We start from the raw sequence: 512,369 nt of genomic DNA on the forward strand, positions 1-512,369 counted from the left end.
CACAACTAGCTACAGTAAAGAGCAGAAGGAGTGACACTGAGCCATTTACTGTCACCAATAGTTGACTTTCAACTACGGACAAGAACTTCAGAAGCTCCAATGAGCCTTCAAACTCAGCCATCCTAAAGCTCCAAGTCTTCACACTTCACAGCCTGCTTCTGTTGCCAGCTGAGAACAAACAGCATTACCACGCTCAAAGAAAAACCATCTAGCTCTAAGTTCACCTCGAGGCACAAGACACAGCGAGTTGAGTACTGATGCTGGATCTTCCAGCAGCTTCACAGATTATTTGAAGGTGAATGAAAAGCTGCTGACAGGAGCTCCTGCACGCTCATTTTCTATAACTGTACCTATGCAAGGAGGCCACCGCACCCTCAGTCAGCAACACCACCACATCCAGGATTCATGGACTTTGATGTTCTATCTGCAGCTGCTCAGAGAGCAGCAAGGTCAAGCCAAACACCCTTAGCACCCAAATCACGGGGTAAGCTGCCTGTCCGTGCATTCTCTCTTTCTCTTCTGATGGGGAACCTGACCTGAGCACGCAGTAACCTCTCCCAGCAGGTGAGCTGCGAATGCAAGGAAGGTTTTGCAATAGCACGCACACCGTTGGCAGCTCTGCAACGCCATTCATCCTCAGAAGAACGCGTAATTAAGCACAATGGTTGCTTCTCCATCCGAGGCCAGGAGGATCGCTACATCGGCCAACGCAAAGAGAGCGCGAACACACCGAGCCCCCGGCAGAGCAGCGGGCCGCCTCATTCCAACCCAGAGCCGATGATGACTCAACATATGAAGTATTCCAGCAGAGCCTCGGAAAGGAGAGCCCCGCGGAGAGAGGGGAACGCCGGGAGGACCCCGTGCGCAATTCATCCCCGCAGCCCTCAGCCGGGAAAACGAAGCGAGCGGCCGAGGGCGCGCGGCCCCGCACCGCCCCGCGGACACGCGTGGTCTGTGCCGCTCCCATCCCCGCGGCGCCGCGCACAAAGGGCTCCGCGCTTCTCCCCGCGCGGGGCCGACCCGCGAACAATGGCATTTACACGGAGCGCCCAAACGAGCGCGTTTCCCACGCCGCCCAAGGGCGAACGGAAACACGAAGGAATAAAAAGACAAACCCCTCCGGCTCCGAACAAAAGGCCGTCCCCGGGACCCCTCCGCGGGCCCCGAAGGACAAAGGGCAGCGGTCCCCGCGCGGAGCGCCAGAAAATGGCCACCTCCCCTCGGCGCGGTGCGGGCACAACGGGGTCTTTGTGCGCCGGACTCGCGCCCTCTCCTCACAGTCGCCCCCGCCGCACCGATCCCGGCCGCCATCCCCCCCCCTCCCTCGGCCGCCCCCCGGGCAGCGGGGGGGGGCTGTGCCGCGGCCGGGCCCTCCGCCCCACCTGTGCAGCGCCGCTCACCGCCGCAGCTCGCGCCGCCCGCCGGCTCCTCGGCACCGCGCCGCTCCGCCCCCCGCCCGCCGCGCGCCTTTAGCGCCACACCGAGCCCGCCGCCGCCGCGAGCCCCGCCCCCTCCGCCGCCGCACGCCGCGCGCTCATTGGTCTCCGCGAGCGTCTGTCCGCCGTCGCTCGCTCTCCCATTGGCCCGCCGCGCGGCCGCTCTGCAGACACGGCCATAGCAACCTCCACACGCTACCCCCCCACAGCCCCGCCTCCACGCTCCACCCCGCCCCGCGGCTCTCATTGGCCGCTCGGCTCCGAACTCTCCTCTCATTGGCCGTTCGCCACGCCCGTCGCGGCCGGCCTCGCCCCGCGCTGCAGCACGCCCGGCGGGGGGCGCGGCGCGCTCACGGCGCTGCAGCGGACGGTGCGCGCGGTGCCGCAGAGCGGGGCGGGCGCGCGCGCCTCTCCATCAGGAGTGCCCGGGCCCGGCGGTGCGCGGCCCCGCGAGGAGCAGCGCTTCGTGGCTGTGGGGATCGGGGCCCGAGCTGCTCGAAGGCTTTTCTTTTAGACAACGGTTCTCGTGGAACATCGCGCAGATGCCACGCGGAGCACAGGGCTGGGAGTCCTATCGCACTGCTATTTATATCCAGACTGCTGTTAGCAAGGAATTCCCCCAAATCCACCATATCTCTTCCAGCCGTGGAGGGAGGGACGGTGGTTTGAGTCGGAAGTGACCTCGCAGCCCCCATCCCCACCCCCGCCGTGGGATGGCTGCCCAACTCCCCCTCCTCCCCCCCAAAATCAGGGCTGCCCATCCGCAGCATTGGGCTCCTCCGGGGATGGGGCACCGCAGCTCTGTGCAGCAGTGGATGCGATAAAGGGCTGCATTTCTGGAACGACCCTCAGCCGGTCCCTAATCCTCAAACTGAGGATTACACCTGAGAGTAACGATACCGCTGCTCCCGGGGTGTCCGTGTGCTTAGAGCAGAGCATGCCTCTGTTTCCAGAGGTGAAATCCAGGCAGGCAGGTAAATACCTCTTAAGCTTAAGGATCTAGGCAAAAACATTTCATTTACTTCTAATAGAGAGGCTTTACTACTGTTGCCGTGTACTAAAAAGCTGATTTCCATTACAGATGGGTACCTACATTGCCACACGGAGCAAACGCCTGCAAGGAGAAACCGGGTAACCAACATGCAGCAGCCGTGAGTTCAGTGTCCCACCCCTCCCAGTATCCACCAGTAGCCAGTCGCCCTCGTCCTGAGCCCTCTGATGGCTGCAGGGCTCCGTGTCCCCCTCCTTGCCCTGCTTTCTGACTGCAGCAGCGTTTGGGCACATCTCCAGGGCACACAGCCTGGCTCCCTCAGGAAGCCCCAGCCTCACTAAGCAGGACATCCCTGCACCTTTCTGGGTCAAACTGTCCTTGGTAATTTCAACTTCCCAACATCGAGCCGGAATTAAATACTTAAGTACAGAATCTGTGCGTGGATGTGATCTGTGCTTGGTGGTGACAAGGGATGCAGGAATACAATCCGTGTGAATTTGGTTACTAATTCAAATCTCAGCTTGCTGTGACTCTGGGCAGAGGCAGTTTCTTCCATCCCTTCAGTCACTGTGCAAGAACATTCCAAATCCCACCTCGGCCATCTCAGAGGTGAGATCGCATCCTGTCCAATGTGCTTTGACACCTTCAGAAAGTAGGCACGAGGAAAAGGCAGAAATGCTGGTGTGAAAATCTAACAGCTTTGTTACGTAGGTTCAAAACACAGACCTAAGTGCGTTTGTAGGAATAAAAAAATTATTCTACAGTAAAATGACTTTGTAGTAAACACGCACATGGCAGGAGCTTGAAAGGAATTGGAAATTGAAGCCTCGTGCTTAATGCTTGAGGTTCAAACCTTTCCACGCTGTAACAAATTACAGTAAGATGAGGTTACACTTATTTCTTGAGGCATGCTGTCCTCCAGGGCCATGCTGTTTTTTTAATCGCATATGTCAATAGGAAACGTTCTGCAACAGGAGGTGATCTCCCGACAGAGATCAGCACCAAAAATGAGCTTCATTGTCTCACCCACCATATATTTTAGGCCTCGAGAGTTTAAAAACTTAGCTAAATCAGGAATGGAAAGTCTGCTTCTTACTCACAAAGGGCATTGCACAATAGTTTGTCGGGCAGGCTGCTGTGAACCTGATGTCAGATCAGCAAAAATAGCCACCTCTGCAGCACTGAGGCAAGGCCCAAGCGGCAGAGCGAAGGAGCGGGGCTCTGTCCGAGCGAGCCTCTCACAAGCATTAGGCCGTGCATGGTGGCTCGTGCAAGACATGGGATGTTCCACAGAATGCCAACTGACGCCTTCGAAGGAGAGCAGACGATGTGGAGGATGTGTGAGGAGATTGGCTCGCTTCATCGTGTCGCCGTCATGCTGGGAGTGATACTTAGGCAGGGACCCGTGCTCACCCTCTCCTTGCTTCCTCTCTTCCTTCCCCTTTTTCTCCCATCCTTCCTGTTGGCAAGGAGCAGAGGTTGGGAAGGTAGAACAGGATTTTCACCACCTTGCCTTCCACCCTCTGCACAGGGTTTGGCATACATTTCTCTTCCCTCGAGGAAAAGGAGGGCTTGTTCACAAGCCTGTTAAAAACACCTGAAACCTGAGCCTCCCTTTCCCCGGGAAGCAGGAATGTGTGTGTGAGATTTTTCCCCCTCCCGCACAGCTCACCGTGCCTGAGATCCGAAATGGCTCCGAAGCACTGCGCTGCAGGGCTGGGTGCTGCTGGGCACTGCTGGCCAGCTGGGAGCTGGCAGGTCCCCAGCAGAATACTCCTCCTGCTTATATCACAGCAGCACTTCCCATTCACTGCTCTGTTTTCAAGAGAAAAGGATTCAGACATTAGATAATGAGAAAGCCAGAAGAAATATTTCTGAGGCATCATAGGGTACTTCAAGCTGGAGTGGACCTCAGAAGATCACCTTGCCCATCCTAGCTATGGTGTTGCAGATTTCAAACGCCAAGAAGAAAACAGTGCTATTTTCCCGTGCCTAGTGGGGCTCTGCCCCACGCAGAACCAGACTCTGCCCAGCACAACTGTGACCTTATGTGCCTGGATGCCAGTAGGATGAGCTCGTCACACCTTCCTCACCCAACGCTAAAGATTTCCCTCTTTCAGATGTAGGGTTTATTGGCAGTGTGCTCTGCCATGCACCATCTTCATTGCCATGAGCAAGGCTGATGTGATTTGACCTGTACAGCAGCCACCTTGGCTGCCCCAGCAGCAGATCCTATTTGTCCTACTCCTTGTCCTGCCTGCCCCTCTCCCCACACTGCCTCAACATTTTCTGATTTGAAATGAATGCCCCATTCATAGCTGGGCAAACCCAGCAATGGTTCTGAGATGTGTCACATTCAAAACTTCCCATATCCAGTGCCCCCCTGTGCCCTCATATCCACAGCTCTGACTGTTACCATGAGCAGAGAAGCAAAGATGGGGCACAGTGCAGGGCTTGAGGTGAGAGAGTGAGATGCTGGGGGCTGCAGGGACACTTGGGCCAGGATGTCTTCATCTGTGGGGGACCCCTGGACACACTCAGTGACAGGACAGGACAGGACCAATGCTGGGAACTGAACTCATCATTGCAAATCACAGCAGAAGGAAAAGCATTCCCATATCTCACCTTGTGCTCAGACACCAGCTCTTCCAACTCTCCCAACCCTATAAAACCCAAAGCAAGCTGCAGCCTTGCCACACCGACCATCACCCATCGCATGCGGCAAGTAATGGCGTGCAGGGTTTGCCGTGGTGATCTTGGTGTGCTGGGGAGTTTCCCAGCTTCAGCCAGAGCCTCCTGCCCGGCTCTGCACAGCCTTTAATTGGAGCTGATTTACAGCATTTTTATTGCTGCCGACAGCCAGCAGTTGGCACAGCAGGCAGCTTCAATATTACTTTTGCATTTGTTGTTGAATCACCAGTTGGAAAGCGATCACGGGGCTTTTTATAGCTGTGCTGCTGCCTGTTCACATGAGCATCCTGGCACCCTGACCTTTCTTTGGTCTCCACATAAATAATTCTGGCCCTTGGGCCAACATCCAGGTGTCCATGAGGAGACCCAAATACTCACTGCGAGCTGCTCTTCTTCCTCAGTGCCCCCAGGCTCAGCGCTGGCTCTGCCATCCCACAGGGATGGGGTTGTGTTTGGGTACAACCCAGCTGGGATGGTGGCCCCAGGTATCCCCAGCTCAGGCACGTCCCAGTCCCACCAGCACAGAACAGTGCATGTCAGGTCCAGGGGAGCACATCCTGGCTGCCCGCATCTCTCATGTCCAGTGGGATCCCATTTGTGTGAGTTATGTCTCTTTCACTGCATAGTCCTTTCTGTTTGTGCTGATGCATCACTTCTTGGTCCTTTGGGCATGAACTATCTCTGTCATCGTCCAGTTCATTGCTGTACAAGGGGCAAGATAAAAGGGGAAAAGGAGGTCTCTTTTCATCATTACAATGTTTAATCATGCCACATTCACAGATCTGGTCTGTACAACACAGCTGGTCTTTATAATCCTCCTCTGCTCCTGTTTTATCTTTGGCTTCAGAGCAGGACATCTGGGGCTCGCAGACACCAGCATCCTGCTGCTGGCTGGAGCCAGCTGAGAGCCCCTCCCCTGGAGCCCATCGCTGAGTGCAGTGCATTTGGGGTTGCTCCTGGGGATGCTCTTGCAGTCCTCCATCACACCCCTATCACAGCAAATCTCAGCCCACGTGTGCCAGTTGGGTATGCTGTGCAGGGAGCTCCCTGCACAGCCCTGGCAGCCAGGCTTACCCTGGGAAGCAGCCCCCAGCCATGATCTAATTCAATTTAATTCAATCCTATTTAATGACTGACTGAACCCTACCCGTTTAATTAGCAAGCCAATACTCCACTATCAGTGGTCATCGACCCGGGAAGGGTTCGGCTTGTGTGCCAAGCTCTGGGCTGGAGAGAGGGAATGGGAAAATCAATCCCTGCTCTGAGTTCCCTGAGGGCAAGGATGAGCAGACCTGGGAGCAGTCAAGCCCCGGCACATCACCATGTTGTGAGCTCTGAAAATAGAGTACTACATGGGAAGCAGGGAAGACAAACACAGGAAAGGGCTGGAAGGGCTTGGGTACCACCAGCTGGCGCCCAGAGGGCTCGAAATGCCATTTCTGTGGAAACACTCCTGTGAGATGGCACTGGGGACTGAAAGGGCACAGCAGAGTGCATCCAGCATGGCCATGCTCCACTCCCATCAGCATCACCCCATTCCCATGGGCATCTCTCTAACACAGCTCCATTCCTGTGGGCATCACCGTGTTCCCTGATGGTCTCCCCCTTCCCATAGCCATCTCTTCAGTCCTGTGATCATCGCATCAACATCCCATTCCTCTGATCATTGCCTCATTCCCATCCTTTCCCCATTCCCATGGCCATCTCCTCATCCCTGTGATCTTTACCCCATCCCCATGACCACTGTCCTTCTCCCATGCAGGTAGCATTCCCATTTCCCACCTTGGTGTGTGTGCACCCTGTGTCAGGCCACGGAGAAACCAACATACATCCCTCAGAAATTGCTCCCAGCTCAGATATGCAGATGAAGGCCAAGCACCCCCAGTGACGGTGCTTTGCAGAGCCTTAGGAAGAAGATAAAGGTGATTTACAAATGATTTGATAATTTTATATTTCATTAGACTTGTGCCTTCTCTCACCTGTTTAAGATGGATGAGATTGGTCTGACCGTCTGTTTGCAAAACAAACACGCAGGGTATTAATTACCCTGGATATAACCTTGGTCTCCTTTGACTTTGCTGAAGGTGCTGCAGGGAGGGCTGCTCCTGCTGGAGGATGAACCTCTGCCAGCTGGGCACAGCTGCTGGTGCCAGCATCCCTGTACCACAGTAGAGCTGCAGAGCCCACAGGTGCCATGGATCGGGTGCTGTGCTGTGAGCTGATATGGTTATTCCAGAACTGTCAGTGAGCAGAAGCTAAACCTGATCCTGGGAAAAAAATAAAATACCCTTTTTTTTGCATCGTTCTCTGCTCATCCTCCACAGATGCTTCCAGGACAGCTTGGCTGAGCCGAGAGCTTTTTCGGGGTGAAACCCACGTGGAAATGAGTGGAGAGGGAGAGTGCTTTTCACGGTGCTGTGTTTAAATAGCGCTCACTGAGAAGCTCTGTGTGGTGCAAACTCCGCCCGAGCGTGGAACAGTTCCGCAGGGCCTGCAGAGCTCCAGGCTGACAGCAGCAGATCCCAGCCCTGCGGCAGGCAAGGAGACATCCCAGCATAAGCACCAGAATACTGCACCCAGGGACACTGGAACATCAGTGGGGAACGGAGTGACCCTGAGGGACTGAGACTTTCAAAGTCCCCAGCCCCCAGCCCAGGCTTTCATAGGAAGCAGCTATAGGGCTGCAGAGGGGCACTTAGCACCGTGTCCGTCCCCATCCCTTGACTAGGGGCCCAGAGACCTTTACTGTGCCCACTGAGGGCATCATGCTCCCCATTATCCAAGCAGCACCTGGGTGCCAGGAGCACCCCTGCCCCACTCCTCCTCCCCTAGCCTCTCCTCTCAGGAATGCAGTGAATGCAAAAGCAGACAGCTGCCCAAACCAGCTTTTACCCTTATATAGTATCTGCTTACACGCTCCCTGCCGAACGCCGGGCTGGAAAAGCCTGATGGTGATGTGGGAAGATAAAGGACTGCAGCCAGAGCGGAGATAAATATTTGTCATTTTCCATCGCTTTGTAAGAACAGGCAGAGAGGAGCTCAGGGAACCTGCGACTAAACCACATTCCAATCTAATTAACCCCTGCTCTCCTGCTCCCAGCACCGCAGGGGTTAACGCTGCCGCATGGTGCAGCAAGCTGTCAGCAGGCATTAATCGGGGTGCTGCACGGTGCAGGGCTGCATGCAAATCCCCAGTGACAGAGGGAAGCATCGGTGTCCTCCATCAGAGCCCCCCACCACACACTGCTGTGCCCCAGCACCCCATTCTGGGCTGAGCCCTTCTGGCATTACTTCAGGGTCCCCATGCGTTTTGGTGGCACTCAGCAGAAGCACAGAGCGAAGCTGTGCCTTCCTGTGCCCCACCAGCCCCCCGGGCAGGCTGCCCCAGTTCCCACTGGTTTTTACTGGGCCGCTCACTGCTCCTCCAATGCCTTTGTGGCCAGACGTGACCCTGCTGCAGGAATGCCCACCCTGCACCAGGCAGCATCCCTGGTGGGGAGGTGTTGGGAAGGGGCACGGATCTGCCACGCGCTTGGTGGGGCTCTCTGCACTCCCAGCCCCACCACCCATTCCAAACATCCCCTCCACAGGCACAAAAAATCATTTTCCCCTCATTTTAGTCTGCTGTCTCTCTGCTTCTCATCTGTGCTGAAGACTAACCACAGCCTGCACGTGTAGCAGGGTGAGCGTGTGCGGGCAGGTCAACCACCCAGAGCCACGCACGGAGCTCTGTGCAAATGCATTTGTTATCCCCCCCTTCCCCCCCCCATTTCTCTGCGTGGAGGTGCTTGCACTGGGGCTGCTCAGCTGTAACCCCCTCCCTGGGTGCACCACAGGTGCTGTGTGCCGGATCTCTGCATTCCTGGCATGCCTGGAATTCCCTGATGCTTAACCTCAGCTCCAAATATCCTGGATTTATAACATTTGGTTTTAGGTTAATAGCAATGAACTTGTAATATTATTCACTCCAGACTGCTGCTATCCGAGCTGCCCCGTAACGCTGCCTTAATACCATGCATGGAACATATACATTTATTACAACTGCCAAAGCTGCCTCAAGAATTTTAGCTCTCTGCTTCTATTAAATCTATTAAACCTGATATCTCAGTAGCTTGGAAAAGATTGCTTTGAATGGGAAATGTACCCCCTCCCACACACACACTGCTGCTGGATGCAGCCCCATTGCTCCCCATCAGGATGCTTCCTCCTCAGTGCCATGTCTGCAGTTTCCTCCAGGCAAGAGCAGAGTGAAAGCTCTCCTACCAGAAGCAGTTTTGTCCCCAGAACTGTATTTTTTTTTCCTTTGTTTCCTTTCACAGGAAATGTTTCAGATTTCAGGTTCTTATAGAAGAAATAAAACACCATGAAGTGAAATTATCCCTCAAGGAGGAACAGAAACTCTCCTGCACCCCATGTCTGTGTGCATGCTGCCTCTGGCCCAGCACCACGAGTGCCATCATGCGTCCTTCTGTGCCGTCCTGCCCAGGGCTCAGGGACAGAAGGGTCCCATTCCCAGCCCTGACAGCCACATGGGGCTGATTGTGTCCAGATGTGTGGTTTTTGATGCAATATATTACAGGTCATGAGGCAGCTTGTTGAGGAGCCCCTCTTGAGATTAAAGGGAAGAGGAGTGACTTGCATGGGAGAATCCCATTAGCTATGGTCACACACCAGTAAATAAACTAGGGAGGAAAGAGCTCCTATACAACACATTTTAGATCCTACTTGAAACTCCACTTGGACAGAGCTGCTGTGCCCTGCCTGAGGTCCCTGCCATCACCTTTAACTGAGAGAAGGAAGGTCCAAGAGGTGATTTTCTTGGTGACATAACTGAAGACACAGGAAAACTTCCTTCTCCTGATCCTCCTGTTAGTTCACACTAGATATCTGTTTCGCATGCCTCCTGTCTCTATCAACACCTGTGTTCCTACAGACCCTCTTGATGAGGTTCAGGCAGATCTTTGCACTTTCTCACTGATGTCCGACTCACCAAAGGTCCCACTGTGCCATAGGACCCTCCTCTGCCTCGTAGCCCCATCAGAGCTGAGTGTCCCCTGGAGGAGACGCCCAGCACTGGGGCTCGTCCCCATCTCTCTGCTGTCACATCTCCAGACAGTCAATGAAGATGGCACGTAGCATGGGAGCAGCTTATCCCGGGGTCCCCCTGCCCCATGTGCCTAGTTTAAGGTAGGGATTTTACCCTCAGGTAAAATCCAATCGAATAGCAGCCACAGGTGGCCAGGGAGGAGTAAGATTAAGAGAAACAGATCCAGGCTGTTCCCCAGATGCTCTCCTGACGTCTGGATTCTTTCTGCACACAACAATTCCTGGGTCCACTGTGGTTCTTTGGTTGAACAATTCTCAACGGATCTTTTTTCAGACACTTATTCAATATCTCCTTGAATCCATGACAGCTTTCTGCAGCCACAGTGTCCTTTGGTGAGGAGCTCCCCACATCCAGCAGCCCTCCTGGGATGAACCATGCATTCATCTGTCCCATGTTCTTCTTCTGACAGCTCCAGCAGATGACCAAAGCAGATGGCCCTCAGCTTTTGTAGCAGGGGACAGCAGATCTCCAGCATTTCTGCGAATATTTCTGAGTTCTCCAGACCTCTGAGCTACAACCAGTCCAGGCTGAATATCTCCAAAGGCACTGCTCCTATTGCAGAACTCACCCCAGAGAAGGTGAAGGAAGGAAGGACTGGAGCCAAGGCAGAGCATGAACGAGCCCTCCAAGTGATGTCATCTCCACCAGTGCTCTTGTATGTCCCAGTCCTCGTCTAGAATGCAGGGGATTCCCAGGGAACTAGTGACAGGACGAGAGATAACAGCCCTAAGTTGCACCAGGGGAGGTTCAGGCTGCATGTTAGGAACAACTTCTTCTCAGAAAGAGTGGTGCTGCCCTGGCACAGCTGCCCAGGGTGGGTATTGGAATCACTGTCCCTGGGGGTGTTCAAGAAGCGTGGAGATGTGGCACTGAGGGACATGAGCTGGTGGCATGCTGGGCTGGGGGTTGGTCCTGGTGACTTTAGTCCTTTCCAGCCTTAATGATTCTCTGATTCCTGCTAGCCTCATCCTGCAGACCTACGAGCTGAGCTCACCCCTCCATCACCCTCGATCCACTGAGGACCCACTGCTCCAGCAGCTCTCCGAAGGCGCCCCGTGTACCCAGGAGCCACAGGCAGCTCTGCTGGAACCAGCAGTGAGAGGTCACACACATTCCTCCATATCCAGAGCCTTCTGAACTGACTTTTGGGCATGCAAACATACATCTGGAAGGAGGTTGATGAGTGATTTCTAAACCTCCCCGTTGCCTTGCTCCCAGCCCAGCCTCACTGGGGTGAGCGGCGCTACCTGACCGGTTTCCATCCCGCTCAGCGGGTTTGGCCGTTGCCTTCCTGGTTGCTGGCGAGACAACTGTATTTTCTGGTTTTACCTGCAGCAGCTTTCATGTGGGATGAGCCTGCTGGCTGATCTGCTTGCACACTGTAGCTCCAACATGGGCTGGCATTGAGGGAGAACACACAAATCTGTGGCCATGCAGCTGGAGATAGCTGAGACTTTCTCACCAGTCCCAGTCACTGTGTGTCACTGGGAATGTGCCGTCCAGGTGCCCATAAATCCACATTGTCTCCTACTTGTGGTAGCCCTGGGAGACCTCCAGAAGCTTCCATGGCTGGGACATGGGAAGTTCAACCAAAGTACATCTGCTCTGGGAACTCATCAGCGAGCTCCTTGGCAGGGCCAAGGCTCTGCACCAGGGATGCAAAGGATAACAGAAGATGCCACCTGGAGATGCTGTAGGTATCTGCTCCTGCTGCTAGCCCTGGGACCAGGGTGGTGACTTGGAGAGAATCTGCACCAAAGCTGGGAATTGTCTTCAGATCTCCCAAATCCCAATTTAATACCTCCACCAGCAAGTCTGCCTTCTGCCACGCTGTGCCTGGGGTTGGTGACAGAGCTACAGAGCGAGGAACTGAGCCCGGAGTCCCAGCTCCTGCTCTCTTCTTTCCACCCAGCCATGGTGGTGATGTGGTGGCTGGAGTGGGTGATCTTAGTGGACTTTTCCAACTTTAATGATTCTGTGGTTTTATTTAGGGATGTGGTTTAGTGGGCATGGTGGGGATGGGTCAGTAGTTGGATGTGATGGTCTTTTCCAACCTTAATGCTCCTATGACTATTCTGTGACTCTGTAAATAAAGGATTAATTGAGGCTTTTATGGTTAACTTGAAAGGACCCTGCAGTACAAATTCATGATCCTAAACATAACCAGTTCCAGGTTTGTAACTAGCACATTTCACTGAGCATCGCAGGTGCATCCTGGGAGCTCAGAAACAAGTACAGGATCAGCAAGAAAAATATCTGGAAGCGATGGCAGGGATTTCTGACAGCTCTCTGGTTTGCAAACACAACTGGATTGTTGCCCTGTGCCTTGCTGGGAGTGCTGTTACTGGAAGAACTTCAGGAATTGTGGCAAAATCCTCAAAACTCATCTCCTGCTTCAGAAGTGGGGCCCCCCAAATTCATAGAGGCATTCCTGGATCCAATCCAGTGCGAGCGCACAAAAGTCACTCTATTGTCCTTGATTCATTTTCTTCTCTAAAACGGCAGCAGTGTTCCAGTGCCTTGGAGGGATGATGAATGCTCACGAAGGGCTTTAGCATTCCTGAATGAAGGGATAAAGTCCCCCCGTGTGCACCAAGCCACGCTCAGGCAGGAGAAATGTTTTCAGCATCATCTGGGGCCGGCACTCAGCCTGAGGATGTGCTGCATGCAGAATGTGATAAATCACAGCTTTAGCTGAATCCATCCAGGGGGAAATCCAAAGTGCTTTGTCCAAGCTTGGGAGGTTTGTGATGCATTAGGAAGGAGCAGACTCATGTCTTCCAGGAGCTGGAACTCTTCCTCAAACAGAGGCAGCATAGGACGTAAGGGCACTGGGAGCTGGTGGCCTTTGGGCAGAGGGGAGGTAAGGGCAGTCTGACGGCTGCATGAGCAGCCCCATTCTCACAGGGAAGGAGCATCCCTGGGTGTACTTTTCCCTTCTTAGGGCACCAGGCACAGGCAGAGGGGAGCATTCAAGAGGGGATGGTCACATAGCAGAGGGTCAAATCTCTTAACTTCTTCACCCTCTGCTTTTGTCTTTCTCCCCTCTCCCATCTCCCTGTGCTCTGCAACTTCCTGGCCGTCCTCCCACAGCATTTCCCATAAATTCCTCTCCCTCCCTGTCCTGCCCCTTCCCAGCCCTTCACAGCCTCCTGTTTCAGGTATGTTCAGCATTCTGCCAAGCAGGTTCTGCCTGTGGGCTCGGAAGTCCCTGCAGGAGGTGGATCTCTGCCTGCTAGCTGGGAACACGCATTTGCTCCATGGCCCAGCTCCGAGGGACAGGTTTGGTTTCATCCTTCCAGCTGTACAGGAAGAACTGTTTACTTTCCCACCTCCTTTCCCGGCAGCCCACAGCAGACATCTGGCAGGAGCACCTCTGCTTGCCTCTTGGAGGGTGATTTCATCGACAGGCCAGGAAGTATGTGCCGAGTCCTTCTGCCAAGGGGCAGAGATGCTGCTGGGGGAGGTCCAGCTGATCTGCTGTGCTCCTGAGATGTGCAGGGCAAGGGCTGGGCTCTGCTGAGGGGCTTTTTGCTGGGACTGAGCGCTTTGTGCTGGTGGACATCCCGAGGTCGCTGGGCTGCAGGTATTGTCTGTAAGTTAGATACCAGAGCAGCAGCAGGGTGGTTTTGGGAACAGACACAGGCAGTGAATTGAAAGTCACACATGGTGACATGAGGGAGGCATCAGATTTGCCATCAAAGACTCATCCCCATGACAAGGTGTATGGTCTGAGCATACAAGTAGATATGAACTGAAAAATACGTGTCTGAGTGTATCAGAAGAGTGAACACAACCTGAAAGTAAGCAAACAGAAGTGCTGTGAGCAAGGATTTCACAGCAGAACAGCTGGCTGAAGTTGCAGAGGAGGAAGAGGAGGCTGAAGAGCTCCTGTCCCAACCAGAGACACAGCCAGGGCCATGCAGAAAGGCAGAAGAGCCCTGTGGTGCCCAGCCCAGCTCAAAAAAGGGTGGAGGAAAGAGCCAGCATCACCCCGCACTGCACACCCACACAAGGGTGGAGGTGTGCGGCTGGAAAGTGGCTGACACAACTCTCCACTCACTCCCAGCCCCAGCCTGCTGCATATGTGGGAGGAATATTTCCACGGCTTTCTAGGGGCAGCATTCTGGGGGAGGTGATGCACGCCAAGCATCTGTACACTGAGCATTAGCAGGGCTCTGGGAGGTGGGCTTGGAAAAACAGGAGCGACCTCACACGCAATGAGCTCTCCTCTAGGATGCAGTGACCTCACTGCTGTTTGGGTGGCAGACAGCAGCAGGGGGTGCACGGTGAGATGAAACCATTTATAGAGGGGTTTGGAGCCTTTCATTTTATACAGGGATGTTTGGAGTTGGAAAGAAGTGGGAGAGGAGCATGCTTCTGTGGGTCTGAACCAGACCTGGGCTAAGGCACTGTTAAAAAATAAATATATACAGTGGAATAAATGACCTGTAATGGAAATAAAGGGTGCATGTGAGAAGCCATTACAAGATACAAAGGAGGCTATGGGATACAGAGAGCCTTGCAGTGTGAGTGGTGCTGGGAGCTGCATCCCCATCCTTTGGCTTTGGATCACAGGTGTGCAGCAGGCAGGAGCTTCAGCCTGCCCACGGTGCAGTAAACTCATCTCATTCCTCGGGAGATATGGGACAGGCACAAAACTGCAGAGGAATGCAGACTGGAGGATGTGTGCTGGAGAGTGAAGACCTCACTGCTGCAGTGCTGAGTGCCAGGAGCCCCATGTGGGGCACAAACCCCATGTGCAGAGGTCCCACCCGGGAAGCAGGGACCGACAAGTTCCACATCTAAGGAGCAGAAGAGCCAGACTTGGAGGAATTCCCCTGCCAGGCTTTGGCAGTGAAACTCACGACAGCAGGAATGATAGTATCATCAAGATGTCCAAGCACTCTGTATTTTCCAGATGTCCCCACAAGCCACCAGTCCCAGCACGCCAATACCTGTCGTGGTTGAAAAGAGAGAGTGGTGTGGTGCCGGAGCACCGATGTTTCCAGAGAAGGAAAAACTGCTGCAAATATTTCCCACCTTCATTTCCAGGAAGCCGATATTAATGAAACTTGCCTTGACAAACTGCCCCCGCAAGGCTGCAGAAATACCTTTTCCATCTGCAAATGGGCTGTCAACAGGAGAAGATCGAATGGTTTCCAGTGCACCTCAAGAGCATTTGATAAAAACGCGTGGGAGCAAAGTCCGGAGCTTGAACTAATACTTCTGTGCAGGATCAAAAAGCCTTGTCTGGACTCCAGCAGGACGTGCACTGTGTGCCAGAGCTACTGCGGGATGTGGACGGAGGGGAGCCGTGCTGTATGGCCCTCGTGTTGAGCAGGGGCTCTTTGTACCCAGTAGGGTGTTGTTTAAAGGTTAGTGATTCATGAGACAAAAATAAATTTAAAGGATGTATGGTATCGCTTCCACGCTGGCAAAGAGAAGATAAAGGGCTGAAAATTTTCAGACTGGGCTCCATAGAGAGGGAAGGATGCGAGGGCTTGTTGCTTGTGCCAAAAATAGAGTGCGTGAAGGAAAAGAGCCATTATCTCCAGGAGCAAAGTAGCACAGATTTATTTATACTGCATAGAAAAACAAACCAAAGAGACGACCTTGTCATGGGTCTTTGTTCCCAGGTGTCTCATATGGCCTCCCCAAATCCACCGCAGCTGCTGAGGATGCAAATGAAATGCATTCTGGTGGATGTGGCTCACCAGCCCTGCCAGAGGCACAGCCACGCTCATATATTTAAACGCATTGCAGTGAAAGGTGAAAATGGAAACATAATGCCTCATCTTCATAAACGGATGCCAAGTGAGGAACCAGGCAGCAGTATGTGCAGACAAATCACACAGCGGTCCCAGCGATGGCAGCATCCATCTGCTGGTGGACATTACCAGACCCTGGAGCCAGGGGGACATGGAGGGCTGTGAGCTGCCAACAGAGGCAAGACAAGGTTTGCCACTGCTGGGTGAAAATATATCTGCTTGTATCTACCTGGGGACAATGACATCTGCCAGGAGGGGTTGTAGGAGGCAGCCTGCCTCCAGTTCTGTGGGAGAATGACAGAAAACTACTGAAAAATTCTTCAAATCAGAGGAGAAGGAGACACAAGGGGGATTTCATTCAGGAGAGTCTTTGGCGACAGTCATAGCTGGCAATAGACACAAGTGTTTGGGTGGGATGGATGGAGAGCTGCTAGCATGGGGGGATGAAGCAGAATGGAAGGATGGACAACTGCTGGACATGAAGGAATGAAGCCAGATGGAAGGAAGGAAGGAAGGAAGGAAGGAAGGAAGGAAGGAAGGAAGGAAGGAAGGAAGGAAGGAAGGAAGGAAGGAAGGAAGGAAGGAAGGAAGGAAGGAAGGAAGGAAGGAAGGAAGGAAGGAAGGAAGGAAGGAAGGAAGGAAGGAAGGAAGGAAGGAAGGAAGGAAGGACAGACTACAGCTCTCAGAGGTGAGAAGCAGGTTCCCATGACAGGGATGCCCCTTGGGCATTGTGCAGTCACCTGGACTTTCTATGGCTGTGGATCTGCTACATGAGCATTGTTCACAAACTGGGACACGGGGAACACCAGCTTCCACTGGTGCTGGCCAAGACATGCCTCTTTCCATCACTCTGAATCTCACCATGTGAACAGAGGTGGAACAGCTGAAGGGATGCTGCAGTTCAACACTGCAACATCTGCCCAGGCAGTGCTGGCTGCTGTACCCACATGCCCGGAGCAGGATGGGTTCAGCAGGGTGAGGGATGTGCATGAGCTGTCCCACAGCTGTGTGGGCAGCGTGGGACTGGGGAGACCATGGCTAGAGTTCAGCTGAGACACTGCAGAATGGCAGACAACAACATTCCTTCCAATTCATTACTCTAGCCCAGCCAAGTGGTCTAGTGAACCCGCCCCCTAGCCCTGCAACTGTGGATGGGCAAGGGTTTGGGCTGCTTGATGGAACCTGGGGACTTGACCATGGGAACAATAGGAGATGCCTCTGAGCACCTGCAGCACCCATCCCATCTTCTCCCCCTCTGGGCTGGGACGATGCTCAAGGGAGACTTGTTGCAATCATGACACCACAAAAGCCCTGACGAGTGCAGTATCGTGAGGCTTGTGCAAATATTTTGATTAGCTTTTCCTTGAATCTAGATGAAGGGGAGATTTTTATCACATTTACTGACAAAACAGATCTTTTTTTGTTTGTTTGTTTTCCGGGAGGGAAGAGGAGGCTGTCTAACTGCTGAAGAAGGATTTCTGGAGTGATCTAATAGCAGATGAAAGCAGCCAGATAGGAGCTGCTGCTCCCTGGGAGAGGATGGATCTCACTGCTGGGGCTGTGAGTATAGCGAGGTCTCAGGGACATTGTGTGCCACTGGGATGAGTGTAATGGCAGGAGGAGTTAAGGGGAAAAAACAACAACTCTGGTTTCTGCACCACGGTGTGGATTTGTCCCAGCACAGGCTGTCCCTACCTGCTGTGGGACCAAACCACTACTGAGAGCATCCTCTCTGTGCCAGAAGTTGGGTTGGCACCATCCTTCCAACCACCTCTGCCGGATGCTATGGGCTGAGGTTTTCTGTTGAGTCTCTGCAGACCTGGGTCAGTTTCAGACTGTGACATCCTGAGAAAACATGATCCACGTGGGTCCCTCCCAGCTCAGGATATTCTGATTCTATGATTGTTGGTAAATTAATCATCCACTGGTGAAGACCCATGTCCTCATGTGCCCATGAAGCTGACCCAGGGACACTCCATGATGGAGCCCACCCACTCTGCCAGTTGTGTGACCAAGAAGTGTCAGCTTCAGCGACCCATGATGACACCTGCCACCCACCCCTCCGTGTCCTACAGCTCTGGGAATGCACTGGGCTGTCACGGAGCTGCCGCCCACAGCCCACAAGCAGCATGCAGAGCCCTGTCTCAGCCTCCTGATCTGAAGCCCTGATTTATGACACCAGCCCTGCCTGTCAACAGATCAGTTCTGTCGGTGGGCAGCTAACAAGCTTCTCTGCACGCTGATTTGGCATGCTTTTCAGCCAGCGCCTGCACGATGGCTATCACAAGCACGCTACAGTTGGGCTCACACCTCTTGAGTCCACAACCCCCCAAACAAAACCAAGGAAATGCAGAGCTGTGGCACGAAAGCAAATATCTTGGTGCCAGCACAATCTGCAAAGCTATTGTTCACATCGCAGTGACCCACAGCAGCCCCCACAAATGGGAAAAAATCCCCACCAGACAGGGTTCCTCCCACCACTGTGCCTCCTGCGGCTGCCTCGGCCCTGCTCCCCCCCACCAAGACAAGAATGCAGCTTTGCAAAACCAAGGAGAGAACAAAGCAGAAAAGAGCAGTTTTGTATTATTTTTCTTTTTCTGGGCCATTTTGAATTAATTAAGGAATGTGATCTAAACTATAAATACCCTCCTTCACGTATGATTTATGGCCTGTTTGTTCTGGATTGGTATGTGCTTAATCTCTAATTGTAAGCCCACCATCTGTTTTTATTGATCTGCTTGCCAGGAGAGTTATTGCTCTCCTTGGCCTTATATGGGAAAATTAGGTATGTGGTGAGCAAGCCAGCTTCAGGGCTGCTCTTACATCAGCCTTGGAGCTGCTCGGGATCACACTGCTGTGTCTCTCCCTTTACCGTGTGAAACTGGAACTTCTGGGTCCGCCCAAGCCCCGTTATTTGCAGGAGCATCTCCCTCTGTGCCAATCCCCCAAAATGGTTTTCCCTCATCAAATAGAAGAAGCCAATACAAGGGAAGAAGAAGCATTTGGCATGGCCTTGGTGTTTTTGGCTATAAATCAGGCTGCCGCCAACTCACTTCGGGTACTTTCAATGGTGGGAGTGTCTCCCTGAGAAAACAGCCTGGATTTATTCATTAAACCTCGGGGATTCGGTTGCATTATGAACTGGCAAGATGATCGTGCCCGAGCCCAGCCCGTGTGCTCTGCACAATGATGGGGAGGGCTGTAAATACATTCTCACACTGTGGGTCAGAGCAGGGAGGGAAGGAGAAAAACTTCCAGCAACATTTGCAGGCTTAAAGGAAGGTTGTGATTTGAAGAGAGAAATACCATTTATTTGCAAAGCAGTAAAGTGGTGGTAGGCAGCAAAGTCATCCAAAGGGAAGGGATCCCATTCCTATCTGCCAGCTGATCACAGCAGCTCACAGATCCAACTGGGCCGAAACTGGGAGCCCTGTGGAAGGGTGGGATAGGTTACCCCCCTCAGAAAGAATTTTGGATTTAGGTGTGGGTGAAAAGCGCAGAGGTGGATGGAAGGAGCTATTCAGGTTGCATGGCTGCTGGGGAAATAAGGTCTTGTGCTTGGAGGTGACTCGTTGGAAAAGGAATGGGGCTTAGGTCGGGGAAAGCAGGTACAAAGCTGGCTCTCCCATTATAATCACAAAGCTGGTGTTCTTCGTTCCCTTCCCTTCCCTTCCCTTCCCTTCCCTTCCCTTCCCTTCCCTTCCCTTCCCTTCCCTTCCCTTCCCTTCCCTTCCCTTCCCTTCCCTTCCCTTCCCTTCCCTTCCCTTCCCTTCACTTCCCGCTGCACAATTTGATGTCTCAAGGGCAAAATCATGGAAAAAGCCCTTGAAATGCTCTGCTCATCCCCAGAAGTCTTTCATTGGCTGTCCTGCCTGGCCAGCAAGTGTCTCTATGTGGCTTGACAGCCATCACACTGTCCATCCCTCCTTCTGACCAGGTTGCCATACTGCAGAGGCTGCTCCTGGATCCGTGGCTGTCAGTGGGCTGGGTTGTGCATGGAAATTTCTGCACCCAGTGAACATCTGCATGGGGAGGTGGGCTTTAGGGCACCATGTTGACCCCTGTAACCTCTAGAGGTGAAGGCTTGGCTCTGCTTGCACCTTATACCCTGTTCTGCAGGGCTGCGCCCAAAGATGCACAACCAATGGCGTCCCTGCGGAGGTTCCCAGTTTGCTGTGGGTGTCCAAACTGGCATGGGGACAAAATGCCCCCTAAATGCACTTACATTTGGGAAGGAATTCATACTCTGCTCACTCCCCCGCATCTCCTCATGGTTATTATTGTAAGCTGTTCCCCTATTTCCAAGCCCTGGTCTGGAGATCCCCATTCCCAGACGGACTGATGTCCGCGATGACAGAATTTCTGCCGTTGAGCAAATTAACTTCCCATGAGATTGTGGCCTCATATATAAATATAAGACTGACACATTTTTACTCAGCTGAAAATAAAATAGCTCCAGCTCCAGTTTGCACAAGATAACACTTCCAGCAGATAAGGCAGCAGCTGGAGTGCAAGTTGCCGTGCGGATCCCATTTTTCCCACAGATCCCCAGCAATATTTGCTGTCCAGGCTGTGCAACACCAGCTTTTGATTACTGCCAGTCAGCATCCGTGCTTGTTTGTGCTCTACTTCGCCTCACTCCACACCTGCTTCTCCTGTATGAGCTGGGGAGCAGTGGGATGCAAGCAGGGCTTGCAGGGTGGCTCGGTGCCTGCAGGGACTGCGCTGTATTTGGAAGCTGATCTCAGGGCCCTGGAGCTCTTAGCACATGCAGCAGAAATGAATGCATTTTGATCCAGAGATCCTGACCTCAGACCTTATAAATATCCCAACCAGAGCCATTGCAGAGTGCCTGAAAGAACTTGTCTCTCCTCTCCTCTCCTCTCCTCTCCTCTCCTCTCCTCTCCTCTCCTCTCCTCTCCTCTCCTCTCCTCTCCTCTCCTCTCCTCTCCTCTCCTCTCCTCTCCTCTCCTCTCCTCTCCTCTCCTCTCCTCTCCTCTCCTCTCCTCTCCTCTCCTCTCCTCTCCTCTCCTCTCCTCTCCTCTCCTCTCCTCTCCTCTCCTCTCCTCTCCTCTCCTCTCCTCTCCTCTCCTCTCCTCTCCTCTCCTCTCCTCTTCTCTCCTCTCCTCGTGCCTGGGTGAGGGCCACTTCAAGCAGAACATGGGTGGGAGAGCCTGGGGCAAAGCAAGAGGAATCCGTTTAGGAGGGAGTCACTCCAGAGGGTTGGAGAGAGAAGGTCTCCATCTCGGCTACAAACTTGCTGTGGGAGGAATTCACCTTTTGTCCTCCCAGTTGTACTGGTGGAGGTGTCGCAAGGTCCTAAATCCTGGGGTGCCTCCAGCAGACGCCCACCCCATGGGGCTGCACCCATCCCGGCGGGATGCTCCTCATACCTCCTGCAGGGCTGGCCCCACTGAGAGCACGCAATGCCTTGCTAATGAGGAGCACAGAGGAGGCCTTGGTGCAGGGCCTGTTCTCAGGTCGTGGGGCAGAGCTGCAGCCCTGTGAGATGCCCCACGACGTGGGGTTTGAGGGCCAAAGCCACTCAGTGATGGCCAGAGGAGGGGCAGGAGCTCCTTCTTGTAGTGTCCCAAAGGAGTGGTACTGGTAGACCTAAACCAAAGTGTGCAGGAGGTCAAACAAAGGACTCTGTTGGCTTTTCCTGATTCTAAACTTCCTGAGTAGGAAAAACACTGTGCCTCCAGGAGTTCAGGGGCTAAATCATGTATAAATCCCCACTGACATTTATGTCTGCTCTGCACACGCCAGTGCACCGGGCTTTGCAGAAAACTTTAAGGTCCCTTCCAGCCCAAACCGTTTTATGATTCTTTGAAAATGGAACAGCTATTTCCTCCAAATGTTTGTGGCTTGGACACAGAGGGGACCCCAGGATTTGTGCAGGGGGCTGCACAAGTCTGCTGCAGGCAATCACACACCAACACCGGTCACACATCCTCTGGGGTACACATGGGGCTGCAAACCTGGCCTGGAAAGCAGAGCTCATCTTTCTTCTGATCCCTGTAACACTTTTCTCATCACAGGTACATCTCTCTTCCATTTGGGTTTAGTTACTCTGGTTTTGAGAAGGTGAGAAATTTATAAATACTTCCCCCCCCCCTCCCCAATAAGTAAAACTGAGAAAAAGAACTTGAGCAAGGGAGAAGTGCCTTGGAAATATTTGCAGAAGACTCTTATCAAGAGTTAGAGGGCTGAAGATATGAAGCTGTCCTGCTGCCTCTCTGCCCGCCTGTTTGCTGTCCTATCAGCTGGAATATCCTCACCACTTCCTACCAGTCTTAACGGAGGCAGTAAAACGTCAAAAATGTTTTATTCCCACAAGAAAATCTGGGAGAGGAGAGTGTCCCACGCTTGGGGTGTGACCAAGAGAAAACTTTCAGCGTGGGCTCCACCCCACTGCCGGGCACTGGGAAGGAAACGAATGGCATCACAGGGGATGTTTGGGGAGAGCCCTGTCCAGGGGCAGCAGAGGTGGGCTGCTGGCAGCCATGGAGCTAGCTAGGTGAGGGGATGGGCTCTGAGCACTGATGGGGCTGGGGGTGGTCCTGCTCGGTGCAGGGAGTGGGGCCACGTGGCCTTTAGGGGTCCCTTCCTACTCCAGCCATTCTATGAAGCTCCAGAGATCGGTGCAACTGCAGGAGATGGGGTGCTCTACGTGAGGGTGGGACATGGGGTCCCCAGGATGTGCTCCATAAGTCTGAAGAAACAGTGCCAAATTTGGAAGGATCTGCCCTTGTTCAGAGCACTCTGCTCACAAAACACGGGCATACTTAGAAAGGAGTGCAGGGAGCATTGCAACATCCTCTGCTTTTGGAGTGAGCCCTGAACACTTCAATCCCTCTGTGATGACACTGTCCAGGAAATGACAAAGCTTTTGCAAAACCAGCACGTTGGATCTTGGCTTGGTGAACCTCGGCTTGTTGCACAGATTTGTTTCCTGCGGCGTTGCTGAATCACAGCACAACCCCACGACGTCCCACCACGGCTCTTCTCGCCTCTCTGACACTTCTGGTGCCACCGTTTGCCACTGCAGCAAATCCCAAGGCTCAGATACACCCGGGTTTGCCCCAGGCTGGAGGAATCTGATTTTGATGCCACTGCCTCCAAGTTTATTAAGTTTTAGCCCTCTTGTTTTGAGAAAGGTGCTCCCCCGACACACGGTCCTTTTGCCCATGGTCTGTGTTGTCTGCATCTTCTGCAGTGACCTCCACGGGGTAAAGCTTTCTTCTGCAGCCTAACTCACGTGTCCCCTCTGTTCCCACAGCCCTGTTAGGCAGGGAAAACTGCTGCATGGCTTCGGGGTGGGTTTTCAGCTCCTTTTGTACCCACTGTCCTAAGTGCAAGCACTGAGCACGGGCTTCTCTGCACTGAGTGGGAGAAAGACAATCCTGGTGTTCTTCCAGTGGTCAGTGAGCAAATATTTATCCACTTTGAATTTTTGGAACAGAAGGTATTTTCTGGGGTTACAACTCTTGAAACAATAAATGAGGAGGCTTAGTGGCAAACGGAGGGCAAGGATACACTTAAAAGAAATCTGCACCAGATTTATTAGGATTTGCTTTACACCACATTCGAAGGGACCTCTAGAGATCATTTCATTCTCACAGCTGTCTCCGACCAAGCGCCGCTCTGCCTTGTCCTTCCCCAGCATCTGCCTTTCCCATTCTCCTGCAGACCACTGACACGCCAGCAACGCCCTCATCTCGGTGCCTGGGATTGGAAAGCTGTGTGCAGAGCACTGAGATGCAGGCACTCCTGGTGGGGGGGAAGCAGGAGGGGCTGCCAGGTCCTGTCAGCCACCCATCATCACTGGGGCATGTGCAGCTGATGCTGATTTCCTCCAGGACTGCTGCATTTCAGCCTGGATGAAGCAGCTCATTAAAAGCAGCTAATTGCTGCAGTCAATTGTGACATGAATTTTTTCAAGGTTAATTTAGCTGGGTGCCGTATGAATCCTCTGTTTATGTCCAAAGAAGGTGCACGCCCAGCAGCCACTCCTCTGCTGCATCTCGCCCAGGTTGGGGGATGCATCCGGAGCATCCCTGGGACCGCTGTGAGGGATCTGCTGTGGGGGAACCTGGCCCAGAAGATGCCACGTGGTGGTACCAAAGCAGTGTGCTTGATGTGTTGTGGCTTTGCTTTGTCCCCTCTGGAAGATCATTTCTGAGAGCCCAAGTGTACCAAATCCTGGGTGCAGTGGGGCTGAGAGTTGGGGCACTGGGGGAACCCCAACCCCCAGCACTGCCAGACCTGAGCCATGACCAAGGAGGAGGTGTGCAGTGCTGGAGGGGACCCTGTGCTGGGGCTCGTCCCACCTGTGCGAGGGCTCCCAGCACCCACCGCAGGCAGGGAAGGGAAACAGGGTGTTTAATGAACGGATCCTGTGTTTATGGAGAACCCGCCAGCCATGACAATCCAGATGTTTCCTGTCTCTCTGCATCTGCAAACAGCCATTTGCTGGTTAAAAGTGGTTCCCGGCACGGAGCTGTGCATCTGGGCTTCAGTTCTGCAGCCCAAGGCGGTGGCGAGTGTGTGGGATGTGCGTGGGTCCTTACGGGCCCAGCCCTACGGGGTCGGGGTCCATCAGCAGCAGGTCCAGGGGCAAAGCTGAGCCCAGTGCTGGGCTGGGCTGGGACAGGGCTGTGCAGGATGTCGTGCTCTGCAGGGAGTCAGGGAGAGCCCAGGTGGGAGCAGGATGGGAGGATGCAGCTGTGCTCACTGCCCACCCCTGCTGAGTCTCCGTCCCTTCTTTGCTCCCATCGCTGGACCCCTGGGATTGGTTCAAAACTGGTTAGGAAGCAGACAGCCACCAGGTTTAGCTCCTCTGCTGTCTGAGGACAACCTGCAGGCACTGCTGGGTGAAAACTTCTTTTCTTTGCCTGAGCAAGCCCGGGTGCAGATGACACCAGAGTGCTGTACAGGCACAAGGCAACACTTGGGAAACTAAGGACTGGCCTGGCTGTAGCCTGGTATCCCAGAGGCTGTGCTAAGTGGAGCTCCTGGGAGCTGCTCCTTTCCTCTGGGATGAGTCACATGAACAGCTTCAATCTGTTGTTCAGTCTCAGGACCAGAAAAACGACCTCCTCTCCTGCTCCTCCCCAGTCTTCGTCAGTGACAAGCATGGAGCATTGTGGGGACCGCAGGAGTGCAGGGTCCAGGGATGGGACCATGGCACAGGCCACTCAGAAGCCATGCCCTCTGAGGAAGGCTGCTGGGAGAGGTTTGCTTTTAACCAGTGCAGTATCATCAACTTCCTTTGAGGGGAAAGTCTTGCAGCAAAAATGTCCTATTTTCATCCCACTTCGCCATGCCAAATGAGCAAGACTCCAAGTGGAGTGGAAATACTGACTGTTATGCTTTGCTTAGCAGTTTAATAGCAAAAACCCAGTGCTCTCCCTTCATCTTTTCCTTTCCTATCCTGCCAGCTTTCCAGGAGTCTGGAGCAGTTTTGGAGCCTGTGATGGATTTTCCCCTCTTTGCTAGAGGCTCTCACCATCTCCTTCACCCACTCAGCACATGGGCCCCTCACCCTCAGCTCTTCCCAAAGCTTCTCACTTTCTTGGGCTGTTGCCACCCGGGCTCCGTGCAAATTGCAGAGCTGCAGCAAAGCAGAGCCCTTCTGGGATGGGATGGGATGGGATGGGATGGGATGGGATGGGATGGGATGGGATGGGATGGGATGGGATGGGATGGGGTGGGATGGGGTGGGATGGGATGGGATGGGATGGGGTGGGATGGGATGGGGTGGGATGGGGTGGGATGGGATGGGATGGGATGGGATGGATTGAAATGGAATGGCTACAGCTTTTCTCCCATTAATGAAGCCCTGCAGCAGGCAGTGTCTGGACATGACCTCACGGGGCTGACCTGTGCACTTTCCACATCTCACTGCGCCGGGAGCAAATATTTCCTCTGGTGGCTCATGCACTGCAATGCTGGGGCAAGTTCTGGGTATGGAACCCACGGAGGATTTCTACCTGAGCTTTTTCATGATGAACTCCCTTCCTGCCAGCATGGAAACAAGATAAATTCACTTCCTGGAGGCTGCTGAGGTGGTCTCCTCGGAGCAGGAATGCCATTTCACCCTGCACAGCATTGTTAGTCCCAGACTAACACCCAACTGAGGGGAGGCTGGTGTGTCCTCCAGGGACACAGCTCCATGCCTGGACCCCAGGATGGTGCAGGGATAGGTACTGAGAGCAGGGAACCCCTTCAGCAGTGCCACAGCAGATGTGTTGGGTATTTAGTGTTTCAAGCCACGGTTGAGCTCAGGGAAGCTTGCCCTCCATTCTGTGCTCCAACTCCCAGTTCCCCTGTCCCTGCAGGGCACCTGAGACCTGGGCAGGGACACAGGCCTGTCTCTGTCCCCTCCTGTCCCAGGAGATAATCCTCACCGTGGGGTTCTTCCCTCCAGGCTGACACCACTGGCTCCAGGACTGCTCCTGGGCACATGGAGCTGCAAACCCTGCCTGGGTGCTCCCTTGCCTTCAGGATTGCACCCTGACGCACTTCTACCACGCAAGATGTGGCACTGTGTCTACACTCCTCAGCCCTTCTGCTGTTTCTCTGTCCACCCATCTGTCCTGGTGGCAGGAGGAGGCACTCAGCACCCTCCCCTGGACACAGAGGATGTCCCAGATGCTTCAGACCCAGGGGAGGTGAAAAATTCAAGGGGATGGAAGCCAAAACCAGACAATTTAGCCACTGTTGCTGGAGCTTGCTCAGAGCCAGCTCTCCATGACGGTGGGCACGGATTTTGCCCCCACCTTCATTTCCCACCCGAGGCCGTGCAAACAAACACGCCACGATGGGTCAGGGCTCTGCCAGTGCACCCCTAACAAAAAGGGGGGTCAACTCCAGAGCAAAGGCAAAGTGAGCAGGAGGGAGGGGGTCGGGAGGGAGAGACAAAGGCACGAGCTGAAGTCTGGCAGAGAGAGTGCTGCGCTGTGAAAATCCTCTGATTTATTGCAAGAGGTTTGGCAGCTCGAGGCAAGCGGGGAGTGCAGCCCTGAGCAGCGATTTAGGAAGTGGCCGCTGTGTGAGCCCCTTCCACAGGCACGTTTCTGCAGGATGGGCATGTGGGGATGAGCAGAGTGGGAACCTCGGGGCTGCCCTGCTCCCTCCAGCTGTCCCACAAGGACACCAGTGACGGCTCGAGGTGCCATGCACGTGCCTGTGGTTGCCTCAGAGCGCAGGCAGGAGTTGTAGTGAGGCTGTTCCATCCCACAATGGCCAAGGGACATCTGCTGGAAGAAAGCCACCACGCAGGGTGCGTCGGCCACGCCGTGCTCATGGTTGGGATGGGCACTCTTGAAAAATTCTTTTCCAAAACAGAGGTCTCACAGCTCTTTAGGCTTCTGCTCTGGGGGTGATCCAAAGCCAGGCAGGGCTGCAGGACGTGGGCACAGTTCTCCTCCTCCCCAGGACCCACAGCAATCCTTGCACTGGCTCTGGTGCTCCTGCCAGCCCAGGCCCCTTCCAAAAAAAGTGAAAGTCTTTTTGAGGAACTGAGGTTCTCAGGGAAATGTGAGCATCAGTTCATGGTTACAGCTACATCACATATGTAGAAACATACAATCTGGGCTCCTCATGCTCCTGCTGGCCCTTGGGGCGGGCTTCCAGCCCCAGCAGCAATGGTTCTGTGTGTGTTTGGGCTCAGCACCTTCTGACATGGGAGCAGTGGGTTCTGTATCTCCACATAGCCTCCAGCATCAGTGGGAGTTTGCTGAAGACATGATCTGAGGAGCATGGGCTCCTGGGTGTGGTGCTTTGGGTAGGAATGGGTTCTGCTCCAGTACGGGGTGCTGCTGGGACCTGCTGGGACCTCACAGCCTGGACACTGGGGTTCAACAACCTGCCCTGGAGCAACTTACTGCCCAGACTGGAGGGGTGAGCAGAAGACACATGGAGAGAGACAAATATTTTTCCCCTGCCTCTGTTCCTGGATCACTCCCAGCTCTCGCAACAGGCTCAGCACTTTGGGGGCAGAATTTAGCCACAGTCCAGAATGTATTACCAAAAAAGCAAACAGAAAACACATTCTTCTCTTGAATTTCTGGCCTCTTTCTGCCCCTGACCTTCTGGACAGGCCCTGGCAGTGTGGGTTGGCGTGTTTTCCTTCAGACTCTGCTTGCACACCTCAGTGTGTGCACAGCCTCCCAGGGTGGCCAAGGGTTGCTCTGCAGCACCAAGCAGGTCTTGCTTCTCTATTTAAAGGCAGGGTGAGACATGAACCATGCTCATCTGCACTTTGTTCCTAGGCAAGTTCCTTCCAGGCCAGCTTTGCAGTTTGCTCGAAGGATTCAGAGGGCCTGGGGGATTTCACGCTGGGTTGCTGAGCCTTGGTGCTCTGCTCCTCAGCTTGAAAACAGTGGTCTGCTAACTTCTTTGCATCTCCTCTTCCTCCTCCTGAGAGCCTTTGCCAAGATCAGAGTGTGTGAGGGATAAGTCCCCCACAGCCCAAGGGCAGGAAGCAAAAGCAACTTCCAGGCACCATCAGCCCAGGGCTCCACATCTGCCCTGCTCATGGCAAAAGCTGGAAGGGAAATGCTGGCTGCACCTCTGTGTCTGCCTCCTCCACAGCTCCACAGTGCAGGGTCAGGTCCTCATTCATCCCTTGGCCTCAGCCCAGCCCAGGGCAGTGCTGAGCAGCACACAGAGCTCCTCATGCCTCGTCTCCTGGCCAGACTTTTATGACTGGCTGGAGACTTGGGCTTGTTCTGAACTCCTCTACCCTGTGCATAGTTTGCATTTCCTTACTGTGAATCAGGATGCGTCGAACTGTGCAGGACAGCTCCTCCTTTTGCTCCATGAGGTTTCTCCAGGCAGCACAGAACCTCGTGCAGCAGTGCCCATCGCGCTGCTCACGGTGATGGGCTGCGAGGATGTGCCTATGGGATGGGGTGCTGGGCACGGTGTGGGTGACCAGGCTGGGTACTCCCAGCCTTGCCCTTTCTACCAGGCTGAGGATCAGCACTCAGCACTGGCTGTGTCATCTCTTTTGGCTCCTTAGCATGGGAAACGCTTTGTTTTCGGGCAGGATTTCAAGCGCTCGCATCCCCCAGGCACGTCTGTCCTGGCGCAATGCAGCTGAGGAGGGCAGGAGCTGTGGGGAGCCCCTGGCTGGGGGCCTGGCCATGGCTTCCAGCACGGCCCTTCATTTATTTATTGAGTGCAGGGATCTGAAATGTAGAGGCAGCCGCCAGCGATGGCTCAGCATCCTCATAGCCCTGCAGGACCCCAGCCCCGTCGCTGCTGGAGCTCAGCATAGCACGAAGCATGGAGCCTGGGGGAGCTCTGCAACATCAGCTCATGTCCTGGCACAACGGATGGGGCTACCTGCCCACGACTTGCACAGTTTTTCTCTCTGCCCCAGGGTCAGGCACCCAGGGAGCAGGGCTGCTGATGGAAGATTGGGATGCCAACCAAACTTCCACCCCAGGAGCTGGTGGTGTCCTCAGAGCCAGTGGGTGTGTAACAGGCAGTGCAGGGAAGTTGCTGTGCTGCCTCAGGCAAGGAATCCCACCAGCATTATGGGTGAACTATTGTGAGAGAAGAGGTTCCCATCCCTTTCCAGAGATGCTCTTCCCACAGATCTGAGGCTGCACTCCCAGTTCTGGGGGATCCTCCTTTCTGCCCCCTCCAGGCTACCCCGTGTATCAGCTCATTTTCATGGAGCTGTGGTGTTTGAGGGCAATCTTTTTGGGAAGGATGGGGTGATAAAGAGGAGAAGAGGGGATGGAGAATTAAGAATTGCCAGAGCAATGTGGGGAACCAAGACAGAGGACCCATGAGCCCCAGGAGAGGAAAGAGTACCTGCAGAGTACAGCCCTGTTTTAGGGGTTAGACCCAGAACCCTCCCAGGATCCCACAGATCCTAATGTGCCTCTGTCAAGGTGCCTGGGGGGGGGGAGCAACAGTGAGCTCTGGGGACTTCAGAGGAAGAGGAAGAGGGAAAGGAAAGGGACCAGAGGGACGGAGTAGGCGCAGCCCTACATCACAGCTGTGTCCTGCTTTGCCCTCCCTTTGCACTTTGTCCCCGCAGAGCAGCACCGCTCTGACAGTGCTTCCTGCAGCAGTGTGCGTGCAAGATGCTGGGGTTAGGGTGAAGGAGGCAGCCATACAGCTGGCTTTCTGTGCCTCTATCCACCTCTGTCCCTGGGTGTGCTTTCAGCTGCCCGCCTCCTTGCTGCTCCAGTGCTCTGCTATTTTTCCCAGAGCCTGGGGATGGCATCGCCTCCTCATTTTTCTGTCTTTGTGGCGAGCAGCTGGATGCACACAGCTTTCCTGTGTCCTCTGTGCAGCATGGAGAGGGAGGCAGGCTGAATGGATGGGGCTGGTCTGTGCAGAAAACAAAAAGGTGCCGCATTTCAGTCAGAGCTCATCACTCATCATTTTCAGCTTCAAGAGAAGGCTGAGTGAGGAGAAAGTGAAGGGTGAATTTCAGCTGAATTGTGAGGGCAGGAGGGCTACACAAGCCCTTGGACACTGGGGCATTGATGAGAAGAATTGCACATGATCAAATCTGGCCCTGGAGGGATGGCATGAGGCAGTAGGGTGGGGTTGGAAGAGCAGAAGCTGCTGCTTGCAGAGGCAGTGCAGGCAGAGGGAAGAACACCCGTGGGGAGGAAGACGAAGAAGAGCTTCAGCTCATTGCTCAGTGGGGAAGAGGAAAAACAAGGGAGGACACAGGGAATACAGAAGAGTTTGATGGTTTCCTTTTTTAGCTTTAAGCTTCATAGACATCCAGACGTGACCAGATAGCTAATGAAAGGGGAGGAGAGAAAATAGAGCAGTAGTGGCTGAATGAAAGAAAGCATGGATGTGTAGGAAGTGCACTGTTTGTGAGGTCTGGGGGATGCTTCAGGGGAGCGGACAAGGTGGAGAGCAGCAAACCTGGACAGAAATAAGGAGAGAGACTATGAACCCATCATCACAGTGATGCTGAACCAAATTATTAAAGGCAAATTATTAAATGCTACATGCTAATAAGATCCGTTTGCACCAGATGAGCCTCATGTCCTCATTTTGCAGGGCTGGTGGCAAGGAAGAAGGGATGCTGTGATGCTGTGCATCAGTGCACTGGGCTGAAGTGCTCAAGGGGATCCCAACATCAGCCCTGCTTGGGTTGATCTCCATGCTGGAGGCATCAGCACTGCCCCACTGCTGGGCACAGCCCTCCACCCCTGCACGTGCTAACAGGCTTCTGAGCTGCTCTGTCCTTCCTGCCACAACGTTTTCCAGGCAGTTGGATCCAGGTCAGGGCCACTCAACACTTCTGCCAGTGCAGGGGTGTGAAGGGCTGGGAATGAGCAGCTGAGGGCGAGGGGCCCCGCTGCATCACGACTGGATTATGGCAGCTTAACACATCCATCAGGACCCAGCCAGCCTGGCTGCACGGACGGCTCAGGGAGGCTGCTGGGGCTCAGCACAATTGCACAGCTTTGTGGGAAAAGCACGACCTGCTGGTGGGTACTAAACCTCCAGCATCCCCTTCCCAGAGGGGATCCCAGACTCCCACATCACCCCTGTGTCCCCCGGGTTTGTGTCTGGCATGCTGGGATAGCATCAGACCTATCTGCTCTGCAACCAAGGGTGAGGCAGCACGGTGGAAATGGCTTTGCTGGCTGATTGCATTGCTTGCTTTGTCAGCACTCAGAAAAATGCAGCACACAAAAATGTGCCCTCCTCAGCAGCTGGGAGCAGCGACGGAGCCTCGTGGCTCACAGAAATACCCTGCCCTGCACATCTGTGTTTCAGCGATGTGATTCAGCAGCGCTGGATGTCACCCACCCCATCAGTCTCACCGCTCTGACCATCTCCAGGGGCACATCACACAGCTCAGGTCTGCTCCTCCACTGCAGCTGTGCCCACAGCAGAGATGCACACATCCCTCCATGGCTGTCCCTGGGCTCTGCCCAACCAGAATCCTGCTCCTCCTCCTCTGCCCTCTGAAAGGCATTCAGTTGTCCCTCCACAGTCCCACCTCTGCTCAGATCTTTTCCAACGAATTCAGTGATGTGCCACCTTCCTGCCACCAGAAAGGATTTCAAAGCCAATAGAAAGAACGGATGCAGTATGGAGTGCTTGGGAAAGGGCTCTGGGCTTCTCTTGGTTACCAGAGAGCTGCATCCTGCCCAAGAAACCCCAGAAGCTCCAGCTTTGCAGTTGCCTCATTGTGCGTTTGGGCTCCCGTGGAACTGTCATCAAATCTTTGATGGGGAAGGAAGGGGAGGAAGGGAGGGAAGGGAAGGAAGGGAAAGAAGATCTTTCCAGCAGCTGCGGTGGAAGTTACAGCTTTGGCAGATGCAAGAGCACGGGGAGTTCGTTATCCCTGAAACAACCTGACATGGTGGAAAACTGCTAAGTGTGGGAGGAGGACCTTTGGGATCAAGCCACTGTCCCTGTCCCTGTGCTGAACACCTTGAGGACCTGTGCAGCTGCTGCTGCAGCCATGTCCAAGCACTGAGTCATGCTTTGCTCCTTGTTCCTGATGGATCATCCTTATGTTTCTGATTCATGGACCTCTCCACACACAAAAGAGCAAGCTGTCCTTTCTGGTCTCTTTCGCCTGCTATAAAGATGTGCTCAGCAAATGAGGTCTTAAAATGGAAACCTCCCCAGACACCTGTGTTGAATTGGTGTTCTGCAATAGGAAAGCGTGTTCCCTTTTTGCCTTCTTCGCCAAAATACCCAGCCTGCTGTTCTCTGGCAGCAAATCCTCTGCATCTGCAGACATCACTGCCATCTGCAGACACCCTTCTGCTAAACACCAGGTTGGGAAGGAGCAGCAGAGGCAGCAGGCATGGCAGTGGGGTGTGGGGCAGCCCTCTCCAACAAAGCCTACACACTCAGATACAATTTCATTCCGGGGCAATTTTGGCAAGCTGGCTCAACGAGGATAGAGATAACACTGAGAGAAAGAAGCTGGACAAGTCACCAGAGCCTGATGGTGTAACATGTGGGGAAACCCAAACCCCAGATGGACATGGGTGGGAAAAGCAGGCACAAACACCCATCAGAAACATGCAGAGATAACAGGGAGAAAGGGAAACCACCTCTCGGCTCTGCCTGCTCCTTGCACCAGGCACACCCCCAGCACACAGTGTACCCCGCCTCTGTGTTAGGGTCCAGCTACAGGGCTTGGGGCAAAGCAGTGCTGGGGAACTTTGGTGATGGAGATCGGCCCTGCAGAGTGAAAGAGGCACTGATGGGCACCTCTGAGAGCCTCGGTTCCTGGGGCTAATGCAGCGCTGGGTGATGCAGAGCAGGTAGCACGGCGTTGGGTCCCCCACACCTCTTCCCCTCACGGTCCAGCAGATTCCTCCCACATCCTCTGCGTGCACAGGAATGCTGCTGGGTGCTCTGCTGGGGCACCAGCAGGGCAGGACCGGGGCTGCATAGAGACTGCACACTTGTTTCCTAAGTGCTCCCTCTCCTGGGCTGCGGCCACACTGTCCCAGGGAATATTCAATTTTTTGAGCAAATCGTGAGTACGTTGGGCTGAGCATCCTGCAGAGCAGCACTGGGACTTCCCCACAGCCCCAGGCAGGCCCGGGTCCACGGGGGATTCACCAACAGTGTTTTGTACTGGGAGATTCTGCAGCCCAGAAGGGAAAGGCTGCGTCAGCTTTCCGTCCTACTCGAGCTCCGGGGTCCCTGGGAGCACAGGGGATTTAAAATAAATTAAAAAAAAAAAAAAGTACTTTCCTTCAAAGGGTGGAAAGATGGGGGATGTACCTGAGGGATGAGCAGAAAAGGTTCCTGCTGGGTTTCTGTGACTCAGAAATGGCATTTTCTATATTCTAATAAGAGATGTCAAGTCATAGGTAATTTATTCATGGCAGGCCGATGCGGTTGCTATGGAGAGCATGATAGGACGAAGCTCTTTTTTAATGCACAGACTATTGAGGAGGAAAGCATTTGTCAAAGATAAACCTTGGTGTGAGGATAAAAGCAGCAAACAGTGATTAGGAACATTAAAAAAGAAAAAAAGAAGAAGAAAAAAAAAAAGCCATCTGAGGGCATTATTACTGCAACTGTAAAACAGCTCCAGGTGGGGGAAGGACCCACCAGGACAGGGCATGGCAATGGCCATCACAGCCATGGACCAGCATCTCCTGAACGGAATCTACATGCTTACTCTGAAACAACATTGCACGGTCAACAAAACCCCAGGGACTGCCCGGTGGATGGGCTGCAGCCTCATGGCAGCCCCAAGGGAGCAATGAAACACTGCGAAGGCAGAGGGGCAGCCCCGCCCCGGTGGCAGACGTGCCTTGGGAGCAGGAAGGCAGCTGATGTCACCGCCTGCTCCCTGGAGCCTGCCTATCGTTGTATGGCAGTGTCACATAACAGGGAATTCTCAGCGAGCCTGGGAAGCCAGCCAGCGCTTCCCCTTGGAAATGCCTGTCTCCAATTATTCGTAGTGGTAACAAACTTTAACTGCCTGAGCTGCTGATCCCAGCGGCCACCTCGGGCTGCTCTGCTCTCCCCCAAAATGATTGCACTCACCCAGGAGCCTGGCTGGAGTCTGCCTGACCCACTGGGATGGGAACAGCCCATTGCTGACAACAGGGAAGCGACCTGTGGCTGGTTTTAACCTCTGTAATAAAAGCCAAGCATGTTCCTGGCTTTGCCTTGGTCATTTGTTTCTAAATGAAGCATCCCTCACATAACTAATGGTCCCCACCTGCACCATACATCTTCCTGCTGCTTAAAGCACACGGAGCTGGCAGCCTTTCCCCACCTTGCTGGTTTGTAATGAGCACGGGGTGATGTTTGCCTGAAAGTAATTTCCCTGATACAGTTCAGGGTTGTAAGCAAAACGAAGACTTCATACGAAGAAGGTATGGAAGCAAACACCACTCGTGCTCCCACCCCTTGAACTACTCGCCCTAAACCCCTGAAATCTCTTTTCACAGTTCGCAGACTTCTCCGAGCTATTTCATCGCTGCCTGCCTGAGCTATGAGTAACGGGTAGTAGACATTGGGGCGTATCAAATCTGAGAGTCTTCTAGCTATGTCCCTGGCCCAGGCCCCAGGGAGACAGCACACCTCCCTGCGGTTTGGGTCTGGTCTGCAAATGGGGCCCTCAGTTCCCTTGAGAAGGGAGCCACCCACTACCATCACCTTTCTTTCTCTTGGCAGTGGCAGTCTCAGTGCGCGGAGCCGGCTGCCTTGCCATTGGTGACCTCCTGCGGGAATCCTCCCGCACCTCCCCCCTTATCTCCTCTTCAATGTCCAACACTGCAAACCTATTGCTTAGGGGGACCTGGGGACACGAGGTAGGCAGAGGGGGAGGATGCCGACGGTACTGAGCAGGGACTCTCTGCCAGCCCTCCCCATCCCTCAGATACCCCCCCCTCTGTCCCATGGGGACAGGTCAGGGAGTCCACCACCAGCTGTGGGGGATCTCCCCGGTGCCTTTCTCTCTGGCACTCAAGGGAGCTGCTCCACCAGTCAGTCTCCCACTCGCAGTCCCTGATGGCCCTCAGTCTCTCAACCTCCTCTTTCAGTTCAGCCACCATGCTAAGCAGATCTTCCACCTGCTCACACCTCGCACAGGAGAACTGCTTGCCACCCTCCTCCAGCAGCAGCAGGCTCTGCCACTCCCTGCAACCACAGACCTGTGTAGCCACGTTTCTAGGCAGACCTTCTGTCTGGGTCGCCACAGCCTTTTTAAGGCAAGCCCTCTGTCTAGTAGAGACCATGGCACCAAAATAAAAAGAATAAAATAAATAAATTAAAATTCTTAATGATAATGATAATAATAGATATATCTCTATATATGAATGATGATAATAATAAAATTAAAAAAACAGTAAAATAATATATATGTATATATATTTTTTCAAATTAAAAATAAAAATAAAACACAGCCCTGCAGCCCCTGCTCCCTGTCTCTGTTGGATCCCCCCTGGGGAGCAATCTGCCATGGTTCTGGTAAGCTCGTGCTGTTGGACCAGTCACAGAGGCAAGGGCATTGATTACTCCTCAGCTGCTCTATTTGAAAAGAGAGCTCATTTCTATCCAAAACCTTGACATATAAATGCTGTGTGGGCCAAGACAGGCCCTGTGTTGTTCTGAATAGATCACCGGAGCAGTGGGAGGTAAGTGGCATTTTGCATTCCAGCTGGCAAGGAAAATTCAAAGATGTTGCAACTTTATGCAGCCACCACGTGCCCACACTTTAATGACTTCATTATGTTCCTCCTGTAAAATGGGGATTACGATTGCCAAGGAGAAGCAAGAGTAGGCTGCTCCTCAAGGGAAGCCAGGCATGCAGGAGGACATCCTCACCTGCATGTGGGTACACAAGCAAAGGCAGGAGAGGTTCATGGCTGAGGCCCAGTGATGGCCAGGCTATTCTGCAGCAATGGGGCAGGTCCAAGCTCGAGGCAGAAAGTCCAGTTGGCAAGTCAAGATAAGAATTAGCTATAAGGCCGTGCTCTCCTACAAGACAAAGACCAAGGGCAAGGACCTGAATGTAAATGCAGCTCTGAAGGAAGGCAGGGAAGCTCCAGTGGGGGCTGCACAAAGCACCTTCTCACACCATGCCTGTTTTTCCAGCAGTCTGACCCCAGATTTGGTAGGGCTGGCTTCAAGCACAGGCAGCTGAGTTAGGAGATGGAGAAGAGAGGGCAGAGCTTGAGGCTGTGCGGGGAGCCCTGGTGTTGATGCCTCCTGGCAATGGGCTGGTAGCACCACCGTGCTGAAGTCTGCAAAGTCCAGTCATTCCTTTGGCAAGAGCCCAGGTGCATGCCCTGCTGAAGTCACCACGATGCCAGTGCCATGGGCTGGGCTGCGTTCTGCTCGGTGCATGCGTCCATACACAGTCCTTGCTCCAAGGACCACAGGGTGTGAAAAGGAGTGAGATGCCCAGACTGTGAGCGAGCAGCTCAGGGGGCCCACGGCCCATCCACCCCGTTCATCAGGGATGGATGGCAGAGGAAGCTGCTTTCTTACACACTGGGCAAGCCTTGAGTGCAGAGCACTCAGGGCCAGTGAGAATCAATTTCTCAATGGGAAGCAGATCTACTCCTTTGCATGGAGAGATCGCCCTCATGCTGGCTCTCATGGGTCTCTCCTCTTAACTCCTTGGGCAGCAGCTCTCTGTGCCAGGGCAGGGCCTGAGAGCCCTTGCTCCATGGCATCTTCCCATCTTGTACTGCCTTGCATCCTGACCTCCCTTGCTCTTTGGTGAGACCAAATACCAGCAGCAGAAGGGAGAGGGAAAAACAAACAGGGGAGAGTGCACCTCACTGAGGTCCTCAGGGGTACCAGAGATTGGTGGACATCTTGTAGAGACACTGGTGACGACAGCAAAAGCTGCTGGAAAAGTCAACTCATGACTCATCCCAGCAGAGATGAGGTTGTGTGTTTGTGTCCTTGCATCTCCTCTCTGCAGGAATACATCCAGAGGGACCAGGAGCATTTATACCCACCCAGAGAGGTGACTCAGCTGTCCTCCCTTCCACCCATGGCCACCCCCTCACCATCCTCAATGCTTCTCACCAGTGGCAGCTGCTGGGGGCTGATGGGAGCGGGGTGGCTGTGCCCAGGGAAATGGGGGCTGCAGCTCTAAGCCTGCCACTCTGCACGGGGTAGTGGTGCAAAGACCCTGGAAAGACATCACCAGAAATTTGAGAGGATCCTAAAGGTACAGCTGCCCCTCGTCACTGTGACCCCCAAGGGCCCCAGGCAATCCCCAGGAGGGGGTCACACTGTCCCCACTGTTAACATGCAGGGACTGATAGCAGTAGGTCTGAAAAGCAAAGTGCCATCCCAAGGACTTGTATCCAAGACCTAAGTGTCGTTGCTAGAGAGGTGACCCCATGAAGCAGGGAGCGAACATGTTCCTGGGGAAAGCTGACTCCTTACAGCACTGTTGCATGACACAGAGTCAGGCTGTCCACTGCAAACAGGCTACTGGAGAGAGAAATCAGCACCTGTGCATTTCCAGCAGGGAAAGGAGTCGTTCTCAAAGCCCTGCCAGATGGCCTTGGAATGAGCAGGATGGGGACAGAGCAGAGCCTAATGCCAACCAAGATGCTGTAAGGACAGGAGGGGTGACACAGCTGGTGTCCCAGGTGAGAAGAAATGAGAGCAAGGTGTTTCCCTGAGCATGGCAAAGTGGCACTGCCTACTGTCCCCATCTGCCTGGTTCTGGTGGGTGAAGCAAAAGCAATGTGACTCACACTGCTGTGGGAAATGGAAGCCAAAGCTAAAATTACCTAATCAGATGTCAGGGTTTAAGCTCAGTGATGCTGCATATAACAAACTGGTTTGGTATTTGTGTGTGTGTTAACAGCCTGCCTTTTCCTCGGAGAATTGCAGGGTTTGGGTTTGTTTGCACTGTGTTGTTTGATTCTGAGTGTCAGGGTGTTGGGTTTTTGGTTGTGTTTTTTTTTTTTTGTAAGATTTCTTTCTCTTGGCACAGAGGTGATTTAAGCATTGGCTAAATCCAGACTGTTGACAGAAAATCCCCAGCACGTTGAAATGTTGTTATTGGTTTCATCTAGACGCACATTTCCTCTGGAGCAGCCTGCTGTTCCATCAGTGTGGGCAGGAGCTGAGCACGCAGGTCCCCCCTGCTCCAGCCCCACCACTGACAGTGGGATTCCCATGGAAGGACTCGTGCCCCACAGCAGCCAGGTGTGCCTGGTGCCACTGCACATCCAAGTGATGGGACAGGCTCTGACATGGAGGTGCGGAGGTCCATGACACTGTCACCTGGAGACACACACCTCCCCTCTTAGGTGCTCTCTGAGGGCCGAGGAGGACAGATCCATGCTGGCACCAAGTGATGTCCTCAGAAGTGACTTCAGAAAACAGTGCTGGCTTGTTAACCCCATAATTAGCACTTACCCAGGACTTGGCATGCCAAAAACCATCGGATGCCAGATGGCAGGCATGAGAGTCATTAGACTCAAATTAGGGCATTGTTTCTGGATATGTTGTTTCTATCCAAGAGAGAACGTGGGTGCCAGAGCTGCCTGGTCCCCTCTCAGTAGTAGTCACTGGCATAAAAACACATCGTGTCTGTGAGTGTGAGCTTCCCTGGTCCTACACATCTGCAGAATGCCTGTCCTGCCTCTCTGCCCCAAACTGCCTCTCTCCCTCCTCCTTGTCACAGTCTGAGGTGCTTATAAACCCAGCATCTCCTGCCTTCCTCAATCAGGCTGAATAGTCTTTGGAAGTGAAACTTCAGGTCATCAAACAGAAAGAGAAGGGCCAGGTATCTCAGCCCTTTTGTCTGTACTCCTGAAACAACAGGGAACCCCTGTAGGGTAAATAACCCCCAAGAATGGTATTCAATGGAAATAGTATGGAAGATGGTATATTTAAGTGGGCTTATATACAGAAAGAATAGCAAAAAGAGAGTGGCTCACCTTTAGGATGATAGAGGTTTGCCTTTGACTCCACATGGGATGGATCTCCAAGAAGAGATCCTTCCCTGGTAGTGGTCAGCCCTTAAATGGGGTTTGGGAGAGGTGGAACCAGGCTCCACCCCTTCCACTCACACAGTTATATCACCTTCACCTGTGCCACTGTGGCTGACTCGGTGCTTGCCTCAGTGACCCATCAGTGGTTCAGGCCGTGATTCAACAGTTCCCATACACTCCACCCCTTCACGATGTGAACCACTGATCAAGTAACTATAGGGTGAGTCCTCCTTGATACAGAGACCCAATACATCGCAATGCTTACATAACTGCCCATCGCGATGCATATCGGTGTACTCCAAGATGAGTGATGACTGGCATATAAGTTGTACTCTTCTTTGGGCCAGTGCTTGGTGGTGTCTACTGGAAGCATGCGATCACATGGTGCAGGTCTATCTTATGCTCCATCAGTCTCGGTTAGACCATCACCAGATGCTGCACATGATCTTATAGCAACTCTGCAACACTTCAGCATTTTTCTGGTGACTCATAGGCTTACAGGGAGTAATACAGCTGTTTCAAAGGTACCAAGTGGGGAAGATCTGCCCTCCAGGGTAAGATACAGGCTGTATTCCTGCCTTGGGTTAACACTTCAGCTTGTACAGGGGCATGCCCTGGCCGCCTGTACTAAACCCTTTGACCCGATGTCTGTGGCTGTACAACTATATCAGGCACCAAAGAGGGTGTCCTGATCTGCCACAGAGACATGATAGGGGTCCCCTTAGCAATGAAGGCTGGAGTGTTGATCACGATTTCAGTAGGCCATGTACCAATTACCGGAGGGGCTACCGATCCCCCCACCTCCAATAATCTCCCCCAAGGTGCAAGTAGGCCACACCATCGTGGTCCTACCTGCACCTTCCAGGGCCATTTTATTTTATTGGTACCTGGTTTTAGGTTCTCAGGGGCAGGGAGCAGAAGATTGTTCTCACGGCCAATCTGAGGTCTCACCTCATTATTGGTGCCCATAATTTGGATCCTAAGTGGGGAGGCCCATGTTGCCTGTAACATTTTCAAGGCACTGGGTCTGCCGTCTCTAGGTCTTTCATTCAGGTCCCGCAGGGTCTCGTAGAGTCTCTTTGTCCACCCCTGCAGAGACTGAGAGTCTGTCTTCAGGGCAGCCTTGAGAATACCATTGTAACGTTCGATAAGGCCTGCCCCCGTTGGATTATATGGCAGGTGGAATCGCCACTCAATATTATTTTCTTCTGCCCAGCGTTGTATCACTGCACCCGTGAAATGACTTCCTTGGTCGCTCTCGATGACTTGCGGTGTCCCATAGGCAGCCATCAGCCTTGTGAGTGCCTTGATAGTGTATGCCTGGTTGGCTTTTGGTAGTGGATAGGCCTGCATTAGCCCACTCGCGGTGTCGACACAGGTTAGGGCATATCTCGCCCGCTCAGACCGAGGGAGGGGCCCAATATAATCAACCTGCCACCTCTGTAGAGGATTGTGTCCTCTAGCAAGATGGGCTGTAGTTTCAGGCAACGACCTTGGTCTTGTCTTAGAGCAGGCGTCACAGTCTCGGCATGCTTGAGCGATGTCCGATAGTTGTACAGGCAGTCCCCACGCTTTAGTGGCTGCCCACATGGTCTTCTGCCCAGCATGCCGCAGCTTTTGATGTAGCCAGTAAGCGATATTCTCAGATGGCGAGTTCTCAACCCATCTAACTCGGGCCAGTGTGTCGGCTTCATCATTTCCTGGTGACTGTAGGGGTTGATGACCATAAACATGGTAGACACACACAGTTCTGTGTTTAACTGCATTCCATATGTCTAACCATATATCTTTGCCCCAGATCGGTCGGGAGTGGATAGTCCAATCCTGGGTGGCCCACTGTGCGATCCAAAGGGTGAGCCCCCGATACACAGCCCAACTATCTGTGCAAATATTCAGGATACCATCACCTTTGGTTATAACCATCCACACCGCCCGCAGCTCTGCCCACTGGCTGCTTTGACCATCCCCCTCTTCGAACCATATTGTGTCTGTGGCAGGATGGTACGCTACTGCTCTCCACTTACTTGGGTTGCCCTTGCTGGACCCATCCGTATACCAGGCATCTTCAGGAATAGGATATTTTCCTTCCTGGACGGGACTCTTCCGTGGTGGAGCAACCGAAGTTTGTTTTGGTGCATCACTATGATACGTTTCTGGGCCTAGAATCTTCTGGAGCTCTTCTTTCAACGGTGAGGAAGACAGACTACTCCTCTGACTGAGATAGGCGACTCATTGTGCCACCATCTGCGCCTGGGCCACCCCTGTCTTAGGAAGGTGGGTCAGATCTCTTACCCACCCCTGAATTGGCAAGGTAGTCTTGACTATAACATCGGCCGTTTGGGTTATTGGCTCTAAGGAATAGGCAGCCAATAACTGTTTTTCAATCATACTATATCTTTCCTCTGCTCCATGCCACACCTGAGACCAAAATCCAATGGGGTTCCGAACAGAACTCTGACGTTGCCACAGGCCCCAGCCAAAGCCATCCTGAGTTACGTGAACATCTAGCTCAGCTGGGAGGGTAGGATCAAATATACCCAGTGCCTGGGCTTGTTTAACCGCCTGTTTTGCCTGTTGAAAAGCATCCTGTTCTGTTCTCCCCCAATCCCATAATTGGCCCTTTTTGGTAAGTCTATATAAAGGTCTCAGCAGCTGCGCCAAATGAGGCATAAAGGAACACCAATATCCCAATATACCCAGGAATTCCTGCAGCTGCTTTGGTGTTGTAGGGACTTGAACCTTATCTATGATGGCGCTAGCTAACACTTTGGTCTTTCCTGACCAGACTACCCCTAGAAATTTTACGGACAGGCCTGGACCTTGCACCTTTTGAGGATTGATAGCCAACCCTCTTTCACTTAGGTAGGCAGTTAATGAATCTGCCTCCTTCCCTACTGCTTCCAGTGAGTCGGATGTTAACATGAGATCATGAGTATAGTGGTATAGGTTCACGTTATTCGGTTTTCTCCAATCAGCCAGGTCATGTGCTACCAAATTATGACAGTATGTTGGTGAATGCACGTACCCTTGTGGCAAGACCTGAAAGGTCCACTGCCTGCCTCCCCACATAAATGCAAATTGATCCTGTGATTCCTTAGCAATAGGTATACTAAAAAATGCATTTGCTAAATCCAGGACACAATGGTAGGTTTAGATTTCCCTACTAAGAGTGTCCATTAAGGAGGCAATATTGGGTACGGCCGCATGGATGGGCGGTGTGACCTTATTCAGTTCCCTATAATCCACCATCATTCTCCATGTTCCATCCGACTTCCGTACTGGCCATATGGGGGAATTATATGGACTGTGTGCAGGTCTTATAATACTTACTTTCTCCAATTCCTGCACCATCTTTGATATTTCTTCTTGCCCCCCCAGGAGTCTCTACTGTCTTACATTAGTAATCCGGCGTGGTTTTGGCAAACAAATGGGCTCATGTTTCGCATGGCCCCTCAATATTGTCCTTATTGCCCGGACACTAATGTACCTCTGCCGAAGTCTGAACTGTTCCACAGTCATCTGGAGAGCCAGACTCCATAAAATGTCTATGCCAAGGATGTATTCTGGAACTGGGGCAATCAACACTTCATAATCCTGGGGTGGGAGATGCTCAACCCCCAATTTCAACCAAGTTTGAGTAACTGGAATAGTCTGTCCCCCAAACCCACCAATCATCACTCCATTGCCCTTAAATTTCCTTGGATCTCCATATATAATTGATGTTTCTGCGCCAGTATTCACTAGAGCCATTACTTTCTGCACATTCATCTATGACCAAAAGATCGTTAATTCTACAAAGGGCCTCTGGTCACATCTGGAGGCCCTAAGGGGACCAATGTTTTTCATTAATCCATGAATTTCACTAGATCCAGATCTTTTGCCACAGGTGGCTCAGGCATTGTAGCCTGCGACAATGTTTTTTTTGTTCTGTTTGTTATTATGAAATCGGCCAGACTCCAGGTTGTTGTTGGTGTTTCTTGTATAATTCGTACTCCAGATTTTCTGGGAGCACTCTGAAACTTTTGATCATTTTTAAGCTGTTTCCATAGCTGTAACAAAACATGGTTGGGTTGCCCATCGATTTTGACAGATGCAACCCCAGCCCGTATGAACATGGTCATTGAACGTGGTCTTTCGGGATACCCGTATGGGACCTGATCGGGGCATCCGTGGGACAGGCTTTTTAGTTTTAATTGGGAAGGCCTCAGCTTCTTCTACTATGCGAACGTTGTGCTTGGTTCTTATGCACTCCGTTGCCCCTAAGTCGGCCACCAACTGGGCTGCCTACTGTATGATGGCCTCCGAAACCACCAACAGATTTAGTATGGAAACTAACGTCCCATATAGGTGGGAGGGGGCCTGCTGCAGTATTAGGTCTCGCATGCCTGCTGTAAATCTTTCCGTATTCGGGCTTTCAAATGTTTCCGAGTACATAGCCTCCCTCATACCTAATTCCTGGATGTATGTCTGGAAGTCCTCCATAGAGGACCACAAACCAGTATTGAGAGGAACGTCAGTCTTATTAAACCATGTTAGGTTGGCATGCTGCCATCAACCAATCTATAATAGAATAGTTTTCGTTGGTATATTGGCTGGCTGCATATAACCTTTGCCTCAAGGCCGGATGTATAGTTATGGAAGCTAATTTTGACATCTCTGTCCCATTCACTAAAACACTTTCAGCTCCTGCATCCCATAATCTTAGGAGCCATGATGGTGTGCTTTCTCTCCGTTTTTGATGGAACCGCTGTACTAGGTCCATCAACTCACTAGCTGTATATGGACGAGCTGTCACATGGAGGCAGGTTTCAGCAGGGGGCCATTGGTCAGGAGGCACCCCCGCTGGTCTATCTTGTGTCTTCTTTGTTTTTTGAGTTATTATTGGTCAGATCTCAAATGGATCCATTATTGATGGAGTTTCGAGAGACGCATTAGAAATGTTTTTTTCTGAAATATCTAGGTCTGCTATTTCTGGGTCCTGGATGTCCTCTACTGATATGCTACGTATTTGCCTCGTTGGGACATTTAGGCCAGGTTTTTTGGTTGTTAATGTACCCAACTGTTGTTCTAATTTTTCAATGTGTTCCCTTAATAGTTGATTTTCAGTTTCTATGTTCGTATTTGTCGTTTCTAATTTATGTAAGGCCACTACTAGAGGCCAGGCTACTGCCAAAGCAGCTAGTCCACGCTCATTCGTAACAAGTATGTCTCTGTCTAGACCTTGAAAATACTCCATCAAATAGGCTGGGGAGGGAGAGGCAGTCCCTGGAATCTGCAGGGCCTCATTTCTCAATAACTGTTGCTAATCCATAATAGGGTGACCCCATAAGCCCTGGGATTTGACCAGGGATTGTTTGATCTAGGGGAGTAACTTTCTCCCCCCTGCCCCATTTGAACATATTCCAAACGCAGCCTGGCTTTAGGGGACTTTGTTCCTGCTCTGTTCCAGCCGCCCTGCTGTGACACTACCTGACACACCTCTGAAAAGGTCCCAAGCAGGAGATGTTTACAAACGAAGCTTCCAACAGACATTTATTAGTTTGGGTTGAAACCAATGCACGTGAAGGAGTGTTGCTCCCATGTGCTGCATACCTTTGCCATCGGTTCAATACACACCAACTGGGATCATTCGGCCAGGACAGCAGCCTGTCTCCATGACCAACCATGCAAACACAGCCATAAACACAGAGCAAAGCAGGTCAGGATCCTCTGCACCTCCTTCCTGGCCATCCTCCCTGCCCCCCAAACACAGCTCCAGGTCCCAGGGCCTCATTGGGTGGAAGTAGGGATGAATTTGGCAGCCAAACTGTGAATTAAGGGCTCTTCCTTGCCTTTGGCTCCCTGCCAGCCACAGCAAGCAATGTAGCCCTGCTATTCCCCCTTCCCAAGAAGGCAGATTGTAGAATATCCCAAGTTGGAAGGAACCCATAAGGAGCATTACGCCCAACTCCTGGCCTCACACAGGACCACCCAAAACTTAGACCATATGTCTGAGAGCACAGGAAGAGAGATGGGAAGCTTCAGGTTTTAACACCTGGCTCATCAGATCCATACCAAGTCCCACCACCATCACAGGGCAGTGCCCCAGCCCTGGCACCCACTGGCCTGGGGAAGGCCAGCACAGTGAGGGGGTTTCTAGGTCTTGAGGGGCTGATCTGCTGTCCACAGCCAATGCCCACATTGCACTATGTGTGTGGCTGCAGACTGATGAAACCAAGCAGCCATGGGACAGGGAATGGAAGAGCAGGGAGTAAAAGAGGCCCCATCTGCCTCACCAGCTCCAGGCTGGATGCTATTGATGATGGTCTGTCTGCTTGAGCAACAGGCACAGCACCTTACTGCAGTGTGGAGGCAGCCTGTGCTGCTCCACAGGGCTGCTGGAGCAGAGGGAGACACTCTGAGACCTACAGTGCTTAGGGTTCCACATTCCCAAAGCAGAGGGATGCAGGGACCTGCAGGCAGGTCCTGCAGGATGCAGGAGGTCACTAACAGCAACACAACACGTAAGGAGGCTTCACACTGAGACCTCAGGATACCAAGAGCAGGGTCTGCACTGTGTTTTATCAGGACGAATATGCCATCAGGTGCAAGGAAAAGAGACAGATGATTGTGATCTCACTGACCTGGGCACGCAGGATAGCGACCCAGGCAGGGACACCATCTCAGGACCACAGCACACTGCAGCACCACTGAGCTGAAGGTCACAGCAGCTTGGCCACAGGGCAACCAGAGCTCTTGGGCAGCCACTAAATGGGGGCCTCCCCACAGCACCCACCAGAGTCATCCCATCCTATAGGGCAGGCAGGGCTGGAGATCTACGAGCTCTTCACATCCCATAAAGAAGAAGCTTCATGCTGCCATGACAGGCATTAGCAGCTCCAGCTGTGCCATCTTGACATGGGTCAAGATCTTGACGTGCTCAGAGGGGACAGCAGCAACTGAGACACTGGGAGACCTCAGGATGCTGTGATCTTTCACATGGATTATGTACTGATCACGGTGCCAAGCATAGAGGCAGTGGTGGACACCAGAGGGCAGGGCTGAATGCCCTCCTGGCAGTGAGGGTTTCCTTCACCTGCTCTCTCCAACTTCCCCTGCTATGTTTCTCATCTTCTGTTTGGTTTTCATTTCCCATTGCATTTTCCCCTGATCTCCTGACTTTTTCTCCTTTCCTATTTTGCTCTGATTACCTCTCCCCTTGGAGCTGAAACTGAACCCAGTAATAGTGAGGTGGGGAGAGCAATTCATCTGCCTGCAGTAGCACATTGCTTCTGTGCTCACATACCAACTGCACAAGAATCAGCCCTTCATTCAGCTGCCTCCTGGAACAGCCCTTCCCTCCCCACAGCTCTACCCGGAGCTGTAAAACCAATGCAAACACAACAAAACCTGGGCCAGAGACATTCCCCACAAAGAGTCCTTCAGAATCAGCCCCCAGAGACTCACAAGGTGGTACAAGGCCAAGGATGAGATCTGCAGCAATGGCATGTCCAGTGGCACTGGATGATGGATGTTCTCCAAACGTTAGCCCCAAGACTTGCTTAGTTGTCCTGTGCAGGTCAAGAATAACTTTGCTGTGGACTTGCTTGCTGCACGTGTCTCTTTCAAGCTGAGCTAAGGTGGAATTCCGTGTTTGTTGATGTCATGGAGGTGGTGGCCAAGGACGTGGCACCGAGGAAACATGCCATCATTCAAGCTTGCACCAGCCTGCATGGAAAGTCTCATCAGCAGTGGTGCTGCAGTGGGAAGCATGAATAATGACGGGAGGTTGGAACTCTCAGAGGAGAGCAGGTTGTGGACTCTGGCTGGAGACCTGGGCAGGAAAGGAAAGAAATAGAAGACCATGGGTTGCAACCACCTGATCTTCTTGGTGCTTCCTTCCATACCTCCTCCCAGCACTGCTTCCCTTCCACACCCTCTCTCAGGACTCAGTGGGGTTCTGACATTTTTCCTCAGTGACCATCCCATAGAGCAGTGCTGCAGCCTAGTGGTCCCTCTTACCCTGCTCCTGCCAGAACTCTGCGCATCCCATACACCAGCTCCCACCCACCCCACACTCAGCAGCTTCAGTACCCACAGGAAGTCCTACAAAGCCCAGCACACTACCATGGTCATGTCCTGTGCAGAGGAGCTGGGAGCTGGCTACATGATGGAGCAGGTGAAGCCACAGCACTCCTTGAGCAGAGTGAGGCCCGTTTTGGTCATGTATGGTGCAGAGGTTTGCTGCCCCCTGGAAGTCATTTTCTTCTCTCTGACAGGAGCTATGGAAAGAGGCACTGTAAGTTTCAGGTGTCTTCTTGGAGACAAGGACACAAGCCCATCGCTTCTTCTGAAAGGTCCTCCCAGGGCATCACTGCTACCAGAGAGGGGGATGGCATGACTTGTCACCTTAATCAACGCATGATGAAATGGAAAGAGCTGGTTAGAAAGGGTCCAATGAAGTACATGAACCACAAAACAATACCTGCTTGGCCCAGGTCTCCTAGGACATGCTGGCTGAAATGTATGGAAGCATTGCATCTCTACTGACTGGTGATGTTTCCAGCACCAGCACCTCCCCACACTGAGCTAGCCCTACACAGAGCAATGAAATCTTGGGACCAGAGTGCTTAGGGAAGAGGAAAAACTGGCAGGGAGGTTCAGAGCAAGGATTGCAACTCATTGACCACCTACTTGCTTTCTGGAGGTAGCTTTTGGAGAGCTTACTTTGCAGGAACTCTGCCATTTCCTTGTCTTCTTCTCTTTCCCTGTGATAAAGAGATTGTTTAGCACATAGGAAAGGAGTAATGAGGCATCCAGAAACATCTGTCAAGGCATAATACAGATCTGAGGAAAGCTTGCACTGTCCTCATTGCAAGGAATAAACTGTTCCCAGCTACCTGAGCCTCTCAAACTCCACATCGTCCACTAGAAAATCTCGTGTTTCCACCAGCTTGTGGATCTGCTGCACCAGTTCCTCTTCCTTCTGTTTCTCCTCGTTGGACTTCTCAGTCTCTGCAGCACAGGAATTGTAATTAGCTCCTCTGTAGGGCCCATCCCTTCCGTGCCAAGCTAAGCCTAGCCAAGTTTGCTCTGCTTCTGCTCCACCTGGGAGTGGATATGAGAGTGAGGGTAAAAGCCAAGCGAAAGTAAGCGCCCAGATCCAGATACAGACTGCTAAATAAGCAAAAAATCTCATCTCCACCCACACAGGTCACTGTGAGATGTAGCTGTGAGTTTCACAAGGCAGAGGACTGGTCCCTAAGCAAGGTGTGCTCCCACCAGTGAGGTCACCTTGCTCAGAGACTCCTCCTCCTCTGCTTCCCTGGGGGTCTTCACCCTGCACTGCTGAAGAAGGTGGGCACCTGACCCCAAGGTGCTCAAAAATGTCAGATTCGGGTGTCGTCCTCCTGCCAAGATTTGCTGAATCCACATTTCCCAGGCCAGCATGTCCAGCCACAGTGTCAGCATGGCCTTGAGCCACGGGGGGCTCCAGAGACCCCACCTGGCTGCCTCTGAGCACCATGGAACCCACTTGTGTCACACAAAGAATCATCGAATCATTTGAGCAGACGCTGAAAGGCCACCTGGTCCTGCTCCTCTACAGTGAACATGGACACCCCCAGCTCCATCAGTGCTCACAGCCCTGTCCTGCCTGACCTCGGGTGTCTGCAGGGATGGGGCACCACCACCTCCTTGTGCAGAGAGTCAGTGAAGTCCTGGGAAACTCTCACGTCATTGTGAATTCAAGTTTTATACGGATTGGTATATAAAGGGAAGCAGAATACATAAAAATCCTTGGGGATTGGACTAGAGGATCTTCACGGGTTCTCTCTAGCTCAAAGCATTCTGTGATTCTGTGAGATGATAGAGCTAGGGCTAGGGAGTGTTAAATATGGGCACCTAGCTTGGATGGAAATGGTAATTGCCTGTTTTGAAGCAATTTAATACCATTTCTGAATTCAGCAGCCAGCTCCAAAATCAATCCAGCACAGGATGGATCAATCTCCCGTCTTCCTTCAGCTACATAAAAATGCAGCAGAATTCACAGCACGGAGCCGTCCTGCAGGCAGGGTCTCAGCTGCTCCCTAAACCGTCTATTGATCTGCTGTTTCAAGTCTTTCTATGGATGGGAGGTGCTGCTGCAGGGGTCTGAGAAGGAGGAACTTCTCATAACCCCGGTGTTGTTGCTTCTCACTGCTGCCTTCAGCAGCAGCATCTCCAGGAGCATCCCAGTGTGGGAGCTGGCCAAGAGCTTCTTGGGCTTCACAGAGATCTTCCTGCTGAGCACACGGCAGTGTGCAGCTTTACAGAGCCTTACCTGGAAGAGCAAGGAGTTTTTGAAGCTCCTTTTTCAGCCGGCTGATTTCTTTGCAGAGCTGAATGTCATCCATCCTGCAGAGACACAAATGAAACCACTGAGGGAAATGCTGGGGGAGGAAAGGGTCGGAGGCTCTGGAGCAAACCCCGAGAGAGGCACGCTGTGCCTGCAGTGGGGAGCACACATTTACCTGCCTCACTTCAGCTCTCTGCGTCTCAGAGCTTCTCCTGCAGCTACATGGGTAATGTCCACCGTGTTTGGCGAAGCAAAAGTCTAATCACTCTGATGACAACAACACTTAGTAAAACCAGGTGCATGCATCCGGTAACAGCATGGATAGCATGGAAACAGGGTGTGGGCTGCTGGCTCATTGTAATCAAGGAGCTGGGTGACCTGTTTTTCACTTGGACAGACTCTGTTGGTCCTCCCACTCCCTACCACGCACCCAACATGAAGCCTGAGCTTCCCAAGGTATGGAAGAACATCCAATCTGGCAGTGCACAGCTTTCTCACGGCCTCCATGTCTACGAACATTGCAAAAAGCCCTAATTCATGCTTCGTGTCTGCAGATAACACACAGCAGACTCATGAGCCGGAGCCACCTTGAACAGATGTGCCCCTGGTTCCCTGTGAGGTGTGCACTGCTAGGAGCCCTGTCTGCTCCTCCAGTAATCCTGCAGCTGAGTCACTGCATTGGGATGAGTCACACTGGAGCCTGGGGCACCAGAAATATTAATTAGAGAGAGGGAAATGAACAGAGCAACAAGAAGGAACTCTGTGTGATATCACTGGAGGAGAACACCCCAGGTGGAGGAAGCCTTCCCTCCTGGCAGAAGTAATGAATTGGCAATAATAAAAGTTGTCATTTCAATACAATCTGGGAGATAGCAAAGGCAAGCAGCCAGGTGGTTGCTGCTGGAGCTGGGGTTATCTCTTCCACCTGAGACATCTCGTTTCATTCTCTTCCAAGCACGGACATCTCAGCAGTGTTGGAATGCGTTGGTCTGACATTTCCAACAAGAAGAATCCCTATCAACTGACCAGGAGACTCTCATCGCTGTATGGTGGCACGTAGATGGAGGTGTTCACCTCCCTGAGCCCTCCAGTCCTCCTGACCCTAAAGTTGACTTCTATTTCCCCCACTGGAATAAAATCCCCACTCCAACTCCCAACTCCTCTGTCCTGTAGCCCAGCTGTGCAGAAGGTTCCTGTGTCCCCAGCTCCTCCCTCCCACCAAAGCTGACACTCCCATGGCTTCGCTTCACGGGGTTGATGCTCAAGCTCTGATGTGCAGTCCTAGTGCTCCCCAAAGCTTTCAAGCAAGGGATGTTGCAGCTGTACCCACCCCAGGATGTGTTTTCTGTAGGTAATTCCCAAGTGCAAACCAAGGAAGAAAACAAATAACGAGGTAAGAAGAACCACGAGCTGTGAGTTTTGACAGCACCTGTGAGACTCAGGTGCCAGTTGCCATGGAAAACATTCAAGCACTTCACTTTTTGTGACTCCCAGAAATCCTTTGCAATCCCAACAACAATGCCTCAGCTCTGTGTGTGGGGTGTGCTCTCCCTGTGCCCCATCTCCATGGCTCCAGCTCAAAACCCAGTGCTGAGAGTGCTGTGTTTATCTCATATTGCAAACGAGCCTTCCAGCCCCTTTGGCCTTAGCTTTTTCTCAGCTCCCTCCCTGCCTGCTAAGCTAGCGTTAGGATTGTGCTAACAGAGGCCCCAAAGGGGACGTGCAGCTTTGTCACATGGACTTTCCTCTTGCCACCATCCTTCTGCATTCCAATGGCTTTATTTCTGCCTCTTTGGCAGGGCCACATGATTCTGGCACTCTGTGGGCACAAATCTTCCATGCTGATGCTCCAGAAGGGGAGGAAGGGCTGGGAGGTCATAAGGACTCTTCTGACTCAACCATGATGTGATAAGATTCAGTGATAAACTCAGGTCCCGTGGCTGCCCAGGTCAGCAAGCGGCAATGAGCCCCCAAACCCTGGCTCCCTTCCCAAGCCCAACCCAAAAGCATTGACCTGAGGAGCAGACGTTGTGCTCAGAGAGGACCATGGGCATGTCTGAGCTCAGTCAAACACATGCCAGCAACTCTGCGTAGGTTGGGTTCCAGCACTCACATGTATCGCAGCTCTGACTCTCTCCTCACCAGGATCTCCCTGATCCTCTCGATTTTGAAAAGCTCCCCTTCAATGTCATCGATGGTGGTGGTGGAGTCAGCCATGGAAATGATCTCATCCTCTGCAAAGGAAGGGGGAGCCCCATTAGCCAGCAGTAAATGTGAACCGGGTCTGAGGACAACGGGGCTGTCCTGCAGACACTGTGCAGCATCCTGGCGTTGCACACAAGGCTTTAACCTTTTTTCCAGGCTACTCATTGGGTGCTGCAAGAGCAGAAGCCCGACACTGGAAGTCACCAACTGTACAAGGGCAAATGTGTTTTGCCTTTATTTGTGCTCCAAACGAGGCTGAGAACCAGAGCATCTCTGCTCACTGCTGCAGCAGCATCAGACTCCCCTGGCTGAGCACCCCCAGAAACACAAGCCTGTTGTCTGCATCCTCCCCCAGGACACATCAGGGTCAAACCTAGGCCCATGTAACACATAACTCCTATGGAGTCATGGAGAGGAAGGTTCCACTGCTGCTCCCTTTCCATTTCAGGATGGGTGAATCCCCCCCATCTTTCCTAATTCACCGCAGGAAAAGTGCCCAGCAGGTCAGTTCGGTTTCCTTGTCCCCTGCAGTGCTGAGCATCATCTCTGTGACCCACCTGGGGAAACTGAGTCAGGAAAAAGGGATGCCACTTGCTCCAAACAAGAGGCAAAATCATCCCAGCAAAACACGGGAAAAAGAGGCTGTTGTATTTTAGTGGCAAGCTCAGGGATGGGCAGGATGAGAGCCCAGAAGCAGAGCCCTGCTCTCACCACCAGCTCTGTCTCTGCTGAAGTCACACTGATGTCCCACAGCTTCTGGCTTCCTGCTCTTCCAGCTGCCACCTCCCAGCCAGCCCAGCTCCCAGCATCACATCACCCAGCACGTTATCACTGACGCGCAGCAGTGCGTTCATCACACGCTGGCTAATCCAGCTCTCCTGTGATGTACAGACAGCACAGGCTGGGGGGTGGGGGGCTAAGCAGCCACAGCAAAGCCAGGCTATGAGAAACACTAACAGCCACATACATCGGGGGAAATCTGAGCTTCCTTTGGATCCCCACAACGTACATCTCTGCTGGGAGAGTTTCTGCAGCCCTGGGATTTGCCCAGTAGGGCAGGGAGAGATCGCTGTGAAGGCAGAACACACCACACAGTGGTTCTCTACCCATCACAGAAAACTGCTGGAGAAATTGTTCCCAGTGAGGCATGTTTCTGAGGCTGCTGGTGGAGAAGGCTGAAGAGCAGGAACACATGTAGTTTAGATTGGCATGAGTGGTTCGGGGGATAGTTTTCCACTCTTTCTGGCTTAGAAACTCACAAGGGCTTATTGTAGTGCATCTCCCTCTCCCCCAGTCATGCATGCACTTTCTACTAATACCAACATACAGAATCCTTAACCCCACCCCAAGCTGTTGGGATGCTCTCAGGAGCCCCTGCCTGCCCAGGGTGGACCACAGGGTACGTGAGCTGGGCACAGGGTGGAGTGGGATGCACTGCCCACCAGCAGCTCTTGTCCCTGCTGCAAACCAGTGCAGGAAACCCTCCCTTAGCCTCCTTTCTACTGGCCTGAATGGGGTTGCTAGGGGAATGGACTGTGGTTGCTAGGGGACCAAGGATGCAGTTTCTGCAGGACTGGACTGCTGTTGCTAAGGGACCGGCCAATGGTTGCTAGGGGAGAGGGATGCTGAGCTCCCTTGTCCCAAGCATCCCCTTGCTCAGCCACCCCAGGCTGCTCGTGGCCCAGGGGATACCATGGGCCCAAAGACGAGCAGGTGGACAGGTGGCCCTGGTCACATCTCCCTGCAGATGACAGGGACAAGCAGGTAACAACGCACACGAGGTTGCAGATGGAACAGCTGCCGTGTGCTTGCAGGCTCCCTGGGGCTCAGCTGTAGTTCAGTGTGGCTCTAGATCTGTCAGAAAAAAAAAGCTGCATTGCTCAGCATCACTTCTGCGACAAGGCTGGAATGACAAGGCCGATTATTTTATAGATTCTCCAGTAAACAAAGAAACGAGCTTACTGCAGCTCTCATTAGCCAGGAACAAATCTTGGAGCACAGGAGTGGGTCTGGGGGAGGGAGGCTGTCACTGCTGGTCTGGGTGGGTGGGGGAACAGCTCAGAACATCTTTGATCGTCAGTGGCAGAATTGTTTGGCTCAGGACATCAGCCAGCTGCTTCCCAGTGGGCGAGCACGATGGCTTGGATCAGGTGTCACCATCACTCCTTCTCCCTTCTCATCCCAGAACCTCATTAGCAGCAGCCAGCCCGGCTGGGAGAGGCAAACCCTCACCTGTGTTCCAAAGGGAGGAGGCAGTGCTGGGTGATTTCAGCCCACGGACACTTCCAGCAGCAGAAGCTGCAGGTCAGGAGCACACTGTGAGCTGGGAGCAGGTGGACACCACGCAGCAGAGCCACGGCTGCAGGATCTGAGCTGCAGGCTCTCATTGGTGATGGGGTGACACTCTGCATCCCAAGGGTGAGACGTGTCCTTAGGCACACCAGGGAAGATGTCACCAGAGCTCTAATCAAGGAGCTCCCTAAATCAGGAGAAGAGGCAGCCCCAGATGAGAGCTTCTGCAAGATGAAGCCTGTGAACCCCTGGGGGAGAGCATTCTTCCCTCTGCTTCCTTAAAATCTACCCCGAGCACCTTCTCCCCACACCTAACTTCAGTGAGGAACAGAAAAAGTCCTCGGGATCATAAATGCTAAGCTGTGCTGTGCTTTTGGGTGAGACCCAACATCAGCCAATCCTCCATGCCGTATTTGGCACCAAGATTTCATGAGGGCTGTGGAAGCAGAGCCAGAGATACTGTGGGGTGCACGAACACCTGGGGACGCACTGCCACGCTTCTGCATGAAACCAAACCTCATGAGAAACCATGAATCTGTGCAAGTGACCCAAAGGCAGGAACCCTTCAGGAAACTGCAACTGGGACTGAGAAGTCGAGGGATCTTCATCGTTGGTCCAAGACACCTTCTGGACAAGGCTGAGAACGACCCCATCTAACTACTGAACCCGCTTTCAGCAAGGAGTTGGACTTGAGATCTCCACAACTCCCTCCTGATCCAAATTATTCTGTGAAGACCAACTGGGATTTGCATGGATCTTCCCTACTAGTCCAGGAGATGCCTTCTCCAGAGAGACGCAGGGTGATGCCAAGCTCCTGAAGCTCCAGCTACACGCATGGGTCAGAGCACAGCTTCCCCGTGCAGCCTGGGGCTCCATGCAGCCACTGCAGGTGGGAAGTGGGAACACTCAGAGCTCTCACGGGACTAAACCTGAGCACATCGTGCAGCAGGCAGCTGGGCAAAGACTTCCCTGGAGGTGGTTTTGCCAAAAATGAATGGGTTTGTAAGACTCAGCTCTAAGTGCCTCCTTACATCTAGGCATCCTTACATCCTTCAGGGATGCAGGATGACCTATGTGTGTGCAGCTCCCACAGATACACCAGGGAAACAGCAGAACCAGGCAGAGGAATCAGCCCCATACTGCACACAGGGCACTCCAACAGCCACCACCTCAACCTGGCAAACTGAAGAACAGGAGAAGGCTCTGATTTCAACTTGGGACTGCTCTGATCGTCACTTGTGGCCCAGGGGAAGAGAGTATCGTTAATGAGGAGTATAATAGCTGGAGACTTTCACTCCATATGGCTTTGGTGCAAACATTTAGACAGCCAGCAGCAAGCCCAGGATGAGTCACAGTGACAGCCAGCGCAGGGTTCAGCTGTGAGTGATTTATTTCATGATTAAGGTTGGGCAATATTTTGGCAGTGCCCTGGGGAGGGAGGGCAGAGGTCTTTGCTTGGGCTCTATCCCAAGAGGCTTTTAACTCAGCTGCAAGTTTTTCTCTGCCAGGGAAAGCAGAGTGGGCAAGGGGGATTCAGCTCATCAAAACCAGCCCTTGTTGATTTAGTGCACGTTTGTTAATGAGAGCAATTGCAGGATGCTGCCCAGCTCTGGGCAGTGTTTGCAGAGGTGATGTGGTGCTCACACCCCTCGTGCCTCCAGCACCCTCAGCACACAGCCAGGCACTTTGATCCTGGAGAACAAGGTCAGACCGCTGCAGATCCCCACCCAGACACCTACCGACCGGGGGGTGGGGGGACAAAAGCTGCTGTGCTGGAATGCACAAAGGAGAAGGATGAAAACTTCAGGACGGTCCCCACCGGGCTGGGCAGCACCCACACACTTGCATCAAGCAGAATGCTGAAGTTTGCTCTATGCCTCCCCTTTTTGCCTTTCAGGCTGCTTGCTGCTGCCCTGCTGGGTGCAGAGGGTCTGGTCTGCAGAGGTCTGCTCTCTGGGGAGCAAAGGGGGGCAGGGCAGATGTTGGAGGGACGTCCTGGCAGGAAGACTTCCCAGACTGCGATGCCACCTCCCACCCCGAGTCCAGGTCCCGGGCTGCGGGTGACCCCCGTCAGACCCCCCATTCCCACCCCGCTTCTTCCAGGACGAACTGCTCAGAGTGGGGAAAAGCAGCAAAGGGCGGTGTGGGCCCCCCAGGCTGCCGTTCACAGCAGTGCCCACAGCAGCACCGTGCCTCCATGCCTCTCCGGGCAGCACCAGCCGGGTGGAGGGCTCCATCCCACCTCCACCACATCATCTCCCCCCAGCCATCCCTCCTCCCTTCCCGCCGCTTCTCTCCATCCCTTCTCTCCCCCACCCTGCGGGGGCTCAGGGCTTCCCCAGCCGCGCTCCCCTCGCTGCCCGCATCGCGGGGCTCCGCAACCCGACGTGGGACTGGGGGGGGGGGGGGGGGGGGAAGGGGGGAGAATGGGGCAACAGCGTATCCACCTGGGGGAAACTTCGGAGCTCACCTGGGGCCGTGCTGGCTGGCGGCCACCGCGTGGATTCCAGCGACCCGTAGCGGGGGGGGGGTCCGGTTCCCCTCCATGCTGCAGCCCGGTGCAGCCGGTCCGCTTCTCCCCCCGTCCGCACCGCTCGGAGCGGAGCGGGTTGGGGCTCCCGATGCTCCCTCCCCCCCCGCTCCGCTCCCGCCGCGCCCTCTGCCGTTCTCCGCCGCCCCGCGGATGCTCTCCGCCCTCCGCCCGCGCCGGGGCCGCTCTCGTTCTCGGAGCGGTCACCCCCCACGATCCCCAACCCCCCCCCCCCCCCCCAGCCCTGCCGCTGCCCTATTCCGGCCTCTCCAGCTCCGTGCCGCAGACTTCAGCAGCTTCAGCGCGGACGCGGTTCCAGTTCACCCCAATTCGTCCTCTGTGTGCTCTCAGCAGCTCGCTGCGAAGAAATAAACCGCGCAAGCAAAGCGTGACAAAGAAAAGATGTTTCCCATTTGCTGTGAGGGTCAGAGGTTCGCTGGCAGCACCTTGAGGGCACCCAGCAGTGCTGGGACACGGGGCTCTAAAACCTTGCAGGGTTTCACACCTTAACGATCGCACAATCACGGCATCATTTCAGTTGGAAAAGATCTCAAAGATCACCAAGCCCAACCACCAACCCGACCTTCTGAGTCCGTATGGGGCAGCCCAGACTATCAGAATCGTTACGGTTGGAAAAGGCCACCAAGATCATCTATCCCAACATCACCCAGAGCCAACACCACCCTCAGCAGCGCAGTCACTACGGTCCCGTTGAGCACACTGCTCCCCTTGCTGTGCTCAACGCTATCACACTGAGAGCAAAGAAGATGCTCTACATCCTTGAATCCACAGTGAAGAAATATCAATTGATCCACTCAGTACTGAGAAGCACAAAGAGCACTGAACTGCCTGTTCCTGCTGTCTGGTCAGAAAAACAGGATGGGAGTTATTAAATAATCCCTTGAACTTATTTTCCTTAGGATCTGTCAGAAATTGAAGCTCACATCTCTCAATCCACGCTTCAGCTATTAGCATTATTTTGGCATGTGGCTGTGCTTCCCAGCTCAGAATTCCTTCTCCCATCAGCACAAGCCTGATGTTCTCACTGCTATCATCACCTCTGCAGTTCCGACCTTCCAACCTGATCAGAGCTGGAACTGTTTACAAAGGGGGAAAACCAAAGCCCCACTGCCAGCAACATCCTTCTCTGCTCCACCAATAAGGTTGGCACGAGATCACTACTTCTGTTGCTTGATTTCTCCAGGCAGAGTTTCTTAATATTAAAGGTGAAACAGAGCTTAATTTTAAAGTTAGCTCCCACTCAGCTCTGTGTCTGCATTCACAGTGTTATGGTGTCAACACATCTGATATCAAGGGGAAAAAAACTGCCTTTGGCCAGAAAAGTAATTCCTATCACAGCAAAAGCAGCAGAGAAATAATGCACAAAGAAATGTGATGTGCCCAGAGAAATGCACAACTGAAGTCAGAAGAGACAGAGCAGCATGGAAAGGGAAAGAAGGGAAAAAGGGGAAAAAAAGGGAAAAAGGGAAAAGATGAAAAGGGGAAAAAGGGAAGGGAAGGGGAGGGGAGGGGAGGGAAGGGAAGGGAAGGGAAGGGAAGGGAAGGGAAGGGAAGGGAAGGGAAGGGAAGGGAAGGGAAGGGAAGGGAAGGGAAGGGAAGGGAAGGGAAGGGAAGGGAAGGGAAGGGAAGGGAAGGGAAGGGAAGGGAAGGGAAGGGAAGGGAAGGGAAGGGAAGGGAAGGGAAGGAAAAAGGGAAAAGACGTGCAGTTTTAGCTGTTTCCTTGTAATGTACGAATGAAAATAGAAGCAGATGAGATAAAGTATTGGGTTCAGTGAGCTGCATGGGTACCAGTCCAGCTCCATGGGCCATACAATGACATTATGCACAGGATCTGGACACTGTTTTACCAAAAGCAGAGGGACATTCAGCATTAGTAGGTGAATGCTGCCTCATCTGCTGGAGCTGAGTCACTGGGACCCATTGAGCCGTGTCACAGAGCACATGTACATCGATCCTCATGAGATCCAAACAGCTCTGGCTACAGTGGACATCCTCAGCACCACAGATTAAATCAGCTGGAATTCACATGGCTCTCAGGTGTGCTGCTTGCACAGGACTGCTGTCATACACCCCATTAATGAGCAATTAGAATTCCTGAGGTCTGACATAGTAATGAGGCTGGGATAGATTCTCGACACTAAAACTGTTCTGTACTCGAGTTTGAATTCCAGGGAGAAGACAACTTCTTAACATAAAATTCCAGTTATTCTTGGCTTGAGGACAAGTCTGTCCATTGCCATGGTGGCAGCAGAGTGCCAGAAAATGGGGAGCTAATTATGCTGAAAGCATTTGACGTGCAGATAAACTGTAATCAATACACACAGGGATCATCTGCAGCAGCATCACTTTTCCTTGTCTCTCTTCCCATGAGTGCAGGAGGGAGCAGGGTAAGAGACCACCATGCCACTTGTACACCACGTATTAAATACCTATTTAGGGAAATACTCTGGGTTTTGCAGCTGGCTTGTGAAGCTTCGGGGAGATGCTATTAAAGTTAATTCTTCTGCAAAGGAATGAGGTGGTCCCATGTACCTGATCAGGTGACAAGAGCTTCAGGCAAGAGCTGAAAGGTTTTTTTGAAGCATAGCTAAGTCATAAACATGAGTTTGTGAACTGTTTTCTGCTTATAAGGCCACAGGTCCTCCTATTCCCACAATTCATACCGCACCCACAACAACCACAAGCAAATACATTTATAAAAAGATCCGTTTCTGCTGATTTTTTTTCCCTTTATACATATTTATATATATAAATTGGCATTAAAAGAACTGCACCTTCTGATACAGAGCCCCTGTGACACCTGTACAAATAACTTATAATCCATCTACACCATTTACAGCTGTACAAAGTCAGCCCCAAACTCCACAGACCATGCTCCAACCCATGGTCTCATGGCTTTCAGAGCTGCTGGCTGCTGTGCCCCCACCAAAGGAGCCCAGTGAAGCAGGGGTGTGCAGTGCCACGGGTCACCACTCTGAGCCCAGGGTTACCATATGCAGCAGCTCAGAGAGGAAGAAGTTTGGAGCAAGCAGGTGTTTCTTGACCCATTTCTGAACCTCCTTTCCAGCTTCAGCCCCTTCCAAAACCCAAGTGCTTGCTGCTTGCTTGGTGGTCGTTTTTGAGGGGAGATGAAAATCTGCACTGGAGAACTGAACATGGTTCCTGAGACCTTCCAGGTACCTGTGCTGGGACATTGAGGCTGGGGACTTCTGGAAATAGCTGTGATGCTGTTGCCCACTGCTATCTTTCAAATAGCAGTGTTGGTTTGGGGGTTAAATGCATTTTTGGGACCTGGAGGCTCTTTGTGCTACTGAATAACCTATCAGCCACCAACAGCTCCGGAGTTGCTTTGCCCCCAGTAATGCATTCCAGTGCTAGTTTGGGGCTGTGCTGTGCATACAGAGCATTAACCCTGAGCTTGGGAATGGGAAGCAAAGCCACCTGCTGCACCAAGGCAACAATGAGGGGCAGAAGCAGCAGGGTTTCATGGGGCCCAACCAGCCAGGACAACCCACAGGCTTGGAGGAAATCATCTCCAGACTTGGATATCTGAGTTCCAGGGATGCTCCTTGGGGGACACTGGAAAAGCTGCTGTGTGCATCAGCATGGCTGGAGGACTCCTCCTTGGGGCAGGGAATCCCTGCCCCTATGCTGCTGGGAGCTGAGAGAATCAAAACCGACAGTATCAAGGATCCCACATCCCCTCCAATGTGAATTTGAAGAAGACTCCCTGGAGGCATCCCAGGTATCACAGACTGCAGTCAGAGTCAGTGCACACTGTGTTTCTTCCATTACTTCAGTGAAGATGGGGCTCGGACAGGTTCCTCCATAAAGCTGGGTTGGTGAGAGCCCATCTGCAGACCAGGAGAGGGCTCCTACACCCTGACAGCAGCAGAGGGAAGGAAAGGAGAAGTCTCCCATGTGTTCTGCAGGCTTCTCAGAGCAAAGCTGGGCCACGCTGCCTGGGCAGCCTGAGCTGCTCCTGCCCAGCTCATCGCTGCCAAATATTATTGCACATGGTTTCCCATGTCCCTGCTTCACACCACCTTGTGTAGCCCCTCTGAAACCACAGTGGGTGTCCCACCAACTATGTGCATCAGACACACAGGCACACCAGGCCAGGAGACACCACCTCCATAAATATTAGTGCTAGCAACTGCTCTCTGATCCACAAGCACAGCAAGCACCATCCCCTCAGCTCTGTTTTCCCCATTCCTTTCCCTGAAATGAAAAGCTCAGAAGTTTTTCATGACTTCTGCAAAACTCAGTTCTTCAGGAGAGCTCTGCCCTGCCAGGGTGTCCAGGCTGAGGCACATCCTCCCCGAGCCCTGCCCACCTCTGCCCTTGCAGCTTTACAAACACCATCCTGGTTGCAAAGTTGCTGTCGGCAGCTTCTTAGTGTGCTTTCTTTTTCCATTTCTATCACGACCCAGGTGCTGCATCTTACACACCAGCTTTTCCTCCTTTTCCTCACTGGATGACACCTGCAAATGTGTTGATGGGCAATAGCAGAGACTTGGGCATGTACTTCACGAGTCCCACATCCTCTGCTTCGTGCAGGCTGAATTTCATTGTCCTTGACTTTTGCAGGCAGTAGCTGGGCTCTAGGCAAGGAGACACTTCCACGCTGCAGGAGAACAAGAACGTGTTTACCTCTCGTGCAAAGCTGCCCCTGAGGGCCAGAGTCTGATCTCAGCCTAAATCCCAGCTCCCTGCTCTGACTGCAGAGTGTGGGCTGCCACACGGAGCTGTACGGCTGCTTTTATGCTTTCAGAGTGGTTTTGGCTGGGAGCTGATTTGTATCAGCATTTAAGCACAAAAGCAGTGGCCTCAGCCTTGCTTACTTCAATTCTCAGACATTCCCACTTTACCCATGCTCCATGTGGCTCGCGGGACACGAACCACAGACCCCATCTGTCCCCTTCCAGCACTTCACACATCACTACCACCACTGCAGCCACATTAACCCCTGACTTCCCTAAGGTATTGGATGTACCTGTCCTTCTATTGTCTTAATTACAGCATTAAGAAGAACCCTTTTTCTTCACACCATTACCCCAAAATGCAAAGGTAGGAGAGCACGACCCATCTCCTGCCCCTGCAGACACCCAAAGTCAGTCTGGATGGGGCTCTGAGCACCTGATGGAGCTGTGTGTGTCCCTGCTCACTGCGGGGCAGTCGGACCACATGGCCATTAAGGGTCCCTTCCAACTCGGATGACTTTCTGATTCCTCAGTCCTTTGACTCTGCCCTTCCTTCCCAGGAAGGAGAACCTCACCTGATCACATTCCTGTAGGTCCTTCTGCTGTCCTTGTCCAGACACAGTGTGAAGGGCCTCTGCTCTGTGCTCCTGATTTTGATGTTGCACGTCTTCAACTTGTTTGTCATGGTCTGGGTCGGGAGAGGAGGAAGAGCTCAATGAGTGCCTCATGCACCTGGCAAGGGTGGTGCATATATGGAAGAGACAAATGGCAGACATGAAGAGGAAAAAATGATGACGTTGTCCTTCACTTTCAACAAGAAGTGACGCAAGGTGGCTGCTCTAAAGACGGAAGGGTCTCGCTCTTTCTCCATGATCACAATCTAAGGTTGCAAGGGCAGACTTTGCAAGTTGGCCAAGTTTGCACAGGTTGGAAGGTTTGGGATGCCTGATGTGGGGCACAACCCTCTCTCCTGGTGTACTTTGGTATGCAGCACCTTGATGTTTCCAAAAGCCAGAATATCCTAAAGAGTACTGGCTATCCGAAAACATCAGCTGAGAGATTGAAGGCTCCAGGGCAAAAGAAAATGCAGCTGGAGGTGTGGAGCTAACAGGGTTGATCCCAAAGCTACAAATCTTCTCCCACACCCAAGCAGAGCCAAGATGAATATAAATATTTCTCCACTTTGCTCCTTGAGTCACAGAATCACCATGGCAGTATGTCAAGGTGCCCTGAGACAGTGTTTGATGTTTTGAGCAGCAGGGACAACATTTGGGGTTTGATATGAGTAAGAAGGCTTTTTCATGGAACAGCCAGCCAAGGAAACCCCCCAGAGCCCTCCCCTTCCACAGAGGGTTCCTCTTCACTGCGGTTGTAAGGGCTTCCCATTCACTGGCCAACCCTTGTGGAGCCAGGAGCATCCACAGCCACTTACTGAGAAGGATCGTCCCGATAAGTTGTTGATCTTAACAACTTCAGTGATGTTCACATTCAGACACGCCAGATCTGCAACAGAAGTAGCATGTTGGACAGAGCAGGCACAATGACACCGAGTACACTGAGTCAACTTTAACCTATGGAGCACCAGAAATCTAGTAAGCTGCTTTGCTTGCTCCCAAGGCACAGAAACCCACCTTGAGCTGTGTTGGCAGGGATGGCCTTCATTGAGAAACCTGTGGAGCGCAGGGACAGCGGCACCTCCTTTGCACGGTCACTCACCACGACCTGTAGGGAAGGAAAGAGCCTGTCCATGCAGCCAGGCCGAGGGGGTGGCTCTGAGGAGCTTCAGGGCAGTTTTTCACAAGTACAGGGATAGCCAACAGGCTTTCAGAGTTCACCAGAGCCTCCGTGTCCTCTCCTGGAGTGCAATTCTGGGGCCAGATCACTGCTTCTGGGAGGTCTGAGCTATGCCTGTGGATGTGTTGGGTGCCCAGAGCCCCACTCACCTTCCTGTACGTTACAGTCAAATCTATGCCAGGGCCATCCAGGATCGTCTTCTTCTTGGTTGGGTTTACCTCTACAAGGGGAATACGAAGAAGGATGGAGGTGTCACTCATCCCACCCATCTCAGGGCAGAAGAAATCAGTTCCAGGGCACAAACCTCTCTGTGGGCACACTGGAGGCTCTGAGCCACCAAAAGGTTTGGTGAGACAGATTCACTATAGGGTCTGTGCTCAACCCCAGTGGCAAGCATCCACTGGATCAGGCACTGGATACAAACCAGCCCTCAGGCACTCTATGCCTCATGACATCACCTGGCTGGGACCAGGACCCAGCCCACCACCCTCTTGCCTGGCATCACATGCCGAGGAGGGAGACAGGAATTCAGGACAGCTCCTGATCGCTGGGGAGTGAGGGCTGTGCCCATGGCGTGGCTCTGGATGCTGTAGCAGGCAGGACCCCCCGATGGCAGCCTCAGCTGTGGGGAGCAAACACACCTCTGGGGGAGACACTGTCCTGCATCTGGGCACGCAGCTCCGTGAGGAACACGTCCTCAGCTGGCTCCTGCACCAAATTGCTGAAAAAGACCTGAAAGAGAGGGAAAACGTTGAGAAAAGTCACCCTGTGACATCACGGCGGGGACGGGGCAGCAAAAAGGTCTGAACACAACAGTGAGACGTCATTAAAGGGAAATCCATGGGGAACTGATGGGATGGGGAGGGATGACTTTGCTTTCTAAGTGCCGGAGCCCGGCACGCCTGGCAGTGCAGTGCCAGCTGAGCCACGCTCCCTTGCCACTGGGTGTCACTGCGTGCTCACAGATGGCTGCTCCCAGCAGATAGCCCGCGCTGCGGGAGCAGCTTCCACCCCGACCACGGGCACTGCAAGGCCCGTCATTTCTCCCTGATGCACCGAAATCAGCCATTCCCTTCAGATCTATGAGCAAGATATGAAGATGAGATCCCAGAGAGCTTCTGCTCGCCCTATACCCAGCTGCGGGGGGGCTCAATCCCCACTTCCAGGAAAGCTCTCTGCAGCCAAAGAGGAGCAGTGTGATCTTAACCAAAACAGCAAAGCAGGCTCTGTGCTTCCAGATCATGCCCCGTATGACAGCAGTGCAGTCTGAGTGCCTCTATCTGAAAACCACATCTGGAGGCAGTTCCTCTTCCCCCACTTGAGCCACCACTCTTTCACTCGTTCATGATTTCTGCCTTGGAAGAGAAATGAGTTGAAGAAAAATTCAGAGGGAAAACAAAATCCTCAGCAACTCACAGTGCGGATCAGGTGCTTGCAAGCTACACGTTATTAATTCAAGTCTTGGTGATGCTCCACCAAGGATTAACAAAGCTCTTCCAGCTCTTTGCAAGCCGTGTGCCTGTTTGCTCATGCAACAGCTGCTCCTCTGCTGCAGTAGAGCACCACGTTGGCTGCGGGCAGCTATAAAGGAGATATGTGCATTGATACCACCCTGAGCTTGAGGAGGGGAAGCTGCCAGAGCAGCAGATGGAGGGCTGATACTTCAGGATCAAATACAGAAGCTCTCTGCGTTCGTATCAAATACCAGGTCTCACCCTGTTATCATTTCAGAGAAAAGCTGGCAGGAAGCAAATAAATGAGCACTTCAGGAAACCCTGCAAAGCCCCTGCAAGGTTTTGGTAAAGCCACCCTGAAAACTCCTGTCTGATTGCAACACCTACAGCAGCAGGAGGTGCCAGAGCTGCTGAGCAAACACGTGTCCAGTGGAGCAGTGTGCACAGGGTGATGTCAGTGTTTGCTTTGCTGACCTTCAAGATCCTGAAATAGCCCTCCCAGGATCACTGACCTATCCCTACCCCATAACCTTATCCCTACCCCTAACTGCAGATCTGGGAACCTGGCAAGGAGGGGAAGGGCTGGGGGTACAGGGATCAGCTCAGAGCTGTCCAAATCCCGTTGACCCCACGGGCTTTGCAGAGCTCTGTCAGTGATGAGGAGCAAGAGATGGCAGTGGCACAGGACAGCACAGCCCCCACAGAACCCACCTTCATGGCATACACCTGGAAGCAGACGGGCTGGGTGCCCATGCGGACGTAGTAGGCAATCACATCAGTGAGGAAGACATCAGTCACCAGATGCTTGCTTGGAGAGGAAGGCTGGGGGGGGGAAATTGCAACGAGGATCAGCCCCAGTCACTGCCTTCCTATCAAGTAAGTGGCAGTGAGCTCAGCTGCTCTGCCATGACTGTCCTCAGCCAAAGGGAGAGGTGTGGGCTTGCCCCCACCTCCCTGCCTTTCTTGCAGGCTGTCGATGCTGGCTCAAACTGCCAGGAAATGAGAACGGGGTATTACAGCAAACGCCTCGTTTACATTTGCATTCTTGAAACATGCCATTTCCTGGCCCTTGACCAAAAAAAACCCCACCACATCACAGAAAATGGGTCTCATGAGCCCAACACCACCGCTAGCTGTCTGCAGGGCATAAGCCCCCATCTGGGGCACATGAGGGCTCTGCAGGCACAAGCTCAACCCTGCAGGTTTTTGGGCAAGGGATCAGGCTCAGGCAGTGCTGGAGGTGGGGAGAGTTCCTCGTACCATGGTGGCCAGCTTGGGAATCATGTGGCACAGCGCGTTGATGTTGCTCTCGTACCAGGGATCGGCTCTGCCCAGGTAGGCGGCCACCTCGCAGAGCTCCTCGGGGCTGGTGGTGGCAGAAGGCTTCTGCAGAGAAACACAGCTCAGGGCACAGCCACAGCTCACACCACGCCAGGAGGTGGAGGGAAGCGCTCGTGGGGGTCAGCCCCTGAGGTCCCCCTGTCCCTCCTCCTCCAGCAGTGCCCGGACTCACCGCGGCCACCAGCGTGCCTGGCTGCCCTGTCACTGGCACGTAGTAGAACTGCAGGTTTAGCCTTGGTGTCAGGAAGACACGTCGTGTCTCCCGCTTCCTTGAAAGGGAAAAAAAATAAATATAGCCGTGTCTATAGTGGAAGGTGAAGGGGGAGGAAAACAGTGCCAGGAGACGGCAGCGGCTCTGCAAGGGAGGCACGCACCCTCCTCACTTGCCTGCCGTGCCCAGTGGAACACAACAGCAGCGATGCCCCCAGATTCCCAAATCCATATTCATCCCAAGATGAATGCATTCGGGTGCAGAACACTCAAGTCCAATCCCATCCCAGGTAACCCGGGATCCCAACGCACCCCCAACCACGCTGACTGCTGCAATCAAGCAAAGCCCCCACTCCACCCCCCCCCTCCCCCCAGCTGCTGCTCACCGCAGGGCGTGGTAAGCTTGTGCCAGACGGCCCAGGATGCGGTCGTCCCCCAGCAACACGATGCGGGCAGTGTGCAGCCTCAGCGGTGGGGCCGTGGGCTCAGCGGGGACCCCCACTCTCCTCTGCCCCTTGGTCGCTGGCTTTGCCCCGGGGCCGTTGCAGCCGGTCTGCAGGAAGGCCACGCTCTCCAGCGGCGAGGGCTTTTTTTTAATGCCACCTTTCCTATGGAGCCGGGATTGCTCTGTGTCGGCACTGCATGGGGCGGAGGGCTCCTCGGGGGCGGGGGGCAGGTCCCGCTCGATGCCGCTGTCGGTGGAGAGCACGGAGAAGCGGGTCTGCTCGCAGCACTCGCAGTCTGAAATGATGTCCTGGATCTCGAAGTTGTCCAGGTCTTGGCTCAGGCAGTCGGGCTCGCAGCTCTGCGACAGCGGGCGGATGAACAGCACCAGCTCCTTCCCTGCAGGCAGGAGGAGCTCAGGGGGTGAGACGCAGGCAGACCCAGGCTGAGCCCTCATCCTGCCCAAGCCGCCAACCAGATAGCCACCAGCAGCTCCTGGCCACCCTTCCAGCCCCATTTCTCAGCTCAGCACCACTCTCATTGGGTGCTTTGTGTGCACCTCTCGCTTGTCTTTCCCCCCCAGTCCAGCCCTGGTGCCTCACTCACAGAGTTGGTCATCTTCTGTCCAGAGGTGGAAGCTGATGTTGGGGTTGGGCAGTGGGGTGCCCTGCAGCCCTTCCAGGGGAGCATCACCTGTGGGAACAAGGGTGCTTGTAGCACGTGGAGCAGACAGTGCACAAAACCCTTTGGTGCTCTGCTTCAGCAGTTGGAACAGTCCTGAGCCCCTGGAGCTCTCCCTCCCAGTCACTTCTGGCCAAATCTAAGGCTGTAAGCACAGCCCTCTGCTCTCACAAACTGCATAAATGAAGGAGGTCCCTACACATCCTGGGAAAGGGAGAGGTGCCATGGGGGAACTGAGGCACGGGCAAGTGAAGGAGCTTGCTTTGCTGCAGGCAGCAGAGAGTTTGCAGAACAAATAGCATTCGTTTTGAGGATGGGCCATGGGAGGGCAATGGCAAGGACAGGCAGCACAGTGGGAGCTCACCTGGTGGGGAGGAGCTGAGGATGGTGCAGTAGATGCTCCGCAGCCTCTCCTCGTGCTGCCCACGATCTGCACTTGCTTCACTCCCTGTGCACTCGACGGCCGCCACCACCTCCTGGAACCAGTGCTCGACCTCACTGCTGGGCATGCCCTGCCACAGAGCTGCTGTCAGTGCCCCCAGATGCAAGAGGAGATGCTCCAGGGGCAGAGCATTGGAAGATGGCAAATGGCTCAAGGATGAGCCTGTCTTGCAGCCCTGTGCCTGGTGGGACCATTAGCAATCCACACCAGGGCCATATGAGTACTGCAGGTTACCTGGAGCCGCATCCTCAAGGCGCTGAGGTTGCAGTCCTTGCCCAGGGCTGCCTGCACAGCGTGGGTAATCACATGGCACATACAGGCCCGGGGGTTCTGGGAGACACGAGCTGCCTCCGTGTCGGTGAGCAGAGCCTTGCAGATGGCTTCAGAGAGGAGCTCTGGGTCAGCAAAGATGAAAATCCTGCATAGGTGGGGTAGATGGGGACAGAGGAGGTGAGGACGGCCAATTGCTGACACTGGGGTGGTCTGCTGGCCCATGCAGGGAAAAAGGGTCCTTGCAGAAACAGCCTTTCTCCCTGCTTCCCAGAGCCATGGAATTAAATTGGGATGTGTGGGAGGAATGTGCTCCCCCCAGCACACACCCTGCCACAGAGTTTGTCTTCAAGTTGTCTGTGCAAACAACATTAATTCAGGGTGCAGGAGGGGAACAGCTTCGCTGCAAAATTCAAAGGGTATGGAAGAAATAAGAGTGATGGTACATTTGAAGAGGTGCTACTCACTTTTCCCGGTAGGGGTAGGGGTCGCTTTTAAGACTTTGCTCAGAAATCACCATCCTTTGGTAGAGCATTCCTAATGAAGGAGAGAAAATCAGTGCACAGGGGTTGGAGCATGAAGCAAAACAACCCGATCCAGCACGCGGGAAGGGCTCCAAGTGGGTCAGCACCGGTGGGAGGGGGGAGGTAAGGGCCAGGAGTCAGCCCTGGGTTAAATATAACCACAGACAAAGATAGGCTATGCTACAGAAAAAGAAAACTCCTTCTATTCATGGATAATTTCCTGTATTTCCCTTCCTTTGTTTAGAGGATTATGAGCTTGGAGGGGAGCTGGGAGCAGGAGGAGAGGCTGACTGCTGGCCCGGCCACTGGGACCATGGGGGATGTGAAGAGCACCGTTCTGAGTGCAGAGGGATTGTGTTTCATCCCAGCTGGCCCTGGGGTGGGGAAGGCACAAGTGTCCCATCCACCTGATAATTCCCACCCAAAACCAGGAAAGGGGAATCCTTCCATCCATACATATCCTGAAGACCCAAGGCTGAGCCAGGCTCACACAGCAAACCCTGCCACGGCTTTAGGCAAAGGCCAGCTCTGTGTACAAACCCCCCAAAACCCAGGGGCAGAGCAGGGATGCATCATACCTGGTGCTGTCCTTTCCATTTTCAGCCTGGCAGCATAGTCCAAACCAACGGAGCAGAAAGGCTTGGGCAGTGTGAGCAGCTTCTTGCAGAAATCGTACACTCTGCTGCAGAGCTCGTCGGAGATGCAGGGAGCCTGGGGGTGAGAGAGGGGCAGCTAACGAGACACCACAGGCAGTGATCCCAAATGGGTCCTCCCCATGGCAGACCCCGGGATGGGAGGGCACAGAGCTACACCAAAACCAGACTGGGCTGAAATGAGATCTGTGAAGCAGGATGGGGCACCAGGATGGAGGTGATGCCTCCAGTTGAAGGGCTGCAGGATGCAGAGCTTTGGAAAGGTGCACCAAGAAAAGGGGGAAGGACCCAAATGGGAGGACTTTCCCTCCCAGATGTGTCATTATTTCAGACAGCACAGTGGGAAATGCGTGGCTGAGCCCTTCTGTGGCAGTGCAGGGCTTGGCTGGGCTATTTCAGTACAGTCCCTCCTTCTCCTTCTGATTTCCCAGGATCTTGCCTCAGAGAGGTTACCTTGATCAAGGTGTACATCAGCGTGTGCAGCAGGGGGATGATGTAATGCCTGTAGTCACCTCGCTCTGCCTGCAAGACCAAAAGCACAGTCAGCCCTGGGGCACTCACCCTGTATGGGTGCAGGGTGATGCTCCTGGGGCTGAGGCAGCTCTGGAGGATGTCTGTGAGCCTTTGGGGTGAGCAGGGTGTCCCCATGGAGGTAGGGGGCAGGTTCTGCTCAGTGGGCTGCCCATGTTGGTCACAGATCATGAGGGGTGAGTGGTGGACCACCAAGGACACAGAACCCGCAGCAGGAGATGGCAAAAAGGTAACTGGAGAGTGCTTTTCTGTTGACAAAAAAATGAAAAAAAAGAAAAAAAACCCACTCAAATGGAAACAAAAAACCTCTTGGAATCCTCTGGGAAGGGCCCATGTCTTGTTTGGTGGATATAGGAGCAGAGTGGCAAGGGAGGAGGGATGCTCCCACATCCCAAGCTGTGGGAGGCAGCTGGGAGCTCCCACATATCCCCAGCAACAGGGACAGCCCCAGATAACACTCGATTTCCTCCCGAAAACATCATGGATTTTCACTGCCAAAAGGAAGGGGCAACATTTTATCTGTGTGCCCACATGGAAACGAGGCTGCTGCAGCATGAAGGTGCCGTGTGCTGCTGATGCTCTCCCACCCTCGCGTATCTGCAGGGCGGATATAAAGACCCAGCAGGGCTGGCAGAGCCTTGCTGTGGTGATGCTGGTGCTCAGGGTCTCCCCCAGCACCTCCTTTCAGAGATGAAGTGCTGCTGTTGGATCGCAGCTAAATGGATCCGATGGCAGCAGCGCTTTAGAAATGATCGATAAAATGAGAGAGGCTGAGTCGCTGAGGCCAGCTAATCCCCGGGCAGAGCCCTGCAGGAACTCGAGCATGAAATTGCTGAGTTATTATCGGTGGTTGGTGCTGAGTGCTCAGGGCTGCTGCAGTGTCAGGGGACTGGAAAAACGTAGTACTGATTTCCAAGGAGAGCTTCAGGGAGACAAAGGGAATTACAGACCGGGAGGACCAACAGCTCTCCGAGAATTAGAGCAGCAGAGGGAAAACAGCTCTAAGGGGAATGGGGGGAGGGGAGGGGGATGACACGGCTCTTGAAGGGGAACACAGACCTCGGTCCCAAAGGGGGGGTGACAGCAAAGGGGTCTCTGCAAATGAGGGCACCAGCTGAGAGAAGGCACAAAAATGACACGGCGCCCAACCACATCAGCACTGCTGCAGGTGCTGGGGATGCTGGAGCTTCGCCCGAGTTCAGAAAACAACGAAATGCATCAGCGAAACAGCAAATCCGTCGTGGGGTTTCCACGCGATGCACCCAGGACAGGATATGGGGCTAGGTGTGACACCACGCGGAGGAAATGAGCAGCAAGGAAACTTCCCCGGCACCTGTGACCTCAGAGCAGCGTGGGGGTGGTTGGAAGGGTTCTTCATTTTGCTGTCTGTGGGCTGCAAACATCACCTGCCCCTGGCTATGAGGCTCCAGTCCCACAGCCTCCTTCCCCCAGGCTTGTCTCGCCCAGGGCGGACAAAGCCCCGCAGAGATGAGACCCCCACGCACAGGACACTGCGAGGCACTCACCCTCTCCAGTTCTTTCACCAGGATCCTGACCAGGACGGGGCTGTTACTGGGATTCTGGTCAATTTTTTTGTGCAGGGTCCATCGCAGCATCCCTGAGGGATGAAAAGTGGGGGGGGGAGGTGAGGCTGCTCCGCAGAGCAGTGGTGTGACAGACAGGAGATCTGGGCACTGCAACCACCACCCTCAGGGATCTCTCCCACAGCTCAAGGTGGCTTCATCCTCTGCTTCACCCTCTGCAAGGGACGGGGGACAGGCAATGGGATCTAATTACCTGCAAAACATCACCCACACTCCAAGTAAAATCAGTCCCCCAGAATGAATTGAGCTCCCCAGGGCTGCAGCAGCCCAGCCACTGGCTCAGCCAGAGCTGTATTCCCCAGCACAGTGATGAAGGGATTGCAGCAGACTCTCCAGCAGAGGGCAAAGCAGCAGCCCCACAGGGACGGGCTGGTAAATTCCAGCTGGATGGGGCTGTCCCAGGGGCTCACCTCGGTCGGGTTGGCAGGCGGGGTGGTGGCCGTCCAGCTCGCGCAGCAGCGTGCGGACACGGCGCAGGATGTCCGACTCCACCTCTGCGGGGACAGGGAGGGTGTGAGCAGATCGGGCACCTGGAGAAGGGAGCACTGAAACCCTGGGATGGGTACTGCAGGTGTCAAACCTGACTGAGCCCCAGCGGTAACCAGTCCAGAGCCATGTGGGCAACCGTACCCCAGTGGGCTGATGGCCCGTGCTGAGAGCAAAGCTAACCCACAAGGACGTGGTGGCAGACTTAAGAGCCCCTTTCACTGAATAAAACAGTCATACATACAGAAGCTTAAGGACCAAAAGCAATGAGAGAGTGAGATGAATGAGATGAATGAGAGAAGCACCTCTGCTTTTGGGCACCGTGGGTGTTCAGCCTCATCCCCATTCACTATAGAATCACAGAACAGTTGGATTGGAAGGGACCCCTAAAGACCACCTGGTGCCACCCCCTGCACTGAGCAGGGACACCCACAGCCCAGTGCTCACAGCATCCCCTGGCCTTGGCTGTCTACAGGGATGGGGCACCACCACCTCCCTGGGCAACCTGTGCCACTGCCTCACTGCCCATAGCAAGGACACTAGGGCTGTTTTCCTTGCATTCAATCTAAGCCTCTCCTCTCTAAGTCTGAAACCATGACAAGGGCTCTCTTTCAGGCTCCCCCAGAGCACAGCTACCCACCCAGGGCCCCGAGCAGGGACAGAGCTCTGACTGCCACTGACTGCCACCCGCTCCCCATGCATGTCAGCAGTGAGCTGCAGCCTGCTCGTGGCCAAAAATAAATGTGAGAACCTCAGAGCTGATTTTGGGGTATGATTTGTCCGTGTGGTGAGGACTGCTGCTCACGACAGAGCTCGTGTGTCAGCGCTGGCACAGGGCAGCTGTTACACCATGTGAGGGATTGGCTGGGAAACACCAATTCCCAACCTTAATCCTAACCCTAACCTTAATCCTAACCCTAACTCTAATCCTAACCCTATCTCTGTCCTTCCTGCCCGGTTTTGCTCCCGAATTTGCCCATCCCCCACACACCCACAGCTCCCAAGCATCAGGGATGGCTTCAGGGCAGGGGTGGGCAGTCCTCTTTGCCTATAGGAAATGAGAGGCAGCCCAAGCCATGCTATGCAAGCACTGTGCTCAAGGGCCACAACCTCCACACCTCCTTGCATGGCTCTGCAAAGGAATAAAGACAGCAGGGCTGGGGTTGGGTGGCAGAGCAGAGCTTTGGGCTTCCCAAGGAGCGGTGACCGGGAGAGGGGAGCCGGGAGCCATAGGAAGGGACAGAAGAAAACTTCCCATTCTTTTTTATTTGTATATATTTGCTTTTCCTGAGGCTGATATAAACACCGTGTCCTCTCTTCCTAAATCAAAGTGCCTGCAGCCATGCTGCACTGCGATTTCTTTGTGGGGAGCGAAGCGTGAGACCGCTGCTCCAACACAAACAAGGGGGCACTTTGATCTATAAACACTCACGGCCTACCAGCAGCAGCAGGAGTGGCTTACACAAGAGGCAAAATACTTCAGCATCAATATCCTGTCGATAAAATGTGAGATTACTCTGGAATGCGTATCTAATCTGCCCTCCACCCACCTGAGCTCTCCATGGCCGGGCTGGAGCTGCAGCAGAGCATGGGCACAGCTGCAAGGCTGCTGAGCGCACGGCTGCTGCTCACTGCACACGGGCATGGCCTCGGGTCCGGGGTCTCACCTGCAAAAAGCACACAGCACTGTCAGCTGTACTGGCAAAGGCAGGGCAGGAAAAGGGAGCCCAGGGCAGAGGGCATTTGGAAGGGGGCAGCCCTAAGAGCATGTCTCGGGTTGGTGTTTGTTGGGGAAAAGCTCAGCTTGATAAACACAGAAAGGAGGATGTGCATAGCCATGCAGGGCGTCACTGGGAGCCTTCTCCTCCCCAGGAGATTAGGAGAAATGTCTGGATTTAAGTCAAACTGAGTCCAAAATGCAAAGTCCAAGAGGACAAGATAAAAAAGACAAGTGGAATTGCCATAAGGTCCCTGCCCAGCACCCCAGAGAAACAAACACCAGCAGAGCACAGGAGCAAGCCACGCTCCAAAGCCTGGTGTTGGATGACATGGAATCACAGAGCACAAAATCACCAGGGTTGGAAAGGACTTCCAAGATCATCCAGTCCAACCATCCACCTACCACCAATATTCCCCCACTAAACCATGTCACATACAACACGTAAGGCATCCCTTGACATCAAGCCTTGTTCTCTCCAATGAAAAGGAAAAAGAAAGCAGGGAGGAAGGAAGGGAGGTCCCCTGTGACATGGCACCTGGTGGCACTTCAGTCCTCTGGGTCCCCCCAGGCACCATCAGGCAATCAGCCCACACTCTTCCTCACATTCCTGTGCTCCTCACAGAGACTCTAAATCTGCAGTCACCCATCACCAAACGCAGAGCATCCTTCTGGGCAGCTCCTGGTGCGTGGTGCTCCCCCCTCTTTGCTATGAGCACCGCACCGTAGAGATCAGTACCGTGGCTCTCAGCGCATTATTTCCTGCAGGGAAAAGGTCCCCACGAGGGGCCAGGTGCATGCTGTGCTCCTCGGTGCCTGCAGAAGTGAAACGTGTGTCGGCTGCAGCGGCGCCGTGGCTTTCCACATCCGCGTCCCAGCTGCCTGCGCGTGGGAGGGGACCCGACTGTGCAGCGCTCGCTTTCCAGATTTAGAACAGGACCTGGGCTGAGGTGAGCGGTTCAGGACCTGCGGAAATGTGCTTCTCGGTCTCCTGCCCGCTGCACTGCTGCTGTCATTGCTGCCTGCACAGCCCGGAGGTGAGACGTGCATGACTGCTGTGCTTCCCAAGGGTGCAAAGAGGCAAGGAGGGGAAGGGATGTGGGGCTGAAGATGGGAAGAGATGGATGGCACCGGGTCCCTGTGTTGTGCTTGCTCTCTGTGCCAACCCAGCCCAAATTCAAACCTGACAAGGAGGGCTTTGAAGGGGCAGAAGCCTCTTTGAACCACTGCTCAATTGCCCCTTTGTGCAGAGCCCAGGGAAGGAGTTCACAGCCCTGGGAAGGAGGCTGTCAGCCTGTGCTGGGCTTGGCATCTGTGTAGGAGGAAAACCTTGGCCATCACAGAGGCCAAGTGTCCCAGCAATGCCACAGGAACCACCTGAAGCACCAGTGCCACACTTAGAGCCACTGTTTCGGATGAAAATGCAGTTTTGCAGAAGATGTATGCTACTGCAGACTTGGAGATGCCAGTGCTGGTGTCAGAGCAGCAGGTGATGCTGCACCACGGCACCCAAGAATGGAGTCCCCAGTGCTGTGCCAGGCTGGGACAGGATCTGTCCCCAACACCCATCCCACATCCCTCCGCTTTCCCTTCTGGATGCAGAAGCCACAAATGCAGAGCCCCACCTGGCAAGCTCAGCCTGCAAGAACACCGTGTGCTCTCCTGGTACCCTGCCCCACAGGCCGACGGGGGCTATCCCCAGCCCCACTCCTTCCCACCATGCTGTGGGACCCACAAGGAAGACCCAGTCCCTGACCTTGCTCTGGGCAGCACTCACCTCCAGCTGTGTCCTCCCAGCTCCGGCATCACCGCGGGGTGCAGCACGGTGCCATGGTGAGGAGGAGGAGGGTGTGATGGAGCAGGAGCTGGCAGCGAGCAGCGGTGCTGAGCTCTGCTGTGTGTGCACGTGTGAGAGCTCTCAGTGCAGCGGCCACAAACCCGACCCAGAACAGGAAGGGCTGCCGGGCCCCCGGCAGCGTATGGCCGTGGGGTGATGGCTGAGCCCAGGGGAAATGCGACAGCACATGGTGCAAACACCAGCCCTGAAGAAGTGCTCAGTTCCCCGAGTCACACCACTCCTCTTTCTGCCCCCTCCTCCCCACGCATCTCTTCCCTTCTCTGCAGCAGCCACGAGACACATCTCATCCCGTAACTGGTTATTTTGCTGTCTGCCAGCTCAGCAAGACCAGCGGCTTCTCCGTGCTCATCCCACTTCTCTGCAGAGCTGCCTAGCCCCGCTTCCTCCCTGCAGTTCTTAAAATACCCGAGGCATCAGCTGGATTTTACTTCATTTGCCGGGGAAAAAAAATTAGCAGAAAGGGTGAGAAGGGAAGATGCATCCCTCCCTTCAGCTTCCAAGAGCTATGAGGCTTTTAGAGATAAAACCTGCACGATTCCCAATCACCTCTCCCAGGAGCTGAGGTAGTGATGGGAGCCATCTGGCTGCGCTGAAAGAAATGAAGAACTTTGCAGTGAAAGCACAGTTTGCCCCAGAAACAGGCTGATAAGATCGCGGCTGAAGAGGCTTTGCAGCCTCATCTTCCTCTTCCAAACCCGCAGAGTGCCAGCAGAGGTGTGAGCAGAGCACCAGCAGCCCACCCTATGTGTACCGTGGGCTTCACACACAGTCCTGTGGGTCACCAGAAGGCTTCACTGACAGGTTGGGGGGCACTGGGGGTGTCAGTTCCCCCCTTAGCTCCCATCCACGGCCCTTCTGAGCCCTGGGGTGGGGCCGGAGGTCCATGGCAGAAGTATGAAGACATGTCCACCCACATGAGCCATCCCAGCCCCACCAAACTCAGCGTGCTGACTCAGCTGTCCCCAGCAATGCTTGACATGGGGATGCATGGGTTCCCTGAAAGACCTGCTGCCCTTCTCATGGGCCACCAAAAGCTGGCAGAAACGCAAACCTCTAGGGGAACTGAAATGACAAACACAGGAGAAACGAAGCAAAAACGCCCAACACCACGGAGGAGAGCCTGGAGCCCTGGGAAGCTCCATCAGACCGGCTGAGCACAGCCCTCCCAGGGTCGCAGGTGACAGAGCAGGGCAGGTGCAGCCCACGCTGCACACACACGTTTGCTCTCCCTGCGTTATATTTAGTCCCGCTCCGAAGTCGGTCTCTCCACGCCTCCTGCAGCCCTGTATTTGGTTACACGGCTCTGCCTGAGGCTTCCTGCAGCTCTTTATCAGCTCAGCAACAGACGTTTGTGAAGAAAAACCTATGTTCTGCACAGGAACGGGGCACCCCTGCCCCCATGGCTGCCTCCAGCCAGCTCAGTGAGGAAAGCAGCACAAGCAACACTGCACCTGGTGTTACCCTCAGCCCCACATCCTTCCAGCACTGAGAGCTAAAGAGGGGTTGTCTCTGCAGGAGCTTGGGGCTGTGACCCCAACCCAACCCAGCTGCCTGGGAACACATGCTGTCACTGCCCAGACAGACTCCAAAATCCCCCAAATCCCCAACTGCTGCACTGGGACCCAGGGTCACAAGCCAATGCTACACGAGACCCACCAGCACAAAGCACCTGAACCTTCATTTTAGCCACAAGTAGCTGCCAGCACAGAGCTGCTCTCTTTGGTTGGATTCCCAGCCCCACTGCACAGCTTGGGTGGGACACAGGGACCAACGCAGCCCCCGCCCGGGGCAGCAGCAGCTCCAGGTTCACCGAGGTCCACAGTGATGCACACGGAGCACAGGCTCCATCTCCCCTTACATCAGCCCCTGAGCACAAGTGTCACAGTTAAAATGAAAACTACACCAAATTCACATACAAATCACCTGCAGAGCATGGGCGAGAGCCTCACTCCTGTCCCCATTCCGACTGGCTGGGCACCCCCAGGACAAGCAGCAGAGCCACGCACAGTCCCCTCTGTCCCCATTTTCAGCCTCAGCTCCTGGCAGGTTGGTGGCTCCAGGCGGCCCCACAGGAAAGCAGCTGCTCTCCCCAGGCTCTCCCTGCCAAGGAAACGCGTCCCCAGCTCAGGCTCTGCTTCCCAGCAGCACTTTGCTGTAGTGAATGCTCACCGGCTGCTCCAGCTCGGCACGTCCCCGCCAGCAGACCCACAGTGTGGGGTGGGCAGGAGGGACCCGGCTCAGCCACCAAACCCCCTCAGAACACACATCCATCCGTCCGCCCCTAAAGCTGCCGTGGAAATGGAGCGCTTCCTGGACACCAACGGCTCTTTGGAGACTTCCTCACCAACGTCACATTTCATTCTTCCTAAGGGAAGAAACGAGTTTTCCGGACGCATCGGCTTTTTCAATTTAGCGCCTCTCTTTCCATGCTCAGAGTGGAGCTTTGGATAAACAATAAGAGGGAAAACATAAGCATGATGTGGAAAGCTCTGCCAGGACTGCACAGAGCGCTCCGGGGAAATGGTGTGCAGCACAGCCCTGCACCCCGCGGGCTCCGCATGAAGAAAGCAGCCCCAAATTCCCTTGCTAGGAAATGCGGGGCTCAAACGTGAGCCCCGGGGCATGTTCACACCTCAAAGCATGCAGCAAACACCCCCACAGATGCAGGGATGGGATGAAGAACAGCAGTGGGGCCCCACGAGCAGCGCCCATCGCGGGGCAGCTCTCCCAGCAGCTCCTGGTTGATGGACGGTGCTGTCTTCAAGGCATGTCACACCTCAGAATAGAACAACGTGACTCAGCCAACTCGGCAGCTGCCTTCTGCACAGCCATTGGCACTGGCAAAGCTCAGGAAAGCAAGAAAGCTACAGGGAAACAATTCCTTGGGGAAGCGAGTCCCAGGAGCCCTTATATCTGCACAGGGGACACAGCCACACCAAGGGGCTCCTTGGGTTGGCTCCTTCCCAAGGACTTGGAGATGAGGAGTTGCCATTTCTGGTGAAAATCTGAGCTTCTTGCTCTGGGCACATGGGGCTGCAGAGGAGGAGTACTGCCTCTGCATCCCAGCCGTGAGCCCACAGCAATGACTGATACTGCTGCTGCGCCCACCCCGCGTCCCAGAGAGAGATGGGAGCTCAGGGCATCCCAGAACTGGGACACGGGTGTTGCATCAAGGAGGGAAAGCATCAGCCACGAGCGGGACAGCTCTGAGAGCACACACAGGACTACACGTGGGAAAACACCCGAGAAGAAATGCTGAAATTGGAGCTTCCCCAGCAGAGAGAGGCAGGCTGGTGCCTGGCGGTGGGCCGGGTGCTTCCCTGCAGCTCTTATGTGCCAAAATAGAAGAACAAGAAATAGATATATGTATAGCAAAATATATATATATATATATATATATAGTGATTTTGTACCTCACAACAACATGAAAAGAGCTTCCCACAAGGCCCAGGAAAATCATGGTTAGCTGCCCCATGCCACCATGGGCAGCACAACACCAGGGTGACCCCTATTTTCTCCCACTGCACTGTAGGATGCTCAGCTGTGAAGGCTGAACGACGTCCTTGGATTTGGGTCATCCACCGAGGAGAAAGCCCAGGGAGCCGCGTACCCACTGCACAAGGCAAGGACCGAATACGTGCACACACAAAAGGTATTGTAATGCACGGAGGTGATCCATCAGCCCCGGAGGAAATCGTTTCGTTGCTCAGACTTGGCCAGGAGGCAGAGGCGGTGCTGGCGGTGCACGCAGCGGGCAGTGCAGATGAACCAAGGGCTCTCGTGGAAACGCAAACCCCCAGCGCTCCGCTTTTCAGTTTCCTCTCCGGACGGGACTGCTGCGCGCTCCGTGCTATCGCCACGGCCATCGCCGCTTATTGCCGCGACCCAAGGGACGGATGCAGGATGACGGGGGGTGAGGGGAATAGGGGGGGGGAAACGAGGTCGCTTGGGCGGCCCGAGCCCACCTGAAGCGGCAGTGAGGCACTGGGCACCCAGCAGCATCGGGCACCAGGGAGGACATTCCCACGTCCCCAGTAGGGACCTCCAGTGCCCCTTCCCCTCGCTCACCCCCGGTAAAAACACCACACCGACCCCGTTCAGCCCTTCCCAGGGTATTTACCCGCGGGGATGCACCGCGTACTGCCCCACTTCCACCCTCTGTGCCCGCGGTGCCCATCCCGGGCCGTACCTGCGTGCCCCGGGGGCTCATCCGGCGCGGCGGTGCCACGGGGGTCCGCAGTGCCGGCGGTGCGGCCGCAGCGCTGCGGGGCGAAGGCAGCTGCCTTCGAGATAACTTCCTCTTTCAGGCTGAAACCCCTTCAAGGAGAAACCGTCGCGCTGCGCTCAGCCGCCGCTCTCCGCCGCGTCCCTGCCCCGCGGAGCCGCTCCGGCACCGCTCCGCACCGCCCGGGCTGCCCCGCGCCGGGAGCAGCCGGTGTTGCTACGAGAGACAAGGAGGAGTCTGTCCGAGCGGGCGGCTTTTCCAGCTCCAGCTCGAAGTTTTGTGCCGCTGCCAGCGCTGGCAGCCCGCCGTGCGCATCTGCTCCGCGCATCTGCAACGCACGTCTGCTCTCCGCCGCCGTGGGACGGTGCACCCCGCTGCCAGCTGCGAGGACACCCTGCCCCCTCCCCCCCCCCAGCCCCGTCCCACCCCCCCCGCAAGGGATGGGGTCACGGGGAAATTCGTCACCGCGCTGACACGGGCCTGGTGCAGAGCTCTGCTCGTGCTCGGCGCTGTCGTGCTGTCCCACCCGTGACTCGGCAGTGGGGCTGAGCCGAGATGGGGCCGCTCTGGGGAAGGATGCAGGTGAGACTGCACGGGTCCCCCCCCCCGCGCTGAGCCCGTTTGTACAGCCGCATTAGCACGACTGGGGCCGGCTCAGCACCCAGCAGCGGCACTTCAGGCTCTGAGCTACCTGGGGGTCCGTGACACAGGGCATGGGAATGGCACTTCTCACCTTCTTTAATACATGCAAAACAACACGAGGTACGGCTCCATACCTGGGCCCCAGCTTTAAAAATAACCCTCTTCCTTCCTGCCCGGCAGAGGAAGGCCGGAGGCGGCCGCTCAGCTGGCTGCTGCTGCTCACAGCCCCCAGCCACACCACTGCCAAGGGCCCCACACGCCCCACACAGATGGGGTGATAACCAGATTCCCATCCACTGCTTCTGTTCACACCCCCATTCACGAAGGACATCTCTGTGTGACGTGGGCAGGGCTGCAGGGACACAGTGCACGCTGTTTGCAGAGCATCACGACTCGCTTCTCCAGCGTGCCATGGCCGAGGTTTGGGCACTGCTGCTTCGTAGCTTTCACCCACGCATCCTGCAGCAGCAGCAGGCACCTGGCATGCAGGAACTCCTGCTGCAGGCAGAAGCTGTTTCCTGTGCCACAGCGTGGGGGATTAACCCCCCAGTGCCACCACCTCTTGGGTTCTGACCCCAAATCCATTTTGCTAAGTGGCCTTTCTGGAACCTTTCCCCTCCTGTGAGCTCTGTCCCTGGTGACAGCAGCAGGATTTCAGCATCAGCCTCTGGAGGTGGGGTCACATTTGCTCGTGGCAACACGAGTAATGAGGAGGAAGCAGTTGGTTCCCCGTGTTTTCCATAACAATCTCTATGGAAGAGCTCTCTCTGGGCAACACAACTAAGTGCTCACCTGAAGCAGCAGATCAGGAGGGGTTTTCCAGCTCAGAGGGGAATGTGCTGCCCAGCCTGGGGCTTTCCTGCTGGGGAGTGGCACGCAGCTCTGTGTGCATAGAGATGGGGTAGTTGCTGGGTCCTGAAAGCACACCAGCAGTGGGGAGCATTGGCTTGCACAGCTGATGGGCATGGCACAGCACTGGGACCAGCTCTCTCCTGGCTGTTGTACTCCAGTGCTCCCTGCTGCACCATCACCCTGTGCTCACCTCCAATGCACAAAGCTCTTCTTCAGTCAAGGAGGAGCTCTGGAGCACCTCTCTTCCTACTCTGGTTTCTGTTCCCAGATAACTTCATTCCTCCATGCTTTAATTTTCTGTCATTGCGTGGCTGCTGTTGTAACAGACCCAGCAAGCTGGCTGGGTTTCTGAGGGAAGGAGAGGTATTTGGAGGAAGAAAAGGACTCAGTGTGAGCACTGCTCCTGCCAAACCACCCAGCCTGCAGGGAAGGCCCTGCTGGCCCACGGCTGAATCACCATGGCTCAAGCCAAGGGATGGTTTTCTTCCCATTTACAAGGGAGCAGGTTGCAGACCAAGTGATATTTTACATCACGTCTCTCCCTTCCAGATTCTGCTTCATCCTATCTTTAACAGAGAGAATGGGGGTACTGGGGGGAAAAGGGAATCCAAGGTTTTGTGAACTTAGTTTGCCTTTTTGGTTTGTCCAAACTAAGCCATCTTCAAGACGTTATGAAAAACCCACAGTGAGAAGCAAGCAGAAGAAGATAATATTAAAACATGGGCTTTGCAAATCTGAGCAGCATCAGCATGTCTTGCAAGGGTGGAAACAGGCAGATAAAGGCTGTGCAAGCACTAGCAGCAGGAGGGATGACTGCTCACCTATAGGATAATATGGGCTAGAAAATCTAAGCAAACAGCTTGAGCAGACAGCTGATAAGAAACCACTGCTCCTGGTATCACACAGCAGGCAGCCACGGAGCAGCCAAGGGAGCAGGAGGTGGGTGCTGCAGCCACCGTGTGCCAGTGCCCATGCTGCCAGCACTGAGGTCAGCTGCTGGACACCTCCTCCAGCTCTGGCTTTTTGCACAGATCTCAAGTGCTGCATGCACATAAGCCAAGGGCAAGCGTTTCCGCTCCCAGAAATGATGTGGGTGCCAAGGTGGCACTTCTGGAATGAGATCAAATCCCCGTGCTTACTGCTTCTGCCAGCGATGGCATGCAGGAGGAAACGGTGCTTTTCATCACAGCCTCTCTGCTCCGATTCACTCAGTGCACTGATGAGAGCAGGGCTGCTCCCACAGTGGATTTTCAGGCTGCACGAGCTCCAGCTTCCATCCCGTGGGGTGGGGCAGAGCAGGGGCAGGTTGTTGCCTAACCCCATGCTTGCTCACATGGGTAGGGCTGGGCCCAGAACCCATCCATCAGAGCACACAGCCAGGCATGGTGAGCATCCCTGTCCTGTGCACGGCCACAGCAGCTCAGAGCCAGGCTGCATCCCAGCATCCCCACTTCCCCACCACCCCCCAGCCCCGTGGTGCTGGCCCCCACTGCACTGCAGTCTGTGGATAGGTAAAGAAATCCTACCTTTACATTCTGATTTTCCTACACAATCACTGAGCCTCTGCTCAGGCTCACCTGCAAAAATAACTCAAGGGTCCTCTGCTCCATTGCCTGTCTTGTCCACAAACACATGGGAAGCCCCAGAGGTACACAGCCTCCTTCCTCCCCCCTCCCAAAACAGTCTGGGTGTAATTTGCTTTGCTTCCAAAAAATCCCTCATTTCCCTCTGGTTTCCAGGTCTTGCAAAAGGTTGGTTGGTCTGTGCCTTCCCAGCAGCAGGATCAAGGTGAGGGCACTGCAGTTCCCTTACCTCCGTAAGAAATGCCTCTTCCCTCGTGGTTTTTAAAGTCGTGGGGGAGGAAGGAAGATGGGAGAAAACCACAGAGGAGGAATGAAACCGACACAGTGTGGGGAACTCTGAAATTGCCCAGCAGACACCCAGGGCAGCGGCTGCCTGAGCAGCATGGGGTGAGCACAGCCCCAGGACACTGAGCATGTGCTGGAGTGAATCCCCCATTCAGAGCTGCAGATGTGTGCAGGGCCTGGCTGCGGGCGTGCTTTTGTTTTTCATGTGCCTGCTGGGATAGAAACTTGACACAAAGAGCATGCACCGACCTGCTGGGGGTGGCCGTGTGTTGACAAGCGAACCGTATCCATGTCACACTGTGCTCAGTGATACCCTTGGGCAGGTCTGTCTGAGTAACAGAGATGTGCTGCACACAGACTCACACCCACTCTTTCACCCTAAAAGACGGGGAGCTGTTCCCTGCAGCAGGGAGCTCAGTGCCACCTGTCTGCCCGCATGGGTGCTCACAGCACATCTACGTACAGAGGTGCATTGGAGGCACGCAGGCTTCAGCTGTGATAGAGCACAGATGGCTCTCCAAGAGGGGCAGAAGTTGGCTCCGGCCTGAAGATCAGCACATATTTCCTTCTGCGATGGCCGTGAAGTTAAGCAGAGAAGAATCTCTGCTATCACGCGCTCTCAGCTGTTTGCAGACTGCTCGTGCCCGCCCCAGCATGTCACATCTCAGAGGAAACACCCACCCCTGGGTCACCCCACTGTGTGGGAAGGGGTAATGATGGGCTGTGGGTGTGCAGGTACGGGTGCTGCCTGCATGCAGCTCCTTCCCTCATCCCTCACATCACCTGCTGGGGACCGTGTGCTGGAGAAGGGGTGCAAATGGAGCTACCCCTTCACTTCTTGTTGGTGAAATTACCTCGTGTGCCACTAAAACTGCCCTGAAAACAGCAACAAAAACTGCTTTGAGATGACATTTCAGCTGGGCTCCTGGGCAGGGAGACTCCCAGCGGGCTGAGCTTTGTGCAGTTTCTTCGAGGAACCTCTCACAAGAGCGTCCTGTTCTCACATGGCTTAGGGCCATGGTTGGTTGTAAGTCAACACAGAAGCCAACTGCGGGAAAGAAAGGCACTGCTGTACAGAGAAAGCCTCTTTCAGAGTGAGGCATTGCCCGAGCCCCGGCTCTGCAGACATAGCTGTCCACTCATTTCTGGCTGCAGGGGTGGTGCCTCAGCCTGTGGATCATACAGCTCTACTGGAAGGACACTGCAGGCAATGCATGGTGCACTGAGAACATCTCACCAGCAAGGAAAGCAGCTGTGTCCTCTGCCAGGTTGCTGCCACGCCAGTTTCTGAGAGCCACGAGCAGTGGGACCAGCAAGGAGCGAATTGCTTTGGCTGCACCCTGGTCCTTGTGCTCATGGCAGGCACTGACACGCGGGCTGTGTCTGAGCACATTGATCCTCACGCAGCTCTGCGTCATTGGCACATTGTTCCTCTTCTCAAGTGAATTTTCCCTGCTAGGAAAACCATTCTTCATCCAGGCACTGGGAGCCTCGTTAACTTTTAATCAATCATTAATTAGCACAAGTGAGATAAGAACACCGGAGCAGCAGGCACTGCCAGGTGAGGATCAGCCTCCATCAGCATCCTGCTTCCCAGCTCCACTCTCACTGGTCTTGAGTGAAGGCCAGACACAGCAGTCACCCACCCTTCTCAGCTCTTGGCACTGTCCAAAGCCCTTTAGAAATGAGGAAAACTTGCAGCAGCCTTACATTCTGTTCTACCTGCAATGCTGAACCATGTGTGCTGGGAGAGGGAAGCAGGGCAGGGCCCTGTGCTTCGCTTCTGCTTCTCCTTTTTCCTCCTGAAATGATGTGAGTTGTGTTGGTGAGCCCCTGCGAGGCCGGGCAGTCCCGGAGGGTCACACAGGAGAGTGGATAGGGAGCCCAGCTGGGATGAAGGACACCTGAGCTGCAGCAGTGTATGCACATGTAATGGGGAGCACAGCACTACTGGGGCTGTGACTGCTACCAGGAACAAGTGCAAGGGGAAGGGTTTGCCCTGGCACTGCCAGCATGAGGAAGAGATCAAAGGCACTGAGCTGCACACACCTATGGGCAAGTCCCTGCACCCAGGACATGACCCACGGCACCGTATGTGACAGATGCGTGGTTTAGGAGTTTTTTGCCCTGGCCCTCACCCCTACCAGCTCAACCTCTGTCCTTGAACGCACTTCAAGAAGGGAAAGGCATACACAGGTCTCACCTTGCACACACAAGCTCTGCAAGCATCCCTCCTTAATCCAGAATGAAGCTGATGTGGGAGTTACAGCACTGAAACTTGCATTTGAGCTCAGCTATCCACTGCCCATCTCCATACCCGTCCCACAGCCACGGTGACCTGCTGAGCTTTCTCCTGCCCTCTGCAAAGCTCCAGGTGTCCTCTGCACGCAGACAGAGCTGTGCCCTCCACCTGCTGGGCAACACTGACACAACACCGCACTCATACTGGAAATAAATCTGCCTTTAATATCTTACAATTACTTTAAAAGTTCTTTGAACGTTATTTTACAGATCAGCACGAGTGTGACACAGATCTGGTGAGGCCGCACATATGTACAAGGAACTTCCTTCTTTTCATTTCCAGAAAACATCAGAGGTCAAAAGATGAGCCCGGATTACGAGTCCCTGGAGTGTGTGCTTGTTTTTCCCCCCCAGCATGGAAACTCTTCTCCTGTAGTTCTGTAGGGCCAGCTGAGACCAAAGAGATTTACACCACCAGCAGCGGCAGGGATATATTTAGCCACGGATATAGGGATCATAAATAGCACTGTTTTGACAGGATAAGGTGCTATTTTAATGAACTGAACAACAATTAAAGAAGAAGGGGAAAAAAAACAAACATCTGTCAAACTTCAGCCCCATTTGAGACAATTTGCTGGAGGAGCTGTGGGCCTGGACGGAGTGGAGCTCACTGTGGCCAAGCCCTGCAGCCTCAGCAGGATGGAGGTCCCTTCCAGATGCTTCTCAAGGAGCACAGCCTCGGGGCTGGCATACTCTTAGCCTGCAGCAGGCAGCACGCTCTTCTGCTAGCTATTGTTAGAGCAACCACCAGCTAATGAGAAACAACTCGAGGGATATGAAATCAAGCAAGGCATTTTCATCCACGTTTATCGTTTCTGGGGTCAAAATACTTCCAAAAGCTCAAACTATTGCAACTTCCTGTACCTAAGGCCTCACAGGGAGAAGGACATGGCAGGGGGGGATGGGGGCCCTCTGTGCAGGGGGGGAGGGATCTCAAAGCATATCATTGCTTGTGAGCACTAGTGTTATTGGTGCTGGGTCCTTGTCTACCAAAGCCACACCCTGAGGTGGGTCAAGGCAATCCTAGCAGTTTACCCAGTACTTCCCTCCCTCCTGTGAGTGTGAGCATGGTTCCTGCTCTATCTCAAGCAACTTTTGAGCATTCAGCCTCTGGGATGTTTCTAGCACTCAAGCACTGGCGAGCAGGAATTGAGAACACCGGCTGAACAGCAACTCCATCTCCCTCCTGAATGAACACTGAAACTGCAGAAATTGGAAGGTGATCTCCTGCAGGTCCTGGATCTACAGTCAACACGTATGTGTGACGAGCTGCCTGTGCCCTGGGATGGCCTATTGCACCGGATTCACTGGAACACAAAGAGCAGACTGTAACTCACACTGGGCTCCTTCTGGGCCCCAGCTGGGTCATTCTGCATTGTGCTGATTCTCTGCATGACACCCATCTTTCATAATTTAAAGCAAACCCTGAGAAAGCCTGTCCCTATCCCCAGCATCACTGTCTTGCTGCAGGTGAGACATCATCTGAACATTGATTCGGTGGTTTCCAGCTCCATATGCACCATCTCCACCTCCCACCACTCAGCCAAAGACTTGCACTTGGTTGCATTCTCCCCAACATCACATGGGTTTTGCAGTCACTAAGTATGGTCACAAAACCATTTGCTGGCAGGGAAACGTCGCTGCCTCTCAGCTCAGGTGTTGGCAGCCTGCTGAACCAGGTGAAGATCTCACTTTCCTCCCAGGGAATCTTGAGGTGTACCAGAGCCTGACACTGATGTTGTCATTTCCCAAAGATGGGCTAAGCTCGGATCAGGAGCAGTGCAATCACCACACTACGGATATCTTGGACAAGAGCGGCTGGTTTCCAGCTTGACAGCTTCATTTTGGTGTTGGATGCGTGTGTGGTCCGATGAGGGCACAGGGGTCTTCTACGGCAGTGCTCCACTGAAGGTGGAAATGGGTAAACACAGGAGAGAATGAAACTCGGAGGGGTCCTGGGGAGTCAAAGAGGACCTCCTCAGTGCAAGGGGATCACTGTCCCTGGGTCTGTAGCACACCGAGATCTCACACCTGCGAGGGAGCAAAAAGAAAGCAAGATGTATGTGGGGTGCGTGGCTCAGAATCATGGCCCTGGTGTGCAGCAGAAACATTGCAAACAGGAATCAGTCTTTAACAGGACCGGGGTTGGGGTGCTAGGGTGCAGGTCCTATATGCTGCCTCAGATTGGGATCTAAAACAGAAGATCCATACAGAGCAATTTCTGACACTCATTAAATGAGAATTTTTGCATCCCTTCTGTTCTGGGGAAATGGAAATAGCTCCTTGTGCATTTCCTGCACTATACTCTCACATTATTCCCTTGGGTTGCACAGCAAACAAGTTACCTACGAAGCTTCTCTTTAGAAAAAGAAATAACATCTGAAGTCCTTTTCCAGTGGGTCAGCTGGTCTGATCCATGGAAGAATACTGCCTCCAAAGAGTTTTCAAGTCCCATCCCCAAGGAGCCAGCTTCTTCCCTAGGGACACAGCTGGTGGATGAGCAGTCAAATAAATAATTCTTGCACCCCCTGCCCTCATCTCTCCGGTGAAACCCATGAGTGGGAGATAAATGGGCACATTCAAGGTGACAGAGTACCCCAGTAAGGTTTAGAAGTTGAAGGCTCTGCTCATATACACCTAGAGCTCTCCAAGAACCCATTTATGTTGTGTGACTTTCCTCTGACTTACAAGCTGTCTTGCTGGAAGAGCTGTCTTCAAGGAGCTGAACAGTTGACTAGGGATCACCCTGTAGGTTGTGGCAGTCATAAAAGGTAAAATGCTTTTGGGATATGAGCAGGACCATTCATCCCACATGAACACAGCTGTGCTACAAAGCTTGAACTACGTCACACCAGCTTGGGCATGTGGCACAGGTACACCAGTACACCATGCTGATCAGGACCTTGTCCCTCATGGTCACATGTACTCCATGGAGAAGTCCTCACACAGAGGATGCACCATCACGGGAGGCTGGTGCCACGCTGCAGATCTTACCTGGTTACACTCTGCAGGATCTTCTGCTCATCCTGATCCAGGCACACAGCAAAGGAGGACTGCGCACCGATAATCTGGACCTTGTCTACCTTGATCTGGGACACACTGAGCTGCTGATAGAAAAGGAGTTCAAGTGAGGGATCTGACAGGCTCTGTGCATTATCCCTGTGCAGGGAAAAGGAGCTGGGCACCCCAAAGCCAGGGCTGGTGGCCAACGGGAACTGGATCCCCCAAGGAGTTGCTGACAGCTCAGCAGGTCTCAAACTCCATCTCTTGCCCTTTTTCTCCCCCAGCTGACTCAGAATGACCTCCTGATACCAAATGTAAAAGCACCATGATTTGAGTTACCTGATTGAAACTTTTTTTTGATTTGGAGTTTTGCCTCTTCACTACCTCCGTCATGGTCAAGTTGAGACACTCTGTCTTTGAGGCTGTAACAAAAAGGGAACTGTTATCTCCTGGAGATCCTGATGGGAACCCAGCTGGTACCCCTGCCCAACAGCACATCCCAAAGCGAGTGTCTTTCAGCAGGACTCCACTTGCAGGGAAATACAGTATAGCTGTAGCTTTTCTACTTGCATGGTAGGAAAGCAGTGAGAGAGACGTGAGTAATACTGCAAACACAGCAGCAAGGAACGTTTAACTATCTTAGCACCTAAGCAGGAGAAGAGCGGTAGCCCCAGCGTCATGGCCCTTCCTACAGTCGCCTGGAGATGCTCTTGCTTGTCTGGAATTGCAGTGACATCTTGTGGCCAAACTGCTGAGTGTGAATACACAGAGACCTTCAGGAGATCAGGTTTCTTTGTAAGGAAGGAGATTCACAAAGGAGAAGCTTCTCCCCAAGCACTCAGTTGAGGTCATGCTCTGAAGCAGTCAGTGCACAAGCAAAGGTCCTGAACTCTACAGAAACACTCAACTCAAGATACAGAGGAGGTGAGCAACCAGCTCCCCAGGGTTGTCTGCAGGGCTTAACGGAGCACCAACAGGAGGAATGGAGATTTGGGTGGAGCTCCGTGGGGCACATAGGAGCTATCTCTTGTTTGGTAGGTCACATATTTGCCCTGAGTGCTCTGCTCATGAATATAAATCTGCCAGACAGAAAGCACACAAGGAAAAAGGAACTAAAACAAACCCTTCAGTTTACTCAGAACTGGGTGTCAGCTTGTCAAAACAGCAGATCTCAAGCAAGAATGAGGTGTTGCTTCTACATCAGCACACTAACAGACTGAAAGCCTTGCTGCCCTTTAAAGCCTCAAGTCCTTATTCATACCCCATCAGCAACCTGAGCAGAAAAGAAAGATAATCATGAAACAAACCCACATGGCAGGCGGCTATCTGTGAGGGCAGGAAGGAAATGGAGCTTCAGAAAGCTGGCTGCAGGTCACCACTGCTGCGAAGGCAGAACCAAGGACGAGCACTCCCTCCCTCAGTTTTTCTTTATTTAGCAAGTCTAACCTCTTCCTAATGGGCAACCCAACACAACAAAAGATTGAAGCTATAGGATAATGGGAAATCAAATGTCTTTCAACCCTGGCACGGTGCTAAGGAGAGCCAAAGGTTACCCTCCCTCTTGCCCTAGGGAACAACAGCATCTCCCAGATGTCTTCTGCAGTCACACATCCCCAGCTCTGCCTCGAGGAGCCACGCTATCCTCTCACTCCACCATTCCCTTGCATCGCTTCCCACTCCAAGCCCCAAAGCCTAGCTGCACCCACCTAGCTCTTCATACTTCCTGCAGGCTTTGCTGAGGTTGACAGATGTGCAGACCTTCTCAACATCGTTCCACTGACTTCTTCCACTGATGGCTGTCTGCAGGGACAAAGCAAAGCCTGTGAGATGCTGTGCTTCAGACTGTTACCCTGCCTCCCACTTCTACCCTTAGGCTGGGCTGGCCCAAACCTGGGTTTACGTAGAGCTAAATAGGCAAATTTTGAGTAGGCATTCAAATTTGTTTGACCTTGGAATTACAAAAACTGGTCAGAGGTAGCACGTCATTACAGGTAACACTAGAGAAACCACCAAAACAGGAGGACTGCTGTGTCCAGCAGGAGATCAGCCCCTGGAGGCAAAGCCCACCAGTATAAACCGGCATCCAGTGTGCATCAAGGCTATGGGAGCAGGCTGCACATTCCCTACTACCCTGGGCTTCCCAGGGGTGGAATGCCACCACCAATTAGCCAGTAAGCTGACAATTTAGTTGGTTCTTGCTCCACTGGAGTCGGATTCAGGCTCCATCAGCACACTCCCAGCACCTGTCTCTTTCAGCCCCCAGCTGAGGCAGCACTGCGGTGGATTTCTGCCACATCTGTGCTGTGCAATCCCCATGTGCTCACCTTGCTGTAGGCGATCTGTAGTGTTAGTGGGATTGCTTCTCTGTCTCCATCTATGCCCAGCCTTTTGCTGCCTGGACCTGCACAAAACAAGGAGCAAATGTCACCCAGTGGCTTTTTTCTCCGCAGTCTTCAGGGTTACGGATGCAGCAGCACACAGCACCCACAGAAAAGGAAAAAAAATCCTGGTTTGCTGAACGCAGTCGCAGAGCAGAAAGGAAAAGGTGGCTTAAAAGCTGCCAGAAAGCAATTCATCCAGGGCAGGAGTTACAAAGCAAAGCACAGCAGTGGTCCTGCAAACTGAGAGCAGTGCTGGCCAGCAGGATCAGTCAGAGAAGACTGGTGGCTTCCTGAGTTATCGGGGAGAGGTCTTGGCCAAGTCAGCACTTTGGAGGAGTGGGGCCCTGACAATCTTTGGGGGAGGGGATGCTCTGTGAGATCAGTTCAGAGGGACGAAGTGAGATGTCAGAAAAGCAGCGGGTTAAAAAGACCACGCAGCGCTTGGATGCAGTACGGCGGTTGGCCAAGAGATGTCCTTCGAGCTGCGGGCTTGAACCTGCTCACACACAGCAGAAAACAGAGCAGAGCGCGGCCGGGGCTTCACTCCTGAAGAGGAACACGAGAACCATGAGGCTTCACTTCCAAACTGATGAAACACACCTGCATCTTGTGCCTGGCTTCAGAGCCCCCTGCAGCCCCCACTGGCACACATCTCCCAGCCCAGCAGTGTGCGGACACCCACCCCAAGGCTGCAGAGATGGGAAGAGAAGGAACGGTCACAGACCTGATGCCTTGATGGCCCGCGTGGCCGCCGAGTGGCCCAGCTCAAGGGAGTGGATGAATACTTCGGTCATCTTCTCCCCCCCGATGAAAGTGAGCTGCCAGGAGAAGGAGAGGGCGATAAGATGACCTCACCGGGCCGTGGGGGTGGAGGATGTAACCTTCCCCAGTCACTCCTTTCCATGTGAAATGGGTCATTTGGGGGCAAATTCTTTCATCTTTCAAAATACACATTTCGATCGCTGCCTCGGGTGGCACCTGCCTCTAGCTACACCTCAGACTGTTTTAACAGACCATCAGCACGTGGACCGTCAAAGCCACCACCGCAGAACTGCATTCAAACCTTCTCCACTGCAGCTGCTCTCTGCGCACAGCAGGTTATGGACATGGGGTTTTGTGGAGGGGTTTGGTTTGGGAGAAAGAGCACCAGAGACTTCCAGCAATGTGACTGAGCTGCCAGCACCGACAGGAGTCCCTCTGCTCGTGTCAGTTGAGAATGGTTGGGCCAGCACCTGCACACCCTGGATCCCTGAGCCACAGCATCAGTCGAAGTACTGTGGGCACAGAGCACAGGTCCCCGAGGGAATATGGGGAGACCAAGCTCAGCCCCACCGGCACACAACAGCTGTGCCATACCCACATCCACTTCCCAGGTGGGCCCCACTCTGGTGGCACAGGAAAAAGACCCCTTTCCCCCCGGTGAGCTGGGGCAGAGCTCCTCTGCCTACCTCAGTCTGGTAGAGCTGCAGCAGGACGGGGCGCGTGGCGAAGCGGCAGTAGTAGAGGATCATGTCAGCCAGGATGGGCAGCTGCTCCCGGGAGTCCTCCTGGGACTCAGCCTCAGGCTTGGCAGACTGCAGTGAGGAGGGGTCACAACCCTGGTGGGTATGCGGAACCTATAGCCCAGCACTACCACCTCAGGGATGGAAATCCTCCTCCCAACCACCAGAACCACCCGTTTGCATCCCATGCCCACACAGCTACACCCACTGGATAGGTCCAGGCACAATGTTCAGCAGATGTACATCAGCAAAGGGGGATGCCAGGCTCTGCCATTCAACACGTGTACCTGACACAGGACGTCCATGGGCAGGTTCATCAGCCCCAGGACGTTCCGCTCGTACCATGGGTCCAACATGCCGATGTAGTGGGAGACATCATTGGTACTGCTCTCGGCCCCAGCCAAGATGGGCTCCTGAAACCAGAGATGGTGGGGTCACCACGGAGCCCCAGCTCTTCTCCCCAGGCTTGGGGCTGGTGAAAGGGACAGCAGGGCTGTGCTGCCCGGCCTGCTGTGGGATGAGCAGGGCACGTACCGCCTGCGCCGAGGTGCGGAGCTGCAGGTCGCTTGGGGATGGGGGAGGATGCGTCAGCAGGGCTGCTGGAAGCAGGCAGCTCCTCTTCACGGGGACATAGAAAAACTGCAGCTTGAAGTACCTTGTCAGTGTGGGGCAGGTGCTCTCCTTCAGCCTAGGAGAAGCAGGAAGGGGGCTGGGTGAGCAAAGCACTTTGGTACAGCCCGGCAAGGCAGGGTGTGATGTGCAGAGTCCTGTCCCCTCTCAGAGTGAGGCAGCAATGGAAGGAACTCATGGGGTGTGGGCTGGAACACCTCTGTGCCACACTGACTTACTGGCAGTGTCCCTTGGCAGTCAGTGTCCCCATCACCTCCGCTGCCAGACAAGAGCAGCTGGACGTTCCCCTGCCACACCAGCAGCACTGCACAGCCCTGCTGTTCAGCCACCCCACACCAGCACCCTGGCAACCACAGCAGCAAGCCATCAAGGCACGGGCCCCACCAGACCCCACAGCCACATCCTCAAGCTGCCCTGCTCACCTCAGGTTGCTGTAGGCTCGGGCCACTTTCCCTGAGATGCGGTCAGAGCCGAAGACCACCACACGCATGGTGGCCACCTTGGCATCCTCATCATAGCTGAGGAAGGGCCGGCGGGGCAGGCTGAGGAGCTGTGGGGTCTGTGGGGTCTGCAGCCGCTGGCCCAGCCCGTGCTGTGGCAACGAGTGAGCACGCCGGGAGCGTGCTGGCACGCGGGGCTTGGCCTGGGGATGGCACAGGCTCTCGGCACGGCGCAGCGGGAGCGAGCCCGTATCTGGGCAGTCCTTCAGCTCTCTCCTCAGGACCAGCTGGCTTTTGCTCTTGAAGAGTTTGTAGATCTTGTTGGTCAGCGTGTGCCTGTATTTGTGGTGGGTCTTCTCCACCTTCAGCTCTGACCGTCCAGAGAGTTCCAGAGAGCTCTCGTCACTGTCCTCCGCGTACCCGCTGTCCATGCAGTCCTTCAGGCTGGAGACAAAAGAGCGCAAGGACTTCTTGGAGGCCACCGTCAGCTCCGAGATGGAGTCCTTGGAGCTGGTGAAGAGGGACATGCGCGAGTGCTTGGGTCCCTCTTCTGACAGCACCGAGTACACAGAGCCTTTGGAAATGGAGGAGATGGGGGACAGCAGCGAGTCCTGCTCTGGAGAACAGCCATCTGTTTCCACGTCCTCCTCCTCCTCCTCCTCATCCTCCTCATTCTCTGAGGCAACAGGCTCAACAACGCTGCACTCCTTGCTGAGGACATCATTGAGGACATCTGAAAGGCATGGGAGGGAGATCAGTTCTGGCATAGGAAATGTGAGCACCGCATGGACATCCCAGGCTATGGCTCTATGGCAGCATGGCCAGCGTTCTCCTTAACCCTGCATGGCTTCAAGCAAAGAGTAGATACCTGTTTCTGAGCACTTTACATTTCCATAAGGCACTCTGATTTAATGACAAAACAAAACTCGTTTGAGGTTAAGTTCTGTTTGGGTTCTCTAAAAACAAACAGTGTTTGAGGTTTTGCTTCCTTCCCATGCAGAGTTCCCAGTGCACTCTGCATCCTATCCAGGTTTAACCAGAGGAAAGGAGAGGAGAGGAGGGAAGCAAGGTGTGTGGAAAATCAGACTGCAAATGGACAGTCATGGAGGTGATGAAGCCCAAGAGCAGGTTCAGCACACTGGAGCCAGTGAGCAGTGAATGCTCAACCTTCATGGGGCCAGCAGAGGTCTTCCAGGAATGGGGAAACCAAAGAGGCCAGCTGAGCAGAAGGGGAAGCTGTGCTTCCCCTGAAAAAATGCTGTGGCTGGGCTGAGAGCACAGCAAAGCCTCCTGCTCAGCCAGAAACTGAGGCTGCTCCAGAGACATGCAGTGTCCAAGGGGTACTGGGTCAGAAAACCCTTCCATGGGTTGGGGTGGTTTTGGCTCAGTGCTTGGCCAACATTCTGGGCTGCAGCTCATGCTACTCCTTGCAGAGGAGCCCTGTACAGGGGGATTGGGACCTCTCTCTGCTTACCAAAGTTATCCTGGTCCCAGCTGTAAGTGTAGCAGCGTGAAGTAGGGATGGGGATGGGCTGGAGCCTGCGGGACTGTGCATGTCCTGTAGAGAGAGGAGAGGAGTCAGCTTGTGGGGACCCTCCCTGTGCTGCAAGCCCCTCCACAAAGCATCTGCAAATCCACCCCATGGTGGAGATACAGGCAGCTCACATCAGTGTCGTCCTTAACGCCTGAAGTCACATGAGGCTCTCAGAGCCACCGGGTCAGGCTGGCAGACATCATTGCTATAACTGGTATTCTGATTGAATGTTCTCATCTCACCCACAAGTTTGGCATAAAACAGAGCTTCACGCTTCCGGGCATAGCTCTCAACACAAGGGATCCCATGCCTGGGATCAAGCTGGCACTGAATCCAGGAAGCAAGAAGAGTGCAAGGGCTTCTCACCCGCGATGGCAGGAAGTGCCGCTGCCCCAGCAATGTCCTGCAGAACGCTCTGCAGCCGCTCCCGGGCCAGCACGGGGTCACTGCTGGCAGCTGCGATCTCCTGAGCTTCAGCAGCACTGGAGTAGATCTCAGAGAGCTCGTCCAATGTCTTGGCCTGGGGAGGGCAGAGCCGAGGGAGAGCATGGGTCTACAGGGATGGTCACGGAGTCCAAATCATGACACCTCTGCTACCCCTCCAAATCGTATCCAAAAATTGTAAGAGTAGAGTAGAATAAGAGTAGAGCTGAAGGAGTAGGAATAGTTCCGGTTGGAAGAGTATTATCATCTTCAACTATCAGACCACCATGGGGCTGACTGAAAGCTAAAGCTTATCTTTAAGAGCACTTCTTAAACACATACAAGCATGGGGCATCAGTCACCTCCCGCCAAGCCTGTTCCAGTATCTAACTCTCTCAATAAAGCAGTTTTTCCCAGTATCTAACCTGAGCCCTGATGGCACTGAGCCATTCCTGCAAGTCTTGTCACTAGAACCCAGGAAAAAAAGGATGAACACCTCCGAACACAGCCACCAGGGTTACACCACAAGATTTTGCCCCCCGTAAACACCAGAGCAAAGAGTTCCCAGGGTCAAATGAATTTTTGCGCTGCATTTCAAATCAGGGCTCTCCTCCTCTCTCCAGTTAGGGAGAGGAGCAACACTGGAGCCCAGACCTGAGAAGAGAAGGGGAAGGCCGTGCCCACCTTCAGGAGGCGGTGCAGGCTGTCCAGGTCGCAGTGGGTGCCGAAGGTGACCTGGTAGAGGTGCTCCAGCAGCAGGATGAGTGCAGCATGCCGCGGGGGCTCGGTGCCGCTCAGCTTCTCTGCGATGGAAAGGAACTCACTCTGCACCTCGGAGTGGTTCAGCAGCAGCACGGTCCTGGGGACACGGAATGGTGGGTAGAGCTGGCAGGCAGGCTGGCACGCTGGTGGCACGCAACCTCGGGCAAAGTCACGCTAGATGGCAGTGTCCCCTCCCATGAGCTGTGGCCGTGGCTGCACAGTGCTGCCAGAGCCATGCTGCTGGGTGGGAGGGTGGGTGGGAATCCTACCCCTCTGTGCTTCCCTGCCATATCACCAGCCCCGGGAGGGCTCCAGCCTAGCAGCCGGTTGTCCAAACTGGACATCCAGCATTTATAATGAAGGTCGGGGGAACAGAAGGTCCGAAAACATCTTCCTTTGCAAGGTGAATGTTACAGCACTCCTGAGCTTTAAGTTGCTGCAAAGCATTACGTTATCTGAAGGACTTCAGCAGTGAGATGGTGCAGGTACCAGCCACAGTGTCCTTGCTGAGGGCATCTGGAGGAAAATACACAAGACTGGCAGACTTCAGGGGAAGCCCTTGAACCCACAGCTTACCTCCTCCTGCTCTGCCACCAGCGAGGCTGTCTGCTTTCCAGGAGCTGATGCTGGAGAGAAGAGCTGCATCCTTCAGCAGTGAAGGCTTTTTGCTCTAGACCACAGCATCAACACCAGCAAGCTTTAAATTCCCAAATCCTGCAGATCACGTAGGCATGTGCTTACATTTATGGACGTGACCAGTGCACATAACTGAACAAAACCAGCTCTGAATTAAGGATGAGCCTTGGTGCAAGTGATTCTAGAAAGCCCAGTCAAAGGGCACAAGCTTTCAAAAAGTCTGAGGTTCAGCTTGTGTACAGCCTTGTGCCAAGTTTGCAGGGTTTCATGCAAATGCAGCCACCTCGCTGCAAGCCACAGGAGCTTGCACTTGCACTCGTACAGAGCAGGGCAGCTGCACCAGGAAAGCAACACAGCAGTACCAGTGCAGCTGGGTGGGACCCTGGTGCAGATCCTGAGCTGTGTAGCATGCATAGGGAAGCCAATGCAACAGGACAGGCCTGCCACCCCGAGCAGAGGTGGCTGTGCAAGGTGCCCAGGCCAGGGCTGTCCCTGCAGCCAGGATGGGTATGTACCACCTGGGCTCATTTCCCTATTTACAAATGAGGTGCCAGGGCAGGAAGAAACGTTCAGCACTCAAGTAAGGTGCAAAGTTTGACTCAACCAGTAGCCCTGCACTGCTGCACTGCCGTGAGCTTGCTTCCTGCTATGGGCTGGTGGCTCAAGGCTTTGCCTTTTCTCCGTTTTGGGGGCATCCTGTTTGGGGATAACCAGTGCTGGATGCTCACTGGCACTCATCTGTGGTTGTGCCACAACCACTCTCCTCCTCCCTTTCCACAGCTCAGCTCTCCAGCTCTTCTCCCCAGTGACCACCACTACTTCTGGGATGCTGATTGCTGCAACTCTGCTGCTGCAAAAAGTAGCACGGGGTAGTGAAAGTTCTGGAGCAAGGCCAGCAGTGCCTGCACTTACACAGTGGAGCTCTGGTAGTTCTTCACAGGCAGCCCCTGCTCCGTCCTCACCAACCTCTGGAAGGAAATCCCTGGGGGAGAGAGCAGAGGACATAAGTGCTGGAAGCACTGCAGGCTGCCCTGTCCCAGATGCTGTCTCCTAAAACGTCCTGACCCAGCTGAGTTGTAGCAGGAACAACAGCAGCAGAATTCTTTACAGACACAAAGCAAAACTAGAGAGCAAGGGGAATGAGCCCAGGAGCAGGGAGAAGTGGGAGAGGAACCAGCACCGTGGGAAGGGGAAGCAGCTCCATGTCCAGCCCCTTAAGCTCCACTACTGCATATGTAGATTACACCAGTGATAATTCAGCAGCCTCTGCTCCATGCTTTATCCTCCTGGTCCTGGAAGTCCAGCAGGTCACAGCCACTGTGCCTCCTGCAGGGACTGAGCCCACAATGGCCCTAGAAGGACTAAGTCCAGCACGGGCAGCCCATGTCCCCAAGCTGCCTTCCCCAGGACTGTCCCCATGGTGCCACCAGGATGACATCTGCTGAATCTGGAGTCGCAGTCCTTGTGATTGAAAGACAACAGCAAAGCCCATCCCACCCACAGAAGAAGTGGCATACTGGGAAAGGTCTTATGGTATCCACAAAATCCAGCACCCTTAGCACCATGGACAGCCATGTCCCATCCCCACAGCTGCACTGACAGAGGAGCAGCACCCACTGCCCCCTCAGCTTACAGACACATTCACCACTCCTGCAGAGACATCAGCCCCAGCTTGCAGATAAAAGCTATCATATTCTTGGCAAATATTGACAGCAGCTTGTTCTCAGTTAATATTTACCCCACCTCAATCAAAACTGTTGCTTCAGCCTCGTGTCAGCTCACGGAGGCGGTGAGGTCCTGACCAGTGTTCCAGCAGAGGACACATTTTCACTGCTCTTAGCTGCTCTGGGGCAGAGGTCACGGTGAGGGGCAGCGTTAGGCACCCAGCCCCACACACCAACACCTCCCACCAGCTGCTTTGTGCAGCAATGGGGGAATCCCATCTGTTTGTAGGAGGGGAAAAGCCCTTGGATCAAAGTCCCCATCTCTGCAGCCCTGGGCACTGGTGACTGCATGACAAGAGCAGGAAACAGCAACATCCCCATGCTGGGGCTTCCCCAGCAGTTTTACAGCAGGGCCCCAAGCAGTGTCACAGCAGTAAGTGACCAGGGAGGGGCTGGGAAGCCCGCAGCTGCAGCACAAGACAAGCATCCCCGTGAGCACATCAGCCCTGCTGCTCTGAGCTGAAGCCCAGGCGCTGTGTGATGAACCAGGCACACCTCCAGTGGTGGGCTTTAACGGTGGGCATTCATCCCTATCATCCCTTGGCTCATTAAAAGATTAATAATGTGCCCCTCGGGACTTTGCATGGATGGAGAGCTTGTGTTCCACATTCCATCTCCCAACCAGCTGCCCGCATCAAGGATGGTATCACCAGGCCCAGCTGTAGCCCCCATCCCCTTCCAAGCCTTCCCCAGCCCTGCTCTGAGCAGATTATGGCCCTGTGCAAGATTAAACGAGGGCTGAAATCTGCTCTGTGCAATGACAGCTCTCCATGGGGAGATTAGGAGAAAGGGCTTCTGAGAAATAATTGGAAGAGCTGCTCCATTGGGAACAACAGGATATCTGCAAAGAGTCCCTAATTAATTGGGGCACTGCTGCTGCTAGACATGCCCAAAACCAGATCACAAGGCAGCATCTCCACTGCAAGGACACAGCCCTATGTTCCTCAGCCCTATGGAAACTCCACCCCACAGCAGGCTCAGAGCCCCCTGCCACCTTGATGCAGATAACTGTATCCACCTTGATACAGTTAGCACCCCCATTATGCCATGGAGCATCTCAAGCAAAGGCAGTGGCTTGGCAGAAGCCCCTGGCATGCACTTTGCCCTGCAAAAGACCCGGCAGACTGAAAAGCAGCCAGGACATAGGTACAGTCCACACCAACACTCACCGACCCTGGGATGCTCCCACTATTCCACCCACAAAACAGCCCCCCAGAAACACATCCCCCAAATCCTGCCATGCTCCTCCAGAGAAACCTGCTCGCACTCTGTGTGCGTCAGTGGCTTTTGCTCACCCAGGAAAGCAGGAGCAGTGTCACATGGGAGCCCGTGGCAGGGCAGGAGCACTCACCCGGAGCCTTGAGCTCGTCACTGATGAAGGTGAGCAGCTCGCGGAAGACGTCGCAGTAGGGCACGGGCCAGGTGAGGAAGCTGTGGTAGATGCTGGCAGCTTTCAGGAGCAGCTCAGAGTCTGGAGGGATGTGGGGAGCCTGTGGGGATGGGGAGAGCCGATGAGGGAGCGATGACATGGTACAGGAGCCCTGCATAAAGGCCAGGGGGCTATGGGCTGGGAGGAGGAGGAGCGGATGGGGTCAGGGCTCACCCCGTGACACCCCATTCTCTTCCAAGGAAGAGCTGAAGCACCTCGCTGGGCACAGCTGCACAGCAGCTTCCTCCCCTGTGCCTCCCCAGGCTCACATGCCACAGCCTATATATAAATTCCCTTTTAACAGCCACAGATCCATGCAGATGGATCACATTGAAGTCTGTGCTTTTGCAAGACCTGGCAGCAATGATTTCCTCGGGATAATGATGCATTGTGCTAATAATAATGATAATAAAAAAATGCTTCCTGTGAATGCTCCACTCCTTTTCATTAGCACTGTCTGCGCATTTTGCCCAGCTCTAAAGTGCAATGAAAAGAATTTGCCTTCTCTGCAGAGAGATGCTGTCTCCCTTTCTGATCAACCCATCTTTAAATACAAAGATTAAAAAACACTCAAGCACTTTTTCTTCAGCTCTTGCCACTGCTGCAGAGGTTGCCTGCTCCTGATCCCTGCAGATTCATGTGGGATCTTTGCAGAGAGGGACTGATCAAAGCAGAGTGGGACCCTTCTGATGGCAGCTACTGGGGGCTGGGGAATGCTGTGTGCTGCAGACTTACGTAGAGGACTGAGTAGTAGAAAAGCAGGGCCAGGGGCATCACCAGGTCATAGTCACACCTCTCCTGCACCTGTAGGAAACAGCACAAGGGAGAAGGATGAGTAGGGCTGCTCGCCGTGAGCATTACCACAGGGGTGCTGGTTGACCCCCCCCATGAGTGCATCTGAGCCCTCCCAATCCACACTGCCATGCTACCATCTCCAACAGGTGGGGACAACTCATCTCCATGGGAAAAGGAGCCCTAAGGCACCCACAGAAGCAGCAGGCAGAGCAGCACACGCTGCCTTTACCCTCGAGAAACTGCTCTGAGCTGAGCTCCTGGCCCTCTGATGCTCTCAGTCCTTGCAGAGCTGCATGTAGCTCTATGGAAGTGGCCCAAAGCAGGCAGCCCAGCCCCACACAGGGATTGCAAGCTGCAAAGCACAGTGCAAAGCATGCATTTTCTGTCCCAACCTCTGCCAGCATACAGCCAGCAGGATTATTTCAACAAGGGATGTAGTGAGGGCTCAAGAACAGGCTTGCAGACACTGGCAGCCTTTATTTACATGCATGGCACAAAGTGCAAGAAACCTTTAGGTAAAGCCTAACACAATGCAATGTCATTGTAACAGGATCAATCCCAGCCATTGTAAACAATTTGTTGATTAAATAGAGTAGCAGCAATCATGTTAATGTATTAGCAAGGCAGCCCTTCTTCCCTCAGAAGTGAAAGACAGCATTTACCCCATCACATGAACCCCAGGCTTACTCCCACATTGAAGCATTCCCCCCAAACCTCCCACCTGCAGCCCCAGGAAGCCCCAGACTCTCCCACACAGGACAGGGCAGGGCAGCCAATACAATCAGCCCTAATGGTGTTTCCCCTCCTTGTTTCTCTTGACCACACCATGCTGGGCAGCTCAGACCTGCCCCAGCTCCATCCCTTGCTCAGCAAGAAGCCGGGCAGGGCTTCAGCAAAGTCTCCATGACCATCACTTTGGAGCTGCAGGACCAAATCACCCAGCAGGACCTGAAAAGCTCTTCTCCAAAGCCAGCAGCCCCCACTCACCTCCCTGGCCTTGCTGAGGATTTTCTCCACCAGGATGAGGTAGTTGCCAGCATCCCTGCTCACCAGCTCCTGCAGGCTCCAGCAGTTCAGGCACAGCCCTGCTGCAAGAGAGACAGCACAGTGACCAAATCCTGCTCGCAGGATGGACGAGCAGCAGGAAGGGGCTGGGGAGGTGTTTGATGCCTGGGTCATATTGCTATGGGGAAAAAATAATCACACCTTAATTCTGGACAGATCTAAGCTCTCTGAATGGTGCTTGTCACAGCAGCATCACTTTTTACCAAGCATCTCAGGGCTCTAGCAGCCCAGTGCACCAAACTCAGATCCCATCCCCTCCGCAGCCAAGGGGTGATGCTCACCCCCTGAACAGCTTCCCCAGGCCCTGCAGATGCAGTCAGAACTCAGAGCAGCATTGCTGCAGTCGGTGAGCACCTCAGCATCACTGCTAAGCCTGCCCAGCATTTATTCCACCTGCTCAGAGCCTCCAAAGTGTCATAAAATATACAAGAACCCATCCACATGAGCCAGATATGAAAAGAGAACTGCAGAAGGAGTTGCAGTTCCACGTGTCCCTCATGGACAGGCACTGGGACACCTGTCATTTTCCTGGCTTCATGCCTTGTTTCTGTCTGAATGAACAGGGCAGGAGCTGTTCCCCATGGCAAAGTTCCCCTGCTGCCATGCAGCATTTTATTTTCCACGAATCAGTGTTCTCCAGTGCAACCTTTTATTGTGGCACCTAATCAATGAGGGGATAACCGTAGTGAAGAATAATTCAGCTCTGAGTTTCCCTTTGATACTCTTTAATAAAGTCAGTTTAATGGCACAAAGCCATGGCTCTGCTCCGGAGGACCCAACAGAGCAAACAACACTTGAGAAACACCCAGCATCTGAGAGATGCAGGAGCAGTCAGAGCTGCTGGGAGCTCTGAGCAAGAAGCAAAACCCTGAAACACAGCTCCAGTATGGAGGTTTGGGGGTTACTTCAAGCTATTTTGCGCCCTAAGAGCCCAGCCCAGCAGCACCAGCCAAGGAGCAGCACGAACACAGCTGTGAGCCCTTCCCTTCCTCTCACTGCTGGCACAGAGGAGGAAGCAGCAGTGGCTCAAGCAGAGAGGTACTGGGATGCTTCCCTGGAGATGTGCTGGGCTGAATGCAGAGAGCGAGCTGGGGGGAGGGGAAGATGGCAGGGACAAGAGCAGGGCTGAGGGCTCTGACCCAGTTCTGCGTGCTCTACAGGAAATCTGGGCTGAGGCACAAGGATGCAGCAAGGCTGAGTTAACATCTCTCCGGGCAGAGGAATTTCTGTTAGACTCACAGCCACGGCAAGGCGTTGGGATTACCCACAGCAAAGCAACCAGCGCTGGGGGGTGGGGGGCAGCAGAGTTTGGGCTCTTGGATTTGGCAACACAGCGATCATTAACCAAAAACACACCTCAACAGCTGCGTCCTTGCTAAAAATAATCTCCAGCACAAAGAGCGGCTCGGAAATCCTGGACACAATAAACAAAGACTGTGCAGCAGAGCACCATCAGGCATCGGTCAGGATGCTGGGTGGGAATTCCCTTTTGTCTGTGCATGGCCCTGGACACAAGCATCTCCTTTCCATGCACTAAGAGCAGAGCTCATCCCTGTGTCCAGGAAAAAAAGGGCTCTCTGAGCATTGAAGGTGGTGCTCCTCACATGCACAGGTCAGAAGCAAGAGGCCCGGGTGACACAAATAGCACATGGGCCACCTGCTCTGCAAGTGCCATCTCCATCCCTCAGCAGGTGCCCTGAGGGCAGCCAGGACACAGCTGGGTGCTGCAGTGGCACCAGGGCACGTTTAGGGCCTGCAGAGCAGCACCAGGTTTCTGAGCAGGATGGGGACAGGCTGCAGCCAGGTGGGAAACCACATCCAGAAGTTTGTTGGCAGCTGCTTGTCCATCTCAGCACAGTCCAGCAAATGGACAAGGGGAGGATGCACACTAAGGGCACGCTGAAAGCTCCAACTAGACTGTCCTGCATGTGCTTTGATTCACCAACAGCACATTTCTTGCTATGACATGCAAAGGAGGTCGAGGGTCTGCAGGAAGGGTGCAGCATGGGGCACACTTGCATGATCCTGGAGCTGTGCTCCTCATTGTCTCCTTTCTAGTGGAGCCATGCAAGCACTGATGGGGGGAGATAGGAATATCCACCCATAGGAAATGCTGTGAGCAGAGACCCAGGAGGCATTGATCACTGCTGAGTTGTGGCCCTGCGGGTGGCCTCGGAAGAACGAGGCTCTGTGAGCTTCACCACGAGATGACTCCTCCTGCTGCAGATCCTTCCTGACCTCAGCAGCTGTGGCTGCTGCTTCCCCTGAGCTGCTCATAGAGGAGGAAAGCATCAAATGGGAACAAGCAAATAAATACATAAATAAAGAGGAAAAGAAGAACTTTCGCCCACGGCACTCAGGGTGAGCATCGTGGTACTGCCAGAAGTGATGCAGCTGGAGGGGGAGAAAAGTAGAAATTTCCACTTCTCTCCCCCAGAACTCCCCTTGCCCTTTCCATCAGAATAAGGTGAATTTCTGCAATGGGGCTGCCCAGGGGTAGAGCAGAATTGCAGCACCTGGAGGATGCAGGTGGACCTGAGGTCCCTGCAGTCACAGTGGGAAGGGGTGGTCCTGATGGCACAAAATGTGCTTTCTCTTTGGGAGTCTGCTTTTAACAGCATAACTATAGAGAAGGAGAAGCTTTAGCAGACGGTCTCAGAACAGGATCTTACAGGTCACAGTGCTCTGACAGCACACCTCAGACAGTCCCTTTCTCAGGTATATTCTTGATTTGATTTCACTGACCCTGGAGGTGTTCAAGGAACACATTTAGACATTGTGTTGAGGGACACGGCTTGGAGGGCACTACTGTTGGCAGGACTGGACAATCTTGTAGGTCTTTTCCTATCCTGGGGATTCTAATAATTCTGATGAAAGCTCCCCTGGGCAGCACCAGAGTCCAACCTGCAGTCCCATTTCCAGGCTCAGCCATGTGAGTGGGGCTCTGCAGCACCTCCCATGCTGGGTCCAGCTGGGAGGTTACTAAACTGGAGCACCTCGACACCACACTTCTGGTCGTTCCCCATGCTGGTGATTTAGATGACTGCATTCAAGCAGTGCTTTAAGCCTCTCCTCATGAGAGCTGAGCACACCAATCTGAGCCCAGCTGTTGTATCATCACTGGACATTCCTCTGGCTCTCCCAGCGGCCTCCCTCCCTCCTCACCAGCATCCTTCATCCTTCCTGGCACTAAACAACCCCACAACAGAGACACAGCATCCACCTCTCCCTGGGACCTTTAGGGCACCGGGCTGCCCTGCAGCCTCCGCAGCATCTCCCCAGCCACCGAGGCCCTCAGTGACCCCTCCTGCAGCCCTTCTCATGCCTCTGCTTCCCCCAGCATCCAAACCTGGTGCACTCCTCCACCAAACATTCACTTCCACTTCCCACCAGTGAGCAATGCAGCATTTTGCTTCCCTGTGGCACACTATCATCCCCAGCAATGAGGAGGAAGGCAATCATGCTGCTCCCAAACACATCTCCACAAGGGAAAGCACATGATTTCTAGCACTTTTCCACTTGATTTCTCCCATAAATGCTGCAGTTCAGGAAGGGCGCTCAGTTTCAGTCCCTGAGCCCACCACGAGCTCTGGGACGTAAATCTGTGATCCCAAAGCACTCTCACTTCTGCCCTTTGCTGATTGCACAAACCTCAGCAACTCAGTCGCTCACGTGGGTGAGGATGTCACATCGGAAGCGATTATTCATCAGCTCCAGAGCAACCTCCTGCAAAGCTACTGTGCAAAAATCGATCCCCAAATAATTTAGAACCAAACAAAACCCCAACAGTGCTCCAGCAATGTGCACGGCCACGTGGAACACATTGTGTTGGCATATTGCACTGGGAAAAGGGAGGGGAGAGCAAGTAAACTGAGAAATAAAAGTGATATAAGAAGTTGAAAAAGAGAAAGGAGAAGGATGCTGCCCAGCTAAGAATGAGACAGAGATTCAAGGAAAATAGGAGGAACAGAGCCCTGCCATAAATAGCAGCGTGGCTGACACAGGGCAGCCAGAATAAAACTGCCTCTTGTCGCACAACGAAGGCAGGAGGACCTGAAAAAATTCCCTCTTCATTTCTGAAAATAAATAGGATATGTTGTATTGTGCTCTAAGCCACCTCACTGCAATAACAAAACACTGCTGATTCCGACCACAAGTGGGTAGGACGTGAAGCAGTTCTCCCAAAGCAAAGGAGTTAAAACACATTTGATGTGAAAAAATGGCTGAGATCCTGAGATCTAGGAATGCCAGCTCACCCTGCCAAGCTCCGATAAACCCACATGGAGTGAGAGTAGGCAGAGAGATGGAGGAAATTCATTTGAAATGAGGGATCATTGGGCAGAGCCCTTCCGCTCCACCCACAGCCCTGGTCAGCCTTATCATTGCTAATGAGCTGGAAGCATTACAAAGTGGTTTTTAAAAGGCTACATCACACAGACACCAGCGCTGAGGGACTGGGATTAGTGAGTGACACAGAAACTGATGAACTGTAGTGATGGGAAGAGGTGAGCTCTGAGCACAAAGAGCAGCTGGGGCAGATGCATTCCTCCAGGCACGGCCACGCTTCCAGGAACCAGGAATGTAGGTCACACTTCAGGGACTGGTGCCCAGAATGTGTGGAGCCCAAAGGTCCCTGAGTGCTGGTGATCACTGTGTGAAGCAGGCCCTGCAGTGATGCTACAGCCCCGGAGCCAGCATCACTCCTGTGGGTCCGGCCCACAGCACTGGACAGGAGACAGTCTGCAGCTCCTTCTTGAGTCGTGAGTCAGTGGAAAAGCAGAGGGGGTCTGCAGAAGAATTGTGCAGACAAAAAGAAACCTGGACATGACAGCTCCCACATTCATTTCTTCCATCCCCAGGTGGTTGCAGCAGTGTAACTGCAGCCCAGAAGTGTCAGTGTGAGGAAGACAACTGGAAATGTAATATAGAAGAATAACTTCTGCTCATTGCTGCTCTTCCCTCACCTTTGCCACCCTGAATGCTGTCCCAGTGCTCTGAACGTGGCTCCCATCTTTATGGCCAGCAGTGTCTGCACCAGATTCAAGCAGCCGGTAGCAATACCTCGGCAGTGCTTCTGACAATGCAGCAGGGATATGCCCAGAGCTTCTGAGGTCTTAATGCACCAAAGCACAGTGCTCCTGGCTGATTATATGAAGAAGTCTTCCCTTGGAGTGAGCAAAAAACCCTCCTCTTGCCAGCTCTTGCATGGGCACCTGGCAAAACACATGGCTCCTCTGCTCTGCGTCTCTGTACGACCTAACCTGACTTGTTCAGCAACTCAGTACACCTTCCTACTGCTATAAGGAACTCAGGAAGATGGACTGGGTTGGAACCCACCTCTAACTTTGAATGCTGGAAAGGAGAAAAGGCCACACAGCCCCCCAGGAGCACCATTAGGTCTATCCTGTCCAGGTTGGTCAGCAACAAGGAGGTAAAGCATGCAGACACAAGAGGGTCTGCCCCTGTCAAGGCTGACAAAGCCCACGATCAACAGGTCACCTACCAGCCCATCTGCTGGAGACAGCATCTCTGCTAAGCCCGTGCAGACATCTCTCCAGTGCGTGGTAGATCCTGTCCTCTGTGCACGTGGTGTGCTGCATTTTAATTCATCTCCTAAGGAAAGAGGAGGAAGAAGGTTAGCCCTCAGCTGAGAGCAAAGACAGCACGGTGACACTTCTGTAGCACAGACAAGATGCTCCTGATAAAAAGTCCCCATTACTGCCTCCTGTCGCCTTTTCTAATCCCAAACCTTCTGTTGTGCTCTTCTCTCCCAGTCCTTCCCAATCACAGGAGGTGCTCACATCCTGACCAACCACGAAGGGCTGCAGGAACAGCCACCCTGACCCACTGCTGGCATATCTGCTACCTCATTGCTTCCATCTGTGGGTTAGATTGAGTCTCGCTTACATGTTTGTGGGTTAGCCTCCATCAGAGATAACACTGCAGGAGCTTACAATTGCAGCACCTTGCAGGGGAAAAGCAATGGCAGACTTCAAGATTCCACTGCTTGCATTATGCATGGATCATCCTTGGTGCCTACAGCATGGTCCCCTTGCTGCCGTGCAGCCAACATGAAGAGAATGCCGTGTGGCTCTGTGGCAATGTTGGAAAATACCGACAGGAGCTCAGCCCCAGCATCTACTGGCATTGTGAAATTGTGGACTGTGTGCCTGGCTGTGCCCCTTTCTCAACGTGCTGCTGTCTCAGCTTTCCCCCATAGCTCAGGTGCCAACCCAGACCTCGGAGCGACTGCACTGGGGACATGAGGATTTTATCCCACCCACTCCACATACTGGGACATCAGGAAATCAAAAGCCACTTGCCCAGAATCTCTCCTTCTTAGATCTGTCCATGCTCAGAGTGAAGAGGTACACAGGACAGAGAGTCCCTCATCCCCTGCAGTGCCAGCCCTGCTGTCAGACTCCTCGGGACAGTCACCTCCCTGCTCCCCGCACACAAAGGCAGGACTCTTGCCTTTTGGTTGCAGGTGACACAAGCGCATGGAAATACCCCAGGAAAAGGAAATAAAACTTGCCAGTATTACAAAAGACACCTGTCAATGAGACCTTTGCTTTCAGCCTGGCCAGCGCATTCGTCCTTTTCTCCAAGCCACCCCAAAACATTTGATTTCCTGCTCTTCTGAGCTCAGTAGCTCAGCAGCCACCTCCCCACCAACGGGAGCAAAGGCTGAGGGAAAAAGCAGAGGGCTCCCAGTCTGCCCAGTGCTGGCTGCTGGAGGAGCTGTGTCCCCCCTGATTTTAATTGTCAGATCACCCAGAAAGCCCCCTCCCAGAGCTATGGTTCTGGCCCCACCACCCACCCATCGCTCCAACTCTGAGCAGGTGAAAGCGAAGCCACCAGCAAGCACCGACCTGCTGCACGGGAGGTCTCCCTGAGAAGGCTCCCGGGCTCCTGCTGCTGCCACGGGCTGTGATTACATCTTCTAAAGTTCTGCACATCCACAGTGTGAGGAACGCTGTGCCGCGGTGCTGGGGACTGAATGAGAGCCGAGCTGCACGGCACCTTAGTCATGACTTGTGGTGAAGGCAGTGACTAAGAGCACGGCGTGACTCACGAGCACCGGTCCAGCACCCAGCTCGCAGAAGTACACCTCCTGCACGTCAGCTTGCTCCAGAGCACAGCTCGGCTCTCAAAGGGGAAGGGCGATGAGGTGAGCCCTGCACCAGCCCAGCTGCCCCTTCCCGATGCCTCAGCACAGAGCAGGCGGGGAACATAAGGACAAAAGATGACAAAGATTTTATCGTTGTATTCTAAACCAGAGAAAACACAGAGCCTTTGTTTTCTTCCCCCTGGTGTGCTATGGACCACACAAGGATCAAACCCAAGGGGTGCTTACAGAGGCATCTTTCATGGGAGAGTACTCTGTGACCACTGCAGGCAAGTGGGAACTTTTCAACCTCTTCTGCTGTTTATTCCCCAAACTCTCCCTTCCTTTCCACCCACACTGGGCAAACTGACACAAGGCAGGGGACAGTTCTGCATGGAATCGGACTTCCCACAGAGCTGGGAGAAAACCAGGGTTAATGTCAAAGGTTCAGATCGATGGGGGAGGTGGGTGAGCATTGATGAACAAAAACTAACGGCCGAGTCCTTAGATCTCAGCCCTCCCCACACCCCAGCTGGGCAGTGCGAGGTGCTTGGAAGGGATGGCACAGATGCTGTGGGGTGGAAGCTGTGGTCACATCTTGCAACGCACCCAGGTTGCCCCAAAACCCTCATCACCAAGGCTGCCTGGCTCACCTCTAAGCAGAGCAGCACATTGCTGGAGCAGAGGGTTTCCCCGCCTTCTTGCCCTGCACCTACAACACCACCTATGGGACTTCATGCCCTGGATGTCCTTAAGATGAGATTGCTTTCCCTTCTCCAATGGTAACAGTGCACACTGTGAAAGCAGCCTCCTAGCACTGGGCAAGACAAGTCATCACCACCTGAGAGACAAAGAAATCAAGGCTTGGAAATATTAAGCAGTTTTTCTGCTGTCCCACAGTGTCTTGTGGCACAGCTGGGAGGAGAAGGCAAATCTTAAGCTCTCCAGGCACTCTCCTTATCCTCCATGACAACAGCAGTCAGAAGGGGTTAGAATTCTTCACACAACACAGCTAGACCACATCCACTTGGAGCCCTCTCTGCCTCCCATAGCCTGGCCCATACACGTGGCTGCCCAGCAGAGACAAACATCCGCCCCTCAGTGCCCATGGAAACACCTCCTCCTCCGTCACCACCCCATCAGAGGTGGCAGGAGGAGCTGACACAGACCAAGAGCAGAACCAGGAAACCACAGCATGGATCTGGGCACAGGACCTCGAGACAAGAGTAGGGTTTGCTCCGTCAGCCTTGCATCACTCTGGTAGCATTACTGCTGTGACAACACTGAAGCCCTCTGTTTCCTTGGGAGCACAGCATTCTTGCCTCGTGGCTTTGCCCTATTTTGGACAGATGGTCAACAATTTGAGCAACGTCACAAGCACAGGGCAAAGGATCCTGGGGCATTTGTGAAACTGGCCCAGCAACCCAAGTGGATGTAAGAGATTTCCAATTGAGATCGCTTCCTCTGTGTGTCACAGTTAAAAAGGTGGGCAGATCAATCACGCTCTTCCTGTTAACCAGCACTGAGTAGGTAAGCACTCAGCAGAAAGAGGGGATTTGCTGATCGCTGCTCTTCACTTTTCAGTTGTTGTCCTCCTTTGAAGCAGAAAGTTTGCCAAAATCCTGATGTTTTCAGAGCAACTGAAAAAAAGCGGTCCATTTATCTATGGATTCTCCTGTTGGCTTATGAAGCCTGAGGCCACAGGGAGCCCTGAGGCACTCAGCTCCATGACACACGTTTTCCACTCGGCTGTGGTTACCCTGTTTGCCTTTGGTGCCCTCAAACCTTTCATTTTCTCAGCTTTCCTCTGGCTCAGGGTTAGAGCAAAGGAGACCTGAGGCCCCTGGGGCCCAATCACTGTTGCCCCTCTGCATACAGCAGCCAAATCAAGGAGACAGTGAGGCCATCAGCAGCTCCCACGTGGTGGGGAGAGGACAGGTGAGAAGGTGACTCAGGAGGCATCTGCTTTTTGGCATGGAGAGGCACCTTTCTGTGTTAAGGTCCATATGAGCCCTAACTCCATCATCCGAAGAACTTCCCTCATTTCCTTCAGTCACAGTGGAGCCCAGGTCACTACTATTAGATGAGAGCAGACTCACAGATCAAGTCCAGTGTTGGTCTTCCCAAGTGAAGGAGTGAAGAGAATTAGACCACCCTCTGTGGGGACAGCTTGCACTGCTGACCCCAGCAGCAGGCTGACCCCTTCCTGCCCACCCCAACGTGGGCACCATCATCACAGCTGATGTCCTGCTGGCTCCCAGCCACCTCCCCAAACAGGAGAAATGCAGGCAACCATCAAAGAAGTTGAGATCTCCCCTTCCACGACAGCAAATCCCAGCAATCCCTCTGGCTCAAAGTCCTCCACCTTCCTGCAGGGAAACCTGAAATGAGAAGCTCTGCCAGGGAAAGCACCCCGGTACCTTCACAGTGGGATAACTCCCTTTCCTGCCCCGATTGCTTTGAAGCTGAGCATCCCAAAAAGGAAACAGGAAGGGAAAAAAAGTGCTTGACCCACAGGAACAGCTCATGAACACATTGCCCAGGTCCACAAGCAGTGGCAGTGGGTGGAAGAACAGATGTGGGTCTCACAAAGATGCTGACCCATGGGTAGATCAGTGAGGGACCTCAGCACTTGGCTTGCTGCTCCAGTAGGGCTTAGGGCACTGGGGACAAAAGGGCAGCAATTCTGATGAGGATAAAGGAAAAAGGAGCTTGAGCTGATGCTGCAACAGTAGGAAAACCACTTAATTGGGAATTAAAGCAGCTCGATTCTAAGCAGAGCTATTTTTCAGAGCAAGGTCCTCATAGCAGTGCATCAGCAGGGACCTCAGTGAGGTCACATCCCTCAAGCAACACTTCTGCCTGCTGCCTCCTTGGAGGGTGCAGCAGGAGCAGAGCAGCACGGGAGCCCTGGGAGCTGCATCCCCATTGCACCGCAGCAGCCAGTGCACGCGTGGTATCTGCTCCACCAACCAAAATGTCTGCTTTTCTTAGATTACATTGAGATCTTGGTTTTAACTGCCCTTAGCTTGCAAGATTGTATTGCCACCTCTGCGCTGTGCACAGGAACCAAAGATAGAAACTCAGAGCCGAGGGCAGGAGCAGCTGGAGGAAGTGTGTGTAGAAATCAGGGCGAGGAGGGGAGGAACCTGCGATTTTTAAGATTCAGACTTCAGCAATCATGTATTTACTGCTCAAGCGAGCGCTGCGCATCAAAGAGCAGCAAGATGAAGGTGATAAGACGCTTGTTCACACTGCACGAAGGCAGCATATCAGAAGATCCTGGAGGCAACTAGTTTGACAACATCCTCTTAGGGCGCTGGCGAAGGACAGCATACCATGCAAACACCCCAGCACCACAATATTTCCTTACAGAGCGACGGGTTCCTGCCCCGCTGAGCAAGCTCAAGAGCTGCTTTTACCCAAAGGGGTAACAGAGCTTCATACCACAGTGGGGTCATGACTGACCTTCGCTCCTTGAGCTGCAAAACCTCACCTCCAAGGAGCCCCAGTAGCAGAGGAGCAACGTGAGGGCAGTGAAGCCGTGGTACAGGCTGCCCTTAGAAGCTGTGGATGTCTCATCTCTGGAGGTGCCCAAAGCCAGGCAGCCAGCCCAGAGGGTTGGAACTGGGGAGGTTTAAGGTCCTTCCTAACCCAAACCTTTCTGTGATTCTATGACATGAAAAACCTTTTCCAAAAAATGGCTGACAACACCCAAACCGAGCCCTTACTGAGCCCTAGCACGGCAGAACAAACGAAACCAACCACTGATGAGGCCACAGAGGGCAAATGCAAGTGAGAACTGCTTGGGTGTCAGCACACACATCCCTGCAAACCATCCATGCACCCACCCACTACATGTTGGCCTACCCAGGGCACCACCTCTCTGTTGCCTCTCTGTTGTATGGGCTTGAGAATGAGCTCTAAGACTGAAAAAATTGCCATTGGATTACTTGGGAATTGCACCCTACAGGACTGCCCCTCTCCCCATCCTTGAAACACAGAACTGAACTCCTCAGGGCAGCCTACAAAAATGAATCACACCGAGGTCCCCATGAAGCAAGGAGCCGAATTACTTCAGACAGCCAACAAACATGAGTCACACCAAAGCCCCCATGATGCTGTACTTACACATAGCGAAAGACAACCAACATGCAAACACAAAAACGACAGGAAAAAGGATGTAGTGCTGTCCCCTCCCTCCTTCTCAGGGCTGGAAAGGCATGCTGAGGGGAGATCAAATGCAACTGGGGCTTTTGTTGTGAATACTTGCTGCCATCAGGGTACCAGAGACTGAACCAGAGCAGAAACAGCTTCAAGGAGCAATGCAGACTCAGGGGTTTGGTGGTGAGGAAATAGGATTAATATAGCAACACGCACTGAGGAGAAAAAGCCAGATGGAGTGGCACACTTGTGATAGAGACATCAAGATCAGGGTGGTTTTTCAGAAGACCAAAACCACCAATAGATGAATTTGCTAATGGGTTAAACTAGCAACACAAGAAAACATGAACACGTGGGGTGTGCATCCGTCCATCACTGGCAAACTCCATCTCTGAGGTTTCCAGCTACTGGGACGTATCTCCTTTGGGAAGAACAGGACAGTTTGCTGAGAGAGCCCATCAGCATCAGGAACAGCCCATGTCTGAAGGGCAGTGCTGTCCTGCTGAGCTGCAAGGGCTCATTTCCACCAGCAGCCATGAGAACTGGAAAGCTTACTAAGACACAGAGCTACACTCCTTGCTCTAACTGTGCCTGAGAACAGGGCTGAACGAGAGACTCCCACCACAGACAGGGAAAGCACCTAATGTGCAACAGTGGTTTCAGAGTCCTTTTAATATTAAAGGGCACCTTCAGAAGGTAGCTAAGCAGATCTGGACTGGGTGAGGCAAACCATAGACCCAGATACTAAGTGTCTGCAGAAAACACTGGCTCCTCTGCAGGAAGATGTCCATCACTTCACGATACAAATTTGCAAAAGGAAATGGCTCTGCGGCAAGGCACAGCAGTGGGTACCTCGTAAGCCCACAGCTGGTACACAGCATCCCCAAGCAGCAAACTGCAGGATGGTTTGAGTGCTAAGCAGCTCTCAGCAGCTGCACAGCCATTACTTCTGCTGCTCTCCTGGCCCCAGGGCACAGCACACCAGTGTGCAGCAAAAGGAAACCTCTCTGGTCGGAGAAGAGAGGTCCACAGCCTAGAAAGGAGATGGGAAGATCATTGCAGCTTAGGGCTGGAGCATCATCTGGGGGTGAGAAAAGGGCATCCAGGAGGGGCAGAATGAAGGCAAAGAGCCACTTTCCCATCACACTGACTCTGGTTTTGCACCTAATCTTCTGTCTACAACAGCAAGTCCGTCAATAAAGCATCCGAGATGCCACGCAACCGCCAAAACCGAGTTAGGGAGCATCACATGCCCAGAGCTGGGCAGGGGAGCTGCGTAATGAAGTCTGTGCAGGGCACACCGGCGATGCTTTGCTCCCAGGGAAACGCAGCAAGCTACAAGACTGCGCTACCAGCAGGCAAGAGCAGAGAGGGGGAGAAGAGGAGGAGGGGAACATCCCAACCACGAAGCTCCCACACGTGCGGTGTGTGATGTCAGAGCCGGCAGCGCTCAGCATCACGTAGCCCCGAGCGGCAGCACCAAAAAAAGAAATGCAGCGCCCAGCCCGTCCCCGTGCATAGAAAGCACAAGCCGTGCAGCCGTGGGAAGCGGCGTACTCGAAGTGTGGCTCTGCACGGCCGCAGATCCGCGGAGAGAGGCGGGCAGGGACCGGGCTGCCTGCATGGGGTCGGGGAGGAGCGGTTGTGTTAAGGCAGCTCCCTGCAGCACGGCTTCGTGCTCGGCCGACACTGAATTCAGGTAACGGGAAGGAAATGCCAAGAGGAAGCTGAGGAATGCCTAAGACGCGTCAGCTCGGCGCTAATGCCTTCATCTGAGCCATTCGTGTCACCACGAGGGGAATTATTTAATGGGATTTCCCAAATTCCATCCCTAAGATCACCGTATTCGCAGCCGGAGCTTGAGGCTAAGGCTTATGGGGTGAAGAGGATGGGAACTCCAGGAAAGTAAAACCCAAAGGGGCAAAAAAACACCTACAAACTGCCACAGCTTTTCATTTCAGATCAAAGTTGAAGGCTCCACAAGACAAAAGCTGCTCAGCCCTGCAGCTGTACACCTTTTCTGCCCTTTGCCCTGGGATATGCTACCTTTGAGATGCTGAAGCCTCAGCTGTCTTTCACAGCCCCAGGAGCCACATTCACATTGTGAAGATCAAATCCATTGCCCTGGCGATGATGGAGATGCTGCTTAGGACCAAGTTTTCATAGGGCTTTGGGTTTAACAAACTAAATCATGGCAGCAGCAATATGAGGGCTGCAGGAAACTTGGCAAAAAGAATAAAGTAATCTGATAAACTGCTTCGGGATGAGGCAGCTCCTCAGTGATATGGTTTGAACCTCAGCATTTATTGTATTTTATGAACGGAGAAGCTTTTCAGCTGTTTCCCAGCTGGCTTCCCCAGCCATCCCAGCGAAGCCCCAGGCCCCATGCTGACCTGCCAGGTGGCTGAGAGCAGGAAGGAGCTCTGCTCAGCACAGCAGCACTGGCGGATTGTTTATCTGCTCGTTCCTGTTTTTAGTTTTGTCTCTGTTTTCTTTCTTTGTTCTAAAATTGCGTTGCAATGGCGATACCTGCTCTGAACGACATAGGCTTGCTTTGAAGCAGGAACCAGCTCAGCACTTCATGTTCATTTTCTTGTCTAATAAAAGAATAGAGACCCCAGCCCTAAAGTAAGCCTAAGTTGAATTTGGAGAAGAGATTAACTCAGCAGGTAACTCAGGACCACAGGAGCCCCAGTGAAAAGGCACAGACCTGGGTACGTGCCATCCTTCCAGATCCAAAGCTGGCACCCACCTCTCTTGGGATGAAGCCACCAGTTCCCTGTACTGAGAGACAAGTTCGAGCGATGATGGGATTTATCACCAGCACTTACTCAGGGGAACCAATCTGCAAAGTGCCATCCAAATCCTCATTGCAGATAGCACCTGCAAGGACTTTGCTGAAGCTGGCACTGTGTTTGCTGGTGATGGACTTCACCAGGAGGATGCTGCAGCAAAGACCTCTCACTCATATCCCTGGGAGCTCATGGCCAGGGTCCTTTTCTCACCAAGACACACAGACAGTGGTCCAAGAGAGAGAGAGCTTGAGGATTTGATGCTCCTTGGGTTTGTTCCTCAGTAGGCCAGAAGGACCCACCAACCCTCAGAGAGGGCCATACTCCTGAAGGACAAAGGAAACCAACACAAGTGGAGAACTCTTGCTACCTCCATGCTCCCACCCCAGTGCTGATGCCCTGGGCCAGCCATGTTCTCCTCAGGGGTATCCAGAGGAGGGCCTGGAGCCTGTTAATGCCCTTATTCTCAAATCAATCCTTCAAGGAAGGAAAATGTTCTGCTATCCACACAGCAAGGGGAACCACAGCCAGTGGGGAAAGCAAAGGGCAACAGAAGGAGGTGGTGGAAGGACACGAGTCCCACCAGGATCTTCACACCAACTTAAAGCCAGCATGTTTCTCCCTCCAAGAGCTGTATGGAGTGCATCTGTTACGTTTATCCTGGGCTTTTCTCAGCTCTTCCACCCTTCCCATTTTATCTATGACACTCATGGCTCAGGACACATGAAGGCAGACACTTGGACACAGTTTCTTGTTTGTGAGATGCCTCAATGGTCTTTTTTATAAATAATAACAAATGGAAACAACACTATTTAAATATGTGAAGTAATGCTATCTTGGAAATAGATACTGCTGATAGAAATAAAACAGCAGAGGCTCAGCACAGGCAGATCCCTGCTCTGCTGGCTCACAGCTCCACACAGACCCTTCAGATCCCCACTCCCTATTCGGCTGTGACCCATTCCCTCTGACCTCCAGGGGAACCCCAAGAGGTTTCTTTGCTTTAAGCATCAAGTTGTTAGCTCCAAATAAGTGGGTCTCCGGGTTTGGCAGCTGGAGCTCGCGTCTCACACCGGGAAGGATCAAAAGAGGCAGCAATCTGATCCAGCACCTCCCTGGGAAGTTCCCTTCCCCTTGGCAATGGGCTCCACTTGCCAAACCGATCAGGAAGGCATAATGACCTGACTAATTGGCTAGCTAGAGCAGAAATTAGCAAGCAATTTGTCCCAGCAGAAGATAAGCATCACATTACTACATTTCTGGGAGGGCGACTCTCAAGTGGCTTAAGTGCAAATTGCTTTTCCTTACAGCTTTTTTTTTTCTTCTTTTCTGTCATTTTGCAGCTATTTCTGCCCCCCTCCCACAGCTCTTCCCCTACAAAACTCTTTCAAGCAGCTGCAGCCCTCTGTTTGTGAATGGGATGAGAGTGAGGGCAGCGTGGAGCAGCACCACGGGGTGCCCAGCACTGGGCACTGGAACCACACTGCTCTCCTCCTCGAGCTGAGAAAACAGCGGTTACAAAAGGAACCGAAAGCCCACAATAGAAACCAAGAGCCCAGGGCCGTGGCATGGTGAGTGACCTCTCTGTGCCTCAGTTTCCTCCTCTGAGAGCAAGGCCCCGCTCCAGCATGCCCCAGCAACACCACATGGGATTCATTGGCAGAGGAATGCGATGGCACTGTGATCCTTCCATCCCCTTATTTCTAATTCCTGACCCTCCCAGTCCCATTTGCAACCTTGGCAGGTAGAGCTGTCAAAGCATAATTAAATGAGAAAAGAAAGAGCAACCTGCCACAGAGGTGATCTGCAACCCACAAAACCACTTGCCTTAACCAAGATATCCTGCTGCGGGCACCTTGGGAGTGCAGCACCCAGACACCCATCCTCCAGCAGTAAAAAACGATGGAGTGGGATGGGAACAGCTCGGGCATGGCACATCAGAGGAAAGGAGCTGTGTGTGAGCGGACACGTGCTCCCAGCAGCAGCACACACACGAGAGCTGCAGATCCATCCACCGGCACCAGAACCAGCACAAAGCTTTGGGTAATTTTTTGAAACTCAAATTCCTAAGAAAGAAAATACAGAACTGCCGTGCTCAGATTCTCGGCTCTGTAAATCTAATTAACGAGCCAGGAAAAAAAAGCGCCAGTCGTTCACTAACTACTTCACCCAGGGTTGCCAAATAGACAGATAAAGGATTGAGCCGGGGCCCAATTCCAGCCAAAGGAGCTGGGAACCTGGCAGGGATCACAGAAGATTAGAGAAGGGTGAAAGGAGAAAAGAAGAGGGGGAAAAAAATAAATAAATCTAAACAGATTAGCACTTTCCAAATGCAAGCATGTAAATCAGCTTACACTCTGTATAATGGCACCGTTGTGAGCGCCCGGACTGGGTCTGCTCGCGGCACCTCAAAGTCCGGCTGAGCTGTGCTGCGTGGGCTCAGCCATCTCACACCCTCACAAAACCAGTGGTTTTGTTTCTACCAGCTTTGTAAATTCTCACAGGAAGCCAATTAGGGGAAACCTGGGAACAGAGGAAGATTCATAACTGTGATTAAGGCTTCAAAGAACTGATCCCAAGCGAGGCTGTTAAAGTTAGAGCTGGGGAAGAAAACAGCTCTGAAACCTTGAGCCTTCAGACACATCCAGGCTGGAAGTGCTCTCCACTTCCATAGCAGCCCATCCATCAGCACAGCCCACCTAGCACAGACCCCAGCTCCAGACAGGCACCTTCCCCCACCCATCTCCTGCCTTTGGGAAGAGTTAGCCCCCACTGGAAGCTTTGGTGTCAAAGCCTTAGCTTCATCTCTGATGGTTTCAACTTGTAGGGTTGCTTGTCACTATTGCAGCATCCCCAGCTAGGAAAGAGTAGCTCTGCACATTAAGCTGCCCACTGGGATACGAGAGATCAGCATTCAGTGCTACAGACCAGCACCCTTCATTAGTTCACTTAGGGCATTCATCCAGCATCCTCTGGGAGGCTCAGCAGTTTCACCACTAACGTGGACGCTGAGAGGCAATGGCTAAGCAACCCAAATAGCTGTGTTTATTTGGACTGCCCTGCCTGTTTGCAATCCCACATCCACCCCAGCAGCTCAGCACAAACGCTGCCTCTGGGCTCAGCCACTTTGGCGTGGAGTAGAGCAGACCAGTCCTACGGGTAGCTCAGCCCTCCACTCGTAGCAGAACTAGATCAGGGTCTTTGGCATGTTGGAAGATGTCAGCAAGCACATGCAATCAGGAATTGACAGACAATTCTAACCAGGACTACACACATTTTATGTCCAGTGTGTGTGTATACATATGTATATGTAAATATACATATATACACATATATGTGTTCCATAGTCTTATATCCAGGCCTGTCCTCCTGTAGAAAAACTGAAGTAGGGAAAGCACAAGTTACAGAAATATCAATACTGCACAGAGGCACTGATTGCAACCTGGTCCACAACAAAGCACTGAGACTTGATATTATTTAAAGTCCTTTCCAAACCAACCATCCTATAGTTCTGTGCCACAGAGAGGACAAATCCTCTGTGGTTGTACGTGGGACCATGGAGCCCACGGCAGCCCAGTGACTTACCCTCAGTCATCTTCAGCCATAACATCCCCTAAAAACACCCAGTGTCCCCAGCACACTCACCCTGACTTTCTCCTGATGGCTTTATGTACTCCATCAGCTGCCTCATGCCATGGCTGAGTCATGCTCGAGAATTTTGCAGTTGCGGCTCAGGATCTACAGCAGGACCTGCCCTGTGACCTGGGAAACTCACTTTTCACAGGGCTTGGTAATCAAATGAGGTTAAAAAAAATTCCAGCCAAAGCCCCAGCAGCTGACAGCACTCAAACGAACACAGCCTGGGTGTAGTGATCCCTTCCCTGCTGCAGCAGCACAAGAGCCAGGGAATAACCCTGTGGGACCAGGCAACGTGCCACGAGCAGAGGACCTCTCAGACAGCACAAGGAGGATAGGAGCTCCCAGCACCAAGCAGCTCCCCGGAGCAGAGCATCCTTCCTTCCCACCTGAGGCAGAAACCATGAGCTCCCCCAGGAGTTCCTCCCTCCCCACCGGCCGGAGCTCAGTGCTTGCCCCTCGAGACAGTTTCCAGGAGCAACCTGCACTTCTGCTTTTTCTATGGGGATGATCTTTCTTCACCTTCCCGCACATGCCGCTGCCAAAAGGAGAAGTGCCCTGGAGCTGGGGGAAGTTGTGCCACCGTTTCCTATTTGGGACAATGATTTCACGCTCCTGCCACATCCGAGGGCCACACATGGCACCCACAGCACTGTGCTGTGGGCTGGCAGCGTGCAAAGGGCTCTGCTTTGGACCGGAGTGTTCCAGGAAACCTAACAGTCGTGTTTCAGTGCAAACCAAAGCAGAGTGCTCGGCTCAGCAGAGGGGAGGGAACCATGTGCAAAAGCTGCAGCCCAGATCCCAGCAATGACTTTTCATGCAGCTCCTGAACTACAGGTTGGGCTCATGCCAAGCCACTGAGGGAAAGTCTCCTTCCACCCCTTCACTTTCCATCTTCTTGCCCAGCACGTGTTTCAAGGCCAGGAATCACCCCCAGCCCACAGAGCTTATGTCTTGCTTTCAATCTGGACAGCAGCTCCAAGGATCTCTCCGACACTTCTATGGAGAAGGTTCTCATTACAGCCACAGTAACTGGGCTTTCCCCTGACAACAACAGAATTGTCATATTTAGAGGACAAAATCTCCCATCTCTCTGCTCCTAAGCACCTTTACCAGAAGCTTCTTCCTACAGCACAGCCAGAAACTGTCTAGAATATTCCCTGTCTAAAAACTTACTGCTGTAACCTTACCAGAGAGGCACCTCTAGATATTTTTAGAGGTAATACCTACTAGCACAGGAATTACAGTGCATTAATTAGCAGCAAGGCGCACACTGACAGTCACAAGGTCATAATGCAGCACCCATAATTTACACCTCGTTGGGAGTTACTGAGAAAACAGGACACACAGGAGCCAGCACACGATGGGATGCCTTGAAGGGCTCTGAGCACACAGGCTGGCATCTGCCCAAAACAAATCAAGCAGGATAATGCAGTTCCCCTGAGTGCAACTGTTGAGAGATGGAGAACTGCTGTGGGACTGAGCAACTCAGTGCTCACCACCACCTCCACCAGACAGCAGGGCCCCTGCTTGCTGATAAAATGCTTGACCATGACAAGGATGCAGACGAAGTTAAGCCCTCCAGAGCTGCTTGATGGCTAGGTCAGGCCCACTGTGCTCAGGGCCAAAAGTGGTTTATTTGTAAGCACAGCTGTTCTGTTAGATTCCCTTTCTGCTAGAGTGGTTTTCACCTTCTTCTCTGAGCACCACAGTCCACCAGCAGCCCTGCTGGCATCCCCACAATGACCCCTTCCAACACAGTGAATGGAGAAAGCCCTTAACACCACAAATACATTTGTGAACCTGCTGTACGACCAACAACATTTAAAGGCAAGGAAAACCAGCCCAAATTCAGCATTTTGTTTCTTACACCACAGTATTTAAAGCTGGTGGCTTCAGGGCTATCATCCAGTCAAAAAGCAATGGAATTCAAGGCATGAAGCAAGACAACTGAGCAAAAAACTGTTCTGGTGACTTTAGAGAATCCACTTCTACTCCATCATAAAGCTCCGAGGTGGCCCTGGGTCCATCTCAGAGTTAGGATTCATCTCCTGCAGTTTTACCTATACAACAACGAGGTTAATTTCTTAGCACACCAACAGCTACAGACAGAGCAGCTAACACAGCAGCCAGCCCATCCCATCCTTCCAGCCTGAACCCCTCCAGGAGCAGCCAGCAGACTTAGTTACTTTAAAGCCCCACATTTTTAGGCAGGCATCCTTGTGTAAGACAGCTCCCGTGCTTATCCCCCAAAGCTGCTTCCCACACGCAAAGCAGGAATAACAACACTTCCTTCCTTACCCAGCAGTTGCAAACGTTTCAGAGTCTGTAACAAGCTCAGATAGTGCAACAGTGGGAACATGGAAATTGCAATACACTCAGCTTAGCTTACACTTCTTTCACCCTCAGACTTGATTCATAACAAAAAAAAAAAAAGCAGAAGTCAACATTTCTGCAAACAGCTTCATCCTCCTGGGATCTCCAGGCCCCTGGGGAGGAGTGCTGGAAGGAGCAGCTCTCAGGGAGTCACTGATCCAAGAAATCCTTACAAGCACCCAGCTCTTCTGGGGATCAGCAGGAGCACTGCAGCCAGAGCTGCCCCTGCCTCTCCTCAGGGGGGCAGCTCAGTCATCCCTTGAGAAGCAGGTGGGGGCTGTCCCTGAAGAGTACAACCACGGCAAAATTTTAGTGACTTCAGAGTGAAATCACCATCTCTGCTGGCAATGAGCTTCTCATCACAGTGTTACTGACTGCCCTCCAGCTCCAGGGAGCTGCAGCAGGAGGTCGTTTCCATTCTGGAGCTCCTCCTGAGCCTGAACAGAGATACCATGGTAAAGCAGACTGCAGAATACGGTGATGGAGCTAGAGGTGAGCTGAGTTTGCTGCCAGGTTCGACTAGAGGCCACACCTAGCTGCAGGCAGAGCAACATGCTGCTACTAGCTGCAGGGAGAAAGTCACAAGGATACCCCAAACCTGCACGGCCTCAGAGGTGGCAGGGCTGGTGGCACTGCCAGCTGCTTCTGAGCAATATTCAGCTATTTAAGATGAACTTAGAAGCAAGGCAATGAGCAGCTGTCCTGATAGGAACTGCAGAATCACAGTTACAGGGGCTGGAAGGGACCTCTGTGGACCTCCCAGTCCCCCCACCAAAGCAGGTTCCCCAGAACAGGTTGCACAGGAAGATATCCAGAGGAGAAGAGAGAGGAGAAGGAGACTCCACCACTTCTCCGAGCAGCCTATCCCAGTTCTCTTGTCACCCTCAAAGAAGCACAAACCACTGGCACCCTTGCTTGCAGCGGACACCACAGGATGAGATTCATGGATCCTTTGAGGAACCCCTCAAATACTTTCCAGATTTGGCCCTGTGCAGTCGGAGTTGCAATGGAAGAAAGTAACCACAAAAGGAGTCCCAGCAATGCCCAGTGAGAGCAGTGTGAAAACTGCAGTGCAGCCGATTTCAGCAGCTGCTGGGTAAGGGCAGGTACAAGCTGATTTCACAGCACCACTTCCCTTATCAGCACTACTGTCAGCAAACAGAGGTGTGGGGTGAAAATAAAGAATTTTTGTCCAGCTCTGTGGTCTCATGAGAGCTGATGGGGGACATGAGAACATCAGCCACTCGTGGGCTGCTACCCTTGGGTATCCAATATGCAGTGGGGGCACTGCACCCATCCTCCTTCACCCTGAGCAGACCAGCAGCAGCTTTTTGGAAAACAGGGGTCCTCCCAGAGGCATAAATTCAACAGAAACTGAGTGGGGCATTTTGCATCTACTTTGCAGCTTGACCTGGACTCAGTCAACCAGATATTTACTGCTTCCACATTCAGGCCTGCGCTTTAGAGTAAGTATGTATTTTCTTGAGGAAGATAAATAGCACGTGGTGCATTGCAGACTCATACAAGCTGAAGACACAAATTATTCCGGGACTTTCTGCAAGCCAGAGATTCCCTCCCTGCAATGTCAGTGACACAGATATAGATGTTAGGGTGGTAGCAAGGAGAGCAGGGCCAGTGTCAGACCCCAGCAGCAACACTGATGAGAAAGTGAAACCACAACAGTGTGAGTGCCCCACACAGGGCTGCCTGCAGACCTCCCCACCGACTGCCCACTGCAGGCTGAGACTTCCTCACAGATTATTTTTACCACGTCCTTCTTTGCAGCTACCACTTTTCAGGTCAGGATCTAGCGCGCTCTTGACAGACTGATAGCAGGGGAATTCCACTCGCTACCCCTTTAAGGCCATGATGTAAGAAATAAGAATCTCTAAATTAGTCCCACCAAGCCATCGCCGAGAAGAAGAGTTGTGATGGTGCCTCAAGTCCCAAGCTTCAGGGAAGCGAGAGGCAAGGGGAAGAATGTGTCTCCCTGCTCATGTTTGAATAAGGTCTATTACTCTTCTCAATGATTTCTGGAGGAAACAGCAGAAGTCCTCTCCTTGGCGATAGAACCGTAGAACCATTTGGGCGTGAAGAGATCTCTAAGACCATGCTGAAAGACAAGCTGCACATTGAAGGACAAGGAGAAAACACGTGACGGGAGCAAAGAGATGGGATGAATGTGATCATAGAATGGTTGCTGCAAAGAGGAAGAGAATTAGCAATGCCGTCCATGTCATCAAGGGCCAAATGAGCAGTGAGACATGCATCAGGTGGAACTGGCAGAGCAGTCCATGCCCCAAGGCCAGGGCAGACCCCCCATGGCCCTCCCATCCTGTAGCCCCCCGTCCCCTCTGCCTTGCCAACCCCCCTGCCTCAGCTGGATGAGTAGCCTGAGCGGGAAGTTCTTAGATTTCACCATTGTAAAGTACATCTTGACACCAAACTATAACTTCCTTATAAAAAACAAAACACAAACAAACAAGCAAAGAAAAAAATAAAAAATCCCAGCCCAACTCTGTTCTTCCTTTTCTCTCTTCTCCATCAACTCTTATCTTCCAAAACACCAGATCAAAACCTGCAGGTTTCAGAAGCTTGAGGCTTCCTGGCCAGGAGTGCAGAGCCACACTGACCTCACTGCTCACACAAGGCAGCAGTGACAGCTCTGCCACCAACAGCATCTGCATCTCCCTGGCATCCAGGCCTGCTCCCAGCTGGCCTCTGATGGGAGCAGAAAGCTGATCCATGGCATCAGCACCCCCAGCCCCATCCACAGCCACTCAAAGTGCTGTGCAGGTTGGACAAAACTCAGCCAGGGTAAGAAAAAACTCTTTTTCATCATAAATCAGCAGACATGGCACACATCTGATGTGAGTGAGAAAAGACCAGTTAGGCATACTCACTTTCCAGAAAGGAAACGTGCTTGTTCCTGGCATCGATTATGAAACCCCCCCACCATATGATGCAAGAGTTAATTTTAGCTCCTATCAGCCTTTATCAGGAGAGCAAAGGTTGAAGTTTCACCCAACACCACAGCTGACGACAAGCAGAGCCAGGCAAAGCCCCAGCAAGATTCAGGTTGGAGACAGCAATGGGCTCTGGCTCAGCCCAGCTGGGCTGTCCACAGCACAGCACAGGAACTGCAGGGCTGCAGCAGGGAAGGCAGAAGCTCAGCAGAGAAGCAGTTGGTCAAGCAGTTCCTCCCAATGCTCCCTGGGCTGATTTCAGCCCAAGGGAGCGGATCGCATACTGTCCCTTTGGTAGGCCTCCAAGGGTGGGCCAGAGTGGACAAGTCTCCAGGTATTTCCATGTTCAGCAGGGAGAATCTCCCAAAGACATGAAACTATGTCTTCTTCTTGGGAGAGAGCCCAGCACTGCTCACCACTGGGCACGGATCTCAACTCATGGCCTTCCCAGGGCAGCCACTGGGCACATGGGGCTCCTTCGGGCACAACTCTTGGGGAAATCTCAACATTTTTACAGTGGAAGGTCACACGTGGACGCACCAGTGTATTTAGGATAGCATCAAACAAGTGGAAACTGCAATACCACGATATAACAAAGAAAATCCCATTGACTCTTCTTCATTCCACCAACTCAGCACTTTTTTCTGCCTCTCCAAACTCTCCTTAAGACTTCTGGTTTCTCTCACAGAAATACGTCGTGTTTCTTCCTGCTCTGCTTCACTGTTTCTAGGGGTTCCCTTTTATGCATTTTTTTAATACTACAAAAGCATCTGCCATCACCAGTGGGGCCAAGGACCACCCCCATGCCCCAGCTGAGCAGAGGAGAGCAGAGCCCACCCACCCAAGAGTCCCTCTGTGTGCAGACCCCAACCTCTGCCCCTCACAGCCTTTTCTCTGACCCCCTTGGGATGAAGGGCAATAAGAGCCCACACTATTTCCTTCAGCCTATTTGGAAAAACAAGTTTTCATGTGAGATTACTATTGGCTCCACCTCTGTTTAATTACTCCAGCTGTGAAACAAAGCAAGTGAGAGACAAAGCACTACACACAGGCAGCGTGACCATTCCGGAGGGCTTTATGAGAGCCTTATGCCAAGCACACTAAATAGATTAACTTACAGCATAAACAAGCAAGTAAATCTTTCCCCTAAGGCCCCGTGGATCCAAAGGAAGCTTTAGAAGTTACTTCCTGCCATTGTGGTGGCCCTGCTGGGAACCCAGAAGCCTTTTCAGTCCCTGGCATGGTTGCCCAAAAGCTTCAGTTCCCTTCCAGCACCGCTGGTGGCAGCTCCACAGAAAGCAGATGATGGCAAGGATGGTTTTGTCTGTTTTCCATCTCACTTGGGACGACAAGCAAGGTGGTGACTGACACCCACTCCCAAAGCCCACTGAGAGAACCCTAACCACCCTAACTGGTTCCCACGCACCAAACCCTCCCAGTGTGTCACGGGAGCAAAGGCTGCATGAACCCATGCAGCAGACACAGCCTGAGCTCCTTCCAGGCCTCGCTTTCTCCCATGATGAGCAATGCTCTTATCCCAACCCATCACCAAGAATCAAGTCCTCAGGAACAAAGTTGCACCAGCAGAGGTTCGGGTTGGATATTAGAAATAATGTATTCTCAGAAAGAGAGGTGATGCAGTGGCACAGCTGCCCAGGGAGGTGGGGTCTCACCACCCATGGAGGTGTTCAAGAACCGTGGAGATGTGGCACTGAGGGATGTGGGCAGGGGGAAGGGTTGATGGTTGGACTAGATGATCTCTGCCTCTTTCCCAGCCCAGCACTGCAAGCCAGCAGCTCAGGGATCACCACGAACAAGGCCCCCAAGCTCCAGGTGTGAACAAGCTTGAGAACATCAAGCTTGTTGGGTTTGCCTGCCATCCAGCTGATCAATCCGAGGAGTGGAAGCCTCTCAGATGAGCAGGATTCATGCCAGGGACGGGCAGCAGCAGTGTCCCCTAGGCTGGATGTCATTCAGACACAAAGCACCCACAGCCAAGTGCCACCGTAACTCCTCTGCACAGCCATTGGCAAAGTTTATCAACATAAAGACACCGAGAACCAAGAAACATTTGTGAAGTTTCATGTGGAGAGATTACCAGAAACAATGAGAAAAGGGAAACGCCACCTGAAAGGATGAGCACTGGTTTGCAGAGAAGCCTCAGAGCTGAGGGGGTTTAAATAGACACAGAGCAGTGGGGGAAGCAGCTGAAAGGGGAAGCACCTCATCATAATTTGAGACCAAACAAGGATGGGCCGTGTGGAAGGGGTGAAGAACTCCTTTGCAAGTTCAAGACAGTACAGTGGTTCCTAAGCGAGCACACGTCCATGCAGCACTGCATCTGAACACTGACACAGCTTTCATCCCAAGGCTGTGTGCTGGGTATTTAAAACCCTTTGATGTTATGGCACAAGCACTCTAATGCTAGATTAAAAAAAAAGAAAAAAAACCAACACATTCCCACTGCAGCACTGCTGGGAACGGTCACAGGATCGGGCTCAGAGCTGTCAATGTGACCACAGCACGACAGCGCTCCTGTGTGCGTTCCCAGCCGTCCTCATCGTGTGTGCTGCTCACTTCTGCTTCAAGCTGCACCAAACAGGGACAGGCAGCATCTCAGGAGCTGCTCTCACCTGAAGCTCTGTGGGAATTTTGGGCAATAAAATGAAGCATTCGAGGAAAACCAAGCCCTATTCCCACCAAGCAGGTCATTAATTACCACCACAGCACCACGGGATGTATCACCCAGTCAGAGTGTTTTCTAATTCCGCTTTTAACTCAGCAATGGGGCGAGCCCTCGCATCTGTCAGCCAAAAACATCTGCAGCACTTTCCACTGCCCAGCACAGCTGGGAGGCAGCTCTGGAGCCCACTCCAGCACCCAGGGGCGGCCCCGTTCCGGGAACAGCGTGGTGCAGGTGGGAGCACTGAGCTGTGCAGCTGCTCTGCAGGCTCTGGCTGCTGGGCTCCCTTCTCACCAGCAGGAGAATGGAAGCTGGGTGAGCTCTCAGGCGTGGCAGGTGGAGCACATCTGAGCTGAAGGCACAAGAGCTGCTGCTCTGAGCAGGAGAGCATCCTGCAGCACAGTGCTGCCTTCTCCTCCTGCACATCTGCAAAGGAGGCCAAGCATCTCCTGCAGCATGGACCGCTGCGGGGAGCAGATCATCCAGCCACGAGCTGAGGTGGCTTTTCTGCTTTGTTTCTTCAATGGCAGAGCTTGAAATCAGAGATGAACGGGTCTGAAGGAGATCAAGCCTGTCCACTCATGTATTCCAGATGCACACGTTGTAATCACAGCTTGCCAAACAGGATACAAGGCGTAAGAAAATAAAGCATTTTATCGTCAAGCTTTTCCAAGAGGGTATTAGAAACAATGGGGAGGAAATACAAAATTAACACTAGAGAAGAGCAATTGGCAGAGCCCCTCAGAGCCTGTTCTTCATTACAAGGCTGCCTATTCAGTAGCTTTCATTAGGAAAATCGCATCTCAGAGCCATTCCCAACAGTGTCCCTATTTCCTAATTAAGCTTCACCAAAGAGCCACATCTTTTAGCTACCGCACAGCACACAATCACAATTGCCATTTCATCACGCTCTGGCTGCTGAAAGCCCTGCAATTAAAGCATCTGAGGAGTTGTACAGACGTGTCACTGGGAAGACAAATTCTCACATTGCATTAATTGGCAGCAAAAAGCACGATCCTAAAGAGGGGAATGCTGTTTTGGGGGGGATTTCAGTCTCTGTGCTGAGAAATACACTGGGAGCTGTAGCTTCTCCCCAGGCTCCCAGCCTGGGTGCTGTGGCAGGTCCTAACTGCAGCCTCATGGGCATTGTCAGCTCCACAACCAGCTGTGACCTCAAGGTGGGCAAAGATGTATACACTGCAGGACAGACACAGTGCTGGGGGGGTTGCGGAGGTCACCCAGAGACCTCCAGAGATGGCTTGGGTGGGTGGGGACCTGTCAAGGAAGCAGTTAGCAATGGGGTGGTGATAAACGTCCACACACCACTTCCAACAATGACAGAAGTGTCCCATGGTACTGAGCCTCTTAAGGAAGCAGAAGGGAAGTCTCAAAGAGAGAAAGAGTGAGCAGCAGAGCCTGATGGCATCCACATCTCTTTTTCCTCCACGGAGGTCAGAAGTGACATTTTCGGCCACAAACAGCTCCCTGGTTGAGCACAGCTGCAAAGCTGCAACAAGGGAAGATGTGTCAGGCTGCAATGCCATGCCTGTGGGTACACACAGTTTCCATAGGAAACTTACTGCCCAGTACAAGCTCAGAGCAGGGGTGGGAGAGGAGTTTAGAAGCAGCAGGAGCCCATCACAGCTCAAAAACATCCTCATCAGGGCACTCACCTGAGCAGCTCTCCCCCAGCAAACTCACACACGTTTTCCTCTTGCAAAACAATAATGCGAAAACTGGCAGCTCCAGAATGCCAGGAACAGCTCAATGGTCACCCAAAAAAGAGAAGCTGAAACCACCCCAGGTGAGCTACAGCACAGCAAGGCTGCAGCAGTCCCTGTGTCACCATAAAGGAGTCCCACCCTGGTCCCCCCATGGCTGGAGCCCCACACTGATGGTGAAGTCACTGCCACATCCCTCAGCCCTGAAGGCTGCTGCAGTGCTCTATCTGGATTCAGTTCTTCTTTTTTTTCGGTGCAAAACTCACATCTTTATTTTCACGTTCAACAAAAGGTTACGCAAGGTGATAGTTTTGGTTTGCTTTTCTCCAAATGGGGCTGGCCTGAGCTGCGAGGGGGGATCAGCTGCCCCGTCCTGCAACACTGGCAATGAGCCCCTACCCCACACCCGCCTTTCCACGGCTTCCCCTGCCGCAACGAACACCCCCAGCGCTTTCACCACCCCCTTCGCACCGCCCCGACCACGCAGCACAGAGCAGCGTGCATCCCCGCTGCCAGCCAGGACCGTGGTGCAAGGCTGAACACCTCCAGCTCACAGCACAGCAAACGGAGCTCTGCTCTGCCCAGAAACCTGCCGGGCACACCCAGCAGTCACTCCTCCCGCAGTCACTGCGGCCCAGCGAGGCACCTGCTGCTGCTGCGGGGCTCTCGCTCTTTATCGTCTCATCTTTCCAGGTTTAAGCTCTCATCTGAGCACCGCTCACAGCTCCAAAACACTTCGCAGCCGTGCTGTAGAAACGATTTGCAACTCCACCCAAGTTTTTTTTGCTGCAACATAAAACAGACGAACACCAGACCCCTCCCAGCATGCACATGCACGCAAAGGCTGAAAGCGCTGACACCCTGCACATCCCTGGAGTTTGAAGCCTCTGCATCTAACCAAGATTTAGAAATAAACACCATAAATCAAGAAACTAAGTAAACTGCAGCTGCTTTAGCATCAGCCCCTTCAGCCGCAGGATGCTCAGCAGCAGCCTGCAGCTGCCTGAGCACGTTACTGCTGCACTGAGTATCAGCTATCAGCAGAGTTAACGGGTGCAGGGCTAGCAGTGAGATTTTAATAAACACGAAAACAAAGGTCTGAAATCTCTTTTCTCCCACTTTCGTTAGCGATTTGAGTCAGCCTTAGCCCTTTCCTCCTATAGCATCAGCGCGGGCTGCGGCGCGGACCAGCACGAGGACACGTCGGGGCCGCTGCATACGCGGACACCGACCCCGGAGGGATGACACGCCGCTGGGCTTGTAACATCCCAAACCACATCCTGTTGCCACAGCAGAGCGCTGCCAAGGGCGCACCTCCGCCCTGCCGGACCGCGGGGCCGAGCTCTGCCCCGAGCAGCGGGACCCCTCGGGGGAGCTCCCGTCGCGGTGACGTCGGGCGGTGGTAATTCAGTGCCACCCCCGGCAGCGGCACGGCCAAAACTCCGGCCGGGTGCCGGAGAGCCCCCGGGATTTCCCGTGTAGCCGTGTGCAGTGGAGGGGGTCCCCTGGGGGACCGGCCCCACACCTGGGCCCCAAGCAGCATCTCCGTGCTGCGGCGGGAGGCAAACAAGCACGCGGTCCCGAAATGAGTCACGGCAGCGCGGCCCGACCGACCCGCGGGTTCAGTGGGGGATCCCAGGCTGCGGGGATTGGGACTGCCGGGTTGTCCCACAGCCGGATGCTACAAGGAGGTGGGGATCGGTCCCAGGGGCTCCCCCAGCGTGCGCGCCCCGCTTCGGGTTGATCACGGAGCCCGCAGCTCTGTGGTCCCCTCCTCATCACACAGAGATTATCACCCCCAGAAAGTACTCCCCAAGATTACACGCCCCCCACATCCACCAGCCCCTCGATTACACTAACACGCCCGATATAAGGAGCCCCCCCCAGGGGCATCAGGAGTGCAGAGCACTCCGGTTACAATCTGCTCCCGGATCCCGGCCGCACTGAACCTCCTCCAGATGCCCACAGCCCGGACTCGGGGAGGGGGGATCGCAGCACTCCCGATCCCGGGGATTCCCACCTGGAGGGCGGCAGCCGCCGGGGCCCCCTGCCCATCCTCGCCGCGCCCCGCCGGGCTCCGCTCCGCGCCGCTCCCCGCCAGGCAGCACCGGCAGCACCGGGGCGGGCTCGGCGGGCGGGAGGGGCCGGAGGCGGGGCCCGCCCCGCCCGTGTGGCCCGGCCGGACCCTCCCCGCCCGCACCTCCACCCAGCCCAGCCGCCTGTTCCTCCTGCAGGACAGCTTTGTCCTTCCGGACCACCCCACCCATCCATCCATCCATCCATCCATCCATCCATCCATCCATCCATCCATCCACCCACCCCCAGCCCTCTATCTACTCACCCACACATCCCCCTCTTCTACCACTCTGCCATTCATCCAACCATCTATCCATCCACCAGTTCATCTTACCATCCCTCCATCTGTCCCTCCCACACTTTCTGGTCCTGTTATTCTATACATCTACCCCTCCCTTCATACATTTCTCTAGTAATTCTTCCTTTTACCTGTCTATACATCTCTTCGTCCACCACTTTGTCTCTTCATCCACCCACCCATCCATCCAATCATCCACCTATCCACCCATCCACCAGCTCTGTCTCTTCATCCACCTGTCCATCCTTGCATCCATCCATCCATCCATCCATCCTTGCATCCATCCATCCATCCATCTCTGCCACTTTCTCCTCCGGTGGCACCTGGAGATGTCTTTCCTTGCTGCCCTCAAGAGATCTCCAGCACAAGGGCCCGTGCTGTATGGACTCTGGGCCACGTTCTCCACATTTTCCCAGCGGTCGTGCCGTGCAGGGCCGGGTGGAGCCCAGCTGATGCATCAAGCAGCAGGAGGGATCTGGCTTTGGGTTCCTTTGCGGGTTTTCATATTTCAGAAGAGAGTGACCGCTGCTACCGATGTTCTGAGACTTGAAACCCGCCCAGGCTCTGAAATAGATGTGGGTTTCACAGTGAGATTCCAGTGAATTACAAAAAAAGCAGATGTGCTCAGAGCCAAAATCCCTCTGGGGCGCTGACCCCGGGACCGCCTGTCGTGTGGGATGCCTGCCCCAGGCCCCACTGCCACCCACCCCGTGGCTCACACCAGGTGAAGTCCCGTGATCTCGGCCTTCAGCAGCTGTGTGGCACTATTTCGTAAGAAGAATGACCCGGAGGAGAAAGTCTGGAGTTGGTCATGGTGCTACGAGCCTTGCAAAACGGCACGGCAGGCGGCGGAGCAGCAGGAGGGTGGGAAGGATACTGCATCCTGCACTGCCAGGAAGGGCAGCAGTGGGGTGAGGAAAGGATGGTGCTATGGTACCAGTCCTGGCTCAGCTGTTGGGATGCCGATATGACCTCTCCCACCCCTTCTGCTCCAAGCCCACCTTCCAGTTTCAGTCCCAGTGTTTGTCCCTGAGGCAGAGGAATCGGAGCGCATCAGCAGAGGCCAAACTCCCCGGGGTGTCTGAGCTGCATAAGCTCTGTCCCTCCAGATCCCACCCCTGCACGCTGCCCTCTGCTTGTTATGCTCCTCAGGGCACACGGCAGCCTGAGGAAGTCACCATTTTTGGTGAACACAGGGGCTCAGGGGCGGAAGGAAGCGGGGCAGCACGGGGAGGTGCCGTGCCGCAGCCTGCAGGGCTGAGGTGACAAACAGCAGCGTGGTGCCACCGAGCAGGATGAAGCCCGCAGGGTGCAGCTCAGCCCTGCAGCTCAGCCCTTCCCCAGCGCTCCCTGTGCTGGGTAGCTGCAATGGGACACGCGGCAGTGGAGGGGAAGCTGGGGCTGACACGCGTAGCGGAGCTTCGGGTTCTCAGTACCACGAGTTCCAGCGAACTCAGCTGGAAACCCCACAGCAATGCACACCGGGAGCGGGGGCAGCTCAGGGCACGGAGATCTGAGGTTTGCAAGCGCTGGGATGGGATGCCTTCATCAGCAAAGCAGTCACTGCACAAAGCACCTTTGGTATCAGAAAATGGGGAACATTTCTAAGCAGGTCGGGTTTCTGAGGCATGCAAAGGGACCGCGGTGTGTGGGGCAGCAGGCTGCAGGCACCCGGAGCTGCCACTTTGCTGCCACCGAATCCTTTCTCATTTCCAGGGATACGAATCTCCTTCTCCTGTCTCCTGCTCTCGTTCCTTGTCCTCCAAATCAGCACTGAACACCACATGGCCAAAGCTCAACGTCGACCACAGTGCTGCACATTCAGGTGGAGCAACAGCTGTGGGAAGAGCTCAGAGCTGAGCTCAGAGATGGAGGGCTCCCGGGGTTCTGCTGGGGTGCAGCAGTGCAGGACTCAGCTGGGTGTTATCCAGACAGGACAGGGAGCAAATCAGCGTTGGGGTGGGATGCCATCACAGCCAGATTGCTGCTGGGTGTGTGTGAGGGATTCCATAGCCACACACTAAAAACACAACAAGTGAGCTGCGAAGGATGATAGAAGTCATCAGCTCCTGGCGTGGATCACAGCCAGCACTGGACGCGTTCACACCTCCCAAGGACACGCTCACATCTGCCAGGGCTGCACTCCCTGCATCCCACACTGCAGGTTTCCCCATGTCCTGGATGGTCAATGCAGCCCTCCCACGAGCACCCCGGCCGTGCCGTGCTGCAGAGGCTCTCGGTGCATTCATTACTTCCTCCTCTGCACATCACGCAGTGTTGGAGCTTGCAGCCCTCTGCCCCTGCCTGCACAGTCTCCAGGGGAAGGGGAAGCAGGAGCCATCAAAAAGGGAACCTGCCTTTTCTCGCCGGTTCCTCCTGCAGCTTGTGTTTTTCATTTCTCTGGTGCAGTTTAAAGGATACTGAAAGTCTGCTCAGTGCCACCTGAACCTGACCCTCGAGAAATGAGAACAGGCCATAGGCTTCAGTGGTGGCAGCTCTGACCCCAGGCCTTCCCCTTCTGCCTTCCACAAAGGAGGTGAAAACATGACCTCAGAGAACCTGACCCAGCCGAGCATCTCATTTCTGTGACTGATTTCAGCACACAGAGCTGCACGAGTGCTGGCTGGAAGCCCTCTGTGCCTGTCCCAGAGCTTTGGGTTTCCAGGAGGGGGGAGGGGAGGGGAGGGGAGGGGAGGGGAGGGGAGAGGAAAAGAGAAAAAAAAGAGAAAAAGAGAAAAAAAAAGAGAAAAAGAGAAAAAGAGAAAAAGAGAAAAAGGGAAGAGCAATGGAGAGAGAGACGGAAAAAGGAAAAGGAAAGAAAAAGAAAAAGAAAAAGAAAAAGAAAAAGAAAAAGAAAAAGAAAAAGAAAAAGAAAAAGAAAAAGAAAAAGAAAAAGAAAAAGAAAAAGAAAAAGAAAAAGAAAAAGAAAAAGAAAAAAAAAGAAAAAGAAAAAGAAAGAAAAAAAGAATGTCAAATGCAGGGCTGTCATGGAAACCTGGGGGAGACAACTGGACCCCAAGGAACCGTATCTACTTTCTGTGGTCTGAGCAGAGGGTCGATCTGCACCATCTTCCCCCGTCCTCTCAGATGGGCGACGTTCGCCGTCGTGCTGGCACAGCTGCCCGCTGCTCCCGGCTGTGCCCGCGGAGCTGCACCCAGGGCTTACTCCGTGGCGAGATGCTGCCAGAAGTCCCCTCGCAATGGGGGCTGCCCTGGTCCCAAAGAACGGCCCCGGGGAGCGGCAGAGCTCTCCAGAGCCGGGAGTGATGCTCCGTGGGCTGCGGCCCCCACCCCGTGTCCCGGTGCGGAACTGCAGCTCGAGTGGCGACCCCCCAGCGGGGGCTGCCCCCCCCGGAAAGCCACCAGCTTCGTGCACAGCAGCTTCATGGGGTGGGCGCGGAGGAGAGCTGCTGTGACAGCCGCGGTGGCTGCGACCCCACTGAGCACAGCCCCCCCTGAGCCCCCCCACGCTCTGCGTCCCGGAACCCTCGGCTGCGGGATGCCCTGAGCCCGGAGCACCCTGAGCATGGAGAGCTGCAGCCGAAGGTTGCCCCGAGTCCTGAGCACGTTGTGCAAGAGGAGCTGCAGCTCTCTGAACCATCTCGCAGCACAGTGGACCACCGAGTTCCCAGCAGTGCGGGTTGCTGGATGCTGCTGTCATTTCTTTCCCCCATGGGAGAGCATTTTGGATGCACATTGTACGACAGACGAGCCGGCAGATGGCAGCAGGGGACAGAGAGACACAGGGTCCCCCCCGCGCAGCGAGGGCCGCGGCGGAGCGATGTCACCTGAGGTCGCTGCAGCGGTTTGGGGCCGGCAACAGGGATGGATGCTTCCGGGGAAGGAGCCCACCTGGGAGAGGCAGAGCGCGTTTTCTAGAGGGATGCGAATGACAGGATGCTGGGAGTCTGGGGGAAAGAGAACCACGGCGGCAGCAGCGTCTCACAGATCCTTTGGAGGTACCCACCAGAGTGTGATCATCTCCACCAGACCCCTGGGGGAGAAGGGGGGGGGGGGGCAGAGAAGGGCAGGGAATGGAGATGGGGGTGGGGGTGATGATGGGGATGGAGATGGAGATGAGGATGAGGATTGGGATGGGGATGATGACAGGGATGGGGATGGTGACAGACACAGGGAATGGCAGGCAGCCAACATGTCTTCTCAGGATGGAGATGGGGAAAGGAAAGGCAGATGTGGTGAGCTGGGAAAGCATTGCTACCTACTGTCCTCTTGCAGGATGTGTGCCAGGGAGTTGGAATCGTCCCTGGAGGCGTTCAAGAAATGTTTAGCTGTTGTACTGATGGATGTGGTTTAGTGGAAAATGGTGGTGGTAGAGGGTTGGACTGAATGATTTCGGGGGGCTTTTCCAACTTTGGTGAATCTGTGATTCTATGATTCCCTTTCAGGTCCCAGGGCAGGTGCAAAGCAAGCCAGGAGGTGCCACATGAGCGGCCTTTTGTTACTCAAACTGGGAAGTAACAAAGGAGATGGGGTTTTTTTCTTTTTCTTTTTTTTTTTCCTGGCAGAGGAAACACTGCTCAACGTTTCTCGCAGGCTGCAAAACTGCATTGTGAGGGATCACAGCGCTGGGAGCTCTTTGTAGCTGAAAGCCGTCTGTGGCAGGGATGTGCAGGGGACCCAGCACAGCACCAGGAGCAACCCCTGGGCCATGTCAGGGGGTACAGAGAGTAGGGGGAGGGCGAGGGGCACACATGGCAGCCCTGGGTGAGGATCAGTATGAACACAGGACTTCCAGGCAGGAGAACCCCCTGGCCGTTCTGCCCTACATAAATCCTTAAATGTCGCTTAACTTCAACTCCCCCAGGGATAAGTTTCACTCTGGTGCTCTAATTCCCATTTATTTTAAAGCTGCTCTGTGTTTGGAAAATCCTCCAAGGTCCCATCGGCATTTCTAGGCTCAGAATTGCAAATATACGTGTTTAAATGTGACCATAACATAGGAGAGAATTAAAAGGGGAAGGGAAGGGAAGGGAAGGGAAGGGAAGGGAAGGGAAGGGAAGGGAAGGGAAGGGAAGGGAAGGGAAGGGAAGGGAAGGGAAGGGAAGGGAAGGGAAGGGAAGGGAAGGGAAGGGAAGGGAAGGGAAGGGAAGGGAAGGGAAGGGAAGGGAAGGGAAGGGAAGGGAAGGGAAGGGAAGGGAAGGGAAGGGAAGGGAAGGGAAGGGAATGAGAAAGGAAGAGGGAGAGGGAGAGGGAGAGGGAGAGGGAGAGGGAGAGGGAGAGGGAGAGGGAGAGGGAGAGGGAGAGGGAGAGGGAAAAGTAGGTAGGGTAGAGTATGGTGGGTATAGATAGATCAGAAAATAAATTTTTAAGTCTTCCCACTCCTTGTAACTAAAGGATCTGGGAGCAGGAGTGAGGAGCGTGGCTACCACCTGCAATATGTATAGTTGTCACAGCCTTTTCTGCTGCAGAGACCAAATAACTTTGCCTAGAGTGCAAGCAGCATTGCCCTGCTGAGCAGCTGGGGAATGCAGACCCTCACCTGCCTTAGAGCAGAGGGAACATGGCTGGGTTTGGGGGCTGCAGCCCCTTGGAGTGAGGCGGGTGCCTCTGAAGGATGCTTCCAGTGCTCCCCAGCCATGCCTGGGGCTGACCCAGCACCTCACTGCCCAGCCAGACTTCTTTCCCTCTGCCCTCCTGCAGGTTCCCCTATTAAAAGGTTATAGCCACTTGAAGGCCACTTCAACCCGCTTAATACATACTTAATTATAATTAGGCTAGGATGGCTGCCAAAAAGAGAATGACTGTTGCAAAGCGCTGTGGGTAAGGCTTGGGAAAAGTCCTGCTGTCCTGTGGGTGATGTGTCCCTGTCACCCCGAGCCCTGTGCAGGGGGACTTTGCCACCCTCAGCATCCTCTCCCTGCAGACGGAGCTGAGTGCATCGCTGGAGCTGAGTGAATTGCAAGCTGAAGGCAGCATCTCACTTTGCTGTGAGCCTGCACCATGAAGCTGGAGCACACCACTCCTCCTACCCGACCCCACACAGCCCCCTCCCGCCCAGAGCTCTGTCCAGGGCCGATCTCTGCCTGACATCAGCTTAAGGAGATCAAATTCCTTTTCACGACTCTATTCTGACTCAGCGGGGAGGAAAATCCCCAACCAGAACTGTGTGTCAGCTTCCCGGACTCTCCTGGATCCCATAGGAAATCGTGGCCTCGGGGTCTCCCTGAGGGCCCCTACTGCACTCAGAAGCCCCTACGTGGTCCACCTCCTTACACCAGAGCTAAGGACATGCACCCCAGGCTGCTGCCAGCTTCCTCGTACCCAGAGATCATCCTACAACACAGGTGAGGAGCTGTCTCCACCCCACTGAGCAATTTTAAGGGCAAGCTGGGGAGCGCTGTGGGGCTGCAAGCAGCACAGAGCAGCGAGTGCAAAGCCTGCAAAGTCCTTTGCGAAGGGTGGGCTTGCATCCAGGCCCCTGAGGTTCAGCAGACTGAGCTCCCAGTTGGTTTCTCAACCCCATGGCACCTCAGTGACACACACAGTGTGCAGAGGACCGGCCACGTTTTCCAGGTTGGTCTGCATTACTTTTTGTTCTGCTACATCTGCACCGATCTGAATGAAACCGTTCCAGGGAGCACACAGCTAAATAAATCACTTTTACCACCACCAAGGAGTGCTCCTGTTCCCGTGGGCCTGTTTGATGCCCACACTGTGGCAGTCTCTGTAGGGACCAAACCCACCTGTCAGTCCCTGGGCTCAGCTATAGGGTGCAGCTGCTGTGTGTCAGCCAGTTCTGCCCCAAATAAATCACGTATGGCACACTGAGCTTTCCAGCCTGTGGGCCCTAGAAGAGAAAATATAGTATTCCAGGGGCTTATCTCACTTGGTGGCAATCCTGGGTGTATAATTGAAATCCAAGTTGGTCATTAGAGGTTCACAGCGATGCTGAATAGCCCAGTGTTCAGTGGGCTCTGCCAGCCACGGCCAATTTACATTAAAGGCTTGATTCCTTCTACAGCCCACTTCTCAGCCCATGGGAAATCTCTCTGCTGCTTATTCCCCATTTGCAAGGACAGTGTAGGTTAGGGAAAAGCCTTGCCTGGCTCTGCTCTTGCTGCTGCCAGCACTTTGCTCAGGGTCCCAGCGTGCTGACCCAGGCTGTGCCAGCTGTGTGCCCTCAGCCTCAGACACTTGCCCATCTAGCCCTGCAGTCAAGGTGTACCTACTGTTCCCTAAACTGTGGGGTTTTTCACCTAAATGAAAGGAGCTAAAGGTGTGCTTTCCTGGGAACTGAGGAGTGGATTATGGGATGAGAATCTATAATGCGATCGGGGGCTTATGTGCAAATGATATTTGCTTGGGAGGGAAGCGTAAATATCAGAGTAATAGTAATAATAATAACTGCCACAGAGCTTTCACCGTGGGGGGGGAAGGAGGAAATGCCATGAGCAGCCGTTGCAGGCAGAGGCACGGGGAGCATCCCTCCTGCCACACCCCCAGGTGAAGGGGATCGGGCCTGGAGGGGGGGGGTGTGCACAGGCACAGATTAACCCCCCCGGGTCGCTGCCGGTGCTGCACCTGCGGTGTAACGCGGGGGTTCCCGGGGCTGCCCCTGCCGTACCCGGCTTTCAAAGATCACGGAGATATTTTCACACCTCAAATCGACGCTCCCCACCCCACCCCCCCTCCCTTCTCCCACACACACCCCTCCCCTCCAGCCCCCAGGGCCTTGATTTAGCCCTTGGTAATTAATTTGGCATTTCAGAATAGCTACTGGGCTGGATAATGGCCTCATTCATCTCCCCAGCCTAATCTGAACAGAATCTGGAAGAAAAGCTTTCAGAAAGACAGAAACTGCCATTCGGCAACCGCTCAAAAGAACTGTCACTCCGGGGGAATAAATCGCTCCTGATTATTTCAACCAGGGTCTTCTCTGCCTTTCCAGCCGCTCCCGGTCCCGCCGGGGGAACGGCCCCCAGATATTGGGGAGGGGAAGAAGAGCCGCTCGGCTTCTCCCCACCCCCCCGCCGAAGCCCCCCCCGCCCCAGCCCAGGGCCGGGCGGTGGCTGGGGGAGGTGGGCTCGGGGCAGCGCATTGTTCCCGAGGAGGTGGACGAGCTCCGGGACCCGTAGCGATTTGACTTTTAAAACAGGCTCTGAGCATCGAGTTTCCCGGACAAAATAAAACCCTTCGCTCCCGTTTCTCACCAGGTTACTCCCAGCAAAACCTGGGGAAAGGGCCGCTTCGCCCTGCCCGTCCCATCGGAGCTCCCCGTCCCGTTCCCAGGGATTCTCCGGTCGACGAAGCTCCGGTCCCCCGCGCTAGCGCTTAACGATGCGAAGAGCCAATCCCAAACTGGATCCTGGGGCACGGCCTGCCCTCCCGAGCATCCCTCGGTGGGTCCGGTCCCGGCCTCCAGGCCCCGAGGGGGCGGCAGCATCGGAACCGGCCCCAGGGAGCGCGGTTCAGACTCCGCCGCGCTGCTTACCAGCATTTAATAGCTCGAGGGAGAGGTAATTACAGGAAAGCCTCCGTAAATCACGTTAATGACCGCAAGAGCCATTAGAAACGCCGGGGGTTGTGAAACGCTGAATACACGCGGCGGGACGGGCAGGACGGCACTCCGCGGCCGGGGATCAGTCCGACCTGGCTCGGCAGTGCCGGGCGGTTGTTAAATGAACAGCCCGGTAATGGGATTAGACGGTACCGAGGGCTGTGGGGGTCGGACAGCCGTCGGAGGGCATCTGCTGCATTCCCAGGCCTCCCTCGGGCGCAGGAGCCCCGCATACGACGTCCCTGTGGGGAGGGGTCCGTCCCAGACACGCGTGGCCGAAGAAGTTCCGGGCACGGTGCACGGACACGACGCCGGTAGCGCTCAGTGTGGGAGGGGGGGATGAATCCCTCGATTCGGCCGGGGGCAGCAGGGCAGTGCTTCTCGAAGGTGCCCCGAAGGCTCTGAAACCCGCGTGGGCTCCGGGGGTCCGGAGCAGAGAGGGCGTCGGGAGCGGAGGGGCTGCTTCCCGGGTAAGAGTTAACAAATCCCAGCAGCAGCGGCACTGCCGATGGGGGCCGGGGGGAGCGGTGGGGGCAGGGAGGCTGCGGAGCCCCGCTGCCCTGCAGGGAAGGCGGTTGCATTGCCAAAGACGCCCCGCTGGGCTAGCAGGCCCGGGAGCAGATTAATCAGGCACTAATTCAATTTACAACAACCACTTTTATTCAGCTCGGTGGCAAAGAATTCAAAGCGGAGAGAGGGGCGGGCGGAGGGGAGGGGGCGGAGGCCGGCGTGGGGCTCACCGCTGCCCGGGCAGCCCCGTCCCCTCGGGCCGCCCCGTCGGGGCTGGCAGCGGTGGGGCCGCGTCGCCGTGCCAGGACTCGGCCGCTTGAGTGACACGGAGTGGGCAGCGCTCCGAGAAAGGGCACCTCCGTTGGAAAAATAAAAGTGCCCTTTTAATGAAGGGGAGCGGCTGCGGGAGGCAGGGGGCCGAGCAGGGCGGCCGCTCTCCGGGATGCTCCGGGATCACTCCTGGGGCTCCGCACCGGCCCGTGGGGGGGCGGCGGGGGGCTACGAGCTGGGGGGGGGGGGGGAGGGCGGGTTGCTCAGGGTCCTCCGCACCCGGGGTCGGGCTGGGGCGGTCGGTAAGTATTTTCCTTTCCAGACTCTGGGCAGGGACCCGCCGGGTCGGGAGTGCCCCGAGAGCGGCTCAGGGCACCTGCACGGGGAGGGGGCTTCGCCAGGGCCTCGGCAGCGCTCGGTCTGTGTTCGTGGGCAGCCCCCTCCGTGCTGAGGGGTCTCAGGTCCGGTGTGTTCTGGGGACGGGGAAAGTAGTGGATCCCGCTGAGCGCGGGGAGCAGAAGGCCCCGTCCCGTATCTCCCGGTGCCTCTCCCGTAGACTCTCCAGTTGCCGGGGCGTGCGGTCCCGGCCCTCCCCCGCCCCGTCGGGGCTCAGGAGGAACCGTGGGACGCGGGGACCCGCGGCGAGTGGGAAGCCGGGCACATCCCCGCTCCCTCGGGGAGCTCATCGCCGCAGAGTCGAGGCGGCCCCCTCGGGGCTGCGTCCCGCTCCCATCCCCCCTCACCCCCCCCCATACACACACCCCGACGCCTGAGCGTGTGTCTGGCTGAGCCGCCAGTGGATGTCGTTGTTCTGTTCCTTGAGCGCAATGTCACTCCTTTAGCATGACCTCAAACGCGGCGGGGGCTGGGACCGCCAGTCATTCTCCGTGCGAGAGCCGGGGCGGGAGGCAGGCGGGACCCAGCCCCGCCGCCAGCGGCACTTTTGTGGGGCCGTCGCCTCTCCGCTCTCCCTTTCTCCGCGGGGTCTGGCCGCGGGGCGGGCGATGCTCCGCGCTCCGTGAGCCCCGCACCGCGCACCGCCTCCGCCGGCCGAGCCGCCCCGCTCAGAGCCCCGCTGAGCCGCGCACGATGCCGCGGAGGGGCGCGGAGGGGCCGCTCGCTCTGCTGCTGGCGGCCGCGTGGCTGGCACAGCCGCTGCGAGGCGGCTACCCCGGGCTGAACATGTTCGCCGTGCAGACGGCGCAGCCCGACCCCTGCTACGACGAGCACGGGCTGCCCCGCCGCTGCATCCCCGACTTCGTCAACTCGGCCTTCGGAAAGGAGGTGAAGGTGTCGAGCACCTGCGGGAAGCCGCCGTCGAGGTACTGCGTGGTGACGGAGAAGGGCGAGGAGCAGGTCCGCTCGTGCCACCTCTGCAACGCCTCCGACCCCAAGCGCGCCCACCCGCCCTCCTTCCTCACCGACCTCAACAACCCGCACAACCTGACGTGCTGGCAGTCCGACAGCTACGTGCAGTACCCGCACAACGTCACCCTCACGCTGTCCCTCGGCAAGAAGTTCGAGGTGACCTACGTGAGCCTGCAGTTCTGCTCGCCGCGCCCCGAGTCCATGGCCATCTACAAGTCCATGGACTACGGCAAGACGTGGGTGCCCTTCCAGTTCTACTCCACGCAGTGCCGCAAGATGTACAACAAGCCGAGCCGCGCCGCCATCACCAAGCAGAACGAGCAGGAGGCCATCTGCACCGACTCGCACACCGACGTGCGGCCCCTCTCCGGCGGCCTCATCGCCTTCAGCACCCTGGACGGCCGCCCCACCGCCCACGACTTCGACAACTCGCCCGTGCTGCAGGACTGGGTGACGGCCACCGACATCAAGGTGACCTTCAGCCGCCTGCACACCTTCGGCGACGAGAACGAGGACGACTCCGAGCTCGCCCGCGACTCCTACTTCTACGCCGTGTCCGACCTGCAGGTCGGCGGGCGCTGCAAGTGCAACGGGCACGCGTCCCGCTGCGTCCGCGACCGCGACGACAACCTGGTGTGCGACTGCAAGCACAACACGGCCGGGCCCGAGTGCGACCGCTGCAAACCCTTCCACTACGACCGGCCCTGGCAGAGGGCGACCGCCCGAGAGGCCAACGAGTGCGTGGGTGAGTGCGGCCACGGGGACCGGGACGGGGAGCGGGGCTTCCCAGGGCAGAGGGAGGGAGGGGAGGGCCCGGCGGGGAACCGCCGGGGAGAGGGAGCGGGAGGCGTGGGGACATCCAGGGACACGGGCGGCGGAAGTGCGGGGCAAAGGAGGGGACACGGAGGGGCGGCTCGGGGACACGCGCGAGGAGCGGGGGATCGGGAGTGCGGGGATGGAGCCGCGGCGTCCGGGAGTAGACCGGTGAGGTGCTGCGGGACCCGGGGTGTAAAGCGCGGACCTCGGGAGAAGTGGGACGGGGGGTTTGGGACGGGGTATGGGACAAGAGGCAGCGACGGACCCCGCAGCGCGAGGCGGAGGGTACGGAAGGACTCGGGAGCGCCGGGGTAGCACGTGGGGAGCAGGGCAAGGGACGGCGGGCGGAGGGGAGAGCAGGGCAGGGAACGAGGAGGGGATCCGCGCAGGGAGAGGGGAGGCGGAGGACAGCGGTAAAGCCCCGCTCGTGTGCGAGGCGGCCCGGGGAGCCGCCGGCTGGGACCGGGGATGCGAGGAGCCGCAGCTCGGCACGGAGCGGCTCCGATCGCTGCCGGGAGCGGAAGGTGGACGGGCAGCTCTGCCGAGCCCGCAGCGTCCGGCACGGCCCCGCGGAACTTCCGCGGCCCCGAGCCCGGTGGGGCTGCTCCTCCGCATCCCCGACCGATGGCTCCCCGCAGCCTCCAGCCCTCGTTCCTCGTTTTATGGGGCCGTGCCGGTCCCTGCGTGTGCCGGGGACTCAGGGTAACCCACGGCGGCTCTGGGCGGCGTGCCGGGTTCGGCTCGGCTCGGTTCTCCCCTCCGCGTCCCCGGCATCCCGTCGCCCGGCTGAGGGGTGGCTGAGCGTTGTTTACGCGGAGCGAACGGCTCCGTCTTCCAAAATGCAGCTCTGACGATAGGGAACAAAAACATCCACACGCACACACACAAAAAGAAAAAAGAAAAAAAGAAAAACCAACCAAACAAAAAAAAACAAAAAAAAAAAAACGGAACGCAGAATTATAGTTGGGCTTTTTTTTTTTTTCCTTTTTTTTTTTCTTTTTTTTTTTCTTTTTTTTTTTTTCCCCAAATCACAATCAGATGTGTCCTTTGCAGAGAGCGTAATTTCTTCGCCGGCGCCTTCAGCACGGCCAAAGCTGGCAGCGACCGCGGCTCGCAGGGATCGGGAGGACGGGGGGATGAGGGTGCCCGGCGGTGTCCCGGTGCACACCGCAGTGGCTCCGCTTCCCCCGGGCTGCGGTTCACATCGGGCAGCTCTGAGCGCTCGAGGTGGGGGGGAAACCGGGAGAGGGTGTACGATCAGCGCTGAGCCGCGATTTGTCTCCGGGTTTGCTTTCCTCTGCCCGGCAGCGAACCGGGCTGTTTCACATCTGGTTGGTTCCCTGGGTGCAGAAAGCATGCTGTGAAATGCAATGCCCCGCGGTCATTGTTGGGTCCTTGGGCTGCTCGGCAGTGCCCCAAAGTGTTCCCAGGAACCATCTCCCTCGCTTCCAGTTGATTTCCGATCAAGTTCCCGGTTCCCAATTAAACGGGACGTGGTGCCAGGCTCTGCCTCTCACACCACGCACAGTTCAGACTTTTGCAAATGAAAATAGCCGTCTTTGCTTCCTTTCCCTCACAGTTTGCTGGGAAGTGAAAGTTTTGCAATGGCAATACTATGGTAAAACCGCTTTCCCCCAGTCCATGTCTGCCGCAGATCCCCTGGGGCTGTACCTATCATCCTGCAACCCCGACCGCGGCCAAAAAGCTGCGCAGCCCTGCCAAGCCCACACTGCCTGGAATAATCCTCCCAGATAAAGATCACAATGAACCCGTTCAGCTCCCACCCACTCGCTCATGACTGTCGGCCCACCCCGGTTTGTCTCCTGAACCCAGAGGGAAATCAGCCTTTGCTGACCCTGGGGATGCGGTGCCGGGAGCGGGGCCGAGCAGAGTGCGGCCGCTGCCGGTGGTGGTGTCGGCTGCACGCTGAGGGAGCGTGGTGGTGTGCAGAGGGAGCAGGTGAATTCGCCCCATGTGCTTTTCCTTTGGTTTCTGGGGGGCAGGTTGAGTATTCCACCAAAGAGAAAATATGACAGGATGTGTCTGCGTTGTTTGAGAGTTGGGTTTGTTTGTCTGAGGTTTCTTCGGTGAGCCCCTTCCCCCTGCCCAAACAGAACCTTTGTTCCCATTCATGCTTTTTTTTTCTTTTTTTTTTGGGGGGAGGGGGGGGGCTGAAACAGAAACACACTGCAGTTTCTGATGAGAAGTCATTTCCCACGGGAACGTTTCTCAGCAGCCAGGTCGGATTTTGCTTTATCACCTCTCACTGCCCACAAGAGCCCCATGCAGGGCAAGGATTGGCCCCAGGAGATGTCCTCCAGGGGCAGAAGGAGCCCCACTAGCAGCACTCGGTGACATTGCACGTTCCCATCAGCATTACCTGGCAGATAGCTGCTCCATGCAGAGCTCGGCCTCGCAGTGTGGCTTTGGCCAGCACCTGGCAGTGAGTGAGCTCCGGGGAGGACACAGCTTGCAGAGGAGCTGCTGCTGCAATCACTCACGAGCAGAGAGCTCTGCTCTGCATCCTCCATCTCCCCTGCACTGCACTTCACTGCTCGGCCCAAACCCCAGGCTGTGGCCAGAGCTTTGTGTCCCCTGTGAGAGGAGCCTGCAGCTGGGAAAGGCCGGAGCTGAGATGCCTTCAAGAGCTCGGCCACTGGTGAGCTGGTGTGGATGCACAGGAGTACAGCCAGGGTTGCAGACTTCAACCAGATGTAGGGAAATCCATGCAGTGCAACCAACACCACCCCACAATTTCTCATGAGCTGCTCGTGATGCTTGAACTGCCTTGAAACCCTTTAGAAAAACCCTTTCCACTCGCACAAAATGCTTTTTCCAGACAGCTCAGGCTGCAGGCTCTTTGGGAACCACCTTCCACCACCGTTCCCAGTGCTGCCCCGAGCACTTCACGAGGAGATGCACCGACACCCGCGCATCGCTCTGACGTCAGTGCGGTCTGCAGGTGCCGGGTGCCTCTTGGATTTTGGCCCTATGTTGTGCCTGGAGAGCACTGAACAATACCGAGGAGGCTGCAGTGAGAAAAAGGAAACATGTTGTGTGCTCAGATATGGGATCTGGCACCCGTTTGGTGTCAGGCTCTGCTCCGCTGTGTGCACAGCGGTGGGTTCCCAGGCTGCCGTGTGTCTGTGTCACAGCAGTTTGTGAGCTGGCCTCTCCTCTTACTGAAGGGAAATATCATCTCCAAGACTCCAAGATTGCCAGGGTCTGGGCTGCCGCATTTCCAATGGGAAAATTCCTCCAGACAAACCAGGGGTGAACCGTTCTCATTTCTGTGGCAGTTCAGGGAGAGGTTTGCGGGCAGTGCTGCCCTCAGCAGCCCCTGGGCTCCCCTCCATCCTCATCACAGCCAGGGAAATCAAATCCTCCAGGGCCTTCCTCTTCCCACTGTCCACCCAATGGGATGAGGAGACAACTGGTGCTGAGGGATGGCCCTGTGGCCATGCTCAGCCCCTGCTGCAGGCTGGTTTTGGGGTGCTGTGTGCCCAAATAACCTGTTACCTGCAGAGGACACGAGGGATGCTCAGCATTCCTCATATCCAGGTTTGTCTCGCTCCCATGTGCTTCAGTTTCCCCTGACCCTGAGACTGAAGCATGGCTGCACATGGGGTCAGGGCTGGGAAGGTGTGAAGCAGCAGCACAGCATCCCTGCACTTCCCAGCAGCTGGAACACGGCCCCTGTGTGCTGTACCCAGCTCCCATCCCAGCACCCAGCTCCCATGGGGAATCACACTGGGTGCTGTAGCCATAGAAATATGGTCCCATAAGCAGCCGAGACTCCCATTGTAGCTTCCCAAGCAGGCCCTGCGTGGGCAGAGCTTTCTCACAGGCTTTTCTTCTCAGGAAGCTTAAAGTTAAACTGATTTCCAACAGAAAGGTTTTTACACCAACAAACAAACAAACAAAAAAGCGCAGTTAAGGCTAAAACAAAACCAGGCTTGGCACTCAGGGTTGGACACTTGCCTTCCCTTGAGCTTGTCCACAGCTAATCTCTGCCCTCCTCTTTCTGGGCCAACGCATGTCATCCTCATTCAGCTGGCACTGTCCTCACCGCGCAGAGTCCCTGTGACCGCCCGGGGGGATGCACTCCCAGCCCTGCAAAGCAAGAAGCACACAGCCCCGTGTAAAGCTCTCCCAGGCTCACACCTTCCTGCTGGGCTGCGAGTATGTAGGGTATTTGTGTTGCAAATATATCACAGAATCACAGGATGGTTGGAGCTGGAAGGCCATCAGGTCCCACCCCCTGAACGAGGACACCAGAACTCAGAGCCCCGTACTCCTGATCTTGAGTTTGGGTCTGTGATGGGTATTACCCCGTGTTGCTGTCAAACAGCAGAAATAACCCCAAACCATCTCCAGGACCACCAGGTAGCATGGTGATCCCCTCCTAGTGAGCACTGACAGCTCCTCCTGCAGCGTCTTTGTCCCTGCAGGGTAGAGCTCTGAGCATGGAAGGGAACTTCACCACCCCCAGGCTTGACCCCATCTGTCTATGGCATCTTCCTGAGCTCACCAAGCAGTGTCACCCCAAGCACCCAAGGGTCGGACGCACACCCGGAGCACACAGCACTCCTCCACACCCACAGCACACAGATATCCCCCAGTGGGGAAGTGACGGGCAGGCTCTTAAGGAGATCGTTCTTTAATAGCTTTCATTTATAGGGGGATTAGGATGCCCTGGGGACTGATAAGGAGGCAGTGAGGCTGCTCCCGCAGCAGCTCACGGCTTGATGGGGATGGAGCGACCCGCTAGGCTTCTGCAGGGAGGGAACGTGGTGCTGTAGGATATCTGCTGAAGGAAAGGGTTCTGAGCTGGGACAGCACGGGCACCTGTGTTGGAAAGGGGTGGGGATGGGGGAGGCACACAGCTTGGATGGGACATGGGTTGATGGATTTGTGGATTTATGGATTTGCTCCACTGGTGTCTGGAGTTTAAGAACTGATGGAGTGATGCAGAGATCGCTGTGTGCTGGGGACGGTGCTCAGCAGCCGGGGTCTCCACTGGCATAGGCAGTCCTGCTGCCTTGAAAAACAGAGCTGCTGTGCCCTTGCAGTGCAAAGTGACCTTCTCTCTGCCCCGGGAGCTGCATCACTGCAGAGTGCAGTGAGCAGAGGTGCAGGAAAGAGCCCTGCACACAGCTCCAAAGGCAGAGACGGTGAGGGTGAGAATCTTAGCTCCACAAGGAAAAGGGCAAACGCACAGTGAGGAGCAGCAGGGCTGGGCAGTGAGGCAGGCTGCGAGCAGCTGGGCTCTGCAGGGCAGTGAGGCACGGATTTATCCTGACCTGCGGCAGGGAACTGCTGGCATGGGAAGTTCTTTCTGGTTGCAGAGAAGCTGAGCTGCCGCCGATCTGCTCTGCCCCATCCCTGCCCTTAAAGCCCCACCTTTGAACACAGGGCTCATGGATTCAGAGGGAAAGATGCAGAGCTCATAGCATCTTCCCCACATCGCTGAGCCCTACCAGGCTGTGGACCACAAGAACCATCACTGTCCCCGCTTTTTTCAACCAAATATGACTTGATTTCCATGGCAGCAGCGAGGGGCGAATTAATGTGCCTTAATGCCATCTGCCTGGACGTTCTGGGTCCAATCTAAGCAGTCACACTGTAGCGGGTGCAGGGGGCAGCCACGATGCGTTTGGTGGGGAAAAGGGATTTCTGACACCTGGCAGCACAGTGCAGCACCTCGGTTTGCTCTTGCAGGAATAGTTGATTAAGATAGTGGATAAAAAGTTGATAAGATAGTGGATAAAAGGGAAGATGGGAGAAATGGGGCGATTTTATGAATCACCCACTGCAGTGCTGAGCCACAGCGGAGCACCCTCGGGATGCTCGGCCCCCCCCAGCCCGGCTGTCCGCCCGCCCGTCCTCCCATCCTTTAGCCGAGTCAGTTCTGCTTAATGTCGGAGATCGTACCGCGATTAGCGAGAGCCTCATGAAATGAAATCACTCTGCTTCAAAGCGTCCCGGGGAGGGGGAGCGTCCCTCTGGCAGCGGGGACGGCCGAGCGGATATTGCAGGCAGCCTGCTAGCCAGCACTGCGGCGCGCACAATTGGGCTCTGACAGTGTGAAGGCAAATACAAACAGCAGCTTGTGTTTGCACACAAAGGCTCTGTGCACCAGGATCCCCGGCCCCGTGCTTTACACCCTCGGCTCTCGGGCAGAAAGTCCTGAGAGGGTGAGAGGGAGGGAGGGAAACGGCGCTGAATATTTAGAAATGAGTTGGACCGTGCAAACACGGCACGGGGAAGTTCGCGGTGCAGCGCTTTGGATCCGCTGCCCGTCGGGGCAGGAGCACAACCGCTGGGTTTGAAAGGGAGACTTTCACGCTGAAACAAAACCAGACACAAGAAGATAAATGAAACGGGTTCCCGGAGGGGTTTGGTTTGTTTGTTTTTGTAACTCGGCTAATATTCCCGTGTGGTTCAGCCCAGTGCTCCAGTGCCTGTGCTTCGTGCTGCTCATACGTCGGGGTGGGCAGCAGAGCGGGGCAGGTATCTCCAGGCCGTCACACAGCCCCGGTATGCAGAGCAGGGCTAAGAGCACACCCAACTCTCGCTTGTTTTCTAAGGCAAGGCCGCACTCAGGGCAAGTCTGTTAAAAACCCATCTATTCCCAGGGTTCCGGTTAGCACTGTGGAAGCTTAGCAATCCGCTGCATCAGAGCTTCGATCCAATCGGACCTTCAAAGCGTCCCACAGCACTCACACTTTGACTCCGTAGCATTCCCTCTTTCCAAACCCCCGTGGAGCCAACGAATGCTCGCAGTGATTTGGCAAACTGACCCCCCCAGCCATGCGGCCTCCCCACGGCCAGGCTCCACTTCAGCACGTTCCACCCGATCAATAAAGAAACCCCATTGCCACACAACCCCAGACAGCCCCGTCACGTGCACGGGGCGGCCAAAGAAATCCCCGTTGGTGACCGATGGACGTCCCCAGGAATGAAAGGCGAACAATTTGTCGTCGGCCCACGCACTTGAAAACGAATGATCCAAATTATTCAGCGAGTCTCCCCGGATAGTGAATCCATTGAAAGGGAACGGCGACGGAGCCATAAATTATTCATTACCGAGCGGAGAACGAAACGCATATAATCATAACAATAATCATAACAACAACGCCAATGGCGGCCGCTCAGCAAAGGGAAGCGGGGAGGCATGAAGGCACGCAGACTTTGTTTTCCCTTTATTCCAGCAGCCCCTTGGGGCAGCTGCCTGATGTAAAGGGACACAAAGTGGGTGTACATTTGGAATGAATGTACCTTTTGCCAGCAGGCGGGCTGGCTTGCTTTGGCTGGGGTGATGTTGTTCGTGCTTGGGTCCTGGGCAGTGAGCAGGTCTCATTCATTCACATGCAGCGCTGTTGGGGTGCCATGTGCTGAGATCCGTCCTTTTGTCACCCCTGGGACCCGAGGTCTCTTTATGTCACTTGTTACACGGGGTCCCCCCCTCCCCCAGGGGGCTCTCCGTGGGGAGCTGGGCCATACAGAAGCCCCAGAGGCATTGACATGCTCCCACTGTGTCACACAGTGCCCGGATACCACGCTGGCATGCCAATGAGTTCCCGAGGGGCTCGGCCGTGGCACGCAGCCATCTCCTGCTGCTTTCCCACCGGTGGCCCCGTGTTGGTAAGGGAGGGCCGTGGGGTCCCTGTGCCACCAGTGGGCTTCCTGCACCTGCTCAGCTCGGCTGCGTGCTGGGATGTGGCAGGTCAGAGAGGAAAGGAGTACCCCCAGAGGTGGGGCTGGATCCCTCTGGGAGTATCACCATGGCTGGATTGTGGAGCACAGGGATCCTCGCTCACGGGCGGTCCTGGGGTGCAGCACAGTGCAGCTATCAGCGCCAGCCACTCTCTGTTGCAATAATTTATTACACCAAGAAGTCACACTTTCAGCCTCGATTCTGCCCTCAGCTATGAGTGGCAGCAACCAGAGGCAAAACCCATTGCAACCCATATGTTCACCTTTTTGAATTGATTTCTCTTGGTAATTTCTGTGTAATTACACAGCATTGAAGGCTGATTAGATGCTTCCTCTTGTGGACCACTAATACCACCGCTCCAGCACCAGAGGTGCACTTTGCAGCCTGCAAACCTACAGCCTCCAGCTGCAGGGGATGGCCTGAGCATCACCCCTTCCCAGGGGCTCTGGTCCCCTGCTGTGCCCTCAGGGGAAGGTCCCAGCCAGCAGCAGGGCACGGTGAGGACACGGAGTGCTCACACAAGCCTCCACAACATGTAGGATGCCACTCATGCCGAGCAGGGCAGGAACCATCCACTATTGCAATTGCAACAGATGCTCTCCGACAGCAGCTGAGCAGAGCGGCTCGTCTCCCGAGCAATAACCTAATTTATATCTCATAAGACAGTTTTATTCTCTGAATTAGCAGCGCTGCTGGCCGCTCAGGCAGCAGCTCTGTGCTGCAGTGAGGATGCAGCCATGCTCCAGCTCGAGTCAGGGGGAGTGCAGGATTGTAAAGCAGCCTCTCTCAGCGGGTTATGGTGCCTATAAAATTAGTCCCCTTAACAGCCAGCTGCCCATTGAAATGAGCAATTTAAGTGGATCGCAACGGCATCCCCTGCCCTGACCCCACCACGGCTTCTGTGAAATAGCAGCGTTGGGCTGGGTGGAAGGAGCAGAGGAACAGTGATGGTTTTGCTTGCCTCTGGCTCAGAGCTTTCTGCTGCGGTGTCTGGGGTGGTTTAGTTACTTCTGCCTCGCCAATGTCTCAATTCAAACTAAACAGAGAGAGAAAGCAAGCAAGAGGAGGAGGAATGATTTCCAGTTCCACTGCTTTGGATGAAGCCCTGCTCTCCCCCTGTGCTGTTTGCTCTCCCATCGGGGTTTTGGTGAGCAGTCAGCAGCCGCTCCGTGCTCAGATCCACTTGGCCGGGGAGCGCAGCCCTGCCGTGTGCACATTCCCCCTCTGCGGGAAGCACTTTGTGTGTCACTCTGTCACGTCTGAGCTCGGGAGCTTAACACAAATCCTCATGCTCAGACCCAGCTTGAGCCCTTTCTGCTGCAAAGCGCTGGCCAAGGCGCCAGTCGTTAGGTTTCAGAGTGAACGCTCCCTCGCAGTGCAGGAGTGGCTTGCCCTGTGTGCCAGTGCCACCTCATCACTGTGGCAGTGCCTCTCAGTGTCACCCAGAATCCCCAAACCTCCTTTTTTTGGGAGGGGGGGGACAGTGCGAGGTCTGGCAGAGCTGTGTGCTCCCTCCTGGGAGACAGTGCCCTGAGAGCTCCGTTTTTGGGAAGCCTTAACATCCCCGGCTTACCAACCGCTGAAAGAAAGGTCAGCTAATCCTCCGCAGAGTCTGAATGAATGCAGGCCCAGAAGTGAGATTACTAAAAGGGGACTGGGAGGCTGCATGGATACAGGGACCCTTCCCATAGTCAGACGTTGCTTTCTAAAGGAATGCAGCTTTTCTTTCAGTCCCTTTCCCCTGGGAGGAGGGGATGTGCGCCCTGGTCCCCTCCTCCCGCTGCAGCCATTGCCTTGGGAGTGACCCAGCTCATCATGGCAAGTCCCAGAGAGCTGAGCACAGCCTGAGGGTACTCTGCCCCGATCTGGAATAAAACCCCCAAAAGCAGGGTGCCTGCACCCCCCGCCTCCTCATGTTACCCATGCCATGGGCATGGGGTGATGCTGTTGACTCATGGGTGTCAGGCATTACGGCCATATCGGCATCCTCACCACCCGTAGCCATCCTCACCATCCGGCACCCACAGCATCTCATGTCCCAGCCCTGCAGGGGGGTGGGCACCGTGCCCGGGGCTGTGTGCTCAGCTCCATCCTGGGCTGCACTGCCTGCCTCTTTGTGGACCCCTGGGGCGATGACATGACAGGACCACTAAGGCTTGTTTTTTCTCCTGCAAATCAACTGTCCTCTTCAATGCTGGAGGAGCTGAATGTGGGAGAGGAGCAGCCCCCCGGGGTGTGGATGCACTGCGATGAGCCATGGTAACCTGGCTACAAGTGTGACAGCGCAGACACCCAAACCCCGAGCCTCCCTGCCAGCCTCCCCAGATTGGGTATTCAGCCCACAGGGTTTTCTCTATTGACCTCGAAACACTGTTCTGCATGGGAGAATTTTCTTTCTTTCTCTCTCAGTAATGCAGAACCAAGTGTTTCTGTCAGACCCTTTCGCTACCCCAGTGGCAGACTGGTGGTGCAGCAGGGAGCCGCTTGCCCACTGGTGGGACTTTGCTCTCGAGGCACAGGGACCAGCTAAGAGATAGTCGAAGGGATCCTTTCTCCCAGATGTGGCAGCTCCAGGGAGGTGGGATGCTCCGTGTCCATGCACGGGGCACCTGGTCCCGTCACCTCCTGCACAGCCGCCAGGTGCATGTGCTGTAGGTGTAGGTGACCTGCAGGGCTTGGGGACATGCTGGAGCCACCAACCAGGAGAAGCAGACGCTCCCTTCCCATGTGGAGGGCAGGGGAAGAGGAGCAGGACACGGCTGTGCCCATGGTGAGTGTCCTTCCTGCCCCAGCCATGCTGTGAGCACATCCCAGCGTCCCCATCCATCGCTCCATCCCCTGCGCAGCTCCCACCCTGCAGACGTGGCCCCCAGCTATTCAGCCTCTCTCCGGATCATTAAACATATTGAGCCATACCGGTCCTGTGACTGGTTAATTAGTAAAGAGTTGACTAATTACTTAATCATGTTTACCGAGTGCTTTGAAAGTGCTCACTGTTATTATTTTTAATTATGAGGACGCCCCAGGCGCCGTTCACCTCCCCGCATGCCAACTCCTGCAGGCACGAACCCTTTGTCTCTGCCACCCAAGTCCTGTTTTAAGATGGGAATTTGCCTCTTATCCCCTGGTTACCAGGTTTCCTTAACAGCCTCTTGTGTGGGATTTTAGAAAAGCCCCTCACAAAGTCTCCATATACCCTGGCACACTTAACTTGCTCTTTCAAAGCATCCACTAAGGAGGCAGGACTGGCTCTTGCAGAGCCATACACAGTGATGGCTTTGTGCACACCTCACTCTGCATCCTTTTCCTGAACTTAAGGAAAGATCAGCTGACATCCAGGCCTGGTGTCCTGTCCCTTGCCGTGGGCATCCCTGTCTCATCCAATGTGCAATGAATGAGCAGAAGAAAAGTGAGCAGCTTGGGAGGGGACAATTTGTTGGAGGACAGGAAGAGGAAATGTGCTGCAAAGATTTCATCTGCGGAGAAGAATGTGAGCAGGATTTGTTAGTCAGGGAAGAGTCTTGGCATCTCTGAATAATCAACTGGTCTAATCATCTTGGGGCTCTCTTCATTCGTAAAAATGTCATCAGCTCATTAAGCAATGTCATAAGGAGCCCCAGTCACCCCTTATCGCTGTGCAATCTGAAGAGGAGGCTTCTGGCCCAGCTGCAGAAATAAGACCCACCTCTACTACGCTCAGAGGGCGTCTGGCTCTGGAGCAGACCATAAGCTATAAAAGCCAGACTGGGGTGCCACAGGAGCAGGGCTGGGGAACACTTCTGTCCCCACAGGTTGATCAGGAGAGCACATGGACAGCCAAGGTTTGCTGTATGGGTACAGCATGCCATGGCTGCTCAATGCTGCTCTTTCACCCAGGGGCCAGCTGTCCCCCTCCCGCAGCTGGGGGCTCTCTTATGTGTTCTTAGCTCACACACGGGGTGTGGGTTTACCAACTCCAGGCAGCCTTTGCTTGAATGGCTTCTGCCACTCTTGCTCCCAGTCCCATGTTGAGGTGGTTGTGGAGTCACGGACACAAGGGTTGGGAAGGAGCTCCAAGATCTCGTCTGGACTGTGGAAGGGTTTAGATGCTCGACATGGCAGCAGGTTGAATAACCCAATCGTGTCATGGCCATGCACCCTTTAGGAGAAGGGGACTTTTCCAGAGGTAATTTAAGGAGCACATGTTTTCCCCACATACTCTGAATGTCTTTCTTGGAATTTCTCCTTCCCTTCATGGCCAAGCAGCTGGGAATCTAAATGAGCATTGGCTAAAATGTCTGCAGTTAGTGGGGATGAATCTCATCTTGAGATCCATAACTGCAACTGGCCGTGGTGCTCAGCAGAAAGGAGCTAGTGGTGCCAGATCCCATCTGCAGTGTGTGCAGCACTAGAGCCCTTGGGAGGTGTTTGGGTATGGGGAAACCATGTGGGAATAGTTCACAGCCATGTTTTCTGCACCAAAAAATGGTCTTGTAATTAGTTTTAACAGCAAGTAAGTGGTAGCAATAGTTCAGTGACATCTGGAACAAACTGCTCAGAGAAGCCATGGATGCTCCATCCCTAGGAATATTCAAGGCCAGTTGGATGGGGCCCTGGGCAACATGATCGAGTGTCTGATTTAGTGGCTGACAGCTGCTCAGAGTAGGGGAGTTGGGACTGGATGACCCCTGAGGTCCCTTCCAACCAAAGCCATTCTATGATTCTATGATTCTACGATCTTCTACTGATCACAAATCTGGGATATTTTCAAGTTGTTTTCATGAACTAACTGGTGTAGACAAGGGGCTTACAAGTGTTTGGGATGGTCTGGAGCCCAAACCTTTAATCTTCCATTGTGCCACACCTTGTCTACCCACTCACAAAGCCCAGCAGGCCCTAAGGTCCTATTTGCACTATGGTCCCATCATGCTGATCTTCAGTCCTCCTGTCCTCACTGTCCTCTAGGAGCTCTTCCTGCAGCTGTGGAGCCCCAGGGAGCGTTCTCCAAGCTCCCCTCGTTCCTGGCACCGGGATGGGGACGGCTCGCTTCCTCCAAGCCCTCCTGGGGCACAGCTCATTCTGGCCAGCCTCTGCCTCACCATTTCCACCCAGCCTGCTAAATCTCTCCCTCTTCAAAAAGAAAGAGAAGCCAAGGAAGTCTGGAAGGGAGGGGAGACAAACACATCTGCACCTGGGAAATGTCATGTTTGGTTTTTCAACTCCAAATGGGCAGTGACAGCAGCTCCGTGGGGGTGTGAGCAGGGGGAGCAGTGCAGATTTATGGCTGTAGGTCACGCTCGAGCTGAGCCAAGTATTCTGCCTAGCATCAGTTTTATGAATGAGATGAAGTGCAGAACCTCAAGTGCAGGCATCCTATGAGATGAGAAACACTGGGAGAGCAGGAACAGTCCACAGTAACACAGTGAGAGGCCATCCTGCCCCAGCTGCAGACTGGATCTCTCTTCCAAGGTTGCATTTGGGCAGGTTGGAGATTGCAACCACCAAGCGTGGCCAGGCTTCAGCAGGTCCACAGTTTGGTGCCACAAACCCATAGAAACTGTGTGCCAGAAGCTTCAAGTAAAGCATCTGGGTGCTGAACCGAACGGAAGTCAAGAACTACCCTCTTTCAAAACAAAATAAAATCCACAGCAATTCACAGCTCTGCAGGAGGGAGTAATGTGAGATGGAGAACAGAAACCACTTAGACGACTCCAAATTCAACACCCTTTTGGGCATTGAAATTACCACTCCAAGGGGATGCTGTAGAGATTGTCACAACTGTGCAGAGCATAAGGACCCAGATGATGCCAGGGCTTCCTTTTCTGGCTAGAACCCAGACTAAATTTCTTGTAAATTCAAACCCTTGTATAAAAGATTAAGCAAATTTACCAGAAAGTCACAGTTCTCAATGAGATAAATGCAATGCAGAACTTTCTCATAGGCATGGGTGGATTATCACTTCATCGCAGTCTCACACTGAAAACATGTTTCAGCTGAGCTCTGACAATTAATGAATGATGCAATGATGCATTGTGACTGTAATGGGCCCAGATTGCCTTCTTTGGCAATGCCTTTCCATGTACCTCTTCAAGGATGGGCAGCGAGTCCTTTCCTTTCCCATTTGTTGCAGTGATCAGCAAAGTCATTGCAAATAGCAAGGAAGTGTCTTTAGTGTTGTGTCTGATCCTCCTCCATCCAAAGCTTTTAAATGGAGGCATGTGATACTCTTGACCGACAGCTTTGCAGTGGCTCCATTAGACGTTGTGGGTTTGATGTAGGTAATGTAGTGGGGGAGTTTCTTCCCTTTGATTCAGTCCTCACATCCACTTTGGCAGTTATCAGCTTATGAATCTCTGCAGGAGGCCCCAGTGAGTAGAAAGGATGAGGTTCAGTGGAACACCCTCTGCATTTGTGTTTTGAAAGCTGCTTCAGCAGTTTCTGCCACAAGAGCAATGTGTTGGTACCACCACATCCAGATGTCTAGAGACAACTTCAGAGCTTTACCATGCACTCTTGGAGATGGAAAGAGGAAATATTCCTTTTTCATTTTGTCTTTTGCGGGTTTTGTTTGGTTGGCATTGTTTTCTTGTGAGACAACGGTGAAAAATTCTACTGGAGTTGGAGGGGAGCAGTGATGGGCAAGGCAGGAGGCAATCCCTTCCCAGATCTCACTGGACCAAGGAGTCTAATGGCCGCATCCTTCTGAGCTTGGACCTAAGAGCTGCCTGGGTTATGCATTCTAAACACCAAGAACACTTAATAGGGGCCAAAAATTCATTCTGAAGCACATTGTTTCCTATGTGCGTCCATAACCCCTGTGCTCCTACCGATTTTGATACAAAAAAATAAAAATAAAAACTTCAAATCCCATTATTTGTTTGTAGGCTTCTAAGGGCTTGCTCTGAGCTGGAAGAGCTGGCGGCAGACCTTTCTCCAGAGATATTTGAAGCATTCCCATTGATCACAGAGGGAGCAGGGCAGATCCCTGAGTGGAAAATGCCAGCATGTGGTTTTCTGTGCTCAGGAGAAGGCTGCTTCTCCTGCCATGCCCATTGCAAACAGTGCTGGGCCCAAGCAGTGCCTGCTGCACAGAAACAGATGGCACAGCACTCCATGTGGCCCATGGGGTTTCCATGCTGGCTGGGAGACAAGACAGACTGGTTTTATTTTCTGAGGAAGCCTTAGTCAGGACCCTGTTCCCTCCAGCATCACTTTTTAGCTTTTGCTCCCAACACCACCATGGCACTTTGTCGGCATTGCTGACCTACTGGCTCATGAGGTCAGTAAAGACATTTATTCAGAGCCCACCAAGGGCCTCCAAAGGTTTCCAAAGAGGGTAGCTGTGCTTCACCAACCCAACGGGGATGGGCAGTGATGCTTCTCCAGCCTGGTCAAGGCAGTGATGCTCCTCCAACTCAACCAGCATGGGCAGTGATGTTCCTGCAGACTGTCCAGGCTGTGATGATGCTCCTCCAGAGGCTGTGGCTCTGCAGCAGGGCTTGGGCGTGACTGAGGGTGGGAGGTTTTCAAAGCCCCTGACTCTGCTTGTCAAAGCCTGACCTGTACAGTGGACAGAGAGAGAGGCCATGAAGCTGGACAACTTGTTTCTCATTTCAGGGAAGGAGGTTTTTCTTGCTTTCTCTGGAATGACCATGGTAGCAATTTCTACTTGATCCTTTTATTGCAGATGTGAAAGCTGCACAGATGTTGAGAAAAACTCAGCATCACAAACTCCCTGTGCCCTTCTATTAGAGTAAAAAGCCAAATCCACAGATGAAAAGTTCAGTTGATGCCACAGTCCCATCCTCATAAGAAGGAACAGAGAAGAGTGGCAGTGGTGTCTTCAAGGCAGCCTTCTTCCTTTGAGCCTTCGGGCTCCTTGGAGCCTTTCTAGTCTTTGAGCCACCCCCCTCCCTTCTGTGGGGACATGAGGACTTTGTGCAGGAGGGGACAGGTGGAGCTGGGAAGAACTCAGTCCAAGTCAAACAAAAGGAGATCATTCCTCCAGCACTTTGAGCAAGTTGTGGAGCTCCTCAGCCTTGGATATGGAGATGACAGAGATTTGTATGGCTTCAAGGGGAGGCAGCAGGGAAGAAGAGATAGTTTTTGGCATGAGATAGAATGAGAGTGGATCAGAGAACTGCTCTAATGACACCTAGGGCTTGCTTGTGCTGCCTTTGTGTTGTTAGGAGAAAATTGAGCATTATCCACACATCTTGCGATCAGAGAGGGGCCGTCAGCTCAGCCTTGTTCCTTGGGAGCAAAGCCCAGCGAGCACCATCAGGCAGAAGAAAGCCCTCTTAAAGAGAGCTATAATGGCAGATTACAGGGAGTCCCTGGGGTGGCATTGAGCCTTCTTTGTGCCGCTGGTCCTCTCAGCCTCCGCTGCGCAGGAAACCTGAGCTCCTCTTCCCCATGGTGCTGACATGGAGTCATTGACAGGTTGCCTTTTCATCCACGCCATCCACTCCCCAGGACCCTTTCCATAGGCATTCTGATCCCACATCTTGTCAATGGTGGCCCGGAAAGGGACGGGTCCCCTTGCAGGGTACGCAGGGTTTGGGGAAGCCGAAGGTCTATTCAGCAGAAGAATGCCCCAAGCCAGCAGGTGGGACACAGGAACTCTTAATCCCAAATCATTTTTCCCATTGGCATCCTTTTTCTGTTGTTGTTGTTTTGTTTGGAATTATTATTATTACAGCCAGCAGCGAGGCGTGGGCTCGCCGCCGCGGAGAGCGATATTATTCGCCTCCTTTTGTGCGAGTCCCCATGTTTGAATTGAGAAACAAAGGCGAGCAGCTTGTGCCTCCTGTTGGAAGCCTTCCTATCCCGCTGGGGATCCGGGACCTTTTCATCTCAGCCCATACACTGCGTAGGCTTCTGCTTCTTCCCATCTTTAAGTCTTTAGTAAATATCATAAAAGAGAAAAGAATGGCAATCCCCAGGGCCTGGGAGTCCTACCTTCCCTGCTTTAAAGAGAGGGGAAAAGACAGAAAGCAGGGATTTAGCGTCGTTTCATCGTTTTTCATTCAGAGCCTGCAAAGAGCAAATATTATTTAGTCCTGTTTTGCAGGCTAAGGACTCTTTGAAAACAATATTTTTATGCTCTTTGTGCATATACCCACACTCTGGGCAGATCCATAACCATCAGGCACAAGCCCCACGCAGCCCTTAGCGGAGCAGGGCAGACTTTGCACCTCGCTGCTAATAAGGGAGCTGGCCAAAAGCATTCAACCTCTTTTAATTTACTGCTTCATATTGGACGCGATTGCTCGGAGAAAACTCTTCCCTTTGCATGCAGTTTTTGATTATCTGATGGAAGGCAATTCAAAACAGGACAGAAATATATTTCTTTTTTTTTTATTTATTTATTTTAAATCCAAATTTGGGCTTGGCTCGTCTCACTAAACCCCAAACGAAACTGTTTCAACCTGACATAAATCCAAAAATGTTTCTACTGCATTTCAGTTGGGAAATGGAAACGCTTCCCCAGGAGCCTCCAAGGAAGGGCTCAGCCCCACAGTTTCTGCCTGCGGCACATACACCGTGCGGCCACTTGTGGGTCTGACACCCAGGGAGGTTGGCAAAGCCGCCGTGTAACTTCCTCACTCTGCTCTCGGGATCCGACAGCGACCGCAGTTGCACAATCCCTTGTTGTTTCCTATGCAGAGGAACTTCATGGCAGTAGGTTTCTTGGCACGGATTTGGGGGATGGCACTCCTTTGTATGAATAATGATATTCACATGCGGTCGTCGCTGGCTCGTTGCTCTTTAATACTTCCTTTTCCCTTGAAGACCTTTCCAGGCCAGGTTTTTGGTTACGTTCGTGTGAGATGTAGGGAGTCTGTCTGCAGCCCCACTGATGGGGGGCAGGTGGGTGTCATAGCGGCTGGGTGGCCCCATGTAACCCAGGGGACTGCAGGAGGTGAGGTGATGCTGCAGTGATGGCGTTACCATCCCACCCTTACCAAACCCCATACCCAAAGCAGAGGGAACAGCCCAGCGACAACCCGGGAGCCAATGTTTGCCCGAGCAAATAGCTGTATGATTAGAACCTCACAGAACAGCAGCCAGTCCCTAAGAGCCCTTGGAGCAGGAGGGCTCCGGCTCCCCACGACTCTCGTTTTCAGCTGGCGAGAGCCCAGCTCCCCACTGGTGCGAGCACAAGCAGGATAGAAACAGATTTTCTGCCCCAAGTGTTTTGAACAGTTGCGACGATTTGCTCCATCAGAGTGCAGGAGGAGATCCGTGCTCGCTCCGCTGTCACCTGGCCACGGCCACCGAGCAATGGCACTGTCCAGCAGGAGATCCACCCTGCTGGGAACAAAGCGAGCCATGCTGACTGCAGCTGAAAGAAGTTTGCCTGGTGTCATCGGGGCGACTTAGAGCCGGGTGTGTGGGCGAGGGCTCGTGCATGCATGCTTGCCAGGCGTGAGGAGCTCTGAATGGCTGCTGTGAAGGCTTGGATGCAGCTCGCCGAGCTCCACAGGTTCCCCGAGGACTCCAATAATTGGTACATTTGGTTTGCTGCTCCTCATTATTTCTAAGTTTTCCAGCTCTAGCGCCAAAGGAGTCTGTATTCTATGTAATTATTACTCAAAACTTTGAAAACATTAAGTAGGAAAAATAGGCCATTAAACAACTGAGGAGCAAAGTAACAAGTGTGAATTATGGCTCTGCCCTGTGGTTTGACTGTGATGGGTTTGTTCCACCCATGGAGAGATGCTGGAGAAGGGTAGGTTGAGTGGGTTGTTTTGCTTAATCTCTCTGCTGTCAGAGCTGCCGTCCCCAGAGAATGCGGATCTATAGAGAAATGTGCCTGCCCTTTGAAACGCAGCGCACATGCCCAGCTCCCAGCAAAGGACTTTTGTTCCGCTCTGATTTATACAGTTCTCTGGGGCAAAGAGAAGTGGCTGTCATGGTTGCAGGGATTACTCGCTACTGGAGGGAAGGGTGGGCTGCGCAGGAATAATTTGTTCTCTTGACAGGGCATGGAAAGCTGCTCCAACCCCCCCCACCCCCCTCCTCCCCATAGGGGATGCCGGGCACCCATTCCGGGCACACTGCAAGCTCCCCATGGCAAGCATCTCACTGTGGGGCTGAGGATCCTCAGTGCTGCCTGAATGCCAGCACTGCCCACAGCTCTGCTCTGTGCCTGAGCACGTCCCGGTGCCGCTATCCCAGAGCGGTGCTGGCTGGCTCAGGGATGCAGCAGAGCACTTGGTTTACCCATCCCTGTGTCGCTCGCCAACAAAGGCAGCTCACTGGGGACATGCCTCCTCTTATCTGCTCCCTGCATTTCCCAGCTTGTTTGTTTTATTTTCACCCTCCAAAGAGGAGGAGGGTGGTGCTGCTTGTGCGAGGCCAGCCACCTCTGAACCCCAGCGCCAGAAGCCCTTTTCATGCTCTATAAATTTTATTGGAAAATCTGTTTCGCTCGAGGGGGGTTATTTTTTTTTCTCCCTCGGTAACGCACCATGAAAAGGCTCATTAAAAAGTGAGCTCCTTGTTCTGATTAATCCTTCCAAGCAGGCAGAGGTGACACATGCTAATGACATTTCCAGCCGGGCTGGTCCCCTGGGACACCAGCTCGAAGGAGCGCCGTGTTGGACGTCGGGAAGGTTGCTCTTGGCTCTAGCACGCGTTTGTAGTGGAGAAATGCCGGCAGGAGCCAGGCGGCCGCTGTCTCTCAGGCAGGACGAGGAGGCTTTGTTCTCCAGATGCATCTCCCAGCGCGTCTTCCTGCGGACACGGGCTGTTCCCAGCATCCAGAAGGGTTTGGGAAGAGGTGGAATGCACATCCCTGGCGTGAGCACGCGTCCCTGCAGCACGTCCGAGGGCTGCTGGGATGCACAAGCGCTTGTCTGCGCAGGGCTGTTTTGCTAACCCCAGCCTGCTGCTTGGCCCTGCCAAGGCTCTGATGTTCTTGGAGAACACGGAGCTAACGAGGCACCTCTCCCAAACAACCGCTGACCTGATGAACTGGGCGGCTGTGGGCTCAGCAGGCTGCGACCCGCAGCAAACGGGAGCAGAGGGATCCTCGTGGACCTCGCGCCCCTCCCTGTCCTCAGCTTCACCTGCATTTGGTGTTCAGGAGATCTGTCTCCACCCTAACCCTTCTCTACTGCTTTTCTTACAAGCCGAGACTGACTTCCAGCCTAGGGATGGAGGTTCAGTTTTAATGTGGTGGGACCCAAAGCTGAAATCTGGTTCTTCCCTCACCTGCTGGAAACCAAGATCCCTAGAGCTGGAGAGAGGAAGATCTAAACCGAGATCCTTACAGCTGGAGAAAGGGAGAACCAAGCAAGAGAGGAAGAACCAGTGAAGGTCCCAGACTGGGTCAAGGATCCAGGACCACCCCAAGCAGGACAGAGATGTTGAGCAGCCTGAGCTGTGTTGATGCCTCTCCACTTGGGTCCCACTCAGCATGACACGAGGCAGAAAGCCACCAGAACAAAGTTGGTGCACTCTACCCCTTGCAAGCACCCAGTCTTTAGCACATTGAGTGCCTCACACTGATGAGCAGCAGCAAGATGTGCCAGCACTGACTCCACTTTGCCTTTCTCAAAGGGTCCTGGCCATTGAGGCCAAGAAACATAAGGGCTCTGTAATGCTTTGTTGGGCCAGGAATACAGTGACTCTCTTAAAAGAAAGTTACCATGTTATATAAGTAAGAAAAGGGGAATTGTATTTAGCCTGGCACAGGGCAGTTGTTTTCACTGACACAGAGCTATGCGTGGAGCACAGCTCACGGCTTCTTCCTCTGTGAGGTCTTGTTCATTTTGGCCTGAGCAGCCCCAGGTCAGGAAGGTGAAGCTGCGGTCAGGGGAGGGCAGGGATGCTGAGGGCAGGGCAGATGAGAACCTCTGTCTAGGGCTGGGGATCTGCTGGACATCTTCTCTCTCTTCTCCTGCCTGTGAGATCCTCCCTGCTTTATCTTGGGTGGTGGAAGCAGCTTTGTGAAAAGCAGATGAACACAATGTGATGGTATTCAATTCTGATTCTTGGCTGCATGGTTTATTCTGAGGGATTACAGATGATTTTCAGCCCATGGAAACCCACCAAACAACCTCAGCACTGTCACATCCCAAGAGGTGGAAGGTTAAAAATGATAGGGGCAGGATTGGGGTGGAACAATTGCCCAGAGCAGGGGATGTGCTGGGGGCACTGACTGCGGCCAGCACTGCCCAGCTTTGTTAGCAAAGCCAGGGGGAAGTGCAAACAGGGATGCAGACATGAAAGTTTAGCTCCTGTTGTCATTAGTGTGGATGGAGAGCACTCCAAAGGGCCATGGCAGGATGGAGACTTGAAACTTCCTCTCTCATAGAGCACCGAGCATCCTGAGGCACCTGCTGTAGGAGGGGAATTGGACTCGATTCTCGAAGGACCTTTCCAACCCTTCCAAACCCTGTGATTGTGTGTGCAATTGTCACCTTCAACCATTCTGGAAGCTGTGCTTTTCCCTTCCAAGTGTGTTTCCTGCACTTTGGTCTGATTAATATTGATTCGGGACTGTATTTATCTGAAAGAAGAGGCTTTGGGATTTATTAAATACATGAGATGAGTGGCAGTGAGTATGGAAGTTGTCCTCCAGGGTTTGATGTCAGTGAAGACTCACTATAAAAGTGCATCCTCAACGCAATGTGCCTGGAATCCTGCAGCTCTGGCTCCATGGGCAGGTGGGATGGGAAGCAGGGCAAGCAGCATCACCTCCCTGTACTGATGCTACTGAGTCCCAAATCCTCCCAAACCCAATGGAAACGATCCATTGGGGGCACCGCCTCTAGACGGAATCTGGTGGTGATGGAGTGGTGATGGAGAATTTTCTGTGTTTGTGCTCCTTCGTCCTCCAGCACTGAGGGATATGAACCTTCCCCACCACCCAACAAGGCATGGGGCCGTGGGCAGGACCCCAGCACACAGTGGGGCTGACCCTGCTCCCAAAGCCCCAGCACTGTGCCCACTGCACCCAGCCAGTCCCCAGCTGACAGCCCCAGCTCTGCTCTTAGTGCAGCAGATACTCCAGATTACAAGTGTCAGTTTAGTTTAGTTTGTCAACAAAAGCAATAAATAAACCCCTCTCACTGCAGCTGGGAAGAATCTTGCTTTCAGAGGGAGAAGAAGGATTTCGTCCATCTGAGAAATGTGCTTGGCCAAAGGTGAAGGAGATTTCAGCTCCTGGAGGGGACATCAGAAAGAGCTTTGCCCTGATTGTCCGAATTTGGCTTGAAAAGGAGAAATAATGTTTGTCCTGCTGGGGATTTGTTTGGTTCTTTGCTTGGGAGCTGAGGTTCCCAGGTTTGAGCTGAAAAGGGCATAGAGGCAGCAGCCATCCCACCTCAGTCCAGTCAGATTCAAGGCAGTAAGAACCTCCAAGGGTTCAGTCTCTGCCATATGGCTCAGAGTTGAGCCACCTTTGCCTCGCCTGTGTCGTGTCACTGGCCTCCCCATGGGACATGCAAGGTGATCCTCCCTGGGCTCATCAACCTCACTGGAGCCTCTGTTTTTGTGGTTTTCAAAGACATTTTTTCCTAGTGCAGGAACATCCCTGGAGGCCCTGAGCGTTCCCTGACATCCGTGTGAGGGGAACAGCCCTTTGCTGTGCAAACATCTGGGCTCCTAGGAAATGCCACGTGTTCCTGCTGGTGCTCTGCTGCGTGTTAATGCTTACAAAATTAAGTTTATTTCCTGCCACAGGGATCAGCCTTCAGCCCGGGGTTATTTCCAGGGTTGCAGCAAGCTTTGTGCCAGAGAAGCAAACCGTGGCAAACAAGCACTTAAAAGCCCTTATAAGCAGCAGCAGGCAAACCACAGACACTGCGAGATTTGCTTTGGGAAGGCGAGAGGGAACAGCGTGCCCAGGAGCTGCTCAGTGCTGAGTGAGGGACGTGGTGGGGGGGGACACCTGGCTGGGGGCTGCAATCACCTGTGGGGACACTGCTGGCCTTCCCCAGGGCTGGTGGTCGATGGCCAGAAGTCTTCCATGGAAGGGATCGTGCACGTTACCCCGCAGCACCGTGGTTGGAGCTAACACATCTCTGATCTCCCAATGGCTTCAGGCTTGCTGTGGGGTTGGTAGTTGGTAGTAGGGGTTGAGTGTGGGGTTGAGTAGGGGTCGAGTTGCTGTGGGCTTGCAGTTGGTAGTAGGGGTTGAGTGGGGCTCTCCCAGCTCTCTGGGCTTCACGTCCTGGGGAGGGGGTGAGTGCTGGTGGCTTCAGCCAAGATGAAACTGCAAAACTCATTCAGCCTGGAGGTGGGCTGAGCTGCAGTTTGTTTCCCTGCTTGTGCCAAAGCATCTGCTGTCCTGCACACTTCCCTTCCCCCAGCCTGACTGCAGTTCAGACCATGCAAGTGCTTTACCTGATCCCCCCAGAGCCCCCGTTTGGTTGGGTTGCTTACTGCTCTGTGTCCACCCTCTTGCTGCTTTGAGTTGGCTGTGGCTTTCCAGTGCCCATTTGCAGCAGAAAACCAACACATTGCATTTCCAGAATGCCCAGATGGGTATTTCCAGTGACCTAACAAGAAAATCAGCTCCTCTTTACAGCTCAGGACTGTGTGAGCAGCTCCAGCTGGTCCCAAGATGCTGCAACCAATGGGCCTGAAAATGCCCCACAGCCGAGGTGGGATGCTACCAGCACTGGGTCCGGGACCTGCGAGCATCACTGCGGTGCAGCCCTGCAGGACTGAGAATGTGCAAATTGGGCTCTCCAGGGCCTTAATGCAAGAGCGGGGCGCAGATGTCAGGCTGCGTTCATGTCTGTGAAACCTCCGGCATCCGTCTTGGGGACGACCAGCAGCAGGGCTGTGTCCGAGGAGGAGAGGCAGGGCTGGGGGAGCAGGAGGTGGAAACAGCATCCTCAGCCCCAGCACAGCACAGGTCCCTCATCTCCCCCTCTCTGTGCATCGTTATAGGAAGGCTCAGTGAAGTCATCCCAGCTCGCGGTGCAGCCACGCAGGAATGCGCTAAGCAGGAGTTGTTCTGAGGTCAGAGAGGAATAAGTTTTCTGCAGACAATTGATGCTGTTATTAAAAACATCCACGCGAGAGGGGGGGGAGGGGAGGGTGGAGGGAGGTCCTCTTTCCTGTTTGGGAAATAGTTTCTCACTGCATCCATCAAGAGAAAGAATTTCGTATGAAGAATTCATTTAGGGGAAAAAAAAAAACCAAAGACAAAACCAAAAAAATAGTTTCTGGGGCACACGCGCCTGAAAATGAGCAGCAGCAGGATCAGAGGGTTGGCTCCGAGCAGCGGCCAAAATGCAACGGCAGAGGCCAGAGTGAAACCCAGAGTGAAGCACGGGAGTCCTGCTCCCGGCCGGGTGCTGGAAGCGGAGGAAACGCGGCTTCCTCGGGAGAAATGCGATCCTCTCCCTGCAGCACTCGCGCAAAATTCATGAGCTTCAGCCGAAGCCCGGAGCAGCTCTCCCACCGAGAGGTGCAGTGTGAGCCCCACAGCACGCCGGTGTGGGGAGGCAGGAAAAAGGGGAGCGACCTCTGCTCCCAGGGGCAATGAGACCCCGGCACTGCTGCTCAGGGCTGAGGGACACATCCCTGGAGCTGCCCAAGGCCGTGGTGGGCTCTGCGCAGCCAAAGCTGGAGTCTCCCTGCCCATGGCAGAGGTGGGGATGGGATGAGATGGGATGGGATGGGATGGGATGGGATGGGATGGGATGGGATGGGATGGGATGGGAAGGGATGGGATGGGATGGGATGGGATGGGATGGGATGGGATGGGATGGGATGGGATGGGATGGGATGGGATGGGATGGGATGGGATGGGATGGGATGGGATGGGATGGGATGGGATGGGATGGGATGGGATGGGATGGTCTTTAGGGTCCCTTCCAACCCAAACACACTGCGGTTCTACAAATGCGTGTGTTTGAAACTGCTCAGGTCTGAGGACTGCTCCCCGGCAGCAGGCTGAGCTGCGGAGCTAATTGTTTGTGATAAGCTAATGAGTGGGGTGTGATAACACATGCAGTGTCCTGAGGGCAGGGGATAGAGTGGCAGCTGGGGGCCTGGAGCTCTGTGGGACAGAGGCTGATGCCACATCCCAACCTTTCCATGCCATCTGCGTGGGAGCTGAGTGAACACAGGCTGTGGGGTTGCAGGAGGAGCAGGTGAGAGCACCTTGCTACCAGCAGCACGGGCTCTGCGTGCTCTCAGCACACCAGCATGTAGCAGCTGATAGCAATCTGTTCGCAGCAGCGCTGATGGAAAGGATAAGCCTGCCTGCTTCTGATAAAGCCCCAGCCTTCAGGAAATCCAAACCCAGCAGAGCTAGGCAGGGCTGTCCTGGCACCCACCTGGGTTCTGGGAGCGCAACGTGCAGCATCTCCTTGAAAAGCATCCGTGTGCACAGAAGCAATGGGAGGTCAGACGCACAAAGCACTTTTCCTCCTGTCTGAGCTCCCTGATAACCTCCCCCGAGATAAGCCAGCTCTGTTTGCAGGGGCTCAGCCACACTACAAAGGAGGGCTTTGCACAGCCCCAGAGGTGCAAACAGCACTGAGCACACAGAGGCATTGTGGCCTTTCGCACCTGCACTGGGTTTTAAGGGCAGAACGGGGCTGGTGTAGGGCTCAGGTTAACACCTCGGAGGGTATGGAGTGAACAGGGCAGAAGAAGGAAGGGAAAAGGGTTTCCTCAGAACCTCTGAGGTCTGTCACCTGAAAGGGAAACTGAGGCACGGCACTTAGGCTCGTGCTGGGACCTACAGCAGAGCCATGGCAGCACCATCCCTGAGCCTGCTGGAGCTTGGGGAGCTCAGGAGTACAGATTTTTGGGGCTGTTTGCAGCTGAGCTGAACCAGCCAGCAGCAGGCAGGAGTTGCTGCTGTACCGAGCTGCAGTGACATGGTGACATGGTGACACAGAGCTGTGCCACCAGCTCCACGTCACCTCGGAGGGACACAGTGCTGGGCCCAGAGGAGACCTGCAGCCACCCTGAGAGCCTGCAGGACTGCAGCTCCGGTGGCAGATCTGCCCGGCGCTGGTTTAACAATCCCCCTGGCCCTCCTCCAGACGGGATTGGGAAACGAGCTGGGGTTAAAACAACACGACACGCTCCTCAACACGCTCTGGTGGTGCTTCAACCCCAGCCCTGCACAGCCCAACCTCACAGGCAGAGGGGCTGGGGCTGCCCCAACCACATCGCAGCTCTGGGAGGGTGGAGCCACTCAGCATCCGTCACCCCCTCTGGCATCACTGTCACCCCAACTTGACCATCAGCCCACGGCTGTTGGTTTGCAGCCTCCCTGCTCCCTGGGGCTGTGCAGGAGTGCAGCTGGGGCTGTCGATGTCCCTGTAGGCTGAGCAGATTTCATACACTGTTCAATCCGTTGCCTCTCTGCTGGGTTGCTTGCATCGTTGCGCCTTTTGCATTTCAAGTAAACTTTGCTCTGAATGTGCAAATTCTTTCAATATCTGTTTCTGCTGTGGATTTAACTCTTCAGTGTCCAACACGATCCCACACCGGGAGTGCAGGAAACCTTGTGGGACAGCATCGTGGTGCAGGAGCTGTGCTGGGGCAGCGGTGCCCCCACGTGCTGTGTGTGCTGGGTCCTGGCTCTGTGCTGGGGCACCTCAGGGTCAGGCACCGGGCAGCCCGTGGCCAGGGCTCCCTGCTGGATGAATTATGGGATGCAAACAATGCACTTCCAAGCATTTACGACCGTAGGAGGCCAGATATGGATGGTGCAATTACATGAAAAAAGGGCTGATGACAGCCTGGCATCATCTCCCTGACTGAAATAAAGAGTTCGTTTCTTGACTTTTCCTTTCTAAAACAATAAGTTAATCGAGTTGCTTCCAGGCTGGAGCTTATCTGCAGCCTTCCTCCACCGTACCTGGAGGAGAGAGAAAACCTCCTGCTTCTGCTGCAGGAAAGGGGGCTCCTGATGTGTGCCAGGGAGCATTGCTCCCTGCTCCATGGTGGGCTCAGGATCCGCGCTACGGGGCTCAAGCTTCCGTCTCTGACAGCTTTGTTTGTGAGCATCTCATTTGAAGAGCAGCCAACCCCAGGCTGGAGGAAGCGGGGGTGATTTGCAGCCCATCTCCAGGCACTCCGGGCGCTGTGTGCTGCACCAGGGCCAGGCTCGCTGCCATCCGCATCCTGTGTTGAGTAAGAGTGCTTTTGTCTTGGGCTAAAACGCCGTGGGTGAGGAGCTGCCAGACATCTCAACATGTCAGTGCCACACGACAGGCCCACAGGTTTCCATCCATCCTCGCTGCTCTGAAGGGGCCACTGGAGGTCACTGGGGATGTCCCCGAGGGTTCGGGCAGGAAGACACGGGGCAGTGGGACATGCCACTGCCAGCAGCTGCTTGCCACGTGTGCAGCGACAGCAGGGAGACCTCTGCTGCTCACAGCCTGGGCAGATCTGGCTCCTAACCTGAGCAGCATGGCTCCCAGGAGTACGTCTTGCTCTGCTCACGGTGAGAGGGAACACGAGCAGCAGGAAATACCTTGCTGAGATGCTGGTGCTTCAGGCCGGGCTGGAGGGAATCCATGTGGGAGCAGTTATGAACGAATCTCCTTGCCTGAAATGAGAAGGGACAGGGTCACGCTGCAGTCGAGGCACAGCAGTGCCCGGTGCTGCCAGAATGGGCTCCATGGCACCACAGGAAGGTGGTAATGCTGAGTGCTGGCACAGCAACCTTCAGCAGCCAATCTGGCAGGGAAGCTCTTTCTCCTCCTGGGGTTTGCTCCATTGAGCAGCTCCAGAGCTCTATTTACTCCCAGAATGACACACTGAGGACCACAGCCATTCTGGGTGTTGGTTTGGGGTTGCTTGGCTTCACCAAGAGCTCTGATGCTCCCGCTGGCAGCCAGGGTGCGAGCTGGGTGCTGGGGTTCAGGTCCTTGCTCCTGAGCTTGGGTTGGCCACTGCAAGAGAGATCTTCAGGGCATCCCGCCAACCTCTGTACCATTTCAGACCGAACGTTTCCCCCATTTTTCAGTGAGTTACTCAAATTCAAACCGGACTTACTCCAAATTCAGTGACTTATGACAAATTCAACCGAATTTGCGCAGTTCTTCCTAGACACAGCACTGGACCCATCCCTTCCAGGGAGCGATGTTTTTCTTGTTAAGTCTTGGCCCCAACCATAAGGGCAACAGATTTTCTTTAAGGAAAGAAATCCCCAAACTTGTTAGCATTGGCACTGCACAGTATTTTTCGCTAGCTTCTCCTTAACAGCTGAATCATTTTAGCAGGAACTCTTCCAAAAACATTCAGCTTGAGTCAGACACCCAGTCTCAAATATTTAAGCCCAAACAGTGAGTCTGGCTTTTTTTTTTATGCAAGAGCAAACAAAGCTCTTATCGGTGGCGATGTGGGGCAGGGACGTGTTGCTGTGACTGAGCTCCAGCTGCGTTTGTGGCTGTGGTGCTGTAGCTGTGTGTTTTGTGGTACTTCTGTCCATCTCCTTGGGCTGAGTGTCAGGAAAACCTGGGATCTGGCACAGACCTCGCGTCTCCCTCACGGCCGCAGCATCCCGTGGGTTTCCCCTTCATTGGGTCATCCCCAGCTAACCAAAGTGAGTTCCCATCCTCCTCTCCACTCAGGCATAGCTCATACATATGGTGCCACAGGGGACCAGGGACCCTCCAGTTCCACCCCACTCCATTGGCTCCAGGCACTCCATCTTCATCATCCCTACTCTCAGATTCAAGGGTGGCTGCTTCTTCTACCCGTAGACTCATAGAAATGCAGAGGTTGGAAAAGACCTCTAAGATCCCCAAGTCCAACCCAACCCACCCCCACCATCCCCACCAACCACGTCCCTCAGTGCCACATCTCTTGAACACCTCCAGGGACGGTGTCCCCCACCTCCCCAGGCAGCCTGTGCCAATGCTCAACCAAATATGGACCCTAAAAATGGGTCCCCCAAAAGCCTGCATGTCTCCGGGGGCTTAAAGCATGGACAGCATGGCCCTTGTTGCGAGGAACATGTGAGAAGAGAAATAACGGCCCAGACTAAACTAGCAGATTCTTTGGGGAAAAAAAAATAAAATAAACTTGTCTGTGAAAAGGACAATTTTGAGGAGACGGAGACCGTTCATAAAATTGAGTCAAATTTAGGGATTGTTTTCAGCCCCTGGCTTCTTCTATCCTCTCCCATCCTTCCCACCCTTCCCCCCAAATTATTGTTCACAAAAATTAAAACAAAATGTTGTGGGGTTTTCGTTTGCTTAAAAAGCAATTTTCATCTTGAAAATGGCCAAAATATAAGTTTGGAAGGGTGGGGTGATTTGGAAGGGCCACATTGTCATTGCTGAATGAAAACCACAGGGAGGAATGTATCCATGGGGACATGGGCATGGCGGTATGGTGGCAGCACAAAGGACACCACCAGCCTGCATCTCCAACCAGAGATCCTCCATCGCCCCAATCCTGCCCACCTTGGCCATCTGCAATGGAGCTGTTTGTCCTTAAGCTGTATTTGAGCAGATGCTGCCATTGCGTTTTGGTAGAATCATAGAGTAGCTTCTGTAGGAAGGGGCCTTATGAAGATCATAAGGCTCCATCTCCTGCTGTGTGTTGGCTGCCCCCCAGCTCAGGCTGCCCAGGGCCCATGGAGCACCTTCTCTGCTGGGTGGCACACAAGGCGTGAGGAGCAGGGGTGATGCTGATGCTGGGAGGTGACTCCTTATTGCAGCCGTTCATAGAAAGAAAAGATGGATTGCCTAAGAGGCACTCACTGCGGCGGGGAAACAAACCCAGAAGCAGTGGCTGGGAGTGAATGCCAGGCCAGTTGGCATCCTAAAGCAGGCAAGAGGCTTCAGCAGAGCGGGTGATGAACCCTCAGCAAGGGGAGCCCTGGGGTGTCTCCTTTCCACAGTGCCCTCATCCCAGCTCTGCTCTTTCTGAGTCCTGGATGAAAGCATCCTAGTGCATGGGGTTAGGAGGTGACCGGTGCCCGGCAAATGCCCCGGTGGAACTCAGACAGCACAAACAATGCCATTGGTGTCAAAACTGAGAAATCATATTGGAGAGATGGCCCCACAGCATTCTGTGGGATCCAACTTCTTCCCTCCTCCAGACATGGGATTTTTCATCTCTGGAAGCTTAAAAGCTGCTCTGGGCTGGGAGCAGCAGTGTGCGCCCCACTCACTCTGCCCATGAGACCAGCTGAAATGTTTGCAAAGACCCTGAGAAACCCGGGGCAGCTCTGAGTCCTGGCTTTGCAAACACATCTCTGTTTATCCAGCAACCCAAAGAAATGCAAAGATTTTCTCTCACTCTCCAGGTGGGCCCAACTTTGAGTTGTTCAAAGGGACGTGCCAATGCCATCTCTTGCAAAATGCAGGAGAACCAGCTCCAGCTTTCTTCCAGCACAAGTGGCATGGGAAGGACCTCCTCTTACCTAAATCCATCAGACATGAGAATTTTACAAAGGGCAGGAAAGCTCTCTGGACATGACACAACTTGTTGGAGAAGGCGAGCAGTCAGGCTTTATGGAGGATATTCACATCTTCTGGGGAAGAAGGAGCTCTTCTCCATGCCACCACTTGGAGAAATATCTCCATGCTGTTCAGCTGGGACTCATTCTGACACCAAGTACAGAGTTGGCTGGGGGCTCATCCAAGGGAACACAAGCCACAGTTCAGAGCCACGGCATCAGGAATCGTGTTTTAGCACTGCTCTGCATCATTTGGTCTGGTGGGAGGTGAGGTCAGGCTCCAGTGTGCTCCCTGCAGGAGTTGGGGTCGCATGGGGGAAGCAGGGGAGCGGCTCTGCATCCTGCTGGGTGGACTTAGCTGTAGGACCACGCTCCCCACGACGGCTTTTCATAGGGAGTGAGCTGGGGATTGTTCCCGATAAGTAACCCAGAACTGCACTGTAAATTTCGGAGCTGAAATTTGATAATTAAGCAAATATCGCATGCCTTTGTCTTGGGCAAGCACCATAAGGTAAACAGGAAGGAATGAGGGATTAAGACATCTCTGTTCAAAAGGAAGGTGACAAGCGCAGAGCCGTGACACCTTCGCGCTGCGTGGGGGGCCCAGCTGCGGGCTGGCATTGCACAGCTGCATTGTTCGGGGGCAAAGAGCAAACAAAAGCAACGGGAAAAGAAAACAAGCTGTAAAACCCTGCAAAGCGCACAGCAACCGCCTCCTGACGGCCTCGTGACAGCCCCGGGGTCGCGCTTTTGAAGTCCTCCCATCGCCTTTTGCCAAAGCCCCTTGTTAAAGCAGTGCGGTGGTGACACCGGGCTGTGCAGGGGGGACGTGGGACACCGCCCAGCAGGTCGGCCACAGGGCCTCCCGTTCACACAGAGTGAGCTTTGGTGCTTGGTCAGCTGGGGTGGTGTGTGGTTAACAGATGTAACAGAATGAGCAGTTCAAATAATACAGTAGTCAAGGTGTATAGCAAGAAAGATTATCGTGGTGGAAGGGAATAATCAGAAAGAGATGGAATGCTCACCAATGTCCCAGGCTCGCGGTGAAAAGGAGTCCAAAGGGGATAATTTCCAGAAAGAGATCTTGCCCCGGTGGCAGTTAGCCCTTGAGGTTTAGGAGAGGTGGAGCCAAACCATAACATGGTCACACAGGTGCATTGCCTTCACCTGTGCTCCCGTGGCTGACTCAGTGCTCACCTCAGGTGATCCATCAGTGGTTCAGTTCCCATACAGGTGGGTAGGGTGGAGGTGGAGAGGTGAGGGCTGTGGGCTGCACGGCAAGGAATGCTGGAAAAGGAGAAGATGAGGAAGGTTTTGAAATGGGAACAAATGTGTGTGTTGGGACTTGTGCAATGGAAGTGAAGGGATGGGAGGGCAAGAGGTGTTGGAAGCCCTAGGGCAGGTGGGTTGGGAGGAATTGGCAGCGAGAGCCCATAGAGCCCTGCAGTGCTGAGGGATGGGTGTGGGCTGCGGACTGCCACCCTGGGGTGACACTGGGGACGTGTCGTGCTGGGTGACCACGTGCTGATGCTCTGTGTCCTCACAGCCTGCAACTGCAACCTGCATGCCCGGCGCTGCCGCTTCAACATGGAGCTGTACAAGCTGTCAGGAAGGAAGAGCGGCGGCGTCTGCCTCAACTGCCGGCACAACACGGCGGGGCGGCACTGCCACTACTGCAAGGAGGGCTTCTACCGCGACCTCAGCAAGCCCATCTCCCACCGCAAGGCCTGCAAAGGTACCTCCACGGGGCAGGGCTGGGGGGTGACACGGCCCCTTCTCCTCTGCCTCCTGTGCCCACCTCCTCCTGCTCCTCCTCTCCCAGCTGAGCCACCACGGTGACTTTTCTTGTCCACATCCTGTTCTGTGCCCTTGCCCCTCCAGTTTCCCTGTCCTTCTGGTGACAGTAAAGCCTCTGAGACATCACAGAATCATGGGACTATAGAATCACACAATTTGGGTTAAGAAGGACCTCAAAGCTCACTCAGCTCCAACCCCACCGTGTGCTGGCTGTCCCCTGCTAGCTCAGACACATACAGACCACAGTGCTGATGATTCTGAAGGTTACAAGAGCTGCTTTCTCACTCCCGTACATCAGGAAGATGCAGATCCCATATCTGGGACCCTCCTCCAGATGCAGTCAGAATGGTAGAACAGGAAATAATTCTACTTTTCAGCTCAGCAAACAGAGTTTTGAAGTCCCCTCTTTGGCCGGACCTGGAGGTGGGAGAGAACTCCCCATCCCCAGGGCACTCCATAGGGAACTCCTGGAGCAAGGCATGGGATTGCCCTTCAGCACGTGTGGGTGCCCCACAGCCCCCACTCTGCCCAAGCTCTGTTGTTTTGAATAAGAGCAAATCCTGCAAACGCAGTGCCATAAGCCCACGCTTCCCAGACGCAGGCTCGTCCGTCCCCTCAAACAATTGTCCTTTCCTCCTTCCCCTGCCTTCTCACACTGCTCTTGAAACTCAAGCTTCCCGCATTGAAACCCCCCACAGGTCGTGACAAAACGTGGCCACTGGTGCTCCCACAGACAAAGCACTGCAATAAATACGCCGGTGCGTGAGCGGCTCCCCGACTCGCGGGCTATTAGCACGATTTCACACTCGTTGCAGTGGGTTATTGTTGGCGTAATCCACCACCCTGTACAAAAGCGGGTGCAATGGAGTTTCCTCCAGCGAAGGCATCCCTTTGAGCACCGGCTTTTCCTGAGCCCTGGTTCTGTCACTGTGTTTTATGTTCCCCCGTTTCGTGTCCCCGATTCAAGGACTGCTCTGAAATAATTGTTAAAAATAAGCATGTTTCGCGTGTAGCCCCACTGAAACCAGTGCATACTGAGCAGGGACCTGCTATGGGGCGTGCAGCGTGGTTACCCACCCTGCAAGCATGCTGCTGAGCTCCCAGCAAACATCCTATGAAATGTACTGGGGGCATCTGCCGTGCATCCAGCCCCATTCGTCCTGCCGAGGTGCAGCTGTGCCATGTTCCTTGCTTCTGTGTGTGCTTCCAGTTGTCATCTTGCAAAAAAACAAAAAGAATAAAAGAAAGCCAAATGGCAAAGAAACAAGTTATGGGTGATCAGAGATCCATGTGATAGGCAGAGCGTGGTAGGAGGCTGTAAATCACATGGGATGCCAACGACAGCGGGAGCAGGGATAGTGCATGGAGCAAAACCCTCTGTACTGCCCTCATAGCAACAAAAAGCCCACAAATCTCGAGCGCTCATCTTGCCAAAGTTCAGAACAAGTACAAATTTTCCCTCCTTTCTCAGTGATTTTTGGGAGAGCACCAACAGCTTCCAAAGCACTGAGCCCATGCTTTGATACGTTGTGCTGTCCTCTCCTCCCATTGGTGCTGATGGTGGAACCCCATGTCTGGCTCCTTCCAACCTCCACCTGCTCCTCCCACTGCAGAGCAGTGCCCTGTCAGCTCGTGGGATTAAACCCACCCCTGGTAGCTGCCAGGTTATTGGCACTGATGTCATCACCTTGGAACAGAAGTCCATGAGGCTGTAAGACAGCCCTGTGCTTTGGGGGATGGACGCACATGACTTTTGAGGACAAATGATGGGCGTTATGGGCACACCCAGGAGGAAGGCCGGATTTGGTCCCTAAAGAAGGGGTAACTTTGGTGGCAGGGACAGTGGGCTGAGTGCTACGTCCCTCCACATCGACTATAGATGGAGCTGCGGGACCAGCTTAGAGCTCAGAGTGCATCTCCTGGGGCTGAACCAGAGGACCCATGCAGAGCACCCCCCGGGATGGTGGGGAGCAGGAGGTGCTGAGTTAATCCCATGTAGGATAGAGGCTGAAGATGAGCTGGCCGCCAAGCGGTGTCCTGTTGCTGGTATCCCATCTCTGGTGCTCCATCACTGGTGTTCCAGGGTAGGACACAAGGAGCAGCCCTTGCTTCCCTTCTGGCAATGCCATGCTTGTGGGGCATTTCTGTGGGCTTTGGTGGCCATCAGCACCCCTCCAGTCCTACAGATGTCTCTCCCACCACAGTCTCTAAAACACATCTGGGCAGAGGTTAGACACCTCATGTCCGGCACGTCTCAAAGACCAGGGGATGGCTCCTGGCTCTGACTCTTCCTAGCCCACAGCAATTCCCTCTGCTGGATGGGTCCCATTGGTTTCCCACAGCACTGCAGGGTTAGGGTTGGGATTAGAGTTAGGATTAGTGTTAGGGTTGGGTTTGGCTTCAGTATTGGGGTTAGGGTTGGGGTTACAGTTAGGGTTAGGATGCTGGATGTCAGCGCAGGAGATCTGCCCTTGGTGTCCACCTTAGTAGGAGATGAGGTGCATCCTAAGAGAGATGGTTCCTCTCTCGCAGCTGCTTCTCCCTGATGCTCATCTCCAGCTCAGCCATGTCTAATGCAAGACCACACAAATTCCTTCCAGGGATTTGCCAGTGATTTTCCAGCTTCCTTCCCTTCCTCTTCACCTTTTTTCTCTCCTCGAAGAGCAGCTGGTGCCCCTTTGCTATGTGAGATGAACCAACCCCCAGTGCTGCTGGGCTGGGATCCTGAACTTCCATAGTATCAGTCTGCCAAACACAGGGCTTAATTTCTCCATGGGTTTTGCTCTTCCCTCCAGAACCAGGAGTGCCCCACCACCATTGCCTCCCACCATGGGTGTCCCAGTGCCTGCCCAGCGCTGTGCTGAGCTCCTTGCTCACCTGCTGCCTGTGCCAGGGACTTGTGGCAAGCTCATCAACTCTGAGGCTCCACTGCCAGATTTGATTGAAGTATTATTTGTGGGAGAATCCACCCGTAGGAACCTCGTTTCCTAGGGGCCAGGCTAAAAACACATCAGGAGGAGAGACTGTTTGACTTTTTATTTCCACAATGAAAGTACTTTCCAATCTGCTCTCTTTCCTGGAAGTGACCCTTGAACTCTGCAAGAAGCTATCTTTCCCACAGGAGCAGGCTCGGCTCTACGCTGCTTCAGAGCCATGAGGTCCTGTGCCTGCTCCTCTCTGCCTGCCCACACCTGCCCCTGGGTGTCTTAGATCAAAATTGACATTTTTCAGTGAAAAAAACAAAAATAAAAATAGTGCAGGATTACCAGCAAAGCCAGGAGAAGGAGGCAGCGATGCTCCGTCCCTGCAGGTCTCAGCATCCCCAGCAGATCTCTGCCATGGCTGCAAGATGTACCCAAACAGCAGAGCTCGGGGACAAAGAGGGAATTCCAGCAGCTCTTAGCGGGAGGAGAGCCCTTGGCTTCTCCAGGTGCCAGCTCAGGAGGAGGAAACGGGAGAGCCCTGAGAAGCAGTGCAGGAGGGCAGACACTGAAAGGCTGAGAGATTGTTTGTCTTTGCCTGATAAAAGAGGGAATTCATGTGCTGCTGGCAAGGAAGGCTTTAAATCTCCAGGAGAATGCGACGAGGAACACGCTGCATGAACATGATCCTTTGGCTAACTGAATCTGGTTCACAGTACCGCAGGCAAGGCAGCCATCACACCACAGAGCTGCGCACAGCGAACCTCGAAAGCCATCATTAGGGTTCAGAGTGAACAGAGGAAATGTTTCAACCTCTGCTTCTGGTCAGCAGTCCAGCAGGGGAGGGCCGAGCCGTGCTGGCTGGAGGCACACCAGGGGCACAGCTTTCTCTTCTCTATGGCCTAAGTGTGACAAGAGCTGAGATCACACCTTCTGTTGTTCACTCAAATGGGATTTCATCGTTCTGAAAGCTTCCCCAGGACAGAGCTGCCCCACAGCAGGAAGATGCTAATTCCCCAGCAGGGCGGTGCTTTCAGATCCCCTCTCACCACCGTCACACCTGAGGGGAGCTAAGCCCGGAGCTTTGTGCCTCTGTTTGCCTTTCAGCACACGTGTCTGGGGAAGATTAGAAGCTGGCAACCCTCTGACCAGCATTCCAGGGTGGAAAAATGTTTGCATTTTTGTCACGCTACTTGCCCGCCTTTGGTGGGCCGGAGATATCCCAACAAGTCCCAACACTTGGCCACGGCATCCTGCATCCTTTCTTCCTGCAGGTTTTCTCAGTCCCAAACCCATCACTGTGACACTGTCTGGATGTTGATGTGTCTCAGCAGCTCTGCAGGAGGGGCAGTGGTGAGTCCTGCAGCCCCACACAAGGACACAAACCTCAGCTCTGCAATAGCACATCCCCGGGGGAAATCTCCTCCTGGCTGCAGGCAGAGTGGGGCTGGCGAGGAGCGCCTATATCCGTACAGATATCAATCCCAGCTAATGTAACTACAGATGTTCTCATTCACGGGGCCATCTAATCCTGTTGGGTCTTTGCCATGGTGTCTCGTAGCACGAGCTCTACGAGTTAATTACGTGCGGTGCAAGGAAGCGTTTCCTTTGATCGCTGGAATAGGTTCCTCTTTGAGTGTGCTGAATGTCCCTTTGTGCCCGCCTGGAGGAGCAGCACCTGTCTGACCCGGGCACGGCGCGCGCCTTGGCACGCCTCCACCATCTCTTGGCACCCGCTGCCTCCTCCTGGGTGCTCCTCCTGCCTTTCACTCGGGATGAAGACTTTCTATAGCGTCCTGATGTGCTATTCAGCACTGCCCTGCCCCTCTCCGAGCACAACCTGCTATCTCCCTGCTCTTCTGTGCTCGGCAGCAATCAGCCAGATGTTCTGGGCTGGCTGGAGCTGGAGTGCTTGCAGCTGGAGGGGGCCCTCCAGCGCTCCTCCCTCCCGCGCATCCCTCAGGCCTTCTGCTGCCAGCTCCCAAACTGCTCCAGCAGCATCGGGCAGGTCCCACACTTCGTGCAGACCCCACACACACTGGGTTGGTCCCACACGCTGGGCAGGTTCCACACGCATGGTCTGTAAGGCCCCTCCCAAGATGTCCGATGATTCTGTTTCATTCTAGGGGAAGCGAGGCAGTGAGCTGGGGAGAAGCCAGCAGTTATCCCCCTGCTGAACCTAACCACGTCCCAGGCACCTCCTGCACCATGCACTGCGACTTTGCTCCTTTTCCCCTTCCCTTCCCTTCCCTTCCCTTCCCTTCCCTTCCCTTCCCTTCCCTTCCCTTCCCTTCCCTTCCCTTCCCTTCCCTCCCCTCCCCTCCCCTTTTGCTCTTTCTACCCATTTTTCTCTTCCCCTTTTTCCTTTTTCCCCTTTTCTCTTTTTGCCCCTTTTCTCTTTGTTCCCTTCTCATTTTTCTTTCCATTTTTCCTCCTTTTTTCCCATTTTCACTCTTTCTCCATGTTTATCTTTTTTTTTATGATTTTTGTTCTTTTTCTCCCCTCTTTCTTCCTTTTCATTCCCCACTTTCTTTTCACACCTTTCCCCTATTTTCTCTTCTACTTTTTTTCCTCCTTTCTTTTCCTATTTTGCCTTTTTTTCCCCTTTAGTCCTTTTATCCCTTTTCTCTCTTCCTTCCTTCCTTTCTTTTCCCTTTCACGTTCCCCTGTTCTTTTTTCCTTTTCTTCCTTTTCCCTTTTTCCCCATTTTTTTCTATTTTTTTTCATTTTTTACCTTTCTTTCTTTTTATTTCCTTTTTTCCTTTTTTCCTCATTTTTTTCTTTCTTTCACTTCTCAGTATTTTTTCACCTTTTTCCTTCTTCTTTCTTTATTTTCTTCTTCTAATTTCTCATTTTTCATTTCCCTTTTCCTTGTTTCTCTTTTTCCTTCTTTTCCTTCTTTCCTTCTTTTTTCCCTTCTTTTTTCATTTTCTCCTTTTTTCTTTTTTCTTCTTTTTTCCTTTTTCTTCTTCTTTTTTTCCTTTTTTCTTTTTTACTTCATTTTATTTTTTCTTTTTCTTCTTGTTTTCCTTTTTTCTTCTTTCTTTTCCTTTTTTCTTTTTTCTTCTTTTCCTTTTTTTTTCTTCTTTTTTTTTTTACCTTTTTTCTTCTTCATTTTTCCTTTTTTTCTTCTTCTGTTTTTCCTTTCCCTTTCCCTTTTTTTTCCCTTCCAATCTCCTTTTTCCTCTTTTTTTCTTTTCTTTTCCTTTATTTTCTTCCCCTTTCCACACCCTACCTGCCCTCAGAGCCCCTCCCAGCCCTGCGGCCGCAGCCCCGCAGCCGCGCTGCCCCCACTCGCGGCCGGTTGCTGCGCTCCCCACGCCCTTTCCCTCTCCTTGCGTGACCCCGACCTCATTTCCTCGTGTTCCCACTCTCTGCTGCGCTCCGCTCACTCTCCTCTCCACCCCCTCTCCCTTCGCGACCCCATCTGCCCGGCGCGTATTTCTGACGCGGCCCAGATCCCCTTCACCTCCCGTTGCGTTCCCCCCCAACAGAGTGTGATTGCCATCCCGTGGGCGCCGCGGGCCAAACCTGCAACCAGACCACGGGGCAGTGTCCGTGCAAGGACGGCGTCACCGGCATCACCTGCAACCGCTGCGCCAAGGGCTACCAGCAGAGCCGCTCGCCCATCGCTCCTTGCATCAGTAAGTGCTCCGAGGGGGCCCTGGGCGTGCCCGGCCACTGCCGACCCCACTGTGCCGGCAGCTGTAGGGTGCGTTGGCCAAAAGCCCACGTCGGATCCCACCGCCGAGTTATGGGGCGGACGCCCTTTCTCCATTTTCTGCTGGAGAATACCCGCGTTCCTGGGCGGGTTTTGCTCACCCGTCCTTCCCCGCGATGCAGTGGGGCAGAGGGGACCCAGGCCGGGCTGGGTTTCCCCCAGCACCGTGCTGCGCCCCAGCGCCGTGATGAACCGCAGGGGGATCCTCCGTGCATCACCTCCCGGGGAATCCTCCGTGCATCACCTCCCGGGGACGCGCAGCGCTCGGCAGAAACAGACACAGCGTCGGGCAGGGCTCTGCCGCCCCGTGCCGTGCTAACCCGGCTCTGCCGCTCCGTGCCGTGCTAACCCGGCTCCTCTGTCCCCTCTCGTCCCGCAGAGATCCCCGCCGCGCCGCCCCCCACGGCCGCCAGCAGCACGGAGGAGCCCGCAGGTACGTGCCCCCTCTCCCCCCCCCAGCTCCTCAGCGCTGCGATGTTCGGTGTCGGATGAGTGCCGAGTGATGCACTGAGCTGTGTGCCCCGACCCACGGCTCCTCCAAGCCAGACGGGGTTTATGGGAGCGCACGGGGGGTGCGGCCGTGCTGGGTTACCCCGAGGACCTTTACATGCGGTGTTTGGATGCTGCAGCTGAGTTTTCTAAGGTCAGGGGCCTGGAGAGCAGGCAGTCCCCTAAGAGAGGACAGAACACCCAAGTGCTGCTCATTGCCATGGGGGTCCGTGGGGTGGGACGTGGGTCCCATTGGCACCTCCCTTCCTCCCCCTTATGTCCCAGCACCAGCACCGTGGTGGTCCCCTCCACCCCCACCCAGCGGACCCCACTTTATTGTTGCCATTATCGCTTTTATTATTACACCGGAGTGAGATGAGCGCTTCCCCCTCCCCCTCCCACTTCCCAGCTGTGTCCCCTCGCTGCTTCCCCATTCCCCGCACCCGCTCCACCCGTCCCGGTGTCACAGTGCCACTGCCCCACGCAGTCAGGATCCGCTGTCAGGTTGGGATGTTATGGGGCTGCTGCCAAGTGCCCGTCCCCCTTCCCACCCCCAGCGCCGCGGGCGAGAGGCTTTAATCGAATTACATGCTTTATTTGCGCCAATTTGCTTTCCAATCAATCTTGCTCAGCCAGAAGAAAGGAGGTTTCCGCCGGCTCGCTCACGCTCCTGGTTCCAAGGGAGCGATGTCCCCATGGCACAGCCACTTCTGGGCCATCCCGGGCACTGTGCTTTGGGAAGAAGCTGTGGGGTGGGGATCCGGTGTGTAAATACCCCATGCTGGCTGTCAGCCCACAGCAGTATTCAGGACCCAACCTGGGGGAAATCAAAGGGAATTCAGCTGTATAAATCAGGATTAGAAACTCAAATCCCACGGGAGGTGGAAGCGTCATACCTGCAGCTTGATTGCACAGCCAGGCCAAGGAGGGCGGCCGTGGTTGCTCTGTCATGTCAGGACTGAGGGCCACTCGTTTCCATTCCGGACACGTGGCTTTGGAGGAGGATTAGTGACCCTACGGGGACTGTGAGCACTGCACATTGCAGCCCCGAGCCCACAGCCTGCATCCCATGTCCATCCCACATCCATCCCACATCCATCCCATACCCATCCCACATCCATCCCATACCCATCTCATATCCATCCCACATCCATCCCATACCCATCCCACATCCATCCCACATCCATCCCATACCCATCCCACATCCATCCCATACCCATCTCATATCCATCCCACATCCATCCCATACCCATCCCACATCCATCCCACATCCATCCCATACCCATCCCACATCCATCCCATACCCATCTCATATCCATCCCACGTCCATCCCATACCCATCCCACATCCACCCCACATCCATCCCATACCCATCCCACATCCATCCCATACCCATCCCACATCCATCCCACATCCATCCCATACCCATCTCATACCCATCCCACATCCATCCCATACCCATCCCACATCCATCCCACATCCATCCCATACCCATCTCATATCCATCCCACGTCCATCCTGCACCCATCCCATACCCATCCTATAGACATCCCATAGACATCTCACATCCATCCCATACCCATCCCCCACCTATCCCCATCCATGCTGGGGGGCAGGCAGCAGCTGGGACCATATCCTCACGCCCTGCCCCATATCCCCCCATCCCCACTGCCCGGATCCCATTGAATGCTGACAGCTGACCCCACAGGGCCGGGGTGACAATGGGGCTCTGCGGGGTGAGAACGGGGCCGTGGGGGCACCGTGTGTGGGGAAGGGGGGTCTGCACCATAGGGGGGACAGCACTGCCCACAACCTCACAGAGGGGCGTCCCCACATTGCGGGTCAGGACCCCATTAACGGCGCTCCTGCCCCACTCTGCCCCACAGACTGCGACTCATACTGCAGGGCCTCCAAGGGGAAGCTGAAGATCAACATGAAGAAGTACTGCAAGAAGGACTACGGTGAGCACAGCCACCCCGACCCCACAGCGCGCTCGGGGACACGGGGTGGCACTGCCACGGGGTGCTGCGGGGCGTAAGGTGTTGTGGGATAAGTGGTGCTGTGGGGTAAGAGGCGTTACAGGATAAGAGATGCTGTGGGACGGGAGATGCTATGGATTAAGACATGCTGTGGGGTAAGAGACATGGGATATAAGATGTTATGGGATATGTGATGTTGTGGGGTAAGAGATGTTATGGGATAAGAAATGCTATGGGAAAAGAGGTGTTATGGGATAAGAGATGCTGTGAAATGAGACGTGCTGTGGGTTAAGAGATGCCATGGGATAAGTGATGCTGTGGGATAAGTGATGTTATGGGATGAGAGATGTGGGATATAAGATGTTATGGGATAAGTGATGTGATGGGATAACAGAAGCTGTGGGATAAGTGCTGCTGTGGGGTAGGCAGTGCCGTGGGATAAGCGATGCCACGGGATCAGCAGTGCTGCGGTGCGATGCTTTGGGATCAGTGATGCTTGGGGACCAGAAGTGCGGGACACGGGATGAGCAGCGCTGTGGGACCGGCCTCAGGGCAGCTTAGGGCCGGGATGGCGCACACTCCGCAGAGCTGGGATGGAAGGAAGGCGGGGGGATAATGCAGTCCGTGAGTGACGCCACAGCAGGACGCCAATTAGGAAACCCTTTTCCCCACTGCTCCGTGGCACCACCGTGCTGAATGTCCTAAAAGGCCGCAATGAGCTGAGCCCACGAGCCGCTATCCCCCCCCGCGCTGCTCAATGGGGCCTTTGAGCCGCCCGCCCCATTCCCCGTCTCAAAGGGGAGGTTTCCCCCGGTCCCTCCGCTTTGGGTACCGTTGCGGTTCAGCGCAAATATTTGCAGTGCAGCGGTGTGGAGGGGTGCGGGTGATCCTGCAGTGCTGCGTGCCCGCTGCCCCACTGCGGCTCTGCGGTGTGGGGCTGGGACCGCCCGGTGCCCCGCCCCCATATTGGAGCAGTAGGAACCCGCGGCCCGGGAGGAGGAGCTCAGCGCCTTTGCCAAATACATTGAAAAAGAAAACAGAAATAAAATCAAAAGGGGAAAACAAAATAATCCCAAATGAACACTTTGCTCCAGCGGGGGAGGATGCAGCGCCTTCCATTCCCAGAGTGTCATCACCGTGGTCCCAAAGGCTCCGCCCTACGTCCTCTGCGTGAGGGGTGCAGTGGGGCTGAGCATGGGGTGCAGTGGGGCTGCATTTGGGATGCAGCGAGGATTTGCATGGGGTGTAATAAGGCAAAGGATGGGACGCTGTGGGTCTCAGTGTGGGGTGCAGTGGGGCTGAGCAGTGGGGCTGCCCACGGGGTTCGGCACAGCTGTGGCAGTGCCAACCCCCCCCCCCCCTCCTCCCCACGGGCACAGTGGGTCCGCGTGGGGCGTCACTCTCTCCGTGCTGTCCGTGCGGAGCCGGGCAGGTCAAAGGTTTAAGCTCTTCTGGAAAGATTTCTTTCCAAAAACTGAACGTTGGCCGACGCTGCCGTCCTGTTACCTCCACACCGGGCCGGGAAACAGCGGTCACAGCTTTGGGTGTTGGTTTAATTCTTCTCTTATTTTTTCTTTATTTTTTTTTAATGAAAGCAGCTGGCGTGCACGCCATGTCGGCGGGGGGGGCGGGGGGGCAGTGCAGGGTGGGGATGCGCCGTGTGGGGTGGGGGTGCGCCGGGCAGGGCTGTGGGGGGGGGGGGGGGAGGGTGATCCCGAGCGGGGATCCCGAGCTCACACTTCTTCTCCTCTCCCTCCTCCATCTCCAGCCGTGCAGATCCACATCCTGAAAGCAGAAAGAAATGCCGACTGGTGGAAGTTCACCGTCAACATCATCTCCGTCTACAAGCAGGGCAGCAACCGGCTGCGGCGCGGGGACCAGACCCTGTGGGTGCACGCCAAGGACATCGCCTGCAAGTGCCCCAAGGTGAAGCCCATGAAGAAGTACCTCCTGCTGGGCAGCACCGAGGACTCTCCCGACCACAGCGGCATCATCGCGGACAAGAGCAGCCTGGTGATCCAATGGCGGGACACGTGGGCGCGGCGGCTGCGGAAGTTCCAGCAGCGCGAGAAGAAGGGGAAGTGCAGGAAGGCGTAGGGAGCAGCGGGGATGGACTGAGCGCTGCCGGGGTTTGGGGGGTGGGGGGTGGGGGGGGGGGGACCGCGGCGTCGGCGTCGAGGGGTGAAAGGGGGAAGAGGACACGGAACGCAACGACGGAACTGCGGAGGTGGCGATGGAGGAGGGGGTGGGGGTGGGGGTGGGGGTGGGGGTGGGGCTGAGCGGCACTGCGGGCACACGCACACCCCGAGCTCACTGCGATGGTGGAGCTCGCACCGACCCGGCACCGAACCGACGGCCGACGTCGGACCCGCACCGAGCCGACAGCAGGCCGACCCCTGCCACCGAGCTGCTGGAGGAGCCCTCCCCACAGCGCGGCCATCCCGGGCCCCATAGCGGTCACAGTGGGGCTGAACAGGGTGCACCCGGTGCTCCCACCCCATGGGAACGGCACACTGGGACCGCCCCGGGACCTCCAGGGGCTCAGTCCTGCTCCACGACAGCAAACACAGCCCCTAAAACAGGGCCAGGTGCCGTGGCACTGCTCGGCCCCACGGCGCGGTGGGGGCTCCTGGGGGTCCCGGCTGCGAGAGCTGCGTGGTACCCGGGACGGGGTGGGGGGGGAAGCAAACATTCAGTCGCTACGCCAAGCAAAAGCTCCCCGTTCTTTTTCCTTTCAGGAAACTTGGAAACGTCCATTTTATGACATTTTCCAGCTTTTTCTTTTTTTTTGCCTTTTTTTTTTGCCTTGTTTTACTGCGATCGACAATATTTATGTAATGACATAAACCACCATAAAGCGAGGCAGCCGTGTGCATAGGTGCAAAGCAGAGGGCTCTGCAGCCGCAGCTGCCACCGAGGGAGGGAGGGAGGGAGCGCTGCTGAACCCCTGAACCCCCAGCCCTATGGGAAGGGATGTGGGGGCCGAGCAGCCCCGTAACCCGGCCCTGCTTATCCCCACAGAGCTGGGCTTCCCCAGTGCACAGCCAGCAGCCGTGCATCCATCCCCACAGCCCTTCCTGCCCCGCACAGCACCATGGTGAGCACAGGGCACACGGGGCTGCCCCACAGCACCTGCCCCATGCCCCCTGAGCGCCTTCCCCAGCCCCCCAGCACAGCCCCACTGCTCTGTCCCACCACTGGCCAGCTCCCACACGGCACTAGAGCCCACTGGGGCTGGAGAAGCCCTATCCGTGGCCCTGTGAGTAGGGGAGCAGCTGCTGCCACTGGTGCCACTGGTACAACCGGTGCCCATCCCTCGGGCTGTCCGTGGCTGCAGCCCTTCCCCACAGCCCCACAGCCGACCCAGGGGAACCCACAGCCGTCCCCCAGCGGGCAGAGCTTCCCCCCCACCCATCACTGCCCCACGAGCCCGCTGCCCCTCACGGCACCGCCCCACACTGCGACATGGGGACAACCGGGGGGGGAACGTGGGCAGAGGTGGGGATGGGGCCGAGGAGCAGTGCCAGCACAGCTCACCCCGCGCGTCGCGTCCGTCCCCGCTCCCGTCACAAACCTGTGTTCCTTTTCACTGCTCTGTTTCGGTTATTTCTGTTAATATCTTGAACTGTAAATGTTGTTTAGTTACGACCACGGCATCCGGCTCTGGGCGACGTTTCTTTACGATGCATACTAATATATTATGGTTATTATATATGAATATATTTAATGACACGCGGAAAAAAAGAAATGAAACCCAAACAAAAAAAAAACACCGACTTGTGGATTTTCTCATCGTTGGGCCGTTACTGTGGGGGTTTTTTTCAGGGTTGTTTTTTTTTTTTCTGTGTTTTTTTTTCCTCTCTGTTTCCTTACATTGGCTGTATCCGAAGCCGGGGGGGTTTGTGACTGCACAGCACCCAGCTCGAGCTGGCAGTGCAGGGAATAAACTTCTAAACCACCACCGTGTGTGTGCTCCTCTGCTTCCCATCGCCCCCAGGGGACACCTCCGGGTGCTGACCCACGGCCAGGACGGGGCAGAGCAGAGCCCCACGGTGTGGGGGTGGGGACAAAGAGCCCCCAGGCAAACGGTGCTGCAAACGGTGCTGCCCCGGGGTCAGCCCGGTGCCCCACGCTCTTGGCTGCTCCGTTGATTTATTCATTCCAAAACATGGCAGAGGGCGGAAATCTCACATCTTTACTGCGGGGACAAACGGCACAGCGGGGTCTGTCCGTCCTCCTCCCCCCCCTCCACCCCCAGCCCCGCTGTGAAGGAGCAAATGAGCTCCTGGGCTCATTTGTGGTCACTGTGGTCATTGTGCTCACCCTGTGGCCACAGCCGGGGATGGCAACGAGACCTCAGATGGCACCAGAACGGGGGGTCCCTCTGGGAGACAGCACAGCCCCCTCCCCAAAATCGGCTCCCATGTCCGCGGGGCAACAGCGAGCACCGTGACAGCCACACAGAAACAGAGCAGCTTTTATCCCATCCGTACTGCTTGCTCTCCCGAGTCCAAAATCAAATCGGCCAATATAACAAAACAAGTTTGCTTTTATTATTTCTGGTTTTGGCCACGAGCGCCGCGCTCAGCATCGCGCTTCCCATCAATGGCTCGTCCTTCCCTTGGGTCTGACTCGTCCTTCCCTTGGGTTCAGAGCTCCAGGAGGAGGAGGCAGACCCCCGGCTCAGCAGAGCAGGGCTGGGTGCGTTTTGGGCACGGCCACACACCCCACAAACCCGGGGGCAGCGGTGTCACTGCTCGGGGGGAGCTGCCCTGGGACGTGTGTGTGCCCCCGCTGTGTGGCACACAGTGCTGAGCAGAGGGACGGTGTGCTGGGCACAGCACCGTGCTGGTGCTGGTGGGTCCGGAGCACAGCGGGGCTCTGTGTGGCACAGCAGCTCCACCGGACCCCTCCCCCACCCCACCCCATCCCCCCCTACTTCGTTGGCCACACGGCGACCACAGCGATGGCGATGAGCAGCAGCACGATCACCACCAGCATTCCTGGAAGAGATGAAACAAGGCGGTGAGGGTGAGGCCTTCGTCTTTAACAATCAACCTTTTGTGACTCCATCCCCACCCCCCCGCACCCGCGGCCCCCCCAGCACATCCCCGCACCCGCAGTCGCTCTGCTCTTCTCTCGCTGACCCCCTCCAATTAATTTTTGAGCTGTGCCTGCAGAGCATCTTCCCCCCTCCGACATCTGCCTCGCAAAGATTACCAGGGACACATCCAGCTCGTGGCGAGAGCTGCTCTGCAATCCCTCCACACCGTCCCATGGGGGGGGAAAGGATTATTGGGGAGGAAACCCAAATTGCACCAGGAAATTGTTTCCAACACAAACCACCCCCGCTGTCGGAGGAACGAGCACAGCTCTCAGCGCTGCACCCGCCCTGGAGGGCCCAGCACAGCTCTGCCCCACATCGCCGAACCCACAGAGGGGCACACACTGCACGCTGTGCCCACGTGGATCCCGGCACAGCTGTGGGAACGCAGCGCGGCTCCGAGAGCGGAAAAAACGTCCCCGCTCTCCATCCGCGGGCAGATGGCGATTACTCAACCACTTACAGTATTTACAAGCCCAGCTCATGGCAATTAAAAAAGGATGTATTAAAATAAACTCCTCTTTCCAAGCTGGAAAAGGATATTAGAGACGGCTCTCTGTCAATGGTGTCATGTTTTCTGTGCAGGAGCCGTCCCAGTGCCAGCCCCGTTTTTCCAGCAGAGCAGAGCTGCCACCACTGCTCCTCCCAATCCAGAGCCCCCTCCCAATCCAGAGCCCCCTCCCAATCCAGAGCCCCCATCCCCAGGCGGTGCTCAGCACCACGGGATGCATTCTGCACCGGGGGAGGAAGTGTTGAGGGTGCAAATCCTCCTCGTGGTTGCAGTGCAACGGAGTTTATGGACTTGGGCAATTAAGAGACACAGAGATGGGCTCAGAACGCTCTGTGGGTGTGAGCTGGTAACGACGCCGAGTTAATGGGGAGTAATTACTCCTTGACAGCTCCCAAGAAGAAGGGCACAAATGCAACATACACCGAGGCTGATGGGAGCCAGTGGAGCCAGCGGGAAGCTGCAGAGCATCCTGGGCAGCAAATGTGCCGCATTCATTCCTGGAAAGAGATGGCACGAAAACCTGGAGCCACTGCCCTGTCCCCATGAGCAGTGGCTGAGGATTCGCTCTCGTGGGCTCAGTGCAACACGCAGCACTCGGCAGCACTCGGGCCTGTCCATCCCCGTGCAGGGGGAGAGGCAGCAGCAACACAGACGCAGGTTTGGGATGCGCAGGGAGCAGAGCAGAGGGGTGGGAGAGCCGTGCAGGACATGTGTCAGAGCAAGCACACAGCTCTGCACGGTGCTAACGCTGGCTTCTGCTGCTCAGCATGCAGAAGATGCAGAAGGAGCCCTCGGGCCTGCGGCTGCCGTGCCAGCTCTGTGCCAGCTCTGTGACAGCGCGATGCTGACCGTGACAGATCCGTTATTGTGCTGAATATAACTCCTGGGAACCCGAGCGCCTTTAGGATCTGGCAGGGAATCAAGTGCCTTAGGAAAGGCAGGCAGGAACTGTGTCATAAATACATCTTGTTTGGACAACTCCCCCTTGAATACGCGTCAAAAGATCTCTGCTCCACCTCTATCAGCCCGATGATTTCTCATGAGCATCCGCTGAGGATGGACGTGGGTTTATGTGACCCCACAACGTTCAGGTTGGAGGGGACCCTCCCAATCCCAACATCCCTGGAGGTGGGCCCCCACCTCCCAGCAGCAGTGCTGGGGTCTGTGGGTGCAGCCCACTGGGGTTGGCAATGGGAGCAGACAAGCACCAGGGAGAAGGCCCCAAATGGTTTTGCAGTGTCCCAGGAGAGCGGATGAAAGCAAGAGAGGAGTGAGTCTGCTTGTGATAGCCGAGCTCGGGACTCAGCAAGCAAGGAAACCTCTCCCACCAGCACACGGAGCCACGGCTGGGCCTTACGAACAGCACTACGTGCAGAGGGACGGATTCTCCTCCCACGGGGTGGTTCTGCTGGATGTGGGTGTAGTGCCATCCTTGGCACTGGTGTCTGTTATAGATGATAGGAAAATCGTAAACAGCGCGCTAGGACTTTAAAGAGCCCAGTATAGCATTACATGATCTGGAAAACGCTGCTTGTTTTGTGCCAAGAAAGTTATATTCCCACCAAACTGTCTCTCCAGAAGTTTATGAATAAGTCTCCTTTTATACCGGGCACGGAGAGCTAACTTATAAACACATAATGGCTGCTTTATAGGGCGGGAGGGAAGCAGGGGGAGCACGGAGCTCCAACCAGAGCCCCGGCTGCTTTCTCTATGGACATTTTAACCTCACAGTATCAAAACTAAAAAGCCAACACCTTTATCTGCTCCTCCAGTGAGTTCACTCACTGCCCAGTTCCCGGCCCTAACCTGCCTGCAAGCGCAGCAGTGCCATGCACACCCCAAGCCCCCCAGCACATCCACCCCACTGCCCTTCACCTTCCCAAAGAAAAGACATTTTCTGCTCCAAAACCTATCTGAACCTCTCCTCCTAACATCCTCCTGGCTCCAAGCGAGACGGGGCACGCAATTTGTATTGCATTAAGAACCACTTTAGCACAAATCCCACGCTATGAAGCCGGCTCGTATGTAAATACACTCCCCGATCCCTCCACCTGCAGCACTGCAGCCGTGTCCCCAGAGGCCCCGCTCTTTATTAGCTCTGTGACAGCCAAACCTGTGCCGGGGCCATGCAAAGAGCTGTAAGCGTGCTGTCCCACGCCTGTCCACTGGGGAGCCCGGCGTTATTGCTTCTGACCTCCCCTTGTCAGCTGAGAAATTCAACACTGCACTCGTACCTCTCAGCTCTGACATGGAAATCATTGGCAGCGCTCACACAAATCAAGACCAGGCTCCGAGAAGGGTTATTAAAGGCTCCAACGCCCATGTGTTTCATTGGGTCCGAGGGGAAAAAAGGAGACACTGCTCATGAAAGCTAAGCTCTTTGGAAACAACAACTATTGCGTTATTAATTCCTTATTTGGAAGAGACACAGACCCGGGTCGTTCCCGCGGAGGACGGAAAGCTCAGGAGTTATTCCCAATTGCAGTCACCCACGCAGCGGAGCGCTGACCCGATGCACTGTGGGACCAGGACCGAGCGTACAGGCACCGTCTCCAGGCAGAACCTCCTCGGGCTGTGTCAGCTCACACATCCCCTTCAGGGAGGTTCAGGCTGGATATCCAGAAAGTGCTCTTCTCCCAGAGAGCAGCGATGCGCCGGCACAGGGCAGCTGGGGTCACCGGCCCTGGGGTGCAGATGTGGCACGGGGGGACGTGGCTGAGCAGGCACGCTGGGATGGGTTGGGGTGATCTTAGGAAGTCGTTTCCAACCTTCATGACTCTGTGATTCGATGAGAAGCTGCACTTGGTGCCGTGCTCCTCTCTCTGCAGCTCGATGCTGATAGCGTGAGCCTTCCACGGGGCACAGCAGTGCCTGCTGGCACACAGCGCGTGGATGGACAGCAGTGAGACAGAAGCAAACGCCAAAGCCAGCCCCGACGAGAGGCAGAGTGTGCCGAAATCCAAACTGTTCATTGCTTCCGTGACCAAACAATCCCCAGTGCTCGGGTCCTAAACCACGTGCACAGCCCAGCGGGACGGCAGGAAGTGAGACAAGTGTTTCCCTTAACCCATTATTGCTCTATCTCCATTTGCTTCTTTTCTGTTAAAAAATGTTATCTCTATTTGCTTCTTTTCTTTTGCTTTTGGTGATGCGGGAAGCACGGGCTGCACGCACCCGGCCCGGTGCAGACCACCCAGACCCCAGCGAGCATGAAGCTGGAAACGTGTTCGTATTTTTTCCTTTTGCTCTTGCTCGAGTGACTTCACAGACTTTCCTTGCCTGTCCTCACACTGCTATTATCAAACTATTTCCAAACCCAAAGGTCATCAGCAGACACGGTTACCGGATTTTTTTGCATGTAGATTATTTTTCTTCCTTTTCTTTTAAATTAAATAAGCACGCACGCTTTCCAACTTTCCCTTCTAAAAGCTCTCTAGCATCCTTTCCCTTACATAAGCAACGCCAAGAAACAAGATCAGTCAAGAACTGGGCTGCATTTCTGAACAACTGTGTTACAGCTTGGAACAGGACTTGTGAAGGTCTGAAAACCAGCAGCGTGCACGAAGCCTTCCCAGAAGAAAGGAAACTAAACAAGCCCGGGCGGGATCCTACAAATCCCTGCCTTTAGATCAGGCTCAGCCAAGTGAGTCCAAGCAATGCACAGGTGGCACCTGAACTCTTCTCTTTTGGCATACGCTGTGCAAAAACCAGCAGGGAATCATAAAATGGTTGGGTTGGAAGGGACCTTGGACGGGTTGGGTTAGGTGGGAAGGGATCCTGGTTGCACTCTGTGATTGGATTGGGTTGGAGGGGATCTCGGCTGTGCTGTGTTGGGTTGGAGGGGACCGTAGTTGAGTTGGGTTGGGTTGGAGGGGATCTTGGTTGTGTTGGGTTGGAAGGGGCTGGGTACCCCCCCAGCTCAGGCTGCCCAGGGCCCATCCATGGCCTCGAGCACCACCAGGGATGGGGTACCCGCAGCTCTGGGCTCAGTGCCAGGGTCTCACCGCCCTCTGAGTGAAGAATTTCTGCCTCACATCCAATCTCAATCTCCCCTTGTTTAGCTTAAAATCTTTCCCCAACCTTAACCAACCTGCATGGACAGCGGGGCCAGGACGGGTTACGTCCCGGAGTCGCAGCTCCTCCTCAAATCCATACGTCCTTTGCTCCTTCCCCAGCAGCCCGCACACTGGCACAGGGCTGCAGCCCAGCTGGCAGCCCGTGATGGACCCCAAAAGGAACCGCCACCCCGAGCTGCTACCTGGGGCAGTGCTGTGCAGGGACACGACAGATGATCCCAGCGGGGGGCTGTTGTTCCTCCAGTAAAAACAAATGGGAAAAAATAAATAAAATGAAAGGACTGCTCTGCTGGCCTGGCACAGAAGGGACATCTGCCTGTGTCCATCTGCCACTGCGCTGACACCCCGGCTTTGTTTTCTGTAGGGTCAGTTTTCTGCCATTATAGCTCCCTGAACCGGCTCACCGGGACGCTGTGCCAGCACAAGGAAAGAGATAGGAGCGTGGGGAGAGGGAGCAGGTAGCCCCAGATCTGCTCAGACACATCAGAAAATCGGCCCATAAGGCTCTGAAATCACTTGAGGGGGTATTATCTTTTGCCTCCTCTGTTTTTCACTCAACCAAATGCTGGGATTACTGGGTGAGATGGATGCATTACAGTGCCAGGATGCTTCCGAAATGTTTAAAGCATCAACAACTAGTGTTATGTGTGAAAGCAATAGTGAAATAAGTCAAATAAAGACATCATGGCTAGAGGCAGTCCAGTGAGAGGAATAACCTCAGAAACAGAACTGCAGTTTTACTGCTCTATCTGAACCCACAAGAGGAACTTCACCAGCAAGGCGCTGACTAAGGAGAGTGGCTAATAGCACAAAAACACCATACACTGTTCATACCGAGTCATTTCGGGTCAGATTAAGTGCTCCTGAAGCCTGCTCCATGTGTCTTTTATTTTAAAAAAGTGCCCTACTTGCACAGGAATCGTAGGAACTCCTGAAAATGGGATGCTGGCTCCTAAGTCACTTGGATATTTAACCGCGTGGTCAGGAAGGGTTGAGATTTACATACAAATTGCAAGGCTGCTAAATGGCTTCCTCAGAGCAAGAAACGGGGGTGGAAACGAGAGAATATTTAATGATTAGTTCCTTATGGGCCTGACATTCTTGAAGCATATTTCTTGCAGTCCCTGGAACACTCCTGCATTCTTGATTGCAGAATGGCAATAAGTGATTTCCTTTAGAAGCCTTGTCTTTTATTGGAATACTAAAAATACCCCACCAGCCCCACTCTACACCACTCTCTCTCTTTCCTGGACAGGCACCATCAACCCTGATGTATTCTATTTTGAAGAAGGCAATAAACATTTCAGCATGGTCTGTTCAATCCCACTTCATAATAGATCTTGCATTTCCAGTGGAGCCCCTACTAGCACCATAAATCATCCTTACACAGACTTAAGCATGAGAAACTCCAGCTCGAAGGCAGTGTGGATTCCTTTTTGCTTAAAGAAGAAACAAATTAAAACTGGGTACAAAACAGACAAGAATGAAATGATGGACAGCCCTACACATGAACCCACGTGACAGAGTCACTGCCGTGGTTAACAAACCTGCACTGTGCAGCCCTGCTCCAGCCCATGCACTTGATGAAAACCCACCTGGAACGACGATGCTCTGTGGGGTGAGGCTGGGAAAGAATTCCCTCCGCATCCATTACATCTGAACAAACATGGGTTTCCATTCGGGGACGCTCTGGATGTTGCTCGATGAAGATGAATTGTGTACTACGTATGAACTGCTTACACACATCTACTACTCTTCTTTTTTTGTCCATTCTATATTGACTTAAAGTCTGAACCGTTCTCCCAACTGCTTCACCCATTATGGCTCTCTCCATTTGCTGCAGGCCTTGGAGAAAAGCCTCAGAGGTCCGGTCAGGTACACAGCCAGGTGACCACCACGCTAGCCGCAGTTTTGTCACTGATGTTGTTGGCTGAGGCCAGGAGCTTCTCCAGTAATAGCAGAGTGCCATGAGGCTCAAGAACAAAGTTAAGTGCAGGATGCTGCCAGCCTTCAAGCCCTGAGTATCGAAGTCTTATGTAGTCAGGAGCCAGAAGAGGCGTAACTCAGAGTGGGCTGCAAACACATCAACGGTGGACGATGAAAACTGCTTTCCAAGCATCATCGTGTCCACCAGGAGTCTGGTTACACGAGGTGAGCTGGGTGAATCCAGTGCTCAAACAGCAAGATCTGGTGAATCCGAAGAGAATAAGTCCTAAATCATAAAAACTTAAAGAGGAAAGGCACCTTGGGTTTCCGGTGTGACCCACTGCTCAAAGCATGGTCAGCATCAGGCTCGGACCAAGTTGCTCATGGCTTGGCAATGTGAGGGAGGCAAACCTCCTGGAGCACGCACTGGGTTCCCTCTGGATGAAGCCAAGGCAGCAGATATCCTCAATTTTGCAAAGAGCCCACGTTACTCTGAGAAAGGCACTCATCAGGAAGGACAGCACGGGAGAGACAACCCAAACAGGCAACGCTGAAGTGGGCAAGAGCCGATCACCTCAAAGGCAACTCTGAAAAAAGGCCGAGGAACCTCGACTCCTTTCACCTCAGAGAGGATTCACAGATGAGACCGCATCGATTTTCAAGTCGAGAGCAATTTCCAAACAGATGTTTCGCTCCGGTTTCTGCAGAGCACATTTATCTCTGGCTTTTGCTGAGAAAAGTGTTGTAACAATTCAAACAGCAATTCCTCTTTTAGAAACTCCCTCCACCTTAGGCAATCCAACCTAATCAGCACACAGAGCTGCAGAAAGCAGCCACCAAATCCTTCTCGTTAACACCACTTACAGCTGCTAATGACTGCAAGAGCCTCCTAAGAAGGCCAAGGGAAGCAGCCTCTGAGAAAACAGCGAGCCAACAAATGCAGAACCACGATAAGAAATGAGATCTGACTTGCATAATCACTGTTAGGAGTTTGTGGTAAATGAAGTCTGAAGAGCAGAAGGATGGTAAAACGACGTGGCTCGGAAGCAGCGTGCAGGAGGGAATTCAATCCGCGCTGAGTTCTTGAAATCATTTAGATGTTAAATGAAGTTCCTTCTCCAGAAAAAGAAAGGAAGGCATTTCTTAAAGCCCACACACACAGATCTGTGATGCTACATGCTCGGGTATGACATAAAACTATTTTGGTTTTGGAAGACTGCATTGTCTCCTGTGTCAGTGCAGCCGCCTTCCTTCATTTTGTGCTTTGAATTTATCCAATGCAGCACACGAGGCTGTCTTTCATTTTGTGAAAAATGACAACAACAACAACAAAAGAGAAAGGGAGGGGAAAAACCCCAATATCATTTTGTGGAGTCTCCTTCTCTGGACCCACGAGGACACCGACCTGTGCAACCTGGGCCGGGAGCTGCTTTGCAGGGGGTTGGGCTCAATCATCTCTGGAGGTCCCTTCCAACCCCTACAGTTCTGTGATTCTGTGATTCATCTCAGCACCTTTCTCAGACTTGAGAAGTTTGTAAGCTCATCACTGCCGTTCTCCTCCACTGCTGCAGACAACGAGGAGCTCACCCAGCAGTGCTCCAGCAGGGAATGGCAGCAGCACCCAAGAGCAGCTGCACAAGGCAGGATGGTTTTCTCCCAATGTTTTTGCATCATTCACTGCTGTTGGAGAACGGTTTCCCTTCAGAGCTCCTGAAGGCATTACCCAACACAGGAAAAAAAAAAGGACAGGTTGGAGTGAGGGCAGTACCCGTTACCAAACCATCAGCGGGGACAAAAACACTGCAGAACAAGATGTTGCCTGATTTACCAACTACATCTTCTCCTTAAGCCTAATCCACTCAGCCCAGTGAGCTGATCCCCCTCACACTCGGAGGTGGAGAAGAAGCACGTGCTGCAGAGGCCCATAAATCGCCGCGGTCATTTGTCTGAGCCCGCTGCGCAGCGAGGGGAGCTCCAGATGCTTTTGCAATAGTGCTGCTCTGATAGCATTACCAGCAGCGTCCCTTATTAATCATGTTGCCACCACACGTCCCTCTGGAGGATTTGCTGATCTGATGCCTTTCCAAACTGTTCCAGTTTCCTCTGAATATATGGAAAGCTCAGCGAAGAGGACTGCGCTGAAAGCGAACCTACAACCGGGGAAAGGAGGGAAACAAACTCACCTATAACCACGACCTGTCTCCTAGTTAATCCTTTCCCAAGGACAGTGTTTGGCTTTAGGGGGGGGGAAATGAAAAACAGAGATGAAGGGACGCTCACGCTTCGGTTTCGCAGCACGAGGATGTTTTGGTGTGAGGTGATCCCAACGCAATCTCAGAGTCAGCGCTGCTGCCGGGACACTCTTATCTGCTTTCCAAATGGAGGCCTGGATGCTGCAACTGTTTGCTTGCTGGCACTCGTGGCCTCTGCTTTTTGCACTGTCCACTGGAGTTTTAAGGACTTCGAGGGAGCTTTTCAGTATGGTCAACTGCCAAGAGCCATCTCCCAGCTAGCTGCCTTGCTCATCAGTCAGTAGCTGACATTACAACAGCAGATTCTATCTGCAAATCCAATAATCCTCCAACTACCAAACAACGTTTTCCCCCGAGATTACTTTTGGTGGGGAAGAACATCCTTTGCGAGGCAAAACATTTCACAAAACACATGGCGCAGCTATAGTGCTCCCCACAAAATCCATTTTCCAGCTCCCCTCCTGGCTCAGCCCCCCAGCCAACATGGGAAACCGTGAAGACCAAGCTGCCACAATTAACTCCCAGCATCTTCTTCACAGCCTCAGACAATCCCGAGCTACTTGCCATGCAAACAACCTGTGAGATTCATTCTCCTTGCAGGGCGAAAGGAGGGGTAAATTACAGAGTTAAGTAGATTACTGGGGAAGGAGTCACACTCCACAGCCTTATGAGATGATTAGACCCTGGGAAATCCACACTCCAAATCCCCAGGCCCCCACAGTGCACAGTCATTACCAGATTCTGGATAAACCGCAATCAAGAACCTTCCCTGGCAGCATGAAGTATTCCTGTTCCGACGAACGTTCATGGAGCTATCCCCAAAAAAGGAGATTATATTTAACATTTCAGAGAACAAGCATCGCTCCGCAGCCCTTAGCAGCTCAGCTGTGAGATGCCTGTTTCTTCCTCCAGCCTCTCTGCAGCAGTGCTACCACTACTGCCAGCAACACCGATGCTAAAAAAGCACTGCTCCCAGCGACAGCACCCAGGGACTTGAGAGGGCTGTCTGCAAATGACACAGAGAGCAGCAGTTACCTGCCACGTGCGCTCCATAAACCCAGCCCAACACCACGACTTCTTCAATCTGAAAAAGAAATGAGTCCAGGAAGCCAGCTGCTGCAGCGGGGAGCAGCCCGTGCGGGAGGCACGTGGGGAGCTGCAGGAACAAGCTCCCTGTGAAGGCCCCTTCGCACCACGGAAGAGGAGTGACCCCACCTCGGGACTCAGGTGGACTGGCACTGGGGAAACCTGCTGCCCAGGTGGGGGGGAAAATGGGCAGTGAGCGTTTGTCCCCCGCTCACAGCTTCTTGCAACGAGCAGTGGCGGCCGCAGCAGGTCTGGGGAGAGGCTGTTGCACAGATGTTCCAGACTTCGCTTTATAACACACTTCATTCTCTTTTTAAAAGACTCCTGTGCAGCATTATTCAGCAACCCTCCATTATCTAAAGAATTACAAATTCCCTATTTTCTTGATCTATATAAAGCAAAGGGCGTAACCCCATCAAGTGCATGAAGGTGAGAGTTTGCTGCGAGCTCTCCCTCCCACCTGGGGTATTTTTACCAAAGCCACATCTTTAAAAATAGCTCTCAGAGAAAGTCTCTTATGCAAGAAGTTAGCTCAGGACTGCCGAACTGCAGCCTGCCTCCATCCACCGTAACTGCCACAAGGACTATTTCATGCCCTGGGAGCTCAGCAGAGGCAGCGAGGAAGGGAAAGAAGTCAGGAAAGCGGAGCTGGCAGTCAGCCCTGTGAAGGGGTCTCATGTCATGGATGGTACGTAACACCCAGGTGGGGACAGCAGCACTGCATCCTTGGGCAGCTGCTGAAGGACGGAGCCAGCAAAGCGGAGCAATTCCTCGCAGCGATCACAGCACCAGTTCCTACCTCCATCTCTCATGACCACATGGGTTTTTTTTTAGCTCTCCCCTTCCAAGAACCTTGGCAGATGAGCAGACACCCTAGAGGGAAAGCAGACCCGGCCACGTGAGCCCACAGAGATGGGAAGCCTGCCTAGAAGTAACGCGTTTCCTGCCTTCCTCACACCCCATTTTTTCTCAGCTAATGCTGAATGAAGGCTTCAGAAGGGTGTCCTCCCCACTATCTCAGAAGCACAGAGCCAACGTGTGCCCCAGGTGAGCTAAGACCACCACTACCCCTGCGCAGAGCCGAGCCAAAACTACCCCTGACCTCACGCTCGGTCCTCCCACAAACCTTGCCAAATTAAGCAAGGAAGCAGACGACTGGAGCTCGTACGTTGTAAAACTTGTTCAGTCATAACCCATAAAAATACCTGAGTGCCCACCTACAGACATGTGCCACTGCCACCACGGGCCCCCATCGCGTGCTGCTGCAGCAGGAGGGCAGCACGTGGACACGCTGGGGCTGGGATGCCATGTTACATCCATGTACACCCAACTCCAAATGCTGACGAGAAGCATTCTGCCTTGTGTTTGAACTTGCAGGACTAAAGATGACCACCAAAGTGCCACCCTTGACCTTCTCATGCAGAGGTAGAGGAAAATCAGCTCTGCTGAACTCCTCCTCCTCTGGAAGATGAGCTCCGGAATTTGGTTCCTCTGGCAATGAAAAAGAAGGATCTTTCCAAAGGGAGCAAGCCACCCAGACGGCCCCAACAGAGAACCCAGCCCTCCTCATCTCAGCTCCCACCGAGCGATCCCCTCTCCTGCAGGGCTCCAAACTCACCAGCTCCCCATTCACTTCAAGCATCGGCAGCGTGATCCTCCGCCTGCTTCACAGTCCCAGCAGCGGCCCGGAGGATGCAGCCCAGGCTGGAGCAGGCCCAGGCACGGCATCCCAACACAGGAACAGCTTTTCATCACCGTGCAAAGCTGGCTGAACTAAATCCAAGATACTCCACGATATGGTTTCTCTCCCAGAGCATTAACTGCTAAGATGTGTGCGCAAATATGTTATGAATGCCTGAGTGCATGAGTTAAGCACACGGGAGAGGAACTTATCCTGCATTCATCTACATAACTGCCTTCAACCACCAAAGCTACGAGCCCTTGTGAAGTGCCATAGGTGATGGCAAACAAACGAAGCCCACCCAGCACTGCTGGGAAGTGGGAGAGAGGACACAGCAAAAGGAAATGCTTGTAATGACCCAAGCAAACGGCAGAGCTAGAAACACTACCACTGGGAAGGAGGTGCAAAAAATGAAGAGATAACAGAGCAAAGCGTGCGGCCCACGGAACAATAACTGCGACCGCGAGCAAAGCTGCATGGCGGAGATGCACGGAAGGGCCAGCAGAGCTCTCAGTGAAGCACAGCAAAATGCTTTCAGCATTTAATAAATCCACTGGCAACAACAACAACAAGGAAAACCAACACGCAGAAAACCGCTCCCAGTCACACCAAAACTATTTACAAATCGAGGTCGGATTCGTCAAATAGTTCCAGGGCAAGAAAGAAAAACAGAGCGAGGTTTGTAAAATGCGACGAGGGAGGGGCGGAGGAGAAAGCACCACGTCCCTCGTGCACAGGGGAGGGATGTGCAGGAACACATCCAGGCTTCCCAGGAGGCGGGTTCTGCTCCTGCTTTGGGCTTCTCTTAGCTCTAATCTACCCTCTGTTGTGGGGATATCAAAAAGCACGGGCAGTGGGGTGCAACATGAGGCGGGTGTCCCCGTTTCCTCTGCAAATCACTGCAGGAAGGCAGGGCAGTGGTCGCGCTGATGGAGCAAGCCACTCCACTATGTCCACATAGCTTAGTGGCTATGGGACAGCCCCAAAGCACAGCCACCTTCCTGGCCAGAGGAGCCCCACAGCTCGGAGCGGACTGCAATGCCCCGACCCGAAGGGCGGAGAGCAGTGGGTGTGAGGTCTGTCCGGGCCCGGGCGGCAGCGTGGGGTGGGACGTGGGAAGCGGAGCGGGGCAGGCACACAGCCCCGCGCCTGAGAACCCGCTGCCCCGCACGGCGCGCGCCCGAACCTCAGCGAGGGCTGGGGATCAGCTTTAATTAAACACTGATCCAGCTCCCACGCCACCGGAGCATGTTCTCAAAACACTCTCTCCCCCCACAACCCCCCCCCCCCAAACCCCACAGTGAAGTCGTTCTGGAAGCACAGACAGAATTCACAAGGAGGGACCGAGCGCTCCTTGCTCCCTTTCGCCTTTGAGCCGTTAATTCCGCATCGAGGAGGGAAATAAATAAAAAGCAAAAATAGGAAAAGGCCAGAAAAACATTTGCTGCTCCTTGAGCGGGAATGAGTCACCCTGGCTCTGAAAAGGTGCTGTTCCAAAGCTTTCTAGCAGCGCTGTCGCCTCGCTAACGCTCCAGAGCTCAGCACAGAGCGCGGCCTGCTGCCATCCGCCGAGACGTGATAACGCTGCAGCAGTAACACAACCCGCGCTGCAGGAGCTGGAAGCATCGCCGCGTCACACGCAGCCCATGAATGCAGCCAGCAACCTCTGGTCGTGTGCAGTTTATGCTTTCCAGACTCTCTGAACCTGGTGGTTCTCCTCCTGCTGGTTTGGGAGTTATACGAACCCGCACAGCAAGGGACTGCCCCAACCCCGAGCCTCTGTCACGTCCTGCGGGCTGTGCTGGGGCAGGGAGAAGTGAGTGATGAAGTAACCAGCACAGGTGAGCAGGGCAGGAGGAGCACTTACCACCTGCACGCAGGGAACCATTTCCCATTACCTGCATCACACCTGAACCCGAGCCATGACACGGGAAGCACCCAGCTGAGGAAGCAAAACCAGCTTATAAAAGTTACTGATACGTGAATATCCCTGCTCTGCTCTGCCCAACAAACCCCCGGGGTGCAGCTGGCAAGGCCTCGCTCAGCACCGGCCAAGCTGACAGCATCGCTGGGTGCTCTCCAACGGGTGTAAGGCTGCTCGGGCTCAGCATCCAGCACCAAGCCCTGAAAGGGCTCAGTTCAGCTCTGTGTGTTCTGCTCCAGTTGAGCTTACTCTGTGGCCCCGCCTGAAGCTCAGCAGCAGGGCCCGGCCTGACTAAAAACTGGGACTAAAATCTGTCAGCTAAACGAAAACTGGGTCAGCATCGCCCATTGCAATTGAGAGATATGAAGATGACAAATGACACCAAGGGCTGTGGCATTTGTTTGCAATCCCACTGTGCAAGCAAGGCTGCTGAGTAAGTGATGCTCCCCAGGGGCAGGTACAGGGGTCAGCTCTGTTGAATACCTTTACTGATGATACGGACAAGAGGATTAAGTGCACACACAGTACGTTTGCACATGACACCAAGTTGGGAGGAAGTGTTGATCTGCCAGGGACTGGGAAGGCACTACAAAGGGATGTGGACTTCTGAGCATAAGGTTCAGCAAGACCACGTGCCAGGTCCTGCACTTCGGCCACGACAACCCCGGGCATCGCTGCAGGCCTGGGGCAGAGTGGCTGGAAAGCTGGATGGAGAAAAAGCATCAGGAGGGTTGGTAAACACGCAGCTGAACGTGAGCCAGCAGTGTGCCCAGGTGGCCAAGAAGACCAACGACATCCTGGCTTGGATAGAAATAGCAAAGATGACTGTCCCCTGTACTCAGCTCTGGTGAGGCTGCACCTCAAGTGCTGTGCTCAGCTCTGGGCCCCTCGCTATGGGAAAGACATCGAGGTCCTGGAGTGTGTCCAGAGAAGGGCACGGGGCTGTAAGGGGTCTGGAGCACAGGTCTGATGGGCAGTGGCTGAGGGAGCTGGGATGGGTCAGTCTGGAGAAGAGGAGGCTCAGAGGAGACCTTATTGCTCTTTACTTCTCCCTGACAGGAGGTGTTGGTGAGGTGGGGGTCGGCCTCTGCTCCCAGGAAACAGTGATAGGGTGAGAGGTGGTGGCCTCAAGCTGCACCGGGGCGGTTCAGGTTCAATATTAGGAGCAATTTATTCTCACCAAGAGTGGTGATACAGTGGCACAGCCCAGGGAGGTGGGGAGTCACTGTTCCTGGAGGTGTTCAATAAGTGTGTGGTGTGGCACTGAGGGATGCCGTGGCAGTGGTTTGCCAGCACGGCCCGGCCCCAAGCTCTGCTCAGCCCCACACATTCACACGTGGATGGCCGTGCACCTGCCCGGCTGTGGGAAGTCCACCTCGAGTGGGAGCCCAAGGACAGCAGCTCCTGTCCCCACTGATGCCTCCTGCTCATTAGGAATGCCCGGCAACGCGCGGCGGACAAAGCTCTGCAAACAAAGTGCAGGGGGAAGGGGAGAGAGGAGGAGGGGGGGGTTATTTTTTTCTTTTTTCTCCTTTTTTTTTTGAAGAAAGGAGCGCGGAGGAATTCTCCATTCACTGATCTGCAGAATGCATTAATATCCTGAGCTGTTGGCACAGCCTCCCGCGCTCAGGGGACCAACAATGCGAGCAATGACTCCGAGTCTGGGATCCTCAAATAAACCACCCCTGCTGTCATGGCCACCAGGAAGGAGAATAACAGCGATAGGAGCTGACCTTCATTTCGTTGTTTCTCCAGACCCGACTGCTAGACCTCTGTTTGCCTGTTACTAGGATTTCTTGGCTGAAAAATGTAAGCATTTCCTAGATGATACAAGAGGCAGTTTATTAGGTAAATAAACCAGGCCCCGAGCGGTCGCTCCTGCTTGGTAATGAGGAGGGCAGGGAAGGAGCAGACCTCCCCGCACCACCTAGAATAACCCCAATCAATGCTCCATAACTAACACCACATGCGTATTTTTAAACAGACAGTTAATGAACAAGAGAAGGTCACCGTGGCCCAGCCAACTTGTGAGCAAAGCCATTTGCTCAGAAAACTACGGGCCATAAAAATCACAGCAGGCACTGTTGGCATCATGTAAAACTGTCCATCCACGGATGCAGAAAGCAGGTTAAAATCAGCACTTCTTACAAAGGGAAGCGTCAGGGGGGGGTGTCTGCAGAGCCAACCTCAGCCAAGGACACAAAGGAGCAGCAAGGGGACAGCCTGCACCTCTCCTCCTCAGTGCGCCTCCAGGAGCTTGAGCAATAAGTGTGGTTTCATCGCCAGGCAATGACCCAGGCACAAGCATTAAGGCCATTCTGCCTGCACATCCTGCTCAAGACTGTTGTTGATGGGAGCCAGTTTTAGGCTTCCCTGCACATCATACATAAACGTAACAATCGTCAGCTTCAGAAACCGTGCTGAAACAGAGCAAATGGAGCTGCTCTCCTGCCAGAAAGGCAATATGATGGTGCTCGTTGAGACAGACGATCACTATGAAACAGCAGCTCCTGTGTTACCAGATGTTAGGGAGGCTGCACATGACACCTGCCTGCACAGGATGCAGGACGTCCAGCTCGGGCTGCAGAGCAACGAAGCATCCCTGCTACAAGGCAGCCACAGCCCCTCTCCATTTATACACCCCACTTCTGCTGGCACCAGCAACCTCTATGCGTCTCAGAAAGTCCTGAAGGGACAACAAAACCACTCTGCCCCAACCCATTTCTCTGCTGACCACATCTTCTTGTATTGCTGTGTGCCACCAGTGCCCGGGGCAGGCAGTGCTGTGCTGTGCTGTGCTGTGCTGTGCTCCAGATGCAGCCCTGCTCTCTGCCCGGTGCTCTGGGTGTGCAGGTCCCCTCAGTTCAGCTTCATTGCAGCACAAAGTCCCCAAACTAGAACTCCTCTGTATTCCAGCTCCAGTTCAGGCTCTGCAATTATCAGTCGCCGAACGTGCTAGGAGAGGAAAGGCAGGAGGAGGCGAGTTTAGCTGTACAGATGATCACATTTCAGCACCGTTTTCAGAAATACAAATTTATGATTTCATCCTGCAACATGTATCCTTGGAAACCTTAGCTGTAAAGCAGTCGCCCTGGGATGTTTCACACAATTCCTAGGTTTTTTTTCCCGTGTTCAAACACAACTAATTGCTAGGCCTTTTGGTGTGACAGACAGCCGGGCACACAGCCTGCCCAGGGCCTTGTTTCACCACCACCCTGCTACAACATCGCTCCTCGGGCTGACAGCAGCTGCTCTAAATCTCCTGATAGGTATGAACAAGCACTGATGAAGTTTGGGCTGTTTGAACAGCTGCATATGCAAATGTAATTAAGAAGATGTCTGCTGCTGTTGGCTCTCCTCTCCATGCCCCCCTCTCCTCCCTCCCTGGCACATTAGGTGCTTCCCAGCAGGGGAGGGGAGGGCGTTCAAACCGGTTGCCACCTCTCAGCTTCAGGCCTGAACCCATGCCTGATCTGTGCATTGCAGATGAGCCCCACAAGTGGCACTCTCCAGCTTCCTCTCGTCGCTTACAGTGTCTCTGCATGTGGGGATCAGCTCCCAAACAGATGATGATTTTGTGGTATAAACGGGGTCTGAGCATTGAGGCAGTGCAGCACGCTGAGCTGGGCTGGGATGGTCCCTGTGCAAAAACCAGCACCCCTGGAGCCAAAGCCACCTGGGTACACATCCCAGCATGGCGCAGCAGGGAGGGGTGGTGGCTCCTGCCCAGCGGTGGGAAGCGAAGCTCATCTCCATTATGGCACCGTGGAAGAAGGGAAAAAGTGACATGAGGAGTTAGAGCTTCTTTGATTAACCCCAGCAGGATGAAGGCTCCAGAGTGGAAAGACTAATTAGAGCGTGAAGCTAAATGGTAAACAGGGTAGAAAACAATGGGAACGTTCTGAAGGGAAATCAGATCAAACAGAGCTAATCAGGTTAGCCCGGTAAGATAATGAATTTTCTAGTCAAGTGTGATAGATCCCATCCACGCAGACGTTGGCAAAGCGTGTGATACAGAGCCATGGGGGAAATTATTACAGGGAAAAAAAAGTGGGGATTAGCAGAACTGTAAGGCCAGGAACTGGGGAAAGGTGTTGAAAGAGCCATCAGGATGGATGGAGGTCATCGGTGGAGCTCCTCGAGGAGCAGTCCGGAGGCTGATCTTATTAAATGGTTTTATTAATGACCTTGGCACGGAAAGGAAGTGTGCTAATGAAATGTGCTGATGACACGAAGCTGGAGAGCGCCGTCGTACGGAGGAGAGCTGGGAGACCAAAAGTGGGTGACTCAGAAGATAAATGGAGAAGGCTGATACTGACAGCACTGAAGGGGAAGGTGCACATGTGGGACCAACACGGGGCTGTGCCACGAGCTAGAACAACACTGAACGCAGGTGGAAAATTCTTATGGATGAGAAAGGAGCAAAGAAACCCCCAGCACAAGCAGAGCACTGCTGGGGCATGGGGTCTGGTGTAAGGCAAGCAAGAAGTTCAAGTGGGAAGAAGCACAAGGAAGGGCTTGTCGGAACAGAGGTTACTGCAGTGGATTTAAATGTAATGATGCTCGTCCAGCCCTGCAGACAAAGCAGGGGGTAAATGCTGAGTGATCACTTTGACACACATTTGGGGGAGGAAAATGAAAAAGGGGAAAGAACTATTCAAAGATGCACCAGGACAAGGGCTGCAAGGACACGATGAAGTATCCCTGACAAGTTTAGGCTGGGGATAAGTTTATGACCACTGTGAGCTCCCAATAGGAGTAATCGGGGGGAAGAAATGAGCTTGTTCTGGGAAATTTATCTTGAAGTGATGCTATGACCCAGAAAGCTCCTCCCGGCCTTCAATGCTCAGAGCAGTTACACCAGCAGGGAGTGCTCACCTGGGCAGTGGGCAGCCCCAGCCCCTGCTGCTGCTCTGAGGCTGTTCATGAGTGCTCAGACACAGCAGCTGATCCACCTCAGCATCTCAACATGAGTGGTTTAAGCCAAATGCTCCAGTGGATGACACAGGACACGAGGAGGTGGCTCCTGCAGGCCCCCGAGCTACCGAAGCAGGGAAAAGCCATGACTATTCTGGGAAAGCAAGATGGTCAGACAGCAAACACAAGTCCCAGAATAGCTCAGCACCAAAACCGCTGGGCCTGATTAAAAAGCTCCTCTATTAACATAACTAACAAGCCCCATTTCTGCCACGTCCCTAAGCTCATCTGCTTTGAGGTTCCCTCGGTGCCTAATGAGACTCAGCTCCCCCTGTGCTCTCCCCCTCAGTGGAACCCTTAATTAGGTCTCTCCGCTAACGAGGAGACGTGGCCAGGTGGACCTGGGGGAAGCGCCTATCTCCGTGACCTCCACCTCCTGCCAATGTCAGCCCCGCTCAGCTGTGGGTGCAGTGGGGTGGGGGGGGCCCAGCAGCACACCCTGGGGCACACACACACAGCACACTGCAGGCACGGCCCTTCCCCGGCCGCGTTATCACATGGAGCAAAAAGGAGCTGGGGGAGAGGAAGAAATCACTCCTTTGCAAAGTTTTCTCACAGCTGTGACAGCCCAGAGCAGGGCTGCCAACACAGCAGTGCTTACAGGAGAAAATGAAGAACGGGGAAAAAGTAAAGCAGGAAAATCCAGCTGCCAGGGCAAGGATCTGTCCCATGCAAGCAGCTCCGTAGTGGTGCAGAGGGGAGGGATCCCAGAAAGCAGCAGGCAGGAAAGGCTGACATCATGGCTCTGCTCTGAAAAAAGGATGGGCACTCATTCCTGCGAGCACAACAAACCCCAGAGACTGCTCCCACGTGAAACCCACGGCAAAAATCAGTAACGCGGAGCAGGGTGAGCGCAGCCTGGCAGGAGAGGCCCTGCACGCATGAATCACTGCTCTCCAGGGGAAACCCTGTGCAATCCGGGCTACCCTGCTTCAAAACCATGAGACCTCCTGAGAAGTCCCACTGAGCTCAATCGGAATTTGGGCACCGTGGGATAAAACATCACCCCCCCCCCACACACACACCTGCGGGACGAGGGCACGGGCAGCGGGAGGCGGCTGCACTGCATTGCCACCTGGTGGAGCAGGGGGAAAGGGGACGATGGAGGGAGCTGCGATGTGCAGGCTGCACAGACACGGAGCACCGAGCTGCAGGTGGGGGCTGCTACTGGAGCACAGCGGGGCCGAGGGAGGCTCAGCACGGCACGGGATGCAGCCCAGGGCTGGCAGCACTGACAGCAGCGGTCGGGGCGGTCCTTTTCCTCTCCACACATTTTTTCCTCCGAGGAACGGGAATGGATGAGATCACAGCCGGGCTACCTCTGCCCAGGGAAAAACAAAATGCGGAGGGAGTGGAGGGGATCGCATCGCGAGGGGACGGGGCTGTGTGCCACATCACCACGTCACCATGCCTGCTCGGCTCCCCAGCACCCCCGCTTGAATCACACTCCCAGCTGTTTGTTGCTATACTTCCAGTTGTTTGTTTTTAAATGCACTTCTTTAGAGGGCACTCCGAGGGTCGGAGCTTCTAATAAAAGCACTATTGAGAAGTGATTAACGAGCACTGCTCTGCACAAGAAAAAAAACACAACCCAAAGGTACACGGGGGAACATGGGGACAGGCAGGCAATCCCATGAGAGCTCCGTGCCCGGAGCAGGAGGCCCAGCTCTGACTGGTGTGTATGGTCTGGTGAAAGCTGAGGATGAGATCCGGAAATCTCAGCCATATGGACACCCTAAGATCCCTTCTCAATGCCCGGCAGACGCTGAAAGGGAATAAAACAATGCCAAGCAGCATGCAAGCATTTGCCTGCAGATGACTGATGATTTTCAGCAATAATTTCATAAATGTGGCACATAAACCATTCAGTGGCCATTCTTGCACTGCAATCAATGGGACTTCCACTGCTGCCAGCACAGGGCAGCCCGGGGCCACCGAGGGAGATGTGCCCACGCTGGGCAGCCTCCATGGGCAGCATCCCGGGGTGAGACTGTCAACAGCTCACATAGAAATGTCACTGCAAATAAGCTGCGAATGCAACAAGGCATCCAACGCAACCTGGAGGCTCTGGGCAGGAGTGGGGAGCCAGAATGCAGCTCCAGGTCAGAGCTCCCTGCTCTGCTCCTCCCGCGGCAGTGTGAGGCTGGAGGATGTCACACCCATCTCTCAATCTGCCCCAGAGCCTCGAGTGGTGCTTGCATGAGAGCAGACACTGAAATATTGATGGGAATTGGATTTCATCAGCAATACTTTGATTTTATTATTGTGCTGGCTGCTAACAAAGGACACCCATTAATGTGTTACATTCCTGCTCGTAAAAGGGTGATTATTCCACTGCTCATGCCAGAGAGCTCAGCTTGGCTCCACAGCCCACTGCTCCAACACATCCACTCATCAGGAAAAAAAAAACAACAAAAAAACCCCAAAAACATAAAGATTTAAAGTGAGGAAATACAGGAACAGACACTGCAGCAGCACAGATCTGGGCCCAGAAAGACGTGGGGAGCAGGACTGAGCATGTCATTGCTGGGCAGTGCACAAACCAAAAGTTACTGATGGTTTTATCCATTGAAACAGTGCTGGTGGAGGAAAAAACTCTGAGAAGCCACACAGCGGATACCCATCTTCCCTCTGCTTGGCTTTGTTCAAGAGACAACCTCATAAATGTGGAAGGGTTTTATGGACTTCATGTGCCCGGCACTAAAGTTTGGTGGTGTAAGGGCAGAAAAGGGATGGGAAGAATGCCATCAAAGCCTGTGTCCTTCAGTATTAGTGTTCTGAAAGCCAGAATCAGGCAGGGTAAAACTGCTATCTGAGCCAACATAGTGTTCGCGTGTACCCAAATTATCATGCAAACACAGGAAGACCTATCGGAGCAGACAGAGCAGGCACAAAGAGGCATCACTTCTCAACACCCTTTAAAGAAAAAATGTTTTTCAATGCAGAAAGGGTGAGAGAGGTCACCCCCCAGGCATCCAGCCTGGGATCCTCCCAGCCTTCGCCTCTCCCATCCTCCTCCTCCTCCTCCTCCTCTTGAATTCCCCAGTGCAGCCAGCACGGCCTTTAGACTTAAAGAGACAGGCACATTATCCAGCAGCATTGTTGGGCTCTGCATTTGCATTAAGAGCCCAGAAAGGGGTTGAAATACCCAAGAGGCCCAAGCCATTCCCTGCAGAAATCCTCTTGCCCCACTGCTGCCCGGTGCGGCGCAGAAATGGAGGGGCTGCACGGGGCACTTGACATCATCCAAGTGCAATTATTTTTAAATCAAATCGATCTTGAGTCAGCATCGGAGACCTAAAATAAACCATCAGCCACGAACTCTGCATGAGTTCAGCTCTGCCCGTCGTTGGAACATGAGAAATCAGTGACAATGCCTCTGATGAGTTCGCTTTAACCTCTAGGAGAGACCACAGATTTCGGTGTGCACCAGCCACGCTTACAAAGAGCTAAATGTGGTGGAGAAGCAAATCGATCCCTCACATACACCCTCGGTGCCTGAGGGACACCTCCCTGCTGAGCTGGTGCCCCCACTGCCACGTCTGTGTCACCACAGCACAGCACAGAAGCCCCCAAGTCAGGAAGCTCTGCCTCACCCAGCTTGTGGCCAAGCCACTGTGTTTTCTGCCACCACCCCCAGCACTGTCCCAAAGGCAAACCCTCAGCACTGCAACCCGGATGCAGAACCTGCACTCAGTGAGCTCTGCTTTGGCTTCGGGACAGGCAGCCTGGCGGAGCTCTGCTCGCCTGCATGCAACTTGAAGTGTCAGCAGTGAGGATTTCATGTCTGGCAGCTCTGAGTGCCACGGGGTTGGGACACATTCCCGCAGGACACCGCGAGCATCGCCCTGCGGCACCACTCCCCGCTGCGACCAGGGTAGCTAGCATGTTCTTAAACCTAATTAACATGGACCACGCTAATTTCACACAGTCCTACAATGTCTCATCGGAACATTGTGCAATACCAGAGTGAAATGGTGCAGGGAAGCTCACAGCACCAACATGCAATGAGCCTGCAGCACTGCCTGAGGCACGTGGAGCTTGGAGAGATGGCTTCTTCCCCTCACAGGAAATCTCCCGCAGGGGAAGCACAGCACACACAGCCTCAGGGCACCACCTGTGCCACTGCAGTTTAATAATGGCATGCAATCTGTGCTCGTTTCCTACCGCAGGACGCTGACTTTTTGTCCACCATCTTCACGTGCCGTGTCTGGGTGCGAAGCTTGCTGTCCGTGTTCTCCACCAGGTTCGTGAGGTCATCAATGATCTCTGGGGAAAGAGAAACACAGAGTTAACCTGAGCCCTTTGGGCCTGAGGCTCCAGCACGGCAAGCAGCTGCACCCCTTGGCTTCGTGGTGTGACACAGCACTGTGAGTGGTGGCAACGCCAGGGAAGAGGCTGGAGCTCCAGCTGGAAGGGACAAAGCTGCAGCCTGCAACAGCAGGATCAGCCACATGCTGTGGGAGGATGCAAAATCGGAACTCAGTCCCTGGAAGACAGCATCTCTGCGCGCAGAGTTCACTTGGCTGCTCTGCAGTTATCACAGTGAGAAGCACTGTCTTCCTAAATGCTTTTGGGAGCACTCAGTGTGATCCCAATCAAGTGATAGGACAGGATGCAGGGCGAGCCTCACGCTGTTCCACTGATTACATGTAGGGATGGCAGTGCTGCCTGCAGCCCGGATGGTCCTTAGGGGAAATGAAAGCAAGCGAGATTTCCCCTACATCCATTTTTAAGAGAGGGGAAAGGAAATTTCAAGGCAACCCACCCTCAGCCTCACACACCTAATGACTTCATCTGTGCCACAGGCATGCTGGGCCAATCGATGGGGGTTTTTGAGCTCATAAAATGAAAAGGCACACCGGGACACCCAATTCCTTCCCGCTGACTGTGATGCTTAAATCAAGTTGCAGTACGCAGGCGGTGCTTGCTCCCAGGAGCACAAACCCACAGCGTCTGGGTGCTTTTCTCTCTGCAGGCAGGAATGATTTTGTGTATGTGAGGAATCAAGAGTAGGACAGCAGCCAAAAACTGAATGCTACTGCGAAGTTCCTCTGGTTACAGCCCAGTCCCTGCCATTGACTGCTGCCCTACTAAGTCCTGTCTGTCTTTTTGGAGGTTATTCTGTGCTCCTACAAACCTGGCTTTGCAGACCTCTGCCAGGAGCAAGGAGGTGGCACTGATGGGACCCTCCTCGTGCTTCCAAACCCGGCCCTGGCTGGGACTGCCTGCCTGCAAGGGCTGCAACCACAGTGCAGCAGCAGCAGCTCCAACAGCTGCGCACTGTGCTGAAGTCAGAGGAAATTTCAAGGCTGTTTCACTCTCTGAGAATTACGCATCGTCCTCCTGAGAACAGCTGTCCCACAGCACTGCAGCGCCGTGCTCAGCTCTCAGTTCAGGTGCTCATCCACTCCCACCCGACTTTCCCAAGTCCCACATCCACAGGGCAGCGATGCTTTGAGGAAACTTTATCAGTCCCGTGTGATTCGGCACACAGGAAAGCCAGCTCCCGTGGCTGCCTCCAAGTGGAAAGAAGTGCCGAAAGTTCCCATCGCCGTCAAGGACAGCGCGATAAGCACGCCTGGGAAACGACAGCCCTTCCAACACCAGCGCCGAGCAGACCCTCCTTGCAAAACATCCTGGTGCACACTGTGGCTGAACGAGCACAGATGCACACGGGAATGCTTCCTGTCACTTCCGAGCCCCAGGGGATGGTGCGTGGAGCACACCCACCTGCACACTGCCACCAGCAGGATCCGGCCCCAGGCACAGTGGGCGGATGGGGGATGAAAGGATTCCTCCTGCTCCAAAGCAAAGGGAAGGCAATGGGAATACAGGCTGAAGCAGAGATGGGTCCTCAGGCAGGCAGAGCTGCTGCCAGATCAAACCCCCAGCTAGGAAAGTCATGAGAGCACTGAAGACCCTTGGCAGCTCTGAGCGTTGCACCTTGGTGCGACCCACAGCCCTTCTGCAGGCATCTTTGGGATGGAAGTTCTTCTAGTAGCTTCACCTGACCGTGCAGCAAAACAGAAATAGGCAGAAAAGTGCGGGAAGCAAAGGAGAGAGGCTTCCCCTCAGCGACAGAGCAGAGAAGCAGGCTGAGGGCTGCCAGACTGCTAGTGACGGTACAGAGGACATCTCTGTCACACCGCACTCCAAACCACACTGGAAGCACTGGCACGGGTGTAGGCACGGTCCTGCAGGCTCCCTTCCATTCTGCCCTCACACGTGGCTTTACCTAGAACACATAACAAGCCTCATTTGGTTTTGGAAAGCCCTCCTTTGGGTCACACTCGCTGTCTGTGTTGTATTGAACCCAAAAGCTGAGCACTAAAGGTGCACAGAGGGGAACACGCCTGGCCTGGGGTCTGTGCTCCACGGAGCAGCATGGATGGCCAAGCATCTCCTTCCCTGGGCTTTCTTTCGGTGGGCTTACATTTAACAAATGACCGATGACTCAATGAGAAATGCATCTCTGTGGTGTATCCCACTGTGAGTGACTGCAGTCAGCCACAAGAAAAACAAAGAGCTGAAGCTGTAACACTGTATGCCATGCAATAAAAAGCCCTACAATAATTCACTGGAATTCACTGCAGCAGCCAAGCAGCCTTCCTCCCTCCGTCAGGTCTCAGTGCTTCAGGAGAAGAGGTAAATACCAAAGAAATGAATCATAGATCAAATGCCAACATCTATATGTCCAAACCCTGTAATTACATGGTAATAGGAAAGCAAGCGTTGTTCAAGATGCCAGCAAAATGAAGTGAAGATTGCAACTAATGGTCGCACATCAGAAACCCAAAGAACCTTCACGTGATGTGCCAGCTGCAGCGTCGAGGTGGACTGAAAGGAGAAAAGCAGTGGCAACCACAGCAACAAGAATGGGAACTGCTTTGCAGCCCTGTGGGCAGCACCTGGTTTTTGAGGTCTGCAACGCGTGCAGCCGTGGGCAGCCCTCTGCTCAGCTCCAGGAGCCCCAAATCACTGCCCTGTACTGCTCCAGGACACTGCTGCCTCCAGGCTGAGCCCTTCCCCTCTTTTCCCAGCTCAACTGATGACACTTCATCTGTGCTTTGGCAGAACTTCATAGAACACTTCTGTAAGAGGAGCAAACCAGTGTGTTCCTCCTAACAATTCAGATCTCTGCAGCTTGCTAATTTCCAGGGGTTTGATGGTGCCTGGGGCCAGCTGGGATCCGAAGAACTCTGCACCCCAGGAGGGATGGACTTATAATGAGCCAGGGGGGAGAAGAGAAAGGATGGGGAACGGGAACAGGAAGGGGAAGGAAAGGGGAAGAAGGAGGAAGAAAGGGAATGGAAATGGGAATGGGAATGGGAAGGGGAAGTTGTCTCTGTCCAGCTCTGACACTGCTGTGCCAAACGCAGCACCTCGTCCTCTCGAAGGCAGCTGGTGGTTTGGAATCACACCCTAGGGAGCAGGAGCAGATCCAGGCCATCAGCTGCTGAAGTGCTCACCGGGTTTTTCACAGTGAGCAGTGCAGACAACAAACAGCAGCACTGACTCCAGCAAACAGTTGTTAGCGAGAGATATTTTAAAAGCACACACTGAGAAGTTTTCCCTTTTCCAGCTGCTTATTTTGTTTTATTAGAACAAAACCCACGGACATTAATTTTAGTCGTACTTAATTGAATGATTTCTCTGGGGAATAGTTCGGGGTGAGTTTGCGAGCAGTCCCTTTCCAAGAGCCATTACTAATTGGCATATACCACCGTGTCAGTGTGCCAACCAAAACAGTGTGCTTTAATGTTACTGGAACTGCTCTCAGCCCAGATGTGTTGAGAACTCTCCGTGATACAAAGCAGGCAGTAACTCTGTGGATGTGAAAGAGCACTCGCAGCATCCTCTGCCAGTTATCTGCAAAGAGATAAGACTCCTTCAGCAAAAGCATCTCAGTGCAAAGCCAGGTTGTGTGCTCTTCCCCTTTGTTCGCGGCGAGTTGTATGGCCTCCAGTTGCGCCAGGGGAGGTTTGGGTTGGAGATGAGCGACAATTTCTTCTCAGAAACTGAGTGGTGATGCACTGGCACAGCTGCCCAGGGCGGGGGTGGGGTCACCGTCCAAGAAGCGTGGAGATGTGGCACTGAGGGGCACAGTGGGCAGCACTGGTGCTGCATGCAGTTGGACTGGATGATCTCAGAGGTCTTTTCCAACCTCCTCCCCCCCACATGGGACCTGTCATCATCCTCTGGTTTATTTTCCTTCCAATCAATCCGAGCACCGCTGCTGGACGGAGGTGAAGATGCACAGGCCATGCTCTCAGAACTTCCAGCCAACCCATCAAGGTGTAGGTTACAGGGACAACACCACGAAACTACTCTTCAACTTCACTTTGAGCAACCAGCCAGGCTGCTCGGGGTCAAAACATCAGCCTTAAATCGGGCATCCCTAGGAAAGCCCCGAGCACAGCAGCACTGGGAGCTGCTCGCGCTCATACGATGGGCTGCCAACCAAAACACGCCTCCTGCTGTGGCAGGTTTGTTTTCTACAAGCCTGCGGCACGGAACGAAGAGGACGGAAGCTAATTCCAGCTCTGCTTTTGTTTATCTTCCCCTGATCCAAAACCTAAGCACAAGTTTCAAAATGCTGCACTCGGGGCTCCTGCGTGACACCCACCCTCTGCCGCGCTGCCCGGAGGGAGCCCCGCTACCTTGCAGGCCTGTGCACAACCTCCACAGACCTCGATGGCCTTAATTCCCGACACATTCTGCTCCCATACCCGCTCCAGCACTGCTCCCAGCCCGACACATGTTCCGAGGCTTAAGAGTTAGTGAAACACTTCCATGCTGCCGCGCTCCCACAACTGGATATGAAGTGCTCTGCGTTTTGAAGCAGATTAAGGGAGACTGGAAAAAATGACCAGCGGTGTACTAGAGACCAAAACCCTATTCCATGGACTGCAACTTGAGGAGCGAGAAGGGAACACCGCTCAGCGTGCTGATGTGATGCTGACCTTCAGGGATGGGGTTAAGCAGCGCACCCCATCCTCATTCCCCTTCCTTTTCCCTTACCGTTCCCATTCTCCTTCCCTACTCCCCTTCCCCCTGGCTCATTACAGGTCCGGCCCTCCTGGGAGGCAGAGGCCTTTGGAGCCCAGCTGTCCCCAGGCACCATCAAACCCCTGGAAATCAGCAGAGCTACAATTCCTATACCATTTATTTCTGAGCACGGGGCAGCAACCTCACAGCACCCAGTGTGGTGGACACGGCCATACCACAGCTTGTGCCCAGTCACTGACCCTCACCCCGAAGGAAGGAAGGCTCAGTTTGCCTCTTTACACTGAAATATGCTATAAAAGATAAAATCCCTTCTGTTTTAGCAGCCGTTTGTGCTGGGAGCAAGCCAACCAAGCATCACAGCATCCAACACAAGAGCGTCATGCCGCGGCCAGCTGCATGGCATTATCCTCTCGGATCACTAACAAGGAGGAAAGACACTTCAGAATTGGCCTATCAATCACAGGAGGAACCAGCAAACTTGCAAGTGCTTCACGGCCACAGTATTGGAAGCAGCTGATGGAGCTCAGGTCAGCCCAGGCACCTGGGACTCATCTCCCGCTCACACGCTTCATCGGGCTGCTCTGGAATCAGTGCTGAACGGAGTCAATGAGCAACGGGGATGCAGCAGCTAGCGCTGTGCTCAGAGCAGGTACTGGGAACCAGCTGAGCCACAGGGGGAGAATACTCACCCTGCTCCTCCACACCTGAGGCAGGCCCAACATGAACGAGAACGTTTCTGGAATTGATAGCTCTAAAACCCCGAGGCTGCAGCCAGGGAAAAAGTTCCGCTTGCTCCGAGGAGCGCTTCAAACAGCAAGGAGGGGCGAAGAACAACTTCCACAGCTAAGGGGACCTCACGGCACTGAGTCCTGTGCTGCCCCAGCTCAGGCTTTGCTTCCTCCCCTGCCCCAGCTCAGGCTTTGCTTCCTTCCAGCCTTTGCCAGGCCAGCTCTCCCCATCCGTCCGGTGGATTCCTGCAGATGTGGCTGAGCCGTGTGCCGGGCTGGGGGGGGTGGGCTGCTGCTCCCAGCTGCTCCTCCACAGCCTGCTCCTTCCCCCGGTTCATCCGTCCCAAGGAGCAGGAGTGATTAATTGGCAAAAGCTGCACAAAGCAGAGAGCTCCGTGCCACCGCACGGCGTGTCTAGAGGACGCTTCCCAACACCGTGCCTAAACGCTGCCTTCACCTCCACGCACGACTTCTGAATCCCTGCGTGACCAACTCCAGTGCAGGAAGGAAACCTTAAGCCTCCACTTTATCAAGCTGCACAAACACACTGTTTATCAAACCCGAGAGATTACGAATGCTTACTGTGCTTCTTTTGCAACTGCGGAGCTTGCTGTTTGCTCGGCCTGGACGCGCGGCGGCCGGCACGCCGCCTCCTGCAGCTGGCAGCTCCTGGGCTCTCGTGGATCTGCTCTGCCTCCAAAGAAAGGGGGAGGGGGTGAACAGAGGGCAAGAAAATAACCCGGTGCACGCGTTCTTCGGTACACCTCAATGTTTTATTTTGCAGACTAAGTATTGATACCAGGAAAGGTGTGAAGGATCAGGAAACACCTGAAGTTTTGGCCATTCCCTAACGCCATTTCCCACACTCTCGCACCCAGCGGCTGCCCCGTGGCGCGGCACGGAGCCTGAGCCGTCCCTGACAAGGACGAATGCCCGCTGAGCACGGACGTGCTCTGCTGCTTCAAAGCCCGTGGTCCACAGGGGCCTCCTAAACCTGATGAGAGGGGAACAGCGACGGGCTATCTGTCTCCCAGTCAAAACCAACACGCAGTTTCACTCCGCAGCCCCAGATTTCATAAATCACAACGCCAAGCCCTGCTCTCTGCCTCATTGTACTCCTCATGCAGCCAAGCAAGCCCAGCCCTGTAGGATCTGCCCTTTCTGACTCGGGAGGCGAGGAGCTCTGCTTTAGGACATCTGGTAGTAGGGGCTCCTAAGGTCTGATCTTCCCATATGGGCTGGGAGAAAGTGATAGATGTTTTCATCTTTTCTTTAAAAGGACAATGAACACTTGCTGGATCATTTCCAACCCAAATAATTCTGAAACCCAAAAGGATATTAATTGATAGATGCATTGTACAAATCTTCCTGAGCACAAAGGATCGGATTCAATGGCCTGGCTGAGGCCATTGTGCCCCTCTCTAAAAAAAAAAATGTTTTTCACACTATTATACCCTTTCCTAATTCATTCATGCTTTAGAGATTCCCTACACCCTGTGCTGTGGATGCTGATGAACAGCCGCTGCATTCGCCTTGCACCACCTGGACCTTCCTGCGAGCAGGAGAACCCCAGGAACAAGGGGTTCTCATCTGCAAATCCCCTCTTAAGATGGTGCAGGGCACAGTTTGTCAGATCAGAAAGAGAGAGGCAGTGCAACCAGCACCTTCATCAGCCCACAGGGGGAACTGGGACTCGGTTCCAAGCGAGCCCTCGCTGCTCTCCACACATCACTGCAAACCTGCGTTTGCCGTGTGAGCAGAACCACCACCACAGCCGTCCCTTTCCCACACTATTTCTGCAAAGATTTGATTATCTGATACTTTCACAGAGTTTCTGAAGCATGTGCTATGTGCAGAAACAGGTGCACCAAGCACCACGCCGGTCCCTGCAGCCTGCCCACAGAACAGTGCGCATCCAAGTGCCCGGACTTTGAAGCTGAGCCTTGCTGCTAGCAGCAGGATTTTAAGACTTCAGATGTGAGGTTCTGGGCCCCAGTCTTAAATTATTTTTTCAAACCCTCTTTAAAACGCATTTAATCCCTTGTTTTCTTTCTGAAGAGAAAGGTTTCACATCTGGACTGTCAACCTGCATTCCAAAGCATTAGCTTGGCGAATTAAAGCGGCCGAGCTGTAAATCTCCAAGAAGAGGACTTGTCAGGGCAACAGCAACTCCGCATTAACCCCGGGCCCAGTTCAGCAGGAAAGCAAACAAAAAAAGGCCAAACAATGCAGAGTCCCGAGACAACTTGGGAAATGAATCCCACCGCCCAACAGAGCCAGGTGCCCTTACCTAGCTCTTCCCATGAAGCACAAGAGCCCACCGAGAGCTACCCCCAGTTCTGCAGGCAGATTGTGCAGGTGCTCCTCTACAGCCACCACTGACCGTCTTTAGACAGCTGCAGTCTTCTTAGAGTTGGCCTTCAGAGGGGTCAGTGCCTCAGCCCTTCAAACTCCAGGACAGCCAAGGCTCTGACTAGGAAAACTGTCACCAAGCAGATGGAAGATGGGCTCCAGAGAACAAAACTCTTTCTCAGTGGAAAGCAAAACTTCAGCAACACAGACAGAACCTGTGGCAAAAGGGTGGAGGATGTCAAAACACGAACAGACATCTCAGCAGTGCTCCCAGGATAACCACACCGTCACTGCAGCATCTCGGCTAACATCATCAAGTGTGAATGCACCGCTTCCTGAACACTCAGGAACTTCTCACACTTCCAACTGAAGCACTTTATTCAACCTCTCTTCCTACCAACTGCACAGTTCGGAGCTCTGTGCTGGGCTCTGCAGATTACTTCACTCCTACAGCTCTGGCTTCCTGACCCCTGCACCATGAGCTTGGCTGCACCCCGAGCACCTCAGCCGATCACTCCTCCTCTTTCCTGTCTAAACGAACAAGAAAACACACAAGTTTTGCTCCAAAGTAAGGCAAGCACGCCCAAGGGGAAGATGTGAGGTCAGAGCACTGCTGCTACCACTCCATGGACTGCCACTTTGACTCCGACTCGTATTGGTGCACCACATCTCAGCACCGGCAATAAAGCGACCCAGGAAACTGTCACCTCCAGTTTGGTTCAATAGCCCCTGACAAACTTGGAGAAGGAGAGGGGTGGCCCTGGCAGACCCTTATGTGGGTCACATTCCCCAGCCTCAGTGCCCACTGCATCACCAGCCCTGCTCCAGGAGCTCCAGCACAACGCTTTGGTCCCACCGCCATCCACCAGGAGATGATTTGTTCGAGCATAACTTCACATCACCACAGGAATCGCTTTATTTTCTTGTCCTCGCCCCACTTAAAAAGCCCAGTCCAGCTTCACAGAGGCTGTTGCCACCATCAGTCGTGGGTTTGGCTGCCTTAGATGTCTTTAAAGTCGGGTGTTCGCACCTCCAGCAAGTTCCTCACCCTCCTGCCACTGCAGATTCCAGAAGGCTGGAGGGACAGCACACAACCCCCACAGCGCTGTGGGTCTGCGTGCTGCCAAAGAGACAGGTGCCAGGCGGCCACAGAACCCTGAGCAGGCCCCAGAGCAGCACACACACCATACCCGAGCCGTGCTGATGGAGCTGGATGCCACCAACTCGTGTTTCAAGCCTGGGGCCCTCCACACCATGCAGCCCCGGCTGAGCAGATGCATGCTCTTGGAGGACCTCAGAACCTTGTTCTTACCCACTCACAGCTGCAGCGTTTCAGCAATGGCCAATCTACTGGAGATGCTCTTTCTTGCTTTGATTTCTTCCCCATTTTCCTGGCCAAAGGACAACGAAGCACCTGTGGATGTAGACCAAAGGCCAGCACAGCCCCAGCACCATAGGACCCTGCTTTGCACTCACCGTGGTGCCCCGGCCCCACACTAAATGAAAGCCAAACCCCAAAGTCAGCACTCATTTTCTGATGTTTATTAGCTGAGGTAATGGCTTCGAGCAAAAAACGTCTCTTTCACAGGGCAGAGCACACTGTTTACAATGCCAGCTTTTGAAGCGCAGTTCGAATAAAGAAAAATAAAGAGAGTTTTGTTGTTTTGTGCAGTTGTTTTTTTCCCCCTTTCGCTTTTGAACAATGATACACAAATGAGAGGTGATCTCATCAGCCCATCGGCCCTACAGAAGCAAGGCCATCGCTCGGGAGAGAGATGTGCTGGTGAGATAGGGCCGACTGTGAGCAGCATTAATACGGGGGCACAAACGCAGCCCTCATTACCAGGCAGAGCATGGCTCCCTGCTTTCAACCCGCCGCACACATTTGCTGTATTGAGAAGGGGACTCTGAGGGCTGCTTCTCCCACACCGCGGCCTCACTCACACCTCTGCAGACAGAAGGAAGTGACCTACCAACATCCCGTGCATCACTGGTTCACACGGCACAGCCGCCTCGCACAGGGCAACAGACAGTGAAAGGAGAGAGGAGAAGCACTTGAAAATCCAGGAAGAATAGTGAAATGTGTTTTAGAAGCTTTCGCCTTTCATTTCTCATAAACTAGATCACATCTTCCCCCTAAGTTGCTTTTGATTTCTTTGTTGTTGAGGGAACAATGCCTGAAAGCGAAGAACGCCTCGTTTCGGAGCTGTTTCTGTTTCCAATCGAGCAGCAGAGCTATTTATTTTCCTAGCTGGTGAAGGAATTAAACAATTTGTCTTTGAAAACCCTGCAAGCCTTCACCCTGACAACCCCCCATCTGCTTTTCAGATTAAGGTGCTTTGATTTTTACCAGCTAAAGGTTTATGAACCGCCATATAAACCCAATTACTCTCATAGTAAATTATTTAAAGCTTACACGTTAGTTTTGAAATTTCTCCCCACGGAGTGCTCTGGAGATTCGTTAGAGGAAAGGGTGAGCAGCGCTCAAATGAGCGGCACCGCAATGCTTGGGGCTTCCAGAAACGCAGAGCAAGAAAGCTTCCATGTTCTGATGTGAGGATGAGACACTGCAGGAGAGACAGGACCGTGGGTTGTGGGGGGAGGGAACGGGGATGGGGCCACATGCACAGGGCAGCCACTGCTTCTCTGGGCTGCAGTGATTTAAGAGGAAAAATACCAACCTAGGTGTCCCTGGCAGTTAGCACAGCTCAGTGCCTGCAGGAGCCAATTCTTTTTCTGCCCACCGGTTTGGGAACGACGGACATACCCCACTCCCACTAAGCAGGGCAGTGCCCCCAGCAGCCCTCCTCACAGATCCCTTCCGACCCATGCCCAAATTCCTCCTTCAACAGCAACTTTTCCCCCAGGGCACTGCAGGAAGCACTTGCAGTCACAGTGCTTACAAGGAAGGCCTCTGCTTGGCTCTGACACCGCACTATTTAGCGACCACAAGCAATGCACCTTTATCTTCAGCTCCAGCAAAAGAAGAAATGCCCTTACAAAAGGTGACTGCACACAGTGCAGCAGTGAGCAGCAGCCTGCAAGGCACGTGCCCAGAGATGCCCAGGGCCGGGCACACGAAGGCAGCACACTGCAACCCCCAGTGCTGAGCCGCTGCCATCCAGCAATTCGTTCTGCACAGCTCTTTCCCTGCTGTGTTTTGTCACCGATGCACTCAAGCACAGCGAAGTGTGTTACAGCAGCAGTTCACTTGACACGCCTGCGTGTGCCCACTGTGCCAAGGCCCGCGCCGTGACAGCAGCACAGCCATGCACTGATGCTGCCTCCAAGCACTACACCTTTTCCTCCGTTAACGAGCTTCCTTCTTGTTTGTTTCCAGTGCCATGCCTTGGTGTACTTAGGGCATCTTGGCCTTCAGCTCAGCTATACCAACCCATTCCTCTGGCTGAGCTCTGCCATCCAGCAGCGGGAGCCAGGCCCCACAAGTGCAGGACACTGTCAGAATATAGTCCAGGAGAGGAGTGTGTGGCACATTATCCCCCATCTCCAGCACAGATCCACGCAGGGTGTTGTAGTCTGGCTCAATTCCCAGCTCGTGGAGCAGGGCATCAATGCTGGTCTGTAATACTGAGTGATGCTGTTTTGGGACTGATGGATCCGTGTCAGCCTTCAACAGTTGTGCAGAATTCTGTACAGGCTTATCACACTTCTAATAAAAAGCACGATGTCATGTTTCTCAGAGCAGTTGCACAGCTCCTGCTGGGGGCCTGCTGGGAACCAGTGCTCTGCCTCCGCTTGCTCCATTTAAACCCCATTCATCTCTTATTTTCAGCAGTACAAAGTTCACAAGAGGTCGTATCATGAGGTACTTCCCCAGCTACCATCGCCACTGGAGTCCTTGAAACTTCGTTCCAACAGAAGCTCATCTCCTGCCCGGCCTCATTAGCATCTCCTCCACTGACAATCTGTGCCACGAAGGCTGTTCTGTCTGATTGTAATTAAAGGCTGAGGTGCCCGTGGGTTCCGTCGCTATCAGCCTCCCAGCACTCAGGGATCTAACAGCCTCTCCAGCAGCATCTGCAGAACACGGCTGTGTGCCAGCACCCTGCAGGCCCCAGCTCAGGCACCTTTCCATCATGATCGTGACACCAAATCACAGCTCTAGTGTCTGGGATCTGCAAGGAGCCCCTTTTATCCACTGCACCTCCTCCCAGACCCCGCATTAGCTGCAGGAGGTGCTGCCCGGGCCATGCTTTGCTAACAGGAGAGGCTCTGAAACAACGTTTAGGGAGTTTTAAACAAATCTGTGCCATGGCAGCACCAAAACTGTCCCCATAAGCGAGCGGAACATCTGCAGTCACCATGGACACCACCCATCCCACCCTGCAGAGCCGGGATTGTTTGATACGAAGGTCGCTCCCTCCAGCCCCAGCAAACTGCCTCTAGCAGCAGAAGCACAGCAGACAGGAGTCCTTCAGCAGACAGGAGCCCTTCTATCGATCCTGCAGGTCAAACACCAAGTGAACAAAACCAATTCACGCTTCTTCGAGGACCTTAAAGACACCACACACTCAGCCATGCCCCGTGCTGCTATCGATGAGCTGCAATCTGTCTATTAAGACAGATTGATGCATGCACGATACCGACAGCATGCGACCTCCCCAGGTCGGCTGCCAATGTGATATAGGTCCGAAAGAGATCGCCCCTTTCTGCTGCGACAGAACAATAAATTGGCTTTTCTGAATACAGTGGTTAAAGAATCCGAGTTCCTGACCCTGACTGTTTTACTGGTAGTGTGCTGTGCTGTAGGGAACAATCAGGATGACATCCGCTGAAATGCGTGGGATTTATGATATAACAGATTGCACATACGTGCCAAAAGAGAAAAAAAAGAAAAAACCCTCCTAAAGCCAACCAAATCAAGATTAATTAGCTATTAAAATAGCTGAGAGAGCACAGAGCAGTACAGGTGGTAGAGCAGAACGTCCCCCGCCCCGAGCACGGCGGCTGGGATGACGTGGGAGGTCGCGCTGCACACGCATCTCCTATCGCACTCTCACTGGGAGAAGCACAGATCGCCGCTCCTGGGTCAGCTCCTGCTCTTTGTAATTCCTGTAGCTTGGTGCTTCCATAAACAAACGCCATGCAGTCCGCTCGGAGGAAGTCCCACTAAGCCCACAGGAAAACCCCGCGCTGTCTGGCTTTGATCACTGAGACAGACTGAAAATTAACTCTGCTGTTTTTACAGCGAGCCGTGCGTTACGGAAGAGGACGCGTTCCCCCCCCCGTCCCATCGCTCGGATTCGCTTGAACTTTTTCCCCTTTTCCTGCAGCTCGCTGCTTTTTTGTTTTATTGCTGCTAATTGCAATTACAGGTGCTCGGAAGGCAGCAGCTGACAGATGCCCCGTGCCGGAGCTGCCATCCCTCGGCCCCGTGCTTTGCCCTGACTGCGTCCCTCCTGCAGGACCACAAAGCAAACACTCTTCCAGCAGCACACCCGGAGAGAAATCACAGAAGCTGAACTTTGTCTTTTTTCCTCCTGCCCCAGGACGACGAGCAAGTTGCTAATACCCTGCAATCTGCTCAGTTTCTCTCTTAATCCCCATTTGAAGCAACCTCTCCTCGCAGGAGATCATATCAATATGTCACTCGCAGTCGCACAATGCAGCCAAGAGCCGATGTTATTGTGTGCCTGAGGTGGAGCGGCTCGAGCCCCAGCAGGACAGCAACCTGTACGGGGAAGCGGGAGCCGTACTGGAGCAGGGGAAAGCAGAGCAGCATCCAGCAGCCCCACGGAGGCGCAGGCAGCATGCAGGCCTGGTGGGCAAGGCAGCACCTGGGTCTGCCCAGCAGCAGCACAAGGCACGCGCTGCTCCTTGTGCTTGGGTCTTCAACTACAACAGCCTCCAGCACAACACAGGCATCCCTCCACCCGGAGCGTGGGGCTACAGGGCACTAAAGGAGCGCTGCAGCTTTGGCTTTGGTCCACGTTAACTCACAATGCTGAAATTTGAACCACTGAGCTCTCTTTCCGGGCACCTCCGCTGTGAGCTCGTTATTCTGCGGCGTGGCGAACCACTCGTTAAGTTTACCAGCCCTGCTCCATTTCGCTCACACACGTGGTTTTGGCAGAGCTCAGTTCATGGATGACGTGGTTACACTGAAGCCCTGAGTGCAGCATTCCCCAGGGCCACACACCCTTGGTCTGAGAACCCTGACGGAGAGCAGCTCGCTGGCACAGCTCTCACATGACAGCGTGCACCTTCTGCTACACTCATTACCCATCCTGGGAAAAGCAGTTACCTGCGGGTGAAATAATTACCATGGAACACAGCACAGAGCAGATTCAGCACCTGGAGAGGGAAGGGAGGTGAGCAGCCGGGGCAGGGCTGCCCGGTACCCATCAGCACAACCTAAGCGAGGGAAAGTGATTCCCATGCAGGCTGTTGGGAGTCCCCTTTAATACTCGCCCCACTCTCTCCATTCTGCTGTTTACAGGATACCTGAGCTATCTGTTAAAGACTCAACATCTTCCGCCACTTAACGGGAGAGTGGAAAAACTGCCTAATCCACTCCTGTAGGTACCGAAGGACCCTGAGCAAAGGCGGGCTTGATTTACACAGGAAAAAGAGCTGCTCAGCAAAAGCCTCCCACATGAACACACTTATCCTGGCTGAGAATACTGCCAGGCACAATGAGCACAGAACAGCTTCACATTCACACCAGAACATCTCTCTGTAAAGCTTTCCTGCCCGGGCCAGGGCGGAAGGGATGCAGCAACAGCAGCCACCACTCTGTGCCCTGCATCCCAAACGCTTTCTGAAGATGAACTCTGAAACACTTGGTCACTGCCTTCTGTTTCCCAAGAAGGACATAAAATAGTGGCTGAGAATTCGCTGTTACTCAACGTGACTGCTGAGCAGAGGGAAGGATAACAGCTACAGCAGCACCTACACGGCGGGACGGAGATGTTTTCACTCTCAGAATTGACAGACGTATTAATTGGAGACAGCTGCAAGGAAAAATATCCTAACGACATGATTCATTAGTTTTCATAGATAATTACATCTGCTCATGGCCTCACAGTGAATCATTCATTTAGGGAATTTTGGGGGGAATTAAATTTAAACGCAGTAATCAGATTTGTTAATCTGCGGGACGGGGCAAACCAAACAACATTTCACTCGAGGAACTGTTTATACTCCCAACGTTGACATTAATTCAGCAGGAGGAAAAAATTAGCAGCATCATGCATGTCTGTGTGGGTTAAAAAGCACTGACAGCAATGTCCTCCTCTCCCTGCAGTGCTGGCAGGGGTCTGTGCAGGCTGCTTCAAGGCTGCACGTTTGCTTCCCTGGGTGCACCCTTAAGCACTACACAGCCCTGCAGCCCATCAAATATGTATAAATCGATGCTCTTTTTAATTTTTTCTTTTTTTTGGGGGGGGGGGAGGTAATTAAAGAGTTGAAATAATTAATATCTGGTTTTGCCACTGTGCAGACTCAAGGTAGAGCTGTTTTCATGGATCACACGTCTTAAAAATATCATTTTAAATGGGGTTTGTTCCTCTGAGCACACACTCCCTCGCCACGCTCGCAGGCCCAGCCCGGTCCCCTTCCCATCAGTCCACAAACTCATCAGCAAGCTGAGCTCCACACTAAGAAACAAAGAGTTTTTGCCTCCTGGAAGCTCCTCTGGAATTTCCTATTTCTCAGTTCAAACAAAAAGGTCTTCTGACCTCAAATAGCACAGGCCTGAAATTTATTCCCGTTCTTATTGAAGCAGCATTGCTCCTCAGCTGCAACGCGTTTCTTTGCCCCCTCCTCAATCACTCAGTGCCAAACACGAGCAGGAAGCAAGCAGTGCTGCTGCTGGGCTGCCCTGGGCCAGGCCGTGCGCCCAGCATCACCCTCCTGCTCTGCCCCACTCCGCTGCTGCCCCTCCGTGCCCAGCTCTCACTCCTCAGGACCAACGGTCTGAAAACCGAGCCCGGGATAAAATGCACAAACTCCCACATCAACCACAACTGCTTAACAACAGCCACAGACAAAGCTTTCCCTAGGTGCACGGCAGAGAGCACCTTTGCTACCACAGCCTGGCTTTCTCTGAAGCCGCACGCTGCTGCTGAGAATCACAGATTGCTGTGCAGCCCGACATCTGCCGCTCTGCGGGGCTGCACCTACGCAGTCATATTTTTCCTCACCGGGCTTTGGGGGACAAGGGCTTGCTCCATGGAAGCTGGAACAAATTAATATTTCCCTGAGAGTTATTATTTTAAGAGAGAGAACCAGCAGGAGTTTAAAAGGTAAGCCAACATCTTCTATTTACTTTGAGCGGAGCCTCTGACAACACACAGCATGTTTTATTTGGGATCCGGACGGCGAGCTGCTCCTCAGGCACACAGCTGGATGGTATCCTGCCATTCCTCCACCAGGATGGTGTCTCAGAGATGGACCTTTCCCAGGGAACAGCATGCAAGGGCTCCACTCACCTCTCCCAAAAACACCAAATCGGGTCCAGCGAGCGCGGCACCGCGTGTTTGTGTAACTGGAGACGCGTCAGGCCCTTTCTTCCAGTGATTTAAACTCCTCCCGTGTTAGAAGGAAAACAAAGAACAAAGATGCTGAGGTATTAATCACTGTGCTCAGCACCCACGGGGTTAGCTGGAGGAATGCAGTGCGTGGTGATCTGCTGGCCCCGCTTCCAGGTTAGGGCCCCTTCCCAGCACTGTGCCAGGGACCGCCCCACCAGCATCCCGAGCACAGGGCACCCCTGGGTGCACAGCCACGGCTCTTGGGAAGAATGCAACTCCAAGGGATTGCAAGCTGCCAGCCCAAAACCAAGAGCTATTCACTACGAAGGGCTGTGCTTACTAAGTGCAAAAACCCATATAGCTTTCATTAGTTCCCCACACGAGCACGGCCCGCAGGACGCTGCTCACAGCTGGCACAGACGCACAGCAATTGTGGTGACTGTGCAAAAACAGCGCTTGGTAGCTGAGAACTTGCTCAGTCTAACAGTGCTATTGTGCTCTCTGTATCTGCTGCCACATCCCTCAACGCAGCCCGGGCCACGGCAAAGGCTGGACACCCACGTCATACGTTTCCATTACCGGTATCACCGTGTTCACAGACGCCAGGAAAGCAGCTCCTTTCCAGCACACAGGGAAGGCCACGACCTCCCTCTCACTGCCCAACAGCAAGCACGCAGAGCAGGTGCTGCCCTCCCCTTTCAGCCCTGCAGGTAAGGGCACGCATGGACAGCAGTGAGAGAAAGCACTTGCTTAAGGCAGTGCCTGCAGAGAGCCCATGGGCAGCGGGAGGACAGAGCAGCCACTTGCTGACCCGTGCTTGAAAAACACCTCCAGTAACATACGCCGTTTGTTTCAGGCAACGTTAAAAGCAAAAAGAAAAGCAGTGGCTTCTTTATACAAGGGATGAAATACACCTCTTGGTTTCCAGCTCTCCTCTCTGAATAGTTTGATCCTATGCTTCTCTCCCACGTGGAAGGATGAGGAATTATCAGGGAGGGAAGTGGTTCAGGACAGCTTAAGTGTGCATGAAACGGCTGTTCACTCTCGGCCCAGCATTCGTGCTCTAGAGAGACCACCACAAAACCATGACACCGCTCGTTTATTCAATCGAGTTTCATGAATTCCAGCTGGAGACTCCTTTTTTAATTCCCCCACGGCCAAAGGGAAGCTTGCTGTTATTTTTCATGTTTAGGATGTGGGGAAAGACACACAGGGATGTTGAAACATATTAAAGGGTTGGTTTTCTCTTCCTCCACTCCTCCCCCTTTTATCCAGAAGAAGGGAGACTTCCAATCCTAAAACATATTCAATGCAGAGACCGAGTCTGAACAGCAACAGCGAGTGCTGAACTCATTTATCTCTCAGAGCCCCACTCGCCATATAGAAGTTACCTCGCAGCAGCAACCACAGGCACAGCTCCCAGCTCCTTTAGCCAGCACTGAAAAAGGGTTTTATTGGGAGCACAAGAGCATCCACACCACCGCAGGAAGAAACACGAAAGCAGGCTGACACAAGCAGCCGCTGCAACGCTTGCAGTGGCTTCAGGCAGTCTGTATCAGCAGCTCATCAGTCTTCAGCTTCAGGCAGGAGGAGAAGCACTGGGCAGTGCCTGGCAGGGAGGATGAGTGGCCAAGGAGCTCTGGTGCAAACCTGCACTCGGAAATGACAGCGGTCACCACCAGTGCCTCCATCCAGGAACACCTGCAGCTTGTTTCCACGCACGATACCCATACACAACTCATAGCAAGAGCTATTGGAAAGCTTCCTCCCGTTCAAAAACGCAAATCTCTTGCTAAAGCCAACAGTGCCAGTCAGCTTATGAAATGTTTTTATACCACAACTGAAGAATGGCTTTTCTGCTGCGCTTGTTTGCGGTGACGTCACCGCCTCCAGATGACTGCAGGCACACAGCCTCTGCTGCTTTCATGCCCAGCTGCTCCGTTTAATCCCCGCTAAGACTGCTTTTCCTCTTCAAACTTCTTCAAGCATTGTGCTGGGAGACTTGTTTAAAACATATTCCTTACAAAGGCTCCTGGCAACTCTGAAATGAAAGTGGTTCTCAAGCCTTCCTACTGCCTGCAGAGGACAAATGGTTCAGCTGTCACAACTCAGCAGCGTGGAAAACGTTAACGAGTTGGACGAGAAGCCACAGAGCTCCCGCAGCCCCACACCAACTCCCCTCATCTTCATGCCCACAAGGTCTCCAACACGCTGTTCTGGACAGACCAAGTGTCACCAAGTCCTGCAGAGCAGCTCAGTTCTCCATGCCAGTAAGCTAGCACACAACGCAGAGCAAGCCTGCTCCCCTGAAAGCTTCCATACGGTCTCTTTACACTCCTCCTGCTGCTGAAAAACTCAGTTTGACAGAAAGCTGAACAAGAAACAAGTGAGAAATTTGCCTCCCAACGAAGCAGTAAGATTTCTTTTAAATCAGCTCTGACCACCACATTTCTGATTTATGTTTGACTCAGAGATCATTCCACCACTTAACAAAGCCTCTCCAAATATACTCTACTGATACAACTCCATCTTGATACGGCACTAGTCACGAAACAGACAGCGGATTCTGGTTTTATTTGCATTTCAAAGAGCTCCCTCGTGCTAGTGAAACAAAAATGCCTCTCTGACCACATCTAACTGCTGTTTAGGGAGACAAGGTGCTCTGTCCTGAACTCTGCCACAAGTCACTGCAGAAGCAGGCTGAACGCAGTGCTTTCCCTCCTCCAGCTCCTGAACAGGAAGAAAAAACAGGCTTCAGGTGTTCAGGGAAGGTGGAGCCGATGTCTGACACGGGAGCAGCCTCCCCTTCCAGCTTCAAACACATTCTTCCAGGTAGGAAGGTGATGTAGCACAATGAAAGCTCAGGCTGCTGATGCTCTGAGCAATAGCAAAGCTGGAACTGAACTAACTTACTGTTGGTAGCACCGTGGAGCCCAGCAGGCCTGGCAGGTTGGCAATGCCATGGCAGCACACATCCCCATCAGCCGCTCCGTGCCACTGCCGCACTGCCAGCAGCAGAAAGCAGTTCCCAGGAGGAGCACCCACCTCCCAGCAGCAGGCCTGGGCTCTAACACTGCACAACACCCTGGGGTCAGCTGGCCTGCTCCCAAGGGAAGTGACACGGGGCACAGTATGGAAAATTAATGATCAGGTTCAGTCTGCAGTCGCCAGTTCCAGCTCGGCACAGGACAATTTTGGGAGCAGCTTTCAGAAACCTGAGAACAGAAGTGCAAGGGAGGGATGAGACAAGTCCCCCGAATGACTTCAAGTTTGGGAAGAGCAGGGTTAACCAAAAGTCATTTAATAAAAGTCATTCCAGCTATACAAAACCCAGAAGTGAAGAAAAGCTCTGACAGGGGAGGCTCTTCCTCCTCTATGCTCTGCACCACTGAACATCAGATCTCTGGGGGAAAATAGGTGCAGCCAGCTTGGAGGAAGGCTTCTCCCCTCAGCAAAAGGAGAAACATTTGTGTGCACAAACCTTCACACCTTCCCTTAGAAAAGCCCTGTGGTCTCCAGCTACAAAAGTCATTTTCCTTTTACTGAAAACACACCACCCATATTACCCGTAAGAAAAATGATTGCAGCTTCTATTGTAATAAGGCATCAAATGGAGTTTTTCTGTAAGAAGTGAAATCACAACAGCTGAACAAGTGGGAGGGACTACAGTTAAGCTTAATTAAGCACCACTGTAATTACCTACAAACAGCAAAGCACCATAAAGCAGTGGGAAAAACCCAAGTGGTCTCACACCAACCCAACACAGACACCAAGGGCAGCCCCCCAGATGTGATCCTCAGCACAGGAACACCCCATGTGCTGTGTTCCCAGGCTGCTGCTCTGAGGCAGCTTAGTCCCAATAATAGTTTCCAAGGAAAAATACTTATTTATAATGGGAACTATTACATAAAAACGTCTCCATGTCATAAGCTCGGCCAGAAGGAAGCTTTCCTCCCAGCTTATCTGATTTTCTATTCATTTCAAATACCACGTTTCGGAAGGCCACTTCAGAGTTCAATTCACACTGCTAATTTTCTTTGGCAAAAACCCACATTATCTACAAACCTGGGCTGCAAACCCCATTACAGTAACGTGATACCCACACCCTGTTGCACAGCAACGGGATAACACGAGGATACGGAACATGCCCGTGTTCCTAACTAACAGCAGGTACCAGAGCTGCATGCAAGTCACGAGTACAGCTACATCTGGAAGGTGCACGGGTGGGATGCAGGATGCCAGGAGAAGGGGGAACACACACATTAAGAGTGCAGCTTGCCTGGGGCACTGTGCTGAGCCCCCAGCACTGCTGTTCTGCAGCTCTTCCCAAGGAGAGCACTGGGCACCAGCCCCTCTTCCAGTGGCACTATAAACAGAGGTCAACAGAAGACAGAAAGAAAACATTCTGGGAGTTTACAGCAAACGTTATCTTATTTTCACACAGGCTCTGCCCAAAATAGGTCCAACCCAACCTTTAGAGGTTGTGGGCAGTGCCTGAATTGCTCTTCTCTCAGCATTCCTGAGTGCTTCAGGGCTGGAACCCAGCAGCTCGCTGCCCGGAGCCTAACTCCTCACTTGTCCCAGGCAGGTACCCCTGAGCTCCTCCCTGAACTTGGCAAACATCAGGCCCAGATGTTTCTGACTAAAGGCTCTGGACTCAAACCAGCATTTTTTAACGAAACTTGGTCGCATGAGAAAACTTCCAACAAAACGTTGAGATCAAATACTGGAGTTATTTCAAAACAATGCAGCTCATGTAGCCAAAAGACACAGCTGATAATGCCCCCCACTTCGATGCCAGCCGGTTCATATTACGGTATCTGTTTTGAAGCACGTGATTTACTGCCTCATGCTACAGCGTTGGCCATAGCAGTGTTGGGACAGCCCTGTCTGCTTGCACCTCCATGCCCCCGACCAGCACAGTGACAATCACACAGGTCCTTAATGGGTTCCCTCCAGCCCAGCTCCAGCTTGCCAGGGCAGCAGGCACATCCTGGGGCAGCAAGGCCAAGTGTTTGAGCCACATACTGGCGAAGTAGCACAACCTTCACAGCACTGATCTTATTTGGGTTGGGTCGCACAGGGCCAAAATAAATTTCAACACACCAGGGATTCAAAAAGGTTATGCTAATGTGACTTACTGCACCTCAAACTCCAGCTTGCAAGGAAGTCATCTCATTATGCACAATAGTAATTACAGTACAATTCCTGTATCTGTTTTTAAGCGATCTCACGACGCTTTCAGATATTAACTTCAGCAGCTTAAAAGCATCCCGTGCCATGTTTATGTCACGTTAACCTCAATTATGTTTGACTGAAGCACGGTTCTGAGCAAGCAATTGTTGGCAGCGCTCAGCCCTGCTGTCATCCCAGTGCAGTGAGTTTATGCCCATTGTACAAGCAGACAGCTGAGGAGCTGATTTCAATGCTGGAGCATCACCAACTGCTACCTGCCACCTCCAGGCTGCACCCAGCGGCAGACTTTACAAATATCAAAGTAGCATTTAAGCACGCCACAAAGCCCCACTTCCTATTCAAACACAGCACAGCAGAGCTCCACCTGCACACACGCAGGCAGCAGAGCAACCAGCCCCAGCCTGCTGCCCACCCCCCACCACGCAGAGCACTGCAAGATGCCCTGCTTCGCTCCTGGGTCTGGGAGGTGCTGACTGCCACAGCAATGCTGTATGTTATGTTTATTTACTGCACGACAGATTAGCGAACCTGAGGCTGCCTGGCCAGCAAGGAACAGGTGGAGTTAGCTCAGCCACGCACCCAGCAGAAGCTTCAGAGATGTCGTACGTTCTGCTCTGCGTCCACGAGAACAGAGGGAAACAGCAAGTCCTTGCTTCAGGCAGGAGGAGAAGTGAGCTGGAATCACGGCTAGAGATAATGAGAATTACAGGAGGGTCTGCAAGAGAGAACTCACAAACCGACTCAGTGGTGACTAAATTAACTTCAAAGCGCTCTTTGGATTCCAGCAGGACAACGTGCCCAGAAACGTGGTTTTCCTGCACTCCCCTGTGTTGTAACCATTCAGGCTTTGACCCTGGAAGTTTTCTGGGAAACCTATTACGAGGCCATGCAGCATCCAGCAGCCCACTCACCAAATCACCGTGACGCAACAGCATATGGTTCCTCCCAAGCATGACTCCCTCTGAAGCCCAGCACTGCCCTCCCCCAGCAGTGCTGAGGCACGTGAGGACCGAGGGATGGCTGCTGCTTCCCACAGGGCCCCCAGCAACCCCGCTCTGAAAGGGAAGGGACACAGGAAGCTGTAAAGCCCAAGTCCTTCCAAATACAAAGTCTCAAGCTGCATTTCACTGCCACAACCAAGAACAATGGCTAAAAATGGTGTATATTTGCAAAGTGGTGCTTCACCGATTGAGACTAAAATGTTGCCCGGAGGTGGTGATCTACCATTGAAAGTGCTGAAGCAGAACATGCCGCAGACACATCCTGCTCACTGTGACCACACGCTCACAGAGAACAAGCTAGAGAGAGCCTGGGACCCAGGACCTATCATGCAGTTAAGCCCTCCCCTGATTCAGCCAAAACCAAGAGGGACGGCACTCAGGGAGAAGGGGCCAGACAGGTAACACCAAATCTACGCAGGTACAACGAGCAGAATTACACAGGAACTCCCACAGCGGCCTCCTGGGTCTCCCAGCACAGGCATCCTGCAGCAGCCAGCTCACTGCCTGCCTTTCTTTTCTCCAAGCAGAGCACAGGAGCTACGCCACGTGCTGCCCGCAGCACAGCACTCACCCACATAGCTGAGATGGATACGGGCTGGGGCTGTGCCTCCCCGCCAGGTGACAGTAACAGAGCAGAAAGCAGGCTAGGAAAATCAATCACCTCTCTGTAGTCTCAATCTGCGACTGAGAACAGAGGAAAAGCTAAATGAACGTGGAAAAAAATAACCATCAGAGCATCGAAATATCTACCATTACAGTCTTGTTTTCAAACAGCTCAAATCAAATGACTGAAGAAGCAGATGGGGGAAAAGAAGTCTCTTCTGCTACAGCTCAAGGTTTCTATCCCTGCTAGAGGTTTCCATAAGCCCTGCAACAAAATTAATGACAAGGCTTCGCAATTGAGATGGTTAAGATCACGACTCCTATCAAGAAACCCAGTGAGGTTTCACAAGAGTTAGGAACTCGCTTTTCCCCCGCAGCACTTTCCCCAGCACCCCCACGGCTGAACGAAGGCCGTACGGGTGAGGCAGGGGCTGACTAACGGTGGAAAAAATCCACATAACTGAGAAGACAAATGTTGAGCAGTGATTTTACAGCTCGGACTACTCGAGGAAAAAGGCGGCGTGTGCCAAGGGGCCAGAGCGGCTCACGGGGCGCGTTCAGCGCCGCGCTCCTTTCACTCTCCTCCAGGTTGTGCCTCGCTGCTCTGCTGCTGCGGGCGCTGCACCAAGCTTCAGAAGATGCTCAGAGGAAAAGGAGCATCTCCCGTTGCGACGCGTGTCTAGAGCGCCCTACAGGAGCGCACGCAGGCTGGGCAGCACGCCCGCTATCGAGGCCATTTGCTGCTCCCTGTTTTCAGCTGTTTAAAATGATGAAAAATGTGAACGACTCAGGCTCGAGGTTCCCGACTCGGACACTCGCTTCCAGATGAATGTTATAATAGAATATATTAAAGTTTCAGCCAAAACATCTCAGCCATTTCAGAACAATGCTCTTTTCCCCCATTAAGGCTCTCCAGTGGCCTCAGGAGCTGCAGTGCCCAAAGCCTTCCCATTAACATGAGTTAGAGGGAGATGGAAAAGGACGCAGACAGGGCGGCTTCAGAAGTGAGGATTAAGACATTCAGAAGGGGAGATTAAAGATCAGATCAATAAAAGCAGGAGAATGAGAAGTTTGAAGGAAGCTAAGCTGCAGAGAAGAAGAAAGACAAAGCTAGAGAACCACGGGCAGTGACAAGGTGAGCAGTGCACCTCCTGCTCCAACACACCCCAGCAATGCAACCAACAGCAATAACACCTCACCCCCACTCCTCCTGCCCACGACCCACCCCACTGCTTCTGCCCCAGACCACCCTCCCCAGCAGCTCATTTCCTGCTGCAGAAATCCTCTGCTCGTGTCTCAGCATGCACTTCCTCAAGCCAGGCTGTCCACACACTCCTGCTGGTCACACCTGTGTGCTTTAAGGCACGCCTTGCCTACCCTCCAGCTGCACCATGACCATTGATGAGCTCTGGGCAAGCTGCATGCTGCCCCTTCTCTGTGCCGAGCTTCCTAAAGGCAGGGCAAAGAGCACTACTCAGCCTGTGCAAGTTGTGAGCTGTGCTCCCCGAGCCCCTCTTCTAAGGACTAGCTGCTCATCTTGAATCAGCTTAATCCTCACACAAGTGTTAACCTTTGCTTGTAGCCAGCCTCATTTGTCAGGGAGGAATTCTAGTGTTACTCCCAGCGTAGCTGCAGCCCTCCCCATCTCTTGTGTTACACAGGAGTTGAGTAAGCACACCGTGAACTTCATCGTCTGTGTCTCCAGCAAAAATGCTGAGAACCAGAAAGATCAATGCAGCCCAGCTCAATTCAGCCTTCTAATCTAATTACGAATCATCAGCCCTTAATTTCTGAACATAATTACCCAATCAACTTCACGTCTACTGAAGATGACTCACTTGAGCCCATGCTGCTATGGACGGCTCACAAGAACGCCTTGCGAGACAGAATCAAAACCATTCTTAAACCAAAATGGCATTGACTTTTTCTTACTCACGAAGCTCTTCCATAGAATGAATTCAAACTCATCTGACACAGCTGATTCTTCACAAGGACTTCAGAGAGAGCCACAGCAGCTCCTGCACCCCACCACCCCTTACCAACAGCTTCATTTGTTGTACCAGAGCTCCCAGCAGTTGGGCTGCCAGAAACCCACCCCGGCAGAGCCCGAAAGGGAACACAGATGCTTACGCCTCATTCTTAACACCGCTGTCAGCAACTGTCCACGGAGCCCACAGGCAAGGCATCTCACACCTCTCACATGCTGCTCCGCATCAGCCAACACCGGCAAAATTACGCTGCTGCTCCCATCTGGCCGCTGACCCACGCTGGGAGGTGGATCCGTGCTGCACTTCCCAGGGGTTTGGATTTTTTTCTTTTTCCACTTTTCTTTTTAAAGATACCAGGAAGCTTTACACCTACGTAAACGCTGGAAACAGTGAAGCAGCAAAGCGATGCACTTAAGAGGTTAGGAAACGCTACAGATACTGCTGTTCTGTGTAGACATGCTTTCTGGATCCAATATAAACTTAACGTCATTACGCACATCCTCCACAGTCAGCAGGGCAGGGCTCGCTCCCTCAGCAGGTAAGGGATATTTTGTCTTACCCCCATCACGCAGCACAAGGCTGCATCCTTCACAGGCCATGCACTGCTCCAGCTCTGCATCTTCCTCCTTGGCCCTCCAGCCATGCCCCCCCCCCACAAAAACAAGCGCGCTCTGATTCTGACAGCTCCCTTGGGAGGTGAAACGCTACGATCCCCAGCTCAGAAGGAAAAAGTAAGAGAATTATTTGTTGTGGTTTATTCGGGGTGCTCAGTAGATGAGCTTATGAACCTCTGTGGAAAGAGTCAATGCAATATGCCAAGCCTCCTCCTCCTCCCCAGCACTGCTCACACCATTTCCCGTTCAGCTCCAGTGCCCAGAGCTCCTCAAACCAGACCCTACAACACACAGATGCACAGTGGGGGGAGCCTGAACAAAGCATGGTTAAGGAGACTTAACCAACATCACATGGCTACCAGGAAGGAGCCATAAGAAGAAACCATAGAAATAATTTTGCCACTACATATAGTTACTGCCAATCCGATCCAAGCTCAGATGAGATCAAGTCCTATGCACAAAATGAAGCACAACCTGCAGAAAACAGTGTGTGACTGCTTTAAGCCTGGAAACACACGCAAGGAGTGCCATCTAACCTCAGTTCTGGCATTCCCCGACTTCTGAGTGTTCACACTGAGACTGAGTATTTCCCTATTTAGATCACTGATGACAAAAAACAACATTTACCACGGGTGTTAATTTTTCCCCTAAGAAGGGTTAACTCCAACTAAGCAGCATGCAATAAAGACAGAACATTTCACCACTAAAACTGAAGTCATTTCTACTCCACACAATAAGCTCAGGGAGCGAAATAAAAATCTATCTGCATAGCATGAGGTCAGTCAAGCCACGGATGGTTATTTAACATCTAAATATTAAGAACAGATGCTTCTTTTTGGAGGTGTTTGAAGAACCTGGGAGCTGACGGTGCTCAGCGTTTCTTGAGGAAACCTTCACGGCCACACGGGAGGACTCGAGCCATCTCAGCTGAGCTGAGAGCACTGTACTCCAGGCAAGATGAGCGTTCTTTCACATTTAATCCTCAATCCTGTTATTTACAAGCTAATCCTAACAATGAGGTAATATATCCATAGCCCCATTGGTTTTAGCCTCATAACTCATCCACATGCCATACACAATACTAATTAGTTTGTATTAGAGCAAAATGTTCTTAATAAACAAACGTGAAACTATGTCATACTTCAGGGCTCCCTTTTGATGTTGACCATACAACAGCCATGTAAAAGATCCTTTAGAAGCACCCTGCTGTCTGCATACCAACCAGGCTGCACCAGAAGCAATGGACATGATGTTCAACGAGTCATCCTGGAGCCCTGCACTGAGCCCCAGCTGAGCAAGGCCTAAAACAAGCCCCCACCGCAGCAGGAATCCTGTCACCCCTCCCTGTGGCTGCACAGGAGTACTTCTCCAGGTGTATTCAGAGCAGCCTCCAGGCGGTGTGCTGGCCTCTGGATAACTGCTCCGTGTCCACATTCCCTAGAGCAGTACAAGGGTCTTTTCTTTGCAGCTCATCATTTATGAACATATATATGCCCTGACAAATTTTCAAGGGGCAGGAAGCAGAAGAATCCATCCCTGACGGCCGACCCCAGACGGGAAGCAGCGTGCTAAAAACGTTGAACGCTGTGAATTTAGCAAGCTATGTCACTGAGAGCAGTTATGTTCTCATGCAAGCGTGCCACAGTGAGAAAGCAACGTCTCTACCATGGTAAAACAAACTGTTCAGAATTTCTGGAAGTATTCTTCCAAAATTATTGCACTAGATCAGATGATTGCCTCATCAACAGGGCCACAGGACATTTGCACTATTTTCTTGGGTCTTTTTTTTCATGTAACAGATGAAAAGAATACAGAAAGTTTTCTGGGGCCAACATTGGAATTAACAATGGGAAAATTCTTTTGCTAATCCCCCCATCTCTCCCACTGCTAGCAGGCTCCCAAGGCTGGAAAAACACAATGTCTCCCAGCACCCTGCTTCTCATCGGTGCGCCGCGCTGTGCTCAGGATGCTGGGAAGGACCTGCAGCTTAGTGAAACCTCAAGGACAGAGCTCTAGGGAAAATCTGAGTTCAGAAGAACATGAGACTCCAATTAAAACCTGGAAGCCCTCGCAGTGCCCGAGGAGGCCCTGCTCTCCCCAGGCACACAGCGGCCTCCCCACACCGTCACAGCTCCGTGCCACGCCTGCCAGCCCACCAGCATGGGGCAAGCAGACACTGCTGAGTGCCCACCGTTTAATCATTTTGCAGTCATTTAACAAACACAAAAGAATTTACACGTATGGACTTCACTCCAGAAGCAAACTTTGCATACTGAATGCAGGCACCTCCGATGCTGCCTGCGCCCGCAGCATCCGCAGCTGCACAGCTACACCCACCGGCACAAGGGGGAAGCGCCCGACAGCGGGAGGTGAAAGGCACTTAGGTAGCTCTCTAAACTACAAGCTGCTTCCGAACAAGCTGTGCTCCACCAGAAGCTCGAGCTCTGAAGGCAGTGAGCTGGAGGCTCCGATCGCTTGCAGGAGGCAGCAGCGGCCGAAGCAGGTGGGCAGTCAGGCCTCTGCTGGGAAACCTGAGGCCGATAGAAAGACGTATTGATGCAGCACTTAATGAAGATGAACTTCCACTGCCTTCCCCCAAACAGACGATGCCATTATCACTCACCACTAAGAAGGCAAGAGGCTGTGAGCAAAGGGAAATTACAGGGCAGTTACTCTCGTCAGCCTGACAGTGTAATAGCGACGCGATGTTGGCAAAGCGCCGGAGAAAAGTCTGCAGACAATTAAGCACAGGGCACAAAATAAGATGGGCAAAGGGAAAGGAGCCCGTTGGGAAATACTGCTAGGGATTTCAGTTTTTCCAGCACGAAGCATACCACCATATCCCCTGTACCCACACAAAAAGGAAAAAGAATTGTGTGAAGTCAGAGAAAACCTGGAAGTCCAACTTGCCTTTTACCCCGAGCACTTGGGAAAGCTTTCCCTTTGAGAAACAGTCGCCTGCAGCTCAAAAAAGAGCTCACAGGAAAACACTGAGAATTTTGCTCCAGGCTTTGTAAATATCTGCAAGGCAAGAACGTCAAACAAAACCGGCATTATTTGCATTAGTTGTAGAAAGGAGGGACAAACGCATTCCCAATGTCAGAGATGTTTCAAGGCTTTGCTGCTACAGAAAGCTCAGTTTGGTCACGCAGTGCTGAGATGCTACAGTACACAAAACCTGCAGTCCCAGAAACATAAGGATGTGGGGAACTCCCCCTGCCCCCAAGAGAGGGAAATGGGACACAGATTCTGTATTTTCCTGATGAGAAACCAAGGTTTCACAGAGAATTGGTAAACACGCTCACGATTCCCACCTGTTTTTTATTTAGAGGAATAAAAGCAATTAATGTGACTTTTTAAACAACTGCTAATAGAAGAAACTTATGAAACTGAGATTTCTAATTGAAAGTGCCTTTACTCAGATGAGGCAGAGGACCAAAACATGACAAGAGCGCTAGGGGTAGCTCCTCCCAGCTGCTCAAACCATTTTCTAACAGCCTTAAGATTAACAAAGACACATTCAAGTTGTTTCTCATCCCTCCGATGCACAGATGCATGAGGAGTCCCCCCTGCTCATGGTCAGAACGGAGCTCCTGAGCAGCACTGACGTTATGCAGCTGTTAGAACGGATCCCCTCGCTCTGGGCAGGCACACAGAGCGAAAAAGAGCGGCCCAGGAGGAAGTCAATTTCAGCATATCATTTATTAGCAAGTAAAAGGACGTTTACCTTCTCAGTGGTTAAGTACAACACGACCCAAAGATAAACCATATGGCTCAAGTCTTTGTGCAAGGGAGACAACTGGCAGGGCTCCAAGGCTCTAATTGAACTATTACCATATTGTAAGAAAGGAAGAAGTCAGAAAGACTGGAGGATCTGCTCTCCTAGGGACAGCTGATGTCAGGCAGGCAATTCAGGCAGTAACAAAGCACTTTTATCAGGAGAGCAATTCCACCATTTGGATGCTGGCTCAGTTTAAAGAAAAAAAAGTGCTCTTCTATTTCAATATTGCACTTAATTTGATCCTACATTCAACCCACGAAACCTTCAAAATCCAAATCGTTTGGAGCAAACAATACGCTTCTCCTTTAATTGCTGGCTCAAGGTTTCCCATTTAGTCAACAACTACGGAGGCAAAGTAAGAACGTCCCAATGAAACCCAGAAACAAATAAAAGATTACCATTAAAAAAAAAGGGTCATTAGAACAGAATCACCAAAAAGTGCAGAAGATCCAACTACAAAACAGCTCTGTTCTGCACAATTGCCCATCTCCTCTTTCAAAGACAGCCTGCGTGAGCACGAGTGTTACACGTTTCATACACACACAGGTCGTGCAGGCAGACAAAACACAGCAGTGAGTCCACGAGTGGGCAGACTCTGTCAGAGCTGTCACAGAAACCTCCGCAGCGTTGTCCTGCTGGTTGTGGGGAAAAAGGAGCATACAAAGGCTGAAAGAAACCATACACAACCTTACACAAAGATGAGTGAAATGAGACTGTGTGGCTCTTGTTCTTACCGTTCTGCTCGTCCAGCTCATTCCCAATTTCCTGTCCCATTTGCTTCTGCCGGGATATGATTGAGGACAGAGCATCGAGTCCAGCATCTTGCTCTGCACCAGAAAATGCATCCAGTTAGGTGAGATAAACTGCCAGCGTGCTGGACTATGTGTGACAGAAGACACAGAAGCAAAGAGCAAGATCTGCTCTGTGCTTAAAGAGTTAAAACAGACTCAGAAAAGAACACCAACACAACAGGAAAATGAATCCTTATGGCAACGGCACTCCTAAAACAACGTGAATGATGGGTAATTAATTTGTCTGCTCTGGCTGGGACATGAGCTGAGGGTCCCAAAAAAACCCAAGAATTCAACCTCCAGCTGTTCCTCAATCATGAACGCGGGAGATTCCTGGCGCACACGCAAGGCCCTGATTAGCCCTTCTCCATTTTCCAAGAAACTTTGAACATGAATACAAGGCAAACAGGTGATGCAAGCTCCAAAGAATTCAAATAGATTTTTAAAGCTGCAAGAGGACACAGAGTGCATGCGAGGAGGGGACCGCAGCTCAACTGCGAAGAAGCCCTGAGAGTACACATGGTCACAGATAAGGTCCACTAACTGTTTTCAGCAGTTTCTCCCTGCCTGCCACAGGAAGCATTACTTGCTTCAATCAGCATGGAGATTAATTGGAAAAGCTGCTTTGAGAAGATGCTCCCAGTGATGAATACTGCAAGCACAACGCTGCTCCTGCTCAGACAGGAGACAGCTACTCAGTCTGACAGCCCCAGGTACCAGGGCTTCAGCACAGGTTATTGCACTGACTGTCTCAAGAGGGCTCTCAGAGTCTTAGCAATGCCTATAAAATAAAGACAGACTCTTCTACCTTCTATGATCCTCCGCTGCTGCTGCCTGATGTCATCGAAGCCAAGCCCCCTGGTTTCCTCAGACTCCTCCAGCAGCCACGGGTTGGTCACTCCTCGTTTGACACCTCCTGCCATTAGGCTAGACCTGAAAACAAGTTCAGGAAACAGGTTGCAACTTTAGATATAAAATTCACTCTGATTTGTGCATGCAAAGCTGGCAGAGATGGAGCTGTCCATATTCATCACGTCCCATGCAGTCCTCTGCAAACGTTAAGAATCCAGTTCTCTCTGGTAATGCTCTGCAAGGTCCATCCCACTGCCTAAAAGCAGCAAAGCAGGGAGAATATTTGGCATTGAACAATTAAGCTATGCATGAAACACGCCATACTTCTGTGATACATTCAGCATTCAGACCTGTTACAAAGAACGTTTGGGTAAATACACACAGCCCTCGTGTCTTTGCTGTGACCGAATCACAAATCACAGTCACACAGTCCCACTCCTGCTCTGCCATGAACGCGAAGCAGCCACACACATATTGCCCTGGAAAAAAGCCATCAAGTTTCAGGTTTTCTTTGAAAATAATTACGACTTGAGGCTGCTCACTCGATGGACACAGCGCTGCTTACAACAAAACAAGCCTGCTGTGGGCAGGGAACGTACATTCAAGTTGTAAAGTGAAATGCCACTGCAATATCTTCTTTCAGTACCAGATTTCTGGTTTCCTCCTTTTGGCTTCTCAAAGGTTTCTGGTATGAAATAAGTACCATGTGACAGCCTGCAGGACATTCAGGCCCAAGCTGCTGGGGCAGGGGACACAGAGGATGCCGGATCCTCAACCACAGCTCAGCTGTAGGAGTTTCTCAGCTGTTATTCCCATTTTACCTTTGCCCTTTTCTTCCCCAAACCACACTCATGAACAAAATGAGGACGAGGCCTTTTTAGTACCTCTCAGAAAGCCCCCAAAACATTTCATTACATTAAGACCTACCGAGTCCCTCCTCTGCAACATAAACTGAAACGCTCCACGGCACAAACACAAGCCCCGTGCTTTGGGTAGTGATGCAGAAGCATCAATGGAAGCGGCTGTACGACAGAAGGAGGACTGAGCACTTGGAGCAGTGATGAAGCAGGCCAGGAGATGGGTGAGGAGCTGCGGAGCGCGGGAGACATCTCCTGGCCACACGATGAACCAGCAGTGCTGGAAGGATGCCTGCCCACCGCGTGAACTTCGGGCTGCCCGTGAACCACACATCTGTGTGCAGAAGGAGCTGGGTTCTGCAGCTCTTGGTGCCTCCCTTAAAGTCTCCGTGTATTCACCAAGCTGGGGGATCTGCTTTAATTAAATAAAGACAACCCTGCAATGCTGTTTTACACATTAGTGAGACCTCTTTGTTGCCCGGGAGGTTTAAATTCTCTCCTGTATTCCCCAGTGTCACAGCCATGCCCCCAGGCTCGCAGCACAATGCATCTGAAGACAAAGATCATTAAAGCAGCTCAATTAGCAAGCACACAAAACCCAGCACTAACAGCATCTGACAAAACTGCTTCAATAAAGCAAAAGGAACACGAAGCTCCCTGCTTGCTAGGCAGAACACAACTATTTCTGCCTGTTAAAAAAGCCAAGGCAAGCAAATGTAACGTAATTTGTGCTGCTCTCTCTCCCCCCCGGATAATCCGCCCCATTCCTGGAGGTTGGGTCATGACAACAGGTCCACTCGTTACAATAATCCTTCTGACATGTTTGGTAACTACCTTCCCACACAACACAGCCCGACTTCCTACTTCCTCTGATCTTAGCACGCTTCGCTTTGGCGGTGTGAAGATTAAAGCTTATCCAATTAGCCACCCACGGCCTCCGCCAAGTTAATCACGTAAATCTTTGAAACCATCACAGAGCAGTGGAGTGTGTGGATAGCTTTTGATTATAGGAGCAGATTTAACTAATTACGAGGCTTAGCAGTGTGCCCAAGTATAAAAGATGATGGGGTTTAAAATCGGGGAGCTATGTCCTTGACTAACGAGGGAGGGCTTATCTTTCTGAAGGCATTGTTCCCCTGATAATTCTCATACAACTTCCCGAGTAACTTAGATTAGCCACCCAACGCTTACTTGAGAGCAAGGCCACACATCAAGGCTTACGGCTTTACGATCAGCAAGACTGCACCTGGAACAAAACCTGGGTCTCATGACCATTAGTTGCATGACCACTCGGCCATCCCCTAGCGATACGGTCATACCGTAGGGTCTCTTGGAAGTGCCCACAGCACCTCAGCTCTGCTCCACAGGTCAACATCCACAGCCACAGCCAACGCCAGGGCATTCTCTCACTTACGGTTTAATTGCTCACATAGGTGAAGGTGAATTTTGGGAAGCTCCAGGCTGGTAAATGAAACAAGAATTATTTTAACACGTAAAAGCTGTCTGTTGGCCCCAAAATGGGAGAACTACGCATCGAGACGGAGCAGCCGAGTCCCCACAGCCCAGCTGCACTCCTTAGGAATAAGAGGAGTATGACTGTAATTGGTCAGGGCTCCGTCAGCCCGTGGCAAAACCCCACAACAACAATGCTGGTTGAGAACAACCTTGGGCAGGAAACTTCAGGTCGTCTGAGCAAACTCATGAGGCACCATGTAAAGCACACAGCTCAGCTTCGCACATCACCCTCCTCCTGACATTCTTCCCTCAAGGCCAACGAGCACTAAGCACTAAGAGGCACGCAGGCACAACCCCAAGCATGTGCCTAAAGTGGTGGGCACTGTACCTTCCTGCTGCTTGCTATTCCTAACAGATCCAAGTGCATATATCTTTCCCAGAACCATGGCCCTGACCTTATCAAGGTCATTAGAAAATGCTCTCCAAGAAGAGAGATACAACCTGCCCTTCAAGCACAGAGTGAACCAAGGAGAGCTCAGCACCTGCAAACAGCAAACTGAGGAGAGCTCAGCATCTGACTGGTCCTTCTTACATTTCCAGCAGGCAAAGTGATGCTCCATCCTGCAGCGAGCTGAATGGGTGCTGGGCAGTGCTGTGCCTGCTCGACCCACAGGGTGCTTCCAGGGACATGCAGCACCAAGGGACAGGACCTCTGTACAGGACAAGGAGGACACCAGGACAATCACATCTCGTGTATTGTGGTTACACGGATGAGGATGCATTAATCCAAGAAAACCCTATCCCAGCCCCTAGATTTGATGTTATGACTTAAGAATGGGTTTCTCAATTGACAGCTTCCTCCTTTCACCTCAGAAGTTTGACTTTTTTCACCTGCAGTTTTCAAGATGCCTGGAAAGTGGATGTCTCTTACTCCCTTTTTCCATTTCTCCCCTTCAAATGCATGAAATCACGGTTCGTTGAAGTCTCCCTTTTAGCAACCCGCATAGATGCCTTTCCAAGGCAAACAGAGGGGAGAAGACACTGAAATCGCCAATTATAGAACATTTAAGTAACCCGACACAGGCAGAGTCACATAAACAGCATAATCTTTCCCCTGGAAAATTCCAGTTGCATCTTAATTAAGGCCGACAACGCCGGAAGGTAAACTACTGTTATACCAAAGTAACGTAGTGTCCTGCCCTGTGTTCCAGCCCAAGTTGTCAGTTAGGATAAATACCAAGAGCATTAAGGCCACTGTACTTCACAATCAGAAATAGCTTTACAGCAGTTTTCAAAGGATGTAAAACTCACTGAATGGTGACCAAATATAAACGAAGATTAATTCTAGCGAAACCTTCACAATTACAGCCGTGGGGACAATAAATATGTGATCAGTGGTGCAAGAAGGTTAATGAAAGGAACGACTGCTGGAAAGGAAAAGACTTCTGAAAATGCGTGCTGTCACATCAGAGATGGATTAGATACGGAAAGCCAGTACAAAAGCAGAGAAAAGTGTCACTGCTAGAAATTAATCAAACAATGCGTGCTGATTTTTCTAATGTGGTGGGCAAAGCTGACTTTGAGACTTCAGACATACTGAAGAATGGCCTTTCCAACCTACTAAACCCACAGCAGGTTGCTCTGCAAGCCTCGCAGCAGCTTAACCCCACCAAGCAGCGCTGTCTTCTGGCCCCAGGAGCAGGTAGGAAAGGAAGGAGCACATCTCTGCACGCCCTACACGCACCCGCTTCCAAGTAAGAAAGGCTGGAGCAGGCACTGCCTGCACCTCTGCCTGTGCCACAGAAAGCAAGAGCTACAAGGGAGGGTGTGCAAGGGGTGCGAGTTCAGCAGCCAGCGAGGAGCTGGCAGACTTCTGTCCCCTTCTCATTACAGTACTATTAAACTTTAAGCCTTGCAACACAAGAAAATAAGCACTGTCTCTGATGTTATCTTCTGCTGGAAACTACTGGTTTCCCAGATCATTTCTAATGGAGCATGAAATTATTATGGGATTTTGATACTTTCCTCCTGTCAGTCCAGTACCCCATGGCAGGGCAGCTGCAGGCCCAGGCTCAGGCAGCTGTTTCAGGCACAATTCCCTAAGAAGCACATATGCTTTTAAACATAACGCTCACAAACGGCCTGGCCACGCACAGCCTAGGCCCAACTCATTGAACTGATGGAAATACAGCAAGCACTGCAAAGTCAGACTGCAGCTCTGCTTCTGTCCTGTGCTGCTCTGAAGGACAGAACATCACCTGAATTCACAACAGGAAGCTTAGGGAGATAGCAAAGCATAGCTGTGTGTGCTGGAGTCTATCCAGAACAGCAGCACACAGCAGTCACGTACACAGTTAGGGCAACGGCAAGCCACGCTTCCTCTTTTTAATTTTCTTTTTTTTTTAATAGAGGGGCATTTCGTTTGGTTTTTTTTTTTCATGAGTGCCAGCTCATGGCTAACAGAGATCAAAGCACAGGAAACAGTCAGGAGTCAGGAGGATGCTTCTGAAGTCATCCCTAACACACATCACTTCAGTTCTGACATACAGAGCCCTAGCACAGCAGCCTGCAGAGGAAGAGGGAAACGACAGCTTCATTTGGTTGCCTCTAGCCCAGCTACCACCTAAGGAAGCAGGATTATTAATTGCCACCAATTCTCTCCTCCCCTTCCACCAGCAACTAACTCAGTGGTCAACTCAAACACATTTCTGAGGAAAAAGGAACCTCAAAAAAAATCAGCTTGTGCCCACGGGGAGGCAAGAACACAACCAAGGTGAGCACAGAACAGCTGCAGGCTGAACCCAGGGTACACCTCCTCACCAATGGGGATGGCACTGAAAACACAGGACAGAAAGAGGAACAAGGAGGAGGAGGCTGGGAGATGCTACCTGAAGTGTGAAAGGATCTTTAACGAGTCTGGAGACGTCTCCCTGCTATGCTGCTCAGCAAGCAAGCACGTCTTGGTATTTCAGGGAGGTGCATAAGCTCTTAGATGTACATTAGCTGCAAGGAGCTCCTTAGCGAGGCAGGCATGCTGGTGCACAGACTGTAGCTCCCAAGGACTCAGCAGTACAGAAGTAAACGGGGTTGGACTCAGTGATTTCTAGAAGTCCCTTCCAACCCCTACAATTCTGGGACTCTGTGAAAGCTCTCCCTTTCCCCTCCCAGTCAGAGAACGATGACCAGGGATGGATATTAAAGATGACAACCATGGGCCATAACTGTATTTTCTCCATCCATGAATAAGCTCACACAAGGTATGAAAATAACTCAGACTGCCCTTTCTGCTCAAAGACACTGCTCGCTGACACTCAGAAGTCGAAGCCCTATCGTGACTGCTTTCCTTCCAGCAGTTCACCACAGCCCACAGGTGGTGGCACCCATCAGTCACCCTGTGACTGCTTCTGCCAGCTCACGGGTAGCTATCATCTCCTCCAAGCAACTCTCCATTCCCTTGTTCCCCGAAGCTCTGGAAAACAGTAATGGCATTGTCTTTAAAACAAAACATGCATGACTTCTAAGGCGCACTTGGATACGTGCAGAGGTAAATTAGTTCTACAGATGCACTTAGCATCCTGTCCACACAACCCCAAAGCACAAGTTACGCCGCTCACGAAGGCAGAACAGTTGTACCTTATCACATCTGGCTCTGTGTCCTCGTCCTTGTAAGATGCCTGAAGTTGCTTCTGCCGTGTGAGAAGGTCATCCACCAAGTTCTGCCTCCTGTCTCCCTCCAGCTGGGTGCTGATGGACTTGGTTAAGGAGCACGTTTCAGAACACGGAAAACCTTAAACTTGAGTATAAAATCAAATCTGCTGTATGTTCTTAAAACAAATCAGATCTCCTGATCAGGAAGGTAACAGGAGCAACTGTAAGAAAAGGCTGTAACGCCTAAAGAAGAATAGGCCACGTCCCTCAGTGACACCTACTTTCATCCAAAACAATTCTCCAACATGCATAAACTTCAAAGACAAAGATTCATGAAGTGACTGCAGAGGGATCTCCTGGTGATCACCTCAATGCAATTAGTAAAACCGAGAGGCTCTTTACTGCCAAGTTAGCATAGGCATCACGAATTCTACCACCAGCACAATTCAGGCTCCAACAACAGAGCTCTGAGATCAGCAGGGCACAGCACACCACATTTGCCAGGAGATGAGGCTCATACACAGCCTAGGTGAGCAGCTCCCCACCAAGTCATCAGCAAAGCACCAACACTTTTCTTCAAGCAGCTGCTTCCATTTGCAGTTCATCAGTGGGACACCCTGAGAGCCACTGGGAGAGAAGGAAAACAATTTCTGCAGTGTGCCTGAAACAGAAGATGCCCAAAGCTCTGCAGTTTTGACAGGTGACATGCTTCTTTTAATTCACCTTAGGGACATGCCAAAGGACTGCCAATTGTCCCCCAAGCACTGCTGCATAGATGATGCACAAGCCGTGCTGATTTCTGTACGCTTTCTGCCACAGCAGCAGCATTTGCTCTGCAGCACTTCCTTGATGTGAAAGTTTTACCCAGGACCATGAGCCCAGCATTCAGTGGACTCACACTTTGAAAGGATTTCTTCTACAGTAAGCCTGAAATTAAACATCCATTCGTTCAATCACTGGACACACCTCTGGGGGGATGGATGTGCTTCCCAGTTCCTACACCTCAACACGTAACAGGAAAGCGAATCCAAGCCAGGCCACAGGGCAGCACTCCTATAAAAGCCTGGGACTTCTCAGACATATTTTAAAGCATATCAACCATGTTCTGCAGCTGCTCTGCTCCTTCTGCAAGTTGGAGCTGGCACTTCACTGCCCACAGGCTTCACCCCTCAAGGACTAAGGCCAGCCAGCACCAAAGCCAAGAGAAAATAACAGAGGAGTGGGTTTTCTGCTTATGAGCGAGCTGTGCCATGGGCAGCTGCCTGAGATGACTCAGAGCAACCAAGCCAGCCTCGTGCCCACTACACCAGAGGTGCCCAGGCTCTCAATTCTTCCCATAACACAGCTGCAATAAAAGTATTACCCATCACCACTGACAAAATTCTAGTGAAAAAAATCTTCTTAAAATTAAACAACAGCAACAAAAAAAAGAGCATCCTTGCAATTACAGCAACATGGCAAGAGCGATGAGATGGTGTTCGTGCAGATACATCTGGTGCGTGGACACAGCCCGGAGCAGGGAGTCCTTCAGCTGATTAATCTTCTCTTTGAGATTCTGCAGTGATGACCTGATAATCACATTCAGCTGCAGGGAAAGAAAGAGATTCCTTGTCCAAATTGTATTTGCATAACATTAAATGCTATTGCATGCAGGTAACAGTGCACTGAGCTACAGCTAAGCTGCTGGCAAGGACTCTGCACTCAACCAGCCTGCCTCACAGCCCCAAAGGGAACAACACAGTTAATTCTTCTGGATTGCTCACAACACGAGATAAGCAGTACTAGTTTCACAAACACTATTCTAATGCATTGATGCTGTTTAATATGGAGAGCTTTCTTTCAAGTCTTTGTAAATAGATTCCTTTATATGGGCAAAGTATTTCAGCACATTTTAATATTTTCCAGCTCATTTTCCAGTCCTTTCCTCTGATCTCCAACACAAACAAAGGCGCCAGCTCCCGCTGCCACTGGGTTTCTTTCCCAGCTCCAACAAGGGAGGGAAGCTGACTGCAGGTTCAGACATTCCCTCCACTGAGCTATTCCAGACTTTGAGGACCCCACAGCCATTCAGCTTCCCCCAGTGCCAGCTCTCAGCACCATCCACGACACCTGGCTGCTTTTGCCCACGGTTCGGGTGCATCTGTTCCTACTAGAAGTGCAGTTAAGCTGTTTGCATTTTTCCCTGCTCTGAGCTAGCTGAGATTCACAGTAACTCTCCTCCTCCTTCCTCCACTCCTTCCCAAATTAATCCCGCATTGTTCTGGGCACTTTTCCTCCTTAAATGCTGTTTCTTTTAATTCTAGTTACCTAGAATGTCCTAGGAAAGAACACTGCAATTGCAACTAGCTATGCAAGCCACCCGTATAAAGCCAAGACAACAGTCCTGCAGTGGGTTACAACAATCAGATCCCAGAGCACTGTGCAGCGCTGTGGTGGCAGAGCAGTGGAGCACAGCCACATTGGTGCAGTTTGAACGTGAGTTTTGCAGCTCTCAAACACATCCAGGTACTAATACAGCATTCCCACAGCCACAGTGGGACAGAAGTGCTTTGAGGAAATTCAGTGCACAGCGTACCCTCTCGCTCTGCAATATGGTAATGAAATATCTTTTCATTTCACATCTCCGTTTCCTACACTCATACCCAGATGGAGAAGGCTGCATTTAATCAGAACAGCAAAGTAACAAAGGCATATACATCCCAGAATATCACCCAGCACATGGACTGCTGCTACTCTGGCCAGGAACCACGCTGTGATAACAAGATTCCACTTCCATTAATAAAAAAAAAAAAAGAAAGTTTGAAGATCAGCTCAATAGAGCAGAGCTCACGGACTGTAAGTGCTGCCTTGAAACCGTTCCCTACAGGTCTCTCTTCCCCCTTTCAATTTTATGTTCCCTGTTTACTTAGCAGTCAGCAGTGGGGTTATTTTTAGCCATACTAATGGCAAAACAACACGAAAATAAGACTGGTCACGTTCTCCCTTCCAGGCAAACACTGCACACCGTTTCCCGCTGTAAAGCGCTCTGGTGTTGTGGCACACAGCTCTGCTCAGCCGTGGATGTGTCGACACACATCTCTGTTATGCAAACAACTCCTCACTGGGGGACACTTGTTTGCAGTTGAACCAAACACCGCCAAATATCCACCTTTAACTGCTAACAGGTTGCATGAAACTGCACTCGGAAAACACCGGGCACGGAAGAAATGACGCTGTGAAGAAGTAAGCAGAGCGTGCAGTGTTTCCACAACACTTAACCTGGGGCAGCTGCGGAACCAGAAGGGCTTCAAGCAGCACCAACACCACCAACACGATGCAAACTAAAGAACGCCGTCCTCTATAAACACAGCACCATTAAGGGGCAGTCTTGCTGCCAGCCTCCTCCTGCTCCAACAGAGCGGCTCAAAGGCAGAAACGCCTGTCTTTGTAAGGCACAGCTCAATCGCTGCCGTCAGACACCACTCCCTTTCAGTCCCGCAGCTGGAGAAAGCACTCCAAACCTCCTTTTTGCCACTGATCATTGCGCAAAGCCCACACAGCGTTCCCCAGCGCGGCTTCAAAGAAAGCACTTCAAAAACACAACTTTGTTACAGCAGCTGGCAGCAAAGAGCCCGGCGTCCCATTACTGCTACACCACACAGAAAGGCCCCCATGGCGAGCCGGGCCCCCCGCCGTACCTTGGCCGAGCTCTCCCCGCTCCGCCGGTGCCGGCTGCGCTCCTGGATCCGCTCGGCCACCTCCTGGGCCAGCTGGCAGGCGGCGTCGTACTGCGAGAGCCTGAGGGATGGGAGGGGAAGGGGCACTGCGTCAGCGCGGCGGGGTCCAGCCCGGAGCCGCGAGCCCACGAGCCCACGAGCCCGAGCGCGAGCCCACGAGCGCGAGCCCACGAGCCCCTTACCCGTCCCGGCCGGCGCGAGCCCACGAGCCCCCTACCCGTCCCGGCCGGCGCGAGCCCACGAGCCCCCTACCCGTCCCGGCCGGCGCGAGCCCACGAGCCCCCTACCCGTCCCGGCCGGCGCGAGCCCACGAGCCCCCTACCCGTCCCGGCCGGCGCGAGCCCACGAGCCCCCTACCCGTCCCGGCCGGCGCGAGCCCACGAGCCCCCTACCCGTCCCGGCCGGCGCGAGCCCACGAGCCCCCTACCCGTCCCGGCCGGCGCGAGCCCACGAGCCCCCTACCCGTCCCGGCCGGCGCGAGCCCACGAGCCCCCTACCCGTCCCGGCCGGCGCGAGCCCCGAGCCCCCTACCCGTCCCGGCCGGCCCTCACCAGGGGTCCGGAGCCATCGCCGCCGCCCGGAAGTGCCCGCTTCCCCTTTTCACATCACGTGACTACAGCGAGCACCGAGGGTCAATCCCCGCCGCCGCGAGCGGCCCGTGAAAGGGGGTGGGGTGCGGGCTGGGGTTGCGCGCAGGCGCACAACGCAGTGCTGTGGAGGGGTGCGGTGGTGCGTGGGGCACAGGGCAGAAGTGCGGGGTGTAAAGGTGCCCGGGTGCCCGGTGTGGGGTACAGAGGTGCAGTGGTGTGGGGTGCAGGTGGGGGTGTTGCAGAAGGCGCAGAGGTGCACGGTGTAAGGCCCGCAGGTGTAAGGGCGCACGGCTTAGAGCTGTGTGGCACACGGTGCAGCGTGCACGGAGCAAGGCTGCGGATGTGCGCAGGGACACGGTGCAGAAGTGCACCGTGCAGAGCTGCAGGGTGCGTGCTGCACAGCTACGGCCATTCCCAGCCCTGGCAGTAAGAGGGCTGCGTGTCACCCACTAAAGTTGTCAGGGTACCAACCCCCATCCCCTGGAATGGGACCCCCGTGGATGCTGACAGCACGTGGACATAGCCATTGCCGTGGTGTTACTACAGCCCTGGGATAAAGGGCAGTGCAGGGTGCCCTGTGCACGGGAATGGCAGTAGGGAACGGCCAGGACAGAAGCAGAGGAGGGGTGAAGACATCCCAGTGTGTCCCTGTGCTGTGTGGCAGGGCAGTGGGGAGGACTGGGGCAGTGGCACTGGCTTAGGGAAGAGGCCGCGTGCTTCTTCCCCATCTCCCAGGGGCAGCAATTTGCTGTCATTGAATTCTACTCCAAAGAAAAGTCCCCAGCAGTGGGCAGGGCGTGGTGCTGGGAAGCCGTGATGCTGCCGTGTTGACGCTGTCAATATTTGGGCTGCAGATGGCTCCTGAGGGCCCTGCAGTAAAACCAGCAGCTCTGGGATGTACAGCAGCCCTCTGCCAACGCACGTGGGCACTGGGGCTGTGTCCCCTTTGCCACAATCTCTGACGCACATCACCACCGTTATGAGCAGGTGCCCTAAAGTTAGTGACGGTACCACAGTGATGTTTTATTGGCCTTGTTATATGGGGTTATTGCTGCATTCAGCCCACTGTGACACACCTCACATCGCTGCCATGGACCCAGCAGGTGCTTCTGCATGCAACCCCCACCCCATCCTGACCCCCAGCACCAGGCTGGCAGTGCCTGGGTGCAGGCAGCTGCATCAAACATTGATGCCCCAGCTGCACGGCTCAGCCGGAGGCAGCACAGCTTGCTCACTACATATTTAATCTTTTCTCCATTAAAAAAGCATGGAACAGTGAGCCACGTCACACGGTGCCTTAACTCGCTCCCATCTCACATCCTGAAGGAAGGACATGCTATGCCTCCAAAGAATCCTCCTGTTAAGTGTTGCCTGAACCACAGATCTGTCCCGAGTGCTCCCTTCAGCTGCAGCAGGGCTCCTCATTGAACTCAGCTCTTAGGCCCAACACAGTTTGTAATGCTGCAAAGCACTCTGAGGCAAAATCAACCAGCAGCAACAGTTTCAAATGGGACGGGCTGGGAATGAAGTACAGAAACATGCCTGGAACTGTGCTATTTGGGGCTCCACAGAGCTGGGAGGTCTGGCAGGGGATGCTTCAGTGCCCTTTACCACCCCTTCACCATTCTTCACCCAGGTTGGTGAGGCCCCGACACTGCTGCCCAAAGCTGTGGTGCCCCATCAGTGGATGGGCAGCCTGAGCTGGGGGACAGCCAGCCCACGGGAGATGTGGGGCTATGAGTTCCCTCCCAACCCAACTATGCCGTGGGTCTCTGGTTTTTGCTTTGTCCTCAGCTGCCCCCAGTACTTCCACCCACTTTCGCTCCCCAGCACTACATGTGGCAATGCCCAGCCAAGTGCAGCTCTGCCAGAAGGGCATCGTTTTGTCCCCTCTCTGCAGCTGGCTCCCAGCCCTCACTGCTCACATGCTCTGACTCCTCACTCCCCGGGACCCGCACCATCCAGCAGGAAGCGGTTCCCAAACCATTACCGTGTTTATGCTTCTTCCGCTCAAGGACGGTCCTCCCTCGCCCCCTCACCCCCACCCTACCCGGGAATGAACGTGAAATAAAGGTTATCCTTGGGGAGAAAAACAAAGCACGAGGCTCAACGGCCGTGTTGCTGTTTTGATGCCTATCTCATCCCCTCCTCAGCCCCAGCGCAGCGCAGGGCACAAAGGGGTGACCGGGGCACGGGAGCTGCTCCACCCCTCATGCTATTTACACCAAACACGTGCCCTGCACACAGAAGGTGCATTAAAAGCCGGGCAGCAGCTGCAGTGGGGCAGCAGCACTGGGGCTGTGTGTAGTGTGTGCATGCTGCAGGTGGGGCTCGGCCTGCCCTGTGCCCCCGAAGGGGCGGCCACAGCTTTCCCTACGGAGCAGGATGGGGATGATGGGGACAGCGATGGCACCAGCACTGCGCCAGGTGGGTGAGCACCACAGTGAGGATGGGCCCTGGGCTGGGGATGGGACAATGCCTGCAGCTGGGTGGGCTTAGAAGCGTGGCTGTGCTGGGTGCCCCTGTGTGACTCCCTGTGTTTCCAGCCTGGCTGCTCAGAGCAGGGTGAGATGCCCTGCAGAGCTGAGCCAGCAGTGCTGGCTGGGCTGCACCTGAGCACGAGCTGAACTGAGCCAGCGCAGTGTGAGCAGACCCAGACCCAACCACCTGTGGCCCTGCTGTCCCCGTGTGTCCCCCTGGGGTCAGGATAGAGAGGTTTGTCTCTGCAAATCCACAGGAGGGAGCTGAGTCTCTCTGCTCTCTCCTGGCTGAGTGCATCTAACATGATATACAGAGCATTAAAGTGTGTGCTACTTAGCTGTGTCCTGCTGGCTATTAGCTGCCTGGCACAACTCACCCCGACGGCAATGAGCAGGATCACAGAATCACTGAGGTTGGAAAAGACCTTAAAGATCATCAAGTCCAACCACGACCTAACCACACTGCCCTCACTCTAACAGCCCTCTGCTAAATCGTGTTCCTGAGCGCCACATCCAAAGGTTTTCAGACACATCCAGGGATGGTGACTCCACCACCTCCCTGTGGAACCCACTCCAGTGCTTAATGACCTTTTCTGTAACGAAGTGTCTCCTGATCTCCAACCTAAGCTTACCCTGGTGCAACTTAAGGCCATGTCCCCTCGTCCTGTCACTGTCACCAGCGAGAAGAGCCCTGTAGTAACCCCAAGGAAAATACCTCTGCTTTCTCCCTAGGAGGAGCTCCAACCCTGCTCACAGCTCTGCCTGCAGCCATTTCCACCACCAGTAGCTTTGCACAAGACAGTGCTGGGCCGCCTGGTTAGCCTCACAGGGCACACGGGGGACATGGGGAACAGGGACCAGCTGAGGGCTGTCCCCTGCTCCCGCTGAGTCCCCGAGGGATGGGGGCCAATCTGCATTTCCCTTAGCAGGGAGGGGGTACTGCCATAGGAGGAGGTGCTCTGGGACCCCACTGCAGTGTGGCAGGCCGGTGCTGGCGGCAGGGTGCCGTGTGGGATTCACGCTCTTTGTCCCGCAGCGGTGCTCAGCTCCTCTCCCATCCCCGTCGTGGTCACGCCGGAGGATGACACGTGGCACATCAGCAACTCTTGCGTGGGCAATGGGCAGTTCGTGGACTGGGAGCAGATGTCAGAGGTGGAGCAGCAGGCAGATCCACCCGAGGTCGTGCTCAGCCGTCCCCCCAAGGAGCTGAAGAAGCTGGTGAGGGAGGGCTGCTGGGCTGCCAGCCGCAGGCAGCGGGCAGCAGCGTACCAGCGGCTGTGCCAGCGTGTCCCCTGCCGCCTCGTCACGCCCGATGCCCTGGTGTACAGGGACGTGGCCACACGGCTCTTCGGAAAGCACGGAGCCAGCTCCCACCCGCTGCCTGACTTCCTGGGGGGATGCTCCCTGCACACGTACTGCCTCAACCCGGATGGGGTCGCGGCGCTGAAGAAGATCCTCATCTGCATTGGCAACCTGTTCCCTGACATCACCTACAGCCCCGCGCTGCCCTCGCTCGTGGCCCTGCTGCTGCACTACAGCGAGGACGAGGCTCAGTGCTTCGAGAACATCTCCCGCCTCATCGCCAGCAATGCCCCCCACACCAGCTACGTTGACCAGTCCTTCCTGGCCCACCAGGCCTCGTGCATGACGTTTGGGGATCTGGCCAACAAGCACTGCCCGGCAGCGCACAAGCTGATAGCCAGCACGTCCGAGAACGTCTTTGAGGTGTACTCCGAGTGGCTGTTGTGGCTCTTCCGTGACCTCCCCTTCAGCTATGCCATCCGTGTGTTTGATGTCTTCCTGCTGGAGGGGCAGAAGGTGCTGTACCGCATCGCCCTGGCCCTGCTGAAGCAGTACCGGCTGTCGGTGAGCTCTGCGGAGCAGGATGGGACCGACACCAGGGCAGAACTGCAGGCCTTTGTGCAGAACGTTGCCCAGCACATCACTGTTGACAAACTCCTGGAGAGAGCATTTGGCATCCGGCTGTTCTCCCGTAAGGAAATCTGGCTGCTGCAGATGGCCAACAGGAAGGCACTGATGGAGAGGGGCATCACCATGGTGCAGGGCAGGTAGGAAGCTGGCCTGTCTGCTGCAGTGATCTTGGGGCAGAGCGGGCAAACAACAGGTGGAAATGCAGCACAGGGGGAGCTGCAGTGTGTCCCTTGTGCTGCACAGGCACTGCTGGGGTCACGCACCCCCAGTGGCACATAACAGCACTGACATTAACTAACAGGGTACGGCAGCTGAGCTCTGACACCTCCTCCCTCTCGCAGGCAGTCCTTCCACCTGGCCGTGGACATGCAGAGCTTCAGCTCCAGCACTGTATCGGCTCAGGAGATGCGCATCATCTGGTCTTGGATCCCCGAGCGCTTCTCCCTCTTCCCCCCACTGCTGCTCTTCTCCACCTCGGAAGATGGGTGCAGCCTGCAGAGGTGAGCGTGATACAGACATAGCATCGGGTAAGGGTTGCTGGTGTTAGAAAGGGGCAACCACAACATCTGTGGGGCATATCTGAGGTCTCCTGGGGACACTGCTGGGCTCACTTGAAGACCCTTTGGGAAAGGAGCGCCTTCTTCAGCAGCACATCATGCTGAGAGGCGGTACAGAGCAGGCTGAGCTCAGGCACCTTTCACAATGGGGGAGGCACAAACCCTCCAGACTCAAGCTATGAGAGCCTAAGTGCCATAGTCAGTGCCCACATCCTCAGCAAGCGAGGGAACAGCCAAGGACCCAGTGACAGCTGTAGAACAAAGGGTGTGGGGAGAGCAGAAACATCCCTGCAACGCTCTGTGCTGGGCATTTCACCCTGCTGCCTGGGTGCCAGGGCTGGCCAGGGGCTACGTGCTGCCCGTAACACCAGTGATTCCTGCTTCTCCATGCGGTTCATTTGCGGCTGCCAGAGTACTGCCCACGCTGGCACCACAAGCACGCCCTCAGCTCAGGGGAGGTGAGCAAGGGCCCCACAGCAAACCCCAAGCAGGGAGGCCCCACTGTTTCACCTTACCACAGCAGCAGTGGGGCTCACAGGGTGGGTGTCAGACAGGAGCTTGGCCTCCAGGTGGATGAGAAGCACATGCAGAATAAATGCAAGCTTGCTTGGGAAACTGCCCCACGACGCATCTCCCCCAGGCTGGTGCTGAGAGTACGTGGGTGGATTTTGTTTGGATTTATGAGAGCTATTACCCACATTGATGAGCAAAACTGGTGCCTTGAGAAGCTCTGGAGCCAGCTCTGTTGCCTGCACCAACAGAGGAGCTGCCCAAGCTATGTCCTTGGTCTGAGCCCTGCACCAATGCAGCCTCCTTGTGCACTCCCAGGTTTTACTTGTGCTGCGAAGGTTACGAACCAACAGTGCTGATCCTAAAAACGATGGAGGGGGAGGTAAGTATTTCCCAACAGGGAGGTGAGCTGTGCTGTGTGACAGCAAGGAGCCCCTGCCACAAACTGTGGCTCCACCACGGTGCTGTAGGGACACCAAGAGGCACCTCAGGCACTGGCTAAGGGGGGCTGTAAACTAAAGTCTGTGAGATGGGGAGAGGCCGTGAGAGAGGTTTTATTGCACATGTAGACTAAACCATGAAGCCTTTGCTAAGCAGACTTCCCCAAAGTCAACAGATGCTTTGTCTTAGCAAGGACTTCCTTTTAGTGCACTAAATGCAACAACCCCTTCTTGACTGCAAGAGCAGCCACATGAGGGAAATGGAGTGAAGTATTGTCAGCTCTTAAAACACGTGAAAGTCATGGAATAACTGCGGAACGACCTGAGCCAGGCATCTTCCCAGGGACTCTGGGAGTGGCTCATAAACCCATATTTTATGTCTGCACTCTGCATCAGACAGCACAGGCAAGCTCTGTGAACTGCTAAGGCATCCTACAGATTTATTGGCCAACAAGTCCTGACCTCCCACACGCAGCACTCGAGTGCAGTGAAGAGAGAAACACTGCTGCCCCTAGGGCCTTGTGCAGACAAGGAAAAGTGACTTAGAAGACTTTGTTTCCTTTATGTTTTAGCTCATTTTCTGCCTTACATAGTCCTGAGGAGAGGCAGAGCCTTTGCTGCGCTGAGCACGCAGGAGCTGGCCTCAGTGGAGGCTTCAGCCTGCACTCGCTGACAGTTCCCTGTGCTCTCTCCCGAAGGTGTGTGGGGCATTCCTGTCCTCTGATTGGAGTGAAAGGAAGAAGAACGGGCTGACATCGGGCTTTTTTGGGACAGGGGAATGCTTCGTGTTCACTGTAAGTCAAATTTATGCTTAGGGGCCTGTCTTTCATTGCTACTTCATTCCTCTAACTCCAGGCGCGGTGGCACCAAGCTGCTTCCTTTGCACACTCCCTTCACTGCCCCAGAGCTCTGGCAGGAGGCAGCTGCAGAAAGTGCTCTGTTGGACCAGAAAAAAATGGAGAACTATCTTCTAGAGCATCCTAAAGGGATGACAGCAGGACAGTGTGTGCTGATCCTGAGCTGTCCCTTCCCTGCTGCAGGTCTGGACCTGGCACACACCGTGTGGTCCCCATGCAGCCACAAGGACGGGGCTCACTGGCTTTCTCCTGCTTTCCAGGTGCGCCCCGAGATGGAGAGGTACGAGTGGGTGTTCATCAAGAAGCCAGAGCTGGCCAAAGCTGTTCCACGCTCACGCCAGCGGTCACCATCACCCATTCCCACCCCCCCACTCAGCTCCTCCCCCAGCAGCCGCAGTGCCAGCCCCAACCTCCTCACCGTGCCTGCACCGCAGAGGAAGGGCCGCCTGTCCCCGTTCCTGGCCATCAGGCATTTCCTCCTGCCTTCCAAAACAGCCTCCATGTTCATGTCTGGCTCTCGGGAAGGGATCGTTATCGGTAATTACCTGGTGGCAGGTATCCGTGTCCAGCACGCTGCTGCTCTGACTGAAAAGAGCTCCCCTCCAGGTTAAAATCCAAGCTGTCCATAAAGCAAACACCTCCTGTCTTAGTACATGTACCTGAAGTCAAGCGAGATGAAGTCAGTCCCCTCTTCCTCAAATCAGCCGGAGAATGAAGGGCTGCATAAGGGCACAGATGTCCCTTCTGAGTGCTGCAGAGCAAGTCCTAGCTGAGCAGGAGCCCTGCAACCCAAACCTGCCCGCCAGATGTGGCAGCCATGCCCTTCCTCACCCTTTCCTGGGAGTCCTGCAGGGCTAAGAGGAGATGTGGGTGGGGAACAGTTTGCAGAAATGCCAGGCGTGATCCTCTGGGGCAGATGCACCCTGTGTGCAAGAACGGAGCTGAGAAATGGGCACGACCCCAAGACCTGGCCAGCATCTGCTGGGGCAGGGAAGGGTGACCGCAGATCCCAATGCCCGGTGTGCTTTTGCAGGTGGAGGTGGAGGCCAAGCACTGTCCCTCGATGCCAACCTGCTCCGGGGACGCACGGAGCCCTGCGAGACCTTTGACAACCCTCCACTCTGCCAGGAGAACTTCACGGTGCAGCTGTTGGAGGTGTGGGGCTTCCAAAACACCTAGGTCCCGTGGGGTCAGCCCCCCACCACGGCAGAAGTCACAGCTCCAGCACGACCACTACGATCCCTGGCAGCAGCTTTGTGCGCTCCTCTGCTTGCCGTCCTCCCCTCATTGTCATCAGCCACAGTGGAGGGCCACGCGTGTCATGAACGGGGCCTCCTCCCACAGCTCACACCCAGCTCCACCGGCCCTGCTCCCATTCAGGTTGCTGGAGAGGAGGCAGGTCACTGCTTTCTATGCCCGTCTACGGTCAGCAAAGCAGCCCTGTGGGAATCCTCAGTCTAGACAAAGCTCAGCACCACGGTGCGAAGCTCACCTACACCGCCCCTTCCTCCGGGGCCGGATCCTTCCCGCCCTGGGGCTCCGCGCTGCCCCGCCCCCGCTCGCGGCCCTCCCCGCAGCACAGCGCCCCCTGCTGGCCGGGCGCAGCGCGCAGGCGCCGTTGCCATGGCACCGCGACTCCGTCGTTGCGGAGCGTCTGCGATGGCGATGGCGGAGGGGGGGGAAGCGCGGGGGCTGGAGCTGAGGGCGGCCATCGGCTTCAACGGTACCGGCGTCACCTGGGAGCAGCTTGGTGGGGGTGTGGAGCAGCTTGGGGCAGCTGGAGGGGGATGTGAGGCACCGCGGGGACAGGCGGAGGGGCTATGGGGCATATGGGGGACATGGGATGCGGTGGGGCGGTTTGGGGGGCAGTGGGTGTGTGCCTGGGCGGGAGCAGAGCTGTGCACCGTGTCCCTGACTGGGGGCAGGAGCTCATGGAGAAGAGATACAGGCTTCAGAGCAAGCAAACTCAGGCTGAACATAGGGATTTGCTGCTTGTGTGTGTGTGTAATTGCCCAGCTTACTGGAATGAGAGGAGCTTCGTTTCGAAATAAAACCAAATCCTCTTGCACAAAGCACAGCTGTGAGCAGCCCTGTGGCAGCGGGGTCGGTAATGGGGTTTTGCAGCCGCCCAACTGCCTGGGAGGTGTGCAGCTGTTCTGGGGCAACACGGAGCGGTGGTGTGGCCTTCACAAATCAGCTGCTGCTCATGGAGGACCTGTGGTGATGCTCAGTCCTCAGGGCTGGGTGGATCTCCTGGTAGCAGCAGCAAGCAGAGCCCAACCTTGAATTACACACAGGACTGTGCTGCTTTGGGTGGGAGCTGGGAGCCTCTCGGTTTCGCCCTCATTGCAAAGTAAATCCTGAGAAGTAAGAGTTTGGGGAAGCATGATCAGGATGTCCTCCTGCATGGAGGCACTGAATGCAGCATGCCTTGTTCTTCCTCCCATGGCAGGTCACATCACGTCAGGCCTGATCTGTCACCCTGACAGCAAGCACCTCCTCTACCCGCTGGGATGCACTGTGGTCATCCAGGACCTGGCCAGCAAGAAGCAAACATTCTTGCACGGCCACTCCAACAACGTCTCCTGTGTCGTCGTGTCAAGCAGCGGGAACTACGTTGCCTCTGGGCAAGTCACCTTCATGGGCTTCAAGGTGGATAACGCTTGCTGTTTAACCATGCTATGCTGACCAAAAACACGGACTTGGCCGATCAGCTGGAGTAATTCTTACTCGTTTTTCAATTTGTAGGAAAACAAACATCTGTAGTGGGAGGGCACTGCAAAGAATGAGGAGTATGGATGCTCTGTTGTTGGGTGTGCCTTTGTATTTTGGCATGGCATTAAACACTCTCCTTAGGATCAGGGTAACTAGATTGAGGGATTCCTTAGTCCCAGTCCTTCTCAGAGAAAGTGCTGTGGACATGTGGCAGCCTAAATCCCATTAGATGCTCAACAGTAAGTAGTGTCACATTTAAAGTTGTTAATGGTTTAATTTGCTTATTTGAGAAGAGCCTGAGGCAGAGGGAAGTTATTCATGTTCTCAGCATTTAAACATCTCAGTCAAATACTCTTCCAGAATTGGTGTTGCATAGCAAACTGTGATTCTGAAATGAATCAGAGCTTCTAAGCTGGTAACTGGAGTAATACTTTGTACAGCATCTAATGTGAGGCATACCCCTATCGCAGTGCACTGGGCTGAAATAAGCTGACCTTCTGCTGGCTGCTTCTGAGCAATTCCCTTCCTACCAGAGCACTTCAGCATGTCACAGCTAATGCTCTGGCTTTGACTTCTGCTTTGGACTGCAGGCAGACATCATTCTGTGGGACTTTCAGAAGAAGGAGTTGCTTGCTCGCCTGTCACTTCATAAGGGTAAAATTGAAGGACTGGCATTCTCTCCAAACGACCTTTATCTTGTGTCGCTGGGCGGCCAGGACGATGGCAGGTAATGGTTTCCCCTTGCTGAGGCATGATTCCTCACTAATTGCAGGACACTGGAGAATGTGCTCAGGGGACACTCCCTCCTCTGGCACTCTGACATCACTTTAGAGCATCCCATCTGATGGAAGCTGGGTTGGTACACCAGTGTGTAGGGCAGGGAAAGATGAGGGCAGCAGCTAATGGTGAAGATGGCTTTGTCACCTTCAAATAACACACCAGTTTCCCTGTTAGCTGGCTTAATATTCAGGCCTGAAGAATTACAAGTGGAATAAAAGGCTATTTCAAATAAGATTCTATGTGAGATATGATTCTACTCTTGCTCAGGAGGAGGAATACTTCAAATACACATCCCCCCCTCCTCAACAAGAGGTGTAAGCTGTGATTCCATGTATTTGTTTTAAGGCTTTTCTTGGATAAACTGCTCACAAGGTGACATGTAGTGCTTATCCTTTTGGGAACAAACTGCAGGAAAACAGGCTTTAGTTCTCATCCTTTTGGAATGATGCAAGAAGAAAAAGTTTTCTTTCTGGTAAGATTTTAAGTCACATTAACAAGCGAAGTATTCTAAAGCCCTTCCTTCCTCTGCAGTGTGGTTGTGTGGGACGTCTCCAAAAGAGAGGCTGTCTGTGGGAGCCCTGCCTCGGCTCGGAACAGAGGCAGTGCCACCATCGTGGAGTGCTCCGCGTGCAGAGACGAGATGTTTGTGACAGCTGGAATGTAAGGCTGTGTTTAGTGTGAGAACTGCTATGAGGAAAAAACCCGCCGGCCTAGCTCCTTTTTCAGAGCCTTTACTTAAATAGGAGGAAATTTAAGCATCAGTGTGCTCTGCTTTTTTAATTCTCATCTCAATGGACTCATGAATATCCAGCAGGTTGTCTGTTCAAAGCGTTTTTCCTTGTTCTGCATGTAAGTGTACGCTTTCAAAGCTGCACACACAGAGCAGCATGCTTAATTTCTGTTCTGTATAGCAGGATTTTGTGCTCAGCGTTCCCTCTGCAGTGCTTAAAATATTCAGTTCCCAGTGTTTACACACAAAAAGCAGTCAATGAAGAGCTCTGGACAGTGCCTTGTTAATGTATGAAGAATGATATCTTGCAGGTCATTGGATCTTCCCCCATCCTCAGCAGATGTAATGTACAATTGGTCACTGGCTTGTAACAAAAGTTGAAGCAAAAAGGCCCATTTCCCATGGATTTGGGACAGCTCGCATTTATCTAGCCTGACTTTTAAACCTGCAGAGGTCCTGCAGCTCCCTTTAAATCAGAGGAAGGCTTGGATGCCCTTGGCTATGGCTGCACTTGTCAGTGCTGGTCTTTGCAGTTTTAACACTTTGTGAAATACGAGGGTGACTGTGTGTTAAGGTACTACATCAGTTCTTAGTCGTCAGTCAAACTGTGCTAGAAAATAGTTGAAAGTGCCTGGTGCTGCTCGTTTCCTGTTCTAAGAAGCACGATCCCCGTGGTGCATGTCTCTTAGGGGAATTAATATCCAGGTTGTTACATACCTCCCCCATAATCCTAGCATGAATTTTTGCTGAGCCTTTAAGATATTTTGACTTATCTGGAAAAAAAAGTTACACGAGAGACAGCAGAAAAGACAAAGGGTTGCTTCAGGCTTCTCTGGTATTGTACTTTTTCCTCCTTATCATAATTTGAGAATGATATGACCTTATACAGATTGTTTCATTCTCCTAATAATGGTTGAGCTGAGATGTTTCTGGGATTGATTCATACAAGGATTTCATTTTCCTCTATGCTTTCCTGTAGCGAGACCATTCGAGTATGGGAACTGGATCTACCAAACAGAAAACTCCGACCAACTGAATGCCAGACAGGGCAACTGAGAAGAGTGATCACAAGCCTTAAGGTGAGCGTCAGCCAAAAAGATTCAGCTGAGCTAAGCAGCACTCTGCAGAGTAGAGAAAGCTCTCATAGTGATGCTAACAATGCTAATTATAACTACACGATGGCACTGTAGTTGCTAAATGTTGGCTCGTGGCAGGTGGCCTTCTGTTCCTTTGTCCTGGGAAAAGAAGCAGCATGCATTTTAGTCAGAGGCTCAAGAGAATTCAACTTTTGCTTCAAAGTGTTTGGCTGGAGAACGTTTTAGAGAGAGCAGTGTTGCAGATCCGTGTGAGTGTGGATGTGAAAGCACTAGCTGTGTGCCCTCAGGGTGAATCCTGGCAATGCACTCAAGTAAAGCTATGCAGCATGAGCTAGGCTTGGGACAAGAGCCTCAGTACCTTGACTACAATCTCTTTTTTTCACCCTTTCTTATAGATGGCAGATGATGATAATTATTTTTATGTTGGCACATCAACTGGTGACGTCCTGAAAGTGAACACAAGAAACAAGCTGATGACCGATTTTGGGCCTCAAAAGAAGTTTTCGTTGGTGAGTAGAAGTTCTGTCACTTGAGTCTTTTTCCTTATCCTCTTTATTAGTGAGTGAAATTAGGACAGCCTCCAGGAGAACCATTAGAAAGCTGATGCACAACCTCACCTTCACAGAGGATGAGTGGAATGGGAGCCGGCGTGCGTGTGTGCCACGCTGCTGCCATTCGGGTGAAGAGAGTAATATGGGTCACTGAAAAAAACCATAATGGGAGCACAACTGCAGAAGATCAAGGACCAGAGTAAAGGCAAACTGAAGGGATAAAAGCTAAGGGGAGAGAAGAGTAGCTCTGTCCTGTTTGTGTGGTTCCTGTAGCGCAACCAGAGATTATAGCTGTGCCAGCAGAACTGCCTGTGGGTTGAGAATGGATTCAGCTAAAAGCCAGTACCTGCAGCAGGGTAATTTGTGCAGCCATGTTATTTACAGCAGGGCCCTGTGACCAGTTACCAGCACAACCGAAAGAGGCAGCATGCTTCTTTGTATGGAAAGTACAGCGAAAATTCACAAGTAAAGCATGTCTCATTTTTATTGAGCCTGAAGATATGGCATGGCATCAGTTACTGCCACAAACCTTGGAGATGGAAATCTGTGTGGCAGAGCCAGGCGTTCCAGGTCTGCCAGCAACTTGTGTTAAGGATTTATGAGGCAGAATTTCTTCTGTACCTTTTTGGTTCTAGCTCTCAGTGCTCTTGTTGACCCTACTTTAGGCAGGGGGAGCTGGGCTGGATGAGCTCCTGGGGTTCCTCCCAACCCCAGCTGATCTGTGGGTCCTCTCCAAGGACTTGTCTCCATCGTGACACTTAGCTGATAGCCAGCTGTCCAACACTTAATGGAAAGCAGTGAGGCTTGCTGTGCTGAATGCTAACATCACAGCTAGATTTGAATAGTTGGGTTTGGTGTGTCTCACCAGACTTTGCTGGGATTTCTGTGGCACTACTCTTGCACTAAAGCACCGAGAAATTCAAGTGCAAGAATTGCTTATTTTTGGCTCCCGTTTTGAGAGGTTTGGTCTTTACCCTTTTCCCACAGTACTTGACATTACGTAGCTTTCTGTGTTTACAGGCCGGGCTCCAATTGACATTATTCACAGATTTCACTGCTCCATACTTTTGAAAGTCACTCCCCAGAGTCTGTGTTGGCACCTGTGGAATACACAGCTAGGTTCTGCTTGGAAGGATCTGTTTAAGTGACTTGCTCAGCATCTCTTTGCGATGCTGGGGAGTTCTGGCAGAGGCTGCTATCTAGAATTCAGTTCTTCTGGACCACATTAAGGTTTCTCAGTTAAACCTCAATTGAAGGAAAGTGCTCTTTCTTTGTTCGTTATTTTTGTCTGTGTTCTCCCATCACACATTATTACATTACACCCCTCATGACTGATCTCTGTAGTAGCTTCAGCTTCCCCACTGACGAGACAGGGGTCTTACTGAAAATAGTCCTGTAGATAATATAATTAAAGAGTTTATTAAAGTGCTTATGCACAACTGGCACAAAAAAGTAAAGAAGGTTGTGCAGCGTACAGTTTCTGTTGCTTTTTGACTTCTGAGGGCTCAGCCTCCTGACCTCAAGGTTCCCTTAACAAAGTTTCTTTGTTTGTCTGCAGTTGGGACTTGCAGATCTCTGTGTAATGATCCACAGGCAGGAATGTCTTCTGGAGGAGGAGCTTTTGGCCTTTTGTTGGCAGGGAGCTGTAATGAGAAACAATTGGCACCAGCTAGAACGCTTGCTCTTGATTTCTCTTGGCTTGTTGTTGTATTTGTGGCTTTTTGATGGAGGGGATGATACCTGAGGAGTTCAAACACTTTCCTGAAACATTTTTTTGCATAAGGCTGAATGCATTTTATGATTCTATTAGAAACCATGAACATCAGTGAGCAGTGAGGGCAGTGATAGAGGTGGAAGTGCTGATTGTACTACTAGAGATGCCATGGGGAAACTGCCCTAGAAAGAAGCAGACCTTGTTGTTTGAGGCCAAGCGTGAGTCTGACAAAACCTTTGAGAAAAGAAACCATCAGTAATTCCCAAATCAAAAGCTGTTCTGGACTCATTTTTCCAGACCTTCTGAACTTTGCTTTTAACACACATACTTACGAACCCCATACATACCCAGTCACAATGCCTCTTGCATTGCAAGTGCATGCCCACCTCTCTGGGATGGATCACTTGGAGCCAGTGAGGTCTTTAAATATACTCAATATTCATCTATCTATTCCAGAAGCTTGGAGAAGTCATCACACTTGGTTTTCCCACTTGCATTGTAGAAATGCAAGTAGTTTAATTCTGTGTGCATGATTAGTGACAAGAATGTCCACATTTTGTTCTCCTGATAAAGATTTACCATACTTATGATTTCTAATGTACATTGGAGCTCTTGTGGGTGGTGTTACGATAGTCCTCCAGCAGTCACCCTGCAGTGCTTTCATTCCATGGTGTACCCATATCCTGGCCAAGGTCTTGATGACTGAATATCCCCTATACAGGTGTGGTTTCTCTCCTATATCTAGCATGACACGTGCAGCCTGGAGCACCTGGATGCAGCTGCACAGCGTTCTGAACTCCCTTGCCTTCTGCAGTGAGGGAAAGGTGCAAATGCCTTTGAAACAAACCCTCACAGACAATATACCTTTGAGACCATCACTGAAGAAGAGGTCAGCTAGGGTCGTTAGCAGGAGGCTGTGCAGTTTGGAAGTTGAAGGATATCCCAAGGCCTCTTAGTGAAAAGCAGAGGCTCGAGGCCAGAACATATCCCCATCCATATTAAGAAGAGCCTTGCAGTATCACTAACTTCATCTGGCATTGCTTGTAATAGTGAAAAGCTGAAGAAAAACAAGGCCTTTCAGTGTGCAAGAGGCTGACAGGGTGCTAAGGAGAAGGTAAGATCCTGAAGTGGATGTCACAGCTGACAGCTAGCCCTGTGGATGAGACCTGAGCTGTCACACAACAACCCATCTGACATTTTGTTTTGTTCATGGTAGGTAGTGGCAGCTAGGTGAGAGATACCACTGTGTTTTGGCAGAGGGAGAGGCAGGAAAGGCTGAGAGAGCTGGGGCTGTTCAGCCTTGAGAAAGAAGACTCAGGGGATCTGATCCACATCTGTAAATATCTGAGGAGCAGGAGGCAAAGGGACAAAGCCAGACTCTTCTCAGCAGTGTGTGGTGATAGGATGAGGGGAAATGGCCACAAACTGAAGCATGGGAAGTTCTGCACCAACGTGTGTGGGAGCTTCTTCACAGTGCAGTGACGGAGCACTGGAGCTGCACACAGAGGTGGTGGGGTCTCCTTCTCCGGAGACGTTCAGGACCCACCTGGATGCTGAGCTGTGCAACCTGGGCTGGGGGCTGCTTTGCAGGGGGTTGGACTAAATGATCTCTGGAGGTCCCTTCCAACCCCTACAGTTCTGTGATTCTGTGATTCACGTTGTTATTTCCATCCAGCCTCCTCCTTTACCACGTTACTCAAGGTGATGGTGCGTGGACATCTCTGCTCACACACTCTTACTGTCAGGTGCTCCCCTTGCTTGTTTCCTTTCTGCTCTTACCACCGCGGTGTCTAAAATGAGAAATTCATCAGGGTTTCAGTGCAGAGCAGTGTTGTGTCAGTCAGTGAGAATGTGCTGGTGTGTTTTTACCCCCAGCTGCTCTCAGACCCACCCTCACAGTTCCAGTTCTCCCTTCCTGGCTGCATGCTGTGATTCCCCTCCTACCCACCCAGCGCTCATCCCTGCACACAAGTCATACGCTGTCACTGTGCTGTCAGCAAGCACTCTCAATACACCAGTGAGCTCTAATGTTTTAGGACAGAAATTTCCAATTGTAGCACAGCCTTCAACATCAGAAGAGTATTTTCACAGGGTTTTTTTTTTTTTTCAAATAGAAAACACGGCATTTATCAAAACAGAAGTGTATACATCCTTATTTTTACATCGCATTGCTAAACCGAGGAGAAGAGATGGCTTTTTTTTGCAGAGCTGTGCACATTCCACGAGGTGTCTTGGATCTCTACCTGCCCTGTGCAGTACTCCTTGCACCAAAAATTCGGAGCACCCTGCCTCCGTGCTTTGGAACCATTCTCATTGCTTTTACGCTGCCTTTAGATGTGTAAGAACGTGTTTACTACTTGGCCGTGATCTGAAGATGTCTTTGTTTCTGTTTCGAGGAGGAGTGGCACGTCGCTGTTTGGAGCGACCTGCTTCCCATCTAAATGGAGTTGAGTGTGTTTCTGTCGTGTCTATGAGCACATTTACTCCAGTATCCCCACCGCAGGCTCGAGAAGCTTTAGGGTAACCACTCAGATGAAGAGTGGGACTGCAAATGGATTCTCAGCAGTAGTTGGATGCTTTGCATTGTAAACAAAACATTTAAACGAGGTGTGCTGGAAGAGTTCCCAGAGCAAGAGATCAGAATGGGACAAAGAGCAAGCATCCCTGCAGGGAGGGAACGCTCAGCCTGCGTTTGTGCTGGTATCTATATTTATCATCACACTTCAAAGCAGTGGTTTCTTTTTGTAAGAGGTAAATAATGAATGATGATATTTTTAACCTACGTTACCCTCTGCATTTCACCTACAAAAGAACAGTCAGTAGTATGAGGCAGAGTGCTCACTGCATCGTTAACACGGGCTGCTTGACATATGAATATCAAAAGCAGCTCCCAGAGCTGCGTACCTGTGGGGATTGCAAGAGCAGCCTGAACAGGGGAGAAGCACAGTTACCAAACCCAGGCTGAACTCAAACTCTTGACTTCGAGAGCTTCATCATGAATGAAGAGAACATTTCCAGGTGTTCCTTTTTTCTTGGCGATACCTGCTTCCCTCCCACATTAGAAGAACCAAAGGGAATGTACCTGGTAAATCTCAACCTGGCGTTGGCAGTGCTGTAAAAACCCTAATTAGCAACAAGCAGAAAGCTGTAATCAGGTCAGCTGCGGAGTCGTGGCTGTGATTTCCAAGGCTGCCACCAGCTGCAGAGCTAAACCCACAGGGCACACGTAGGAGATGGCAGTCTGTAACAGAAAAAAGCCTGCAGAGCAGGGGATGGGAAGGCCCTGCAATAACAGGGGCTGTAAAGCACTGCCCACGCCCCGTGGAAAACTTTCCAAAGCACCGTCTAGAAACAGCTCTGCTTGTGGATTGTAGTTTTAATTAAATACACTCCCTTTGTTCTCGTGCTTGAGTGAAGAATGTCTGCATGAAACCTGGCTCCCTGCCTGGCAGTGATGTGGGAGCGTGGCACCCCGTGCTCTGCGGGCGGTGCCTTCCAGCGATGGCAGTGGTAGTGCAGGAGGCACTGGGCGGCCACGTTCTGCAGGATAAGGAATTAATCTACTTCAGGCAGTTATCCGTATATAGGTGTGTGTTGTGTCTTGTTTTGTTTTGTTTTTCTCCAAAGAATAGAAGCAAGAATTTTAAACAACCATCAAAGGCATTTCTCTGCATTCGGCAGGCTGTCTCTGTAGCTTCTGCAGCATCCTTTCTAATAGCACTGACCTCTATACAGCTCAAATAGTCAGTTCTGTTTTCTTCTCTGCCTTGATTTCTTTCCCACGTTCCTTAAAGCTTCATTCCTTTCTGCAGAGAAAATGATCACTTTCTAGCTTTCTGGCTTTAAAAGTCTGTGAGTGTGTAATGCTGAAATACGCCGGGGTTGGGCCAGATCAGTGATGGAAGAGAACACGAGTGCTGGATGATACAGATGTCAGACCTTGTCCTAAAATGCTGGCACCTGTGCATGTTCAAAATTCAGAGCTCAAATACATGGCCATGATCCCTTCCTGAAGTATAAATGCATCACGCTTCTCATTTGCCTGTCGCTTCATCTCCTTTGAGAACCCTGCTCTTTTTGCTGCGACAACACCAAAGCACTGCAACTCTTAGTGCAGAAGAGCCCCCACCACTCAGAAGCTGTGCTATGAGCTCAGGCTTCAAGGAAAACCCCATAACGCTGTGAAATTGCATCCTGTACACGTTGCTTTGTGATAGAACTTCAGTCCAAGTTTTTGTGGCATAAAGTTCCTCTGTTTTCTTTCCCTTTTTTCCCCGTTTTCACCCAGAATATTTTACTGAGTCAGAACAGAAACATTTGGCCCCAGAGAAGCACTCTCACCCCTTTTGCATCCAGTTTTTGACCGTCAGAAATGGTCAGTAATAGATCTGTTTTCCTGTGTGTGGAGGACCACCACTTGAGGCAGAGCAGAACAGCAGCAGCTCTGTGAGGCTGGAAACATCGTGGCCAGGCTGGGGATTGATTTCCTTCTGTCTGTAGAGTGCTACTTAAGCAGTTGGAAAGGCATTTCTGCTTTTAATGATGGCTGACCCCCTGTTGGTTTACTCATCAAGTAGCAGAAGCCTGTGCTGTGTCTCCCTGCCAGAAGTGTGTTTTATCAGTGGTATGTGTGGGGTGGCACAGGATATTTCAGACAGGCCTGGGATGCGGGGGATGCATCCTAAGAGCAGCTTCGTGAAAGGGTGCTTAGCCTGAGTTTCATCTGTGTTTTCATCCTTCTGATCTTTATCTATAAAGAACCAGTGGAAGGCAAAGTGGAGGCACTGACATAAAATGTGCAAGGTAAGGCTGTGTAGTTCCTATATGGTCCCAACTGCACTGAGCGGTTCATGTTGACACCCCTTACCTGCTCCTTAAACACTCCCACTGTAGATATTCATATACACCTGTAATTAATAACCCTTTTCTTCCCGTTCCCTCCAGACAATCGCTTTTTAGCCTAGAAAGACAAAGCCATATTTGAGTGACGTGGGCACCGCCATAGGGAGCATCGTAAAGACTCCATTGCAGCATTCAGCATGGCTGCATTGCAACTGCTCCCATCCAGTTGTGCTGTAATCTCCTTCTCTCCTAGGGAGTCACGGCCTTGCTTCTGCTGAAGACAGGAGATGTCATAGTCGGCACCGGAGGAGGGACTGTAGCTCTCTGTAAGGGCTCAAACTACAAAGTGATGAAGTGAGTCTGCAGATGGGGGGGATCAGAAGGATGGAGATGAGGGCTCCCCAAAGGGCTGTGCTGTAAGAACCAGTTGTTCCTATGGGATGGCACGATGCAAATAAATCTCAGGTTGTTTTTTTCAACCCTACAGACAAAATAGATGTGCTTAAACTAGACATTCTGTTTGCAGCGTAATGAATTGGAAGCAAATTGGAAGTCTCTGCGTGCTTCTGCATAACATTGCCCTGCTCACAGTTCATTTCAAATGACCACTGTTTCCCCATAGGCACTGGGAGTCCCAAACTGATGTAAAGTGAGACAGGTCTGTAAAGTCAGTAAAACCATGTTCCCTTACACCACCTGAGGAAGGTGACTATGTGCCTTTTAGAAAGTGTTTGTTGGTGAAAGTGCTCTCACTAATTTAACAGACACGTCTTAAAGCACTGCAGTCCTTGCAGGGCTTCTTTTTTCTGCGTACGAAATAGCTGCAGGCTTCACTTTTCAGTGGGTGACTTGAAAATCAGGCTTGCAGTTATCCATTTTGCACTGTTTGAGTAGCCAGCTTCAGCACACAGCTCAGGAAAAGCTTCGTGCTGTGCCACCGTAATCATCCCCAGAAGTCCTAAACCGAACAGAAATATTATTCAGTGAGGGATAAGCGAAAAGAAATTCTGCATTCTCTTAACAGGAATTTTCAAGTTCAAGGTGGTGTCACTTCCCTGGCACGCAGAGGTCAGGGCCACCAGTTCTTTGTGGGGACGAACGCGTGCCAGATGTACCGGGTTAACTACACGGCGTTTAAAGAGGAGCTGATCTCCACCTGCCACAGGGAAGCTGTTCACGACATCGTGTTTCCTTTGTGAGTACAGCTGCCTGGGATGCTGTGGGCTGGCAAGGGTCAGGAATCAGCTGCTTCCTCCCCAGACAGAGAACAGCAGCTTGATCCCAAAGAGAAGGTCGATTTGGGGCCTGCTGTTGTCGCGTTGCTTCTTGACACCGCACGCATGAGCAGATCTCATCACGGTGCAACAAAGCAGAGGGAAGTGCAAAATGCCCTCCTCCCTTCTTGTGGCCGGCCTGGAAAATCCACTTACTCCTAATTTAATGAGTAAATCATTTGAGCTTTAGAGTAATCTGATGCTAATATTCCCAAGTGGCACATCTGTGTCACAGAGGTATTTGGGTGAGCTGGGTTTAGTGATGAGGGTAAGGACTCCAGTTCCACATCTTCACATGCCTGTTTTAAACTTCTTATTTGTTAGCTGCTCTTGAGCAGTGCATGTCACCGAGCTGGAAGTGAAGGCTTAGTTTCTCTGTTCTGGCGTATTTCAGAACACGTCGCTGCTGTTGTTCTGCTTTACAAAGCACCTGCACAAGCTTGTCCTGAAAGAGGCTGCACTTTCTCTGGACCAATTATCCCTGTCCTGATTTGTCTTGCCTGTGATTTTGAACAAAAGCATATGGTACTCTCTCAATTTCACTCTCTGTCATATCCAGAGGATATGTGGTTCGGTCCTCTTTGTCCATAACTGATGTATTGCCCTGTGCCAGATAGAGTTAATCTCATCCTGCAGAAAGCAGTGGTGATGGCATAAAACCATGCCCACATGTCTCCTTTTGTTTGCTGCTCATTGTAAGAGCTTATTTCAAAGCATTCAGCCCTACAGGTTTTTGAGGTTGCAGGTCTTTTTTACTTAAACACATATACCAACGGTGCTACGAACAGGCTTTTACCATTTCCCCTACTGCCTTCAGCAGTGTTACATAGGAATCATAAAGATAAAAAATGACATCCCTACAGTGTGGGGCTGCTGTCGGTTGTTGATGTCAAACCTGGGCAGTCAGCACCTCTCCCCCCCCCACTTTTCTTTGTATTGAGTACAACACTTGAAGTTTTTCAGAGGTTCAGTGTGGGGAATCAACGTCCCAACTTCACTGAAGCAGAAAGAGCTCTTTTCACTCCATCTTAATTCCACTGTGCACTGGTGCCAAACCAGGGGAAACCTCTGTGGTAAAGGTCTTCCAGTCCTAACCATGGTGACCCCTACTGTGAAGACTACAGCTGAACGTGGGCAGCAGCCGAGCTCTAAGGGATGGGTTAAGGTCTGATACAGAAGTTGTGTTCTCCTCTCATTAGCTCTTCTCTCTGACCACCCCAGTGGGACTTCTGACTTGTTTGCTACCTGCTCCAAAGATGACATCCGGGTGTGGCACACCCCAGAGAACAGGGAGCTCCTGCGGATCGTCATCCCCAACATGACGTGCTACGCCATGGAGTTCATGAGGGATGGCAGCAGCATCATTTCAGGTAACGGGCAGTCCCAGCCCGTGGGTGAGTCCAGTCTGGGAGTGTTACCTAGTGTAACAAAAGTCCTAAAGAGCCCTGATTCTAAACTGATAACACTGATGTATGGAGCAGATTCATCTATCATGTACGTAGAACAACTTTGGCGTACATTTGCTGCCTGTGTGCCATGTGCAAGTTGCCTATGCAGGAACTACTGCAGCTCCAGGGCAGCAATGCTGTCCCCCTGCCATTACCAAAGCAGTTTGCCCACAGGCAGAACCAAAAAAGGTATTACATTGTAATGGTCGATGTCAGGCTACGTAGTATAAAGGCACTTAATAAGGAAAGGGTTCGTTTGTACGGGAAGCGAGGACAGCGTGAGGGAAGTGTCTGTGCCTGGATGATCTGTTTCTTTCTGTTCATCAGCGTGGAACGATGGAAAAATCCGTGCCTTCATGCCTGAGAGTGGCCGGGAAATGTATGTGATTAACAATGCCCACAGCCTGGGAGTGACAGCGATTGCTGCTACTAATGACTGTAAGCGGATCGTTAGCGGCGGAGGCGAAGGGCAGGTAATTTCTTGCTTTAAAAGCCCGGAGCAGGACCTGGGAACTGTCACAAACGGAGCTGTGCTGAGCTCGCACTTGGGCAGAGAACCGAGTTTGAAAGTGTTAGCCTTTGCTATGTGCAGATCTCTTGTTCTCAGAGGGGTTCCTATGAAACAATGCCCCGATTTTGCATTAGCCATTGTTTGCAAGGCTCTGTCTCACCGTGCTGTAGCACTGATTTGCTTTCTGTCAGCTCTGGAAGCCCTAAACCAGCCCAATGTGTCCTGCATGAATTCACTTACCAGCACCGTGCTCACTTTTGTGGCTGTGTTGTCTCTGGGTTCCTTCCTGACTTTTTGGGGTTGGTATTATCTGGTTCAGGTGGTAACGTTAATAGAAGACCCTAATAACCTGGCTCCCAATGCAGCTGTGAGAACATTCCAACACAAACAACTAAACTCAGAAGGCATCCTACTCGTGCACTTCAACAGTATTGTTCCAGCAGTCAAAAATCAACGCCGTGTACTTTGGCTGCTCCATGCACTTCCTTTAGTTGTGGCCTTTTGCAATCTGTAGAAGAAACACTAAATTTTAAATCATGCAAGCCTTCTTTTTTTAATATATTAAAGTAGATCTGGAAGGCACACATTCAGTTTCTTGCTTTGCTTTGGACTTCCTCCCTGCAGTCTGGTGTGCTCTCAGAAGCAGACGTTTAAGTGCATCTTGACTGATTTAACTGCTCTTAATGCTTTGTTTCTGTGCCCTGCTCGTCGTGTGCAGTGTGCATGCTGAAGATTGCACAGGAAGTCTTGAAGAGTGAGGCACTGAACTCGCAAATCTCAGGCAAATATCCTCATCACAGAACCATCTTTCTAAATCATCTTGTGCCTCAGCTCTCCCGCAGAGTGATAGAGAATGGTAGCAGCAGCGCTGCCTTGTCTCACTGCATAAAGACATTAGAGATGATGAGCCACTTCAGCCCTTCACTAATAAAAGCACAGTGAAGTACCTTGGATGATTAGTGCTGGAGGATGCAGGAGATGGAAGACCTAGATTCTGTATGAACACACAGAGTGGCACAGGCTGTGGTTAGTTGCTCTCTGAATTGAAAAAGACAGCTGGGACAGAATTAAAGCTAGAAGGTTGGTTAAGTAGAAATGAGGACTGCAGGGGGGCTTTTGCAGCATTCATTCAGAAGGCAAAGGAGTGCTCTGGAATGCTAATGGTTCTGTCAAAATCAATCATCTGAAAGCTCTGACGTCCGGGGTTGCTTGAGGTATCTGAATGCTCTGATCATGTAGCCAGCAGGAATTGGACATACAGATCCCATAGGTACCTCAGCATCAGACTTGAAAACATGGAAGGTTAACGTCCTCTGCTTTGATCTCGGTGCATAGTATAAATTTACACGAGCATTTGACCTGAGTGAAATGTAAAAGCAAATGGGTATCACGAAGTTTGACACTTATGGGGCAGTAAAGGCAAGGTGTGAAGGATCAAATCCTCGAAGCAGAAACATTGCTGCCATTACCACCACTGGGAAAAGCGATGCTTTCAGGCGTGGATTTCACATCAAAGATTCAAGGAGCTGTTTTGTATTTACTTACTAGCATTATATATGTACCATGAGTACCAGGTAGCTTTTCAAATTCAATTTCAGAAGCTTTGATCTTTGATCTTTAAAACACAGCTTGGAAATAGATCATGGATTAGGTGCTTACTCTCAATAGGGAAATGAGTACACTGAAACGTGGGTGAGTGGGGCTCACCAAAACATTTGTATAGGGCCGGGAAAACAGAGACAGGTCTGCTGAGATTCCATTGCCATTCAAGTTACAAGAGAAGTGCAGAGTTCAGGAAAGCTGTAGGTGTTCTGAGCTCAGGTGGTACAGAGCTGATGTTTGCTGCTGGTTTGCAGGTGAGGGTCTGGGCAATTGGTGAGAAAACTCGCAAACTGGAAGTAATTCTGAAGGAGCACATTTCTGCTGTGTCCTGTATTAAGATTAAGAAGAATGATAAGGAGTGTGTCACAGCCAGCCTTGATGGAACCTGCATCATCTGGGATATTGGGTAAGGAGAGGGGTTAGCACTGCACGGTACTTAAAGTGCTGGTAGCTCCTGTGGTGGGTCACTGTGTCCTGTTTGGGACACCACATGGTGAGAAGGAAGGGGAAAAGGGCCTTAGAGAGTTAAAATAATGAGGAAGAACAATCAGTCGGGAAAGGTGGAACCTCCAACAGTGGAAACTTCCCAGAGAAGTATAGACAGACCTTGGTCCCGAGTTGTTCTGCTGTAGCAGATCCCCTTCAGCCGAGGGGATGGAGCAGAGGGTTCCAGCTAGCTCTGTTCAGCACTGTGTCATTCTTGACAAGCTATTGCAGATCTCTAGTTCTGTGCTGTGACAGGGACGAGGACATCTTTTGCATAGCACCTAGAAAGCATTCTGGATTAAAAACCTATGTTTCATCTGACAGCAGTCCTCTAAGACAGACATGGCAGGGAACAGAAGTGGTGACTCTGACAGGTACCACGAAACCCTGAACACAGGCTTACACCTGCTAATATTCAAGCAGAATGTATGACACACGTAGAGAGAGTTCAGGCAGTCAAAGTCTGGGCTTTGACCTTTTTCTTTCTCTTGTTTTGTGGTGTTTTGCAGGTGTTTTACAAGAAAACAAATGATTCTGGCCAACACATTGTTCAAATGTGTATGTTACCATCCTGAAGAGTACCAGCTAATCACCAGTGGGACGGACAGGAGGGTAAGCTAAACTACAGGAGTTCTGTTGGCAGTCATTCCAGCACACAGCATCTGGTTCCAGGTGTTCCAAGCAGTCATAGTCACACAAGGCCATGATCAGGCTGCACCAGCTAGGGGAGCTTTCCTGGGGAAGCAGGGGCCCATGTTGAGGCTGCTGTACTTCAGCAGAAGTTTGTAGGGCAGCTCTGACATCTCCGTGCTGTTTATGCACAGCTCAACTTTTGTCTGCTCCCTAGATTGGATACTGGGAGGTGTACGATGGCTCTGCAATCAGAGATTTGGAAGGCTCGCTATCAGGCTCCATCAATGGGATGGACATCACATCAGATGGGGCATACTTTGTCACAGGTGAGTGGGTGGATGAAACTTGAGAAGAAAAGGCCATATTAGGACCAAGAAAAGCAAGGCAATGAAACAAGGGTCTCAGTAAAGTATGAAGAAGAATTAAAAACAAACAAAAAAAAAAAGAAAAAGAAAATTCAGCTAAAACATGGAATAAAACAAATGGCCGCAGAAAAATACTTAGGAAGAGGCTGTAATCCAGACCTGTAAGACAGTATGGTTCAGTCTCACAGATGTAATTTAGAGGTGAAGACAAGGTTTGAATGTTCCCAAGGGAGCACAGGGTTGCACCTTGCTCTGCTCCTCGTTTGTTTCTGTCGTGTTTGCAGTGCACTTGACTGCTTTTTTCCACGTGTCCTGCTGGCACTGTTAGTTTCCTGGTGCACATGGCTCCAGGCTCCATCCAGCCTCAGGCTCACACGTTCCCAACCATGGTGACATCTCTTCTGGGAGCCCACTGCTAGCACAGAGGAGCCATGCTACTGAGCCAAGGCAGCAGGCTTTGTGTCAGCTCCACTTCCTTCAGGTTAACCCAGTACTGGTGCTGGTGAAGAGCCTTTGAAGACCTGCCATGCTGGTAGCAATTGCTGGCCAGAACTGACAGTGAGCTGCTAGAGGGCTAACAGCTGAACAGAAGTAGGCTTTGCCGTAATGCACAGGACAGCAGAACCTACCCCTCCTCAATGAAACGAGTGCCCAGGTGTCCTCTGCTGGGAACAAAAAGCAGCAGAACTGTGTGTGATCGCTGCTCCCTTGTGCCCGATGCAGGTGGGGATGACCGCCTGGTGAAGGTGTGGGACTACAACGAGGGGACAGTGACTCACATTGGAGTGGGCCACAGTGGCAACATCACCCGTCTCAGGATCTGCCCTGGCAACAAGTACATCGTGAGTGTGAGCGCCGACGGTGCCATCCTGCTCTGGAAGTACCCAGGCTGTCCCTAGCAGTGGTGCAGGAGCTGCCATGCTGCTGCCTCCTCACCCAGCCCAAAAGTCTTTTCTTCTCATAGCTGAGGTGTTTAAAGCACTCTTACTATTAGAGATAACTATTTTTCTACTCTCTGTTGTGTATTCACTGGATTCTTCAGAGATCCTTTCCAGCACTGAACACACAGGCCTCAATTCTCACAGGCAGGCAAAGGATTTCGTATTCCACTTAGTTTGGGGTGGAAGTGTTCACCGCTTCTGAGAAGGACCCGTGCTGTTCCAGCACCGCTGTTTGCTTTCTGCCACCTTTGGACAGGTTCACTCTTCTCTGGGTGGAGAACTGGCTGGAGGGCCGTGCCCAGAGGGTAGTGGTGAATGGAGTGAAGTCCAGCTGGCGTCCTGTTACGAGTGGTGTCCCCCAAGGGTCAGTTTTGGGGCCCATCTCGTTTAATATCTTTATTGATGACCTCGATGAGGGAATTGAGTGTACCCTCAGTAAGTTTGCAGATGACACAAAGCTGGGAGGATGTGTCAAACTGCCTGAGGGTAGGGAGGCCCTTCAGAGGGATTTGGATAGGCTGAACAGCTGGGCTGAGCTCAATGGGATGAGGTTCAATAAGACCAAGTGCCGGGTCCTGCACTTTGGCCACAATAACCCCATGCAGTGCTATAGGCTTGGGGCAGAATGGCTTGAAGAATGTAGGGAGGAAAAGGACCTGGGGGTGTTGGTTGATGCTCGGCTCAACATGAGCCGGCAGTGTGCCCAGGTGGCTAAGAAGGCCAACGGCATCCTGGCCTGTATTAGAAATAGTGTAGCCAGCAGGAGCAGGGAGGTGATCATCCCCCTGTACTCAGCTCTGGTACGGCCGCACCTCGAGTACTGTGTTCAGTTTTGGGCCCCTCACTACAAGAAGGACATTGAGGCCCTGGAGCGTGTTCAGAGAAGGGCAACAAAACTGGTGAGGGGCCTGGAGCACAAGTCTTATGAGGAGCGGCTGAGGGAGCTGGGATTGTTCAGTCTGGAGAAGAGGAGGCTCAGAGGAGACCTTATTGCACTCTACCACTTCCTGAAGGGGGGTTGTGGTGAGGAGGGGGTGGGCCTCTTCTCCCTGATAAGTAATGACAGGACGAGAGGGAATGGCCACAAGTTGCGCCGGGGAAGATTTAGATTAGACCTCAGGAAGCATTTCTTTTCTGAAAGAGTGGTCAGGCACTGGGATGGCCTGCCTAGGGAGGTGGTTGAGGCACCATCCCTAGCGCTGTTCAAGAAGCGTTTAGATGAGGTGCTAAAGGATTTGATTTAGTAGTTGGGTAGAGATAGTGATAGGAGGATGGTTGGACTAGATGATCTTGTAGATCCTTTCCAACCTTATGAACCTATGAACCTTCCCTGACAGCCTCCAGCCTGCTCTAGTCTGTATGGCTGCTCGTTTGTGTGCCCTCCCCTCTCTCCCTTCCCCCTATCCCTTTCCGTCCCGCTCCTTAATTAATAACTTGTTGTGTAAACTCAGTCTTCTGTGTTCATTTTAATTTGTCTGACCCTGATTAAGGAAAAGCCCTCAGCTCCAGCTCAAGCATCTGACCGTGGAGCTCTTTAGAGTCAAGCTTTTAAACCAACTCGGGCTCTTTGGGGCTTCTCCATTTGCCGTGCCCAATTTAAAGCTGCATTCAGAGTCCTGATTTCCAACATCTATTTCCAGCAACGCCAGCTGGACGCGTGCAAACTCCTGGGCACTGCCCTGGTTTTCCAAATGGGCTCCAACTACGCATGAAATACACATTTTGTCCCAGAGTGAGAATGTGCTATTGTGTGGAGTGCTGCAACCAGCAGCTCCAAGATCAGTGGAGATGCAGCTGGTCTGCAGAGTGAGGCCAGCAGAGTAAATCCTCCCTTAGCAGGCTGATGGTCTGCAGGAGCTGTGTCATGTTGGGCTCCCGACGTTAGGACTTAGAGAAGTGATATTTCATGTAGGTACTGTCATACCCAGATGGATTTTATTGGCTGTTTCAGTGTGCAATGGGCGATAGGCATTGCAGGGTGTGGTTGCTCATCATTCTCCCTGTGCCACAGCAAGTGTTTGCTGCTCATAGCACATCCCTCTGGCCATGGCTCTGGGGGGATCTGTGCACGTGTTGCCCCGTCAAACACTACACAGCTCATATTCCTTCTGCTTGAAACATCCCTGCTCTTATTACCAGAGTCTCGAGCAAAGGAATCAAGTCATTCCTTCCTCTCTTTTTCCCTGGCTTCGAGGCTCGTTGCTATGCAGCTGTAAACACCCCAGCAGGTTTTACAAGCTCTGCAGCAGCACTCAGCGTGGCTTGGAAGGTGGGATGAACCGCTGGAATGTGGGGCAGACAGGCAAAACCTTTGCGCCCGTGTAGGAGACTGAAAACAGAGCTGTGCGTGGCAGGCAGGCAGGCAGCCCGTGTCCTCTCTGCCCCGGGAGCAGCGCAGCCCGCGGCAGCAGGAGCCGGGAGCCCCGCAGGGCCGTGCCGTGCCGTGCCGTGCCGTGCCGTGCCGTGCCGTGCCGTGCCGTGCCGTGCCGTGCCGTGCCAGCTCCCTGAGAGCTGCAGCTCCCTCTCGCTTCAGCAAAGCGGTCCCGTTCTCACCTGACAGCACCGAACCAAGTTTGCCATCTATGATTTCATCAGACGGAGGACACTGAGCGAGGCGTCTTCCACGGCGCCTCCACGGACGGCGACCCCGCGCTGATCGCGGCTGCGCTCTGCCGGAGGATTTCCCCCTGGCGCCCACCCGTGTCCGTGCCCTCGCTTTCCCTCTGTGCTTCCCTCGCACCCACGCCCGCGGCGGCGGGGACCACGCAGGCACATCCCTCCCCGCGCTGCTGACAGACGGCCCGGGGCCAATTGCGTGAGGTCCACCGGGAGCCCCACGCTCCTCCCCCCTCCCCACTCCTCCTCCTCCTCCTCCTCCTCCTCGCCGCTTTCCCCGTCCCTTCCCCGGGTCCAGCCCGGCCGAGGGGAGGAGCCGTCCGCGCTCACAAAACCGCCGTCCCCGCATCAGCCCCGCACCGGCGGGGGGCACGCAGGGACCATGCGTGGCGTTGCGGGGCCGGGCTGAGGCGGGGACCGCCCGGGGCCATGAGCGCGACGTGGGGCGGCCCCGGGCGGCGGCGGCGCGGGGTCGGGGAGCGGCGGCGGCCGCTGCGGGGTTTGGGGGGGCTGCGGGGTTTGGGGGGGCTGGCGGGGCGGCTGCTGCGCGCTTGGGCTCGCCTAGCGGGGGGACGGGGGGGTCGGAGCGCCCGGCAGCGGCCGCAGCCCGAGGACGACGAAGGCGGCTTCGGGAGCGGGGCGAGGAGGGACGCGGTGCGGGGCGGCGGGGCCGGGGCTGCGGGGATCGGGGCGCGGCCGCCCGGCGCTCAGGGGCTGCGGAACCACGGCAACACGTGCTTCATGAACGCCGTGGTGCAGTGCCTCAGCAACACCGCCCCGCTCGCCGAGTTCCTGGCGCTCGGACGTTACCGCGCCCGCGGGGACCGCGCGGAGGTCACGCACCGCCTGGCGGCCCTGGTCCGCGCTCTCTGGAGCCTGGAGTACACCCCGCGGCTCTCCGCAGAGTTCCAGGTACGGCCGCGCCGGGCTCGGAGTTATTAACCCCGGGTGGGGTCGGAGCGCTCCACGGGCGGATCCGCGACGGGGCGGGCGGAGGTGGCCCCGCGGCGGCAAAACGCGCGTCGCTGCCTGCGGGGCTCCGGTGGTAGCCGGGCGGGGGGGTGGGGGGGCGGCCTTGGGGACCACCTTGCGGACCACCCGCTGCCGCCGGCGGGGGGATCTGCTGCGCTCTGTGGAGGGGGAGCTGAGGCACGGGGCGGTGCGATGCTCGGCGCTCCCGGCCCCGCTGTGCCCTGCAGAGCATCGTGGCCAAGCACGGCGCGCAGTTCCGCGGCAACGCGCAGCACGACGCCCTCGAGTTCCTGCTGTGGCTGCTGGACCGCATGCACGAGGACCTGGGCAGCGCCTCGCCCGCACCGGGACCCCGCGCTGCCCACCGGGTGGGTGTACCCGGGGAGGGGATGGAGCACCCGGCTGCCTCCCCACTGATATGGGGCGGCCCTGGCAGCACCTGGCCCAGCTTGAACTCCCCCCCCCCCCCCCCTTCCATCCAGGCTGTATCCTAGGGGTGCACATCTGTGTGCTGAGGGCCGCGGGTTGGATCTGCTCGGGGCGCTCCAGGGAGAGGAGCCCCTGGGGGATGTGATGTGGGGAGGTTTGGGGTCCTGCAGGGTGTGTGGGCACTGAGCACATTGAGTTTTCCCCTTCCCCCCCATCCCCCGGGCACCCCTCTGAAGCAGCAGATGGGCCCTGGCCCCCAGCAGGCTGCGAGGACGTGTCAGGCTCAGCGGGACCCAGAGCCAGCAGATGGTACTGGGAGAGTCCTGGTGCCTTCCAAATCTTTTCTGACTTGTTCACTGCAACACCAACGAACTCCTCATCTGAGCCCCAAACCAGCACCTCCTTCTGCAACAGCACCTCCTGCTGTTCCCCATCCCAGTGGTGATGTGTGCTGGGTACCTCTGCCCCGAGTGCACCCATTTCACAGGATGGGAGACTGAACGCAGCGGATCTGGGTGGGGGTCCCCGTGCCATGCAGCCCATGGGGACCCCACAGCAGTGCCTAAAGAAGGTGGGGGCTGCACTGGTGTCGGGCTCACTGTGTGTCCTGTGTTCGTGCAGCGCGGTGTGGAGCAGAGCAGTGCTGGTGGGGAGAGCTTCGTGCAGAGCCACTTCCAGGCACAGTACAGGTGAGCTCCGTGGGCAGGATCCGGCCCTGTGGTGTCGGGAGGGGGCTGAGCTGTGCCCGGCTTTGCTGTGGGTGACACTCAGTGCTCCCAGTGAAGCGCAGCTTGGCTGTGCCTCGTGCCAGGCACACGGCTGCAGGATGTGGCTGTGCCTTGCAGCCACCCAGCCCCCAGGAACACGTCCCCACGCCCCACACGGGTACTGAGCCCTGCTGTCCGTGTGCCCGTGCTGTGTGCAGGTCCTCCCTGACGTGCCCGCACTGCCGGAAGCAGAGCAACACCTTCGACCCGTTCCTGTGCATCTCGCTGCCCATCCCCGTGCGCCAGACCAGGTGAGCGCGTGGCGAGGGGACGGCCAGCAGCACTCGGGGCATCCCACTCCAAAGGGTTTGTGCTGTGCGGGGGGAACTCAGAGCACGGGACGGGGTGGTGCCCAGCAGGGAGGGCCGCGTGCTGGCCCCGTGACATCCCTGCTGTGATGTCCCCAGGGCGCTGAATGTGACGCTGGTGCTGCAGCGTGAGGGCGGGCGCTCGCTGCGCGTGGGGCTGGCGGTGCCGCTGCTGGGCACGGCTGCAGAGCTGCGTGACATGGTGGCCCGGGAGGGGGACGTGCCCCCCCAGCAGGTAACGGGGCGGCACCCCGTGCTGTGTGCCGAGTGCCGTGTTATGTGCCTTGTTCTGCTCTGTGCCATGCCAGTGCCACGTGCTGCCCACAGGTGATCCTGGCCGAGGTGTCCCCGCAGGGCGTCCTGCGCTCGTTGGATGACACCGAGGAGCTGAGCGCAGCCGGGCAGGAGGCGCCTCTGTACGCCCTGCAGGCCCCCCCAGAGCCCCCCGCAGGTACCGGACACCATGCGGGGCTGGTGGCGGTGGCGGCATCTGCTGGGAGCCCTGTCCCCGATTGGTGGGAGGCAGGTGTCTGCCCTGCTGGGATTGGTGGGAGACTCCAGCCCCTCTGCCGTGATTGGTGGCTCATGGATGTGCTGTGCTGTGATTGGCGGCACGTGCGCCCCTCCTTCCAGTGATTGGTGGGAGCTGTGCTCGCTCTGCTGTGATTTGGTGGGAGGGAGGTGCGTGCTGTGCTGCAATTGGCGCCACCTTTCTCCCGTTCTACTGTGATTGGCAGGAGCCTTGTCCCTCACTCCATGATTGGTGGGAGGCAGGTGTCTGTCTTGCTGTGATTGGTGGGAACCTCACCCCCCCCCCCCCCACTCTTGCTGCGATTGGTGGAACCCTTGGCGGGAATTTTCCCACGCCCTCCGTGTCACCCCGCTGTCCCCATCCCTCCCCCGGGGGGGTTCCCACGGGCACGGCTGCACCGTGCTCACCCTCTGCCCACAGGCGCCCGCCCCGTGCTGCTGCTGCTGTGCCACGTGGCAGGCACCACCCCGCACCGCACCAGGTACTGCCCCCCCGCACCTGTCCCCCTCCCCCACGTGTCCCCGTGCCCCCGCCACGTCCCCATGTCCCCCCCAATGTCCCCAGGTTCGGGCCGCCGCTGCTGCTGCAGGCGGAGCGCGGTACCTCCTGGGCACAGCTGCAGCGCGACGTGCTGGCCCCGCTGCGTGCCGTGATGAGGAGCGCGGTGCAGGTGGGTGTCCCTGTGGGGGGGGCCGTGGTGACCCCACCAGTGGCAGTGGTGTCCCCGTGAGCGGTGTCCCTGTTGCCCTGGGTGGCTGTGGCATCGCCGCGTGGGGCTGCAGTGTCACCCATCTCCGCCTCGTGGCTGCCACGGCCCCCACGGGTGTCCCCAGCGTGGGTGCAAGAGCAGAACTGGGGCCCCTTGGGGACACCGAGATGTGGAATGGTGCCCGGCGTGAGCACGCTCCTCCTGGGGGACATGGGGCTGCCAGTGTGTCCCCGTGTCCCCTCACCTTTCTGTCCTGCAGGGCACAGTACCACAGTTCCGCATCCGCGTGGTGGGGGAGCCCGGCACATACCTGTCCCCGCAGGACGCGCGCCCGCTGTGCCACGCGGCCATTGACAGGTGAGGGGGGGCTGCCCCACAGCCCTGTGGTTATGGGGTGACCCCGCTCCACGCCTCCATTTCCCTTTGGGGCGCTCAGGGCGCTGCAGCAGAGCCCCACTGGCGGACCCCCCCACGTGGCCCTGACGGCGGAGTGGGACGTGGGCACCAAGGAGCGGTGAGTGCAGCACTGGGGGGGGGGGGACCGCAGCCCCGTGCTCCATCCCTGACCCCCCCACCCCGCAGCCCCGTGCTCCGTCCCTGACCCCCCCACCCCGCAGCCCCATGCTCCGTCCCTGACCCCCCTCACCCCGCAGCCCCGTGCTCCGTCCCTGACCCCCCCACCCCGCAGCCCCGTGCTCCGTCCCTGACCCCCCTCACCCCGCAGCCCCGTGCTCCGTCCCTGACCCCCCCACCCCGCAGCCCCGTGCTCCGTCCCTGACCCCCCCACCCCGCAGCCCCGTGCTCCGTCCCTGACCCCCCCACCCCGCAGCCCCGTGCTCCGTCCCTGACCCCCCCACCCCGCAGGCTTTTCGGCAGCACGCAGCAGGAGGCGGTGCAGGACGCGGACAGCGTGCGGCTGCAGCAGGCAGCACACCAGCAGCACAGCTGCACGCTGGATGAGTGCTTCCAGCTCTACACCAAGGAGGAGCAGGTGGGCGCACCCGAAAAGCCTCACGCCCTGCGGTGCTGGGAGAGCAGAGGGGGGCTCATCTCGGGGGGGGGGGGCTCACAGTGCCTGTCTCCCCCCCCCCCCCCCCCCCTCCAGCTGGCACCGGACGACGCCTGGCGCTGCCCGCACTGCCGGGTCCCGCAGCAGGGCACGGTGCAGCTCCGCCTCTGGACGCTGCCCGACATCCTCATCATCCACCTGAAGCGTTTCCGCCAGGTGGCCCAGCGCCGCTACAAGCTGAGCACGCTGGTGCGCTTCCCCCTGCGCGGGTTGGACATGGCCCCACACCTGGCCCCGGGGGGGGGACGCTGGCAGCACCCCCTGCGCCCGCCCCGGAGCTGCCCCCCCGATGCTCTGTATGATCTGTACGCCGTCTGCAACCACCACGGCAGCATGCAGGGCGGGCACTACACCGGTGAGTGGGGGGCACTGCGGGGGACATGGCACGGCCGTGGGGTGTGGGGCACGGCCGTGGGATTGGGGGGTTGCTGGAAGGAGTGTGGTCGTGGCTTGGGGCCGGGGTTGTGCTGCATGAGGATGTGCGGTGGGGGGAGGGGCGTGGTGGGGTCACAGGGTGCTGCGGGGGACAAAAGGTGGCGTGGGGGGACCACGGAGCGGGGAAGATGGGGGCATTGCGTGGGGTGTGCGGTGCGGCAGAGCAGCGTGATGGGCTCCGTCCCTGCTGCGGGGAGGGGTGGCCCGAGGGGCCCTGCCCCCTGCTCCCCCCCTCCCTCACCCCTGCCCCAGCGTACTGCTGCAACTCCCTGGACGGGCGCTGGTACAGCTATGACGACAGCACGGTGGAGGGGGTGCGGGAGGACGAGGTGAGCACCCGCAGCGCCTACATCCTCTTCTACCAGCGCCGCAATGCCATCCCTGCCTGGTCGGCCAGCAGTGCTGCCCGAGGTGAGCAGTGTCCCCTCGCTGTGTCGCCACCTCGGCAGCCCCCCCAGGGCACACAGCAATGTGCCTGGGTGCAAACGTGCACTCCAGGTGTGTGTGTGCTCCCCCCCGTGCCTGTGTGTGCTGCTCTGCACACCCCTCGCTGCAGCCCCCGCACTGCTGCAGCCCCCAGCCCCGCTCCCTGGCCCTTTGCCCCCCCTGCAGCCCCCTGCTCCCCACAGGCAGCAGCAGCTCGGCCCCATTGAGCCACTGGGCGGCCCGGCTGGGGGGCACGAAGCAGCACAGCACAGAATCCCAGCCTGCAGCCCCCAGCCCATCCCCACCCTGCAGCCCGGACCCCAGCGCCGCACAGGAGCAAGGTGAGCCCCCCCTGCCTGAACCCCGCAGCCCCCATGCAGCCGCCCCCATCTCCCTTATGCTGTCTCCTTGCAGGTGGCTTCGAGGCCCGGCCCCCGGTGCGGGGCGTGCAGAGCCGCAGCCTCAGTGTCAGGCTGCCCCCCCCCCCCCGCTGCAGGGCCCCCCCCAGGGCCGTGCCCCTGCGGTGGTCCTTCGCCTCCCGCCCGCTGCCATACATCGCAGTGGGGCGGGGAGGTGGGGGCAGCCCCCGCGTGCCCCCTGGGGACCAGAGCACACAGCCCCCACTCTGCACCCCAACATCACGCCGGGCCCACAGCGCCGGCCCCACTGGGATCCCGTGTCCCAAAAGCCCCCCAGGGAGTGGGGAGCGGGAGACAGAACCCCCCCGGGGGCGGCAGGAGGGCACCCCTCGTGCACGGCACGGCCCCGAAGCGCCCATCCGGCGCTCACAGAGCTCAGCGTGCCTCCCCCCACGTCCCCTCCACCCCATGCGGCGCTCAGCATCGCTGGGCCGGGGCACGGGGGGCCCTGCAGAGACACGGGGCCAGGAGCGCGCGGCCGCCCTGCGGCGCGGGGCTGTGCCCGAGTCCAGCTTCTGAGGAGGGGCACGGGGTGGCTGTGGGGCTGGGCTGGCAGCGGGAGCATTGTGCTTTGGGGCCTGGGCATCCGTGCATTGTGGGCATCCTGCACCTGGCTGCCCAGAGCATGGAGCATCCTGCAGCTGCATGGGTGGCTGTAGGAGCATGGTGCAGCGGGGTGTCTGCGGTCAGGGCATCCCTGTGCTGGAGCACCCCGCCCCTGGGTGTGCAGCACTGCGAGCATCGAGCTCTGGGTTATCTGGAAGCAGGGCATCCCTGCACCGGGAGCATCCCTGCATCAGGGTACCCATCCCCACCTGCGCTGGGAGCATCGTGCCGTGGGGTGCCCGAAATCGGGGCGTGCCTGCACCACGAGCATCCCGCACCTGGGCACTCAGGGATCACCTTGCACTCAGGTGTGCTGTGCTGAGCCCCGGCCCCACGCCTTGCTGGGAGCGAGCAGGGGCTGCACGGGGCAGAGGGGCTGTTGGGAGGGAGAGCATTTATTCAGAGCTGCGTGCGGAGGTGCAGCTTGTTTCCTACAAGGCGCTGCTGCTGGGGGGGCTGTGGGGGGGCTGTGGGGCTGCTCGTGCACTCAGGGCTTTGCAACTCGTGGTTCCCCCGCGGCCGTTTCTATTCAAGATGTGAAAGGAGCCCCCGCTGTGTGCCACATCCACCGCGGGGGGGCTCTTGGGGCTTTTTGGTGACCTTTCTGAGACCTTGCAGAGCGGGTGCAGGGGGGGTTGGGGGCGGCTGTGGGCTGAGCAGCCCCTGCGCTGCCTCAGTTTCTGAGTGGGTGATGCATTTGAGGCCGTTCCCCCCCCTCCCCCCCCCCGGAGCAGCCCCTTCCCGAGTGTGTGCAGACCACCGGAGGCACCAAATGAAGGCAGGCTGGGGGCGAGTTCCACAGCGATGTGCACGTTTATTCCAGCTGCCCCCCCCCCCCCCCCCAGCCCGTCCCCGTGCTGCGGGTGGCGGTCGCGGCAGTACAGAAGCAGTGGGGCTGGGGGAGGGGGGAGGGGCAGAGCGGCACACGGGGACGGGGCGGGGCCACAAAGTGCTCCCATGGATGTAGTCCGTCTGTACACCAGAACTGGATGGAATGGCTCAAAATAAAACAAATATATATATATATTTCTATATATACAAATATATAATATATATATATCTATGCCCACCAGATATATATATATATATAATGTCATCTCTCTGCAAAGGATAAAAGGTGACTTTGCATGCACAACCAAAGCCTCTGCTCCACGCCACCAACCCACGACACAGCAAACGGGGGACAGGGCCGTGCCCCACCCCCACCTTATTGCTATGGGGCCGTCCTCCTATCCCAGCCCTGGGGTGCGGAGCAGGGACACGAGACCCCGGGCTGCTGCCCCACGCCGAGGGGGGGGAGGGGGGGGAAGAATGGGGCACCGGTGCCTCTCCAGCCCCACTGCCACCACGAGGACGTGCCGGGGGGGGACATAGGCACCGAGTCACAAGGCAAAGTCTGGATAAGGCGAACCGATCCCGAGTACAGAGCGGCAGCGCCCGGGCGGGGGGCGGGGGCCGCGGGGACGGGCGGGGGGGACGCCGTCATAGGGCCGTGCTCTCCGAGTCCTCCTCCTCCTCTGTGGGGCCCTTCAGGGGCACTCTCTGCGCGGTGTCCTGTGGGTCCCGGCGCAGCGTGGCCTCCGTGCCCCCCAGGTGGATGGACGGCAGCTCGAAGTGCAGCAGACCTGCAGCGGGCACAGACAGCAGCGTGAGGGGCACGGGCCATCGTGTGTGCGATGGGTGCTGCGTGCTCAGCACCCTGCTCGGGGTGGGAACGGGGGGAAGCACGGGGCTTCCGTCCCCACCTGCGTGTCCCCGTGCCTGGAAGCACAGTGCTGGACCTTGCTGAGCCTGGGGAAAGACATCCCGAGGGCAAATGCTGTTCTCCAGCTCTTGCCTGCTTCTGCCAGCAGCTGCTGGTTCCCTAGAGCCTGGCACAGGCACTGGTACCCGAGGACAGTGCTGGGGTTGCACCGCTGTGTGGGTGCACTGATGCAGGAATGCAATGCTGGGGTTGCAGCAGTGCCTGGATGCAGTGTTGGGGTTGCAGCAGTGCCTGGGTGCAATGCTGGGGTTGCAGCAGTGCCTGGATGCAGTGTTGGGGTTGCAATGCTGGGGTTGCACCGGTGCCTCGGTACACCAATGCAAGAATGGAATGCTGGAAGTGCAGTCCTGGGCTTGCACCGGTCCCTGGATGCAGTGTTGGGGTTGCACCAGTGTGTGGGTGCACTGATGCAAGAATGCAATGCTGGGATGCAGTGCTGGGGTTGCAGCAGTGCCTGGGTGCAGTGCTGGTGTGCAGTGCCAGTCTGCACCAATGTGTGGATGCAAAGCTGGGGTGCGTTGCCAGGATTGCAGCCGTGCTTGGATGTACTGTCATAGGATGTACTGCTAGGGTGCAATGCCAGCACGCACCCATGCCTGCGTGCAATGCTGAAATGCAGTGCTGGGGCTGCACTCGTGCCTCGTGAGCACACTGATGCTTGGGCACAGTATCTAGGAGCACCCACACGTGGGCACAGTGGGGACGACGCGGGGGACGCAACAGTGCTGGGGTGCAGTGTCCCCCAAAGCCCACCCTGTCTCTGCTCTCCTGATCTCCCCGTCCTTGCAGCAGGGCCGCGCGCAGCGGGCACCACCACCACCAGTCCAGCTGGCAGCTGGGGAACTGGGACGGTGTCCCCAGAGCATCCCTGCTGCCCAAGCATCCCCGTGGGCAATGCATCACCACCTGATGCTCAAGCTCCCTGTGGGGGTGGCACTGCTTAGGGGATGCGGACACTCACGCTCACCCCAGTGCTCCCCCACCCAGCAGGGGCTGGGCACAAATCCCAGTGCCATCAAGTTGGCACACGGTGGGTATGGCATCAGAGCTGTGCTGGGGACCTTGCCACCTTCCCCAGACACTGCCACCTTCCTGAAGGCACTGCCACCCTCCTGGGGGACACTGCCGTCTTTCTGGGAGCACTGCCACCTTCCTGAGCACGCTGCCATCTTCCCAGGGATGTGGCCACCATCTGTGAGGACATGGCCTTCTTGTCTGGGAACACTGCCACCTTCCCAGCGACGTCACAACCTTCCTGTGCACAATGCCACCTTGCCAAGGATGCTGTTACCTTTCCAGAGCCATTATCACCTCCCTGAAGTCATTGCCACCTTCCTGGGCACACTGTCACTTTCCTTTGGACAATGCCACCTTCCCAAGGACCTTGCTGTCCTCCTGAGGACACTGCCATCTTCTTGGGCACACTGCCACCATTCTAGGGGACAATGCTACCTTGAGGATATTGTCATCATCCTGGGTGCATTGCCACCTTCCCCAGGACACTGCCACCAATCTGAGCACATTGCCACCTTCCCATTGTGACCTTCCCTGGGACATCACCTCCTTCCCAAGGTCACTGCCCCATTCCTAAGGCCACTCTCCCTTTCCCAGGGAGTTTGTCACCTTCCCAAGGTCACTGTCACCATCCTGGGCGCACTGTCACCTTCCCCAAGCGTGCTGCCACCTTTCCAAGCTGTTAACTCCCTGGGCACATTGCTTGGCACACTGTCACCTTCCAGGGCACAGTGTCACCTTCCCAGGGACCTTGCCACCTTCTCAGTGTCACTGTTACCTTCCCAAGGATGCTGCCACCTTCCTAAGGTCACTGTCACCTTCCTGGACATCCTGTCATCTTCCTGGGCATACAGTCCCCTTCCCAGGGATCTTGCCACCTTCTGAAGACTCTGCCACTGTTGAAGGACACTGCCACCTTCTGCAGATCACTGTCACTTTCCCGTGCATACTGTCACCTTCCCAAGGACGCTGCCACCTTCTCAAGGTCACCGTTCCCTTCCTGAGCACAGTTTCCTTCCCGAAGAGCCAAGGACAGCCACCTCCCAAGGCTGTCACCTTCCTAGGCACACCCTCGCCTGCCCAGGGACCCTGCCACCTCTCTGAGTACATGTCTACCTTGCCAGGGACCCTGTGACCACGCCAGGGACTTTGCCACCTTCCCAAGCTCACCGCCCCACACCTGAGGACGCCGTCCCTTTCCCAAGGCGACCATCCTGGACACCGCCTTCCTGAACACACCGCCACCTTTCCAAGGTGACCGTCACCTTCCTGGGCACCAAACCCGGGGTGCAAGCAGCCATCTCAGCATCGCCACAGGGTCCCCTCGGTGTCCCCGGGCAGCGGCCGTGCCCAGGAGCGCCCGGAGCTCCCGGCGCAGCCTGCGTCCCGCGGCGGCTGTTACCTGTGGGCACGCTCTCCCCGGGGGCCGAGGCGTCGAGCAGGGGGGGCTCCGTGGGCTGGGGGCTAGAGCCGGACGCGCTGGCCGTGGGGGGCTGCGGCGGCGGCAGCGAGGGCCTCTGCCTCGGCTTGGGGACGGGTCGAGATTTGGTTACAGAGCTGCCCAGGGGAGGAAGAGGAGGAGGAGGAGGAGACGGGGAAGGTGCGGCGGCTGGGGACAGCTGACCTGAGGCCAGGCAGTAGCCTTGCGGGTAAGCGAGTCCATAGGGCGCGGGGGTGCCCGGCGGGGTGGGGGACAGGCTGCCGGGGGACGGCTGGCCCGCCGGCGGCTCCGACGTGCCCCCCGAGGAGGGCACCTTGGGTGGGATGGGCGCCAGCTTCTTGGAGGCTGCGGGAGAGACAGACAGACAGACAGCAGGATGGAGAGACGGACGCACGGCGGGCAGGGGGCCGGGGGTGGCACACAGTTGGTACCCACCTTTACGTGGGGCGCGCGGGCTCTGCTCGGCAGGGGACGGTGGCGTGGCCATGGGCTGCTGCCCACTGCCCTTCTGTGCTGCGGACACGGGGGACAGCTCCTTGGGCTTTAGTGTGCTGCGGGGACAAGGGGCTGCAGTGAGCAGCTGTGCTCCCACAGCCCTGTGCCCAGAGCCCAGCACCGGCAGCATCCTTGTGCAAAGCAGCGGGCGTGCCGCGGGGCCACGGTGCTCGAGGGCACCCACTGAGCTGCTGTGCTTTCATTGCAATTTACAGCAATTCCTTAGCACGAGGGCCACGCTGCAGCCAAGCCAACGCGTGGCCGGCAGCCATCCCCCTGGGGACAGAGGGGACAAGGGGCAGCCGTGGTGGCAGGGGTAGTTACCTGGCCAGGTTGGCTCCCACCGGCGTGCGGCCGCCCCCGGGGGGAGAGGGGAGAGTGTGGGGGGAGCGGGGGCTGGGAAAGAGCAGTGGGGCAGCAATGGGGAGCGGGCAGTGCCAAGGGGCAAGAGAGCGTGGTGTGGGGACCAGCAGGGAGCGAGGCTTGGGGCGAGGGCGGGGGGTGAGCAGCTGGGGAGAGGAGGAGGAGGAGGAGTGGGAGGGAGGAAGGCTCTGGCTGCAGCCCGGCCAGAGGCGCAGTGCAGACTGTGTCCAGGGCAGGGGACAGGGGTGGGGACCAGGGGCCGGGGGCCCCCGCTTGTCCTCGGGGCAGGGGAGGCTGTAGTAGCAATCCGGCCAGGCAGGCGGCACACCACGCGTGCTGCAAAATGTCCAAAAAGATCACAGAACAGAAAAAGCACAGAACGACAAAATAAAAAGAGAAGTGAGCAGAAGCATCAGCAGGAGAAGGAAGCGAGAGCAGCAGCAAGGCAGCAGCACCAAGGGAGCAGGAATGGCCCCAGCACGGGTCCTGGGGCTGCTCACGGGGGAGGCCAACATCAAAATGGGGGGGAGCTTGGGGGACAGCCCCTTCCCCATGGCTGCAGAGCCCCTTGGGGTGGAAGCTCCATCGCTGGGATGGAGCTCTTGGCACGTCCCCTGCTCTGCAGGTGCCACCAGCAGCCCAGCACAGGGATAGAGGAGGGATGGGGTGAAGGCAGCAGCACCGGGATGGGTCACCATCTTACAGGGGACGAGGGCAGCGCAGAAGCAGATTGGCACAAAGGACACCAAAGCGAGGCAGCAGTGGAGGGGACCTGATGGGCACCCCCCACGCAGGGACAGGCAGCAGGGCACCCAGGGCCCTGGGGAGGGATTGCTCCGAGCACAGCCCTGTGCCAGAACACAGCTGTTGGGTCCCTGGCAGCACCCATGGGTGCTCAGCTGGCCCTCTGCCAGGCTGCACAGCAGCCCTGCAGGGTGGCAGGAGAGGAAGGCTCCTCATTTCAGGGCAGGATGGTGCAACTTAGGTGCCTTCTTCCATGTGACCTATGTTGACTGCAGGAGGACATGGATTTGGGGTGAAGAAAGAGCTCAGGGAACGCTAGGCTGCTGCAGGATTTTGCTATGACCACTGCAAGCTCAGCAGCTCACAGCTCACCACCACAACCTGTGCAAGCGTCCCACGGGGAAACCCAGCTCGGCTTGGTCCCCACGGGGACACCAGAGGGACACCACGGGGACAAGGGTGCCACAGAGACATGGGGACTGCATACCTTGCCCGCTCAGCTGCAGGTGGGAAGCCGAAGCTGGTGGCAGGAGACGAGGGGCTCGCTGACACATCGGGACCCTGCTCGGGGATGGGTGAGTGCGGCGTGGCGGGCAGCTCGGCCGGCGGTGCGGGTGGCTGTGTGGCCGGGGGGGTGGCAGGGGTCTTGCGTGCCCCTGAGGTGCCTCTACGTGCCACCCACGAGGTGTCCATCACCCTGACGCCCATGCTGGGGACAGAGACACTGCCTCAGCGCCCGCACGGCAGGACAGGACCGTGCTAGGGCCCCTCTGGTGTCCCCGCCCCAGGCAGCCCCCACTGAGCCCCTGCAAATATCTCCTCTGCTGGGGAGCTGCTGGGAATGAATCCCCACGGCAACGGGGTGGGATGGCTCTGCAGGACACGCCTGTGTTACCAGCCACATCATCCTTCACCTTGGCCCCAGGGCACCAGCATCCTCCCAGCACCCTCCCAGAACTGCCGCAGAGAGCACCGTACCTTTGGATTTTCCTAAGGCTGCGTGGACAGAAACAGACGGTTATTAGAAGTAAATAACCTAAATCCAGGCATGGCGTGCAAAGCTTGGAAAAGGAGCTGAGAGGACGTGGGGCTTGGAGTGTGGGCACAGGAAGGGCATGGTTCAGGGAACAGGTGCTGGAGATGGGGAAGCCTAGGTGCAGGTTTCAGAGCTGGGTCCACAGCACTGAGGACACAGGAGGTGACATAGGGGCAGCCTGCTCCCACCCCCAGCACTTAGGGGCTGTGACAAGCCCAGGTCTCATCCAAGCATCCCCAGATCTTATCCAAGTGCCCTCACATCTCATCTCAGTATCCCGAGGGGAAGAATGCATCCCCAGCATGGGCAGCAGGGTCCTCCCACTGGAACCACCCAACCTCCAGCCTGCACGCAACTCCCACCCTGGGGGGCAACGCCAGCTCCCTGTCCCCCAGCCCCGAACAGGCCCTACCCATCCTTCTTGTAGAACTCCAGCATCATGTTGTCCGTGGCCACGCTGAGTGGCCGCCGTGCCTGGTCGTGCTGCTTGCGGTCGGCATGGTCCATGTCTGGGGAGGGCATGGAGCTGTAGTTGGCATTGTGGTTCACGTGCATGGGGCTGCCATAATTGCCAGTGACGTTGAATTCAATGTCTGGGTGGGAAAGTGAGAGAGGGACATTAGCCTGCATGTCCCCAGCGAGGAGCTGGGATGGAGGGTGGAGGTGCCCTTGGCACTATCTAAACCATAGGGTTGTCCACAATGGGGTCACAGAATCACAGAATCATAGGGGTTGGAAGAGACCTCTAGAGATCATCGAGTCCGACCCCCCTGCCAAAGCAGGTTCCCTACCTAGGTTTCCTCCATGGAGCAGCTGGGTGCATCCTACTGCTGGCATAAATTATATTGGTCCTCTAACTCGCCCAAGATACATGATGCTCATCCAGTCCCATCCCACCCTACTCCATCTCACTGCATCTTATCCCATCCCACCCTATCCCATCCCATCCCATCCCATCCCATCCCATCCCATCCCATCCCATCCCATCCCATCCCATCCCATCCCATCCCATCTCACCTCATCCCATCCCATTTCACTGCATCCCATCCCATTCACTCTATTCCATCTCATTGCATCCTATCCCATCCCATCTCACTGTATCCCATCCCACCTCACCTCATCCCATCCCACCCATCCCATTTCATTGAATCCCATCTCATCCTACCCCACCTCACCCCATCCCAGCCCATCCCATATCACCCCAACCCATCCTGCTGTGTCCCAGTGCAGTGCAGGGCCCAGCCCACCTCCGGGGAAGAACCAGTCGGCGTGCTGGATGAGCGGCTCGATGATGCCCACAATCTGCAGGGAGACGGTCGTCATCATCTCTGTGATATTCCTGCAACACAGCGGGCAGCAGCTCGACGTCTTGCCACCCCACCATGCCCACACCCCACTCCCTGCTGGGATTTGCAGCCCCCCATCCCTTGGCTCTACCACCCTCTGCTCTGCAGCACCTCCAGGAGTGCAGGGGCTGCTCCCACACCACAGGAACAAACCTTTTGGCCACACACCCATGCCCCAGAGCTGCAGCTTCATTCTCCCTTACCCCCTTGCACCCTCATATCACGCATGCCCGTGGCCATACGCTACCCTTCTGCCTGTGGCCACAGAAGGTTGGGACCCAGCACGATGGCCACGTTGCTCGGCGTCATCTTGTTGGTGTCCTGGTACTCGGTCAGCTTGGCCAGGAATTTGATCAGGTACCTGGAGGGGTGAGCATGGGCGTGGTGAGGTGGGACATGCCCTCTGCAGCCCCACCACAGCCCCTTGCCGCCCCACGCTCACCTGATGTTGTTGTAGTTGGCCTTGGGCAGCTTCTCACAGGCATTCCACAGTGCCTGCAGCCTCTTCTCCTGCTCTGGGATGCTATGGGAGGGGAAAAGCTGAGTGTCCCCAGGGCCCCGAAACACTGACCCGCAGTGCTTCGTATCAGGGCACTCATTCCTTTACCCAGACGTTGCATAGATGAGCTTATACATCTACACTGAGGCCACCCTTGCTGCTAAGGCATGCCATGCACACAGCATCACAGACAGCCCTTGGACCCAAATGTTGGCCACTGGGTCAGAAATAACTTGGGGAAAGTGACCCTGCGTGCGGGCTGCGAGCCTCTGTGCTCAGTGCCCTCACCCTAGGGGAACTGCCACGGGTCAAAATGTGCTCGTGTGGACCCTCCTGAAATTCAACCCCAAGACCACTCCCCGTCCTGGACTCACTTGGACGCCTGGATCCACTCCTCGTACAGCTCGAACGTCATCAGCGGCTCTGGCAGCTCACGCAGGTAGGACTTGAGTGCTCCTGCAGCACATTAGGTTTCATGGAGGCTCCTTGAAACCCAGCACGCACTGAATTTCCACCCCACCTCTCCTCCTGTAACTTCCCCCTCTCACTTGTACCTCCCCCAGCCCCTCTGTCTCCTTTTTGCCAAGGCACATGCCCAGGAAGGCCCCTCAGCACGGCCCCACAGCGGCCATCAGTGCTTTCCATCATAGGGAACAGATCCCACACCCTGAAGCTCAGCTGGAAAGGGAAAAGCTTTAAACCAAACCCATGCTTCACAGAGCACAGCAGCCCAGGCTCTGCGTGCAGGGAACATCCTGAAATGCTGCAAACTCCATTAGGATGCACGTGCATCCCTGACCACCCCTTGCTCCCACAGAGCATCCCCCGCTCAGTGCGGCCACGTGGGGAGGGAAACCTGAAAGCAGCCCCCACAATCCCCACCTGCAATGGCATGCGGGTCAGCCGAGTACTCCTGCACGTCCACCACGCAGCAATCCAGGGCGGCCTTCAGCTTCTTCAGCTTGGAGGCAGAGGGAGCCACGCGGAACAGCCCCTTGGCACAGCACACGGGGCAGCGTCGGTGCCAGGGGACAACCCCCGGGCCCCCCCCCACCCTGGCCACTCGTCTCCGTGCCACACGAGGCAGCCGTGGCCATCCCTGTGGGCACCCACCTCCTCCTGCATGCCGCACTCCAGCAGCATGGTGACACAGGCCTCCACTGGGAAGGCGATCTCGCGCCCGCTGACGGCCAGGTGCTCCTCCAGCGGCTTCCCGAAGGACGGCTTCTCCATCCACGCCTCTGTGAGGGCACAGTGCTGCCAGGATGCACCCTGCCTCCTCCTCACCCCACCCCGGGCTTCAGCTCAGGGGTTCAGTGGGTTTTGAGGTGCTGTTGCAACACCACAAGCCTCCCAGGCAAATCGAAAGTGTCTTGTAAAGGTGAAATCCAAACAAAATGTTTTCCAGTGGTCGCATTTCTTGATCCTCTGCGTGGGATCAAGAGGGAAGGACGCAAAGGTCACTCCCTGCTCAGTGCTGGTCAGCTCCCACTGTCCTGCTGGGGGGACAGTGCAGTGACCCCAAGGGATGGGGACATCTCTCCAGCTCATGGGCAAGGGGGATGCACGGCCACACTGTGCCACGCTCAGGGATGGCACCCCATGCTGCCTGCAAAGCTCTGTGCCACCAGCTCACGTCCTGCTGCCACCCACCTCGAGCCCTGCGTGCACTCACCCTGCTGGGCCTTGATCTGAGGCAGCACGTTCTGCAAAAGTGCCAGTGACTTCCTGTGGTACTCAGCTTGCACCTCGATCAGCTGCAGAGAGATGGCACAGACTGCACCCGGTGTCCCCACCGCAGTAAGGGCACGGGGCAGGGCGGGACAGGGCCCCAGCTCGCAGCGCTCACCGTTTGGAAGTAGTTTGCATAGTCTATTTCTTTGGCCACGAAACTGTACATGTCGGCCGAGAGCTGGTCCTGTGGGAGCATGGGAACAGGAGCTCACCCCACAGCCCGGGGCTGACAACACGAGTGCTGACCCCGGGCTCCTGCCCCACATCCAGCAGCATCACCTGGCTTTGCCTTCTGCTGCACTTCAGACATCTCCATCCTCCCACACTTTGGTCTTTGCAAAGACCCCTGCCCTTGTGCCTTCTCAACACACTCTGCAGCTCCCTCATAGAGCCAGAGCATATCCCAAGGAGGAAGGGACCCACGAGGATCAAGCCCAGCTCCTGGCTCCACACAGCACCACATCCAGCACGGGGATGGAGCAGACTTCAGAGGCCACTCCAGCCCTGGCTGTGTTCCTGCTGGGTGACCTGACCCCACAGGGCTCTGTGTAAGCGGTGCGGAGCTCCCTGGCCTCCAGGGATGGGATGCTCTCAGGCTTCCAAGGGCCATGGGATACAGGGGGCAGAGGAAGCACAGCTGGCAAGCATCACCCAGATTTGGGACGGCACTCACTTTTGAGGGTGGCACATGCTTTTGCCCAAGCACCCTACAGCACCCACTGAGCACAGGAAGAGGGTCAGGGCTGTGACAGGGCTGCGCTGGGCATAGGACATAGTGAGCGGGGGGTTTCTGGTGGGCAGTGGGGTCAGCAGAGGGGCTGGGGTGATGCTGCAGGCTTCCCACTGGACTGCAAGTAATGCCTGGGATGAGAGGGGACACTGCAGCCCTGGCTGCACATGGAGCACGTGTCCCTGAACCGCACTGTCCCAGCACTGTGCCCTGACCCCTCCACACCCCCATCACAACCCAGGCTGCCCCATCCCGAGCCCTGGCCAGCTGTACCCTGCAAATCTCCACTCTGTTCGCCGCCTCCTCCATCTCCTCCCTGAGAGCATCAGCTTTGGCACCCGACGGCTGCAGGTTGCTCGACAGCCCCGAGGACTTTGCAGACTGCTGCCACCTGGGGACATGGGGCCGGGTCAGTGGGACACAGAGGCCACGCAGAACTCGTAGGCAGCCCCGAGACCCCTTGCCAGACCACTGTGGTCCAAAGGGAGGGTCTGAGCCCACGGTGGATGCAGGAGCTACTCCCAGCCACACATATCTCCAGTTCCAATTCAGTAAACATTTCCAGAAGGGGCCTCAGGCAGATGGGATGAAAAAGGGAAGCAATGGGGCAGCAATGGGGCATTAGGGCCCCAGCCCTGCAGACACCCCTGCACTTCTCTCCTTGTGCACAGACAAACCCAGCAGTTTCCTAAGTGTTTGCAAACTGCCTGGGGAACAGCCCCATCTGCAGCCCCCAAGGTCCCACCACAGCATCACCTGGGACACCAAGGGCCATCCCACAGTCCCAGCAGAGCTGTGCCACCCCAGCACTGCTCTACAGCAGTAGGAGCACCTGGCTCTTTGCCTTCATGTAACAATTCAGACAGATAGGTAGAAGAGGAAAAGATAAAGTCTTGGGCCATAAAAAAAAATCTCCTCTGCAGTGTGCATGGAAGGAGAAGAGCAGAAATACTGGCTCATTGCAGAGCGTGGCTTCAAGGCACACAGTGACACAGCTGTGCTCTCCCAGGGCTGCCATCCCTTGGCCAGAGCAGCACTGGGGGAGCCCCACACAAGGAGCAATGCCTGCAGCCAGCCCAGCTGTGGTTCCCACCTTGTCCTTGAGGAGTCCATGTCCAGTACCAGCTTTGCTAAGTGCTTCCTCTGCTTCTGGATATTTGGGATTTCCACCTGCAGCAACATAGGGGCAGGGGAGGAGGAAAAACCCCACTGAATCACCACCGCATTAGGAAGGCAGTGTAGCCCATCCCTCCTCTGCGATGCACAAAACCCCTCAATCCCAACATGCATGTGCAAAAACCCCACCCCTAAAAGAAGCATCCTTTGGTCAGTAGGCTGGCTGAAGGCAGAAAAAGGCAGCCTGCATGTGGCAGCACAGCAAGGCTCATCATGCACCGACAGTGTGTGCCTGGGGCACTGCAACATCAGAAAACCCCAGAGCACAGCACAGCCCTGCTCGCTTCTCCTGGTGTCAGTGCCATGAAGTTGGGGGGAGATGAAAGCACTACGGAGCCCACGGTGTTTCACAAGACATAAAAGAGTGGGGGGAGGGAGAAAAGGAGCATTTGGCAAAATTAAACAAAAAAATCCTAAAACAACAGAGAGTTGACAGCTGTATGGGAACTGCTGAATCACGGCCTGAAGCACTGATTGATCACCTGAGGTGAGCACTGAGTCAGCCAGGGAGCACAGGGGAAGGCAATGCACCTGTGTGACCAGGAGGGGATGGAGTCTGGCTCCACCTCTCCCAGACCCCATTTAAGGGCTGAACACCACCAAAGAAGGATCTCTTGTTGGAGATCCCTCCCCTGTAGAGTTTTAGGCAAGTCTTGACCATCTGCGACAGGTGAGCCTTTCTCTATTTACTGATTGTCTTTATACCACTCAGATAAGCTAAACAAAATACACTATCCACCTCATTATTTTCTGTGGATACTATTCCTTCAGGTTATTCACCCTACGGATGCTATTCTTTCGGGTTATTCACCCTACAGCAGTGGAAGGGAAAAATCTTCTGAACGGCAACCTCGCACAGAAACACATCTCAGCTCACGCCTCTGCCTCCAGGAAAGCAGAGCAGCACAAGAAGGGCAGGAGTGCCCACCTCAGCCAGCACGAAGAGTGGCTCGATGACGTCCCTCTCCACCTGCAGCTCGAAGTGGATGAGCTCCTGTGCCAGCTTGTCCTCTGCCTCCCCGCACAGCCGCAGCATCTTCCTGCAAGGCATGCACAGCTGGGGCAGGGTGGGAGGCCGTCCCGGCCACGGGCAGTGGGACACAGGGTGGGGACAGTAGTGCCACGGCGTTACCAGCACCTCTTACCCCAGCAGGGAGTCATCGCCCAGCACGGCTGAGCCCTCTGTCAGGCACTGTGCCAGCGTGGTCAGAGGAAGCTTCTTCTGCAAAGGGAGCACGGTGCCGTCACACCCTGCGCGCCGCGGGGCAGCTCGGGCACGGCACCCATCCCGCAGAGCTCACCGAGCGCTTGTCAGCATCCACGCCCTGCTGGCCCTGCAGACATGCTGTCAGCTTCTTGTGGGTGCTGTGGGACACCTGCTTCACCAGCTCCAGACGCTTCTCCACCTGCAGGTGCAGAGCTGGCCGTCACCGCCCTGTCCCCGGCTTTGCCAACCGAAGGGAGCTTAGTTGTAGGCTCTCCCCACGGAGGGCTTTGCTCGTGGACCCCCGCTCCCTGGGCTGGGAGCTGCCCGGTTTGCCTCGGCCTTGGCTGAGCTGGGAAGTTCATCCTGAAGCTCGGTGAGATGAGTCACTGAGCATCAGCAAACATGATCCACCCAAAAACAAACCTGGGGAGGGGGGGGTAAGGATGCACAGCAAAGCAGAAGACAACATCTGGAGGATCCTCTGGGAAAACAACCAACCCCGCAGTGCCACTGTCCCCAGCATCCCCTTCCTGGGTGTGACCCCCCAGGGACAGCCCAGGAACCGCACACAAAGCTGACACAGCCACACCCCCACCCAGCGCCGGCCGGAGGCACTTCACCTGCAGGAGATCTTCACTCAGCACCTCTGTCTTCTCAGCCCTGTGGGGAGAAGGAGGAAAATCAGAACTGGTGAAGGGAACTGTGGCTGTGCTGCGAGGGGACTGTCCCCCTCTGCTCTGCCCTCGTGAGACCCCACCTGGAGCACTGTGTCCATGCTGTGCCGGGCTCTCCTGGGGATGGGGCTGTTTTGCAGCAGAGAGGCAGATGTGCATAACTCACCTGCAGACCCAGGAGCCCCTGCGTGCACTGATGCTTCACCAGGGTGCATGGCCACACCATGGTGTAATGCTTATGCATAACCTGAGGGGGCTTTTACAGCCTCAGTAAATCATTTCTCCTTTAAAAAGTTATCTACGTCATGATGCGCTCGGACAGAGCGCAGAACTGAGCTAAAATGCAAAGGTCAGTTACACTCTCCATGTTCAGCACAGCCACATCCTCCAACCTCCTTCCAAAGAGCACCCAACCTGCCCCAGCTCTGTTCCCTTTCCAATAGCATGGACCGTTTTCTCAGCAGTGAGAGACCGAGCTGCAGAAGAGAAGCGCTGAAAAAGTGGAAACGAAGAGTGAGAAAGAGGAAATGAAGAATATGAAAAGTGAAGAGCAATGGAGGAAGAGTTGAAAGGCTGTGGCAGCAGCACGGCTCCCAGGCAGGGCCAGGGATGTGTGCGAGGTCGGTGGTGAGCACGCTGAGCTCAAGGCCTTGCTGGAAATGTGAATGAACAGTGCTAAATCTGGCTTGCATAGGAAACCTGTCATGAGGTCCAACTGAAGGCAGTTTGAAAAGGCAGAGTGAGCCCACCTGGTTTCATTAGAAAATTGGATTTGAAGGCGTGCACTGCGATCCCCTGTACTGGGAAGGCAATGGATCAGCTCTTCACCTGCCAGGGCTATGGCCCCACACAGAGCAGACAGAGCAGACACAGGGCTCCATCTACTCAGCATCCGTGGAGGGGAAGGAGAGAGCAGAGACATGAGAGCATCGTGCACCTTCAGCCATGTGCAGCTCCAGGAGCAAAGCAGCACTGCCACCTGCTCCACGCACCACCCGAGCTTCAGCCTCAGCGGGGACTGAGCACTCATGTCCATGCAAACAGCCATCACCATTCAGAAAATGCTCCAAGAAAAGCAATGCTGTCCGTGTGCTTTCTCCTTTTTGGGTTTGCATGCCTGGGGCTGTCCAGCTCTGGCAGATCTCTCCCAGCCGTCACAAAACACCATGTGCTGGGCTGTAATGCATGTGCAGGAAGCAGAAAACAGCACTGTGCACAGGATAACAAAATCTGGCCTTGCCCTGATCTCAAGCACTTGCAGCACTGGAAGACCTCCATGCCCTTAACAGCACCTGCACCCTGCCCAACTGCAGGACCCTGCGTGGGTTGGGAGCCCACCAGCAAACAGCACGGCTGTGCAGAGTGGGGAGAAAAGAAGGCAGCAGTCTTCTTCCCTCTCCTCTCTCTGAAGGTTCTCATTTCTGTTCCAGGATGCTGAGAAAAAAACCCACAACCAAGTCATCCCATCCTGGGATTTGCTCCCACCGACGGTGCTCCAGAATCTGTGCGTGACACCCAGGGGTGTGAGAACCAGCAGCACCCCCAAACACACATCAGCCTGCAACGAGCCGTTCCAGACTGCTGCTCTACACATAAAGACTGTAAGGGAAAAAATAATCACATCGTCTTACTCCACTGACATCAGATTGCATTGCAGCTCTGCGCCGGAAGAATCCCACTCTACCCGTGATGTTTCCAGCACCTCAGCCTGTGCTGTGTTTTGGAGGGGCTGCTGTGCCTCCTCACTGCTGTGCTATGGCTTTGCTGTCCCCCAGGGGCACCTCCAAAAATGCCGCCTGACAGAAACTGGCTCACACCCAAAGAAACCCACTGTCTTCCAGCACCCCCAGCGCCCAGCCCGCACGCTGCAGGGGGCTGGGGGGATTAGCAGCTCTGTGCACTCTTCCATCTTTCCGTCAGGCATGGAGCACGCTCCTCCCCTTCCCCTCCGCACTCCCACCCCGGAGCTGTTTTTCTCAGCTCAAATCCTGGCAATTCTCAGCCTCGGTCACTCGGGTCCCCATGAGCATCTGGGAGAAAGGGGACAATGAGTACACGGAGCCAGAAGCAAATGAGTGGGGGATGCAGCTCCAATTTGCTTGGCGTTGGCTCCTGTGAAAACCAATTGTTGCCACTGGAAATCAACACCAATTGAGCAAATTAATTTGATTTACTGATAAACACGACATAATCTTCTAAGGCGAAACTGCGCACTGAGCTCGGAGCTGCAGCGAGCTGTCTGCTCCCCCTGAGCATCCCATCCCAGCACCAGAAGGCAGAATCCAGGCTTCTTCCACATCACAGCACACTCCCAAAGTGGGGTGAGGTGGCTTCCCCAGGGAGCTGTGGCACTGGGAGGGCTGGAGGAGCACTCTGGATCCTGCCACGATGACTCTACCCATGGCTATCCCCATAAGGGCGTCACTATGGAGCTCAGCTTCGCCACAGAGCGAGCTCTGGGGTAGCACCAACAAAGCAGCACAAGAAGCACAGCCTCGATTTTGGCCATTTCAAATCCCATTCAGCATTTTGCTGCAATCTTCCTTCCAAAGGGGAAAACCATCCCCTGGAGGCGATGCAGCTGGGACACAGTCTGCCAGCTGTGGGGGCTGCGTTGCATCCCACAAACAGCCTGGAACTGCCACGGAGTGCCAAGGACGGGCTCCCAAGGACGGGAAGGAGCATCCCTAGGGCAGGGCCGAGCAGCTCCCTGCCCCACACCCGCCCCCAGCAGCACACCTCTGGGTGCCCACAGCTGTGCTGTGCTGGGTTCAGCACGCAGCTCAGCTACCCCAGGGCACAGCTCGGCTTTGCTGATGGGGGTGAGTCAGATTACGGTTTAATTAAGGCACAGCCCTGCGAGCAGAGCCAGGACCACGCAGAACCAGGGCCGGACCTTGCACGGATCTGGCAGGTCCCCGTGGGTTTGGGGAGCCTGGAGGAGAGACGGTGATTTATGTGCAATTTGGGGACAAAACATTCAGACTGCTCCATTAATATTTCATTGCTCCATTCGCCGGCACTGCTGGCTGAGGAGGATAAAAATACCCGGCTGGCTGCCTGTGCCCACCACCACCTCTCAGCTCCCCGAGCACAGCAAGCCCAGGGTCTGCAGTAGGATGGGGGGCTGCAGGCTGTGCCCTGCTGCAAACCCCATCGGAAAAGCCCCGGTGATGCAGCTCATCCTCACTCCCTCCATCCTTGCTTCTTGCAAGGCTGCATGCTGGAAAAAGCCTCTCTATTTAAAGCCTGTAGCTTGAAGCGTAGGCATCCCGACGCTTGAGGAAAAGGCTCTGCCCAGGAACAGAGCTTGCTGCCCCCCCAAAGCCACCCCAAGGAGGACACATCCCCCCGCTCCCCCCATGACTGCGTTCCCAGCCGCCTGCTGTGCCTTCAGGCACCCGGGAGTGTCACTTTGCATGAGGCTGCTGCTGCCCGTTCCCTTCCTGACCGAGAGAAATCAGCACTCAGACAGTTCTGGAAACCCACGGGGCACTGTGCATGCAGGAGCAGCCCCGCTGCCGCTCCCCATGGCCTTGGCAGCCCCACACACGGAACGGGGAAGCACAGGAATAAAGCAGGAGCGCTCGGTGAGCATCGCAGCCACCTGCTAATCTCCCTTCCCTCTTTCCACCCCACGGTGGTGATGCAGCCTGGTGGTGATGCTCTAGGCTGAGCACTGAGCGTGTCCCAGGGACGAGCACCTCTGGTTCTCCACCTCCTTTTAGCAGAGCCAGAATTCTCACGGCCCCGTGTGTTTGGGGCTGGGAAAAGGGGTGCGAGGGGCAGCAGGGACAGAGCCAGCCCCAGGGAGCGGGGAGGTGCGGAGGGGCAGGAGAGGAGGCAGCGAGGGGACAATAGGAGGGGATGGCGGGGCGGGACAGTGCTGTGCCAAATGGCCGTTTCCTTCCTCACTTCTGCCCTCTCTCCTTGCCCTTCCCCTTTCTCTGTCGTGGTAAACAAAAGGAGTACTCGGCACAGCACAGCTTTTGGCCCCCATCCAAAGACAGATGTGCTGGGGAAGGGGCAGCACTGCTCCCCTGCGTGCTGCTCTATCCTGGAATGGGGACCAGAGGGGTTTTCCCGAGGCACGGCACTGTTCAAAACATGGTTTTAATACAGGTGCATCACTCAGGTGCTGGCTAGGTAAGGTGACCACAGGGACAAGCATGGGGGTGGCAGGATGGATCAGGCTGTGAGCCCAGCACAAGCCGTGGCAGTGATGTCTCCAGGGGCTGCACAGCCCCCAGCCACCCCCCACGCACAACCCAGGGCAGAAGTACGGGGCTGGGGATGACACCTCCTGTCCCCTATCCCCAGCCCCACTCCACACTCTCTTGGGTGGAACACAGCTAAGCCACAGGGCTGACTGGGAGGAGTGGGATGAGCTGGGAACCCCTTCCCATCTTCATAGAACAGAGGAAAGTGACCCCAGCATCCCCAGTGCCCTTTAGAGCAACTTGAGGGATGGCCTCCATCTGCAGCGCAGACCCTCCAGCACCATCCAGGGCACAGTCCCATCCCCAGCCCCAACCCCACTCCTGTCCCCAGCCCCGTCCCCAGGGCTCGTGGGTGGCAGCACCGCAGGGAGCTCAGCCCCGCACCCACGGTCCCGGCTGGTCACAAGGCAGCGCTGCAGCAGAGCACGGCAGAGGATTACTTATTTATTTCCCTGCTGAGAAGCCTAAGCACGAGCATTGCAAACAAGAACGACGTGCTGCCGGTCTCGAGTGAGCCCCGCGGGGCAGAGCTTTCCCCTGCCCGGTCCCCAGCACCGGGAGCAGAGCACAAACCTCCCCGCAATGCTCCAAGCTGCGAATTCACGCTCCTGCCTGCATCACCTGCCACGAGCATCTCCCAGACGGCCGTTACCCGGAGCTCAGCGGCCAGGCAGGAAGGCGCTGGGGCTGCCGGTGACCCCATTTTGAAGGCTGATGCGTGGGACACGCGCGCTGCTGGCAGCAGCTGTGCTCCTCCAGCCCAATCCCCGCTCCTTCGGAAGGAACCGAGTCCAGCGCAGCTCCCTCCATCCATCCCCGCGCCCACAGTGCCGGTTCGGACCCGCAGCCATCTGCGGCCGCGCGGTGGGATGAGGCAGCGAGCTGCTCGTCCCCAGCACTCACGTCGGGAAGGAGAGATGGATGCAGGGACGGATGAGGAGCGGATGCAGGGAGAGAAGGAAGGATGCACGGAGGGATACGGAGCACAGCCACGGGATCGCGGCGGCAGCCCCACAGGGGACACAAGGAGCAGCCGCCAGCAATGGGGTGACGGCACACAGCCCTGCCCGCTGCCCGTGCTACCCGCCCCGGAGCCGCGCTGGAGTCGGAAAAACGAAAGAATAAAATAAAATGAATCCTTCCACATCCCTCCCCACTCCCTCCCCCACGCACCGCTGAAAAACCTCGGAATTACACAACCACCGTCGGCAAAGCCGCGGGTCTGGCCGCGGGCCCGGGCAGCATCACAGCACCCACCCCCCCCCACGGGCACCCCGACGTGTGCCGCCCCCATCGCGCCGGCCCCACAACCCCACGCTTCAGCCGGAGGGGGACATCGAGGGATGGGTGCGGCCGCACGCAGGGATGCTGGGGGGGGCACCCGAGGGCGACGGAGGGCAGGGTTGGGGTTAGGGGGGCAGGGCAGGTGGGGTGCAAGTACGGCGCGGGAGGGGTGCGGGGTGGGTGCGGGGCAGGTGCATGCGGGGTGCACGGCCCGTCCCCGTCCCTACCTGCCCACGGTCTGGTTGGCGAGCTGGCGCATGCGGTTGAATTGCTTCTTCATGGTGGCGGCGGCGCGGGCGCCCCTTACGCGGCCGCGGGCGGGCGGCGGGGAACCGCTCCCAGCGCTCCTCCCGCATCCCCGCCCGGCGCGCAGCCGGGCAGAGCCGAGCCGAGCCGAGCCGAGCCGGGCCGAGCAGAACCGAGCCGAGCCGAGCCGAGCCGAGCCGGGCCGGGCAGAACCGAGCCGAGCCGAGCCGAGCCGAGCCGGGCCGGGCAGAACCGAGCCGGGCAGAGCCGAGCCGAGCCGAGCCGGGCCGAGCCGAGCCGAGCCGGGCCGAGCCGAGCCGGGCCGGGCCGAGCCGAGCTGGGCCGGGCCGAGCGGGCCCCACCGCCGCGCTCCGCGCCCACCGCTCCGCTCCGCTCCGCACCGCCCCGCGCCGCACCGCCCCGACCGCGGCGGAGCTGGGAAATGTAGTCCCGGAGGGATCGGCCGAGAGAGGGGGGCTGGAGCCGGCGCGGCCCCCCCGTGTCCCTGCGGAACCCTACGGCGCTCCTGCGGCATCGCACCGCACCCACCCCTCCCCCCCCTCCCCGCGCATGGGTCTCATAAGGAGCGGCAGCACCTTATTGCTCCCTGCAGAGACCTCGAGGTCGTGGCAAGGTGGGGTCGGACTCCGATCCCAAGAAACGAGCGACGGGACAAGGGGGAACGGGCTCCCGCTGCAGCGGGGGAAGTGTAGGTTGGGCATTAAGTAACGTCGTGATGGAGCAGGCTGCCCGGGGACGTGGCTGAGTCCCTGCGATCCCCACAGGGATCTGGGAGCCGAGCACTGTGCTGCCTGCAGACATGGCTTAGTGGGGCACTTGGCAGCGTTAGCTGGATGCTGGAAGCCTTCCTCAAGCCGAACGGTTCTATGACTCTATGGATCTATCCCCTGCGACCCACAGAACCCCCAGCATCTCCCATTACCACGGTCAGACAGCCCCACAGGCTGGGGGTTCTTGGGATGACCCAGCACTCTCATCCCTGCACGGCGCTGAGCGTTTCCCGGTGCTGGGACACACAGCATGTGCGCTGGGTCCCCAGTCAGCCCCGCTCCTTCCAGCTCCCGGAGACCCGGGGAGAAATCAGCACTCATCCGGTGGGAAGAGCTGACAGCTGTGGTGCTGGAGCACACACGACCTGGTGCCCGCGCTGTGTGCCCTCCATCCCCCTGTTCCAGGTGCCATCTCAGCTTCCTGCTTCACTCCCTCTCAGTGTAAATAACCCTCAGACCCGTGGCCGTCAGCAGGGCACGTTCCCAGCCTCAGCGAGCATCCCTCCCTTCCCTGCATGCCTGGCCCTGCCGTGCCCAGGGCTTGGCCCTGCCATCTGCTGCCCCGGCCGGCGATGCCTTCCCCACTGCGCAGCACATGGCACCGCAGCCAGCGCTCCATGATGTGTGTGCAGGAACACAGCCCCTCTGCAGGAATCCCAGCCCCCTCCCCATGCACTGCCAGCAGCCACGCAGGAGCCAGGACCAAACCCCGAGCCCCATCCCCAGGATGTTTTCCCTATTCGAGAAATGCAGAGGAGGGTGTTTGTATTTCCTCAGTTACCACTGCCCTGCTCCCAGTGCCCTGCTCACAGAGGGGCATTAAGATGCTCTGCAGATGATTTTGTTCTTGCTCTGCTCTGCAAAGCCAAGGCCCCAAGCAGAGCATCTCCAGCATACCCTGGCTTTGGGCAGCTGGCAGGGGAAAATTGTATTAGAATGGCATTAATTGCCTTAGTGCAGCATGACAGCTCACTCGGAGCCTGCAGAGCACAAGTGATGCATGAGGTCAGGGGAAACCAAAGCTCTGCTTTGCACCAAGGCTTTGCACCAGCACTGGACATGGGTTGTCCTGGAGTCTCTCATCCTCAGAGACACCATAGTCCGACTCGGTGTAGCCAGGAGCTGCTGGGGGTGGTGTGGTGACCCCGAGGGGCTCTGGCCCTGCTGGGTTTGTTCTGAAGGAAAAGCCCTTTTTTATGCTCACATCACATCGGTCTGCCCATAGGGCTTTTTTTATTTGACCCTTTCCCACTATTTCAGGTTCAGGGCAGAAAGGTCCCGTGGAGCGTTCCCTAAGGGACTGCAGAGCCCAGCAGCACTCTGGTCCTCTCCTGACCCCTGCTCTCCCACAGCCCTTGTAAGGAAATCACTACAACGACGTAGCACTGAAGTCTGAGGTCCATAAAAAGTGGATGGCTCACTTCAGGTCCCAGTCCCGCCAAGTGCTGAAGCAAAAATGCAATGAGTGTGAGCTCTGCCTGCAGAGAAGGGTTTCCCACTGGATTTCAACTTTGCAGTCCCCACTAATCCCCATTCCCAGTGCTGTTTCTGTGCGATTCTTAAGCTGCTGCAGGAAAAGCTGTGCCAGGCACTGAGCTGCTCACCCTGTGCCAAAGTCTGCATCGTGGCATCAGCTCCCTGAGCAAAGTCCCCAATGCAGGCACTGGAGCCAGGAGAGTGGGGCTCTCTGTGGGGCTGTGCAGATGGATGGGATGGGGTGAATCAGTAACTGCTGCTGGTGGTCTTGTGGTGTGGGAGAGCACGTGCTGCTCTCTGGCTTCCTTCTCCTGAAACAAGATCAGGGCAGTGAGACTGCCACCACCGAGAGCCAAATCCTGCATGCAAAGCCAATGCTGCCAGAACGTGTGGGGTGAGCAGTAGGTCCCGATGGCAGCTGGCCTGTTAGCCACCAGGACAAGGTGCCTTCAAGGCTGTACCTCCTTCCAGGACACCCACTAGCCCCTGGTGTAGGCATCCGTGGAGGGCAGTGAGAAATCTGCAGGGCCCTGCACAGAAAGCACAGCAGCTCAGCACCTGCTGCTCCCCAGCCCAGGCCCAGGAGGAGATGCATGCAGAGTGGGGCAGCAGCTGTGTGCTCCACATGGAGGACAAGCTGACAGTGCCCTACAGCAACACACTGATCCACAAGCTGCAGCTCCCAACCAACCCACCCCAAGAACCCACTGCAGGACACGGAGCTCCGGGGCCAAACCACCCGTGGGGTGATGGCCCTGAATCCTCTGTGCCCCCAGAGGGCTGGGAGGGGATATTTCAGAGTCAAACCTGAGCTGCTGGCTCTCTCCTGAAGGTCAGAGAATCAGAGAAACACAGAACATCCCAAGCTGGGAGGGACCCGTGGGGATCATTGTGTCCAACCCACACATCTCCACCTAAATCCAAACCCTGCGACAGCGAGATGTGTCCCAGCACTCCCACCTCTGGTGGGTGCTGCTTTGCTGGGTGCTCGTCCCTCCCTGCCCTGCCCCACCTACGGTTTAACGGCACTGTCAGGCACGCGGAGGCACAACGCCGTGCCGGAGCCGGAGCCGGAGCCGGAGCCGGAGCCCTACTCTCCTCCACGCGTCTAAGTCACATCAGACCCGGCTCCCCGGCAGCGCGTTGTGTCGGCACGGAGTGGGGGGGCGGCGGGGCCGTGGGGAGGCAGAGATCCCCTCCTCGGGGCCGGTGGGAGGAAGGCAATTAACGTTATGTGGCGGGGGCAGCGGGGGGGGGGGGGGGGGTTGTTTCCTGCTGCGAAGGCTTATTTCTACTGAAGGAAACCTGATGGCTAAAGCAGGAGTACCCCGTTCAGGAAACGTGCGACGTCCTTAACAAGGGGCTGTTCTGTTTCCATTCTGTCCAGGACAGACCCACTATTCTCGTCCTCAAGTGGTGCTGACTGCGAAACATCTCATTTGCAAGGAGAAAGCTGTAGCACTGCGCTCCCAGCGAGCTCAGCCCGGCACGGCCAGCGGCCCCACCCCCCCCAGCTCAGCCCTACACAAACAGCGGCCCCATTACGGTCTGTCCCTTCCCATGTCCTGTAGGTGGGCACGCACCAGCAGTGAGCGTCTGGCCCCCAGCTGCCCCATCGTGGAGCGTCACGATGCAGAGGATGCCTCACCTACTGCGTCCTCAGCCCACGGGGATCCCCCCCAGGTCCCACATCTCTGCCCTTGCCTTCTCACGTCGCATACAAGGACTGCATTCACTGCCTGCCGGTTCAGCTCTCCCAGTACATCCTGGGTAAGGTGTCCCTAATTTTGCAAGGGTGGTTTCCCCTGAGGGTTGCATCTCATGCTATCTGCTGTTCTCTCTGCTCCATCCTCTCTGTTCTTCAGAGCTTTTGGATAAAAAATCCCTTAAAATATGTGCTGCTGTGACTAGAGACTGGGCTTCTGTGGCCAAAGAAGTGGAGAAGGGACATGTGTCTCGAAAAGTAGTAAGAAGAAAATCCTCTATCTGCAGGTACAGTGTCTGGACGTCTGCCATCATCATGCCCTTATTTTATTCTTATCCCCAAAGCATGAGATGGAGGTGTCTGTCTGGAGGCCTGCTTCCAGCTTCACCCTATTCCTTCCTCCATCTGCAAAGCTGGGTTGGATGTTCGTGCAATCTCAAACACTGCAGAATAGCTTCCAGTGACCTTTAGGGAGCCTGCAACTCTGAACGTTGATCCGATCAGGTAAACCAAGTATGGCCACAAATGCCAGCACTGGTCCAGCTGCCTCCGGGAGTCATTTTCAGCTCAGCCCACTGAGCTTTATTTGCTCCACACAGGATGATGGAAGTGCTAGGTTTCATTGTGAAAAGTCAGAGCTGCTGGATGGGATGCAGTGCTGCACAGCTTGCAGGACAGACCAAGCTAGGAGTAAAGGTTTAATCCCCAAAGACATGAAGTCTGGAGTCTTTGAGTGCATGTTCTTGTGTGTGAAAGGAGCATAGACATCTCAGTGCTGCTAGCCTTACAAGGAGGGCTTCATGGAAGTGTCACACATTAAAACAGACCTTAAATACTGACAGACACTTTGGGAGCCTCGTATCTCAGTGGGTTTGGATTCTGATCCTTGTGCTTGCTCAATAAAACGTGCTTTGAACATTTCTCTGTTGAAAGGTTTTGCAGCTTCTTAATATTTTAAGGGCTGACTCTGGTGACAGTGGCAGCTCTTTTTTTCACATGAAGTTAAATATTACACCAACAAAAAATGCAGACCAGGGTTGTTAATGAGCACCAAGAAGCCAGTGTGTGCAGTTCAGCTTTGCACACAGCTTCAGCATCCCCTGGAGATGTGAGGCATGAGATGTGAGTGTGGGCTCTGCTGGGACTGTGTTGCCTCTGTTGGTCTATTCCAGGGGTTGTACCCTCGGGGAGCAGTTTCTGACTATGCTAAAATAGTCAGCGTGGCAATTCCACGGGTAAATGAAAAGGGATGTGTCATCAAAGTGAGAGACCACAGCTCTGGAAGTAAAACAAAGGTATGTTGGAGGGGGTTTGCCTGCCACATCTCTTCCATCTTAGGGAGGAGGGAGGACATGGTTGTCTTGGAAAGCAGGACTGTGAATTTGGAGTTTCTTTGCTCTTCTGCATCTGGCTTGCACCATCACAAGCAGCTTGTAAGGACCAAAGCATGCTCAGCCACTTCTTGCAGGGGAAGCAGCCAGCATCCATGCCCAGGAGGATGTTCTGCCTTGTCCTAATGCTCCCCCCCAGGCACAGGAGTAGCTCTGTGGCAGTGGCACTGGCAAGGGTGGGCATTGTCATGGGGACATGGCCTTTATTACAGTGGGTAAGGAGCAGCTGCTGCCACTGAACGAGGCAGAAGGGAAGAAGCCTTGTTTCTGTGCTAACCAAGGAGTTACTGCATGCTGGCTGTTCCTTACTGGCACTTTCTGACTCTATTGGTCTTGTTGGGGAGTAAGCTGATATGGCTAATGCTGGGGAATAACAGTGTTCCCTCCAGCCCTGGGTAACGCTTCCCTACTTCTTTCCATCAGGAGGATGAGGAGGAGGAGGAGGATGAAAACAACCTGCAGGCAGCCTACTGTGATCTGCAAACAGACACAATCCAGCTGGAAGAGAGGAATGTATTCTGTGGCTCCTACAATGTTTGTGTCCTCAGAGACCGGTATGTGCACTGCACCCAACTGCTTTCTGCACTACCTCTGTAGGGCTGAACAAGGCTTCTGAAAAGCTGTCCCCTTCCCTGCAGTCCTTCTGTGGGCATGTATGGCTGGACAAGGGTCTTGGTGTCAGTGACAAGCAACCCACAGTATCAAATCTTCTTATTTTTATTATTATTTTTGTAATAAAGATGCCAAACAGAATCACTTCTGAAGACGCAAGGGTTGGGACCCATGGTATATCACGAGGGATGTGGATCTGGAAGGAGCTTTCTCCCCTTTTTAAAGCTTATCTTACAGATATGAACCTGTGAATGAAGAACTAGCACATCCTGAAGCAGGCTGCCCATCAGGTTGCTCTTGGAGGCTCGCTCAGCATCGAGCACCACTAGAGCTTGTTAAGTGGCAAAAGCTTATCTCAATCACTCTTCCTTAACCAGATCAGACCAAAACAGAGTAATCCACTATGCTGGGGGAGACTTGCTAGCTATTGGCTCTGCAGACCGAAAAGTGAGGACTTTTAATGTGTTGGCAATGAGAGAAGTGCTGCCCCTGCTCTCTGGGCATGCTGGCAGTGTCAAAGTACTGCTGCTTAATGAGAAGGATGGGCTCATTCTTAGCGTGTGCTGCGATCTCAGCATCAGGTGAGCAGCCCTGGGACTGCGCCCTGCCTACAACCCCCTGGCAATCTGGAAAAATTGGAGCTTAAATCCTTCCACCCCAATCTTTAGGAATCCTCCTGACCATCGCTTTCACCAGAGTAATGAAGGAAGTAGAGCTGGTAATTATAAGCACATGCGCTACAGGACTGCTGCTGCTTTCCTTTCACACAGTACGGAATGATGAAGTAGGGAGATGCTCCACATAACCTGTGTACCACTGTAACTCAAAACACCAGCTATGTGATAGGTGCCTGCAGTGAGGTTCTGTGCCTGCTGAGGTCAGCACCACGTTGCTCCATGACGCTGCAGCAGGTTTGTTGTGCTGAGCAAATCTGGCAGCCTGCTGCTGGTGTGCAGCTGCTCCTGCCCAGGTCCTGCGTGTTTACACAACGGGGTGGAGATGAGCAGCTGCTGTATCTTATTTACCACTGCATCTCCAGGGCGTCACAAGGAGGGGTGGAAAGCCTGACAGCTCTGGCATGGCACATGCACAGCTTCCTCAAACACAGCATTTAACGGTAAGGAAAGGGTGATTCAGGCTCTCCTGCCTGCCCTTCCCCTGTTGTTTGTTCCCATACACACTCAGGTCCTCTAGATAAGTCAACACAAATCCTTGGTACTCACCAGCAGAGAAATAACCTTATCTGTAAAGCTCTACATCTGAAGGTCAACTGAATGTAGCTGTGCCAGAGCTGAAATCCAACTACACATTTCTAGGCAGCTCGGAGCTGGAAGAGCAGGCTGAATGCAAAAATTGAACAATAAGCCTGATCTGATTGTTCTGAATCCCTCATTAACTCCCTGGGATGTCTCCTGATCTTAATGTAGCATGGTTTTGAGAAGAGCTCGGCCTGTTAAGTAGGAAGTAATTAATAATCCATAAATTATATTGTTAATTACTGTATTTGCTCTACTATGTTGATGCTGGAATATATACAGTGGTGCTTGCATGAAGATCTTTAACGGTCACTGCAGGACCATCACCTGCTTGGATTTACATGAGGAAGTTTGTGTCAGGAGGCAGAGATGGGAGGGTGAAAGGTGAGAGCCAAAGCTGGGAGCTGAGTAGCCAAGGGTGAATGGCAGAGTGCCTGGGGAGCTCTGGAGTGATATGTGTGGTGCTATTCTGAAGACAAGTGTGTAAGTGTGAACTGTTACTGCTGCTTTTATTATGCCTCTGGCTACAGGGCCAGAGCAAACCTTAGGAGGGTGGTACAGCTTGCAGCTTTGCCTTGTTATTCACTTGCAGATTAAGTATTAAAAGGATGAGCCATTGTCAGGGCTTTGTATTTAAGAATTTTGCTATGTAGTCACACTTGTGTCAACACCTGGCTACAGGCAGAGCTGCAGGTACAAGGTACAGATGCTTCTCCAGCAGCATCTTTTAATTCCTATTGCACTCATAAAAGACCCCAAACCGTGCAATTGGGACAGATACTTCCATCATTTCTCCTCTTTAATCCTAACAGTGTGGAACTTGGATAGTGGGCTATGTCTCAAGACTCTGAAACACGGCAATATTGTTTACACTGTTTAAATGGATGGAGCTCACGTTGTCAGTGGGCGTGACAGGGGGCTGGTGAAAGTCTGGCATGCTGGCACAGGCACTCTGCTCAAAGTAAGTTTCTTAAGAGGATAGTTCTGCACTACTTTACTGTACTAGTTTATCATAGCTAGTTTCTGTCCCAAAGACTTTCTCTAAAACCAAAACAAAGCAAAGAAATTACAGAAGAGTCTAACCTGACAGAAGGAAATGCAGAATTATCAGTGCAAGAATAATATAAAAACTGACTTGCAAAAAACTAAGTTCTCATCTGGGATATTGCCTTGTTTTTAAGCCCCCTCATTAGTTCATCTTTATAGGTACGTTTATCTCTGCTCTTGTAGAAGCATTCAGAACCTGAGAGGGGAGTGGGAGGGCTTGACTAGTGGTTTCCAGGGTTGGAGGTGTCATGGGTTAGCCTAAAATTGGAAGCTTGTTGCTCTCAGAACCAGTAGCAGCTTATAAAAAGCTGGATGGCTGCTCTGCAGTGTAAAGGCTGAGGCCAGAGTCTGCTAATTAGCTTTGCAGGTGTCCAGAATCAGTATGAATCCACATTTCTGAGAGGGGTGGTATGCTTTCTACTTGAGGGGGGTGAAGTTGCAAATTGAGATTCATCTTGGGTGCAACATAACCCACTCTCACCTGGGCTAAGCGTAATTGCCTCTTCCACCAATCAGTTTTTCACCTGTCTCTTTCACTCTCAGATACTGGAAGGGCACCTAGGCCCTGTGAAGTGCTTGTCCTTTGACCAGTGGCACCTTGTGTCAGGAAGCACTGATGGATATGCCTTGGCTTGGAGCAGGGTGGGAGACCTTAAGAAGTGCCTAACAGCATTCTGCCACCCGAAGTAAGTGTCAGTGTGTTTCAAGGTGTATTCAAAATCTCACTGTAAAAAGAAGGAAAAAAGATGTCTCCCTTGCAGGAACACAAAATATCTTATAATGGTCAGCCCTAGAATGTGAAATATCCTCTTTCAACAGTCCTCCACCTAAAAAGCGTCAGGCAGTGCAGGTTCATAACCAACATTTTCAGTTGTGAAGATCTGTACCAAGCTAAAATACAAATACAAAGCTGCTGGCTCACAAACAGGAGAGACTGAAGACAGAAACCGTGCATAGTCTGCAACGTCAAGGATCTCAGCCTTCCTTCAATTGGATGTCATGCAACTTGTTCAAGAATTGATACTGTGCATGTTCATGGCAGCTGCATTGCATGCTGAACCCTTCCAACTGCGTATTAGACCAATCTGTAGCACTTGTTTATCAGAACACAGCCTCTTATTGCTCTCTTTCCTTTCCTAGCCACAAAAATAAAATGTGAATTGTGGCAGATAGCCATCATCACCGGGGTTACTCTGAGGATGGTTTTGTTTGCTGGGCATGGTCGCTTTGGTGATGTTCATGGGACTGCTTATGAAGAACTTCTGCAGGTGTTTTAAATATCTTTATTCCTCCTGTTGTATTTTGTAAGCCTGTTGATGGAGGCAGGCCATCACATCCCTAGCAAAACAAGGGGTAGTTGAACTTGTCTCCTTGTGAAGGCACGGCGACCGTACCAACACTTGCATGCTGTGTTTCCAGGGAAGTTCTGTCTCTGGAGCTGCTCTGTCTCAGAGCTGTCAGTGGCTGTGCTGATGGGAAGACCCGAGTATTTAACTTCCTGACTGGGAGCTGCCTGAGAGTGCTGGTGGGCAGCAGCAGAGGGGACCCCATATCTTTCTGTGCTGCTGAAAACAGGTTGGTGGCAACAGCTGCAGTCGGACCCTACCAAATTAGGCAGCTTGTGTTATAATTTAAGAAATTATGTATTCTGCCATCTATTTTTCTTGCAAATAAGTTTTGAAGGACTCTACTGCTTATGGACTGCTTTGGCAAGTTGTCAGTGGCTGAAAATGATTTGCTTAGTTCTTTCAGCAGTCTAAACTTTCCCATTCCTATATGGATTAAGATAAAAACTGAACTGTAAAGCTGAATTCAAATTTTTAAGAGGCTGCAGAATCAAGCCAAGGTCTGACAAACCTTTACTTGCCCCCTGACCCATCTCTGTAGAAAAGCCAACAATGGAAAATGCTTGCACGTTCATATCCACACTTCTAAAGGTGCTTTCCAGGCTCAGGATTAGCAATAGCTAAAACACCAATGTCTTGTGAACACTCTTTCAGTCATGAATCTAAAACAGCACTAGGTGAGCTGCTGGGAAGAAAGCAAACTCCATCCCAGCTACACGCTGCACACCTCTCTACTTGAGGTTTAAAACCCCTGATAATATGGTGTCTTGAGGCACCATCCCTAGCGCTGTTCAAGAAGAGTTTAGATGAGGTGCTTAAGGACTTAATTTAGTAGTTGGGTAGAGATAGTGATAGGAGGATGGTTGGACTAGATGATCTTATAGGTCCTTTCCAACCTTATGAACTTATGAACTTATGAACTTATGAACTTATGTCTTCAGTTTCTTGTGGCAACACACTGATCTAATTCATTCCACGGTTGGGACATTTTTATTTTATTATTTAATTACTTTTCATCCTTCACTTGTTATGAATTTACCACTGAGTGGGATGAGAAAGAGCTGCACAGAGCTCAGGCAGACTATGTGAGTTAGAAGAACATCATCTGATTGATGGGACTAATGGCAGCAGCAAAAAGCAGTAGCTTTTTTCTTCCTCAAAGAAGCAATCATTGTCTCAGTTCTGTCTAATTACCCTCATGGTTTGTATCATACAGACACCAACAGACCTTTTAGGTCGTACCTAATGAGTTAAAGATATTCTTGGTTTTAAGATCCCCACACCTTTCCTTCCCCAGGATGGTGATCAATGCACCCAGTAGCCTGCTGATGTTCCAGTTTGAGGATGTCAAGTGGGACTATACCCTAGCTGCTGACAGAGATGGTGCAGAAGGAAAAGCAGGAAAACTGCCCTTTGGGCACAGCACCGACTCGTTCCCAGAAACCCAAGAGCCACATCTCCAGCCAGATGGGTCACCTCACTCTGGAGACACAAGGTGCTGACATGATCATGCTGCTCTTGCTTGATCTGCTTGCCTAAATGTTCTGGAGTGCCTCAAAGCGCTAGATATGGCCTTTGCAATGCTCTGGCATGGTTTTCTAAAGGGAGTTAGAAATAGCATCAGGTACCTGCTGTCTTCATCCTGATCAATATACAGACTCTTCACTTTTTGAAGTGCAGCCAGGTAGACATACTGTTGCATTTCAGTGAATCTGTCATTTCTAGGCTTTTGTAAAACCTTTGCACCTTTTTAGAAAGGTCTGATATCAATTCAGCACGCTGAAGAAAGTTGCTGTCATTTTCCAGCTGAGTAATCCATCAGTGATATTATTCATGCTCTGACAGCCTGTGTGCATGGAAACATGCTGCTGATTCAGAGCTTGAATTATTAAAACCCCCAGAAAATCATAGGACACCTGCATCCAGAATTTGCCATCGCTAGGATATGCAATTGCACATAAATAGGCACCTTTTAAATTGTAATGTTGTGGTGTGATGGTTATAAATCAGCAGATGTTTAATATCATACTGCAGCTCTCCAACTCTTTGATCAAACTGCACAGGAATGGATGGGTATATATACCACGAACTGCTAACTTCCTTGGAGCAGCTGTGCTTGGTGCAGGGTGTACAGAGGGCAGAAACAGGAAGCAAAGTGAACATTTTAATTGCAGTGGCAAAAATCTGGGTGGTACACTTAATTTTAGAAATCATCATTTACTGTCATCTTTGGTTTCTGTGATGTTTTCTGTTAACCAAATACCCCGGGTTGTTTCTAACACCCAGCAGCTGTGACAAGAGGTACAGCAGTGACCAGACTTGAAATCTCACCAGTCATGAAGATTTTTGTTTTGAATAACAGTTTAACACCAACACCACTTAGAGATGATGTGCTCTTCTGCTTTCTAGCTCCCTGCAATGAGCTGATAAAGCCAGCAGCTTGCCAGCAACGAAAGCATTTCCACAGGAGCAAAAGGTTTTCTCACATCCAGGCAGAGCAGCAAGAGCTCTTTGTTCCTGGTAACCACCAGCCCCATCCTTTTGCTTTGGGAAAGCCAGCAAAAGCATCTTCTGTAAGAATCCTGGCAGATGCTGGTAAGAACTTGTCATAGCATGGTGGAGTGTTGGTTCTTTGAATGAGTGCATCTAAGTTAAACAAATGGGTTAAACAGAAAGGAATTATCCGTAGGAGACAGGCCAATTCTGGATGAGAGGTTTGCAGTGGTAAAACAGATCCTTGTAAAGACTGCAACAGTTACAGAAGCTGTGTAAGATCAATCAGATCAGGAAAGCAATCCACTCCAACGATAAAGCCCAGTTCTCTGGTATCTAGGCTTTCTTTTTCTTTTCATAACCTGATTCAAAGCATGATTTCTTTATCATGCGTAGGAGATATGTGTAGGAAATATCTTCAGGTAGTTAGTAGCTACTCAGAAAAACGTGCTTAAAATAATGTATGTGGAAATCATCTCAGCCAGCTTGGCATGGCAAGCTGTAGTTTGAAAATGATAGCACTGAGATCACAAGCATGGTCCTTGCTCACGTGGTATTTCTCTCAACAGTTTCTCCCAAAATTTAAATTCAGAATCTGTTGGATCTTGGAGTCTGGCAGACACTGAAATCTCACTTCAGAAGTGCTGAAACCATCAGCAGCCTTTTATCCAAGTTCAGGGTGTTTGTAACTGAGATCCAGAGCCACCTTTATGTGCCGATTGAACAAATCTCTGAATGAGGAATAAGCAGTGATTTTCATTAGTAATGTTCAGGCTGGTGGCCAGTTACTGGTTGAGGTCCCCAGGGCTCCATTCTGTGGCCAGTTCTCTTCAGTGTTTTTAAATAATCTGGACATGGGATTCAAATGTATACTAAGTCAATTTGCTAACAGTAACGAATTAGGAGGAGCTGCTGACTCCTTTGAGGGCAAAGAGGCCTTGCAGAGAGATCCTGAGCAGTCATCAACTTCATGAAGTTTAACAAGTGCTGTTTGCTTTGCCTGGGATGGGGCAACACTGGCTCTAGGTACATGTGATCCTTGTGGCTGCCTTCCAACTTCAAGATATTCTGAAACCGTAATTAGTCTGTCTTGCTGTACTCTGCCTTTCCAAAAGCAGCCTAATGTTCTCTGAAATATGTTTCTAGAAGGCAGAAGTATCAGTTAACAAGTTTAAAAAACAAACAGCAAAGCAGTGATATGCAAATGGCATGACACTGCTTTGCAAGGTGGCAAATGAACTGTTACAGTGAGGCCAAGGCACTGAGTGTTGTACAGTCTGTGTTCAAGTCCTAATTTAGTTCTCAGTTATGGGTGTAATAACAGAATCCATCCTGATGTGTGTGTTAAACACGCAGGTCACCCTTGACATTGCTTCAGACATCAAAGCTACAATACAAGGCGTGTCCTGTGATTTCCAGCTTGAATGCATGTCTGGGTAGAAGTAGTTCATAGTGGCTCTCAGATGTTGGCTCTTTCACAGATTCCTGCTGGGAACTGACTTGTCTTAAAGCCATTTCCCAATACACAAACTGCAGGACAAGAAAGGGGTGCATGGAAAGCCAAGCTAGGTGCCAGGCTGTCCCTATATGAATATAACGTATTAAAGAATCTGGCTTTTGTTTGACCTGTACAAACTATGGCAATATTCTCCAGGACAGTATTATTTCTGATACTGGCAGTGTTGCTAGCAAGGCTAAGAATGAACAGACTGAAATGGGCATCACTGGTCTGTTGTTGCTTGTGCTGCCTGTTATGTAGATAAACCTGGACTGTCCCATCTGCCTACCAACCCAGCACCCATCCCTGCTCTTACCTGGGGTGCCACCCTGCAGGTAACGATTGCAATGTCTTTGACTCCAGTTATGCTCTGTGTCTTTTTGTTTTTGAAAACAGATGCCACATCTGGATATGGCACTTCTGCACTTGCACATCCTGACAGACAGCAGGAGGAGAAAAAGGGCTCAAGTTATCCACTGTTGTCTTACAAGCTCCTCTTGACTGTCAACATGCTGCAGAAGAGCTGCAAGCCATCCTTTGTCCGCTCCTCTACAAAGTGTCCTGCAGCAGCCAGGAAAGCATCGGAACATCTGCGGCATCAGCAACAAAAAGGAGAAATACATGTAACCCTCTGCAATAAAAAAAGGATCTGATGGCCCAGTTCCAACGTGCGAGGTCTCCAGTGGTTCTCTGACTATGAAAAGGATTTCTGTACCCTTTGAAACTAAAAAGCTGCAACTCAAGCTGAAAAATTCTTTGCATGGTCCCACTGTGAAGTCCTCCATTCCTGCTCCCTGTATTGTATGTCTCAAGTCTTATGGTGCTTTGCAACAAGGAAAGAAAGCTCACAGTAAAGGCACTTATCTCTGTGAAGATAGCACTCAGCACAGCAGTTGCTGTACTGCTTCTGAACAGATCAAATCAACAAGTGCAATGATCCCACAAGTGAAAAACGAAGCAGTTTACAGGGGAAAAAAAACCTTTTGCTCATATGATGCAGATCCTTCCCAAGCTGACAGTGGGTTCAGGCTTCTGACAGGAAAGCAGGAGGCACATGCTGCAGCTGCTGTAGCTCAGTCAGGCAAAGCAGGCAAAGCTCTCAGATCATCAAAAAGCACGCAAGAAGGCCTGGTTAAGGAAAACTAAAGGCCTACCTACAGACTCTTTTACTAAGGAGGGGAAGACAGCTGCTCCTGAACTTGGACCGAACACGTTCCTCTGAGATAACCCATTAGCCCAACAAATTGTGCATGTCTGAGGATTCTGGGGCTTCTGTAATGTACAGCTGCCTTGAGCATCCAGCTGAGCCTGCCACGTCCAGATCCTGCGGTTTCCATGTAAGTATGAAAGGCGTTTCTATTGTAAAACTTCCACAGAGATATTATGGGTACTTCCAACACTTTCTCAAGTGACTCCTGGCTTTGAAGTTGCTAGATCTGTTGCTGCTATAGGTACAGCACATTCAAGGCTAATAGACCAAAGACACGGCTCCGCTGCTTGAATAAGAATTTTATGATTAGAGTTTGTAGACACTGATTAGAGCTTATAAGCTAAAGAAGTACGGGATGGATAAACAGGCAGTGAGGCGGACTGAGAGCTAGCACAACCCGCAGCGCGGCAGGGGAGCCAGGGGCAACGGCACCGACCCTGCCCGCCCCTCACAGCCGCCCCGTGACGTCACAGCCGCGCCCCAGAGCGCAGGCGCGGCGCCGCTCATCTCGCGAGATTGGCCGCGGCCGTGACGTGGCGGGCGGAAGTGGCGCTGCGGCCGGAAGTGGCGCTGCGGCCATGCTGGGGCAGGTGAGGGCTGCGGGCCGGGGCGGGTTGGGTTGGTCGCGGAGCTCAGTACGGTTACTCTGGACCCGGTCGCGGGGCTGCGTGGGGTTCGCTGAGGCTCAGGTGTTGCTCTATGGGGCGGCTTGGTGGCTGCTGAGGGCTCTGAGAGGGGAGTGTAGAGGCGAGCTGGCCCCTGGCTCAGGGAGCCCGCCCGAGGCGACTAGGCCTCGCCGCTCCTAATGCCTCCCTTCAGCTCGGGGAGTGCTGCCTGAATTAGCAGTCGGAGTAGAATCCGGTTCCTGTGTCTCTCTTCCTTACAGCGAGGTCTTTGCTGCGTGCGTTTTAGCCTCAAGTTGCCGTCCCAGTACTTCAGTGTAATCAAAAGTGGCCCGGGTTGAAGTCGAGAAGCTGTTCTCTTTCTCTTGTAACTCTGTGTTTGTTCCTCTCGATAGAGCAGCAGTGATGACATTGAGGATGTCTCTCTCTTTGATGCAGATGATGAAGTATCCAGGAGATCAAAAAAGTCAAAAATAAGGTCGGTGGCCTGGAGGGAGCTTATAGATGAGTTCTACGTGGAAGGATGATGGTGAAGGACAGACTGACCTGTTCAGTCACTGGACACCACAAAAAAGAGCCTGGCCCTGTCCTTTTTGACTGCCATGTTGTGTTGAAATGCATAACAGTAAATAGCTTTGTTTTGTTAGAAGTAATACAGAGTAACTTCTTAGCTGAGAGTGGCAGTTCCAGAAGCTCAACTGGAATCTGTGTGCCTTTTGCCTTTGTGCTTCTGGATGTCCCCAAGTTAAATGTGGTGTATACACGTCACCATTATATGTCAGCTCTGTCTGACGAGAGGCTCTCACTGTGCTGAGCACTGGTTTCTGGGCTGGTCTGTTATCCCTTCACCAGTCTCTGTTTCCTACCATGAGCAGCACTGCTCTGTTGCCTGCCATGTCCTGATGTGGTCAGACCAGTGTCACACAGAAGCACTTCTGCATAAGGTTTACCAATCCCAAAGAAAGCACATGGAGGTGAGCTCAGATTTATTGATTTAATAGGGAGGTGCTGATGTTACAGGTGACAGCTGGCTGGTCAGGCTCCACCAAACCCTCAGTGCCAGCAGTGGCCAGCCAGGTTAGTATCTGCTTTGGGATTTCCCCTGGCAGGTACTGTTAGCAGCAGGCTGGTAAGGTGTTTGCTGCAGCCCCTTAATTCTGTGTTCACGTATGTAATGGCAAGAGACCAGAACACATCAAATATCAGGATAAGCAAGCATTCGCAGGGAGAGTAATTTACAGCTGCAGAGCAGTTTCTCTCAAGCAAGCATTTTCAAGCTATATGCAGAAGCTAGAAACTGTGTACTTGTGTTCCCAAACTAATGTGAGCCATTTCTCATGGGCTAGTCACCTGTCCAGGCTGTGAGCTGTGTTTTCCCACACAGCTGGTAGCCTGAGGTCATGGTGGTGTGGTGATGTTGCTGTACTGTACCTTTGTGAACAGGGAGCTTCTCAAGTCAGAAGAAAGGCATGTCTGTTGTGTGATTCAGCTCAGTTTACTGTTTCTTCTGTCAGAGCCCTTTCAAATTTACCTCATTAAAATTATTTGAACATAAGGTAAAAAACGAACAAACAAAAATACCTGGCTCCTTCTTCCCAACGTTCTCATTCTGTGTGGGTTATGGCTGTGAGTGGAATGTTTTTTCCTTGGGATGAACTCCCATTTTTTACCCATGTTTTCAGCAATAATAGCACACTGGTTTCACGTAATGATGATGATCCTTCTTTGAGTTGGTGGGTGAGGATCACTTTGCAGTGTTGCTTCTTTGAAATTGCTTCAGTCTTGTGTGAAAAAACTGAGACTGTGCTGTACTTCATTCCAGGCATCCAGTGGCATCATTTTTCCACCTGTTCTTCCGTGTCAGTGCGATTGTTGTTTATCTGCTCTGTGAGTTCTTAAGTAGCAGTTTTATTGCCTGCATGGTGACAATTATCCTCCTCTTGTCGTGTGACTTTTGGGCTGTAAAGGTGAGTTCCTCTAATGCTTTTTGTTATCTTGTCTTGCTATGTAAGAGTAATTGAAGAGGGTGATATTCATGGTGCAAAAAAGTAATTTCTATGTGTGTTTTCAATAAAATGATACCTGAAGTATACTCAAATACTGCAGTTCTTTAGGAAATAGCACTGTGTAACTGATAGCTGATTTCTTTTTGAAAATCAATAGGAGAACATATAGCAGACTTTTTTTTTTTGTAAGGCAGCACAGACTTCATTTTTAGGAAGGTCACTTCTGAGTCACCAGACGTGTGCGTCATCTGTGTTATTACAACAGTTTGTTATTGTACTGAATGTATCAGAAAATAGGTTTGGGCATAAGAGCCTTTTAATCTTGTTTGCCCACATGTGAAGCAAATGAGCAGCATTGCAAATAGCAACCCAGACAGCTGAACTAGGGTGTAATTAAGAGTGACAGAGTATGAGATCTCTAGAGTGTGATGCCTCTTATTCTAAAATGCAGCTAGTACTGTTAACGTGTGCAGCCTCTGAGAGAGCAGATTGGTGTGAAACAAGCTCCAGCAGCAGTTGCTGATAGGGTTCCTCTACCTGGAAAGCACAAAGCTTATCACAGAACTAATAGCAGTAAGGCCTGAGCCTGGAAAATGGTATTTTTTTATGGGTCCAACATTGAGATGGAGTATTCCTAAGGATTCCTAAGGTTATTGGTTTCTCTTAGCAGCAAATGGAAACCCCACTGCTTTTCATCTGTTTCAGAATGTCACAGGGCGACTGATGGTTGGCCTTCGCTGGTGGAACCAGGTGGATGATGATGGTAGAAGTCACTGGAAATTTGAATCTAGAAAGGTAAGTCTTTTGTTTGTTTCAGGTTTGTCAAACTGCTGTTAATTAACAGTTACACTTGTGATGCACAGTTTAGATGCTTCCAGCCACAGATCTGTAAACACTTGCTCATTTCGTGGTGGTCTCAAATGAGGATAATGTCATCTTTTTATTTTTGCTTTATTTAAAAAAATACTCATGACATGTCAGTCTGGCTTCATGTGAGTAACTTTAATTTCACATGAAATGTTGTAAAAGTTCCCGTGTCTTGTCAATAACCTAGGAATATTCTGGTAAGAACTCAGAACAGCTGACATCATTTACCTCCCATAGAAAAACATTGGAACTAGGAAAAAAAATCCAGCATTGATCGTAGGGTTACTGCTCCCTTGTGTTCATTATGATTGCTGCTTTGTCTCTAATACTGGCACCTCATGTCCTGTCACTTACCCTTTTGATCCCTATCTGTTACCTCTCTGTGCATGGAGGTAACAGCACTTCTGGCAAAAGTGGTAAAAATCATTGCCCTGTGCTCATGTTGGAAATCCACAGTGGTGCAGAGACTTGAACCCAAAACTTTCTCCAGCTGAATCTGTGTCCTTGCAGACACTTTCTTTCTCAAAACTGTTTGGAAAAGATAGTATGTGTTAGGGAGGGGATAAAAAGTATCTCAGCTGCTGGTAATACAGTAAATTCAGCCATGAGACCACTCAGTTCAGATCTTTCAACTCTGCACAGGAAGAATGGGTGCTGGTTTGGGATATTCTTCTCTATGAAACAAATCAATAGTGAAGTGTGAGTCCTGTGTGTAGAAATTGCCTGACCTGAGGGCTGTAAGTATCAGTATTTAGTTCTGGCAGTGCTCAGTGAAGTTTTGGTTGTCTGTACAGTGATGTTAGGGTAGAAGGCGTTTATTGTTAGGGTGGTTCTGTGTATTGAAACTGAACCACGCAGCACGTGTAACATTTCTCAGACTTCCTGAGTCTTTTCTGCCCCAAATGTTCCAAATCAATTTGTTGCTGCTTCCCCTCAAATGGAAACATCTTCTGTCAGAGACATCTTCATGTGGCGTGGAAGCTGGGGCAAAAGCCAGGAGACTTGCAGGTTCTGAGCTGTTCTTAGTGACAGTGTGATTTGTGTGGCAGAGCAGCCCATTAATCTCTTATTTACTTTTCTATTTCTAGGTTTCAGCACAAGGGCATAAAACCTCAGAATCAGAGTCCCGAGTGTTCTGGCTAGGTCTCATTATCTGCCCTGTCATCTGGGTGATATTTGCTTTCAGTGCTCTCTTTTCTTTCAAAGTGAAATGGCTGGTGAGTTGCCTCTCTCAACTCAGTAACGGATTTTGTGTTATCAGTCAGTTGATGCAAATAAATAACGGTATTTTTGTGTGCCTTAGGCAATAGTTATGATGGGAGTGGTTCTACAGGGAGCCAACCTTTATGGTTACATCAGGTGCAAAGTTGGCAGTAGAAAGAACTTGACAAGCATGGCAACCAGCTATCTTGGAAAGCAGTTCTTGCGGCAGGTAAGGCACTGGGGGTTTGGCAACCCTCCACTTGTTTACTTCTGTCTCTGAGCTTCCTTCCTGCCTGGCCCATGAGAAGAAAGATTGAGAAAGGTGTTATTTGGAGTTCTGTAGTGGGACCCTTCACGCATTTCTCATTTGTGAATTTAACCCCCCTTCCTGTTCGTTAAGTCACAGACTAACTTGCTAATTGTGGTGCAAATGAAACTGTTAGCATCATGAGCTTGCATTATTTACCAGTGATATGAAGTAGTGCCATAGAAGATACTGGAATATGACTGGTCTGTTAGGAACATAGATGGAAAATAGTGACAGAATGAGAGGATTTTTTATAAGTTTTAGCAACGTGTTATCCAAAAGCAGTAAATTACCCTGTGTATTGCAGCACTTCCCCTTCTGGTTGTGCTGGCCACAAAAGCATGCATCTGGAGGGACAGCTGGTCACTGTGCCTCTGTGCACAGCTGCACTGTACATAGTTCCTAGCTGAAAGGGCTACCATTGCTTTATGTTTTCTTTCTCACTTCCAACAAACTTCTCATCAGGTAATGCAGCAGTAGGTACCATTGGATACCATTCAGATTCAGGGCTGTCATTGAACTTCTGCTTTGTACTATGTTTCCTGGCTGTGGCTCCCTGTTGCACACATGTGACTGGGAGTAGGTGGGTTGGCTGCCACAGGTTCCCAAGTTTTTATTGCCATCAGTGTGATAGGAAGCTTAAATACTGACAGTGCTGTTCTTGGCAGTCTACGTTAGGTTTGTGCTCTTGAGTAGCTCTGAGTGCTAACCAAAGGCACAGACCAGTCTGAGTCTCAGTTAAAACATGAAGGTGTTGCTCCAGAGTCATTTCATTGAGTCACACAGTTCTTCTGTGATACACTACTTTTTTTTGTCTGTTGCAGACCATGGCTAAAGAGGACCAAACAGCATCCTGAGTGAGGTAGAAGCCTCAAGCCAGATTGGATTCGCAGTGGTGAAGCACTGAGAATGTTGCTCTGACCACGAGATTTGGGAGCTGCATAAATGAGGTGTGAATTAAAAAAGTAAATACATTGTGCAGGACTTCCAGTAAACACTCCTAACAGTTAATATTCAGTTTTCCACTTGCAGTTTGTGTTCAAGTCCTTTCTTAGTTTGATGAATTAGAATTACGTTGCCTGAGCTTTGAATCAGAAAACATCCTAGGTAGTGCTCTGAAGCAGGTTTATACTCAGTGGATGTGTTGAGAGAAACATGCCAGGTATCCTAAAAACCATGCACACACAGGGCCTTCTGTTCTCCAAGAACCATCCCCACCTCCTCCAGCAGTTGGTACCTCAGGTAGTTTTCAGTTGTGGACTTAGCTGTGTTTTGTTCTTGGAGGTCTGTTAGGAAGTTTAAGTAGCTCTCTTGGCTCTACATCTCTCATTCTGTCATTCGAATGGCACTGAGGTTGTTGCAGTGAGGGAAATCTGGAGGGAGTGTTGCTGCTGCTGTAGGAGGGTTTCTGAAGTCAGGTGGAAACTGCAGCGAATGACCTCTGAGCAGCTCCAGCCTTATTTTTCCGAAGTGTTGTTGGAGGTGTCAGTAACATCTAACCAGGACCTTGATTAAATGTGAGTATGGAAAGCCCCTTTTGCCTCCAGGCCTGTGTCTGTGTGGAGAGCACAACTGGACTAAAAGTAGATTGCAAGGAAAGCTGCACACACAGTTCCAGAGGTGTGAGAGCAGGTGGTGGGCAGAGCTGTTAAAATGATGCCATCTAGTGAGCTGGTGCACAGGGCAGCAGGGAACATCACAGCCAGGGGTGCCAGGACAGGGTGTTACACAAGCAGAACTTCCTTCCTCTCATCTGTTCACCTGTGCAGCAGATTTGGGGATAACCATTTAAACGAGAGCTGAGGCTGAGTGCAGGCTGCTTTCTGCTGCTCCCTGACCAGTTCACATTACCTTAACGGAGCTGCCTGAAGCCCTGACATCAGCATGCTGACTTTGCAAGACATTTGCATGTCTTGGATGCATGCAGCATCCTGTGCTCTCCAAGCACTCCGTGGGCTGAGGAGAAGCACATTTATATGGTGAGGAAAGGATGACTTCCAGTGTTCACCTCAGTGGCAGAAATTGAGTGTTCTGTGTGCAAAGCTGAACAAAAGGAGTCAGTTCCTTCTTGTCACAGTACTGCTCCAGGGTGTGCTTTCACAGCAGGAGATGTTGTAAGCTTCTGATGAGGTGTTTTAAATTAAGAATGAGGCTTCTTTTTGAATAATGGGTATTGTAAATTGTGGGATTGCGTTAATCCTGTATGTCTCTTTGGACCGTAGCAGTCCTTGGGAGCTTGTTTAACTCTTTGAATTGGTACCTTTTTTTTGTAAATATATATTTATAAAATCTTGAAATTAAAATCATGCTTTGTTTAAACTAGACCAGGTGTCCCTTCTATGATTCGTGGCTGAGCTCTGTTTATACACGGTGTTCTTGTTTGTAGTGGGATGCATGTTAAGTTAAACAGTGCTGATAAGGAGCTCTGACATGGTTGCTTTCACCCAAGGGTCCAGGACAGCTTGGCCTGTGTGAACACTTCCTTCACAAGCGTGCTGGGACTGCTGTCACACGCAGGTCCTTGTGTGAGACCTGGCTGGCATGCAGCTCCTGAGCCCTTTCCAAGTTGCCCAGCTCTGGGCTGCGTTCTGCAGGTGGCACTGTGTGCCACCACAGGAAATCCACGTGGAAGAGGTGATTTCACTAACCAGCCAGGGGAAGTTAAACAAGATGAAGTAAACCACTGAAGCCAAGGTGCTGCTGCAGCCACGTGGGGACGCACGAGTGCACGGAGAAAGGGAGGTCCTTCTGCTCCAGCTGAGTCCCCCTGTTTGCCCTTGCTGTCTGAGGGACTGCGCTGCCTCCAGCAAAGCTGCAGCTGCCAGGGAGCTGTTCAGAAACCTGTTACAAGTTCGGGCCTTTGTGTTTATGCTGCTGTTGCCAAAGCTCCCTACAAACTGTTCCTGGAAAAGAGAGAGTGCTTTTCTGGAAATTGGAGCGTGAGTAATCAAGGACAGAGGCATTTATTAGTACATGCCTTTAAGTAGAGCCCTCCGTGGGATATTTTTAGTTTCTTGGCAAACACTCAGCTTCTGGCTTCTGAGAGGACAACGTTTTATCACATCTCTCTGTGGTGTGGATCAGAACCAAATTTCTTATCGCTACTCCAGTTGGGTGTGATAGGCAGCGTTTGATTATTTACTTGCTCTCTGCTGGGGTTTCCTGTGACAGAGGGAGAGGGAGCAGCAGCAGAACTGGGAAATTCTCGGAGTGTGCTTTTCCACAAGCCCCAGGAACCCACAGCTCAGCTGTGTTCTCGAGCAGTGGCTGTGTCATGCAGCCCCTCCTCACTGCCACCTCCCAGCCTGGGTGGTGGCTGAGCTGTCAGGGCTCAGAAGCAAAAAATACAAGAGCAATGATAGTGAAGAAAAATACTCTCTGCTCTGGAGTAGCCATGTGTGCTGCTGCAAGCACAGCTCTAAGGTGTGTTTGGAGTCCTCGTTCAGGACTCAGAGCTGTTCTGAGCCCTAGCCTCCCCACGGCGATGTCTGCCCTTCCGGGGCAGAAGCAGTGCTTTGTGTGCTGATGCTTTAACACAGTGTGATCCTCAAACACAGCAGCTGTTATGTCAGTTCTGCCCCACCTGCTGTGTCCCCCATTCCCACGGTGCCACCCTACCTGCCCCAGGGCAGAGCTGCAAGGGAGGATGAAGAGGATGCAATGCAGGAGGAAGCTGCACAGAGCAGGCACAGCAGCCTGGCACCAGGCACTGGGAGCCTGTCTGTGTTCTCCTCCACTGCTCTGGAGACTTGCTGGGCCCAGAGGGCTGCAGGGAGATGTCTATTGTAGTGGCTTGGCAGAGGCCACGGTCAGCACTGCTCGCACGGGACAGGACATCCCCGCTGGTATTTCCTAAACAAAAAGCTGCAGTGAGTAATTGAGAGTGACCTTTGGGGAGACCAAAGGGAACGGGGATGCGGGTGAGGAGGGTGGATGCTGGCCAGGGCCCAGCACTGCTTCCAGGCCTCCTGGCAGGAAGGAATTTCTCACTTCCCTCCTGCTGTTCTGTACAAGCAGCCCACGTCTGTGAGCTGGTATCCCACATTCCTGCACACAGCTCTCCCCTCCCGCCCCGCCGGCCTGCAGCAAGCTGAGAGCCTCCTGCTGCCCTGATAAGACAGGCAAAGGGTAAAGAGCAAGGAAATGCTATTTCTGGTCTCTTGATAAGTGTTTTTATACGCAGAAGAGGCACAGGCCCTTTGTCGCCTGCCTTTGTATGCCAAATGCAAACCGGTGGTTGGGCTTGATTCCAGTTCCTACTCACAGCCAGCACTGCCCTGGGCAGCAGCTAGTCAGGTTCTGACCATGCTCAGTGATGACAATGCTTGTGTTTAGTAGTGACAAACTGGTCCCAGGAGTTAATGAAAATCGTACAGAAATGATGTGTTCCCTGGAAATCCCTTCTGGTAAAAGACCTCTCATTTTAATCCCATCCACTGGTTTGGATTCTTTAACACACTGTTAATTTATAAGCTCTGATTAATGGCCATTAATGCCAGATCATCTCGTCCCCCAGCTGCTTTATGTATGTTTCACACAGCTCCATTATTTTCCAGGTGGGACTTCCCTGTGCAAAAGCCACGAGAATGCTCTCCAGCTGCCTCTTATCCCTGAATCCTGCTCTTCAGGAGTCGGAGCAAAGTGCTCAATTAAGGAATTAGATTGGTTGGTTATTCCTCATCTTCCAGAATCTTTTTAAAAATCCAAACCCAGCTTGCTCCTCTCACCTGCCTGGAGCAGGACAGGCAGCGTTTGGCCAGGGCTCTGTGGTTCAGTGGGCTTGCACCTGAGCCCTCTGCGCTCCTCCAGGAAACCCACTTGCTCCCGTGTTATTACTATTCGTGTTCTCCTCTCGCTCAGACATCTCTATGGAGCTTGTTTTGGGTGAGTCTGTAGAGATCCTTTATTTTTTTATCAGAAAGAAATGTGTAAACAACTCCATAGTAACCTCTGGAGTGAATGAGTCATGGCTCTTCTGCCACAGGACGTTTCTTTGCTCCTGTGTTGTGTTTCCAGACCCTCAGCAGCTCGAGGCCGTTATTCAGCATTTCCTGTGCAGAGCCCTTTTCTGACAGCTGTGATTCATTGGCAGCTCCTCTTCACCTGCAGAGCCCCCCACAGCCCCAAGCTGCAAGTATTCTAGTTTGAAAGAGATCTGGGGGGATCTCAGCATTGCACGTGGGACCTTCGGCACGGCCGGCCACGCCGGGCTGCGACGTGGGACAGCAATCCCACAGCTGCTGTCAGAGCAGCCTCAGCAGAGCAGGAGGGAAGCACCATCACAGCGTTTTCTCTGTTTGCAGTGGAGTATAGGATGCTGGAGGACTGGGCAGCCCAGGGGCTCGTTAAACCACCCTTTAATGAGCACCTGCCCAGTGATTCCCAGGATAAAACCCTTGGCCCTTGTGTTTAAGGGCAGCTCCTGCAGACATCTGGAGCAGCACCCCACACAACACATCCAACCCTTGGTCTAAACCCTTATGGCAGCAGAGGGAGCTCTCACGCTCAGCTTGGGAGAGAAAAAACGAAAGAGCCAAGAAAGTTTTCAGGAAGGGCTGCTGGAATCACCGTGCTCCCACTTGCAGAAGTGCTCCGGCAGCAGTGGCTCAGCCCTGCCCTCCTTCCCTGCAGGGCCAGCAGCACCCTGCAGAGCAGCCAAGCACGCCGTGCTAGAGAGCCCTGGAAATTTCAAGCATCTAAAGCGTAAAGCTCACCCATTCAAATTGGGCCAGTGCTCCCTGCTAAGCCGGGTCTGTGCGCTCGCAGTCAGCCCCTCCTTGCTTAATCACTCCGTGTTGAGTAGCTCTCAGAATGAATGTGCTCGCATGGATAACAGAATTAAAAATGGGAGTGCAAACGGCTAATGGAGGATTTTACATCTGCATCTAAGTTGGCAAGTGAACATGGGCGTTTGTAGGAAGAGCAGTCATCCTCCAGATAGAAAAGCCCAGGTGGGGAATGATGGGAGCATGCAGGGATGGGGCTGATGCAGGAACGGGCTGCAGCTCCACCTTGACCTGTGTGCACATGTGGCTGGGTAAAAACATGTTCCCAGGGAAATGAAAGTTTCTGTGCAGCTTTTTGCCAAGTGAAGGCTCTGGGGAGGAGCCCAGTGCCATGGCAGTGCTGCGTTGGGCAGCTCATGCTGTGACATCGGGCACTGCCATGCTGTGACATCGGTGGGTGCAACCTGAGGGGGTCCTCTGCTCCGTGAGCAGCAGTCCAGTCGGGAACAGGCTGTGGCTGTGCTGGTTGCTGAGGGTCTGAAGGTGGATTATGCATCCCCCAGGGGTCACTGACAGCTGGGCACAAGAATGCATCGCAGCACTGATCTGAGCTGTGTGCAGGGTGTGTGCATCCAGCACGGCCATCCACCCCACGCTCTCCGGAGCAGCACGGTTATTTTTGCTCTGTGTGTTGCAGCCTGAAGCAGGGCAGGGCTCGGGGCTGTCAGCACTCCTCGGGGAGTCGCAGCCTCCAGCTGCACGGGATGAGCTCAGCACGCTGAGCCACCACCTTTGGAAGCCTTGTGAGCCAGGGCAGAGCTTGCTGCAACCCTCACCAGCTGGTTTTCTGCTCACGGTGACACCTGATCTCTGCCGGGCGCAGCCAGGTGAGCGGCTCTGGGGCCATGCTCTGTGCAGCTATCATGAATTTGCATTGCACTGCCAAGCCGTCTGAGTGCAGGAGGATTCACTGTTCCCCCTCCACACGCTCTCTGGCGTTGCTTTCCCCTCATGCTGTCCCCGAGCTCCTGGCTCAGCTCTCGTGGTTGGAGCTCAGACCTCTGACTTCCAGCTGCAAACATCTCCTCCTTGCACAAGAGGAAGCAGCCGAGCTGATGTGCATGGGAATTATCCCATATCCCAAAACTCCTTGGGGCCTGGAAGCCATCTGCACGACCCTGCCGGGGTCAGGGTGAGACATTCCGTTTTTCCTGTGTCATTGGGGATGCAGAGCCAGCTGCTGGCCGTGCCTGTGTGCGGCGGGGCGGCTCAGAGCCGTGCGCCTTCAACGCGACGCAGCAATCCTGCCAGCACGCAGCGCTGGGGACCTGCAGGGATAGGGGCAAGAGAGAAGGAGCACGAGCGAGGGGCTCTGGGATCCTGGCTGAGACCGCTGCAGGAGGTGCAAATGTTGCAGTAAATGTCGGTGATTGAGGGCCCGGGGGGCATTTGTGAGGTCATGGATGCAGATCTGTCACGGTGCTGCTGCGAGTTGTTAATTCATCCCATACACTGTCCCGTAAATGTGTCAGCTGTTACTGAGCAGGGCAGAGGTGCTGCCAAAGGAGAACTGGCAGCCCTCAGCTTCCCAAACCCTCCAGGTCAGGGCACCGAGCCCCACATCGTGCTTTCTTCCTCCAGAGTACAAATCTTGAGCTGTCACTGAGAAGAGGGGGGGGGGCATAACCCTAAATGTCCCCTCTGAGCACTCCTTACCCACGTGCACTGTGCTGCCGGTGCTCGGTGATTGCTTGTAGCCATACCAGGGCTCACAGCACCTTGAGGGACAGCCACCTCCTATCTCGTGCCATAGCACAGTGGGGCCAGCAGCGTGCCCCCCCCCCCCCACGTGCTGCAGCTCCCCCTGACCAAAGCACCTCTTTCCAAAGGCAGTGAGTGCCATGAATACATGACACATCCATCCCTTTCTGCTCCAATCAGGGCTGGGACTGCTGGGCTGGGACACCAGAAGTGACCTCAGCTCCAAAACTTGTGGCTGTGCTGGGAGGGCTCTGCCCTCACCGTGTGTGCTCTGAAATCCTCTTTATTTACGATGCAATGGGAAAACAGTGAGCAGCAGTCACGGAGAGGCCGCACAGCGCCCGCCTTTCCTGTTCCGGCCAGGAAATGGGGGGGGGGCAGAACACACCCAGGGATGGGGAAGGTATGGGGATGGGGGATGCGGACAGGGATGGGGATGGAGAAGAGGATGAGGATGGAGATTGAGACAGGGACAGGGATGAGGATGCTCCGCTTTCCTGTGCAAAGTACTGCCCATCCCATGAGAGGGGCCAGACGACCAGCCCAGATCCCTGCTCCCAGGGCTGTTTGGGTGGAGCTGGCCTTGGCTAACCTTCCTGTCGTCTTGGAGCACCCTCACCACTCTACACCACTCTCAGTACCTCCCTGCTCCCACCCCTCCCACTCTCCCCCTCCATCACAGGCGTTCCCCTTCACTGTCTGAGAGCAGCAATTTGCAGCCCTCAGTCCTCACATGGTCGCACTCTGCCCCTAAATCAGAGGATGAAACCACGCCATTCCTCTTCCCCTGCCCACAGCCTTCATCCTTGGTTGGAGGATGCTAAGGGCATCATGCTGTGGGCACAGGTCCCTTCCTGCAGGTGACCCTGGTGCGGGTGACAGGGAAAGGGCCACCTCAGGGAGCGCGGGTGCAGGACGGGGGCAGAAGGGGCAGGGTGGGTGCACGAAGTGAGGTTTTGTTATCCCCCTCCACATGCTCAGGCTCTCGTGGCACGGGATGCACAGTGACACACTTCCCAAACTTGCCTGCTCCTTGCCAAACGTATTACTCAATGCGGAGAAGCTGTGGGCGGCCGAATCCTTTCCTTGTGAGCAATGGGGCAGTGAGCAGCACAGCAGGTTCCCGTGGGGAGGCTCTCCCACCTGCTGCAGGTGCCAGCCCACAGCTTGCTGTGAGCAGTGCTGCTCCCGTCCTTCCCTTCCTTGCCAGGGCTCTGTAAGCAGCAAAGTGGGAGTGCTGGGAGGAACCACGAGCTTCCAAAAACTCAGTGCAGAAAATATCCATGAGATCAGCTCCGCTCCCCCCGCTGCTATGGCAAAAAGCTTTCCCTGTGGGACTCGTCAGTGCAAGGTGCAGATGCAGAATTTGCCATGGAACCTCACGTGCCTCACACGTTGCCTAAAATGCATGATGTGGATTACAAGTTCCCTGCCCAGGTGAGAACAATTGTGTGCAAACAATGGGGTTGCAGCCAGTGCCCACCTGATCCCCGTGCCACTGTGCCCAGCACCTGGTGAGGGCAGGGGCATGGGGAAAGGCTGCAGAGTCAGGGGGTGGGAACATGGGTTCAGTGTTTTCTACAGTGCTAGGGTGGGGGCAGAGGTTGCCAGTGAACATTAGTGTAGGGTGTTGCTAGTGATGGCTGGGGCTGTGTGGATGGCCACGGGGCTGCTGCCAAGGTGGAGGGCTGCAAAGATGTCCTGTGCTTTAGGCACTTGTTTTTTTTTGTGGCAAAGCAAAATCACATACGTGAGGCTGCAGAGAGCTAGATGGGGGGATACACCCTGTGCCGTGGGGTCGCTGGGGCTGTGCCTGCCCACTGCTGCTGTAGGAGCTCTGTGCTGCATCCACTGCACGGGACCAGGCGCAAACCCTTTGGCATCAGCATGCACTTGGGCTCAGTACTCAACTTGGGCAGCGTGAGGCCGCAGCATGGCAGCTCTATGGAAACCCCATGTTTGTTGGCAGTGCAGCAACCTGCTGCTGGCCTGCCTGCTCCTCAGAGAGAACGAGAGAAAAGGTTTCAGCACTGCAGCTTTTTGAGGATGTTCTGTTCCCAGCCCCACCACGTGCTCAGTGATGTTTGCTATCTTGAAGGAAATCCTGGAGACTCTGGAGCAGAATGCTTCTGACCACTTGACATGGATGGAGGCATCTTCCATCAACACCTTCAGCAAACCATGTGCAGGTGAGTGCTGCTGGAGCTTTGGTGCTATGCATGAATGAGCTTAAACCCTCTCTGTGTGAATGCTTGAAGCGGAGTGCAGTGGTGAAGGAATGCCTCAGGGTCTGCAGCCCGGCTACGTGCACTGGGTGACACCGAGCTGTTTCCCATCCCCATTCTCTGGGCAGGAACCACAGCTGCTCCATGTCCAGCCTGGATTTTGTAGCCCTGCTTTTTCCCAGAGGATGAGGCGTGTTGCTTGAGTGCTCTGCTCTGCTCCTCCACGTTGTGCTGAGGCTCACAGTGCATGCAGACACACAGATGCATACGTTACTTGGAGCAGTGCCCGGGAACATGGAAAGCAGATGTTGGGCTGCGATGTGGGCTGAGCCGTGCTCCTGGTTGGTGGGATGGAGCTCGGCAGGGGCTTGTGTCTGGAGATGCAAACAGTGCTGAAGAGGCTGTGCTTGGGGCTGCTGTTCTGGAGCTCACTGGGAAGCAGGCTGAGCCCTGGGTATTTTGTCCGTGTTTCCAGACGGGGCAGATGAAGGTTTCTCTGCCCTGCCTTTGACCGGGAGTGTTTCTGCCAAAGGTTTTGTTGCATCTTGGTGGAACATGTGCCAAAGGAGCTGTGGATGTAATGTGGTGGATGCAGCAGTGGTCAACCTCTGTGTGTGTGTGGAGTTTATCTAATTTGCAGTGAGTCAGGGCTGTCCCAGAATGGGGTTGGGTGAACCCAGCCTGTCCCACATCTCCTTTGTGGGCACTGTGAGTCCCAGAGCTCCTGTGGGACACGAAACATAGCACTGTTATGTGGTTTTAGGAGCATCTTTTGATTCTTCCCAGTTTACCATATGACGCAGGTAGAAGCTGTGAGGCTGGGCCAGATCTTCAGATCCATCTGGGTTTCAGACACAAAAGAAGGCCCTCATGGGCTGAGCACTGCTCCCTGACTGCAGCAGTGGAGCAGCAGGAGCTGACTGTCTGAATTACAGAATGACTGGGGTCAGAAGGGACCCCTAAAGGCCACCTGCACTGAGCAGGGACACCCACAGCTCCTTCAGTGCTCACAGCATCCCCTGACCTTGGCTGTCTGCAGGGATGAGGCACCACCACCTCTCTGGGCAACCTGTGCCACTGCCTCACTAGCTTGAACAGTAAGGGTGTCTTCCTTATATCTGCTCTGAGCAGTTTGAAACCATTTCCCCTTGTCCTATAACAGACCCTGCTCGACAGTCTGTCCCCTTCTTTCCTACAGCCCCTCCTCGAGATACTGAAAGGAAAAAAAGAGGCAGCCTGTATTTACAGCTACAATTGGAAGAGAGCAAAAAGTTGCTCTCGAGGAAGCGCGAGCAGCGCTGTTGGAAAGGAAAACAATGCGGTCCTGGGGCAGCTCCCCTTTCTCCTGGCTCACACGTCATGGGCCCCTTCCTCAGCTATATTTGTCCGCCCATAAGTGCAGTGCTTCCTTTGGTGCCTGTGCCTTTGCTGCCGGCCCCATCCCGGGCCGTGCGCTTCCGCAGGGCGCGCCGGGGCTGCTCCCCTCGCGGGGAGAGGAAGGCACGAGCTCGGTATTCCTGTCCCCAAGGCTGCCCGCTGGATGCTGAACATTCCCGCATCACATTTCCATTGGGACGGGCGGTGTCACGGCCCCGCAGCACCTTCCTGCTCCAAGCAGACGCTATTTCAGCGCGGGGTCACGTTGCATGCTGCACCCGGAGCAGAGCACGGAGGGGGAGGTGTGCGAGGTTGGGCTGCATTTAGGGGTCCCCCGCTGCAGCAGGAGCACCTCGGGACGTGCCCTCGGGGCAGGGAGGGGTTCTCGTTTGCTAAGGAGAAGCTCATGACAAAAAGAAAACAAACTGTGCCTTTTTTCCATTTTGAGATTCTGCTCTCTTGGCCGATCAGACGCGAGGTGGATGCTTTCCAGGAGGCACTGACTTTCCTCTAAAAAGCAGACCTCTTCCAGCAGAATAGTTTCTAGCTGAAGCTTTCCTCCTCCCAGCTCACTTCCAGCTGCTTCAGCTCATTACTGCTGCTGAGATTGGATGGTGCCCGCTCAGAATGCTTTGGTGCAAGGATCTTTTTCCACGCATAGCAACAAAAGGGTGGGCCCTTAGAGCAGGAAAGCAGAAGAGACGTTCAGAAATCCCCGTGTTATTCCAAAAGCTGAGTGGACAGCCCCGAGCCTGCTGAGCCTCCAGCCCCAGCAGTGCCACAGACTGGTGCAATGTGCTTACAGACCCAGGGGTTGCCTTGTGGAAGGGAAATATTGGAAACCACAGGGGTTGACCTCTTGTTTGGTGAAATTCCTTCTGGCCTCAGCTGGAAGTGGGGACTGGGAAGTGAGGGAAAGGACTGTGCTTGCAGAAGTAGGACGTTGTGCAGCAAGATGGGCTGTGCTGTGGGGGTTGGGCTCTGCAAGCTCGCAGAATTGGAAGAGACCCAAATGGATCATCGAGTCCAGCTCCTGGATGCACACAGGACCACCCAAAAATCAGACCATATGTCTGAGAAACAGCAGAATATAGAGATCATATGTCTGAGCTCGATGTCCTTCCCCATGCAGCTTCCATGCTGGCTAGGCAGGGAAGACGGCAGAAAGCACGGATGGAGACTTTGTGTCCCCAAACAGGAGCACGGAGATGTGGAGAAACTGATTCAGTATGTCAGGAAACCCTCACCTTCTGGAGGCTCCACAGACACAGCAGGATCCTTCCTGTTGGTGATGGATTTATATCCTGACACCTGGACCAGCAGACAAACAGCATGCAGGTCTGCAACCCTGTATGATGGCAGGACCCATGGCAGCTGCCTTCACAGCACAGGGGCTGCGTGGAAGCTGTGCCTCTGGGTCTGACACCACTCATTCCCTGCTTGCACATTGCTGCACACGTTCTCTCCTTTTACTCTTCCTCACCAGCCCTGAGCTCAGTCTGCAGATCCAGGCACTAGCCTGGAGCCATCACTTTGTTTCATCCCTGTGACACGTCCAGGGCTGAAGGGTTGCCCCCTGCTGAAGCCCTGAACCTGTGAGCCTTGCTGAGCTGTGGGAAGAAGATGAACTTTTGACTCTTTCTGACTAATGCTGGGAGCTTCTATCCCTCCTGCACCACACTGCCAGCCTGGTTCCTTTCCCTTCATTTCTGTGAGTTCATCTGACCCCAAATGCAGCAAACCCAGCCCTCACTGTGTGCTTTAAACACCGCCTGTGGGGTTTGTTGTGCTTGGCCAAAGCCTGGAGGTGCTGGGAGCTGTGGCACGATGCCTGGGAGGGGAATGCAGGTCACTGTGTTGCAGCATCCCTGAGGCAAAGTGACTGCAGAAAAGGGGGACGGTGACAGCAGGAAGCCCAGTGTTTGCAGTCCAAATATTGTTCTGATTGTTTGGGGACGATTTGCAGCCTGCAAGGAGCTGCAGTGCCAGGAATAGGGCATGGACACAGGGACTGTGCTTCTGGTGGCCTCCATCCTTGCCACTGCGTGTCCCAGTGCTGTCCCCATGCTGAGTGACACTGCCAGCCAGAGTGCTTGGGAAGGAGCCTGTGGGATTCCTGTGGGATTAACCCAGAGGAACACGAGAAAGCATAACCCCACATGGCTTGAAAACTGCACACCCTGGTATGTATGGTGGCATTTCCAGCTGAGCTGCCATGGGAGTGTCCCATGCCTGGGCTGTGACGTGGTGCTGGAGGGACGCAGCGCAGGAGAGCTCTGACTGCTCTGCCTCTGTGCAGACTGCAGCATGCACGTGGGGCCGTGCACGGGATGGCAGCTCCCTGACCTCCCCGGCAGTGTTGGGACAGGTGAAGCTGCACGCCTGGCTCAGCTGTTTGCACGATCTGGTTCATGGCAAGGTTGGCTGTGCTGCTCTGTTGTGAGTGGTGGGAGGTTTGCAAGAGCCATTACAGGAACTGCACCACAGCAGCACCCCATGGCAGCTCGTTTCCAGGCGAAATCACACAGTCATGGTGCAGCTCAGACTTTATGGTCTTTAGGACTACATTTATTTATAAACACACAAAGCACTGTGGCTTTTATCTCAGCACTTAGTGTAGAAGAGCCCCTAGGCTCCCGAGGGGGTTGCTCATGGTGCACAGCTTGGCAGCAGAGGGTTTGCTTTTTAAGGCCAGGGTGTTTACAGACATCAGAATTGTCATCGGTGGTTTAAGAGACTGAAGTGTACAAATCCCCATCCTTTTGTGCTGGGGTCTGTAGATGAGCTGTGAGGAATGAAGTGGGGCAATGCAGGATGCAGGGGGAGGAGAAAGATGTGGGGACACAGTGCTGGCTGCACCCCTACCCCACCATGAGCCTGCACACCTTAACGGAGCGTGATGTTTGGGGGGCTGGGCAGCTTTGGAGTCCTGCTTTGCCTCCTGGGCTGCTTGAAGTGTCTGCCTTCACAAAATAGACAAGACTTCTGTAGACAACAGAATTCTGTGGATGGCAAGCTTTGCCTGGCTTTGGTTGCTGACGCTCAGCCACACTCCCACCCAGGAGCATGGGCCTCTCGGTGGGTTGTGCATCTCTTTGGAAGGTGCTGGGGGTTGCAGCGTGGGAAGGATGGAAGTTGAAGCAGGAAAAGGAAGTTATTTGCGGGTTGCTTGGGGCTGCGAAGGGTTAACTCTGCCTCGCTCACAGCGCTGTGGAAGTTGAGCAATCTTGGATTTATTACGGAAACTCAGACTGGGAATTAGGAAGGAGGCTCCAGCCAGCCAGGGAACTTTCCCAGAGGTTTGGAGCTCGAGCACCGATTTCAAGCAGCAATGCCAGGATTTCTTGCAGGGGCCTCCAGCACACAAAGGAGAGCGGGCTGTGCTGCCGAGCCGCCCCGTGGCTCCGCGTGGCTCCTATTGCTGTGCCGCGTGTCCCCCAAACGCGGAGCTCACAGAGCGCGCATTGTTCCCAGCACCGCTCCCTCCTCCGCAGCGCTGGAAGCGGCAGCGCCCGTTCGTCGGCACCGCCCTCCTCGTGGCCGCACATCCGAAGCTCCCCCCAAAGATCCTCAGTGCCCCAGAGCACAAAATCTGCCAAAGCGATGGCGCAGAGCTGGGTGCTGGGAAGCAGGGAGGGCTCCTCCACCAAGCCCTTACTCCTCGGAGAGCTGGAGGCTTTACGTTGGGTTGGGTTGTTGGAGGCAGTCAGGGTTTGAAGGTCCGTCCCCGCTCTGCCCTGCTGCCTGCTCAGGGGCTTCTCACTTGCTGCTACCACGGAGGATGGGGGGGAGGCATGAGAATGGGGCTTTTATTTTCCATCTGTCTTCAGCCTTTTGTGCAAAGCCTGTCCTGAAGCGACCTCAGGGATGTGTGCTGCTCCAAAGGGGAAATGTGGCGGCGCTCCAAGTGCACTTAGAAGGGCTGTTTCCCCTGGGTGCTGGGTGGGTTGAGGTGGGGAAACGCCTGCAGGCTGCACCATGCGTGGGTGTCGATGGGAACCTTGAGCTGCTGTGTCAGGGCTGATCCTGCTGGGCACTGCACGGAGCAGACGTCAGCTTTCCACTCCATCCTGGCAGCTCTGCAGCAGCAGATCCTCCTCCTGCAGAGGACAAGCTGTTCTCTGGTGCAGGGTGGGAGCAGCTTTGGGATGAGCATCCTGCAGGGGTTGTGGGGAGGGTCAAGTAGCAGGAGCATCCTTAGCAAAACTGGGGAGATCTCTGTGTCATTGCCACGATGAGATGGAGAAGAGCTCAGTGTGTTGTGTCTGCAGCTGTTCAGGGCTGGTTCAGGGCCAGGTGTGAGCCCTGTGCATCTCAAGGCTCTGCTTCTCTGCCTTGAGGGCCCCTGGGGACAAAGAGGGTGGCAGCAGGAGGACAGAAAGCACTGAGGAATTGGATGCGGATCCACATGTGAACATCTTGTCCTCTGTGTCCCGCTTTGTCCTGCACTGTGGAGCACGAGCCATTGCGTCTCCAGGGGCAAAAAATGTCCAGAAATTCCACAGACCCTTCAATGTCATTTCTGTTCTGCAGCGAGACAAAAAAGCTCTCTTTGTGCACAGGCTGAAAGAAATAGCCCAGTCCCACAGCCTTCCCAAAGCCTGAATGTCAACTATTTGCCTCCTTGTGCTTGCACATCAACAAGCATTCTCCTGCCCGTGTGCTCCGGCTCAGTGTGCTTGGGTGAGCTGGAAACGTGGGCCAGGAGTCTGGGAGGATGCAGTGCCTGCTGACAGCAGCAACTCTCCTTTCTGGTTCTCATGTTCCACTGACAACTCTTTAGAGCTTGCTGCTATTTGCTGCTGGACAATCGTGGTCTGCCCCATGGTTCAGCCATGCACCCAAAGCCCATTGGAGGCAGTGGTTGGGCTCCCATCAACTCATAGAACAGAGAAACAGAACTCTTGTGCTGCAGTTTGGTTTCCCTGGGGTGTCCCACGTTCCCAGTCCCTATCCTGTTGCTCCCTTCCTCCCCCCAGACCTATAGGAGCCCGTGGTAATGTCTTTCCATCTCAGACCCACAGCTTCCCCGTTCTGATGCTTGGGGAGGAGTTTGAGTTGGAAGGACTTCATGGCGAATTTCAAAGAGTGAAGTCAGATGAATGAATAAAGGGTGGTTTTGTTGCTCTTATCCTTTCATCAGCTTTGTTTGGGTTCCAGCAGTTCTTTCTGCAGCTGCTGCTCCATCTGGCTCCTCGCTGAGGGGTCACACTAAGATCCCACTGAAGATGAGAGAGTTGCTGTTGAGTTGTGTAGGGCTGAAGCTGATGTCTGGCGAAGTAGCACTCATTTCTCTCTGCGCTGCTTAAATGGAGAGCTGAAATATCTTTGGAGAGGAACCCTGAAGGCAGGAAATTCCTGTCCCACAGCAACGCAGGCTGAGCTAAGGGGCTGTAAAACACAGCCTGATAGGGTCTGTCAGTGTTCCTGAAGGGGTGGAGGTGGTCCCCACCCCAGGATGTGGGAATGGGCACAGCACTGAGTGATGGCACTGAGTGGTGGGACTGCAGAGACAGGTTTGCTCAGATGTGGGGTGTTTACCAGTCTATCAGAGACTTCTAGGGAGAAATCCGATACGAAGGGGACATCTCCCCAGTCCCACGTAGCGATACATGGGGAAACCTTGCTGTCACAGTGTGCTTTTGTTTAGCACTTGCTGACAACAGAGCCTGAGCACAGTCAGATGAAAGCAAGATGCTCATCCCGTTAGGGAAATCAGCTGCTGACGTCTTCCCAGTTCAGATGAGCATTTAGTGTTAGGCTTCAAAGACAGCATGACCTCCACACCAAATGCTCTGCACGTGAAACCCTTTCCACCATTGCTGGTTGCTGCAGGGACATGCAGTGACTCCTGTGTGGCATCTGCTCCCTTCCACACCCACCCTTCGGAGGGGGGTTAGTGTACTTCAACCCCAAATGTGGGAACCACAAGGTCAAAGGAATAGGAGCCAGAGCCTGGGGGCCTGTCAACCCAGGCTGGCTTGGAAACAAATGAGAGAAGAGAGGGGAAAAATAGTTAATTACCGTGAGCTTCTAAGGACACAAAATAGCTGCTTTTTATTTCACAGAATTCCCTTTGCAGCATGTCATTTCATTTCCCCCGTCTGCTTTTACGGCCGCGCTCCGGGTGCTGTCAGAACAGCCTGATTTACAGCGCAGCTCTGGCTGTTGCTCAGGAGGGTCCCTCTAAATATAATGGTGTGAAAGCTGTCCCGCTGCCAGCAGCGCTTACACGAGCTGCAGCGTGGAGCAGCGTTGGGTGCTTTGTGGCTCACACGTCTTTCATCAAGAGCAGCCCTCCCTCCTTCCCCTCGGGGAATTCGTCCTCTTATTGCCCTGGAAATCTCAGCCCGCTGACTTTACATTCCTTGGTGGTAGCACCTGAGGATCGGGAGGGTCTGAATGGACGGACTGAACAACACTTGGTGTGTGTTTAATGTACTGGTCAATGAAGGCAAGATGTACTTTACGACCCCCATGGCCAAGAAATTGTCCCTGAGCTGTGGATTATTGCTTAAAATTGGCCGTGTGTCCCAGTTCTCATCTCTCAAGTCCCAGTCTCTGGAGGACACAGCAGTGGATGTCCTCTGCAGCAGCTTGAAGGGTGCAAGAAGGGTTCCAGCTCTGTTTAGATAGTGATTCCTTCGTGAATCCTGCTTTAGTGGGTGGGTTTTTCAAAAAACACTTGCTCCTACCAATGGGGATTCCTGGGTTGGATAGTTATATTACAAGAGGAAAAAGTTAAGCTAACACAAGGTGTTTTTCCAGTCCTGTTCTAGGTATTACATCCCTCAGGTCCCTCTATGGAAGCCATCCAGGTGAGGGATATTTTGGCTTTCTGCTCTGGAGTTGAGACTTTCAGCAGAAGTACATGAGGTTTAATGCTGCACAGGGCAGCATCCAGCTGGAGGGGCGTGCAGGGGAGCTGTCCCAGTGCCCCTGAACCTTTGGTCTCATCATCAGCATTTTTTAGTCATTTTATGACCTCATTTCTTCACTCAGATTATGTCTACGTAATTAGCATTGGTTGGGTGTTGGGAGCTGGTGAGTTTGGACACGTTTGTGGCTGCTGGGGCCCAGCTGGAGATGGGGTGGGATGTGATGGTAGCCCTATGGGATGCAAATCCCACAGTTTTGGCTGCGTGCTGCTGCTGGGAGCCAGGCTGGTGCTGGGACAGAGAGGAGTGCTGGAGTTCTTCCCCTGGGGCAGCTCACGACAGATTTCTCAGCTTCTGATAAATCCCAGCCTGTGATGCCCACAGTGACCCATCCTCAGCAGCGGGGTCAGCCAGTGCTGCTCCGGAATGCTTGTGCCAGCACAGCCCTGCAGGTGGGTCTCACTACAAAGCCAAGTTGCTGGTCTGCCCAGAGGACTTCCAGGGATGTCGTGGAGCCTTTCTCCCCACACCCCGCCACCTCTCCCAGGTTGGTAGCCAAGCACGAGCTGTAAGTAACCAACGGTGGCTGAGGATTATCCATCTCACTTTGCTGTGAGATTCAGCTCTGGGATCTCCCTGGGCTTCTCCTCTCCAGCCTCCTCCTCTGAGCCCATGTGCTGTGATGGGAACGCTCGGAGCCAGGAGCAAAGGGGTACAATCTCTGAGTGCTGTGTCACAACAGACATCAGAGTGATGCGGACTCTCCTAGCTTGTCAAAATCAACATGTCACTTCAGCACTGAGCGTGTCACCCTCTGACAGCCCGTAGCTCAGAACCAGGCTGAGGTTGGCATGGCACTCCCCAGCTGTGGAGCTGAGTGTGTGCGGCATAGGTGGGGAACGTTATTGCAACAGCATTTCAGCAAGACTTCTCTATTTTTTTTTTGGATATGGAAACTTTTTCCTGCTGACACGTCAGGCTGCTCTATTTATAAACTCGGGGAAAAGCCCACGGGGCTCAGGGGCCGGGCAGGGGTGTGGGGCTCATCCCCACCACACAGAGCACTGCAGGATGCGGCTTGGGGCAGGACCACTAAAAATACACTTTCCCCCCTTCCTGTCCCTATGGTTTTGGCAGAGGATAATCTGAAGCGGGTCGCTTTAAATGCTCTCACTTCTCAGAGCTCCAAGCTGCTTTAATTTGTACCAGCAGTATGTGGCAGGGCTCGGGGAAGTGCGTGCAGCTCTGTTCCCACATGTCCCCATCCCCGAGCACCCGATGCTGCTGTCGTTCTGATGAGGACTGTGGTATTGCAGTGCAATGTCAGAGCCCAAACACACTCAAGTTTATCTTTTTTCTGGGTGATTTCCTGCTGTGTGCAGCTTGGTTATTAAAACTGACCCCCAGCAGGAAGGGAGAGGGCAGAATCTGCCAGAAGCAGGCTGGGCTTCACACATCTGCCACCTTGGGTGGCTTTGCTCTGCACCAGGACCACAACCTGCTGCTCTCTCCAGCAGTCACCTCTTGTCCCAGCATGGTTTGAGGTTTGTTTCCTGCATCTTGCTGCTCAGAGCTTGCTGCAGACCCAACTCAAGACCCTGGGGTTTGTCCCTTGGGCAGAGCTGGCTCTCTGGTGCAGTCCTGATCAGTGGGGCTCCTGGTGTCCATCTCATACTGACTGCTCGTGCTCAGCCTGGTCATGTTTACGGCTCGATGACCCAGTTGTAAGCATGCTTACTGCTGCTCTAGACCAATGTGAAGTGTTAGAGTCAGGCAGGAAATTCTGCCCTCGGGTGATATGGTTTTTAAACAACTGATGGCATCTGAGGGCAAACAAGCTAGTTTTATGAAAGATCTTCAACATAAAAATACTGATTCACGTGATCTGATTGGTGATGATCTATGGCTCCCTTCCTCTTTTACATTTATTTTCTAGGGATTTTCTGTGACGTGTTCTCCCTTGGGCAGGCATCTCCATAGAGACTCATAGCGTGGCTTTCACTGGGAGGGACTTTAAGGACCATCCAGTTACAGCCTGCTGCTGTGGGCAGAGCTTCCAACCACTAAAGGACTTTTTAAGGTCCCTTCCAACTCAGACAATCCTATGACACTAGATGAGGCTGCCCAGGGCCCAGTCCACCCTCATCTTGAACACCTCCATGGATGGGGCACCCAGAGCTTCTTTGAGCAACCTCTGCCAGGGCCTCACCTCCCTCTGATTAAAGGATTTCTTCCTAAGGTCTATCCTAAATCCTCCTTCTTCCAGTTGAAATCCATTTCCCCTTGTCCTGTCGTTATCAGACTGCGTAAAAAAAATCTTCCTGAGAAGACCTGCTCTGAACCCCTCAGCCATTTCTGCCACTGCTGCAGCCATAACACAGCCCTTGCTGATCCCAATGTGGCCTCCATCTCCTCGATGGCAAAGTGCTCTCCACTGGAGGCATCCTTCATGGAAGCACCCTTCCTCATGCCCCTTCTTCAGGAAGGAGGAAGTCAGGAGGTCCTTGCTGTGGCTGTACTCTCATCATCTCTCTTTTTCTGTCTTCCAGAGCACACCCAGCCCTCAGCCAATGTGGGTCTGCCCATCCACCTGCTCCAGTGCCACCTGCCCCAGTGTCCCCGTGCATACCCTGCCTACACCACGCACACGGCTCCAGTGGTGAAGATGCTCGTGGAGCAGGATGGGAGGAGAAGGGCCACGGCCAACTGCCCCATGGTCACCAAGCAGAGCACAGCATCATCAGGAGCTGACACTGCAGGCATGTCCCCAGTGCCATCCACAGTGAGCGGAGGCAGCAGCTGTGAAGGAGTGGAGGGCTCCGTGGGGAAGGCAGTGCCACCACCAAGTGTTTACAGTAGGGTTATCTTTGCCAGAAAGCCTCCGCTGCACGTGGCACTGAGCAGCAAGAAGAAATGAGCCCTGTGCAGCTGGGAGCAAATGGAACAAGGAGAACCTCCACCGGTTTCCCGAGTGCATTAAACTACACATATAAACAGCACTCACAACTTTCAGAGCCTTTTCCTAAAAGCCCCTTTGGGATGAAAGATAAGCACAGAAGGGGGTGGTGCTGCATTTTGCAATTGTCTGCTTCCAGCTCTGGACAAAACTCAAACTACAGGCAGCCGTGGATGCCAAGCAGTGCTCACAGTGAGTGCAGGATGGAAACGTGGATGCCTGTGTGCCCACGCAGCCCAGCACAGAGTACTGTTCTCTACTCTGCTGCAGCTCTTCCCCCACTGGCACTGCAGCCTTGCATGGGGCTGGGTTGGGGGTAACGGCCTTGGGTGGCTCTATGCATCCGTGCCTGCATCCCAGTGAGATGTGGGGCAGCTGTGCACTGAGAAAATCTGTGCCTCTCTCTCTTGGAGCACAGACCAGAAGGGAGCAAGGCTGACTGCTAACACTGAGAACTCGTTATTGCACGTACCAGATGATGTATATGTGCATGTACACATATGTACAGATACCTTCACGCACAAGTGAACAAAAGCAAAGCAGCTGCAAAGCTGAACGTGCAGCAGGTGATGCTGTCTGATGACAGAGATGCTAAGGTCAGAACTGCAACGTGAGATGTGCTGCGCGTTGCTGCCCAGATCTTTGTGTATTCACTCTTTAGTTGTCCCAATCCCTCCAGCAGTGACTGATGCAGTTTCTGCTGGAAACATGCTCTGCAGCACCATGGCTGGAGGTCGAAGAGCATCGAGGGACTTCATGGTTTTATCAGAAGCAATAGCTGGAAATGCACTGTGTCTACAGCAAAGGTGGAAATGCTCCTTCTCTGTCAGTGAAGGAGTTAGGACAAACTGGGAACAGGTAAATAAGCTGTAAAAAGCACTTGTAAGGAAGAAAATTAAAACAGAAACCACACTGGCTCTGGGAGTTCTTGATGTGAGTTTTTCAGTAACTTCACTTGATGGGAAATCCTGGCTTTTCTGCTCTTGCTGGGGGACCACCCTAGAGCTGCAGTTTCTCAGAACGGTAATTCAGAATTTTAGCTTGTTCTGCCCACCAGCAATAAAAAAGTTCTCTGAGGGCTCGGTTTAGCTCCTGCTGAAACCCATGGGTGCTACTTTGGAGCCCCATCACGTGGTGTCAGAGAGCATGGGGCTGCAATGTGCAGGTGGTGAGAAGCGTGCTCCAGCCACACCATCTGTAGGGCTGAAACCCATCAAGTGATGTGTCCTGGGTGGGCAGCGGCTGGCTGCATGGCAGGGTGCAGCAGCAGTGCCCCACACCCATCACGTCCCTGGGATCCTCTGGGGATGGCCAGCTGTGAGGTCACAGGATGGCAGCACAGCGTTGGATGCAGCCCAAGGGAACGTTGGGGGTCTGAGATGGGAGGAGGTCTGGGGTGGTGGGGGCAGGAGGGGTGGAATCGACCCCCCTGCAGCTGTCAACAGACCCAGCAGCACCCACTTCGTTAGGATAATATATAACTGGGGGCCCAGAGCTAATTGCAGCTCTAAATGACTCCTATTATGCTGCGGTTGCTTCTTGCCTGCTGCATTGAAACCAGATGCTGAGGTCATTAAACAGAGACAAGCCAGGTGCTGGCTGCCTTGTTTAAGGAAACACAGAGTGATTTCCTGCAGGAGCAGCGTCGCGCAGACATGCTGGCACTCAGGAGCAGGAGGAGAGGGCTGTGGGGAATGGTGACCGTATGGCTTTGGGACCCTTCCCCACGTGCTGCTCCATCCATCCTTCAGGGCTACAGAAGTGCTCTTCTCCCTCCCCTGGCACTGCCACGTGGTGCAGTTGTGCCACTCTGGGTCTCGGGAATGGCTTGGTCTCAGTAGGAGCTTGGTATGATGTCAATGTTTCGAGTGGGTGAAGCAGAGGAGGCAAAAATAGACATTTAGACATTTTTCCACTTATGCCTTTTTTGAAAAGGAATATTTATAGCTCGGCACACAAACACGAGCTCTTTGTGGACCCGCCACCATTGCGCCGCGGTGCTCAGCCTGCGCGCTGCCCTTCGGATCCGCTCGGGGCACCCCGGGGTGCTCGGGGCTGTATCACTTGCAGCAAGCTGGAGTGAGAGCCGTGACTTTGCTGTTCACTCTGAAGCCTATTGAAGGCCTCAGGTCACCCACTGCTGGGTGCTGAAGGGCTGAATCGCTGCATGATGAGCTCTGTGCAATTTGGTAATTAAAGATTTCAGTTTGGAAATGAAGTTCTACTCCCAAAACTGACCTGCTCGAGGGAAGGAAACCATTGCTTCCACGCAGCTTTTGCTGTGTGCACATCTACATTGAGGTTCGGGACCTTCTGCACATTGCAGTGGTAGGGATTGCAGGAATAAGAGAACACAGATGCCACTACTTCTGTCTGTTTAAGTTGATTTTTCATCTCTTCCCTCTCACCTCTTGTCCCCCTAATTTCCCTCTTCCAGCTGAGCTGCTTGCTAGCACAGCAAGGGCAGGAGCAAGGCAGACACACTGCTGGAGGTTTCGCAGCTCACAGCTAAGGGTGAATCCCTGCACCTCATGCTCACAGCACAGGATTGCTGCCCCGAGCCTCACCTTCACCCTGCAGTGGGAACTTGCTGTGCAAAAATCAGAGCTAAACAAAGGATTTTGGCACTTTTCTCATCATGGAAATTTCTTACAGGCCTATTGAAAACAGTAGGTGTTTTCCTAAAGTTTTCTTGGTGCACAGTAGGTGCTTTCTTAAAGACCAAACCGTTTCTTGTTAGAAATCCGAAAACCACAAACTGATTTTGGTTTGGTTCTGACCACAGATTTTCAGTTTTTAACTACGTAAAATAAAAGATCTCTCCAGTGAGCCCAGGGAAGGAGAGCTGTGCTGTCTCATTGGACCTTTGCTGTGCTGGCATGAGACTGCCACACTCGGGCAGGGTAGAACTGCCGATAGGTGATGCCTGCTTTAGGAAGTGCAGGTTCCCTGTGGCAAGCCTTGGCAGTCCCTGCAGGACTCCTGCATGGTGGGGTCACACCCAGAGCTCCCAGGAGCACATGAGGCTGCACATCCTCTGCTGTGAAAAGGTTTTCCCCCTCGGTGCCGGTTCCCTTTTTGCAGCCTCAGGAGATGGATGGCATTCCAGCTGCCCACAGGAATTGTCAGCTGAAGGCAGCCAGAAGGCTGAGGAGTTTATGAAAACGCATGTGCCTGCCTGCCATCACATCCCACGCTTGTTTCTGCAGAGCAGAAAGGAACTCCTCATCTGTTGTGTCTGTGCAAGGTGCTTTGTGTACCTCCAAGCAAATATGCTTGTTTGAGTCTGTAGGCCCTCCAAGTGTGTGTTAAGTGCTTGAAAAAGACATTGCAGGGTCTGCTTTGCAGTAGCTCTACTGTGATACTCACCACGTCACTCCTCTGTTTTCCTTCTAACCATGCCCAGACCCAGCAGCACATTTCCTGGAAGATGCTCTAGCTCTCTCCACACATTAAACGACCGTTGATGTCTCAGAGCTGGAAGCAGTGTCTGCTATTAGCTGGTGCTGTTAGCAAGGCCCTGGGGAGCTCAGCATGGTGGAGCTGAATGTATGCTTGGAGAACAGTAACTCTGTGGCCGCCCAAGCCGATCTGGGCTGCTGGCCAGACTCCTTCAAGGGGATTAATGGAAAGTACAGTGATGATAATGAGAACTATCCTTTCCAATGGAGAGCTAATCCACAGCGAGCAGGGCTCTAGACTTGCTGATTCACTCCCTCATGGATAAACAGGGATGCTCCCGTGTCTAGATGAAACGATGCACACAGGGAAGGGTGCTGCTGTAGATCACGGTGGGCCCATGTGGACATATCAGCACATCCATCTGAAGCCTTCACATTGTAGCTTAGTGTGGGAGAATGCATCCAGCTTGGGCAGGCTGCTCCAAACGGCCTCTGGCGATGGGGAGGTGGATGCTTGCAGCATGCAAATTCTGCTTTCCCCATGGTGATGCAGTGGGGCAGGAGAGAGGCATGCTTTCCCCTTTTGGGACTGATTTCCACCCATGAAAGTAGTTTTGTGGTGATGGCAGTGTGTTGAGGAGTTCAGTCGGTTTCTGCCCTGGTGGTTCCTCAACTGGTGTGAGTGTTGTCAGGTGGAAACAAACCTGGGCTTGGCAGAGGTGGTTGGCACTCATCTCTGTGCAGAAGTCACTGCTGGGACGTGGGCAGAGGCAGCAGCTCGGTGTCTCCTGGGGAATGGTCAGGGCCAGAACAGGGAAGGACTGTTGGTTTGGGGTTGGGTGGGAAAACACGAACCTTACCAAAGCCAGAAACGTGCCTGGAGGTCATTTCCAACACCGTTCCATTCTCACAGACTTCAAAGCATGTTCGGAGGGCCGTTTTCTCTCACAGTGTCCAGCAGCAGGATTTTTGACCTAAAGATCTCTTTTAGAGGGGATTTAGAAGTGGGATTCCTGGTCAGGTTGCGCTCAGCTCCACGGGTGGGCTGTGAGTTTTCATGTAGAAACGGACACCTCCCCAAAATGTGTCCAGACTGCACTATCTATGAGGCACCCAACAACAGCCAGGTTCTTTCTTGATGCCCCAAGAAGCACCAAGCCAACGCATGCAGGAAGTGCTGGTTCCCAGCAGTCAGCACATCTCTCTGTGGCTCTTATCTGTTTATCTCCCAAAACACACAGTGTCTGCAGCTTTGGGGAGGTTTTTTGGAGCTCTGAAACAAAGCCCACGTCCTGCAGGGTGCAGCCCAGGTTCACGGAGATGAGAGGTGCAGCTCTTGCCTTTGGCCACTGGCACTCAACAGCGTGACAACGGAGTGAGGACTGGGACACGAAGGGACGAGAAAACTTCCTACAGATTATGTCAGAACAAGGACTGCCCGAGGAGAAGTTTCACTTCTTCGAACAGCCGCTGTTGGAATATTTCCAAATGAGCTCTGGTGATGAATAAGCACTTTCGCCCTGGAAAACTCCTCTCCCTCTCACCGCGCCACGTGGTCCTCCACAACAAATTGACCGCATTGCCCAAATTCCAGGCGAGTCACCCTGCCTTCCCCGTGTCTGATGACTGGTGGCTTTTCTGAGGCACAGAGGTCCCCTGGGGAGCACTGTGTGCGTTGCCCTGGGGAGGAGGACCCTCTGCATGCTTCCAGCCAGAGCTGGAATGCTGCTGTGTATCCCAACAGCATCCAAACCAGGTCCCTTCCCTGACCCAGGACGCCCGAATAACTCACTCATGTGCCACTCAAGACAGTGTTAGAGGATGCTGTGCCTCCACCACCCCACCCTGCTGTCATCCAGGAGTTACACACACGTACTTGCATAAACATCCCTGGGGCTGGTTGGCCTCCAAGGCCCTCGGTGCTTCCTGGGCGTTCCAGCCTCCATCTCTCTGCTTTTCCCTGATGTTTACCCATTCATTTTATACCATTTTTTTTTTTGCTTCTGAGAACTAAGAGGATGACGTGCAGATGAGGAAAGCTTGCAAAGACATGACAAAAGCCAGACGTTCAGAAAAAGCAGTCATTAAGCATCTACATGCAGTGTCCACTAAAAATGGAGGTGGTTGAACACAGTGGGCATTGCCTTAAGAGGCAGAGTAAAGCAGAATGCCCATAGGGCAGCACAGCTCTGACTGTACCGAGGCTGAAATTTGGCAGGAAAGCTCTCACAGGGCGTCACTCCCTGCCCCGGGTCCCAGCAGATCACTGTTTTCTTGCAGCATGCCTCAAGCATTAATGCTAGGGATATTTTGGACTGAGAACTAGGAACAAATCCCAGTGTGCCGTGGTCTTCATGAGAGCTCCTGGCACGCATTCGCTCTCCCCGAACACCAGATTTTTGCAAGTCCCACTGAGCTGCCTGCTCCTGGGGCGCAGCCCCTCTCTGTTGCACACAGCTCCTGGACTGCCCAGCCCTCCTTGTGCATTCACTGTGAGGTCATGCAGCCAAATGCCAGAGGTTTGCTCTATGAAACACAATCTCCTTCTGAAGCACGGTTTGCGCATTGGGGATTGGTTTTCCTGCTGCCCTCTGCCAAGCTGCAGGTTTTGATCTATGCTGTGGGCTCGGGAGGTTGGGAGCTCTGGAGAAAGAGGGGTGGGTGGCATGGGCCGCCCATCCTGGCCAAGAGTCCCCCCCCGTTCCTGCCTTGCCTTCAGGGAGACTTCTACAGCTGTTCTAAGAGTTTACAGTCTCACTTTGTATCAGACTGAAAGGAAATGTACACCTCAGTCTTAAAACACAACTTCTTGTAAGTCCCTTCTTTAAATGGGTCTGGGGTTCTTCTGCCCACGATGGGGCAGCTTCTCCCTTGTCTTTGGCCATCCATAGGTCTTGGTTGCCCAGCCATGGGTAGAACTGGCCATCCTTGGAGGGTGAATACCCCACGTGGACATTCCTCTGAAGCTGGTGAGAAACTCAGCACCGAGCATTGTCCAGTGCTTGGGCCCGGACACAGGCTGTGCTTCAGGAGCTGCCTCTGAGAGCATCCCTGCTCAATGGAAAATTCATTAGCAACATGTTTGAATGAGGCTCTGTTACGACACGTGCGTTCTGTAAACCAGAAGAGCCCCGCTGGGTTATATAGGATTTCATGATGCTATATAAACACGGGAACGGGCGAGCTCGTGGGTGGTGCTGTCAGCATGGGGCTGCTCCGTGCAGCGTTGGCTGTTTTTCCTGTTACTGTTTTAGACTTCCTGAAGCTGTTGCTGTGGCAGCGGGGCAGTTCTGCTTCCAGTTTGTGAATGAGCACTTTGGTCGGGGAAGGGAAATGCTGCCCGGGTGGGTGCTCCTACGGCACAGACAGGTGCTGCCGCACAGGAGCTGCTCCGGTGTAGGGGGGGCTGTTTGCCTCCATGGTTTTAATTGCAAATTCCAATCAACTTGGACACATTTCTTTTTCCAGGCTTTTTTTTTTCTCAAGGTCCAAAGTTTCCCTGTATTAAGGGAAACAAAATCCGGGGCCTGAATTCTTTGCTTTTCCCAACAATTAGTTACATATTGACTTAACGAGCACAAAAATGCTCTTTGCAATCCAATGTAAAGTCCTGCGGAGCCAGCAGCTCCTCTGAAGTGCTTTGCAGTGCTGAGCTGAAGGATCATGTCCTACACGGCCCTACATCGGCTCCCCAAGTGCACAGCCCTGAGGAGGGCTCAGGAGGGCTCGGAGTGATGGTGCTCAGCTGAGCAGGGCTGAGTGGAGCTCAGCACGGGGACTTTGCAGGGCACCGGGGTCTGCTCAGGGCCACGCCGATGGCAGCTCCTGTTTGTGGAGAGCAGGGCAGGGCGGTCGCATTACCCCGACCTTCTCACATTACGCAGCTTTTTCTTCACTGCAAACTATAAAAAGCCCGCGGTGACCTTACGACAGCAGTGTCGCTCCTGCCTTCGCTGGAGTGGCCGTTTCTTTTCCTTCTGACACGGCAGTGCAGAAGGGACTGTGGGGCTGCGTGCCCACTCTCCCCTCCTGCTCCCCCGGGCCATTGCTCCCCTTCCGTAGCAAAATGTTAGGCGAGACAAATCTGGACGCATGAGTCACCTAAGAGCAAAATTCCAGCGTTGCATAAGCGGAGGCCCTCGGAGGTGCTGCTGGGCGTGTGCTCCCCAGCCACGCTCTGCTGGTCCAGATTTGCCTGTGTCTGCGGATATTCACGGGCTTCTGCCCCGTAGGAGGGCTGCCATCACTTCCCTCTTTCCCATCCCCTCTGCTGACTTCTGATGGCTGTGCTGTTGATTAACTCTGTGGGGTGATGCAGACAGACCCATGTCTGTCCACTCTGGAGGTGCAGAAGTGGGGTCAGTTGGTGGACATGGCAATGGAGAACACAGGAATATGTATCGTGTCTTCCAAAGAGTGGTGGGATGACTCGCTGAGTCTCCTGAGTTCCCATGGGTTGGAATTGGTGGCATCTGATGGAAATGAGCCAAAGAAACCAGAACTGAATTGCTGAAGAGGTTTGCTAGGGTTCCTCAGCTTGGGAAATGTCACTTTCTTGAACTCCTTCTGACCTGAATGCAGATCGGGATTCAGAGGAGCCCATCAGAGAGGGGGGGGGGGTGTGAGCCACGCTCCTGTATGCCCACTGCACTGAACTACCCACACTGCTTTTAGGAAGGGGCAGCAAGAAGGTCTGAAAAAGATAGGACTCCTAACTCCCATGCAGCCATGTCACAGCTCCATGTCTCACCACTCAGTTGCACAGAGAGCATTTTCCTGCCACCATCTGTCACAAAGGGACCTTTGAGGGGGCTCTGTGGTGGCCCACTGCCCCCCACACCTCCCAGTTCCAGCCCCAGCACTGGAGCAAAGGCAGGATGCTGGGAAGCCGTGGGAGGTATCCCGTGCAGTAATTTGCCTCTGGCTGTGACATTGGTTGCACCCTCTGAGCACCATTTGAGAATCAACATTGGGTTGGTCAAGTGTAGGACAAGTACTGATGTTCTTCTGTACCATTATCATTGCAAACCCTGAGCCTCAGGGATGGGGCAGATATTCGAAAGAGCACACCCACACTCAAGTCAACATCTTTGGTTTTTTGGCTTCTAAATAAGGAGAAGAGGGCACCACAAGCACAAATAAAGTTCCTGTCATTTGCTGAAGATGGAGAGAGTGGAAGATGTATGTGAATACCAATGTGCAGTCCTTGATCTCAAAGGAAAATTGGTGTGGACGCAAATTCTGGGGTAGAAGTGAAAGAAGACATTTTTTCATTGAATCATAGAATGGTTTGAGTTGGAAGAGACCCTTAAAGGTTTTCTGGTCCCACTCCCTGCACTGAACTGGGACACCCACAGCTCCATCAGTGCTCAGAGCTGTGGCCCTGACCTTGGGTGCCTCCAAGGACAGGACATTCACCCTCTCTTTGACTGAATTTTCTTTATTCAAACACTAGCACTTTTCAACTACAACTTAAATTTTGAAGGTCTCTTTTTCAGTAATCTACAAAAAAGGACATAGCTGTCTCCTGCACTGTGGACTTCCATGGGTTGGTTGTGCTCCTGAGCCCATTCTGGTGCTGGAGAACTCCAACCTCCTCTGAAATTTGCTTTTTCTCTCCCACCACTTCCAGGCATTGCTTTTGTTTATGACCTGGATGAACATGGGAAAGGGTGTGCAGGAAGAATCTGAAGGGACAGACCCTCTGAAGTTGAGATTTGCCTTTTCTATTTATATGTGGTGTCCAATGACCTGTTGTTCCGCTACACCTCACTAAACCTTTTAATCTAGATCCTCTTTTCTTCTTACAAAGAGTCTTGAAGTGTCAGCTCAAAATGTCCTGGCAGGACGTGGGGACTGAAGAAGTCCCCAGATGCTTCACAGGAGCTTCATTTGCCACAGTCTTGAGAGACGTTACTGAACCAGTTCCTCGGCGTGGAGCTAGGGGGAGGTACCGTCTTTCACATGAGATAAAATCAGGATCCCTAGGACCCTAAAAAAATCTAAGATGCTTTTTTGCAAGAACAGAGATATTGCAACCATTTGTATGGCTAAATGCTTGTGCATCTTCCCAGACATTTGACTCCCAGCTCTGGGTGTCCTTTAGTGTTAGAACATCTGCTTCTCCAGTGATGTCTGTGTTTTCTCCGAGCATTGCTGCAGGAGTGATACCAGAACCAGTCTGCTTCAGCATCTGGGATGAGAGGTGTGAATTTAGTGGGAGATTTCCAGGGACAGGAGCAGTGATTCACTGAGGAGTTCCCTTCTGTGTCGCCCACTCGTGTCACAGAGAGCTGTAGAAGAACCAACACTTAATCCATCTGAAAAGGAAGCATCTTCCAGCTGGAGCTGTGCTGCTCTCATAACAACTGGGCCTCAGCCAGTCTCACCAGGTCTCCTGTAGGGGACTGGCTCTGATGTGGGGGAATTTCTGCATAAGGATGGCAACGCGGAGTGTGCAGTGCTAGGAAATCCTTCCTGGTGTGCAGGGTGCTGGGCTTAAAGGTGAAGGACTGATTAGCAGAGGTGCAAGGAGTCCTGCTTATGAGGTACAATGGGATATTTGGAGACAGTCTATGAGGCTTTGGGCCAGAGCACTGCTGCTGCAGGCAGCAGTGATGGAAGAGGTGGAAACCATGTGGTAATGTGGGATGGGAGCTATCCAAGTCCTGGTGGCCGCCCTCAAGGGCAGAACTCCATCTGCATTCTCGTGAGGACTCTTCCAACCCATTATTTTACTGCTGTTCCCATTTGCCCTCCTGGCAAACCTCCTTTTACCCCAGAACCCCCAGTATCACCACACAGACATTTTAATCTCATGCACAGGAAGAAGAAATCAACCAAAGATATTGTTCTATGTTGCAGTCTGATTTACGGGCTCTTTCCACTGTAGGATTGCTGCTTCACACCTAAGGCTTCTTGGCTGGGGTTTTCTCTTTCATGGGGCGGTCTCAGGGGAGGAAGCTGTTGGGTAATACGACCGTTTGTTTTGGCCGTTGCGTGCGGGTGCCGGCCCTGCAGCCTTCCTGAATGCACACTCAGACATGAGCTGCTCGGTCCAAAGGGCCGGATCTTTAACCTTAAATGTCAACCTTAGATGCAGAATGGGGACAGGGAGGGGACACCTGTCCTCACTGCGAATCCCTCTTCTTGAGCACTGCAGAAAAAGACGCCCCAACATCTTCACAGCCGCACGGAGCTCTCATCTCACGGCTCATCGCTGCAGTTTTCGGGGTAGCTTCCCCACCCCATTGTACCAGGGGTGGGGTGGTAGGGGCACCTTGCACTTGATGCCAAGGTCCATCCGCACGAGGTCTCTCTTGCCTGGAGTCTCTCCAAGATGCTGCATGACTAATGCACTTACAGTGCTGCCCACACCTCAGGATGGCATTTCAGGGCCAAGGAATCCAATGAACCCAAATGAATGGGCATGAAATACTGGTGAGACTTGTCCCTCCCAGGCAGGTGCCGGCGGGGAGTCTGGAGGTTTCCCTCATTTGCTGACCCTGCGGATTGCATCGTGCTATTATCGTGCTGCCTTTGTGCTCAGATAAGCTGACTGCATTCAGCCAAAGTGATTGTGTTAGCTGCAGACAAACCAGAGCTGGTTCTATCAGAGGCTCCAGCAGAATGGGTCTGATGAGATACAAGGTTTAAGTGATGCGAATGCTCACAATTCCTACTTCATCTGTGTTTTTTTCCCTCCTGTACACGTGGAGGTTTTTTGAAGGTGTTTCCACTGAGTTGCATAAAACCACTCCAGCAAGCCCTGGTGCTTTCAGCTGGAACATTTGGTGCAAGGCAGGGCCCAAGGCAGACCTGCCCATCCCATCCCATCCCATCACTGGAGCCTTTTCCCCTCCGTGAGACCCAGACTGCTGCTCACTGCCAGCCCTGGGGCTCAGCACAGCGCTGTTGATAACGGTTGGTGCAGAACGCACAGCAGTTCATCTTTTCACCTGACTTTGAATAGCTCCAAGCATGGATTCTATCTTCCCTTCAGATCTCCCACACTGCAGCACTGTCTGAGACGAGCCCATGGGGACAGCATCGTTCTTCTGCTTCCTGTTACACCAAGATTAGACAACCTTCTCTCCCATAAGTCAGTATGTGGACGATGGGATGCAGACATGAGTGATGAATGCCAGCAGCGGCTCTGCACAGGACCTACAGACATCCCAAAGCCCGGGGAGGTCCCAAGCCCTTGGAAATCACCTTCATCAGATGGTGTGCGTGGTGGTTCAGCTCTGCTGTTGGAGGTCATGGTAGTGTGTATAGCGATGTTCGCACGCAGCTGGTCAAGCTGCATGGAGCAGGTAGAGGAGAGGGCTCCTCATGTGGAAAAGGCAATGCCTGGGATGGTTTCTTCCTGTGAAGCACCGAGGATAAGCTGGCACACCCCAGATGATGTCCTTGTACGTTTAGCTGAACTCGGAGCCACCACTCCCTCAGGTGGCAGAGACCTTTGGAGGCTTATAGCCCATCTCTGAGCCATGTAAAGTCGTGAATCACAGCGGGACAGCCAGGGCGTGTGTCCCTGAGCATCACTGAGGGCACTGTGCTTACTGTGACACCTCCTGGCTTTCCCTTTCCCCATGACACGTCACAGGGATGTGTCACATGCAGGATGACACGGCTGTGAGTCAAAGTGACATCAGGTGCCTCTGGGGTGGGGCCACGGGCTCCTCCCTGCCAATGCACCTTGGAGATGCTGTTCATTGCAAAATACGTCTCCTTTTGCTGTGGAAGCAGAAATGTCTCCACATATAAAGTGGGAATTATGCCACTGATTTGGGTCTGCAGAGCGGCACAGTCCTAACCGGGGTCTGTATTTTTGGTGGGTGGAAGTGTGTGCGTGCTTAACTGCATGCAGGTCAGGGGAGAGCAGCACAGGGTTTGCACCTCAAAGGGAAAAAAAAAAAAACCAAAACACTTCTGGCAGTAATGCTCCAGATAAGTAGGAGCCAAATAAATGTCTTTTTATCCAGAGCGTCTTCAGTTACTAGTTCAGACTTCATAATATTTTTCACTCTGAAGTGAATTTCTACATGATTTCCATTTGAGATTCTTCAGTGCATTGTAAAGATCTCTCTCCAGCCCTCTGGGGCTGGTCCTGCTGGGCACATGGGGGTCAGTGTGTGTGTGGAGGCACAGCAGGATTGGGGCCTCCAGCCATGGGCACACCCATTGGGTAAATCTGTGCACCATACCCAGGGGAAGAGGCTGCTTTAATGCACAGAGAGATGAATTACTGCTTATTTATCCATCACAGAGCTGGATGTCTCACCCACTCTTGCCTTCTGGACTCGCTTTACAGATCCTGGAAAGAGGCAGGCATCTCCATTCAGCTCTTCGACACCTCCATCCCCAGTGGTTTGCTCTGTCCCTGGGGCTGCTCCATCCCCAGCCATGCTCTCCAGATTTTTGGCACCACATCCTTCCATTCCCAGCATTGTTTGGCTGTTGGGACAACATCCTGAGGATCTCCAGCCTGTTTTTGTGATGCCATCCATCATCACTCTCCCAGTCCAGGCATTCTGGTGGGAGCAGTTGGACAGGGGCAGTAACAAGGGAAGCCCTTGGCTCAGCAGGAATGCACTAATTGCTGCTGAACAAAGGCTGCTTCTGTGCTTGAGCCTTGGCCAGCCCTGCATGAACGCTCCCAGTGTTTTCTGCTTGGGTTTTGCACACACTCCTGAGGTATTAGCAAAGAACTTGGATTTATCTTTTCTTGCACTGTTCTACTTAAATGGCATATTCTGGCCATGCCAAGAACTCACCCTGGTGTGCTCAAGGAGGAAACATTTTTCCCCCCCTCCTCTTCTTTTCAGATAGTGATCTACCTTGAGTGCTGCTAGCAGGCAGCGTTCAGCTGCAGAGCTCACTTTGGCAGCATCTGGCAGCTGCCAAGGGGAGCACTCCCCTCCTGCGTGGCATTTCTTAACAAGAAATCCCCAGCTGATGCCTGCTGTCATGTTTACCCATCTCCCCTGTACTGGTGACTCAGCTGCTCTTTGTTTCCTGCAGCACTTTCTGCTGAGGCAGCATTACAGCTCTTATCAGCCCAGGTCCAACGGGCGGGCATGGTGCTGGCGCCCACATGCATCCCCTACATGACACAGGGCTGACCGTGCTCCCAGGGCTCCCACAGCTGCTCCCTGTGTGACTGCAAGCAGCCCCTGCACAGAGATGTGCTGCAGGGCTCGGGGTGCAGACCTCAGACCCCAGCCCCATTCCCAGGATGTGTGTCCTCGCAGCAGGGAGGAGCAGGGATGGACGGATGGAGCGACGTGATCATTTGCTCTGCACTGAAATCACGTTGAGCCAAGGCAAGGGTGAGGCAGCCACGGTGTGAGCAGCAGTGGAAATGCTCACTGTTATTCCTAAAGAGCAGAGAACGAGGAGCAGACTGTGCAGGAGACAGAAGTGGCACCGACACTGGCACTGCTCTGGAGCCCTTACAGTGCGTCTTTACGCACTTGGCACTTTATGAGCTGTCCAAACAAGCTGTCTGCGGCCCTGAGGACAGCTTTTATTGCAGGTGGGGCTGCCTAACAGCGTCCGTCACATCTTTATTTGATTATAATCTTGATGAAGCATTGCCATTAGGGTTTACAATATCCATGCCATGTGCCATCTCCCTTTTCTGCTCTGGAAGACTTCCAGGGATGGATTGAGCTCCTCTTACATCTGAGCACATCTCCTTTTAAGCTCATTGCCACCAGGCAGGGATGGGAAGTGCTTGGGAAGTGCATGGGAAGGGTGCAGACCACATCCCCATTTTCTGTCTGGCTGCAGGCAGAGCAAACCCAAGTGCAAGGCATCCTGCAGCACTGCAGCACTGTCTGCACCCAAACCAACCCTGACTCGTGTGGGGAGTGGGTCTCTTCTTCCCAGAATTAATGCGGGAATGTCTGCCAGCAGCTGGAATCAACTGCAGGAAACCAAACCTGTGCACAGCTCCTGCAAAAGATAAAGATTTAGCTGCAGGATGAGGAGGAAGATGGTCAGCAGCTGAGGCAGAGCAGATGTGTTGGTGGATGGATGGCAGGAAGGCACCAGCCTGGCCTGGTTTCACTCAAGCTCATCCTGACAAATGCAGCCTGACAGGAAGGGATAGAAAAGCAGACTTGCACAGTGAGCCTGGCAGGAGCTAATTACTCGATCAATAGTCATCCATGTAGAAGGGAGTGAGGATGGAGATCCTTGGAGCCTTCCTTCAGCCCAGTCATGCCAACGTTCAGGACAGGAACATAAGAGTGAGGAAACAAAGTCTCTGCTTCTGTCCCTGTAGCTTATTTGTGACTACAGTGCTTTACCATCAGACCAAGAGATGGCTGAGAGCACTCAGGGGCAAATAGGTTTGGAGTATCTCAGCTACTATAACACCCAAATTATTGTTCTCAGAATAGAGACAGGCTCTTTAGCTGGGTCTGGTGTGATGGTGAAATGGTTTCAAACCAGAAGAGGGGAGAGTCAGATTGGATATAAGGAAGAAGTTATGTACAATAAGGGCGGTGAGGCAGTGGCACAGGTTGCCCAGAGAGGTGGTGGTGCCCCATCCCTGTAGACAGACAAGGCCAGGGGATGCTGTGAGCACTGATGGAGCTGTGGGTGTCCCTGCTCAGTGCAGGGGGTGGCACCAGGTGGCTTTTAGGGGTCCCTTCTGACCCCAACTGTTCGGTGATTCTAATTTTCCCTAAGAAAAATCAGGCTGATTAAAGTTGAACAGAAATGTGCTGACTCCAACAACATTTTCCTGCAGCAAAAAAAGGAAGTTGCAGTGTTTTGCTTGGATGGCATTAAAACTTCGGCAGAGGGAGAATATTTCATTTCTGCTCCGTAACTGAAATTAATTTTGTGTAATATAGGCTGTAAATTTTAATATATTGTCTTTACTGTCTGTATAATTCCACATGTATGCAGTACATAATTTATGAAATATGTAGAAAGGAAAGGAACAATAAAGAGCTGAAGTACACGTGGAAAAGAAGGGGAAGGTATGGGATAGCCACTGCAGGGAGAGGGTCCTGCCTGATCAACCTAGTGGCTTTCTGTGATGGCTTTCTGTGATGGCACTGAGCAAGGAGCATGCCCAGTGTCAAATGAAGGCTTCACCACCAACTGCTTGGATGCCTACCTGTGCAACCTAGTCTAGGGAGCTGCTTTGGCAGGTGGGTTGGACTCAGTGATCTCTGGAGGTCCCTTCCAACCCCTACAATTCTGTGATTCAGTGATTGGATTTGATGGTGAGCTTATTCCATCCAGGTCCTCAGGACCACGACATTTGGACTTGTCCAGCATTTGCCAACAAGGCAAGGTGAACACATCTTGGTTTCCCATAGCTTAAATAAAATCCTACTGCCCTATAATCCTATAGCACTTTTATTTGGGAAAAAGCATGTCGGCTTTTGGGACACCTTTGAATATCTACCATGTGGCCCTGAGGCTACCTGCAGCCATAGGGGAAGCCTTGAGAAGAAAAATGCGCTTTGCTCTCAGCATCCTGAGCATGGTTGTGAGGAGAGCCGGAGCCGCAAGGCTGTGGGGCAGCACAAAGCAGCTGTGGGGGCTCTCCCACAGTTTGCAACATCCCAGAAACATTTGGAGGAAGAAAACACCTGTAGGTTTCAAATAACAGCCTCCTAAGTTAGCTGAACGGGTTTTGCTTTATGTTTTTCTTCTCCACAAAAGGTTTCATTGTGTCCGATAGTGGTTTTCTTTCAAAAAAAAAAAAAAAAGTTTTGATGGAAAGTATTTTACTAAATCTAAGCAAGACTGATGTGAAGTGTTGCCAAGAGAGGGGGAATGAATAAACCCAGGGCAGCAGTGCATGGAAGGAGAAATAGCATCCAGAGCAGCAGGGGTGGCTGTGGGTGGGGATGGGCACACTGCGTCCCCCAATGGGTGTTACCAACTAAATCTGCTTTGCTCAGCAGCTGGAGTGTAGGGCCTACAGATGGAGTCTTTCTGAATATCCCTTGGCTTGTTTTCCTTAAAGGAAGGAAAGGTCTTAATTCCAGCATTCCAGCCCGGGTCCCAAAATAGGCAGCTCTAAGAATAGCCCTTCCCCGCTGCCTTGGGGCAGGATGTGTGGGAAGGAAAAGGGCTGGAGAGGTGTGAGGTGCTGGCCCCAAATGGTCAGACCTCACTGCTACGTGATGGGTCTAGCTCTGACATCAGACTGGCAGCCTTGCAGCATCCGTGGTTGTGTTGGTGGGATCGGGGCTGTGGGAGGGCCCTCGTGCTGTGAGGTGGCACCACCTGAACACTTGGAGTCCTACTGGTCTGCTTCTGTGGTCACCTTGTCATGCTTTTGTAAGCAAGTAGGAGGTTTATAAAGCAGTCTTGGAGCAGGAGATGGGTTCCTGGTATAGCCTTATGACCCCAGAAACTGTGGCTTTAAGTATTTCTCCTAAAGCCACGAAATAGTTTCACGGAACCCTTAATAAAGCAATAAATCTGACAGCTCATGCAGGTCCTTCCGCCCTCATTTCCTTTCTTTCAACACTGGCAAAGGAGTGTAATTGTCACAAGTCATACACACCCCAGAAACCAGGAGCTGTGCACCTCCAGTCCAAGTTCATGGACAAGCCTCTGTGGGGCACAGCCTGGCATAGAGCAGGTCGGAAGAATCACTCCCTGCCATGAAATGCCCGAGTGAGTGCCTGAGCAGCCTCTGCTTTTACAGCCCAGCGTTACAACAGCAGCGATTTATGTATTCAGGTGGGTTTGAGAAATGTTGGCCTGACACCATGCAAAACTCCCTGGGTTTGGCCATCGCTCATTCTGTACTTTGGGCTTTCCTCAAGTAAAACCCAGGCTGGGTGTAGCGAAACCGCACAGCCCCACATCTGAAGGATGGCTTGCACGTAACACAGAAAGCCCCCAGGAGTTGAACTGCATGCTCTGGAAAGAGGGAAAAATAATAACGTGGAAAATTATGTGCTCCACCAGGATGAAAACCTGAGATCCTTTGGAGCTGTGGTTGCGAAAATCAGGCTAAGTAGTCAAGGTAGTGCCAGAATTTCAGCTCTGGAAGGTTTGGTCCAGCCAGGATGCCTCCAACTTCACTGCTGGCATTCATGGGGAGTGAACTCCGCAAGGAGTTTATTGGGGGAATTGGAGCAGTCAAAGGGTTTCAGCCTGTGGTGCTGCTGCTCTAATTTTCAGTCCCACAGCACTGTGTGCTTGGGAAAAGAAGATCATAGAAGTGCCATGTCCCAGTGAGCTCTTCAGCCAGCCCTGCACAAAGCAGAGCTGTAGCAAGGCAACTGCTAAATCCCTTAACCCATCAGTATGTATTTCATGATGTGTTCCAGATCTTTTCTGGTTATTTTTAGTCCTTCATCTGGTTTTACCTATTTGCATTGCTCTGTGGTGGAATCAGAGCACCCTGTAGGGGTGGCAGGACAGTGTCCATGTGCTTGGCCATAGCGGCGCTTGGAGGTGGATGTGTTCCTGTTAACGCTCCGTGTCCACACTCAGAAAGCATTTATGTGCTCTGTGCCAACACACATTGGGTGAAACATCCTCAGGGTTCAGGAAGAACCTTTGGGATTCAGAGCCCACCAGTTCAGCCCTGCAGCAGTGACTGTGCTCCATGAGTGGACCCCGATGTTCCAAGGATAGAAATTGCATGTAACACGAGATGAGGCATCAGGCAAAATATTTACGTAATGAAATCTTAATGATGGTGCTGAGCGGCTGCGGTGGGGCAGGGAGCAGGGAAAAGCTCCCCTTGCTGCTTGTAGGAGCAGGTAGTAAAGGAGCACACAGCAGCAGAGTAAGCAGTGCTTCTATCAGAAAGTGAAGATTCCAGCTCCACTTCCAGCCCAGTGCTCAGCCAAGTGAGTTTGGCTGTGTTGGTGTCCTTACCCAGCAATTAGACTGGGTAACACCAGCTGGGTGGACCAGCTCCCGTCGCACATCACACATGGCTTTGAGCTACCTGTGCCTAACGCTTATCAGAGCTTTCAGTGGCCAAATCAGATAAAAGGAAATTTCCTCTGGAGATAGACAATCCCTTGAGCTAGCAAGAGATACTGAATAACAACAGCCACATGGGATTACTGCTTCGCTGCAGCAGAATTCACTACAGGTGAGCTCTGAGGAAGTGCTAAAATCAGGCATGGACCGGGGGCAGCTGGAAAATCCAAGTAACAGCAACTTGTGTCTGCACTGCTGAGCTCTGGCTGTGGCCATGGGAGGTCTTGGGGGTGGGGGGAAGTGTGGATGGCAAAGGGCAGGCAACCCTGAGAATTTGTCACCTCTGCAGCCAAGTACACCCAGAGCCCAGTGAGGCAGAGGGCACGAGATGGGGGATGTGGGGTGGGCTGGTGGAAATCTTCTTGCTGCCTGCACACAGCCAGCATTTCAGTGCTGGGGATTGCTGCTGGAGGAGCAGAGCTTTCTGGGCACTTCCACAGTGGGACTGCCTTCAGCCCTCACCATTTCCTGAGCAGGCAGAACCTGAGGTCGCTCCCATCAGCTCTGGAGACTCAGTGATCCTTTCTCTGTTAAACAGGAGCCTGAATATGACAACAGAAAAAGAAATGCAAAAATTCTCCCTCCCCTTTCCAACCCAAAGCCTCGCCAAAGCAATAAAAAGCTTTAAACAATAGCCAATGACATGAACCAGTCCTTGAACAGCCTGCCAAGGCTCACCTTAAGAAAGTAGGTCCAAAAATAAACATGAACCTATAAAAAGCCCACATGCTTAAAGATAGCCTTCCCGTTGTGCTAATTGCTTTCACATCTGGCTCAGAAATGAAGAGAGTGTATAAGCATGGAGAAGCCACCAATAACTCACTGCAGCTAAGCACAAAAGCATGTGCCTAGCATTAATCACACCAGCCATCTATTTCCACTCAGCAGATCTCAGATGCTTGGGGCTTAATTTTAGGTTTGTGTTTAAATTGTGCTGAAATGCTGGGGCTGGTGGTGATGTTAATGAACAGCACATGGTTAAATGCCTTCATGGATGGGATGCTTCAAGGCAAATGTAGAGCAGCAGAACTCATCTCAGTTCCTCACCCTCCATCAGCCATGGCGAGCTTGGTGCCCAGTGGTTTCTGCCAGGTTTCTCCAAAACAACCAGCCCTAGGGTGCTGACAGATGCACCTTGGGCAAATCCAGGGCTGCCCATTGGCATGAGCTGCACAAAAAAACCTATATGGTTTCCCATGGCATACTCTGTATGCCAATGACATAGCCAAATGGCCAACTCAAAATGTGATTTCCCACAAATATTCCTCTTTAATTTCCTACAGCAACATGGGCACTGCTGAGAACAACCCCAGTAAAACCATTAAGGTTTTACAGGAGGAAAGATCTGTGAGGACATGAGCTATCTGCACCCCAACCTTGTGGGAAAGAAGCTGCAGTTTGGTGGTTGTGACTCATCCCGAGAGCTCAGGGAGGGATTTGTAATGATTTATTCATGCCACTGTCATTGTTTGGAAAGCTCACTGATGTGCTGCTACGGTTAAACTAAATAATTAATTGACCAGTCTGCCTGCTAATCTTGATCAGCTCCTCTCTTTGAAAGAGGCAATTTTCCATGCCTTTAGAAAGCAGAACTTTGAGGTTAGCTTCCAGCCCTGCTGAAAGCCCAAGGGGACGAAGTGGCTTTCATCTGGGAGAGTGGGTTTCACCCACCTTGCCTCAGTTAGGGGTCTGATTCTTGTACTACTTCTGAGATGTGGGAGAAATGTGCCTTCCTTACACTTCTAACCCTTAAGAAGCACCTAGGGCAGTTCAGATGGTGGCTCTGAAGATGTCTCTTTCTTCCCACTGAGCACAAAGGAAAATTATTTTTAAGTTGCAATGCATAAACCCAGGTGAGGTAACTCCTGCTCAAGCTGTCCCTGTGGGTCAAGCTGGGAGAAAGGAGCTCTTGTTGTACACCCTGAGTGTTGTCACTTCGTCCTCAGTGGCATTAGGATCTCCACAGAGTGTATCTTGTTGGTATAACTCATTCCTTTCTTTGGTGCATCTGACAAACACCATGACTTGTCTTCCAGGAGTGCTGCAAGTGGGACATGCTCACCCCAGTGGGACAAGGGCACCAGGACAATGCAGGGCAATCAGCAAGGCAGGACAGGGCCTGAGGTTTTGTTTTGGGTCCTTACTCCAGCCTGTCCTTGTTCAGCTGTGGTTGCTGCAGAGGTACAGTTTGACTTTCTTGGTAGGAAGGTCAGGGTCTTGCTAAGCTGAAAGTCAGGGTGGAAAAGGAGGTGGGAACTCTGGCAAAAAATGTAGGTTGTGGGAAAGCAATCACTAACCCCTCTGAAACGTGTCAAAGTGCACACAAAGTGCATAGATAAGAAACGAATCTCTCACATCATTGCCACCGATTTGTGCAAAGTATTTGGTTTATTGCCCATGCCTCTGACAAAGCAGCAAGGTATGTACAGCAGGCGTCCACCTCAGAGCAAGAAAAGGTTTCATAACACACGTTTTTAGCAATTTTTCTATGAATAGATCCTGTGTGAGAATGCCTGATGGGTCTGCACGTACACGCAAGATGTTTTCTCAAGGCTTCCCTATGAGGGTCACCTGCACCACAGCATTAACAGGTTTGTTGTTGTTGCAGAGTTCATCCTGCTTTAAAATAGACCAAGGGAGAGGACTCTGGTCCTGTCGGGACCACATTTTTGTAGCTGTTTAAGGAAATCAACTAAGTGACTAAAAGGAGCTGCAATTAGCCACAGATTTGAGTTTGGCACCACCCCTTACCTAAGGGAGGACAGTTGCCTTGCTGGAGTTCACTGTACACCTGTAGAGAGCAGAGAGGTTTCTCTAAGCATAGGGGAAGGATGTGGGCTCCTCTGGTGGAGGAAGGGTGATGAACCCCATATGATCTCCAGTTTCTGTGCAAGCCCAGAGCCATATTTTTCATTGCCCAGCTGCTCAGCCTCCCTTCTATATCCTTCAGGTGTTCGATCTGCAGCCCTCGTCCTGCAGGTCCCACCTCTGGCACAGCAGCAAGAGGTTTGGTGATGGCCAGAGCCACATTTTCGCAGTGACCTTGTGCAGAGAGCAAAGCATCCCAGGCCTCATCTTGAGAGCCCTTGGTCCTCCATCTTTTATGCTCAAACAGAGTTTTCACTGGATCTGAATCCCAGCAGAACCCTGGGAAGTGCAAGAGCAGGAGCTGTGGGCTGCAGCTTGTCCTTAGAAGCCAGCCTTGCTTTCACAAATAGATCAGATCTTGAAACCTGTTGGGCTCCTGAAATAGCCCTGGGCCAGGTGGAGCATCCCTTCAGCATGACAGCACAGCACACACCACACCTGCTCTATTTATTTCTTAATTCTTGATGAACTGATGTGTCTTTGGTAAAGTATTTGTAGACAATAGACCTCTTTCAGGCAGACACAGTGAAGGAGAGAGAGAAGCACCCAAAGCAGTGCCAAGCATTGGGCAATGCTGTGTAGCCTTTGACAGATGCTATAACAAATCTGGATCTGGTTATTTTCAGAAGGGCAGCTTCTGATCCCAGCCTAGTGCTATGTTGATTTGTATTTGGAATGTAGAGCTGTGACAGAAAGATTGTCAGCTTCTGGCAGTAGATTTTGTACTTGGGTATCTAACCTAGCTCACGTCAGGGGGCTGGAGCTCCAAGATCTTCAAGTTCCTTCCAACCCAAGCCATTCTACAACTCCGATTCATTCTGAATGTGCCCCCTGTAATTCCAGTTCACTCAGCTGAACCTGGGCTGGGACCACTGCTCAGTGTCAGCTTCACACTTCCACCCTCATTTTCTGTTCTGGTTCTGAGCTAAAATGGTCACAGCTTTGGGACAAACGATGCTCTCACATGTCCATCAAAACTGGGGGTGCTCCACCAGAACCAGCAGCAGTGCCTCAGTGATTTTTGCCTGTTTGCTGTCATTCCTTAGGGAGCTCCTTCCCCACATGCTTCACCATCTAATGACAACACCATTTTATTATTATTGCTCAAATTCAGTAAAAGCCCCAAAGGCAGTGTGGTGGCCTACAGCAACCAAAGGCATCCCTCCCACAGTGACTGACCCGCAGGGCATGCAGTGGGGATGGATTTGGGGTTGTTCTAGGCTGTGTGTGCCCCTGCTGAGCCGAAGGAGCCTTGCTGTCCTTGGGGTTACTCTTTCTGGTGCAGCTGTAGAAAAGCAGCTTTTGTGCTCAGCTTTTATTTCAGTTTGATGAAGTTGATTCTTCACCCGGCTAAAGCAAGACGTGTGTTTAAAGTGAAATCAAAGCGTGCTGAACTTTGTATACACAAAGCAGTTGGATGGATTTATTTATGACGTCAGGCCTTTGGCGAGGCTTTCTGCCCACGAGAAATCATAAAGCATTTTGGTACAGTCTCTGTCTAATGCTGAGATTGGTGGGAAAATGAGGAGAAACTGAATAAAAAGGAGAAGAAAAGACAAAAGCTTCAGCCTGAATCATCTACGTTGCTGACAGCTTGTCTGAAGCAGTGGGACAGAGCAGCAGAAAAGGCTTCCTCTGATAAAAGCATGACACAGGGCTGGCCCATGAGCACCAGCACTGGCATTGTATTATCCAGTGAAGGCACGGTCTGTCCAAGAGTGGCACTGGACAGCACATGGGTGGCAGTAGGATGCCCAAGGACAGCACTGGCCTGTCAACTGAGGGCAATGGCTTGCCCAGCAGTGGGACTAAATTGCCCAGTAAAGTCACTCCATTGCCCAGGGCTGGCACTGTGTTGTCCATCCAGAGCTCTTAGGTTGTCCAACTTAGGTTGTCCTGAGCTGCCTGGGGCACCAGGTAGGCCAGGACCAGCAGTGATTGGCTCAGGTTCAGTACCAAGCTGCCCAGGGGCAGCAGTAGGTTGCCCATCAAGAGCACTGGGTTGCCCAGTGGTTATTTGGTCAATACCAACTTGCCCAGAGATGGCAGACGGTTGCCAGGGCAGGCATTATGATGCCCATTCAGAGCACCGCCACCAGGCAGCGCTGTCGCCGTTACCAGGTTGCCATGGCAACTGTTCCCCAGAATTCAGTTGTGAGGAACTCAGTGGCCATAGCAACACTGTCCTGGTGCTGTGCCACCGGGGCAGCTGCGTGCTGGGAAGGCTGCTCACCCAGCGCTGCTGCCACTGAGTCTGACAGAGAAGGAGTGAAGGACAGCCCCAGAAACCCCCTGAGCACCCACCCAAGCAGCTGAGGGTGAGCATATGCTTTAAATGGGAGCGGGGTGGGGGGCTAGAAGGCTAAATTTCTCATAACCCCATCCCGCTCTCTGTGTGGATGATATCTCTCATACTCACAAAGGGTGTGCTCGGGTGGTGGGGACATCTGTGTTCAAAGTGACAGAAAGTGTCACCTGGGGATGTTTTATCCCAAAGGGAGGGAGGAGCACTTATTTCAGGTGGTAACTGATCCATTTCCAAGGGGTTTCTTTCACTCTTTCTAAAGATGTCAGTAACTGAAAAGACAATAATTTGCCTGCAGATGTGGTAACCAGGCAAGTCATCTCCTGCTCCCTGTGTCTCACATACAGCTGGGGCTGGGTGTCTCCAGCAGGGACAGAGGGCTGAAGGGACTGCTTGTGGGACCAGTCACGCTCTGAGGTTTTTGTTGGGCCTGAGCTAGGACATTCCACCCTCAGTTCTGCCAGGCTGGCTTTGTGTTTGCAGCTGTACTTTTGCTAAATCTGCGGGTGCTGCATTTTGAGACAGCGTTCACCTGAACGCACCAAACCCTTACAGGCACCAAAGACAAAGCTTCACCTGCTGCAAGCAGACTGGCATTGCCCTCAGGGTACAGGATCTGATGTCCCTATGTCTCACATCCGCCTCTTTTTAAGCTTTTGGGTAGGAAATGATGAGTTCTTGCTGACCTTGCCCTTTGTAGAGGTTCCCTTTGTTGCAAAGTGACTGAAAGTGAAAAACCCCCCTCTTTCCCAAAGATGTTATGATTTTAAATACAAGCCAGCCTCTCTCAGCTTGCCTTCAGAAGCAAACTGATCAGAGTAGTGCAAGAGGAACTACTAACCCTTCAGATGATTGCTTACATCAATTCAAGCATCACTGTTCAAGATTAAAAGTGAGTTCATTGCATAAGAACGCCCCATTTCTTCCTCTGCAAGTCAAAAGGCAGAGATAGCTCTGCCTTTAGGGTGAAATAGGTGTGGGTTTTTTTCAGATTTGGGTGTTGTCCTGCAGCTCAGCTCACCTGCAGGTCCTTGCTTGAGCATTTGATGCCAGTGCAGGGATGAGGACGGAGCCCTTTGCCCACAGATCACACTGGGTTGGTAGCAGTTGCATGTCCACAGGGACACAGCTATCAGGCTGGCAATGGAACTTTCAAAGAGAAAATCACATCTGGAGCACTGTAAGCTCAGCAGATATGCTGGCCAAAAGAAACAGAGGAACAGCAGAGAATCCAATTTCATTGGAATGACAGACTGAAGGAAAATGAAGGCATAATATCTGTCATTCTCCTTAGTGCCATGATTTGTTTCTCTCTGCTTCTCAAGTCCTGACACTCAGTATTAACAACTAAGCCAGATCCCTGTATATACAAATGCTTGGGATGCTGTCTGAAGGGATTTGCTTTTGAGAGGTCGAAGCCTGCGTGGGCACTGCATGGCTGCTGTGTGTGGCTGTTTGCGTTACAAATTGCACGTTTTGGTGCAAGAAGTGAGATCCTTTTCCTCTGCCTCCTTGCTGTGCAGGACCCAGACCCAGACAGCAGTGCCCATGGAGCTTGTTGGCTCACCCTTATCAGCAATTCACACCCACCAGCGATCGACCCCCACCAACCTCCTGCCTGCCATCAGCAGCATGACTTCCACCTACAGGAACCGTTTCCCCTATTACCCCTTGCTCCCGACATTCAACCTGCCCTGGCTGCCCAGATCTTACTACAGGACAGCTACCAACAATCCCACCTTGGCTTCCTTCTCCAGCAGCGCCCACGGTTGGGCCCCCGGCAGGGTGTTCCCAGTCATGTACAACAGGACATCCCTCTCCACCCGCTACAGCCCGGATGACTGGTACCACTCCAACATGACCAACTGCAGGGAGTCAGAGACCTCACGGCAAAACTCGGAGAGCCTCAGGGTCGACACCTCCCTCCTGATCCAGGACAAACACCAGCAGACGAAGAAAACCCAAATGGAGAGCACCAAGAACCTGGGAAAACGTGTCAACGACATTGAGTTCTGGAAGTTGGAGCTGCGCCATGAGCTGGATGAGATGATCGGGGAGACCAACACGCTCACGGACGTGAAGAAGCGACTGGAAAGAGCCTTGGCAGAGACAGAGGCCCCTCTGCAGGTGAGCCCTGCACTGCTGGAACATGTGCAGTCATTCAAACGCCTCATTAAGTTTCATTGGAGTTCTGTAATGTCCAGAAAGTTTTTACTAAGAGACCATTAGTTAAGTTAGCCATAAACAGGCCCCTCGCCATCTGCTTACAGTCTCTATCAGCGCATGCTGAGCGCATCAGAACACTATTTGCTAAACCAAATATTTTTATAAGCTGTATATCCAAAATCTCAGATTGGGATGGGAAAGCCCATGTCTTGCTATGAGAATTGGGTGATGTCAGCGTTCAGTTTGATGCAGGTCTCCATATCCAGCTGTGGGGCCATGCTTGCTTATAGGATTCAATGCTGACATTGCAGCTTGGACACTCATTGCCAGCCAAGCCCTGCCCTGCACACATTTTTCTTCTCTGTGTTCATCTGTAATATCTTTTCTCTTCCATGATTTAAAGTGGGGACCACCCTCCAAGGGAGCCCCATCCATGCAGTCTTCTGTGTCCCCAACAGGTCAGTCAGGAATGCTTGCTTCATCGGGAGAAGAGGATGGACATTGACCTAGTCCATGACTGTGTGGAGAAACAGCTCTTCAAGGTGAGTCTGGCTAAAGCACCTTCTGCCCTAAGCAGGTCTTGCAGCCTTGTCCCAAAGTTGGCTCTTGGGCACAAAATGCTTCAAACCCTGGGCTAGGAGATGGCATTTCCATCAGCCATTTTGTGATAAGATTTTCCCTGTTAGCTGAAGACCTGTTGTAGCACATAGGGGGGTCCTTGGTCCCCTTAAAACAGCAACGTGTGCCCAACAGCTTGTCTGCTTTTTGCAAAACTATTAGTCAATTTAAGAAAAGATATTACATCTACCCCCAGCTTTGCTCTGCTCTGCTGCAGTTGGACTGCTTCTCTGTGTACTTAGGCAGTGCATTTTATAGAAATCATAAAAACGTGCCCTCCTGCCTGCCTTTACATAGCTTGCTTGGAATTATGAATAAAAAGCAAACAAGATGAGAGCTGGTCCAGAAAATAGGACCCTAACCCAGGGTACAATCACTGCAAGGCCCTCGTGATGCTGGGAAAGAAGTGGCAGCCCCTGGGACTTTGAAGCCACTGCTCCAATGAGAAGACTTTTTCTTATGAGTCAGGCCCTAAGAAATAAGCAGACTGCCTTAAAAGTCATGAGATTCTAGGGAAAAAAAAATCAGAGTTGGCATCTTCATAATGGCAGCCTGGATTGCAAACACTGAAGACAAGTTTAGGCCATGCTTTTCAGATGTTTGTTGCAGAGAAAGGGTGTAAACATCAGTGGTTTGGGAGCACTAATCACTGCCTCCAGTAATTGTGGCTGCACAAATGTGGTGGAGGTGTGCTGAAGTCAATACATGCCTTCCTCCAGCCTTATTCTTAGGAATGGCTGGGAATTTACCCCAAAGCAAAGTGTCTCTCTTCTCACTCTGTTTGTATAGGATTTCTGGGGAAGAAAACATAGGGAGCAAACAGTGCAGGACCTAAATGGGGGTGGAGATGTATAGTTAATCCAGGTCACCACTCAGAGCAGGTCAAGATCTGGCCCTGATGCCATATGGTGGCACTAACCGTCGCTTGGCATAGATGTCAAGATGAAAAAATGCTTGGTCACTCCCTGCAAGTCAGTGCACAGGCTTCACCTGTGGCCATGGCATGCTCCTATCCCTGCACTGGGTCACTGCACTGAGATTGGAGGCCCAAGTGGGTATGTGTGACTGAGACCATTGAATGTGGACAGTGATGGGTTCACGCTTTGTCCCTTACCCAGGAGGTGGATATCATCAGGTCATGCCAGGAGAGGATGAAGCGCTACCTGGACAAAGCCAAAGCCCAGCTCATGTAAGGTGCCCCCAGCCCACGACACAGGGATGAAGTCATAGAATCATAAAATCATTAAGACTTAATGATTTTATGATTCTATGACTTAATTAATTATGATTCTATGACTTAATTAAGGGAAAGATCTCAAAGGTCATCAAGTCCCTCTAAAGCCATCAAGTCCAGCCCCAACCCACGCCCACTATGCCCACCAAAGCACGTCCCTCTGTGCCACATCTGCACAGTTCTGGAACATTTGTAGGGACGGTGACATCCCCACCTCCCCAGGCAGCCTGTGCCACTGCATCACTGCATTTCTGAGAAGAATTTTTTCCTAATATTGAATATGAGTCACTTTCTAACATAAACTCGCAGCAGACCCCAGTCCTCTGCCCATCCTGCAGCTATGGAAACCTCATAGGCTTCCAAGAGCAGCCCTGGGGAAGCCATCCCACCCTAGCAGCTCCACTGACAGCTGCCATCCCACACTGCAGATCCAACAGAGCAGCCCAGCACGAGATGGAGAAGGATCTGGCTGACAAGCAGACAGCCCACCACATCGATGGCAAGTGCCACAACATAAGCAACACCTCCGAAGGCATCAGCTATTACCGCGGCGTGGAGCACATCGATGCCACGTGAGTCCCTGGGGAACGACGGCAAAGCACTGGCTGTCCCCAGCCCGATGGCCACGGCATGGCACACCCATCACTTCTCAAGCAGCAGGGATGATGAAGGGGGGAAAAGCAAAATGCAGTGGGCTCCACTGAATTAAATATTATATCAGGGTTCAGAGGTCAGCCTGACAATGAATTCAGCGCAGCACCTCGACACAGCCCATTAGGTCCATGCATATTTTGGGAGATGTGTCAGTGCTTGCCCGAGTGCTCCACATTGACGTAAGGTCTAGGGGCTCACCCTGCCTGCAGAGTGCTGGCAGGGAGCCCGGATGGCCTTGAAGATAAAGGGAGAGAGCATGGTGCTGGGACGGAGTTCAGCTGCTCTTGGATGCCAGGAATTCGGCTTTGGCTCTGCAGTAAATGAACGATGACCGAAAGCAGAGATACGCTGCAAGCAGCAAAGGGCTCGAGGAATAAATCTGCTCCACACGCAGACACATGTGGTTCACGGGCTGGGATGGAGCAATTCAGTTTTTCTTGTGTTTGAATAATTCTTCACAGTGGGGCTCAGATATTTAGACAAGCAAACGAATGGCGAAGGATTGATGCTGAAATTCAGAGGGAGTAAAATGTGTAGAGGATCAGCACGTTGTACATGGAGCTTATGTGGTATTTGGGGCTTTTGTTGACCTTGTTCTGGATGCTGCATGGGGTGAACTCCATCCCGAGCACACAGACAGGGAATCTGTATTATCTAATGTTGGCTTTTGTGTGAAACTGGGATAAGTTACTAGCAAAATGCATTGGCTGCAGTCTGTGTGTTGTCACGGAGCTGTGAATGACTCTGCACTTGAACACCGTTAACACGTAAATATGAGGTCTGATTAGAATCTCCATTTTTCCGTGGGAATCAATTGTTTGTCTGAGCCTTCATAATTGCCGCAAATGTTGCCATGGACGCGTCAGCCTCTGATAAGCTGTGCTGAACAAATGGTGTCCAGATGTTTCGCTTTCAAGTGGTCAAAGAGTGTGGATCCTGGGAAGGCTGCGTTTGAGCCAACCTGGTGGGATCCATGCCTGCCCATGCCAGTGTGCAGCCAACTCAGCCTCTCCTCTCTCCGGCAGCATCTCAGTGCCGGACTCGTGGGCCAAGTTCACGGATGACAACATCCTGCGCTCCCAGAGTGAGCGGGTGGCCTCGGCCAAGCTGCGGGAGGACATTGAGAACCTGCTGGTGGTGACTGCCAATGAGATGTGGAACCAGTTCAACTCCGTCAATGTCGCCTTCACCAACCGCATTGCCGAGACCGCCGAAGCCAAGAGCAAGTTCCAGATCCACCTGGCCAAGGTAGCACCAGCCCTTCCCTTTTGGTGCACTGCATCCCAAGAAAGAGAGCCTCCCTGCAGGCCTGGCCTCAACCAGAAATGGGGCATGACACTGTTATTTATGAATATAATCTTTAATTTACAAACTTGGTTCTTCTGTAGACGCTGAAGGAAATCTTCCATACTGAGATGAACATAGAAAGCATTCGTAAAGCCATTAGGGAAAAAGTGCCTCCACTGAAAGTGGCTCAGACCCGTTTGGATGAGCGTACACGGAGACCCAACGTGGAGCTGTGCCGGGACAGTGCCCAACTGCGGTGAGTGGGAGCACGGAGTCACCACGGGGGCTCTCAAAACACTACTGGGTGGCAAAACTGATGGTGGCCCTTCTTGCTGTATAGTCCTTTAAGTGCCCTGGTATGCTAGAAAGCACTGAGCAAGCATCCCAGCTGCTGGCTGTGGGGAAATGAGTATCACTCACAGGAGGAGAAGCTGGGACTGTGATGTCCCCAGCAGCTGCCCCAGTGCTGCAAGGACAGGCTGAGCTCCCAGCCTCGCTTTCCATACACAGCTGCCAGAAACTGGGAGCTCAGTCAACAAGGCCAAGGGGGAAGTCCTTCTTCTTCCATACTTGACGGGGTTTCTTGCTGTTTTCCAGCCTCGTCAATGAAGTCCATGAGCTTGATGAGACCATCCATACCCTGCAGCAGCGACTGAGGGATGCTGAGGGCACGCTGCAGGCACTGGTGCGGGCCAAGTCTGTCCTGGAACATGACCTGGCAGTCAAAGCCAACTCCCTCTTCATCGACCAGGAAAAGTGCATGGGGATGCGCAGAAGCTTCCCCTGCACCATGCGGCTGCTGGGCTTTGTCTAAGCTGGGAGCAGCTCCCATCCCTCCACAGGGGATGTTCTCAGCTTTGCTAGGACTCAAACATCCATGTCCACTCTTACTGACAAAAGTCCTGAGAATAAATTAAATGTTTGCTTTGTGCATTACATGGACCACTGGATTATTTTTCTCCCCTCCTTTCAGTCCGTGATTTTAGGAGAAGCAAACTCAGGTCTTCCTCCTCCCACATCTGTCTATGGAAAAGCACAGGGGGAAGTGACGCTGTCAATTAGGTGTTGACACCCATAGTGTATTTCTGAAAGTGCATCAGAAGCACAAACCATCCTGAGAAGCACTGCAGTATATTCTCTTCATAAGCAGGAAAAGTTGCGTTTTAAGCTGTTTTCTGATGATAAATTATTTTTCCTTTTGAAAAATTCTAACTGCAGTCTCAAATGTCAGCACAGGGATTTTGAAAGAAGGAAGTATTTCTGAGCAGCTAACTGAGGAAAATGTGCCAGTTTTCATTTTGTTGAGTACGAATTGGTTCCTATTTTAAGATTTGGTTTTTGGTTGGTTGATAGGATCACCGAAACTCCAAGTTCTTCATGTGGAACCTTTGCCTCCACAAAAACCATTGGGGCTCAGCTCCTCATTATCTTAAAACAAACAAACAAACAAACAAACATACTCAGCTGCTGATTGGGGTAGAAACAAAAGTTTCTCTTCCAGCCCCAGTCTTGATGCTCTCCATGTCCCTGAGGACACACGTCCTGAGCAGACAGAAGTGAGGATCTGGATTTATGCACAGCTGGTGTCAGCCAGACGGGAAACAAACCACATCTCCCCCAAGTGCTGAGTGATCATTAAACATCATCAGCAGCAAGTTCACCGGCCAAGAGTCTCTCCATCGGCATGTTTGGCAGCTTGGCCAGGGGAAAGGGTTTTCTTCCAGCCTTGCTGGAGCGCGAGCACCCCAGGGAAGTCCCTTGGCACATTGCTCACGCAGCACTGTCGGCTTTGCACCTTTATTGTAAGTAGTAGAAATAAAACAGTGGCCACAAACCAGGAGCAGAGGTGGTGCTCATGCTGGGCTGCCTCGCAGCCCTAATCACAACCCAAGAGCTTCAAAGCCCATCGTTGGGGTATGTGGGCACCTGCTGAGTCTGTATGTGCTCAGCCCTTTGCAGGTGACCTGGGTTGCTGCTTTCTGCATGGCACTCTGGTTATTTGGTGCTCAGGTGGGCTGAGAGATGATGAAGTGGGGAAGTCTTGCTCCTTGGTGCTTTTCATCCTACTCTTACAAGTGATTTTCAAGGCAAAAGTCCAACTGTTGTGTGATGTACCTGGTATGATGTAACTGATGATACCTGATGGGTATTGGCACAGCAGCCTACAGAGGTAGTGGTGTCACCTGGAGGTGTTTGAGAAATGTGGAGATGTGGCACTGAGGGATGTGGCCTAGAGCAGGAACAGGCAAGGGCTGATGGTTGGACTGGATGGTCTTACTGATCTTTCCAACCCTAATGATCATGTTGAAGGACCCAGAGGGGTTAAATGATACCCATGCGTTCTGGGTTTTTTTTTAAGATCCTGTTGGGAAGTTGGTCATGAGTTGGTTTTCAGGCTGTGTCTTGTCTTATCCTTCTGCTAGATGGTGCCTCTACATGCTTGCAGTTATTCTGAACTTCTGGAAGCCACTGGCATCCCATTTGTACAACTTAAGTAGAGCTGAGTTCAGCTTAAAGCCATTAGGGACCAAAGATCCCAAACCAGTTCAAGTCCATTCTCCTGCCTCAGGAGTCACAACCATGAATCTCCTCGTCCAGCTCGGAGGCTTTTGGGAGCTGAGAACATCTTTTCTCGTCTCACATCTCCCAGATGGCTGTCTTTCACAGCACAGGGCCAGAAAGAAGCCCCCATGGCTGTTCCAGCTCTGGTTGCTCCATGGACACCCCTGAATCACCGTAGTACTCCCTGCACTGCCCTTTCTGCTGTTACCACAGTCCCCCACATCAGTCAATGGCGTGATGAACCCTTTGTGACTTCTGGATTTTATTACCTTTCACACTAACCTTCATGTTGTCTGATTTGTGCTGTTACTCTCCCTGTGTTTCTTAAGAATTTCACAGATCCTGGTGATTTTGGCTGCTCTGTTGTTGGGAAGCCAAATCAGAGCCCTGTTTGTTTTACCACAAGAACACTGCATGTAAAGTCTCCTCTTGGGCTGCTTTTGGAGCACCCCAGTCCCTCATCTTTCCCACCAGCCCACTTCCTTTGAGGCTTTCTCCTAAGTGACAGCATTCATATGGCACCACAATTTTCCAACTACATTTGCTCCTGGTGTCCTACCCTCCTGATGTTTCTTTACACAGTATTGGCAATGTGATTCCTTCTATTTCAGACACAACCAGAGGAATTTTGGTTGCAGCCTCACTTCTTTCACAAATACTTTCCACTTCCCAGCACGTTTCCCAGACATCAGAGGACTCCCAGCTCCCGGAATGGTTTTCAGACCCTCCGCATCAGTTTCCCATAAGTTGACAATATCCGTATTACTACTTCTGGCAGCTGACACTAAAATCCTCACAGTCATCTATCACAGCATGTCCTATGCTCGTGCCATGCCAGGAGCCAGCTCTGCCCCTAAACACCTGCATAACGGGTCTGGTAGGGTGAGTTTTTGGGGTGAAATTCCAATGGATGCATGGCCTGCAACAAGGTCTTGTGCAATCCCTGTGTTCACTGAGATGGATTTTTCTCCTCATGAGGAGTCTTTTTTGGGGTTGCAACCCAACATTCTCTCTTGTTGGCGCACACTGGGTGTGTTAAATCACTGCCCTGCCCTCCTGTACCCGAAATCTCAATGCCTTTGCATTTGTACCATTAAGTGATTTGCTTCCATAATTCACATTTAGATAATGCTGCCCTTCCTGCCTGCCTCTGCTGTCTTTCTGCATTGATTGGATGTTTCCTTTCTGCAAATGCCTTCACTCTGCAGGAGGACACGCCTGCTTTTATTGCTGGTTATTACCCTTTTATTGCTCGTTTTTATCAGCCAAGTTGCTGAGGAAGTTGATTTGTAGAAATGCCTTTGCATCCCACAGACATATTCCCACCCTCTCTCCTATCATCCCGATAAACTCTGCAGAGTTGGGTTTGCAAACTAATTGTCTACTGTCTGGAGCAAAGAAAATAAAGGAATAAAACCAGGTGAGCATTGCTTCATGCAAGCCAAGTTTTGTGCCCTTCCCAGACCCAAGGAATGGTCAAGGCTATCAAGAACTGTTCAAAAAGGAGGCTTGGCTGCTTCTGCTGCCTAGGAAAATGAGAATCAGTGAATGGTCTGAGATGAATTAGGGTGAGAGGAAAGCTTGCCAAAAAGCAGTGTGTTGCACAACAAACACGGAAATGCTCTGGGGAGAGAATTCCCAAAACAGCTTCGGTGTTATGATAAAACAGCTCATCACTATTGTGAAAAAAAAAAGAAAAACAAAAAAAAAAAGGAGAAAAATTGAGCTAAACTTTTAAAGATTTGGGCAGTGCAGAACCACAGGGATGGCTGTGCTGGCTCAGACCAAAGTCCATAAGCCCCAGATTCAGCTTCTGCCAGAGCCAACTGGAGCAGCTCAGACAGAAGCACAGAAGAAGCATCCCATGATACTTCCCCAGTCCACTTTCCCAGCTTCCAGCCATTTGTGTGTCAAGAACTTCCCAAGCTGCCAGTGCTGTCCTTGAATCTAACAGCCCCCCAGTGGACTTGTTTCGTGTGATCTCGTTCCAGCCATTCTTTTTGCTCGTGCAGCCTCTTGGCATCTGCTTATCCCCAGCAGGGAACTGCAGGGCACGGGGCGTCACTCAAAGCAACCAATGCCACGGACATCCTGGGAAAAGAGATCACCAGTCCCAGCACTGCTGGAGCTAAGAGTGTAGAACTCAATAACCTGGGCAAAAAGGTGGCTTGGAGCTGGTTTAGATCCCTATGGGAACTAGATGATCTTTGAGTCCCTTCCAGTCCAAACTATTCCATGACTCTATGACATCCTCTGCAGACTCAATAGGAGCTCAAGAGGGCTAGCTCCTTTTGCACGTTGTCAGCACGCAGCAGTTGAGCACATATCACAACTTCTAAAAGAGTCTGAGTATGTTTTGGCACACAGGCACATCCCAGCTGGGGACCACGGATGTGTCTTTTTTCTTTTGGAGTCAGTGAGTGAATTTTGGTTTCATTGAGGCCAATGGAAATTTCTCCAGTGACTTCAGCCTGCCTCTATCAGCGATGACAGCTGGCTTGGAGCTGAAGAAAAGAGTTGGACAAAGTTGGTTTGGGGGCACAAATGCAGAGTTGGCAGGACTGGAATATTTTACAAATTCTTTTTGGTTTGGTGGAAAACAAACCTCAGGAAGAGTAAGAAAATGTCTCCAAGATGTATTATTTCTCATCTTAGAAGCTCACTGAACATAAACGCCTGTCTTCCCTCACATTTGTTCTTGCTTGAAATGGCTTTCTGAACAGCCATTCCACCAGCTTTGCTAGAAAAAGTGAAAACCACCATTTTTTTTGGCACTTTCCTTGTCTGCGTGTGTCTGTGTTAGTGCACATCGGTGTCTACTGCTCTCTTTATTTCACCTCCTGCACAACAGAATTCCTTTCCTCATCCCAGGGCTCCCTGAGGGCAGCACAGATTTCCGCCCTTTCCTTTTTCCTTTCAAATCCTTCATTGCTCGTGGTCTTAATCAGCAGGGCAGGGAGCAAGAAGCCACTCCCTGAAATTGTGATGACCTGGGATTGGAGACCTCCATCCATGAGAAGACATTCAGAGGAAGTCTGGTCTTTTTGTGTAGTTGGAAAAGACTCATTCCCATCCACCTGGCAGTGGCAGGCAGCAGGGAATGAGGTGCACATATACACCAGGCTGACGGCAGAGCCTGTGTTGTGTGGTCCTGGTGATGCCATGGCTGCAGCCCAGGGAGGCTTGCACCCAGCCCCACAGCCCCTTGTTTGCATCTGAGCCTCCTAATGCCATATGGCAAACAATTCCCTTCCTAAATTTCCATCACCTTACTCTAGAAACTGAAGCACTGCGACAGCTTAAATGATCCCATAGAAAATGTTCCGATTTTTCTCCCACTGTTATAAAACCCTTTAACCCTACATCTTCCCCTGCAGACAGTGGTGAATCTTGACTTGCCTGAAGCATTCCAGGCCCCCTGTCCTGAGCTGACACAACCGTACACACACACGATGGCTTCTCAGTGCCCCACTCTGTTTGGATGATGCACCTCTCCAGGATCAGAGGGCACTTCTCTTTGGGCTCCCTCGACAGATTCTCATCTGCAACTCACAGCCAAAACAGGCTTCATTTCCCTCAAGTGGCTCCTTTCATACCACCATAGAAGTGCTGAGTTGGAAGGGACACCAAAGGCCCAACTCCCTGCAATGAACAGGGATACCTACAGCTCCAGCAGGTGCTCAGAGCTGGAGCTGAGTTTCAGCTGTTTCTCCCAAGCTCAAAAAGCTGCTTTTGGCACTGCTTTCATAGCAGCAGATGAGGTGCTCGTGCTCTCCCACGTTCACAGAGGTGCACTGTGACCGCCGCGTGTCTCCCTGCTGTGCATTTGAGGAATGGGTGAGATAATGTACCCAGAGGCACAGGAGTGGAGATGTCAGACTAAACTCCCTCTGCACAGCTGTGGGCTGGCACTGCTAGAGCACAGCTTGGTGGCATGGTGCAGGTGGAGGCAAAGCAGGGGCTGGAGCACAGTGTGAAGTTGGGGCTGCTGACCCATGTCCCCTTGTGCACCTCCTCAGAGCGCTCCAAACTCCCTCTGGCTGATGCGTGTGATGGGACCCCTCACACAGAGCACAGCCAAAGCCCATGCTGCAGGGAACATGCCTGCTTGCCAGCAGGAAGGAGCCAAGCACGCTTCTCTCCCTCTTTCTCCCAAGATTTACAGTTTTGGCATCTGAATGCCGAAATCATCTGCCGCTGCAATGAAGCAGGACCAGTCTGGAGCTGGTGTGTGCGGAGGGGAGGGGTGATGGGGAGGCCAGTGGTGGTGCTTAGGGCTCCCTCTGGGTCTATGGAGGGTGAGGATTGTGTCAACAGATCTGCTGTGAGCTAAGAATGAATGAAGGCTTCCTTTCTGAAGCCCTACACTTTCCCGTAATCAGCTCCCCAGCAGGAGGCTTTCAGGGACTAAGGCTCCCTGTCAGACAGCCAGAGCCGACCGACGGCCATCAGAGCACTAAGTCACAAAGGCATCACTTTGCCAAACTCAGACCCACTGTACAAAGCAGAGATTAAATTCCCCTCGGCTCTGGCACAGCCAGCTTCCAGCATTCCCCAAATCCTATCCCAAACCGCCCTGTGCTCCCACTGGGGTGAGTGCACGAGCGCCGGATCTCCAGACCCCCCCCCCCCCCGTAGCGGAGCCCCGCGCGATGCCGGCTGCGTGCGGGTCCCGGGTCTGAGCACAGGGACGGGCAGGGGGCAGCGGGATGGGGGCGAGGGCCGACTGCAGCGAGCTGCCGCCGCACTTATAGGAGGAGCGGCCGCAGGACCCTCCCTGTCCCGCAGACGCAAGCTGGGCGGTGGCCCCCGTTAAAGGGGAAACTTGACAGTGCCGCGCCCGCTCCGCTGTGCGCTGCCCGCTCCGCTCCGCCGCTCCCGGCTCCGCGACGTGAGTACGGCCCCGGCACGGGACGGGGACGCGGGGGGACTTGGAGGTACTGTGGGTCCCCGGGATTGATGGGTCGGGGCAGACCAGCCCCCGGGGGAAAGGGTCCGAGGTGGATCTCTAGGGAGAAGGACGCGCCCCCCCGTCCCAGGGACCCGCGGGAGAGATGGGAGAGGGAATGCTTCCCCTGAGCACAGGGGCAGGTGGGGGCTGACGGGTGGTCTCGTGTGGAGGTGGGCTGGGACTGATCCACCCGGCGGAAAGGGGTCGGGGGAGAGTCCTCCCGGGGGGCACGGAGGGGAGATGGAGAGCGGAAGCACCCCCGTCAATCTGGGGGAGAGCAGTCGGAGGCCCACCCCCCCCCCCTGGCGGAGAGGGGCTGGGGGGGGCTCCCCGGCGCTCCTCAAGGGAGGGGGGGCAGTGGATGCCCACGGGGAGTGGGGCTGGGGGAGCCCCGGGGACTGGGAAGTCGGGGAACACTTCTAGCGGGGAGAAGGGCTGGAGGACCCCGGAGCACCGGAGCTCGGGTGCTCCCCCCCCCCCGCCGAGGGGCTCGGGAGAAGCCCCGGAGCTGCGCCCCAGCATCCCCGCCCCGGGCCGGGGCTCCCGGCGGGACGGACGGGCTCTGCCGCCGGCGGAGCGCCTCCTGCTGCCCTCGGGGCTGCGATCCGCACACACACACACACATACGTAGACGTCCACATGCTCAGCAGCATCTCCCTCTCCTCGTCTAGTTGTGCCCGAGACCGCCGCCAGGATGCTGCTCTTGCTGCTGGGGATCATCGTGCTCCACGTCACCGTGCTGGTGCTCCTCTTCGTCTCCACCATCGTCAGTGTAAGTACGGCACGGAGGCGCCGGGAAGGACGGAAGCTGTTAAATTTTATTGGAGGTCCATTTTCCAGCCCAGCTGCTTGCAGGAAAGGTTTACTAGCAGTGGGATTTTGACTTTTTTGCACTGAAAGCTCTTCCTCAGATGGGTGATAACTCTGCCATCAAATGGGTGGGAGCTGGGAGCTGCTGCGGGTGCTCAGCGCATCCACGTTGTGTTTGGGCTCACGTCTCCCAAACCACATCCACGTGGGTGAAACTGTACTGCTAATGGGCTCAGCCTGCGGGACCAGTACAGCCAGTCAGAGCAAAATGGAGCAGACTGGGACTGGTTGAGTACTGCAGCCTCAGCACCAGCGGTTTTGCTTTGCAGAGGTGCCCTGTGAGATAGGGCCAGCATCACCTACTCGAGATGTCCAGGCTGTGTGAGCAGCAGGTCAGTGAGGGCTGGGTGCTGTGTGGGTCCCGCAGCGTTGTTCTCAGCCCGGAGCTCAGTCAGGTTAGGAGGTTTGACTCGGTGTTAGAACACAGCAGTTTTGTGGAGCTGGTGAGCTGCAGTCTTGCTTCACCGCGTTTTTTCCTTTTTAAATTCTTTTTTTTGGTAGTAGCAGCAGTGGAAGAATTTACAGAAACCTTCCGAGTCATTAGGAATCACGTGGCAGCATTCAAATTGCCCGGCCAGGCAGCGGGATGCAGCGGGGAGGGGAGCACGCATCCCCCACGGGACCTGGACTGCATTTAAAGGGAATAAAGAGCTTCTGTGGTTTTTTTTGTTTTTCTTTTTCTTCTTCTTCTTCCTTTTTTCTCTTTTCTGCCGTTGAGGCCAAAGCAGCAGAAAGCAAATATGAGTATTTGCTCTGCAAACCTCTTTCTAAAGAAAAGCCTGTGGTCTGGGCAGGGTGGTGGCCGGGGTGCGTGGCTCCTGCTCACGGGGCCACATCTCATTGCAGCAATGGCTCGTGAACGGCGGGCAGACGGCGGATCTGTGGCAGAACTGCACCTCTGGGACCGGTGCCATCTTCCAGTGCCTGACATCATCCACAAATGGTGAGTGCCCCCCTGCTGCCGCTGCTGCCGCTGCCCCTTGGGAGATCAGCCTCTGCAGGTGGTTTGTGGGCACATCTGGGCTCAGCTGGCACGGAGGTTGATGCAAGCTGGGAGGTTTTGCATGTAAGCTGGTGTTTGAGCTTCGAGGGAGAGCAGATCCTGGTGGGATGTGGAGCTCCCAGGCACCTGGGAGTAGTAATTACTCCAAATCTGTGTTCAGGGATTCAGGGCAGTCTGTGCCTCAGTTTTTCCAATAGACAGGGCTGATGTCAGTGGTGTTTGTTTTCAGTTAGCCTGGCTCTGTTTTCCCTGGAAACAGATTCTTCCTGTGCAACCAGTGCAGCAATCCATGGAGCACACTGGTGTCACTGGGAGCACAGTCACACTGCTGCTGCCCTGTGCCAAAAGTGTGCTCCTGGTGTAGGGGCCAACCGATGCAACGTGGTCCTGGCGTGGTCATACAAAAGGGCCTGGTAGTGATGGGAGATGGCTGGGGCTTTGGGGGTTCATGGTTCACCCCCATCTGCAGCCTCCTGGTACCCATGGGTGGGGGCTGATGCTCTGGGAGGGAGGGATGCACCATGGGGCTCTGCTGACGCCTGCTGGTGTCAGGGTCAGTGGGGAGAGCTTGGGGCCAGGCCCAGACTGGGAGCGATCCCACTGCATCCTGCTGGCTCCCACTGGAGCCTCAGCCTTCCCCAGCATTTGGCTGCTTCACCTCCGGGCACATGAGCCCAAAAACTACTGCATTTCTGCTTGAAAAAGGTGGAGATTTGTACCCCAGCTCATAAACGCTTTCCCAGATGTGCTTTAGCAACCTGCATCGCTTGCTTTGGGTGTTTGCGGGATCACGTGTGTGGAGAGATGGCAGTGGTGAAAGGGGGTCTGTCCCAAATGGGGCTGGGAAGGGGTCCTCCACCTCCGAATATCCTGGGTGGGGGGAGGCTGTGTTGCGTGCCTCCCAGAGACCCTCTGGCTCCTTGCCATCTCTTGTCATTAAAGCTCTTAATCATGAAAAGGGCTGGATGGGCCAAGTGGGTTGGAGCGGTGGGGTTTGGTTGATAAGGTGGCACCCTGGGCTGCTCCTTGCACGGAGCTGCACCGTGCTCAGGCCTTCGCTCTCGGCCCCAGCGCTCGGGTACGCCGCGCTCCTCTCCGTGAGGAATCTGCTTACTTTCAAAAATACAAACGACCCTATAGCAGCCGCCACAGAGCGCTCTGTCTCAGCCTCTCAAAGCACGGGCTGTGCACGCTGCAGGCTGCAGAAAGCCCCAAGAATTGGTGCCTGTGCCGGTGCCAAGGACGGCGCTCAACGGCCAACGCTGCGTGCCAAGGGAGCAAGCAGCTCGGGGCTTTGGCAGAGCTCACTCCACGCGTGGAGGCAGCTGGTTTTCCTCCGTATTTCCTCTAGTATTCCTACCGCTGTTTTCTGGGGAAGGAGCAGTCTGAGCGTAGTGCTGGAATTGGTTGGATGAAGCGGGGCTGGGCTGGCGCGTTCAACACGGATGGGGATATGGGGGTGTGGGGGGGGGGGGTCATTACGCTGAGCCCTCGCCTCCCAGATTCCTCTGCTGAGCACATCCTGATGGGAACGGGGAGGTGGGAATGCAGGCGGGGTCTGCTGCCCACTGCTCTGTTCCTCCACCGCCCGCGTGCTGCGTCCGTTTCTGCGTTTGCTTGCTAGATAATGACTTTTTCTTCTTCAAGAGGCCGAGAACTATGGAAAAAATGTCGCAATCTCTGCTTCGTTTGCGCTGTCAGACATTCCTGGAAAAGACTTATCTCAGGAATTCAGCTCTGAATCCCAGAACTGTGCCGTGCTCCATCCCCGTGCAGCACGGGACCGAGCTGCTCGCGTGCCCCGATTTGCAGCAGCAGTATTCTTCCCTCCCCCCACAAAGTGGCCTTTTCTCCCCATATCTGAGTTTCTTTCTTTCTTTCTTTCTTTTCTTTCACGTGGGTAAGATTGTTTTCCTGCTCTCTACTACTGTTTCTCCGGTTTTGGGAATGTCACATGTAGGGAAGCAGTGGGGACTGGCATTCTGTAACATCATGGGATGTTTCTCCTGTTCCCTCCTCCTAGTTTCTCGTGCTGCTGCTCTGTGGCTTCGTCACAGGCAGGCTGATGGTTTGGAGCTTTTTCAGTAGGAAAATAAAACCTCAAATGTTGAGAGAGGCACAGCCTTCCAATCCACATGATCGCTGAGAGCCTGTGCTGCACTCCTGCATCTGCTGATGTGACAGCTGCAAGCAAAGCACGTGTGGGTTGCCCAGAGCAGAGATGTTTCATCAATGGGAAGCAATTTTCTTTCAGCAGTGTGTGATTTCTGCCATAACTGTGCTGCCTATGATATGAAAGGGATTTCCTCTGCTTGCAGCCAGGCTCCTGCTGTTGCCTCACAAGACACATCTGGTACAGAGTGGCCAGGGAGCAGTGTGGATCACCCTGCTCTCGGCTGCGTGAGGTCAGTTGGTTTTTCCTAGAAGAGAAGCGAAAGGAAGATGGCACTGTGGGAGGAAACCAGGGCTGTGAAACCAGAGCCCACTGCAACATGCAGTGCTGGAAAGCCCTTAACCCAACACCTTTGGGACTTGAGACACTTGGATGTTCCCATCGCTCAGGTTGGGTTTGCCCATCCCTGTTTCTGGGGACTTTAACTCAGTGGCACATGAACCCTCTGGAGGTCCTGAAATGACGCGTTCACCACCTCCACTTGCTCTCAAGCACAAGCTGGGAGGAGGCCAGAGTAACCCCGAGGGGCTTGGTGGAGCTAGCGTGGATGTCATGCACCTGATGAAGGTGGATGCAATGCTGCCAGCAGATTGCTGCTGCCTCAGCAGTGTTGCATTTTGCCTCCAGGACGTGATCTTCAATGGCCTGATGAGATGGCTGTGGTCGGTTCTGGGGTTGAGCAATGGAGATACGGTGCCAAAGAGCCAATGCCTGTTTGAGTGGGACAGCTGTGGAGAGCTGTGGAGCCTCGGAGACTTGTTGGATGGAGCTTTAAGCCAAAAGGAAGGACGAAGAAGAGGAAAAGCAAGAGGAAAGTAGAGTGCTTTGGGTGTTTCATCTCCTGAAGGAATGGCAGAACAGGACTGGAAAGAGTGGGAGGCAATTGCAGTGCTGAGTTCTTCCTGCAGCCTCAGTGCTTCCCACCTGCTCATATGCACCCCTTGAAAATACCTTGGGAGCACTATAAATCCCCATGTCCAGGGACAATTTCCAGGAATACCTCAATTCATCACAACGTGGTTCTTTCCAGGGAGCAGACACACAAGGACAGGGAAGAAGTGGCTCTTGGGTGCATACCCTGCTTCCACCAGCAGCTTGCAGCGTGGCTGGGAAGGTTCAGCTTTGTGCTGGTGGGACTGGAGCAAAGCGAGCTGCTATTCCTTGGAGCACAAAACCACTGCAAACCCAAGTGATGTGTCCTGTCCTCCTCCTAGGCAAGGATGTGGGGTCAGTTCATGTTCCTGATCAGACCTGGAAGTCTGAGGGTCTGCTTTGGACAACTCTGCTCAGAAAACACAGCTTTTGCTGCCAGCCCTCAGCTGCCTCCTTCATGCTGGTGGATATTCACCTTGTTCCTGACCCTGCTGATCTTCAGCTCCCAGCACTGAAGGAGCAGGTTTGCCTTACACATGTGATTATTCATTTTATATTCATATATATTGACAGCTATTATACTCTACAGTAAACCTCCTTAGTGGTTGTTTCCTTCCCCAGAAGTGGCTGTGTTTTGAGGCTGAGACACACAGACAGCTCGTAAGAGGCATGACAGACACGCAGTGCAGGCTGCAGGTCTCAGCACACAGATGTTTCTAATGCACAGCACTAAATTTAGTCATGCCTTACATCAAGTGCATGAGCTGACTGCTCAGAGTGATATTCTTCCACGTGTACTTTATTCTTTCTCCTTGGCTGGGTTCCAAGAGGACTTCATGTCTCTGATGTTCGACTCTAGCCAGCCAACGCCTGTCCTTTATGGCCCTCTACTCCCAGCCAGGGGCACCTTTCTGCCCATCCCACCCCATCCCACCCCACCCCACCCCACCCCACCCCACCCCATCCCACCCCATCCCACCCCATCCCACCCCATCCCATCCCATCCCATCCCATCCCATCCCATCCCATCCCATCCCATCCCATCCCATCCCATCCCGTCCCATCCCATCCCATCCCGTCCCATCCCGTCCCATCCCGTCCCATCCCGTCCCATCCCGTCCCATTAATCCTGCACCCCTTGCAGGATTTAAAACTTCCCTGCAAGGAGGGTGGGGATTTGCTGGGAGGGGGGTGTGGGCGAGCTGCTGTTCTGATGGGGATTTCAGCTCCAGTTTATGTTCTTCTAGCTTTCTTTCTTTCATCTTGCTCTTTAGAGTAGAGAAATGCATTCTTTAGCATCCCAGGGTGAAGTCTTTTCTCCCCTGTTATGCTGACAGTGGCAGTGTGAGCACATGGGGGCTTGCAGAGCTTGGGGAAATTTTAGATTTTCCTTTCTGAAAGCTGCTGGAGTAATTCCTGGCTGTCCAGAGGGCTGGAGGGCTGCCCGTGATGTGCTCTCAGGAAGCGCTGGGCAGGGCGTTATCTGTCCTTTCCACTCTGCTCCCTTTTCTTCTTCCTCCTGAAGAGCAAAGATATAAACACAGAGCTGAAGAGATGCAGGAGAAAAATGGAACAAGCAGATGGTGCCCGGGGAAACCACAAATAGCAGGTTGGGAGTGCCCAGTGCTGGCAGCCCCTTGTGCAGGCCATGGCACCCAGACCTCTGGGGGAACCTGCCTCGTTTCAACCTGACAGGTGGGACACACTGCTAACAGCAAAGGAGTTGAAAGCATTTGGGGTGAGGAGGCAGCATGGCTAGCTGCAGTTAGAGTGGTGCTTTCTAAGGAATTAAAGGCAGTTAGTTGTGTTAATACAGCTGATGTCTGTGGGCTTGGACTTGCTGCTTGCACCTGCAGCTCTGAGTAATGAGCTGGGCATCCTGGCATGGCTCTCTATGACAAAGGGGTTTCGCAAAGCTCATAAAATCATTTGCATTCAGAACCAAAAACGAGGCCTGGGGAGGCGGATGTAATTAAAAGGGCAGCTCGACTTTCTGTCTAGACAGCCTCTGCCTAAAATAACCTGCAGTTGGACATCCACCTCCAATCAGACAGGGCTCCTCTGCGAGCTTGATCCCATGGCCCTTGAAATGACAGGAGGGCCTGCGTGGGAGCCTTTCATCTAAAGCATGGCAATGGGATGGCACTCAGCAGCTGGCTGCCCTCTAACCCTATTTCTCTGCTTTAATCTGAGCAGCGAGTTTGGACTGGATGTGAGCATCTCCTCTGGTGCCCACGGAAGTGCAAGGCTGGGGCTTTCCTGGTGAGCCAGCATGAGATGGATAAAATATATAGGACGTTTGGTATTCATGTCTGTGTGAAAACTGCAGTGGCATTTCCCAAAGTGATAGCATTGATAGTTCTGTCCTAACAAATGGCAGCAACTGCTGCATGTGGAGATGAACCCAGCAGCACTGGAGCAAGGGGAATGCAGCAGCTCCTCAGCTAGGCACGTTGATACTGTGGAGTGATTTGGCACGGGGAGCATGGGAAGGAGGGAAGGAAAAAGGCTGTCTGCAATGAGCAGAGGCCACGCTGGGTGGTTTCTGTCTGCTTTTGTGAGCAGGGACTGCATTTGTTCTATTGTACGAACAGCAGGAGGCCAAACGCAGAGACAAGAGGTAGGATTTATGGGCTGAAGTCAAACAAGACAGACATTACTAAATTGCACAGGATGTTCCCTGCGGGCATGGATTTGCTATTCTCTCGTGGAGCCTGCTGGAAGGGCTCAGGCCTGCATCATCATTGCCATCCTGGCATGAGTCCGCACCACACTCCCTGCTGCAAATTCAGCTCTCAGTGCTGCTGCCGGGGGTGAGATGGGGAAGCCTGCTCACCTCTGCTCTGTGCACTGCCTCATTTGCTGCACTGAATGTTGAAAACTGTTAAGTCAAAGTGTAGCTGGTTTTGGAGGTTTAGCTGTGTTCCAGCCGTCTTTTTGCAGAAAAGCTCTTTGCTATAGTTGTTCTTTGCAGAGTGCAGCCTGGGCAGTGTCGTGGGTGGGAGCCAAACTGTGGTAGGAGCATGGGTCTGATTTTCCTGCTGGATAAATTGGCGTTGCATCATTAATGACACTAAAGTACAGGAATACTAATATCCATTGAGAGCTCAAAATTTCTACAGAAAGGCAGTGATAGCTGTCAGCATGGCTCCATCTGGGTGGTGAGCAGCACTGCCTCTCTCTGTCCAACTGCGGCAGTTCACAGGACAGGGAGGCATTTTGCTTGTTTATTTATATATATTTTTTACACGAGAGTTACACACCCATGAGGCCTGGAAATAGCTGAGCAGTGACTCACACAGGGGCTGGTTCAACTGGTCGGCTCTGGGACAGAGCTGCACTTGGCTGCTGCTGCTGGCTCCTTCCAGCAGGTTTGCCACACAGGGGCAGGGAGGTTTGCACTCACTGTTTACTCTGCTTCTGAGCGTGGCTGGCTCGCTGTCTCCCACCTTGCTGCACGTGGCTTCGGTGTTCCTAGTACAGCTGAAATGCACTTATAGTGGGAGTGCACTCTCCAAGAAGAGCATGGTCCCATTGTTCCTTTTTCCAGCACGCTGGTCCATACACATTGTCCAAAATCCCCAGGCAACATTGCAACCGTGCAGAAGCATCACTGGGACCAAGGAGCCACAGGGGTGGCAGGACTGTGACACAGGGAACGATGCTGTGGTGGGGGCTTGCTTTCACTGATGCTCACACCGAGGTCCTATGTCTGTTTTTCCCCAGAATGGTTGCAGTCTGTCCAAGCGATGATGATCCTCTCCGTCATCTTCAGCGTCCTGTCCCTCTTCCTGTTCTTCTGTCAGCTCTTCACGCTCACCAAGGGCGGGCGGTTTTACCTTACCGGGATCTTCCAAATCCTTGCTGGTAAGTGGGAGCTGATCAATGGGGCTGGGTGTGGAGGTGCACTGGGGACAGGATTTCAAACAGAGGAGAGGGAAAACGAGTGCTTTCTTGAGTATAGAATCAGGAAGGCAGCCAGGCTGGCCCATTGAAGGGAGGAGAGTATGCATAATGTGGATCCATAGAGCTCTTGCATCTCCATGCTGGTGTCCAGCCACCAGTTCACATTGTGCATCCGAATTCCTGCCTGTGCTTTCCCAGCAGGCTGCTGCTCCACCTGGGCAGATGTCATGGGGCAAGAGAGGAGCACCTAGGGTCCCATGGCTTGGGGTAGGCGCTGCCAGTGCCAGTGTTAGGTCCCACCTTCGCTGGGCTGGGCAAATGCAAATTTACTGCAGCTGCTGGTGTTTGGGGATGTACTGATGATCCTGTTTCGGCCAAAGAGGACCCAAGGATTATTTATAAACTTGCCATAAGGGGATGGTGCTTTCCCCATCAGCGAGGAGCTGCTCAAGCATGCAGGGTGAGCCAGCTGCCTTTGAACTGTCAGCTGCTATTTTTAACTCTTATGAAGTGAGCGCTGGAAACAAGCCACAGTTCGTGTACTACGTCGCAGTTCTCCAAATATAGATGCTGTAAAAGCACTGGCTCCATTTGTGTTTCCAGGTATGAAACCAAGGAAGAGGATTTTCAAGTGTTCAGGCTAGAAAAAGTAAATTGCTCAAGGAGGTTCTGTCTAATGTATGAGCCTAAGACCCAGCTGTCTGCTGAGGAGACTCACTGTCTAGGAGAGCTTTAGAAGTGCATCTGAAAACCACTGTATATCTTGCTGCTAAATCAAGGAAAAATTCACCCACTGAACTTCAGATAGAGCATCCTCTAAGTGACTGGCCACTGCAGTTCAGGAGAAGTTTAGAGTTAGCCTCTTCTAGCAAACACAGCACGAATTCTATTATAAGAGTTTCTGCTTGACCATAAAGCAAAAGATGAGTTCGTATCAGTTCATCCCAGAGAAGGCAGATGTGATGAAATACATTCAACCATGGAGACAAGGAGAGGAAATGGAGCAATGATCTGCCTGAGAACTTGTCTAACTGATCTGGGAGCAGAAGCCTGCTCTCTCCTAAGTGACTGCTGGTGCATCCTCATTGGCAGAGGAGAAGTGGTTGTGTACTCTCCTGTCTGTGCTGTGCTGAGTGTCCTAGGGGGAAGCAGCATCTGGATGCAGACCTGCTGCCTCCTTCCTTGGGTCAGACCCTTCTTCAGCCCAGTACAGAGGTCAGAAAAAGTCAGAGCTGATCTCCACACAGCTTTCCTATGGCCTGGAGGGCACTAGGCGGAGGTCTAGATGGACTGCACAGAGGTGGGAAGTGGTGTCCACCCTTGCTGTCATGCTGAATTTGAGGCCTGCAGGCTGTGCTCACCTTGCGTGAGGTTTCACCTGGTGATACAGACAGAGCTGGTCAAGGAGCTCAGCTTGACGTGGTCTTCTCACATTTTGCTGCAAAACCCAGAGTACTTCTCATGCCTGGGAAGGGATGGGAAGGCTGCTTCTGGAGCCTTCCAGGAGGCTGCATCCTCCTCATGGGGGCTGAAGCTTGGCAAAGCCAAGGGTCTTGTTAGCAGCACTGCTTAGCTTCAACTGTTGGTTGATGAGACTGGAACTGCTGGGTGCTGTGGGTGACAAAGCCAAGCCAGTATTGTCCTAGAAGCAGAAGTGGAGTGCAAGGATTGGTGGCTACTCCAACTGAGCAGAACTGGATATGTAGGAGCAAGAAAAGATGCACAAAGTCAGCTGGACATGTTGGGCATAGCAGGATGCATCCCCAGCACTTTGTTCACACTGCTTGGATCCATTCAGTGTCTGGCTGGGTTTTCCCTGCTGGGATTTCAGCCATCAGAGGCACCATAAAGCCCTGGATAGCTCTCCCACTCTTACTGCTTCAGTCTGGTGGATCCATCATGGTGTACTCACTCATAGCAACTTCCAACACTGGAAATCCAGAGTTTTGCCCGGCTTCTCCATCCCTCTCCCCAGCCCCAGCATCACTTGGGCAGGCAGCTGGGCTGTCACCATGCACTGCCCTGCAGGAATCTTTGCCCTGCTGGTGTGACAAAGCAAGACTGGAGCATGTTCTTAAAGTCAGGCTCCAAACTGGTGCTGCATTTGCCTTGCATCAGTGCAACAGCTGAGTGCAGCTGGCCTTCACTTCCTCAGCACATTCACCAGGCCAGACTCAGTGCAGATATGCAATTGCAGCCATCACCTCCAATTGTGCCAAATTCCTCCTGCAGACAATTGCTGCTGTATGTTCTGCAGTCTGTAGGTGACTGCTGTGGCTGCATGCCTGCTCTCAGTCCCACCAGCATTTGCAGACTATTGTTTTGCTCTGTTTGCATGGGCTGGGCAGTGGGAGTTTGCTCTCGTGCTCAGAGAATGGAAAGTGCCCCAGTGGCGCATTAATGAAACGTATTCCCACTTCTGCACTTTCCCACAACAAAGGAGCAGTGTCAAGTGGAATTACGGCTCAAATATCACTGTGTTTCAATGTAGGTGGTCCCGAGATCTGTGCAGGGGATGTGGTGCTGATAACAGCCCAGCAACTGTATAATAGAACTGCTGGGATGGACTGAAAGAGCTTGTTTTGGGGGAGAAATAGTGGTGGCTTTGTGTCAGCACTGGGCAGTCCTCAGTGCTGATGGGTTGTTTTTGCAACAAAGCTAAAACACTGCCCACTGGAGCTGATGGCCTGTGGCTGTCTGGGGGCACAGGGGACAGGGACAAACTTTGTATTGCAGAGTGGGGTCTGTAGGGGGAGGAGAAGAGGAGCAGGTTTTCCTCGTCCAGAGCTTTGGCAGGGACTTGGTGGCCCTCAGACGCACTTGGATGAGCATGGGCATAATAACGTGGCTTGTGTCTGCAGCAGCTCTGGTTGGATGGCTTAGGCTGCAGTTAGGGTTTTCATCGGGTCGCTCAGGGTTGCCAGGTTGGTCTGGAGCAGCAGCCCAAGGGATGAGTTAGTCCAGGGCATGCTCACAGCTCGCTTGCTCCGGGGGCTGCTGCCTCGTTGCTCAGAGCCTGGGAACAACATCCCCCCTCACCTGCAGCCACAGAGCACAGCGTTACCACCCTCCATATCCCAGTTTGCAAGCACGCAACAGAAAAAGCCATTTTCCACACTGATAATCCTCTCCAGCATGTCCAGCTGTGGGTTTCCAGCTGGGAGCTGCCGCTCACCCCATTCCCTTTGCGCTTCCCTGCAGGGCTCTGCGTGATGAGCGGTGCAGCCATCTTCACAGTGAGGCACACGGACTGGCACCAAGCCTCGGAAAACACCTCCTATGGCTTCGCCTATATCCTGGCGTGGCTGGCCTTCCCCCTGGCCCTCGCCAGCGGCATCATCTACGTCATCCTACGGAAGCGCGAGTAATGCCACGGGAGGTGCAGCCAGGGCACAGATGACGTGCACGGAGGAGACAGAGGCGGGGGAAAACAGACGAGAAAACGGAAAAGAAAATTAACCAAAAATATATATAATAATAATAATAAAAAAGAAGGAATAAACCCTCCCACCAAAAACCAAACCAAACCCAATCAACCCCAAAAGGAAACGCTCTAAGGGTTACTTGTTCATTGAAGATGTATATAGTATCTATGGTTTAAAAAACCTATTTATAACACTTTTTACATATATGTACATAGTATTGTTTGCTTTTGTTGACCATACGCTATGTTTTAAAGCCTAAAGAAAGTGCCTAAGGAATTATTACTCCTAACAGTGTAACAAGAGCGTGGTGATTTCTCTCTCATGAAAAACCTTCTTTGATCTGAACTCTCCTTCCCCATCCCAGCCTCGGTCAAGCCCTGGGACCCCCAGCTCTGGCTGCTCTTACACTGGCATAGGGCAGTGCTTCTCCACTGGAGTTTTGCCCGCTGCTGTCAGCTGGAGGCTTGGTCCCCTCTCCTGCCTGCTGTGATTTGGCAGCTGGGGTGCCGGGGCTGGCGGAGGCACTTCCAAAAGGTTCGAAGGGTTTCGGAGAAAGGGTTTGCCCAAAGTGCCTAAATGACTTATTGCCCAAGTCCCACTGCCTTGCCACCACACCCACTGAGATTTTGGGCTTTTAAATCACTTAGGTTGAATGCAAGCAAGCAGGGGCTGTGCTCCCTCCCTGTGTGTGCTGGGTGCACCCCAAGCATGGGTACTTCCATCATGAAATGTGCATAATCTTTGCGCAGAGTTAGAGTGCCAATGAGCAGGAAGCAAACCCAGTATATCTATGAAATCAAATGCCAGATATATGAAATGGTGCTATCTATTTACCATTCCTTATACTGCTAGCAATTTAACCTTATTCACTGGAAATTCAGCTAACAATCTTGAGGTAAACAACAAAGCTAGAAACGAGAAATAATTCTGTGTAATATAAATGAGCTTATAATTGCTTTTGTACTTAGACAACTTACTCTTTACTATTATTTTTAATAAAGCATTTATAACCAAGGTTCCTATTCCCCCCGTGGTCAAGAGGAACAGAAGCAGCTCTGGCTGGAGCCCTGCTGGCCCAGTGCTGGAGTGCAATGTCTGTCCTCTTATCTGTGCATCAGAAATGTGTCTGGCAATGAACGGGCACCTGCTCAGACCCCAGGCTGCCTCCTGAGGACTCCAGACACTGCGTTCCTGTCGTCATTTTTGTTTCATTTGTTTTTTTCTTTTTTTTTTTTTTTTTTTTTGCTTTGCTTTTCTGATTTTATACCAACTGTGTGGACTAAGAAGCAATGAAATAAAAGTCAGAATAACTCCGTTGCTTCTGCTTTCGACGTCTTTGCAGGTTAGAGCCAAGCCATGCTCCATCAGCCTGCTTCCACAGCCATCCCACCAGGGGGCTCGCTGCGGATTTTGGGCTCCATCCTCCTGCTGAGGCGGGCCGTGAGCTTGCTGGGCTGCCTTGTAGGCAGACACGCTGTGCTGGGAGCATGACCCATCAGTGGCATTAGTGGTGAGACCATGGCCTGAGCTCAGCACCCTATTCCTGCTCATCCTTCTGGCTCTGCACTAAGATGTCCCTGTGATATGGACACCAAAGACAGCAGAAGGCAGCAGGAGAACACACCTGAGCAGGGAGTTTCAGGTCAGCCCCAGTTGCTGGGGGGCCTGATCAGCTCTGCCACACTGCACAAACAGCCAAAGCCTTTTCGGTCCGTGCACTGAAACACCCAGAGCCTGGGGACACAATGACAGCCAGAGAAACAGCACACTGTAGGCAATGTGTGCAACCTTCATGACTGGCACAGAAGCATGATGCTTCTGCTTGCTCATTCATTTGGCTATTAAATATCCGAGCTGATGTAGCAACTGATGCTGGCACGGACACAATGGCTCTCATAACACTGTGTGCTGAGGCTGACTGCTGACATCAAGCCAGCTCCTGAGGCTCAGAACCCAGTCATGTCCCCAAGGAGCTGCAGGAGGTGCCCTACAGCTTCACCGCCCAGCTTTGCCTGGCAGCACTGTGCCCAGCTCGGCCTCGGGGACCCCAGGCCATGGCTTCCAGCGCGGAGTACTTCCCTGAGTGATCATTTTGAGGTGTTCAGGTGACGCCCAGGAGGAGATCTCGATTGTCCGTATGGTCCCTGGGAGCTGCAGCCCCGGCTGGTGGCTGTCCCACGTCAACCTGTCCTGGCACCGTGCTCCCAGCAAGGACACACATCCAACTCAACCGTGGAGCACTCAGAAACACAGGTGATGGTTTTTGAAAGGGAAAACAAAGCAAGGGGGTGGATCTCCTACGGAAAAGGCAGCTTCAGAGCGGCGTCCCTGCGCAGAGAGGAGAGATGGAGAGGGATTCGGACCCGCCCGACTCCGTTGGGGCGCACAGTGCGGTGTGGGGCCGCCACCCAGCGGCTGCAGGCGGCACTGCCGAGGGCCCGGGGCTGCTCCTGGTACCTGGGACTGCTCCTGGTACCTGGGACTGCTCCTGGTACCTGGGGCTGCTCCTGGTACCTGGGGCTGCTCCTGGTACCCGGGGCTGCTCCTGGTACCCAGGGCTGCTCCTGGTGCACCACCATTCTTCTGGAGAAATACTATTTTCTTAATATCCAACCTGAATCCCCTCTTCTGACACAACTTCAGGCCATCACCTCTCATCCTATCACTGTTACCTAAGAGAAGAGGCTGACCCCCACCTCGCCACAGCTTCATTTCAGGGAGTCGTAGAAAGTGATGAAGTCTCCTGTGAGCCTCCTCTTCTCCAGACTGAACAACCCCAATTCCTTCAGTCACTCCCCATAAGGCGTGTGCTCCAGATCCTTCACAACTTTGCTTTTCTCTGGACACATTTCCCACATGAGGTCCTTCCAGCTCATGAAATCACAAAAGACATTAAGGCAGGACCTGGCATTTCTGCCCCATCAGCTGTGTGCACACTTTGAGCTAAACGACAGTAAAAAAATTCAGTGCACCCTGGGGCTAAAGCCCAATTAAAATAAAGGTAGCCCATAAAACAGATAGATGAATGGAACAGCAGCAGTATGGGAGAAGTGGTGAAGAGGAGTGAAACGAATACAGGAGAGGTTTTTTTTCAACATGTGTTGTATCATAAAAGCAATTGCTTAAATAGATTTTCTAGTGTTCTCAGCAGTAAATTCTTCTGAAAAATGTGCAAAGCAAACCTCATCTTCCCCTTTCATTTGCAGCCTTGTAAACTGAAAACAATATGGTAGGAATAAAAATACATGCTGCCTAGGAGCAGTGCAGGTATGCAGCCGGACGATGGCACTGCACAGCCATGGTTCCCCGAGCAGAGACACAGGGCTCAAGGTCTCCTGAAGATGCTCCAGTCCCTGGTCACCCTCTTGGCTGCTGTCTCCTAACGAACAAGCCAGGCACCACAAGCTAATCCAGCTTCTGTAAGAGCACGGCAATGGCCAACATCTTGCGGAGACATGCTTCATAACAAACTCAAGGCAACTGGCAGAGTGGCCAGGTTAATCTCACTGGCATTCAGGGTGGCATTACTTTCTTGCATCAGCTGTATGTGACACAAGTAATGCCAGATAACCTGTCCTGGATGGGAGGTGCCCCCTTCAGCTCTGCTAAGGACTAGTAGTAGAAGAGTCTAATCACACGGGTTTGAGCAGAGTTTGCAGCTCCGTTGCAATCAGGTCAGTCAAAACAAATGTTCTGGCAACAGCAGCAACAATACTAAGTTTTAGTATTTAGTTAGTATTCAATACTGAGTTTGGTCTCAAATAAGAGCTGCCACTGCAGCCTTCTCCAACCAAACTCTCTCCCAGAACAGGGATGGATTTTTCCCCAAGGTGCTTGAGCAGCAATGTGGTTAGAGCTGTACCTTTAGATTCATTCAAGACTTGGCTAGAGAAGTTGCTGCCTGCTTTCAGAGCGTAGCATGACTTCTTGCATCCCATTACCCATCCCCAGAGCCCTCCTGTCCCTCCAGGCTGCCCCTCCAGCCTCTCCTCCCCTCTCTGCCCTCTGGTGCTGACCCCACAGCCTTCCTATTCTCACTCAGTCAACTTTTCCTCCTGCAATTATTTAATGTAATTATCAATGCTGTCCTGAGCTCAACTTCTTTGTGCAGTGATGTTGAACACTTCCTCCATCACATCCCCAGGACAGTTTGGGGTGCTGAGCCCTGATGCTGTGCATGCAGACACTGAAACCCCATGCTTTGAAACCAGGAGGTGCCTGAGGTGCCATGGGAGCACCCAGAAGTGTTAGCAGGTCTAACCCTGGTTTCAGCCAAGTAGGATCCAGGCTGAAATTATATGCCTTGTGGGATGCTCTGTGGGATGTTTCTGGTGAGGTTTTGCAGGCCTCAGTTCTGCCCCCGCTCCCGGAGGGGCTGCCTGGAGTCCTCCCAGCCCCATGGCTATTTGCTTGGATTTACATTCACGCTAAGCCTCCCAGCATTAACAAGCCACATCTCCCTGAGCTGATAAAAGGATAAAAGCACCGAGTTGTGCCTGGGTCATTCACTTCCCGAGGGATAATTCAACATATTTCCCTTTCACCAATGGACTTTTCCTGGGGAATCTTCGGGTGGCTCTTTGCAGGATGGTTTTATTGCACAGAGGGTAGACAGGCTTTATTTTAAAGTGCTTTAGCTGCTTCATTTCAGCCTTTGTTGATTGTGTTTCCTTTTATATACACTTTTTCGGGGGCTTTCATTTCCCAGGGCTCCCTCTTATCTGCCTTTGGAGACAGCCCTTGTAAAAAAAAAAAATCAAAACCCAAAGCACTCTCCCTGGGATGCTTTCAAGAGAAAGGCCCCAGCCCCTTTCAAGCCTCCTTGGAGAAAAATAGATCCCAACCCTGCACACGCCACATCATACAGGAAAGCCTTTGAAGTAAATTAAACCAAATTAGTGTCTATAATATAGATGAGCAGAGCAGCTCCCTGCTGTGCCACTGGCCTGGCCCTTTGCGTAATCTTTAACCCCTCTCTCTTCCTCCCTGCTTGCCTCTAATTGACCGTGAAGCACCTGGGGGTAATCTGGAGGCAATGCCATCTGCCCTCATAGGGCAGTGCTTCCTACCTCCCAGCCAAGGGGCTGGAGAGTATTTTATAGCCCTGGGAGGTAACTAGGATGATAAATTATTTTTCCTTCTCATTTTCTTGGTGTTTAGCATGTAATCTTGCTTTTCTTTCTTCTTTTCTGATAACAGGAGTCCTCCTGAGCCTGGGGTATCCCGTCACAGAATGCACTTGGTTGTGATGGTGAAGATGGAGCTGCCAGTCAATCTCTTTGCAGCTCAGGAGCAACAGAGAGAGATTCCTAACACTAAAGGTGTCAGAGCCCTGCAGGTTGCGCTGTCCAACTCACCCCCTTTGTGTGGGTCACCCAGAACTCAGAAACAGACCAAACTTGCCCATGGACTGGGATAAGCCATGCTAGTGTTTAACTTAATCAAAAAGTGTGCTATTTTAATGGGGGTGAGAATGAAAGCTGGGGGGGGGGGGGGGGGGTTGACCCTCCTTTGACCTAGTGTTGTACCTAGAAAGCAGCACTTGGCTGTGCAGGCAGCAAGCCGGGCAGGGTTGCAGTATGCATGCAGGCAGGCACTTGACAGATACTGGTGTCAAGAGATAATTGCACGGGCCTGAGTACTGCCTGGGTTCAAGCTCATGGTTCTTCAGGCAAGATTTGTGCCAGGGATCAGGCTGCCTTGGGTGCTTCCTGCACAGTCAGCCTCTGGGCTTTACCCATTTACAAACCTCTGCAGCAGGGCCAGTTATCCCTTTTCCACAAGGGGTTTCAGAGCAATACCTGGGGATGCTCTTGAGGTGAGTGTCGTTGTGCTGAGATGTACTCTGTTGTGGCAATAGTCTCTGAAAAGCTCTGATGCTGGCACCAGCTGAGTTTCTTCTGACAGAGTATGAGTAGAAGTGTCTGGACATGGCCAGTGAAGGCAAGGATGGAACAAGGATGAAATTTGATGTTAAAATCAAAGAGCTGTGCTGGTTGCTGCCTAGCTGAATTTCCCAGCCTTGGAGAAGATGCTTCACAGTCCTGGGAGCGTTTCCTCCAGGGCTATTCTTGCCCAGCCGCATTTGTGGCAATTATTTTGGCCCATGAAAGTGTTTATGTGGACAGAGACATTAGAAAGGGCTGCATATTTTATAAGTGCGGCTATAAATAAATCATGGCCAGATTCAATCATGAAGCCAAAATAAAACCCCATGAAGCTGATGAAGGCAAACGAGCAAAATCTCTGATCCCTGGAAACACGCAGAGGGCAGCAGGTTCCTCTAGCATTTGTGCCAGGGTGTGGGGCAAGGGGGCCTGGTGGCCAAAGTGACATTTGGGCACTGAGTCATGCAGACATCTGCTCTTGCTTTCGCTGTGTCACGTCACGGTGTCACAGTTCTGTTCCTACTTTAACATTGCTTTTTTTCCTTTCCCATTTGTCTGGATTCTGTGCAACCTGCTTCCTACCTTGCCTGATCTCTGAGTGCTTTGCGAAGGACTTGTACACCTGCACTGAGCAGACCCCACATGGGTCATCCACCTCCTGTTCCGGGGCTGGCTGAATCAAGCTGAACCCAGTCATTAACATCTTGCTTATTATGTGTAAGGGTGCACAGGCAGGGCCAATTTTATTTCAAAGCATCAACTTTTTGGCTGACATTCAACGCTAGCCAGCTTGGATTGATGCTTCACGGTAATCTCAATGTGTGGGAATGTTTTTGGGATGCGAAATGGGCCCCTTTCCAGAGGAGATTGGCATCCTCCCCAAACCTGGTGCTGTCCCTGTGGGGGGACCTGCACCCAGTGTCCCCTGCCTCCTCCAGTCCTGGGCTTCTCTGCTTGGAAAACCAAATGGTCCCTCACTGGGACTCAATTCCAGGCAAAAGGAAGAGCCAATAAATCTCAATGAATGTAAACAGTGTTATCTTTAACCAAGGCTGTGTGGTGGGTGAAGCTATTACCAGGAGGGCGGGCAGCTTCACGCTCTAAGGTCCGACTGTGTTATCTGATGCCCTGTGGGGCTGCAAGCAGTTTGTCTCAGTAAGTTAATGGCCCTTTCCCACCAGCCTTGTAACATCAGGCATGGTGCGAGACCTCCTCTGCATGGAAAACCTGAATTTGTACCTAGGAAAATAAAATGAGAAGATTTTTAGCTGTGAATTGGAATAATGGAAAAGAAATTCTCATTGCTGGGTGTGGGAGGAGGCATTATTTGCTATCTCTGTTATGTCTTAAGTGATTACTACAAGTGTCTGAGGCAGAAGGGGTGAGGAAAGAAAGAGGAGTGTGAGAATAAGAAAGTGATGCTGTCACTTGTCTTTTCAGGGTTTACTGAGGTGTTGGGTTGACCACCTATTTGCAGCATGTTTTGGAGCTTCATGGGAAGGTGGACTGGCTGAGCGTCCCCACTGCTTTTGCCAAACGCTTTTTGTGCTTCCTACACCTGCTTGGCCCATCTCTTCCAGACCAGGCTGCTCTCAGACCTCTCATCACCAAAAGCAACAAATGCAGCTCCTCTAGTACATTCATGGCTGTGATGAGCAGCCAGAGCCCATCTAGCACTGATTCAGTTTCATTCCATCAGATTCTCTTGCCCACTGCATCCCAAAGGGGAGTCTCATGTTTGCATTTACCAGAATACACACAACCATGGCTACTCTCTGAAAAGAGGAGCATGGATTTGAAACACCAGCAAAAGCTTAATACATGGAGCTCACTGGGAAAAGCAATTGCTTCAGACTTAGTCTTCCTCAGGGTTGTGCCCACATTTGAATCCTGGGTGCTCCCAGCAGCTTCCCCTTTAGCCCCAAGGCTGCTTTGTCACTCATGAGTCTTGGGGCTGTGATTTATGAGTTTCAGGCTGGCATCTTCACCTCCGTTCTGTTCTCCCTTATGGTGTCCCCTTGATGTGCCCAGCCCTGGCAGTGAACTAACTGAGCACTGGAAATGTTTCACACCCATGGAAATCAGATGTGGAAGCATGCTGGTGATGAGGGCAAACTGTGGCAGTGAACTATTCATCCAGGATCCTTTCTCTCCCTCATTCTTTGCTTTATGGGCTTGTAAATACTAGATGGGGCAGGCAGAGGGTGAGGCAAGAGGGTGAGTGGCTGGCCCAGGGTGCCAGTGGCTCCCCAGTAAGCAGCTGTTTGGAGCACCCCATGCTCTCAGTCCCTATCCTGTGGCTGGGTGTCCCTCTCACTGCTGCCCTGCTGGGGGTAGCCAGGTCCCAGAAGCACCAAAACCTGGGCAAGGCTGCAGGGTGATGAGGAGATACCCAGAGGGAGGGAGGGAGTGAACCTTAAACATTCTGACCGCTCTATCTTCTGGGAGATAATACTTTTAATTTTCGGCACATAAAGAATATGTCCTGAACCAGAAGGGTTTTGCCTAATTCATCATGCTTGCTTTCCACACAATACCAGGGCTGACAAGCATAACATTTTAAAATGAGAGAAGTGGACATAATTAATGCTCATGAATTGCAAACGCTTCTTTATTAAAGGGCTCTTGCTTGCCCCTAGACCATCTGCTTCATATCACTGGGCCAGGGTCCTGAGGCTATAATAACTTGCAGCTTTAATAATTTTACCTCTTAATTAAAGCTCATCTCAGAGTGCAGGAGCACAGATATGTTCTGGGTCCAGATTTGATTTTAACAGAGGAAACCTTGAGGGGTGGATAATAGAATTTGCATCCTTGCCTTTGATGAATTCCTTGTTCAAGGGCCGTGGCCCTGCTTGAGACCCCCATGTGCTGGCTGGAGGCTGTGGGATATGCTGCTAGGGAGCTGTGCTGGCTTCAGGGTGGCCTCTGCTCCTCTGTGACCATGCCTAGGAGAAGAGGGAGTGATGGACATCAGGTTGCTGCTTAGAGGAGGTGAAGGAGGAAGCAGAGAGGCCGTGGCAGCTGAAGTTTCATCTGCCCATTTCCATCAATGTCTTCTGAGATCCCATTGTGATTTCTGACTAGGATCATCATCTTCCAGTTTCCACCGTCTTCCAAAAATCTGTCGTGGTTTCTATGTGGGAACTGGAAGTCTGAGCTCTGGATCTCCTGTGATGGCATTGTGATGCCACGTATAGGCAGCACTACGACTCCTAACTGTGCCTAAGCAGTAGGGTGGATGATGGCAGCTAACCTAACCTGCAAGAGGATGCCAAGCCCCTGTATGCTCGTGCTGGGCTAAATAAAGCCCTGGGCTGTGCAGGGGAGAGGGTCCTGTGCTCTGCCTGGTGCCAATGGACCCTCACAGAAGCCCTGCCAAGGGCTGCAGCCAAACCATCACCACCTGCCTCTGCTGTCCCTACAGAGCGACCTTTTGGGGGGCTGAGCTCCAGGCAAACGGGATGAGTTGACAGCGCATGAAATACAGCGAATTAATGAGCACTTCATTGCCAGTAGAGGTGAGGCCGAAGGTTGAGGGCCATTAATAGAACTAGGCATGAATTCATGCTTCATAGTCCACACATCCCAGGCCTTCCTACAAACTGAACATTTTATTCTAAAATGTTGTTTTAATTATTTACATCTTAATTGGTTGCTATAGAAGGGAATTCACCAAAGGCACATTAATGAGGAAGGGTTTGGCTTTAGAATGGTGCTTTGATTGTCAAACACAAAAATCAGTATATAACCTAAGATCCAGCAAGACAAATTTGTTTACTTATTGTCACAGTTTTTTTTCCTAGTGGCTGAAATTCTTCATGTAAGGCAGAGATGCATTCAAAGAAGCGATTCATTCAACTTCATCAGCCTTGGGATGATTTTACAAGGGAGGAGAGATGGAAATTCTGGTCTGAGTAGCTGAGAAAATCCAATAAGATTGTGTTTTCCCGTTGCATCTCCCCTGGTGTAGTTGGGATGGAGGCTCCAGAGATCCCACCTGTACCCAGAAGCAATGAATGCACTTTCCATGCACTCAGCACTGGGTGACTGATTGTGTGGGATGGTTTCAGATCCAGTGTCTGCACAGGACAATGCTGCTCCCACCGTAGGCTTGGTCCACGAGAACCCAAGCATGGGAATTTCTCTGCTAGCCCATCCTGCTGCACTGCTCCTGCTGAAGCTGAGCTCACCTGGAGTGCAGGGGAGATTTGTGCTGCAGCGGGCAGTAAATACATTGTCTACTCAGTCCTGGTGGCAATCAATCACGTCGTGCCCTCTCTTTATTTTCTTGGAAGTTTAAAGCAAAAAACAAAACAACATTTACTTTAGTAGTTGCAACAATTTCCTTTTGTTTTTGCTTTACTGACCAGAGCAGCTGGCTTTCAAAACTTTTTTCAGAAAAAATCTTCTGGTTTTCATTACAGAAAACAAAACAAGCAGCTGCTTCTCTGTAACCAACATGTACTTTAAAGAAAACTCTTTCTTCTAGTGAGAAATTGGAACAAATGATTAATTATGACTTTTCTTTATTTTTTCCCTGAAAACAAAAAATGCATTTCCAGTGACACGCCTCCGGCCAAATTCCGATTTCAATGGGATGCATGCGGTGCTGCTGCCTGTGTCTCTGTGCCTGTGCTCACCCAGGATTTGGGCAGTGCCTGGGTTTGCTCTGTGATGCTGTAGGTTGCTGGGCTCAGCACTGTCCTGGGGGGGCAGGAAGCATAGGGGCGGGGGTTTGCGGCTGCTGACCCCTCCTGGGTTCCTCGTGGTCTGTGAGTGGAGCTGTCTTCTTTGGGTTGAGTTCTCCAGTTCCTGGGAGAGCTAAAAATGAGTTGTGCATGTTTCTGGAAAGCTGAGGTTCTCAAGGAGTAACGTATTTAAGGGAGGTGAAGAGCACACTGGTTCGGAGCGGTGTGATGAGACCACAAGTGATGTGAATAGGAGAAAGGGAAGAGGGCTGAGAAGGCTCTGTATGGCAGAGCCCAGGGACTGGGAGGAGAAAGGGAGACATGAAAACACACTGGAAGGGTTCATTTTCAAACCGCTGCAGAAACAAACCCTGAATTCTACATCAATAAAGCATCCCTGATCCTTAGGAAACATCCACCCAGTTCGGCAGCCCATCCAGCGACTGAGAGCAGAGCCTCGACTTTGTGAAGGTAAAGCTGCAGCCACGAGAGGGTGCTTTTGTCCTTTCAGTTGAGCTCACGGCGTAAAAACAGTGCTCAGGAATTAGCGGAAGGTCTTAGGAAACACTGTGTAACCCGTGTGTGTGTGTCCTGAGGAGATGGGAAATTAAAGACCCTGAGTAGCTCTTGGCACTCTGCAGAGTAAGTCAGATAATGTGCAAAAAAAATCATGGCTGAGGGTTGGTTTTAGTCCTGTTTCACCCATTTACCTGTAGTGAAACCAATGGGAAATTCTTTTGACTCCAGAAGCAGCACTGGTGTGTCTATTGTAGGAGAGCATCAGTGTCAATAGGGCAGTGTCAATAGTCCAGAAACAAAAAGTGCCAATGGCATCCTCTGCTAAATGGTGCAAATACTCAATAAAAAGCAACCCCTGCTCCCTCTGGTGACCCCAGGTTGCAGGTGAACCCTGAGTGCACTGAGCTGGTCCCAGTGTGTGCATACTCCATGTTTTGTAGGCTGGGAAAACGTAGTGGGTTGACCTGCAGTTTAAGTGAAACCTTAATAACTAAAGGGGCAAAGAAGACTTGGGAAGAGAACTAAATGGAGAGATTTCACCTGCAGTAGGCAGGTTGCTGCAGGGCTGGATGCTGCCCTGTGTGCTTGGTCACCCTGCATTGCTCAGCAGAGCTGAGGCCCCCCAGTTGAATCCTGGCTCAGTCCTCCTAACCCTTCACACCTCAGCTCCTCAACCTCTGGGAGGAGAGGACAGCTTTGCGTCCTGCCCCCCCTTCACATGCTCCTGGTACAAGTTTGGCTTTGGCACTGTGGAGCTTCGGCATCCTGCAGGTGCCTGTAATGCCATGGACCTCTCAGAGGCCAGGACCCTCTCCTCACTGCCAGCATCTCCATGAGCCCCACAGCAACATGGGTTAACAGACCCAAAAGCCTTTGCCTGAAGCTGGATTGTGCCAAAGATGGGCAGCCTGTCTTTGGGAAAGAGCTGGAGAAAGGCAACTGAGCTCCTGAAGTGCAGAAAGAAGGAAAGCACAGACTGTCTGTGCCACTGATGGAGCCACCGGTTTGGGTGAAAATATTCATCATGGCCAGTGGACCTGGGTCTCTTGTCTAAGGGAGAGTAGATGAAAAATTTAGGCTGGGAGGACGTGGGAGGTCCTCCAGCCCAAGGTAGACCCTACATGAAATGATGGTGAGCAGGGAAGGGAGGCAGATGTGCTTTGGAGGCTGCAGCTGCCCCGTAAATGCTAACTGGTGCTGGAGGGACACAGCCTGAGTGGTGGGGTCAGGGCTCACCCCATCCTCAGCAGATTCATATTCTCAGGGTGAGGGCTCAGGGTTTTGGGGGGATGCACATGGTGGTGGCAGTGCCACAGAGCATGAAGCAAGGCTGGGGAGGGGCTGAGCAGTAAAGGCAGCACAGACAGGAGGTGCTTTGTACAAAAATGGGGAGGGAGAGAGGGAAATCTTTCACCCTCCGCTTTGTAAAGAAAACTTCCAGCTTGAAAGCAAAATCCCGTAATATTGTATATATATAAAAAAAGTATTGCCCGTAGGCATGGATCTCATAAAGGCTGGAAAGAGGCACCTCTCAAAGGAGCTTTTCAGAGAAAAGCCTTCAACCAGCCCACGCTTATGCCCCACGGGAGCACACCTTGGCAAGGGGCTTTATTTATCCAGCTGGGACTCAGATCCCAAGCCTTTATGTCCAGAGCAGGATGTTTAGCCCAAGTGTTTTTGGGTGACTGGAAATTTGCTCCATGCAAGGAATATATGCCCTCAAAAGGAAGGAAAAACAAACACTTTGGGCATGGTCTTGAGCGGAATATTGGCAATATTCGTTCTACTATTTCTGACTTAAACATTAAGAGAAGGGACATCAAACAGGGTGGGAAGCACAGAGGAATTACAGAAGGTAAATGAGTCTTCTCATTTCTCCCCAAATGAGTTATTAATCATCTCTCATTTACATATTCATTAACCATAACACACACCATATTGTTATTAATGTGGCAAAGAAACAATTATAGGTGAAAAATGGCTTGTCTGTTTATTTTATACACAGATCTTGTTCCTCATTTGCACTTCTTGCCATGCTAAAAGGAAACTGGCTGCTCAGGATGTGTTCCAGTCTGAGGCTATGGAAAGGACTGTTGGGGTGAGCAACATGGGAACAACCAGCCTTGGGTGCCTGGTTGGTTTTTTTCTGTGCCAGGAATGGGTTACACTATGTCAGTCCTGGGTTGGAACAAGGGGGACCAGCCTGGCCCTGGTATTTCAGTCTGGTGGTCCTGGGGTACCTCCCAATGGCAGGGTTTGAGAAGGTACTTTGTGAAGGGACTGCAAATAAACACAGAAGTGCTCTCTATACATTTCCATTCAAGCAAGTGAAATGTGGGGAGCAGAAATAACAACATGAATATTCAAAGTCTCGTTCTGAATTGATTATGAAAGGGAACCATCAAATGGTCAATAGTTTCTTTTATTCTTAGGGAAGTGACACGAAGCTTTTGGCTTAAAATGCTTGAGGAGTGGTATCCCCAAGTTCCTTCCTACTTCCTTCCCTGCAGTTTTATGAGGAATATTACAAGATTTCAATAACCTTTTGGTAAACCAGCCATGAGCCACTCGTCCAAAGGGAAAGCTTTGCTATCCCCACTGATATTTTTTGGTCAAGAACTTTAAGTCAGAGTTAAGTGAAGAGAAGTTGTAGAGAAAAAGAAATACAGCACTAATGAAAATCTCATACTGTGAGTTACTATGGGCATGCAGTGCAGCTGGGTGAGTTGTCTAGATGCTGCTGTAACTGGACATCAAACCGGTCTTTGGGACAGGTCCTTCCCATCCTCATCCACAGCTTCCTGGTCCGAATGGCCGTCTGATTCTTTCAGTAGCATGGGGAGCAATCCAACATGTAGGGTTCTTCCCACATAAGGATCAAGGAAGGATTGTGTTCTTGCCTGACTTCCCTAAGAGTAGGGTCTGGGAGCTGCTGGACACAGGGATGCACACAGGGAATCTCTTTTGTCTCCCCTCTGCACTCTCTTCTCAGTGCTTAGGAAAAAGAAGATGGTCTTGGAAACTGCCTCTACTCCAGGAATCATAGAATCACCATAAAATGGCTTGGGTTCAAAGAGATGTAGGCAATCATCTAGTTCCAATTCCTGCTGTGGGCAGGGTTGGCACCACTAGATCAGGTTGCCCAGGGCTCCATCCAACCTGGCCTTGAATGCTTCCAGAGATGGGGCATCCACAAGAGTTCTTCTCCCAGAATGTACACAGACCTGGGATTGCCCTGACCCAAGTGCTTCACCCCACACTAGGCCTTGTTGAACTTTGTTAGGGCCCACTTGGTCCCGCTTATCAATCTTGTTCTGGTTCCTCTGGGCAGCATCCCTTCCGCCCATTGACTGCACCTCTCAGCTTGGTGCTATCTGCAGGCTTGCTGAAGGTGCACTCAGTCCCACTGTCTATGTCATTGATAAAGATGTCAAAGAGCACTGGTCCCAAAACAAACCCCTGGGGGACACCACTCATCTCCAGCCTCCACCTGGACATAGAGCCATTGACTGCAGCTCTTAGGGTGCGACTGTCCAACCAACTGCTTATCCACTGAATAGTCAAATCCTCACATCCATACCTCTCCAAATTGGAGACAAGATTGTGGTGTGAGACCATATCAAAAGCACGCTGATAACACAGTGCCATCTCCGTAAGGAGCCCAGTTTAGAAATGCTCCTCCTCCAGAAGGCAAGGAGACACAGAGATATAGCTGCAGGCAGGGAGGCTGTTCAGATGGAGAAAAGAAGACATCCAAGAGCAGGAGAGCAGCAAGGGTGGTAGAGCAAGGATGGAGGTGGGGGGATGAAGCCAACTGCTGCTTCTTACACAAGTGAGGGAACTGAGGGGACCTTGTGCATAATCCCACCACAAAATGCTGTTTTTGAGTAAAGAGGAATAAATTGCATTTTACGACAAAGTTTGAAGACATTGCTGACATCAGGCACTGGGGAGCACCCTTTGCAGTTCCAGGAGGGATCCTTATGCTGGTCAGAGTTTTGTTTGTGTGAGCAGCTAGCTTGCTGAATTTTTTCCTCCTGTACAAAGGAAAGGGACTCCAGGCAGCCAGCTGGTGGAAGGACACGCCTGTCCTCATTCCCCTTCTCATGCATGAATGCACTGGCTGATTTCAAGTGAATCTGACAGGAAGGTAAATATCGAAATAACAAATGTGTGTACCTGCATGGGAAGTTGGCTGAGGTTTGGCCATCTCACATCTGCTTTGGGTAATTGCTTTGGGCTGATTCCCCAGCCAAGCCCAGGGGCTTACATGCTGCAGCCAACATCTCCTGCGAGGGGATGTGTGGAAGGACTGAGAGAGGAATGTTATGGGCACAGGCGGAGATGACAGCAATCTCAGCCCTGATTCAATTATAAAATAAATCAAAGCAGAGACACGTATCCATGGGAAAATAGAGTACATTCATTGAGCTGTTCACAGGGCTGCCCATCTCCTCTGAACAGTTGGGCATGCAGACACCTTTTTGTTCTTAGCAAGAACATTGCATCTATTTCTTACCTGAATCTTAAACACCAACAAGAAGATCTTGGAAGGGGAGTTTCTTTCAGAGATCATCTGTGAAAGTTGGGTCCATTCTCACAGAAGTTCAGTGCAGGGTGGATTGATAAAGTTTTGTGATGAATGGGAAAGTGTAGAGGTTTGCTATAAGCACCTGGCTCAGGGGCTAAGCCTTCCTTCAGTGTCTTGTGGTGGTTTCACACCTCCCTGCTCCCCTTGGAGGCAGGTAGGACTTTGTGAACCCCCCACTTATTGCAAGCAGGCAAAATGCCCTGCAGTGTCTGTGGTTTCCCATGAACTTGAAAGAGTCTGTTCAGCGTGTTTGTTCTCCTTTATTCATTATATTTGTTTGGCTTCTGTTTCTCCAGTGTCTGGCTTGCATTTCTCTCCATTTTATTTAATGATTATTACTACTTAGGAGCACTTTCCCAATCTTGGTACTAATGTGTCCTGGAACTGCACTAGAAGGAGGCTGCACAACCCACTTTGTGCCCCAGTGTCACAGAACTACCAGAACCAGATGATCATTCTTGTATACAGGTGTCTTGTGTAATAAGCAGGTCCAAAGGATCACACCAATGGTGCTTGGTTTAAAACCTGGGGATACTGGAGCTGGGAATGGGTGGCTCTGTGGTCCCCACACAGCTGTGAGCTTCTGGCAGATAGCAGGATGCTCTAACATGAGCTCTTGTTCCTCTTTCAAAAGGGAATCTCATGTAACATTGTCTCCTAATATAACTGCACTTGGTCACTAGGTTTTGCTTTGGTTAATTACAGCATAGCTATTCTACACTTTGAACCAACATATGCCAGTATTGCACTAACGATAAAAGCAAAACTATGATTCAGTGCTTTTCAATTGGTACTTCTGTCTTGATATTTTAGAAGGAAACCAAGGCATGGGAATGACTTGGGATGCCTCTGAGTGCATCCTGTCCCCACCTTGTCTCTGCCTGGTGGCACAGCCCAGCTAGGGCAGGGTGCATCTCAGTGCTGCCCCTTACCTGAGCTGAGCCAGGCCGGTCCCATCAGAAACCATGCAGTTAGCAGCACTTCCTCCCTGAGGGTTTCTGAGTACTTGTTCACCCTGCTCTCATTCCTGTCAATCCACCAATGCTGTGAGAGGGACTGATTTTTATCTCCTTTATAAAGTTTGAGAAGCTGCTGACAGTGGTCTACACACGGTTGGGCTAATTGAGCCCCAGACCTGCCCCGGAGCCTCGCTGCCTGCTTTGTGCCTTAGCACACCACTTCTGGCCCTGTACCAGACAGCACCCATCACTTCTCTCCGTGGGAGTATTCCCATGCTCGGAAATCTGTTGTGGCAGGATCAGGCCCTGCCTTAGCAATGCCTTCAGAGCACCTTTGCTGAAGCAATGCCTTTAAAATGGAACTACAAGCTGCCTTCCTCTCCCCGGGTGCTGCCTGAGGGGCTTGGAGTGATGAGCAGAGATTTATTTTGAGTCAGGTCAGGGGAGCGGGTTTTCAGCAGCTCTATTTCTGCTCATTAAAACCAAGTAATCTCCCCCAGACCATTTCATTCATGCATTTCTTCCCTCCTTTGTTTCCATCGGAGCTTTCCTCCTCATCTGAGCCCTCAAACAACCTTGGCTGCCACGAGTTGGTGATCAGCAGAAAACCCTGTCCATTCAATGTGAAAATATCGGTGCTTCTGCGTCATTTCATAGCACATCTGGGGTCCCTGGGGCCCACATTCCATCTCTGCCCAGCAGGCCAGACCAAGAAAAGCACAAGGAAGAAAAATAAATGTGATGACAGTCAAGCTCTTGCAAATGAGTCTTGGTCTGAAACAAGCCAGAAAAGAGTAAGCATCTTGCACTGCCCCACATGGAACGTGCAATGTTCACACCATGGGGGCAAAGGTCTGCAATGTGAGCTTGCACCACTAATGTAGGCAGACTTCCTGCCTCTTGCTGCTGCAGGAAATATTCGGGCTCTTGCTGATCAGCTGTGTTGCAATGCCTGTGTGTGAATGAGGAGGAGAGAGCCTGGGTGCTGGGCTGCACGAGGCTGCCCCTCCTCCAGCCCTGGTTTTCTGGGCACAGCTCCTGCCCATGAGTGTGTTTGGGCTTTGGCAATGCTACAGGTGTGCCCTAGGGCTCCCTTGTTTTTTAGCTTGCATGCTGAAGTTTGATTTATCTTGGCATAAAAACAGCTCTGGTTAGGTGTAGAGATGCGTGTTTCAAATCTGTGCTAGAGTCCAGGGAGCTGCTTCTTGAGTGACTGACATTTGCTGTTCCCAGGGACTTACATTCACTGTGCAGGTGCTCAGGGTTAAAGGACAGACTCTTCTTGAAGGCAGAAGTTTGTCTCCCTCAAAATGTAGAGTTGACCTGAACGTTTTGGGTTTCATCGTCCTCTGATGCCTCTACACAGTTCCCTGTGCTGTTTCTGCTGCCTTTATCGCTGCTCCTGTTCCCCTCTGTTCCTGCACACCGTGAGCCTCTGGGTGGTTTGTGCACACTTGGCTGTGGCTCAGTTCCCTGCGGTCCTCTCCATTTCTCAGCCCTGGGGCTTCAGAGTGTGCACTGCTTTCTGGTTAACTTCTGCTCCACCAGCAAGCTGGAAAACTTCTCCAGCAATGTCAGAAATCTCCAGCAGTTGATATTTATTAAGGCTTTTGCTGCCTGAAAGAAATGTAAAAGCCAACCCAAGTGATTGATAGACCCAATCTGGATTGCTCTGTGTTTTCTTAGCCAGGCTGAAATCTGGCTTGAATGAATGAAATCTGGAAGACTCTTCCTAACAGCAGCACGGCCAACCACAGCTTCTGGCTGGGTCGATAGCAGAGATGAAATACATACTTAGGAGGACCCAGGCTGTAAGCCATTTGCCAGTGGAGCCTGTGCCTGTCTCACTTGCACAGCGTCCGTCAGCTGAAGCTGTGCTCACCAACAAGCAAGGAGCTGTTTAGGGCTGAGTTCTGGCACAATCCCTATCTTGAGATATGTCTGCCCCTGCTTGTTTGGGAACAAACCATAACTCATGCTTTCGAAGCCAAGCCAAGCTGCCAAGTTTCAGTGCAGAGCCTCATGGCCATTAAAACTGGAGAAGGTTCTGTGACTGCTGCTATTCCCCCCCTCCCTCCCCCCAGAGTCTTTGGATCGCAGCTGTCCTTCCCACGGATCTGCCACAGCTGACAGTCCTCAGCCACTCCAGAGTGTGTGCACCATGCTAATCCATCAGAGGCGCTTTGTGGGATGCTTTGTGCAAGTGCCCTGCAGCTCAGGACTTGCAGGGACGCACTGCCAAGGATGCATCTTCCCAGCACACAGCTCGATGCATGCAAACACTGTGCAAACAGCCCAGGGTGGGGTGGGATGTGAGAGCAGAAGGCAGCTTTGCATGACAGCCAACGGAGGTGCTGAATCACAGGGCAGCCCCTTTCAGTGCTGAGGAGCTGCAGAGGCTGCCCTGGGCAGATGGCACGTTGTTTTGGCATGCTGCAGAGTCTCAACATGCTGGATTGTGCCTAGGCAGAAACCCTCGCAGGGAAACAAAGCTGCAGAACCACTAGATGCAAAGGTCCAACGATGTTTTCAGGGCTGATACTGTGTAGCCCAGTAATTTGTAAGTGTTCATTTACTCAGCCATTGTCTAGTCCATCATTCACATGCTCTTTCCTTAGGTAAATGCACTTCCTTGCCTTTTTTCTGCCTCAGATCTTTGCAAATTTGATTCTCCTGCTTGTATGAGAGAGGTTATAAACCAGATGCAAGCATTCCCCCTGAGGTGACTCATTGATATTCCTCTGCTGTTCCAGGGCCATAAGCTGGGGTTTATGGGATGCATTTTCCATTGTGTAACTCAGGAGTGAGTTTGGGGAGATGTCTCCCTGTCTGTGAGCAGGTAGCCTTGGAACAGGCAGTGACAAGCAGTCCCATCTGTAGATAACAGCACTGAGATGTTACACAGGGCAAAGCTGAAAAAGAGGAGCTCTTATTGATAGCGGGTGGGACAAAGAGGGCTGCAGGTGGGAGTAATGTGGCTTTGGTTAGGAAGTGCTTTGCTATGAATCACAGCGAGGGGCAGGTGAAGGTCTTTGTTTTTCTGCTCATCAGTTCATTGCACCCTCTTGGTGCCCTTCGTTTCCTTTGGTGGTGGAGAAGAGTGGGAACTGTGACTTTAAAACTCCAGAGCGAGGGGAAATGCTTGTTTTCCCACGTACTGGAGCCAAAGAACTGTCAGACCCAGAGGTCCTGCTGGGAAGGAGGTGGTGGCTGTCCCTCATCTCCCTGGCAGTGGGGAGCAGTGACATGGATGGGCTGTGCACCCCAGCCTGAGTCCCCGCCTTGCAAAAGCCACCAGAGGCCCAGGGAAGGAAAAGGGAACACTGAAACAAACAGAATTTTGAAGCTGTGTCAGTGTTTAGAGGAAATTAGACATGCCTGATCATAGTGGCCCACCATGTGACAGGAGAGAGAAATATTGCCCGACCATGTTGGTTGCAATGGGCCTTTGGAGGATGAAGATCATAGAACAACTGCAGACTGTAGTTGTTGCTCACATGGTTGAAGGTTGCACGTGCATCTCTGTGGATGGGGTTTGGCCTGTTGGTGAGGTTTTCTGCTGCTTAGTCCCACGTTTCAGGTTTAATTCATACCTTGTAGGGTTTACACGGGAATATTGTTGCTTATCATAACCCTGTTTGCATCAGAATCAAGCAAGTGGCAGCATCTACTGCATGCTCTGAATTACAGACACAGGGAGAACTGTAGACTGCTGTCCCATGGCTCACATCTGGATGTCAGCAATGGGAACTTGTGAAAGCCCATCCATCTCAATAAATGTGCAAATTTTTGCAGAGGCATGGAACTGCAGTGAGTAACTTCTGAAGGAGAGATGTGTGCTGCCTGAAGAAGTGAACAAACCGTGGTAGTCTAACACCTTCCTCTAGTGTCTGCTGTGCTCCGTGTGGAAATGATGAGAGCACAAAGCAAGGATGCACTTGGCTGGCTGTTTTTTTTTACATGGCAATGTGCTGAGAGGTTCCCCCAGGCTCCAGAAGATGCACATTGCTCTTTTCCAGCTGCCCTGAAGACATGGCCAGGCTTCCATCAAAGCGTAGACAAAATCACTTTTATCTGGGCTGGAATAGGGCCCAGGGCATTGTCATGGTTTTATGATCTGGGGTCCAGAGCCACCATTGGGTGCCGTCACCCACACTTGGCCCCGAAATTTGGGGTCCAGAGCCACTGTTGGGTGCCATCATCCACACTGGTCCCCAAAATTGGGTGCCATCACTCATATTGGGTGTCAATAATTGGGGTTCTGAAATCATTTTTGGGGTTCCTGGCACCATTTTGGGCATCACCAACCACCATGAGCCCCAGAATTTTGGAATACCAATAACAAAAATCATAAAACCATGACAAGCATGGTCCTGGCTGCTGGTCTGCTCCTGGGGATGAGAGAATGGTGCAGTGTGTTCTGGTAAGTAAGCACAGCATCTCAGGCTGTGCTGAGCGGAAGCGTTTTAATTTGCATTATTAAAATGTTCTGCATGGTGTTTAATGCTAAGGATGTAAATTGGTAAACAGCCTTGTAATTGATGCCCAAGTTTTACTTGGCAGGTTGGGTCCTGTGTGACAAACGAAACTGATGGGGACACAATGCCATACCTTATAGCTCCTCCCACCATCTGCTTGAGTATTTGTCTGAGCACGTAAAAACCAGCATTAATGTCCATAAGAACTGGCCCATCTCATCAAGTTAAATATGAACCATGTCAGAACAATTACAAGAGAACAGGGCAAAAATTGCTTAACCATATAGCACTCATCATTAATAGCTAGTTATTGGCACAACTGATGTGTATTACTATCACACACTGCACTGATCCAGTACATAAATGTTTTCTTTAGCATATTTTTAATGTTGCTAATTTATCTGTTACTGTCACACTGGGGCTGTTAGCTTTGAACAAATGACTGTTATTAATCACTGGAGAGCTATTAGACGCCACAGACACGGTGCTAAATCAACTCAGGAGTGGCACTTGTAGGAATATTCAAACAGCAGTGTAAAATTGCCTGGGTACTGGTGGTGTGGGTAAAGCCTCTGGGATCAGAGCCATTGAGATCTGCAAAGGCTGCTCCTGTGTGTCAGACTTACCCAGTGGAAATTCCCTTCTCTGAAGAGCGACTGCAGCTTAAGACCTTATTTATTACTAGGTTGCTTTGGAGGGGAGTGAAAAAAAGGCAACTGTTGGAGTTCAGCAGTGTGGTGTTGGCACTCATGTTTTTCTTGTGATAGATGTGTGACTCCATCAGCAGCAATGGCTCATTTCCCCGTGGTCCCTGTGAAGCTGTTGGTGCTGGGGAGGCCCAGGGTCTGCCCATCTTGGTGCTATTGGGGTTAATTCTCCATGCTAAGCACCGTTTTCCTGGGAGGCTGAGGCAGCCTGCATGGCCCTGCTGGGCACAGAGGGTTCCTCGTATGTCTGTGGAGCCTGAAGAACAAAGAGCTTCAGTGCAGGTCAGGCTGTGGGAGGATTTGGCTGAAGCAGTTTTTACCTCTTGCAGGGGGAAGCTGAGCTGCAGTATGGAACCTGGCTGCAGCCCTGCTCTCCCACACAAGCAGGACATCCCTGTCTGTGCCCCTCCTTGGGGTGATGGCATAAACAGTGCTGAACTGGGTGGGCATCCCTGCAGTTCAGCCACTTTCCAAAGCTGAATGGAGAGGTAGGAAAGACAGAGCAGAAAGCAAGCAGCTCTTCCAGAGGGGAGGTGTTTTAGATGAAATGTTTGGGGGCTCAGTGCGTTTTCTAGCTCTGATTCATGAGAAACTTTTGATTCATGAGACCTGATGGACATTCAGACCCATGAAACACAAAGCTTTGCTGGCTGCTGCAACAGCACTGCCAGAAAGCAGCTGTGAGTGGGAGATTCCCGGTGGCCACAGATGATGATCTGCAAATGTTCCTTTGAATGAAAAGCAATGCAATTTGGAAGAATTTTATTGCTCTTCTGAAAGGATGCTGTAATTGGTTTCCTCTGTCAGTTCTAGGAGCTCAAGCAGCGCACATTCGGAAACGTCTTGGGGGCAGTGAGATCTTAGCTGTTTGCTTGGCTTCAGAGGGCTTTGGATCCAGTGGAAAGGTGCCATCTTCAATTTTGTAAAGGCAGCAGGTTTATACTGACTCCTGGCTTCTTCTCGTGATGATGCTATCTACACCCCAGTGCATCACAGGGGAGAGAAACACCACAAATGATGTGTAATTAATGGTGCTTAGGTGTCTGTAATGAGTACATAGTGCACCAATTGCAAGCAGCTGCTGCTCAGCTGACTGTAAAAAGGACTTTTCGCTCTGTTTTACACTTGCTTTCATCTCCTCAATACCTGCAGGGGCCTGGGTCAGCAGATATTTAGGAAGGCAAGCAGCTGGCTGGGAGCTGGTTTCTTTCTGAGCAGCCAGAGGTGCAGAGAAAACACTTCTGGTCATCCTGAGCCCTCTGGGCAGAGCTGTGTGCTGTACCTTTATGTTGCCACTGGCTCCTGAATGCTGCTCTTGGTCACGACCTGACATTACTGCTGGGTTCTTAATTTGCGAATAAGACTCATCCAGTGTCTTCTGCAAAAGCTCCCTGAGCAAAGCCCACAGCCAAAACAGAACCTGGGGCTGCTCCGGTCTGACCTGCTGCATGACTCAGGCCCACGATCCCCACAGACTGTGTGAACCTGCTGGTGCAGGACCAAACACGTGTATAAAGACAGCTGAGACTGCTGAGTTTGCACTTGTTTGCAGACAGTTTTGTTTCATTTTGCTTAGTAGCCACCAAAGCTTGCTGTAACGTTGCCTGTTAATGTCACAGCCATCTCTGGAGGTCATCTCTCAGCCTCTTCTTGAACATGCCCAGTAAACAGAGCATCCTGAGCCTTTTGCTGTCATGGTTTCACATCCTACACCTTCCCACACAGGGCAGCTGACTGCTGAATTCCCACCTGGCCAAGCACTTAGTGCACTTAGACCCCCAAAGGCAGCAGCCTGCACTAGGCAGGTCTCCTGGTGTTCCCTGGCCATCAGTGCATCCTCCAGGCTGCAGGACTGGTGTTCTGTGCAGCCTTGGTATTGTGGTGGGCAGGCTGGTCCCTGGGGGAGTGACTGTCAGTAATAATGTGAGTGGGCACCAGAAGAGGAGGGCGATGTTCTTCCTCCATAACAAGCCACTACATTTTGTACCTGCAGAATTCATATAGAAATACTTCAAAAAGTGAACAAATTTTCCAAATAAATAAATAAATGGGGATGTGAACTGATCCCATAGCCTCTGCCACAGAGCTGGGCGCTCTCCTGGGACGTGCTCCTGCTCTGCACTGCTGTGTTTGCCACCAGCATCAACATATGTGAACTCTGCTGATGGGTGCTTCCACCCTTTCTCTCTTCAGCACCGTGCTGCGAGCAGCTTGCAGCAGCTTTCAGATGCCAAGGTAATCTTTTCTGCCTGATGAGATGCAAAGTTGCAGGCAGGTATAATACAGACAAAACAGATTAACTGCCTCATTCCTTTACACCGAGCTCCTTTCTGGCATGTAATGGAAACCTGGAGCCTGCCTTTCTTTTAACTCAGTTCTGAACAGTAGCTGCTATAAAGTATTAGGTTGGAATATGAACTCGGTATGAAAGATGAAGGGGGAATGATGTATTTTATAAAGGATCTTAGTGGGTTCTAACTTAAAAGCATCAATATAAATTCATTGCAAGTAATATGCTCTTAATTATTCATTTTCCTTGGCACTGCTTAAAGAGCCCAGTAACGGCTTCTGTCTCTTTATATTTAGTCTATTATTGTTTGAAAAAGGCCAGGGGGAGGCCAGCGCTGCGCAGGAATGATATTCCCCCTTATATACACACACATACATATTACCAGCAGTCATAGTAAAGGGGAACATAATCACCAGCAGCTGAGAGACAATGACATTTTTATGGACCTCCTGGCAGACCTGCAGTGGGAGCGAGCCTGACAACTCCTTGGCTCCCCACCACATTCCTGCACAGCTCTGTGCTCCAGAGCCAGGCTGAGCTCCCAGGCACTTGCCATCAGGGTCTGCTCCCATTGCCCTACTTGCAACCATGGGCTCCGTCATGGGTCTCCCAACACTCAGTGAGCTGTGCAGTGGTGTGCTTGAAGAGTTAGCCCCCTATTTCTTGCATTCTGGTGGAATTTTGTGTGCTGCTGGTAACTGGACTTCATGGTCAGGCAGCAGCTTCTAGCCTCCTGGGTACCACCCTCAAAAGCAGAGATCCACATCCAGTGGCATGGCTGTGCTGCTCATTTGAAAAAATACCCTGTTTTTCCTGTTTGTTGTTACAATCAGAGCCACGCTGTGTATCATTGGTCTGTGTGAGCGTCCCAGGGTGTGTGGGAAGGATCTGCTCCATGCTGGCTCCTGTGCTTTGTAAATACTATAAAAGCAGCTGCAGTGTAGTGCAGATGAAGCCATCCCAGCTCCATTCAGAATAGATGAGATGAAGACAATTCCTGGGGGGAAAGAACATTGACCAGTTGTACCTAAAATTAGTTGACTTTTGACTGAACACAGGAGCTGAATATTCCAGGGATTTAGCAACCTACATGCAGCAAGCATTTCAGGCAGTTCTTCCTCAATTCAAATAGAAGAGAATTAGCCACTTTGATAAAATAAAGAGGTTTCACTGTCATTTTTTTCTTTGTTTGCTCAACACATTTCATTTTTCAGTTGTGGAAGTCATGAAAGCCTTTGGGCTTTGGTAGGATATGACTGGGACGAGCGTTTCCATCAGGACAAAGGAGTGTGCTGGAGAAATGCATTGAACTGAAGATTCTGGCTTGCTGCAGCTGCTGAGCAGGCATAGAGTTACTTGAAATGCTGACCTCTCTCAAGCTCACTCAGTCCCACGTCTTTTTCCTGAAAATAACTCTTACATTTAAGCAGCCGAGCCCATGTTTCCACATCTCCCCTGAAAACAGATGAATTTGGACAGATTCAAGATTGGGTGCTGGTGTGTTTTTTAACCTTGGAGCCTCAGTTGTGACCCTCAGAGGCGATGCCAACCCATTTAACACTAGCCCTGTTTTTTCCAGCCATGTAGTGCAGTCCAAGTCCCGGTGTCTGACAGCTCTGTTCGCCCACTGCAGAATTCCAGGGAAGATATGAGAGCAACACCTTTGGGTCCCTGCAGACACCCAGGTGTAGAGCAAGTCTGAGGAGCCCCAGCCCTGCAGATGCTCTTACTCCCTCCCTAGGAGCTCCCTCCCACCACTTCTATGCTCCCACTGCAGTCCTTATCTTTGGTGACCTCTCAACCTGAGCTACCCCTTCTCCCACACTGTTTTTGACTTTTCTTTCTTGAGGATGCAGAATGCCCCCAGCCATGGAATCACTGAATGGCTTGGGTTGGAAGGGACCCCAGGGACCATGGAGCTTCACCGAGCAGAGGTTCTATTTGCTTGCATTTTCCCCCAGTTTTCATCACTATCACTGAGCGTTTGCCCAAGGAGATCTGGATGATTCTTTGAAACAGCTTGGTTTTATGAATAAGTTTCCCCTGCTATGGACTGAAATACGTGATGAGTACCAGAATACTTCTTAGCATATCAAAGACACTTTTCTGCTGGAATTAGCTCTTTTTCAAAGTAATAACGTAGGAGAAATTGTAATTATTATTATTATTTCTACCTTTGATAGCTACAAACTAGCTGGAATGAGATTCCTTTAGCACAGCAAAATGCAAAACAAATGCAACCGTGCCCTCCCCTCTGGGAACTGCTTTCCCTCTGTTCTGCCCAGCATCTCCCCAGCATCAGAAAGCTGAGGAAGTGAAGCTTCAGTGAGACAAGTAACAAGATGACTTTTTGTGTTTAGGGTGAGAACCATGAGTTATCGAAGTTTTCTTATATCTTGTTTTATTCCTGCTCTTGCCGAGGGATAAACTGGAAGAAGGTTTGTTGGGGTTTTTTTTCACTTCTGCAGGGCTAATCTTGGGGGGTGACTGCTGCTGGCACATTCTGATTTGCTGCTAGGAAACTCCAAGTGAAGTGCGTGTTGGACTCATTTACACACTAAATCTTATCCGGGTGATATGAACATTACCCCGATTGCCCCGACGCCATGTGGGGAGCTCTCCCTGGGAAAGGTGGGTGAGAACAACCCCGAGGAGGAAAACGACGGGCACAGCTATGAAGTGTGATGTTGGATGCAATCCAGTTGTTTATCCTGTTACAGTGCAGCCGTCACTGAGCCTGCCCTTGGACAACATGTGTTGGTGTGGTGGTACCAGCCCCACCGGATGGAGAAGCAGGGGAGCCTGCGTGAGGAACTGTGAAAGCAATGGGGAAAGCTCAGGTCCAGGGTAATAGGGAAAACTCAGTTCTTCCAGAGATGTGTGTCATATTGCAAAAGTGGGATGGATTCCCATAGGTAACAGTGCAATAAAATCATGTTGGGATGAAAGGAACAGAGGCCAGCTGAAATGCTCACAGTGCAGACCTATAGAAATGAGCCCACATATATATATAATTTATAGGGAATAAATTCCTTTCTGTATCTGCATGGTTTCTGAACTATTTTATAGAATTCTCTAGCAGGGATGTAATTCTCTTCTTCTCCCCCTCTTCGGGATGCCCTAATCCTTCAGCTGGTGATTATTCCCTATAAGTTCTTTTTTTCAAAGACGTTAGAAAACTTCTTTGGGGCCATTTTAATAACGTGCCACTGGCATTTCATAACTCACAAACTTTCATAAGGTACGGGCTGAAAGCGTTTAAGAAAATCACCATTAGTAAGGCGAGTGGAAGAGTGGAATTCTATCTTAAATCCGTCTGTAAATCCTCTGCGTTTGCCATTTGATTCTGGCTTTGGCACACACGCTGGTCAGTGTCCTGCCTTTTTCCATCCCCATCTGTGCAGGAGTGGCAGGGCTCTGCTCCGCCTGGCTGGGTGGATGAGGGCCATATTCAGCAGTGCTTTTTTGCCAGCAGATCTGACAGCTAGTCTGAGGAATGATGCTGCAGAAAGGGGCTTCAGATAAGTGGAAAGAAAGAAAAAGGGAACAGGAAATCTGGCTGAGCCCAGGGGAGCCTCTGCTGCCTGGTTTTCTCCAAGAGGCGCAGAGCAGATTGGGATGTTGGTCATGAAACCCAGAGTACTAGGAAGGAATAGAGCCTCAGCCATAATCCAGCGAACAATCTCTGGTTTCACCAGGTTATTTCATTTTAAATCATTATAGTTCCAAGATTCTGAGATCTCTGTCTCAGTCAATTAGAGCTTTGGTGGGCTGGGGAGAGCTGGAAGATGCCAGTGTGAGTGGGATCAGGCAGAAGCACGGCCAAGTGCATCCTTGTTGCTGGGATGTCCACCCAGGTACATAAATGTCCATGTGTGGACATTCCAAAACCAAAATGAAGGCTTGCCCAGCACCACAGGGACAACACAAGCTGCTATGCTGAGCTGATGTCTGGGAGGTACTCAGCACCCTCAGCAGCACAGTGATAATGCAGCACGCAGGCACAACTCAACACCAGAGAGGGGTAAGATCTTGCTGCACGTCCTCTCCACAACAGAAGGCACCTGCAGGTTTGTGTCTATGCACAGACCTGACCTTCAAGATGCCAAATATTTCATGAAACAATGTAGTAAGTCCCGTGGATGCCTCTGTTGTTGCTTCCTCCCTCTGTCCTCTGCTGGCTGCGTGGATGGAGGAGGATGGAGGAAGTGGAAGATGGAAAAGGATGGAGTTTTTGGAACCAGGAGCCAGAGCCATCAGTCCTATGAGGAGTGTCTGAACATGGCAGCTCCTACTGCTCCTCAGGGTGTGAATGAGAGCATCTTTAGAGGGAGCAAAGGGAATCTGTGATGTCAGCCCATAAATCTTCTGTCTCTTTTCCATCTTCACTTGAATGCAGGGAATCAGTTTCCGATAACATCTCCAAATTGCTGGAAGCAATTTTGCAGCTTGTGTTAATTGCAATCTTCTGTTGAATGCCTCTGAGCTCTTAATAACTTTGTAATTAAAGTGCAATTAACAAATTAACTTGTATATATCAAATGGAATGCTAATGTTGTTGTTAATGAGGAGATAATTAGCTAGTGTCAGGGAGAGACTCATGGGGCATCTTGAAGATACAGAGCCCTTTTGGCTCACATACGTGGTTAATGGAGTTTGCTGTGAATGAATGAAGGAATTGTGCTTCGATGACATGCAGTGGAGCAGCCAAAGATAGCCAGGTAACCGATTATTCCACGGCCAGCAAACAGAGCATTCTCATGCAGTCATTTTCTAGGCAGCTGGCCAATGCCTTACAAAGGTTTTCTGTAGCACAACTGGGACGTGGACTGAAATACATGGCCAGGCTTTGAGAGGGGCTGAACAGGTGCTGGAAGCACCCGGCACCATCGGGGCACGGAGGCAAGGTGCCTGCTCCAAAAAATCCCTGTGCAGGTTGTGTGTGTTTCCTCAGCAGTGCCGTATGAGATGCAACCCTGGGCAATGCCTGACCACCTCCTGGACGTGTGTCTCCTCCAAAACTGGCTGTATTTGCTGAAATGGACTTGAGGAGCCAGCTCCTAATGAAAATCAGGTATGGGCTGTTCCCTCCTACACCACGGAGAACACAAATGGGCTTTGGCAGGAAAAGGTGATGACAAAACTGCTTCATCAGATTCCCTGACTCACCAGGAGGAAATCCGGCCTAGTTTGGCATTAAAGGGAACAGCAAAGAGCTGTGGGGCCATGGCAGAGGTAGGTAGAAGAGAAGTCTGTGGCTTGCATGATAGAGTCTTAAGTGTCTTGTACATCGTATGTGTACACACCTGGGTGCAGCATGTTGCTTTTACAGCTTTTGAGCTGGGATCTGAAACGTGCTGTTAGTTGCTGAAGGCTTGGACCCAGCAGGCCGAACACCTTCCCCATGGGTATGCGTGAGGATGGAGGCCTGGTGTGCAGGGTGTGGGTGTCTCCTCAGTTAGATGCTCCTAAAATATCAGCAGAGAGAGATGAAGGCCTGTCACTGCTTTGCTGGCATTTGGGGTTTTCTCTTTATCCTTTCATTTCTTCCCCATCTTGTTATATTAAGACAGACTGCTGCTGCCAGTAACCCTAGCCCTCCCCATTAGCTGTGGGATGTTCTGTGGGATACTCTGATTCAAGACAAATATCTGTGTCCTCCGGGTGTCTGGCTTGCAGGGTGGAACCACTGTGCTGGGGTGGGCACAATGCAGCACCCCTACACCACCCACTGCAGCTCAGCTGCCCCAGCCTGGCCCTGCAGTGGGGATACAGACTGGAAATGGGAGACCTCACCCCTGAGGAATTTGCTCCTGTTACTTGGCCTTAATTATCCTTTGCTCAGTTTTATCTAATTACACAGCTACACCCCACTGAGCCATGTGGCAGCACTCTGAGAGGCATCTATAATCTTCCCCAGTGAGCCAGTTGGTGCATTTCAAACCCATGCCATGCCGTAAGATATTTTCAATATGCTCAAATTTGCCAAGGCACATCGGGGCTGAGAAGAGATGGGCCAATTGCACAGGGATTTTCATTTGCAGTCTGATGGGTCCTCTGCCCTCCGTGTGTGTCCTGTGCCCTCAGGGCTGGCTGTCCCCTGAGCTCCTCCAGCTGTCACACTGCTCTGCTATAACGTGCTGCTGCTGACATAGAAATCCATTGGGATCAACGCTTCAGATGTCATCCCAGTGTTAGGAGGAGAGTCACAGACAGGAGGTGTTGAGCCATGGCTGGTTTGCTGGCACAGTGTCTCCCAGGAGCAACGAGCTTGGTCCAGGACCACAAACCCATCGACTGCAGCTGGATTTTGCTATGCTCTGCTGCTGCCCTCCATCCTCCCAGAGCGGCTACAAGAGGGCTGACAAGTGAGGCCAAAAGTCAGTGTATTCCCCTCAGAGCTGGGACCTGGAGGATGGGGATGCAGCTGACCCATCATCATGCTGGTGGTAATGGGGCTTCCAGACATCTTGAAATCATTTTCCTTAAAATAAATAAATAAGCTTGAATTCACATATCACACAGGCAAACAAGCAGTTATGGGTCGAGTAGGAAACTGCTTGTGATCTGAATTACATGCCTGTGCTTCTCTGAGTAGAGATGCTTTCCTGAAGCATGGTCTTAAGTTAGCTGTAATAACCTGCAGACAAACATCTCCCCCTTTCCTCGTATCTACAGAGAGAGGTAGCTTTGGACTACGTATTTATGGACAAACTCCAAGCAATAAATTGGGCATTTCTGCCACACACATTCCCTTAAGGGCCAGTAAGACTGCACACATCAGCTAAGTAATATTTTACTGGAGTTTTCTTTAATGACTTCAAGAGTGCTTGTTCTTTCCCCCAACCAGCAGTGAGTGATTAACGTAAGTCTACAATTAATCCTGAATTACTCATACAGTGGACTCCATTTTCCTTTGCATTCAGGACAAGTTTTAAAAAGTTATTGCTTTCCCCCTCCTTTCTCTCTCCTTTTTTTTTTTTTTTTAAGACGTCTTTAATCAGACTTAAATGGGGCTTAAAAGTACTGAAAACGTCTGGTTTTCTTTTATTCCCAGCCTGTTCAAAATCAAGCTAATGGCAAAGGACAAGAAAACTGCACTGCATTCACAAGCTGAGCAAAGGGACACAGGGGAGAGGGACTCCTCTGCTCAGTGCTGATGCTCTCATAGGGATGGGAATTCGGAAGCAGCTGTGTGGATCTCTGGGAAGACAGAGATAGTTCCCTAAGACATAGACCTATGGTTTGTGATTGATATCCCGTAGAGTGATGATTTTGGGGTGAGTTTAAAGGGCACAGGGAGCTGAATTGATGTTTGAGGGAAGTCCTGAAAAGAGGAAATATGGAGACTCCAGATAGGAATAACGGCAAGGACCCAAATCCACCAGGTGCTCCCCTGAGCCCCAGAGCTGGCCAGGGGCAACCCAGCACTGGAACTCCTTCCCTTTCCAATGATGCTACGGTGCTAGGGCTGCCTAGCCCCAGGGGTAACTTGCTAGTCTCTTGCTATAGAGCTGAACCCCATTTCCTACCCAGTAAGGTGAATATCCCCCATTTGCTCCCCTCCCATTCCCTTTCCCACTTTCTTCCCCTTCCCCTTCCCCTTCCCTTCCTTTTCAGAAGAATTTGGAAGGATTCTCATTTAGCAGAAAGTGCTTGCTTTATGAATGCTCTTTGATGAAGAGTTGGTTATGCAGCAAAGAGGTACACTGGGATATTGCTGCTGAATGTGTTGAACACAGTTTTAGAGGTGAGAGATGTAGATCCAGCACTGAAAGGCTGCTAGGGACTGGGAGAGTCAAAACTGTTTGTTTTGAAATTGTTGAAAAGAAAGTTTATTTATTTGTATTGAAATGATTTTCAGCAAATGCTGTCATCCAGACGTATTGCCCCCATGCATGGAGTGATGGTGGCTGTGTTTCCCAGCAAGGGCAACGAGATGAGGACCCACAGCCCCATGGAGGGATGGATGTTGATGGCACCATCTGCAAAACAAGCTTTGACCCAAAGAATGTGCTCTGACCACGTGGGCTGGGAGCTGGGGGGGCACACCACTCTGTGCTGGCTGACCCCAGCTGTTTGCACTGCGTAGATCTGCCTTAGCTGCAGCCTCCCTGCCGTGGAGTCAGCTAATCCTTTGGGAAGCTTGTGGAGCTGAGCTCCTCCGTGGTTTTTTGTTTAGTCTAGACTCTGAGACTCAGTGGCGCGGTGACTTCGTGGGTTGGTGATAGATTTACTGGAGCTGGGATATGGCAAACGGGGTATTTATGCACACGTGCCCACACATCCACACCCCTGTGAGTGTGTTTCAGGCATGGTTGCTGAGTTCTCTGCAGGATGCTGTCATCCCTTCATTGCCTCTCTGCTTGCTGGGACCTGAAATGCCTTCCTGTAGGAGGCTGGGGCACTGAATCTTCTTAAAACTAGTTTATGCTTCTTCCTGTGGGAGCTAATGGGAAGTGAGCCTGGGATAAGTGTTATAGGGATCCAACACCCAGTGCTGTGCAGCAGTGGGGTTGGGGAGGCCAAGGTCAGCAGACCATCAAAATGATGGTCTTCTTGTTCTCCTTAAGGAACCTTTCCTCCTTCTTAAACACCTGAGAGGTGGAGTCTGGGTAGTGAGGGGCCCTTTTTACCAGCCAATGCACTGCAAAGCCAGGGAAATGATGCAGTTGATGGGCTGATGGCTGGACTGGATATCTTAGTGATCATTTCCAGCCTTAATGATTCTGTGATTCAATGGAATGGCACTTGTGCTGTCTTACTTTGGTCTTTCCATTCACATCACTGCTAGAAACCTGTCACAAGCAGGATGTATCCCACTTTGTTCTTGTTCATCAGCAGGATAAGCAGTAGTAGCTGACTTTCAGTTGACTCAGAAAACAACCTTAGGCATCACCTTTCAATTGAGGCATCTCAAGGAATCCCTTAAATCTTACCATCATCCAACATCATGCTTGTAGCTCTTCTGTGCCACCCAGACCTTCTCCCTCTTGATTTTCCTTGCTTGCCATCTGGAACTTTGCAATTGGATTGGTTCACCTGTTATCTGTGCTTTTCTGTATGAAATGAGATGGGTCTTCTCTTCCTCATGTTCCAGCTCCCAAGTCTCACATGTTCTTCGCATGGTGTGAGCTCCTGAGCATCCTGGCAACCTTGTTGTGTCTTCAATCCATGGATGTGTCAGCAGTGAGATAGTTCCTCACCCAGATAGTTCCCTCCCCACCACCCAGAAGCTGTCCAGCTGTTCACCAGACCCAAATCACAAGGGATAACGTAGAGGTAAGAGATAATGTCTCTTTCAGGTTGGATATTAGGAAGAATTTCTTCTCAAGAGTGGTGATGCAGTGGCACAGCTGCCCAGGGAGGTGGGGTGCCAATGACCCTGGAGGTGTCCCAGAACAGTGGAGCACTGAGGGATGTGGGCAGTGGCATCCTGCTTGTGGGCTGATGGGTTAATCTTGGAGGTCTTTTCCAATCCTAATGATTATGTGATTATTACCAAGGTCCACAAACTTCCAGTAAGCTGGGGGATGATGTTTATAACATATAGCACTTGTGTGAATTGCGTGTCCTGGAAGAGGCCGTTGTGTCCCCCTCACTGCCACCAGTCCATTCATTTAGGCTCAGCATTCTCCCTGAAAAGCACATAAAGGGATTAAATTTATATCTTGACAAGAATAACATCCAACATCCTCTGTTCCTCCTGAACTACATCCAGATTGCCCAGCAAGCATTTAGTTGGACCACTAATTATTCCTGCCTTCATTTAAAATACTTTTTTTTTTCTGTTTCCATGAAAGACTCTGCAGTGTAAACATCTCCCCTCCCCAAGGTATTAGGCTTTCTTTCCCTTTATTTTCTTTCCACATCCAGTCCATTCTCTGCTGATTTTCAGGTTTAGCACGTTGCGTTCTGCAGCCTCTTTGTTCTGTGTAGCCTTTGTTGTTCCCTGTTCTTCCTCCAGGCGATCCCCAGCTTTATTTATAGGGCATCTCCGCATGCTGCACACCCACGCTGCTTCCTGCACTACAGAAGGGACCTTCTAAGGTGCTGCAATCATTCTGTCATGCACAGCTCCCCTTTTGCCACCCTGGAGCCAAAAAAAAAAAAAAAAGATCAATAAAAGGGTGACTAGAAAGGAAATGTTTTCAGTGCTTTCTAAATAAATAAATAAAAGTAAAAAATACTGATAGGGGATGAGGATGGAAGCATGTGTTCCTCCTCAACTCTCTTAAATGAGAGCAGGGAAGGAAAGGACCAACCCACAAAGACCCCAGCAAAAGGTGGTGGCACGTTGTATTTTCTAAGGCTTGTTCTTCATTGGCCTGAAGGTGAGGCTGCTCCTGATGCTCACCTGTGTAAGCAGGAGAAGGATCAGGTACTTTCTGTCTTGTTTCCACTGAGGGGAAGGGAACGAAGCCTCTGGGGTCTCTCCTTGTCACACTTGCTGGATCCACAGCCAACTTATCCCAGGGCACCTTTTGCTGCCCCACACCCAATGCCTGTGTCCACTCAGACTCCTTCCACGTTGCTGCACCAACACAGACTTCAGTGCACTTCCTTGACTTGTGGTGGTGCATGAGGCTGACTTGAATTTTCAAGCCATGCCATTAAACACAGTGTAACCATGACCTTAATCCTGCTGAAGCCTGTGTTCCCTCACAGATCCGCTGCCATTTCTGTGCATGTTTTAACTCAGATAGTGCAGTATCCCCTTAGGGATACTGAATATTGCCCTTTCTCCTTGAAGCTTGCTGACAAAAGCTGACCCTTGTATGAAAGCTTTGTACCCACTCACACTCCGAGGAGCTTGGAGACCTCACTTCTGGAGTTGGGAGACCTCACCTCCGGAGATGGACTTGCTGGTACAGGCAGCAAGTGCCCCAAATCTCCTCCAAAGCACCTGACAGCCTTGAAGCAGGAGTGCAGCCTGGTTCTCACAGGAGACACACCTCAGCAGTCTGGGAAGCATCACAGACCCTCCTGTTTTACAGTGTACCTGGAAGCCACTAAGTTTTGGTTGAATTTAGTCCTTTTTGGCACTACCCTTTGTATGGCGAAACTTTGGCACAGGATAAGCATCACCACGTATCACTGGGCCCTCTGGGTTTACATACAGAAGGACAGGGTTTGACTAGTGGTCATGCAGGCCCATGGAGGCAGGCAGCCCCTGCAGGCTGCACCAAGCTGTGGCTGTGTGCAGGTTTCAGGACCAGTCCCCCTGTCCCCCCCCCCCACCTCCCACCCTCCTTTCCCTCCCCCAGCGCCAGTTCTCACATCCAGAGTTCGTCAGTTTAAATCGCATCTTGGTGCAAATTGATTTCATTCCAGCCTCTGCTTCCACCTCTGCCTTGCCTTTAAATTGTATCTAGTCTTAAATCAATCTTATTCCAGCCCTCAGCTGCTGCACTCTTAATTCTTCCATTTCAACTGCATCAGTTCTTAAAGGGCCCAGCGCAGGGATATGTTTCTCTCCCATCCTCTGCTGCCTTCTTGCTCCATTAAATCCCCTCCAACACTGAGCACAGCCCACCTTCCCCTCCTTCCATCTCCCTCTTCCTCGCTGCTTCGCTGCTCAATGTTCCCCCTTTGCAGCTCATCTGGGTTTAAACCAATTGGATTATATTTTTTTCATCTCCGTAATGTTCGGAATTATTCTCTACTTTCTGGCCTCTCCTGAATTTCCTCCTTCCCCCTCCGTGTTTCAATCTGTGGTGGCAGCAGAAAGCGATGCTTTCAGAAATGGGATGTGACGGCTGCTGAGTCCCATTGCCAGGCAGGAGGACAAACGGGGGATCACAGGGTTGAGCTCAAAGAGAGGAGAGGGGAAGGTCCTCTTCTTGTGTTTGGAGCTTCTGAGCTGCCTCGTAAAGTGGTTTAGTTACCTGCATGGGAATCTGAGAGGCTAATGATGTAAATAAACACTCGGGGGATATCAAGAGTTTGGCTGAAAGTGGACTTCGGGTTTTGAACAAGTTCACCAAAGTGGACTGTGCAGGTCTTGAGTTTTACTGAGGTTTAGAGCCGTAAACAGAAAGGTTCCAAGTGCCTGCTGGTCTTCCCATGCACTGTGAGAGAGTGGGAAAGCCATGTATTTTAAACCCATCCCATGCACCCTCCTTCAAAGGGAGATTTCCAGAAACTGGAGATGGTGATGTGACCAACTCCCACCATCTTCCCCAAAAGAGCATCAGTCCCTGAATTTTAATGAAGAATTGGATTTGCCATCCAGTGCTGCCCACGGAAGAGAGCTGTCAGTGTCAGAGTCAGGCATGGGGGCTGGAAGTGGAAGCACCACCAACTGGATGTGCTGCTGCAGTGATCTGAGAACGTCTGTCTGATCTGCACGCTGGCTGGGATAAAATGCCTGAAAATCCTTTTTTGATGGAAAACAAGAAACAACTGTTTTTAATTGAATGGAATGGTTTAGGGTTGTTTTTGTTTTTGTTTCCTTCTCATGTAGAAGACTGAGAGCAGAAAAGCTAATAAGCACAATGTGTTTTCTTCTGAAATAGACTTTGTATTTTGGCCCTAAATGTGAACCTGTATGTTATATACGTGGTTTTGTGGGGTTTATTTATTTATTTATTTATTTATTTGACCTGTCCTCTGTGACAGGTCAGACCTTTCACTCCTGGAGGACTCTAGTTCATTTTGCCTTTCCTTGGCAGATGGATTTGTTGGCTGCTGCTCAGCAGGAATAACATTGGTTTAGCTTTGTTACCTTCATGTGGTACTTTGGTGCTTCCAAAGCATGCAGACTGCATTTCAGGTCCTCAGGTCTGTGAAAGCATCCTGTGGCTGCCAGAAGTTTCCTAGAACCTCTGGGTGATTCAGTCAATGCAAGTTCACTTTGGGTTGGAATGAGTCCAAGGGTGAAGGAAAAGGAATCGAGTCCTTCCAGCTTCAAGTCACAGCCCATTCATGACAAACCAGGTTAATGTGGGACCTTGGGACTCCTTGGAGTCTCCAGGAAAGCCCTTGTTTCCTTTAGTGGGCTTCAGAAGGGCAGTGCTAACTATTCGTGTCTCCTGTGCACACCAGTGTCACTGACTATTGGCCCCTGTTGAGTGACATCTTAGTGCTAAAAGCAGAAACTAATCACACTGGGAAGACGTGTTCAGCCCTTCTATTGCTTGGCAATGTGCACACAGCAGTTGGGAGTGCTGGCACCTCCAGTCCTCCACCTGGAAGTGCATTGTGCAGGGAAGTAATTTGTCTCTCTTGCAGCTGATGGCCAACAGGTAAGGTTTTTCCTAGACCTGAGCCACAGAAGATTGGGTAGAGCTTCAGGGAGAGCATTTCTGCCTGCCAAAATGAAAGAAAAGTTATAGGCAACACGTCCAAGGTTTAGGGTCACATTTAATGTTACAGAGGATAAGAACTGCAATTCTGGCGAATCCTGGTTTGCATCTTGAGCAAGCATGCCCCGGTGAATCCCTTAATCACAAAAGAATGGACATTAGTAAGGCAGGAAAAAGCAGGAAGGAGGAACACAATAAAACAAGGTAGGTGGGATTTTTCAGCCTGAGAAGAGGCTTTGAGCCCAGGCTGCGAGGGCAGGCTGCAAGAATCCACAGAGAAGCATTCAAAGTTCACAGAAGCAAGCTGCAGTCAATAGGTTATTGTCATAAGCGTTTTTTGCTGGGATTCACACATGTGGTGAGCATTGGCTGCCAGGGCTGCCTCAGCAGCACAGAGTGCTCCTCGCTCAGGCTTTGATCCTCCAGGCATCTGTATGCATGCCCCGTGGGTGCCTGCTGCAGCCAGGGCTGAGCCCGGTGCTGGCACTGCCACACCAGCTCCAGCAGTGACCTAGGAACGGCTGGGGCTGAAGAACCTCACAGAAATCTGCAGAAGCTAATGATGTGTGAGAATAAAGGGCCAGTTTCTGAGGAATTTAGACAACAGTCTAAATGCTCTCCATCTTTCTATGAGTTCTTCTCCAGGAATTTCAGGAAATCTCCACCAGAGGCTGTCTGCATTCACTTTTGTTATTTTTTCCTCTGTTGGTTTCAGACACTGGTGCATCTGCTCCCAGGGTGTTTGTGCAGGGCTGAGCCATCCCTGTGCCAATCAGAAACCCCACATGCAGAACACTTTTTCTGCACAGGCTGCCCAGGGAGGAGGTGGGGTCACTGTCCCTGGAGGTGTTCAAGAACCGTGGAGATGCGGTACTGAAAGACGTGCTCACTGGGCGCAGTGGGGGTGGGCTAAGGTTGGACTCTGATCTTAGAGATCTTTTCCAACCTTTATGATTTATGATTCTAATTTTCTCTCCCAAACTCTCAGCGTCAGGTGGGAGCTCTCCATGTGCTGTCCTGCCTCTGCAGAGATGGGAGTAGAAGAAAGCATGGGAAGCAATGAGAGGGAACGTTGTGCGAGCGTGGGAAGTGCTGCCAAATAGGGAATTTGGTGCTGGACAAGGCTGTAATGTTTGTTGATTGATTTTTGTTCCTTTGCTGGAAATCTATCAGGATCCTTGCCCAAAACGTTGGGCAGCCCTGAGCTGCCCTGTTGGACATAAGCCCTTTCTCTGGTTGGTTTCCAACAAACTTTTCTGTGTCTTAGCCAAACCCTGGGTCTTAGATTGAAAAAGACAACAAAATACAATTCCTCTGTATCCCACATCTTCAGTGCAGGCAGACTGTTCTGCTACCACCACACGTTGTTGTTGTGTTGTTTTTTTCTCACATTTTTTTTCTGTGTGATGAGCAGGTGCAGGGAGCATAGCAGCACTAAAAGCTTTCAAATGCAAAGCACTCTTCCTTTGTTAAGAATTTTGGAAAGCACTGACTATAGTATTTTCCCTTGTAATGTATGTCAGAGAAGCTGGAGACCTGGAGATGGGGAGATCTTCCTGTTACATGGGGACAAGCAGGTGGACAGGGGAGATGAGATTAATAGAAGAAAGCCAGCAGAAGCTCAGCATTCAGGCTGGGTATTAGGAAGAGTTTCTTCTCAGAAAGAACAGAAATGCATTGGCACAGGCTGCCCAGGGTGGTGGAGCTGCTGCTCCCAGAGGTGTTTAAGAGATGGGATGTTGTAGCACTTAGAGACATTAGTGGGCAGTTAGTGGTAGGTGGATGGTTGGACTAGGTGATCTTAGAGATCTTTTCCAACCTTAATGACTCAGTGATTCATTAGATACCAGAAATTTCACAGGAAAATATGTCTAAGGTGGCACAAGTCCACTGGGTCTGGTTTCTCCACCCAGGGAGCTATACCTTCATATCACGTACATAATTACATAAGGAAAAATGTCTCTGAGATGAAATACTCTGTTGCAGCAGTGCTCAGGGCTGTTGTTACCACGAACTTGGACCATTCTCCAGTCAATCTCCCACTCCATGGGAGCTGTCTCATTGGCACAGAGCAAACTCTGAACTTCGGGGCAGCCCTGCACATCATGGAAATAACTTGTCTAGCAACTGGGAGAAGTGCAGGTTGGAGAGGGATCACACAGGTTGCATGCAGTGAGTGCTTTGGAAGCCTGTCTTGTAATTGTGCATTGGTTTCCGAGTCTGATACATGAAAAGCAGGTTAGCTCTGCAGAAGGTCATGACAGTTGGTAGCACTTGTAAATGCTATCAAATTCCTTCAGTGAAATTGAGGGTGCAAGTTTAAGGGCTGTGTTGCTGCGCTGCATTACAGAGAAATCAGTGGTCAGGCAGAGCACAGAAAGCACATGGAAAGCCTGAGAGTGAGGAGTGCTGGGTGCCACGGCGGTGCTGAGCAGCCTCCAGAAGCCGTCAGCCCCGTGACATGGTGTCAGAGCTGTTCCAGTCTTCGTGATGGATGGATGCTATCCAGATAACCACTCCCATCATCGTTTCCTTGTTCTGGATGCTGCTTTATTTCCTGTGGCATGAAAGGAGATCAGATAGAGAGCAGGAACGCTGAGCCAGGCAGGGAGCAGTGATGAATGGGCCGTGCAGCTGAAGGATGGCCAGACCTTGACCTGCTTCTTCCTTTTTTCTTGAGTTTCTGCCGGGACAGATGCGAATCCCTTGAGTCTGTGGAGCAGTGAGAGCTGGTTGCTGGAATAAGGGCTGGGCAGAGCACTGGCACAGGGGGTTGTTTCTTGTGTCTGAGGCAATGCCTGTTTGTGCAGATGGGGTTTTTGCTATGAAGTGCCTCTCCTGTACACTAATCCTACCAAAGCAAGGCCCTTTGAGAGGTACAGCATGGAGAAAAGGATTGCATGTCAGAAGTGATGTGGTTAGCATCCACGCAAATGAAGTCCTGAGTTTTCTGTTGGTGGAGGCAGGCTGGCTGAAGGTGTGTTTGAAGGCTGCCTGCTTCTGATTTACCACCGGGCTTCCTACTGAACAAAGGAAAGCTAAATGGGAGTGCTGGAAGTGCTCAGGGAGAATCCAGGCTGTGTAATCGGCTTTCACACTTGTTCTGCACTGCCACAACAGCCAAACTTGCAAACATCTTTCAGTAACTTCAGGGCTAAACAACGTTGTCCCTGATGGACTTTTTGTACAAATAATTACCCATGACCCATCCAGAGCTGCATGAATCCAGGGATATCAGAGCTTTTTGCAAATATTGATGGATGAAGTGCAATTTCTCCATCTCTGGGTAGTGGGCAGACATTTCTCCAATGGGCATTTAGAAATTCCTGCCTGTTGCTACTAGCACTGGGTGGGAGATGGCATTTTTTTTCCCTGCAAGAATTTCCAGGGGTTTGAAAAGAACTCCAGTTCCAAATTGGAATATAAAATTCAAATCTTTGAACACTCAGAAAAAAAAAACCTCATCACTATAAATGCATCAAAATAAGCTATTCAAACTTTTATTTTTGTGTATCACTTTGCTGTGCAACCACCTGAAATGTCAGAGATAAAGTTGCGTTGAGTGGAGCACCTCGCAACTCGAAAATGTCAAAGCAGCCCTTCTCTTCAACACTGCCTGGCTTGCTGCAACTGGCACCAATTAGAAAAATTTGCATTTTTGATGAATGAGCATTTAGAGGATGGGAAAAAATGTGCATCTCAGGTCATCAGTGAGTATTAGAACAAGCTGGGGCTCATCTGACAGAGCAGGTGGTTCTGCGGAACAGCAGAGCAACAGAGATGCCCCAGCTCCTGCAGCCCTGGCTAACAAGTAGAACAACACTCCCGGGCTGTCTTCTCTGCCTGTAAAAGGAAAATATCTCTGCTGCTGAATGCACCACTGGCCAAAGCACTCAGACCTCTGACCTAGCTGCTATACTTGCTGTGGGAGCTGGAAGGAAATCCCAGGAAGCAGCGAGCAGCTGAGCTGCCAGGGTGGTGTAGGATGTGGGAAATGGTGGATGTGCTGTGCGGGGCTGAGGGCATCTTGTCCTTATCCCACATGGTCCCTCTGCTTTGTGGAACCCTCTGGGTATTTGGGATGGAAGGTTTGGGTTGGATTTGTTCATGGCTCAGGGTTTTCGTCTCTGTGCTGACAGGGTGATAAGCCAGTCCTATAAAGAAGAAAATTATCACTGCCTTCTTAGCATTAAATTCCCTCCCCAACAGACACCATGAAAAAATGAATGCTTCCTTCTCAGGGCCTCAGTATGGTGAATTTCCCATGGTGGTTTGGGTTGGAAGGGACCTTTAACATCATCTAGTTCCAAACCCCTGATATATGCAAGGACACCTTGTTCTAGGGCAGGTTGCTCAAACCCCCTCCAGCCTGCCCTTGAACACCTCCAGGAAGGGGGCATTCACAACCTCACTGGGCAACCTGTTCCAGACTCTCACCACCATCACAGTAAAGAATTTCCTCCTAATCTCTGGTCTAAATCTACCCTCTTCCAGTTTAAAGCCATATCCCCTCATCCTGTTGCTATGTACCCTTACGATATGTCCCTTGCTTCTTTGTAAGAAAGCAATAATGATCATCTATCTGTGGAGTTCTGTATCTGAATGTAACTGGGAGGATGCTGAGAGGAGGTATGCAGCTGCTTTAGATGTATTCTGAGTCTTTTGTAGACAGCCAGTCTGCTGGTCTAGTGGGACAACTGTAGACAACTGATCTAGAGGGAAGTGTCCCTGCCTGTAACAGGGGATTGGAAGTAGGTGATCTTAAAGGTCCCTTCCAACCCAAACCATTCTAGGATTCTAGGATTCTATGAACTTCCAGCACAGCTTCCTGGCACACAATGGCCCTGGTTTGTCCCCATCTGTTCTCCAGGTTAGACACAGCATGGAGATGGGGCTGCAGGAAGCAGGTTTGCCCTTGCCCAGCAGTGACATGTTTCAGAGGAACCAATTGCATTTCTTCTGGATGAAAGAGGTATGTCCGTTGTGTTCGAGATAAATGCACACCTTTCCAAGCTGAACATCCAGAGTAGAAGCCTGGAAGCCCTCAGGTGATGCACAAGCCCATCAGTGGGATGCTCAGCTTGAGGAAGACTGTGGCCTTCAGCCTCCTCCTCCTCCACCACCCCATGTCTTACTCCACATCCCTCAGGCTCTGGTGCGGCTGCAGGACAAAAGACCTTTCTTCAACATCTGGGAGCAATTAGAGAAAAATCAGTGAATGTGGTGGGGAGAAGTGACAGTAAGAAATGGAGCAGGGAGAGGCAGAGCACAGGTGAGGACTCCACCTCCCAGCAAGCACAGGAGAAATAACACTAAGGAAAAACAACTTTATAATAAGGCGTAACAGATTTGATGCAAAGACACAGTGCTCCCACTTTTCGGACAGCTGTTTCTCTTGCAATTATTTTCCTGCCAGCAACTTGAGGTCTGTGGGGTGCATCCACTGCTCCCGTCCACGAGCCAAGCTCACATTAACTCTGAAAAGCCGTGCATGTGTGTCGGGAGGAGAACAGATCCCTTTCTGTTCTCAGGAAGGGTTTGCATGTGATTTATGAGCCCGGAGAAGGAGCCTGGAATACTGAAATGCCAAATGGAGGCATGGGCAGTGAGTGAAAAGACAAGGCAAAATCCACCAGCCTTCAGCATTAATTACTGCAACGGCGGAGCTGACACAAAGCGATGGGAGCTCGCTGCAGCCACCCCGACCAGCTTCAGGTGCAAAGGTGGATTTGTTCATGGCTCAGGGTTTTCGTCTCTGTGCTGACAGGGTGATAAGTCAGTCCTATAAAGAAGCAAATTATCACCGCCTTCTTAGCATTAATTTCCCTCCCCAGCAGACACCATGAAAAAATGAATGCTTCCTTCTCAAGGCCTCGGTGTGGTGAATTTCCCATGGCAGGCCATGAGTTACAGCTTTATCTCCAAAGACATACTGTAAATAGCACGTCAGGATCCTAATTCATTAAATAAATCTAATGACGCCTCCAATCCATAACACGGCACCGTCAACACCCCTCCTAGAAATCATGTTGTGCTTTCCCTTCTTTCAAGACATACACTGAGCACATGGCACACACAGATGCAATTACCTACACCTCCCCACCTTTGTGTATACAGCAAAGGTTGCGTGTGCAAGCACCCAAGCATGAGGAGAGGTCTGTGGGTATAGAATCATAGGATCATAGGATCATGGAGTCATGGAATGGCTTGGGTTGAAAGGGACCCCAAGGACTGTCAAACTCCAACCCCTCTGCCACAGGCAGGGCCACCAACCTTCACATCTGGTACTAGACCAAGCTGCCCATCCAACCTGGTCTTGAAATACATATATGGCTGTCTGTGGGTGCATGTCCCTTCGGTCACCCCAGAGAGTCCCTGTGCCCCAGCTGTACTAGTGGGCACAATTTCTCATGTCATCTGGTCACCTGGGAGCTGTCACCATGTGCCCTGATCCCATGGAGAGGATGCTGCAGAGAAATGGGCCCTTGGAATCTTTATGGTAGTCCAGATGCCTTGCTCCAAGCTTCATCCTTTTGATGAGAGGGAGCACCACCATGATTTGCTGTATCACTCCATCATCCTAGCTGGGATCCTTCATACTTAGAAACTCATCTGCTGTACGTGGGCACCTGTGTCCTTTGGCTGCTTCCCCCCCAATGTTTGCACTGTGCAATAATCCATGCCAGGCCACAGCTGTGATAAATCTCATCCACCAGCATCCTCCAGTTGGGAACCATTTCACCCCCAGTGCTTCGGAGGGGCCTAAGGGGAGGGTTTTGGAAATTGCTCCCTCTGCTCAGAGCCCACATGAGGTTTTTGTGCCCTTGAGAGAGAAATCCCTACAGCCACAGAGCTCCTTTGGGCCCGTGGGACACAGCGGGGTGACAACAGATCTGTGTGCTCACAAGAGAGAGGTGTTCAAGAGATTTAATTATACAAAGAAATGCTGATCTGTTCGCGAATGTAATCATTAATCCTGACATATCTCCTGGTGTGTTTCCTCCCGCTCTAACTCATGCTGAAAGGGGGGAATTTTGCAAGGATTGTTTTTGGTTCTGTCAAGATAACATTTCCTCTTTGTCTTTTCCTCTGATTAATGTAAAAGAGCAAAAGAAAATTAATTTGCCACTGGATTGATTTAGTGGATGTTTCACTATGGAGTGCGTTTTTATCGCCCCCCAACAGGGGACATTGCAGGGTTTCCTGATTTACTGCTGTTTGGGGCATTTGCAGTTTGATAGGACCTCTGCTTCATTTATTTATTTATTTGGGGTGGGGGAAAGAGGTTGGAAGGAAAGAAAAAACCTCATAAGGACCCTTTGTGTTCCTGGTTTTCCTGGTCTGGGTTTAAGCACCGTTTGTAGCTGAACCCATTCCCATTGGCCATACAATGACACACCAGGTCCTTTTGTCCCCCAGGGGCTGGAGCTGCTCTCCCCATTGGCACTGGGACGGAGCTGAGGCGCAGAGCCAACCCCTTCCCAGCCACATCCACCCCTGATGAACTTCATAATTAGCTTCTGTAATAGAGCACTTAATCCAGATAAATGCCCTTACTAATTACAAGAGGAAGTTTGGTTGGAGCTGTTCGCCTACTGCTGTGCCTGTGCCCTGGGAACTGATACCCACCAGCCCCATTCTGACCACAGCCTGGGCTTCAATTAGCCCTGGCAATTCCAGATGAAAACAATAATCCATTTTTCTCATTAAAAGATGAAAGAGAATAGGGGGGAGAGAAGGAAAGCCTTTCCCCAATGTTTTTTTTTCTTCTTTTTTTTTTTTGGTAATTTTTTTTTATTATATAAACACCGAGTGATAATTTTGCACTGCGGAGAAGCTGCTCCTCTTTCACGGCTCCTGATTAGGAAAGACAATGGGATTAGTTCAGACTGAGTTGAGAGGCCTTGGCGACTCCATTGCTGGCTAAATTGTGGACGAGGGTGGATAATGGGAGATTGATTAGGGTTAATAGACTTATTTTTACAGGTCACGCCGCACAGCACTCTGGGTTGTGGTGCTCCAAAACATATTATTGCAAGCCATAAATCACACGCCTTGGAGGGACTTCAGGGCTCCCTCCCTCCAAATTGTTGCCGAACAATTGACTTTTGTCTCCCTGTTGCTAGTGCTACTGCTGCTGCCCTCCATCTTTTGGCAGGGCCTGATCCTGGGGGCTCAGCACCTCCTCCAGCCTGCAGAGCTGTGGGTTGGAGCCTTGGCACCAAGCAGGATCTGGCTCTGTAAATGCTGCTATGAGAAAGGTGGGGCAAAGGGGGTAAGAGAAGAGGGGTTGAGCATTGTAAAATGCGTTTTGTGAGTGTTATGCTTGGGTATGAATGGGAAACCTAAGGCCAGCTCTGTGAAGCTCCCAGGTTTGCTTGCTCCCATTACTGAGTGTGTTCCAGCAGCTGGAGCAACTGCTCGGTGCTGTTGGCTCCATCAGGACAAGCCCAGCCAAGGGGAGGTTTCCAAAGCAGTGAAGAGGAGGGCAGTGAATTCCCACAAAGCTTTCAGGCTGTTTTGGCTCAAAGTGTGACCCAGAGGCAGCACATGAAGGGACAGAGCTGCTTATAACCCCGTAGGCGCACCGCCTACATTTCAACACCAGGTCACTGCTAAGCAGGGTTAAGTGTGTACATTGGATGTTGCAGATGTTTAGTTTTGGTTTAGAGAAGCCTAAGAGAATTGCACTCTGAGAAGTGGGGAAGATAGGAAGAGCTCATTCTGTGCAATGCACGACAGTGCTCCTCACCAGCAAGGCTCTGCTCTGTCTTACACCAGGAGAGACCCCTGCTGCCCTGCTGGAGCTCTGTGCTCTGCTCACGTGGGCTTTTCTGGTATCCCTGTGCCTCCATCCCAAATGGGACATCTGATCAGCAGTAGCTCAAAGTACACTATATTGTTCTGCTGCAATCAAAGCTACAACCAACTGCAATAAAACCCATCTCTGGAGGAGTGCTACAGCACTGCTGGTGATCGCTGAGAGCAGTGCTGCTGATGCCAGCACTGCACTAAACACTGCAGCTGGAGGTTTGCTACTGGCATCACTGCCTAAAGGAAGGGGCCCTGTTTTGTTTTACTGAGAAAAGAGCTGGGTTTTTTTAATTATTTTTGAACTTTAGAGGTCTGCAGCTTAGCATGGAAATGGCAACCAGCTTGTGTAAGTGCTGTAACCAGCTGGGGATGCCCTAACCTGGGCTGTGGGATCTTTGCTCTCACTGCAGCCATAACAAATACATTGCTGGCTTGGAGCACCCTTAGTCAAAGATGATGAAGTGCTCCAGACAGTCTGGCTGACTGCAGGCAGCATGGAGGACCTCAGCAGCACAGAAGTGTGAGCGTGAAGGAATTCCCAGTCTCATCCCTAGACTTGGGCACAGCTTGCATCATCAAATATTGGTCATCTCTGTAAAGGCGTTTGCTGCTTTGCACTCCACAGCATCAGATGTCCTGATGACATGCAGATATCTAACCAGCAGGAACTGCTCCAATGCACGTACATACCACTCATGGAACAAAAGCAGATCTCACCCCAGTACCACGTTGGGCAATGCTGGGGTGATGAGTGGGAGGAGTGAGTTAAGCTGCTGCAGCCTGCGGGGCTGGGCAGATGCTGTGGTTTCTGCAGCCAGGACTCTGCCCTCTGGGTTTGAGGGCTGCAAGTGCTCTGAACCCCTGGACAAAGACAGAGCCACTGGCAGCTGCACCTCTGAGTGCTTCTGATGATCCTCATTTCCAAAAAAGGCCTTGCAAGAACCATTTCCCTCTCTTGAATGTTTGGAAAACTAAATGGTCCACAGTGCTGCTGGAATTTGGTTGTATTTCTTTATGCAAATAATTTTTGGCAGTCCTGACCTGGCTTATAGCAGTAAACTAACCACAGAATGTAGGTGAAGATGATGACAACTTTATAAAAACAACAATATGTAGGCAGATTGAGCACGGATAGCTCATGTTATGCCTTCACTACAAAAGGAGAGGTGTCCTTACATGGGGAAAATTAGCTGGAGATACCCTCATTGGTGGGTTGCGATAACGTTACCTGGCTGTGACTGGCTGGGTTTGTCTTGACCAGGTGTATCTAGGTGAAATCTGTAATTCTTTGTCTAGACAATGACCTCACAACAAGAGAATGAACTTTAATAAGCTGTTTTGATGGAAAGAAACCTTTTGTGCAACGGAGACAAAGCCAGAGCACTTATGAGCAACCCTACAATAACAAACCTGTGTGTGCATAAGCAGAGCTGATAGGGGAGGTGACGGCAGAAGCGAGAGGATTTCATTTCAAAGCACCGAGCAGCTATTGCAGATAATAGGGTCAGAGGCAAAATCTCCCTCTCCCGACCCAGAGCTCACTTTGAGAAGAGGACAGGGAGCATGTCTGCGTGCCAGCCCTGCTCATAGCATCCCTGAGAAGTGCCATGTGGGGCAATGGGAACAGGGATATGCAAGCTGGCTGGCTGTGCCTTCACAGAGCCATAGGGGCTGCCTGGGGAAAGGGGAGCCTTCCTTCCCCAGGTGCTGAGCCAGAGGGGTTATCTGTCCATGACACCAAGGCCCTGACTGCATTATGTGATGCGTTACACAAAGGAAGGCTGCATAATCCAGCAAGCTGAGTTCTGCTTTCACAGCCCAGCCGAGGTGGAAAACCTCCTTCTGCTGGGAGTGAATAGCACCGAGCAAAGAAAACCAGTCCTCCAGGAACATCAGTTCCGTTTTTCTTTGTGCAAGAAAGCATCAAACATTGGAAGCTCAATACAACTTCAGCTCTTCATTTTGCACCATAATGAGGTTTGGGCTGATAAAATCAGTCTTGTTTGGATGAAATATAAGAAGAGCTAGATAACATCTCAGGGAAACTGATAACATATGATGTTGGTGTTCCAGAACTGACCTTCCCTTAGTGCAGACTTAACTTTATAGAGTTAAGTCTAACTTAGACAGAACACAGTACAGCCTCTGCTCAGAACATCTCATCACTGAGGCTGAAAGTCTCTGCAGATAGGTGTTTTCTGCCAGAGCTGTTCAGCTGCCTGTGAGCAACCTGTGCAAGGCACTCCTGCACCAGGCAGCATGGAGCAGTGCTCATGGTGTGGGGCAGAGCATGGGGAGCAGCATACTCTTTGCTTACAGCTGCCAAGAAAATGCAAAAAAATAAGCAAATCTAAGAAGCAAACATCCCGTGTGATTTGCAGTGCTTTGCATATGGATGAGAAGATGAGCTGAGGCCGTTCGTCTCTGGAAATGGCTTTCTGTGTTGTTTCCATGCTGATGGAGGAGCCCGGTGTGAAAGAGGTCATCCACAGAACATGTCCTGTCTGATTGAAGGAGCTTTGGAGGATCCTGATATCATCTCCCTGCAAAGGGGCAGCAATGGGGGCAGAAGAGAGAAGACCCGAAGACACCCCAGTGCTGGGCACGCTCCCAGGGGATATCACTGGAAAGCAAATGGAAGGGCTCAAGGTTTTCCATTTATTTCTGAATCACTATAAAGCTCTCGTGCCAACCGCAGCACATGGGATATCCGCTGGGGGGACCTTCTGCTCCTCTTCAAAGAGATCATTAAATACATTTCAGCTTTTGTGGAGGCTGTTTTGTGGACTCAGATCATCCATCAAAGATGACTTTTGATCAAACTCCCCTTGGGAGGAACCTCTCGGCAGTAGGTTTGAACCAGGGAGGGACAAAAGAAAGACAAGCTGAGGGAGTAATAACACACGTCAGGCACTGTCCTTCATTAATGTCTTCAATAAACAAACACGTACATCTGAATATTACTTTCTCTTACACACCCACTGTTATCATTTAACTATATTCCACATGAAAGCACACTTGTCATAAGCCATTTCAACTCCCATCCCAAGTTAATATATTAGCACTCATTTCATTTGCATTTTAATGGTGAGACTACACTTTTCAAATAAATTACTGCACTTTATCAAAGGATTACTTCACTTTGACTGTAATGCCTCTGCCATGTGGGAGTGAGGAGGTTGAAACAAGTCCTGCTAAGCAGACCCACTGGCTTCAAAAACAGCAGCCCCACTCTTTACAGCTCCACCTTTGGAAGAAGGAGAAAAATAGTAGCATAGAAATGTGCTGGCTGCTTCCCTTTCTACTGAAGGGAGATGCTGATTATGTAATCTCAGTCCATCATCTTGTTATATGCATGGGCTCTTCTTCTCCAGGGAGCATTGTTAAGTGTTACTGATGGCCTGAAATGAACCCCCAGAGAGCAACCCCTGGGGTTTCCATCCCTCCAGGCTTTGAATCTGCACCATGTAGCTGAAGCCTGTTCCAGTGCTAGGCTCTGTTCTCCTGCAGTCCAAAGCAGTCTCCTGCAGAGATGGGTGGGATCCAGCATCCCTGACTCAGAGGAGGGAGTAATATGTTGGCCAGAGTATTCAGCTGGCAGCTTACAGGGCTTTGTACAGGATTCAAAGATCCCAAGCATATCCTTTATTCTAGAGGTAGGAAGATGCAGCACACGAAATCTTCACTTGGCAAAGCAAGTGAAAACAGGAATGCAAAATGCATTCTTCACAGCAAGAAGCTCCATAACACTGCTTCTCCTGCTTAGAGCAGCACTGACTTCCCACATTCCCAAGGGAGCCAAGCAGAAAACGTTTGGATGCTCCAGGAATTGATTCCTGGCTTGTCCTGGTCTCGTCATAGGGATTGCAGACCCTTTCAGGGAGCCTACTTGGCTCCACCAGGTACAGGGGCTGTGGGGAGATAAAGGAGGAAGCAGCAGCAGATGGAGGGGCCTGGGGGATGGAGGAAGGTGTGTTATGGCAGCTCTGCAGGAAGGCTGCTTGGGGTGTTTGCAGGTGGCTCTGGCAGAGGGCTGAGCACCTCGGGAGGTACCTGCCTGAAGATGAGGGGGAGAGGAATTCATGAGCTTAGAGGCAGCTTGCTCTAAAGGGCTTTTCTGGCTGGTTATTTCACATGGAAGTCCTTCCCTTTGTGTGAGTGTTTGGAGGTGCCACTCGTGTCCCCAGGTGCTGCTCTCCTGTTAAGCTGAACACCTGGATGGCTGAGAGCTCCTCGTAGGAAACCGTGGCATGGAGTTATTGCATGGGCTTAGTGCTTGCTGTGTAATGACAGGTTGTGTAAAGAGAGTTCCCTAGTGGAAAGAAAAAAAACCCACCACCAGATTTTAAATTCACTCCTCTCTTATGGCTTTAAGTCCTTTAATTAGCTCCTGCTTGGTTAAAGAAATGCTGCGGTTCATAATGCCCCAGTGGCTATGTAGGCAATCGAACAGTCCTTAAACATCAGTAAGTTTTATTTTAAAACTTAAGTCAGTGTTTAGCTTGAATTGGTATAAAAGTGAGCTGTCAGCTTCCATTTGTCAATGGGAATGCTGTTGTGGCAAATGCTATTAAAAAAAGGCATGTGAATTAAATTCTGCATTAAATGGAGTTAGGGTAATGTACTGATCTAGAGCCATTATTTTCAGTCCAGGCAGTGATAATGAAGGATGCTGGGAAGTTCTAAAGCAAGAAGTGTTAGTGGGGATAATAGAATTCTCTAGTAGTTCTATTTTTATCCTGTTATAAATTAGCATGTTATATTGACAAACTGAACCATGAGATGTCAAGGAAAAACATCTCCGCTGCTTGTTTACAGCAGGGGAAAATCTGAGGGTCTTCCAAACTGGTTATTAATTTGAAATGCTTTTTTTCATCAGGGATTTACGTACTGTCGAAGCTTCTTGAGCCTTGGAAATGAGAAACTCTGGATGGCAGCAGTGGATTCTTCTGGAAGACCTGCAGACTTGGCTGCACTGCTCCCGGCTGGCAGAGGTGAGCAGACTTCTTCCTTATGTGCTGTGGTTGCACTGTGAGCTGCAGATGCTCTGTGCTGGTGGTCATTGTGCTGAGATAGGAGCAAGTTGTGAGTAGAAACTGTGGGTACCGAGGAGCTGATGCTCACATTGCACACCCTCAGGGCTTTTGGTGTCTCTAGCCTGGTGCTGGGAATTGGTCCCCACTAGCATTCAAAGCATGTTAAATAGAACCATAGAATCATTAAGGGTTGAAAAGACCTCTAAGATCATCTAGTCCAACCATCCATCTACCACCATTACTGACCACTAAACCACATCCTTAAGTATCACATCTCCTTGGTTCTTGAATGCCTCCAGGGATGGTGACTCCAACACCTCCTTGGGCAGCCTGATCTAATGCATTATCACTCTTTCTGAGAAGAAACTGTTCCTGATATCCAACTTCAATCTCCCCTGGTGCAACTTGAGGCCATTCCCTCTCACTGTTACCTGGGAGCAGAGGCCAACCCCGCACCTTGCCACCACCTCCTGCCTGGGAGCTGTAGAGAGCAATAAGGTCTTCTCTGAGCCTCCTCTTCTCCAGACTAACACATTCCAGTTCTCTCAACTGCTCCTCATAAGACTTGTGCTCCCTATATACATCTTCTACTTGGACCTCTATCTCCATGGGGTGCCTCCATTTCCAGGATGGGTCTCCTTTCATGGTCTAGGTGTCTGTCCCTCCTGTGCTGAGGCAGAAGTGGGGACAGCCTGCCTGTGCTGTTGTTGGGAAGAGTTGTGATAAGCTGGCTGATGGATTGCCGTGTGGGCTCTGCACAGAGCAATGGGATTTGCTAGCAGAGCTGCTGAGAACTGGGCTTCCCTTAAGTGTGCAGGGAGGTGAGATGGAGCACATAGGAATACAGGGAGACACCAGTGGGTCTCTGTCGTGCTGTCAGCTCCAGGTAGGCGGGAGAAGGCCAGGTGGAAACAGCTGTCTTCACACTAGTCCTGCTGGTGGTGAAGTGCCTCTCGTTTGGCTGTGAGACCTCAGTACCCTGGAGGTGATCCCTGCACTCCTGGTAGCCTGGTGCTGGCCGGCCTCCAGCCAAAGTCATGGACATGACCTGTTACTCATCAGCGTTTTAATTGTTACAGTTCTTACCGCACACCTCAACTATTTCAAAAACACTGTCTCTAAATCCCTTGAACATGTCTAAAATAATTCCTCAGGCATGCATGGACAGGGCTGCCTGCATTCCTCCTCGGTTATACGTAATGCTGCTGAAGCCTGGGATGGCTATGACTGAATGTATTTATACCACAAAATCTCTTCTGCATTGCCTGGGATTTGAGTCATGTAATTCATGTGAGCTCTCCAAAAGCCTGAAGCACCCAGAAGGGCTTAGAGACCTCTCCTGGGGTTTGTAGCAGAAGGCTCTTTGCAATGTGCTGCACGTGTACATGTATCTCAAAGTAGTGGTAGGTGCAAATAGCTCTTGGACTATGACTTGGGAAAAATCCCTATGATGTGATGCTTTGCACGTACTCAGGAACCTGCCACCCTCTTGCTGGGGACTGTGACAGATGCTGATGTGTCCCCTCCTCAGCCCTGGTTGATTGATGAAGGGTACAGCTCCCCAGGGGGTCCCAGCATGGTCCTGGTGCTTAGGGCTTGCTCCTGCTTTGTTCAGCTGGTGTCTTCACATGGCGACAGATGGCCTTTGTGCTCTGGCCCTCTTTCTTCTCTGACCAGTGGCTTCCAAGTGCCATTCATCTTCCCCTAGGCTTGACAGTAGACAGCAAACAGGCACACCCCAGAGAGCAGGTTTTTCCCCCACCTCGTTCTGGGATATTTTGGAAGAAATGAGCATCCTGTGATACCAAAATCAACAATCTTGGCACCAAAACCCCACGAGCATTGGAGCAGACACACTTTCTGCTGTCCTCCACTTCCATTGCCCTTGGCATCCACTGCTTTTGGCAGCCAGGGTAAGGGGCTGTACCTCTGAGATGGTTTGTCATTTCCCTTGAGGAGAAGCCTGGGGTCAGTGTATGTTCAACTAGCAGGGGAGAAGCTCCAGCTGAGCCTACCTGTGGCATCTTGCTGAACCAGAGTGGTAAATGATGGTATTTAGGTCCTGAGGCAAGTTCTCTCCCATGAATGTTTTCTGACTGTATGTGATTTAAGGGAGCAACAAGACAGCAAGGCACAACATGTGCTGAAGAACAGAATTAGGGAAGTTATAGCTCTTAGCTGTGCTATACCATGGCCATCAGCTGGTCTCAGGAAAAGTGGCTGTGTGTCCCATTCAGGTGTGGAGCTGTGTCGTAGACAGGAAATGTGCAAAGACAGTGCAGGAAATGTCTGACAGATGAAGGAGTTAAATTTAGTGCGTATTGAAGAGATGCTGAGCAAAGTGACCTCAGCTTGGGCTGATGGAGTAGTGTCTTCAGTCAGCTGTCTACAAGGCCAGGTGCTTGCATGTACCAGTCTTGCTGCAACTCTAAATGAGGGCAGCTGCTATCTGCGGGGCAGCCTTTATATACATAACTCTTTGCTCTTCTGTTTGCTAGGCGTGTACGAAATCAGGACTTTTTATTTTTTGATATCTCTGGATCCCAGATTTGCAAGTTGAAGGAACGAACTGTGGGTAGTGGAGCTTAAAGAGTTTTATTTACTCCAGACCATAATGAGTACAGGATCAGCTCGATCTCTGTCAGCCTGAGAGACTTTTGTGTCATTTGTTCTTTCAGAGTTTCAGTGGTGGGAGCTTCAAGGCTCCTTTGGGAGCTGTGTAACTGAGCATTCTGAGTTCCTCTCCTGGCCCCAGGGCAATGCGACCCCCGATGGGTGGGAAGCTGTGCTGGGAGCTCTGTGGGGCTCAGATCTGCCCCACATGTGCACCAACAGTGGGAGTTCCTTTAAGAAAGGGCTGGGGAACAGCCCTGCCCTCCTAGGGGAACCTGCGCCTGCACAGGACAAAGGAGCCCTGACAAATGCATTCAGTGCTGTGCTAGTGGGAAAGGAGGGATTTCCCCTTCGTGAATAACTCTTGTTTTCCACGTCTGCAGCTCCAAAAGGGGGAGGGAGTGTCCTCACCCCAAGAGCAAGTCCCAGGGCAACCCACTGGTTGTAGGGTGCACTGACCAGGCAGCTCATACTGCAACGTATATGGAATAACGCATTACATAGGATGTGTATTTTTAACAAAATCATCATCTGATGCAAAACTGAATACCTTGGAGAGAACCAAGTGCATCCTCTTGGCAGAACTGCCTTATCCAGCGAGCCCATCATCATGCCAAAAATAAAAGACAGCCTCGATCTGATATCTCCACCAAAAGCAGGGCATGCAGTGGCTTGCACTCCTTGCGTGTTAGCCTGTAAATTCCTGGTTGTTTTTATTGTACTATTCAACTGTGCTGGCATCAGTGCTAGTTGTACTGTAGTTCTGCAGGTCACTCATTTTGCCCATACAAGTATCAGAATGACGGTGCTGCAATCAAGTCCATCAGGACTTCTTCAAGACTTGGGAAACAGAAATTAAAATTTCAGGTCCAGAGGTCCTGGTCCATTTTGTGGGGGGAGGGACTCCTGGGGATTGCTGCATAGATTTGATAGGGTTTGGTGGTGTGGTCTCTCTTTGCTCTCTGTTCCACAGCGACTAAAGCTAGATCACCCTAACTGTGCTCTTGCCTGGCCATGAAGTGTGCAATGCCATCCATGACTGCGCTGTGGGAAAGAAAATGCATAACAATGAGTGATTATACCCAAGCTGTCTATTAAACAATAACAAAAAATCATCATAGTTTTCCAGCCACTGGAATTCAGGCTACACATGATAAAGCACAATTGATGCCATGAACCTATTTCAAGCAAGGCTTTACTCCTAATGCAGGCTGAATTTAAGAAATTGTACTGTGCAATTGCTCCATTTCCATAGCAAAAGAGCTTACATTGAACACATTGCCTTATGGGGGTCTCCTTGCATCCTTATTGCCTTGATAGTTTTGTGCTTTGCAGGGCCCTGGAGATGAAAGAACCAGTATGGCTGTGAAGGTTATTCCTAGCACAGGCGCAGTTAGGAAACTGTCTGCACACAAATGACGAATTGGTGTAATCCGAACAAAGAATGGGGCAGTAAAGATCACACCAGTTGGAAACTTTAAAGGGGCTGGAGGCAGAAAGATGAAAAGATGAATAATAAGAGATATCCAATGCTCTCAAATGCAGAAATGCAGCTAATTGGTACAAATGAGAAACACCCAAAAAGTGGACTTGAAGATTAGTTACTAAGATTGGACTTCTCCAGTCAGTTACAGCAATGGTGGGGTGGGCTTAGGGCTGCATTTGGATCCTGAAATAGTGCCTGATGCTGCTTCTGCTGTGAAATCAGAAGGAAATAATTCCTGTATGGTGCATTTCTAATGCCATTTTATCAGCCTGGCTACCAGCTTACCACTACTTGTGTGCATGGTGGGATGGAAGAACACTGCTGCAGGAATTGCTGAGGACTTGGTGGACCATGGGAACACAATGCTCCTTTCTGTCCTTAAAACCTGCCCTTATCATTCTGTTCCTCATGGCCTGAGCATGGCCATGAGGATTTCACCTGGGGAATCTTGGAGGGAATCTTGCCACCCAGCTGTGCAAATGAGCCCAGAGGACTCCCACCCCTGGAAGCAGCCAGGCAGGAGCAGGTATTCGTGTTAGCAGAGCTCATGGGAGCACTCAAAGGATTCCAGTGGAAGGCTTTTGGCCGTGGAAATTCAGGCCCAGCTCCTATGGTTGGATTTGTTTTAGGGTGAAGTGTGGATTTGTGTTAGAGTTTGCAGTAGGCTTGCTTGGTGCTTTGCCCATTATTAATCAAACCTTGCACAGGCCGGCCTTGGTGCTAGCTTGGCAGCAGGACCTGTGCCTGGGCATGTTTGCCTTGGCTTTGCATTTTGTTGTAGACCTCTGGTGGCAGGCAGTAAATCAAATGCATGATAAGTTTATGGAGGACCTGGACTGCGTCTAATAGATACCATTACACTGCTTGTTCAAAGCTGCGTGTGTGACAAGGTCAGCTCATAAAAATAGCATAAATTTCATATTTTCTTGACTCCCACAGAGGACTGCGGGAGGGAGAGATGTAGGGATTGCTGCAGTGCATGGAGCATAGAGATCTCCTCTGCAGTTCATCCATAATCCATCAGAAATTTGTCATCTTTCCAAAGTTACTGTTTCTCAAACTACAGACTTGACGGTCACCTCTGTCCTGATGGTACAGCACTCGCCACTTCCCCTGATGGGATTTCTGAGCCATGGTGCTGTGCAGTGGCTCAGAACCACTGCTGGGCTGAGGTTCAGCACCTTCTGCTTTGGGCAACTCGTGTCTTAGGGCTGGTGCTCAGTAGGGGCTGCTGGGGGAAGGAATGGACCCTTACCTCCTTCTTACCTCAGAACTACTGAGTTCCCAGTGCTTTAGGACTATCATGTCCTGACTGTTCCTCCAGATCAGCTCTGGGTTCTGTTGAACTGCAAGCAAATCTGCAGCACCTGGCTCAGGTCTGGGTGGCTTTGGTGCACCCATCCTTCAGCATGTGCTGCTTGGCTGCAGTCTTTTCCCCAGTAACATCATCCCAAGTACTGGTCATTCTTCTTGAGACACAAATGCCCACAGTCAGTTACTCTGTCCCTCTTCCAACAAACTCTTTCTCCTATTTTCTCCCCCTGCTGCTACTTCTTCTTAAAAACTTGTGATTGTTTTTCTGCCAGCAGCTCTGGCTGTCTGCTGACACCTCAAAATATAGGAGAAAACCTTTTCTATCAGGTCCTGGAGACAGACTTCCGTGGCAACACGCCAAACACATGTTTCTGGTGGTGCAGTGATCAGTGATAGTGCTGCTGAGCAGTGGTTGCAGCGATGATAGAGGAGACAAGGAATTTTTATAGCATCTGACATATTCCAGCACTGCTCAAGTGTGGCTGCAGAAATCCCCATTGCACTGAGAGTAATGGAATCCTAACACAGTTGGTCTTATAACAACAGAGCAAAAAATCGTGCGAATCCTTTTCCCCACAAGTTCTGATTTAAAAGAAAGATGTGGAGATGCAGTAAAGTTAGGAGCCAGCTACCTATATTTGGGAAATTACAGAACTACACTGTTCCCACTGCAAATTTCTTCTGTCCTGGAATGTAACAGCCCTAATTCTGCCTTGGTTTCCATTTACCAGCATGTGCTGCAAGCCAGAACAGGTCTGGAGATCTGGAGTTTGACATGAGACACAGAAAGGAGCTGTGCTTTTGCTATTCCAGCCACAGTGAAAAATCAGCAGAGCTCCCTGATGAAGTGTTGTAACTGTTGAACACAGCAACCAGAAATAGAAGTTTACCCTCCTGCACAGGACAGTGCAGCTCCCAGGGTCCCATGGTGTCCATTGTGGCCGGTGGTGTTCAGACAATACCATCCATTTCTTATATCATGTAGAGAAGTTTTGGGCTCTTCAGCAGCTCAGGGACGTTCCTCATTGTCCATTACAGCAGTAAGCCAGCCAACAGGCACTTTGCCTTGACACTGCAGTGTTTAAGGAGGAGGAATGTCTGCCAAGTGCCAAGTTGTCTTCCTGTTTTAAATAGTAAGTATAGTAAATTAAACTCTTCTTGATCTCTACTGTCATATGCTAATTTTCTTGCCCTTTAATCAGGCAGGTTTTATTTTGGCACTTGACTGGGACTCTGGGTTGTAATTCAAAGTGGGAAAGGAAACCAACAAGAACTGTGTGAGGAAGGACGTGAAGGCTGATATTAAACAGGCACACAGTGCTTGGAGAGTGATTAGTGCCTTTCTGTTGTGATACTGAAGTAGTCCTTCAGTGATAAATCAAGTCTTGTGCCGAGACTGCCAATACCCATTTGGAGCAATCTGCTCTCATTCTACAGCTCTGTTGTGGTTTCTTGCTGCTAGGATGTCCTTCTAGGATGAGAGGAACACTTTTGAGCTGTCACCTGGGTAGGGCTGTCCTTTTGGGACAAGAGGAACACACTGAGCCCATTTGGTGGAAGTGTTTGTGTAGATCTAACTGTTGGAAGTCCCCTGCTTCTACGTGTCCTTGAGTTACGCATACTGAAGGCTTACAGTATGGGTTAGAAGATGAGCTACAAAGTTAAGAACATTCTAATACATTGAGTGCCTCTGTTCATCCTCGCAGACATCCATGGAAGAGGATCAGGTTGATGATAACTTGCAGGGAATCTCTGTTCATCCTCTGCCCAGCACTGCTGGTACAGCAGGGTGCTCTGTTAGCAGATAGTGGATGCAAAGTGACAAACCAGAGATGATGCATTTATGCTGGTGTGTGACAAAGCTGCTGTTCTGCAGCACATGGAGCTGTCTGTGGGACTGGATCACCAGGAGAGCACAAGGTCCTGCTGCACTGCCACATCTGAAGCACGCTAACAGCTATAGGTTGTGGTGGTGTGGATGGTGCTTGATATCAAGACCCACCTGGATGCCCATCTGGGCAACCTGGTCTAGGCCTGCTTTGGCAGGGGGGTTGGACTAGATGATCTCTAGAGGTCCCTTCCAATCCCTACAGTTCTGTGATTCTGTGATAGCTGAGTTAATCTCTGCTCACAGTGATGCACAGCTGCCATTACACTGAAGGAACGGCACTACATCCAAATGTTACAGATGATTCTTCCAAAAGGAGAAACAGAAGGGAGAAGCTGTCAGCCACGTTTCAGTGCCTAGCTACTGCAGGGGTTGGCAGAGGAAGGGGCTGTAAGGCTTCTGGGAGCAAGGGAGAGCAGAGATCCATTGCAATAGCCACTCATTCCAGCTATGTTTGGCACCCTCGAGAAATGCCTGTGTACACACCTTAAATACTTCCAGGCACATCGAACAAATGTGTTCAAATAACTCCTCTGATTAAACATGTCATTACTCCAGGTTAACTCTGCAAATGCATATATACTCTGCTGGGGTGAGAGGAGGGGCAGATTCCTTGCATTTAAACCTGCCCTGAGTTCAGTGAGTGATATAAATAGCTCTCCCAAATACTTGAGCAATCCACGTTCTACTTTCTAAAGGCAAAAAGAGCCTCTTAGGTAATGGAAACAGTGGTGATTAGTAAGGGTTGAGGATAAAAGGAGGATATGAAAGGAGCATAGGAATCCTTTGATATAGCACTTGCTGCTCCTGAGGCACTTTCTTCTCCTTGTCTTGACTTTAAATTTCCCCTGTAGTATGTCACCGAGTCCACCTCCTAAATTTATACTCTAAAGCTCTTCTGCTTTGCTGTTCTATGTAGAAATGTACTTCCATCCTGAGTTGTGCTGGGCGTATCCTGGGGAAAATGCTCTTATAAAAAAAGAAAAATCAATCTAAGAATATTGATTTGAATCTTTATAGAAACCACTTGGGCTAGATTTGGGCCCTTCCTGTGTCCATCTAGGGAATGATACACAGGCAAAGCAATTCAATTCTTCTAGATTTAGCTGCCAAAAAGAAGGCATTTAGTGTAAGCCAGTTGGTGAGGCTGTATGTACCCCTAAGGTATTTCCTGAACCAATCTCATCCTGTGCTTAGGGTGACCTTGGCTGAGGATGGCTTCATCCCACGGACAGGTGGATTTTCCTGGTAGCTGTGTGGCTGTGGTTGTATGGCCACACAAAGGGAGATGCTTCTGAGCAGGGTAGGAGTGTACTGCTGCCTAACAGCCGCCCTGAGTTATTCTGTACAGAGATAGGGAGAGACCTGGAGCTGGCAGATATGTCAGAACTGAGCCTATAGGCATGAGTTACAAGAAAACACTGAGATATTTGGCCAGACGTAGGGATCAGCTGCAGGAGCTCACCAGGTCTCTCCCTTTTCCCTGAGCCCTGTTGCTATACAGCAGCTGAGGATTCAGCTCATTGTTTTTGAAGCACCCAGCAGTGAAAAATAGGTAGAAAACAGAGCTCTTGGCAACACCTGCAGCAAGCAACAGGTACATTCCCAAAGTTACTTAGCAGGGTAATTAACACAGGAGAGGCCTGCCAGACTTAATTTATTTTTAAAAGCCCCATCAAATTTAATTTGTGAGTGTAGTTCTTCCATCTGCTTTCGGGCATTATCTCTGGAGTTCAGAAGAAAAACATATGTCTTGTGGTTAATAAGAATTTGTTTTAATGGATCTTATGACTGGGTGATTAATAACTGCTTGCCTCTGATTGTTCTCGTTATAATGATCGCATGCAGCCCTACTGCCCAGCCCCAACCTCTCATCGTGGAAAAAGATCATAAACTGGGAGATGAAAAATTCCTCTGGTTGAGATGAAAGTGAATGCGTCAAGGGGCTGGCTGCACCCAGCTGATGGGGAAAGTGGCTTCCTAGGGCTCTTAACTATTTCTCTTTCGGGATTATGTAACACATCATCAACTGCGCACAGAGCAGGGCACTTCAGCCAGTGTGTAGCTGTGCAATGAGATCTCACGTCTGCCTGACAAGGACACTGCATTGGCATTCAGGTGCAACCTGCTCTGTGCAGGCTCCATGTCACCTTGGCCACGTCCCCTTCACAAATGGGATCCATGCAGAGATGTTCTCTGACCTCACCATGCTTTCCACCTTCCTTGCTTGCTCTGTGCTTTGACTTCGGGATGCTTCTTCCCCCAGTGGAAGCTTGGTGCCTGTGGAGCTGTGGGAGACCTGCACCACATTTCCACGAGTGCAAATGAGACAGCAACGTGGCCCTTCTGTTTAATGGCCAACTGGTGTTTTCATTTAACACAAAACCCAAATCCAAAGTGATTAGTTATATTTGCTTTCATGATATGCTGGCTGGGCATTAGAAATGTTGGGAGCTTTGTTGTTTGGCAGAGATTCAAACCAGTTATTTAAGAGGAAATTCCACTTATTAAAAGAGTCCCGTGATTAGGTTATCATCATCTCAGCTTCTCATTTTTTTTCTGTCCGCAATAAGGGCTTGAAAGAAACAGAAATTTATTGGGTTGTTTCTAAAGGCACGAGCTGAAGTGTGTTCCCAGGCAGGAAATAAAGAACCTCATTGCTGTGCAGCCCTGGGGGAGATGGCAGGCAGTCAGGCGTGCTTTCCCCAGAGCCACACAGCAGTGCAAACCGGAACAGCTAACTGGTGCCACTGGGGCTTTGAATTGCTTTGCCAGAGTTAACCTTGTGTTAAGCTTGGGAGCAGGAGGTCAGGGAAAGTTTGCAGCCTCAGACAAGGGGGAGAGGAGCTCTGCTTGTCTGAGGTGAGTGGTCCTCAGAGCCTGTGGGGTTAGCTGTAGTAGCGAGAGGAATGACTCCCAGATACATTTTTCATTTCAGCTGAGAACTCTCTGCCAGTCCATGTGCAAATGGACAAAGCAAGAGGTACTTCAAAGTGCAGAATGAAAGAAATATCTGCCCAAAAACAGAGAGAACAAAAGTGAAGTGAAGTGAAAAACCTCTCCATGTGCAATGCCCAGGTGATGATATTAGCATAGAAGTGCTGCTCTGCCTGGGTCCTGCTCATCCAATACCTCCCTGCTTTGTGCAGGCTGGGACCTGGAAGCAGATGTGGCTAACTAGCACGGCAGCCTTTCTGGGTACCAAATGAACTCTGATAACTTCCCTTTAAGTTTCTTGAAGTTGTCATCTGCCTCGATAGCTCCCTTTTGTACTGAGACACGGGACAGAGTGGGCACCAGGAATGGAGGCTAAAAGCTCAGATGTGGGATTGAAGCCTTTGTACTGCAATGTAAAAAATAGCGTTGATTGCACAGTTGCACCCATAGAACTGTAAAGAGCAAGTACAGCATTGGCAGCTCTGTTCTTTCCATAAGGGACGGACAGATGGGGCCAATTTGATCAAACCGGGAAGCTCCGTGCCAAGTTGCATTCATTCATCTGCTCTGAAGTATTAGGTAGCATATGGCAATGGGGCCTTTCTGATGTCTTCCTGAAATGGCATGATGATGACAGCATCTCTGTGGTGAGAGAGATGCAATGAACAAGGCATGCAGTGGTGACAGGAGAGGCAGTGGCTGGAGGTGGCCCATGGCTCATGTTGGGAGACAGGCAGAAGGTTGCAGGGAACGAAGGAGGACTGTGATTTCTACAATACAGGCTTTTCTTGGATAAATACATTCTGAAGTGCTGCTGTGTGAAGGTCTGTGGAGCATGGAGATGGCTGGTGTTTTTTTTTGGGGGGGGAATGGTATATTTTGCCCTGAACTCTTTGCAGGCTTAGTGGTGGCATCTATTGTTTAATATTCCTGTTTTATGCCTTGTTGGCAAAGGTGGTCTTCGTGTGCTGAAATTTGAGTGATTATTTGGGAGACTACCACCAGGAGCCCTGGTTTTAGCCACCATCCCCATAGCACAGCTCTTCTCACCTGGCTGTAGGTGATTCACCCATTATCACTGATTTCACAGCCCTATACCCTGAGTATTTCTGCCTTACGGAAGGAGATGGTTACGCACATCCCCTTGACTCCTCTTTCAATCCAGTGCTGCACAATGCAGTAATGACATGAAGATAGTCTGTATGAAAATTGCCATTTACTTGAATGAAATACTTAAGAAGATGATGAGTTTAATTATAGGTTCCATGGACCACAGGTTTCATGCTTATTTGAAGTTTTGTTTAGGATTTACTCTTTGCTTTTCTTGAAATTGTATTTTCTGCTAGGAAAAAAAAAAAAAAAAAAAGAGAGAGAGAATTAAAGATGGAAAAAAATAGAGAGGAAAAGCTCTGTGGTTTTTCCAAACTTTGAAAGAGAAGAAAAAAACAACAAAAGTTTAAAGAACAGAATGGAAAGCCAATGTCCCTCCAGAGCTGGAGAACAAAACCCAAATGACGCTTTTTAAAATGAACATTCAGTATTTTGTTTCAATTTGAAAGTTTTCATTGAAAAAAAAAAAAAAAAAAAAGGATCCAACCAAATAAGTGTTTGTGGACTCACCCGCGTTCCCTTGGAAACGCGCTATCATTTTTCAGGGCTAGAACTTTATGAAGAGCACTGTAAGCACGTTGTCGGGCTGCCTGCGATTTATGGAGCGTGTTAATCAATCACCTCGTCCTGCAGGTGCAGGATTTTATAAATAGCCATTAGAGGGGGGTGGCTCGGTGCCAGCCCTAATCCCTCTCGCTCTCTTCCACATCCTGCAGTCAGCATCTTCAGACAGCCCTGTGCTTACTAAGGCTCCGCAAATCATTGCATCTGGGTTTTTTTTTTTGATCCGGTTCCCAGGCAGCACCTCTGGTGCCTCTGTGGTATCACCTCTTTTACCCTCTGCATGCTCTGCTCGGGTCCCTCGGGCTGTCTGCCGGCCGTGGCTGAGCTCCATCGAGTTTCCCTGCACACTGCTGTCACTTAGCTTGGGCCAATGCATCGCTCTTTTCACCTTCACAAAAGGTTACGACACTGCAAAAAGGAAAAGGGCATCTTTTAATGGACAATCCTTAGCCTGGTTATCTTTTTATTTTCTTTAATTGGTGACGTTTGTGAATGAGAACGGTTTCTTCTCTCGAAGATGCTGTTCCATAGGGCTTTTTCAGACTGAGGTTTTGCTCACAGCCTCCACTTCTATGCTCTCACTTGAGCAACCGCTGCTTTCCCACCTGCCTCCACCGGCACTTGCCTTTCCCACACAATGAAACCTGCTTCAACCCACCCTGGAACAATTTCCCACCCTTGAGCTTACCGTGCTCCATCCAGCACAGACATCAGTACTCCTTGCAGCACAGTCTGGTGCTGAATTGCACCATGCTGCAGTCTGGGAGTGCATACAATCATAGAATAGTTGGAGCTGGGATCTTTTAAGGTGATCTGGTCCAAGTCTCTACAATGAGCAGGGGCACCATCAGCTCCGTCAGTGCTCAGAGCCCCAGCCAGCCCAACCTTGGGTGTCTGCAGGGTGCTCAGTGGTCTGGGACCTCCCCAGCACAGCCACATGTGATTCTTGAGGCTTCTTGTGAAGCAGGATGTTGGCATCAGCATCACCAGGGGAAGAAAGGAGCAGGACCGCCAAGGTCATGGACTTGTGTCACTTGTTAATGTAGTGACTTCTTTGGTGCTTTAATAAGTGGGATATGTACCCTCCTGGGGAGCTCGAGCTCTGCTGGTCTCTGCTCTGCAAAAATGCCCAAATTTAAAAGGTAAAAAGGAAGCCTGTTTCCAAGTGATACTGTCCCCTGAAAGTCAGTGTACTGGGAAATAATTAGCTGTCAAGGCAAGTTGCTCGTGCCGCCTGCCCCCTGTCGCCAAATGAATTTCATTGGGCTTAGATTTGAGGCAGAATCACCAGGGGAAGGGGAAGCTGTCTACGGATTAGATATGGCACGCCTATATGACACAAGAATTTATTACTTAGTCCAGTTTACAGGAGGTCAGAAAGAAAATAACAACGCTCTTTGCTTTGTGAAATAGATATAGAGTTGGAGTGTTACCCAGGGGTGTTAAGTCTTTATAAATTCTGCGGGTGACTTGTGTGATGGACAGATTTATCTCCATCACGCTATTTTGTTGCTTCTAGATGAATCCTAACCAGTGTGGATATGAAACTTCTCCCCCTTTAATACACATCAAAAACTTCACACAGCCTCTACTCTGTATCATCTGGCAGCAGTAGCAGCCCCGGCTGTGGTTTTAGTGGGGAAATGGTGTTTTCTTCAGGCTGGAATATTTGGGCCAGACTGGATAAATGCTTTGCATTTCCTTGTGTTGTCTGGTAACACGTGTGGAGCAGCTTCCAGCCCACTCCTCTAGGCCTCTACAATATTAGGAGGCTTGCATCAACTTCAAGCAGCAAAAGGAGTTATTAGAGGAACGTGTTAAGAAGAGGACGAAAAAGAAGAGGGGAATGAAAGAGAGCTCATAAGAAATCATCAGAGGGTATTGGGATTAATGGGAAAGTAATTCCACGTGGACATAAGAGACTCCACTTCTGCCCACTGCACTTCGTGCTTGGCCAATGGTGTTCTGGGCCGTGGCATCGTCATCTAAAGAAAAATGAGATAGAACTTGTCAGGGACCTGGTGACCCCCCCAGGGCAGAGGGGTGAGGGGGGCAGGGGGTGCAGGGTGAGGGGCTGCTGTGCAAGAAGCCTGGCAATGTGTGGGCTCCCTCCTGCTGGCTTCTGCTTCAGCATATGGCATTCCTTAATAACAGTGGTTTCCCCCTCTCTTAGTACTTCTAATTATATAAATCCCAACACATTTGGAAGAAACTGTGTCATCATATTGCATTAGCCGCAAGAAGACAGAATTTTATTCTATTTTTTTTTCCCCCAGAATATCCTACAACTGTTAATTGTCTGCCCCTCCTGACAATTCTTCAGGAATACGTGATGGCAATCAGTCAGGTGTGGGGAAACGGTGTCATATGGATTACAACGGACTGGTTCAGCACATTGTGGGGCAGGGCTGGAAAGGGAAACCCAAGCGCTTTGCTGCCTCCTGCTCCGACCACGCTCTGGCTGCCTTCTCCTTGCAGAGTGGTGTGCAAGTTGATGGACAAGTTTTGCTAAAGGAATGATCTGAGCTGCTGGCTTTCAAAGGGTTATTGCAAACACAGATTGATGGGGCGGGGAATGGACTTTAAACATTATGGCAAACACCGTAGCAGTGTCCCTTTCAAGTTAAAGCTTGAAGTAAGGGAATTTGACTGATGTATGCTTTTATCAAAGCTATTCCCTATTACGTTAGGCACAGTAGCCTACGGAAGCTAAGAAGTTAATGGGGGAAGGAGGCATTAAACAGAAAGATCAAATACATCAGATAATAGCCAAAGGGATAAAAAAGCGATACAGCACCTGAGAGTGGCAATAAATGTAAAATGCTTATCTCTCATTTCAGATGTATGATTAACTGCTTCTAAATATACTGGGAGCTGCACAATAAAAGGGGAAGACGTGGATGAGCTATAATGTGGTCAGAATGCTTCAGGAACTCTGACCAAAGAATGCATAAAAACCTTCTGGGCCTCTACTCACTGAGGATATGCTCTGTCCCTACGAGGGCAAACATAAAGATTCAGGGATTTATAAATATATATATATATTTACTGTAGGAAAAGAGACAGATGCACAGCAGAGGAACAGAAGAGCACTGTAGGAAAAGTTATTGGTGACGATGGCATGTGGGGAATAGGGCAACGGTAAAATGCGGTTTGATGTTCCAGAAGGGAAATGGGGTGTATTTCCTTTATTTCCATTACTGAAAATGCCCTTTATAGACTGAAGATCCAGGAGATTTTTCCAATCTTGTGTCTCTGAAGAACTCTTTTGCTAGTGTATTTGCAAATATTGCTTTGCATGGGAATACTCTTCCACTCATTGCTGGAACACTGGGCTCCAGATGCAAAACATCTTTTGGAAATACTTTCAAATCATCACTTCAACCCATTGCAGAGGAAGACTTTGATGTTTGCATTTCTATTAGCAGTAATGCTTTGCCCCACTGGAACTTCTCATCCCAGGGCACCAGAAAGCCTTGCAAAAACAATTCATTCAGCATTCTGACAGAGCTCAAAGCCTTGTTTCATGCAAAGGAGCGAGAGCCCAGAGTGTGTGATCTTCTGCCTCCCTGAGTGCATCGTCTTCCATAGGGTGAACTGTCAGGACCCGAGTCTCAACCACTAAAACCTTGTCCTGCTCTGGGCTTAATCTGTGAACTGGTTTGCATCTCTCCTATAGTGCAGAAGAGCTTCAGGGAAGTGCAGTGTGATCCTCTTTGATGGCCATTTTATTACTTCACAGTAGTGCTACGAGACCTTGAATCCACCGGGAACCTGGAAAATGGCTTTCAGCAAACCCTACCACCTATTTCTCCACACTCCCCACCTCTGTGTGGCTCTGGGCTTGGCTCCAAGAGTGGGGAGCACCAAACCCCTGTCTGCAGACAGAAATCTAGGTCTGGAAATATCAGAGCTGGTGGGGCTGGAATACCAGCCTGAATCCCCCTTCCACAGCTCCTCATCCCTGCAGGTGGTTTTGCACACAAGGTGTGTGCACCCATGGAGGAGGTGATGGGGCATCATTCATCCAAAAGGGTTTAATCCACAGTGAAGAAATGAGGTTAGACATCAGCTTTCTGTTAGGAAGGGATTGCATTGGGGGATGGAAGAGTCTGCACTGGAGGGTTCTAGAAAATCAGCTCGTTGTTGAGTGATCTGTGTAGATTTGATCTTACAGTGCTGCTGGGCCTTTTCTTTTGGCTTCGTTTTCCGTGCTGTCCCAGTATATGAAAAAATAATCACTGCAATCAAAGGCAGTGTTCAGGTGCTTTAGGACAACTGCGTTGGAGGTGGGCCAGCCTGGCTTGAGTTTTTCTTCCAGTAAAGCTCGGGCTGCTCCTGTTGGCAGCAGGGTAATGCCACTGATTTTGCAAGGATGTGTTGCTCAGGGAGAGGCCTGAATAGGTGTTAATGAATGCTAAAGGAGTGAAATGATACATGATAGCTGTAATGGTTGGAAGAGTGGGAAGCTATTAGGGAATGCTGAGTGAGCTATGATATGGTGAGGTGGAGATGGATTACAAAGAGATGTAAAAATAGCAGAAACTGGAAATTCGGATTTTCTGCAGTAATCCCAGTGTGGTAAACCCAGCTCTGGTCTTCGCTCCTGTGGCTCATCTGACATTACCAGCACTGTGAATTAGAGGGAGAAATGTGAGTCATGGCTTTTTTTTTTCCCCTCACTTAATTTTTCCCTCATCTCTTACAATTTCAAGTCAGACCATTCCTGCAGTCCTCATAGTGAAAGTTTGACACATCAAACTCTTCCTTGTTCACCAGCTTACACATTCACAATGCCAGGAGCATCCAAGTCAGACATGCTCATTGCTCATGAGCACCATGGCATGGCAACAAAGCTGTTGGCTTCAAAAGGAAATATCATGGGGCACAGATAGTGCTGAAATACACGTGTCCTTGCTTGTATCCATGTGGATGTGCACCATCTTTCTTGTTGCCAGAGCATGGAGGTGCTCCCGTCAGGTTTCCTAGCTTCTCTGCTGCAGCTTTGGCTGTGCCTTTGCATGCATGTGAATGGGATGCTGGAGAAGGAGGAAAGGGAATGGAAAGCTGAAAGTGTGGGAAAGCTCTCAGGGATGTGCCCATACCAGCACTGAATTGCAGGAGCCAACTCCAGAAATGGTACCAAAGATGATGATTGCTGTCTGCACAGTGTGCCAGCGTGGAAATGGGCAGCTCCAAAGCACCAGAGCTCCTGGTTCATCTCTTCTCAGGGCTACCATAAAGTAGGCCACACAATTCTTTTCTCTGATGTCTTCCTCTCTGTGGTAGCATCCAGGATCCAGAGTACTTTGCCCCAGGATGGAGCCTGCTTTTCTCTGCCTCAACCCCTTGAAACAACAGAGCTTGCTTTGCACTACTTCTCCCATCATCCCTTTTTCCTGTGGATAAGACTAGGTAGTCTGGGGAAGTAGATGAAGTGGCAATCAATTAAAAGCCCAACAAAGTGCCTTTGTGCTCTGCTTTGCAGCCGTAATGAATGGCTGTCTTGTCAAAAAGGTTTCTACTGTATTAAGAAAGCATTCTACCTTAGCCTGTTGTGATCCTGCTTGCAAAAGTCTCATTACCGTGCCAGCAATAATAGTGTCTAATTAAGCAGAATAAAGAGAGATGAAGCGTAATGGCTACAGGATAGAGAAGTTATTTGTCAGATGGAGGTAATAAATTACTGAGCCCAGCATCCTGGTATGCTCAAAAAGAAGTAGCTAGAAAGAGTCTATGCTGGAAACTTGTTTTTCTTTTTGATAAATTGACTGGCTCGAGATAGTACGTAATTGTGTGTTGCTTAGACAGACTTTTTCCCCACTCATAATGCACACAGCAGAACCACAGACATCGGGTGGAAGTAGTGCAGTGATGAGACTGGGTGGTCGTTCCATGGGGCAAAGTGAGCACCGTTGCCTGGTGGGGAGCAGGAAGGGGCTGGTGGGAGCTCCACCACCCAGCACCATTCCTGGGAGCCCTGGGCTGTGCTTTAGGTCCCACACCCTGCTGGGTTGTGGCCCTGGACAGAGTTCTGCAAGCTTCATCCCATGGGGGAGAGGTGCGTGAATGCCATAGGGGTCACACCCCAAGTCCCTGGCTGTGGATAACGTGCAATTCCCGACAAAATGAGGTGACTGGAGCCATTCTAAGATAAAAACCTGCCTGTCATTCTGTTGCATGAACCCATATTCCAATTTTTATCTGCAGAGTGTGATTCTCTTTTATCCGGTTTCCTGTTTGAAGGGATTTGAGCAGAATAGATAATCCTAACTTTGAACATAAATCACCGGGCTGCGTGGCTGATAGATGCTTTGCACTTTCTTATGATAATGGCTGATTGGAGGCTGGGAGGGAAAATGCCAGGGGCTTATCTCTGTAGAGCAGCATTTGGGGGCGCAGATGACTGAGGAAGGGGAGGGAGAGGCACGAGGTGGGAATGTTTGTGTTTATTTATCTGCTCGCTTGGTTTGAACATCTGAACTCAAGCAGAGATATTCTGGGATATTGCTGGGGACATGGGCAGTCAGGCTCTGCAAAGGCACTGTGTTACAAAGGGAGAGCAAACGTCCTCCATGGGGTCTGATGTAGTGGAGTCCATTGGTTCATCCAGAGTCTGAGATCCCCCCTACAGAGGCTTGGGGATGACAGAGAGCCAATAAGTAACATCTATGGCTTGTTAGTATTTTACTAAGAGGAGTGTGCTTGGGTTTTTTTTTTTTTGTTTGTTTGTTTGTTTGTTGTGCTGTTTTTTTAAAGAATATAGCTCCTGTTATTTTCTTATTGCCTGTGCTGTAGATGAGAGTTCAGAAAGTGCATTTCTCCCTCTGAAGATAAAAATCCCCAGAAAGGTCATGTTTCACTTCAGTTTTGAATGTTTCTTATTTTTAAAGGATTTATTTTACTCCAATTAGCTTAAATTTCAAAGTAATTTTAAACCAGAAAACTGGATTCCTTTTTTGCTTATAACTTCTGTCTCTCTCTCTCTTCTTTTTTTTTCCTTGTAAATTAAAGAAAAAGAGAGAAAAAAAAGAAAACAACATCAAAACAGATGCTTTCTCAAGAAAAGTTGGTGGGTTTTTTTTGATGAAACAGATTAATTGGCATTTTCTAATCAAATCTTCAAAAAACTTCCAGGCAGCTTTACTGAAGTATTGATGTACCCTTTTTCAGTGTAAGGTTTCTTAATCTCACCCTGAGAAAGTTGCATTTCTGCAGTGACCAGGAATGGTGCCTTGGCAACAGCTTTGGGTTGGATGCTTGGTCTTTTGCCTTAAAAGAGGAGTATTTTGGTTCAGAGGAGGACTGCAGGTTTGAAGCAAATGCCCATTTTCTCTCCAGGTGTGCTCCAGATGCTCTCCATCCCCTGATGGAGATGTAATGGTCCAAAGCAGACTGTGCTTTCCAGCTCTGAAGCACAGGCATGGCCAGGATGTTTATCCCAGGGCACCAGACTAAACCTTGTGCAAAATCAATCCCCCAAAGCTGCACATTGAGTTGATGGTACAGCGTCAGGACCAGGTGTGCAGATGCTCCACTCTGCCCCAGTACACCAAATTACTCATCAGTACAGATGCAGTTTTCTATATCCACTGCTGAAAACTGTCCTATGTGCTTCAGCCAAGTTTCAAGACGTAACAGAATGTGGATTACTGAGGTGGTTTGTACATCCTACATTCATCACCACATGTAGGTGCGAGTCAGCCAGGGGATGGAGGGAAGGAAGGGACACAGGCCTAAGCATCAGGAGAAGGGGAGAAGATGTGGAAGTGTATGGAAGGGTTTGGGGTTGATGATTCCTTGCAAAAATTTTCTGATGTCTATGGAGGGAACCTCAAAAGGAACAGACCCAGGGATGTCCACCCTGCCCTGAGCAGGAGGAATTGGCATCTATGGAGGCAAGAAAGACAAACTGAGGAAAGAGCAATATGGTTAATTTGGTGTGACAGGTGAGGAATGACCTTATGTAGCAGAAATGCTAAGTCAGGGCTTGAACCAGTGATCAAGCACTTGGTGGAAAGGCAGGGGCAACCCAGAGGAGCTCAGGTACACGCAATGCACCTGCATGATCAGGAGGGCTGGAGCCCTTCCCAGATGTCATTTGAGGGCTGGCAGTGGAAGCAAAGGTATCTTACTGGAGATTCGTGCCTATCTGAGCTCTTCTAAAGGAAAGTAAATTTTCTTCCTTTGTTTCTACTTCTACAGCTGTTGCCTTTGGGCTTGTTCCTCATTTGCTACAGATTTGCCACCCTGCTATTATTGCTATATTGCCTTACGCTCCTTTCTTCTTTATAGTCTGGATAGAGTTTAAACTATTTCTCCTGTACTGCTTCACATTTTCTCAGTGAGGGAAGATACCATAACCAACGTGCATTTTAAGGCATGAGATACGAGCACTGAATTTAGCCCAACTCGCAAATGTTTCCTTCTGTGAAACAGCACAATAGCATTTCAAGAGAGAAATCTTTGGGCCTTGGGATGAAAAATGAGGCTTACTTTTAGTTGGGAGCATTCAATTTTTTCAAGAAAGCTCTTAAAACAAAACCCTGCATTTTCTCACTAGACATTTGTTGCTGCCCAGAAGACCAGTTTTCTGGGAAAGGGAACATTTTGGATGGCCTTAATTATTCTATTGCAGTTTCAAAGGGGATAGCATGAGCATGTACTGGAAAAGGAACAGCTCTCAACAAAGACAATAAGTGATCGAGTCTCCCATAAGATGCAATTTAGTAATGTAATCTTCTTAAACAACCAGATCTTTCAACTTGTGAGAAAACTTCTATTGAGCTTGAGAAGGTCAATAACATTTTCCCTGATTTGGAAAGGAATGGAGAAATTAGCACGGTTGGTTGGTTGTTGTTGTGGTTTTTTTGGTTTTTTTTTTTCTTTATTTTTTATTTTTGCCAACGTTTTTGTTATTTAACAGCCTTTTAGAAACCCATTTCCTATGCTATTTTGAGCTTCAGGCACAGATAGAAGACCACATCTAAGAGTGACGATTTAAATCTCTAGGCAGCTCAGGAGATAAGTCAAAACAAATTTCAGGATGTTCCTCTAAAGAGCTGTTTCCACTTAAGTAAGTCCCATTGGGAGCATGGTTAAAGAATCACCTAATCCACTACACATTTTATACATTTAAACAGGTCCATTTGAAAGAAAGTTTGTGAAAATTTCTGTGCTGTGCATACATAATGAGCACCATTGGAGGAGGCTGAAATTGCTGCTGTTTTTCAGCTCTTCACTTTGTCAATGTTGATAACTTCATGGCATCCTGATTTTATTTTATTTTATTTTTTATGGTAGCCTTGAGGTTACCACACTGTCCAGAGCTTCTCTCTTGCCTCCTCAGAATGTAATAAATGCAGCAGATCTGCTAGATGTAAGAAAAACACTATGCTGAGGGGAGGTAAAGGGTTATGGTATGTTATTAAGGGAAGATTGGCATGTGTACAGAAAGCATAGATGGATCAAGTCACTCAGAGGTGATTGGGGGCAGATGTCTGCATCTGGTGTCCAGAACAATAATTGTAGAGACTTCTCAAGCATGAAGTGACTTCTTGCACGTTGGGTTCCATCCACAGCTTGCCTGCATTAGTTACTTGTGTGTTATTAGTGTAATTCTCCCACCTGCAAGCCAGTTCTCATGCACAAGGGAGCAATGCTGCCTGCTCATTGTCTGCTAGGTACTGTGAGCAATGGGAGAGCCAGGACTCGTGGCAGTTAGGACGTGCCACCAGTGCATGTTTACATACCAGTGACCTGTTGTCAGCTCCTGGAGGAGCTTGCAGTCTATAAATACTCTGAAGAATAGTACTAAAGATGTCAGAGCTAAGGTCATCTTCACTTGGTAATGAGAAATGATATGACAAAGAATGCTGCAAAAAATGACACATCTGAATGCCACTTGAGTGGATATTTGGAAAGGAATGTTCACTGGTAGTGCAGGTTGAAACAGATGGAGAAAAAGTGGACTACGTGTTCTTAGAGACCTAACTGTTGGAGCTCTCCATTTGGCTCTATGAGGCCGTGGCTGCTCTGCTGTTCATGTCACTCCTGGTGAGTGGAATGTGGAATTAAAAACCTCTCTGATATCCCTTCCAACCAATGGTTCTTCAGTTCTGCAGTGATGGACTTCCCCTGTCTGTGGGTGAATGTAATAAGGTGCAAAAGATGCCACCTGCCTTTTATTTTCTCCATTGGAAATTCTCAGAAATTTGGCATCTCACCAGGGAAGACATCAGTAATGTTCTGGGACTGCAGTCCTCCTTTCCAGTCACTATCAAATAACATGGGTTTGCAGATACAAAAATTCTTCAGATCAAAAGAAGCATGAGCATTATGGTATTTTGTGTTCTCAAGTACTCAACCACATCAGTCAAAATAAGAGAGCAGCTGTTCTCATGTTGATCAAAAGTGATCTTTAGCTCATGGGGTGAAATCTGTTGAGTGGAATCTGCCAAGCAAATGAGATATCTGGAATACGGGGCCTTGTGTGTGTGTCTTGAAACCTTCTGATACTGTTTTGCCCTGGATTTCACAAGTGAGCCACAGGATCTTCCCTGCTTTAACTTCTTAACCTGTACCTTCTTTCCAGCCCCATTGCTGGAGGACAGTACTGGGAGCCTTGGTGGGTTCTGATCAAAACATTAGACATGTTTTTGTCCTTAGGTAAACTGTGTAGCTTTTCCACCACAGCTAGTTTGCAGCTAGAGGAAGTGAGATTCATGTGGACAGAGTTCATTCTGGTGTATGTTACTGGTGCATTACTAATGGTACACTAGCAGTTTGTTTTTCTTTTTGTTGTTGTTTCTTTTGTCCTTTTTTAATTATTATTTTTTAAGGTTTTGCACTTGCAGAAGCAAAAGTAGGGTAAATTCTCTGCTTCTCCCAGTAACGACTGTTTATGTTCTCCTCCACTCATACCCTTTAACAGAATTTGAGGCTGAAGATAACACTGTGGTCATCTAATTTGGCCATCTTCATAACCCATTAAAATCTTTGCTATTGATTCCTGTGTCAGCCCCTGACATGTTGTTGCACTAAGGGAGGTATGTTGTACGTTATCTCGTAAAAACACTGCAATGCTTTGGTGTCCACTCCATCCTGTGGCTGTAGTGCTGCTGTTAGATAGCTCACTCTCAGTAAAGGGTCTCACATGTATGAACACTGTGTCTGATACACGGGTGACTTTCTGTCAGCTTCCAGCAGTTACAAGGGACATTAATGTTGGCTGAATGTCCTGCTGTTTGCTTTTTTCCCCTCTCACCTGCAGCAGAACTCCCAGCAGTAACCACAGAGGTAAGGTCAGCCATGAGCTTCATGCCAGCAAGTTGAGAAAAGGCTGAGACCCTCTTGTCATGTCCACATCTGTGCTCCAGAGGCAGCATGTGTCCCACCAGCTGCTTGCAAGCTCCTTCAAGGGACGTGCTGAGAAAACAGAAGAGATCAGAATATTTCATAGACTTCTGTCATCTGTTTTCTTGCTGACCTGGCTGCTAAGAAACAAACAAAGCCCATCGTGATTTAACAAAGAAAACAAAGCAGCCTTCCCACCTGGGTCTACCAGGATCTCAATGCCTGGTCTGTACAAGCCTGATCATGTTTCTAAGAAGGAATTATCTCAGATTAGAGAGGAGGCAGTGGTGGCATTTGCCTGTCCCGGTGACGTGTGGCCTTATACTCAGTGTCCAGGCATCCACTGGGGCAAGCAGCTGCTGGCTGCAGACTGCCTGGTGGCAAACCCATTGAGACAGCAGGGGTGGGAGCAGCTCACAGTGCTCCCCTAATCCTAGGTACTGCCCTGCCTGATCTCAGTCAGATAGCATTACTGGAAAGGAAAACAGAACCCCTGAGAGGGGCTGCCTGGAGTGTCTGATTGCAGAGTGATAGGGATGAAGATCTCCTTTTTTAACTCCTGTCACTGAGTCAGGCAGGGACCCAGGGGGTGCTGGCCGTGGAGCCCTGCATCACAAGCGGCTGCTGGGGAGGAGTGGTGGTTGCAGTGCATCTTTGAAGGGATCCTGGGCATTTGGGATGTGCAATGAGGCCTCTCCCTGCAAACCGAGGCTGGGGATTGGTTGGGGAGAATTCTCTTGCGCAGCTCTCAGAGTACAATAGAAATTAGAATGGCATAGATTGGAAGAGACCATAAAGATCACCCACTGCCAGACCTGCTATCCATGGGCCGGTTGCCCCCCACCAGATCAGGCTAGTCTAGCCTTGGGCACCTCTAAGGATGGGGCAAATTTGGGTAGTATGGTTAATAACCCACTTGCCCCGAAGGAAGGAATCCCAAAGAAGGTCTGTTCAGACGGGAGGAGATCTTAGGAGACAATCCTGCCAAACAAATGGTATTTGTTCAAGCAAAAATATGATCTTTTTTAATTGGTTCAGGTAAACCAGTACAGGCTGCTTTGTGTGGAGAAGCCCTCACCCGGCTTGTATCCATTTTCCTTGCTGCATTAACTACACAGGCACAAAGCTCACTAAGTGTACACACCGATGCTGCCCTGGTTGGAAGGACATCCTTTGCAGACTTCTCTAGAGGGTCTTACGGAAGGTTCATCCAAATTAGTAGATCTTCAGGCTGGATGAAATGCATCTCATGCCTAAGGATACCAGGTTTTCATGTTATTTGCTGATTTTATAGCAAGAGTCTTAAAGTGTGGGGGGCTGACCTGGAGAAAGTGGGATATCAGTGCCAGCTGGTCCAAGCCCGGGGGTTGGTGTAGCAGCTAGGGAGAGCGCTCCCTGCTTGGTGCAAGACATCTTGTCCTGTTGGGGATGGGAAACCCAAAGCCTTCCTTTTGGCAGTCCCCTGTTCAGTGAAAGAAATGGGCAGGGTTTTCCTTAGGCCCACAGGAGTAGGATTGCTGTCATCATGCATGACTTGTGTCGATGCGCAATAATCAGAGCCCTCGTGCAGGCACTGAGATGTGGAGATTCAGGCAACTCAATGGTGCTCAGCATCCTCTCGTGGATGCCTCAGCATGGACCAAGGGGCTCCCGGGATATAGAAGGATTTTATTGACCTCAACTCAAAATGAAAAATAGAAATTTGTTTGATTGCACTCTTCATTTAGAAAAAACATCAGTGTGGTTCTAAATATTGCTAGCGAGTTTTGCCACTGCTGTGGTATTTCATTTCAGTGTAGTCAAAACACTTAGTTTTGATATAATCTTGTTTTGTTTTTAATTGGATTTCATTGTTTGCATATACTTTGATTGCAATGATATCAAAGTCCAGGCAAAGCATTTTGAGCTTATCAGAGCAGAACGCTATGCTGATTTCCCATCAAAAAGTGAATTTACACTTGCAAAGGGGCTTAATTTCATTAAATCAGTGCTCTCTTAGAAGAGAAAAAAATCATCTCTAGAAAAATCCTTCAAGGGGCCTTCGTGGAAGTGAGTGATGCAAAGCCCTATCGCATCCTGAGAGCAGACAGAAAACGAGGAGAGCGCTCCTTGTGCTGGCAATCTCCTGCTTAGCTGCAGGCATAGGGGCTGATGCAGAAAGATGTCTGATGGTGCAGTCCAACTGTGTTACTTGAAATTACAGAGACACCTTTGCAATATGAATGTGACTGATGGGTCTTTACAGCTTCTGAAGTCTTTCATGAGGAAATGTGTTTTAAGTTATGAGTGCCAGTAGATGAAGAAAAGGTGGCCCAAAGGTTTTCATCATATCAACGTAGGTGAAGTACAACATTCTCCCTTGCTGTTTTGTATCATCAGTCGCCAAACTCAGGCTGAAGTGCATATAAACAGTATCTTTTTCTCCCCCTTATGGTTAAGGGAGCATTTGATCTCAAAAGATAGATGCAGTAATTGACTTCATTTAAAGATTAACTGTACGTAATGCCTTCTGCAAAGAAAAAAGTTATTAAGAAAGTTGTCAGTCAAAGAGCTGAAGCCTTCCTTAATACAGTCTGAAAGTGTTTTAATTTAATACCCCAAAGGCCAAAGGAAATTATCAAGCTAAAATGAGAGATTAGCAATTTTCAATTTCTCTCCCATCTCTTGCGTTTCATCTTCTCCCTTCTGTTGGAGAAGGGCAGGAAAAACATAGCATTTGGCATGAGAGGGAAACACAGAGGCCTGGGTGCACTTGATATCCTGTGCTCAGAGCTAAATGCTGACCTTATGGCTCCCTGGGGCAAAAATCAGATTAGAGCTTGGATACAGCAGGGAGAAGAATTTGAGGGACAGTCAGCATGCAGGGTTGTGTGCCCTGAGCATCCCCAGATTTAGCTTGTTTAGAAAATCACTTACCTAGCTGTAACTTTAAGAACATACTTAATGCCACTGAGTCCACAGGATGGAGCATAGGCTTTAGAGTATATGTGTGCTTCAGTGTACATTTTTTTCCAGTCTTAGGTAATTGGATTTTTATTGTTAAGGGCTGGGTTTGTAGAGGTGTTGAGGATCTGGACCCAATTAAAAAAATCATTTTGTAGGTGGAATTCCAGCTCCTAAATCCAAAGCTACCATCCTGAAAACTTCTTTTAGTTGGAGTCTAACCTTAGGGGCCCCTAAACTTGAGAGGCACCAGTTTGTGGCTGCAGTGTTCCCACAAAACCTGAAAGCTGTACTTCTGCTTATGCAGCAGAACCCTCAGCATGGAGAGGCCAGGCAGCTGAAAGCCTGCCATGCATACAACTGGGACAGGATCCACAAATTACAGGTTCTTGTTCCAGGGGGTCATAATCTACAAGGCTTTGTGCAGTGTGCCGAACTGATGAGAAAGGGAGCAGGCTCTGTGCGCCATGGTGTCTGGGAGTTGCTTTTAAAGGTAGCTGAGCTGCCACTGAACACACAGATCCTGGGCTCAGGGCATTTCAAGTTGGAGTTTCAGATTTTTCCTGAGATTAAAACATCACAGTCCCTTGAGAGGATATAAGAACGTCTCAAGCCTCAAACTGTAGTCTCTTAAGTGGAAAGAGTTCTCTCCTTCAGCTGGAACTCTCAAACAGAAAATAAAGAGGGACATCAAGGGAAGTTTCTCTAAGCCATCTGTAAGGAGAAAGACCTGGTTCTGACCACACCTAGCAGCACCATCTTTAGGGAATGAAGACTAACATGATGCTTTCCTGTCAAAGCCCCAACACACTGGCTGGATAACCCTACTCTGAGGCTTGGGGAAGTTTGGGGTTTCCTGCATTGCTGCAACAGGAAGGGTGAAGAGGATGAGTCCAGGTGCCACCAGGGAGTGGTTTCAGAGAGAGAGGAGCAGGGAAGCTCTCTGGCGTAAGTTATGTTGTGCTGGTAAGCAGGTGTACATCCTCAGACACTTCAGGTGGTGAGCATTCTGAATTACATTTTTCTGGACACTAAGGGCTCTGACAAGCAGGACTCCAGCACTGCTTGCATTTTAAATCTTTTCTCAAGAGAGATGAAACTGATATTGTAAAAGGATGCTCTGGGTGGTTATTGTCTTTATGACCTTTCCTACAGGTGCAAGAAGCACATATTTTCTGGGTAAAGGAAGAGAGTTTTAGGGTAATTTAAATATCAAGAATATTCTTCAAGACTGAGTTAAGGAGGAGTGTGAGACTCTCTGTAGTGAGAACTTCATACTTCAACCATAAACAGGTAAATTGTCTTCATTTTCCTAGTGTGGAAGTCTTCCTTTTTCTTATGCATTTATCTTGAAATCAGAGCTCTCTAGTCACTTTATGCTGGACAGTGTTTATGCTTTGTGTTGTCATAATAAATGCCCTGGATCTGTCATAAGAGCAGTTCCTTTGACGTGCAGGCCAATTGGAAACCACAGGATAAGTGTATGGCAGTAATGGAGATTTATTTCTTTTGCAAAGGAATTGCATTATAATCTTCTGAAGAATTATTTTACCTTTCCCCTGCCCAGTCAAGTCAAACCTGTTACCACCATTTACTATATTAAATATATCAAGGCAGAGTGGAACACAGCCTTGCCATCTCCTTGGAAGTGTTGGCTTCTGTTGGTAGAAGCGGGCACTTCAGATAATTTACAATGCCTGTCTACCAGCCCATCCTCAGGATGGCAGTCATTCAAACAACACAGCATTCATGTATTTTTGACCTCCATCAAGATGTTACTTTTTAAGGGATCTTGTTTTACTATAGCTGTATTTGCTCATTTCTAATCCAACTCCATCATTCCTGGCCTTTTATATGTCCTAGAGTGAAGTAGGTCATAAAATACTTTCAAGGGTATTTTTTATTGTGTTTGGTTTAAAGCAACTGGGCCTGCCTTTTTTATTAACATTTGTCAGTCAACTACAAAAATAAATATATCATAATGGATAGTAACTTCTCTGCTTCTGCTGTTGGTGTCTGCATGGGAACTTAGCTCTGTTTCGCAGCTCATTCAATGGCTTATCGATGAACCGCTGCCTTTCACCTGGCTGTTCTTTGCCACATACCCACAGTTGAAGTGTCAGGGCTGGGTAGGCAATGTTGGAGATCATGAAAACGGGTTAGGCTGAACTGTCTGCAAGGTAACCACTCAGCAGCCCAGAAAGCCCACTCTGCACCGACCTCTGGCCGTGGTGCTGAAACCCGGCCCCGCGATTTCAATCCAAGCTAAACGGGAGAAGAGAAGCTTTTTACTGGATTATGGTGGGAGCATAACGTTTTCACTACAGAGAATCTCACATCCCTGCTTAACTCAGTCACAAAGAATATTCTTGCTTTTTCAATTTCCCTAAACTCTTCCACTTTCCCTGGAACAAAAGCCATAAATGCAATAACCACCCAGAGCATCCTTTTACATCCGTGTCCCTAGCAAGCTATGGGCACGGCAACATGGTGGAGAACTGGTGCACCCATTTTGCATTGTAGCACAACGTGTACCTATTGGTAGAGAGCCTACAGCCTAGAAGGGATAAGGAGTCTCTCTTTGGTCCCTAGAGGTGATTCCGATGACCTGAGAGGGTTGGAGAAACCCAAGGATTCAAATACTTGTGTTGACAAGGACTATGCCTATGAAACAGATTTGTTCTGTGTAAGAAAACACGGAGGCTTGAAGCTTTTAGGGCTTCCAGCTGACACTTCTCACTACCACTCAAGCATAAATAAAAAAAAAAGGTGAAAAATTGAGGCAAGTCTGGAAACCTCTCCCCAACAGCATGGATGTGAATTTGTGACCTATATGTTTCCACTGAATAACTACTGAACGCCTTCATGAGGAAGGGTGAGTGTGGGAGACAGGAAGCTTGGGTCAGTGCCTGCTCAAATGTGGGACTCCAATGCAATGAATGGAAGTATTTATTAAGTCAGTTTTCCATGTTAATTGCTTGCATTAACTTTTTTTTTTTTTTTTTTTTTGCAAGTGGGGTGTGTAGTCTGAGGAAGACCTGAAACATCTGTGTTGTGTTGCAGGGCAGAGATGGTGCTGGGCAGAAAATAATATGTACAAGATGTTCTGCTGCTAGAAACTGGCTTTTCTTAGCATCAAGCATTTTGTCTCTGTTAGGGATTTGTGCAAAACTTGATAATAGGAGGATTGCTGTGCTATCCAGAGCATACATGATGATCTCTGTGTTTGTAGGCAGCACTGAGTAAACAGCAGTTGATTACCACAGCAAAGTGGGGAAGGGAGTTAGAGGTGAAGTTCAGATATTCCTTCAATGGAAAAGTAAATGGTGAGAGAAGGCATCACATTTATGCCTTATAAGGCTCACAGTAATTTTTCTTCATGGTTCCTGATTCTGTGCCCATGTAATCAAGAGGTCAGAATGTCCTCTTTCACTGAAGAAGCTCAGCATTGGCTTGGGGCCTATTTTGGTGATAAACTGACACATATTAATGAAATGTCTGCAAGAGTCAGTTTAATTAAACGTTAAAGAATCATTTTTAGTCAGTTTGAAGAATCTGGAATCCTACATGCCACTTCATGCACACTGCCTTAGTATGAGTTAAGTTCCTTCAGTCTTAGTTCCTTAGTTATAGTTAGTTTTTCCTTAGTTAGTTCCTTCCTTAGTTCCTTCCTTAGTTCCTTCAGAATTGAAGATTCTGTGTTTTTTTTCATTTTTATTTATTTATTTATTTATTTATCTGTACTCTTGGTTGGAATGACTTCAGCATTCAGGTTTCTTCCTTCATCACATAATGAGAAGCAACCATCAACCACGAATATGACAGATTAGGGAACATATTATCTTGCAGTTTTACTATAAGGGATGGAGATAGGAACATAGGAAGGATCAATAGGGCTTATTATGGATCTCAAAGGACCTCTGGAGGTGTTTTTCACCATTGACAATAAAATAATCAGAGTATGATCTAGTGGCCACCTATAGACATCAAAGGCTTTCATTGGGTTGCATAAATCTAGACCCTTTACGTCATCACTCAGGAGATGATATGAAGAGTTAAACGTTCTCTAAGATGACAAACATCTTCATTTCCAACAGGTTTGATGAAAACCGATAAAAGCTCTGTGCATGCACTTACTGAGAACTATCAGGAAAAAATAATAATAATAATAAAATAAAACACCTGAAATTGATGAGAATTAGCAAACCAAATCCACATTTTTGTCCAGAATTGGACCTTTTGAGCTCCAATTTAAATAATTCCTTTTAAGACCTTGTGTAGTCTCATTGCCCTTAGAGTGGATATAACACTGGTTTCCATACCAGGATTGGTTAATGCCTCTAGTTCTCTATTTTTCTATAAACTGTTCCTGCACTTGATCCATTTGATTCTTAAAAACCATTTCTGCCACATGTTACTTATTTCCTGTATTTTGTCAAACCTTAATCCAGTAAAATCAAAATTCCTTCATTCAAGAGCAAAATATCCCAGATCTTTCCAGCATCCAAAAGGTTTTAGCAATATTACCAGGATCACAGGAGCTCATCCTTGCCCAGCATCTTAGCAGATATATAAGGCACTCACAAGGATATTAGACTATCTAGTAGATATCAGTTTTCTCACAACAGCTGAAAGTTCTGTCTGGGATCAGCTAACCTCGGAAAACAGGATAATATTCACAAATCAAAATTCTGGCATGTAAGGATGGAGGTTGTTACTTCATAGTGTGCCTCCCTCTCCATGGTAAACAACAGTCATAGAATCAGTCAAGAAAGACAAAGGAGTTGGGTCAAAAATTGAACAGTTGCTGGGAGGCCTGTCTCTGTGGGAAGTTCCTCACTGCCCACTGAATATCATGAAACAATTTTAGCTACTTTTAAAGCAAAATTGCCTGTACTGACTGATGCTTCCTCAGTTGTGTGAAAGTATTGACCAAGCAGAGAATAATACTCTGCTTTCTATTATGTTACAACTTCATCTATGCGCAGTCTCTTCTGGACCTTAGCATGACCTGTGGGTTTCAGCACCGCTCTGAAGATGCATACTCCAGTTCACAGTTATTCAGCCAGCTCTGAACCTGCATGACTACAAGAAAGGACATACTTAAGCAACACGTTGTCCCATTCATGTGTGTGTGAATAGCATCACTAAATACAGTCCTGCATTTGGGTTGTGCAAGTAAACAAGTGCATAGAGGTTAAAGCTATAAGAAAAAAGAAAATTCTACTGAATTTCACTTCCCAGCCACTGTGTTTCACCCAAGTACTTCGATAAAAAATATCGAAGTGAAGTAGCCTGTCCTCCTGTAAGAATATCTTATACTAATAAAAGAATTACCTGAAACTGGTTGGGAAATCTGAAGTCCAAATTTACAATCCAAAATATCCGAAAACACACATATATTTATTTTAGTAAATAAGAAAAAGATTTCCAAATGAATGTTTTTGAACCATTGTAACTGTAAGCTGTCTAAAACCACGACTGTTTTTAAAAACACTGAAAGCACCATTTTAGTCATCTAGAATCTTTGTTTTAGGCAAGAAAGGTTTCAAAACTCATTGTTTCCTATGAAAAGCTCAGTTTTCTGAATTTTACTTCTTCAAATCATAACGAGCTGCTGATGAATGAAGTTAACACTTCACAGAGGATCTCAGATGGCCTGAAGTGCCTGTTGTGGTGAATGCTCAGTATTTTTGTATCATACTGTCAATATAGCTGGTAGAAACATATTAAAACCCTTCTGCACAGCGCACATAGAGCAGTAAAAGCACTGTGCTCTTGGGCAGGTCATTCTCTTTGCCAGGTGAGTAGTGCCATCCCAGCAGCAGAGCTTCTATCTATCGCCCTATGCAAGCACAGCAGAGACGTGCTCTGCTCCTCCTTGATTATCAGCAGGCACTAAGATGTGGTGGACAACAACAACTCAGGGGTCGGGGGAAACAGAAAGTCAGTTCTTGCCCTCCTGTACTAGCAGGGTTGTGCATGTAATAATATTGGCACTGCAAAACCAGCATGATGTTCTGTAGACAATGCACCACAGTCTGAACTGGAAACTAGAGCAGTTTTGGGGGGAGAGGCAAGGGGTGATGGTGCTGAAAAGCTGTTCAGTACAGAGGTGTGTGCTGGGGCTGGCTGGGTTTAGTTTTGTTTGCTGAGTACATTTGCTAACTAGTTTTCATTAGACTCTTACTAAATTAGCCAAGTAGTGGTTGGGTTTACAGTCTGTAGTGCTGTAAGGGATGCGTGCTCTTTGGATTCTTCCATGTGGGAGACAAATCTAAAATGACAGAAAATGTTTGTATTGCACAGTCCCTCCAACAGTGCTGTGAACTGTGTCCCCCTGCAGTCCTGTACTGCACATCTAATGATGGCCACTGAAGGAAGAGAGATCTTTGTACTTAAAAAAATAAAAAGAAAATGAAGAGCAACTGATTAAACAGCCAATTTACCAAAAAGCCATACATAAAGTGCTGCCTCTCCAAAGCTAATAGTTCTGCTTGTTATGTCAGAAACAGCTAATAATGGCCATATTTGTTAAGAGTCATAAAATCTCTTTTGCTGGTGCATGATAATGGTCTGCGTTACATGTTCAATTAACCAAACTAATCAAATGCACTGAGAAGAAATACAGTGGAAATAAAGACCTGATCTATGCTCCTCCTTGCTGGGCAAAGCAGCTGTTTGTCACGTGCCTTTCTAGAAGACCTCTGAGCAGATTTACCAGTGATTCACTAACAGATCCTTAGCTACAAATAAGTAACGAATGCTTCCGCAGAACAACTTGGAACCACATTCACCTTACCCTGTCACTGTGAAGTACAACGCAGAAGATCAATCTATCTCCTTAACAGCATATTGACACCGTATGATGAGAAATTTAAGGCCATACCAAACAAGAGCTAAGGCCAAAGCTGGGGTTGGGAGTGGGAGAGAGGTCCAAGCATCATAAGGAGGAACTCCCCTCAGGAGGTGAGGATGGTGCCTAGGTTCTGTGCCTCCAGGTGCTGCAGCTTACAGTGACGTTCCTCTAGAAGAGCTTTCTCCCTTGCTTGGCTTGATGCTGGCTGTATGAAGCCTCTTACTTGATCTCTGCCAAGGCAAAAAGAGCCCCCAGGACTTGCCCTGTGCCCAAGGTGTTTCTACCAAAGCAGCCCCAGCCTGGGGCAGTGGAATGTGGTGTCTACAAAGCCAAGCACTGCTGACTCTGGGAGGTGGAAGGCATGGTATTTGAATCAGCTCTGTTGTGTGCAGCAGCTCTGAGATAATCTTTGATGGCAGAAATCTGCTGATTCTCTGCTAGCAGAGCTGAGCAGCTCTATTAGGGTAACGCATGCCTGACATTTACCAATCCTACAGATAACAACAGTCCCACCTGACAAAAAGGACCATGTCATGGTCTCATTCCTACAGATTATCTTGTAATAGAGTGACCAGCTGCCTACCCTGGAAAGTGAAGCAGACCAGGAGACACAAGCTTGTACAGGACAAGGGAAGCTCTGCTCTGCCTTTCTTGTTTGAACATCTTCAGGGCTGACTGATGGGAGAGCTGATTGTCAGTAGGCTTAAATTTGTTAAGCAGAGAAAAATTTCATGGGTCTGTAAATAGAAAAAGGTTTAAAACCACTGCTCTAGATCAAAAGTGCTTCTCAAGAAGTTGCTTTTTCCTGCCACTAAGTGGCTCCAGATGTTGAAATATTCAACAAAATAGCATTCTTTTTTTTTTTTCCTGACACACTATGTTTCACATAGTCAATCTTCAGCAAAGAAATCCCGGTGCTTTTCCCCCACTGAAAACCACCCAACTGCAACATTAATTATTAACTGAGTGAAGAGCTCGATTTGTAGCTTGAATCTATTTTGATTTCTTAAATGGCTTTCTTTTTCCTAAAACATGATTCTCCTCCACACACGAGGGACAAGGAAGTATCCCTGGCATGGCCATGGTGAGAGGGGATGCAGTGCTTCCAGAAGTGAAGCTCCAGTTCTTTATTTGCTTCCAATGAGGGGCAGAGTTCATGCAAATGCTGGCGGCATACATGAATGCCTCCACTTCTGCTTTTATTTCAACCCCCTCTGTCCTCTTTCTGGTGGATCACTTCTATTGCTTAGGCTGGGGAGAGATGGAGGGTGCTGGTATCTACCTGGGGAAACTGGGATGGACATGGGACAAAGGCTGGTTGAGATCCTCCCTTGCAAATTTGGGCACAGTGGGTAGAACAGATGGTCACCATGCAGAAATGCTGCTTCCTCTCTAGAGTGCTGGGAAGCACAGTTAGCACAGCTGTAATGAGAATTATTTGTGCCTGGATGGATGCATCCTTCTTCTCAGTTTGGAAGTAGATCAAAACTACATAACCTCCTGAAATAACATTTGTACATGTACATAAATATGGATTAGTTATAGATACATTCCTCTGGGTCCTCTTGGAAAGTCCTACTTGATCAGTGCTTGAAAACCTTTTTATTAGAAAAGTCCCCCCAAAAGTCAGATGTTTAATTCCTGCTCCACTGAAGCACAGCTCTCCCAGCTGCCACCAAATGTGTGTTATTTCATTTTTCCTCCCCCTCGAATAAAGCTGTGCTGAAAGCACCACGTCAATGAATCACTTCTTTTACCAACAACTGGCATTTTTCTCTGTATTTGAGACTTCTGCCCTCAGGTTTGTTCCCAGTAACTCCAGTTTCTTGGTTATGCTCTTCTCTGAACAGATATTTTATGGCTGTGGGGTCCTGCTACTCTCCATCTACTTAGCATAGGTAGATCGTGCACTGTTGCCTGTCTAGCAACCTAGAGTGAGCTGGGAATAGTATGTTCCTGTACACTGCTGTGGTCTATGGTCAAAGCCACTATTGAAGACACGTGGATATGGAAGACAGAAAGGCAAAGCTGTCCCAAAGCCCATTCCTTCATGTCCTTGCTGCACTGACACCCTGTGCAGCTTTAGAACTACAATAAGCTGTTCCCAGTTGTGTTGGGCTTGGCTCATCATTAAGACTGTCAGAGCTGGAAAGTGCTGTGACACCCCATAGCTCTTCCCTTTGCAACCATAGCAAGCAGAACAGAGATAGAGGAGAAGGCAGAGAGGAAGGGGGGGTTCCTGTATTAAATATTTACCAGCCAAGCTCTTGTGTTATCCATAGAGCAGAAGATCTTCTCATTTGCTGCTTGCCTGCTTGTGTCTGCCAGGCTCTCTGGAGGGCAGCATTAAATATGTTGCCTGAGGCAAGCTTTGATGGAAAAAGTACATCCTCACTCTCTTTCTTTGTGCCGTCAGTAAGAACCATTTCTGTGTATTCTCACATAACACAAGCCTGTCCAAAGCTTAGTGTGATGAGTAAGAGGCTCATGGTGCGAATGTGTGCATGTTGGACCTTGTAACCTCACTCAGTATCATTCCAAAAACAAGTGTCAGTGAGTCACAGACTGAGGGTGGAGGTGGTGAAGTTGAAGAGTTGTCAGACTTGTGTGGCTGTGATGGACGTGGAGTGTTCTGGCTGCAGGAGCAGCCTGTGGGTTTCACCTCCATGCTGGGGCTCTGGACAGCAGGAACATGGCCCTTTATAGGGCTGTGTGTGTATATTCATCCGTTGGGTTGCAACCAGGGCAGGATGAGATGCCTGCTCCTGGGCAGCTGATGTTCATGCCTAGAAAAGGTGCCTATGGCTTTGGCACTCCATGAAGCTGATAACGTGGGCTGAAGACCAGCTGGGTGTGATCTGCACCAGCTGCCTGCGCAGGTACCTCACTACCCCCAGAAGATGTGTTGGTCCTCTTTATGTAAGAAGCTTTGAGCCATCTGAAGTCCCAGTTGGATCTCCTCTCAGAAAACAAGACAAGAAATACTTCTTGAAATCAGAGGAAAATGCATTATTAGATGTGCAGCAGAAGCAGGATCAAGCCTTGATTTTCCAATCTGGGCAGTGCCAGCCATTTTGGACCAAATTATGCTTCCTTCTGGTAAACAAGGGCCTTCAAGGACCTGTGTCCCACCCTCAGCTCAGTGATGATTCAGACACTGGGCCACTTGAGTATCTTTCTGCTATGGGGGACTTGACCCACTCACAGAAATACAAACCACTTTCTGCGAGTCCTTTCTTTCACTACCAAAAATAGTGTGCTTAAAAATAATCTCTCTCCATATTGCACAGAATGTTTAATTTTAGGTATTAAGCAATAACAGTCACTTCAAAACCTTGCAGAGGAGTTACTCTGTTGAAAACTGTTTTCTTCAATCACAAATACTTTGATTCAGTAATTCCAACCAGCTCTCTCCCAGAGCCAGAAAGGAAGCCAGGAGAAATAATACTTTCCAGCTGGAGTAATTGCTATTATTTATTTTGCACTTTCCCATCTCCCATGGGAGTTGCAGGAAAGCTCCGAGCTGGACTTTCTTCAGCACCTTCTAAGTCTACGCCGCAGGCATGGAATAGGGCTGGCAAAGGGAGCTGCTGCTTGCATGCCAGCATCCCCCAGCTATTTCCCATTTCTCATGCCAGGTGCCTATGGCACTGAAATGGCAAAGATGCCATGTGCATGTCTGTTCCCACACTGGAAAAGGACATAGCAGAGGTGGAGAAAATCCAGACAAGGAAGTTTAGGACAATTTCTATTTACATGAGACTGCATATGTCAAAAGCATAGATAACGGTGTGGAAAAGGTGGGTAGGGCAGTGTTATGTCCTTCCTTCAGTACACTGTCCTGTGACGAAATGGTCAGTCAGAAGATTTAAACAACTGGAAGGAATTCCTCATCTCCAAGATCATATGGTTGGACTAGATGATCTTGTAGGTCCTTTCCAACCTAATGAACCTATGAACCTATGAACCTACGCAACAAAATCGTGGACTCTCTAGTGCTGGGAAGAGTGAAAAAGGGAGGGGACAAATTCATGAACAGCATCTCCACTAGGAGCTGTCAGTGTGAGAGTTCAGATGCAGAGGTCTGGTTCAGGTATAAGCTCTCCACTGCAGCTGTTACACAGACCTTGCCTTAACTTGCTCTGTTTTTTATGTTCTGCTCAGGTAGCTCCTAAGGATCACTGTAGGAAACACGATGGTAAGGGAATGGATTTGTTCTTCCCTAGGATGTCAGTTCTTGTATTGTTTAATGGTAATCACACCGCTGGTTAAACCCCAGACTTTGGGGAGACATTTCTAAACCTCCTCTTATCTGACACTAACTCAATGGAGTCAAGAGGTTTATCCCCTCACAACAGCTTAGAAAGAACACTGTATTCACGTGGAGTCTCTCTGCCCTTGGGGAGCTCAGGAATCTCTGCTCTGAGCACAAATCAGCACACACTTGGGCTGGACTTTCACCTCGATGCCCTGGGGATTCTGAGCTGGGATCAGCCCGTGATGAACAAGGTGCTCCCGTGTAACTTCAGATGGGTGTACATTCCTCTGATGTTCCCTACGTGAGAATACGGAGTCACTCAACTGGAAAACAAACAGGAAAGTAAAAACTTTGGCTCTGGATGAAATGTCTGACACTGAAATCTCACTGGTTCTTAGGGGATTAGGACAGTCACTGGCACATACTTTGAAGCCCCAATAAGCCCTTTTCTTTCTTTGCATACTTCCCCCTTTGTAAGTACACACACACACACACACACATATAACCAGAATAAAAGATTCCTTGAGAAGTCAGAAAACAGAAGAATTTTATCTGGATAAAAAAATGTGTTTGCACCCAGCCCTTCAAGAGCTGAAGAGGCTGAAGCTACTCTATTACAGCAAGAGGGTGAATGAGCCTTTCTGTATTGAAAGGATACTCTCTCAAGGTCTATTTTGCTTTGTTCCTCTTAGTTTAAAATGAAGCAGTTTTTGGTGTAAAGCTAGATTGACAGCTGTTCACCACAAGCTTCAGATTTCTGAAGGGAAAAGCCATGGGACAGCCTTGGCCAGCCATCAGCCCTTGAGTTTCTACTGCCTGGGTCTCACCTGGCAGGGGACAACCAAGGAGTGGAGAGGGATGAGATGTGGTCCTTCAGGAGATGTGCAAAGGAAGAGGATAATGTCAGAGCTGTCTGCATCCAGTGTCAGTCCCAGCTTTGTGGCTGCTCACACTGAAGCTCCTTTCAGTTGGAGCAGGAGGAGGGTTTTCTACCAGCTCAGGTATCTTGCTGAAGAATGAAGCAGTAGGGGTGGAGGTACGCTAGGCTGTGCTGGATGGAGTGGTGATGGGATGTGCTGGCATGGGGATGTGCTGAGACAGAGGTGTCCCAGCACAGGGTGGGTGCCAGACACGATGTGTGCTGCGTGCTCAGCAGGTGTGAGTCCTGATGGGATTTATGGAAAGAGGATCAGAAGGGGCTGATGTGAGGGAGGTTAAATGAGACTCCCTGCACTCATGTTCCCCTTCCTTCCAGGGGTCTTCGTGCACTGGTGTTGCCTTTAAACAAACAACTGCTGCTGTTTTACTGGTGGTGTGTGGATAGATCTATAGCAGTTTTGTGCCTTTTAGCAGTTAAAGGAAAAAGAAAAAAGAGGAAACATTAAAGCTGCTTCTCTCACCTTGAAGCCTGAACAAACCTGCCTGTTCCAAACCAGAGAGGCATGCATCACCAGTATCTAGGGGAAGAAGGCTTCTCATTTCTGTTTGAATTTTGCCTGAAGAGCTGGGAATTGTTCTCATGCCATTCAAAGAAGTGAGTTTGCCCATTCACCTCAGTGGGAGCTGGTTCAGGCCCTGAGAACTTAATGACAAGGAAAGGAGTGGGTGAACTTCTTGCAAAAACATCTTTGCTCTGACCTGTTTGGATGTCTGGGTATGGGAAATTAGTAATGAGGGGTGTGCTACACTTAGTTTGAATAACTTGTCCTGTTTGCTCTGGGTTTCCTAATAAATGCATCCCTCTTCACCACAGGATCTTTTAGGATACACAGTTAGACGTTGCTCAATTCTTGTCCCCTATGAAAAGAGTGGACAATAAAATATATCAAGGTATTCATGACAGACTAGCTTGAGTATCTCAAAATTTAGGGATTGGTTTTTAAAAATACTCCTCAAAATCATAAAATGGATAGTAGCCAGGTTTGAAGCTACTCCTCTGGGTTTCTAGGGTAGAATATCAAAGCCATCTTTACAAGAGTTTCAGATCCTGTGCAGATGGAGTGACCTTCGTTGAGACTTTTAACCTGGGACTTCTAGGGATGGGAATAGCACATTCTTAACCTCATTTGCTTCTCAGGCAGGCAATGCTCACCAGCACTGGCCTGACTTTTTGTCTTTAAACCCAGTTTTCTGCTGAGTGACACATCCGGAAACATTGCAGGGGGTTCAATCTCTGCCCTTCTGCTCCTTGCTGGGAAAGCACCAACAGGATGAGGCCTCGCATGCAGTTCCCAAGCTATTCTCTCTATAGGAGCATCCCATGAGAAGGGCTGAAAACCCCAAAGAGAAAGGAAACGAAGGGCGATGTGGGCTGCACTCCCCGGCAGAGGGCACTCGGAGCCCGGCCGAGCCCAGGAGCTCCGACCTTACAGCGAGCGGAAAATGCACTGTTGCCTAATGAACCCAAGAGCTCCCTCCTCGAAGCGGATAGGAAAACGTAAGGACACCGAGGAAGCGTTAATTACCCGCGGAAACACTCAGGGAATGTTGCTTTAAGCAAGGCAAAGATGAATGCTAACACAAACGGTGGTTGTGTCTTCGGTGCAAGCTCTTGCAGCAGCAATTTGCCCGGCTCTTCTTAAGAAACACTGAGAGGTACCAGTATGAAATACCCAGCTGGTTATCCTCAGCAAGGAGGATGTTTGTGCAGAAGTGATCCCAATTGATTCAGATATCGTAATTAGGCTGAACACAGTTCCTTCTAATATTTGATACTTCCTGCCTAACTTTATCCAGGGGAGGATATTTGTACATTCCTGTTCACTTGAAAGCAGAGCGCAGACCTGAGGCAATAACTAACAGTATCCCACAGTAAGAAATGTGCTCCCACCAAGTATTTCAAGCCATGCAGAGGGGTTGGCTTGGATTCACCTGAATGCAAGGAAAAATTGCTTTTTTTTTTTTTTGCTATATTTTGTAGGCATGCTTTCCACTCACTCCTAGCTTCTTACCATATTCTAGGTGCTGACTTCGTGTGTTTTTAGCAATAAAATCCAATTCCAGTCCATCTGGAGCCTTACGTTTCCCAAATCCCACTTTATTGCAGATGTGGAGAGCATGGTAGTTGCAACTAATGTGAGAAGCTGGGATATTTTTTTCTTTTTGAGAGGTGGAAATATCACCAAAGACTCCAGGACAGAAAACACTGCTCCTAACTCCTCACTGCCCGACAGCATCCCTTGTGCTTCCTTCCAGCAAGAGCCAGGAAAGCCCAAAGCCATGTCCTGGGCACCTCTTACCTTATTCCAGCACCAGAACTTGAGTGCAGGATACCTTCGGTGCTTCTTCCTTGGACTATCTTTACAGGATTAGAACTTGAATTAAACACAGCTCAGGGAGGAGAGTGGGGAGAAGTTCCTTCCCCTGCACCAGTTTGCCACGCATGGTGGCTGATCCCCAGCAGGCAACACAGTGGTACTTGGAATCTGGGGGATATTTCCTATTAGATTTGTTTAATAGTTTTGAGGTTGGTTAAATATGGAGTGACAAATTAATTCCAATTTAACTACTTCCCTCCTGGCCTTCCTGCCTCTTGCAGCTCCCCTATTGCCCCGCTAAGCAGGACCAGCTGGTGGGATCAGGGCGGTTTGGCAGCTGTGTTGGGTTTGTGTGCAGGCAGGTCTGTTCTCCTGCTGCTGGCTCTGCACATGCCCACATACCATCTTCCAAGGAGCAGAGGAGAAAGTTCACTTACCGAAAGCTGGAGGCTCTTGTGGTCACAGTTTATACTCAAGCCCCTTTGGAAGGGTTAATAATGAAGGCATTACCTAGCAAGTCACCTACCTGTAACCTCCCCATGGGTGTGCTTGCCCTCTTTCCAGGGTACATTTGCCATCGGTCCTCAGCCCTTTAGTAGCTGGGTTTTGCCCAAGGTGCATTGAGTATGCAGCTCCTGGGGTCCCTCTGCTTGTCAATCACAGATGAGAGTAGGGACTTAGGGTCCAAGATCAGACAGGGCTTGGTGGAAACCCCTAAGGTGGTCAGGAGAGAGGGACCCTGGGGAGTGGGGAATGTAAGAGGGGAGAGAGCAGATGCCCTTCCTGCCAGGTGCTTGGTCATGCCTCTCCCCTTAGCATCATTTTTAGTGTTGTCTGGAGTGGAGAGCAGTAAAAATGCTGGAACCCAGCTCTAAGGCTGTCTTGGTTTGAGCCAGGCTCACGCTGAAGTTCAAGGCTGTGGATGATGCTCTCCCTGGACTCCTACAGCCTTTCTGTGTTTGTAGAGCTGGGTGCAGCTCCTTGGGGAACAGAGAATGGGAAGGGTCACCAAGCAGATACCTACTGTCCACAGACACTGTAAACACTCCCTACCCACTCCTTCCAAGAAGAAATTTGTGCTGCGTCCAGTCCAGTGCAAACTCTAGCTTTAGTTTGTGCTCTATTTGCAGGGAAAGAGATGCACCTGCCTTTAGCCCTCAGGAGCTGTAGCAAAAGCCAGAAATCTGAATGCAGCCCAGCACTTGCAGATGTTCCTATGGCCTGATGATAAACCTTGGTGTGTATTATTCACAGCTTCATATGGAGGTGCTCAAGGCCAGGTTGGATGGGGCCTTGGGCAACCCAATCTAGCACTTGATCTGGTGGTTGGCAACATGATGATCCTCGAGCTCCCTTCCAACCCAAGCCATTCTAGGATTCTATGGTTCTGTGGGCAATGGGGAAGATCAGGGGAGTTGCTACCAACTTGTTATTGGTCTTCATGTGCACTCTGTTATTCAGCAAGTGCCTCTGAGCAGTCCTCATGGCTGTTCATCCAACAGATACTCTCCCTTCTATTTCCCAGGTCCTCTGCTACAACTGTTTGCTTTTCCACGTGTGTGTAATACGTGGCATCCCCTGCTAGCCATCACCCTGCTGATTACTTATACCAAGCAAGTACCAAGGATTAAACCTTCAAAAAGAAACAAATCAGACTAGCTTTATATTCTCTTCAAATCTGGATTCGTTGTTCTATAAAGACAACAGAAACAAAAAACACAGCAACAAAAATTGCATCTTTTCTGCAGTTATGTTAATTATTTGTGCCCTGGAGCTGAGAGTATGAGAGGAAATGAGACTAATCCTGATTACTGGATTATTATTAAGAGCTGAGTCCTGCACTTCAGTTGCAACAACCCCATGCATTGCTACAGGCTTGGAGCAGAGTGGTTGGAAAGCAGCTTGGGGGAAGAGGATCTGAGCATTTTAGCTGGCATCCAGCTGATCACGAGCCAGCAGTGTGCCCAGGTGGCCAAGAAGACCAACAGCACCCTGGCTTGTATCAGCAGTAGTGCAGCCAGCAGAGCAGGAGGTGATTGTCTCTCTGTACCAGCACTGGCGAGGCTGCACCTCAAGTCCTGTGTTCAGTTTTGGGCCCTCCACTACACGAAAGACATTGAGGCCCTGGAGCATGTCCAGAGAAGGGCACGGGGCAGTGAGGGGTCTGGAGCACAGGTCTTATGGGCAGCAGCTGACAGAACTGGGAGTGTTTAGTTTTGAGGAGGCTCAGGGGAGACCTTATCACTCTCTACAGCTCCCAGACAGGAGGTTTTGGTGAGGTGGGGGTCAGCCTCTGCTCCCAGGTAACTGTGACAGGATGGGAGTTGATGGCCTCAAGTTGTGCCAGAGGAGGTTCTTGTTGGATATTAAAAATGATTTATTCTCAGGAAGTGTGGCCAGGCACTGGCACAGCTGCCCAAGGGAGGTGGTGGAGTGACTGACCCTGGAGGTGTTCAAGAAAGGTGGAGATACGGCACTGAGGGACGTGGTTTAGTGGGCAGTGGGTGGTGAGTGGATGGTCGAACTTGATGATCCTAGAAGTCTTTTCCAACCTTAATTATTTTATTATTAGAAGAAGAATATGACATCCATCTTCTGTTTGTTGGGGCTTATGCTTGCTGTTTCTACTACTGTCACGACTGGTTTCTGATTGTGGAAATAAACTTAGGATTCTGTGGCCTCCCTCATGTCTGAAGAGGGAGAAACCAGCATGGATAGGGACAGCAAACCCAATACTCATCAAGAACATGGAGACCTTTTCCTTTTTCTTTTTATTGACGGCCCAGTGCCGCTGCTTAGTGGATGGGGGCAAGTCCAGGGGTCAGCTGCTGTGCTCAGGGGCCTGTGGCTGTGCAGAGTGCTGCTCATTCTGCAGGCTGTCCTCAGTGCTTTCTGTGCCTCTTGGGGGTCGGGGCCGAGTTCGGGGTGCAGCTGCTGAGGGCCTGGCTCCTCCAGGGAGGAGCGGCTGCGGCAGGCCCGCAGCACGGCCCCAGCAAAGCCATGTTCGTGGCTCTGAGTCCAGCAGCTGCGCTCAGCCAGAGTCCGGGCACGACATCATGTATTCACACTTCGTGAGGCTCAGAGAAACGCTATCGTCCTGTTCTGGCTCTCTTGCAGCACCAACTGGTGGCAGTGCCTTCACCCGGGTTCCTTTCTGTCCCAAGTGCTCATGGCACAGCAGGCTGTTTGCTCGTGCTTTCCTGTGCAACCTGCTGCAGGGGACCTGCCTTAGGAGGGCTGCACTTCGTCTCCAGAGGTCATTTCCGACCTCTATTGTTCCGTGACTCTGTGATTCTGTTACTGTGTCTTTCTTGGACAGAGCTGTTGTGGGACCTTACATCAATATTTTGGCTTTCTGGCTGTGCTGCCCATTCTCCTCCTCACACTGGAGGCAAGGTATGCAGTCTCAGTTGACTGGACTTTGCACGGGCTTTTTCAAAGCTTTCTCCTCAGATGGTTTTCGAGTTCCTCTTGGCTTTTTGTGCCGGGATAAATGCAGGAGGGCCTGTCCTCGGTGCTAGCTGGCCAGGTGCCACTAACTGCAGGAGTACTGTGCCATGTTGCTCTAGCAGGAGATGTGCTGCTCAAACTTCCAAAGGCCACCCACACGCATTTGCTGAGTTGGAGGTCTAAATTAGCAGAAGCCACAGTTTTTCGCATGGTTTTCACTTTGAGCCATATAATGACTCAATTTTTTTTTTTTAGTTCTCTGGAAGGTCTTCAGCCACAGGGAACAGCGAGCACATTTCAGGTTTGCAGTGAAACAAAACATCAGGCAACATTTCATTTTTCTCTTCTCTTAAATGATAACTGACTCGATTATAAAGAGATGTTGTAACTGTAAGGAAAATAATAGCACTTCTGAGAGGGCATTTTTCTGCCTCTTGCTATTTCTGATAAGGGAAATTGTTTGTAGTCAAGGACTGCTGTGCATAACCGTGTGCATTGGCTGTTGGTTCTGTGGCAAATGTGACAATAACAGCTTTTCTCCTTACTGTGAGCACTAAGGATCACTGCTGGAAAGTCAGGAGGCTACTGCTGGAGAGACCCAACTACGCTGTGAACTGAAGCTCCGGAAAGGAATCCATATTGCCACCCGGCTGTGTCTGCGTTGTCCTTCCCAACAAAGTGGTTCTTCAGGGCTGCCTGCCTTCCCAGGTTGCTAATGACTTTGGACATACTTTTCCAAAGGCTTCTTGGTCAATGTGGGGGATTCTGCAGCGTGCTATGCCTCAGGAAAGGAGAATTACGTCCCAAAATGCCTTATCCTGTTCAGTAGCCAGGAATGTGGGCGGCTGCTGGTGTCCTTTTCTCCTGCTGGATCTCCCTATGTGTTTGCAGGGAGCAGAAAAAAGGACAGAGAGGCTCAGGATCCCCAGAGCCACATCATCCTAGAAGTCGCCACGATTTTTTTCCAAGTCAGCAAAGCTGCGGTGTTAGTCACAGTTTAGGGTCTGGTCATACAGATGTTGGTGTTACCCAGTGCCATAGAAACATGCCTGTCTGGGTAACATAAGGAGCCAAGCACACATCTCAAAAGGATCTGGGATTTTGCATGACTGTATGACACACGACACTGGGAAAAAATAGTGCTGCAGTACTCTTTTAAGGTCAGTGGCTTGTGTTTGGCAAGAAGTACCTTGCTCATGTGCAAGCTTACCCTTGAAATCATCTCAGTGTGATGAATCAAAGGCCATTGGAATGTGATATTTCAGAGCATCACAGGAAAGCCTTGGCTATGGGAATTTACTATGCCCACGAGAAGTGGGAGACAAAGACATCACCTGCTAGAGAAAGGAGCTTGCGTTTCAGGGCTCTGCACCTCGGAGCGGTGAAGTAAGGTACAATAGGGTACACCTGGTCCTTCAGAGAGATCTTGGGGCAAAGGGGATGCTTAGGGCAGGGATTCCTCCTGCCCTGGGCACCAACCTCAGCTCCCAAGGACACGTGTGACTGTCGCTAGGTGGCTCACAGGGTGATCACAGTGGATAAGAGCGTGGCTTGCCCTCAGTTGAGGCACAAACCTCAGAAGTTTTCCTGCAGGAAATTCGGTTTGTTTTATTCTGTTTGTCAACACGGTTCATTCTGAGAGAGCCCGGAGTCTGCGGGCAGCAATTAATGCCACTTAAAAGCTTTTCAGTGGGATAATTGCCTGTTGTTCTGCAGGCATCACTCTCATTCAGATGCTAATGGCTGTCAGGGGCAGTGGCCATTCCCACATCGGGGGCCAGGTATGCCCGCTCTCCTCCCTTGGGAAGATGCTTAATGGCTCTATTGTCCCCGCACAAGGGCAGCGGGGACTCCCCTGTCCCCGAGGAAGCAAGGGAATAATCCTCATCAGTCTGTGTCACTTGGGCACAAAAGGCAGTGGGGTGGACAAAAAGGAAAAGGGGACTTCGTCCACGTCAAGGTGTCCCAGTTGGGGGCCCGCCTAGGGAGCCCTCCCAGGTCCCTAAGCAGACACCGGTGGAAACTCAGCTTTTTTCAGATTTCAGTTCCCAGACTTCAGGTCTTCACCTCAACGTGGCCCACTGTGTTTGAGTCATGTTCTCCACGACCTCACCAGGACCTACCCATATGCTGTTGGTATCTGTTGGCCAACACAGGGCCCTGCATGCAGCCCTTTGCCAACAATTCGGTGTGGGAGCTCCCTGCACCCTCCTTCCCCTAAGGCTGCACCTCTCTTATTTGGCCACACATAACTGTACCTTAAGAACACTTCCTTTAAGATGTCAAGGCTTACAAGGGTGGAGTGATCCAAAGATCCCATAGCTCTAGCCAGAACGTACCATGATGCTGCTGATGCCTGCTGGCAGTTTAGTGCTGGCAGATTCAATATCAGACTGAACATCCATGCATGCATCTGTCCTCTTGGAGCGATCTCTTCACAGTGTGAGAAACCTTCTCAAGCCTCCCTCATTTTTACTCTTTTTTAATTTTCCCATTGAGACTGGGCTGAAGTTAGCCTTGTGATGCAGATGCAAGTCCATTTGAACTCCTTAAGATCTATTCTGTTTATATGGAGGGCTCTATATAACCCTAAACCCCTTTTACTATGGTAGGGTGGCCACAGTGATGCTGCATTGGCTGAAATCATCCCAAGGGATGCTCCACTGTTCATGCAACTCAATTACTTCTTGCTTTGCAAACCCTTGCTGAGCAACCTAACTGAGTGCCCCACTCCCACTTCTGCAAAGAAGGAACACACGCTCCTCTGTACAAACCAGCAAACAAGGGGAGGGGGATATCACTTAGCAGCCAGGGCCATCTCTGAAGCCCATTTATGAGTGTTTTGTTGTTGAGGCGCTGGGAGGACAGCCCCCCCCGCCCCAGCTGGCCACCTCCTTTGGGGGCCCCATTTGTGAAGCCCTCCCGGGGGGCTCAGCAAGCTGTCAAAGCCCCCCCAGCCCCTTTGTGCTGCTTTTCCACTTGGATTTCACGTGGGCTCATCGGGGGCGTCCCCGCTCCCACCCCGCGGCCGCGGGCCACTTCTGCAGTGGAGGCAGCCCAAGAAAGGCCGGTGCCACTTCCATGGAAACAAAAGCCTGTTTTCAAACAGCGTTAAGAGAAACTGTTTCTATCTTAGGCCTTTAATGACCCGAACTGTCCATCTTTTGGAAAAAAAAAAAAAGTGACAATAAAAAGGCACTTTACCGCGCTGCAGCCGCTGCTGTTTTCTGTCTGTGATTATTCTCTACCGAGAGATCTTGGCGCCCGTCCTTATTTATGATACATATTTAGAAAAAAAAAAAAAGACTTTTATTTGTCCCCTCCAGCAAATCTTGCAGTAGGAATAGACAGGCACGTCTGCAGCAGCGCTTCATATTTTCCCTGGGAGAGGAGTCCTGTGCCCTGCGTATTTCAGTGTTGAATAAATAGTCCTTGGTGCTGTATGCGGTGGCTCCGGGCGCCCCGCTGAGATCATGTCCTTAATACAAACAATGCAGCACATTTATTCTAAGCTGACCGCGCTGACCCCCAAAAGTTTGTTCCCTCCGCTGGGACTCCTCGGCCTTTTCATTCAGCTGAATGCCCAGCACAAAGACCCCGTCGCATCCACAGTCCCTCCCGAAACAAAACTGGGGGAAGGAGTGGGGAGAGGAAGGAATAGGCAAACCTTGACCCCTCCACCTAAATGAAAGTGGAGGAATTTGCATTTTAAACCTTAAGATGCTTGGCCTGGTCTCCCTGCCTCTCCTGCAGCCTGTGGTTTGCGTCTCTTTTTGAGAACCCCCTGAGAAGCCCTGGGCTCGCAGCATCCCAGCAGAGCCGGCTCCGGGTAGCATCCCCCGCTGCGAAGAAAGGCTCCACTCTGCTTTCCTATTTTACCATAGATTAGAAAAAGAGAGAAAGCGTGCTGCTGAATAAGGAAGCAGAGGTCCTCTCCCCTTCCCCCATGCTGGCCGTTCAGAGGCAGGCAGGCACTGGGAGCTGCTCGGGGTTTGGGATATTCCCATGGCCCTGGCTCCCCCCCCAGAGATCCCTGCTTGCTGGGATGGGGCTGGTGGGAGGCTCTGGGCTATTGCCCTGCACTACTGTGGTTTGGAGTCTGCAGTGTCCAAATGTGGTAGCAGGTAGGAAACAGCAAGGCTGGTGTTGTTTAATCAGAGGGCAACACAGAGGCAAAAGCGAGGGCAAAGTCTATCAGATTTTTCCTTTTTAAGGTTTAAATTCTAGATGGGAATCTGCCATCTGGAAGGTTTTCATGGTTTTCCCCTCCAGTTTCTTTCCTTTCCCATTCCAAACCTGGTCTCTCTCTGAGGCAGCACCATGCAAGATTTTCCTTCCAGAGTTGCACCATGGTACTGAGGTGTTGGTCTGTACATAGAACCACAGCACGGGATAGAAGGGGCCTCACATGCCCCCCAGCCCTACCCCTGCCATGGGCTGGCTGCCCCACATCTCAGGCTGCCATGGGCACACCCCTGGTACTGGGCACTGCCAGGGATGGGGCACCCACAGCTCTGGGCAGCAGTGCCAGGGCCTCACCACCTCTGGGTAAAGAATTTCCTCCTCACATCACACCAAACTTTTCCCTCTGTTAGTTCAAAGCTTTACCAGCACCCTGGCATGTTCCCTTGTGCTGTCTCTGGCTCTACAAAGCTACACTATCAAATAGGGTGTCTCCAGGACCTCCTGTTCCCCCTGCCCTGAGGGACAGGGCTGCATGCTGCAGTGTCTCAGACCCTCTTTCTGCCTTGGAGGCTCATTCTTCACGTGCTCTGCCCTATTCCTTACTCCAGAGACATTTTACTCATTCAACTATTTAAAGCAGGGCATGATTTTTTTCCTCTTTCCTTTTTCCATTTTTTTCTTTTTCTCTTTTTCTGGGTAATGCACAGTTGCAATACCTCATGTGGATTTATTTCAGATGCAATGGAACTGACTCACATTTCACATTCCTTCTGCATGCATAAAGCACTTCTGTTTCACAGGACTGTATCTGCCCAGGATCGGGGTCATGCCATTTCAGCCTAACCTGTGGCACGGAGGATGGAGCTGTTAGCATCCCTGCTGGTTACTGAGCCCATGGCTGGGCTGGATGCTTTTGTTGATGTGCTGATGTGCTTGCATCAGGGGGCTTTCCTGCAGCTGAGATTCAGCCCTGGGTATGGCAGTTGCATGCAGCTGAAGCAGTTTGGCTAATTTAGAAGATCTTACTGGTGAAATGACACTGCAAGAGCTGTTTGCTTATGCACAGACTTTACCTGCTGGGTTTCAAGGTCCAATGGCAATGGCACTTACTGCAGTGCAAATAATTAAACACAAAATCACCCATGCTCTTTATTGTGTGAATGGCTTGTGCATCCCTAACTCCTGCAGCAGCAGGTTGTGAACACTTCAGGATAGGTTCCTGAGGTGCAGCTCTGCAAAAATTTCCTTTTTTTCTTACCCCCACAGATTATGAGCCCCTTTTAGCTGCCACAGAGCTGTTCAAATGAGCATGTTTCTGTCTGCTGTGCTGCTCTCCAGAGGTTTTCTGACTTTTTCTGTACATGTACAAGGAAACTGCATGACCATTTCTGTCTGCAATCTGTTCTTTTCCCTCTCTCTCTTTTTTTTAGGCTTATTAAGAAATCAATAAGCAGCTCAGTGGGGCTTTGCTTAACCTGATTCTGGGAGCATTTCTTTCAAAGAAAACGTGAACTGAGTTCTCAAATTGATTTTGCTGCTTTTGTTTTTGCTCATTTCCATTTAATAACATTCTTGGCGCTGTGTCTTGCCTTCTCAGATCAGTTCACAGCCAGCAAGAGGTCCTGGAAGGAGGACAGAGCCTGACGGTGCTGCTCTGCAGGACAGGGACCACCTGGGCCATGGGCAGGGTATGGATCACGGGCAGGCTATGGACCGTATGCAGGGCATGGACCACGGGAGGGGTATGGAGCATGGGCAGGGCACAGACTTGCCTCGTGCTCACTTGAACTGCTCCTATCTGGGGAAGGTGGGCAAAGGCTCCATCCTTTCCTGATACAGCAGACAAATTACTGAGTGGTGGTTTAATCACCTTTCTGAAACAACTGTCTGTCCTGGGGACATGCAGAAATACCTCCTTCTTCCCTTTGGAGCTTGGCTCACCCATTTCTGGTACAGAACGCAGGGGTTGGATGGATGGATGGATGCTGTACTAACGAAGGAGGGGCCCTGACACATATCTAAAGAAGCTGTTATCTGTTTCTTTTCATCTTGTGCTAAGTGCTGGCCTGAAAACATTCAGGTCTCTAATTAACCCCAAGTTTAGAGAACATATCACAAGGATGTGAAACTTCTTTTTTTATTATTTTATTTTCCCATGGGAAATTCTGACAATTCACTTTTATTTTCAACTTCTGAGATTCAGAAATCTAGGTCTCACGATATCCTGCACAGCAGAATTCCTGCAGGTATTTTCAACGGGTGGACTGGGTTTTAGCTGTGATTTATCTATATACGCTTTAAAGAACTGGAGGCAGAGCCTGAGAAAATGGATGGAATAGTGATTGTGAGGCATTTAGGATAAAGACACAGAGAAACTGCACCCGTTCAGCAGCATGCTAGGTAATATCCTGGTTTATTTATATAGATATATAGGCATATAGCAAGTATCTACAGATGAAGCATATCAGTTTCCAAACCTTGATGTCCAACTCTGTCTTGCTTGTTCACCATTGATTCTACTCCCCTTGGTGTACAGAGAGCAACATTTGTACAATTAAGTCACGTTTTTGTAAACCAGCTGCCTAATTCATAGTTCTTTGTTTTGTAGTGAATAGGTTCTGATCCATCAGCAGAACCGTGGTCCAGACAGTGGCTGGAACAGGTTGCAAGTTATCTGGAGCTGAGCAAACAAGGGCAGATGGACTTGTAAGGCTGCAGGACTGTGTAGCACACCCTGGCCTATCCTAGGTCACAGCCATCAAGCTTTAAAAGTTGGAATCCCAGGCTGAGATCTCATGGAGTAAGGCAGGAAGGGATGAGTAGGTGCTGTAGACCTGGGTGGAAATACAGGAAATATGTCTGTGTCCGTCTCATCTTACCAACTTGTGTCCCCTGTGGGTAAGGCCCCAAGACCAGAAACAAAATGCAGGACTTTGCAATTCTGCCTGAAGTTTTCTATGAGCCAGTTGTGTCTCTCCTCTTACAGAAAAGTCTGGAAATAAAAAGAATTCATGAGAGCCAGGGAAGAAGAGCAGTCAGTCAGCCTGGACCTGGCCAGGCTACTCTGAGTGCTCCCGGTTTGGGAATGGATTTTTGAAGGGGAATATTGGCCATTGAGGCTACAGTTTCCTTTTACATATATTTTTTTCCTCTCCCCCCCCCACACCCCCCCTTTTTTTTTTTTCCTAGTTGTTTTGCAAGCCCTGAAAGGAATAGACTCAATGTTATTCAAACTTTAAATGGAAGGAAGAGGGGGAGGCGATGAGAGCAGAGAAGGAAAATCCATTTGCTGCAGTACTGTCAGCCCCTTAGTTTTCCTTCAAGTCTGACAGGCCCAGGATTAAAGGTTTGGTTACAATGGCCTGACAGTACACATTAACAGCCCTGAATGTCTTAACAACCCGGCTACTGGAGATGCATTCAGACGAGTCTGTGAACTGCTTTTCCCCTTTAAAGCTCCTGCTAGACCATGTTGTCCGGTGAAATCTTTTGTGGTATGAATGTATAGACTTTTATTTCTTATTCCTAAGCATGTACGTACACAACCCTAAAATTCGTAGCTGTCTTCCCTGTGGGTTTTATGCCTAATTCTCCTTTAACCACCCTACTTGTGAAAAGTGTCCTGCTCTGACAGCATGGGGAATTTGTGTCTCCCCTCCTTTTGTCTGGCTAGACTTGCCCAGTATAAACGAGCAGGACCTCACTCACTGGGGTGAGATTATGCAGATCTATTCCAGCTGAGGAGCTGGACGGGCAATATAAGTTTTGTGGTTTTTTTTTTTTCCATTGAGTAAAAAATTAAAAAGCAAAACAAAAAACAAAAAAACCCAACAAACCAACAACAAAAAACCTCTGATCAAACAAAATCGATTGGTTCTGTTTTCATCACAGAGCAGAATTCACCAACCGTGCAGTCTGCGTTGACCAGAGACTGATGGACAGTGATTGTAATAACCAGGGTGTGTTGTTATTTGTAATGCATGACAATTAAGTTTACATGAGGCTATTTCCAGTCATTGGCAGGGCTGAGGGGTATTGTTCCTGCGCTCCAGTCTCCAGGCAGCAGCCCCCAGCTGATGAACTTATTTATTTTGTTTGCAGACGTCTGGGGGCAGAGCAGGAGGAGGAGAAGTGTCGATAAAATCCAGTGATAAAATCCTTTGAAGCTGTGCTTTAACCAAACACTTCCAATCTGAATGAATCCCAAATCCCTGTGCCTTGCTCAGAAACTCTTATCAGGCCCTTTGATTGGGAAAAGGTTGCTTTCAGGTGGATGGGCAGGCTGCTGCCTCCTTCTGTGCCTAACCCTCAATATTTTGGCTCAAGTCCCTTTATCCCTTGCAGATGGGAGCTGTGCTATAAAAACAGAAGGATTTTGGTTCTGTCTTCATGTTGAAACTGATGGGTTGGTAGGAGTACTGTGGTAACAGAATCAGAGAATCAGTGAATGGTTTGGGTTGCAAGGCACCTTTAAGATCATCTGGTTCCAATCCCCTGCTATAGGCAGGAACTCCTCCCACTATACCACGTACAGCCCATCCGGCCTGAGCGGTGGTCCTTACTTCAAGGCAATGTGGAAGACAGACCAAAAGTTCCCAGTTTGCAATGGATGGACTGTTGGTAGCACCCAGGAAGAGTGCTGAACCCAGGGGACACCTGTGCCATCTTTCCTGAGGATCTTCTTGCACAAACAGTTCACAAAGTTGCATGTGGAAGTGGGCAGCACCCCAGAGAGGTGTGTTCTGATGGGCTGCAGTCTGAGCTCTCCACTGGGGAGGAGAGGGATGCTAATCTAAGGGGTAACCACAACTGAAGAAGTGATGAGGGTGATCCACAAAAGAGGAGGGTGAAAGGAGGGGATAAACGAGAATTAATTTAGCACAAAGTCAAGATGTCAAGAACAAAATTAATCAGGAGACAAGGTTAATTAATTAATACATCCTTAAACCATCACAGCGACATCAACACCGCTGACATTAATCAAAGCAGTAATGCTGAGGGAAAGAAACAATTGATGTGTCCCTAAACCTATGTTAGGTGCCAGGGAAATATAATTGGGGAACAGAATTGCTCTGTTTCTACCCAGCTGATACACTGATTTACAAGCTTAAAATGGTAAAAATTTGTAAATACAATTTATGTTAGGAGGATTAAGTGAGCAGAGTATGGGCAGGGTGTCATCTGATGCTGGTTCATAGATGTTGGCCAAATGGGTTGTGGAAAATTTCCACTGTTTGTGGAAACCAACAGTGGTTGTTTCTGTTTCACAGTTTTGCCTCTATTTTTGAAAGTGGAATCCTGATTGGCAGGCTGGTGGATAGAAGCTGCTCGATGCATGGCTACAATGGACACAGGAACTCCATCTCTGTGCCTAGAACACGTTGTTCCCCTTCCTGCAACCCCACCGCGTTGAAATCCCTATTTCAGGATGGGCCCTTCTGCTGCGGATGGTGTTGCTGGTGGTTCCCCAAAGAGCACATGCAGTCAGGTTGGACCAGCACCTTCACCTTCGTACAGACGAACAGACTGAACCTCACCCGTGCATTTTCCACCTGGCTTTTGACTGATGAGGCACTGACAGCTCTTGGATGGGAGGTCTGTCATTAGCACTGAGTGTTTCTGCAGGTGCCCTGAGGGATCGGGGCTATAGGCCTGATGCTCTGCAGTGTTTCTTTCAATGATTTGGAAATGGATATAAGTGTTCGTACATTTTTTCTGGAGAGATTAGGCAAATAGTGGTGAGGGCCAGAAATGGAGAGTGGTCAGGAGTGCTTTCTGAAAGCATTAAAAGCCATTAAAACCAATGTGCTTGCTGTGGTTAAAGTTGGAGATGGAGGAACAAAGAGTGCAGGCAGTTCGTGAGAGTGAAATATGAGGGGATGGGAGGGGAAGCATTTATCAATCTGGGTAAATTAGAAATCAAAGATTGCAGAAGAACTGATGAAAGAAGAAAAAGAGCAGTGGATGGCATCCATGGGTAGTGGTGTTAAGGAGGAGAGATTTCATTCAGTATTTGAAAAACAAAATGTGGATTTGATTTTTTCCTCTATCTAATGGTGTTATGCAGAAACCAGAGGCATTTACTCAGTGTTTGTGTCCTGCGTTTAGGAAAGGTCAGGTGGTATATTCCTGTTTGCAATGTTAATACTGCAAACTTCTTTGCAAGCACAGCAAACATGTTGACAACCCATGGGAAGGCTCATGGAATCGTTAAGGTTGCAAAAGACCTCTAGGTTCATCAAATCTAAGGTCCACGTTTTTAACAGAGGTGGCACTTCTGAGGACCTGCTGCCTCAACATGGGAATACATGTGTGTATATATGAGTGTCCTTTTCCATCACTGTGAGTTGTTAACTCCAGATGGGAGGATTTACTTCTGCCCCAACTATTGCTCTTGAATCAGCACCAACACGGGGTGATCTCCTGACCTGGTCAAGCTAAAGAATCGCGAGGGCCCTCAAATCTATGAATAAAAGCAATTCTTTCAGAGTCAGCGCCCCTGTTTTATAGCAGTCTGGTCAGGGGCCCTAAATGAGAGACAAGGTAATTTCCATCAGTTTAAGTACGTCCTATCTGGAGCCTCAGAGCGAGGGGAGGTTTGACATGGAGTGGTTTTGTGAAGTTATGTAACATTTGCAAACTGGCTCGCTGGGGTCTGGTGCACTGGGCCAGAGTGCACTGATACTTCAGAGAAAGGATGAAAAGAATAAAAGCAACTAATTCCTTAATGAATCTAGCAGTAATTCACATGGGGAGGGTGGGTGGGGGTAGAAGTCAGCTCCCTGACCACTGCAGGTGATCGGTTTGAGAGGTGTGATTACCTCTCCTTGTATTCATATGCAGGCTACAAACATTTATTAATGGTCATAAAATACCCCCGCCTGTTTTTTAAATCCACCCAACAATGTATGACTTGACCATCATAAACTCTGCCTCGAAACCACCACAAAAGGTTTGAATTACTCCCGGTGGCAATAAAAGCATTCTTTTGGCTAACGCTTTGCTTTATTGTTAGCTTTTATTTTCCTCAATCCCCCCCCTTCCTACCAGCATAAACAGTGGGGCTGGGTTGTCGTCCCCCGCCCGCTCACACCTACATTAATAAGAGCCAGGAACCACAAAATGAATGAAACAGAAGCAGAACAGTCACCGTGGGTAGCGATAAGCACAGCTGGTACGGTGCTAAAGTGCTGTACAGAGAGGGCCCTTCTCTGCAGCCCAGAGGGCCAGTCATGTAAAACGTTAATCTGAAGAATATATATATATATTTCATGAAGAAGGTCAGCGCTGCTAAAGTGCTTTTTGTTTAGAGTTAAAGGGCTTTTGTTGGATTTTGCTTTCTTTCCAAAGTGAGTTAAGCTGTATTGCCTCGGAGCCACTTCCAGACAAGAGTATCTGCACAGAAGTTGGATGCAGTTTAGCACGCTCACCTTGAGTGCCCTTCTCTGAATAACTCTGATATTTTTTTTTGTCTTTTGACATAAAATTAGGAATTAGGCATCTCAGTGTTTGGTACATCTGTGTCCCAAATGTCCCTGTGACTATAGACTGAATTCCTCCTATAAATCTATTCTGAGCTAGATTGTGCCATTGTTGAAGTCAGCAGTATCTCTTTCATCTGATGTCTTGAATGGAGCTAAAATAGGCACAATTAGCATAGAACGCAATGGCTGCTCCTTCCACTGTCACTCTTTGTAAGAAACTTGCTGGTCTGCTTTTGCTGAGAGGTAACAATCTCACACATATGAATTTGCAGTTCTTTTTTATGAGAGATGGACTGTCCCTGCAGCAAAGATCCTGCCAGCAATTAACTTCCCAAACAATGGGGAAACGTTGCACTTTATAAGCAAGCAGAGACTGGCCTTTGTTCCCCTTGATCTCCTGGCAAGGCAATGCGAGTTATGGTCCTGGGAGATCCCCCCAGCTCTTCCTAAGAACCTATGTGAAACTATGGACCCAAGGAAAGTGTGAAAACAATTTGTGTGATCTTATCTGCTCAGTGTTCTGCATGCCAGTGGAAGAGATCTCCATGGCTGGTGAGAATTGTTTCTGCTGAGGAAAGACACTGAAGAAAGAGTGAGAACTTTTTGCTGCCCTTGTGGTTAGATCTCACTTTGTCCTTGAAGAAAACAGGGAAGAAGCTAGTGCAGAAAAGGGCAGAACAAGAAATAAAAGTGGTAATGTAAGCCAGGATGATGGGAGAGAAAGCCAGTCTGGGTGATGTGGCAGAGGTGGGACTCTCTGGGGAGAGTCAGAGTATCGGTCTCATCTAGGAAAAGCAAACCATTTCTCAAGACATGGCAAAAAGTGGAAAAGGAAGAAGGAAGAATCTGAATTTTATGTTCCAACAAGGACAGAGCTGAAGGAAAAGAAGGTTTTTTTGAAGTCCTTTCTCTGTTTCAGGCCTCTTTCAGTCTAACTGCTGGTGTTGGATCAGCAGGTCAGGGATCTCCAAAACAGTATGATGGGCACTGGTTCTCTTACCTCCCCTTTCCTCCTCAATGTACATCCCAGTAATGCTGCATTGGAGCCCAGGCCACTGTCAGCCTCTCCCATAGGGAGCAGAGAGGAGGCTGAGCTGTGGGCTTTGTGATGAGGTGCTCAAGCTGCAATGAGTTATGGAAATCCTTAAATCCTCCTAAGAAAGGGCAGTTAAAGCTGAACTGAAAATTAAACACTAAGCTGGTACGAGCCACCTCGCCTATAAATCCAGCCCTGCTGCAATTTATCCCTGCACCATGCTTACTACATGAAAGGGGATTTATGGCAAGGGAATTTGAGCACCCCCTCTGCCAACAACCTCTGTAGGGTTTCAGAAAGCATGGGACTTTCCTACCTGCAGCAGCCCAGCCAGCGGTGGTGATGGGCAGGAAAAGGGGAGCAGAGCCCAGGGCTGATTCAGCAAGCGCCAACTGGAGGCACTGAGCCCTTTTCTGTGTGTGCTCAGTGTTTGGATAAAGGCATCTCCTAAAGGGGAAATTTGTTTGGTTTGGACTTCATTGAGTGAAAAGCTCTCAGCCCCACGAGTGCTTAGTTATTCTCTTGTCTAGTGGCTCCTCAACAGCCCCCACCGATGGGGAGGAGGCTTCCTATTTGTGCAAGTGGCCTTGCTTGTTGAAATTCTCTAGTGACTTAAGTTTATTGGTTTTTCCTGAGGTCCAGGCATTTGAATTGCAAACAGTGCTCCATCTCTGCCTTCCCCCTCCCCATCCCCAGCCAGAACAATGTGCAGAGTTGGAATCAAGCTCAGCGAGCCCAGCTCTTGAAGCCGAGCGCGATTTCTTTCTGCATGAGTGGGGAGATGGAAGTTTGCTCCCTTCCGGTCTCCCTCATTGTGGCAGAGGATGCCTGGGAAGGAGGGAGGGCTCTGGGCAGAGGGAAGAGGCCAGCTTGCATTTTGGCATTACTTATTTATAACCTCTGCTGCCTAAAAGGCTGTCCTTAGAGGAAGTGAATACTGTCCGTCCACGCAGACATCTTCCACTTCACACTGCAGCACCCCAGGAAGGATGCTGGGGAGAGGGAGTATGGGGGGTGCATGCATCCTCCAAAGTTATCCCATGTCTGCGAAAAGATGAACTTCTGTCATACTCTTCGGATCAGTTGAGCAGCTCAGGTCAAACTGAGCTCAGGGAAACATGTAGGGTCACTGCCACGGGAGATGCAGGAGCACAGCAGCAAAGTGTTTCTTTCTCCAAGTTTTGGCATCGTTTGCCAGCAAAGATGATTTGGATGAACTCATGGCCTTTCACTAAGAGTTGATGTGAATTCGGTAGCCCTATCTGCAGAAAGACCTCAGAGCAAGGGCATGGTCGGGGTGTCAGAGGTGAGGGCTTTTGAGGGCAGTGGTGAGTGCAGGGGTCCTGCCCTTTGCTGGGGTCACAACACTGTTCTTTTCTTCTGGCATTTGGGCCATCCTCAGAGCATATCCTCTTTGACTGATGGCTATTCATCTGTGATACTGGTTCTATCACAGAAGAGCTCTTGTTTCATTTTACAAGAGGAAGAATGGTAGAAGTCTGCTCTAAAAGCCCAGAACTTGGGAGAGCTATTCTCTCCCTGGTCCCCTGGCCAGGTGAATGCCTTCAGTCTTCGTTCTGTATCTTGTGTATAAAATGGAAGAGCTGTGTCACAACTGCTGATCAGAACAGCATTCCCTTTTGCCTATGCCTGTGCCAAGGTCAAACGACATTTTCTCAGTGAGTTGCAGCAGGGGGCAAGGCAGCAGTAGGATAGATCTAGGTACAGCCAGATACAACCGAGGGCAGTACTCATCCCAGCAACGAACATGCCTGAGGACCTGACCAGAATGCCATCCCCAGCTTTGGGGATGCAAGTCTTGGACCCACTCCTGATGAATGGCAGTGAACCAACATCAAAAATTGGTGCTTGAACATCAGTGGAATGATTTCTTGTTCGCTTGGGTGAACAAGTTGTCCCAGGGTCTGTAGAAGCTTTCCCAGCCATTACCCACTTGCCTTTCTGACCTCCTCGCGTTGACCTCATTAAACTTTACCTGTTCCCATTGAGCTGGCTGCTCTGAGACCTGTTGCTGGTCTTTGCTCAGCAAATAGCCTACGCTGAGATCAGACATGGAGCTGTCTGCTGGGTGGATTTCTCTTTATCTGCAGTTGAGTCCTTCCCCTCATGGACTGCTACAGTTCCTGGGAAAGGCAGCCCTGAGCCATGCCCTGAGCCACAAATCATGACTCAGCCCCTTCTCTTCTGGGAGGGGAGAAAATAAAGCAGGTTTCATTGTGAAGAGTGATGCTTTCAGCAGATTGGCTTCGACGCTGTGAGAATATGATGTGCCACAGAAGGAAGCAAATGGCAAAATCCCACTCATACAGGGTGATTATTCATTGTGAATGCTGTCCAGTTTTGCCTATGAGATTAAAGGAGAGCTTACAGGTATGTTTGGGGATGGCTGTCCTTGTAGGAATTGTGCCTTTCCAGAGGGAGCTGAGGATTTAGGGGGGGGGAAACATGGTGTGGAGAGGAATCCATTTTTTTATTATAATATACTTTTTTTCTCAAATAGTCCTTGGACTGAGCTTCAGAGATGGAAGTAAATCTGATTTTCTGCTTCTCCTGGGCTGGGAGAACACAGTGCACAAGTGTTGAGGCCCATAAATAGGGGCAAAAAGGGACAAATATCTGGTGGCATAAATGAAAATGAAGAGGTCTCTGAAATATCATGACTTCATAACCCTGTAGGACTAGGGTTCGATAGAGAATGTGTCCTAACAAAAACCTGCCTGCCCCAACAGACATGGAGGCAAAGCCACGCTGAGACCTGTGGGACACCTCACGGGGGGCATTTATCCCCTGGGACTCATCGTAGGGGGCTGAATACAACAGTTCTCACCTTGCTGATATGCAGCTTACCAGCTGCCCCCATACACCACCCTTAATTCATTTTCTCCCCCCTTTTTGCCTTTTCTTTAGGTTTGGAAAGCGTGCATGCGCTTGGCCTTAGTGGAGCTGGAATTCTGCTCCATTCCCAGCCCCAGGAGCTGCAATGCTTCTCTCTGCTCTCGTGCAGGGCTGTGTTCAGGCAAACCAAGCTCCACCCCAAGTTTCCATGCATGGCATTCCCCTTGGCTGGATCCAGACTTAAAGTGAGCCCAGCCACTGAACAGGGCACCTGTTTTCCAGTGTTTTAGTCTTGTTGTAATTGTTTTCAACACAAATCTCATCCCGTAGCCCAGGAAGTGGCAGTTCTTCGAAGGGAATCTCCCTCTCTTAATTCAATTAATGTTGGAGTTAATTTCCACCCTGGGGCTGAGTCCCATTGCCTTTGAAGTCAATAATAGTGCTGTGCTTCCCTTCAAGTGGAGCAGGTTGGAGCTTGCCCCTGGCAGCCCAAGGCTTTGCCAAGCATTTCAAAGAGCTCAGAGTGTTCCTGTGCCAAGAGACAGCATCCTGCTCCCAACAGAGGGTGAGGTGTCCGCAGGGGGAGGCCAGGAAGACAGGAACCTCTGCCAGTCAGCCAGTAGATGGTAGAAGATGGAGTGCATTTGTTTTCAATTTGATGGTCTTGATGGAAAGGTCCTTTGGGAAAGAGGAGAGCTGCTGCTCTGTAGCCACACTGAGGCATACCGTATTTGCAATGAGACAGGAATTTGTCCGCTTTGAGTTTATTTACTGCCGGAGTTTTTGTGTGTTTTCAAAATGTCACCTGGATCACTCCTACCCAGTTTGATTTATTGGAGTGAAAACCGCAATCAGTTGGCAACGAGGGCGTTTTTCCTGCTCAGGGCTGAAGAGCCAAACCCTGAGGTGTGTGCTCAGCATCAGGGGGTATCTGTGACACTGATTACAGCTTTCTGAAAGGTGGTTTCCTTCACCTAAACTTGGCACGCAGCTGATGATGAGTACTTGAGAATCAGACTGTCTGCAGCACCTTTATACGAGCAGAAGGTGTTCACACCTAGAGGATCTTTCCTTTGACTGTGCAGGACTCCAAAGCAGTCAAGCTTTAATTGATCAAGGCTTAAAAAAGCTTCCAAGGAAGGTGCCATTGCTGTACATCATGCCTTTTGTGGAGGTGTTAAGCAACCGATTTTGGAATAAAATGATGTCCTAGAAATAAAGGCAGTGTGTAGATGCAGACAGAGGGGGATGAGTATCCCAATTACTAAAATTGGAAGGTATTACATATTTCACTAGCTATGAAAGAGTCTTTTTTACAAAGACTGTGATGAGAGCAAAATACAGTTTGTTCATCTTCACAGGTGTTCCTCATGTGGGAGGAAACAAAACAAGCTTTTGGTTTAGCATGGAAAGCTGATGTATGCAGTGACATGAGAAGGCTGAAGTTAACAGTGTGAAATTTCCCCTAAGTGAGCTGGACAGATTTTACACCACTGCTGATGCACTTCTCTAGTTACCCCAGGTTTGCCGTGTAGAGGAAGGCAGCACAATACCTGGTGTGCCTCTCCAGCTGATTTCTGAGCTCCGTGCTGCTCATCAGCCCCAATTGCTGAGGGCTGCACAGTGTGAGAGGACAGCAGCTGCCTCCCTGTGATATGATAGGAAATGATGGGCACGACACCAGGAAATGAATATGTAAACAGTTATGTGATCCCCAAGGGATAATTGCTTTGTTGTAAAATAGTGTCACTAGGAAAGCATAGAAACATGACAAATCTCATTGTGCTTTTGGGCTAGACAAGCAGACCCAGATAAATATCTGAACTGTTTTGGATGTTTCTGGAATTTGATTTGGTAAAGTAATGTAGAACACACTCTCCTCTCACTGCCATTATTTAGTGTGACACTGCACAGTTTCATGCTAACTCGCTAGTAGAGTGAGAGGCATTTGTGTTTATCTGATTGGACAGGGAAAACTCGCAGCCTTAGCCTCCAGCAACAGTGGAGCAACAGGCTGGAGAGAGAAACCTCATTGTAAGTCTCCAGAGCCCACGGTACCATGGCTTGTTCAATGTGTACCATCCCTTCGCACTGGGATGGACAAAGCCATGATGATAAAATGAGAGTGAACTCATGCTGTGTCCAAAATTGAAAAAGAGATGGAAATTAAAACTTTTCTTTGAGATAGAGAGGAAGAGGAAAGAAAGAAAGAAAGAAAGAAAGAAAGAAAGAAAGAAAGAAAGAAAGAAAGAAAGAAAGAAAGAAAGAAAGAAAGAAAGAAAGAAAGAAAGAAAGAAAGAAAGAAAGAAAGAAAGAAAGAAAGAAAGAAAGAAAGAAAGAAAGAAAGAAAGAAAGAAAGAAAGAAAGAAAGAAAGAAAGAAAAAGGAAAGAAGGAAAAAGAAAGAAAGAAAGAAAAAGAAGGGAAGAAAGAGGGAAGAGGGAAGAAAGA

The 512,369-nt window shown here is 52.1% G+C and overlaps 13 protein-coding genes across 18 annotated transcripts; 8 read left to right on the forward strand and 5 right to left on the reverse strand.

Moving 5' to 3' along the window:
• Positions 1 to 47,167: 47,167 nt before the first annotated feature.
• LOC136048094 (bMERB domain-containing protein 1-like) lies at positions 47,168 to 56,797 on the reverse strand. 2 transcript variants are annotated; one of them, XM_065735594.1, is made up of 7 exons: positions 56,744 to 56,797; positions 51,890 to 52,010; positions 49,762 to 49,835; positions 48,341 to 48,455; positions 48,135 to 48,208; positions 47,568 to 47,722; positions 47,168 to 47,274 (listed from the first exon to the last, which is right to left on the reverse strand). In XM_065735594.1, the coding sequence occupies exons 2-6, from the start codon at positions 51,991 to 51,993 to the stop codon at positions 47,604 to 47,606; spliced, it is 486 nt and encodes a 161-aa protein (XP_065591666.1). In that variant the 5' UTR covers positions 51,994 to 52,010; positions 56,744 to 56,797; the 3' UTR covers positions 47,168 to 47,274; positions 47,568 to 47,603. The 2 variants fall into 2 exon arrangements, with proteins under 2 accessions (XP_065591666.1, XP_065591667.1); XM_065735595.1 differs by lacking the exons at positions 47,168 to 47,274; positions 47,568 to 47,722 and adding an exon at positions 47,790 to 47,849.
• Positions 56,798 to 60,516: 3,719 nt separating this feature from the next.
• PIK3R6 (phosphoinositide-3-kinase regulatory subunit 6) lies at positions 60,517 to 79,896 on the reverse strand. Its single transcript, XM_065735107.1, has 20 exons — positions 79,726 to 79,896; positions 73,512 to 73,628; positions 71,886 to 71,969; positions 71,398 to 71,489; positions 69,794 to 69,862; positions 69,266 to 69,398; positions 68,631 to 68,700; positions 68,128 to 68,311; positions 67,816 to 67,963; positions 67,377 to 67,463; positions 66,713 to 67,169; positions 66,289 to 66,385; positions 66,036 to 66,161; positions 65,487 to 65,597; positions 63,963 to 64,053; positions 63,471 to 63,541; positions 63,159 to 63,249; positions 62,960 to 63,030; positions 62,103 to 62,215; positions 60,517 to 61,451 (listed from the first exon to the last, which is right to left on the reverse strand). Exons 2-20 carry the CDS (start codon positions 73,549 to 73,551, stop codon positions 61,295 to 61,297), a joined length of 2,292 nt encoding a protein of 763 aa, XP_065591179.1. The 5' UTR covers positions 73,552 to 73,628; positions 79,726 to 79,896; the 3' UTR covers positions 60,517 to 61,294.
• A 7,177-nt stretch (positions 79,897 to 87,073) lies between these two features.
• On the reverse strand, positions 87,074 to 131,297 carry PIK3R5 (phosphoinositide-3-kinase regulatory subunit 5). 5 transcript variants are annotated; one of them, XM_065735117.1, is made up of 19 exons: positions 131,215 to 131,297; positions 107,252 to 107,361; positions 101,671 to 101,768; positions 100,624 to 100,692; positions 99,811 to 99,949; positions 97,648 to 97,717; positions 96,022 to 96,196; positions 95,281 to 95,434; positions 94,855 to 94,938; positions 93,363 to 94,113; positions 92,845 to 92,998; positions 92,598 to 92,723; positions 92,257 to 92,382; positions 91,533 to 91,626; positions 90,752 to 90,828; positions 90,134 to 90,227; positions 88,767 to 88,849; positions 88,419 to 88,531; positions 87,074 to 87,455 (listed from the first exon to the last, which is right to left on the reverse strand). In XM_065735117.1, exons 2-19 carry the CDS (start codon positions 107,346 to 107,348, stop codon positions 87,314 to 87,316), a joined length of 2,646 nt encoding a protein of 881 aa, XP_065591189.1. In that variant the 5' UTR covers positions 107,349 to 107,361; positions 131,215 to 131,297; the 3' UTR covers positions 87,074 to 87,313. The 5 variants fall into 5 exon arrangements, with proteins under 5 accessions (XP_065591189.1, XP_065591188.1, XP_065591186.1 ...); XM_065735116.1 differs by having other exon boundaries at positions 88,419 to 88,528; positions 101,671 to 101,771; XM_065735114.1 differs by having other exon boundaries at positions 101,671 to 101,771.
• A 10,658-nt stretch (positions 131,298 to 141,955) lies between these two features.
• On the forward strand, positions 141,956 to 186,177 carry NTN1 (netrin 1). The gene is made up of 6 exons (XM_065735596.1): positions 141,956 to 142,979; positions 174,704 to 174,892; positions 181,370 to 181,519; positions 181,976 to 182,029; positions 183,972 to 184,046; positions 185,833 to 186,177. The coding sequence occupies exons 1-6, from the start codon at positions 141,956 to 141,958 to the stop codon at positions 186,159 to 186,161; spliced, it is 1,821 nt and encodes a 606-aa protein (XP_065591668.1). The 3' UTR covers positions 186,162 to 186,177.
• Positions 186,178 to 188,842: 2,665 nt separating this feature from the next.
• On the reverse strand, positions 188,843 to 253,298 carry STX8 (syntaxin 8). Its single transcript, XM_065735128.1, has 8 exons — positions 253,242 to 253,298; positions 252,652 to 252,751; positions 250,465 to 250,559; positions 248,960 to 249,070; positions 242,971 to 243,095; positions 242,106 to 242,198; positions 211,769 to 211,870; positions 188,843 to 189,067 (listed from the first exon to the last, which is right to left on the reverse strand). Exons 1-8 carry the CDS (start codon positions 253,256 to 253,258, stop codon positions 189,000 to 189,002), a joined length of 711 nt encoding a protein of 236 aa, XP_065591200.1. The 5' UTR covers positions 253,259 to 253,298; the 3' UTR covers positions 188,843 to 188,999.
• Positions 253,299 to 256,840: 3,542 nt separating this feature from the next.
• On the forward strand, positions 256,841 to 269,768 carry LOC136047823 (TBC1 domain family member 24-like). The gene is made up of 7 exons (XM_065735120.1): positions 256,841 to 257,829; positions 258,034 to 258,192; positions 259,078 to 259,141; positions 259,898 to 259,993; positions 260,317 to 260,593; positions 261,090 to 261,268; positions 269,758 to 269,768. The coding sequence occupies exons 1-6, from the start codon at positions 256,904 to 256,906 to the stop codon at positions 261,233 to 261,235; spliced, it is 1,668 nt and encodes a 555-aa protein (XP_065591192.1). The 5' UTR covers positions 256,841 to 256,903; the 3' UTR covers positions 261,236 to 261,268; positions 269,758 to 269,768.
• Positions 261,716 to 279,873, forward strand: CFAP52 (cilia and flagella associated protein 52). Its single transcript, XM_065735119.1, has 14 exons — positions 261,716 to 261,779; positions 262,509 to 262,708; positions 263,362 to 263,498; positions 264,083 to 264,211; positions 265,261 to 265,360; positions 265,774 to 265,887; positions 272,739 to 272,839; positions 273,510 to 273,680; positions 274,981 to 275,129; positions 275,535 to 275,680; positions 277,575 to 277,726; positions 278,316 to 278,418; positions 278,654 to 278,765; positions 279,528 to 279,873. The coding sequence occupies exons 1-14, from the start codon at positions 261,716 to 261,718 to the stop codon at positions 279,701 to 279,703; spliced, it is 1,854 nt and encodes a 617-aa protein (XP_065591191.1). The 3' UTR covers positions 279,704 to 279,873.
• Positions 279,874 to 282,790: 2,917 nt separating this feature from the next.
• USP43 (ubiquitin specific peptidase 43) lies at positions 282,791 to 288,946 on the forward strand. Its single transcript, XM_065735636.1, has 15 exons — positions 282,791 to 283,273; positions 283,561 to 283,701; positions 284,384 to 284,451; positions 284,688 to 284,780; positions 284,937 to 285,072; positions 285,165 to 285,288; positions 285,790 to 285,850; positions 285,934 to 286,039; positions 286,338 to 286,435; positions 286,515 to 286,592; positions 286,943 to 287,069; positions 287,184 to 287,502; positions 287,835 to 287,993; positions 288,212 to 288,349; positions 288,423 to 288,946. Exons 1-15 carry the CDS (start codon positions 282,791 to 282,793, stop codon positions 288,944 to 288,946), a joined length of 2,655 nt encoding a protein of 884 aa, XP_065591708.1.
• A 1,397-nt stretch (positions 288,947 to 290,343) lies between these two features.
• On the reverse strand, positions 290,344 to 309,051 carry ARHGAP44 (Rho GTPase activating protein 44). Its single transcript, XM_065735108.1, has 21 exons — positions 308,989 to 309,051; positions 303,204 to 303,243; positions 302,678 to 302,782; positions 302,522 to 302,598; positions 302,305 to 302,416; positions 301,294 to 301,370; positions 300,474 to 300,591; positions 299,586 to 299,654; positions 299,412 to 299,493; positions 298,850 to 298,977; positions 298,619 to 298,730; positions 298,111 to 298,192; positions 297,680 to 297,760; positions 297,485 to 297,598; positions 297,139 to 297,230; positions 296,304 to 296,484; positions 295,834 to 295,851; positions 295,343 to 295,564; positions 293,689 to 293,804; positions 293,215 to 293,598; positions 290,344 to 290,658 (listed from the first exon to the last, which is right to left on the reverse strand). The coding sequence occupies exons 1-21, from the start codon at positions 309,039 to 309,041 to the stop codon at positions 290,516 to 290,518; spliced, it is 2,406 nt and encodes an 801-aa protein (XP_065591180.1). The 5' UTR covers positions 309,042 to 309,051; the 3' UTR covers positions 290,344 to 290,515.
• A 2,634-nt stretch (positions 309,052 to 311,685) lies between these two features.
• On the forward strand, positions 311,686 to 323,844 carry FBXW10B (F-box and WD repeat domain containing 10B). Its single transcript, XM_065735637.1, is given in 20 exon segments — positions 311,686 to 311,717; positions 312,846 to 312,946; positions 312,949 to 313,044; positions 313,140 to 313,241; positions 313,244 to 313,266; positions 314,152 to 314,274; positions 314,794 to 314,924; positions 315,360 to 315,562; positions 316,502 to 316,580; positions 316,582 to 316,622; positions 317,051 to 317,199; positions 317,829 to 317,971; positions 318,705 to 318,860; positions 319,929 to 320,012; positions 320,014 to 320,126; positions 321,041 to 321,151; positions 323,019 to 323,249; positions 323,252 to 323,299; positions 323,302 to 323,698; positions 323,700 to 323,844. Coding segments are annotated over 20 exon segments (2,508 nt in total).
• A 552-nt stretch (positions 323,845 to 324,396) lies between these two features.
• On the forward strand, positions 324,397 to 329,822 carry TVP23C (trans-golgi network vesicle protein 23 homolog C). Its single transcript, XM_065735130.1, has 7 exons — positions 324,397 to 324,422; positions 324,851 to 324,933; positions 326,278 to 326,422; positions 327,167 to 327,256; positions 328,417 to 328,545; positions 328,632 to 328,760; positions 329,663 to 329,822. The coding sequence occupies exons 1-7, from the start codon at positions 324,411 to 324,413 to the stop codon at positions 329,693 to 329,695; spliced, it is 621 nt and encodes a 206-aa protein (XP_065591202.1). The 5' UTR covers positions 324,397 to 324,410; the 3' UTR covers positions 329,696 to 329,822.
• Positions 329,823 to 374,871: 45,049 nt separating this feature from the next.
• Positions 374,872 to 380,096, forward strand: TEKT3 (tektin 3). Its single transcript, XM_065735597.1, has 7 exons — positions 374,872 to 375,450; positions 375,948 to 376,031; positions 377,226 to 377,296; positions 377,770 to 377,913; positions 379,021 to 379,243; positions 379,384 to 379,538; positions 379,880 to 380,096. The coding sequence occupies exons 1-7, from the start codon at positions 374,872 to 374,874 to the stop codon at positions 380,094 to 380,096; spliced, it is 1,473 nt and encodes a 490-aa protein (XP_065591669.1).
• A 6,558-nt stretch (positions 380,097 to 386,654) lies between these two features.
• PMP22 (peripheral myelin protein 22) lies at positions 386,655 to 400,356 on the forward strand. Its single transcript, XM_065735109.1, has 5 exons — positions 386,655 to 386,735; positions 387,467 to 387,567; positions 388,512 to 388,608; positions 395,441 to 395,581; positions 398,822 to 400,356. Exons 2-5 carry the CDS (start codon positions 387,490 to 387,492, stop codon positions 398,986 to 398,988), a joined length of 483 nt encoding a protein of 160 aa, XP_065591181.1. The 5' UTR covers positions 386,655 to 386,735; positions 387,467 to 387,489; the 3' UTR covers positions 398,989 to 400,356.
• Positions 400,357 to 512,369: the final 112,013 nt, after the last annotated feature.

This window comes from Cyrtonyx montezumae, unplaced genomic scaffold, assembly GCF_038088225.1.
Source record: "Cyrtonyx montezumae isolate F1298 unplaced genomic scaffold, pur_monq_1.0 scaffold_19, whole genome shotgun sequence".
Classification (NCBI taxonomy): Eukaryota; Metazoa; Chordata; class Aves; order Galliformes; family Odontophoridae; genus Cyrtonyx; species Cyrtonyx montezumae.

Excerpts from the sequence above, each read along its gene's own strand:
- PMP22 (XM_065735109.1), top strand. The coding sequence starts at position 387,490 with ATGCTGCTCTTGCTGCTGGGGATCATCGTGCTCCACGTCACCGTGCTG. Across the intron at positions 387,568-388,511 it reads TCGTCTCCACCATCGTCAGT|CAATGGCTCGTGAACGGCGG; the intron begins GTAAGTACGGCA and ends ATCTCATTGCAG. Across the intron at positions 388,609-395,440 it reads CCTGACATCATCCACAAATG|AATGGTTGCAGTCTGTCCAA; the intron begins GTGAGTGCCCCC and ends GTTTTTCCCCAG.
- PIK3R6 (XM_065735107.1), bottom strand. The coding sequence starts at position 73,551 with ATGCTCTGCTGCAGCTCCAGCCCGGCCATGGAGAGCTCAG. Across the intron at positions 69,863-71,397 it reads TGGTGAAAGAACTGGAGAGG|GCAGAGCGAGGTGACTACAG; the intron begins GTGAGTGCCTCG and ends TTGGTCTTGCAG. Across the intron at positions 66,386-66,712 it reads CAAGCTTACCACGCCCTGCG|GAAGCGGGAGACACGACGTG; the intron begins GTGAGCAGCAGC and ends TTCCCTTTCAAG.
- ARHGAP44 (XM_065735108.1), bottom strand. The coding sequence starts at position 309,041 with ATGAAGAAGCAATTCAACCGCATGCGCCAGCTCGCCAACCAGACCGTG. Across the intron at positions 298,193-298,618 it reads TGACCCGCATGCCATTGCAG|GAGCACTCAAGTCCTACCTG; the intron begins GTGGGGATTGTG and ends AATGTGCTGCAG. Across the intron at positions 297,761-298,110 it reads GAGTGGATCCAGGCGTCCAA|CATCCCAGAGCAGGAGAAGA; the intron begins GTGAGTCCAGGA and ends CCCCTCCCATAG.
- TEKT3 (XM_065735597.1), top strand. The coding sequence starts at position 374,872 with ATGGAGCTTGTTGGCTCACCCTTATCAGCAATTCACACCCACCAGCGA. Across the intron at positions 376,032-377,225 it reads TGGAGAAACAGCTCTTCAAG|GAGGTGGATATCATCAGGTC; the intron begins GTGAGTCTGGCT and ends TCCCTTACCCAG. Across the intron at positions 379,244-379,383 it reads TCCAGATCCACCTGGCCAAG|ACGCTGAAGGAAATCTTCCA; the intron begins GTAGCACCAGCC and ends GTTCTTCTGTAG.
- TVP23C (XM_065735130.1), top strand. Across the intron at positions 327,257-328,416 it reads GGAAATTTGAATCTAGAAAG|GTTTCAGCACAAGGGCATAA; the intron begins GTAAGTCTTTTG and ends TTCTATTTCTAG. Across the intron at positions 328,761-329,662 it reads GAAAGCAGTTCTTGCGGCAG|ACCATGGCTAAAGAGGACCA; the intron begins GTAAGGCACTGG and ends TGTCTGTTGCAG.
- CFAP52 (XM_065735119.1), top strand. The coding sequence starts at position 261,716 with ATGGCGATGGCGGAGGGGGGGGAAGCGCGGGGGCTGGAGCTGAGGGCG. Across the intron at positions 265,361-265,773 it reads GAGTGATCACAAGCCTTAAG|ATGGCAGATGATGATAATTA; the intron begins GTGAGCGTCAGC and ends CCTTTCTTATAG. Across the intron at positions 278,419-278,653 it reads CCAGTGGGACGGACAGGAGG|ATTGGATACTGGGAGGTGTA; the intron begins GTAAGCTAAACT and ends TCTGCTCCCTAG.
- NTN1 (XM_065735596.1), top strand. The coding sequence starts at position 141,956 with ATGCCGCGGAGGGGCGCGGAGGGGCCGCTCGCTCTGCTGCTGGCGGCC. Across the intron at positions 181,520-181,975 it reads GCCCATCGCTCCTTGCATCA|AGATCCCCGCCGCGCCGCCC; the intron begins GTAAGTGCTCCG and ends CTCGTCCCGCAG. Across the intron at positions 184,047-185,832 it reads GTACTGCAAGAAGGACTACG|CCGTGCAGATCCACATCCTG; the intron begins GTGAGCACAGCC and ends CTCCATCTCCAG.
- LOC136047823 (XM_065735120.1), top strand. The coding sequence starts at position 256,904 with ATGTCAGAGGTGGAGCAGCAGGCAGATCCACCCGAGGTCGTGCTCAGC. Across the intron at positions 257,830-258,033 it reads ATCACCATGGTGCAGGGCAG|GCAGTCCTTCCACCTGGCCG; the intron begins GTAGGAAGCTGG and ends TCCCTCTCGCAG. Across the intron at positions 260,594-261,089 it reads TCGGGAAGGGATCGTTATCG|GTGGAGGTGGAGGCCAAGCA; the intron begins GTAATTACCTGG and ends GTGCTTTTGCAG.
- PIK3R5 (XM_065735114.1), bottom strand. The coding sequence starts at position 107,348 with ATGCAGCACACCACGTGCACAGAGGACAGGATCTACCACGCACTGGAG. Across the intron at positions 101,772-107,251 it reads TGTCTCCAGCAGATGGGCTG|CAGGGCTGTGCCTGAACTGC; the intron begins GTAGGTGACCTG and ends TCTCTCTTGCAG. Across the intron at positions 95,435-96,021 it reads GCCTGCACCGCCTCCTGAAG|GCCAAGACATTGGACGAGCT; the intron begins GTGGGCACGGCC and ends TGCCCTCCCCAG.
- USP43 (XM_065735636.1), top strand. The coding sequence starts at position 282,791 with ATGAGCGCGACGTGGGGCGGCCCCGGGCGGCGGCGGCGCGGGGTCGGG. Across the intron at positions 287,070-287,183 it reads TCTACACCAAGGAGGAGCAG|CTGGCACCGGACGACGCCTG; the intron begins GTGGGCGCACCC and ends CCCCCCCTCCAG. Across the intron at positions 287,503-287,834 it reads GCAGGGCGGGCACTACACCG|CGTACTGCTGCAACTCCCTG; the intron begins GTGAGTGGGGGG and ends CCCCTGCCCCAG.
- LOC136048094 (XM_065735594.1), bottom strand. The coding sequence starts at position 51,993 with ATGGCTGACTCCACCACCACCATCGATGACATTGAAGGGGAGCTTTTC. Across the intron at positions 48,456-49,761 it reads AAAACTCCTTGCTCTTCCAG|AGACTGAGAAGTCCAACGAG; the intron begins GTAAGGCTCTGT and ends CCTGTGCTGCAG. Across the intron at positions 48,209-48,340 it reads GTGGAGTTTGAGAGGCTCAG|GGAAAGAGAAGAAGACAAGG; the intron begins GTAGCTGGGAAC and ends TCTTTATCACAG.
- STX8 (XM_065735128.1), bottom strand. Across the intron at positions 250,560-252,651 it reads GCGGGGAGAGCTCGGCCAAG|CTGAATGTGATTATCAGGTC; the intron begins GTACGGCGGGGG and ends CTTTCCCTGCAG. Across the intron at positions 211,871-242,105 it reads TGAGCTGGACGAGCAGAACG|AGATCATTGATGACCTCACG; the intron begins GTAAGAACAAGA and ends CTCTTTCCCCAG.